Raw genomic sequence first — 566,664 nt, forward strand, 5'->3', positions numbered from 1 at the left:
GGGCATTTTGAAGGAGGTTGCCATTATCTTCATTACCTCCACCACAGTTTAGCTTCAGGGCAAACAGGTCAAACAACAGGGCAGGAACACAGCCCCACCCATCAACAGAAAATTGGATTAAGCATTTACTGAGCATGAACTGTGGTGGAGGTAATGAAGATAATGGCTACCTCCTTCAAAAGGTCTTCTGGACGCACTGCCACACTCAGTGCCCACGACCTTGCAGTAGGTCACTGCTGACCCACACCTCTGCTGGGGACTCCTGTACACTCACAGGCAAGTCTGGGTCAGTCTCTTGTGGGTCACTGCTCCTTTCTCCTGGACCCCGGTATGCATAAGGTTTTGTTTGTGCCCTCCAAGAGTCTGTTTCCCAGTCCTGTGTAAGTTCCATAATCAAAACACACTGGAAACAGTGAGAGACTATCTTTTTTGGGCTCCAAAATCACTGTAGATGATTTTGACTGCACCTATGAAATTAAAAGACACTTGCTCCTTGGAAGAAAAGCTATGACTAACCTCAGATCAGATCAGATCAGATCAGTCACTCAGTCATGTCCAACTCTTTGCAACCCCATGAATTGCAGCACGCCAGGCCTCCCTGTCCATCACCAACTCCAGGAGTTCACTGAGACTCACGTCCATCGAGTCAGTCATGCCATCCAGCCATCTCATCCTCTGTCATCCCCTTTTCCTCCTGCCCCAAATCCCTCCCAGCATCAGAGTCTTTTCCAGTGAGTCAACTCTTCACATGAGGTGGCCAAAGTACTGGAGTTTCAGCTTTAGTATCATTCCTTCCAAAGAAATCCCAGGGCTGATCTCCTTCAGAATGGACTGGTTGGATCTCCTTGCAGTCCAAGGGACTCTCAAGAGTCTAACCTAGACAGTATATTAATAGCAGAGACATTACTTTGCCAACAAAGGTCTGTCTATACAAAGCTGTGGTTTTTCCAGTAGTCATGTATGAAAGTGAGAGTTGGACTATAAAGAAAGCTGAGCAGTGAAGAATTGATGCTTTTGAACTGTGGTGTTGGAGAAGACTCTTGAGAGACCCTTAGGCTGCAAGAGATCAAACCAGTCAATCCTAAAGGAGATCAGTCCCGGGTGTTCATTGGAAGGACTGATGTTGAAGCTGAAACTCCAATACTTTGGCCATCTAATGCGAAGAACTGACTCATTTGAAAAGACCCTGATGCTGGGAAAGATTGAAGGAGAGAGGAGAAGGGGACAACAAAGGTTGAGATGGTTGGATGGCATCACTGACTCAATGGACATGAGTTAGAATAAGCTCCGGGAGTTGGTGATAGACAGGGAAGCCTGGCATGCAGCAGTCCCTGGGGTTGCAGAGAGTCAGACACAACTGAGCGAATGAACTGAACTGAACTGAAGAATCCATATGCTAACTGTGGTTGAGGACTCCCTTCACTTACACTGAGGGTCCAAAGCTGATAATGCAGATGACTCAGAACGAATATATAAACATTTTACATGGGATTAATTCATAAGGCAAAGGCCAATCTCCCTTGGATTGACTTCATGCTGCTTTCATAGTCCACTGTGGAAACAGTGGGGTGGGAGCCTGGTACTCTTATGATGGCAGTCTGCTGGGGTCAGCTCCTCCTGGTGTGTTATTTTTCCATCAAAAACTCTTTGAGTATTTGGGAAACTATAGAGTCTCCCTGAGTGTTTTCTTTAATGTTTTAAATATCTTTTTCCTAACGTTCAGTTCAGTTCAGTCACTCAGTTGTGTTCAAATCTTTGTGACCTCATGGACTGCAGTATGCCAGGCTTCCCTGTCCATCACCAACTCCCGGAGCTTACTCAAACTCATGTCCATCAAGTAGGTGATGTCATCCAACCATCTCATCCTCTGTTGTCCACTTCTCCTCCCGTCTTCAATCTTTCCCAGCATGAGGGTCTTTTCCAGTGAGTCAGTTTTTTTGCATCAGGTGCTCAAAGTACTGGAGGTTCAGCTTCAGTACCAGTCCTTCCAATGAATATTCAGGACTGATTTCCTTTAGGATTGACTGGTTGGATCTCCTTGCAGTCTAAGAGACTCTCAAGAGTCTTCTTCAATCACAGTTCAAAAGCATCAATTCTTTGGTGCTCAGCTTTCTTTATGGTCCAACTCTCACATCCATACATGACTACTGGAAAAACCGTAGATTTGATTAGACGGACCTTTGTTAGCAAAGTAATGTCTCTGCTTTTTAATATTCTCTATAGGTTGGTCATAGCTTTTCTTCAAGGAGCAAACATCTTTTAATTTCATGGCTGCAGTCACTATCTGCAGTGATTTTGGAGCCCCCTAAGATAAAGTCTGTCACTATTTTCATTGTCTCCCCATCTATTTACCATGAAGTGATGAGACTGGATGCCATGATCTTCGTTTTCTGAATGTTGAGCTTTAAGCCAACTTTTTCACTCTCCTCTTTCACTTTCATCAAGAGGCTCTTTAGTTCTTCTTTGCTTTCTGTCATAAGGGTGGTGTCATCTGCATATCTGAGGTTATTGATATTTCTCCTGGCAATCTTGATTCCAGCTTGTGCATTTTGCATGATGTAGTCTGCTTATAAGTTAAATAAGCAGGGTGACAATATACAGCCTTGACATACTCCTTTCCCGATTTGGAACCAATCTGTTGTTCCATGTCCATTTCTAACTGATGCTTCTTGACCTGCATACAGATTTTTCAGGAGGTGGGTAAGATGGTCTGGTATTCCCATCTCTTTAAGAATATTGCATGTTTTGTCATGATCCACACAGTCAAAGGCTTTAGCATAGTGAAGCACATATTTTTTGGAATTTCTTTGCTTTTTCTATGATCCAGCCTATGTTGGCAATTTGATCTCTGGTTCCTTTGCCTTTTCTAAATCCAGCTTGTACATCTGGAAGTTCTCCATTCAAGTATTGCTGAAGCCTAGCTTGAAGGATTTTGAGCAAAATCTTGCTGTCATGTGAAATGAGTGCAATTGTACGGTAATTTGAACCTTCTTTGGCAGTGCTTTTCTTTGGGATTGGAGTGAAAACTGACCTTTTCCTGTCCTGTGGCCATTGCTGAGTTTTCCAAATTTGCTGGCATATTGAGTGCAGCACTTTCACAGCATCATCTTTTATGATTTGAAATAGCTCAACTGGAATTCCATCACCTCCACTAGCTTTGTTCATAGTGATGCTTCCTAAGGCCCACTTGACTTCACACTTCAGGATGTCTGGCTCTAGGTGAGTGATCACACCATTGTGATTCTCTGGGTCATAAAGATCTTTTTTTTTTTATAGTTCTTCTGTGTATTCTTGCCACCTCTTCTTAATATCTTCTGCTCCTGTTAGGTCCATACCATTTCTGTCCTTTATTTATTGCATGAAATGTTCCCTTGGTATCTCTAATTTTTTTAAAGAGATCTCTAGTCTTTCCCATTCTATTGTCTTCCTCTATTTCTTTGCATTGATCACCGAGGAAGGCTTTCTCATCTCTCCTTGCTATTCTCTGGAACTGCATTCAAATGGGTATATCTTTCCTTTTCTCCTTTGCCTTTCACTTCTCTTCTTTTCACACTTATTTGTAAGGCCTCCTCAGACAACCATTTTGCCTTTTTTGCATTTCTTTTTCTTGGGGATGGTCTTGATCCCTGCCTCCTATACAATGTCATGAATCTCTATCCATAGTTACTTAGGCACTCTATCTATCAGGTCCAATTCTTTGAATCTATTTCTCACTTTCACTGTATAGACATAAGGGATTTGATTTAGGTCATACCTGGATGGTCTAGTGGTTTTCCCTACTTTCTTCAATTTAAGTTTGAATTTGGCAATAAAGAATTTGAGCTGAGCCATAATCTGCTCTCAGTCTTGTTTTTGCTGACTGTATAGAGCTTCTCCATCTTTGGCTGCAAAGAATATAATCAATCTGATTTTGGTATTGACCATCTGGTGATGTCCATGTGTAGAGTCTTCTCTTGTGTTGTTGGAAGAGGGTGTTTGCTATGACCAGTGTGTTCTCTTGGTAAAACTCTGTTAGGCTTTGCCCTGCTTCATTTTGTACTCTAAGGCCAACTTTGCCTGTTACTCCAGGTATCTCTTGACTTCCTACTTTTACATTCCAGTCTCCTATAATGAAAAGGACATCTTTTTTGGATGTTAGTTCTGGAAGGTCTTATCAGTCTTCATAGAATTTTTCACTTCAGCTTCTTCAGCATTACTGGTCGGGGCATGGACTTGGATTACTGTGATATTGAATGGTTTGCCTTGGAAATGAATACGTCATTCTGTCATTTTTGAGATTGCATCCAAGTATTGCATTTTGGACTCTTTTGTTGACTATGATGGCTACTCCATTTCTTCTAAGGGATTCTTGCCCACAGTAGTAGATATGATGGTATCTGAGTTAAATTCACCCATTTCAGTCCATTTTAGTTCACTGATTCCTAAAATGTTGATGTTCGCTCTTCCCATCTCCTGTTTAACCACTTCTAATTTACCTTGATTCATGGACCTAACATTCCAGGTTCCTATGCAATATTGTTCTTTACAGCATCGGACCTTGCTTCCATCACCAGTCACATCCACAACTGGGTATTGTTTTTTCTTTGGCTATGTCTCTTCATTCGTTCTGGAGTTATTTCTCCACTGTTCTCCAGTAGCATATTGGGCACCTACTGACCTGGGGAGTTCATCTTTCAGTGTCTTATCTTTTTTCTTTTCATACTGTTGTTGGGGTTCTCAAGGTAGGAATACTGAAGTGGTTTTCCATTCCTTTCTCCAGTGGACCACATTTTGTCAGAACTCTCCACCATGTCCCGTCCGTCTTGGGTGGCCCTGCACAACATGGCTTATAGTTTCATTGAGTTAGACAAGGCTATTGTCCATGTGATCAGTTTGACTAGTTTTGTCATTTCCCTAATATTACATCCTTTTATTTATAAGTCTGTTGCTCCCAGATACTGTAAACTTCAAACTGAGATACTTCATATATCCAGAAGTATTGCCAACAAATCATTCAGAATAAAAACCAACTTGAGCGTCAGACTGTTATTGAGAGAAGGGGCTCCCCAAGCAACTAACCTAGTGTTCCCAGGAACCTGTAACCTCTACCTTTTTTCTTATTTTGGGGTTCTTTTGATTTTTGTTTATTTTCTTTCCTTTATACTCAAGAGAATATGAGAACTCTTAGGTTCCTAAGCTGAATCTTTTCATTGACATGTCAGCTAAAGCTTTTCATTTTTTCTTAACCCACAGACACCTCTGCCCTTCCCTTTCCATTCCTCTATTGTAATATCAGGAGTCCCTATCTTTGGAAGTTCTGGCCAATAAAATGCCACAGCACCCTTTTTTGAAGAGCTCATTGGTAGACATGTTTGATCACTCTTGATATGTCCTTGAGGCCACACAACAGAACCACTCAGAGCAGAGTCATGCAGCCAGAATGACCATAGGTTTAGATCCAAAGGCTAAGAAAACTTCATCCTTCCATACCTGCTGGAGTTTCTCATTTCCCATCTAGTCTGGTCATCCAGGCTTTTGGCAGAGACTCTTCTATAGAGTTACAACTGCCAGGACTGGAAGCACAGTAGAGATCTAAGAGCCATCTGTAGAAAGGGGACATCTCACCCATCAGCTTTTTAGGATTCTGACTCTTTGTGAGGCAAGAATATGGGGTATGATGGAATGAAGTTCTTGTTGAATTCATCTTTGATGCCAGGCTAGTGTCAGGGTGCTTGCTGTTCTTGGTCCAGAGGAAACTTTGAGTAGTCAGTGTTTGCAGACTAGAGGGATGCTTCTCATTAGAAAAGCCCAAGTTGCCTGGCTTGACATGATGGGGTTTTTCCCATGGATACCCTCCTCCCAGAAGGGATGAGCAGAGAGGTCAGCTCTTCTTCTGGGTGTGTGCGCAGATGGGTCATCAACCCACAGTTCACAAAGAGTCAACTCAAAAAGGTTTAGATTTCAACTTTTGTGAGATTTAAAATCTTTGTTTGCCCAAGAAATCCTCCTATTAGACATTCACTTGATCTTACTTAAAATCCTTGGGTATGTTTTCATAAGAGATGTCTGAAAGTGAAGTGAAAGTGATATTCAGTCAGTCGTATCTGACTCTTTACAATCCCATGAACTATAGCCCACCAGGCTCCTCTGTCCTTGGAATTCTCCAGGCAAGAATACTGGAGTAGGTTGCCATTTCCTTCTCCAGGGGATCTTCCCCACCCAGGGATTGAACCCGGGTCTCCTGCATTTCAGTACATTTGAAAACTAGGCTGAGTTAGGTTCTGCAGGGGAATGGCTAAGCAATGTTTGGTTAATATTTCATTAACAAGTCCTGGTTTGTGCAAAAAGCTATCTCGTGAGTCTAATGTAGAAAAGGACACAAACGAAGGAAACAGTACAGAGTGAGGGTTTTCTGGAGGGTGTTTTTAAATTTATTTTATTCCAAACAGTTAAAGTGAGAGATAATGCCTTCATAATGGTTCATTAACACAAACTATGAGAGAGGAAAAGTATTGCTGATGTCAATTTCATGACATGCTACTCTGACTTATTGAGCAAACTGCATTTCTCATAGTAACGATTATTTTGCTTGCCTTGACGGAAGAAAGATTATTGGGTATTCTCTAACTCTCTTGAGAATCACTTGTAAAGTGAAATTTTTTACCTATTAGGTAAACCATATATCTTGTTGACCTTCTTGCAGAGAGAAGCATTTAAAGGTGCATCACTCCCTTTTTCTTGGGACTAGCATATAAGAAAACTCAGCTGTTATTAAGTAACTTGTAGATGCCTGGCTCTACCATCAGAGAGAAATAGCGTGGCTACTGCTGGTGAATGGTGACAGATTCATTTTTAAGGAGTCACTGAGTTTTAAAGTAGTTGTCCTCGTGGGTCCTACTGGAGGAATCTGACTTAGCAGACAGTTTACAGAAACAATTCAGGCACTAGCGTGTTAGTACTTTTTCCAAATGTGAATATGAGAAGCACATACCTTGCATGATTGACACCTGAGATTTTAACTTCTTCAAGCGGAGAAAGGACATACATATGAACCCAGCTGTGAGCTCATTCAGAGCAGAGATCTGTAACTTGTCTTTTCACATCCTTGGCACCTAAGGTTCTCTCATGCATTTAACAACTATTTTATCCAACAAATTTTTACTGAGCACCTACTATATGCCAGTCTCTATTCTAGTTGCTAAGGATAGAACCATGAGCAAAACAGAAAATCTCGCTCATATGGGGCTAATATTGTTGATGGAGGATAAGGCTAAAACATCACGATGATATATCGAATATGAAGAAAAAACAGGAGAATAAAGGGGGAGAGAGTGAAGGGAGGGCTGTGTGCACATGTGCTGCTTTCCGTAGGAGGCTTCTCTGCCCTGGTGACATGGAACAGAAGGAAATGGGTCTGGTGATCTGGAAGAGCAGTCTAGACAGAGAAAACAGCTGATGTAAGGCCTTGGGGTAGGAATGAGCTTAGTGACAACAATAAGGCAAGAGGAGCTGAATGGAAAGCTATTAAAAAGAATGAAATAATGCCATTTGCAGCTACAAGGATGGACCTAGAGAGTATACGAGGCAAAATAAGTCAGACAAAGAGACATATCATATGATATCCCTTATATGCAAGAATCTAAAAAGAAATTACACAGATGAACTTACAAAACGGAAACAGACTCGCAGACCTGGAGAACTAACTCACGGTTAAGGAGTGGGGAAGGGTAGGGGGAAGACATAGTTAGGGAGTTTGGGGTCCACATGTACACACTGCTATATTTACTTATTTATTTGTCTTTTAACTTTTTATTTTATATTGGATTATAGCCAATTAACAACATTGTGATAGTTTCAGGTGGACGGCAAAGGGACTCAGCCATACATACTCATGCACCCATTCTCACCCAAACTCCCCACACTGCTATATTTAAAATGGATAACCAACAAGGTCCTCCTGTACAGCACAGGGAACTCTGCTCAATGTTATGTGGCAGCCTGGGTGGGAGGGGAGTTTGGGGGAGAATGGATACATATATATGGATGGCTGGATCCCTTTGCTGTCTACCTGACACTGTCACAACATTGTTAATAGGCTAGACCCCAATACAAAATAAAAATTAAAAAAAAAAAAGAGGAGCTGAGTGGAGTATGGAAAGGGTGGAGTCATAGCACAAGAGGTTAGAGGTAGTGAGGAAGGACAGATCACCGAGAGTAGAGGAGGTCAGGGTTGGGACTGTGGACTATTCTGAATGTGATGGCTGTTTTTGGGTGGGGAATTGAACCTGGGAGTGAGGTGAGCTTATTTATATTTCACCAGAGTCTCTGGCTGTTCTTTGCAGACCAGGAATAGAAACAGAAAAAGCTACTAGGAAGCTCTGGCAAGAAACAATGGTGGTTGGCTGTGGAGGTGGTGATCACCTCTTAGCATGGAGTCTCACATACAAGAGCTGCTCAATAAGTTTATGGCTTTCATTCACTTGGATCTCAATATTCCTTCCTCCAAATATCTGTGCAAACTTGCCTTGTTCAGGAAAATGTATTTACTTTCACTCATTTTCTTTTTAGAAGAATTTTTAAATGTATATATATTTGTAGACCACAGAAAGGGGGATGTCTTCTCAGAGGCTCCAAATGTTCAAACAAGAGCTGTGCCCTAAAAGGACTTTTTAAAATGAAAAATATTACACTTTTATATGCTGTTAGAATATCCATTGTGCCTGCTATTTGAAAGAGATCTTCTATGCCCTCTTCTCCACTTTTTTTATTTAATAAAAAAGTTTGAAAATCACTGCTTTATACATCCTAAGTCCTGCTCAAAGCTTTGCAGCCAATTATCTTTCTTGTTAGATCAGTCCTTCTCCGTCTGACCGAGGCTGACCCTTTCCCACCTCTTGTTTCCAGAACAGCACAAGCTAAGATGGTTTTCACCAAAGCTACTGTTTCAGTTCCATCAGCATCTCTGATGATGATCATTAATAATGTCAGCTGAGCTCTGGAAACAGTGTGAGAGGTTAGCCAGTTGGTTTGCTGTGTGTCTTATTTTGTGGTTGTCTGGCTACCGTAAAGGCAAAGTGTCTGGAGGGTGACAGAGGTCTTTGTCAGAGGGCAGCCGACACTTTGGAAGTGTAGGTAATTTCGAGGGGGTACAGCTACACTGATGTCAATTACAGTGGTGCTGCATCCCATAGACGGTTAACTTAGGAACGTGGTTCTCCAATTCAGGTGAGTTCAGGGTCATCTAGAGGGCTGCTTAAACCATGAATTACTGGACTCTGCATTTTCAAATTCAGTTGGTCTGGGGTAGATCCTGAGAATTTGCATTTTTGAGAAGTTTCCAGGTGATGCTGATGCTGGGATGAGGTTTTAGAGATACTGATCTAGAAGAATTCACTTGAGAGAGAAAGCAAGTGTGAGAGTAAGAGAGGGAGAGAGAGAGAGAGAGAACACGCGAGCGTGCTTAAATATTTAAGTGTGTGGGCAACTCAGTGTGCTGTTTCCTTAGTAAACATGTGCCCACGAGTGAGTGTGCAGTGGGACATGACTTCCTCAGACCAGAACCAGAGGACTCTCAAAGAAGCCCTGGTTATTGTCTCTGAGAAGCTTGTAGTCTAATGTTGGAGGGGGGAAAATGCTGCTTGTTCTGAAATAAATGCGTGCTAGGTAATAGGGGCTGAATTGTCTTGAGTGTTAGGTGCAAGGATGGAGCTGGAAGGACATTAGGACAGAGAGAAGGACCTGAGGCCACCAAGCACTGTGTTCCCTTGGAGAAGTGCAGGCACTTGCAGTAGGGCAGGAGTGAGCTCTCAGTGGCAGGGGGTAAGCAGAAGGGAGTGTGTGTGTGCATCAGGGGAACGAAGAGTTAGGAACCTAGTTGGCTCGAGGGGAAAGATCGGTTTGGGGAGACAAGAGAAATGCATTTTGAATGCTGGGTGAACGGAGAGGAAGGCTAACAAGGCCTTGGACACTGGGGAATATAGACTGGGGGGTCATTTGTGTCGAGTGTGAAGTAGAAAAGCTTCCTTCAAGAAAGAATGTGGAGATGTGCCTGAGTACTTGGTTAGGGAGAGGTGCACGTGTGCCTCAGATTTCTTTTTTTTGCTAAAACAGACATTATCTTATAACCAGGACTAAATGGCTATAAATTCTAAGTGACGTACTAATGCTTTTAAACATTAAGGAAGAAGCATCTTTTATAAGAGCTAAAGGGAACAGTAAAAATATTAACGTTCTATAAAAAGGCAACTGCACCTGATTGAAGCAGGTGTGCCAAATGCTTTAATTTTTATCAGTTTATTTTTAGTCTCAAGTATTGTGATTTGGAAAACTCACTTTCACAATAGGCAAAAGAATGGTTGAAAATTCTAACAATACTAATATCTATTCATCTATTTTTATAAAGTGCATTAAAATAATGAAGATATTTGCTAAACTTCTGTGTAGCTCCTAGAGTTTTTGAGGATACTAAGAATTTGATAATAGGTGTTTTAACTAAGCAGATAATCCTCAAAACATAAATAGCCTCTTAAATTATTTTAGGGCAACAACTATGTAAAGGATATGAAACAAGAGATTCAATAACAATAAATAAACATTTCAATAGTGATAACAGATGTGATGAACATCTTTTAAGTTCTTCCTCTGTGCCAGGCACTGTGCATATACATATGTGTGTGTGTGTGCATGAATGCACATATATTCCTCTCTGTGTGTAGAGACACACATATTATTTTTAAAATAATAATTATACTTTGTTCAGGTGTCATTACATATCATAATGTTTAGTCATAGCAAATATACAATTCATTGATTTTAGTAAATTTATAGAGTTGTGCCACCATCATCACAAACCAGGTTTAGAATACTTCCATCATCCCAAGATGTTCTCTTGTGCCCAATTACAGTCCATCTCACCCACCTTGTAGCTCCAAACTGTCTTATTCTCTGTCATTGTGGGTTTCTCTTTTCTGAACGTTTCATGTCAGTGGAATCGTAAAATATGTGGTCTTTAGAGTCTGGCTTCTTTTACTCAGCGTAATGTTGTTCACAAACACCCTCTTCCAACAAAACAAGAGAAGACTCTATACATGGACATCACCAGATGGTCAACACTGAAATCAGATTGATTATATTCTTTGCAGCCAAAGATGGAGAAGCTCTATACAGTCAGCAAAAACAAGACCAGGACCTGACTGTGGCTCAGACCATGAACTCCTTATTGCCAAATTCAGACTGAAATTGAAGAAAGTAGGGAAAACCACTAGACCATTCAGGTATGACCTAAATCAAATTCCTTATGATTATACAGTGGAAGTGAGAAATAGATTTAAGGGCCTAGATCTGATAGATAGAGTGCCTGATGAACTATGGAATGAGGTTTGTGACATTGTACAGGAGACAGGGATCAAGACCATCCCCATGGAAAAGAAATGCAAAAAAGCAAAATGGCTGTCTGGGGAGGCCTTACAAATAGCTGTGAAAAGAAGAGAAGCGAAAAGCAAAGGAGAAAAGGAAAGATATAAACACCTGAATGCAGAGTTCCAAAGAATAGCAAGAAGAGATAAGAAAGCCTTCTTCAGTGATCAATGCAAAGAAATAGAGGAAAACAACAGAATGGGAAAGACTAGAGATCTCTTCAAGAAAATCAGAGATACTAAAGAAACATTTCATGCAAAGATGGGCTCGATAAAGGACAGAAATGGTATGGACCTAACAGAAGCAGAAGATATTAAGAAGAGATGGCAAGAATATACAGAAGAACTGTACAAAAAAGAGCTTCACGACCCAGATAATTACGATGGTGTGATCACTGACCTAGAGCCAGACATCCTGGAATGTGAAGTCAAGTGGGCCTTAGACAGCATCACTACGAACAAAGCTAGTGGAGGTGATAGAATTCCAGTTGAGCTATTCCAAGTCCTGAAAGATGATGCTGTGAAAGTGCTGCACTCAATATGCCAGCAAATTTGGAAAACTCAGCAGTGGCCACAGGACTGGAAAAGGTCAGTTTTCATTCCAATCCCAAAGAAAGACAATGCCAAAGAATGCTCAAACTACCGCACAATTGCACTCATCTCACACGGTAGTAAAGTAATGCTCAAAATTCTCCAAGCCAGGCTTCAGCAATATGTGAACCATGAACTTCCTGATGTTCAAGCTGGTTTTAGAAAAGGCAGAGGAACCAGAGATCAAATTGCCAACATCCGCTGGATCATCAAAAAAGCAAGAGAGTTCCAGAAAAACATCTATTTCTGCTTTATTGACTATGCCAAAGCCTTTGACTATGTGGATCACAATAAACTGTGGAAAATTCTTCAAGAGATGGGAATACCAGACCACCTGATTTGCCTCTTGAGAAATTTGTATGCAGGTCAGGAAGCAAGAGTTAGAACTGGACATGGAACAACAGACTGGTTCCAAATAGGAAAAGGAGTCCGTCAAGGCTGTATATTGTCACCCTGTTTATTTAACTTATATGCAGAATACATCATGAGAAACGCTGGACTGGAAGAAGCACAAGCTGGAATCAAGCTTGCCGGGAGAAATATCAATAACCTCAGATATGCAGATGACACCACCCTTATGGCAGAAAGTGAAGAGAAACTCAAAAGCCTCTTGATGAAAGTGAAAGTGGAGAGTGAAAAAGTTGGCTTAAAGCTCAACATTCAGAAAACGAAGATCATGGCATCCGGTCCTATCACTTCATGGGAAATAGGTGGGGAAACAGTGGAAACAGTGTCAGACTTTATTTTTCTGGGCTCCAAAATCACTGCAGATGGTGACTGCAGCCATGAAATTAAAAGATGCTTACTCCTTGGAAGGAAAGTTATGACCAACCTAGATAGCATATTCAAAAGCAGAGACATTACTTTGCCAACAAAGGTTCGTCTAGTCAAGGCTATAGTTTTTCCTGTGGTCATGTATGGATGTGAGAGTTGGACTGTGAAGAAAGCTGAGCGCCAAAGAATCGATGCTTTTGAACTGTGGTGTTGGAGAAGACTCTTGAGAGTCCTTTGGACTGCAAGGAGATCCAACCAGTCCATTCTGAAGGAGATCAGCCCTGGGATTTCTTTGGAAGGAATGATGCTAAAGCTGAAACTCCAGTACTTTGGCTACCTCATGCGAAGAGTTGACTCATTGGAAAAGACTCTGATGCTGGGAGGGATTGGGGGCAGGAGGAGAAGGGGACGACAGAGGATGAGATGGCTGGATGGCATCACTGACTCGATGGACGTGAGTCTGAGTGAACTCCAGGAGTTGGTGATGGACAGGGAGGCCTGGCTTGCTGTGATTCATGGGGTCGCAAAGAGTCAGACACGACTGAGCAACTGATCTGATCTGATCTGATCTGAATGTTGTTCAGAGTCATCAATGCGGTACCATGTATCAGTATTTATTCACTTTCATTGTTGAATAGTATTCTATTGTGAGGATACGCAACATTTTGTTTGTCCTTTCACCAACCAAAGGGCATTTGGATTGTGTCCAGTTCTGGATTAGTATGAATAATGCTGCTATGACTGTTTGCTTACAAATCTTTCAAAAAGTTTATCATTCTAATTCCTCTGTAGTTTAGAACCATTATAATTTCTTTTTCTCCAGATAATGAAACCAGAGCTCAAAAAAATTATGAAACTTAATACCTGAAACCAAGATTTTTCTGGAAGACAACATAGGCAGTATGCTCTTTGACACTGGTCTTAACATTATCTTTTTTTTTGAATCTATCTCATCAAGCAAGGGAAATAAAAGCAAAAATAAATACATTGGACTGTATCAAACTAAAAAACTTTTGAACGGTAAAGGAAGCCGGCAATTAAATGGAAAGGTAACCTACTGAGTGGGAGAAGATATTTGCAAATGATGTGTCTGATAAGGTGTTAATATCCAAAATATATATAAGGAACTCACACAACTCAATAGCGAAAACCTCAAGCAATCTGATAAAAATGTGCAGATGTAATAAACTATAATGGAAAAGAATAAGAAAAATAACATATATATATATATATATTTGCTGTATACCAGAAACTAACATAACATTGTAAATTAACTGTACTTCAATAAAAAAAAAATGGTCAGAGTACTTAAACATATATTTTTCTAAGGAAGATATAGAGATGACCAACAGACACATGAAAATATGCTCAACATCGCTAATTATTAGGGAAATACAAACCAAAACTATACTAAGATATCATTTCATACCTGTCGGAATGGCTCTCATGAAAAAGACAGCAAGGTGGGAGGGAGGTTTAAGAAGGAGGGGATGTATATATACTTATGGCTGATTCACATTGTTGTATGGCAGAAACCAATACAACACTGGAAAGCAATTATCCTTCAGTTAAAACAATGACCACAAGTATTAGGCACTGGTGAGGATGTGGAGGAAAGGGAACCCTCATGTACTGTTGGTGTGAATGCAAATTGGTACAGCCACTATGAAAAACAGTATGGAGAATCCTCAAAAAGTTAAAAATAGAGCTATCATATGATTCAGCAATTTCAATTCTGGGTATTTACCTAAAGAAAATGAAAACACAAATTCAAAAAGGTACCTGTACCCCTATATATAATATACATTTTATATAAATGTGTATATATGCAATGGAATACTGCTAAGCCTTAAAAAAGAATGAAATCTTCCCATTTGCAATGACAGGGTAGACCTAGAGGGTCTAGAAAAATAAGTCAGACAGAGAAGGACAAATACCAAATGATTTCACTTAAATGTGGAATGTAAAAGACAAACAAATGAACCAACAAAACAAAACAGAAACAAACTTATAGATACAGAGAATAACAGGTGGTTTCCCGAGGGTAGAGAGTAGGGGAGTGGGCAACATAGGCGAAGGGGGTTAAGAGGTACAAACTTTCAGTTATAAAATAAGCTATGGGCATGCAGTATTTGGCATAGGGAATATAGTCGATAGTATTGCAATAACTTTGTGTGGTGACAGACCATTACCAGACTTAATGTGATCAGTTCATAATGTATATAAATGTTGAATCACTATGTTGAACGCCTGAAATTAATATAATATTGTATGTCAACTATGCTCCAATAAAAAATTGTAAAAATTGCCCCAGGTGATAAATGCAATAGGGGTCATATTTTGAGAAACTGAATGCACTTTCTTCTTTTGCTTTTCCATATACTTTACTGACTCCCCAGTTGGCTTCGAGTCATTCATCTACTTCAGGTGGGAGGAGAAGGTGTAAGGAACATTATAGCAGAAATGAGAAGATAATAAGCTAGTCAGCTCTGACATTCAATATAAGATTTAGGGACAAAATAGTAAGATTAAAAGCCATGTTTTACAAGAGGGAGTATAGGGAGAGAAAATGGAGGAGGGTAGGATATTTATTTACTTTTTAATTATTTTTAGCATATCGAGAGGAAGACTTAGAAAAGTTAGATCATCATTTCTTCCATAGATGGAGAAGACACCTCTTCCACCTTAGGCAAGGCTTTTCAGCATCCCACCCTGGGAGCATATGGCTAAGTCTGATGAGAAAGGTAGGAACTTACTCCTCTTGACCACGGTTTGTGTGGGCAGAAGTGCAAGGGCAACAGAGTGGGGCGTGTGGGCCCCTGTCTCCCCATGTGGACTTTGGGATGGAGCAAGTGAGGGTAATGGGGTCAGTCGAGGAGTGACAAGGTCATGGGCTTTGGACTCAAGGCACTTTTAGGGCTCTGAGCAGAGTTTGTCTCCAGTCTTCCATGCTCCAAACTGGGGGACAGCTGCATCAGAGGAAACTTGGTAGCCCAGCATGGTTGGGCAAAGAGATGACCAATGCTTGGCTTTTCTCAGTTGGCTTTGGTATCTTGTGGTGTGGAGGGACCCCTGGCATTCCTTCCTTCTTCAGAGGACCCTGGTGGTTTGAAGGAACATCAGCTCTGCACTTCCCAAGTGACTCAGTGGTAAAGAATCTGCCTGTCAATGCAGGAGATACGAGTTTGATCCCTGGGTTGAGAAGGATCCCCTGGAGACAGAAATGGCAACCCACACCAGTATTCTTGTCTGGAAAATCCCATGGACAGAGGAGCCTGGCAGGTTATAGTCCATGGGGTTACAAAAGAGTTGGACATGACTGAGCGACTAAAAAATAACAACAGCAACAACAGCTCTGCGCTATAGAGATTGTGCGTGGACTGCCTATTTCTGGGCTTTAGATGAAAGTCATGATACAGCAGCTTTAGTAAGTGCTGAGGTGAGAATCAAGTCAACTAGAGAACCTCCCTAGGCCATTATCAGAAGAGAGACCTTCCTGTGGGGTGTATCAGACACTGATTTCAGCAGTAGCAGAACACTCAAGGGACAGAGCAACTGTGAGATTCCCAACTGACGGCTCATACTCAAAAGTCAGTTTGAAACCAGGGCTACTCTTGCCCCAAGATAGGGACTGCAGTGAGGCCAGTGAGGTGCCTAGGTCATAGAACTCAAGGAGGGACTTACTTCTCCTGAGGTTTACATCAGTCTGCCCGCCATACTCCTAGTCAGTGTCGTCTTGGAGAAAAACAGGGGTGGAGTGGAAATCCATGACAGTACACTGATATTTAAAGCAAGTAAGCCTTGCCTTAGGAATTTTAAATGGTCGTGTCAGTCTCGGTTTGTGGGGGTCTGCTTTCCTGAGGTTATGTTGTTTTGTTTGCTTGCTTCCCGCTCCTCAGGGTGTGAGGACTGGGAGGAGAGAGCTGGTCTGTCAGGGAGATGGATAATGAACCACTTCCTTGACATACAGATTTGTGACCTATTACGTATCACTAACTACAGAATCATGAGGCTAGGATTTGGAACCAAATTTTGCCTGACTCTAGAGCCTACTGGTAGCTCAAATGGTAAAGAATCTGTCTGTGATGCAAGAAACCTGAGTTTGATCCCTGGGTTGGGAAGATCTCCTGGAGAAGGGAATAGCCACCCACTCCAGTATTCTTGCCTGGAAAATTCCATGGACAGAGAGGAGACTGGGGGGCTATAGTCCACGGGGTTGCAAAGAGTCAGACATGACTGAAGCGATGCAGCATGCCCATCCCATGAAAGTCACTTTTGGGCTTCCCTAGTATCTCAGCTGGGAGAAGGCAATGGCACCCCACTCCAGTACTGTTGCCCGGAAAATCCCATGGATGGAGGAGCCTGATAGGCTGCAGCCCATGGGGTTGCTAAGAGTCAGACACGACTAAGCAACTTCACTTTCACTTTCCACTTTCATGCATTGGAGAAGGAAATGGCAACCCACTCCAGTGTCCTTGCCTGGAGAATCCCATGGATGGAGAAGCCTGGTAGGCTGCAGTCCATGGGGTCGCACAGAGTCGGACACGACTGAAGCGACTTAGCAGTATCTCAGCTGGTAAAGAATCCACCTGCAATGCAGGACACCCCAGTTCAATTCCTGGGTCTGGAAGATCCCCTGGAGAAGGGATAGGTTATTCACTCCAGTACTCTTGGGCTTCCCTAATGGCTCAAACAGTAAAGAATCTGTCTGCAGTGCAGGACCTGGGTTCAATCCCTGGATTGGGAAGATTGCTTGGAAGATGGCATGGCAACCCACTCCAGTATTCTTGCCTGGAGAATCCCCATGGACAGAGGAGCCTGGCGGGCTACAGTCCATGGGGTCGCAAAGAGTCAGACATGACTGACTAAGCACAGCATAGAGCCTACTGTTTGGAGACAATAATAGCAATAATTGCTAACAGGTTCCGAGAGTTCATTACGTGCAGGGAACTTTTCTAGGTGCTTTATGTGTATTAATTCTTCGAATCTTCACAATACGCACGTGATATTAAGTGCTGTCCTCATGTTACAAAGGAAGACTTTGAGACACAGGGAGGTACAGTAACTTTCCAAGGTCACACAGCACATGAAAAGTGGTGGAGCCCATACTCAGAACCGCTACATCATGAAGGCAGTTGACTTAGATGACATCATCTGACACTATACTGACTCACACCTTTCCAAGAAATTTCACAATATAGTCTTATTTTATCCTCTTGATGGACATAATGGTTAAGTGGAGCAGGAGGCAAAGTTTCCAGTTTACATATGAGGGAATCAAAATGCCAGTAGCAGGTAAGGAATAGAATGGGGCTTTGAGAATGCTGGGTGTGCTCTGACGAGAACATAGGCTGTGTGGAAGAATGCAGGGGGGGATCATGGAGATCACTGAATGTCATGTTGAGGAGTTTTCTGGGAAAGCAAAATACAGATCAATTAGAAACTGTTAAGAGAAGATATGGAACTTACTTGAAGTTGACACCATGTTTAATAATTACTTCTCAATGGGATTCTGTCTAGATCTTCAAAAAGAGAAAACAAAAGCTGCTGAATGCATCAGCTTTCTGTTAAGTCCCATAAGTATTTTTCTTGCCCCCAATTTTTATTAAAGATTGGTTGAACCTAAAGAAATTATCAGTTTTGCTAATTACTGAAGATGTTTAATGCATAATCTCCATCTTATAGTGTTAGATGAAGCAAATAAATAGCAGCAGAGATTGATTAATGACCAAAGTGAACTTGAGGCAATCAATCACAAAAGTCATTTATTTCAGAGAATTCAATAGGGAAATGTTTTCTGAAATGTGGCACATGAGATGGTTTTAGGAAATATCCCAAATGAACATTTTTATAACAGTTATTCTTTTTACTAGGAGAATATTGGTTTCCTATTTATAGAAGTGGTTTACTTACATTTAAGTTTAAAAGTCAAGGTGATTTCTCTATGTTGTCCATCTGAAGCTTAGATAATATCTCACACCAACCATACCTCAAAAAAAGGCAAATGGATATAAAGAAAATAGTAAGTAATAGCATGGATGGTATATGAGTCTTGGAAAACCACAAATAAGTAAGGTTTGGGGAGTACTGTATTAATGGAACAAAGACCAGCTGGTTATATGGCAACTCAAAAGTAATGCTAATGAGATATTTTGCTCTCTTCCTACCCTCCCCTCAGCTTTTATTCAGCTTACTCTATATCATGCACTGTGCCAAACACCATCTGTATTAGCTGATTTTATCTTACAACAATTGTCACCCAAGAATCAGTCTCTTTTTATTCCTAAGTAGCAGAACTCTGATTTTTGCTGTGGTGGCAGTGATTCCCAGCTCAAAGACTGCATTCCCAGGCTGCTTTGTAACCAGGTATGCCATGTAGCTGTTCTGACAGATGATCTATAAGTGAGAGAGTTGTGAGGAACATCTAAGTAGTTCTGGCTATTAAATGGAGCTAATTCATGTGGAAGAAGTGCCTATTTATCCATTCTTGGCATGCCTTTGTGATGGCAGGCACTCCAATAGCCATCTAGGAGCGTAGATAAGTTTGAAGATGGAAACCAAAGGCTAGGATGATGGAGCTGAAAGAAAAGAAGCAAGTGGCCCTGATGACTATGGAGCTATACCTTCTTTTGACTGTCTACTTCAGATCCCTTTTACCTGAGATAGAAACTAACTTCTATCTTTACAACTCCCATTATTTGAGGTCTTCTGTTAAAAGAGCTAAACTTAAAAAAATTGAAATATAGTACATTATTACATAAACTTACAATAGTACATTATTTACAGGTATATAGCACAGTGATTCAACATTTTTAGAGATTATACTCCATTTAAAGTTATGAAATACTGGCTGTATTCTCTGTGCTGTACAGTATATCCTTGTAGCTATCTATTTAACGCATAGTAGTCTGTACCTGTTAATCCCCCAACCCTATCTTGTCCCTCCTTACTTCCCCCTCTCTCCACTGGTAACCACTAGTTTGTTCTCTATGACTGTGAATCTGTTTCAGTTTTGTGGCATTTATTCATTTATTTTTTAGATTCCACATTTTAAAGTGGTAATGTACAATTTTCATCTTTGTTTGACTTATTTCACTAGGTGTAGCACTGTCCAGGTCCATCCATATTGTTGAAAATGGCAGAATTTCATTCCTTTTTATTTGCATAAATAATATTCAATATACATATATGTGTATGTATGTATATTTTCTCAGTCACTCAGTCATGTTAGACTCTTTGTGACCCCATGAACTGTAGCCTGCCAGGCTCCTCTGTCCCTGGAATTTTCCAGGCAAGAATACTGGAGTGGGTTGGCATTTTCTTCCCAACCCAGACATTGAAGCCACATCTCTTGCATCCCCTGCACTGGGAGGCAGATTCTTTACCACTGTGCCACCTGGGAAGCTGTATGTATAAATATACCATATCTTTATCTGTTCATTTGTTGATGGACATTTAGGTTGCTTCCATATCTTGGCTATTATAAATAATGTTGCTGTGAACACTGGGGTACATGTATCTTTTTGAATTAGTACTTTTGTTTCTTTGTGTATATAACCAGGAGTGGAATTAAACAGCTAAACTTAATACTAACTGATAGAAGATGAAATATCAGTTTGGAGTGCTTTTGGATGTAGGTAACAGTAAACAAACTTAATGGAAGCTTAGACATAGGGGTTTATTTTTCTCACATAAACTAGCTCGAGGCATTAGGTCCATAGAGTAGGCAAGAAGGGGATGGAAGTGTCAAAATTCAGCTTTTCCCAAGGTGGTGTTCTTTTATTTGAGCACGGAAGTCCTTCTCAGCAGAGTTTCCCCTAACAACCCATTACAGAACTGCATCCCCAAGAACTGGAATGGGGCCCATCCTTCTAACTCCTGAAATATATTGGGCTCTGTTATGATAGGTGGATGTGGGGAGAGGCTATGAATGGGTCATGGACAGTGAAGAAACCAAGGCTCAGAGATGAGGAGATGAGCTCAATTACACAGCCAGCAGCTAGAAGAACTAGGTCTCAAATGAAGCTCTAATCCTCAAACCTGGGGTCTTAACCACTTTGATAAACTTCTCTCATACAGGCTTTAAACATCTTAGTGTATTTGTTTTTAGAAAATTTTTTCAGACTGTTAGGGATTTCATACAGGAAGTCCTAAATGGTAAGTAAAACTCGAGAGTCCTAAAAGATTCCTTCCAAATTAAGCGTCTAGAGCAGCTGTGTCTAAAAGAACTTTGGAAATAATAGAAATGTTTTATGCTGTTCTGTCTATTATGGTAGCCACTAGCCACAGCTATTGAGGACCTGAGATATGGCAATATAATAGTGAATAAGGAACTGAGAGTAGTATTGAAACATATACATTACCATATGTAAAATTAGATAGCCAGTGGAAACTTACTGTATGATGCAGGGAGTTCAGATCTGGTGCTCTGTGATAACCTAGAGGGGTGAGATGGGGTGGGAGGTGGGACGGAGGTGTGTACCTATGGCCCATTCATGTTGATATATGGCAGAAATCAACACAATATTGTAAAGCAATTCTCCTCCCATAAAAAATAAATATATTAAAATCAGAAAAAAAGTATGCAACTTCATTTAAAAACAGCTACCTGTAGCTTGTTGCTACTGTAAAGAACAGCACAGTTGTAGAACCTTAAAATATTGGTTCTCAGAATATCCTTAAATGCTCAGAATCAACAAAATCCACACTGTCTTCCAGATCAGTTTGTTTTTAAGAAGTAATGGGCCACTGTTTCTTTGCATGAATTGGTGTTACAGGCCAGCACAAGTTCAGTGTGGGGCATAATTGTGTTTGAATATGTGCAAAGAATAGGCCTATTAAAAATACTAACTTATGGAGCTCCAAGGTTCAGTCAGTTCAGTTCGGTCGCTCAGTCATGTCTGACTCTTTGCAACCCCATGGACTGCAGCACATCAGGGTTCCCATTACCAACTCCCGGAACTTGCTCAAATTCATGTCCGTCGAGTTGGTGATGCCATCCAACCATCTCATCCTCTGTCGTCCCCTTCTCCTCCTGTCTTCAATCTTTCCCAGCATCAGAGTCTTTTCCAATGAGTCAGTTCTTTGCATCAGGTGGCCAAAATATTACTTTATAGCAAGTCAGGCTTGCTCTTCTGAAGTTACAGAAGGACAGATCTTTGGCCTAGTGTAAGAAGCAGAAGGGGTAGCATGGGTCAGTATGGCAAAGCAGTGAGCCTCGCCTTAGTTCTATTATAGGATTGGTGGTACTCCTTTAGTTAGAAAAGTCCATCATGCCTTTCCTCAGAGTCAGTAAAAAGTTCATATGTTTAGTTTCCAGGACATAGTTAGCTTAAATGCTTTGTCCTAATGTGTGTCTAAAGAGATGAGGGTATTTTAGGATGTGTCTATCTCATACCAACTGAGGATGAACTATACCACCATGAAGTAGGAAATTTTGTCTTTCACATCTGTTAATTTGATTCAGGAGGAAAAATGCTGTTATCTAGGTAATTTAGCTTCTTTATGTAAGTTTACTGATTTGCAGACCTCTACCAGAGAAATGAAACAAAATTGTTTTAGTTATAGCCTGTGAGGTGGCACAGTGGTAAAGATAGACAGGAGATATAAGAGACGCGGGATCAATCCCTGAGTCGGGAAGATCCCCTAGAGTAGGAAAGGGCAACCCACTCCAGTATTCTTTCTAGCCTGGGAAATTCTATGGACAGAGGAGTTTGGCGGGCTACAGTCCATGGGGTTGCAAAGAGTCAGACAGAATTGAATGACGGAGTATGCATACACGCCCCAATACATTCTCTTGCAGTGAAAACCTAAAAAGATAATGGGTAATTGCAAAGGACGTTGGGATGTTGTGTCCTTGCCAGTCTCTGTGTGGGAAAGAGAAAATTGGGAGTCTATCTTGGGAGCCCCTGCTCTCAGCCTTTAGGAGGATTTTCCAAGCTGGCTCTGTAACCTGACTTCTGAAATTGGCATTTGGAAAACCCCAGACTAGTATCTAACTAGTTAAACTGTATTCATTTGAATTTTGCTCGCTCTCCCTAAGGTTCTGGGCCTGGCTATTTGGGCAGCATTTTTTTGTTTGTTCTGTTTTGCTGTGCCAGGTCTTCCAACTGTAAGTGACTCTCTGAGGACATGATCGGCTGAAGGAACTTCTTGGTGCATGGGGATGAACTGGAAGAAGAAGTCAGGGGAGGGACCAACTGAATGAGGCTGGACAGTACGGGAGCTGTTAATGATGTCTGTGCTTAAAAATAATGATTATTCCGTAAAGTCAAAAAAACTAAAGTTGAAAAACTTTCTTTGCCCTCTACCTTAAAATGAAGAAACAGATGGCCAGCTGTAGCTGTATATTTCTTGTTGTTGCAAGTAAATGCAGCCACAGGAGCTTATTTTATGCTAAAAGCCTCCATCTGCTAGATGTAATCTTTTCGTACCTGTAGAAAAAATGAATAAAATAAGAAGGACCCACTCGCTTCTGACCTTGACTCTCCGCAGATTATGCACCTAAGATAGTTTCTTTTGTTCCTTGACAGGTCTTAATTCCAAAATGATAGTGCTGTAGTATTTTGACAGTTTCATCCTTTTACCTAAATGGGGACGAATTTGGCTTCCTAATATTCCTGGTTGGCATATGTTTTGCTGCAACAGAGGGAGAGGATTTTCCTTTAATGAGCAATACCCTGTGTCCCTTCACAGCATCTTTTCTTGTTGTAAAAATGCTCAAGCATCCTTTGCCTCTCTAGTCTATTTGCTACACGGAATTGAGAAATCATTATAAATAAAAGAGGTATTAAAACATCCTCACTGTGTCATGGATCTGTTTATACTTTGGAAAGAAGGGGAAGGGGGCGGGTAAATGGAATGAATTGCTATGAATGTGCTGATCCATTGGGCCCCATCTTTTCCAACTCAGCCCCACAGGGCTTCCTACCTCTCTTCCCACCTGCTCGTCATCATCGCTGCAACGTTATTCTCCCGGATGCTATGTTTCTTTCCCAGTGGTTGTGTGTAATGGGAGTGCTATTTAAACAGAATTCATTGTCATTCGGGCTCACTTTGCTTTCAGGCACGTTGCTTCCACTTTGACTCAACTCTTTAGAAAGTTGGAGTTTTAACAAGGACCTAAGAGGTTATGCTCTTCATTCAAGAATTTAAAAAATAACCTGAGGCCAGAAGACTGACACTCCAAGGCAGAACTAATGCTGGACACGGGCTCTTGTCTCTGACACACAGACTGTGAGAGTCACATGGAGAAGCAACCTGAGTCTCAAGGTTTGTATGGAAAACTGGGATGCCTGACTTCAAAAAAGAGGCTTTCCACGAACTTTTTGTATTGACCTTGGGTAAAGTAGAGTGCACGAGAGTGCTTATTAAATATAAGAGTGAAAAACTAAGGAGCATTTAAGAATGACTTCAAGATAGTTTAGTGTAGAGGCACAGCCCTACTCTATTTTTCAATGTGATTACTCCGTAACATCACACGTTACTCTAGTGATGGACAAGCATCCAGTGGTTATAAAGGAAAAACAAACAAATTAAAGGGGGAATAAAAGGGAGAGGAAGAAGAACAGTGACCATATGCTTGACTTCTGGCTGTGTCAGTAACTGGTGGTGTGATGCTGGGCAAGTCACTTCATTTTGCTTGGCCTCAGTTTCTCCACCTTTAAACAAAGAACTTGGTCTAGATCTGGAAGCCATGGCCCTGGATCAGCATTATTATCTTCACCTGGGAGCACCTTAGACATGAGGGTTCTCAAACCTCACTCAGAGCCCCCAGTCAGAAGCTGTAGGGGTGGGACCCAGCAATTTGTGTTTTAACAAGCTCTCCAGGCAATTCTGGTCACACTCAAGTTTGAGAACAAGCCACTGTAGAAGCTTGGCGGTCAGCTGCCAGAGCTATGCTGCAGAAGAGTTGGAACAGCTCTCCTCTTGGTCCTGAGAGGTCCCTTCCTAACGGTGAGTCTGTGATTTCAAGGCTTTGTACATTGCTCCATCCATTTCTATATCAATTTCTTGTACTTTCCACCCATAGAAATCAAGTATCTGTTTACCTTTCTGAACGCCTTTCTGAACGCAAGGGTGTCAGGTTAAAAATCTTTCTGGTATTAACAACATGAGGGACCCATTAACAACATTAGACCCAGAAAAGCAAGTGTTTGTGGTCATGAGTATTCATAAGTGAGTGTCTTTGCTGAAAAATGAATGCTTATGTTGACTATCAACTCTGCCAAGTAGTCGTGGGTTTTTCTGGTCTCATGATGGGGGCAGCGCATCCTGAGGGTAGCTGCAGGGGCTCTGGCTTCCCGTGGCCTATGTTCAACTTGAGCTCTGCCACTTGCAACCTTTGGTAAGTTATTTTCTGCCTCAGTTTCAGTTTCTCTGTCTGTACGTAGAAAAACATGCAATATCTGTTTTACAGTGTTTTGTAAGGATTCAAAAGATATGGTTCATGTAAATATGCTTAACACACTAGATTGCATTCATTAAGAACTCGATAAATGTGAAGCATCTTTAGTCCATTTCTCAGTGTTCTGTAGCTTTCGAATAAGAACGGTGATGTTTTCTTGTAATAGATAACATGTGAATAATATATAAATGAAGCAAAATGTAAAATATTTGGAAGATTATCTGGGAAATTATCTTATGCTTGGGGAGTATCCTATATTGCAAAAGTGGTCCAGTGGCTAATGATCTCAGAGAAAGGAGTCAGATACCGTAACAATTTCAAAAAGACAGGGTGAAGCGATTAGCACAGCTCGTCCTCTGTGGAAGGACGTCTAAATATACCTCTTACCATCATCAATCCTGAGTCGGTTGTTTGGGGTCACTTCCAGAGTTCACTGAGCTCTAACTAACAGGCTTTGAAGATTAGGTGGGACCCCTCTTATCTGCTCAAGCTACCCTCCTTCCCCCTGACTTCCCTTCTGTAGCATTTGTTACTCTTGAAATAGTTTATCTTTAGTTGACTATAAGTTCCAGGAGGGCCAGAACTATGCTTGTTTATGTCCTCATGGTTTAGCCTAGTTCTTGGTTCAAATGCAGTAGCTCAGAGCGTGTCTTTCCTTCCCTCAGTGTCTTGTTATGTGAGTCCTGATGGCTTACAGGTGTGCTGAGTCACTGATTGCTCCTCCCTTGGGGAAGTCCAGGTAGGAATAGAAATTTCCAGGTTTCCAGGGCTAGTCTCTTTCCACCTCTAGCAGCTTCATCTGTTTAGTACAGTGTGAAAAAATAACTGCCTGGAGGAAATCTGGAGAGATCATAGTATGACTTAGAAAAACAATTTCATGAAATTTTTTTAATTTTTTATTTTTTTTTCTAATTTTATTTTATTTTTAAACTTTACATAATTGTATTAGTTTTGCCAAATATCAAAATGAATCCGCCACAGGTATACATGTGTTCCCCATCCCGAACCCTCCTCCCTCCTCCCTCCCCATACCATCCCTCTGGGCCGTCCCAGTGCACCAGCCCCAAGCATCCAGCATCGTGCATCGAACCTGGACTGGCAACTCGTTTCCTACACGATATTTTACATGTTCATGAAATTTTTTTAATGGGCTTGGTCTACCATATGCCCATGTAAGTCTTAGGCTTTTTTCAGTCCAGAGGGTTTCTGTCCCCTCTCTGTTGGCTTCAAGAGTCACAGCTATTGCAGAAAATGCACTCTGGACCTGTTAACAGAGGCGACAATGAAATTGAATACATTTACGATAGAATTGTAAAGCTGGGCATGATCTCTTCTCACTCATAAGAGCCAGGTACTGAACTTAAGCGTTCATGGTTATTATTCTGCTTCTTCCTTTCTGTGGAAATGTGATTCTTGCTGGTGGAGTGTAACTGACAAATAATAAAGACAGCTGCCCATCATCTCTTAGTGGGGGTTCAGGAGAGAGGTGAATCTGCAACATCCAGATAAAACCTTTCCAGGGAGAAACTTAATGGGGGGGTGAAGTATAATAAATAAAACACAAGTCAGTGAAGGAGCTGTAAGAAAGCATTTCTGTTGGGGGGAAATACCCAGACAAACCCAAATGTGAGAATAAAATGAAAAAGTCTTTCCAAAATGAGAGAAAGCAAAGCAATTTCAGAGAAAAAGTGGCAAAGGTGGAATGAAGCTTAGCTTAATAACTTCCTGTTATTATCTAACTTAATTCTTCTTGGAGCTCAAAGTGCTTTCATGGAATGTGTCTGAATTGTTTGTTAAAATAAAGAACTTGTGTAGGGATGACCTAACCTCCTTGGAGTTCTAAGCTACATGCTGAAGATGGACATGGGGGAGGATTACTTATAATATTCTGTGAGCCAATTTTGCAAAACTTGTTTACCATTGATGTGCTCTTATGAAGTCAGTAGCTTCAACTGGGCATGAAGGAGAGGGAGTGGAGTGGATCGTGCATGGGCAGTCATGTCCAACGCCTGTGACCCCATGGACTGTAGCCCACCAGGCTCCCCTGTCCATGGGATTTCCCAGGCAAGAATACTGGAATGGGTTACCATTTCCTCTTCCAGGAGATCTTCCCACCCAGGGATTGAACCTGGACCTCCTGCATGGCAGGGGGATTCTTTACCACTGAGCCACCTGGGAAGCCCAGGAGAGGGAAGACTGGGCAAATGGTGTCTCACATCTTGTCCATTTGTCCGGTTGTTCTTCTCTTTATTCCTCATACCGTCAAGGATTGAAATAATATTAGCACTGGCTGCATCTATTTTGATGAATAGTGCGCATAACTTTGAGGGATGTATTCCCAAGAAAATGGTATGTTCTGGTCTTTCCTGACATAGCCTCCACCCCTTTATTAAACTGTAGTTAATCCCCACACTAAACTTCTAATTCAGTAAACAAGAGTGATTTCTGGTAATCTTTACTCGACATAAGTACTCTAAGTAATCCTAATGCAGGTGGTCCAGGAACCATGGTGGTTTAGTCACTAAGTCATGTCTGACTCTTGCAACTGCATGGACTGTAGCCCACCAGGCTCCTCTGTCCGTGGGATTTTCCAGGCAAGAATATTGGAATGGGTTGCTATTTCCTTCTCCAGGGGATCTTCCTGACCCAGGAATCGAACCCAGGTCTCCTGCATTGCAGGCAGATTCTTTACTGACTGAGATATAAGGGAACCATACTTGAAGATACACTGGTGTTGGTGTCTGACTGTGGTGGGCCCTGATGTCAGATGGATAAAGTTTGAGTCTTGGATCAGCCACCTTCTGAACGTGGGAAAATTACTTGATAACTATGCCTGTTTCCCCAGTGTGAAAATGGGGATAATATTACTATCTACCTCATAGAATTATATTTGGTGAAATGATGCAGAAAACCATATTTAATACAGTGTATGACACAGAGGAAGCTCTCAACAAGTGATAGTTATATTGTCATTTTCATGGTTCTGCACAACCCCTTCTTTGAGCATTTTAGACTTTTGGATATATGGAAAAAAAAAGAACTTGAACTCGCATAAGCAAAAGGGTGGGCCTGTGTAAACGCTGGGCTTAAGCTTTGGTATGTGTCAATGATGAAGAGTCTCTACCTGACCAAAGTTTAGTCAGGTTCCTTGTCCCTCCCCTAGGCCCATCTGTGCACCTCACTGTAAAATCCAGTTTTAGCAGGAACTCACCTACGTCAGGAAGTTAGACTGCCCTGGTGGCTCAGATGGTAAAGTGTCTGCCTGCAATGCAGGAGACCCGGGTTCTATCCCTGGGTTAGGAAGATCTCTTGGAGAAGGAAATGGCAACCCACTCCAGTACTCTTTCCTGGAGAATGCCATGGGTGGTTGAGCCTGCTAGGCTACGGTCCATGGGGTCACAGAGAGTCGACATGACTGAGCAACTTCACTTTCACTTTCTTTCACCCAAGTCAGTTTTAGCCAAGAATCCTCTATTCTCCATATCTAATCACCCTTAATTGGGTCAATTAAGTTAACTGGGTTCTTCATCCTCCACCATCCCCTGGGTAATGTCTGATCACACTGGCCTGTTTTCAGTGAAGATTCTGTTAGGTCAATTTAATTAGATCCCTTGTATGTGTTTCTGTTTGTAATTTTCCATCCAGTGACCCCCCCCACCCCAACCCTGTTTCTTGGCTATAAATTCCCACCTTTCCATGTTGTTTTCAGAACAATCCCAGCTCTATACTGAGGTTTCTTTTGCCCTATTGCAATAGTCTTGAATAGAGTCAGTTTTTACTGTTTTAATTACTCTCCAGCTGTTTCTTTGACATAAATTGTGGAAATGGCAGGTGGAGAGGTGGCCTTGGTGACAAGACACTTGAATACTATCTAAACCTCTCATTTCTCTTCTCAGCATCTTCTGTGTGTTGTCATTTTGCTTCTGCTCCAGGTAAGTTTTTTCCATGCAGGGGAAAACACCCTCAGACAGCTTCAGGCTTTCATTCTCAGAGCTTGTATCCAGAGAGGAAAAGAAATGTTCCAACCTTTTCTTTTGGAGAAAGAGCTGATTCTTTCTTCAAAGATAAGGGCTCTTTGAGAGAGGAGAGAGGACTGATTGGTTCAGATAAAATCAAATGTCCATCCCTGTATCGTGGCGTGGGTGCTGGCCTGGGTCATGTGCACACTTCCTTATCAGAAGGTCGGGTCTCATGCTGGGCATAGACTCTGAGTCATACCACCTGTTTCTTCTGGTCCTCTGTATCCTTGTCTTTATGTACCTATGATAACACATAGCCCAAACCCCAAATGTACCTCCTCAGCACTGGGAACACAGTGAGATCCAAATAGCTATGGCCCCTGCCCACATGGGACTTACAGTCTCGTGCGGAAACAAATTTTCAGCATGAACAGGTGATAGACCATATGACTGCTCCACTCGCAGTCCTCCTCCAATGCTAGGAACTGGGGAAACAGTATAGTAATACAAAGAAGAATGTGATCTGTAAATGAAAGTTCAGTTCAGTCGCTCAGTTGTGTCTGACTCTTTGTGACCCCATGGACTGCAGCACACCAGGCCTCCCTGTCCATCACCAACTCCCAGAGTTTACTCAAACTCATGTCCATTGAGTCGATGATGCCATCCAGTCATCTCATCCTCTGTCGTCCCCTTCTCCTCCTAAATGAAAATAATTGAAAGTAATTGTAATAAATTAAAACCTCAGAGGAGGTGATAATGCATGTAGTCATACATACACACAAACAAACCTTAAGATACTTAGAGCAATGCTGGATTCACCCCCTTTTGCCACTGCCCCCCACCCCAACAAACACAAGTGATGAATAAATTATTTCAGGAGAATCAGTGGTCTAGGTGGGTCTGACTCAGTTGTTGAAATTTCTTTGCAGAATTTTTTCAGACATCCAGGACTCACGTTCCTTATTTCTGATTTTAAAATGGGATGGGTGTTCTCAAACAATCACCAGCACGTAGATCAGATTAATAGTAATACTAGCTAACACTCACTGAGCACTTACTGTTGTAGGTGCTTTACGTGGATTAATTCATTTAATCCTCTCACCACTACTGTGAGGTAGGTGTCCTTATCTTCTTTACCCAGATAAGGAAGCAGGCGCACAAGGCGAAGGAACTGTATTTATTGAAGGCACAGCACGTGCAGGGCTCATTGCTGAGTGGAGTTCATAATGTTAAATTACTGAATCCTGCTAATAACACTAAGAGGTAGGTAATGTTTTTTTGGAGGACCCAGTTTAAAAATGAGGCACTGAGGCTTGGAAAAGTTAAGAATTTGCCAGAAATCATGTTAGGTGAGTGTTAGAATCTGATCTGGAACCCATGATGTTTGAGTTGAGGTCTTGTTCTCTTAACCACTGAGAGCAATTCTGATTTCCAGGTTAGTTTGTTGAAACAGAGCTTCATAAAGTACGTGCCTTTTCATTGCAAATTCTTTGGAAAGATAATTTGTTTTGTTCATCATAATTTCCTTGGAGGCAAGGAATGCCTTATAGGCCTGTCTTTTCTTTGTTTTAGTCCTGTTCTACGTAACAGAGTTGCTGTGAGCTGGCCACATAGAAGTGACAGCAAATAAAGCATTTTAAATATCTAGTTTTATATTCAATCATTTAAAAAGGTGCATATTCTATGTACCAGGTACTGTGCTAGGCAATGAAGATTCTAAATAGGTTCCCTGTTACCCTCCATAATTTCACCCTGGTGATTTCCTTCATAGCAGGGATCACAATTTGCAATTTTTACTCGTTTACTTTGTCCTCATATTAGAACATAAGCCCCAGGAGGTAGCGTTGTTGCCTGTTGTGTTAACTTCTGAATCTTGAGAATTTAGGTCAGTGCCTGACATGTTTTAGGTGCTTATTAAATATCCATTGAATGAATAAATGAACAGATGAATCAAATAACTCACTGCAAGTTTATTGGGTGGTATCTGTGTGTGTTAGTTGCTCAGCTGTGTCCCACTCTTTGTGAGCCCATGGGTGATATCTAGGTCTTTCCAATTTCTCATGTTAAATTTTTTTTTAAACACTCTTCCCCTGTTTCCCTTTGTCTATTGCATCTGCACATGACTTCTGGCAATGGGGAATCATTGAGCAGAGACCAGAAGATCAACATTCAACCTTCATTTATAGGAACTGAGGCAGTGACAAGACAGGGAGGCAGTGCTAACCGGAAGTTAGAATCTGAAAAGGGACCAAATAGTTTCATATCTGTTCCTTTCAGCCAGAGCTACAAAGTCCTGCCTATGTAGGAAAAATGTGATTCTTTATTTGTGGATAGAACTGACCACTGGGAGTAGGGTACAGATCTCTCTTTACTTTGCAGAAGTAGCAGCCTGACTCTGTATTGAATGGGAACTAAAGAATTTAGAAGATTCCCTCTCCATCCACAGCTTGTTTCCAAGCCTGTTGTCTTGCTAAATTCTCCTGCCTTGAGCAAAAAGCTTAGAGACTGCAGTATAAAAATGAAGGGAGAATTAAAATGCATTGGCTGAGTAGCTACAAAATTCATATTTGTAAGCTTTTGATGATACTGGGTGGCCAAAAATGTGTTCGAGTTTTTCCATAAGATGTTACAAAAACCTGGATGAAATTTTTGGCCAACCCAATACCTTCCCATGTTATCACAGGCAAAGAAGTTCTGTTCAAGTAGCCACAGTCGTGTGCCAAGTGTATTTCCTTCGTCATTCCCTGGAAAGAATGCAAAATAGGTTGAAAGCCCATATCAGGGGTTGGCGTCTTCCTTCTGTCAGGCCCAGGTAGTGAATAATTCAGACTTTGTGGATCACCCTTTTCCACACTACTTAGTTGTGCTCTTGTTGCGTGAAATCACCCATAGACAACACGTATGGGAAGGAGCATGGCTGAGTCATTATGGAAACAGGTGTTAATCTCTGGCTTATATGGTACTTTGGTATTTAATTTACGTAAACTTCTGGAACCTGGAAACACGCATGCACACAGTAGATGCACCATTTCAAAGTGAGAAATAAACCATTTTGAATACCTCAGCTTGATTTGGAAATAGCAAAAATCAGTAGGGCTTTACAAGTCTCAGCACACTTTCGCTGCTTTCGTCAGTGTTGCGTGAGCACATCTCAAGAATTAGATGTATCTAGCTTAAACCTCAAGAATTGAGAGAGAGAGAAAAAAAAACCCTCTTAATCCTATGCTGCCTCTTGTCAGAAGCCAGCTTGGAGTTCTCACCATGGAAAAATGCAGACCTCAGCTACAAGGATCCAAGATCAAAGCTTTGGAAGTAAATTCCCTTCAAAAGTGGCTCACAGCTGCATTAAAAATTGCTATTCTTCGTGTGCATGGCCCTCCCAGGAGAGCCCACTGGCCCAGTGCCACCCTACTTACCCTAGAGGCCAGCCTGACCTTGGCCATCCATCTCTGCTTGAGAAAGCCAGGCTCCACAAATCACATGGCTTCCCATTGACTTTCTGTCAGGGCAAGGTAACCAAACCTCTTCTTTAAGATGAGGGGCAGGAGACGCAGCTCCTTTCTGCCCAGGTGCTCTAATGGGAACTTCTGGGTCAAGAGAACTCATATCTGGCACAGAGGGTACAGGCCTGGAGAGGACAGGCGTGTAAGGTGCTCCTCCTGTGCTCCAGGGCTTCCCTGGTAGGTCAGACCGTAAAGAATCTGCCTGCAACGCAGGAGACCTGGGTTTGATCCCTGGGTCAGGAAGATCCCCTGGAGGAGGATGCTGTCATCAGCATGCAATTAAATCTCTGCCATGCCATTTATTAGCCTTTGACCTTGGGCAAGTCACCTAACCCATTTGTTACTCACTTTTCTAATCTGTAAAAATGGGGCAATTACAGTAACCATCTTATAGGCTGTGGTTATTAAGATCACATGAATATATACAAACTGCTAACATGCATATGTGCATGCTAAGTTGCTTCAATCATGTCCAACTCTGTGCGACCCTATGGACTGTACCCCACCAGGCTTCTCTGTCCATGGGATTTCCCAGGCAAGGATACTGGAGTGGGTGGCCATGGCCTCCTCCAGGGGATCTTCCCCACCCAGGGATTGACCCGCGTCTCTTACTTCTCCTGCATTGGCAGGTAGGTTCTTTACCAGCAATGCTACCTGGGAAGACCAAAGTGCTAACATAATGCCTACCAAAATGTAAATGACCTTGATAAATGATTAAAAAATTATTACAACTTTGAAAAGGGTGACTGCATGTCCCTTCAGTGCTGGAGTGTGTTGGGTCATGGTCTAACTGGATCACCCAAGGATTATTGAATTCTAGGACTTATACTGCTATTTGTTTATTTTTGGCTGTGCTGGGTCTTTGTTACTACACAGGCTTTTCCCCACTTGGAGTGAGCGGGGGCTACCCCTCCTCGCAGTGTGCGGGCTTCTTGCTGCGGTGTCCTCTCCTGTTGCAGAGCACAGGCTCCGGGGCATGAAGGCTTCCGTAGCTGTGGCATGTGGGCTCGGTAGTGGCAGTTCTCCAGCTCTAGAGCACAGGCTTAGTAGTTGTGGCACACGGGCTTTGTTGCTCTGTGGCACGTGGGATCTTCCCAGATCAGGGATTGAACCCACGTCTCCTACCTCAGCAGGTGGGCTCTTCACCACGGAGCCACCAGGGAAGCGTTACGGCTTGTACTTTTGTCGTTATTGTTTTATTCGGAGCCACACTCTAAAGTTAATGTTAATTGGTGGATCTTTGTCCAGTGGAGATTTAAAACAATTACTTTCCACTGCAGGAAATTATCCAAAAGATCACAATGTTATTGCCCTGATCACTCAAATCTAACACATATAGCAAACTTATTTTGGCATATCTTTCCTGTCCATATGAATCTCTTTTCCTCAAATGCTCTTTGAATCAGTGTTACTATCCTGCTGGTTTCCTGATTAACAAATTAAATTTTGGGCATATGTTCACTCTATATTTATATGAAGGATCATATTTTTAACCCTTAGAAATTACACTTTGAGAAATAGCATCTATATGCGTAGGTTATGATCACTATTCTCATTTTTTTTTCAAAGGCAGATGATGTCATGGAAAGAACTTTAAGGCTAATTGTCCAGAAGACCTTGATCTGAAGTTGAGCTCGACCACTTTTTAGTTTGAATGGATCTTGCATCTGTAAAATGGGAAAAACCACAGACAGGTTACTTGGCAGTTGTATAATCTTCCAAGGTAGACTGCTAGGGGCTGTCCTCCTAGCCTGCGTTCTAGCAAAGAGATGTAGTTACTCAGACAATTTGTTCTTCACACCCAGGCTGATCAGCACCCCTCAAACAGAGCTGCCTCCAGGCTACCTTTCCTACAGCTTGTAGTTCCCAGCAGGATGCGTTTCATCATCCTGCCCACTGCCCCTCTCTCTACTCCCGGGGGAAATAGTAATAACAACATAACCTGTGTTTAGGCCTCAAAACTCCAGCATGTGAAGGGTTTTCTGTTTTAAGTGATTGACAAGTGCTCCCAGTTAGTGACACTTTGTGTGAGGGTGGTGTGGTGTGTACTTTAAATGTGTCATCTCACTCAATCTTTACCCTGGTCCTGGGAGATAAACATTAGCATACCCATTCTACAGATAACAAATTGAGAATTGGAGGTGAGGTACCTTGCCTGGGAATACTCAGTTAAACAGTCCAACCTGCTTGAATTCTAACCCATGTCTGCTAGTATTCAAACTCTACATCTGTTCTCATTTGTTGAACATTCGCTAAGTACAAGATTCCATGGTGAGGTGAGCAGGTGAAGGGCGCAAGGTAAGAAAATACCTGCTCCAGAAGGGCTCACTTTTTAGATGTGGAGGATAAAGAGAAAGTAACAGTCACCTCTTATTTAGTGTGTGAGGCATGCTGCATAGCAATTTCATTTACTCCTCACCTCAGTCTGGCAGGATAGGTGATAGCATCTCTGTTCATGGGTAACAAAACAGGTTCTAGGAGATGCAGTAACTTGCCGCTGGTCCCACAGCTATAATGATTCAGATTTCTGTCTGTGCATTCTATCATTCATAGCCCCCGTGTCAGATACGAAAAGACACATCACCGTAAGAGGTAGCAATGTTCAGTATTGCACGAAGACTACAAGCACCCAGAGTGAGCCTGATGAGCGCTGCGTGTGTTGCTGGGAACCAGCTGCAGTCAGTTTATATGTTTATTAAGCACCTTTGTTTGCCACATACTGAGTGCCTGGCTGGGAAATAGTGATGACAAGAACTTGAGCAGTTCATGGTCTAGGGTGAGGGACAGATGTGAAAACAGGCAGCTGTAACATAGCCTGGTAAGTGGTATGCTGGAGGGTACTATGGGAGCACAGAAGTGGAGCCTTAATCAGGGGGGCTAGGGGTTCCAGGGATGGGTTCCCACCTAAAGCTGCACCCCAAGTGATGTTCAAGTCCCACTGACCTGTCAACTAAAGGTCAGTGTGATCTTAGTTTCCCTTCTCTCCAATGTTCAAAATCTATCATCAACTTCAATAAACCACTTGGATTTGACTTGAACATGTTGTCCCTTGGTGAGTGGATCCACCTTTCTAAATCATATTTTCATTGGCTAATCTGAAAATCCATTTTCACTGCAAACCAATGGTATGCTGCAGAGAAGGCAATGGCACCCCACTCCAGTACTCTTGCCTGGGAAATCCCATGGATGGAGGAGCCTGGTGGGCTGCAGTCCATGGGGTCTCTGAGAGTTGGACACGACTGAGTGACTTCACTTTCATTTTTCACTCTCATGCATTGGAGAAGGAAATGGCAACCCACTCCAGTGTTCTTGCCTTGAGAATCCCAGGGACGGGGGAGCCTGGTGGGCTGCCGTCTATGGCTTCGCACAGAGTCGGACACGACTGAAGTGACTTAGCAGCAGCAGCAATGGTATGATGAAGTGGCTCAAAGGCTGTTGGGGTGTCAGGATTGATATGTCTTAGAATGGAAAAAAGTTAGTGGATAATGTGCAAAATTGTATCCTATGTACAGATGATTGCAATTTAATCAGATTTATTTGCAGGGTTCTTCCTTGAGTCCTGTTACATCCTCCAGCTGGGCTGGAGCTTGTTTGCTTGCATATGTAGATTTTCAGGGTCTCTATAAACACCCATGCTTATGAAACCTACAAAACAATTGACATTAAAAAAGTCTCACTCTTGTCTACCATAATATCTGCAGAGTAAAATATTCAACATAAATATCTTTCTTCTATTCTTGGAAGGCAGCTCTTGTTACCATGTGTATTCTTGTGCACCTTTATATATCCTCCTACAGACAGTATATGCTTATACACAGATATGAGTGTGTCTATATATATGTAAATGTATGTATGAACACACATTCTCATTTTTGGTTGAGTTTTACACAAATAATATAACACTTTAATATTGCCTTGGATCTTACTCTTTTTGTCATTTAATAATAAGTTTTGCAGATCATCTCTTCCATCATACTACCTATTGACTTGTCTCATCCTTCTTATTGGCTGTTTCATATATCATTGGCACATTTTAACCAGATTCCCTTTGATATACATTTGCCTTTTCCTGTTTTTTGGCTATTAAAAAAACATGGCAATGAAGAAACCTGTACACACATGATTGCCCATATTTGTCCACCTTTTGGATAAATTCATATAAGTGGAATTGCCAAATGAAATATCATGTTCTTCTAAAATGGTTAGATGTTTCCCAGTTCTTCTTCAAAAAGCTGGTAGCAATTTAGTCTTCTGTCAACAGCATGGGAAGATGTTGTTACCTTGTATATTCTCTGCCTGGTTTTGTCAGCTTCCAGGACATGTTGTGATGATGAAAACATGGGTGTTTTGTCTGATAAGTTGGATGTAAGTTACATTTATCAGGCTGAGAGTTGAAATGTAAAAATCGCCTGCTCAGGTCTGAGTAGTTGAAGTGCAACATTTTAGGGCTGCCTCCTTGGGGGCTCCAGATATAAGAATACCCCTTTTTATGTCTCTTCAATATCAGGATGCACCTTGACCTGTTTTTAACTTTCTGCATTTCTTAATGACAGCTAGACACCTCAAACCTGTGTTTCTTAGAAAACTCTGGCTTGATTCTCCCCAGTTATTCTTTGTTTCTGCAAAGGGTATCTCTGCTCTCTGTCCCAGGCCTGGCCACCTCACATTGTGGCTCTCCATGCTTCCACTCACCCTTCTGAGCAGGTCTTGAATGGGTGACCTTATCACTTCAGGAGACAAACACACATTGTACTGATCTTTCAAGCTCAATATCCTTTTGCTTAAATGTTAGATGGATTTATGTTATTGCTCTGGGAAGCAGTGATCCAGGGAGGAATTAGTGTTCAGATGAGACTCTGGTCTTGTTAAAATGGCAACAGGAGAATGCATGCACTTGCCCGAAACCATTGGCCAAGGTCTAATCCAGTCTTTCTCCTTTCTTCCCTTCCTCAACCCATTTGGTTATTTGAATTCTGTTTGCATCTTAGCTTCTGAGATTTTAGGATTTGAAAAGGGAAGTTTGGCTGTGTAGGGTGCTGACAGGTCTGTCTTAGTGACTTTCAGTGGACAAGGAGGCTACATCATTACATCCAAGATGCCTTTTGAACTGGACTTCCGTGCTGTTGGCATTGCTGGGGGTGGTCAGGCTGGGGCCCCCTTGGGAACTTTTCCTCCTGGAGGTTCCTGGGGAGGCACAACAAAGTATATCAGTCACTGTCAAATATGTTCAGTCAGTTTCCAGGAACTGTGGAACCCAGATGTTTTCCTTTACTAGTATGCTTTGTGCTCTGCAAAGCAGGCATGCTCTTAAATGGTTGCAAGCGAGTTAAAATTAGGGAGGTGGTACAGTGAAGGACTCATTTGAAAAGACCTTGATGCTGGGAAAGATTGAAGGCGGGAGGAGAAGGGGACGACAGAGGATGAGATGGTTGGATGGCATCACCGACTCAATAGACATGAATTTGAGTGAGCTCTGGGAGTTGGTGATGGACAGGGAGGCCTGGTGTGCTGCAGTCCCTGGGGTCACAAAGAATTGGATATGACTGAGTGACTGAACTGACTGACAGTGAATGAGAAGGCATGGGAAATAAGACTTAGTAGATTCAAGCTTGGTTTGTCTTAACTCTGTCCCTTACTAATTGTCTGACTTATGGGTGTATTGCTTAATCTATTACAGTCTAGGTATATCCTTGTGGAGAAGGCAATGGCACCCTACTCCAGTACTTTTGCCTAGAAAATCCCATGGATGGAGGAGCCTGGTAGGCTGCAGTCCATGGGGTCGCTGGAGTCGGACATGACTGAGCGACTTCACTTTCACTTTTCACTTTCATGTATTGGAGAAGGAAATGGCAACCCACTCCAGTGTTCTTGCCTGGAGAATCCCGGGGACGGGGGAGCCTGGTGGGCTGCAGTGTATGGGGTCACACAGAGTTGGACACGACTGAAGCGACTTAGCAGCAGCAGCATACCCTTATATAAAATATGTCAATAATGCCAGTTTATCTTCATTAGAGTATTCAGTTCAATCAGTTCAGTCATTCAGTCATGTCCGATTCTTTGCCACCCTATGGACTGTGGCATGCCAGGCTTCCCTGTCTATCACCAACTCCCAGAGCTTGCTCAAACTCATGTCCATTGAGTTGGTGATGCTATCCAACCATCTCACCCTCTGTCATCCCCTTCTCCTCCTGCCTTCAATCTTTCCCAGCATCGGGGTCTTTTCCAATGAGTCAGTTCTTCACATCAGGTGGTCAAGGTATTGGAGTTTCAGCCTCAGCATCAGTCCTTCCAATGAATATTCAGGATTGATTTCCTTTAGGATTGACTGGTTGTATCTCCTTGCAGTCCAGGGGCCTCTCAAGAGACTTCTTCAACACCACAGTTCAAAAGCATCAGTTCTCTGGTGCTCAGCTTTCTTTTTTTTTTAGGAAAGGCAAATCTTTTTTTTTTGCCATATATCAACATGAATCTGCCACAAGTATACACGTGTTCCCCATCCTGAACCCTCCTCCCTCCTCCCTCCCTGTACCATCCCTCTGGGTCATCCCAGTGGTGCTCAGCTTTCTTTAGGTGAAAAATGTGAGCTGTGTGTGCATGCCAAGTTGCTTCAGTCGTGTCCAACTCTGTGTGACTCCATGGACTGTAGCCCGCCAGGCTTCTCTGTTCATGGGATTCTCCAGGCAAGAACAGTGGAGTGGGTTGCCATGCCCTCCTCCAGGGGATCTTCCCTATCCAGGGATCAAACCTGCATCTCTTACATCTCTTGCATTGGCAGGCATGTTCTTTACTGCTATGGCCACTTGGGAAGCGCAAAATGTGAGCTACTAGTTGATAATTTGGAGCTGAAAAGGCTTATTATCCTTCACTGGAAATGTATACTAGATGATAAACTTGTTATCGTATTACTTAATTCTTATAACCAGTCTTTGAGAGAAGTACTGTTATCCCTATTTTACAGATAGAGAAAGAGGTATTTGAAGAGGTTAAGGAACTACACTAATGGTATATAGCTTGTAAATGGTGAAACCAGGTTACAAACCTCAGGGAGTAAGAGACTGGATGTGAGAATCTGCATTCATCTTTGAGTCCATGCTTAAATACTAGACTCTTATGCATCTCCAACCTAGGGGTTACCAGCAAGAGGTGAGTGTGCCCTTAGGGGACATTTGACAATTCTGGAGACATCCATGGCTGTGACAACTGAGAGAGTGAGTGTGTGAATGGCCTCTAGTGGGTAGAGGTCAGATACACTGCTGAACTCCCTGCAATGTGCAGGACAGCCCCACAAGGAAGAATCAGCCAGCTCCAGTGTGTCCAGGTTAAGAAACGCTGAGCTAACACATATACTTACAGCGTTTTCCTACAGAGAAGGTAGAAAAGTGGCCTTTCCCTTACCTACCTATTTTCTCTGTGGTACTTGGCAATCCTCTAATACTCCATATAATTGATTTACTATGCCTTTTTATTATGTCTTCATTCACCAGAATATAATGTCCCAATATGTTTTCACGAATGTTTCCCAAGTTCTTAGAGAACCTATGCATGAAGTGAATTGAAGTCGCTCAGTCGTGTCTGACTCTTTGTGACCCCATGGGCTGTAGCCCACCAGGCTTCTCTGTCCATGGGGTTCTCCAGGCAAGAATACTGGAGTGGGTATTTCCTTCTCCAGGGGATCTTCCTGACCCAGGGATTGAAGCCAGGTCTCCCGCATTGCAAGCAGACACTTTAACCTCTGAGCCACCAGGTAGATGCACAAAAAATATTTGTTGAGAAAATGAGTGACTACAACATGAAGTGCATGGAAACAACTCAGGGGTCACCTGTCACAGGGACAGGTGACAGTCGACTTGGATCCCAGGATGAGATGGTGGTCAGGCTACGTTCTTTCTGCCTGCTGGGCCCGACCAGTGACTCTATGTGACCTTCTGAGAGATGCTGAGTCCAGCCTGTCATCATTCTGTCATGAATGGTCATAGCACCTGTATCTCATTTCTTGGGCTTTCAAGGCATGAGGTCATGATGCAGTGATGCTGGCTTTTCTGTAGAGGTGTCGGAAGACTTATCTGACTCCAAAGCACTGTGCTTTACTGAGGTTGTAGAATCTCTCTCAGATTTGTTCAGAGAGATAATTTACCCTTAGAGAGAGGGGGAAACGTCTTCTTCAAGGCAAATTAAAGAGAGAAGCTCCTATGGAACTCCCGGGTATGTGAATGTACCTGTAAGTTTGTTCCCTGCTTTTCTGCTATTAATACTATCTATTAATATTAATGCTATTAATGCTTACAACGAAAATGAACCCCCTTGCCTGCTTTCTGATGTTACATAGGTTCACAACTGACCACCTTGGGGCTGGAGGATGTGGCTGGTATCAAAATAAATTCTATCCTATAATATTCAATATCAACTTCTCATTTGTGAAATTAGAATGCTCATCTAACTCCAAAGGTTATTGTAAGTATAATGGAGTGAGGAGTTTTATTTTAGCAATTAGTCTTAGAGTTCCTCTTGGGGATGGAAGTTTGTCTAGAAAAAGATCAGATGTTGACTATGGGAGGGTGAACTCTGATTTCTTAGTTTGCTACTTGTCTTTCAATGGTTGGCACCAGTTTTTTCTATGTTACTTTATTTGGAGACAGATGTTGAAAGAGAAACTCCTAAATGAAATAGCAACAGAAATAGATAATTAAACCATTCTGTGTAAGAAATACATAGATTTAGGGGTGGCAGACAAAAGGGAGGAGTGGAGGGTGGGGAAATGGGGCTGGGCAGCGTGGTTGGGGGCTGGAGGGTCAGTGAATGTGCAGTCAGATGGCATTTAGGGAGGAGAGAGTCAGAGGTCTGTTTGCTGTGATAAAATCCTCCTCTTCCGTCACTTTAACTTCTGTCAGATGTTATGTGAGCAGCTGGGGAAAGTCAAAGGAAGTGGGCTGAATTTCATGTCTGTGACATCCTTGCAGAGAGAAGGACCCCTGGAAATGAGATGCTAATGAGATTAAGAGTTTGGTGCAAACAACTCAAGAGGCAGAATGAGAATGAGAACATAAACTATAAGGATTCACTGGACTCTTAAGGCGGTCACTGGCTTTCTTAGACGTTATGGAATTGAGGTTTTGGGTCAGTTTTACTCAAATGTCTGAGAGTGGGCAAATGCATTATATGAGGTTCAAATGACTACTCGTGAAGTAGTTAGCCTAGGACCTAAAAATAACAAACATGCAATACATTTTTCATCAAATTACATGTATTTTAATCTGTCATCCAATTATATATACTCTTTCCTCAGAATTAGATTATAGTTATTTTGTTTTTGTTTTTTTAATTAAAAAATTTTTTATTGGGGTATAGTTGCTTTACAGTGTTGTTAGTTTCAAGTGTACAGCAAAATGAACCAGCTGTAGGATACATAGACATATCCCCTCTTTTTTTGGATTTCCTCCCTATTTAGGTCACCATAGAGCACTGAGTAGAGTTGCCTGTGCTATACAGTAGGTTCTTATTATTTACCTGTTTTATACCCGGTAGTGTACATATGTCAATCCCAATCTCCCAGTTCATCCCATCCCTCTCTTTCTCTCTTGGTATTCGTATGTTTGTTCTCTACATCTGTGTCTCTATAAGATCTCTATACCAATTTTTTTCAGATTCCACATGTACATGTTAATATACCATATTTGTTTTTCAGATTGGATTTAAATCAGGGGTTATAAACTTCTCTGCAAGTTTTGTTGACTGGGCTATGTAATACCTGTATTTGAATACTCTTAGGCCAGGGTGTGCTCTTGTTGCCTCAGGCCTCTCTATTCCCTATTATCCAACCCCTCATATTTATGTCCTGTCTGACTCCTACAGCCATTTAAATTTGTGGGTACTGATTTAAATGGATACACTTAAACTATGCAGAGATGAGAGGACCCACTCTGGAATATGATGCTTGTCCTTGCAGGTAGGTTTTATTATTGATCATAATATTTACTGTCCCTCCTATGGAAGGGTTATAGATCCCTCTCACACTGATACGTGATTTGCTTTTTGTTAGTGAACAGAAGTGAACTGTGTCCTCTGTTACCACATGGCATGTATTACTTGTGCACAGAAGTTTTAAGAGTCCTTGCATGATTTACACATCCCTCCCTGTGCCAAGAGACCAGCAATATCTCAGATAGGGATTTCTCTGTTACCCTCAGTCTCCAAATAAAATATGAAACAAAGCTGATGCTGATCATGGGTAGGAATGTAGCATGAGTGAGAAATAGTTGCTGTGAGTCACTGAGATTTTTTTGGATAATTTGTCACTTGAGCATAATCTTGTCTATGATGATTAATGTTAGCCCTTTATATGTTTTATAGATAAAACACTTAAGGGACCATTCCTAGCTTGGGTCAGAGTTCATGAAAGCCATCCAGTTCTTATTTCCATTGAAAGGAATTTGAGGAGGAAGAAAGGTTCAGAGTTGAGTGCTAGTTAACAACATTGGTATGGTTAATTGCAAGGAGTGTGCAATGAAAGAGAAGGTTGTGTATGTGCTGGGGAATAGATATAAAGTAAAATCCAACTTATTGCTGCAAGTGTGGCTCTGTATGAGGCACCAACGAGTGCCCCCAGAAAGGAGTCCATCTTGGAACATGAGTGTTGGCATAATTCATGGAGTGTTTTACCACTGTGTCTGCTCCTCACTCTTTCTTCAATACTTGATAAATTACGCAGGTTCTTTTGAGGTCCAAATTATCCTGATGAAACTCAAAAGAAAAACATGAGAAATAAGAGCTTTATTTACAAAAATAAAACAAATCTCAGGGTTGGGAGAGGTGAAACATCTTGAAAATACCTATTCTTTTAGTGAACACAATAATTTATGGTTTAATTACTGAATGTCTTCTAGATAATGACTTTTTAAAAAATTATTTATTTGGCTGCACTGGGTCTTAGTTGTGGCATGTGGGATCTAGTCCCTTGATCAGGGGTCAAACCCGGGCCTTCTGCATTGGGAACTTAGGGTCTTAGCCACTGGACAATTAGGGAGATCTCTAGACAATGACTCTTAAATCTATAACACTGACTTTGACTTTCCTTCTCAGAGCTGTTAAATATTTCCCTTCTGAGCTTTTTTTTTTTTTTTTTAAGCCCCAACACCACCTTTAAATTTGACATTATGTGATTCTGAACTTGTTACTTTCCTTCCCAAATGCCCTATTTATGTCATGATGCCATTATTCTTTCAGTCTCCTAGGGCTTGAAATTTAGAGTCCTCTAGGCAGGCAAAGGCCCTCCTGGGAAAATAAACAGCAAGAACAAGGGCAGAGAGGACAGGTCCTAAGGAGGACTTAGGGAATCATGAAGTTCTGAACATAGATGAATGGTGTGGAAGATGAAGCAATGGATCAATGGCTTGAAGTCAGGTGGTGGTGAGCAGGCAAGAGGTTAGGACTTCCTTCTGTGGCCAAAAGGAGGGCATGAATTTGTTGGACATTAGCTAGATAGGATCTGTTTCATTTTAGATGTTTCTGGCACCAGCATGGAGGACTGTGGGAGGAGGGAGAAACTGGAGATGGAGAGACCTGCTAGGTGGCCACGGACAGGTGCTCAAAACCTGAACTAGGGCAGAGGGAGTGGACAGACAGGGAACACCAGCTTTTGACCTCCCGAGAGAGGAAGGTCTGCATGTACATTTTCCTTGCCTTCTGCACTCAGTAAAAAAGGATAATTTTGCCATACCAACTATAGGGGATCAAGGCTGTGAGGGCACCCTGAAATCCCCCAAGGCTCTGAATTGAGGGTGCCCAGGTGGAAATCTGTGGCCTAAGCCAGCAATTATCCCCCAGAGCTGCAGAACAAGAATTGACTCAGCAGAGTTTTCTGTCCAATTTTTGTGAGAGATACCTGTGTGCTCACCCAGCCTCTTTCTTGTCTCTTAATTCTCTCAGTTCTGTTCCACAGTGGAGCCTATAGAAACATAGCTGCCCTCTTCTACCCCTCTTTTGTTCAAGGCAAGAAAATTGTTTTAATACTGTTTGCAACCCATGCAGAAAAAATATTTCCCAGCAGGTGTTTCTGAGCATTAAGCAGGTTTTGCTGCTGCCCCTTCCACACATCACTTTAACAGCCACTCCAGCAAATTGCTTAGTCCACGAATTCTCATCTCCCTTGCTGCCTGCATTAAACTAAGAGGAGAAAATAAAGATCATTAAAGTCCCCTTCTCTTGATTATTTTTTTTTTTAAAGTGCATGATGCATTCTGGTGAAAAGGGAGTAAGTTTAAGCTCTGGCAGAACTATTATGCAAATCAGTAACTTCCCTCTTAGAAAGGTTCATATCCAACTTCCTCAGGCAAGTCCGACCTGCAGCCTGGAGGAAGTTGAAGGGTAAGGAGAGCTAATGCTTGCTCTTGGTTGAAGTTGTGAAGACTCCTAGAAAAATGGCCAGGATTTGAAGGGGTCTCTGGTGTTATAACTGGGGATAGACTCCTCTTAATACCTGGCACATTCATAGCTGAGCAGAATCTCAGGTGTTTAATGTTATATGAATCAAATTCTCCTGGCTACAAGAGGCAAAGACGTAGAGAAACCTGGTCTAGGAAGGGAGATGTGTGACAATAAAAGGAAGTGAATTTCACAGGAAAGAAACTGTGGGATAATCAGGCTCCTCAGAGGCAGGAACCAGAGTAAGGAGATTCGTCAAGATGTTCACAGTAGGCATGGCTGGATCCACACTCTTGTGGTTCATCATTAACCCAAGTTAGATCGTCTCTCCATCTCTGCTTCTTTGAGTGTATTTCCTGCCATTACTATCTGTGCGCCAAACCTGGCACATTTTTATTTTCTGTACCTCAGTTATTCTGTTCAGTTTCTGCTTCTTTATATATTTTCTCCTTATGGCTTGATCAGCCTCTCTGGCCAGAAGTCTTTATTCTTGTGAGAATTCAGGGCCATCAGCTAGCTCATGAGTTGTCTTTCTTGGGACGGATACATCCAACTAGGGTCATTGGACGATAGTGATGTGGGTAGTAGATAGGGAATGTGACTGCTCCATCTTGATGGTCTATGGGTAGGACCTTTTCTTTCTTTTTTAATTTTTCTTGTACTTACCATGTTTTGTTAGTTTCTGCTGTACAGCACAGTGAGTCAGTTATTCATATATACATATCCATTCTCTTTTAGATTCTTTTTCCATATGGTCATTTTGGGCTTCCCTATTGACTCAGATGGTAAAGAATCTGCCTGCAATGCAGGAGACCCTGGTTCGAACCCTGGGTTGGGAAGATCCCCTGGGGAAGGAAATATCTACCCATTCTAGTATTCTTGCCTGGAGAATTCCATGGACAGAGGAGTCATTTACTCAGCCATAAAAAAGAATGAAATAATACCATTTGCAGCAACAGGGACATTTTCTTTAGGTGGGATTGTAGGCATGGATAGCACTAGTACCAATATGGAAAGTCTCCTGTGATGGTGAATTCTGTGTGTCAAATTGCATGAGCCCAAATAGCTCAGGGATGCCCAGATAGCGGGCAAAACATTATTTTGGGTGTGTCTGTAAGGGCATTTTTCGATGAGATTAGCATCTGAATCAGTAGACTGAGTAAAGCACCTTTCCCTCATGCCTGCGGGTGGGCATCATCCGACCCACTGAGGGCTTAAACAGAACAAACAGGAAGACGAAGGCCAAATCAGCTTGTTCTCAGACTTCCATCTTCTGCTCTTGGACACTGGTGCTCCTGGTTCTTGGGCTTTCAGACTCACACTGAGACTTAGACCTTCAGCCAGTGATTCTCAGGCTTCAGACTCAGACTGAATTACACCACCTGCTTTCCTGGTTCTTCAGCTTGCAGATGGCAAATTATGGGATTTCATAGCCTCCATAACTACTTGAGCCAATTCCTGTAACAAATCTCTCTATATATCTAGGTATCTTCTATCGGTCCTGTTTCTCTGGAGAGCATGACTACACCCCATTATGGGTTAATTAAGAAATATATATTGTCAAATTCTGGAACTTCCTAGGTGGTGCGGTGGTAAAGAATTCACCTGCAATGCTGGAGATGCAAAAGATGCTGGTTCGATTCTTGCATCAGGAAGATCCCCTGGAGAAGGGAATGGCAACCCACTCTGGTATTCTTGCCTGGGAAATCCCATGGACAGAGAAGCCTGGCAGGCTATATAGTCCATAGGGTCACAAAGAGTCAGACACGACTGAGCACACACGTATTGTCAAACTCTAAGTGGCATTCACTGTGTACACTCAAATTATTTACATTTTCCTGTGGTTGTAAGAAGCTTTGAGATTTGTCGGATGGGGTTATCATCCTTTCTATAGAAACCTGGAAACATGGATTAGGGAAATTAATGACTTGACCCAGGATATAGGTCAGTCTTGAATATGAAATCATCCTTGTGGTACATTAACACTGAGTGCTTCGTCAACATAATTGAGAAGTACTACTCTTAGTTAGTAGTAGAAGTACTACTCTTAGTTAACTGAGACTCTGTAAAATCACTTTCCAGGTTAAAGTCTTAAAATGCCTATGACTTCACCCTGTTCCTAGCAATGCTGCACTATAGCTATTGAAAGTATGATTTGAGTTCACAGAGAAATCTTTGCATTTAGTGGATATTTTCCCTTCCCTATGAAACACTAGGGAAACACACTTGGAGAAGGAAATGGCAACCCACTCCAGTGTTCTTGCCTGGAGAATCCCAGGGATGGGGGAGCCTGATGGGCTGCTGTCTATGGGGTTGCACAGAGTCGGACACGACTGAAGTGACTTAGCAGTAGCAGCAGCAGCAGCATGAAATGCTAACACTTGCTCCTTGAAAGGAAAAATTATGTGGTTTCACACATTCTGAATGATTTCTGTAAAAAATGTCTCTCATCCTAGCTCCTAGGGCTTCCCAGAAAAAAGGAATTCTTCGAAGGCCTGAGAGCTCCACTTGTAGCCAAGAGGACTTTATCTCCTCTGGGGCAGTGATTGCTAGCATTGTAGCTAAATGCATCTGAGGCTGGCCTCTGACCACCCTGAGTAAGCTGGATGAGTTGTTAACCATGAAATGATGCTTGAAGGAACCTGAAAAGCTATAGTGAGAGCTGAGGAATACTCTGCTCACTGCAGCTTTGACTTCTTGGCACAGAAGCCCATGGAACATTCTTCTGCCAAATGTCTCTGTATGGTGCCCTCAATTGGGCCAGGCGAGCTGTCTGGAGGATTTAGCCCCTGAACTCCTGTTGCTGACTCTTGTTACCCAGGCTGCCCTGTTTGGTGACAAATAACTGTACCATTTGCAGATGGATCCCTGCCGGGAGGCCAAGGATGCTGCGGGTTGGTGAGCAGGCAATGGGCTTCTAGGGCAGCTGCTACAGTTGGACCTGTGATTTCCGAAGGACAAGAGTATCAGACAAGATCCAGTCAAAGCCTCAAGATTTCTGACCATTGGCTTTTGACTTGTCTCTGATGCGTGTGTGCATACTAAGTCGTTTCCATCATGTCTGACTCTTTGCGACCCCATGGACTGTAGCCCACCAAACTCCACTGCCCTTGGGATTTTCCAGGCAAGAATACTGGAGTGAGTTGCCATGCCTTCCTCTAGGGGATCTCCCCGACACAGGGATGGAACCCATGTCTCCTGCAGCTCTTGCATTGCCAGTGGATACTTTACTGTCTGAGCCACCAGGAAAGCCCTTGTCTCTGATCTGTGGCCCCAAATGTCCCTAGGACACAGACCCCCACCCTTGGTCCCTGATGCAGACACTCACACAGAATCTGGGGTGGCATGTGTCTCATGCATGTGAGTTTGAAATACTCTGTAGGTCTGAGCTCTGGGCTCTTGCTGTTGGAATTCCAAGTGGTTAATTTCATTCCAAGACAAGTGGAGAGCAGGTAGAGAAAGCACAACAAGGTGATGAAAAAAGAACAGAGAAAGGTTTGAAAGGAAAGAAGAAGAGAGGGAATAAAAGCAGATGCTGTGGGGTTGGGAACTTTCAGATCAGGGTCAGGGCTGCCAGTCCCTAGCCGTGTGACCTTGTGCAGGTTGACATTTCCCCTTATATGTAAAGTAAGGCTGAACTCCTAGGTGACTGTGGAGACTAAATTTAATGTAATCTGTAGCATTCTTAGCATGGTGCCAGCTATGAAAACAGAGGCTCCATAAACAGTAGCTATTATTGTTATTAGAGGAGACAAAGAAGAGCGGTAGGATCTGAGGAGGAGAGAAAAGGGAGAAAACATTAAGAAAAAGGCGAGAGGAAATGAATATGATTTCTATCCATCATCAAGGCCAGTGGGTCTTTCAGCTGGTAGCCTGCGGTGCAGCAGGAGGGAGCCTGACCTTCTCTGGTGGTGGGAGACCTTCTGTGTATAGAAACCCCAGCAGTCATCCTGATACCCAGGCCACCTGTAAACAGCAGGGACCCTTACTGGCACAACAGTGATTTTAGCAGAATATTCAGTGTTCAGGTGGGAGGCTGTGTCTTGGTGTAAAAAAAAAATTATTCTGAAAATGCTTCACTGGATACTGAACTTGAGAGCAAGATCCTAGGGTTGTAGGTCTCAGTATGTGGCCTGAAGCATCAGACATACTCTTGGTATTTACAAAATGCCATCCCAAGCTAAAGTCAGAAGCTCTGGAGTGGGGGCCAAAGTGTCTGCGTCTCTAACCAAGTTCCCATGTACACTGATATCTGAGCATGACGGGTCTAATGGGTCTAAGCTATTAAGAGACTGACAAAATACTCATATAGCAGAATTTTACTGGGGAAAACTAACTGCAGCTTTGTAACCACTGTGGTTTAATCCCTTCAATGGGGAAAAAAAAAATGAAGTCAGAAAAAGGTGAAGGCCTTAATAAAAATGAACAACTGGAAGGTGATAGAGGGCAAAATTTTGGCTGATGATGTGAGAAATGCTTAATAATTAGATTTGTCCCCAGATAGGATATTTTGGAATGTAGTGATTTCTCATTGTTTAGAGGGGTTTGAAGGTGCCTATAAATTCTGCTTCATTTCCTAGCTGTGCTGTCTTCTCCCCCCTATTAGAGTTACGTGGCTCCCAATGTTAGGCCTCACCCCTCCTCAGCCCCTTTACGAGTGGTTCTCAAAGAGTGGTTTTCAGGCCACCAAGAAGCACGCTAGGAATGCAGACTCTCAGGCCACACTCAGGGCTACTGAATCACATTGATTTAACTGTCCTCTAGGTGGAGATTTGGCATCAGAATTTTGTTACATTTCCGAGATGATTCTAAATTCATCCAGGGTTGAGGACCACGGTCTTAGGACAGTGGTTCTCCCAGTTGGGTGTGCATCAGAATATTACCTGGAATGTTGGTTAAAACACAGACCTCTGCCTGCTACCCCCGGAGTTTCAGATTTTATATGCCTGGTGTGAGTGTGTGTTTTCAGGTGATGACCACAGGGAACTCTTACCTCATCCTTTGGGATGGATTTTTTTCCCCTCCTGGGCACAGGTAGTTTTCTCCTGCATATTCACTGTTCAGTACCCTGCTGAGAGCTCAGAATAGATTGTGGGCCTCAGTCCAAGCTTTCTGTCTGTGCAGCCCTCGCCCCTCTCTCTGTCCTGTCACTGCTCAGTCTCCCCAGACTCTCGTCTCTGTCTCCACTCAGAGAGTCCACTGGGTTCTGCCTGCACCCCTCTCCCTGTGCTGCTGCCTGGAAAGCATCTGCAGACAGTTTGCTGGGGAAATCCCAGGGCTGCCTTCATCTGTTGTCTCATCTCCCAGGGATCACTCTTTCGTTGCCTGATGCTCAATGTCTTCAAAACCATTGTTTTATCTTTTATTTACTTCAAGTAGGAAAGTAAATCCATTCTGTTTCTCCATCTGGGGCAGAAACAGGGTTCCAATTTGCGTTTGTTTTTTTTTTTAATTTTTATTTTTATTGGAGGATAACTGCTTTACAATATTGTGTTGGTTTCTGCCATACATCACCATGAATCAGCATAGGTATACACATGTCCCCTCCCTCTTGAAACTGCCTCCCATTCCCCACCCCTCTAGATTGTCACAGAGAACTGGGGTTGAGCTCCCTGAGTCATACAGCAAATTCCTAATAGCTATCTATTTTACGTATGATAATATGATGGACAGGGAGGCCTGGCATGCTGCGATTCATGGGGTCGCAAAGAGTCGGACGTGACTGAGAGACTGAACTGGCCTGAACTGATGTTTCAATGCTACTCTATCAATTTGTACCACCCTCTCCTTCCCCTACTGTGTCCACAAATCTGTTTTCTATGTCTGCATCTCAGTTGCTGCCCAAATAGGTTTATCAGTACCATTCAAGTAGGAGGGTAAATGTTAAGTCAGTATGTTAAGTCTTTGCGGACGAATCCATCTGTCTGTCTGCCTGTCTGTTTCTCTCTTACCAGCTGAGTTTAAAAAATTTATTTATTCTTGGCTGTGCCAGGTCTTCACTGCTGCATGGGCTTTTCTCTAGCAGTGCAGAGCAGGGGCTACTCTCTCACTGTGGCGTGTGGGCTTCTCGTTGCAGTGGCTTCTCTTATTGCGGAGCACAGGCTGTAGAGTGCACCGGCTCCAGTAGTTGTGGCTCCTGGGCTCCATAGTACAGATTCAGTGGTTGTGGGGCTTGGATTTAGTTGCTTCACAGCTTGTGAATCTTCCCAGATCAAGGATCGAACCCATGTCTCCTGCCTTGGCAGGCGGATTCTTTACCACTGAGCCACCAGGGAGGCCCACTAGCTCATGTTTTAAGATCTCTATTATGTCTGAAGTCCATAAGCATTCTCCATACCCCAGAATTAATTTTTTTTTAATGTATGGAAATCCAGGAAGAAAAGAGTAGGGGAGAATATTCGGTAGCATACAGAGAAGGTGGACGTCACAACCAATTAGAAGCAACAAGTTTCGAAAAACAAGAGGGCATCAACCTGAAAGGGCTCTGTGCACAGGAATCTGAGGATAAATGGTCTTCTCACAATGATTAGTTAGCTCACAGAGCAGGTTTCCCGAGGCAGCTGGGAGAGCTGATCGACAATGACACGGCCTGGAAACTGCTTTCACAGCTCTTTCCCTGTTTGGCTCAGAAATAAAGAGGGAAGTTGCAGAGGAAGTCATCCAGGAGACGACTGTGTGGCAAGTAGCTGAAGGAACTTGAGAATGGGTGACTCTGGACCAGAGAGGCACGGTTGCCCCATGAGCTATCTGAAGTGCTCAAGTTGGGCATCCTCCTTGACCAGCTACATTTATATTCACGATCTGCGGCTAACAACAAATGCTGTCACAGTCGTGGTTTTATCTGATGCAATGACTGTGATGTATGCAGCCAAGGTAATATTCTTATTGAAGCACTATCCCCTGTTTTACTTTCTTAGTTTAAAAGATGAGGAAATTGCAGCTCAGGCAACTAAAGGAATTGCCCCAGGGGTCTCTGTCGTTGTTCAGTCGCTCAGTCGTGTCCAACTCTTTGTGACCCTGTAGACTGCAGCACACCAAGGCTTCCCTGTCCTTCACCATCTCCCGGAGTTTGCTTAAGCTCATGTCCATTGAGTCAGTGATGCTATCCAAACATCTCGTCCTCTGTCATCACCTTTTCCTCCTGCTTTCAATCTTTCCCAGCATCAGGGTCTTTTCTAAGGGGTCTCTGTAGTAAGTCAGATCTAGAGCCTAGGGTTTCTTGCCTTTAATTTAGTCATCATTTCTCTATACCTCATTGTATATTTGTTCTGTGCAGCAAGGAGTAAAAGTCATTAGGAGAAAGAATTCATTTTGAACCAGGTCTGATATTGTTACCTCTGCATTTCTTTCTACCTTTCTACTATATGGAGAAGGGGAATATTAAGGACCCATATCAGAAGGTTGAGTAACGATTCCCTAATATTGACCATATGCCATCTATCATGTCAAATGTTTCAGACACTCTCTCATGTCATACAATGACCCAGTGAAGTGGGTAGTTATACTCATGTTACAAATGAGCAGACTGAGGCAGGGAAAATTACTTGCCCAGAGTCATATATTGAGAAGTAATAATGTGATTTAAGTCCAGGTTCTCCAGTGTCTGAGCTCTTACTTTTTAAAACAGCACTACTCAAAGTGCGGTTTTAGAACAGGCTGGAGTCTCTAAACTGTTGCCCATCCTTGACGACATAGGGACAAGGGCCCCCAGCCTCCAGGCCGCGCACCCGTGCCTCCTGTCAGATCAGCGGTGGCAGAGATTAGAAATAAAGTGCACGATAAATGTAATGTGCGTCAATCATCCTGAAACCATCCAAGTTTGTCTTCCACAAACGTGGTCCCTGGTGCCAAAAACGTTGGGACCCTAGACATCTAAGCATGCAAATCAACTGTCATTAGGTCAGATGACAAGTTCTATGGGGTGGGGGCAAAACTCTCCATGAAGAAAGCAGTGCATTGAAGTTCCTTCTGACCTAAAGACATCTACTTACAGGTAGGTAATAGACATTTTGGAGATTGGCACTTTTTGTAACATTTCCCTGAATTTTACTACCTACTCACTGCATGCCAGAAGCAATCACGTTGTAGATTCCACCTTCACTCACTATTATTATTATTATTATTTTTACAATATAATCATTTGATATTTATACATATTGGAAAAAGATTGACATAATATATCTAGCTAACATTTATCACCATACATCATTATGGAATTGTTTTCCTTGTGATGGGAACATTTAAGATCTAGTCTCTTAACAACTTTTAAATATAAAATACAGTATTATTAACCATAGCCACACATTGTACATTATATTCATATTTATATGTATATAAATGGGAATGTATGTTCCTATTTATTCCAATTACTTTATAACTGGAAGTTTGTACCTATTGAGCCCCTGCACTCATATTGTCTCGCCTCAACCCCCTCCCTCTGGCAGCCACTACTTTGTTCTTTATACCCATGCATTCACTCTGTTTTGCACTGGCTATTTTCCACTTTGATCTGGAAAGAGAATACTAAACTATGAGACTGGAAATAAATGAGACTTGATTGGACTGATTCATGTTTTTCATTAGTCTTTTTTGAGTGACTTTATGTACCATGTGTACGAGCCCACCTGAGTCTATTCAACTCATTTGTAGTGTTTTCATTTCTACGTATTAAGGACTTTTGAACTGTACGTAAGAATCTAGACCATAAATGAATGAAGGAACCACATCTCCATTCGTTTTGAACATTTTTCACAGTAAGTTTGGTGGGTGCCCAATAAATTTCATGGACTTGCTGACTAACTGGAGGATGTAGAAATAAAGGTGGGCTATACAAGGTTATATAACTTGTGGGTAAGAATTAGCATCTCTGCTTAACTGGCTATTTGATAGATCTTTTTGTGAATGATGGTGACCAGAATACATCCATGGTCCTGTCTGCAAAGTGGCTTTAAACATTGCACAGGTAGATGGGATCTCTGATGTAAAAAGAAACATTTCTACAAAAGATTGTTTTTATTATAGAGTCAGCTTCTACCCAGATATGAATGAAATTAATAAACTGAAGTTACTTCTTGGAAAACCAAGGTAAAGTGAAAACCATATCACAGGGTGACATTATAATCTATATTAAATAAATATATATAAATAAATATAATCTATATTAAATCTAAGGCTTATTCTTCCATTTTTTTTTGACCTGAGCAATGTTTTCTTTTCATAGTTGAAACTAGGACGCCATCTATTTCTTACAATCTTCTCCCTTTCTGGTTTTGCTTTTAAGTTTGATGCTTCAGGCATTTCCTGAAACAGAATCTTAAGTCTGGAGAAACCCTTAGGCTCAACTAAAAGGAAAGGCCAGTCCCCTTTCCTTGCAAGCTGTGGAAGATCCTAACAGTCTGTTAAGTTGCTCAACTGGAAAACAAAGGAAGTGAACCAGTGGAAATCATTGGTTAATTAAATTCATGGAGACATAAATAACACCCCATGTTGATACAGGATATATATCAGCAGCTGACTTGGGGAGAGATTTCAGCAGTTTTCTCTCTGGCTAAGAGTCAGGCTGTGTCAAACACACGCTGACCTTCTTCTTCCTGTCTTCCTCCTCGGCATGTTACCAGGTTCATTAATTAGTGCAAAATTTTTGTTCATTTTACCAATCTGCTTTCCTGAAAGCAGGGGCTACGTATGTCCTATCCCTGCTGAGTATTCAGCACTTGGCTCTGTGGCTGCTGGCATGGAGTAGGAGCTCACTCAGTCTGCTGTGGTGTTTAGTGAGCCTGGAGGAAGGAACGAGAGAGTTGGGTCAGGATGATACAGGAAAGGCACCAGGAAAAAGTTTGTGAAAATATGCCTTCCCTTCTTATTGCTGGCCTTAAGGGAAAAGCTGAGCAAAGCAGACTCCTGATCTCATTTTCATATCTGCCGTAGAATTCTCCTCTGTGCCTTTTTGGATAGTGGCCCCTCGGTATATGTAGGGGAATTGGTTCCAGGACCTCCTATGGACAATAAAATCTGAGCATGCTCAAGATGTCCATGATACAATTGGCCTTCCATATCGGCAGGTTCCCTATCTGTGGGTTCTGCATCCATGAATGTAGGGGTCCCACTGTATCATCCTAGTTCAAGAGCAGCAGTTGGCTCTGAAAGTGAACATGTAGTTTGGTTCAGAGGATTACCTACAACATGTACCTTGCAACATGAATCTTATCTTTCAGTGGCACTTGATGAAAAAACAGCAGAAAATTCTCCATTTGCTTTGGCGCTATTTCCCATTATTGTCTTTGGGAGTAGAGGGAGAATACAAAGAAGTTTTATGATTAAGAAAGACTTTCTTACTCAATGACGCTGGAAGCTTGGACATTTGGTGACTATGAGATGAGCTTTGCTAGAGTCTAATGTCATGGTTATCGATGGGGTCCATCTCTCTTACTAGTCTTTTATTCTCCTTTTGCCCTTTGTTTCTCAGTGAATTTGGGGGAACACTGTTCAGACTACTATGGGCAGTCTGAATACCATTCAAACTACTACAGCCAGCGTGCTTTGTGTTAGTGGTGGGCTTGAGACTCTGCATTTAGTCTCTATTGGACTCTGTTTCTTATTTCTTTTCCAGTTGGACTGAAATCCTGAACATTGGCCTCTTCATAACATGGCTTAGAGAAGATAGTTGGCCAGATGGGATGGTCATGGAAGTGGGAGAGGTCTGTGCTGTAGGTGCACGAGGGAGGTTTCTAATCTGTAGGAGACAGAAATTGGGTGAGTTGGACATTTAGCTTCTGGGAGGTAGTGATGACTCAGCTCCAGGGAATGGGACAAAATAGTGGGAATACAGACCTGGAAAGAACTGGATTTGGAGGAAGAAACCCCACACTCAGATGAAGCAAGGGAAGAGAAAATAATCAGGAGCTGAGATTCTCAAACTGTGATATAAAGAAAGGTTTGTCATGAAGGAACTGGCAAAGAGCTGGGTAACTGGATCAAAGATGAAGGTCAGCATGTGACCAACAGATGACTTGATGCTTAGCTGGAGAATATGTCTGAGAATTTCCACCATTCACCAATATACCAGTGGACTTTCCTCCTTGAGGCTGGCATTGCTGTCAACTCAGGGGGCTAGGAATAGCCAGCCTAGTAATTGGATTATTTGAATCCTCATTCCTGTCTCTGGGTTGGTCAGTAACTCTGATGTTCACTCAAGCCCTGCTTCTTGATGTTATTTTTCACCTCTGCATTGTCCAAATTTAGCGCACTGCCTGACACATTTCTGTTGAACTCACATTCTGTCTGTGCCACCCATTTTTTCATGACCTCTGAACTTTGTGCTATACATTCTGTTCTTGATTTTTAAAATTACCTTCCACCCCTTAATCAAAGTTGTTGAGCACTTAGCAGGAGAGGTTCAGCATTTCTAGTCTCGGTAGGGGAACATTCTGACGTAACCATATTTCTCTCAAACTCTGAGTCCTTCTTAATATTATAAATGGAGTTCTGAGGTTTACTATAGCTGTACATAACCTTTTCAAAGCATCAATGCCTTGCCATCCCAGAGTCAGAATGGAGGTGAGCATCTAATGTAACCCACGAAGAGCAATCCCTCTGACTGCATCATGTGAACAAAGTCCATAACCTCTCAGTTTAGAGATTTAACAAACTCCAGGTTTCAACTTTGGAAACTCTGTTGTTTCAGGTGATTCTGTCTAAATGGAAGTAACTAACTTTTTGCATTAATAAACAACGTTCATAAATAATAGTATTAATGCTTAACATCTATTGTGCCCATTTTAGAAGCTTGGCAATAATATCATAGTCATTTTATGTGAGTTAGCTCTTCATTCTTCACAGAAATTCCTTTTAAACACCACTAACCCCATGTTACAAGAAGAAATGAGATTTAAGAGCGTGAAGTTGTTGCTTTCAACGGTCATGCTTGGATTATTCAATTTAGCAGTGTGCCAGCCACCGTTATGTTCTGTGGATAAACAAAAGTAGGTTAAAACATGGATTTTGTGGCACTCACAGGATCACTGGGAGGGCAGACCTGTATTTATGAGCTGATGATAAACATGATGTAAGACATGATGTAATGAAGTTCTAAACTGAATGAAATTAAGTGCTAAGATGCCTGGTATCAGCCTAGTGGTTCTCACTGTGGTCCCCAGACCAACAACCTGGCAGTTTGTTAGATGAGCGAAATCTCAGACCTTACTCTAGGCCAGCTAAATCGTAAACTCAGGCTGGGGTCCACTGCTTCTTTTTTTTTTTTTTAATTTATCTTTAATTGGAGGATAATTGCTTTACAGCATCGTGTTGGTTTCTGCCATATGTCAAAATGAATCAGCTATAGGTATACATATGTCCCCTCCCTTCTGAACCTCCCTCCCATCTCTCACTCCATCCCATGCCTCTAGGTTGTCACAGAGTACTGGGTTGAGCTCCTTGCATCCTACAGCTAATTCTCACTAGCTAGCTATTTTACATATGGTAATATGTATGTTTCCATGCTGCTCTCTCAATTCATCCCTCCCTCTCCTTCCCCTACTGTGTCCACAAGTCTTTCTCTATGTCTGTATCTCCATTGCTGCCCTGCAAATAGGTTCATCAGTACAATTTTTATAGATTCCTTATATATGTGTTAATATACATTATTTGTTTTTCTTTTTGACTTACTTCACTCTATTTAATAGGTTCTAGGTTCATCCACCTTTTTAGGACTGACTCAAATGCATTCTTTTTCATGGCTGAGTAATACTCCATTGTATGTGTGCATCACAACTTCTTTATCCATTCATCTGTTGATGGACATCTAGGTTGCTTCCATGTTCTAGCTATTATATTAATAAATAGTGCTACAATTAACATTGGGGTATATGTATCTCTTTCAATTATGGTTTTCTCAGAGTGTATGCCCAGTAGTGGGATTGTTGGATCATACAGTAACTCTATTTCTAGGTTTTTAAGGAATCTTCATACTGTTCTCCATAGTGGCTGTATCAATTTATATTCCCACAAACAATGCAAGAGAGTTCCCTTTCCTCCACACTCTTTCCAGCATTTACTGTTCATAGATTTTTCTGATGATGGCCATTCTGACTGGTGTGAGGTGATACCTCATTGTAGTTTTGATTTACATTTCTCTAATAATGAGCAATGTTGAGCATCTTATGTGTTTATGAGCCTTTTGGTGTCTTCTTTGGAGAAATGTCTGTTTAGATCTTCTGCCCATTTTTTCGATTGGGCTGTTTGTTTTCCTGATGTTGAACTATATGAACTGCTTATGTATTTTGGAGATTAACCCTTCGTTATTTGTTTCCACTACTGTTTTAACAGGCTTTTCAGGTGATTCTAAAATACTATAAATGGGAACTACTGGTGAACCATAGGCGTTAAGGGCAGTGCATTAGTTTCCAGGGCCTCCCTAAAAATCGCCACGAACTGGGTGGCTTAAAACTAAGTCTATTCTTTCACATTCAGGAGGCCAGAAGTCTGAAATTAAGGTGTTGGTGCATTTGGCTCCCTCTGGAGTTTCTGAGAAAGAAACGGGTCTGATGTGTCTTTCTGAGCTTCTGGTGGCTCCCAGCAGTCCTTGGCATTCCTTGGCTTATACCTGTACCACTACAGTCTCTGACTCTGCCATCATGTGGCTGCTCTTGTGTCTTTTTTATGCCCTTTTCTTATAAGGACACTACTTATTGGATTTAGTGCCCACGTTTCTCCAGTGTGACCTTAACTAATTACATCTGCATAGATCCTATTCACAAATAAGATCCCATTCTGAGGTTCCAGGTCGACATGAATTTTGGGGAACACTCTTCAAACTACTACAGGCAGTTAAGGTAAAGAGAGTTAGGTTAAGTGGAACTTGAGGGAAAAGCTTTAGGAGTGATCTGAGTGGTTGAAATGAGTTAAATTATCAAATGGTGAGGTCACTGTAGGAGTGAAGGCTAGTGAACAAGCATAGGCAAGTTCAGAGGGGATCATGATGCTGGGGTGTGGACTTGGTTGAAATTAAAACATGGGTATTGATTAGCATATATAAACAGCTCATATAACTCAACAACAAGAAACCAAACAGTCTATTAAAAAAACAGGCAGAAGAACTGAACAGACATTTTCTAAAGAGGAAATACAGATGGCCAAGAGGCACATGAAAAGATGCTCAGTATCACTAATCATCAGGGAAATGAGAGATCACTCACACAGGTCAGAATGGCCATCATAAAAAGAACACAAATAACAAACATGGGCGAGGATGTGGAGAAAAGGAAACCCTTATATGCTGTTTGGTGGGAAAGTAAATCAGTGCAGCAGCTACTGTGGAAAACAGTATGGAAGTTTCTCAAAAAACTAAAAACTGAAATACCATATGACCCAGCGATTCCACTGCTGGGTAGAATTCTTGGGTATATATCTGAAAAAAAAATTATATATATATATATATATACATACTCTTGGGTATATATCTGAAAAAAGCCCACTAATTCAAAAAGATACATGCCTCTTAATGTTCATAGCAGCATTGTTTACAATTGCTAAGATATGGAAGCAACCTCAGTGTCCAGAAGACATGGTGTATATATCACACACACACACACACACACACACACACACAATGGACTACTACTCAGCCCACAAAGAATGAACTTTTGCTGTTTGTAACTACATGAATGAACTTGGAGGGCATTAAGCTAAGTGAAATAAACGAGAGACAAATAGTATACGATATCACTTATGTGGGGAATCTAAAAAATAGAACAAACCTGTGAATAAAATAGAAGAAGCAAACTCACAGATACAGAGAACAAACTAGTGGCCACCAGTGGGGTGAGGGAGATGGGGAAATGAGGGACATTATAAGGGTGGGAGAAAAGGGCCATCATGGGATTGTATGAAATCCTGTGTGTGAAACTTGAAAATTGTTAAGGACTATAGAATTTAAAGACTCTTTCATTTGATTAAAAAGTAAATAAAATGAGTATTGATGTGGTAAAACATTAACATAAATTAGTAATCTCTATTCCCTTTATTCTCTAATGTAACTAAACTATTTGTTTAAAACTGCTTGTCAACTGATGGTTTACATAAAAAATCACACATGATATACTGATAATTTCCATACCATCTTTTAATAAGAGAAGTTGTTGGGATCTTTAATTTGATCTAGCACTAGCTAAACAATGGCCCTGAGTCATGATTTGATACATAAAATTGCATCAAATCCTTCCAATGACTTTCCCATTAGTGCTCAAGGTATTAAATCATTTCAGCTTCGGCTGAACTTACACCAATTACATTCAAGAGTTCTCAGCTCTTACAATATTGTCTGAAGTTTGAAGGTAATCAATATCTTTATCAAACATGTCACAAAAAGTTTATTGGAATGCCATATTTGATTAGGTCAAACTTAATCTTTCAGGCCAGAAGAGGGGAAACACAGCTCTGTTGATGGAATGCCTTGTTTAAATCTAAAGTTTAAATAAACTTTCTGTGCATGAGTTTATTTCTCCTTAAAATGGGGGTATGATAAAGGATGTTTATAGCATTCAAATAAGTTAATAATGTGGTTAGCATGGTTCATGCTCTGTATGTGATCATTCTATTATGGATAAACTGTTAGTGCTCACAGTGAGTGAGAACTCAGAAGGAGTACGTCAAGTCTGTATATTGTCACCCTGCTTATTTAGCTTATATTCAGAGTACATCATGAGAAACGCTGGGCTGGAAGAAGCACAAGCTGGAATCAAGATTGCCGGGAGAAATATCAATAACCTCAGATATGCAGATGACACCACCCTTATGGAGAAAGTGAAGAGGAACTAAAAAGCTTCTTGATGAAAGTGAAAGTGGAGAGTGAAAAAGTTGGCTTAAAGCCCAACATTCAGAAAACGAAGATCATGGCATCCGGTCCCATCACTTCATGGGAAATAGGTGGGGAAACAGTGGAAACAGTGTCAGACTTTATTTTTTTGGGCTCCAAAATCACTACAGATGGTGACTGCAGCCATGAAATTAAAAGACGCTTACTCCTTGGAAGGAAAGTTATGACCAACCTAGATAGCATATTCAAAAGCAGAGACATTACTTTGCCAACAAAGGTTCATCTAGTCAAGGCTATGGTTTTTCCAGTAGTCACATATGGATGTGAGAGTTGGACTGTGAAGAAAGCTGAGTGCTGAAGAATTGATGCTTTTGAACTATGGTGTTGGAGAAGACTCTTGGGAGTCCCTTGGACTGCAAGGAGATCCAACCAGTCCATTCTAAAGGAGATCAGTCCTGGGATTTCTTTAGAAGGAATGATGCTAAAGCTGAAACTCCAGTACTTTGGCCACCTCATGCGAAGAGTTGACTCATTGGAAAAGACTCTGATGCTGGGAGGGATTGGGGGCAGGAGGAGAAGGGGACGACAGAGGATGAGATGGCTGGATGGCATCACCAACTCGATGGACATGAGTTTGAGTGAACTCCGGGAGCTGGTGATGGACAGGGAGACCTGGTGTGCTGCGATTCATGGGGTCCCAAAGAGTCAGACACGACTGAGTGACTGAATTGAACTGAACTGAACCCATTAAATGGAGGTGAAATTCAATGGGGACAGTGTAAAGGGGTTCCTGCACTCAGCAAGCTACCTAACCTAAACCTCCTCCCTCGGATTGTGTCTGCTATCTGTGGCCTCCTTCCTGTTTCTGGAGTCCTGAGTAGAACCCACTCGCCTGGTAGAACCCACTGTGCTTGGCCAGTGCTTGGCCATTGCTGCCAGCCTGCCTGCTCTTCTATCTCTCCCCATTGAACCTAGAATCTCTTACTACTGAAGTCTCCTAGAGGCCGCAGTTACCACCAGTAGCTACAAAATATCAGCGCCCAGGGAGAGTAGGCTGGTGGTGAATGGTCATAGCTATTGGCCTACCAGGATTCAGTAGTAGGTGCCTCTGTCAGAGATGCCCTTTTTTCCTGCGAGTGTTTTCAACTGCCTTGGCAAAGGCCACACAAAATCCACGAGTTTGGGGGTACTGATTGGCAGGAACCCTGATGAATGAATCAATTTATGTTGGAGGAGGCCTGGAATAGGTCCTGGCGGTCTTCTGGTTGTGTCAGGCATTTAACTTCTTGGTTGCTAGATGGTGGGAGGGTTGAGGAGGAAGAGATTTGAGGAAAGGGGCCATTTACCTGCACAAGTGTGTTGCAGTGTCTTAACAATGGGATGAGCTACACTGCTGAGTCTTTAGGCCTGGACATGGAGAAGATGCCACTATGCTAATAAGGCAAGGCCATTTTCTAAAGCCAGTGGGGTTGAACTCTCTCCAGTGGGTACCATGGAGTCCTTGTTGGCAGCCCATTTCAGTCTTGGATTCAAGCAAAACAGAGTTCTAAGCCAAGACTTATCTGAGAAAAAAAAAAAAGTGTAGCTGTTCTTCCAAGGAAGTCTTTTGCTTCAAAATGTTCTTTTTTTTTTGTTTGATGTTTCCTCATTTATCTGTTGACATCACTCTTTGGGAGGTTAATGTGAGTTCTAGAGAGAAGAGAATGGATCGCCATTTTTAAGCCTTTGCAGATATAAAATCTTTTCTTGGTAATGATTTGTATTTAAGAAGTTTATTAAAAATTCTCCAATGAATGCTTTGAATGTTTCGGTGTTTTTTTTTTTTTAAAGAATGAGACTAGGAGCAAAAAAAATGACCCTTAAACTACGTAAATATCTTCCCAGTTTTGGGGAGACACAGTCTTGAGGCTACTAATTGTCTCCTATATTAAAAAATGCTGGCTTCTCATTGGGACATTGGGTATTAACCTGAACACAGAAACTGCTTGACTGACACCAGTTCTCCTGTCCCCACTCTCTGGCTGTGCAACACTCTGGAAGTGCAAGTGAACTGAAGACTTTTAGGAGGTGCTTATTTCCCAGAAGGCCAACACAAGCCTTGATATCCGTCCAGGCAATCTTGATTCCAGGTTGTGATTCATCTAGCCCAGTTTTTCTCATGATGTACTCTGCATATAAGTTAAATAAGCAGGGTGACAATATACAGCCTTGACGTACTCCTTTCCCAGTTTGGAACCAGTCTGTTGTTCCATGTCTGGTTCTAACTGTTGCTTCTTGTCCTGTATACAGGTTTCTCAGAGGCAGGTAAGCTGGTCTGGTATTCCCATCTCTTTAAGAATGTTACACAGTTTGTCATGATCCACACAAAGGCTTTAGCATAGTCAGTGAAGCAGAAGTAGATTTTTTTTTTTTTAAATTCCCTTTCTTTTCAATGATCCAGTGGATGTTGGCAATTTGATTTCTGGTTCCTCTACCTTTTCTAAATCGAGCTTGTACGTCTGAAAGTTCTCAGGTTCAAGTACTGCTGAAGCCTAGCTTGAAGGATTTTGTGCAAATCTTGCTGGTGTATGAAATGAGTGCAATTGTATGGTAATTTGAACACTCTTTGACATGGTTTTCTTTGGGATTGGAATGAAAACACCTTTTCCAGTCCTGTGGCCACTGCTGAGTTTTCCAAATTTGCTGGCATAATGAATGCAACACTTTAACAGCACCATCTTTTAAGATTTGAAATAGCTCAGCTGGAATTCCATCACCTCCACTAGCTTTGTTTGTAGTGATGCTTCCTAAGGCCCACTTGACTTCACACTCTAGGCTGTCTGGCTTTAGATGAGTGATTACACCATCATGGATATCTGGGTCATTAAGATCTTTTAAGTGCCATTCTTCTGTGTATTCTTGCCACCTCTTCTTAACCTCTTCTGCTTGCTAGGTCCTTGCCGTTTTTGTCCTTTACTGTACCTATCTTTGCATGAAATGTTCCCTTGGTAGCTCCAATTTTCTTAATTTAGATCTCTAGTCTTTCCCATTCTATTGCTTTTCTCTATTTCTTTGCACTGGTCACTTAAGAAGGCTTTCTTATCTCTCCTTGCTATTCTCTGAAACTCTGCATTCATTTGGGTTTATCTTTCCCTTTCTCCTTTCTCTCTTTTTTTTCCCCTCAGCCGTTTGTAAGCCCTCCTCAAACAACCACTTTGCCTTCTTGCATTTCTTTTTCTTGGGGATGGTTTTGGTCATCACTTCCTGTACAGTGTTACAAGCCTCCATGCATAGTTCTTTAGGCACTCTGTCTACCAGATCTAGTCCCTTGAATCTGTTCGTTACCTCTGCTGTATTATCATAAGGGATTTAGGTCATAACTGAAAGGCCTAGTGGTTTTCCCTACTTTCTTCAATTTGAGCCTGAATTTTGCAATGAGGAGCTGATGATCTGAGCCATAGTCAGCTTCCGGTCTTGTTTTTGCTGACTGTATAGAGCTTTTCCATCTTCAGCTGCAAAGAATATAATCAAACTTGTTTCAGTACTGAACATCTGGTGATGTCCATGTGTTTAAATGGGTTTAACTCCTGCCTTTTATGATAGAAGCTCAGAGGGAAAAAAAGAGTAATCTTAATTTTGGCAAATAACTCACCCAGTTTTGTCACAGCTGTCTTCTTGATGCTATTATTAATTATTGATAGCATTGTGTATGGCTTTTTACCATTCTGCAGGTCAATTCCCCATCTATAAGATGGGGACAGAGCATTCATCTTATGGGGCTATTGTGAGGATAAAAATGTAGTCATCCCTAGCCTAGCAAAAGTTTTTTGTTGTTGATTTTTTTTTTTTCTGGAGAACCTTAAACCCACTTTCACAACATAAGAACCATTGTGTGCATGTGCGTGGTTATTTAGTGCTGTATCAGTCAAATATTGATTCAGAAGACAGCATTCCCATGGTAATTTGAACAAAGAAAGTTTATCATGAGGAATTACCAACTATTGTGGGAGGTTAAGGGGCTTCCCTTGTGGCTCAGCTGGTAAAGAATCTGCCTGCAAATGTGGGAGACCTGGATTCGATCCCTGGTTTGGGAAGATCCCCTGGAGAAGGGAAAGGTACCTTCTCCAGTATTCTGGCCTGGAGAATTCCATGGACTGGGGTCGCAAAGAGTCAGACATGACTGAGTGACTTTCACTTTCATTTTCACTTTCAGGGGAATGAGAGATTGCTTAGTAGGAGTAAAGGGAACCCTGAAGAAGGTAGGAACATTAGATACGAGGAACAACCGCTACCCTGGGGCTGAGCTGGTGTTTGAGTAAGAGCCCCCCTGCACCTCCTGACAGAGCCAGACCTGCTGGTGAGGACACGGCTGTGACTCAGTGAATGGCGAGGTGTTGCTGTGGTGCTGTGCTGGCAAAACTTGCTAGAAATCAGCCTCTGGCATGGGTAGGCAGTGTCCCCTTCCTGGAGCTGGAGAGAGCTGTCACAGCAAGGTATCTCCCTGGAGGCACTCTGCTGCAGGACTTCTCAAGTGCTGCTGACCACTGTGGGCTACAGTTGGCTAGAATTCAGGAAGCTGCCTGCACTGCAGGAGCTGGGGAAGCTGATGCTCGGCAGTCAGCTGGAGATGGGAGAATCTGTGCATGCTGTGCAAGTCAGAGGCTGGAGCAGGAGCTGAGCACGGGGAAGCCACCCCAGCTGCAGAAGCCTGCCCAGTGAGCATGCCAAGCAGAAAACCCCCTTCCTGCTCAAATGTCTCGTCAGCTCCTTCTGCTGACAAAGTGTGACAACATGCCAACTAGGAAATGAACACAAAGGCTCCAACTTAGTTTTCACAGAATGGGTAATGAGGAGTGATTTTGCAAATGAAATGCAATAAAAACACCCTGGGATGAGGTCTCCTTGAGTAATCCACAGTAGTAACTAATGCTTAGCACTCCCTACTAAATACTTGCTTTTCCCTTTTGTGTTTAAGCTTATAATTACTTCTCTTTATGAGCTAATAGGTATTGTAGACTGTGTAATCCCTCACTAGAATGAGCCCCCATAGTAACAAAATATGGGTAGTGCCACAATAATAAACTTATTATACCAGAAAAAGAGAACTTGTTGGCTGTATTACTTAGTTAGAACATTCCTTTAGGATGGTCTTTGTTAGAGGTACAAACAATAGGATGCTCCAGCTCACAAGTATTTTTGTAATCTGATAATAGCCTTTTAACCTAATGCATCTTTTTGTATGGGCTTCTGTTTTGCATTGTTTGGAATGAATTAAAGGCATTAAATGGAAAGGAGAAGCAAATTAAGTTTATTCTTTGGACAATGTGGAGCCAATGAGGATTTTGGGTGGAATTGTGATGTGGTTGAAGAAATTCTGACAGAAGGTCAGCACCATACTTGGCTTGTGGAAAGTGCTTAATAACTGGTGGCTACTTGGCCTGTTCCTGATGTGGCTCTCCTCTGTGTCCTCTGAGTGATGAGCGGTCACCCTCTGACAGAGGTCACAAAAGAGGCCAGGTAGAAATAATTGGAAGCAAAAATCAACCTAGTTCCCCTGCTGCCCCACCCCCATACCCCTCTCCTGCAGCATCAACGAAATACAGCTAGTTATTAATAGAAGATGGGAGGACACAGTGAATTCCTTGGTCCAGGCCCTGCCTTTAGCCTCTAAAGCTCATTTAGGAGTCTAATTAGACCAGAAATACCTTAGTCATTGACCCAGGAGTAGAGGTGGGAAGAGAGGGCATGATTAATTTAATGCCTGGAAATGAGGGGGAGACAGACCAGTGCCACCCAAGGTCAGTGAGCAGCTGTGAACATCTTTTCATCTCTTCGTAAGTCACTTCACTGTGCTTCCAAATGAGGTTTTAAAAAGTGGAAACACCAATGAGCATTTTATTATTTACAAGTTTTTATTGAAAGCCTTGTTGCATATGAAGTGCTGTATAAGGTCACAGATGGAGATCCTATAGCTTCTAGGTCAGAGCTGAGGTCTTGAAGGAGTGTTAGCAGGCCCACAGACTGACTTATGCTGAGATGTGTATCATAGGTGTCATTATAGCATAACTGGGATCCGATGCCACCAATCCATGAAAAACACCTTCTCCATGGTTATCGGTGACCTCTTTGTGCTTAAATCCAAAGGATCTGATTGTCTGCCCTTGTTTTACTTGACTTCTCAGCAGGCTCTTCTTGAACTCTGAGTGTTCCTTCTACATCTTAGGCTTCTTCCATGTCTTCTCTCTGACACCTTTTCCCTGTGTATCCTGTGTATCTTTTAACTATTTGTATTCATCATGGGCTTTCCCTGCCTCTTGCTATATATTTTTTTATGGGTTGATTTAATCTCTTTACAGTGTCTCAGTTACCATTAATCTATTGGTGATGATACCCAAATTGAAAACTTAAGTCCATTTAATTTTCTTCAACTTAGACCTATTTACCTAACTATAACTAATTGGACATCATGCCTTGAAACACTCACAGGTATTTCACGTGCAACTCATTCTACACTGCTTCTACTCTAATCCCCCCATTTGTGGTAAGTGGTACTCCCATTCAAATTTTTGTCCAAGCCAGAAACCTCACAATCACCCTTGACATTCACTCTCCACCTTCACCTAATCAGTGGCTGATCATGCTGATTCTGTCTCTTTAAGAGCTCTTAAATGAACTACTCTTTGTATCACCATGGAACTGTATCAGTGGGGGCCACCTTTATCTTTCGTCTTCATTATTACAACTGCTTGACTTAATTCACAGAAATGTTTTGCCATTTGCAAAAAGCATCATGTATGGCTCTACAATTCTTCAGTGGCTCCCTGCTGTTCCGGGATCAAGTCCTGGCACTTGCATGTGGTCCACAAGCCTCTTTATGAATGGATCTGTTTCTTTTTCTAGCCTTTTCTCTCATTGCTCCAGCACCTCTTTGAGTCCTCTGTTCAGCTATATTGAACCACATCAGTTCATTGAGCACACCATTCTCTGTGCTAAAATCTGGGCCTCTGTTTCTCTGCTTCATTTGGATAACTCTCACTTCTCCTAAAGGACTCAACTTAGATGTATTTCCTCCAGGAAATCTTGACCCCCACCAGGACTTGATGTGATCACATATGTGGATCCCATAACACCCTGTATTTACCCTTGTCGTGTTGATCATGAAAGTGAAAGTGTTAGTTGCTCAGCCATGTCCAATGCTTTGCAACCCCATGGACTGTAGCCCACCAGGCTCTTCTGTCCATGGAATTCTCCTGGCAAGAACACTGGAGTGGATAGCCATCCCCTTCTCCAGGGGATCTTCCTGATTCAGGGATTGAACCTGGGTCTCCTGCATTGCAGGCAGATTCTTTACCATCTGAGCCACCAGGGAAGCCCATCGTGTTGATCATGGGCTCTCTTAATAACTATGATCTCCCTCAGCACCATATAATTTACAGAATCGTTGAGAAACTTAATTGTTTTTGTTATGCCTCCTTGATCCAAGGGACTGGGTGATATTGCATCTCAAAGGAATAAATACTGACTGAATTTTAGATAGTTTTTTATCCTCAAGAGGGCTGTGTCTTCCACAGTAGGGGAGTACCTCAGTTACTGTATTAACACAACTGCTATTGTAAGCAAAGGAGAAATTATTAGGAGATATTAAAAAACATGTTCTGTTAATGTAACTCTATTACCTAATTCAGGAGCTTTGTTTCAGGCCTCTTCTAGCTGCTTTTTCTAGTGGGTTCTTGACATATTATGTGGTACAACCCATCTGCTAGTGTTAGAAAAGGGGGAATGCAGTAGAGGTGGCTTCAGAACAAACTGAACCAAAAGTTTGAAGTATCATCAGACTGACCTCTCTTATTTTCTGTTTGCTTCTCTTTGTTCATTTGATTCTCTACTCCTATGTTTTTTTCATCATGTGATAAAGGAAAGTTCAGACTTAAATTGTCCAAGGTTAGTTACCATGGAGGAAAGAAAGAAGCCATCGGGTCCCACCCTCTTCCCTGATGTAGTAAACACATTAGGGAAGACCCTCACTGGCTTGCTTGAGGCACATGACTCTGGCGTGGGCCAGTCAAGGATCACGTGCCTAATCTCTTTGGTTAGACAGAGAGGTGTTTCACAGAAAAGTCAATGGAATCATGAAGTGAAGACCAGAAACCTTGGTGGGAAACACGATGATTGAAAGGGACGTCTATGTTTAAGATTTTACCATTCCCCTACATTTCTCTGCTAAAGGAACAGGTTAAAGACACAGGATTTTGCCAAATTAAATGACTAGAGAATGGTAATAATGGCCAAAGTGGAATTGCTGTCTAAACCTATGTTTTTCTGAATACCTTTCTTTCTCTGTCACCCACTCTGATTTTTTACAAAATTGACTAGATTCTCCTTATGAGAAGACAGAGGAATGATTTCTTCCCGCTATATCCAATTGAGTGTCATTTTCTTCTTTTTTAAGGGAACCCTGTAATGAAACATGTATTATCTGCAGGGCAAAGGAATCACCCCAGGTGTCTAAATGTTGTGGGGAAGTTGTGGGGTTCAAATCTTGCTGCCGTGAATAACAGGATGGGATTACTTACTTTGAAACTGCTTGCTGATTCACTTTTGATGTGGGAAAGTTCACGCCGACCTCTCTCTTGCCTGGTTACTTGGTTTGTAGGTGATGGAGTGATTTTGGCAGATGATAGATGAGTAATGTAACAAGACAGTGGAGGCCAATACTATCCTTTAAAGTGATTGAAGACTGCAGGTTTTGAAGGCTCTGCCTAAATTTCATTCACAATTCTTGTGTTATTTTTGAGTCATACCTTATTGTCCCCCTGCACCTATAAAAAATAGAGCTTTAGCAATTCTAATGTTTATAATGGAGTTTAAGATGTTCACATGAGTATTATAATCAATTACTAATTACAACTAGCACCAAGTATTGAAACTGTTTAATTTGAATTGGCTATATGTTACTTTGAACAAAGTTTACAGAGATAAAGATATTGGTGATGATAACTGACAATGATGTTGATAGTTGGTATAGAAATTACCACTACTTTTACTTTCTATTGTCTTTTTGTGATAAGTGCCTTAACCCATAGGATCCCTGGGGGAACTCAGCCATGAAAATTTGCCTTTCAGATGTCTAGTTACCGAGGACATAATTGACTGATGGTCCCAGCTGCTATGTTCTGAAATCCAGTGACTTCTTGCCAACTGCATGCTTCCCTTGGGCTACTCCAAGCCAGCTAAAGAGTTGGAGGGGTACTTAGGAATCAGTGGGAGACAGTGGACTCCTTGATGGCCTTGCTAAAATTTTCTTAGATGTGCACTCTTGTCTATGACCCTTCTACCCAACCTTTCTTCCTTTTCTTTTCTTCACTTGGGGTCAGTATCTGCATCCCAGTCTGCTGGCTCTCCCAGCCTTTCATAAGTCTCTCCCCATTTTGTCTCACACATGTTTCCTCTATAAGCCCATTTCTTACAAATTGTGATAAAATACATAGCATAATATAAAATTTGCCATTTAAACAGTTAAAGTGCACAATTCAGTGGCATTAGTTATACTCACCATGTTGTACAACCCCACTGTCCATTTCCAATTTTTTTCATCACCCAGAACAGAGACTCTTTGCCCATTGAGCAGTATTCTCAATTTGAATAAATTCCTTACTCATTTAATTATGACTTGCCATCTGCTCCTCAGAGTACCTTGACCAATAAACTCTTATGAAGATTAAATGAGAATTTCAAGGCAGATACTGTCTTTCTACTCCAGATGAGGACACTGAGGCTCGGAGGGGTTGAGGATACTGAGGTTTGGAGGGTTGACTAACTTGCAGTAGATCACACAGCTAGTCAACGTTTGAGTCAGATATGTGATTCCAAATTTCATGTTCTTGAATATTGCCTTCTGATAACAATTGATCCAGATATGAGCCTCAGAAAACCAAAGGCTGCAATGGGGAGGAGGCAATTGGGGTCTGCTGGGAATATACTTCCATGATCTGAGAGGCTCTGCCTAGGATTAAGCCTCCAGAGACAATGGTCCTCCTGCCCCATCCTGTTCCAGTTCACACTGTCCCTTCCTCATAGCTGTGGCTTACAATCTGGGGGCATGGTGCCAAGTCTTTCATATACATTACTTCATTTAGTTCATATGGAAACCTTTGCTTCTGCATTCCTTTCCTTTCCTGATAAGCAACTGTTTGAATCTGCCCTTTGGAACTTAGGGAAGGTCAAGGAAGCTGAATGCAGCCTATTTCCTATGAACAGTATATGGGGGACCTAGACAGGATTTGTACCTGGGAGAGCCCCACAGGGTCCTGCTCCATTTCATGTTCATCAGGTACTTGTTTGGCAGTAGAATGAAAATCACTGAGCAGGTGATTCTGGTGATGGGCCAAGTTGTGTATTCACAGATGTGGCTCAGGCTCTCAATTTTATTTATGAACAGATTGATGACATATTGCTCGCTAGATGGCATATAGCAAATTATTGGCAGCCTGGGGAAACCTCGGGGCCCTTATGTATCAGTCCAGTATTCTCTTCACAATTTAATACTTCTTTGAGCAGAGTGACCATTTCATGCATACCTGGTTGAAGCTACCAGTCATTGGCTTGTGTTTGTGGTAATTTAATCCCAAAAGTTATAGAGCCTCTGCTTTATGACTCTGAGCTTCTTAAGCAGGGGATATGTCTGTTCATCATTTTATCCCTAGCACCTAGCACTGCTGCTGCTAAGTCGCTTCAGTCATGTCCCACTCTGTGCGACCCCACAGACGGCAGCCCACCAGGCTCCCCCTTCCCTGGGATTCTCCAGGCAAGAACACTGTGCTTGGCAAATGATAAATGCTCAGTAAGTGAATAACACTGAGAAGTCATAAGTCAAATTTTTGTCACTACAATTTCTTTCACTGAAAATGAATGAAATATACATCAGTATAAGGGTCTGTGAGATCCAGGAGATTTTTCAGGCTATGGCTACTTTGAGGGTTAAAATCACAGGATCTGTAGTCAAATATACCTGGATTCATGTTTGGTGGCGTGATACTGAGCAAGATTTCATTCAAATGTGCCTCAATTTTCCTCATCCGCAACATGGGGCATAATAGTAGGTGCTACACAGGGCTTGGCTTTAAGGATTAAATATGATAAGTATTTATAAAGGGTTTAGCTTAATGTCTCAAAATGTGGTAAGTGCTCAATAATTACTGATTTTCTTATTTCTTTGGATTGATCAAATACATGGATATAGGAAACTGTTAGCAAAGGGAAGCCCATTAGATTTAGGTCCTAGAGAATAACTTGGAGAGGAAAGAGAGTGTATAGATTGAGACATTTGGGAAAGACTTCTTGGAGGAGGAAGTGCTTGATACAGTTTCAAGGGAGAACTGAGCTTTTCCTGGATTGGAGAGAGAAGTCCAGGGGATACTAAAGGCCTGAACTGAGGCACGATGGCCTGACCACACCTGGCATTCTTGGGAGACAAGAAAGAGGATGACTTTCCCATTGTGAGGACAATGAGGGGAACATCCTTGCCTAGTCAGTGGGGATGTTCTTAGGCAGAGACTTGAAGTCATTGTGCGGAGGGAGGCCTCAGAGGCCTTCTCCTGGAGGGAACTGTCAAGCGCTGTGAGCACCAGTAGGAAAACTCCTTAGCAGTTTCCTCTGACCTAAAAGTACAGTGTGGCTTTCATCTCATCAGAACTGAGGGTTCTCTCTCAAAATGGCCTTGTTCTTGAAGGTGCTGTCTGAATAAGGAGTGACCAGCATATTTCAAAAGGATGATTCAGCTCTCGTAAGGATTTTCTTGTTCCCCTTCCCTCCCCCTAGACACTGGTTTTACCCTGCAGGCTTAGGAGGAGGTGTATAAATAGTGAGGCTCATAATATGAATCATATATTCAAGGCCTATCAGCTGCTCTTCATGGTGAAGACGTGGATGCTCAAGGCTGTTTTTGAGAGATGGACGTCTTTGTGCCTCTCCAGAGCTTGTCAGCAAACTCCACATGTAGTTCCTGGGATTCACATGCTTGACATACACAGTGCTGGTTTTGCATTCCTCAGCCCTCTTTATAGGAGCTCTCCTTCAGTCTTGGCGGTTTGCAGTGCGCTGGGGGATGGTATCATTGAAACGGGGGAATCTGTCAGTGGCTTAGGAATATGCTTCCATGCCTTTGTGTATTTCATGTGTGGATGCTTTCTCAGGATGGCTCATGCTACCCATCAGTTCCTGACATTGTCATACACCTCCCCCCCGCAAAAGACTTACGTGCACATAGCATGTTGTACTAATTAAAAAAGCTTTTTAGAGACTTGTTTCTTTCTGGTCAGTGAGTGTGAATATAAGTTGGAGGAGTGAATGCCTCCTGTGCATGCGTGGTCAGTTGTGTCTAACTCTTTGTGATCCCATGGACTGTAGCCCACCAGGCTCCTCTGTCCACGGGATTCTCCAGGCAGGAATACTGGAGTGGGTTGCCATTTCCTCCTCCAGGGGATCTTCCCAACCTAGGAACTGAACTGGAATCTCCTGTGTCTCCTGCATTGACAGGCAGATTCTTTTACCACTAAGCCCCCTGGGAAGCCTGAATGCCTCCTATCCATCACTTATATCCATTTTCCCCAGAACTGTGGAATGATAAGCCTTAAAAGGAAGTGAAGTGATCTTTCAGTTTATCTCTCTGCTGCCACCAGGATTAGCTAGAGGGGATCCATAAAACAAAACTGGGCTGAGGATATGCTCAGCACCACATCAGCTCTCTGCTTGATGCTGGGAATGGAGAAGAACACAAGACGTCAGTTAGAAATTGAGCCCTCACTCACAGATGAGTGGTGGAAAACTGTGAACCATCCAAATAAAAATAGCAGTGGACAGCAAGAGCTCTGACAGAGTAGAGCATAGTGAATGTGGCAGCCTAATTCCCATGCCTTTTTTTTTTTCTATCACAGGGTTACAAAAACACCTTTCATTTTTTTCTTTTTATTAGCCCACATTTTTATTCATGACAATGACAGGATACATTGTAAAACATTCCCCTTTTCTGGTAAATTTATCTGAGCATGCCTTCATTTCTTCATATCCTAAGCTGGAAAACAGATGTTTCCTTTACTCTGTTTCATATTGACAGTATGAATGAAATTTAGGTCACTCTAGAATTTTCCTTGGTAATAATAATCCTATGAATCTGGACAGAATTTAATCTCCTCCCACCTCAGGTCACTTTTCCTGGTGATGACTCAGTACAGACACTTAACAAATGTTATTGTGTCCAGCAGGGGAAGCAAAGTACAGATGGATTAGTCTCTAGCCCTGTGCTCTGCATGCAGGGTCACGACCAAGGTTGATGAGGATTTAAAACACTCACATGCCTCTCACACAGAGAGTGGTCATAAGAAGCCAAGGCTGGGGATCAGAACAACCTGGTTTGGAATTACTGCTCTTGACTCTTACCACTTCTATAGCATATGGGCAGTTATCTACCTTTACTGAGATTCCATTTTCTCATCTATAAAATAGAATAATACTAAGTTTGTACCTTTACTTTGAAGTTTCAATGCCAAAAGTAACCAAAGCATTTAATACAGTGACAGACATGGTAAAGACTCTTTTAAAAGTGTGTTCTCAGTCGTGTCCAACTCGCTGCAGCCCCATGGACTGTAGTCTGCCAGGCTCCTCTGTCCATGGGATTCTCCAGGCAAGACTACTGGAGTGGGTTGCCTTTTCCTCTTCCAGGGATCTTTCCAACCCAGGGATCGAACCTGCATCTCCTGCATCTTCCTGCATTGGCAAATGAACCTTTAAAAGTAGCTTGTAATTGTGTTGAGAAACATAAGGACTTCCCTGATGGCTCAGATGGTAAAGTGTCAGTCTATAATGCGGGAGACCAGGGTTCAATCCCTGGGTCAGGAAGATCCTCTGGAGAAGGAAATGGCAACCCACTCCAGTACTCTCACCTGGAAAATCCCATGGACAGAGGAGCGTGGTAGGCTATAGTCCATGGGGTTGCAAAGAGTCGGACATGACTGAGTGACTTCACTTTCACTTAATGGTGTTGAGAAACGTAAGTCTTCTGATGCACAGTTCAGTATCTTGTACTCCAGACACTGCTACCTCCCTGATTCCTTGATTGCACTGTGGTGTGGAGGATGCTTCTGTAACTGCAGGAAAGATGACTGAGGAACGTTGGTTTGGAGTTCCATTTGGCAATCAACAGTAGACACTGGCAATTATGAAAATAAACCCTGGAGTTCAGATGATCTGTTTTTCTTGTGATATGACATGGGCCAAGTCATAGACAACATCTATGAGCTTCTACTTTTTTGGTAAGGAAGTAATTCTTATCTTACAGGCTTTTGTAAGGATTAAATGAGGTGAAGACAAAACTGCTGGAAACCTGGCAAGACCTATTTCTATGTGTCAGGGAAGAGTAGCTGTCGTTAGTATTTCTACCCATATCATTTCTTAACCTCTATTTGCCTTCCCTTGACTGCTGCAGGAAGACAATACTGTCTTTCAGGCTTATGCAAAACAAGGAACCAGTTTTCGGCCAGTTCTAAGGGGTGGCAGTAAGAGGATGCTGTGCAGAGTTCCCAGCTGGGGCACGCTGGAGGTATCTGGTAGTGCATCCTGACCACTCCTCTCCATGGGCCTCTTAGTGCCTTCTCTGGACTTGTTCATCCCCGGGACCCTAAGGCCCTCCCTCCCAGGGAGGAACATTTTGTACCCCCATACCCCACAAAAAATGCCCACAGCACGAAATCCTCTGGCATTTGTACTGTGGCATTTCAAGCCTCGGCCAGGTACTCCCTGGCATGTGGCTCTGATTGACAAGATTACTAATCCATTGTAATCATATTTTCATAATTAGTCCCTGTGAGGCTGGGCTGGCTGCTCTTGCCCAGGTAAACTCCTGCCTGCTGTTGATTGTTTTTGCCAACTGTCACCTCCCCAGGAGTGAGCTGGTGGACCAGCACTCACAGGTGTTCTTAAGAATTGTGTTTGTATAATCCCTATCTTCCCTTTTTGGTGCTTGGCTGCTGGGAATCTTCTCTTGATAAAAAGTTATAGTTAATGACTCCACACCTTAACAGATACCAAAAATGGCTTTAGTTTTTCTGTCTTCTGGATCGCACACTGCCCATTCCCCTTCTGTGGCTCCTTCCCTTCCATCCCCCTGGCCCGCCTCCCCCAGTCTCCCTGCGGCAAGGGCGAGGGCGAACTTCAAAGGCGTTTCTGAATAAAAGAACACACGGCGGGACATCAATTATTTACCAGGCAAAGTTTTGGCAGGCACAAGGGCCTTTCCCTGTTTGTCTTGCTGAAGCCGCAGGAAGGGCGATTTTGAAGGTTGTGCCCTGTCCATTCACACTGACTGATTCGGCCGCTAAGGGTGGGTGAACCTGGGCCCCTTCCCCTGCACCCTGGCACTGATGGGATCAACAAGCAGTAACCACGGTGACGATTGCTCATCTCAGTAGAAAGTTAAAGGTGTTCTGTTCTCGATCTTGCTTAAATCCTTGCAGCACCTTAGGAAGAAAACACTAGCCATTCTCTCCTTGTTAACAGATAGATGAGGACTCAAGGTACAGGAAAGTTGTCTTGCCCAGGGTCCTTCAGCCAGAAGGCAGCACAACTGGGACTTGAGCTGGGCATGTGTTCTCCAGAGCTGGTGGCTGTAACCACTGTGCTCCTTTCTGTGTTGACTGTGAGGTGGACATGCCAGGAACCTGGATGATCAGGAGGTGGTGGCAGTATCTTTGGAAAGAAGGGAATCAGAAATCTTCCTGGAGGAGTTCTTGAGGACAGGGCAGGTTCTTAGTCCTTTCTTTTGTAACTGGCAGTGTCACAGGAGAAAACTGCTACAGGACTAGCTCGAGGATATGTGGTGCAGTCACTGGGCTCAGATGTACTGGTACCTACTGGGTGGGTGTACATTCTCAGACTCGTCAGCCTATGGCTCTTGTGAGGTCATCTCCATAGTGACAACCAGTGCATCACTGGCTCCGACTCTCATCCACAAACCCCACCCAGCTGTTTCTTGGAATCACCAGGTGTTTTATACGTGGCCCATCACCAGCTACCCAAGTCAACTTTACTCAGGCCATGGGAAGGAATTTTATAGGGTTCTGTTTGGTCCCTCTTAAGCTGTGAACATTTGCAGAGTCTTTACGGAATGCCAGGTACAGCTAAGGATTTTACATTTTCTCATTTAATGATCTGTTCACCTACTCTGGTTGGGCAAGCATCCTTATGCTCATTTCCTGGTGAAGAAACCGAGGCTTGGCAGAATCACGAAACTTGGCCAAGTAGACAACCAGTGGTAGAGCCACAATTTGAACCTAGAGGGAAGATCATACTGTTAGCTCCATTTTATTAAAATTAATTGTGTAAGTGTGTGTGAGATGGAAAGACAGCACACATGGGCACCAGCTTCATGGATTGATGGAAGGATCGCATCATCAGTGGAAGTATTGAACGTTTGCCTCTTCCTTTCTCAGTGGGGGCCTGTACCCATGCTCTATGCCTAAAGCTTGCATTTTTTATTTTTACCTGTAAGTTTTTATTTTGTATTTGGGTATAGCCAGTTAGCAATGTTGTTACAGTTTCAGGTGAACAATGAAGGGACTCAGTCATATATATACATGTATTCATTCTCCCCCAACCTCCCCTTCCATCCAGGCTGCCACATAACTCTGAGCAGAGTTCCCTGTGTTGTCCAGTAGGTCCTTATTGGTTACCATTTTAAATATAGCAGTGTGTACATGTCCATCCCAAACTCCCTATCAAAGCTCATTTTTCCCCCAATGACAAGAACTTTTATTTCTTTTTAATAAAGCTCTTGTTTTTAATAGTAACTTTTAGAAACCATTGTTAAAACTTTGAAGTCCTTGTTGAATTTGAACACTCTCAGTTGCGGTTGGCATCTGCCAATGTGAGTTGGTATGCCAACCTCAGGAGGGCTCATCTTTGTCTGGTTATGCACTCAGTGGGTTGCAAGTAAATTAAGAAAATCACACTGTAGATGGAAGAAAAACTGTTGGTTCCACACAGTGACCAAGGTCAAATTCCTCCAGAAGATCTCCTGAGTACATCTCAGGAGTACCTAGGAGACTGCCTATGCAAAGCCAGTTGCAGTAGTGAATTTGCTTTGTTCAAAAAAATAGTTTTATCTTCTCAGCAGGGACCTCAGAGCTACAGCTCGAGGCGTTGGAGTTATTGAGTAGAACATGGGTATTAATATTTCTTGAATTTCCAAGTAGGGTGGTGAGCCCAGCAGTAACTGTTGAGGAAATTAAGGTAGACAGAGCCAGGTTCTTAGCCTGGTTTTGGTTTTGAATACAGCATCCACCTGGGACTAAGTTTAGAATATATCCTCAAACAAAATGATTTCCTTAACAGCTTCAAATGATCTGTTAATTCGACCATAGAAATCGCGATGGCCTTCCCAAGCACCTAAAATGCCTCCTGAAATTGGGTTGTTTGCATCTGCAGGCTGCTTCAGCTGCGATCCAAGGGGAGGCAGTTAGTGGTAATTGCCTACATTGTGTTGCCTCTTGACACTCTCCTAACTCACATAATTTGCTCCTGTGTATTTTGAGGTCTGAAGGTAAGAAGAAGTGCCTGAAGTGCTTGTAAATAAACCCTCGTGTGTGTGCTTGTCTTCACAGTCCTCACTGATGTCCATCTTTTGCCATTACTGATTGTGACCTTAGTAAGAATGGAGCAAATTCAACAAAAGTTTATCATGAATCTATTATATTCCAGGCAGTATACTAACATCCAGAAGCCCTGGCCTTAGGAACTTTCCAGTGCGCGGGGGTGGGGGTGGGGGAACACACACGATACAGATTGCTTAGGAAGAGGCTTTCTGTTGAGGTCCTGAAATGTGCAAACCCTCACTGTACATAAGCAGGAGTGTGTTCTCTGCCTGAAATGTCCTGTTCCCTTGCTAAGCTGCATATGGTTCAGTTCAGTTCAGTCACTTAGTTGTGTCTGACTCTTTGCGACCCCATGGACTGCAGCACGCCAGGCTTCCTGTCCATCACCAACTCCTGGAGCTTACTCAAACTCATGTCTGTTGAGTCAGTGATGCCATCCAACCATCCCTACCTCTGTGGTCCCCTTCTCCTCCTGCCTTCAATCTTTACCAGCATCAGGGTTTTTTCCAATGAGTTAGTTCTTAGCATCAGGTGGCCAAAGTATTGGAGTTTCAGCTTCAGCATCAGTCCTTCCAATGAATATTCGGGGTTGATTTCCTTTAGGATTGACTGGTTTGATCTCCTTGCTGTCTAAGGGACACTCAAGAGTCTTCTCCAACAGCATAGTTCAAGAGCATCAATTCTTTAGCTCTCAGCTTTCTTTATGGTCCAACTCTCACATCCATATGTGACCACTGGAAAAACCATAGCTTTGACTATACAGACCTTTGTTGTTAAAGTAATGTCTCTGCTTTTTAATATGCTGTCTAAGTTGGTCATAACTTTTCTTCCAAGGAGCAAGCATCTTTTAATTTCATGGCTGCAATCACCATCTGCAGTGATTTGGGAGCCCAAGAAAGTAAAGTCTCTCACTGTTTCCATTGTTTCCCCATCTATTTTTCATGAAGTCATGGGGCTGGATGCCATGATCTGCTTTTGAGTGTTGGGTTTTAAGCCAGCTTCTTCACTGTTCAGTCACATATACCTCTTAAACCCCCTTTTCATGCTTCTGTCTGCTCCAGGCTGCTCAGACCCAAGTCCTTGTCCAAGCCTGGGGGTTGGGTATGAGGTTGTGGATAGGCTCAAGGGTATCAAGATCATCAAGAGACATCATATTCCATTTCCCAAGCTTTTTCCTCTGGGTTTCCTCACACACAATTTTTATGGGCAATCCTAACTTTCACAGGCATGCCTAGAAGCTGGGCCTAAATTACAGTAAGTTCCCTAGGTACAAATGAGTTCAAATCTGAAGAGCACATTCTTAAGTTGAAAAATGTTAGCCTAGATACCTAGTTAATACAATCGGCCATATAATACTGTATGGTAATAGGTTTATAATACTTTTTACACAGTTAATATGTACATAAAAATAAACACACAAAATGAAATATTTTTAATCTTATAGTACAGTGCTTTGAGAAGTACAGCATTATAGTACAACAGCTGGCATTCAGGGGCTGGCACATACATTCACATCTTTGGAAGTTTGCAACTTGAAGGTTCTTATGTAGGGGACTTACTGAACTGTGTTTGGGTATCTGTATATCTATACACATAGACACGTATGTGTAAAACACATATATATAGACACACATACCGTATTTTCTCACTCTTCTAAGACAGAGTGAGAAGAGCTTCTTTTGTGAAAAAAGAATGAAAAAGGTACACCCCATGTTGAAGAAGCAAAATAACTATCCAGCTCAGTTGTCGATCTACCACAGAATTGCTTCTGGGTTCCAGAGGATTAGCGGAATACTGGTACCATGATTCTGGATGTATTGAAACTCCATCATGGAAGCATTATGAGTGAAATATGCCCTTCAAATGGATGGGCTGGAGTCTCACACAGGGGCGTGTCCCCCATTCTGTTCAGAATGCTCTTCCCCTCCCAGTTGAGGGAATTCCCTGCTGGTCCAATGGTTAAGACCTGGTACTTTCACTGCTGGAGCCTAGGTTTGATCCCTGGTTGGGGAACTAAGATCCCACATGCCACATAGTGAGGCCAAAAAATAAATTAGCACAATTGAATCCTGGTGCTGCTTAGCTCTGATGTCACCTATTCTGAGAGCCTTTCCTTTTTCCCCAAACCAAAAACATTCCCCCATCCACTCTGCAATCTCTATTCTATTACCCCGTATCATTTTTTTTTTTTTTGATAGCTATGAAGTGGCTTTATTCAGATTCAAAGAGAAGCACACTCCACAGACAGAGTGTGGGCCATCACAGAGGACAAGTCTGGCTGCCCTGTATTATTTTTAATGACCCTTATCATTATCTGGAATGACCTTATTTTATTCCTGCATTGATTCATCTCCTTTCTGTCTCCCACATGCTCCCCACCCCACACTAGAAAGAAAATGCTGTAGTGTTCTTTTCCTTTTTGTTTCTGCTACCTGAAATAATACATAGCACATGCATACATGCTAAGTTGCTGCCATCGTGTCTGACTCTCTGTGATCCTATGGAGTATATAGCCTGACAGGCTCCTTTGTCCATGGGATTCTCCAGGCAAGAATACTGGAGTGGGTTGCTATGCCCTCCTCCAGGAGATCTTCCTGACCCAGGGATCGAACCCACATCTCTTACATCTCCTGCATTGACAGGTAGGTTCTTTACCACTAGCACCACCTGGAAGCCCCACATAGCACATAGTTAGGGCTTAATAAGTATTTGTTGAATGAATAAGTGAATGAATGGCTTCTATGTCCCCAGCCATATTTTGGTTTTAGGTGACTGAGGGTAATAGACATACAATATCTGTCCCCTTAGACCAGACTCTTCCTTTTTGGGAGAAAACGATCACCTTATTTAGGACGGGATATACATTGACATCACATTCTATAGTGCAGAGTCAGGCCTCCAGGCCTGAAGAACTTACAGCCTGGCAAACTGGCCGGGACTATTTAATAGCTGTTTTAGCTGCACTGATTCTTGAGCTGGGGAAACGCTGGCCATTGTACTCATCTGCTGCTTGGTGAGTAGCGATGCTGGCAGAAATGCCTTGGGAGATCTCTGACTGCTTTCTAGGAGACAGGGGCTGAATTCCCTGCAGGCAGAAGCTTGTGTGAGGGGGCTATGAATCCGGGGGCGGGCAGGGGGACTCTGTTCTCAGCTGGAACCTTGGCAGCCCCTGTGCACGTGACGGGCGAACAAGTCACCAAGGCAGCTGTGTCTAACTGTCAGAACCAAAAGTGTGTCCTTGTACACTTGAAGGTGTAAATTCTTTTTCCCCTTCCCTGCTTGTTTTTCTCCTGTTCACTGATCAAATTTTTAGTTCAGACTCTCAGCCATGCTGCCTTGCAGACAGTCTGAAGTCACATTACAAACTAAAACTAGACATATTTTGCCCTTGTATGAAAATCAGATGAAATGGTTAACTTCTCTTAAGTAACAGAGCAGAAAATAATTCCTGTGCACCTGATCACTTACAGCAGGGGTCCCCACCCTCTGGGCCACAGACTGGTACTATGTTAGGAACCAGGCTGCACAGATGGAGGTGAGTGGTGGACGAGTGAGCTGGATGAGCGAGCAAAAGCTTCATCCCCTCCCCATCACTCACCCGTCACCCCTAGATGAGACTGTCTAGTTGCTGGAAAACAAATTCAGGGCTTCCACTGATTCTGCGTTATGGTGAGTTGTTTAGTTACTTTATTATATCTCACAATGTAATAATAGAAAAAAGTGCACAGTAAATGTAATGTGTTTGAATCATCCTGAAACTATCCCCCCCTGCTCTCCTGATCCTGGAAAAATTGTCTTCCATGAAACTGGTCCCTAATGACAAAAAGGTCGGGGACTGCTGACTTACATAGACATCCCATATCCATTATTGTGATAAATTCTTAGAAAAACTCTGAAGCACCCATAGTGATCTTGTAATAGGTCGCAGCCCAGCACAACACTTAGATGTGGCCATTGCTGTGTGCCATTACCTCAGCAGTTTGGCCAGTTTAGGAAGTCCTCTAAATGTTTTCTTATTATTTGCCTGTGCCTTTAAAATGTCTTACAGAATTAAAACACAAGAATTACACATTCGTAGTGGACCACCATCTAAAACTATATTCTGAGTTCGAGAAGACAGCTGGGGCATAATAAAAATAATTCTGGTCATAGAATCTCATTGCCCGTGTTTCAGGGTCCAGCCCTGCCCCTTTTCTAGTGGCCTACCTTGGAAAATCATCCTCTCTGAATCTCACCGTCCTCATCCACATGTGAGTGTGTGCTCAGTCGTGTCGGACTCTTTGTGACCCCACGGACTGTAGCCAGCCAGGTTTCTCTGACCAGCCAGTGGTTACCAGGGGACTGTTAGTAGTCATGTTCAGCCACTAGTTGGCATCGTAGTGGGCCCCTCCCCCAAGCGACCAACTGTCAACTAGTGACCAGTTAGTGGTCCTGCGGGAGAAGGCGATGGCACCCCACTCCAGTACTCTTGCCTGGAAAATCCCATGGATGGAGGAGCCTGGTAGGCTGCAGTCCATGGGGTCGTGAAGAGTGGGACACGACTGAGCGACTTCACTTTCACTTTTCATGCATTGGAGAAGGAAATGGCAACCCACTCCAGTATTCTTGCCTGGAGAATCCCAGGGATGGGGGAGCCTGGTGGGCTGCCGTCTGTGGGGTCTCACAGAGCCCGACACGACTGAAGCGACTTGGCAGTGGTCCTCCTCAGCCATTGGTTGGTGTTGCAGTGGGATCCTCCCCTAAGTGACCAACTGTCAATGAGCGACTGTTAGTGGTCCAATCAGCAAACAGTTGGCAGAGTGGTGGTTGTCAGACTGAGAATGAGCTAAGAGGTGATTCCTGGCCTTCTCTCTGGGGGCCATGGATCAGTGGGTGAAATGGGGGGCCCGGCTGGGGGCTGTGTCCTGCAGGGCTCCATAACCCTCACCAGGGCTACTCTCTGGCCTTGGCTCAGGCCTTGAGGTGGCGGTGTATCTCTCCCCAGTCCCTGCCTCTGTAACCTAATGGCAGTGGCTGTCTTCCTGAGACATAGTCTGAAGGACCTGCCCCCGCTGTATGGGTGGCCTGAGGAGCCTGAGGGCCAGCTGGATCCTGGGCACCTGGCTCCTTCAGTGATGACAGCTGGGCAGGGTCTGAGGACCTAGTGCTGAGGGCGCTGCCAACTGATCTCTGCCTCCTCTCAGCCAGGACTGGGACCTCGGAGAGTGAAAGTTGTGCCTTGTGACATTCCCTTCCTTGTAACCGTGAATAGCACTTGTTTGGTGGAGATTTACAGGAGCATTGTTACCTGACCATGATCTGACATTAAGAACAAAGGATCTGACACCAAAAAGTTCACAATAAGTAATCATGCCTCTCCCTCACCTTTCCTAGACAAGGGGTTTGCCAAAAGCTTTTGTGGAGTTTGGGATTTCTAAGGCATGAGTCACCCATCTCCTTGCATGGCCCTCAATAAACCGTTCCAAACTCTGGTGTTTTGGTATTGTTTGGCTTCATGGGCACTGGTCACACAAACTTGTGTTTCAGTTAGTAAGCTCTTTTTATCTCCATCTTAAGTCTGCCATTGCAGGAGATGTGGGTTCCATCCCTGGGTTGGGAAAATCCCCTGGAGTAGGAAATGGAAACCCACTCCAGTATTCTTGCATGGGAAATCCCATGGATAGAGAAACCTGGCTGGCTATAGTCCGTGGGGTCACAAAGAGTCCGACACGACTGAGCACACACTCACATGAGGATGAGGATGGTGAGATTCAGAGAGGATGATTTTCCAAGGTAGGCCACTAGAAAAGGGGCAGGGCTGGACCTTGAAACCCTGGCAATGAGATTCTATGACCAGAATTATTTTTATTATGCCCCAGCTGTCTTCTCGGACTCAGAATATAGTTTTAGATGGTGGTGCACTACGAACGTGTAATTCTTGTGTTTTAATTCTGTAAGACATTTTAAAGGCCCAGGCAAATAATGAGAAAACATTTAGAGGACTCCCTAAACTGGCCATGCAGCAACTCGTGTGTGTGATTGCTTCTGGGTAGGTGTCGAGGATCAATTGTGCAGAGAAGTTTTCAGATTCAGGAAAATGAAGTAAAAGTTTTTTTTGGTACTATAATTCTCAGTAGGCCCCAGGCTTGAATATCTTTACCATTTCCTTCCTAAAATGTTTCATCCTGTCCACTGCTAATTTTATAATGGAATTATATATGTGATAACTACCTTTGAGCATTGAACAGTTCGACAGTTCCATTTATATTCCCAAACTCTTCAACTATATAAAGCTTTTATTACCCCGAGGAAAACTTATTACAGACTGTATCTTTGTGACTAGTGCTGTGTGTGTGTGTGTGTGTGTGTGTGTGTGTGTGTGTGAGAGAGACAGAGAGAGAGAGAAAACATGTAGTGGTCATTATGCGTAAGGCTGTGCAAGATTCTTGTTGAGGCAAATGTTAGGCACAGTACCTACCTTCAAGGAGACTGTGTTCTAGTTGAAGCATTATTAGAAGATGAATAACAGTAATGCAGGATAGGGTGAGTTGTTTAGTAGAAGCTTTGCCAGGACCACCTGGGCTTCATGAGAGACTTTAGCCTCATATCTGATGGGGCAGGGAGTTTTTGAAATGGGAGTTTTGAAATGAAATATACGAAAAGGGGTATATTTACACAGTCAGATACAGGAAGGATATCCTAAGCAGAGAGAATTAAGTTAACAAAGGTGAAGAGTCATGAGAACAAACAGGCTTATTTAGAGAATAGTATATTAGTTTGATTAGAATTTAGACTCTTCCTAGAATAGTGTTTCATATACTAAAAAAAAAAATGATACTGTTTAGCAGTGGACCTCAGTCTATTCCACCCACCCACACCTATTCGAAGGGACTCCATCAATCCACATGTACACATGCGTAGTTGCTTTCAGTGTTGCATGGAAGCTAAGCAGCTTATGGAATACTGAATCAGTGTCCTTCAGATCTCTTTAGTGGTGTTAATTATAGCTTATTTTGGTCCCCTTACCTGCTTAGTAGATTCCTGTAAAGATGTTAAGTGAAAGTGAAGTTGCTCAGTCGTGTCCGACTCTTTGCGACCTGTGGACTGTAGCCCACAAAGCTCCTTCGTTAAGTCATAGCTAAAACAGTTATCTATGGAATTGATCAAAATTAGCTCGTGAGATTTTCAGATCAGTTTATGGTCCACTGGGGGATTTTGGGGACTCATCAATAGTCCATGGATCAAATTTTGAAAAACAGTAGCTGAAAGGGATGATGGATGATAAAGCAAATGATGCTGAAGGGTTGTACTTAATTGCCATTGAGGGTATTTGAATAGAGGAGTAGAGTTGAGGTTTTATTACAAGAAAGAAACAGTGCTTTGAAAGGATTGGAGAAGGGAGAGTTTGCAGTATAGATAATCAGGTAAGAGAGGTGATGCCTAGATGTGTGGAAGTGGAAACAAATGATAGTGAACTTGCAGAGACAGAATTGACAACTTGACAGGTTGATGGGAAAAGATAGAACAGAAGGCTTGGCTAGTATGACTGGATACATTATGAAAACGGTGCCAGGAACACAAACTGGAAAGTTAGGTGTTAAAGCTCTTTCACTAGGGAAAACAATGAATTAAAACAATTGCTGAGAAATTGGGAATGTAAAAAAGAATTGTAGAAACTTCTGGGATATAGGTGGTGAATCACATGTGAATGGTGTTTTCCAACCAAAATCTTTGTCATAGGATATTGGTTAACATTAACGGACTGATGTCATAGAGCCACTCAGTTCCTTTACTGAGATGGACATGATTCATAGGAGGTACTAAGGGTATCCAAGTATCTAGTTGGGGCTTCACAGGTGATGCTAGTGGTAAAGAACCTGCCTGCAAATGCAGGAGAGGTAAGATACCCAGGATCGATCCCTGAGTTGGGACGATCCCTTGGAGGAGGACATGGCAACCCACTCCAATATTCTTGCCTGGAGAATTCCATGGACAGAAGAGCCTGGAGGGCTACAGTCCATAGGGTCACAAAGAGTCAGATACAACAGAGGCAACTTAGCATGTAGCATGCATAAGTGTATCCAAAGTTGAGACATGTCAGGGAGTATGTATCCTCCTGACAGCATTGCTCTGTTGCACAACTCTAGGGGGTACCATTCACTTGGATAATTGTGAGTGATATCTTTTGGATTTGTGCAGTATGGCAGCCTGGATTCTTGTTGAATGACTTCTTTTTTGAATAGTAATAATTTGCTGTAGACTACTTTGCATTTAAAGTAAATGTAAGAGTTTTGTGGGGACAGTGCCATTTGGGCCGAGGTAGTTCTCCTGCCTCTGTCTCCAGTGCTTCATTCCCATCATTTTTATTGTCCTCACCATGTGACATTGCAATTTTTGTTTCCAGGTCCACTCCACCCCTCAAGGGTGAGGGTAGGGAAAAACAGATGATGGTGGAAGAGGATGTCCCATTTTTTTTAGCACAAAGACACAGGCTACATAGAAGAGTAGTGGGGAATGTCAGGTTCTCTCGAGTGGTAATTGTCTAAAAGCACAAAGCTGTATTCATGCATCTGTATAAGATTTGGCCTAGAAAATCATGGAGAATCCAGGGCTTTGTTAATGGTGACAGAGGAAATGAAAAGCATGTCACAGTTTTTAGCTTATTTTGATAAGGACTGATACCTGAAAGAAACCTCTTTTAACTTTCAAATATCTTTGAGAAAGTTTTTAGAGAAACTCCTATTTTTCTCTTGAGCAGAGTTTTTGTTTTATTGTGATTAATTTTTTCAGTTGAAGTATAGTTGTGTACAATATTGTTATAAGTGTACAATATGTGTGTGAAAGTGTTAGTTGCTCAGTCATGTTTAACTCTTTGCAACCTCATGGACTGTAGCCCATCAGGCTCCTCTGTCCATGGAATTCTCCAGGTAAGAATACTGCAGTGGGTAGCCATTTTCTTCTCTAGGGATCTTTCTGACCCAGGGATTGAATCCAGGTCTCCAGTGTTGCAGAAGGATTCTTTACGATCAGAGCTACCAATAGTGATTTACAATTTTAAAAGATTATATTTCATTTATAGTTATACAGTTTTGTCTATATTCCCCATGTTGTACTATATATGCTTGTAGCTTATTTTATGCCTAAAATGTTGTACTCTTAAACCCCTACCCTGTATTTCCCCTCCTTCCTTCTCTCTCTGAACTGGTGTCCACTAGTCAGTTCTCCACATCTGTGAGCCTGCTTCTTTTTTGTTTTATTAACTAGTTGTATTTTTTAAATTCCACATAAGTTATATTATACAGTGTTTGTCTTCCTGTCTGTACAGTCAGGCTTTTATCAGTAACTAATATAAAGCAGAGACATTACTTTGCCAACAAAGGTCTGTCTAGTCAAGGCTATGGTTTTTACAGTGGTCATGTATGGATGTGAGAGATGGACTGTGAAGAAAGCTGAGCGCCGAAGAATTGATGCTTTTGAACTATGGTTTTGGAGAAGACTCTTGAGAGTCCCTTGGACTGCAAGGAGATCCAATCAGTCCATTTTGAAGGAGATCAGCCCTGGGATTTCTTTGGAAGGAATGATGCTAAAGCTGAAACTCCAGTACTTTGGCCACCTCATGAGAAGAGTTGACTCATTGGAAAAGACTCTGATGATGGGAGGGATTGGGGGCAGGAAGAAAAGGGGGTGACAGAGGATGAGATGGCTGGATGGCATCACTGACTCGATGGACATGAATTTGAGTGAACTCCGGGAGTTGGTGATGGACAGGGAGGCCTGGAGTGCTGCGATTCATGGGGTCACAAAGAGTCAGACATGACTGAGCAACTGAACTGAACTGAATATTGTGATATGAATGAATTGGTCAAACCACACAATTCTTTGCTAGCCACCTGGGAGAAGGGCATGAGGTGATGAGTGGGTGCCTTGAAAAACAGCAAGAGGGTGACCTGTGTGAAGTTTTTGACTTGTCAGATAGTAGCAGAGGTGAGGGAGATAGTGCCTGCAGAGAACTGAGGAGCTCAGAAAGTTGAGGCTTTGGGCCAGCAAAGGTAATGTTGCCTACTTTTATAATTTTGGTAAGAGTTTTTTTTTTTCTCCCTGCTGGGCCGGAAATACTGACAACTCCCTTGTACTGGTCTATCTGTATGTTTTACAATTGGCCCGCGCCTCATACCAGTTCATTTTCACAAACACCTTGAAGCTATTTCCTGGTTAAAGCCATGAAAGTTCTGAAAATTTGCCTCTGTTATATAACAGAGATTAAAAGGTGATTCATGAGCTCATGAGGAGCTCTGAAGAACCAAACCTGCCAATGACTCATAGTTTAAAAGAAATTTTGTCAAATAGGTTCAGGGTAACCAGTTCCTGGGGATTTGTGTGACTCTATCTGGCCCCAGGGTTCAAGTCACTATTTCTTGCCCTTTATTTTGGCTAGGCCATATGGATCTGTGGAAGAAAGGAGTATTGAAGGAGACTAGGGTTTTTTTAGGAGATGTGGCTTGAGGGAAGGCACACAGGCTTAAACCAGGATGGGACAAACAGAATCTGATGTCTCGGTTACCAAGCAAAACAGTGCTGAAAGTGAGATGCACAAGCTTTTTCTCTAGAGAGAATCAGTGGGATGATCTGAGAGAGCAGACAGGAAGCTTTTCTTTAAGGCTTATATCATGAGTTCCTTTATAATTTCCCTCAGAAGGGAAATTCTGACCAAGTTCCTGCAAAGGCCTTAACAGCACTTGGTCACTCCAACTGGGTGGAGGAGATCCTGTGATGGTTAATTTCATGTGTTAACTTGACTGGGACATGGAACCGAGATGTTTGGTCAAACATAACCTTGGATATTTCTGTAAGGGTGTTTTTTGAACATGGTTGACATTGAAATCAGTGGACTCTGGGTAAATTCTTCCACAAGTGAGTGGGCTTCATCCAGTCATTGAAGGCCTTCATAAAACAACTGATCTCTGCTGAGCAAAAAGGAATTCTGTGGGCATACAGACTTTGGACCTTACACCTTTGGCTCTCCTGGGTCTCCAGGCTCACCCTGAAGATTTTGGACTTGACAGTCTCTGCCGTTGTGTGAACCAGTTCCTTAAAATCTCTGTCTCTCTCTCCCTTCCCCTACAGTATTAGTTCTATTTCTCTGCAGAACCCCAATACAGATCCCACTAGGGATTCTTTCTTTATTAGGATAGGATAGGCTATACTGTGGTAGCCAACAAGTTCTAAAACCCAGTGATTTAATACAGCAGAAATGCTCCGCACTTTAGTTGTGTGTTCACAGAAGGTGAGCTCAGTTCTCATTCGTGACCCACAGTGACAGTCCTCTTTGACTGGAAGGACTATAATCATCATGGCAAGGGGAGGGGACATGGCTGCCTCCTAAAGATCCCACCTGGATGTGGAAAGGCCACATCCACTCTTATTTCTTTGTCTATCGTCAGTCTTGTGGCAGCCTTTTATTTCAAAGGGAGCTATGGAAGAAGAATCCTGCCTGGTACCCAGAAGAAGAACAGGAGCACTTTCTAAAGTACTCCCCAGACCCTCACTTACTTCCTAAATGATGGTTATATGGACATTTCCATGGGCCTGAGATTGGGTAGATGGACACTTGGACTATCTGGATAGTTTTCCTGCCTGAGAAGAAATTCAACATAGAGGAAAGTGGAGCTGAGATGAATTCTGATAATATGCTTTTCGAGGTCCTGGATCCAGTTGTGTCTGAAGCTGCCCCTGAGTTCCGAGTGTTAGAAATAATACAACCCATCTTTTGGTTTCCTTGAGCTGGTTTGTATGGGTTTCCATCACTTGCTGTCATATGTTTCTGGACTAATACAGGGATGATAGAAAACTAATTGATTTCTAGATTCTCTGACACACACTGGTCCTTGAACACCTGCTGTCCTTTCCCATTTTAACACGTGTACTGGTCCTTGTGCTTAAACTTTGCCATTTCCTTCCTTTGACTAGCCAAAGTCTTTCTTCCATTCCATTTTGTTACTGTCACCACGACAAAGCGATACCCAATCTATGCCCCTCCCCTGTCTTCAACCCAAATCAATCTTTTCCTTCTGTGCCATTGTAACAGTGAACTTGAACTTCTGTTGCAGTACTTGTCATACTCTGTCTTGTACTAACCAAGGCTTGTGGAGCACTTGCTGTATAATGGAATGCTTTACATTCCTACGGACATAAATTCTTTGATCCCTCATATAACCCTCTGGAGTTGGTACTGTTATTCCCAGATGACACATAGATTGCAATTTAGAGAAGTTGAATGATTTCCCTTAGATCAGCAGTCCCCAACCTTTTTGTCACCAAGGACTGGTTTCATGGAAGACAATTTTTCCATGGACTGGGGGTGGGGGCGGGGGGGATGGTTTTGGAATGATTCAAGCACATTATGTTTATTGTGCACTTTATTTCTGTTATTATTACATCAGCTCCAGCTCAGATCATCAGGAATTAGATCCTGGAGGTTGGGGACCCAGCCTTAGATCACATACCTGGAAGCTGGGATTTAGAATCCAGGAGACCTGTCCCCAGAGCTCACAACTTTTATCTTCATAGTTACTTTGAGACCTGGCTTGTCTCCTTGATTAGACTGTGTATCCTGTCTGCTAGAAATCTTGCAGTCACATTGGAGATCACACCTAGCAAGTGTTCAGGATCTTATAGCCTGATATGTAGGTGCTGACTTCATTTCTAGCTTCACTTATGCTTCTTGTCTTAATTTCTCTCCTGATTTCTTCACCAACTTATTCTAAGCTTTATTTTCCCTTATTGTAGCATTTATGATTTTGTAAGCCACCTCAATCCTTTTTAGAAGGGAAAATAAATGAAGGTCAAATGCTAGATTGTTAGTTCCTGGAGGATAAGGACTGACAGGAAGGGGAAATTGTTGCTTCTACCCCTCTTGAATTCTTGTGGTAGGAATAATAATAAAATGGAAACAAGACAGATTGACAGGAGAAAAAGAAGCACGTTTTAACTTGTGTACAGGTAGGTCTTATAGAAATGGGACCTAAGAAGTGGCCAAAGCAGGCAGGCTTCATGCTTTTTGGGGAAAACAAAGTGATTTAGGTTTTGAGTGCTCAGTTAGTGGCACCCCACTCCAGTACTCTTGCCTGGAAAATCCCATGGACTGAGGAGCCTGGTAGGCTGCAGTCCATGTGGTCGCTAAGAGTCAGACACGACTGAGCGACTTCACTTTCACTTTTCACTTTCATGCATTGGAGAAGGAAATGGCAACCCACTCCAGTGTTCTTGCCTGGAGAATCCCAGGGATGGGGGAGCCTGGTGGGCTGTCATCTCTGGGGTAGCACAGAGTCGGACATGACTGAAGCGACTTAGCAGCAGCTCAATTAGTGAGGAATCCAAGCAGAATATGGACTTGGGGTAGTGAATGAAAGAAGTCAACTAGATTTGCTTATATGCTGGTAGGCTAGAACTCCGTATCTCTGGTGATAACGGTTTCCTTTTACCTCCAGCTGCAAAGAGGGCACATTTCACAAGGGAGATTAATTTGCTGCTTTAGGGAGACAGAGAGGATGGTCAGAGTGTCCTCTTACATTGACTTTTTCTTAAGTAATTTTAACTCAAAAAAACCAATATGCTATTTAGGCAAATTTGGGGGAACCCCCCTCTGAGACCCAACACAACCAATTCTGTTTAACATTTTCTCTAGGTCTTAGCTCTTGAACTCAGAAAATGTGTTTTGAATTTGCTTGAGGTAAAATCTCCAGATTTAGAGGATTAAGAAGTGTCAGGTATAAAGAAGGATTCTGTGGTGTGACTGTGCCTAAAATTTCTACCAGAGGGTGTAGTGGGGGAGTTGGCAGTGTGTGATTGGGGTGGTGCTGTCCATAGGCTGTGCCAGAGAGAATAAAATAAGACACGGTACTGCAGCAGAAGAGAATTCACCTTGCTGCCTGGCTTTTTGGAGAGCTGAATATTTTACCTTCAGCAACATTCTGAATTCCTTGTGGAAACTCGAAACAGTGACTAGAAACTATTAATATTTTTGGGTCTCTCAGTCACCCAGGAAGCAATAAGGTGCTAACTGGCAAGAAGGGCTGAGGTGTCTTTTGTTACAGCCCTTCAGGTGTGAGACTTGTTGCTGTGAAGGAATGGATTCCAGTGGGAGCCACCCTCTCAGCCTGTTCCACATCATGCCCTCCTCTGAGAAAAATTAGAAGCCTACCTTCTTTGATTGTGAGGCGTTTCTCGGTGCGGGCAGACACAACTCGAGCTGAACTGCCTGTGCTCATGCTCATTTACAGTTAGATTTAGGAAAGCAGCCATGTTTGGCCAGCTCTGGGAGAGCGTGGCAGATTCTGAGGAAACAGCTCTTCCCGGAGTGTATGAAGAGCAGGAAAGCAAGACAAGATAGAAGCCTCAGTCTGATGGCAGGATCCTGCATTGCCGTTCTCTCAGAACCGCCTCCATCTTTCTCCTCTTCTGTCTCTGACACAATGCTACTGTTCTAGCACTTTCCAAAATCCTGCAGTCTTCCAATTTTATCTCAAAACATTTCCTTGGATGCCTGCTGTGTGCTGGGTCCTGTGCTAGATCCTGGGGCTGTCAGGAGACATAGAAAAGCTGCTCTGATGGAGTGAATTTGTCATTTGGGGAATGACTGTTGCTAGTGTTTTGGGCACAGTTGGCTGACAGGGATCAGTAAACACCAAAATAGCAATATAGAGTCATTTGCATGGGGAATGTTAACTTATTATGTATGTATATATGGGTGAAGAGAGAGGAATATGGTGACCCATTTAAAAGTTCTTTACATCGGTGTTTCAAAATACTCAACTTTTAAATAAACCACTCTCTGTATTTAGCTGCCTGCAGAATAAAATAGATAGGAAAATAAACAGCCTGCTGAAGTTCAGAAACAATTCCTGCCTATCCACCAGCAGTATAGAAAGGACCATCTCGTGTGGCTATGTGGTTTGTAGTTCTATGTACTGTTTACTGAGGTCTCTTCATTTCTGTTTCTTCATTATGTTTCTCTCAATCCCAGTTTTTTACCCGTATGTCCGCCAATATATGGCCCCCTTTCAATATCAAGTCTTCTTTTGAGCTGCCTGTGTGAAGAAATAGGGGTGATCCCACATGGAAAAGACGGACACTGTGGCACTGAGTTCAGCTGCCAGACTGCCAGTTGAGACTCAGACCAACAAAGGACATTGCCTTTGGTAGGATGGAGAGAAACCAGAATACAGTATGGAAAAACACTTGTACCGTTTGACTAAGATCCAAAGAGTATTTGTGGACAGTGAGTTGCAAGTAAAATCTATTCCTCTCAAAGGTTATTATTTAGACAATAAAACAGTATCTCCGTGCTCACTTCGGCAGCACATATACTAAAATTGGAACGACACAGAGATTAGCATGGCCCCTGCGCAAGGATGACATGCAAATTCGTGAAGCATTCCATATTTTTAAGGCTACAGTCATCAAAACAGTATGGTACTGGCGCAAAGACAGAAATATAGATCAATGGAACAAAACAGAAAGCCCAGAGATAAATCCACGCGCCTATGGATACCTTATCTTTGACAAAGGAGGCAAGAATATACAATGGAGAAAAAACAATCTCTTTAACAAGTGGTGCTGGGAAAATTAGTCAACCACTTGTAAAAGAATGAAACTAGAACACTTTCTAACACCATACACAAAAATAAACTCAAAATGGATTAAAGATCTAAACGTAAGACCAGAAACTATAAAACTCCTAGAGGAAAACATCGGCAAAACACTCTCTGACATAGATCACAGCAGGATCCTCTATGACCCACCTCCCAGAGGAATGGAAGTAAAAGCAAAAATAAACAAATGGGACCTAATTAACCTTAAAAGCTTTTGTACAACGAAGGAAACTATAAGCAAGATGAAAAGACAGCCTTCAGAATTGGGAGGAAATAATAGCAAATGAAGCAACTGACAAAGAATTAATCTCAAAAATATACAAGCAATTCCTGAAGCTCAATTCCAGAAAAATAAACGACCCAATCAAAAAATGGGCCAAAGAGCTAAACAGACATTTCTCCAAAGAAGACATACAGATGGATAACAAACACATGAAAAGATGCTCAACATCACTCATTATCAGAGAAATGCAAATCAAAACCACAATGAGGTACCATCTCACGCTGGTCAGAATGGCTGCTATCAAAAAATCTACAAACAATAAATGCTGGAGAGGGTGCAGAGAAAAGGGAACCCTCTTACACTGTTGGTGGGAATGCAAACTAGTACAGCCACTATGGAGAACAGTGTGGAGATTCCTTAAAAAACTGGAAACAGAACTGCCATACGACCCAGCAATCCCACTGCTAGGCATACACACTGAGGAAACCAGAATTGAAAGAGACACGTGTACCCCAGTGTTCATTGCAGCGCTGTTTACAATAGCCAGGACATGGAAGTAGCCTAGATGTCCAGTGGCCAATGAATGGATAAGAAAGCTGTGGTACATGTACACAATGGAATATTACTCAGCCATTAAAAAGAATGTGTGTGAATCAGTTCTAATGAGGTAGATGAAACTGGAGCCTATTATACAGAGTGAAGTAAGTCAGAAAGAAAAACACCAATACAGTTTCAGTTCAGTTCAGTTCAGTCGCTCAGTCATGTCTGACTCTTTGCAACCCCATGAATTGCAGCACACCAGGCCTCCCTATCCATCACCAGCTCCCCAAATTCACCCAAATTCATGTGCATCAAGTTGGTGATGCCATCCAGCCATCTCATCCTCTGTCGTCCCCTTCTCCTCCTGTCCCTAATCCCTCCCAGCATCAGAGTCTTTTCCAATGAGTCAATTCTTCGCATGAGGTGGCCAAAGTATTGGAGTTTCAGCCTCAGCATCAGTCCTTCCAATGAACACCCAGGACTGGTCTCCTTTAGGATGGACTGGTTGGATCTCCTTGCAGTCCCAGGGACTCTCAAGAGTCTTCTCCAACACCACAGTTCAAAAGCATCATGCATCTATATGGAATTTGGAAAGATGGTAATGATGACCCTATATGTCAGACAGCAAAAGAGACACAGATGTATAGAACAGTCTTTCGGACTCTGTGGGAGAAGGCGAGGGTGGGATGATTTGAGAGAATAGCATTGAAACATGTATTTTATCATATGTGAAACAGATCTCCGGTCCAGGTTCAATGCATGAGACAGGGTGCTCAGGGCTGGTGTACTGGGATGACCCAGAGGGATGGGATGGGGAGGGAGGTGGGAAAGGGGTTCAGGATGGGGAGCACATGTACACCCATGGCTGATTCATGTCAATGTATGGCAAAAATCACTACAATACTGTAAAGTAATTAGCCTCCAATTAAAATAAATAGATTAATTAAAAAAAATCTCCATAATCATCAGTGACACAGCAGTGGGGGAGATTAAGGTACACTATTACTTTGCTGATGAATCATAGGCAGGAAAAGGATGGGATGCACCAAAAGGCTAAGGGAGTTAAATAGAGGCAAGGGCTGAGGGAAACCAACAAGGATGATGCAGCACCTGAGTTCAAAAAAATGGTACCACTCTTAGCTTTGAAAGGTCAAAGGAAGAAAAGAACTACAGGAGTTTGGAGGAAGAAATATAGTAAGGAATTCAGAAAATAAACTCTGGTCTTACTCTCTGATTTCTGGCGTCTCTCATTAACTCACTTTATTAATCAGTAAAGGCATCCTCCCAGGACACAAAGCAGGATGGAGAAGGGTAGAAGGCACTCTGGAGAGGCAAAGAGAAAAATAACAAATAGCTTGCCTATGGGGAAGCAAAAGAATATAGCTAAAGGACAACAGAATTATCAATGAGAAGCTGTGAATTTTGTTATCAGCTCTGCCATTTACTTATCGCTTGGCTTTGGGAAACCACGCCATCCTCTGAGCCTCAGTTGCTAGCTATAGCATGGGAAGACAGCCTTTGGCGTGTGAGGCCACTGAAGGGAGGGGTCATTATAAAAATCCATTAACAACACAGTTGGCATTTAATCCAATTTATTTTGCATGGGATGACTATACTTTGCCATGGTAAGATCCTCAGTTTCTGTCTTCGGCTTTAGAACAAAGCAGAAATAACCAGCTCCTGACGACATCATATGAGTCTTTTCATCTTCACTTTAAGGTGCACTCTGCAAGGTCCCCCTTTAATTCAACATGAAAAGGAGGGAGGCCACACTGAGTCATTAGTAGAGGAGAACTTGGGGGGTCAGTTCCAGCTGTGCCGCCTTGTCTGCTCTGATGCACGTGGAAATGGTCTTTGGATTGGGAGCAACACGTATCTCTTGGCACCATTGAGGTTGAGTAAGGAGGAAGCCACAGGTAAATATTCTCTATATTTGTTAACATTTAGCCAGTAGCTGGCCCTTATCTCTAGAAATTAAAAATATCTTATCTTCCATACCTCAGTGCTGTAGATACCTACTAGAATATGTACTCATCCTATGACTCTTCTGTGAAAATTCCCTGGAAAGTTCCAGCATTCTAATTGTTCTTATGGAGTCTTTGAACTTGAGCTTAGGGGCTGGATGCAGTTATCTTGGCCACCTTTGTGAAGGAGCGGAGGAGCCGGTCTCCTGGGAGACAATGCAACAGCTGCATAAGGAAATGAGTAGAGAGGCTGGGAAACCCGTGGGAGAGGGCGACGGAGCGCAAGTGGGAATGGAGCCTGTGCACGAAGAGGACGAGGCCAGCACCTTTGGTGCTGAAGTGCTCTGTTTTGGGTCTTGTCAGTTCATGGTGACTCACCACAGGAAGATCACCTTTTCCTCCAGCGTGGCTACCCTGGGGATGTCTGATGTCAGTATCTGAAAGAACCCTAAGAAACACAGGCTTATAGGCATGGCCACCCTTGGGAATGTGGGAACAAGCTTGGGAAAACAGCCCACAGGCCCTCTCTCCTGAAGAACTTTGTTTCCTTCTCTTGTCCCCTTCAGAGAAAACTTCACCCAGAAAATGGAAGGTCACGGCCAGTGGCTCCCAGAGGGAGTCACTCCTCAAGATTGAGAAGTGGGAAACCCTCTCTGCTGAATACATAGAAAACCTCTGGCCCGGTGCTCCTTCCAATTTCACAATTGCATGAAATTACCAATAAAAAACCCTCCTGCCATAAAACAGCGTGAACTTATCTACCTCCTGAGCATATTTACAATCAACACCTTTAGAGTATCAATTAAATTCTCCACACATTACTTTAGCCTCTCTTTTAAACATCCTCTCTCTGACTTTCTACACTCAGAGCAACAACAGAAATTATCCTTTAATTAAGCCAGCCTATACCTTTCTCATGGAGAAGGCAATGGCACCCCACTCCAGTACTCTTGCCTGGAAAATCCCATGGATGGAGGAGCCTGGTGGGCTGCGGTCCATGGGGTCTCTAAGAGTCGGACACGACTGAGTGGCTTCACTTTCACTTTTCACTTTCATGCATTGGAGAAGGAAATGGCAACCCACTCCAGTGTTCTTGCCTGGAGAATCCCAGGGACGGGGGAGCCTGGTGGGCTGCCGTCTATGGGGTCGCACAGAGTCGGACACGACTGAAGCGACTTGGCAGCAGCAGCATACCTTTCTCAAGCACTTGTGTGCAGATACACATCCCAATTGAAGAAATGCCTCGTGGCGTTTGTGCTAGTTCCAGTAACAGTCGTCTATTCAGTTCATTATTCTTCCTAATAATAATTGTAATAAAAAATCCCTCATGTGTTTACATACTTCTGGGTACAAAACATTTTCTCAATGTTTGTAATTGTGCCATGAGGTAGAGGCTGCTGAGACCTTCCATTTTGTTTTACTTTTATTCATCTTAGTAGTGACACCTTCTGTGTATAAACAGCTTAATTCTACATTGGGCACTGTGCCAAGGCTTTTCCAGGCACTTGGTCATTTAAGCTACAGTGAACCCAAGGAAGTAAGCGTTGGTCACGTTTACAGATTAGAAAAATGGGGGCTAAGCAACCTGTCAAAGGTAGTGTAGCTGGTAAATGGTGGGTCAGGGTATGGAGCGGGATCTTAAGGAACCTTGCTCTTAACCACAATTCAACACAAGCAACTTGCCATCCTTCAACCTGCCATTCTTTAGTCATCTTGACCAAATACACTTTTCATTAAAAATGATTTGTCTGATAATAGTCATTTATTAATCAAATCCACCCATCCATAATTCTTTTAACAAACATTTTTAAATTGCCTCCCATTGTGTTTGCATTATATGGCATATTTTTCTTGTTTTAACTTGTCAACTCTAAAAAAAAATCCTGAGTAAAGCATGACCACCCTCATTTCATAAAGGAAGAAACTGACTCTCATGTTTTACTAGGCCAGGCTGCTAAGTAATAAGAGATGTTGGGTTTGAACCTGGGCCTATCGGACTGCAAAACTGTGTTCTTTTCCATCACTGAGAAAACAGGGACTGGAATTGTTTCACCAACTGAACTGGATCTCACAGGACTCAACCCAGCTTCTTTCTAGTCTTCTTTCCACTGACTGCAAGACCTCTCCATCCTTATTTGCTGAATGAGTGATATGTCAGAGCCTGGGGAAAGCTATGTGGAATATCTTTATTGGTATTACCCCTTCGGAATGAAATGGACCAGTGATGGGACAATGTAGGGCTGTGTGTCCAGTGAAAGACAACCCAGAAATGGGTTGTTCTTTGATTAGGAAGGTGGGGTAATGGGAATGGAAGGGCGAGTGGGAAGTGATGACCAGATAAAGAGAGGAGGGAAGTATAGAAAAATAACATGAGGTCAAGAATGGGAAACTAGTATCTTGAAACGTGCAGGCTGGTTACTAACAGTGAGTCAGCATGAATTAAGGAATAAGATTCAGGGTGAGAGAGGCTAGGTCAAACAAGCGATTTCTTTCGTGGTTTCATTGGGGGCTAAAATAAAAACCTCATCATTAACTAAACACAACACTAACATGAAGGGGTGAAATAATTTATCCTTAAATAACAGGCTGACCTATTCAGAATTGTAATTTTAATGTAAGACTAACCTTTGAAAATAGATCAAGTGATATAAATTATTAAGGATAAGACATTCATCAGATAGATGGTGTCTACTAGCAATTTTATGCATGAAGAGTTATCTCCTGGAGTACAGTTGGGGCTGCTTCTGCGAAGAAAAAAATGAAGAACCCAGTTACCCTTTCGTGACATGTGCAGCTGATTTTAATCAGTATTTCTCCTGTCAAGTGAAATGAAAAGACTGAAATATGATCTCTTCTGTGGATGTGCATTCGCTGCCTCCCACCTCCTTCCTGGCAGCTGCACCAGGAGTTCTACCGGCATGGAGAAGATGGAGATACACTTTTCAAGCAGTTTTTTTTTTTTTTTCCAGTTCTGAGGGGGAAATATCTAAGTTAATTGGTCAAAGCATAAAATGTTGGAGAATCTTCTAGCTGCCTAGCACTAGGTTAAGTGTTCCATGAGAGAGGAAGGGGACAGTAGAGCCGAAGACACTTCTTATCTTCAGGGATGTAGATGATGTAGATTTGCAGGGACCTAAATTAAGTGGAGCCCTGCAAGTTCAGTTACAGCTAAGTGAGTTTGAGCCTCAGTTTCATTTTCTGTAAAATAGATATAGTATTCTTACCTTCCTCATGGAGATGTTGTGAGAACTCACAGTTATGTCTGGAAAGAACAACTCACAGAGCCAGGTATATATTCACTGTATTCAGGTTAATAAATGTTGAACTATATAAAATTACTATTTCCATTCAACCAGTGTCTTAAGTTGGGATGTAGGTTGCTTTTCTTCCCCACCACATGAGCACCATTCCTTGAGGTATTTGTGGTTTGCCCTTTCTCTCATCTGTAGGCCCATGATGAGCACCTCCAAGCTGTTGAAAAGAGATTGTCTTTGTGAGGGAAGTTGGGTGGAGACAGAGTAAAGTCTCAGGGTCCAGAGAGTTGACCCTCCTAGTGGCTGGGGTCAGTGGAGGTTCCCTAGAACAAGGACAGTGTATGGAATTCCCATGGCATTGGCTGTGTAGGGGCTCACCCAGATGAGACTGGGTGGTCAGTGGGTTATTGCCCTAAGGGATGGGAGGAGGTGGATGCCTTTTTCAAGGGAAGCTCCAAGGTCCATCGTAGTGCAGGGGATGATGCTGATCACCATCACATGGCCCTTCCAGGTTCATTTCCTTTAATGCCAAGCTCCACTGACCTCCCCTGCCCCCTGCTCCCCTCCTCCTTTCTTCTTTCCTCGGTCTACTCAGTCCTTATTTAGGGGATCAATAGGTCTAGTAATTTCTCTTTCAGATTTTTTTTTAAGGACACAAGGTTTGTCCCTAGTGCTTCAGGCCTTAGATGTTTTAACATCAAAAAACCTGGCTCTTTATGACTTAAAGGTGTGCCTTAGGAATTCCAACAGTTTCTCTGTTTTTCCTGCCTTATGAGCCATCTCCTGATGCAAAGAATTCCTTGGAGTAAATGTTGGTGTGGCCTGATGCTCAGAAGGTGTGGAGATACCGGGGGAAGGAACTCTCTGTACCGAAAGAAGTGCATGCGTGCTAAGTTGCTTCAGGTGTGTCCGACTTTTTGTGACCCTATGGACTGTAGCCCGCCAGTCTCCTCTGTCCATGGGATTCTCCAGGCAAGAATACTGGAGTGGGTTGTCATGCCCTTCTCCAGGGGATCTTCCCAACCCAGGGATCAAATCTGTGTCTCTAATGTCTCTTGCATTTGCGGGTGGGTGGGGACTTCCCTGGTGGCTCAGACGGTAAAGCGTCTCCCTACAATGCGGGAGACCAGGGTTCGATCCCTGGGTTGGGAAGATCTCCTGGAGAAGGAAATGGAAACCCACTCCAGTACTCTTGCCTGGAAAATTCCATGGACAGAGGAGCCTGGTAGGCTACAGTCCATGGGGTCACAAAGAGTCGGACACGACTGAGCAACTTCAATGTCAATGTCAATGTCTTTACCACTAGCACCACCTGGGAAGTCCATACCTCAAGATATGATTCCTGCAAAACTTTCTCCTCGCTCCTTCCCCTCTCCACTTGATTGCTATGATTATACCTTCTTTAAAGGAAAAATCAACCTAGGTTTAGAGAAGTTAATCTTGTGTTAGTTGGGTGTCCCAGGACAGAGTTGACAGAGCTCAGAGAACAAGGAGCTGGTAATCCTCATAGAAGAGACAAACAGATTGATTAGAGAACGCTTCAGATCATGGTATCCATCTGTGAAAGGAAGAGGGGGAGGAAGGGAGGTTTAGGGGAGTGAAAGCGTCAAACCACAGTGCATATCTGATAGAAGCAGGGAGCTGCAGGGCACAGATTGCTTGTTAGAGAAGTTCCATGTTGAGCAGAAATGACTGGGCCCTCATACCCTTGATTGGCCTCTGACACATTGCCTGGGAAAAGCATCAGAAGCTCGAGGCAGATTTTACAGGTGCCACAGCTCCAGGCTGTCAGACACTTTGGCTTCTGCAGCTGAATGCCAAGTCCCTTCTTGAAGAGGGATCCAAATGGAACCTCCACAGCTGCTGTACACGCCGATGGCCATGTGAGCATTGGTGACAGAACCGGGGCTGGAACCTGGCATCTTGGTTCCTGGTCTGGTCTTCTTTCCTCTCTACCTGGACACTCACAATTCTGACTACCACCAGATGAGATATCATTATGCATTCATTGCCTGCTGTAGACACTGAGAGCTGCTGAGATTCACAGATTTGAGTAATCTATGTGGATTATTGCAACCAAGTACAGACTCCTTTTGAGGATGCTGCCTGGAGGCAGACAAACCAAGTAAAAATGGAGTGAGAATACCTACAGATATAGTTATTCACTTTGCTTGACTTCTCTGATAGTGTCACATCCCATGCCAGTCTCCCTACCTCAGGAGTTTCATACTGTCTGGTCCAAAACCCAGATTTCTGGCCAAGCAGATGCTGTTAAGTTCTGAGGTTTGCTGGAATTACTCTTAAACTGCAGACCTATGGATGATAAGACATGTTTTCTCCTAATCATTTGGACAGAATCCAAATGATAGTAGATGATCTTTGAGAGAGAACAGCCATGAATTAATGTGTGTGACAAAAGTGTTAGTTTCTCAGAAGATCACCTTAAAGGCAGTGATGCAGGCTGTGCGGGAGAGTGACCAGGCTTAGACGCCATGCAGGAGTTTCAGTCGAACCTGCCCTGCTACTGGCACTCAGAGTTTCACATTAGCCAAATCAAGGCCAAGCCTTTGTACTGTCATAACATCTGCTTTGAGTTATTCAGATATATTCTCACCTCTGCATTTTGGTAAGAATGGTAATAACATAAAACAAAAACTAGAAACCTATTGCTGCTCACGACCAAATCTTTATGTTGTCAACATTTGCCCAGAAGTGTTCAGATATACTTTTGGGTAGAAAGGGCATGGTTACTCTTGTAGTTCTATAGAATTGTAAACTTAACATTAACAGTGCTAATAAGAGAGTGATGGTTAATCTTTTGTTGTTATTTTTTCTTCTTGATGCTGAGTGAGGAAGTGTGCTGAGAGTATTTGATCATTTAATCCTTGCAGTAGCCTCAAGCAGTAGGCAGCATTTCTTTCATTTTGCAGATCAAGAACTGTCTTGAAGTGTTGAGGTGGGATCCAACTCATTTCAAAGCTCTTTCATTCCTTATGCTGTACAGACACTTTACCACTTAATGGAATCCAACAACAAAAAGAAAAACCAGAGTCTAATTTGTCATTTTTTATTTGGTCACATAAGGCTCAGAGTTATTGGGAGTCTGAGCTAGACTCCACTCTCCTGCTCCCGGCTCCCAGTACCTGACCCGTTGCCTCCATTATGCTGATTAAGCCCAGCAGCACTTATGGCTGGAGTTGTCTTGGGTGCCCCCTGGGAATACCAATAGGTCTTTTAGTTCTTTGAGGCCACGGTTACAGCCTGGTGCAGCCTCCTGGCTTTCACTTCATTTCAAGATAGTTACTCTTCCTTCATCATGGGGTCCCTAAGCCTTTGACAAATTTCTAGGAAACTGAACAACAAGAGAAAATTGTCCAGATGAGGTATAGACATCAGAACTGTCCTCTTCGCTGGTGTGTATTTAACTTTATTTTTAAATTTCCACAGCATGTAGGAAGTAGCGGCTATAGTTCCATACACCACCAGTCAAAGACTTTGTGTGGTAGACAAAAGCACCTGTAATTAAGAAATAAACTTCTAAAATTACCAAATGATGATCAGAACTTCTTGCATGCCACTACACAAAACATTTGGTCAAGATCTCCTCCTTCCTTCCTTCTCTCTTCTCCATTTTAGAAGCTGTGTATTCTTCACTTCTGTGCATTGTTATTTTTATCTATAATTTTTGGGAAAGTGAAGTATCAGCAGTTGAAAGATGACTTGGGGAGAGACATTTTTATTGCTTAAATGATTCTTTTCAGGGAGACAACTGAAGCCAAAAAGGGATCATTGCAAACCTAAAGGAGCTTGAGAAAATTTACACCCTCTAAGGTATTTTAAGCTTTTGGAGCTATTTTGAGAGAAAAGACTTATTTTAGGCTTGTGGAGAGTCCTGTTCCATAAGAGTAGAGCTAGACACCAGCCAGCTGGTATGGTGGTTGGGGGGTGGGTGCTGGCTCTAGAACTACACCGTCTGGGTTCAAATCCTGCTCCTACCACCTGCCAGGGGACTTGGAGTCTCGGTGCCTCCATTCCTTATCTCAAAAAGGGAGGAGCAGTCCCTGTTCAAAATGCACACCTCGTGTGGTGTTGTGAAGTTCAGTGAGTTGCATTTATGTGCTTATGTTAATTAGGGCTTCTTGCATTGAAAGTGACCAAAAGTTGACCCAAAGCAGAGCCAGAAGGCAGTTTATTGCTCACCGACACAGAAGTCCAGGAGCAAGACTGGATCCAGGACCCACAGTATCATCAGAACATTACATCTCTTCAGCAAGATGACTAACAGTACTTTCACCCTTTATGCCATTTCAGGGAGAAAGTCTTATCATTGACTCAGACTGGTCATCATGTCCACCTCTGAACCAGTACTGAGGTCAATCTTGATTCACACATGATGTTTCAGTTGCTGTAGGCCTGGGTTTCATGGCTTACCTGAGAGCTGAGAGAACCATATGGCCTGAAAATGTGTGCATGTAATTACCCAGAGGGGGATTGTGGTTGGTTATCAAAGGCAGTTAGTCACCGATAATGGTTAGCACTTTGAGTGGCTGTTCTACAATCTGCCTAGTAGATGTTAACTGCTGCACTGTTGCTGTTACTGTTTGTCCACCAGCAAGGAACCCTAAAGCAAGTTCCTGTGTGATGCTTAATCAGTGACTGCATTCCATACTGGGAGTTCACCCCAGCCAGCTATTTATCACCCTCCCAGACTTTTTCCTTTGCTCTTCTCATCTCATGTTGATCTCCTCATTTTCTTGTTAATTATTAAAACACAACTTTATCCTTCAAAGCCTACTGCATCTATGGAATCTGCACTTTTAACATCTTCCTGCTCTGAGAAATGCTATAACCCTCTGTCCCGTAAGGCACTGACTGTGAAACATTTTTGAATACTATAAAGTGCTGCAAAGCACTGTCTTCCACTCAATATGTGACTCTAAAATATTCATGATTATGTAATCATTCTGGTATAACATTGTGGTTTAGAATAAGGCGACTGAGTTCAAACCTGCCTTTACCACTAATTTAATGTTCACTTGTGAACCTGATGAAGATCAGAGAGCCTTCTGAGCATCAGTTCCTTCATCTGTAAGGGAGTGCAAAAGTGCCCGCAACTCAAGATCATGCATGTGAAATGTGAACCAAGTAAGTGTCACATACTGGCACATGCACTGTATCTTCTTATAAACAATTTGAAAGTAAGGAATGCATACCCACCCTGCCATCTTTGCTTCCTTGGAGTTTGTTTATGTTAGTATTTAACCCGTAACTACAAGAATCACTGGCTTGTAAAGAAACAGAGTATTCAAACTTCATAGAGAAATCAAAGCTTTGTGTTTTCTTTTTAAGACAAAAGTTCTGTGACATTTTAGTGTGTCAAGGTCTTTTCTAGACCAGAGATTCTAGCAGACACAACCATGTAAAGTTTCTGCTTCTTTGGTTTAAGTTTTTGTCCTGGCACCTCACTCCCCTTCCTGCCTCTGCTAATGCTGTACCTAACCCTGCACAACAAACTGTAGAAAATTCTTAAAGAGATGGGAATACCAGACTATCTTACCTGTCTCCTGAGAAACCTCTATGCAGGTCAAGAAGCAACAGTTAGAACTGGACATGGAACAACAGACTGGTTCCAAACTGGGAAAGAAGTATGTCAAGGCCGTATATTGTCACTCTGCTTATTTAGCTTATATGCGGATTACATCATGAGAAATGCTGGGCTGGATGAAGCACAAGCTGGAATCAAGATTGCCAGGAGAAATATCAATAACCTCAGATATGCAGATGACACCACCCTTATGGCAGAAAGTGAAGAAGAGCTAAAGAGCCTCTTGATGAAGGTAGAAGAGGAGAGTGAAAAAGTTGGCTTAAAACTCAACATTCAAAAAACTAAGATCATGGCATCCAGTCCAATCACTTCATGGCAAATAGATGGGGAAACAATGGAAACAGTGACAGACTTTATTTTCTTGGGCTCCAAAATCACTGCAGATGGTGACTGCATCTATGCAAGTAAAAGACGCTTGCTCCTTGGAAGAAAAGCTATGACAAACCTAGATAGCATACTAAAAAGCAGAGACATTACTTTGCCGACAAAGGTCCGTCTAGTCAAAGCTATAATTTTTCCAGTAGTCATGTATGGGTGTGAGAGTTGGACTATTAGGAAAGCTGAGCACCAAGGAATTGATGCTTTTGAACTGCAATGTTGGAGAAGACTCTTGAGAGTCCCTTGGATTGCAAGGAGATCCAACCAGTCGATCCTAAAGGAAATCAGTGCTGCATATTCATTGGAAGGACTGGATGCTGAAGCTGAAACTCCAATTCTTTGGCCACCTAAAGACCCTGATTCTGGGAAAGATTGAAGGCGGGAGGAGAAGGGGACTACAAAGGATGAGACGGTTGGATGGCATCACTGACTCAATGGACATGAGTTTGAACAAACTCTGGGGTTGGTGATGGACAGGGGAGCCTGGCGTGCTGCAGTCCACGGGGTCACAAAGAGTCGGACACGACTGAGTGACTGAACTGAAAACCCTGCACCTGGGATGTGGCTGAGGAAGGATGTGGTGACAAATGGCTGAGTGATTAGTCCAGCCTGTGCTGTGGAGCAAAACAAAGAGTGATACATTATGAGAGCCTCAATGTTCCTTGTCTGGAAATGACATAAATATTAGATTTTGCTGAGAAATGACACCTGAGCATTGGAGCCATTAAGAATTCTCCCAAAAGCAGGGAAGCAAAGAGGTTTGTTAACATCCTCTTAATAAAGTCTGGTTTCTGCTGACAGAACCCAAATAAATACACTTGGATGGATGCTCACCACCTATTGTCAGTTTTGGGGAAGTGGCCAGCTGTCTGTTGAAGAGATGCAAAAGCCTTTTTCTTCTCCATATTAAGTGAGGGCACAGTGTGGAGGAGGAGGAGCTAGGTCAGCAGTTGAACACAACAGGCTGAGTGTAACTCCTGGCATCCGAGAGTTGTATGCCGTGGACAAGACACGCAGCACAGGCACTGCAGTTGGAGCCAGTGATTTTCAGTTGTGATGGACACAGACATACTGAACATATTCCTTTCAAAAGGGTAGCATATGTTGTTGTTGTTTAGTCACTAAGTCATGTCCGATTCTTTTGTGACCCCGTGGATTGTTGTCAGCAGGGCTCCTCTGGTCCATGAGATTTCCCAGGCAGGAATACTAGAATGGGTTGCCATTTTCTTCTCCAGGGGATCTTCCTTAGCCAGGGATCCAACTCGAGTCTCCTGCATTGGCAGGTGGATTCTTTACCACCGAGCCACTGGGGAAGCCCAACATAGACCTTTCTCTTTTCCTGAGGTAAAATTCTAATAATATAAAATTCACCATTTCAATGATTTCAAAGTATATAATTCAGTGGCTTCCAGTACATCCACAGAATTTTTCAGCTGTCACCAATATCAAGTTTTTTCATCACCCCCATCTCCAAATGCCTTGCTCACAAAGTAGTCATTTCTTATTCTTTCCTCTCCTCAGCCCCAGGTAACCACGAATCTACTTTTGTGTCTATCGGATTTACCTTTTCTGGGCATTTCATATAAGTGAACTCATGGAGTATATGGCTTTTGTGTTTGGCTTACTCTGTTTGGCATAATGTTTTCAAGGCTCAGTCATGTTGCACCGGGTATCAGTACTTCACTCCTTCTCATGGCTGACTGATATTCTGTTGTATGTAATATAGCTGATATATACAGATATGTCTATATACATCACACATACACCATGTTTTGTTTATCTGTTTATCAACTGATGGACATTTGGTTTGTTTCCTCCCCGTTGAGGTCGTTTTGCTCTTATGAATAGACTATTGAATTTTGCTTCTCTATGAACGTGTGGGGAAATAACTCTCTGGTGACCCTACATAACCTCTGAGTCCAGGTAGCCCATGGAGAGTAAAACAAGTATTTGGTATTATTTCCAAGTTCTGAGAGAAGGGACTTGGATAGGTTTGGTCATCGGGCAGCTGCCCTCCTGGGCTGAGCCTGTGAGACAGACTCTGATGTGGGGGCCAGAGCAGGCACAGAACGATCCCTTTCTCCAGGTCCCCACCATCTTTTGCTTACACCTCTATTATAGCCCCTACAGGGCTGTGTTCTCTGTAGTCTAGTCTGTTGGCTGGCATGCATGCTCCCAGACGTAAGGTGGGCAGGCAATGCCTTTCTGAGTACCCAGGACCCAGCTGGGGTGACTGGCACGTGGCAGTTGCTCATTTAATAAGAAGCCAGTACATAATGGAAGGGCTCTTAATCTTTTCTGCTGCCATGAACAAACATTCTGCAGACTTACAATTCCATTCCTTAGTCTTAGGAGTGCTGACACGTCATCCAGGAAAAAGTGCCTGATGGTTTTCTCTTTATTTTTCTGTGACCCCCACAGTAAGTTTCCTTCCCTGGTCAGCACTCTCAGTACTTTGGAAACCAAATCGATGGACTGAAAGGTACTCTTCCTGAGTACCCAGGCAAATGGGGTCCTGGGGATGATGCAAGGAGCTGGGAGCAGGAGCCTGTCTCCTCCAGCTTCCTGGGCCTGTCTGCTGTTGGGCAGTGAGCCTTGCCTTCCCTTTTGTCCGTGTGGAAACCTCCCTTTCAGCTTACAGGAGCCCAGAGCACAGCTGCTGTAATGGCTACCTGGGGCTCCCAGCCTACCAGCCATGGTTACAGAATATTTATGTGTAGTATTTATCAGATTATTTAATGGGCAGCTCTGAAGTCACTCTGAAGTCACAAAATAGCAGTTGTCTTGTCTTCTAACAGCTCTCTAGACGCCCATCTTTCTGCAGTTCCACGGTCTGCTTATTTTGGCAAAGACGTGGAAATGGGGTCAGCCGACTTCTGTCAGGGCTGAGTGTGAGAGATTCAGTGCATCTCTGCAAAACCGAACGGGATATGCTTCTGAAGCTACAGCTCAGCCGCCAGTGAGCCTGCCGCTTTGCACGCAGTCTGCTTGGGTCACCGTCCACACGGGTTCCTCTTGTCCAGGGCTTTGGTCCTCACCCTGCTTTAGCTTGTCTCAGCTGCAGAGTCTTTTTCCTGCCAGTTCTTCTCCCCCAAGGCCTAGCAAGGATGTGAGATCTAAAAGAAGATAAGGTGAAGAGGCACAAACAGCCACAGATGTGGGGTTGGGTTTAGGTGTTCTGGAAACAGTGTGAAGGGAGCCATGGAAAGGTAAAAGTGGTGACGCAGCATGATGAGAATTTCTCTTTTGTGATGAAGTTTGAGAATGAAGGCCTGCTGTCCCAAGGCGTTTCGGAGGTGGTATTGTTCAGGGCTGTGCCATTTCCTCAGGCAGCCACTGCCCATGTTGTTTTGAGCTCTTGAAGTCAAGCTAGTCTGAACTGAGATGGGCTGGAAGTGTAACATAGACACCAGATTTCCTGGAGTTAGTACCAAAAAAGTTAAAAAAAAAAATCCCCAAATGACACAAGCCTCAATAATTGATTGAATTTTGAAACCAACTTTTACATGTTGAAATGTTAATTTTTTGATATATTGGGTTGCATAAAATGTATTATATTAATTTTAATAACTTTTCAGTGTTTTTTTTTTTTTCTATTTTTAAATGTAGCTACTAGAAAAATTTGAATTACATGTGTGGTTGACTATATTTCTATTGGATAGCACAGTTTAGAGGTCAAGAGTGTGGGCCCTGGAGACACAAGATATGTGGATTTGAACTGTGGCTCCACAAATCATAGCTGAATGACCTCAGGAAAGTCACTTAACCCAGTGGCTTCCAAACCTTCCACAGAGACCCATTTCGATATTCTCATTGTAAAAATCCTCATGTAAAATCATGTTTTATGGTACTTTTTGTTGTACACACACAAACACACATACTGAAAGAAAAATAATGAAATAATACCACACAATTTACATTCTGATATCTGCTGTTCCATGTCTTCTCCTCCCTCCTCTCCCCTCTTTTTTTTTTCTGTTCATTTAATACAAAGTTTGTCATGACCTATAAAATTAACTTCACACTAGGGATCACAAACCCATTTGAAAATCCAGACTTAACCTCTCTGTGCCTCAGCTCTCTCATCCGTGAAAAGGAACAAATACTATCAGGATCTCAACACCACTTTGACAACATACATAAAATCTTATAGGTAAGTCTTTTGGACAATTCCTGGTACATAATAGAGCAGTTGATAAATGGAAGAAAACGTTATTCCAAATGGATCTTCAGCGTTATGTATAAACAATAGTATGGGGTATATAGGAAAAACTCTACTTAGATGTTAGCTGCTCTTAATGTTATTTTAAATGAGCCTTTAAGTCTCATACTATTTTTCTCTCCAAGAGAAGTCACCTGGCCTGAGGTTATGTGGCATTTCCAGAGTGGGAACGGTAACTTCCAGCCCACCTTTGATGCTATCGATGCTATCAAGCCAGATCTCTTCATATGTTGCTTTATAAAAGCTCTTAAGTTCTTTTTCCTTGTGTATATTCTCTTCCCCAAGCACGTTGTACGTTCTCAGAGGACAAGAATTGTGCCATCTTTCATTTTTGTTCCTTCTCCATCACACCCAGGATGTGGAGGCAACATTAGTAGCAGAGATTTTGGAGCCATGAGGTCTGGGGCTCAGACCTGGGCTCTGCCACCCACGGTGCTCTGTGGCCTCCTGGCCTTACTGTACTTATCTGTGACACGGGAGCAAAAGTGCCCTGTTCTCAGCTCTTCCATGAGGACTATGACACCACTTTTATGGCAGAAAGTGAAGAGGAACAAAAAAGCCTCTTGATGAGGGTGAAAGAGCAGAGTGAAGAATCTGGCTTAAATATCAGCATTCAAAAAACTAATATCATGGCATCCGGTCCCATCACTTCATGGAAAGTAGATGGGGAAAAGATGGAAACAGTGACAGATTTTCCTGGGCTCCAAAATCATTGTGGACAGTGACTGAACCCATGAAATTAAAAGACACTTGCTCCTTGGAAGAAAAGCTATGACAAACCCAGACACCGTATTAAAAAGCAGAGACATCACTTGGCTGACAAAGGTCCATATATCAGAGCTATGATTTTCCCAGTAGTCATGTATGGATGTGAGAGTTGGACCATAAAGAAGGCCGAGTGCTGAAGAATTGATGCTTTCTAATTGTGGTCCTGGAGAAGACTCTTGAGAGTCCCTTGGACTGTGTGGAGATCAAACCAGTCATCCTAAAGGAAATCAACCTTGAATATTCATTGGAAGGACTGATGCTGAAGCTCCAATACTTTGGCCACTTGATGCAAAGAGCCAGCTCATTGGAAAAGACCATTATGCTGGGAAAGATTGAGGGCACGAGGAGAAGCAGGTGACAGAGGACGAGATGGTTGGGTGGCATCACTGACTCAATGGACATGAGTTTGAGCAAACTGTGGGATATAGTGAAGGACAGGGAAGCCTGGCACACTACAGTCCATGGGGTTGTAAGGAGTTGGACATGACTTAGTGACTGAACAGCAACAATGGTACATGACAAGCCTGCTGCAGGATGTGAGAGTTGTGGTTGTGTTATTTTTATGACAAGAGTTTTGTAAGAGCTGAGTGGACCTCTAATTCCCCCACATCACCTCTGGTACACAGTCAGGTGCCTCCGATTCAAAGCACTCCCATTCTGATTTTGTACATCAGTTGGCCCTCTTAGGACAAACTGTATTACTTCTGATCAACTGGAATACACACAAAGGCCATGTGCCCTGAACGGGGCTTCTAAGAGTGGCTCATGCTAGTGCATCAAGCCCAACTTCTCATACTTTCTCAGACAGAAAAGGAAAGAGACTTGAAATTGTTCAGGGCAGCTCCCTGCAGTCTCTGAGTCCCTGAGCTGGGCCCTGATTGATCCAGCAGATGGCCCACAGAATGGATGAGTCTGTCCCCATGTATCTGCTTACCAATAAGGGCAGATCTATGTCCTCTGCTGTGGGTTGGCAGGGCGCATGCCTGGTGGTCATATTAATGCTCAAGACTTAGCTTCTGTATTTGTCAAAAAGAGATGGGCTTCTAAGATTTATGAGGTTTTAAACATTTCAATCCCATCTGTCTTTCATTGCCCTGGGCCCATTCAAGGCTGTGGAAGGGACAATGGTAAGATGAGAAGTGTCTCCTCTCAAGGAACTTAGCATCTAGTATGTTTTAAGTTCCTTCTCTTCACTCTGCTGATGAGGGACGGATTCAAGTGAAGGTCATGGGGGCAGCTGAATACATGACACCCGACACTGGATGAGTGAGATGGCCAGCAGTTCATTAGTTGTGTGTGCTCACAGCAAAGGGGAAGAGGACACTGCACAGGCCACATGAGAATTGCAACTAGAACGGAGCAAACAACCAGCTGCTGTAGGAGGCAAGCTCTGTAGTATCAAGATGGTGAGGTGACCCCTTGGTGCCATGGAAGGGTATGATTGGCTTGTTTGAGTAATTCCATGCACTGGCAGAGAAACAAAACCTGCTTCTCAGAGATGAGCAGGAACTGTCTTATCAAGGGGGCCATTATCCATGGAAGCAGAATTGGGAGGGGGACTTGTGAGTAAGCCATCTGGAGCCCTCCCTGTTTCAGATGTCAAGACAGCATGTTGTATTAGATCTTAATTTTAGGCCTTACCCCTCATGGTGGTAAGTGACAGACTATTTTCTTGGGCTCCAAAATCACTGCGGATGGTGACCACCATGAAACGAAAAGATGCTTGCTCCTTGGAAGAAAAGCAATGACAAAGCTAGACAGCGTATTAAAAAGCAGAGGCATTACTTTGCCTACAAAGGTCCATGTAGTCAAAGCTATGGTTTTTCCAGTAGTCATGTATAGATGTGAGAGTTGGACAATAAAAAAGGCTGAGTGCAGAAGAACTGATGCCTTCCTACTGTGGTGCTGGATAAGACTCTTGATAGTCCCTTGGACAATAAGGAGATCAAACCAGTTAATCCTAAAGGAAATTAACCTTGAATATTCATTGGAAGGACTGGTGCTGAAGCTGAAGCTCCAATACTTTGGCCACCTGATGTGAAGACCCGACTCATTGGAAAAGACCCTGATGCTGGGAAAGATTGAAAGTAGGAGGAGAAGAGGGTGGCTGAGGATGAGATGGTTGGATGGCATCACTGACTCAATGGACATGAGTTTGAGCACACTCTGGGAGATGATGAAGGACAGGGAAGCCTGATGTGCTGCAGTCCATGGGGTCACAAAAAGTTGGACATGACCGAGTGACTGAACAACAACCACTTCATGGTGGAAGAGAGATGCTTGAAACATGCCTTTGCAATGGAGAGTAATGCTGATTCAGTAGAGATTGAATACTTTTCAGAGTACATCTAACTCAGTGTTGAGGAGGAGTTGGGGAAGAAGGTTCCTAGAACTCATGACCTCCAACCTGGGATCCCACAGGATGGAAGGTCAGAGGACAGGCGCTGGGTCACAAAGTGCTTCACCTAATCAAAGGGTGATGGTCAGAGTGTCCATCTGCCTTGTAGAATGTCTTAGGGAGTGTGTGCTACATGGCAGCTGGTCTCTCAGCATCCCATCCTTTTCTGTTTTTCTCCAACGTGTTTCATCTTCCACCCACTCCACGTTCATCCTTCAGGCAACTCTTCCTGGGTCAAATGTTCTCAAAGGTCTGATCTCTGACCAGCAGCATCTGTATCTCCTGGGAACTTGTCAGAAATGCAGTTTCCAGGGTCCCATTCCAGAGCACATGATATCCAGGTTACAACACCCTGTGTTCTCTTTGTGCTCAGCAATTTGGTCAGTGTAGTGTGAAGAGCACAGTTTTTGACAGGGTAGATTTGGATTTGTATCCTGTTTCCTCTACTTACTAGCTGGATCACCTTGAGTGAGTCACCCAACTTTTCTGAACCTCTGTTTACTCATCTATAAGATGAGTGTCTTGACAGTGGCCACCGCTTAGAGTTGTCAAAGGGATAAAATAAATAGTGTGGTTAAGGGTTTAGCACAGTGTTTAATGTTTGGTAAGTGCTCAATGAATATTAATGATTATTATTGAGCTACTAGGATTTGAATTCCATCTTCACCATCTATTACCTATAAGACCTGGAAAAGTAACCTTGAGGCCTCAGGTTCCTCACCCATGAAACAGGGATAATAATAATGTCAAAGTAAAAGATTTTGTAAGAGATAAATGGGACTTTCCTGATGGCTCAGTGGTATAGAATCCACCTGCCAATGCAGGAGATGCGAGTCTGATTCTTGGGTCAGGTAGATCCCCTGGAGAAGGAAATGTCAATACACTCCAGTATTCTTGCCTGGGAAATTCCATGGACAGAGGAGCCTGGTGGGTTACAGTCTACTGGGTCAAAAAAGAGTCGGACATGACTTAGCAACTAAATAGCAAACAACAACAAGAGATAAATGAGATGATGAATGCAAATTGCTAACACCAAGGAAGCACACAGTAAACGTCTATTACTATTTCACGGGCATTTCTCCTTGGCTCCCAATCAGGTTATCCTGTGGAAAATACCATCTGAGACAGACAGAAATTGGGTGCCAGCTGCCCCAGACAGTGCACCTCCACCTCCTGGAGGAAGCACCTCTGGGACATCCATTCTTACCTGCCTTCTTCCCTCCTAATAGAGATCTCTCCTGCTCTCTTATTCAGGATCTTTGCTCATACTGTTAGGCAATGATCATTTCGCTGGTTGGATTTTAAACAAGGGAGACGGTTTTGGGGCTCACTGCTTACCTCCTCCCATCCTGCCTCACTTCCTCTGGGCACCTGGAGCTTACAGGAGTTCATGCATTTTAATTAGAAAAGAAATCCACTGATAAGATGGGAACATTTGTCTACCTCAGGCAAACCTGAGATGCTTCAGGCCTGCAGACACTTTGACTCAGCATGGGGGAGGTCTCATTTACCCATCTCGAAGCTGCTTCTCCTCGCCAGAGTAGTGATCTTAAAGCAGTTGTCCTGCAACTCTTGGGCAGAGTACATGACATTAGTCTTCATTATTCAGGGTTCTTGTTTCTTCCCACACGCTCTGTCACAGTCCTGTTACCATTTTTTTTTAATGTTAATTTTTTTCAAATGAAGTATAGTTGAGTTACAGTGTTGTGTTAGTTTCTGGTGTACAGCAAAGGGGTTCAGTTGTACATATATATAATATCTTCTTTTCCACATTTTTTGTTATGGTTTGTTATAAGGTATTAAATATAGTTCCCTATGCTATATAGTAGGACCTGGTTGCTTATCTGTCTTATACATAGTAGTTTATATCTGTCACGCGAGTGTATGTTTCTCGGTTCTTTGTCTCATCACAACAAAGATTTGGAGTGATGGACATTAAAGCCCCCTCGGCGTGTCACAGCTCTCAGGTCTTGGATAGACTGTGTTATAGCTCTCAGGTCTCGAAAGGACCATGTTATAGCTTTTAGACAAATCAGTGTTACAGCTCAGTGTTACAGCTCTATTTTATTTAGAAGATAGCAGGAAAATCCATCTCTGAGGCTTGAGGGAACGTCGATCCAAAGACGTGAAGAGAAGAGTGCCCCAGCGTGTGGGAGAGAGAGAGAGCGCTAGCTTTGGCTCCTCTTTTTATATGTTTGTCTCTCCCTGGGCCTGTCCTATGTAAATTGGGCCAGCCAGGAGTGTTGTTTGTTTTACCCGAGGTCCTCGGACCTTCTTTTGTTCTATTTTCCCAGGCCTTTCCCTTTCTTTGTCTTTTAGCCACCGCCATTTTGGACTCCTTTTCCCTCTTCTACCTACCTAACATTCCCCCCTCAAGAGATGGGAGGCCCAATTCTTTGGGAATAGGAGTGTCGAGGTCTTTTTGGCTATTTCCTGCTAAACTGGGATGGTGAGGGGTATTGGGCCTCTCTCTCTTGTTAGTCTCAAGCCTCAGAGTCTTTATAGCGGTGTCTATCTAAGGGTGTGTGATATATTTTTGTGGTTGGCTGTAGTTTTATATCTTTGTTGAACTGGCACTGTATAGCTTGTTGACCTGGGCAGAGACAAAACAGGTTAGACAATTGACAGTACACGGAATAATCATAAGCATCATCAATATAGCATAACAAGGATTAGTAGGGGCATTAGTCAATTTTAAATTTACATCGCCAGGATGGCTCAAGTCCCTCTTTGTTTAGGGATCAGATCTATCTCCTGTCTATTTTGGAGTATAATCTCTGTCAAGCTGTGTTGGCTCTTCAGAGCTATCTTGAGAAACCTTATCTCCAGAAACCAGATTTTGGGGGTGTTCATTAGAATGGCACTCATTTGTAGTCCCGAATAGGTATCTTAGATCTCCCAGGGGCTCACAGGTGTATTGAGTGTCTTTTTCTGTTTTTTCTTATGGCTTGACTTGTGAGTAGTGAATCTAGGAGTCATGTCTTGGTACCTTGACTGCTGTGGGGGTAGAAAGTATTACAGGGTAGGGGCCCTTTTATGCAGGCTGGATTTGAGCCTTTGGGGACCCATCTTTTTAGACTTTAATTAGGACTTGAGTCCCTGGAGCATATAGTGATGACTCTTTAGAATCATTTGGGTCCTGGTTTATACCCCACAAGCGTATATCCTGTTGGAATTGCCCAATGGCCATGGTATAAGACTGGAGGGTCTGAACCTCTGGATCTAGGAAGAGGTCATTGACATAAACGAAAGGTCTCCCATGTAGTATATCATAAGGACTAAGACCAACCTGTTCCTTAGGGGTAATATGGGTGTGGAGGACAGTTATTGTTAAAGTCTCTTTTTATCCCAGAGAGGTCTCTTGGGTTATCTTTTTTATCGCTGATTTTAAGAATTGATTAGCTCTTTTTACTTTTTCTTTTCTACTCTTTTTACTACTTTTCTTTTTCTACTCTTTTACTCTACTCTTTCTACTACTCTTTCTACTCTACTTTTTCTACTCTTTACTCTACTCTTTCTACTACTTTTCTTTTTCTACTCTTTTACTTTGTGCCTGAGGCCTCCAGGCACAATGGAGATAATAAGTAATGTCCAATGTTCTTGAGACCCCTTGGGTGACCTTAGAAGTAAATGATGTCCCATTGTCACTTTGTAATGACCTGGGCAGACCAAATCTTGGAATGATTTTATGGAGCAGTTTTTTTACCACTTCCTCAGCCTTTTCAGTCTGGGTGGGAAAGCCTTTAATCTATCCTATGAATGTATCTATCATGACTAATAGGTATTTATACCCTTGAGAAACTGGCATCTGGGTGAAGTCCATCTGCCAGTCCTCTCCAGGCCCCACGTCGTTGGATGGGCTGGGCCAGCTGGGGTCTTTGAGCTCTTTGGGGGTTTTTTAATTGGCAAGTGGAACAAGAAGAGACCACCTGTCTTATAGTTGTTTGGAAGCCTGTTTTTCTGAAGGACCTTTTTAGTAATCTTTGGAGGGCCTTTTTTCCTAAATGAGTGGAGGCATGTAAGGAGTTAACCAACTTCTATTGGAAGTTTCCAGGCAGAAAAAGGAGTCCCTCTTTTTGGAACCACCCCATATGATCTTCTTGAAAGCCCTCGCTTTTAGCTTTAAGAGTCTCACCTTTAGTATATGAAGGAGTTTTTGGTAAATTAGTCTGTGGAACTAAGGTGGCAACCCCTATTAGGTCATGGTTTTGTAATGTTGTTCTCTTAGCTGTCTGATCAGCTGTTTGGTTTCCTCATGTCACTTCTGTGTTCCCTTTTTGGTGTCCTTTACAGTGGGAGACTGAAACCTCAGTGGGCAGGTGGACTGCCTCCAAGAGTCAAAGAATCTGATCACCATATTTGATTGGGGCTCTCGGGTGGTCAAGTGGCCCCCCTTTTTTTCAAATAGCCACATGTGTATGTAACACCAGAAAGGCATACTTGGAGTCAGTGTAAATGGCTTTTTTTTTTTTTTTCCTTTTTTCAGCTCTAAAGCTCAAGTCAGGGCTATGAGTTCAGCTAATTGGGTTGAAGTACCTGGTGGCAGAGGCTTAGCCTCTATGGTATCAAAATTGGAGACTACTATATACCTGGCTCTTCTTTTTCCATCCAAGACAAAGCTGTTTCCATCAGTGTACCAGATTTTTTCAGGATTGGTCAAAGGATATTTTGACAATCCCTCTCGGGGTTTTGTCCAGTGGTCCAAGGTTTCTAGACAAGAGTGAAAGGGGAGAGAGCCCTCAAGGATAGGCAGGAGGGTGGCTGGGTTAAGAACCTCACAAGGGGATATAGTGAGGCCTGGATTTTCCATCAGCATTACTTGATATCTGAGGATTTTTTGATCAGACATCTATAAATGGCCTCTCCCATTTAGGAGTTGTTTTACTTGGTGGCTGGTAAAAATAGTTAGTTTGTCCCCAAAGGAGAGTTTTCAAGCATCTTCTATCATGATTGCAATAGCTGTAAGATTTTGAAGGCAGTGGGGCCAGCCTCAGGTGGTTGGATCGAGCCTCTTGGATAAGTAAGCTACAGGCTGGGGCTCAGATCCCAACCTCAGAGTTAACACTCCCCAGGCTATTTCCTCTCTTTTATGGACATAAAGTTGGAATGCTTTTTGTGGGTCTGGCAACCTCAAGGCAGGTGCCTGAGTTAAGGCCTGTTTTAGTGTAGACCCTGCCTTTTTTTTGAGGAGTTTCCCACATCAGTGGGATTGAATCATCTCGTTCCTTTTTAATATAAGGGCTGGGCAATTAGACCATAGTTGGGTATCCAGATTTTACAATACCCAGTTAGCCCCAGGAAAGCTTGCAATTGTTTTTGAATTGTGGGGGAGGGCAACTGGAGGATTTCTTGTACCCAGAGGACAGCCTCCTGGACCCGTGTGTAATCTGAACTCCCAGGTAAGTGACCTTTGTCTTGACCATCTGTGTCTTAGCACGGGAGACTTTATATCCCCTTTCTGCCAAGAAGTTTAGAACCTGAATTGTATGTTGTTGGGCACTTTTTTTTTTTTTATCTGGAGAGCAGATTAGTAGGTCATCTACGTATTGTAATATTTTTCCATTAGGTCTCAGGTCTAGATCTAGGAGATCCCGGCTAAGGGCCTGTCTAAACAGGTGGGGGCTATCTCTGAACCCCTGAGGTAATACTGTCCAAGTCATCTGCTGGTGTTTTCCTCCTGGGGCCTCTCACTCAAAGGCAAAAAGATATTGGGATTTTTTAGCCAGCGGTATGCAAAAAAATGTATCTTTGAGATCCAAGACTGTAAACCACTTGGTACTGGGTGGGATTTTCCCCAAGATTACTTAGGGATTGGGTACTGTGGGATGGAGGGGGACTACAGCTTTATTTATGATATGGAGATCTTGAACCATTCTCCAGGTTCCATCTTTTTTTTTTCAACTGAGAGGATTGGGGTGTTACATGGTGAACTGTTGAGGACCAGTAGCCCACAAGCAAGGAATTTATTTATTAAAGGCTGTAGTCCCTCCCGAGCCTCTCTTTTGAGGGGATATTGTTTCCGGTTAGGAAACCGAGTGGGATCTCGGAGGACAATGATGACCGGTTCAGCTTCGTGGGCTCATCCAGGAGTCCCCTGGTCCCACACCTGGTGGTTAATTTTGTCTTCCCATAGTTTTTGGTCCCTCTCTATTGAAGGTGTAATGGGTTCTTCAGCAGTAACCAGGAGCTGTAGAGCTCTGGGGGCTGAAAAACTTCCCATCACAAGGGTGGTCCCCAGTTTAGTGAGTATATCTCTTCCCAATAAGGGAGTAGGACACTCAGGGACCACCAGAAACTGGTGGGAAAATATTTGTCCATCCCAGCAACAAAGAAGTGCTCGGGTGAATCTCTTAGTAGTTGCTTTTCCTGTAGCACCCAAAATGGTACAGGTTTGGGAGGAGAAGTCTCCGGAGTAGAGATCAAGACAGTAGGTAGCCCCTGTGTCAACCAAGAAATTCTTGGACCTACCTGCCACATTCAGTTGCACCCTTGGCTCCAGCCCCGTGATGGTTATCTGTGACAGACAGGCTGGCTAAAACGGGCCGCTTCAGTCCTCTTGAACCATCGTGAGGGTAGGCTTGGCGCTTGACCTTGAGGCTCTTGGCACTTGACCTTGAGGGTCCTGAGGGCAGAGTGCTGCCCAATGTCCCAATTGATGGCATTTGTGGCAAGCCATCCTAGGAGACTTGTCATGGTTTGGACACTCTTTGGCCCAATGCCCCACCTGTCTACAGATCAGGCATTGGTCTCGTGCCTTGTCCTTCAAGGATTCAGGGTTTGCCATAGGGCTTCTCTGAAGGGCGGCCAGCATCTGGGCATGCCTTGTCTGTTTTTTTCTCTCCCTCTCCTGGGCCTTGGCCTCCTTCTCCTGTTCTCTATTATAAAAGGTATTGGTGGCTGTCTGGACCATCTCATCTAAAGAGGCAGCAGGGTCCTGCTGTTGTAGCTGTTGTAACTTAATTCTGATATCTGATGCACATTGGACAGGAATTTATCCTTTAAAATCACCTGTTTCTCATAAGAGTCTAAGTCTAGATTGGTAAACTTTTGGACTGCCTCTTTTAGCCTTTCCAGAAAGGCAATGGGGTTCTCATTGGGCTCCTGAGTTATTGCTGAGACCCGGGCATAGCTAATTACTTTTTGTTGGGCTGCTTTCAGTCCTGCCTTCACACAGATTAGAAAATGATCTCTTTCCCAGATGTGCTCAGGGTCATTATAATTCCAATTAGGATCAGAGGAGGGAACTGCGGTTTCCCCTACTGGATATCTATCACTGGACATGTGAAGCCCTGTTGCATACCTCTGGGCTTCCTTTAAGACCCTAGTATGTTCAGGGTCAGATAAAGTTTGACTAAATATGACCGTGATGTCTTTCCACATCAAGTCAAAGGCCAAGGTAATATGTTGGAACGTATCTATATATTTGCCTGGGTCATCTGTATAGCTTCCCAGGTCTTGTTTGATCTGTCTTAGTTCTAAGAGGGAGAAGGGCTTATGGACCCAGGTTGGTCCGAATTCTTCTCCAGTTTTAACTAAGGGACATACTTAAGCTGGCTTTTGTGGAGGGGGTGCTCCTGGATATGGGGGCACATTTGGATACAAGGAAGGAGCACCAGGCAACTCGGGAGCTGTGGGAGGTGAACCTTCATGGAGGCGTGGGGGGTGGGTGGGGTTCCTTTTCTTGGTTGCCTGTGCCTAACACCATTTGCCTAGTGGGCTCACTTTTAGGGTGTACTACAATCCCATACCTAAGACAGAGTTCCTTCATATCTCTTAGTCGGAAGAAAATTTGGACATAGGGGATCTCTGTCCATTTCCCTTGTCTTTTGCAGAATAATTCTAACTGCAGAATGGTATTGTAATTTAAAGTCCCATCCTCAGGCCAGTGTTCCTCGTCCCCCAGTGGATACTGTGGCCACGCAGTGGCACAAAAGAATTTCAAGGGACTTCTCCTTAGAGCTAGAGGGTTGAACAGCTTCCAGTTATCAAGGATGCATCTCAAGGGCATCTGTCAGGAAGTGGATTGGTTATTTCCCATCTGAAAGACAGTCATAACAGGGAGAAAAGAAAAAGACCTCTTTCAATTTTCATGGGTGGACTTCCTTAGGGGTGAGTCTTTCTGAAGCTTATCTTACCCAGAACTGTTGCAACCTGAGGGCCAGGCATCCCTGGGTCAGATCCCCAGGCAGGCTGAGGTGTGACGGCCTCCCAAGAATTGGGTCCCTGGGCAGGTCGAGGCGTAACGACCTCCTGGAACCCCTGAGACTAGCGGATCCCCGAGCAGGTTGAGGACCAGATCCCTAGGCAGGTCAAGGCGTGATGACCTCCTGGGACCCCCGGACTGGACTTGGGCATCCCCAAGATATCCAGTGTGACCAGTACTGGGTAGGGTTAGGGGGTTGGATATTATAGAGTATTTCCCTCCCATGGCCAGCTATTTTCTGGTTGTCCCTCCAGAAGATTGTAGAGGCAACATTGTGGGCCTGGATGGGGCTGAAGAAAAGAGCATGAAACAGAAGGGAAGGGGGCAGAGTACAACCTTTGAAAGAATGACATAGCACAACGGTATAACGTAAACCAATTAAAATAAATTGGGTCCAAGATGACAAGTCAATTTCAAGTAAACCTTAATCCCCAATCTATAAGCCAAAAGACACACCCAGAGGTGGCAGGACAGCTCCAAGTCACTGTCAAAAGATGGAGGAGTGGGTGGTTCCCCAATGGCTGGGATGATCTCATTAGCATATGAATTCACCCCGCTTGCAAAACCTAGCCAGGCCGCATTCCATGGCCAGTACCCTGTAGAGTGGGCGCTTCTCTCTGAATCTTAACAAGTCTACCTCTTATCTATCGCTTCGTCTCTCACTGAATTTTTGCAATGAGACCTCAGAGCCTGAGCTTTATTAGGTACCCGAAGCCATTCTGGGTTTTGGTCGGGCTCAAGTCCTGGGAGACGGCTGAAGGACAGGAGGAAAAAGCAATGGGAAAAACGTGCCAAGGAATCCCCTTCATAGCCTGCTGGAAAATTTGCTTAATATCTGACTGGTGCTCACACTTTCATTGGTCTGATCCTTGGCACAAAGAAGAGTAAGGACCGAAGAACCCCCACCGGCTTGTGTAACAGCTACTGGGGCTCAGCAGATAGTGCCTCTGGGACATGCTGAGGAGTAGCCTCTCCAGAGTCCCTCAGTTATGCCCCCTGCCACCCACCTGTTCGCGGGAGGTTTGAGGAAACAAGAAACGAGAGATTGTAAAGGAATTAAGATTTCGTTAGGCATGTCCCTCCAGCCATAGGAGCGAGGACCTCCTCCTACCTTAACCGGAGGTCTTCTGGAATCTGAGACTGAGCCACGTGAGCTTTCTGCTGAATTTATTTTTCACTGTCCCAGTTTCCAGCACGATGGGCCTTCCCCTGCGTTGGGTTTTCTTCGCGTTTTGCCCCTACCGCAGGAGTTTGCTGAGTTGGGCTCCTGCTGTGCCTGACCTCTTCTGCGTGGAGGTTGTTTCAGCCAGGTTAAACCTGAGTCACGGCACCATAGATGTCACACGAGTGTATGTTCCTCGGTTCTTTGTCTCGTCACAACAAAGATTTGGAGTGATGGGCATTGAAGCCCTCGGCGCCTCACAGCTCTCAGGTCTTGAATAGACCGTGTTATAGCTCTCAGGTCTTGAAAGGACCATGCTATAGCTCTTAAACAAATCAGTGTTACAGCTCTATTTTATTTAGAAGATAGCAGGAAAATCCATCTTTGAGGTGTGAGGGCACGTCGATCCAAAGACACGAAGAGAAGAGTGCCCCAGCGCGCAGCAGAGAGAGAGAGCTAGCCTTGACTCCTCTTTTTATATGTTTCTCTCTCCCTGGGCCAGCCAGGAGTGTTGTTTGTTTTACCTGAGGTCCTCACTCCGGTCCTCGGACCTTCTTTTGTTCTATTTTTGCGGGCTTTTCCCTTCTTTGTCTTTTAGCTACTGCCATTTTGGACTCCTTTTCCCTATTCTACCTACCTAACATATCTAATCCCAAACTCCTGATTTACCCCACCCCCACCCACTTTCCCCTTTGGGAAGTTTGTTTTTTTTTTTTGTACCATTTCTAAAAAAAGGTTGGTCCTTCCTTACTTAATGCCTGCTATGCACCAAGCTGTCTGTGAGGGTCTTGACAAGTGCTACTTCACTTAATCTTTATTCAGTTCAAGAGGAATGTGGTATCATGCCAGTTTTGCAGCTGGAAAGACAGACTAAGAGTGTGGAGAACTGGGCATGCTCTTGGCAAAACTCTGAGAAATTACTGTTCTGTGCCCCTCTCTCTGCCACCCCCATCTCTGGGTTCCCAGTGCTGTTCTGCCTCTTCAGACAATTCAGGACAGTTTCCTAAGACACCCGTATCCCAGGCTAGCTCTCCTCAGCAGTGGGCCATATGGTGGTCCTTTTTCTAACTTTTAATTTCATTAAAACTTGTCCATTCTTGGTTCCATTCACTCAGCATCCTGTATTTTTCAAAGCTAATCTAATAAACTAATTCCAGGTAGAGAGCTGATAGCTTATGGTGGATTACCTTGTGTAAAATTATCTCTGCTGAATGTTTTATATTTTGACTTTTAAAGCCCAGAGTTGAATTAACAGGCTTGAGCCCCTTGGCCACTATGTACCAGAATGGGAACATAATCCTTGTTCTCCAATTTAGAGCATGGTGATTTTGGTTTATTTATTTTTATTTTTAATTGGGAGATTATTCCTTTACACTGTTGTGTTGGTTTCTGCCGTGCAACAACGTGAATCAGCCAGAAGTATACATATATCCCCTCCCTCTTGAGCCTTCCCCCTCCTCTCCTCCGTCTCATCCCTCTTGGTTGCCGTAGAGCACCAAGCTGAGTGCCTTGTAGAGCACGGTGATTTTAATCTACGGGTGTGAGTACTGTCAGAGCCTGGGCTGCTGTGGTTCAGACTGCGGGAATGGTACTTTTATTTCAAGTAAGACAGGGAGGAGCAGGGTGGTGGTAGAAGGTGTCAGAGCCCCTGTGTGGTTACTTCTGCGTCTAAGCCTCTGACCCATCTGAGCTGCTTTCCCCCCTGCCTACTTCTTTTTGTTATGATGTGAGGGTGAGCTGATGCCTTTATGCCGCATAGGTTTCTTTTTTTTTCCTAAAAATTTTTTTTATTGGAGTCCAGTGAATTTATAATGAAGTTAGTTTCAGTTGTACAGTTGTACAGCAAAGTGATTCACTTATGCATGTACATCTATTCAGTGGATACACGGAGAGTATTTCCCCTCACACTATATCCTATGGAGAGTGTAAAGGCAACCCTCCCCAGAGATGCTCCTGCTGGTTTGGAAACTAACCTCACTTCTACAGCCGAGGGTCTCATTTGTATCTCCCACCTGAGTCCCGAACATGCCACGATCCTTTGAGTTCTTCCTCCTACATTTGGCGTGGGGGATGGTGGATCTCTCCCAGCTGTAGGGTGCCCTGGCCTCCTGGTATCCATTTATGCTGGTTGTTGCTGGCAAATTTCTTTCGAGTAAGCATAGATTACCTGACACCTGCACTGTATGCTAACAACTAATTGGAGCATAACCAAAATATTGCAGAGCTGCGTGGCTCCCTGAGCTCAAAGCCCAGGCTTAAATCCTCTTTGTGTTGTAGTTTTAGTGGTGCATGAAGTGGATTTTATGAAGGCATTTTGTTTAAGTATCACGTCCTGGCTAGGCCCCAAAATCTATTCCGGCCCTCAGCATCTTCAGCATGCTAAGTCCTGGGAAGGGTCTGATGGGTGAGAATTGCTTCTGATGGTTGAACTCTGATTTGGCTGCAACTTGGAAAGGGCAGTGACTGGCCTTGGGTCATCTGGGGGCAATAGGTAGAGTTCACTCCTTGTTTGTATATAAGCTGCTCATTGACCTCTGGATTGTTACCTGCTCAGAGAGATTCTCCATCACCATCTGTCCAGCAACCAGCAGGCTCCCTGCCTATCATTCCCTAGCCAACCCCAGTGGATTGCCTTCTTAGCACTTCACCATACACACCCACTTATTGGTTTACTTCATTTTCCCTCCACCCCCCAAGATGTCCCCCTCTGTTTATTTAGCAAGCACATACTTTGTTGAGTGTGTACTGTGGGCTGGGCACCATTTTGAGGGCTGGGGATATAAAAGTGAACAATATAGAGAAAGTCCTACCTTCACGGAGTTTATATTATAGCAGAGGATGATGGAAGAAAACAAACAAAACATAGTAAGTGAGGGAATGGAGAAAAATAAAACAGATGACAGGGACACAGGCTGCTCTGTTGGCTAGGGTGATACATTGGGGTAGCACCTTGGATAGGATGACATTTGAGCAGAGACCTAAATAGTATGAGAACAAAGGTCATTCAATATGCTTTATTTACCCCTCCCTTCAGGTCCTGGCCCAGGGCCTGAGTGAAATGAACAAACGAAGGAATAACTGAACACATGGGAAAGAATGGAATCTAGATCTGTAGCTGTCCTTCTTGTGTTAGCTCCCCTAGGGTGAGCATCAGGCCAGTTTGCTTTCAGAAGCCCCTCTTTCTCTCTTGACACCTGGTCAACATTGTGGGAGGGAGGCTGATGGGAAATGGAGCTCCAGACTCATGGCTGAATGACCAGAATTTTGTTTCCCTGGCAACTGACCAAATCTTTGCCTTCGTGTCTTTATTGGTAAAATGGGGGAGTAGTTTGACTACTGACTTCATATGATATTTTATGAATATGGAAGAAATAAGAAATAAGCACATGCAGGTATGGATATGGAATTAAATAATACCTAATAAGTTGGGACCTTGCATTGTATTTTCATTTCATTAACAACCCCATGATAATGGAACCATTATAAGTTCCACTTTATAGATGAAGAAATGAAGCTTTGAACATTACTTAAGTCAGGGTCTCCAACCTCTGGGATCTAAAGTCTCCTGATCTGAGGTGGAGCTGATGTAATAATAATAGAAGTAAATTGAAGTCACTCGGTCATGTCCTACTCTCTGCGACCCCATGGACTATAGCCTACAGGGCTCCTCTGTCCACTGGATTTTCTAGGCAAGCGTACTGGAGTGGGTTGCCATTTCCTTCTCCAGGGGATCTTCCCAACCCAGGGATTGAACCCAGGTTTCCCTCATTGCAGGCAAACAGTTAACCATCTGAGCCACCTGGGAAGCCCTGGTGCACAGTACATGTAGTATGCTTGAATCATCCTGAAACCGTCCCTTCCCCTGGCCCCGGTCCTTGGGAAAATTGTCTCTGATGAAACTGGCCCCTGGTGCCAAAAATGTTGGGGACTGCTGACTTAGGTAACTTGCTCAAGGTATTAATAACAAATTAGTAATTGGAAGGCTAAGGATCCGAACTCAGTACTGTCTGATTCTGGAGCCTGGGTATTTAGCATCCTTTGAGACTATCCTCTCCCTGGAAACTTCTGTATGAGGCCTTATTCTTTGTAGCTTGTTTTCCATTGTTTAAAAAGAAAGACTCTCTTTAAGTAAAATTCATCAATAGTATCCATTAATGATTTACTAATAGCATTAATGAAGTGAAACCATGCCGGCATGATTTTTCCCCTGGCATCACACCTAAGTTCTTTTCCAGCTTATTTGATTTACTAATACAAGTATTAATGGAATGAAAGAGGCTTCCTATGACACATTCAGAAAATACAAAGAGCAGATCACTTATCTTTATGCTGCTTAAAACACTGCCGTGGAGGATGAGGAGCTTGAAATCTGCTTTCTCTCTCTCTTCCCCAACCTTTCTCACTCAGCCTCTGATGCAGGGACACCACGTGCTAGCTCTTCTTTTGCTCACATTGAAGGTTTAGTGAATGCTTGATTCTCTTTCCATCTTATTATGTGCATTCAATATTAAGACAGTGTTTTGTCTCCTAATTTAGGAGTTAGATCTCAACTCACCTTGTGATCTGAGAAGTGGACTGATTGAACCCTTGTCTGCAAAAGAGAAAACTAAGATTGGTGACATCTTAGGTGAGTGGTCTGTGGACCTCACAAAGTTGAATGGATTGAACAGCTTATGAAAATAGAGTTTCCTCTATTTTCCTAATGCATATCCTGATGGAGCATCAGAATCTCTGTGAGTGGGGACCTCCTACAATGCATTTTAATCAAATTCCCCAGTGATTTTAAAGTTCAGGAAGGTTTAAGAATTTCATCTTATAATTTATACCAACATGCACGTTCAAAGTTTTTAATAGCAGATGCTGAGGGTTGATTCTGGAGCACATCCAGAAAGAAGGACCAGGGCTGTGAAAGGGACGCAGGTGCCTAGAGTTTGGGCATCAGTTTAAGGAATGTATGGTGTGTTCCCTTGACTTCTTTAAATATTTGAAGGGCTATCGAATGGGAAGACTTAGACTTAACACTTTGTAGCTCTAGAGATCAGAGCTAGGACCAGAGAGTTGGTGGAAGTTATAGTCAAGTAAGTTGCAGCTCATCATAAGCAGGGACTTGCAACACTCAGAGTAGCCCAAGAATAGAAAAGGTTGTTTCTGTGGGTGGTGAGTTCTCTGTCAGTCACTGGAGATGTGAAAGTTAAACCTGACTTCCTGGATTGATAAAGTATTCATGTACAGAAAAAGGTTAGACTTTCAAAAGGTACTTTCGAATGCTGACATTTTATTGTTTTATAATTCCTTTCTTCTCTTTTCAAAAGTTGTCATTAGGAGTGTATGCGTGAGGCCGTGTGTATGCTTGTATATACATATATGCATGTGCAAGGTTATGTGTGTGCTTGTGGGTTGTGCTTTAAGAGGAATTATGATTTATTATGGGGAGAAAATAGAAGCTAATTTATTCATTATTCAAGAAATATTTTGGTTGTGCTTCCTAGATGCCAGTTTCTGTGCCAGGCATTAGTAATTCAGAATTGCCTGAGAACACAGTTCTAGTCCAGAAGGAGATCTCAGTTTAGTGGAGGAAGCTGACTAATAAAGAGAAAATGATAACGACTTGTGATGAATGCAATGAAGGCAGCAGGTATGGGGCATTTTGGAACACCAGGAAGGAGCTCTGACCCAGCCTGTGGATTTGTAGGGTGGAGAAGAGGGGAGTGGGCAGGAGAAGGATTCCTGGTTGGAATGGGTATGATTTTGACTACCAAGTAGTCTGGGGAAGCCAAACAAGGGAAGAGGCTGAGCAAAGGCACTGGAGCAAGGATCATTGGAAAATGAGAGGAAATGCTGAGAAGTTTGTGCTTTTGGAGAAAAAAGCATGAGACTGTATGGTAGGAAATGAGGCTAAGTGTAGAGGTCCCAGATCACCAGTGTCCCTGTGTTCCATGCTAAGAAATGTGGCCTTTTTCCTGTCAGAGATGGGGATTCCTTGAAAGTTTTAAAGCAATGGAGTGGTAGGGACTAACTTCCTCGTAAGTAAGATCACCTTGGGACATTTTGGAGTTGTCTTATTTTTTTTTTGGAGTTGTCTTATTAATGTTACTTGAGGTAGAGCACATGTTGGGATGGCATTTGTGATCTCATTAGCTGATAATCATGGTCACCATGGTGCAACAATCAAAAAGACCTGTGAGGAATTCCCTGGTGATCCAGAGGTTAGGACTCTGTGTTTCCAATGCAGGGGACATGGGTTTGGTTCTTGGTTGGGGAAATAGGATCCCACATGCCACGTAGTGTGACCAAAAAAAAAAAAAATGCCTGTGAGTTATAGAAAACAAACTTATGGTTACCAAAGGGAAAGTGAGACAGGAATAAACTGGGAATTTGGGATTAACAGACACACTACTATATATAAAATAAGCAACAGGGACCTACTGTGTAGCTCAGAGAACAATATTCAATAATCTTGTAATAACCTATAATAGAAAACCTGAAAAAATATATGTATAACTGAATCACTTTGCTGTACACCTGAAAGTAACACAACATTATAAAGCAATTATACTCGAAAGAAAGGAAGGAAGAAAAAGGCCTGTGAAACGCAGAAGGCACAAACACTATTGTTGCATGGACTCTCTGTATCAGGAGGACCTCTTCAGAATGTTAGAATGTTCTTCACCTTCTGCCATGATTCCCTGTAGCACTGCTAATGACACAGTGTCTCATTAGGGGAGGTTGTTTACTAACCTTGGATGCAGATCTAAAAAAACAGGGAACAGGAGTGATGTCCTCAGCATGCTTTATTCCTAATCCAAGCACTTGATTGATACCTCCAGATAAATTGGTGCCCAGGATACACATGAATATTTTTGCTTAGGTATTCCATACCTCCCTACCAATGCATAGGAAAAAGACCATACTTGAAAATGTATTCCAAATATTTTCTCTTTTTAAATCTCCGGTATGTCATATAGATGTAGTGGGGCTGAAAAATTAACTGAGGGGTTTAGAAATATTGCAGATTTGCTAGAAACTCCATTTGTGTTGGCTTCTTGTTTGTATACAAACATCTCTTTCAACACCAACAGAGAAGACATACGTATGGTTTGGTAATTCTGTTTGTTTTGCTTATCAGTAAGTGACACGCTTGTTGCAAGTAAATAAGTATGACAAAAGACCAAATTTTTCCTCCTTCTTTTTGCTTGTGGAGGTGTTTTGTCAGGTTGCTAAGTTACCAGTGCTGAAGGATTCTACTTTGGGGAATGGAAGTTATTTTAAAATATCTAAGAAACATCCTTTTAGAGACCGTCTTTGCAATGTAGTAAGGGTCTGCAGTGGGCTAAAGAATGAGAAAGAACCCCAGAAGTCTTCAGATCAACTTCACTCAAACATGAAAAGCATTTTGATCAAGATACACAGGTGAAAACTGGAGTATTTCACCAAGGAATTGGCAAGTTAGGAACTTGGAGCATTTAACCAATAAACTGTCAGATGCCCTCTTGAAGATCCCATGCAGTACCCTGGAAAAAGGGCAAAGAATGGTTCTCTTCTTCCAAGAGCAAATGGTGATGACTCAAATCTTGCTAGACCTCTTGCTTCTTTACTGCTGGGCCATTTCCTGCTGAGGTGTTTATGAGTACAGAGATATAGTCTTTCATTTACCAAATAATTATTGAGCTGGACACTAAGGGTATGGCTGTAACAAGACAGATGTGGCTCTTTCCCTCGTGGAGTATACTTTCTGTTCCTGCTAAGATGCTATTGTATTTATCAGGATTCTGGCTGTGTAAGTGACAGAAACCCACTTTATACTGACATAAGTGAAAAGAGAATGGATTTGCTTAAGAAACTGCAAGTCTAGGCGTGCAAGGTGGATTAGGCATGACTGGGTTCTGTGGCTCAAATGTTGTTAAGGAGGCTCTTTTTCCTACCTCTTCTTGTTTTCCCTATGTTTGTGAGGATTCTCCCATATTGCTAACGAAGATGGTTGCTAACAGTTCTAGGTGGGCACAGCCCCAATTCAGGACCCACATACAGAAAGAGAACTTACCGTTTTTAATGCCTATGTATTATTGACCTTATAAAAGGGCTCTGATTGGCTCTGCTCAGATCATGTGCTCATTCCTGAACCAACCAAAAGGAGCCATGATTGGTCAAGCCTATTGCTTATGATGGGAGATGATGAGTGGCAGGAGCAGCTGGGTCTATGCAAGATATAGTAGCTGGAGAGAGAAATGTGTCAAGTGACTAAAAACAGTAGAACTTTATGACCTAGCTGATCTAGTCATCATAGAAAACTCGAGGGCTTTAAACTCTGTTCTTGTTGACATAAAGGAGTACCTGCCAGACACAGCCCTCCTTATTTCCTCTTTCTTTTGTCACATGCAAATAAAAGTGATTTCCTAGAAATAAGGGCCTCCTGACTTATTAGGGGAAGACAATTTCATCCTGCTTAGATAGAGTGGCTCCATTATGTTTCCCTGATTCATAACAGGACAGATAAAAGCTAGTAAAACTACCACAAGTTTGGCAAAGCACAAACACAAATGGTGTCACCTTCAAGTGGCCTATACTCCCTAAACTGCAATTTTGTATCATGAGTCATAGTAGGTAATAGGGAGTACAAATAAGCAAGAAAAGGGTCCCTTTTCCTCAGTGAGCTTACCATCAATTTAAAGAGAAAAGATACACATAAAAGTCCAACATAAACTCAGGAACATGGTAAATGTATTTGTGAGCATTCGGTGATGATAAAACAATGGACTGAATTATTATCATCATCATGGAATAGAGCAATAAAGAAAAAGGGGCCAACCGAAACTGTTTCTAGGAGTTTTTATGGCCTTCTTTGGCTGGAATTGTGCCTGTGGTCATTAGGAAGGCTTTCTGGAAAAGGTGGAACTTAAAGTGGGTCTTTTTCCTCTACCTTTTTCTGGCTGCACCATGCATCTTGTGTGAACTTTGGCAGCTTATATGAATCTCAGGGATTGAACCCAGGTCCCCAGCAGTGAAAGCAGAGGGACCTAACCACTGTACCACCAAGGAGTTTCTTAAAGTGGGTCTTAAGAGATAAGCTAAAGAGATTATGTGTAAATGATAGAATTCTTCTCTTGTAACGCGTCGTGATTTGCTTAGCTTCCGTGTGGCTCAGCAGCAAAGACCAGCCTGCAATACAGGAGAAATGGCAGGAGACTCGAGTCTGATCCTTGGGTCAGGAAGATCCCCTGGAGAAGGAAATGGCAACCCACTCCAGCTTTCTTGCCTGGGAAATACTATGGACAGAGGAGCCTGGTGGATCCATGGGGTGCAAAGAGTTGGACACAACTTAGCAACTGAGCATGCACACATTCTCAAATAAGCTTTGTGATGGTACGCTACTGCCTCTTGCTTTTATTGAAGGTCGCCGGGGAGATGTGAAAGAGGCTGGTCTCTTCTGCATGAGAAAGGAACTTACGAATGTTGGAGGTTAGAGAGGTATTTGGAACACTTACCATAAATGTATGCTCTTCAAATATAAAGATTATTAAAGGAAACTGCTATCTTTTGGGGTCTATTTCTGGTCTTTGAAATTGATATTGACAAGATAATGATTTCCTTCCAAATTTGTGGAATTGAGGTTGCCATAGCTACTTCCTACAAGAATAATGGCTGATAGTTGACCATTTATGAAGCACCAGGCTGCTTCTCTATTATCCCAAATTGTTCTGAGGGTAAATATCCCAGTGGAGAAACTGGGCTGAGATAGAAATCATCTGAAGAATAACAGCTGTCTTTCAGACTTTCTATTTTTCCTAAGTTGCTACATCCTCCAAATCAGATTTTCATAATCTCTGAGTTTTAGCACACCTTTCTGAAATTGGGGTCCAAGCTGTGCTGAGAGATTCTGCTTTCTAGATCTGTTCCAGAGTGATGCATGCAACTATCTGAGCCAGAGCTAGGAGTGGGTGGTGGCTGGAGTGCAGGAGAGCTGCCTGTTGCCAGGCAGTGACCCAGCTTTTCGGAGATGCACAGCCCCCGTGGCTTGCTCCGCCAGTCTTGTGGGAGAACTCCTTCTCTGTTCTGAATCAATGTTGAGCCTCTTGGAGAGCGGCTTCCTTCCTTGTGGGAGGTATCAGAAGAGAGTCTTGACATGAAGGCTACTTCCTCTGTTTCAGAGAGAGGACTTGCAAGTAAATCTGAAAGAAACACCAGAGACAAGTTCAGAGAAGAGACATCCTAGATTTGATGCCAAGTAGATATGACTCCTGGCTCTCTCTCTAATGAGCTATGCCCTTCGGTAAATAAATGGCTTTCCCTCTGAGTCCTGGGGTCTAAAGGTGTAAGTGGGATTAATAATACCCACTAACTAGCTCAAAAAAGGTAACTAGAATGATAATAATCAAAATTGTTAATGTCCATTCTGGTCCACTTTTATCCTTCTGTGAAAAGGATTATTATTATTATAACCATTATAGATAAAGAAACTGAGATTCAAAAGAGGTAAGCAATTTGTTTGACACCACACAGGTGGTAAAAGGCAGAGCCTGCTTTCTAGTCAGGGCAGTCTCACTCTAAAAATAGCACTCCTAACCAGTATACAATGCCCCAAAGTATCTGGCTCAGGGTATAAAAATGAAACAGTAAGTGGTATTTGGGGTAAGAGTTGTGAAGAAGACTAGCTATACGTGGAAACAAGTGAGATGCTGGGTGAGTTTAGGTATCGGGGCAGGAGGTAGGCAGGGAGACCCTGCCCCTGCCCTGCTTACCTATTCCATGGAGACCCCTCATTGCTGTGACTGGTTCCCGCACAGTGCCCAGTATGAGGCAAGGATTGCCTTTAAAGGAGCTTTATTTGGCTGAAATAGACGTAGGGTCTTTCTGCAGAGGAACCTGTCAAAGGAGAGTTGCTATCTGAGGAATTAATTGGAATTCCCTTAGCATTCCACTGGCGTCAGCCTCAACATTGTTCATCCCCCGTAGATTATCATTAATCGGGTGAGCAGGGAGACAGAAGCAGTGTCTGATAGCTAATTTATTAACTTCTCCAGGATAAAGGCATGGGACTGAGCTGAGGAGCTTGAATTTTACTTTGAGGGATTTGGTGCAGAAAGCCCAGTGCTGATACCATGACCCCGATCTGAATCGAGAGATTAACGACTTCTGGTCTCAACAAGGTTTAGGATGAGAGTTTTCTGAGACCATAATTTTTATTACATTTCTATTATTTTTTCAGTTCTTGGTTTTCTCTTGCCTGCTCTCAGAAATCCTCCCCATAATAAAATCTCATATGTGTTTCTTCTCTTCCAACTAGGGTGTTTTGGGGATGCCGGTTTTCCAGTAGCAAGGAACCATGTTTTGCAGCCATAGATGTAACTTTAACACTTTATACTCTTCTAGATTGTCTTCCATACCCACTGGACCATGCATCCTTGTTGTTTAACATGGCCTTCAGCTTTAGGCTGCAGGATGTAGTTTTGATACCTAAAAGAATGGTTATGGGGCTGTGACGCTGGCTGGCTTAGGTTTAAATGCCAGTCTAGGCACTTTCTAGCAGGGTGGCCATAAGCTAGTTACTTAACCTCTCTGAGCATTGATGTCCTCACTGATCTGTGGGGATAATCTTAACTGCTGCCCAGGGCTGCAGGGTGGATTAGATGTGATCCTGTGTGTCTATACCATTGTTGGTGCTGTATACCTGCTTATTTCCTCTCCATTTTTCCCCCTTAGGAAAGAGAAAGAGGGATTCTTATGCCCAGGCGTGAGGGGGGCTTCCTGATTTCAGGCCAGTGTTAACATGGGACTTACAGAGTGGGCACAAGCTAATACCTTCTAGCTGCCTGTCCTTTGAAGGCACAATGGAGGCTGGCTGGGAAGAGCCTGCTGGCCTCAGCTCTGGTTCAGTTTAGTTCAGTTCAGTTCAGTAGCTCAGTCGTGTCCAACTCCTTGCGACCCCATGAATCGCAGCACACCAGGCCTCCCTGTCCACCACTGACTTTGATGCCATCCAGCCATCTCATCCTCTGTCGTCCCCTTCTCCACCTGCCCCCAATCCCTCCCAGCATCAGGGTCTTTTCCAATGAGTCAACTCTTCGCATGAGGTGGCCAAAGTACTGGAGTTTCAGTTTTAGCATCATTCCTTCCAAAGAAATCCCAGGGCTGATCTCCTTCAGAATGGACTGGTTGGATCTCCTTGCAGTCCAAGGGACTCTCAAGAGTCTTCTCTAACACCACAGTTCAAAAGCATCAATTCTTTGGCGCTCAGCCTTCTTCACAGTCCAACTCTCACATCCATACATGACCACAGGAGAAACCATACCTTGACTAGACGGACCTTTGTTGGCAAAGTAATGTCTCTGCTTTTGAATATGCTATCTAGGTTGGTAATAACCTTCATTCCAGGGAGTAAGTGTCTTTTAATTTCATGGTTGCAATCACCATCTGCAGTGATTTTGGAGCCCCCCCAAAATAAAGTCTGACACTGTTTCCACTGTTTCCCCATCTATTTCCCATGAAGTGATGGGACTGGATGCCATGATCTTAGTTTTCTGAATGTTGAGCTTTAAGCCAACTTTTTCACTCTCCACTTTCACTTTCATCAAGAGGCTTTTTAGTTCCTCTTTACTTTCTGCCATATGGGTGGTGTCATCTGCATATCTGAGGTTATTGATATTTCAGCTCTGGTTAATGGGCTCCAAATATTAAGCTATCTTTTCAGAGCAGCAGGAAAAACTCCTTGAAGCCAGTCTACCAGGCGTGACTTGTAGAGATGCGGGCCACAACTGTCTTTTCCCTCAGCCTTCTTGTGCACTTAACTTCCTCCACAGACACCTCTGGAGTGTCCTTTCATGAGGTCAAAGTAACTGATGGATGGATGCTCACTTGTAGCCACTTCTGTTGTCCTTTGTTCTATTCCCACTTGCCCCCATTCTCCACTGAAGATTACAGGCTTGAGTTTACAAGTGATGATCTTTGAAGTCAAACTGTTGGGCTTGACATGGGATTTAATTTTGCATATCTTAAGGCACTATGTAAATAGAATCAGACCATATGAATTATTTTACAGTTTGCTTTTGTGGTTTTTCACTATGCTCCTGAGGCTCATTTGGGTAGTACTTGTACCTTTAACTCCTTTTGCCTACTGCATAGTACTTCATAGTGTGAATATATCATAATATATCAGTTCTCTAGTTGATAGACTAGATAGGTCTGTCCATGGAATTCTCTAGGCAAGAATGCTGGAGTGGGTTGCCATTCCCTTCTCCAGGGTATTTTCCTGACCCAGGGATTGAACCCTGGTCTCCAACATTGCAGGCAGACTCTACCATGTGCGCTACTAGGGAAGCCCAGCTGATAGACATTTAAGTTGCTTTCTGAATTTTATTGCTGTAACCATTGCTATTATAAACATGTATTGAATGTTGGTGTGCATTTTCAAGAACTTAAGAGCAGATTTGGAAATTGCTGGGTCATGGAGCATGCCCATCTTCAAGCTTGTTACCAAATAGTTCAACAGTTCAAGTTTAATGCCAAATAAATTCTTAGAGTGATTATAACAAAGTTCAGCTCCTCTGGCAGTGTGTAAGTATTCACTGTTCTACATTCTTATGACCATTTAGTATTACTAGAATTTTTCCCACTGCCATCATGATGTGTGAATTAGTATCTCAGGATTTCATCTGGTATGCATTTCAGTGGTTTGCATTTCTCTAATTTCTAATGAGATCGAGCATCTTTTTGTGTATTTACTAACCATTTGGATTTTCTTTTTGTGAAGTATCTCTTTAAAGACTTTTGGCCATGTTTATGTGATTACTATGTTTTCCTTATTTGTTTTGGGGGTATCTTTATACATTCTGTATATTTGATTTTTGTTGTTGTTATGTTCATTGCAAATAGCTTCTCCACATTTGTGGCTTGTCTTTTCGCTCTCTCGATGGTGCCTGTTAATGAAGAGAGGCTGTTAATTTTAGCATGATCTACTTTATAAGAGATGAAATTTAGGCTTGGAGTCTTTAAGCGTAAGGTCTTGTGTAAGGTCTTTTTGTATACAGCGGCTGGGACAGATTTAAATGTCTGTACAGAAACTGATCTCTATTAGACAGGACCGTTACCGTGCAACAGTGTCTGAAAGAGTCAGACATAGAGTAGAAGTTTATGAAAGTTTTGTTAGATTATTCAAGGGTAACTTATTCCCTGCTAGAATGATTGCTGAAATAAAATAAGGACTTTTTTTATGGTACTAGAATTAGCCGTATACCTTTCTAGCCCCTCCCAAGTCTAAGCCCCTTCTTTCCCCCCATTGTGGTGGGATTTTTGTTAAAGCTCTGTTTATATAGCTCATAAAGAAACAATTTCAACCAAATCCAGTTAGAATCACTTGTGTGTCTCTGTGTCTGTGTGTAATCCTAACTGATAACACCCCAGATAAAGAAAAATAAGGTTGTCTCTCTAAACGAGCGCAAGGAGATTTGGGCATCTGTTCCTTTTAAACTAAGCATATTTTCAGTGTCATAAAACATTTGATACTGAGTTGGTGAATGGAAATACAAAGGAATTAGGAGTGCAGTGTTTCAGTGAATATCTCCTTAATCACAGAGAGTGGAACTTCTTAATTTAAATTTCTGATTAGGTGTGTTGGGCACAGGCAGCACTTCTCAGATCTCATTAGCCCAAGTGATAATGTGCACTAATTATCCCTCTTCCAAAGTCAGGGGTTCATTTATTACCTACATGAATGAACCTTTTTTCTCCTCTTCAGCAGCAGAGTAAAAAATGAGCTTGGGAAAATGATGGAGGTGCTGGGGAGGAGTAAGAGATGCCACAAGTGAGATGGTTTCAGGTTTCCAGTGCCAGGAGCCAGGCAATTTATGCTAAAGCCAAGCAAGTGAAACCTGACTGATAGGTTCTACCTGTGGCTGAAATAATGAGCAAGTTTTAAAAATGTTTTTATTTTTTTTCCTGTTCTCTTTAAAAATAGCATTCAGCATTTGCTTTGCAGCAAGTCTGTGTGTGTGTGTGTGTGTGTGTGTGTGTGTGTGTTTGGCCCCACTAAGACATGTGGGATCTTAGCTCCCCACCCAGGGATTGAACCTGTGCCCTCTACAGTGAAAGTGCAGGGCCTTAACCACTGGACCACCAGGGAAATCCTGTGCAACTCTTGCCATCTTCTTTCTAGTATGTTAGTTTCTTCTTGGCCAGTTGGCATAAAGACATGGGAGCCAAATGCTCAACTCGGTGATGCAGTTTAACAGTAGGGATTTTGGATCTGCTCATCTTGGGTTAGCCTGGCCTCCTTTGTTCCTGCCCTCACTTTCTGGCCACTGCAGGCATCTGGGGTTAGAGCCCCAGGGTTTGATGAGCCCATGTTAGTGAGATTGTGTGTGGGATTGAGGAGTGAGCAAAGTAGGAATGGAGAATATTTTCTACCCCTTCTAAACATGGAACAGAGTGGCATGAGGGGCACCTCTGGGATTCACTTGAATTCTTCCAGTATCCTAGGGTTATGATCTCAGAGAAACAATTTTTAAATTGATTTTCTAACACTTCCCATCCTCTCCACAAAGATTTGGAATCTTAGAGATGTTGCTGTTTTATAACAAACTATAAACCAAAGCTCTTAAGAAAAGTTTTTTTCCGGGATCACAGTCTCCAAAGTGTTCTTTTCATCATGTATAGTACATGATTGGAGTATATACTAGTCCAGTTTTTTCAAGGGTAGTTTGTTATATCTATTAATATGAAAATTAGTTATGCATGCCTATAATCTCACCCCAGAAATCTATACTACAGATTATTTGCATATGATTCAAAGGTATATATCTGTATCATCTATATACAGATATACACTATCTTATCTATGTCATCTACATCACCATCTACATCTCAAGAGAGATCTTTATTGCAACCTTGTTAATAGAAAAAGAATGGAACCAGCTCTAATACCTATGAGTAGGAGAATGGTTAAATAAAGATACATCTCCACAGTGAAGTATGATACAGATACTAAGAAGACTGATAAAGATTTTGAACTGACATGGGAAAGTGTCTAGAACTGGTGAGAAAAGCTGACTCTAGGACTGTACATAGTTTGGTATTCCCTCTGTGGAAAGAGTATGTATTTATTAGTGTATGTCAGTGGTTCTTTGTGGTTATCTCCAAGGGAGAAAGTGGAAGCTGAGAGAGAGGCAGAGGAACTTATGCTTTATAAGTTATACATTTCAGCATCATTTGAAATCTTGCAACAAGCTGACTTTATGTGGGTAATCGGCAACAGCAATAATGATAAAATGCTTGCCATACAGTGCTGTTAAAGATGGGGGTCCGCTATCCTAAGGCCAAGCACTGCTAGACTGTTAGAATTGCAAAGCAATTGGAAATCATTGCCCTAAGCACACTGAATGGGTCTGGCTCAGTGACTGTTAACAAATAGCATTCCCCTTAGAACAAGACTGCCCCAACTACTAGATAATATCCTTAAAGAGTTGTGTTTGTAGCAGACAGAAGGTATAGTCTATACCAGGTGCTGTTTAAGGTTAATGTGATCCTGCCACCGTGTTTGCAGTTTACAGCCTGTGCTTGACTGTGTCTGTCTTTGCAGAGCTCATAACAGAGCTCCAGGACTTTGTGGATTCACTGGGATAACTTTACTTGCACACGCTGGGTGGAGGCACATATCCCCTTGCCACTTGCCATCTCTTTGTTCATCAAATCACTTTTATTCCTTGCTTCTTCCCTCTTTTTTCTCTCTCCTCCTTTCAGCAAATCTTTCCCTAGTCTATGCCATGCACTGTTTTGGACATAGTGGGAAATGAAGCAACAGATTTATCAGAATTGCTACTTCAAGGAGAGAGTTCACGGTCTACCAGAAAAAGTGACCATAAAAGCAGTGAATGATAACATCTAACAAGGAAGACAGCTTAAAGCCAGATTTGATTAGATGGCCCCAGGGGGGAGTCTTGGCTCTGCTCTTTACATGTGACCTTGACAAGTTACTTAGCCTCTCTAAAGCTGTTTCAGTTCAATTCATTCACTCAGTTGTGTCTGACTCTTTGCGACCCCATGGATTGCAGCATGGCAGGCTTCCCTGTCCATCACCAACTCCCAGAGCTTACTCTAACTCATGTCCATTGAGTTGGTGATGTCATCCAGCCATCTCATCCTTTGTTGTCCCCTTCTCCTCCCGCCTTCAATCTTTCCCAGCATCAGGGTCTTTTCCAGTGAGCCAGTTCTTTGCATTAGGTGGCCAAAGTACTGGAGTTTCAGCTTCAGTATCAGTCCTTCCAATGAATATTCAGGACTGATTTCCTTTAGGATGGAATGGTTGGATCACCTTGTAGTCCAAGGGACTCTCAAGAGTCTTCTCCTACACCACAGTTCAAAAGCATCAGCTCTTCAGGGCTCAGCTTTCTTTATGGTCCCACTCTCACACCCATACATGACTACTGGAAAAACCATAGCTTTGACTAGATGGATCTTTGTTGGCAAAGTAATGTCTTTGCTTTTTAATATGCTGTCTAAGTTGGTCATAGCTTTTCTTCAAGGAGCAAGTGTCTTAATTTCATGGCTGCAGTCACCATCTGCATGGTTTTGGAGCCCCCTAAGATAGTCTGTCACTGTTTCCATTGTTTCCCCGTCTATTTGCCATCAAGTGATGGGACCAGATGCCATGATCTTAGTTTTCTGAATGTTGAGTTTTAAGCCAACTTTTTCACTCTCATCAATAGACTCTTTAGTTCTTCTTCGCTTTCTGCCATAATGATGGTGTTATCTGCATATCAGGTTATTGAGATTTCCTTCTGCAATCTTGATTCCAGCTTGTGTTTCATCTAGCCTGGCATTTCTCATGATGTACTCTGCATATAAGTTAAATAAGCAGGATGACAATATACGGCCTTAACGTACTCCTTTCCCAGTTTGGAACCAGTCTGTTGTTCCATGTCCAATTCTAACTATTGCTTCTTGACCTGCATACAGATCTCAGGAGGCAGGTCAGGTGGTCTGGTATTCCCATCTCTTTAAGAATTTTTGGTCTAACGGCTGTTTAGTCATAGGTAATTTGGAAACAATAGTACCTACCTCTTCACAATAATTTCCACGTGAAATAAAGCAAATAGTGCCTTCCTTCTCCTCTCTTTTTTCCCTTCTTATTCTCCTTTTCCTTTAAAAATTTAGCATCAATAAGATGATTAAAGGATGTACAAAGTGCAATTGGGGCAGGAATGAAGGAGCCAGATAGAAAAGTGAAGGAAGATATGCAAAGACATATTCACTTGGGGTCTTGGAGGATGAGCAGGAGTTTGCATAATAAGACAGGGGAGAGTCTCAGGTGTGGAACCCTTATGGGAACACACAGAAGCAAGGTGTGAGTCTTGCAGGTGAGGTAGGGAGGGTGCTTGGGACCTCATTTGTGAAAGGGGATGGTTTCCTCCCTTCTAGATCTTCTGTAGGAGCCCCATTCCTCCCTGTCTCCTGGCTTCTATTCACAAGGCCTCTCAGGAAATGCTTTGATAATAACTCTTTCCTTTTTAATGTGAATTGAAATCACTATATTTCATCTCTCATGCAGTTTTTTGCATATAAGCCCCATCTGTCAGTGTGGAATAAAAGTTATTTTCCCCCTCTTTGAGTGTTTCTGGCTTCACAGAGCAGAAAGGGTTGGCGTCCCCCTTCCCCCTTTTCCCAGGAAAGAGTCTTTCCCACCCACTGAAACCCCATCTCCTAGGCAATTGCCTACAGTGCTGCAGGGAGGAGTCTGACTCTGCCTTTGAACTTCCAAGGTCAGGAGAAGGAAAGTCTTGCAGGCATGTTTCTGTCTCTGCAAGACGCATGTTTAAGGAACCCACTAAATCTTGGCCAAATCAGCCTTTCATTAAAATGTAGTAGGGTGAGTATTCTACAAGGAGAGGAGGCAGGTAGAAGATGAACCAGGCAGCTGCTGTCACTCATATGCTGCTCCTCTCACATCCAATACCCCACCCATTCATCACTCACTGCCGGCTCCAGTTCCTTCCTCCCACTGGAATCTAGTTTTATGATTGGGGTCAGCCTAGCTTTCCCCCAAAAGTCACTGCTTGAGAATTCACCATGAAGATTTATTCTAAGAGGAGCAAAGACACACTGTTTGTTACTTCTCCAGTCAGGGATGGAAAGTCAACTTGATTGATGCCCACAACGAAATTGTGAAGGAAGTGTAACATGTGCTGAGGTGCTTAGAGTGGACTCTGGTGTCACACTGCCTGGGTCTGAACACTGACTCTGCCACTGAAGTCCTCTTTGCCTCTGTTTCCTGTCTTGAAAAATGGAAATATTAACAGTAATCAAGGGGTGGATATTGATGCTGAAATCTGGCCTCTGCACTGGCACCAGATTGAATCTCAGAGACAGTATTTTTGCTGAAGTAGAAAAAAATAGCTTTATTACTTTGTTAGGCAAAGGGAGTCACAGTGGGCTAATGGTTCAAAACTATGTTTCCCACACTGTTAACTTTTGATGGAATTATTAATTAACATTGACCTTTAACAAAACTTTAAGGTCTGTAGTTTCCCAAGTGAGGCTTGGACGCAGTTGCTGAGACACATTACTACTCATTGATAACAAGAAAGGGAGTGGGTGTAGTGGGTGAGCCCCACAGTGCTGAGTGAAAATCCTAGGTTTCTCAGCTCATTCAGTCAACACATCTGTACTGAATCCACTACGGGCTCATTGCTCCACTAGGCACTAGGATGGTGAACCTCTGGACAAGGTTCTCTTGGTTATATGACTAGTTACATGACCTTTGTTGAATACCCTTGCTGTGCTTACTGCATCTGTAAAATGGGACTATTCGTGATAGCTGCTTCATAAGGTATTAGCTATTTTAGTAGTTATTTAGCAGTTGGAAAATTGGATTGGAACAGATCTGATATCAGCCTGGCTGAAGTGAGGTACATATAGGAACAAGCATACCAATAGGAGAATGCATTGCTGCTGCTGCTGTTCAGTCGCTGTCATGTTCAACTCCTTGTGACCCCATGGACTGTAGCCTGCTGGGCACCTCTGTTTATGGGGTTTCCCAGGCAAGAATACTAGAGCGGGTTGCCATTGCCTTCTCTAGGGGATGTTCTCGACCCAGGGATTGAACCTACATCTCCTGCTTGCCAGGCAGGTTCTTTACCACTGAGACACCTGGGAAGCCCAAGAGGAAAGGAGTGAAGGATAGTTTTCATTCTCCTAGGCTTCCATGGATTATCATTTTCTCTGTAACCTAACACATCATATTCATTCATTAATTGGTAAGTTAGCCTCCTGACCCTGAAAAGCACCAGAGTCTGCCTCATGTCCTGTGGTCATCACATCACCCAAACTCCTTTAACACTTACTGCATCTTGCCTTTGACTTTATTATCTTTGTTTTTTTTGCCTTGCCTACTGTTTATAGCATTTATAACCTGTATAACATGTAAATTTATATTTATTGAAAATTCACAGTCTGAGACATTGTGCTAAGGTGCTTGAGGTGCATTATCCTCTATTATTATCACCCCCATTTTACAGATGAGAAAATGGAGGCTTAGAAAGATTAAGTAACTTGGTTAAACTCATAAGATTAGCAAGAGGTGAAGTCAGGAAGGAATTCAAAGCACATGTTCCTAATGACTAAACTCTGCTGTGCTATGAACTGAGGGATGGGGGTCAAGTTGAACCTTTTCAGTATCTTCCATAGCTTTGAGCACAGAGATTTGCATAATCTCAAAACTTAATAAAATTTGCTAAATCAGATTGATTTCCAGCCTGGGTCCTATTCCAAGTTTGGAGCATAGTTCTCCCTTGACAAATGACTATGTATCCGGATGTATTGTTTGGGAGCTTACTCTAAGATTTTCCATCAGCTTCTAAATGTCTCTTCTTGGTGCCAACTTTCACATTGTTTTGGGTTATTTCACAGCTTTTGACTAGCCCAGTCTGGTTCCTTATTCCATTAGGAAGGCCAAACACTCACACCTTGCATTTTGCTGGCCAAGAGGTCTCAGTTCTAGATGTTCTTCACTTTTAATACAAGTGCATTTTGCAAAGGTTAGTGGTCATGCTTATAGGAATAAAAGGATAAACTGTAAAAATGAGGAGTAATGATATAGAATACTAGAAATGGGAAGAACTAACAAGGAAACTCTTAGAATTGTTTGGGTTATTCAATTCCCTCAATTTTTAGGTGTGAAAACGAAGGACTAGAGAAGAAAATGAAGTTCTTTGAGGTGTATGGAGAGCTGCAGTTCATTCTAGGCTAGTCTTAATAATCAGAGTTCCTTCTGACACACCAGGCTTGATACTTTGTGGACTGTGATTGAGAATCTTTGTTAACTCACATCTTTGATTCACTGCAAGTCAAAAAAAAAAAAAATGAAAAAAGAGTACTTCTAAGCTTTTTTTCTGTATAGTTTTGTGTGTGTGTGTGTGACAAATTCTGTTCCTCTCCACTCAAGTATATGAAAGCCTGTGAATCGCATCTATTCAAGCAACAGTGGCTTCGTGGCCATGAACAACATGCTAAAAGCTCTTACATTATTATTTTTCAAGTGAAGGAAACATTTCTTTGGTTCAGTGAATTTGGTGGAAGTTTGTTCAAGTATAAATTCACATCAGATCTTTCCTTATGTGTGATTGGAATTTTATATATAGGATAATCTCTTTTTCTTAGAGAAGATTTTAATGCTTCTGGATTCCATATGAAGCCTTCACCTCACTGCTCCACTTATACTAGCAATGAACTAGGAGTCAAAACCCCAGCTCCGTCACTGTCCAATGTGTAGATTTTCCATGTCACATCATCTTAGTCTCAGGCAGGGTGGGATGGAGTACGTCTGAGAACTCATCTCATTCTAAATTTGTTAATGTTCACCGGTACTTCTTAAAGATAATGGTTACAAAAAGAGAGAGGAAGCTGATGAAAAGGCTCCAAAGTGGGCAGATGAGTTGCCTGTTTGGAGAACCTTTCAAAAGTGGTGGAATGTTGTTTGTCTGAGGCAGCTCTTCTCCTTAGGCCTAAAAATACGACTTGTAATACTTTGTTTCTTTGAATCATATCACGTCCCTTTTATTGCATCTCAGGAAAGGGGAAAAAACCTTTTCCTCTATCCTCTTCTGTTCCATCTTTGGTGTTCTGCAAATTAAACTGACAAAAGATAAGATATATAGGTGAGAGGGCATACAGGCTATATTTGATATTGATATGTTTTATTAATACATGGCAGGGGGCTTTGCAGAAAAGTGAAAGCCCCCAAAGGGTGGTTAGGTCTGAGAGCCGATCTCCTACCATTTTAACAAAGAGTGATAGATTATGGAGAAGTGACAAGACAATGAGAAAAGAGATTTGGGCTCCCAAGAGTGGGGAGACTGTGGGAAAGTAAATTTAAGGTAGAAACTAATGCCAGATAAAGGCTTCCCAGGTGGTGCTAGTGGTAAAGAACCCGCCTGCCAATTCAGGAGATGTAAGAGATGTGGGTTCGATCCCTGTGTTAGGAAGATCCCCTGGAGGAAGGCAGAGCAACCCACTCCAGTATTCTTGCCTAGAGAATCCCATGGACAGAGGAGACTGGTGGGTTACCGTCCATATGATCACAAAGAGTTGGACATGACTGAAGCAACTTGGCATGTGCAATGGAAGACAAGGGTTATATCAGTAAAGTTTGTTTATGTAGATTCAAGTTGGTACCATTCTCAGTGATGAGTTTTCTCTGCCTGGTGTGGGGGAGGGACCTGGGACACTTTTGTAAAAGGAAATTGTTACCCTGACAAATGGAAATTTATACCCTGCTTTTAGACAGAAAGGGAGAAAAAAGAGAGCTTCTTCTACATCTGCTGTGTCTCAGTTGCCTTTAGCGCAAAGTAATCCTTAAGTGGAGTGTTCTGGAGTGGCATATTCTGATCCCCTTCATTTCCTCTTTTAAAACCTGGATATTCTTGCCAGCTAGCCTCATTTTCCTCAGATTTTTTTTTCTAATTTCTCTAGAGTGCTTTTTTGAGGTTTTGGACCAGAAGGTGGGTGGTTAAATTCTTAGCATTGCGTGGGTGGGGCACTGGCTGTTGATCAGCCCGTTTTTGCTCTGTTTCCCACCACTCATCCTCTGCTATGGAGAGCTGGGTTTGATCCCTAGATTGGGAAGATCCCCTCGAGGAGGGCATGGCAACCCTCTCCAGTATTCTTGCCTGGAGAATCCCCATGGACAGAGGAGCCTGACAGACTGCAGTCCATGGGGTCGAAAAGAGGTGGACATGACTGAGTGACTAAGCACTGCACAGCATCCTCTGCTATATGTGTCTGGTTCCCCTTAGCTTTAGCCATCTCTGGACTTTTTCTGGTTTGCAGTTTCTTCCTCTCTGCTCATCACCCAGCACTTGTCTGTCTGTCTGTGTTCAAGAAATCTTTGAACATATCATTTCCTTTCTACCATTTTATGGTATCAGGATGGGAAAGTGACAGTATTTGTTAATCCCAAAAGACTCCTGGGAGAAAAGATTCACCACAATTTGTATTGGGTATAAAGGTTGATTTTAAAATCTTATTAACTTAAAAATAAACATTGCTCTAAGTACACCTCTAAAGGGACTTCCCTGGTAGGACAGTAGTTAAGAAATCTGCCTTCCAATGCAGGGGACACTAGTTTGGTCACTGGTCTGGGAACTAAGATCCCACAAGCCATGTGGAGTGGCCAAAAATATAAATAAACAAATAAATACATCTCTAAATACTTGTATATTACCTCACAACTGATAAAACGGTACTTATGAATTTAGTAAATTTTTCCCCAAATATTTAAACATTGATTAGATTTAATAAACCTTTTTGAGTTTATTACAACTATAAATTTGATATGTCAGAATATTTTAAATGCTCTAAGTACCTAAGATATAGAAGAAATATGCACAAACACTTTTTTGTGATTGATAAACTGGTTATGATACTATGATTGAAAAATCCAATGTAAAGTGTGAATATCATGGATAAAAATTTTTTTTATTATCTCCAGTCTTTGTCTTTTTATTTTTTCCAAAGTTTACCTTCTTAAGGTGACAATGGTTTCACTAGATAATACTTGACATCTTCCTGGTATTTGCCAGCCTCAAAAGGAAAAAAATACTGTTTCAGATCAGTAGAAGTTTTAGAGTCTGGATTGGTGTCCAGTTGGTTAGTCTGTGGGCCTTGGTTATGAGGTCCAAGTTGATTCAAACCCGAGCCACCCATCGTTAGGCCAGATTCCCCTTCATGATCAGGGTATATTTATTATGCTATTTATTATTAAAGTTTTTTTTTTCCTTTTTAATCTGGTGTCTTTAACCCAGATGATGCACCTTTATGTTTTACCTGGCCACCATTATGTATCCCATTGTCCTGCCATCAGGATGTTTTGTGCTGGTTAGGTAAAATTATTGAAATTTATATATACCTTTCCAGAACTTCATTATAATGAATTGGGTCAGCTTGAGGTTTAGGAGATAAGAAGTCAAGTCTGCTTAGGCCTTAGTCTTTGAAATGCAGCTAATTTATCATCTTGGAGTGCTTGGCTGGACCTTCTTTTTAATTAGTTATTGTGTCTGTTCATTGACACTAACGAGCATGGAGTCTTGGTTGTTATGAATGACTGTTGGCATTGGTTGTCCTTCCTGAAATAGTGTCTATCTTATTGGGGAAGCATTTTCCTCATATTTTGCTTTTGAGTTAGACTTTAAACGATATACTTGTGTGTGTGAGTGTGTGTGTGTGTGTGTGTGTGTATTTTGTTGTTGTTCAGTCACCAAGTCATGCCTGGCTCTTCGTGACCCCATGGACTGCAGCATGCCAGGCTTCCCTGTCCTTCATCATTACCTGGAGTCTGCCCAAGTTCATGTCCATTGAATCTGTGATGCAATCCAAACACCTCATCTCTTATATATATGCTTCTCACGTGAAAAATACACTGACTCAAATGTGTATTAATACACTGTTATAATTAAAAATGATAAAAGGATGCCCTATTTATTTCTGCTTTGTATTACACATTTCTTTCCATATGTTTTCAGTCTCTTTTGTGTGCCATTATGTAGTCATGGTCTTATGGAGGCTCACAATTTTTTGATTAGCTATGACTATTATTCCTTTTCTGATCATCATAATGGGCAGTGGGACACCCCTAAGCTGACTCTCTTGTTTTTCACCATGTCTACTTTCTAAGCAGTAACATGGTGATCCTGCCCAATTCTGATTTTATTCTTATCCCAGGATAGAGACCTCCATTTAAGGAGTAAAGTAAGGAGCCCTTTCAATGAAAGATGGGTTTGGAGATCTGGGTTTTATGAATTCACCTGAGTACTGGTAGTGAGCCAAATACTACGTCTTGAACCATGTCAGTGAAAGGGCTTAAAAAGAGCCAGTTCTAAGGCTGACTATTCAAATACCTTTCAGTTCTTTTGCTCTCTTTCTTTCTGTAGCTGCCTTGAAATCCTGTGTTCCCAATGGTATGGGTACAAGAAGGAAGAGGAATGTCTCACCCGAATGGGGTTAAATGTCTGTGAGAAATAAACTTTTACTGTGTTAACCTACAAAAAGAAAATGTTACTTGTTTACAAGCTTCTGAGTTCACATTGAATTTTCACAATTTAACATACCTGTCTTTATTTTTACTTTTTATAATCTGAGATTTCAAAGTACCAGAATTTTCTATTGCAGTGAAATACTGTTGCATATTCACTCTGCTATCTTGAGCCAGAAAACCCTCTGCGTATAATTTTAAGTTTGCATTGTTGTAATCATTCTGAACAGAAAATCTCATCATTTTGTCATTTTTTTTTCACTTTTACTATAAATCTGATAAACATGAGCATAATGGCTATATAAGATTTTCTTGTTTAGAGGTACTGTGAAGTAAACATTTCTCTTTCATTTGATGTTAAGATATTACTCTCTGGGTCTATTTTTCTTTTTTTAGTGTAACAAATATCACATTGATAAACTTCTTTGTGGGTAAAAGTCTTTTGTATAAAGCAGTGTTTCCTGAAGAGAAATTCTCACTCTTTGACCCAGTAATTCAAATTGAATGAATATTTAAAAGACACTTCATGTGTCTTTTAAAACAAGGATGATGATAACTCTAATTTGTATGGTTGTCGTGAGGATGAAATGTCAGTGTGTAAAACACTTTGGTAGGTTTCTGGCACAGAGTAAGTATTCAATCAGTGTTGCCCATATTTGCTGATGAACTTCTTTCCACAATGGTCCTATCCGTTTACACTCCTGTGAGCAGTGTTGGAGAGACCCAGTAAGGCAGCTTCTGAGCATGGAAGCTTTCCAGGAAGTCTGGGGTTTTACTGTGAGCAAATATCTCCCCAGGTGGCCAGTGAAGATGGCTGCTACTGTGTTGGCTGCTCACCAAGAAGGGCTGAGATTTCCCATTAGGAAACTGCTGGAGTCTGACTCACTCTCTAGGAGCCTGACTGAACTGAGAGTGATGGGTGGTGATAGAAGTCGGCCTGGGGGCCACAGACATGCCTCAGCGCAGCACATGGAGAGATTTCATTTCTGGAATTTCCAATAGACGGCTAAAATTGTGAGAGGCTGTGCGCTTTTGTAGGAAGACTTCTGTCCCCATCTCAAAGATTCTTCCCTAACAGCCTGAAAAGAGAAGGAAGAGTCGATTTTAGCCCTCCAGGTCCTGTGCTGAGGGATGTAGGAAGTTAAAAACAAAACAATAAGCCCAATAAGACCAGTGCTTGCTCTCAAGGACTAGGTGATCCTATAGACTTCATAGTGTAAAAAAGATGGTCTTTGACTGTTTTGACTCTGCCCAGATTCTCCTTACCTTCTGAAGCCCTGCTTCCCTGGTAGCTGCAAGTGCTGTGCTAATGGAGTCTTCTCTGAAGCCTTGAACTTGGCTGAGTCCATCCCAAGAGGTTACAGTCTTCATTCTGCCCCCCTCCCCAGAGCAGCCTATGATTGATAGATTCTCAAGGGGAAAACCCTCTTTGGTGTGACTTATGCTTCAGATCACCTCTAGTTTTTCACACCCCTACCCCCACCCCTCTCTATCAATCCAAGGCTGAACTTTAACAAATTCCTGTTTAGTGACTTCCCTGCCCTATTCTACTTCCCTCCTTCACATTCATCCCACTCCAGCCCCCAGCAGGCCCAGAATAAATCAGAAGCACCTTGGTTTTGTTTAATTTTCTTAGGACCATTCACATTTTATTTCACATAATACTGGAGTGGGATGCCATTTCCTATATGCAGGGCATGTGTGATCTTAGTCCCCTGACCAGGTATCGAACCTGTGCCCTTGTAGTGGAAGCACAGAATCTTAACCACTGGACCTCCAGAGAAGTCCTTCTGTTTTGTTTTTTTTGTTTGTTTTTGTATTTTGGGCCTAAGACTAGGGGATGAGATTGGTTAGCAAGGTAGATTATGCAAGGGGAAGGAAAAGTGTGTTTTATACTTGCAGGAGGTGCCAGCCTTTGAACTAGGGGTGTGTGTGTGTATGTATGTGTATGTGTGTGTGTGTGCTCAGTTGCTCAGTCATGTCTGACTCTTTGTGGCCTCATGAACTGTAGCCTGTCTGTGGAATTTTTCAGGCAAGAATACTAAAATAGGATGCCATTTCCTATACCTGAGCATCTTCTTGGCTTAGGGGTCGAATCTGCATCTCTTGTGTCTCCTGCATTAGCAAATGGATTATAATATATGTATTTATAACATAAAATGAGTACATTTATTAAAAATAAACATGAATATTTCATATATAAGTATTAAAAATCATAATATGATGTTTTAGGGGGATTGATGTGATAATTTAGAATAATTACTTTAACTTTAAAAAAAAAAATTTTTTTTTGGCTGTACTGATCTTCATTGACCTTAACCTTCTGATTTGCTCAGCACGACCTACATAGCTCTGGCACTCTGGCTGGTATCCTGGTACTGATTCTATAATTGTAGCTGCAATTCATTTAACAAATAGGTTCTGAGCATTTACTTTATGCTGGTCATTGCATTGTGCACTAGAATTAAAAAAGGGAGGTATTAGTTTTGTTCACCTCTCTATTAATTGACTCATGGGTAAAAGGGAGGTAATAAAATCTAGCTGTTCTAGAGAAGTCTGGTTCGTCTTTTACCCCTCCTCTTGCTCCTTCCCCAGGGATTTTCAGCACAAAGAGGAAATTTATTTAATGGCTTTATTTATATGCTCTCCTATTATTAAGGAAGAGAAAAGTCCCTAGTGTGAGGATTTCTGTAAAGCCTTAGCAATTTTATTATGACATCAAAGAGTTGTCATGTTTTGTCAAAGTCGTCCCACCTCTGTTATCTACATGTTAGAAGAGGGAATTGAAAACTCCAGATCTTCATGCTGTTTTCCCTCCCAGGACTGGAAAACCCATGGAAAAGCTATGAGAAATATTTCAAAACAAGTTACCTAGTGTGTGATGGATAATAAACCCAGAGCCCTGAGATGTATAAAGTATACAATTCAATACAATTTGTTTTTTCAAAGCAGCTGCAAGGGAAAAACAAAACAAAACACACCAGACAACAGTGGTCTCAGAGCTGAGAATTCACTTCTTATTGTAGGGGAGGAAATCAATATACATTTTGCAAGAACTGAAGGTCTCCCATTCCAACAGAGAGGAAGGATTGACCGTTGTGAGGTCAAGATGGCAGCTACAAAATATATTTGCTCAAAAATTAACTTTAAGAAAAAAGTTAAATCATATGTAACTAACAGGTTAAATGGGTGGGACTCAGAGAGCACAATGAAAAAAACAAACAAACTTTAGTTTGTGCAATGTCTCTTATCTTCACCCTCCTTTGTACCAGTGTACACAAAACACATACATTCTCGGTGTCGGTAGACCTTCCAGGTCCCTGGGTGCAATCAGGCAGGTCCTGTAGCTTCTCTCTGTGCTCTTAGATTATAAAATAAATTCGTTAGACCTTTTAGTTCCCCAAGAAGTCTGAGTGTAGCAGTTAATATATCTTGCCCCATAAAATAGGAAAGACTTGGAGCCTCAAGGTTAACTTTTTTCCCCCTCCTCCAGTCTGGCCTGGGCTGACAATTTCCAGCAGGAAGGGTGAATTTTGAAGGTGAGGTCCTGGTTGGCTTCTCAGTTTCTTTACCATTTTCTTATTCTCTTACTCCCAACTGGAACCCTAACTGGCTAATCTAAGGGAGCTGGGTAGGGTAATAGTAAAAGGCAAGAATGGGTTTAGAAGACCTGCATTGGTTTCTTCTTTCTTCTGCCCTTGATGTGTGTTTGGAGCTGACTCTCTCTGGGGTTAGTGAACAATCACAGCTGACTCATTTTCTTGGGAGCTAGGTGGGGTTTGGAGACTCCACATACTAGAATCTTTTGTATTTCCTGTGAAGCTGGTGATGCTCTTTCATCTTTTATATCTCCTCCATCATTCCCAGAGAATACATGGTTGACTCTGCTCCCTAATATCTTCTCACCCTTCCAGACAGCGTCCTAGGCCAGGATTTAGAGAAAGCTGAAGGTCATTCCCCCCCTCCTCCCTTGGTTCCTGTCCAGCATGCTTGTCTGTTGCCCTTTGTGGGTGGGTAGTTAGATTCCAATGCAGACGGATCTCTCTCTGCCCTGCTGCCTCAGGCTTATAGCCAAAGCCTTTGGATCCTTTAGTTGTGAGTGTGACATTTGTCCATGGTTTTTCCAGACCTTCTGACAACTCATATGAATCTCTGTTGGGGCAGCAAGACAATGAGGGGAAACAGAAAGGATAAAAAATGCCATAGAACCTGACTTGTTCACAGAAAACACTTTCTCCAATCTCCTACCTTTCCAGCTCAATTGCTGGCCACAGCATAAGTAGCTTAGTGTTGACATATGAATGAAGATGGCTCTCTTCTAAGCCAGGTCTGATGGTAGGAGATGTCATTGCAAGTTGGCCTCACTGACAGCAATGGCAATGATAGAGTCCTTGAAACAATAGAAACTGGATGGTATAGTGTAATCATCAGAAGTCAGATGAATGCAGTGATCACAATGACTGTCATGCTCAGTAGTGGTGAAGAGGATCTGACCCACAGAGAATAGTAATATGCTTAGTGGAACACAGGGTGCCTAGGGATAAATTAGATGAGGGCCAGCATGTGTACTACTCATTCAACAAGGGTATCTTCAGCACAAATCTCAGGAGACTGACAGGTGCCCTAATAAAAGTCTTGGTCATTTGACCAGTTTTCAAACTTGGTTCAGTTTTCAAGAATCCATTGACTGAAGAGGAGGAGGCTGAGTCTCCAGGTAAAAGGACCCTATAAAACCATGGTTAAGTAAATATAAGAATGATTTCCTTAGTCTTTTCTCAGAGAGACCTCTGGACACTTATCCTGGTAACTATGCACTGGGGAAAAGGTAATACCAAACTTTGAGAGCCATTGTCCACAGGGCTTGACTTGACGTTGATATCTGGAGACCTGATACCTAGATTGATACCAAGAGACTGGAGGCATATGGGATTCAGGTAATAAACAGAATCCTGGTCAAGGGCCTTGACCAAATCCTGGCCAAACAGACGGTCCATTTGGCCAACAAAGCCTCCTGGTAGTCAATTTCTCTCTTTGAATGCAAAATTTGGATTAACATACTTGGTAATTGTCACTACCTCGATATCAGTTCCTTAGCCTATGGGGCAAGAGGCATCATAGTGGGGAAGGCCAAGAGAAAGCTTTGAAACATAAATCTACCCTATCCCCAGCCAAAAATAGAGTAGGTCAAAGACAATATTGCATTCCAGAATAGTAAGGGGATGTCTGACATTACTGCCATTTTAAAGCATTTAAATGATGCTGGAGTGGTACTCAGAATATCTCAAATTAATTCACAACTCTGATACCTTAAGAAACTTGAGTGCTCTGAAGGATTAAAAAAATATTCCCCAAATCAACCACATAGAAGTCCTAATTGTGTCTGCTGTTACAGGTATGTTATCACTTCATGAATAGATTAATATGCCCTCAGCATGTGGCCAATTGATTTGGCAAATACCCTCTTTTCTGTTCTAATCAGAAACAGTTTATATTTACATGCAGTGGTCAGCAATATACATTTACAGTTTTACCTGAGAGCCATGTTAACTCTCCTGCTCTCTGAAGCAATCTGGGCCATCCATACATCACGCAGAATATCACATTAATCTATTGCAATGATTTTCTTATGTTAATCAGGCCCACCAGAAGTGCTAGAGGCTTTGAGTAAAACACATGCTCTCAATAGGATGGGTGATAAACCCTGTAAAGATTCAGAGACCTGCACATCAGTAAAATATTTAAGAGTCCAGTCAAAGGGGCATTCCAGGCTATTCTCTCCAGAGTGAAAAACAAGTTATTGTATCTGGCACTTCATATTGCTAAGAAGGAAACTATGTCCGGCAGGCCTCTTTGGATCTGAAACAACCTACCCCACAGCTAAGATTATTGTTCCAGCCCATATATCAAATGATGCAAGAGGCTGCCAGCTTTGAGTGGAGCACAGACCTTTGAGGGTCTAGAGCAAGCATGATATGCCTTTATACACTTTTTGCAAAACAGCTCCTGTCATATTACTGCACCCTGGTAGTGATAGGCCTTGGCTTACACCAGGATACTGTGTGTCCCAAACTGCCCGTCATTACCGATCATTACCTGCTTACTGAGTAAGAAGAGGGAGAGGGCCCAGCAGTACCGTATGAGATGGAGGTGGTGCATCTGGGACTGAGCACAAGTAGGACTAGTGAGTACAAGTAAACTTCAACAAGTAGCCCAGAAGTCTATGTTATCTGTCAGTGTTGCACTAGGACCCCTTCCTCAGCTTATACCTCTGGCCACATAGGATTTCCTTTTTTTTTGTCCTCTGGCCATGCTGTGTGCCATGAGTGATCTTAGTTCCCTGACCAGGGATCGAACCTGTGTTCCCTGCAGTGGAAGTGCAGAGCTCTAACCACTGGACTGCCAGGGAATTCTCTATGGGCTATCCCTTATGACCAACTGATAGAGGAGGGAAAACGCCACAGTTGGTTTATGGGTGGGTTGACATGGTATGTGAGGGCAAACTGAGAATGATAACAGCTGCATTGCAGTCTTGAGATTGGGCTTGAAAGACAGTGACAAGGAAAAATTCTCTGAAAGGTCAAAGCTCTGGGCAGTGTATCTGATGGGCCATTTTGTGTATTAAAAAGTTGTCAGAAGTTAAAGTATATATGGACTCGGAAGCAGTAACAGAGAGCTGACACCCAAGAATAGGGGTCATGCATTTTTCTTGATTTTTCCCTTTATCCCTTCTTTCTCTTTTTCTGGTCTTTAGTATAGTAGTTGTAACAAATTAACACCTATTATTCATCCAAACTTCTACTCATGCCTCCTCTGCTGGGTATTGTTCTAGGTACAGTGAGGAAGACTAAAGCAAAATGTAAAGAAGCATAATTTCCTCCCTTCCTCCCTTCCCGCCTTCCTTCCTTTTTCTTTCAAGTAGAGTTGATTTACAATATTGTGCTAATCTCTGCTATAGAAAGTGACTCAATTATACACATATATACATTCTTCCATAATCTTTTCCATTATGGTTCATCACAGGGTATCGAAGATAGTTCCTTTTGCTATACTTTTTGTTGTTTATCCATTCTAAATGCAATAGTTGGTACCTACCAACTCCAAACTTTCCTTTTCTTTTTCTCTCCTCTTCGTCTCCTCGTCAATCACATTTGTCACGTTTCCTATGTGCCTGCCACTGTACTAAGTGTTTTGTATGCACATAATCTTTAACCCTCAGGAAAACACCATGAAGATTGGTGGTGCTGTGAGACAAGACTGACAAAGTTCTTAAATTACTTGCATAAGGTTTTCTGGCTAATAAGTGAGTTGCTTGTATTTGAAGGTGGGCAGATTCTTTGTTTTGACAAAAGAGCCAATGTCAACATCCCATGAGGTTTAACACATGAATTGAAATCAGCCATTAACACCATCACTATGAACAAAGCTAGTGGAGGTGATGGAATTCCAGTTGGGCTATTTCAAATCCTAAAAGATGATGCTGTGAAAGTGCTGCACTCAATATGCCAGCAAATTTGGAAAACTCAGCAGTGGCCACAGGACTGGAAAAGGTCAGTTTTCATTCCAATCCCTAAGAAAGGCAATGCCAAAGAATGATCAAACTACTGTACAATTGCACTCATCTCACACACTAGAAAGTAATGCTCAAAATTCTCCAAGCCAGGCTTCAACAATACATGAACTGTGAACTTCCAGGTGTTCAAGCTGGTTTTAGAAAAGGCAGAGGAACTAGGGATTAAATTGCCAACATCTGCTGGATCATGGAAAAAGCAAGAGAGTTCCAGAAAAACATCTATTTCTGCTTTATTGACTACGCCAAGGCCTTTGCCTATGTGGATCACAATAAAGAGTGGAAAATTCTGAAAGAGATGGAAATACCAGACCACCTGACCTGCCTCTTGAGAAATCTGTATACAGGTCAGGAAGCAACAGTCAGAACTGGACATGGAACAATAGACTGGTTCCAAATAGGAAAAGGAGTACGTCAAGGTTGTATATTGTCACCATGCTTATTTAACTTATATGCAGAGTACATCATGAGAAACGCTGGACTGGAAGAAGCACAAGCTGGAATCAAGATTGGTGGGAGAAATATCAATAACCTCAGATATGCAGATGACACCACCCTTATGGCAGAAAGTGAAGAGGAACTCAAAAGCCTCTTGATGAAAGTGAAAGAGGAGAGTGAAAAAGTTGGCTTAAAGCTCAACATTCAGAAAACGAAGATCATGGCATCTGGTCCCATGACTTCATGGGAAATAGATGGGAACACAGTGGAAACAGTGTCAGACTTTATTTTGGGGGGGTCCAAAATCATTGCAGATGGTGACTGCAGCTATGAAATAAAAAAGACAGTATTCCTTGGAAGAAAATTTATGACCAACCTAGACAGCATATTAAAAAGCAGAGACGTTACTTTGCCAACAAAGGTCCATCTAGTCAAGGCTATGGTTTTTTCCAATAGTCATGTATGGATGTGAGAGTTGGACTATAAAGAAAGCTGGGCGCCGAAGAATTGATGCTTTTGAACTGTGGTGTTGGAGAAGACTCTTGAGAGTCCTTTGGACTGCAAGGAGATCCAACCAGTCCATCCTAAAGGAGATCAGTCCTGAATGTTCATTGGAAGGACTGATGTTGAAGCTGAAACTCCAATACTTTGGCCACCTGATGCAAAGAACTGACTCATTTGAAAAGACCCTGATTCTGGGAAAGATTGAAGGTGGGAGGGGAAGGGGATGACAGAGGATGAGATGGTTGGATGGCATCACCAACTCAATGGACCTGAGTTTGAGTCAACTCCAGGAGTTGGTGATGGGCAGGGAGGCCTGGCATTCTGCAGTCCATGGTGTCGCAGAGTAGGACATGACTGAGCGACCTAACTGAACTGAACTGACTGATTAACAGCACTGGGGCTTCCCAGGTAGCTCAGTGGTAAAGAATCTGCCTGCCAAGCAAGAGATGCGAGTTTGATCCCTGAGTCATGAAGATCCCTGGAGAAGAAAGTGGCAACCCACTCAAAGATTCTTGCCTAGGAAATGCCATGGACAGAGGAGCCTGGCGTGCTATAGTCCATGCATCGCAGGAAGAGTTGGAGAAGACTTAATGACTAAACAACAACAATTAACACCATTAACATAAAGAAATGTTATTGTCTTACTTGCATCCTTTTTGTTTTAACACTGGTGTAGGTTAATTGTTTACATTGCTGTTGAATTCTTTGTTGTGCTAAGGGCTCATCATGAAATTGTAATCTTCACTGGTCATTCATTACATTTACCCTGCAAAATGGGTCTGGATGGGTCCTCTGTGAACACTGTAACCTGAAAGTTTCTAGTTCTTTAGAAAGAAGAAAGTCTTACTGTTTTTACATACTATATTATATAGAATTCTTTTTCCAACAAGTTTTGGAGGAAGGAAGCGATATAACAGCCACATAGCTGTGTGATGGACACATGTGGAGGTCAAAATGCTTGCCCAGGGTAATTCGGCAGGCTAATAGGGATGCCAGCACATGATCTGTAAATCTGGCTCTCTGCTCTTAGTTCTAACTACTGAATCAAAGAGTCATCTTAGCATCAGAGGGCACTTGTAAGCAGCTTCAGTGTGGCGAGGGCATTGTACCATTGGGATTTAAGTCATTCACAGTATGATCTGCAGATTCTCTGTTTTGTCAATAGCCTTTGGTAATTTCCTATCCATTATGGTAACTTGGCATTTTTGCTTAGTTTTATTTTCTTATTTATGTTCTTTTTATTTATATTAATGTTTATGTCATTGTCATCACTGTAATAACACAAACTAGACAACTCCAAAGGAATAGCACTGATATTAATATACAAACAAAAGTCCTATTTTACTTGGTGGTAGTGCCTTGAAACAACCCCATGCTGTCCCCCACGTGACATGCATCCTCAAGGTGTGTGTTGATCATTTAAGCTTCCAGCAGTTATGATAATTTACTTAAAATGATTTTGCATAATTAGCTGAGACCTACAGAATTATCTAATAAATTGGCACATTTTAAGAAATGATATTCTAATCTTGGAACTATATGTAGTCCCATTGTTTATTAATTAGACAATGAATTAACAAGTCCATGCTCCAAAGTATAAAATCTGCTCTCATTCAGAAACAGACAACTGTAGAAAATCATGAAGGTTCTCTGAAGATGTATGTCACAGAGACTCGGTTATTTGTTTTCTTCCTCATTTAAATTTTTTGTTTACAACTCCAAGACTAGGGTGAGATGAAGGAAGTACTTGCCTCAGCAACAAAATATAAGAAGCTGCCAAAAAACTGAAGAATCAAGATAAATAATATTTTAACACAACATTAAAAAAAAAGCCTGGGATCCAAAATCCTTGATGAACCAAATGCTGACATTGTAAGAAAGTCAGGATTTGACCTCAACTTTCATGAGTTGCCTCCATTGCCTCCTTATGATCCTGGTCTGTGTAATCTAAATACTTGGTTGTATTCCCCCTAGACTGTGAGCCTATGAGAAAGAAACTCTCTATACTTTTTACCATAATATTTGTAGAGCTTGAAGCAGTGGATGCTCTATACATCTTTATTCCATGAAAAAATAATACAAAAATATCCTTCAGTGGAACGAGGACTTGGCTGTGAGTCTAGGTAGGCCATGTCAGTTTACTCACTGTGTGACCTTATCTAAACCACTTCTCTGTAGGCCTCCTCTTTGAAAAGGAGAGGTGGAAACATTATGAGTCTAGTGTCTTTCCAACCTTCATATTCTAAGACTCTTTTTAATTAAAAAAATTTAAATTGAAGTATAGTTGATTTATAATGTTTTGTAAATTTCAGGTGTACAGCAAATAGATTGAGTTTTGTCTATCATCAAACCTACTCTTTTTCAAAGTCTTTTCCATGATAGGTTATTACAAGATACTTAATATAGCCCCCTGTCCTATATACTAGGTCCCTGTTGCTTGTCTATGTTATATATAGTAATGTATATGTTAATCCCAAACTCCTAATTTATCCTTCATCCCTCCTTTCCGTTTTGGTAACTGTGTTTGTTTTCTATATCTATGAGTCTATTTCTGCTTTGTAAATATGCTTATTTGAATTATTTTTTAAAAGACACCACATATAAGTGATGTCATACGATGTTTGTCTTTTTCTGTCTGACTTCACTTATCATGCTAATTCATAGGTACTTTCATGTCGCTCAAGTGGCATTATTTCATTCTTTTTTATAGCTGAGTAATATTCCATTGTATTTTTATATACCATATCTTTATGCATTCATCTGTTGAAGTGCATTTAGGTCATTTCCATATCCTGGCTATTGTAAATAGTGCTACAATAAATGTTAGATTGCATTTGTCTTTTGAAATTATTGTTTTCTCCAGGTATATGTCCAGAAGTGGGATTGCTGGGTCGTATACTGGTTTTGTTTTTAGTTTTTTAAGGAACCTCCATACTGTTCACCATAGTGGCTCTGCCACTCCACATTCCCACCAGCAGTGTAAGGGGGTTCCCTTTTCCACAAACCCTCTCCATCATTTATTGTCTGTATATATTTTGATGATGGCCATTCTGACCAGTATGAAGCGACACCTCATTGTAGTTTTGATTAGCATTTCTCTTTTAATTAGTGATATTGAGAATCTTTTCATGTGTCACTTGGTCGTCTGTATGTCTTCTTTGGAGAAATGTCTCTTTAGGTCTTCCCACAGTTTTTGATTAGGTTGTTTTTTTGATATTGAGCTGCATGAACTGTTTGTGTATTTTGGAGATTAATCCATTGTCAATTGCTTTGTTTGTAAATATTTTCTCCCCTTCTGAGAGCTATCTTTTCCTCTTGTTTATGGTTTCCTTTGCTATGCAAAAATTTTAACTAGGTCCCATTTATTTATTGTTGTTTTTATTTTCATTACTGTAGGAGGTGAGTCAAAAAAGGATCTTGCTAAGATTTATGTCAGAGTGACCTACCTATGTTTTTATAGGTAGATTTTTATAGTTACTGGCCGAACATTTATATCTTTAATCCATTTTGAGTTTGTTTTTATATGTGGTGTTAGGGAGTATTCTAATTTCATCCTTTTTTATGTAGCTGTCCAGTTTTCCCAGTGTCACTTATTGAAGAAGCTATCTTTTCTCTGTTGTATATTCTTACCTCCTTTGTCATAGAGCAGTTGCCCATAGGAGCATAGGTTTATCTCTGGGTTTTCTATTCTGCTCCACTGATCTATATTTTTGTGTGTGCCAATACTATACTGTTTTGATTACTGTAGCTTTGTAGTATAGCCTGAAGTCAGAGAGTCTGATTTCTCCAGTTCCATTTTACTTTCTTAAGATTGCTATGGGTATTTGAGGTATTCTGTGTTTCCATACAAATTGTAAAATTTTTTGTTGTAATTCTGTGGGAAATGCCATTGGTAATTTGATAGGGGTTGCATTGACTCTGTTGATTGCTTTGGGTAGTATAGTCATTTTCACAATATTGATTCTTCCAGCTGTTTGTATTTTTATGTATGTGGTATGTTATTCATGGTTCTCAACATTTGGGAAATGGCCTTCTGTAGGAGACGTCCTGTGCATCCCAAGAGTGCATTCCTCTCATGTTACCCAAAGGCCAGGGGCCAGCTTGTTTTGGTGTAGAGTCTAGCCTGTGTTTATGAACTCTGCAGGCTGTGGAATCTAGTTTTCTTACTTCTGCCATCTGCTCCCTGGTCGGTGAGGCTGGTCTAGAGGCTTGTTTAGGCTTTCTGGCAGGAGTGGCTGGTGCTTGGTGGGTAGAGCTGGGTTTTGGCCCTCTGATAAGCAGGAGCATGTTTAGGGTTTGTTGAGAGGCAGCTGTGGGCTCAGGAAGACCTTAGGCAGCCTGTCTGATGATGACTAAGGCTCTGTTCCACACAATTAGTTGTTTGGCCTGAGACATCCCTGCACTGGAGCCTACAGGCTGTTGGATGGGGCCATGTCTTGGTGCCAGTGACCCAATATGTTGACTGCCAGGAGAGTTCATACCAATGAATACTCCCTGATACCTCTGCCATAAGTGTCTTTGTTCCCAGGGTAAGCTACCTCTCCTCCCACCCCTACCTTCCCAGGAGGCCCTCCAAGACCAGCAGGTAGGTCAGGTTCAGGCTCCTATGAAATTATTTTTTCTCTTGGTCCCAGTGCATTTGAGATTTTTTTTGTGTACATCCTTTAAGAATGAAGTCTCTATTTCCCCTAGTCTTGTGGGGGAAGTGCATTTAAGACATACTGGCCTTCAGAGCCAAGCTCTGGGGGCTTGTCTTCATGATGCTGGGCTAGGGCTCAAAACTCTCACTCCTGTGGGAGAACCTCTGAAATATAATTATTCTCTAGTTTGTGGGTCACCCACCTGGGGAGTATGGAATTTGATTATATTGCAGGTCCTTCCTATCCATCTTGTTGTGGTTCCCTCTTTATGTCTTTAGTTGTAGAATGTCTTTTCTGGTAAGTTCCAGTCCTTTTTGCTGATGCTTGTTCTGCAGTTAGTTGTGATTTTGGTGTGGTTGTGAGAAGAGTTGAGCTCAGGGTCTTTTTACTTCACCATCTTGGCCACTCTCATATTCTAAGATTCTTAACTGATATTAGGACATGATACCATTGTGAGGACTCATCCATCTAATAATGCAGAAAAATTCAATCCGTACCATCCAAGTGCCTAACAGTGGGCTAAATGCTAGAGAAAGGAAGATCAGAAGCAAAGGAAGATCACAAGCAAGATCATAAGCTCAAACACAGTGCAGTAGGAAGGTAGACAGGCGGCTTGTAGTAGATTACAGAAGGAACATTACAGGGAAATGCCTAAGTCACCCAGGCTCAGTCCACATTTTCATGGAGTGCTTAGCCAGAGAGAGAAGGCTAAAGAGGAAATTTTCAGGTAGAGAAATAAGGATGGGGACTTTCTAGCTTAGGGAAATGTGTGTGTGTATGTGTTTACCTGGATGCGTTTTTCTTTGCTTTTCCCAGAGACTAACATATGGAGGGCAATGGATGCTAAGAATAGAAAGGGGCCTTTAAAAATTAAACTTGAGGGTTAAGGTGGAGAAAGTGATTCTTTAGTATAGAAGACATTCTTTAAATATAGGAGTTATCCTACACAGGTTAATCTTTGCAGCATAAACTTTTGATTGTTTTTAAAATAATGCACACAGAGGGAAGACTCCTTCTCATCTCGAGGGTCTCTGTGCCTTCTTTGCCCTCACCATCTAAAAGCTCTCCCCATCCCACTGGAGGGAATTATGGCCCCATCTTGGCCTCATGTGGGACATAACAAACAGCAGGACCCTGACAAGGTAGACAGGTGTGTATATGTGTGTGTATGTGTGTACCTGTATAATCATACATAGCAAAGTGTAACGAGAGAGTGTAGCTTGCGTGACTAGAGATGTATATGCTAGAATAAAGGATTTTGCTTGTAATAGAAGGGAATACTGCCAGGATTGGGGAAAAACAGGTTGTGACATGTTATTTGGTTGGCTCAAAGAACCAGAAAGCATAGGCTGGGCTAATTGTATAAATGCTTAGGTTAGATGAAGGAGAATGATAAACCTATTTCTTCGTATTGGGAAAGTTCTCTTGGTGGTGGTTAAATTTTATAATACTGGGTTTCCCAAAAAGCTCATTTGAGGTTTTTTGTACCATCTTATGGAAAAACCTGAATGAACTTTTTTGGCCAACCCAATATATTGGTCATTTGGTTTACCGTATTAATACTACATCAGCAGGCAATCCTTATAGTAGCACCGTAGGATGAGATACTAAATAAAAGTGGAGGAACAAATAGGGGAGAGGGAGACTCTAATGCTGTCATATTGGCTTGTTAATGACTGTGGTCCAGCTGGGTCCCTTGTGTAGCAGTTAACTAGCTAACACTTCAGCCTCTTGTCAGAAAACTTCAGTCTCAGACCAAAAAGAAACCTTCTCCCAGGAACACCTCTGTTTCAGGTTCCCTCTTGGGAGTGCCTCTCCATGGGGAGCTGATGCTGAGGTGAAAAATAAACTCTCCATGCATTCGGAGTCTTCAGAGTCTGGGAGTCATTTGGGTACTCCCTCAGCTTGTTTGTTTGTTTGTTTCTGAGAGTATTTGAGGTTGATGAGCTCTGGTGACTGTGACCTGAAGCTTTCCCGGTCAAAGAGGGAGACAACAGAAGCAGATGTTCACTCCCTGTCTTCCCTCCTCTTGTTTTCACAAAGGACACAGTCTTTGCTAAAGGTCAGGTGGTGTTTGGAGATCCTCTGATTGTATTTTTCTTCCCTCTGGGAGTCCACTCTGGGAAACTCAGGTACTGTTGTTCAGATTGTCTCCTGGACTCCAGGTATTATTTCTTTCCTTTTGTCCTGCCCTGAGAAAGGAGAATTTTCCAGCGGAGATAATGAGCCTGATTGTGTGCTGTGTGAACAAATTCTCTCAAAGACTAGCATTGGTATTCAGTTACAAACTGTATTTGTTCAAATACAAAGCAACATTAAATTATATCTATATTTTCTTGTCATGGCCTGAAAGTGATAATCAACTAAATCAAGGAGAGTACAGAAGCTTTATCTTCTGGGCCAACTGTAATCAATTGCTACTTGGAGTACTGTACTGAGAAGGGTACTGAGACTGTTTCTAAGCTCAGTGAGGAGTTCTGTGATCAGTTTGGCATGTCTGATAAGTATAGGAAATGGGACTAAAGGCACATGTTCCAGGAATTTGCACCGCCTTGATTTTACTTTCTAAACTTTCCCTTCTGCAACTGTAAGAGATCTTTTCACATTTTCTAAACCTTACCTCCAAGTTTCATGTGTTGCCTTCTTACACATTTGGGTATACTTTTGGATCATAGAGAATGTCTTCCTCCGTTGGGAATTCTATAATCAATACCCCTCATTAGTGTTTAGCCCTTATAGTAGCCATGGAAGTTTTGCTGGTCTTAAACCAGAGTGCTATTTTTACCAATGTATTTGGAAAGCATTTTGAAAATTATATTAGCCAGTATTAGTGACAACATAGGATAAAATGGGCACTGAAATACATTGCTAGTAGGAATGCAGCTTGGTAAATTTTTTTTGGAGGACAACTTGAAAGTGTATATAAAAAGCCTTAAAAACGTGAAAATATCTGTAGAGTTAGAAACAATATCTCTTGGCATTTAACCATAATTATTAAAGATAATTATGAATGAACAGAGATTTACATTCAGGGCTATGTATCAATATTAAAGAGCTTATCTATTAGATTGGTGCAAAAGTAACAGTGATCTTGGACCCTAATCATTATAACTAGGCTCAAACACATCTTTATTAATCAAATTAGGAACCATTACAATCAATACATTTTTGCCAGCAAGGAATAAATTTGTTTTTTCCTGTATCATAAAAATCCATGCTTCGGTATTCAATGAACTCTTTGAAAGCGTTTTCTATGTCGTGTTGGTTATGGAAGCATTTTCCCTGTAACAAGTTGTCAAGATGCTTGAAGAAGTGGTAATCGGTTGGCGAGAGGTCAGGTGAATATGGCAGATGAGACAAACCTTCGTAGCCCAGTTCATTCAATTTTGAAGCATTGGTTGTGCCATGTGTGATCAAGTGTTGTCATGGAGAATTGGGCCCTTTCTGTTGACCAATGCTAGTTGGAGACATTGCAGTTTTAAATACATCTCACTTATTTGCTGAGCATACTACTCAGATGTAATGGTTTTGCTGGAAGTTAGAAAGGGCTTCCCTGGTGGCTCAGCTTGTAAAAATTCTGCCTGCAGTGTGGGAGACCTGGGTTCAATCCCTGGGTTGGGAAGATCTCCTAAAGAAGGGAAAGGCTACCCATTCCTGTATTCTGGCCTAGAGAAGTCCATGGATCATATAGTCCTTGGGGTCACAAAGAGTCGGACATGGCTGAGTGGCTTTCACTTTTCTTTTTCACTAGAAATCTCTAGTGTATTAAGACCAGCAGCATACCACCAAACAGTGACCATGACCCTTTTTATGGTGCAAGCTTGGTTTTGGGAAGTGTTTTGGAGCTTCTTCTAAGTCCAAATACTGTGCTAGTTGTCCCTAATTGTCATATAAAACCCACTTTTTGTTGCAAATCACAATCCAATTGAGAAATGGTTTTTTTGTTGTTGCGTAGAATAAGAAAAGATGACACTTCAAAACAACGATTTTTAAAATTTGCAGTCAGCTCATGAGGCACCCATTTATTGAGTATTTTCACCTTTTCAGTTTGCTTCAAATGCCAAACAACCATAAAATGATTGACACTGAGTTCTTGGGCAAATTCTTATGTAATTGTAAGAGGATCAAACTTCGATAATGCTCTCAACTGGTCGTTGTCAACATCTGATGGCTAGCCACTACACTCCTCATCCTCAAGGCTCTCATCTCCTTTGCAAAACTTTTTGAATCACCACTGCACTATATGTTCATTAGCAGTTTCTGGGCCAAATGCGTTGCTGATGATGTGAGTTGTCTCCACTGCTTTATGACCCATTTTGAACTAGAATAAGAAAATTGCTCAAATTTGCTTTTTGTCTAACATCATTTCCATAGTCTAAAATACATATAAAATAAATAGCAAGTAATAATTCATTAGCAAAAAACACCAAGCATGAAATGTGCATTAAAATGATGTATAACATAACCACATTTACTTCAGAACGTATTCCAATATCAAATGGCCAACTTCAGTAATGCAAAACTGCAATTACTTTTGCACCAACCTAATATAATAGAAGGGGTAAACAAATAGTAGCTTCCTCTTACTGATCACCTATATGACATGAATTGTATATATTTTGGCTTATTAACTCATGTTAGATAAGGAAACCCAGGCTGAGAAAGACTAAAGGATTTCCAGTCCTACTAAGATGTGTGCATAAGTTAACTGGAAATCTTCTGTTATAAAACACCTGGAAAAATGTAACAATGCTTAAACAATATATTTAAGTGCATAGCTGCCCTTGTAAGAATATAAGAGAAATCTGTAGGGGATAAAACTGAAGAAGCTATTGAAACAAAGAATCTCAAGCAGAAGTATTGAAGGCCCTGGGATGTGGCTGGAAGTGGGGATTTTTGGTCTCTGTAACTATGGCACTTAGGTTTTAGTATCCATGTATGGTAGAAGAATAAGTTACATTCTAGGTAGGGTGTAGTACCACATGCTTTGAATAAAATTGGATTCCAATCAATGGGTGGATCAGGAAAAAAGCCCTTATATTGTCAAAGTATAGTTTGCCTCACTCTAAGTGTTGGCTAGAAAATAAAATAGGGCTTCCCAGTGGCTCAGATGGTAAAGCGTCTGCCTGCAATGCGGGAGACCCAGTTTTGATCCCTGAGTTGGGAAGATCCCTTGGAGGAGGAAATGACAACCCACTCCAGTACTCTTGCCTGGAAAATTCCATGGACAGAGGAGCCTGGTAGGCTATAGTCCATGGGGTTGCGAAGAGTCGAACACAACTGACTGACTTCACTTTCAGAAAATAAAATATTTCTAAGAGATACCATAATTACTGGTCTGCTCAATTTGGAATGAGGGTTTGCATGTAAACTATCTGGAAGATACAGGAATTCACAGGCTTAAAGTCGTTTTGAGCTGCTAATGTTTTGGACTCACTTGGAAGAAACAATTGCAAAACCTCTTTGAAGGAACATATGAAAAATCTAGGTTATACAATGTTTCTATAGATGAAGTTCATTGTATAAAGTATTATATAAAGATCCAACCAGTCAATCCTAAAGGAAATCGGTCCTGAATATTCACTGAAAGGACTGATGCTAAAGCTGAAACTACTTTGGCCACCTGATGTGAAGAACTGACTCATTGGAAAAGACTCTGATGCTGGGAAAGATTGAAGGCGGGAGAAGAGGATGATAGAGGATGAGATGGCTGGATGGCATCACTGACTTGATGGGCGTGAGTTTGAGTAAGCTCCGGGCATTGGTGATGGACAGGGAAGCCTGGTGTACTGCAGTCCATGGGGTTGCAAAGAGTTGGACACGACCAAGCGACTGAACTGACTGATGTACAAAATATTTGGAAATGTATAATATGTACATATATATATATATGTATGTACTAAAAGCTATAAGTTAAACAAGGAGAAGGAAAATTTGTAATGAGAAAGAAACAGCAGAAACACAAATGGGAAAATCAGATCTTGAAGTATGTCAATAAGATTATCAAATAGAGACTATAAAACAAGCATGGCAACACCAAAAGAGATGATCCATGAAATAAATAATTGATAAACTGAATGTCATTAAAATTAAAACTTCTGTCCTGTAAAAAACAATAAAATCATATCAAGAGAGTTAGAAAATGAGCCATAGTGTGGGAGAAAATATTTGCAAGTCATATCTGATAAAGGATTGTTAGCCAAAATATAGAAAGAACACTTAAAACTCAACAATAAGGAAATAACCAGATTAAATAATGGGCCAAAATCTTTAACAAACACCTTTTCAATGAAGATATGCAGGTGACAAACATATGAAAAGATTCTCCATGTCTTATGTCATCAGGAAAATAAAAATTAAAACAAGATACTATTACTGCTGCTGCTAAGTCGCTTCAGTCGTGTCCTACACATCTATTGGAATGACCTAAATCTGGAATACCAATCACACCAAATACTGGTGAGAATATGGAACAATAGGAACTCTTATACATTGCTTCCTAGAATACAAAATGTGAAGGCTACTTTGGAAGTTAATTTGGTAGCTTCTTATAAAACTAAACCTGCAGTTACTATATATTCCAGAAAATAAAAAAGCAAAATTATGAGAAAATAATTATGAAATGCTGTAAGTAAAAACTCACACACATCAGTACAACATGGCTAAAATTGGCTTTCATAGTCAGCTTTGACTTGCCAAATAGACAAAACAAAAAGGGAAATGCAATCAGGTGCACAATGCACAGTATTCATGAGCTGAAAAGCCCATATGTTTTGTAGAAGTAAGCATAGTTTTAACAGAGGATCTAGCAATTTTGTTTCAGGGTATTTACCCAAAGGAACTTGACACTTATGCTGACACACAAACCTGCACGTGTATGTTAAAAACAGTTTTATTTGTATTTGCCAAAACTTGGAGGCAACTATGACATCACCCAGTAGGTGAATAAACTATGGAAAGATGGAAGGCAGAAGGAGAAGAAGGTGACAGAGGATGAGATGGGTGGATGGCATCACTGATGCAATGAGCATGAACTTGGGCAAACTCCGGGAGATCGTGAGGGACAGGGAAGCCTAGCATGCTGCAGTCCGTAGGGCTGCAAAGAGTTGGACACGACTTGGTGACTGAACAACAACAGCAACAAACTGTGGCTAGTCTAGACAATGGAATATTATTCAGTGTTAAAAAGAAATGAACCACCAAGCTCATGAAGAACACACAGAATAATCTTAAGTGCATATTGCTAAGTGAAATAAGCCAATCTGGAAAGGTTACATACTGTACGATTCCAACTCTATGACATTCTGGAAAAGGTATAAGTATGGAGATGGCCGCATGTCATTGGTTGCCAGGTGTGGGGGATGGGATGAGAGGGAAGGATGAATAGGCAAAGTACTGAGGATCATTGGGGCAGTGAAACTACTTTCTGTGATAATATAATAATGGATATGTCGTTAGATATTTGTTCAAACCCACTGAATGTATAGCACCATGAATGAACCATTAGGTAAACTATGGACTGTGGGTGATTATGAAGTATAAATGTAGGGTCATCTTTGGTCTAAAAAATACATCTATTCTGAATGATATTCATAATGAGGGAGGCTGCCCCTATGTGTGGGGCAGGGAATATATAGAGAATCTCTATCACTTTTATTGTAAATCTAAAGCTGTTTTAATGGGGTAGGAGGTAGGAGGGAGGTTCAAGAGGGAAGGGTGCTATATGGCAGAAACCAACACAATATTGTAAAGCAATTATCCTCCAATTAAAAATAAATAAATAAAATGGCTCTAAACAATAGTCTATAACAAATAAGTAGATAAAATGATGTGCTCCCTGCTTCCCCTGCTTGTGCATGTGTGCTAAGCTTCAGTCGCGTCCGACTCTGTGACCCCATAGACTGTATGTAGCCCACCAGGCTTCTCTGTCCGTGAGGTTGTCCCGGCAAGAATACTGGAGTGGGTTGCCCTGCCCTCCTCCAGGAGGTCTTCCCGATCCAGGGATTGAACGTGCATCTCTAATATTCCCTATAGCTTGCTTACCTCATCTGCTGTGGACGTCTCGCTTGCTCTGTGATACCTAGTGACTTTGAGATTAGGTTGTCCAGGAAGAGAAGAGAAAGTGGAAGGAAAAGTGCTCACAGCAGGATTTTCTCTTTTGGGGGAGAGGGCTTGTCAAGCTAATTCCAGAAGACATACGGAAACACGACGGAATAAGGATGATGAAAACAATTTCGAGGATGAACAAAACTGTAGGCTTTAGTTTGTATCAGAACTTATAATGAAGATACTTATTACCTTAAAATGAGAAATCATTGTTTAGCACAAGACTTTGTTAGAGTGAAAAAAGAGAATGGCAAAAGATATTTCTAATAAACATCACCAAATAGCCTGGAATTTAAGAGAGAGATATATATATAAAACCTTAGAAATCACAAAGAAAAAGACAATCAAATTTAGGAAAATGGGCAAGATAATTAACAAATGTAACCATGATGAGATACAACAGAAAGGCTTAAAAAACAGAGGGACATTAGCGAGTGCTGACAAAGATGTGCAACACAGGAATGCTTATGCATTGTTGATGAGAGTGTAAGTGGATGCAACCTGTTATATTGTATATACACAGCATCACAGTCTAGTGGTGTCATTGTCTTATCATTTGAGGAAAGTATAGAAAACTTACCTCCTTATATGTTCTTTTATCATTCTCTTTATATAATATTCTCTCAAATACTTTCTGTACATACTTTTAGGAATACATCTGAGTGTTTAACATTTTGCTTCAACTGTTAAACATAATTCAGAAAACTCAAGAGAATAAAGAAGGACTAATATATTTATCCCTGATTTTGCTCACTGTCTTCTTTTTTCCTTTCTGATATCCCAAGTTTCTTCTTTTACCGTTTCCTTTCTGTCTAGAGAAATTCCTTTAGATTAAAAAAATTAATTAAATTTTTTTTCATTTTTTTTTAGGGCAAGTGTTCTGGCAATAAATACTCTTGATTTCCCTTTTATTACTAAAGAATATTTTTACTGGACATAGGATTCTGGATTGAGAAAGAATTTCTTTTAGCACTTTAAATATGTGCTACTTCCTTCTGGCCTCCATGATTTCTGATTAGATATCTGCCATTGTTTGAATTATTTTTCTCCTCTACATAAGTGTCATTTCTCTCCTGATGCTTTAAAGATTTTTTTTTTCTTTTTCTTGAATTTTCAGAAGTTTAACTCTGATGTGTCATGGTTTGGATTTCTTTGAATTTATCTTGGTTAGGGTTTGTTTAGGTTATTGAATTTTAGGTCTGTGTCTTTTGCCATACTTAGAGTTTTTAGTCATTATTTCTTAAAATACTTTTCCTGCTTTGCCTTTTTTCTCTACTCCTTCCCAGACTCCTATTTCAACAGATGTTACATTTTTTCTTACAGTCCCATAGGTCCCTGAGGTCCTGCTCATTTTTTGAGGGGGTGGGGGGCTCTTTTTTTGTTATTTAGATTACATAATTTCTGTTATTCTATCATTCTGTGATTATTTCCTCTCCCCTCCATTCTGCTGTTGACCTCATCCACTGATTTTTTTTAAAGTTTCGGTTAAACTTTTCAGTTCTAGAATTTCCATTTGGTACTCAATAATTTCCATTTCTTTACTGAGACTTGCTATGTATTTGCTGAAGACTTCTATTTTTTTTCTTTGTTTCAAGTTTGTCCATAATGGCTTGTTAACATTTTTAATAGCAAATTAAAAATCTTTGTCAGATAATTTAAAAATAACTGTCATCTTGAAGACAGCTTTGAATTATTGTCTTTTTCTTTTCATTCATTTTGAGACCTTTCTGGTTCTTGGTATGTTGAATAATTTTTGACAGAAACCTGGACATTTTGAACATTAAGTTATGAGACTAAATCTTTCCTAAAACTTCTCTTTTTGGCTAGTTTTCCCTAACACCCCTCTGGTAGAGGAAGGGGACACTGTCTTGTACTGTCAGGTGGGGACAGCAGTTTGAGTTCCCCACTTGACCTTTGTTGACATTGAAAGGGGGGCAGAGGGATGATACCCCAGCTAGAACTCTACTGATTACTCTTGCCTGGGGAAGGGCAAGAGTGCCTTGTTACTGCTCCTTATATGGCCTCCGCTGACACTATGGGACAGTAGCCTTGTTACTGCTGGGCGGTGGCAAAGGTCCTGACTGTCCTTTAAGCTGCCTTTGATACCACCCCAGTGGAGAGGAGGGGAATCTTGTTAATGCTGAGTGGGGGTAGGAGTCTAGGCTCCCACATAGTCTCCTAACACAATGAAGGGGCAGTTGTTACTGACCATTGAGGAGGTTCCAGCTTCCAACCTCATCTGCTAATGCCACTCCAGTTAGAGGTGTTGATTGGGGATCCTCAGAAGGGTGCAGGTGTAGGCTACTTGCCCACGTGGGTGGAGATGGGGCCCTAGTTTTTTCATGGTGTTTGGCTGAAGTAGAATGGTTATTGTCTAAAAGTCTTGTTTCTTTTTAATCCGTCCCTTTCCTGGTCTTTGGCGAAAGACAGTAGGGATTTGGGTGGGGGGTGCTTTTTTGTTTGTTTGTGCTTATTTATATTTCCTGGTTGGTAGCTTTTCAATTCCAAGTCTGGAATATATGAGGCAAACAAACAACCTGGGGAACTCACCACTATGTTGTTGCTTGGGTTTTAATGTCCTGGCTTGTCTGTCTTCTCTCCGCATTTTTGAGCCTTTCTGCATGTGTTTTCTATATAAAGTATTGGCATTTTAGTTGTAATTATGGAGAGGAATAGAGATATGTTTGCTTAATCTATCTTCCTAGGATTCTGTTCAAATTTTAATATGGAATAAAGGCAAGAAAGAAACATCTCAATATAAAGTAAAACCTCAATTTGGTTAAAAATTTATGCACACACACATATGCACCTGTAGCAGCATGAAACAGCCACAGAAAAGGAAAATGCACCAAAATGTTCCTTCTTTTCTTGATAATAAGTTTCTGAACTCTTCAAATTAGCCAATTACTATTTTTAGAATTGGAACAATAGTATCAAAACAGTGTCTCATTAGTATAACAAATAATTTTACGTGGCTTCTAAAACTGGGCATCTTATTACATACTCTGCCAACCTTATAACTTATTACATAGGTAAATATGTTCTGGGGCTTCCCTGGTGGCTCAGTGGTAAAGAATCTGCCTGCCAGTGCAGGAGACACAGGTTTGATCTCTTGGTTGGGAAGATCTCTTCGAGAAGGAAATGGCAACCCACTCCAGTATTCTTGCCTGGAAAATCCCATAGATAGAGGAGCCTGGCGGGCTGCAGTCCATGGGGTTGCGAAGAGTCAGACACTACTTAGCAACTAAACATAACAACAAATATGTCCTAGGTGTTAATTGCTTCAAAAATATAAATCTCAAGAAAAATACCAAGGGTTATTATTTTTTAATTTTATTTACTTATTTTTTGGCCACACCACATGACATGTGGGATCTTAATTCCCTGACTATGAATCAAACCTGTGCCCCTTGCAGTGGAAGCGTGGAGTCCTAACCACTAGACTGCCAGGGAAGTCCCCCAAGGATTTTCTTTTTTTGTATAAAATGAAGAGTTACCATAGGTATGGGGTTATGCTTCCATGATTTTCCTTCAAACTACTTCTAAATACAAAATGGAAGATAGTGTGACCACTTTTCTAAGTTATCAAGTTGATTCTGAAATAGTTATTCTTACCTCTGCTTTTTGACCCAGGAATCTATTAGTTTGATAAATCTGTTTTAACCTCCCTGCTAGTAAGAACATCCCAAGAAGGAGCCATACCTCTTAGTTTCCATGTTAGGCTCTGTAACTCAAGCTGAGTAAGACCTTCACCTTGACACGCTTCAAGTTTCCCTTCGTGGAAGCTATAAGTGATGAGAGTCCATGTAGGATGGCTGAATGACCAAGAGAAACCTTTATGTTAAAGAGAACCCATGGGAGAACCACAAAATTAGGAATTTCTGTCATTCCTTTCAGTGTGCCTTACTTTTTTTTGTTGTTATTGAATTCGAGATTTGTGTAGCCCAAACAGTATAATGCATATTAAAACTTTTCAAAAACACTTTTTTTCCCTTTTTTCTCTGGAAATCAGAATACAGGATTTATCAAATCCAAATCCTTCTTTGGAATGCTGCTCCTCTACAGCTAACAAGCTGGGATAGACAGTTCATCTGACTTCTGCATGAAAAATCAGAAGTCATCAAGATTTATTTTTTTAGACAGGTGTTTCAAGTAATACAAGGCAGTTTGGGAGGTCATCTAGCCTACTCTCCCTCTCTTCTTCCAAGGAGATCACCACTATCATCTAATAGCAAAGACAATTTACTTGTGGATGAAAAAAATGCAAAGAGGAATTATTTTCTAACTGCCATGTGTGCATTGAGAAGATACTTCTGTTTGTTTTGGCAATTTAATTTTCCAAATATAAACAATTTTCCTTCAGCATTTGGACATTGAATAAAGCCCTATTTTTACAGCTGAGTTAAGATACCCCAGGAGGTCAGTTTCTTACTTTGAGCAGTGACAGAGAAGGTCCCCCTCGACTGTTCTTTTTGCAAATGTTAACCTATTAATATTAGAGAAGGAAATGGCAACCCACTCCAGTGTTCTTGCCTGGAGAATCCCAGGGACGGGGGAGCCTGGTGGGCTGCCGTCTATGGGGTCGCACAGAGTCGGACACAACTGAAGTGACTTAGCAGCAGCAGCAGCAACCTATTAATAATACGTTGAAAATCTTGGCCACTTGTTTATGTGCAGATGTGGCATACGATCCCCTGTTTCTTAGAAAAAGATGGACAAACTACCCTTCTTGATGCTGTAGGATCTGAGTTGCTACATGTAGAGAGAAAAAGAGCCAGGTGAAATCCGAGAGGAAATTTTGTCAGTCTAATCCTCAATCAGCTGAAAAACCAACTTTCAGCTGTACTAGCTTAGGTACTGGCCATGGCACCCCACTCCAGTATTCTTGCCTGGAAAATCCCATGGATGGAAGAGCCTGGTAGGCTGCAGTCCATGGGGTCTCGAAGAGTCAGACACGACTGAGCGACTTCACTTTCGCTTTTCACATGCATTGGAGAAGGAAATGGCAACCCACTCCAGTGTTCTTGCCTGGAGAATCCCAGGGACGGGGGAGCCTGGTGGGCTGCCGTCTATGGGGTTGCACAGAGTCAGACACAACTGAAGCGACTTAGCAGCAGCAGCTTAGGTACATATATACATAGGTACCTATGACACAAAATAGTGGAGAAACAGAGTTCCAAGCATCAAAAAGTCTGTTTCCGGTACCATGTTGTTGTTTAGTTACTCAGTCGTGTCTGACTCTGTGCTACCCCACTGACTGTAGCCCACCAGGCTCCTTTGTCCATGGGACTTCCTAGGCAAGAATACTGGAGTGGGTTGCCATTTCCTTCTCCAGGGGATCTTCCTGACCCAGGGATAGAACCCAGGTCTTCTGCATTGGCAGGTGGATTCTTTACCACTGAGCCACCTGGGAAGCCTTCCAGTACCATATTCCTCTGCTAAGAGATGCCCCATGTAAATAGTGATCCATCTTTAAGCAAGCATTGCACAAAGGGCACAGGTGGAATGTGGCTTGTGTTAAGATGATATTATGGCTGAGGGACACAAGAAGGCATGATTCTTGTTTTGTTGATGACCACTTTCACTGTGGGATTATAGCAGGGACCTCACATACCAGGAGCTTTCCTGGTAGCTCAGATGGTAAAGTGTCTGTCTACAATGAGGGAGACCCGGGTTTGATCCCTGGGTAGGAAAGATCCCCTGGAGAAGGAAATGGCAACCCACTCCAGTATTCTTGCCTGGAAAATCCCATGGACCGAGGAGCCTGGTAGACTGCAGTCCATGGGGTCGCAAAGAATTGGACACGACTAAGTGACTTCATTTTCACTTTCACATAGCAGGGGCAAAAAAAAAAATGGGAGTCAAAAGTACTCCCACTTGAGCTAATGCCTGGTACTCCCGTGGGAGCTGTCTTGTACAGCTTAGTTGGAGCAGTTAGTTCAGGCTCAAGGCTCTCTCCCTCCTCCTAATCTTCTTGTTAGCTGGCTTCTGGAGATAGAAATACCTGGCATATCAGGTGAAGAAGAGACAAAAATACAGGAAGCAAGATGGTTGAGATTGTTTTTAGCACCATATTCTCCAACGTATGGTTCATAGACCGGCAGCATCAGGATTACCTAAAAGTTTGTAAGAAATACAGAATCTGGGACCCCATACAAGACCTACTCAATCAGAATCTACATTCAAACAAGATCTCCGTGCGATCCGTATGCATGTTCATGCTTGAGAAGCCCTGTCCTAGGAATCAGGCCTTAGTCATTTGTGGTTATATCTCTGACTTTAGTAAACAGTGACACTGCTCTCTACTAATCAGGGACCAATCTCTACCTAAAATCAGAATAATCATATTAGCATTCTTTGCTGTTGGGGAGCACTGAGGAATGAAGGTATGGCAAAAAATTGCTGAGACCTCCCAACTGCATGTGGAAAATGCTGGTTCTAATAAAGATCAATTGATTTCTTTGCTGAAGGATTTTCTCAGCATGTTTTTCTTTGTCTGCTCAGGCTGCCATAACAAAATACCATAGACTGAGTGGCTTAAATAATAGACATTTATCTTATCACAGTTCTGGAGGCTACAAGTGCAAGATCAGGGAGCCAGGAGGGTTGGTTTCTAGTGAGAGCTCTTTTCCTGGGTTGCAGATCACCACCTTCTTGCTGTGTCCTCACATGATGGACAGATGGATAGACAGTAGGCTCCCTGGTGTCTGTCTCTTCATATAAAGACACTAATCCCATTACTAAGGCTCCATTCTGATGACCTCATCAAAACCAAATCATGTAAGGCCCTGTCTCCAAATACATAATGTTTGGGGTTAGGGCTTTGAGATATGAATTTGTGGGGAGACAATTCAGTCCATAGCAATGCTAATGTGCATTGCGACTTTTAAGAGGATATAATAGGCAATATTTGCCAAACTTTAAAAATTGCAGACCCCTGTTTTGAAGTAGCACTTATCAACAAAGAATGTCTTGGGAATTCCTTGGTGGTCCAGTGGTTTGGACTGAGCGCTTTCACTGCCTAGGGCCGAGGTTCAATCCCTGATCAGGGAACTAAGATCTTACAAGCTATGGGAATTGCCATTCTAGGAGGAATTGTTCTTTTTTGAAACAGGTAGAATAAAGTTTCCCATCCCCACCCCTAAATGAGATTGACTTTGTTTAATTGACTGCACAATGAATCTGTAGTTTTTCCAAGGGTTAAGACACCTGCAGTGAAGTTACATTTTATATGAGAGTTAGAAACCAGATAAGCACATAAAGCAAAAATTGCATTTAAGTCAAAATTTTCTTTGAAAACTACTTTGACACATTATCAGATGTGCAGATAGACCTGCTATCACTCAAGAAGTCCAGTATAGCTTGTGTTACCTCCAGTACTGGCACTTGTCACTGTTTCTGCACTGATTCGTGGTACAGGCAATTAAACACTGTTTCTCCAGGAGAGTATCAGTTCAAGTATCTGCATGCCATTTGGTTTGAAGAGCATGTACCTTTAAACACTAGAATCACACTCAACATGATAAGATGTTTGCATTTTAAGATGAGGATGAGAATGAGGACTGAATGTGTGAACAGCACGTTCATGTCTCCTATCCTAGATGTGGAAGGTGAGTGTGTTCAGTGGAATGCCCATGGATATAGCCATACAATGGAAATAGTTTTCTCTTTCTTGCTCTCAGCTCATGTTACTGAATTTATGAACATTAAATTTTCGAAGTCTCTGCAAACAATTTCAGAGAAGGTTTTTACCAGAACAAGACAAGATGTCTGGATTCAAAGGAGTTACAAAGTAGCCTTCAGTGAAATTAATGCAGCTGTTATTACAGATTGGAACCCAAGTGTCAGCTGCTGCTGCTGCTAAGCCGCTTCAGTCGTGTCCGACTATGTGCAACCCCATAGAGGGCAGCTCACCAGACCCCGCCGTCCCTGGGATAGATCATCGTAATTTTCCCATAGATAGTCTGTATGGGAAGTCAAGGCAATTCTTAAATATTCAATGTGAAATGAAACTGATCCAAGCTCATTTGCTGAAAGATTCTGGTGGATGGAAGGGTTAGCTCATTTTTCTTAATCAAGTGAATCATTGTGTTGACTTGTATTTAGGGAAGGATCTGTGAGTTTAGCAATTGGGTAATTGATTAGACCAATGGTGAACAAATCACTTTCACATCTGCTAAATTCATCTTTCCCCCACACATTCACAGGGAGCTGAATTTATGTGGTTTCCAGGCAGAACATAATAGGGTTCAAGGCCCAACATTATTATGGTTTTTCCCTTGCGTTTCTTTGGTATAAAGAGAGGAGGGCCTTTGCTATATTACCTGACTCACTTTGTTGGTCAAGTCTGATTGAAAGAGAAAATTAACAGCCTGCTGCTGCTGCTGCTAAGTCGCTTCAGTCGTGTCCGACTCTGTGCGAGCCCATAGACGGTAGCCCACCAGGCTCCCCCGTCCCTGGGATTCTCCAGGCAAGAACACTGGAGTAGGTTGCCACTTCCTTCTCCAATGCATGAAAGTGAAAAGTGAAAGTGAAGTCGCTCAGTCATGTCCGACTCTTAGCGACCCCATGGACTGCAGCCAATTAACAGCCTAAGAGCCACCATCTGTTAGCTACCACTAAGATTTTGAATGGCATTTTTTTTGTTTAAGAGTGTTTCTTTTGACAGCATAGAGGACCAAGCAGTTCAGTAAGCACACCAAATGGTTCTACCCTTTTTTTGAGAGACACATACCACCCATGTAGAGAAATGGTATTCAACTGTTGAATTTAAGCATGCCATGCCATTTTTCTCTCTCTCCTCCTCTTACTACTTAGTCCTCTCTTCTTTTCTCCTCTCCCTGGAAGTATGGAACTTTGATCATATGAATATTTCTTCATATTCTTATTTCTTTTTTAAAAATTATTTATTTGGCTGCTCCAGGTCTTGGTTGCAAGATGTGGGATCTAGCTCCCGTGACTAGGCATCAAACTAGGCCCCCTCCCTTGGACGTATGGGATCTTAGCTCCTGGACCACCAGGGAAGTCCCCGCATTCTTATTTCTGAAGTGAACTAAGTGTGGTCTAAAGCAGCGGTTGGCAAAGCTTTTCTGTACAGGGCCGGACAGTAAACATTTTTGGTTTTGTGGGCTATGCAGGCTCTGTCAATTCCTCAGCTTTGACAATTATATTTTATCAACAATAGACAATACATAAATAAATGATGGTGGCTGTGCTCAAACAAACTTACAGGCACTAAATCTGAGTTTATATAATTTTTATGTGTCACAAAGTATTCTTTTGATCTTTTCATCCATTAAAAGATAAAAAACCATCCTTAGCTTGTGATCTACAAAAACAAAAACAAAACAAAAAAAACAGATGGTGGACTGTGGTTGGCTGATCCTTGCTCTAAGTAATTGACTACTTTTCCCACCTGTGCCACTCTTTTCTCCTTCTAGCTTGGCGACAGGAAAAACAGGACACATTATTTAATGTATTTTCCCATGAAATAGAGAGATGAGATTGTTTAGCAGTTACATGCATGGGCTTTTTAATCAGACACAACTACATTCAAATCTTAGTTTTAATTCACAGTAGAGCAGATTGGTGCTCAGAAAGGTTATACAGTCTCCATATCCATCAAATTAATGACTTCTGTACCTCATGGTGTTAAAATGATACAATATATGTGAAACATGTGACATAATGTCTAACACACAGTATTAATACAATGTATAGTAACTATGATTATCATTATGTTATTATCAAAGAGCCTGTGTTTTCCACTTCTGATTGTTCTACCTGCTTTTACTTGAGGCATGTCAGTCTTTCTGAGCCTCAGCTTTTAAATGATGGGGCTTTGGAAATTATAGTCAATCCCAGTCTGAAAATATCTGTGGTTCTTTCTGTTTATAACATAATCTTTTGCATTATAAATGTATTAAGGATGATTACTATTTAAAAAATTTGTGTTCTGAGAGTAGACTGGGTTTTGGAAGATAACCCTGAATTTATGTGAAGTGGGGCAGGAAAGACACAGCAGTTTTTATTCTGATGATTTGTGTTTCACAGAAGCATTGACCCCTTCCTCTCTTCTTCCTGGGCCAGTTGACAATCAACACCAAAGTACAATTCTTTTGGATTTCCAGGGGATATTTGTTACTATCTGGAAAAGAATTTTGTGCTCACTGAGCCACTTGGTACCTCAACTGGGATACTGTGATGTTTATGAAACTCAATTTAAAGAACCCAGGTGAAAAAAGACCCACAAAATGAAAAAAAAGCCTGCAAATGCAGATAGCATATCTTCCCCAGCTAAATGATCTGTGCCATCCAATTATTTCCAATTACAATTATGTTTCTTTCTTTAATGTTTTCTATGCTGATATCCAAGTTGCTAATGAAGCAGGCCCCCTCTTTATGATCCCCATTGTTGCGACTTGCTGGGCTTAATTGCTTTGTCTCCATAACAGACAGACATTCTGAACAATTAGACAATAATAAGGAAGCAAGATGGGGAAATAGCTTAGATTCTTTCATTTTAATTATGCTGATAGTGCACCCTACTGTTCTGAATCAATGCTGAAGTGCTATTTTTGATAGCTCTAGTTGGATGTTATTGAATGCTAATAAATTTATATCTCTAATACAAAAGAACCCTCTCCTCTGTCTCAACTGATTGTTGTTGTTTCCTTTTTTTTTTTTTTCAGAACAGTAATACTTTCTGTGAACATGGCATCTTTCGCCTTCAGTTTCCTTCACAACAATTCTGTTCTGTGTTGCTCCTGTTCTGTATAGAGTGAGAAAGGAGTGTCTAAACTGGCTCAAGTCCTCATAGCATCTTGTGCACGTAATATTTCTAAGCATGCCCCTTGAAATTCAAGGTTGCCGGAATACCTTTCAAAGATGAGAAAAACGTAAATACGAGGCCCAGATTTCAGTCTACTCGTGAGTATTGAGAATATAAAACCCTGCACGATCTCCTATAGCCGACTGTCGGTAGCTACCTTGGTGTTTCAGTACCACAGAGACCCTAAGCTCAGGCTTGCCTGATGGCCTTCGTCTGTCTTTGCCTGGCTGGTTCATTTCCATCCTTAGTTTCAGCTCAGATGCCACCATCCCCGAGAAGCCTTCCCTGATGCCTTCCTCTGTTTTTTTTTGTTTTTTTTTCACCCTTCTTTTCATTACTCTCTTTCATTGAATTTAGCTTGTTTCTTCTTCAGTACAAATTGTATCACATATTTCCTCTATTTGTTAACTGCCTAATCACTATCAGGACAGAAATTACATCTGTTTTGTTAACTACTAGTAAACTGGGAAATTAAACAGTGCTTGAAACTAGTAAGTATTCAATAAATATTTCTTGAATGAACCAGTGAATAAGAAATGGATGCATTCTTTTTCTTTCTTACTACTAATATTTAGTCTCAGGGTAGCTGTAGTCTACTAATACCCCAGTCAACTTTCCATTTGGAACGCTATAAACTATCCTTCCTCGGAAGATTGTGGAGCCCTTGAGGGAAGAAATTTTGGCTTGCAGATACTAGATCCCTGATGTCTAACATATACTGTGAATCAGCAAATGTTAGTGAAAGATAAAAAAAGTTTTTTTTGAAAGAACATGGAACTTGCAATCTGTTCAGTAATGATAGTGGTTTGTAAGAAATTGATATGCCTTAAAAAGAGAGCTGCTTATTCCTTTGAGGGTAGTGGGAACATGTTCTCACCTATTTGCTTAAAACAAACTCAGACTTATTTTCTCTAACTTGAGATTAACAATACTTAAATGTTTATATATACATTTATCTTATTTTGCTTTTTTAAGAAATGCAGTATCAATGTAGAAAATGTGAAAACTCAGAAAAGGATATAAAAAGAAAGAAAAAAATAACCTATAATTGTACAACCTGAAAATAACACTGCTAACTTTTTGGTGTATTTCCTTATAGACTTTCAAATACACACACGCACACACAATGCTTATTTCATTACAAATAATAAAAATGAAATTAAACACCTTTGTATCCTATTTACTATTCACTTACTGTTATATCAAGACCATTGTCAATTCATTGCAGTTCTTTGAAAATATAATTTTTGATGACTCTAAAAGTACCATTAAAAAGACAAAATATAAGGTATTAATGCAGGTCAGGAAGCAACAGTTAGACCTGGACAGGGACTGGTTCCAAACAGGAAAAGGAGTATGTCAAGGCTGTATATTGTCACCCTACTTATTTAACTTACATGCAGAGTACATCATGAGAAACGCTGGACTGGAAGAAGCACAAGCTGGAATCAAAATTGCCGGGAGAAATATCAATAACCTCAGATATGCAGATGACCCCACCCTTATGGCAGAAAGTGAAGAACTAAAGAGCCTCTTGATGAAAGTGAAAGTGGAGAGTGAAAAAGTTGGCTTAAAGCTCAAGATTCAGAAAACTAAGATCATGGCATCCGGTACCATCACTTTATGGCAAATAGATGGGGAAACAGTGGCTGACTTTATTTTTGGGGGCTCCAAAATCACTGCAGATGGTGATTGCAGCCATGAAATTGGAAGACGCTTGCTCCTTGGAAGAAAAGTTATGACCAACCTAGACAGCATATTAAAAAGCAGAGACATTACTTTGTCAACAAGGTCTATCTAGTCAAAGCTATTATTTTTCCAGTAGTTATGTATGGATGTGAGAGTTGCACTATAAAGAAAGCTGAGTGCTGAAGAATTGATGCTTTTGAACTGTGGTGTTGGAGAAGACTCTTGAGAGTCCCTTGGACTGTGAGGAGATCCAACCAGTCCATCCTAAAGGAGATCAGTCCTGGGTGTTCATTGGAAGGACTGATGTTGAAGCTGAAACTCCAGTACTTTGGTCACCTGATGTGGAGAGCTGACTCATTGGAAAAGACCTTGATGCTGGGAAAGATTGAGGGCAGGAGGAGAAGGGGATGACAGAGGATAAGATGGTTGGATGGCATCACCGACTCGATGGACATGGGTTTGGGTGAACTCTGGGAGTTGGTGATGGACAGGGAGGCCTGGTGTGCTGTGGTTCATGGGGTTGCAGAGTCAGACATGACTGAGCGGCTGAGCTGAATTGAATGTAATAATATTTTTCTCACATTAAATATAAAGTTTTTCATGCTAGTTTTGGCTCTAATAACAAATTGTACTATAAACATTCATTTTTACAAGTGTATGTTTATATCTCTGAATATTTCCTTCCAAGTGATTTGTATGTATGTATGTGTTAGTTCAAAGAGTTGAAATAACTTAAGACTTTTCCAGACACCCAAGTGTCTTTCCAAGAGATTGTGCCACATCATATTCCCACCAGAAGGTCTGATAATGTTTGGTTTTTTCTCCCTCACTAGTGTTAAGTGTTTTATATCCTCTTCTCCCATGAGTTGTTTATTTATGTAGCCCTCTTTTCTATAGTATGTTAGTGTTTTTCTTATGGACTGATGTGACCTTTTATATACTAAAATTTTTTCCTGTTGTATTTATGGAAAAATCTCCTTCTCTGGCACCATGTTTGTTGACCTTTAAAACATTAGCTTTATTGAAATATAATTTACCTAAAGTAATATTCAGTAATTTTAAGTGTGCAATTTAATGAGTTTTGACAAATGTATTATTATATAACCACCATGCAACAAGAGGCTTCCCTGGTAGCTCTCAGCTGGTAAAGAATTTTCCTGCAATGCAGGAGACCCCGGTTCAATTCCTGAATTAGGAAGATCCCCTGGAGAAGGCAAAGGCTACCCACTCCAGTATTCTGGCCTGGAGAATTCCATGAACTATATAGTCCACAGGGTCACAAAGAGTCAGACACGACTGAGCGACTTTCATTTTCATGCGATCAAGATATAAAACATTTTCCTCATCCTCAAAGTTTTCTTGTGTCCCATTGCAGCCAATCCATTCCCTCTGCCCTTAATACCTGACAACCTCTTCTCTGCTTTGTCATTTTAGTTTTTCCTTTTTTGTATAAATAGAATCCTTTAGTAAGGAGTTTGTGTATCTAGTTTCTTTCAGTTAGTATGGTTCTTTCATCTATATTTTTGTATATATCAGAAGTTTGTTCTTTTATCACTGATTATATGGCCATACTACAATTTATCTTTGCACCTGTTAATAGGCATTGACCTTTTCTCCAGATTTTTATAATAAGAATTTTTGCATATTAAGTGGATGCCGGGGACTTCCACTTCTAGACAGCATAGAGTGACAGAGACTAGATTCACTCTTCTATCTGAAATGAGCAAACAAAAAAAAAGAAGCAAACATATAAAACAGTGGTTTTTAAGGGTATTAGACATGGGATAATGAAAGATGGTGATCCTGGAGTGATGGAAAAAGAGAACAAAGAACAGATGGTACAAACAGAAAAATATCTACTGTCTAAAAATATCACATCAAATTTAAATGGCCTAAATATCCCGCTTAAAAGACAGAAATAGACTAGATTAAAAAATAAGAATTATGCATTGTTTTTTCAAGAAACCTACTTTAAGTATAAAGTCATTAGGAGGTTAAAACTGAAAAAGATAAAAGGATATACTATTCTACACCAATGGAAAGAAAGCTAGAGTGGCTAAGTTAATATCAGATAAAGTACACTCCAGAGCAAAGAATATTACCAGGGATAAAGATAATTTCATAATGATAAGGGGTTGTTTCATCAAGAGGACATAACAGTCTAAACATATGTATTATAATTGTAATTTGAGATGCACATACTTTATTAATACTTGATAGAACAAGTAAATAGAAATCAATAAGACTCCAGGTCTTAACATTCTTTATCATCTTCTCCTAACTGATAATTATAGAGTGCTCCATCCAACAATAGCAAGATCCACATTTTCTTTTCCCTAGGGCATATAGAACACTTACCAAGTTAGTATCCCTTATTCTGGGATACTAAATAAGTGCTAATACATTTAATAGGATTAAAATTGAACAAAATATGTTCTTTAACTGCAGGATAATTAAACTAGAAACTGATAATGGAAATCTGGAAAATTCCCATGTATATGAAGACAATATAACATACTTCTAAATAACTCATGGGACAAAAATCCAAAGGGAGATGAAAAATTGAAAGCACTGTGTATCAAAGTGTGTAGGATGGTGCTGAAGCATATTTAGAAATTTATAGCACTAAATGATTTTTTTTAGAAATAAAGAGGTCTTAAATAACTTACTCAGCTTCTACCTGACTAGGTAAATAAAATCAAATAAAGTCTCAAGTGAGCAGAAGAAAGAAAATCATAAAGAGCAGAGAAAAAAATGAGTAAAATAGAAAATAGAGAAAATCAAAGAAATCAATAGTTCTTTGAGATATCTGGTTGTTTGAGAAAAGATGGGGGAATCCCTCATTTTATGAGAGTTTTTAAAAAATATTATGAATGGGTGTTAAATTTTGTCTTTTCTGCATTGTAATTTTCCTTTTTATGGTGAACTATATTGATTGAATTTCAAATGTCAAAAAATCTTATTTCTTATGAATTCCCTCAACAGTCTTTGTCTAAGTATTTAATCTTGATTTTAAAAAGATATCTTCATTTGGTAAAGAATTTGAAATTGACATAAGTGATTTTTCTACTGTGTTTAATTCACTATTAATACTAGTTCCTTTTTTTAAAAAATACATCTTCCTTTCTTCCATATGTTCAAGTGTTCATCTTCCTTCTTGAACATATGGACAACATTTATTATACCTATTTTATTCTCTTCGTTAGCTATTCTGTTATCTGTCACTTTGGGGTCTGTTTCTTTGAATTGATTTTTCTCCTGCTTATGGATTATATGCTTATTTGCAGACTTGGAAATTTTTAATTGGGTAGCAAACATAATGAATTTTGTGTTATTGATCACTGAAATTTAAGTCTGATGTACATTTCCTCAAATGAATGGAACCACCACACTCTGTGAGATTTTATTCCTCTTCCCTGTACTGTAGCTTAGAAATTGCTTACAGGCAGTAAGCTTATGATTGTAGGGTTCGCCTTGTTTGTTATCTCAGAAATCACAGTCCTCCATTGCCTGTTGTTCAATGTCTGAAAGCTGTTGTTTCATATGCTGGTTCCAATTTTCTAATTGTTTAGGGTGAAAGGGGAAATCTGGTCCCTGTTACTTCATTTTTACTAGAAGTAGAATTTTCAGCCTTTTAATTTTGATGTACATAATCTACAAGGTTTTTTTATGCTTGTTAAGTCTAGATATTTTCTTTTGTGATTCTATAAATTGAATTTGTTTAGAAAGTCATTTTCCTTTTATATATTTGATAAATACCTATATTTTTCTAGATTAGAAATATTGTGTTTCATTTTAATATGTCTGAAGTTTAATTTGGCGTTTGCCCTGAACTGATGTCCTAAGAGACTTCAAAGCCACTGACTATTGATCTACGTTTGTATTCAGTTTTTTTTTTTAAAGATAATTTTATTTATTGACTTATTTTGGGCTGTGCTGGGTCTTTGTTCCCACATGTGGGTTTTTCTCTAGTTTCAGTGAGCAGGGGTCCTCTTCATTGCAGTGCATGGGCTCCTCATTGTGGTGGCTCTTTTGTTGTGGAGCACGGGCTCTAGGGCATGTGGGCTTCAGCAGTTCTGGTGTGTGGGCTCAAAAGCTGCGGTTCCCAGGCTCTAAGGCACAAGCTCAATAGTTGTGGCACACAGGCTTAGTTGCTCCATGGCATGTAGGATCTTCCTGAGCAGAGACTGAACCTGTGTCTCCTGCATCGGCAGGCAGATTCTCTACCACTGAAGAAGCCCTCATTCATTGTTTTAATTGTGCTCTCTTCACTACCTATTTTCTGCATGCTCTATTTTTTCTCATTATGATTTTTCATAAGTAGTTTCTAGTTTGTTTTTTTACTCTATGAATTGAATACTTTAAAAATTCTATTAAACTTTACATTAGAGCTATTAATTTTAAATATTTATCAAATATCCATACACTTTCCTAAACTTAAATCTGATAGTTTGTTCTCTCAGGTGCTGTAGGTTGACAATTAAATCATCATCAAATTATTATTTTCTTTCCCTGTGTCCTGCTTTATGGTATTTACATATTTTTCACTCTCTAAAATTATATCTGATTATGTTTTATTGTTTATTTAGTACTTTACAGTGTATGCTTGCTTATTTACTTATTGATAATTTTGGCCAGAACAATATTGAACAGAGAACTTTTTTTCCCTTCTCTAACTCTTCACAGGATAAACCTTAGTGCTAAGCATGATTTCTCCATTGTCCCCTGTTGTGATCATGGGCTTGCCCAGAGTCATTCTTAACAGTTCCATCTCTCTGTTACTTGGCCCAGTGAATTTTAAACTAACAGAACTAAAAGTTACTTAGACAACTTAATTTGACCAGTTTAATTTATAAATGAAGGAAGTAAGATTCAGCATGATGGGATGGTGCTGGTATGAGAAATGACTTGGCCCAGTCACATAGCCAAATAGTCAAGGAGTTGGAATAAGGATTCTCATCTTGATTGTATTCTTTGCAGCCAAAGATGGAGAGGCTCTATTCAGTCAGCAAAAACAAGACTGGAAGCTGACTGTGGCTCAGATCATGAGCTCCTTATTGCCAAATTCACACTTAAATTGAAGAAAGTAGGGAAAACCACTAGACCATTCAGGTATGACTTAAACCAAATTCCTTATGCTTATACAGTGGAAGTGAGAAATAGATGTAAGGGACTAGATCTGATAGATAGAGTGCCTGATGAACTATGGAATGAGGTTTGTGACATTGTACAGGAGACAGGGATCAAGACCATCCCCATGGAAAAGAAATGCAGAAAAGCAAAATGGCTGTCTGGGGAGGCCTTACAAATAGCTGTGAAAAGAAGAGAAGTGAAAAGCAAAGGAGAAAAGGAAAGATATAAGCATCTGAATGCAGAGTTCCAAAGAATAGCAAGAAGAGATAAGAAAGCCTTCCTCAGCGATCAATGCAAAGAAATAGAGGAGAACAACAGAATGGGAAAGACTAGAGATCTCTTCAAGAAAGTTAGAGATACCATGGGAACATTTCATGCAAAGATGGGCTCAATAAAGGACAGAAATGATATGGACCTAATAGAAGCAGAAGATATTAAGAGGAGGTGGCAAGAATACACAGAACTGTACAAAAAAGAGCTTCACGACCAAGATAATCACGATGGCATGATCACTCTCCTAGAGCCAGACATCCTGGAATGTGAAGTCAAATGGGCCTTAGAAAGCATCACTACGAACAAAGCTAGTGGAGGTGACAGAATTCCAGTTGAGCTATTTCAAATCCTGAAAGATGGTGCTGTGAAAGTGCTGCACTCAATATGCCAGCAAATTTGGAAATCTCAGCAGTGACCACAGGACTGGAAAAGGTCAGTTTTCACTCCAATCCCAAAGAAAGGCAATGCCAAACTACCGCACAATTGCACTCATCTCACACGCTAGTAAAGTAATGCTCAAAATTCTCCAAGCCAGGCTTCAGCAATGCATGAACTGTGAACTTCCAGATGTTCAATCTGGTTTTAGAAAAGGCAGAGGAACCAGAGATCAAATTGCCAACATCCGCTGGATCATGGAAAAAGCAAGAGAGTTCCAGAAAAACATCTATTTCTGCTTTATCAACTATGCCAAAGCCTTTGACTGTGTGGATCACAAGAAACTGTGGAAAATTCTGAAAGAGATGGGCATACCAGACCACCTGACCTGCCTCTTGAGAAACCTATATGCAGGTCAGGAAGCAACAGTCAGAACTGGACATGGAACAGACTGGTTCCAAATAGGAAAAGAAGTACATCAAGGCTGTATATTGTCACCCTGCTTATTTAACTTCTATGCAGAGTACATCATGAGAAACGGGGGGCTGGAAGAAACACAAGCTGGAATCAAGATTGCCGGGAGAAATATCAATCACCTCAGATATGCAGATGACACCACCCTTATGGCAGAAAGTGAAGAGGAACTAAAAAGCCTCTTGATGAAAGTGAAAGAGGAGAGTGAAAATGTTGGCTTAAAGCTCACCATTCAGAAGACTAAGATCATGGCATCTGGTCCCATCACTTCATGGGAAATAGATGGGGAAACAGTGTCAGACTTTTTTTTTGGGGGGTTCCAAAATCACTGCAGATGGTGACTGCAGCCATGAAATTAAAAGACGCTTACTCCTTGGAAGGAAAGTTCTGACCAACCTAGATAGCATATTCAAAAGCAGAGACATTACTTTGCCAACAAAAGTCCATCTAGTCAAGGCTATGGTTTTTCCAGTAGTCATGTATGGATGCGACAGTTGGACTGTGAAGAAAGCTGAGAGCCAAAGAATTGATGCTTTTGAACTGTGGTTTTGGAGAAGACTCTTGAGAGTCCCTTGGACTGCAAGGAGATTCAAACAGTCCATTCTAAAGGAGATCAGCCCTGGGATATCTTTGGAAGGAATGATGCTAAAGCTGAAACTCCAGTACTTTGTCCACGTCATGTGAAAAGTTGACTCATTGGAAAAGACTCTGATGCTGGGAGAGATTGGGGGCAGGAGGAGAAGGGGATGACAGAGGATGAGATGGCTGGATTTCATCACTGACCCAATGGATGTTAGTTTGAGTGAACTCAAGGAGATGGTGATGGTCAGGGAGGTCTGGCGTGCTGCGATTCATGGGGTTGCAAAGAGTCGGACACGACTGAGAGACTGAACTGAATTCTCCATCTGCTGCTGTCAATGAATCATCAGTATATATGTATTATAAACACACTATTGATTTGATTGATAACTACCTCATAAACATGAAATAACAATAATGAATGAAACATGGCAGAAGAACCTTTATTAACAAACCATATAAGAATAATCATGACATTGAACCTTCACAGAGTGATATCAATAAGCCAAGTTAAACAAACCTTAAAAATGTAATTTGAATGGAATTACCAAAGTTTTCCTGTTTGTAAAAATTCTGGAAAAATAAACAATAAGATCTAAATATTAGGATGAAGATCTCAGAGAAGTACAAGTATAGGTGATTTTTCTTCTTTTTTCTTTGGAAATCTTTTCTAAAATGTCAACAATAGTATGACACTTTTAATATGATTAGAAAAATGTTGGTTTTATTAGTTATACTGATGGTATTGAAGTGTCTAGATACCAGAGGATAAAACTAGAGGACCATAATGTATGGCTTTATTATATCAAGGAAGTGAGTTATATCCATCTTAAATTCACCATGAGAAAGAAATATGATTCCTTTGTTTATCTCCTAGAAGTGAAAACTGATTTTTTTTCTCTTAATCTTGTTTGAGGTTAAAATGTGTCCATTGATTAAATGTTTTCAAAAACATGGTATGAACAAATCTCTTCTTAAAGGTAGAGGCTTCTTCAACCTAGCTGTCCATCAGCAGATGAATGGATAAGAAAGCTGTGGTACATAAACACAATGGAGTATTACTCAGCTATTAAAAAGAATGCATTTGAATCAGTTCTAATGAGGTGGGTGGAACTGGAGCCTATTATACAGAATGAAGTAAGTCAGAAAGAAAAACACCAATATAGCATGAAAGTGAAATTGTTCAGTCATGTCCGACGCTTTGTGACCCTGTGGACTATAGCCTACCAGGCTCCTCTGTCTATGGGATTTTCCAGGCAAGAGAACTGTATATTAATGCATATATATGGTGGCTCAGAGGTTAAAGCGTCTGCCTGCAATGCGGGAGACCCAGGTTCGATCCCTGGGTTGGGAAGGTCCCCTGGAGAAGGAAATGGCAACCCACTCCAGTGTTCTTGCCTGGAGAATCCCATGGATGGAGGAGCCTAGTAGCCTGTAGTCCACGGGATTGCGAAGAGTTGGACACGACTAAGTGACTTCAGTTTCACTTTCATGGAATTTAGAAAGATGGTACCAATGACTGTACATGCAAGACAGCAAAAGAGACACAGATATAAACAACAGACTGTTGGACTCTTTGGGAGAAGGCAATGGTGGGATGATTTGAGAGAATAGCACTGAAACACTAAGTTCGACGCATGAAACAGGGCATTCAAAGCCGGTGCACTGGGACAAGCCTGAGGGATGGGGTGGGGAGGGAAGTCGGAGGGGGTTTCAGGATGGGGGACACATGTACACCCATGGCTGATTCATGTCAATGTATGGCAAAAACCATTACAATATTGTAATTAGCCTCCAATTAAAATAAATAAATTAAAGAAGGAAAAAAAAAGGAAGAGGCTTCTTTATGTCACAGATACTCAGTTTAGACTGGGGAACCTGTCAGAAATAATCATTTTAAAATAAACTCATAACTTATTATGGTAATTCCATGCAAATTTTTTAAGTTGGTGGAAGCAGCAAGGTTGACTTGTTTATTTTTCTTATAACCCAGAGAAATGTCAGTTCAAAGTGTTCCTGAAACCATGAATTGGGAGGGACATTTAGACCTTCAGGAACATATTTGAGATTTTAGGGAAAGGTGCTGGTAACTGATCTCTACGATCAGTAGTTGAATGCCTTTCGGTAGTGTCTACTTTCTGGTTTTTTGTCTGAACTGATTTGTCATTTCAGTCACCTCCTTCACCATGAGAAGGCGTAAGTCTACGACTCTGATGGCTCTGCTTTCTTCAAAATGTGTTTAGAATGTCCAGTTCTTCAGTTTGTTCCCTGTCTGCTGGAGCAATGCTGTGCTGTGCTAAGTCGCTTCAGTCATGTCTGACTCTGTGCGACTGTATGTACTGTAGCCTTCAAGATTCCTCTGTCTGTGGGCTTCTCCAGGCAAGAATACTGCAGCGGGTTGCCATTTTCTCTTCCAGGGGATCTCCCCCACACAGGGATCGAAGCTGCAGCTCCTGCACTTCAGGCACAGCAGGTGGATTCTCTATTGCTGCGCCACCAGGGAAGACCAAAGCAATGCCACTTGGCTTTTAAATCTGCTCCTACATTCCACAGTAACCTTCTTTGACTTGCTTATCTTTGAGCTACTATTTCTGATGTTCTATGCTGCCATCCCTATGTCTTTTGCATGGCTGTGCTCTAGAGACTTTGCTCTTCATCTCTATAGCTTTCATTTCCTTTTGGTTTGCTCCCAGTTACTCTGTTACCTTCCTTGAGTATTTTTCCAAGTTCAGGATTGCCTCCCTAACTGAGGATTTAACTGACTAGAATTGTACCTGTTATTTTTCTGACAATTCTGTAGACCACTTGATGCATTCTTGATGCATGGACATATAGACCAGTTTTGCAAAAGTTCTTCATGGTCTCACGGTACTCTATGCCTTTACATAACACTCACAGTGTTTACTTCTTCCTTTTAAAACATATGGTTCTCTATGAAAGGAAGAGGAAGGAGTGTTTGTCTTCTGTTGCTTTTTTAACAAGGTAAAATCGATTCATCACTTTTTTTTTGTTATGACAACACATAATCAATCATGTGGTTTCTGGCTTTAAAAAAATCAATTTCAGACCATGGAATAGTTCTTGAAATTGTAACAGTTTAAGATTTTTTTAAACTTTGGTTGCTATAGCTTTATTTTTAAATTTTGGAAAGATTAGCAATTTCTTCTTTAAAAATTAAAATTTGTAGTTCTGATGCTATAAAAATTGGGGTTAGGGCGGTTATTGCAAGCAATTTATGTAGCATGAGATTTCACTTTACAGATCCTAGTGGTAGGATAGTTGATCTCTAAATGAAGACTATAAAAGTTCTAAATCTTAAGTCATTTTGGGAAGAAGCCAAATAAAAAACTGAAGAACCCTAAGCACTGATCTTGGAATGTGTCTTTCCAGACAATGATAACATGAAGAATTATTAAGAATAATAATACAAAGAAGACACGGAACCTTGGGCCAGTCTGTAAATATGAAATAGAGTCTCTCCAAGTTTGAAGGGACAGTGTGCTCTTTTGAAAAAAGTGTTGTAAGAGCATGTACATGGCTATACTTAATCTTTTAAATGAAAACAAAAACTTTTTAGTAACTGCACAGAACAAGATGTTCTATTTTTTTAAGAAAGAAAAACACTTTTCTAATTAATTCAAGAACAGCAGGAGTTCACATTATGTTCTTTCTCTTCAACTTTGACTTTTATTAGCTTGAGAAGTTTGTTGTGGTCTTTTCCACATACTCCAAAGAGTAGTCATCTAGCCTGGAACTTAAGAGTTTTCTCCTGCAGGAGGTACAGGATAGAACGTGTATAGGACAGAATGACTGTGTGCCTCCTGGGCTATTGACCACCTGAGGTTCTGATTGTAGAACACGTATCTTGACATCACAAGCTATGTGAGCATTCTGGAAATGCTAGAGAAGGGCACTGCAGCTTGTTTGGAAATTCATGGCAATGCAACCAACTGGAATGTGAACAGAAACATGCTCACTTCTTCCCTGGCTGGGTTGTTTCAGGTGAAACTGCACCTCTTGGGTCTTAGGTGCTTGCTGTTAGAGGTAGGAGGTGCTCACCTCCAATGCAATGGGTAAAACATACCACCATGAGTCCAGTGGTCTGAGTTAATTTAAGGTCTGACACTGTCATTATTGACATGATGCAGATGAGTGATAGACTCGACCCATCCAAGCCTTACCTTTCTCCCCAGTGAACTGGGATTTTTAATGATCTTAATCACAAAGAATTGTTTGGAAGACCAAATTTGCTGTCTATAATGTGATGCAACATAGTGACCACAAGCACAGCTCTTGTAGTTAAGTCTTTATTTGTTTAATTAATAAATATTTATTGACAGCTACTATGTGTTAGGCACTCTGCTAGTTGGTGACAAAAGCTCCCCTTGTTGAATTAACTCCATAGTAGAGGAGACAGAAAATAAATACTTAAGCAAGCAGATGAATTTATCATTCAAAAATGCATGGGGGATATATTGGAATGAACAAGTTTCGATGCAAGAGTACTTAGAGGAGGAAACTACTTTAGACTGGATTGTCAGACAGTTTTAGAGAGGTATGCTGGCTTTACTTCTTCTTAAGTCTGGGAACCTTCAGTTCAGTTCAGTAGCTCAGTTGTGTTTGACTCTTTGCAACCCCATGAACCGCAGCACGCCAGGCCTCCCTGTCCACCACCAACTCCCGGAGTCCACCCAAACCCATGTCCATCAAATCGATGATGCCATCCAACCATCCTATCCTCTGTTGTCCCCTTCTCCTCCTGCCCTCAATCTTTCCCAGCATCAGGGTCTTTTCAAATGAGTCAGTTCTTTGCATCAGGTGGCCAAAGTATTGGAGTTTCAGCTTCAGGATCAGTCCTTCCAATGAATATTCAGGGTTGATTTCCTTTAGGATGGACTGGTTGGATCTCCTTGCTGTCCATAGGAGTCTCAAGAGTCTTCTCCAACACCACAGTTCAAAAACATCAATTCATTGTCGCTCAGCTTTCTTTATAGTCCAACTCTCACATCTATACATGACCACTGAAAAAACCATAGCCTTGACTAGACGAACCTTTGTTGACAAAGTAATGTCTCTTCTTTTTAATATGCTGTCTAGGTTGGTCATAGCTTTCCTTCCGAGGAGTAGGCGTCTTTTAATTTCGTGGCTACAATCACCATCTGCAGTGATTTTGGAGCCCAGAAAAATAAAGTCTGACACTGTTTCCACTGTTTCCTCATCTATTTCCCATGAAGTGATGGGACCAGATGCCATGATCTTCGTTTTCTGAATGTTGAGCTTTAAGCCAACTCTTTCACTCTCATCAAGAGGCTGTTTAGTTTTTCTTCACTTTCTGCCATAAGGGTGGTATCATCTGCATATCTGAGGTGATTGATATTTCTCCCAGCAATCTTGATTCCAGTTTGTGTTTCTTCCAGCCCAGTGTTTCTAATGATATACTCTGCATAGAAGTTAAATAAGCAGGGTGACAATATACAGCCTTGACATGCTTCTTTTCCTATTTGGAACCAGTCTGTTGTTCCATGTCCAGTTCTAACTGTTGCTTCCTGACCTGCTTACAGATTTCTCAAGAGGCAGGTCAGCTGCTCTGGTATTCCCCACAGAATTTTCCACAGTTTCTTGTGATCCACACAGTCAAAGGCTTTGGCATAGTCAATAAAGCAGAAATAGATGTTTTTCTGGAACTCTCTTGCTTTTTCGATGATCCAGAGGATGTTGGCAATTTGATCTCTGGTTCTTCTGCCTTTTCTAAAACCAGCTTGAACATCTGGAAGTTCACAGTTCACGTATTGCTGAAGCCTGGCTTGGAGAATTTTTAGCTTTACTTTACTAGTGTGTGAGATGAGTGCAATTGTGTGGTAGTTTGAGCTTCTTTGGCATTGCTTTTATTTGGGATTGGAATGAAAACTGGCCTTTTCCAGTCCTGTGGTCACTGCTGAGTTTTCCAAATTTGCTGGTATATTGAGTGCAGCACTTTCACAGCATCATCTTTCAGGATTTGAAATAGCTCAACTGGAGTTCCATCACCCCCACTAGCTTTGTTCATAGTGATGCTTTCTAAGGCCCATTTGACTTCACATTCCAGGATGTCTGGCTCTAGGTGAGGGACCACACCATCGTGTTTATCTTGGTCGTGAAGATCTTTTTTGTATAGTTCTTCTGTGTATTCTTGCCACCTCTTCTTAATATCTTCTGCTTGTTAGGTCCCTACAATTTCTGTCCTTTATTGAGCCCATCTTTGCATGAAATGTTCCCTTGGTATCTCTAATTTTCTTGAAGAGATCTCTCGTCTTTCCCATTCTATTGTTTTCCTCTATTTCTTTACATTGATAGCTGAGGGAGGCTTTCTTTTCTCTCCTTGCTATTCTTTGCAACTCTGCATTAGAATGGGTATATCTTTCCTTTTCCCCTTTGCTTTTCACTTCTCTTCTTTTCACAGCTATTTGTAAGGTCTCCTCAGACAGCCATTTTGCTTTTTTGCATTTCTTTTCCAGGGATGGTCTTGATCCCTGTCTCCTGTACAATGTCACAAACCTCAGTCCATAGTTCATCAGGCACTCTATCAGATCTAGTCCCTTAAATCTATTTCTCACTTCCACTCTATAGTCATAAGGGATTTGATTTAGGTCATAGCTGAATGGTCTAGTGGTTTTCCCTACTTTCTTCAATTTCAGTCTGAATTTGGCAATAAGGGAACCTTAGGCTAGTAAAAAACTTATTTTCAAAATTAGTTGGAGAATGGCAGTGAAACTCAGCAGAAAATGTACCTGAAATAGGTGGACATCTCCATCTATCAACATATATGTTCAAGGGACGGAACACTCTCTAGTTTTTTGGTAAATGAATTCAGTTTGTGTTACTGGGGCAAAAGGGGTGTAGTATATCAGATCAGATCAGTCGCTCAGTCGTGTCCGACTCTTTGCGACCCCATGAATCGCAGCACGCCAGGCCTCCCTGTCCATCACCAACTCCCGGAGTTCACTCAGACTCACGTCCGTCGAGTCAGTGATGCCATCCAGCCATCTCATCCTCTGTTGTCCCCTTCTCCTCCTGCCCCCAATCCCTCCCAGCATCAGAGTCTTTTCCAATGAGTCAACTCTTCGGATGAGGTGGCCAAAGTACTGGAGTTTCAGCTTTAGCATCATTCCTTCCAAAGAAATCCCAGGGCTGATCTCCTTCAGAATGGACTGGTTGGATCTCCTTTTTCCATAGTGTTACAAGACTATATATTGTCACCCTGTTTATTAAACTTATATGCAGAGTACATCATGAGAAATGCTGGTCTGGATGAAGCACAAAATGGAATCAAGATTGCCAGGTGAAATATCAATAACCTCAGATATGCAGATGATAACACCGTTACGGCAGAAAGTGAAGAAGAACTAAAGAGCCTATTGATGAAAGAGGAGAAAGTTGGCTTAAAGCATAACATCCAAAAAAGTAAGATCATGGCATACAGTCCCATCACTTCATGGCAAATAGATGGGGAAACCATGGAAACAGTGACAGACTTTATATTTTGGGGCTCCAAAATCTCTGCAGGTGGTGACTGCAGCCATGAAATTAAAAGACGCTTACCCCTTGGAAGAAAAGTTATGACAAACCTAGACAGCAAACGCAGAGACATTACTTTGCCAAAAAAGATCTGTCTAGTCAAAGCTATGATTTTTCCAGTAGTCATATATGGATGTGAGAGGTGGACTATAAAGAAAGCTGAGTGCTGAAGAATTGATGCATTTGAACTGTGGTGTTGGAGAAGACTCTTGAGAGTCCCTTGGACTACAAGGAGATCCAACCAGTCCATCCTAAAGGAAATCAGTCCTGAATATTCATTGGAAGGACTGATGCTGAAGCTGAAACTCCAATACTTTGGCCACCTGATACAAAGAACTGACTCATTGGAAAAGACCCTGATGCTGGGAAAGATTGAAGGCAGGAGGAGAAGGGAACGAAAGAGAATGAGATGGTTGGATGGCATCACCGACTCAGTGGACATGAGTTTGAGTAGGCTCTGGGAGTTGGTGATGGACAGGGAAGCCTGGCGTGCTGCAGTCCATGGGGTTACAAAGAGTCAGACGCGACTGAACTGACATGCCTTGTACACCTTTTGATCTTGAGTTCCTTTTTTATTCCAGTCGCCATGCTTCATCAGGGTCACACACTCAAATGGCGCATGTTACTGTGGTTTCGGTTGCTTATTGGGATGGAAGGGATCTCCTTCCCAGTGGAACTATGGACCACTCTGTTTCCATGTTTCTGAACCTCTAATTCTCTCCTGTACCCTGTGGTCCTTCCTGCTTACATTCTGCCTGGGCTGAGGTAGAGGGCAGGAGGAAGCACAGGTAAAGTGAGGAGCCTGGGGTACTGCATGTCTAAATTCCCTTGGCTTCATCACCATTACCTGTGTGATCATTACCTAGTCTTAGGCTCTAGGAAGCTTTTGCTATTGTGTATCTCATTCTTCTAAATATTTTGTATATAACCAGCCTAGGCTTTGAAGACTTGAGAACCAAAAAATACGAGCATTTTTTTTTCTGTTCTGTTATTCTCTCCTCTGTAGCAATGAATGCCTTCAATGTTTGGTGGTGGGGAAAGGTGTCAGTAGCCATTTCCCATTCTTTCTTACTGAAAGAGCCCCAATTTCTTATCCTACAGCAACTCAGAGCCTGAGCCACATCCAAGCCAATCACGCCCCCAATCCTCTTACTAGTGACTGGTTTAAGTGTAGACAGTTGGAGCAATCCCAACCAAGGAGACATAAAAGGGCACTGGCTGGAGGGTCTGGATGCTGTTTCCTTATTTAAGATGGAAAGAGTTTGGGTCCTTAATGATGCTGATGAGCTGCTCTGTTAATCAACCCTAGAACATCCTAACTCCAGCTTCTTATTAAAATTAATATGAATATAAGATAGGAAAATTCTCATTGTTTAATTTGGGCTACTTGAGATTTGCTATTATCTTGGAGTCAAAACATTCTAACTGATACAGTGATAAGAAAGCACAGTTTACAAGAGAATGCAGGGGAAAGAAATCTGCTAATATCGTCTCTGCTTTCTCCCTGAAGGAGGGAGAAAAGCATTTGGGAAAGGAGGGGCAGGACCCCGTATCTGGACAGAAATACCACGGGCTCACCAAGTGAGCCTGTTCTCAAACACTAGAGTGTGTTTTTTTCTCTTTGCACGTGACTGAAGGCCTATTTAGGGTCTGCATGCATTTTTTTTCTTTTTCCCTTATTCTCATTCAAATATTTATTAAGAATTTACTGTATTGTAGCCAGTTAATGTATACAGTCATATTACTTATACTTAGACCTATGTTCTATAGCCCTTTTGTCTTGAAAATAATTGTTCCAAAAACTTGTCACTATAGTGACCTTGCACTGAGAGAAACTTAAGAGGTAGGAGAAGGTCTCCACCATAGAATGGAGACTGTGCACCATGTGAAGGGTAGCAGAATATGTCATCCCAAAACATACCACTTTGGATTAAGGATTATTTTCAGCTTCATGCATTGGAGAAGGAAATGGCAGCCCACTCCAGTGTTCTTGCCTGGAGACTCCCAGGGATGGAGGAGCCTGGTGGGCTGCTGTTTCTGGAGCTGCATAGAGTCAGACACGACTGAAGCGACTTAGCAGCAGCAGCAGCAAAATCAATTAGGAAAAAGTGGATATCAGAAAATCTCTTTGCCATTCCCTGCATTTCCCCAAAAGCAGAGCATAAATGTGTAAAGATGTCCTCCCTTCCCTCTCTACCAGAAAGGACTGCAAGTGTGGCCTCAAGTCCAGATTCAGATTCCCACTGATAGGAATCTGCAAGACAAAGGGAATATGATTGGCTTTCCTGACCTAATCCTCTAGGACCAAAGGCAGAAATAAGGTCCAGATCCAAGGAAGCAGTGAAGGAGGCTGGCCAAGTGTGCAGCCTAGGAGTGCTCTCTGCAACTGGAGAGAATGAAACTGATGCTGAGAATGGCATCTGACCCTCTGAATCTTGTTCACAAGGTTCTCAACCATTCAGAGATGAGCCACCAAGACACTGAGGTGTTTAGTAAAAATTAACTGTATCTTCATCTTGAGCCTTTTTTGTTTGTTTTGGTGTTTTTTTTTTTTTTTTTTCTTTTGCATTTTCATTGCGAAGTCAGTAAATTTTCAGTCATCCCTAGGCCCGGATTTGCTGCAGTGGCTTGAAGCCCTGGAAATTGATCACATTCTTTAATTCCTCTCCCTGCCTGACATGTTTGGATACAGTCATACTGCTCTTTAGGACAAGCAGGGTCACCACATGATAGTCACTCTTGGCTGAATCTGGAGGGAACACATTTGTAAGTGGCAGACACCTGACATGGTGAAGGCCCAGTGGAGCTGGGGTTCTCACTTGCCAACAGCCCTTTGCCCATTTGGCTGGCCTGCCCTGGAGAGGTGAGAGCATCCTCTCTGGATTCTGTCCTGCCTGCCAATGGCCTGGGCAGGGTAACAAGGGGTGTTCCATGGGCAAGAATCCACAGTCTGGCTGGAAAGCATCCTCTAGTCATTTATTTCTCCATTCCTTAATGGCTCAGGCAGTGGAAAGCCTATGTGGAAACTGGATGCTGCTGCTGCTATTGCTGCTAAGTCACTTCAGTCGTGTCCAACTCTGTGCAACCCCATAGACGGCAGCCCATCAGGCTCCCCCGTCCCTGGGATTCTCCAGGCAAGAACACTGGAGTGGGTTGTCATTTCCTTCTCCAATGCATGAAAGTGAAAAGTGAAAGTGAAGTCGCTCAGTCATATCCGACTCCCAGCAAACCCATGGACTGCAGCCCACCAGGCTCCTCCGTCCATGGGATTTTCCAGGCAAGAGTACTGGAGTGGGGTGCCATTGCCTTCTCTGAAGCTGGATGCATTGGGATTCAAAGCATATCCTGTATCTTTCTCTCTGCCATCTCAGGTCTGCCTTGAAGCAGCCTGAACTTCACCCTAAGAAGTAGTGTCCAGACCTATGATGGGACCTCTAAGTACCATCTGCCCTTGTTTTGACCACACATCTCCAGCTCTTTATGCAAGTATGGCCTCACGTTCAGATTCAGAGAGTTCAGAGAATTGTCTTGAGAGCGTGCTCTTTTATAGTGAGTTGCTATTTGGACCTTGGAGGTGGGTGGGAGAGGGCGGAATGTTGTTTGGAGCAACTTCAAATTGTACATGGCTACCACGTGTTCTTTGTCAGGAGGCTCTGGAGACATTTTGTGCCTCCACAGATTCCCAAGGGACACAATTTGCCAGAAAGATTGTGTTTCAGCAGGTAGAGCATTTAAAGTTTGGAATCTTATTATTACCTATTTTAACTCTTTAGGCAGAGCTAGCTTCTGGCATAGGAGGAGAGGGTACTTGCTAAAGTAAGCCAGCCTTCCTTTATTTATCCAGAAATATCACTTTCATGCATTGGAGAAGGAAATGGCAACCCACTCCAGTGTTCTTGCCTGGAGAATCCCAGGGACGGGGGAGCCTGGTTGGCTGCCGTCTATGGGGTCGCACAGAGTCATACGCGACTGAAGCGACTTCGTAGTATATCTCCCACAGATCTGTCAACTTCTCTAAAAGTCCCCACACTGGAACCTCATTGCTGGGGGTAAGCCTATCTCCCTTGAAAAATAGAACTGCAGAAGTGATGAAGAGGAAGCTTTGCGATCACATGGTCCTGACCTCCACCTCCATGCTGAGAGATCTTGGGCAGGTCCTTTCTGTACCTGTGCAGAAGGTGGGAGCAATTTCTGAGTGCTCTTCCAGCATTCAGTTACAGTAGGATTCTGTCCAGGCTCAAAGTCTGCTCCTTCCTGAAGCCCTTCCTAATCATTCCAGCTCTCACTGATTTTTTTTCTCTTTCTGAGCCTGTGTCATGCCATCCAGTCCTTGCTCATTTGCATGACCTTGTGTTGCTTTCTGTATTTTCAGTGTATGTAAGTAGTGTTGTTTGGACAAGGCAATAAAGTCTATGAGGGTAGGAAATATAATTTTTATGCCTCTTAAAACATTGCTGCATAAATCCGGGCTGATAAAAGTAATTGATTGGAGATGTTAATTTAATAGTTTACTGCCTGTTTCACAAGAAGACTGTAATAATTCAGTAATTCTGAGTCTCTTCTGGGATAAACATAGTCAAATCTCGGTTTTCCAGATTAATAACAATGGTAATATCTACAAGGCAACAGCTTTTGACAGTTTCCAAAGAATTTTCCCATTTATTACTTCATTTTCACCTCTTAAAAACTCTATGAAGTAGGTAAATCTTACCAACATGGTTATCTCCATGTTATAATTGATAGCATTTCCGTAATATCATATGGTGATTTAGTAAAAGGTATAGGTGGTATCCAAGTATGCTGGTCTCAGGTTCACTGTTCTTTCTGTTGGATTATACTTCAGTTGCTTTGGTTTCTTTGGAAAGAGAAAGGGAAATTATATAATGGTAATTAAGTGGACTAAAATAAAGAATATGGATGGGAGAGGGGCAGTATAGGTTTACTGTTGAGGGTTCAGGGTCTGGGTGCTCATTAAAGATTTGGGATTAAATCTTCAGTCTAGATGTCATCATTTGCTAGATGCGTGACCTTGGGCATTTAATTAAACTATCTAGCCCTGAGTTTCTCATCCTTAAAATGATTGTAATAATACCTACTCCAAGGAATTCTGAGCATCATATAATACACATGAAAAACTTCAATGGCCTGGCACATAGTGCTGCTTCATGGCTATTAACTATCATGGATATTACTGCATGACATTAGATCATTAGGTAGAGCAACCTTGGACAATTACAATTATGAAAGAGACTGGTTCTTCTTTTGCAATCAATATTTTTATTCTTTGAATTATTTTAAATTCACCGAATCAGGTTCTTACAGAACTTCTTTTACTGATGAACACAGCTAAATGTGGAACACAGATTCATGAAGAGGATGGGAGGAGAACGAATGGAAGACATTCCTGCCGAATTCATTTTCAGACTTGTCTATCCCAGTGTTTCCCAAACTACCTGTAGCGAAGGACCAGATTTTTCTTTTTTTGCCATACCACATGGCATGTGAGATCTTAGTTCCCTGACATGGGATTGAACCCATGCTTCCTGCATTGGAAGCATGGAATCTTAATCACTGGACCATCAGGGAAGTCCTTGAAGGACCAGATTAAAAAAAAATAATTTCCAGTTTTTATGAACTGATGCTTAAAAAAAAAAATACAAAGTATTTCAGCAATGTTAGCTTGCTATAAATGTTTCCAAGGGCTTACCCTTAGTTTCTGTTTTGATGTCACTGTAGATGAGTCCATGGATCACACCTGGAGAGGTTCTTGTCTCTCCCAAGTCCTTCCAAGCCAGCCTTTCCATGGCCAAAATGTAGCTGGTCTGGTATCACAGTGCTCCCCAAACCCAGAAGCCAAGTTGGCAGTATACTTTTGAATTGCTATTTTGTTTAGCTGAAAAATGTTCTCCCAAGATGCTGCTTTTCTGATAAAGCTTTTGTGCTCAGGTTTGGAAGTTTAATTACCTGAGAGTGAAATAAAAGATTTCAATCAATTAATGTAGTACAATTCATCCAGTAAAATCCCTATATAAGTAGGGGATAGAAGATGAAGATGAGAACTCAGAGTTGGATTAGACTGTGGTAATTTTCTGAAGGATGAGCTGTCCCAGAAAGCTTTGAGCTTGATTACTTAGTCTCTAAGTTGGAAAATGGAGGTGATAAGTAATTACTGAAATGATGGGAGAGCCATTAATGAGAAACCAAATGAGGCCAGTGGTACTAGGAACAAGAAGGGAATGTCAGCATCAGTCTCATAAGGGCTTTAGTACGAGGATAGGCAGGTGGTCTTTCTCCTGTGACGTCAAGAAGCTCTTATTTATTCATTCATATGACAGACACACATTTGTGTAAAATATTATGCAAGTATTTACACATAAATATTTATGTGTAAATACTTATGTGTAAGTGTTACTTACACATTACTATGTGCAATGATTTACACATAAATATTTATGTGTAAATCATTTGACAAATATTTGACAAATATAGTGCCTTCCTAGCTTTTATTATGCATCAAAGATACAGCAACAAAGAAAACATTCAATTTTAGCCTATTAGGTAAACTGTCAATTAAAATTGTACTTACAGTCAAAAGTGATGCTATGGTAATATACACTATGGAAGTCTAACCTGGTCTCTGAGATCAGAGAAAGTTTTCCTTTAGAGGTAGTGTTACCTGGCTAGATATAAATAGAAAGTTTCTAGGCAGAGGAAACAGCATATGCAGAGACCCTGTTTGTGTGAGAGAGCTTTGTGCATTTAAAAATCTGAAAGATGCCCAGGGTAGTTGGAAAGTTAAGAGGATGGAAGACTTTAAGATGCAAAAGATGCAGAGAGGATTCATGAAGTCTTCATGAAACACAGGCTTGACTCGTTATCCTGAGCACAAAAGGTGCCCAATACAGCACTTTGAACAGGAATAAAGACTGATACAAGAGATATGCATTGTGGAAATACTATTTTGGCTTCTGTATGGAAAACTGATAGAACCTTGAGAGTCTTATCAAGTGACCAATCACTGATGAGATCTGAGCTAAGGTGTTCTGAGCTTTGGTGGTAGCCATAGAGGTGAAGAGAAAGGGATTAGAGATGAATGGGCAGGACTCTGCATTTTGGGGATGTGGAACATGAGAGAGATGAAGTGGAAGATAGCTTTCAGGCTTCCCTGGTGGCTCATATGGTAAGGAATTTGCCTCAGTGTAGGAGAACCAGATTTGATTGCTGGATCAGGAAGATCCCCTGGAGGAGGAAATGGCAACCCACTCCAGTATTCTTGCCTGGAGAATCCCATGGACAGAGGAGCCTGGCGAGCTATAGTCTACGCAGTCACAAAGCGATGGACATGGCTGAGCGACTGACCCTTTCCTTTCCTTTTTGCATTTTGGGGATGTGGGGCATGAGAGAGATGGAGCAGTGGAAGATAGCTTTCAGGTTTCTGGTTTGGGTGATGGGTGAAAATGATGATGCCTTTCACAGGAAGGATCTAGAGTAGAGGATGGAGGTGGAGCTTTGGTTGGAAGGTAAGTTCTACTTTTGACATGTTGCCTCTGACGTTCTTATGGGAAATCTAAGGGGAAATGTCCAGAAGGCACTTAGATGTATGGACTCAGGAACTCAAGAAATACCTGATCCAATATTTGGGGTATAATTTGATATATAATGTTAAGCCAGCTCCTCCTAACTCTGAGGCAGGGCTGGTATAAGTTTCCTAGCAACCCTTTCTTGTTATGCGGTTCTCCTTCACCCTAAGGGCTTCTGGCATCACCTTACCACTAGTAGAGCCCTCATCTGCCCTTCCTCTCTTGACAATATTGCATGTTATGGGCTTCTCATCAAAACTTAAACTGTCCTGTGATAGACGAGTTCAGTTTAGTTCTTTCAGTGGCATATGGTCTGTTGAACAAGCTGTCCCATCTTTGAAGATACTGTGTTTGAAAGTTTTAAATGTGTTACCTCTCCTGCTCCCCACTACCCGTGCCTACCTGAGTATATTTGCATTGTAGCAGGACAATTCTCTAAGGGATCGTTTCCTCAAACGTTGTTCTTCTGTCTTTAAAATAGCATGCATTACTTCTTCTTACCTCTGTTTATTATCATATGCTTCCCTGGGGAAGCCATTATAAAACCCTGGGGGCTCAGTGGTAAAGAATCCACCTGCCAATCAGGAGATGTGGTTCAGTCTTTGGTTTGGGACGATCCCTTGGAGAAGGAAATGGCAACCTACTCCGGTATTCTTGCCTGGGAAATTCCATGGACAGGGGAGCCTGAAGGGCTATAGTCCACGGGGTTGCAAAGAGTCTGACACAACTTAGCGACTGGGCACAAACACCTTTTATAATAGATTTTTTTCCCCTTTTTTCCTAGTGTATTCATTTGTCTTCCCCCAATAAATGATAAGTTCCCTGAGAATAGAAGCCTTACTTTTAATTTTCTTTACCCTGAACAGTGTCTAGTGCAGTGCCAGCTGAATTCATTTGTTGAAAAACAGACATGTAGCTTCATATACACATGTATCTCTAAAGGAGTAGGCAGGTATTTATGCAGATCACAAAGGTCATGGAGGTATTCTGACTTAGAAGGTGGATGGGCCATAGAGAGATGTGGTGTGAGAAGGACATATAGGTGGTTGTGTATTTACTGCTGAGGTTGACTTTGTCAAGCTCATACACACATGGATATAGAAGGCATGGTTGCCAATACTTAACAATATCAAAGAGTCAGGTTGATTCCTGTGGTTGAACCATCAGTCTAGCAAGGTCCATCTCTTTCCATGGGTGACTTTCTCCTCATAGGAGTGTCTTACTCTGAGTGAGTTTCATTGACCTCACTTGCTTGTGAGCCTATCCTGTCAACTTCATTGTGGTCAGAACTTGACTTGGAGCCCTGGCTCAGAAGATGGCCAAAGCGCCAACGATGAGAGACACGTTTGTGCTGGTGCCTGATCTCCCGCCTTGCCTACCAGCTGCCTTCCATGGGCACCGCCTTGGTCCTCCCATGGACTAGCAGAGCAGTTTGTGATTGCCCAGGCTTCCAAACACTGCCGCCTGCAAATCAGTTCCTGACGAAGGAGTTTCAGTCATTATTTGCATTTAATGTGTGAAATAACAAGAGGGCCACACAGAGACTCATAAATAGAGACAGACAGACAGACACTGATACAGACAGGCAGATCATCACTGGATTGGAAGATCTATTAGGAGGGCTGAAGAATGTATGTACAGTTGCAGAATCTGACCCAAGATGGCCAAACTAACGGATTTTCTCTTGTTCCTCTCTATTCTTCATTGATGTCCTCTTTCTTCCCTAGAAATGTATTATTCTGGATCACTTTTACTTATTTCTTCTCTCCTCTGTTCTCCAAAATGAGCTCTCTTCCTCTTCCCTGTCAGAACCTGGTTGTCCTGTGTTCCAATCATTCAGTGTTATGCCCTTGTTGTGTAGCTTATATCACAAAACACTTCAAGATTGAGTGGTTCAGCTGGCAGCGCCTCAAAGGTAAACATTCTTCTTCTAAAGAAATCCTTCAATGTTAAGGAGTGAATACAGGTGTTTCCCAGGCTTCACTTCAGCTGAGGAAAAGATATTGACAGGGAATTTTTCTGGCAGGTAAACCTGATCAGAAGAGCTTTCCCCAAAAGGAAATAAAGGAAAATGTATTTATTCCTATTATAGCAAAAATCAGTAATGCATTCTTCTTATAGAAAACTTAGTACATACAAGTTGGAAAAAAATCCACCAAATTTTCTATATCCTGAAAAAATCTGATATGACTATTTTAATATTTATTTCCATATTTGTTTCTCACTACAATTTTTTTCTTTTTAAGAAAAATGTAATTGAAATTAATTTGACATATAACATGTACATTTAAGGTGTATAATATGTTATTTGATGCATTTATGTATTATAATAAGAATGCCATTGTTGTGATAAGTAGCATCTCTATCATACATAATTTCTTTAAATTGGAGGATAATTGCTTTGCAATGTTGTGGTGGTCTCTGTTGTGCCTCAACACAAATCAGTCATAATTATATATATATATCCCCTCATGCTTGACCCTGTGTCCCCAACCGTTTGACTCATCTTGGTGGTTATCCCAGAGCACCAAGCTGGGCTCCCTGTGCTATGTAGCAGCTTCCAGCAAGTTATCTATTTCACACATGATAGTGTTTACACGTCAGTGATACTTTCTGAATTTGTCCTACCCTTTTCTTCCTCTGACTGTGTCTACCAGACCTGTCTCTATGTCAGCGTCTCCATTTCTTTCTGTAAATGGGTTCATCAATACTATTTTTCTAGATTCCATACATATGTGTTAATATATGATATTTGTTTTTCTCTTTCTGACTTTACTCTGTGTAACAGGCATCCACTTTACTACAACTGACTCATATTTGTTCCTTTTAATGCCTGAGTAATATTCCACTGTATATATGTACCACACCTTCTTTATCCATTCATCTGTTGATGGGCATCTAGGTTGCTTCCATGTCCTGGCTATTGTAAATAATGCTGCATAAATACTGAAGTGCATGTGCCTTTTTGAATTGTGGTTTTCTCAGGTATATGACCAGTAGTGGGATTGCTGGGTCATATGGTAGTTTTATTCTTAGTTTGTTGAGTAATCTTCATATTGTTCTTCATAGCGGCTGTAACAATTTACATTCCCACCAACTGTGCAGTAGGGTTCCCTTTTCTCCACACCTGCTCCAGGTGTGTTGTTGGTAGTTTTTTGTTGGTAGTTTTTTTGATTATGGCCATTCTGATTAGTGTGAGGCAATACCTCATTGTAGTTTGATTTGCATTTCTCTAATAATGAGCTGTGTTGAGCATCTTTTCGTTTGTTGGCCATCTGTATACCTCCTTTGAAGAAATATCTGTTTAGTTCTTCTGCCCATCTTTTGATTGGGCTTTTTGTTTTTCTGATATTGAGCTGTATCATCTGCTTATATATTTTGGAGATTAATCCTTTGTCAGTTGCTTGCTTTGTAATTATTTTCTCCCTTTCTGAGGGTTGTCTTTTAATAGTGTTTATCATTTCCTTTGCTGTGCAAAAGCTTTTACATTTAATTTGGTCTCATTTGTGTATTTTCGTTTTTATTTCCATCACTCTAGGAGGTAGATCAAAGAGGATCTTGCTGTGATTTATGTCAAATAGTGTACTGCCTATGTTTTCCTCTAAGAACATAGTTTCTGGCCTTACATTTAAGTCTTTAATCCATTTTGAGTTTATTTTTGTGTATGGTGTTAGGTAGTGTTCTAGTTTCATTCTTTTACATGTAGCTGTCCAGTTTTCCTAGTACCATTTATTGAAGAGGCTGTCTTTTCTTCATTGTGTGTTCTTGGCTCCATTGTCAAAGATAATGTGCCCATAGGTGTGTGGGTTTATCTCTGGGATTTCTTTTTGTTTCATTGATCTATATTTCTGTTTTTGTGCCAGTACCATACTGTCTTGATGACTATAGCTTCATAGTATAATCTGAAGTCAGGAAGGTTGATTTTTCCAGCTTCATTTTTCTTTTCTAAGATTGCTTTGGCTATTAGGGTTCTCTTGTGTTTGAATACAAATTGTGAAATTTTCGTTCTAGTTCTGTGAAAAAATACCATTGGTACTTTGGTCGGGATTTCATTGAATCTGTAGACTGCTTTAGGTAATATAGTCACTTGACAGTATTGATTCTTCTAGTCCAAGAACATGGTATGCGTGTGTATATGTGTGTGTGTGTGTGTGTATATATACACACACACATATATCTCCATCTGTCTGTGTCAACTTTGATTTCTTTCATCAGTGTCTTACAGTTTTCTGCATACAGATCTTTTGTCTCGTTCAGTTCAGTTCAGTCGCTCAGTCATGTCCGACTCTTTGTGACCCCATGAATCGCAGCACGCCAGGCCTCACTGTCCATCACCAACTCCTGGAGTTCAACCAGACTCACGTCCATCGAGTCAGTGATGCCATCCAGCCATCTCATCCCCTGTCATCCCCTTTTCCTCTTGCCCCCATTCCCTCCCAGCATCAGTCTTTTCCAATGAGTCAACTCTTCACATGAGGTGGCCGAAGTACTGGAGTTTCAGCTTTAGCATCATTCCTTCCAAAGAAATCCCAGGGCTGATCTCCTTCAGAATGGACTGGTTGGATCTCCTTGCAGTCCAAGAGACTCTCAAGAGTCTTCTCCAACACCAGAGTTCAAAAGCATCAATTCTTCAGTGCTCAGCTTTCTTCACAGTCCAACTCTCACATCCATACACGACCACAGGAAAAACCATAGCTTTGACTAGATGGACCTTTGTTGGCAAAGTAATGTCTCTGCTTTTGAATATGCTATCTAGGTTGGTCAGAACTTTTCTTCCAAGGAGTAAGCATCTTTTAATTTCATGGCTGCAGTCACCATCTGCAGTGATTTTGGAGCCCAGAAAAATAAAGTCTGACATTGTTTCCACTGTTTCCCCATCTGTTTCCCATGAAGTGATGGGACCCGATGCCATGATCTTCGTTTTCTGAATGTTGAGCTTTAAGCCAACTTTTTCACTCTCCTCTTTCACCTTCATCAAGAGGCTTTTTAGTTCCTCCTCAATTTCTGCCATAAGGGTGGTGTCATCTGCATATCTGAGGTTATTGATATTTCTTTTGGCAATCTTGATTCCAGCTTGTGTTTCTTCCAGTCCAGCGTTTCTCATGATGTACTCTGCATATAAGTTAAATAAGCAGGGTGACAATATACAGCCTTGACCTACTCCTTTTCCTATTTGGAACCAGTCTGTTGTTCCATGTCCAGTTCTGACTGTTGCTTCCTGACCTGTATACAGATTTCTCAAGAGGCAGGTCAGGTGGTCTGGCATTCCCATCTCTTTCAGAATTTTCCACAGTTTCTTGTGATCCACACAGTCAAAGGCTTTGGCATAGTCAATAAAGCAGAAATAGATGTTTTTCTGGAACTCTCTTGCTTTTTCGATGATCCCGCGGATGTTGGCAATTTGGTCTGTCTCGTTAGTTAGGTTTATTCCTAGGTGTATTAATCTTATATTACTCTTTTTGTTGCAATGGTGAATGAAACTGTTTCTTTAATTCCTGTTTCTGATTTTTCATTGTTAGTGAATAGGAATGCAAGGGGTTTCTGTGTATTAATTTTATATCCTGTGACTTTACTATATTCATTGATTAGTTCTAGCAGTTTTCTGGTGTCATCTTAGGGTTTTCTATGTATAGTATCATGTCATCTGCAAACAGTGAGAGTTTTATTTCTTCTTTTCCTATCTAGATTCCTTTTATTACTTTTTCTTTTCTGATTGCCATGGCTAGGACTTCCAAGCTATATTGAATGATAGTGGAGAGAGTGAGCACCCTTGTCTTGTTCCTGATCTTAGAGGAAATGTTTTCAGTTTTTCACTGTTGAGAATAATGTTTCCTGTGGATTTGTCGTATATGGCCTTTGTTATGTTCAGGTAGATTCCTTCTATGCCTACTTTCTGGAGAGGTTTTGTGATAAATGGGTATTGAATTTTGTTGAAAGTTTTTCTGCATCTGTTGAGATGACCATATGGTTTTAATCTTTTAATTTGTTAATATGGTGTATCACATTGATTAATTTGCATATATTGAAGAATCCTTGTGTCCCTGGGGTAAATCCCTCTTGATCATGGTGTATGTTGCTGGATTCTGTTTGCTAGAATCTTGTTGAGGATTTTTGCACCAATGTTCATCAGTGCTATTGGCCTCTAATTTTCTTTTTTGGTGATATCTTTGCCTGGTTTTAATACCATGGTGATGGTTGTCTTGTAGAATGAGTTTGGGAGTTTGCCTTCCTTTGCAATTTTCTGGAAGAGTTTGAGAAGGATAGATGTTAACACTTCTCTAAATGTTCGGTAGAACACACCTGTAAAGCCATCTGGCCCTAGATGGCTTTGTTTGTTGGGAGATTTTGATTACAGTTTTGATTTCCATGCTTGTGATTGGTCTGTTCATATTTTCTATTTTTTCCTCGTTCAGTTGCGGAAGGTTATACTTTTCTAAGAATTTGTGCATTTCTTCCAGGTTGTCCATTTTATTGGCATATAGTTGCTGATAGTAGTCTCTTATGATCCTTTGTATTTATGTGTTGTCGGCTGTAACTTCTCCTTATTTGTTTCTTATTTTATTGACTTGAGTCTTCTCCCTTTTTTCCTTGATGAATCTGCTTAATGGTTTATTACTCTGATTTCAATTTTGTATTTTTTAGTTGCATTTTAGAAACAGCTTTACTGAGGTATGATTAACATACAAAAATTTGCAATACTTAATGTAAACAACCTGATTAAGTTTTGAGATAAATATACATCTGTGAAACTTTCACCACAATCTGCCACAAATGTATTTATCACCTCCAAAAGTATAATTTTTGGAAGTTTAAATGATATGGTTGTTGTCACACTATAACTTATTTTTTGGTCTGCCTATTTTTCTTTAGTATTGTAACTAATATTTCCCAAGGTTCTTGAAGAATATAATATTTAATATACTTGTCATATAAAATAGAAAGTTCTTTTAGACTTAATTTACCTTAAAATTCCTCAACTGGACCTTTGGGTGATTATTTGTTATGAGTATTTCCAGTTTTCTTTGAGAAATAACACTGCAGTGAACAATCTTTAAACAATAGGTGTACATTAATTTTTACTAATAGTTTTTTACTCATAAAAATGTAGTATTTTCTGAAATCCTGATGTGATATTTTCTCCAAGTCTTTACAAAGTTGTGTAACACAAAATTTCTTCTTTACTTTCTCTTCCTGAAGAAATGCTTCTTCAGATGCCTTCATTTGTGAAGTTTTCCTAGGTCTTATAAGATTGATAACTCCCTCCTATAGGCTCACACAGGCCTTTGTTTAGCCACAAATCACAGAATCACATTGTGATGACTTAGCCCCAAACTTACTTCTTGGAGATCCCCATGATCTCTTTGTCTAACTCTAGATAAGTACCTTTGTTTAATGTTCATGTAGTGGCTCTAGACTTACCCTACATGGCATGTACTATAATTACAGTTAATTAGCTGGTTGGGTGAGCCTTTATTCAGGCTTGCCTACTTCACTGGAATGTAAGTTGACTGTTTCCCTCCTTGTTCCTGCTCTGTCCTCAGAGCTTCACACCAATGCTCAGGAAATAGCTGCTAAATGAATGAAAGGATTGGAAGGAAGGACTTTCCAAAACCCTTTAAACAAGAAGTTAACATATGATCCTGCAGTTCCACTTCTGGGTATATATCTGGAGAAAACGCTAATTCAAAAAGATGCATGCACCTCTGTGTTCATTACAGCACTATTTACGATAGCCAACACATATTCAGTTCAGTTGCTCAGTTGTGTCTGACTCTTTGTAACCCCATGGACTGCTGCACACCAGGCTTCCCTGTCCATCACCAACCCCCGAAGCTTGCTCAAACTCATGTCCATTGAGTCAGTGATGCCATCCAACCATCTCATCCTCCATCCTCCTCTTCTCCTCCTGCCTTCAATCATTCCCAGCATCAAGGTCTTTTCCAATGAGTCAATTTTTCACATCAGGTTACCAAAATACTGGAGTTTCAGCTTCAGCATCAGTCCTTCCAATGAATATTCAGGACTGATTTCCTTTAGTATTGACTGGTTGGATCCCCTTGCAGTCCAAGGGACTCTCAAGAGTCTTTTCCAACACCACAGTTCAAAAGCCAACACATGGAAGCAACCTAAATATCCATTGACAGATGAATGGCTAAAGAAGATGTGATATACACACACAATTGGATACCACTCAATAGTGAAAAAGAATGAAATAGTGCCACTTGCAGCAACGTGGATGGACCTAGAGATTATTATACTCAGTGAAGTAAGTAAGACAGAGAAAGATAAATATATGATATCGCTCATATATGGAATTTAAAAAATGTTACAGATTAACTTATTTGCAAAACAGAAATAGACTCATAGACATAGAAAACAAACTTATGGTTACCAAAGGGGACAGTGGGGAGTAGGAGCAGAGATAAATCAGAAGTTTGGGATTAGCATATACACACTACTATGTATAAAGTAGAAGAATAACTGTATAGCACAGGGAACTATATTCATTGTCTTGTAGTAACTTATAATGGAAAGGAATCTGGAAAAGATACACACACACACACACATATTATACATATACATATATAACTTAGTCACTTTGCTATACAACTGAGACTATTAATAACACATTATAAATTAACTGTACTTCAATAAAAATAATTAATAAAAATGCATGTATTTTTAAAAAGGGGACAAAAGTAAAAGGTCTCTAGAGAAGAAGAAAATATAAATAATATCTGTATTCCTTCATAATCCAGATCAGTTTATAGACATGCACTGAGGGCTAAGCTATGCTAACCTTTTTACATATTTTACCTATTTAAACCTTGCATTAGTTTTACAAGTTGGGTATTGCTCAGCCCTCCTCAGTAATAGATAAAGAAATGGAGGCTTAGTTAGCGAGGTCATACAACTTGTCCTAAGTCACACAAATTGTAAGAGGGGAGCTGGGATTTGTCTGATTGAATTTGAGTTCTCAGTCACTGTGAAAGATTCCTGTTATGTTCTTTTCACATTGGACTGGAATTTCTCTCCTCATAACCTCTTGCTTGGTGGAGCTAGATCTCTGTCTTGAGCCCTGGGAAATGGGCTGATCCTCCTCCTTCATCCCAGCTCTCCCCACACACAGATTTACCCCTGCTGAAGTATCCCCTGTGTGCTCAGTCACTTCAGTCATGTCCAACTCTTTGCAATCCTATGGACTGTAGCCCTCCAGGCTCCTCAATCCAAGCGATTCTCCAGACAAGAATACTGGCGTGGGTTGCTATGCCCTCCTTCAGGGGATCTTCTCCACCCAGGGATCGAACCCGCATCTCCTGCATCTCTTGCCTTTAGGCATTTTTTTTTTTACCACTGAGCCACTGGGGAAGCCCAAAATATCCCCTACTCCAGGCATAATCGTTTCCATTCCTCCAGCCATTTCAATTGGGCTATAGCATAAGCTTTCCTCCCCTTGTCTGATGCTTTTATTTTCACTTGAGCACTTTATTTGCTGTGGAGAATCAGTCAATTCCTGTACCTGGAGGAGAGTAAGGTGACTAGCAGGGAAAGAAAGAATAAAAGAAAAAAAATGGAAGTAATATCTTAAGAGAGAAGTAAAGATTAAAGTCATCAACTCTGGAGGCAGACCACTTAGGCTTAAATCTAAGCTCTGCCTCTTCCTGGCTGTGTGAGCTGGACAGACAGTTAAATAAGTTCTAAATCAGCTGATCAGATTCTTGGGTAACTGAGTTGAGTGCACGACAGCAAATAGATTGTATACCACCCTCAAGCCATCATCATTTAAAAAAAAATTATATTTAGTTTTAGTTGATTGATGATTGCTTTACAATATTGGTTTGGTTTCTGCCATACATCAGCATGAATTAGCCATAGTTGAATTTTTGTCCCCTCCCTCTTGCCCTCTTCTTGCAACCGAGAGAGGCTATTATCTTCCACTATCCTAGAGATGTTTACTGAGAAACTTTCTAAGTCCCCATTCCTGTTAAAAACACTTTGCCTGTATTGACTAGCCTGATCCTCATAGCAACCTATGAAGTGGATTATGCTATTATCCTCACATCACAGATGGAGCTGGAATTGTCTTTCCCAACCTCCCATAACTGGCAAATGGAGGAGCAGGTGGTCCAGCTGCAGAGACTGTGTTCCTAACCGTGCTACCTTTCTGCCTCAGCTTCATAAACTTATCTTCAGGGCCGTTCACAGCCTGCACGCATGGACAACTCACCTTATGTTCCTCCACTTCGAGACATTTGATTCCTCTGGCAAACTCTTGTCTCCTGGCCAGTGTTGGCTGTCCTTGCCTGCCCTCTCTTACGAGAGTTGTTAAAATGGGAGCATGGCTCACAGTGATTGATGGCCTGAATGCTGATCATTCCCTACCTCTCCAGGCTCACGGTAAATATTTACTTTTTGTTACACAGGAACAATGAGGTTTCATACAGGAGATGGATGTCGGGTGTATATATAATATTATGCTTGTCTGACTCCTTTGAACACCCAACTCTCATTTCCCAGGCTTACTCAGGCAAGGGAAGCAGACACTGCAGGGTGAGCTGTTTGACTTTTCAGAGGACACTCTGAAAGTTTGCAAGCTAGATGGAGTTTTTGGTCTTTTTTTTTCCCTTACTGAAAGACTAAGAAACATGATCTCTCTCAATAATCTGGTCGGGAGCTACTAGCTATCCGTGTATCAAGAATTCTACTTGACCCAATATTGTCCGTAATATTGATTCACATTTTTAAATGTTAATTTTGTTTTTTATTATTTTATTATTTTTATTTTTACATTTTTTTGGCGTGCTGTGTCTTCGTTGCCATGCATGGGCTTTCTCTAGTTGCAGTGAGGGGGGCTACTCTCTAGTAGCTGTGCATGGGCTTCTCATTGAGGTGGCCTCTCTTGTGGAGCTTGGCCTCCAGGCTGGGCAGGCTTCAATAGTTTTGGTGCTTGGGGTTAGCTGCTCTGCAGCATGTGGAATCTCCCTGGAGCAGGGATAGAACCCATGTCCCTTGCATTGACAGGCAGATTCTTAACCACTGGACCACCAGGGAAGTCCTTTAACATAGATACATAATTTAGCTTAACCCTAAGCCACGACGTCCCCCAAATCATGGATGCCCTGTGGTGATTTTCCTAATACTTATTGCAGGATGTATGTAAGTGTGAGAATGCAAAATGCTCCCTCATGTCCTTGGGACCGTGTTACTAGGACTAGTTGACAGGTAACTTGTATGCAGCTCTCAGCGCTGCCACGTCCTTGCTCAGTGACCCTAGGCAAATCACAGCTCTTTTGGGCACCCTTTCTCTCCATCTGCAAAATGAGGCAGGCTCTTAACATTCCATCTTTCTACTCTTGTGTTTTGTCTTTCCAGCTCAAAGTAATGTTTATAATGGAGAAGAGTTCATATAGGTAGACAGGCTAATCTAAAATGTTTTCTCACTTACATAAACGCAATTTCCAATCTTTACCTTGAGAGTAGGTTGGTAGTTCTTGTCATTCATCTATTACTGCTACTCAAGAAATACACGAGGAGGGATGAAGCTGCTGAAAGATTTGGTAATGCAGTTAGAATGGAATCTAAGTTGAGGGGAACAGAGCAAAGGAGCAGCTCTGAGTGAGCTAGGAAATTGCAAACTCCACCTTTTAATGATGTTGCCCCAACTTTGAGCGAATTCTCTCCTTGTGTTTTCTTCCTCCTTGCTTGTCCCTCTCCTCTCCTCCATCTGTGGATCTCCTTCCCCTTCCTGTCTCCTTTCCCTCCCTTTGTTTCTCAAATGCTTTTCCATTACTTATGACAATGTGAAAACGCGCATTTCTCTCCACATTGGGATCCTCTGGCTCTCACAGCCTGGCTCTGGTGCTCCAGTCTCTGCAAAGCTTACCTCTTATCTGTCCTGCTGCTTTGCCACAGCCGGAAGGGCCTCGGAAATCATCTCAACCACACCCTCATTTTATAGGAGGGGAAACTGACCAAAGGGATAAACTTGCCTTGGATTCCTGTACTTTCACTTAAAGGCAGGAATACGGCTAAGCTTTTTTTTTTAGTATAAACATATATTTTTAAAAAACAGAAAACAATTTATAAGAACTTTCAAGTAAAATGCACAATACTCATAATTTTTTTCTGAGGACTGTCTTACCAGATCTTTAAAGGTCAAAGAGTAAAATGCTGAGACTCACAGAACCTGGTTCTTGCTACTCATGGCTTTTACCAAATAATTTCCTGCCTCAGGTAATGCAATCCTTATGGATCCCAGTTAGGACCAAGGTCTTGTATATGCTAATAACCCCAAGTAATTCTCCCTCAAGGATTCTCACACTTATATTTAGTTAATGCATTGTTAAGAGATTGTATTTTATGCTTGCATTTCCTGTTAATTTTGAAACATCAAGAAGACAGGTATCTGTCTCTTTTTCTATAGATTATCCCCAGTTCCTGTGACATAGAATAATAATACTAAATCTTAGTGGGCACTTACCATGAGCCTGGCTCTGTCTTAACCCTCAAATGAGAGGTGCTGTGGTTACCACTCTCATTTGACAAATAGGAAACTAAAGTGTGGGGAGGCTAATTAACTTGCTGAAGTCACACAGCGAGTAAGTGGCAGAGCTGGGCTTTGAGCTCAGACAGCCTCATACCAGGGCACACAGCTTACCCATTGCCTGTCACACAACAGATAGGCAACACATGTGTACTGACTCAGAACTTTTTCTTAACTATGCTACCATCTATTCCACCGTCACTGTGAGACTCATGGAGGAGGAGGGACAGATTTATTTTTGAGTCACAGATCTCTAGCTTCAGGGAGCTAGTGAGTTGTCTAGGGTTCTTGTTAATGTAGACTCTTTGAACCTATCTCAGATCTATGACCTGAATCACTGGTGGCAGGGCCAGGAATCTGAATTGCTAACTGCCATCCAGATAATGTCAATGGAGTTGGCCTGGGGATGACCCTTTTGAAGGGTATCCTTTTAAAGTCTTTCTTAAACAGGTCAGCTTGAACAATGGCCTAACACTTGGTAGAAATGTGAAGCTTCTACAATAACTTTTACCATTTCTTTTTTCTTTAATTAAAAAAAAAATTATTTGTTTGGCTGCATTGGGTCTTAGTTGCAGCTTCTCCACTGAATCATGTGGGATCTTTTGTTGAGGTGTATGTACTTTCTAGTTGTGGTGCGCAGGCTTAGTTGCTCCACAGTATTTGGGTTCTTAGTTCCCCGACCAGGGACAGAACCCATGTCCCCTGCTTTGCAAGGTGGTTTCTTAACCACTGGACCACAAGGGAAGTCCCGCTTTTACCATTTCTCTTTCCCTCACTTAGGAAAAGAATTTCAACTCATTAAGTAGAAAAGCCTGGTGCACAGGATCTCTAGTGTGGGGGTAGCAGAGAACCAGCAGGGTCAGCAGTCTCTGATTGAATGATTGCTACTAAACCTGAACTGGAGCCATTGCATTAGAGTGTGAAATTAGCGCCCACTTTGATGTTAAAGCAGTGGGGTGACTTCTTCTCTTGGGAGCACTTCAGTACTGAGTCTGATTGTCAGAGGGTCAATGCTCTTCTGAGATCTGTATGTTACCAAGTCCAAGCTTGTACTGCTCACTGCACAATAGGCCGATAAATCAAGAAACAAGTTGTTGGGGCAAGAAACAGTGACTTCATTCAGAAAGCCATCAACTTGAGAGGATAGTGGGACTAGGGCTCCAAAAAACCATCTCCCTGAGGAAGAATCCAGGCTTCTTTTATACATAAGGGGGAACAGTGTAGTTGGTTGTTGCAAACTTCTTGGTTCCAGTGTCCTTTGTTCTGTGAGCTGTCCACACAGGTCTGGCCATAGAGTTCTTATAAACCTCCAACAAAGGCAAATGTTATTTTCTCTCCTGCAACTTTTTACCTCTGTATGAATGGAAGTGCTATACTTTTAGTGGTCAGAGCCTTGAGAATGGAGGCAAAAGTCTTCTCCTATCCAAAAACTTGTTCCAAAGTCATTTGAATGCTAGTCCCCTGTTATGTGTGACCAGAGGGGATCCTGTTGCTTTAGTCTACACATATTCTCCACTGTCCATGTAAACCATTCACAGAAAACTCAAAATGGACCTCCTACTTCTCCTACTCATAATACGAATTTCTCTCACTTACCCATGCATGCATGCATGCATCCAACTATCAAACACTTGTCAAATACCTGCTGTATTCTAGACTCTGTTTCAGGCACTAGAGCCTAGTGATGACTATACAGAGAGGCTGCCCTCATGAAGTTTTCTCTGTAACACAGCTTCATGGTCCTTTGGGTTTCCTGTCACCTGTTTCCCAATCGCTCCTCCATAACTGGTTAATATTTTATTGTCCCATTCATTTTTCTTTTGCAAGACAAATAGGTCAGTATCCCACTCTTGCTCAGATATTTTTTATATATGTATGTGTATACGTAGTAGAAGTGTATATCTACACATGTATATACATACATATATACACACACACACATGTATATACATTGGTACAACACACACATACACAATAAATATGTAAACTTAGCAAGCAAAGATGGATTCTCAAAGGTCAGAGCCATAATTTACTCTTTCAACAAATATTTAGGTGCTACTGTGTGCTAGTCACTGAGTAAAGCCAGTTTTGCGTTCAAAGAACCTTCACCCAGCTCCTCAGTATGGGCTCTGTTCCATTTTCAGGGCAGGTATGTGAGAAAGAACTGCCAGGTGAATGCCTGCCTGTTTTTCTTTGTTTGTGTCATTTATTAGAGTCATGGAAAGAGAAAAGGTCCCGTTATGTTTTCAACTGAAAAAACAGATAATTAACCCCACTGGAGAATCATGTTCTATGTAAATGTCAATAAATTGTTTCACGTTAGAAGATCCAAAAAACCAACAAGGTAAACCCCAGATACCATCTTGATGCTGAAATGAAATTCTTGCCATACCCTCCAATATCCCTAGTTGCAAAACACAGCCTTTGGGGAGATTTATTGGCAACAAATTAGCTTAAATTTATTGCAGATTATTGATTTCTACATTCAAAGGTTAATGAGGTTTGTGCCTTCATTCAACACTTCTGCTCTGGGGAGGATAATGAGATTGCCTGAAGACACAAACCATTCAATCAAAATAAACAGAAGACTGTAATGTGCATCCTGGCTATATCCTGATACTTTTCCCACTTGTCTTTTCTTTCTCAACTGTATTTCTAAGGTGATTTTCATTTTTGCATGTCAGCAGATGATAAAGATGATCCCAGGCAGCACTCTACCAATCATAGATGGTTCCCTCATGGACCCTTACGTGGAGAAGGAGAACTAATCTGTACAATCTATCAAGGTTTCTTTCCTCTGATATGCCTACACACATTTCGGTGTCTCAGTGGTAGAAATTCAAATTGATTGATGCTCAATTAGAAACCTCAGACTGACAGGAAGATCCAACTATCAGGCTGGCAACAAGTTCATTCAGTTTTTCCACAAGATGTTATAGGAAAACCTGAATGAGCTTTTTGGCCAAGCCAGTACATTATTTGAAGCATGAGGTATTGTGCCCCTAGATACTGGCTAACAGCCTTTTAGCCAATATAATGCTGGGCTTAAGTAATTTCAAAGTATTGTTTCTCTGACCATTACAGATTTTCTGGCTTAATAATTTATCTGTAAGTAGTTTTGTTTCCATCTTTATCTGCATGCTAGCACACATGTTTTACAAATCACTAACTTAGTTCATTTATTTAACTCTAGATGAGACTGTAAACTTTGCAGAGAGCTCAGGGTCTGTATTCTTTTCAAGGGCTTTTGTGAAGCAGGCCACAGCCTGAGTTAACTAGGAAGAACTTCTCTATTGTCTGTATCTGACCCAAAGCCTTAATGAAATGAAAACCTGGCTCCCCTGGAGAGACACTTATGAAGAACACAGGAAATTGTTCTCTCAGCAGTAACTTTATGTCTATCCAAAGACGAATTACATCTTTGCTTGTGTATTCCTTTGATAGCTTCTCTTTGATTTAGTTCTCTGGGGGCACAGACGGAAGGCAAGTTACTAGACCTAGTTCACTTTTAAGTCATGAAGTGTAAGGGCTGAGAGGAAGCCTAAAGTTCATTTGAATCCTTTCCCTCATTTGTCACTGGGGAAATAAAGCCCAGAAGGGAGCATTCAAGTCCAAGGTTGTGCAAAGCCAGCTCTCTGATTCTTCTTAACCACCAGAAAATCCAGGCATTCCGGTCTCATCCTGATAAGAATGGACCTCAAAACCCTGAGGCTGTCTTCACACCTAGATTGATTTCTTGGGGACATAAGGGAAATAGGATACCCTGTAGTTCCTTCTTCTGTCAGTCAGACACAGTTCTTGTTGTGAAACCACTCAGAATACATTTTGATTACAAAGCCATGCACTGATTTATTGACAAAGGTCAGCTTAAACATTCTTCTTTAAAGTCATGAGTGAAACTAAAATTTGTAAAATGTTAAAGAACCTATTGGATCCTTGGGAATCTTACACTTGGAAAACATCCTAGAAATAACTTAACTTGACTCTTAACATACCTCAATCCACTTTATAACAGAAACATTTGGATATGACTGAATACACTAAATCCAGTAAAGCACATTTCTTAAGTTTTTAGTGTTGGATGACCTTCTGTAATGATTTTCCTTTCCTGGGATTTCCCCCCATTCTCTTTCTTTAAAATGGCATTTGGGAGACAAGCTTGTTACCAATAGAGCTTACACTAATGGCACATAGTCACCAAAAACTTGCCTTATTTGGAGTGAACTTTCAGTTCAGTTCAGTTGCTCAGTCGTGTCCGACTCTTTGCGACCCCATGAATCGCAGCACGCCAGGCCTCCCTGTCCATCACCAACTCCTGGAGTTCACTCAGACTCACGTCCACTGAGTCAGTGATGCCATCCAGCCATCTCATCCTCTGCTGTCCCCTTCTCCTCCTGCCCCCAATCCCTCCCAGCATCAGTCTTTTCCATGAGTCAACTCTTCACATGAGGTGGCCAAAGTACTGGAGTTTCAGCTTTAGCATCATTCCTTCCAAAGAAATCCCAGGGCCAATCTCCTTCAGAATGGACTGGTTGGATCTCCTTGCAGTCCAGGGGACTCTCAAGAGTCTTCTCTAACACCACAGTTCAAAAGCATCAATTCTTTGGCACTCAGCTTTCTTCACAGTCCAACTCTCATATCCATACATAACCACAGGAAAAACCATAGCCTTGACTAGACGGACCTTTAAGCAATGTCTTAAAAAAGTTTTGGACATGACCCCTAGCCATATTGCCGTTCTTGTCCACCAGGGATTGGAGTTTGGGATGCAACATGAGAAAGCAATTAACCAGAGTGATCTGACTTTCCCCATGTTCTTCCAGAGAAAATGTTGGGGGATATGCTAAGATTTTAAAAATCTGGGTGCTGTGATGTTAGAAACTTTTAAAATAAGCATTTTATGCAGATGGAACATTGACCTGAAACAAATAGTAGCTTTTTGAATAGAGAACTAAATCTCAAGGGAGAGTATGGTAGATGGTCCTGATTTTCCTTCAGGAATGAAGGGCATCTTCCTACAGCTGTTGGGAGCTCTGCAGACTGCCAGTTCTTATAGGAATTTCCCAGTTGAAAAGCTCCTCCTTGCCCAGGGTCGTGCCCCCTTCTTGGGAGAGACCCTAACCAAAGACCAGAAGGTATGGGGTATATATAAAGGTTTGTCCCCTACTCACAACCCGGTACAACTCTGAAGCGTCACCAACTGAGACTTTTATTGGGAACGCATCACACTGAGCTTCCTGCTTTGTCCAGTCTTGCTTCCCGCCTTTCCAAAGGTGTCGACCAATGAGAACTCATCTTACTAAACCCCTTACAGGCCAATTTCTATGTCAGAATCTACTTCCAAGGAAACTCAACCTGTAACAGAGAGATTGCTCTTTCAGGATCTCTCTAGAACGGGGATCAGCAAATTCTGGCTCACAAAAATAATGTTGTTCACTGTCTGTTTTTATAAATAAAGTTTTATTAGCACATAGGCACAGTTATGTGTTTACATGTCTTCTATGCTGCCTTGTTGCAGAGTTGAGTAGTTGTTAAAGAGACCACATGGCCCTCAAAATCTAAAACATTTATTACCTGATCTTTTACAGAAAAGTTTGCCAGTTGCTGCTATTGAATACTGGAAGACACACAGATAGTAGATGATAGAGAAATCCAGGACAGGAGTCTATCAGAACATGATGCATTCTGGATGGAGTTTTAAGCATCTGTTTTCTGTCTTTGATCTGTTCTTTTCTAGTCATATTCATGTCTGAACTTTGCTCTCTCTCTCTCCTGGGTTGATATGGAGAAAGTAAAGAACATGAATTTATGATCTTGAGTTTGAGTTTTAGCATAATAAAAATGAACTTCTCTTCTCTTGTGCTTTAGTGTTTACAAAAATATTTTTATACTCACCTGTTTATCTTGAGGTGTACAGAGCACGGTCTGCCACCTTCATTTGATAAAGACTCTGAGGTCCAAGAAAGTTAAGTTGTTGCCTATTATCATGTTTTTAAAATCCAGAACTATGGTCTCATATTTCACTTCTTCTTATATTTCTTAGCAAAATAAGTGGAAAAGCATGAAAGAGTCATTGCTGGGCAATGACGTAGTGAGTGGAAAAAAAAAAAAAGCTGTAGTGATTTTTTGCAGAGAAAAATATCCTTCTCTGATGATTGTTTATATATTAATCCACCAAATGTTTATTGAAGCACACTTAGTTGGCATGTGAAAAAAATCTGGTATCTCGAAAAAGTTCTACAGACAGTTTTAATTTGAATTCATAGTTTGGAACCAGAGGTCATGCCCTGATTGTAATGCCTAGTACCTTTCAATGGGCCTTGTGCTCATAAAGGAGGCAAATTTATTTTTCTTCTTTTTAAAAAATTGTTAATGTAAAATTTACATACAGTGAAATGCATAGAACTTAAGTGTATAATTTGAAGAGTTTTGACAAATTCACATATCATTTTCAAGATAGAATTTTTCCTTCCTACCATAGAATTCCTTCTTATCCCTTGCCAGTCAACACTCTTAAGGAGGCAACTTTAACACCCCCAAATAATACTTTTATGTTTTCTTCTTTTGGTTATTAATTTCTCTCTTTACCCAACAAGTAATTATTAAGTACCTATCATGTACTAGGCAGTGTATGAGAACATAAATGATGAACAAGCTAAATGTGGTTCCTGTCTATGTGGAGCACATAGTGCATCAGGGAGAGACACAATTAAGAAAGTGATAAATACAAAGTGGAGAGGGGCTCAAAGAGGGGAAAGTACAGGCTGCTGTGTATGTATCTATGTGGGGTCCAGTAAAGAAGTCACATTTAAACGAGACCCAAAATATGAGTAAGAATCACCCAGGTGGAGAGGCTGGAGTGTGTGTTAAATAGAAAGAACAGAATAGAATAGTCAAAGGCCCAAGAATGAGAGAGAACATGATGGAGTAGAGGCCGTGACAGAGGCTCATTTAGAACAGGGGAGAAAGCTGGTGAGAGACGAAGCTGAAGGTACACAGTACAGAGGGCAGTTCATGAGGGCTTACCTGCAGGTCACAGGACATAATTTCAACTTTACTCCAAGGGTATCAGGAGTCATTGAAAGGGATTAAACAACAGAAGGGAGCTAAGTTTTCCATCAAAACATAACCATTAGCTAGAACCAGGTAGCTGTCTTCCACACAGGAGCCAATGGTACATGAAGCCTGATTAGAGAAGCCAAAGTTAGAGGCTCAGACCCTCTCAGTCTAGGCAGGAATGAACAATTCAAGTCCTACCTGCCCTGCAGTTGGCAAAACAATTCAAGTCCTACCTCTGTAACACCGCAGTCTTGTTTTCTGAGGCTCCTCTCCTTGAGTTCTGAGACCCGAGTGAAAAGGGCATTGCTGTCTGCGCTCTTTTTCTGGCCATCAGCATTTTGATGAAAGTCACTTACAGGTCCTTAGCTTTGAATGAATCAGATTGAAGTCTTGACTAACCAGGCCCAGTCCTTCAAGGAGTAAGAGTGAATCATTTCTGCTAGATTCATGCATTACTCCTTGACTCTGAAAAAGGGCAAGATGCAATTTTCTGATAAAATTACACTTGATTGTAGATCATCACACTGCTGCCCATTGGACCCATTTCTCCCTTACTTACGCACCCTAAAGTTGTGTGTCGTCAGGAAGTAGTAGATAGCCAAGGGAAAGGGCAGGTTTACCTTTGATGCCTAAAGTCTCAGTTGAATAAGTTGAAGATCCTACATTACTTATGAATTGCAGGCATAACTCAGGCATAGGCTAAAGCTCTGGGTTCATAAGTGGCCTCCAGTTTCCATAAAATGAGATGGTCGGAATAAGGTTTTTAAGTTGGAGATGTAATTTCACTTTTCTGTGCTTTCATTTATTTTACTTCTTTTCCTTAGATCTTGAAAGACAAATACACGGGTAAGTGATGGACAGGACAATTTTTATTATCAACAATCTACTGAAGTGATATAAGCAAAGAGTCTTAGGGGAGGATTTAGAAGATCCTTAATTTTCACATGTTTGAAGATTTTCCTATTGTTTTTCTGTTATTGATTTCCAGTTTGATTCTATTTTGGTCAAAAAAATAGCCATGTGATTTAAATTCTCTTAAGTTTAAGAGTTGTTTTGTGACTTAGGATGTGGTTTGTCTTGGAGAATATTCCATGAATGTATATTCTTGAAAAGAGGTATATTACATTGTTAGGAAGACTATTCTATTCAACATTTTTGTCAGTTAGATACAGACAAAATATGGTGTTGTTAAATTGTATATGCTTGCTGATTTTCTTGGGCTTCCCTGGTGGCTCAATGGTGAAATATTCACCTACAATGTAGGGGACACAGGTTTGATCCTGGGCTGGGAAGATCCCCTGAAGGAGGAAATGGTAACCCAATCCAGTATTCGTGCTGGGAAAATTCCATGAAGAGAGGGGCCTGGTGGGGTACAATGCATAGAGTTGCAAAGAGTCGCCTGTGACTGAGCATGCACACTAATTTTCTGTTTAATACTTCTGCTAATTGCTGAAGGTAAGGTATAGAAGTCTCCAAGAATAATTAAAATTTTGCCTATTTATCTTTTTAGCTCTATCAGTTTTTGCTTCAGTTTTTTTTTTTTTTTTGCAACTCTATTGTTTGTTATATCCATACTTAGCATTGCTATGTATTCTTACTGGATCAACCTTTTAATCATTATGTAAATGTCCTCTCTGTCTCTTATAATTTTCTGAGCCCTGAGGTCTACATTGTCTTATACCAGTATAACCATTCCTGCATTTATAAAAAAAAATCAGTATATGCACAATTTTTTGCAATAATAATTTGCATCTATCCTTTTCTCATCCTTTTGCTTTTAACCTGCTCATGTTATGTATGAAGTGAGTTTCTTATGGATAGCATAATTTGGTCATAATTTTTTATTCATTCACTTTTCATTGATACAGACAAATAAATCTGTCTTTTAATTAGTGTATTCAAACCATCTACAGTTACAGTGATTACTGATGTGTTAGGGCTCCCACTACTGTCTGTTTTCTCCTTCTTGTTCCTCTGTTTCTCTCTTCTTACTTTCCTGTAGATTACTTGAATGTAGTACTGGAAACTCTACCCAGAGAAATAGGCAAGAAAAAGAAAGAAAAGGCATGTAGACTGGAAAGGAAGAAATAATACATCTGCATATAATACAGATAACACAATTGTGATAACACTGAATATTGGCAGGGAGGAAGAGAAACTGGATTACTTACGTATTGTTGATGGGAATGTAAAATGGTACCATTGCTCTAGAGAACAGTTTGGCAGTTCCCCTTAAAACTAAAAATTGACTTACTGTACGACTCCATGATTACAATTGTGAATATTTATCCCCAAGAAATTAAAACTATGTTTATAAAGAAATTGTACATGAATGTTCACAGCAATTTTATTCAGTCCCAAACTGAAAACTACCCAAATGTCTTTAAATGAATAAATGATTAAACAAACTACATTTTATCTAATCACAAAATACTACTCAGAAATAAGAAGAAATGAACTATTAATAAATAGATACAGCAACTCAGTATGTCTTGGATAAACCTCAAGAAAATTGTGCTGAGTAAAAAAAGGCAATTACAAAAGGCTACATACTTTATGATTCCATTTATATAATATCCTTAAAAGAACACAATTGTAGATAAACAATTAGTGCTTTCCAGGAGTGAAGGATGGGAGGGCATACGGCTACAAAGGTGTAACACGATGGAGCTTTGGGATGATTTTGTCTTGATTGTAGTGTCAGTTACAGGAAGCTACACATGTGACAAAACTGCATAGACCCCTCCCCCCCACCCCCCCACACACTAACAAGTTCATATATTTGATTAATGTCAACCACATAATTTTGGTATAGTACTATGCTATGCTATGCTATGCTAAGTCACTTCAGTCATGTCCGACTCTGTGCGACCCCAGAGACGGCAGCCCACCAGGCTCCTCTGTCCATGGGATTCTCAAGGCAAGAGTACTGGAGTGGGGTGCCATTGCCTTCTCCGATATAGTACTATAGTTACACAAAATGTTAACACTGGGGGAGCCTGGGTAAAATATGCACTGATGCTCCCTGAACATTTCTTTGCAACCTTTTGTGAATCTATAATTACTTCAAACTAAGAAGTTAAAGAAGATATTTATTTATGAATATGTATTCACACACATGTATGTGAAAATCCACCAGTTTGTTTTGTTCTTCCCAGTTCATTATTCTTATCAGACCAATTGGGGTTACATATGGGTTCTAGAAGCTAAAATAAGGGGAGATTATCCCTTTCAGAGTGGTCATAGGTCCATTTTTAAGGATATGGCAAGCAGAGAGATCTTAACGAACTGAGGCAATAGCTTTGAGACAATTTATGGAAAGAGTGCAGTTTGGTGACCGTTCTGAAATACGAAAGTGCATTAAGGGGAAACTTAATGGACCCCACTCAGAGAGATTCTAATTTCAGTCTTTGTAGGGTATGTATCAGAAGCCTGCATTTTAAATAAACACAGGTAAACATGAGGTTTGTGGTTCTTTGACCACACTTAGCCGCCCGCACTAAACCCCACATCCAAGGTCATGTCTGGCGGCTGGGAGGAGCTACCCCACGCCTGAAGCCAGGGGCGGCAGCCGGGAGGACCTCCCCACCTCCAACAAGCAGTGGCTGCGCGGGCACAGGAGGGCCTAGAGGAGCTATTTCACGTTCAAGGTCAGAAGGGGCGGTGGTACCTCATCCAAGGTAAGGAGCAGCAGCTGCACTTTGCTGGAGCAGCCGTGAAGAGATACCCCATGTCCAAGGTAAGAGAACCCCAAGTAACACGGTAGGTGTTGCAAGAGGGCATCAGAAGGCAGATACACTGAAACCATACTCACAGAAAACTAGTCAATCTAATCACACTAGGACCACAGCCTTATCTGACTCAATGAAACTAAGCCATGCCTGTGGGGCCAAGACAGGCGAGTCATGGTGGAGAGGTCTGACAGAATGTGGTCCACTGGAGAAGGGAATGGCAAACCACTTCAGTATTCTTGCCTTGAGAACCCCATGAACAGTATGAAAAGACAGAATGATAGGATACTGAAAGAGAAACTCCCCAGGTCAGTAGGTGCCCAATATGCTACTGGAAATCAGTGGAGAAATAACTCCAGAAAGAATGAAGGGATGGAGCCAAAGCAAAAACAATACCCACTTGTGGATGTGACTGGTGATAGAAGCAAGGTCTAATGCTATAAAGAGCAATATCACATAGGAATCTGGAATGTCAGGTCCATGAATCAACGCAAATTGGAAGTGGTCAAACAAGAGACGGCAAGGGTGAATGTCGACATTCTAGGAATCAGCGAACTCAAATGGACTGAAATGGGTGAATTTAACTCAGATGACCATTATATCTACTACTGTGGGCAGGAATCCCTCAGAAGACATGGAGTAGCCATCATGGTCAATGAAAGAGTCTGAAATGCAGTACTTGGATGCAATCTCAAAAACGACAGAATGATCTCTGTTCATTTCCAAGGCAAACCATTCATTATCACAATAATCCAAGTCTATGCCCCAACCAGTAATGCTGAAGAAGCTGAAGTTGAACGGTTCTATGAAGACCTACAAGACCTTTTAGAACTAACACCCAAAAAAGATGTCCTTTTCATTATAGGGGACTGGAATGCAAAAGTAGGAAGTCAAGAAACACCTGGAGTAACAGGCAAATTTGGCCTTGGAATACAGAATGAAGCAGGGCAAAGACTAATAGAGTTTTGCCAAGAAAATGCACTGATCATAGCAAACACCCTCTTCCAACAACACAAGAGAAGACTATACACATGGACATCATCAGATGGTGAACACCAACATCAGATTGATTATATTCTTTGCAGCCAAAGATGGAGAAGCTCTATACAGTCAGCAAAAACAAGACCAGGAGCTGACTGTGGCTCAGATCATGAACTCCTTATTGCCAAATTCAGACTTAAATTGGAGAAAGTAGGGAAAACCACTAGACCATTCAGCTATGACCTAAATCAAATCCCTTATGATTATACATGGAAGTGAGAAATAGATTTAAGGGACTAGATCTGATAGATAGAGTGCCTGATGAACTATGGACTGAGGTTCGTGACATAGTAGAGGAGACAGGGATCAAGACCATCCCCATGGAAAAGAAATGCAAAAAAGCAAAATAGCTGTCTGAGAGGCCTTACAAATAGCTGTGAAAAGAAGAGAAGCAAAAGGCAAAGGTGAAAAGGAAAGATAAGCATCTGAATGCAGAGTTCCAAAGAATAGCAAGAAGAGATAAGAAAGCCTTCCTCAGCGATCAATGCAAAGAAATAGAGGAAAACAACAGAATGGGAAAGACTAGGGATCTCTTCAAGAAAATTAGAGATACCAAGGGAACATTTCATGTAAAGATGGGCTCGATAAAGGACAGAAATGATATGGACCTAACAGAAGCAGAAGATATTAAGAAGAGGTGGCAAGAATACACAGAAGAACTGTACAAAAAAGATCTTCACGACTCAGATAATCACGATGGTGTGATCACTGACCTAGAGCCAGACATCCTGGAATATGAAGTCAAGTGGGCCTTAGAAAGCATCACTACGAACAAAGATAGTGGAGGTGACAGAATTCCAGTTGAGCTATTTCAAATCCTGAAAGATGATGCTGTGAAAGTGCTGCACCCAATATACCAGCAAATTTGGAAAACTCAGCAGTGGTCACAGGACTGGAAAAGGTCAGTTTTCATTCCAATCCCAAAGAAAGGCAATGCCAAAGAATGTTCAAAGTAACACACAATTACACTCATCTCACACGCTAGTAAAGTAATGCTCCAAATTCTCCAAGCCAGGCTTCAGCAATACGTAAACCATGAACTTCCAAATGTTCCAGCTGCTTTTAGAAAAGGCAGAGGAACCAGAGATCAAATTGCCAACATCCACTGGATCATGGAAAAAGCAAGAGAGTTTCAGAAAAACATCTATTTCTGCTTTATTGACTATGCCAAAGCCTTTGACTATGTGGATCACAATAAACTGTGGAAAATTCTGAAAGAATGGCAATACCAGACCACCTGACCTGCCTCTTGAGAAATCTGCATGCAGGTCAGGAAGCAACAGTTAGAACTGGACATGGAACAACAGACTGGTTCCAAATAGGAAAAGGGTACGTCAAGGCTATATATTGTCACCCTGCTTATTTAACTTCTATGCAGAGTACATCATGAGAAATCCTGGGTTGGAAGAAGCACAAGCTGGAATCAAGATTTCAGGGAGAAATATCAATAACCTCAGATATGCAGATGACACCACCCTTATGGCAGAAAGTGAAGAGGAACTAAAAAGCCTCTTGATGAAAGTGAAAGAGGAGAGTGAAAAAGTTGGCTTAAAACTCAGCATTCAGAAAACGAAGATCATGGCATCTGGTCCCATCACTTCATGGCAAATAGATGAGGAAACAGGTTAAATAGTGTCAGACTTTATTTTTTGGGGCTCCAAAATCTCTGCAGATGGTGACTGCAGCCATGAAATTAAAAGACGCTTACTCCTTGGAAGGAAATTATGACCAACCTAGACAGCATATTGAAAAGCAGAGACGTTACTTAGCCAACAAAGGTCCATCTAACCAAGGCTATGGTTTTCCAGTGGTCATGTATGGATGTGAGAGTTGGACTGTGAAGAAGGCTGAGCGCTGAAGAATTGATGCTTTTGAACTGTGGTGTTGGAGAAGACTCTTGAGAGTCCCTTGGACTGCAAGGAGATCCAACCAGTCCATTCTGAAGGAGATCAGCCCTGGGATTTCTTTGGAAGGAATGATGCTAAAGCTGAAACTCCAGTACTTTGGCCACCTCACGCGAAGAGTTGACTCATTGGAAAAGACTCTGATGCTGGGAGGGATTGGGGGCAGGTGGAGAAGGGGACGACAGAGGATGAGATGGCTGGATGGCATCACTGACTCGATGGACATGAGTTTGAGTCAACTCCGGGAGTTGGTGATGGACAGGGAGGCCTGGCATGCTGTGATTCATGAGGTCGCAAAGAGCTGGACACTACTGAGCTACTGAACTGAACTGAACTGACCACACTTAGAACCACATGGATGACTGGATTAAAATTCTATACTTGCCCTTATTTACTGAGTGAACTTCAGCAAATTACAAGTCTTATTTTCCTTATCTATAAAAGAAAAGCATTGTTCTCCTAGAATTAGAAAGGGCTGGTGCTTAGGAAATGATTGTGATGTCACTGTCATCAGCATCGTCATAATTGTTATGTCATTAACGATAGTTCCACTTGGTAGATCCCAGTGATGCCCTGTTTGTAGTGTTGCACGAAGATGCATCTCATGCTATTTAGTACCACCAGGGCTTTTGACTAATTGCATTTTATAGGAGCTTCCCTGGTGGTTCAGTGGTTAAGATTAGCCACCAGGGGCTTCCTGGTGGCTCAGTGTTAGAGTCCACCTGTCAGTGCAAAAGACACAAGTTTGATCCCTGATCTAGGAAGATCCCACATGCTGCAGAGCAACTAAGCCTGTGCACCAACTATTGAGCCTGTGCGCTAAAGCCTGGGAGCCAAAACTACTGAGACCACGTGCCACTACTGCTGAAGCCTGAGCACCTTGGAGCCAGTACTCCACAACAAGAGAAGCTGCAGCAGTGAGAAGCCCACACACAAGTAAGAGTAGTCCCCACTCTTGGCAACTAGGGCTTTCTTTGACCTTGCCATTTTTATTGTTAATCATAAGGGCAGTTAGAAGTCTTTGAGGGTTTAAGGTGATAGAATGACTTGATGAGATTTTCATTTTAGGTTTTTTAAATTCACTTCTTGGGGACTGTGTCCTTATGCTGTACTGAGATGTGAAAAGGCGAGGAATTCAATTGCTTCTCTGCTTTCCAAGAGTATTCTAGCAGGATCTTGAGGTGAAGTTCATTCCTGCTTCTTCTTGGTGCTGACATTCCAAGTTCAGAAAGCCTAACATAAATCCTGCCATTAACCTTTAGAAAAGTACCCCTTCTTCCCTCACTCCTTTATCTCCCTAGGATAGCTCCTGATGTACAGAGTTTCTACTTGATCCTTGCCACTGAGGGAAGAAATTCACAAGTGTATTTCCCTTCAAATATGGGGAAGAAAAGACTTGGGCCAATTTGTAAATAAGTGAACTTACTCTTCACTTGGTGTTACCTGAAATTGACCATGGGCCATATACTGTGCTCTCAGGGTGTTCTTTAGGGAAGCAGCTAACCCCCCACCCCCAAACTCCCTATCCAGTTCCTTACAGAGGTCATACTTGCAGCTCCTATTGTATATGACTAAATGGTATCCAGGGCCTAGAAGACACAATCATATATATCATTATATTCCTCTGGCATGCTGCTGTCTGATCTTTGCTCTATATCAGAGATGGTGGGTCTAAAACCCTGTGACTTCTGATAAAACAGGTGATGCATGTGAGAAGTCAGGAGGAACCATCATCCCAGTAAGTCAAGGGTGCCTTCTACACTAGGAATTATATCTTCTGGATACGGTAACCTATAGGTACTCCAAGGTGTGTCTAATTGGAAAACAGAACAACTATTGTCTAATTGGAAAATGGAACAACTATTAGGGAAAATATGGAAAAATACTATAGAAAGAAAAACAGAAAAAATTTAAAGGTGTGAGTATAAATATGAATATTGTGGATTTTATTCCAAAAACATGAATACAAACTTGCTTGTATTAAACCAAGCTAAAGCATAATCCAGAGAAACCCAAATATTTCTTTGAAATATGTGACATCCAAACCACAAAGCAAACAATGCTGTTAAAGAAGGAAGGCAGAAGATGGCAGAGGATTATGTGGATGTGGAGTACATCTCTCTCCATGGGTACATTAGGAAAACACCTTTAGACACAGAAGTGCGTGCAGAGCACCAGCTGAGAGAGGACAGGAGGACCTGACCAGTGGAAAAGAATGTATAGAACCACACAAAAGGAACTAGGGGGAAAACCCAGAATATTAGTAGGGCTGGACCAGCCCTTGGCAGGTGGGGGAACTGAGGCAGGGCAATTGTCTGAGTCAGAGGAGAAACATTTAAGGCTGAGAGTGAAACAGCTGATCTGTGGCAGCCTAAATGGAAAGAGAATCAGACAGTCCTTGCCACAGCCATACATACCCCAGACAGGGACGCAGGTCCCCTGGAAGGTGCAGCAGCTAGGAGCTGGAGTGTAGGGATTGTGGAGCAATCCCAGGGCAAGGGCTGCTGTTGACTGTGGAGAAATGTATCGAGGGGATATGAGGGAGGAAATTGTGGTGGTAAATGCCTGTGGAGGAAAGCCAGGCAGCCATGGAAGCAAGACATTACTACTGAGTCACGTGTAGAGGGTGGAGTCATCACCGTAGCTTCTCTCTCCATGCGCCAGTATCAGCAGCTGAACAGTAGAGAGGCTGGCCTATCAAATGCCTGACGCACCGAACTACAGAGTAGGACCCCACCAACGGTGCTCCTGTAAGTGCCTGATGCGCTGGTCTACAGAGTAGGACCGCAGTCAGGGGTCCCCTTCTATGTGTCTCATGCACCAAACAACAGAGAAGGACCCCAGGCAAGAGAGCCCTCCAAGTGCCTGAACAGGCAGAGCTACAGAGAAAGACTGGCCAAAGAGGCCTCCTGACTGCCAGCTACAAGAGGCTCAAAAAAAGACTCTGACAGGGCCATAACTCCTGTGGTGGAGGCAGTCCATGTCCCTGCACACTTGGTACCACCCTGGTCCCCACAAGCCAAGCAGCTGTGCCACCTTCATGCTCAACTCTCACTGGGGCAGAGCTGCCACAGGCAAAAAATGTCTTGTGTCTATGCCCACAGGGTCACTTTGGTCGTGTCCAACTCTTTGCAGTCCTGTAGATTGTGGCCTGCTAGGCTTATCTGTTGTGGGGGTGGGGCGGGATGGAGTTCTCCAGGCAAGAATACTGGAGCATATTGGTCAATACTGGTTGCCATACCCTTCTAGAGCGCTATATTTCCTGCTTCCCTAGCTGCCAACTCCCCTGAGTACCTGGTGCTGCCAGAACCCCTGCAACCCAAGCAGTTGCACCACCTCCACACCTGGCCCTCACAGGGGCAAGCCCAAGCCCTCCAGGGCAGCCTCAGGAGCAACCCCCAGTGGACAACCCACATGCAGAGGTGAAAGTAAAACCACAATTGAAAACCACGGGCAGTGTGGCTAAGGAAGAAGACCCAAAACCTTCCCACCAGTTGTACAAGCTGCAGATTAAATCCACATGATCAATTAGGCAGATTCTGTGTCTATGGAATATAGAAAAGGACATTGAGAGCTACCACAAAAGAAAATGCACTAGTTCTTATAACTATGGACATTGGAGGCAAGAGCACAGGAGTAGGAGCATATTAGAATCTGAGCTTAGAATCTGAGCTGCCCCCACAGCAGGTTCAGAGATCAGCACAGTGTTGGAGGGCATCCTAGGGAGGTGAGGTGGACTGTGACTCCCAGTGAGGGGAAAGGACTCTGACAGCAGTGACTCAAGAAAAACATTTATTACTCTTATGTTTTGACTTGTTCTGTAGATTCTTTGGGATTCTTCCCCCACACAAACACCCAGCCCCTGCCTGTTGTAGTTGTCAATTTTATTGGCACTATGAAATCTAATTAAGCTTTTGAGCTTTATTTTTCTTTTTTTTTTTTGCAGTCACAATTTTTTATTGTTGTTATAAACCTCTGCCTTTATGTTGGGCTTTTGCAGTTCTGTGGAGTTCCCCTTCTTTTTTTTTTTTTTCAACTTTAATTTTTCAAACCTATTATTTTTTCTACATTTATTCCTCTGATTGCTTTTCCCTCTGTTCTTTTCCCTTGCAGTTAGTCTTTAATGTAGATAAATCTTCTTTATCTACCTCTATTTAACTTTGCATATCTATTCTTTCTTTCTTTTCTCTCTTTCCTTTCCTCTCAACATATTTGTTAGTTTTGTTTTCATTGCTTTATTCCCCACTTGGCACCTTGCTTTAGTTTTGTTTTCCAGTTTGTGCTTTATTTAGTTTTGTTGTTAACTGGTAGATATAATTTTGGGTTTCCTTTGTTTGCCGGGTCAATGTATTATACTTTATTTTTGTTGAACTGTTTTGATTTTGCTTATGGGTGTATACGTGTATATTCAGTCACACTTTTTATTGTTGTCATAAACCTCTGCCTCTACGTTGGGCTTTTGCAGTTCTGTGGAGTTGTCTTTTTTTTCTTTCTTCTTCCTTTTTTTTCTTTCCTCTTTTTTATAATTTTTAATTTTTTAAATCTATTATATTTTTTCTACATTTATGCCTTTGTTTGCCTTAACTACTGTTCTCTTCCCCTTGCAGTTAACCTTTAATGTATATAAATCTTCAGCTATGTGTATTTAACTTTGCATAATTATTCTTTCTTTCCTTTCCTCTCAACATATTTGTTAGTTTTGTTTTCATTGCTTTATTCCCCACTTGGCACCTTGCTTTAGTTTTGTTTTCCAGTTTGTGCTTTAGTTAGCTTTGTTCTTAACTGGTAAATATAATTTTTGATTTCCTTTGTTCACCAGATCAATATACTGTACTTTATATTTGTTGAACTGTTTTGACTTTGCTTACAGGTGTATATGTATATGTGTATATTCCATTATTTTAGTTATTATTTGCCTGATTTTGTAATTGCCATTTGTCTGGGGTTCATCTTTGGTTTCTTATTTTTGAATATTTGTTTTAATCTCACTTAATGCCATAACAAACCACTTGTGGAATCTTCATTCCTGACCAGAGATCAAGCCCTGAGCTTTTGGAGTGGGAGTACTGACTCTAAGGGAATATCTTTCCTTTTCTCCTTTGCTTTTTGCTTCTCTTCTTTTCACAGCTATTTGTAAGGCCTACCCAGGCAGCCATTTTGCTTTTTGCATTTCTTTTCCATGGGGATGGTCTTGATCCCTGTCTCCTGTACAATGTCATGAACCTCTGTCCATAGTTCATCAGGCACCCTATCAGATATAGTCCCTTAAATCTATTTCTCACTTCCACTGTGTAATCATAAGGGATTTGATTTAGGTCATACCTGAATGGTCTAGTTGTTTTCCCTACTTTCTTCAATTTAAGTCTGAATTTGGCAATAAGGAGTTCATGATCTGAGCCACAGTCAGCTCCTGGTCTTGTTTTTGCTGACTGTATAGAGCTTCTCTTTGGCTGCAAAGAATATAATCAATCTGATTTCGGTGTTGACCATCCAGTGATGTCCATCTGGTCCCATCACTTCATGGGAAATAGATGGGGAAACAGTGGAAATAGTGCAATACTTTATTTTTTGGAACTCCAAAATCACTGCAGATGGTGATTGCAGCCATGAAATTAAAAGACACTTCTTGAAGGAGAGTTATGGCCAAACTAGATAGCATATTGAAAAGCAGAGACATTACTTTGCCAACAAAGGTCCATCTAGTCAAGGCTATGGTTTTTCCAGTAGTCATATATGGATGTGAGAGTTGGATTGTGAAGAAAGCTGAGTGCCAAAGAATTGATGCTTTTGAACTGTGGTGTTGGAGAAGACTCTTGAGAGTCCCTTGGACTGCAAGGAGATCCAACCAGTCCATCCTAAAGAGATCAGTCCTGGGTGTTCATTGGAAGGACTGATGTTGAAGCCGAAACTCCAATACTTTGGCCACCTCATGTAAAGAGTTGACTCATTTGAAAAGACCCTAATGCTGGGAAGGATTGAGGGCAGGAGAAGGGGAGGACAGAGGACGAGATGGTTGGATGGCATCACTGACTCGATGGACATGGGTTTGGGTGAACTCTGGGAATTGGTGATGGACAGGGAGGCCTGGCGTGCTGTGATTCATGGGGTCACAAAGAGTCAGACATGACTGAGAGACTGAACTGAACTGAACTGACTCCAAGACCCTAGACTACCAGAGAACTAACCCTAGGAAGTATCAGATAGTAAGAACTCACACAAAGGAAACCACCTGCATACAAGAGCCAGCATCACACAACCACCAGTAGAACCCTGTGCAGGATGCCTCATCTAGACAACAAGCAAAACTAAATTTAAGCCCAATCATCAGCAGATAGGACTACCACCTCACTCAGCCTTGTCTATCAGAGGAAAAACAAACAAACAAACAACAAGAACAAAAAACTCAGCACACATCCCACCCTATATGAAGCTTACACAAACCAATGGACCAACCTTAGGAGGGCAGAAACCAACAGGAAGAAATAATTCAACCTTGAATTCTGGGTAAAGGAGACCTCAAACACAGTAAGTTAAAAAAAAATAATGAAAAGGCAGAGAAATACTATACAAATGAAAGAACAAACTAGAAACACAGAAGTACAAATAAATGAAGGGGGAAATAGGCAAACTGCCTGAAAAAGAATTCAGAATAATGCTAGTAAAGATGATCAGAAATCTTGAAAACAAAATGGAGAAAATACAAGAATCAGTTAACAAAGACCTGCTGCTGCTGCTAAGTCGCTTCAGTCATGTCCGACTCTGTGCAGCCCCATAGACGGCAGCCCACCAGGCTCCTCTGTCCATGGGATTCTCCAGGCAAGAACACTGGAGTGGGTTGCCATTTCCTCCTCCAAGGCATGAAAGTGAGAAGTGAAAGTGAAGTCACTCAGTCGTGTCCGACTCTTAGCGACGTCATGGACTGCAGCCTACCAGGCTCCTCCATCCATGGGATTTTCCAGGCAAGAGTACTAGAGTGGGGTGCCATTGCCTTCTCCAAACAAAGACCTATAAGAATGAAAGAATAAACATGCAGAGACAACACAATTACTGAAATTAAAAATACTCTAGAAGGAATCAATAGCAGAATATCTGAAGAAAGAACGAATCAGTGAGCTGTAAGATAAAATGGTGGAAATAACTTCTGAAGAGCAGAATAAAGTAAAAAGAATGAAAAGAACTGAGGATAGTCTCAGAGACCTCTGGGAGGATATCAGATGCACCAACATTCGAATTATAGGGATCCCAGAAGAAGAAGAGAAAAAGAAAGGGTATGAGAAAATTTTTGAAGAGATTATAGATGATAATTTCCTCAACATGGAAAAGGAAATAATCAATCAAGTCTAAGAGGCACAAAGAGCCCCATACAGGATAAACCCAAGGAGAAACATGCCAAGACACATACTAATCAAGTTGCTGCTGCTGCTAAGTCGCTTCAGTCGTGTCCAACTCTGTGCAACCCCATAGACGGCAGCCCACCAGGCTCCCCTGTCCCTGGGATTCTCCAGGCACGAACACTGGAGTGCATTGCCATTTCCTTCTCCAGTGCATGAAAGTGAAAAGTGAAAATGAAGTTGCTCAGATGTGTCTGACTCTTAGCAAGCTAACAAAGATTAAACACAAAGAAAGAATATTAGAAGCAGGAAGGGAAAAGCAACAAATAACATATAAGGGAAACCCCATATGCTTAATAGCTGATCTTTCAGCAGAAACTCTGCATGCCAGAAAGGGATGGCAGGATGTATTTAAAGTACTGAAAGAGAAGAATCCACAACCAAGATTACTGTACCTGGCAAGGATCTCATTCAAAATTGATGGAGAAATAAACTTTTCAGAAAAGCAAAAGTTAAGAGAATTCAGTACCACCAAACCGGCTTTATAACAAATGGACTTATATAATCAAGAAATACAAGAGAAGAAAAAAGATCTACAAAATCAACTCCAAACAATTAAGAAAATGGCAATAGGAACATATATATCAATAATTGCTTTAAATGTAAATGGATTAAATGCTCCAGCCAAAGACACAGACTGACTGAATGGATAGAAAGACAAGACCTATATATATGCTTTCTACAAGAAACCCACTTCAGACCTCAAGACACATATAGACTGAAAGTGGGAGGATTGAAAAGTATATTCCTTGCAAATGGGAAGCAAAAGAAAGCTGGAGTAGCAATCCTCATATCAGATAAAATAGACCTTAAAGAATATTGCAAGAGATAAGGAAGGACACTACATAAATGCTCAAGGGGTCAATCCAAGAAGAAGACATAACAATTGTAAATATCTATGCACCCAATATAGGAGCACCTCAATACATAAGACAAATACTAACAGACATAAAAGGAGAAACTGACAGTAACACAATAATAGTATGAGACTTTAACACCCACTCACACCAATGGACATATCTTCAAAACAGAAAATTAATAAGGAAACACAAGTCTTAAATGATACATTAGATGAGCTGGATCTCACAAGACATTCCATCCAAATCCAGAAGAATACACTTTCTCAAGTGCACATGGAACATTTTTCAGGATAGACTACATCTTGGGTCACAAATCAAACCTCAGTAAATTTAAGAAAATTGAAATCATATCAAGCATTTTCTCTGACCACAATGCTATGAGACTAGATATCAATTACAAGAAAAACACTGTAAGAAACACAAACACATGGAGATTAAACAATATGCTTCTAAATAACCAACAGGTTACTGAAGAAATCAAAAGGGAAATAAAAAAATTTCTAGAAACAGATGACAATGAAAACATGAAAACTCAAAACTTATGGGATGCAGCAAAAGCAGTTCTAAGAGGGAAGTTTATAGCAAGACAATCCTACCTCAAGAAATAAGAGAAATATCAAATAGAAAACCTAACTTTATACCTAGAACAACTGGTAAAAGAAGAAAAAAAGCACAAAATTAGTAGAAGGAAAGAAATCATAAAGATCTGAGCAGAAATAAATGAAAAAGAAATTAAAGAAACAATAGTAAAGATTAATAAAACTAAAAACTGGTTCTTTGAGAAAATAAACAAAATTGCAAACCTTTAGCCAGACTTAATCAAGAAAAAAAGAATAATCAAATCAATAAAATTGGAAATGAAAAAGGAGAGGTTACAACAGACAATGCAGAAATACCAAGGATTATAAGAGATTATTATGAACAACTATATGGCAAGAAAATGAATAACCTGGAAGAAATGGACAGATTCTTAGAAAAGTTCAACCTTTCAAGACTGAACCAGGAAGAAATAGAAATTATGAACAACCCAATTACAAAGACTGTTATTGAAGCTGTGATCAAAAATATCGCAGAAAACAAAAGCCCAGGACCAAATGGCTTCACAGGAGAATTCTATCAAACATTTAGAGAAGAGCTAATTCCTATCCTTCTAAAATTCTTTCAGAAAATTGCAGAGGAAGGAACACTTTCAAACTCATTCTATGAAGCCACCATCACCCTGATACCAAAACAGACAAAGACAACACAAAAAAAGAAAACTACAGGCCAATATCACTGATGAACATAGATGTAAAAATCCTCAACAAAATTTTGGCAAACAGAATTCAGCAACACATCAAAAAGGTCATTCCCCATGATCAAGTTGGGTTTATTCCGGGGATGCAAATATTCTTCAATAAACACAAATCAATCAATGTGATACACCATATTATTAAATTGACAATAAAAACAATTTGATCATCTCAACAGATGCAGAAAAAGCCTTTGACAAAATTCAGCACCCATTTATGATTAAAACTCTTCAAAAAATGGGCATAGAAGGAACCTACCTCAACATAGTAAAGGCCATATATGATAAGCCTACGGCAAACATTATTCTCAATGGTGAAAAACTGAAAGCATTCCTCCTAAGATCAGGAGCAAGACAAGGTTGTCCACTTTCACTACTATTATTCAACATAGTTCTGGAAGTCCTAGCTACAGCAATCAGAGAAGAGAAAGTAATAAAAGTAATCCAGATCAGAAAAGAAGTAAAGCTCTCACTGTTTGCAGATGACATGGTATTATACATTAGTATCAGAAAATTACTAGAGCTAATCAGTGAATTTAGCAAAGTTGCAGGATACAAAATCAATACACAGAAGTCACTTGCATTTCTATGTACTAACAATGAAAAATCAGAAAGAGCAATTAAGGAATCAATCCCATTCACCATTGCAACAAAAAGAATTAAATATCTAGTAATGAACTTACCTAAGGAGACAAAAGAACTATACACAGAAAATTATAAGACACTGATGAAAGAAATCAAAGACAACATATACAGATGGAGAGATATTCCTTGTTCCTGGGTAGGAAGAATCAATATTGTGAAAATTACTATACTACCAAATGCAATCTACAGATTTAATGTGATACCTATCAATTTACCAATGGCATTTTTCACAGAAGTAGAAAAAAAATTTTCACAATTCATATGGAAACACAAAAGACCCCAAATGGCTCAAGCAGTCTTGAGAAAGAAGAATGGAGCTGGAGGAATCAACCTTCCTGACTTCAGATTATACTACAAAGCTACAGTCATCAAGACAGTATGGTACTGGCACAAAAACAGAAATATAGACCAATGGAACAAGATAGAAAGCCCAGAAATAAACCCATGCACCTATGGGTACCTTATTTTTGACAAAGGAAGCAAGAATATACAATAGGGCAAAGACAGCCTCTTCAATAAGTGGTGCTGGGAAAACTGGTCAGATACATGTAAAAGAATGAAATTAGAACACTTCCTAACACCATATACAAAGATAAGCTCAAAATGGATTAAAGACCTAAATGTAAGACCAGAAACTATAAAACTCTTAGAGGAAAACATAGAACATTCAATGACATAAATCAAAGCAAGATCTTCTATGACCCACCTCCTAGAGTAATGGAAATAAAAACTAAAGTAAACTAGTAGGACCTGATTAAACTTAAAAGCTTTTGCACAGCAAAGGAAATTATGAACAAGGTGAAAAAACAGCCCTCAGAATGGGAGAAAATGAAACAACTGACAAAGGATTAATTTCCAAAATATACAAGCAGCTCATACAACTCAATACCAGAAAAACAAACAACCCAATCAACAAGTGGGGAAAAGACATAAACAGACATTTCTCCAAAGAAGACATATAGATGGCTAACAAACACATGAAAAGATGCTCAATATTGCTCATTATTAGAGAAGTGCAAATCAAAACTACAATAAGGTATCACCTTACACTGGACAGAATGGCCATCATCAAAAAGTCTACAAACAATAAATGCTGGAGAGGGTGTGGAGAGAAGGAACACTCTTACACTGTTGGTGGAAATGTAAATTGATACAGCCACTATGGACGACAGTATGGAGATTCTTAAAAAATTAGAAATAAAACCACCATATGACCCGGCAATCCCACTCCTAGGGATATACCCTGAGGAAACCAAATTGAAAAGACACATGTATCCCATTGTCCATTGCAGCACTATTTACAATAGCTAGAACATGGAAGCAACATAGACATCCATTGACAGATGAATGGATAAAGAAGTTGGGGTACATATACACAATGGAATATTACTCAGCCATAAAATGGAATGCATTTGAGTCAGTCCTAATGAGGTGGATGAACCTAGAACCTATTATACAAAGTGAAGTAAGTCATAAAGAGAAAGATAAATATCATACTAATGCATATATAGGGCTCCCTTCTAGCTCAGTTGGTAAAGAATCTGCCTGCAGTGCAGGAGACCTGGGTTTGATCCCTGGGTTGGGAAGATCCCCTGGAGAAGGAAATGGCAACCTACTCCAGTATCCTTGCCTGGAAAATCTCATGGACAGAGGAGCCTGGTGGGCTGCAGTCCACGGGGTCGCAAAAAGTCAGGCATGACTGAGCGACTAACACTTACTTACTTACTAATGCATATATATGGAATCTAGAAAATGGTACTAAAGAATTAATTTACAGGGCAGCAGTGGAGAAACAGACATAGAGAAAGACTTATGGACATGGGGAGATGGGTGGAGAGGTTGAGATGTTTGGAAAGAGTAACGTGGAAACTTACATTACCATGTGTAAAATAGATAGCCAACGGGAATTTGCTGTATGGCTCAGGGAACTCAAATAGGCACTCTGTATCAACCTCGAGGGGTGGGATGGGGAGGGAAATGGGAGGGAGGTTCAAAAGGGATATATGTATATCTATGACTGATTCATGCTGAGGTTTGACAGAAAACAACAAAATTCTGTAAAGCAATTATCCTTCAATAAAAAATAAATTAATTAAAAAAAAAAAGCAGAGGGTGGGAGGGAAGTGCAAGAGGGAGGGGATAGATGTATATATATAGCTGATTCATACTGTTGTGTAGCAAAAGCTCACACAATGTTGTAAAGCAATTATATTCCAATGAAAAAATAATTTAAAAAATTAAAGCAGATTATGTGCAGTGTTCAAAAATGAAAAAGAAGGAAGGCAAATCAACAAGAGATATGGGTCTCTGATAAAGTGTTCTCCATGAGTCCAGCTTTATATGGCATTCCTTTTCTTTTTAGGGTGCCTACATTCATTTAGGACAGAAAACCAAAAATCCCACCTGGCTAGCTGTGTTCTCTCAGGATACCCTTCATGTTTCTGATGACCAGTGGCCTTTTTAGCCTTTACCTGTACTGACAAGAACCTTCTGCCACCAGCTGGAAAGCCCCTCAGTTCAGTTCAGTTCAGTCGCTCAGTCATGTCCGATTATTTGCAACCCCATGAACTGCAGCACGCCAGGCCTCCCTGTCCATCACCAACTGCCAGAGTCTACCCAAACTCATGTCCATTGAGTTGGTGATGCCATCCAACCATCTCATCCTCTGTTGTCCACTTCTTGTGCCTTCAATCTTTCCCAGAATCAGGGTCTTTTCAAATGAGTCAGCTCTTTGCATCAGGTGGCCAAAATATTAGAGTTTCAGCTTCAACATCAGTCCTTCCAATGAACACCCAAACTGACCTGCTTTAGGATGGACTGGTTGGATCTCCTTTCAGTCCAAGGGACTCTCAAGAGTCTTCTCCAACACCACAGTTCAAAAGCATCAATTCTTCAACACTCAACTTTCTTTGCAGTCCAACTCTCACATCTATACATGACTACTGGAAAAACCATAGCCTTGACTAGATAGACCTTTGTTGGCAAAGTAATGTCTCTGCTTTTTAATATGCTGTCTAGGTTGGTCATAAGTTTTCTTCCAAGGAGTAAGCATCTTTTAATTTCATGGCTGCAGTCACCATCTGCAGTGATTTTGGAGCCCCCAAAAATAAAGTCTGACATTGTTTTCACTGTTTCCCCATCTATTTCCCATGAAGTGATGGGACCAGATGCTATGATCTTAGTTTTCTGAATGTTGAGCTTTAAGCCAACTTTTTCACTCTCCTCTTTCACTTTAATCAAGAGGCTCTTTAGTTCTTCTTCACTTTAGCAGGAGGAAATGTGGCCACACTGGCTTATGCTGAGTTTCCAGGCTGAACTGTAGCGGCATATAAAACTCCTTAGAGAATGAGCTTGTGCCAGGGCAAGAGAGTTAGGTTCATCCTAGAGATTAGCACTTATTGTTCTTTGCTCAGATGGGTGAATCTGCCAGATTCCATACAAGGAGATAAAAGTGTTACCTCCATCAATCCATAAAATGGTGATAATTAATTTTATGTGTCAACTTGCCTGGGACAGTGTTCAGATATTTGGTCAAACAGTATTCTGGATATTTCTGGGAAGGTTTTTTTTTTTTTTTTTCAATTGTTGTTTGTTTGGCTGAGTTGTTTTGAATGAGTTTAACATTTAGTGTGGTGGGGCTTGAATAAAATAGGTTACTCTCCATAATGTGGCTTTATCTAATCCAGTTGAAGGTTTTAATAGAATAATGACTGACCTTCTCCAATCAAGAAGGAATTCTGTCAGCAGAGCACTTTTGGACTTGAACTGCAACTCTTCCTTGAATTTCCAACCTGCTGACTTCCTTATCCGTCTGTGGATTCATTTGATAAGAATTCCTCAGGGGTAAACAGAGTCCTTGTGGTATGGCCCATGAGGTAAGGACACGAGCTTTGGAGACGGGTAGGCTGTTTTGATCCCAGTTCCACCATTTACTATGTGCATGATCTTACACAACTGAACATTTTTTAGTATTTTGTTTCATAAAAGACAGAGACAGTAATAGAACCTACTTATAGTCATTAAGAATATATCAGCACCAAGTGAGAAAATGCAACTCAGAAGGGCTGAAGGTAGTGCTCCTAATACTTTACTGGGCATGCAGATCATCTAGAAATCTTCTTGAAATGGAGATCCTGATTCAGTAGGTTTGAGGTCTAAGGGAAAATATAAAAGTGGAGAGGTTTTTTTGCGGGGGGATAGGAGGGATGTCTGTGTACTTGGAAAGTGCAGGAGTAGAGCTTGCTTCAAGTACAGCTGGATCAAGTGTTTAAATAGCATTTTCAATAATTTGTCACTTGGGTTTTTTGGCTGTGCTCACCTCTTTGTTGGTATTCCACGCTTCTAAAAACTCCAAAATTACAACTTACCAGCTTGAAAAGCACAGAGAAGATAGAGCATCTTCCGCAATAGTTCCAGAAAAGTCATTTCATTGGTTTGGCTTTATTTTCTTTCATTTAGATCATGGTTCACTTCTGAGTCAATCACAGTCATCAGGTGAACAGAGTACCTCAAGCCAGAGAGGCTGATCTTTGTTAGACTCCAAACTCTAATCCTGAGGAATTTGGCCATCCCTGGCCAACATGACCCAGGCTTTGAAAAAAACATGTTGGATGTTTGAAGCCCTGACTTTGGATCTAGTCTGCACAGTGAGATATTTTGCTTATTAAGGAGTTCCCATTAATGAAGTATTTCTTGGGAGGTATCCAGAACTGTTTTTTTTTTTCCTAAGTGAAAGTTTTAATTAAGTTTAAATTAGACAATGTGACTATAAAATGGGAGAAATAAAATAGGACAAATAAAAGAAAACCTACAGAGGAAATTAAACTAAGAAAATGCATATTGAGCAGGATCATTTGGGTGATCTGGGATTAAATGACTCATCTTTGAGAAGGACCTTGGCTCCTTGCTTTAAGTAAATGACCTCTCCAATGAACTAAATGATATCCTAATGGCCTAAAAGCCTTAATATACCTCCCCAATTTAATCCCCACTGATTAGTAGGCCCTCCAAATATAATGCACTTTCTTACATACACACAGTAAATGACTAGAAGATGAAAATATAGAAAGAGTTATTAAATTTTAAACCAACATTAAGATTTATGTCATGAACTTTTGCTTTTTCACAATATGTTCCCGGACGGACTTCATTTTAAAAACTATGAAACACTCCCAGCTTATTTCTCAAAGGCTTTTTCAAAAATATAAATGATTGGATAATGACCTAGGTCACCTGAGCATGTTGGGAAAGATCTTTGCTCAGATACAATTTCAGGGGACTTAGCTAAGGGAAGCTCATTATAGGTACCAATGATTACACTTTCATGATTTTTCATCATGACCCCTAGCACCACACATCAGTCACTGTGGGTCAGAGTGAATTGCAAAAGCAAACACATTCACATTCATCAAGCAAGTGTATTTGTTTTCTGGACTTATGGAGAACAGTTCCTGAGTGCTAAGTCAACCATGATTTGTGCTGATTCAGAGAGAATGACTGGTCCACTTGGCAAAGCCAGTTTTATCCTCTCTTTTACCAATCACCCAGAAGACTGTTTGGCAACATTTATTTCCTTTGATGGGTTCATTCAGCTCTGGCAAAAGAAAATGCTTCTGTGTTGCCTGTGGTTGCAGTGTAGAACTCTGCTGCTGCTGCTGCTGCTAAGTTGCTTCAGTTGTGTCCGACTCTGTGTGACCCCATAGATGGCAGCCCACCAGGCTCCGCTGTCCCTGGGATTCTCCAGGCAAGAACACTGGAATGGGTTGCCATTTCCTTCCCCAGTGCATGAAAGTGAAAAGGGAAAGTGAAGTAGCTCAGTCGTGTCCGACTCTTCGTGACCCCATGGGCTGCAGCCTACCAGGCTCCTCCGCCCATGGGATTTTCCAGGCAAGAGTACTGGAGTGGGGTGCCACTGCCTTCTCTGTAGAACTCTGAGGGTGTGCAAATAATTCCAAATGCCCTTTGGAAGGAGCTGACTTAGGTGGATTGGTTTTAGATGTTAAAATGAACCCAAAGGTTACCTTGTCTTGGAGTTCAGTGAAAAGCATAAAACTTTAATTATTCCTCTAACATGCATTAATTTATTCAGCAAGTATTTATTAATTACCTATTAAATGGTGGTCATTGGGCTTGTTACAGAGAATACTGTGCTAGGATAAAATTAGACATAATTTCTTTCCTCGTGGAGCTTACTGTTTCATGAGAGTCAGATTAAGAAATACACAAATGAATCTGTGATTTCTAATTGTGATAGTGCAATGAGGCAAATGATTTGGGCACTGGGCAGAAGATAAGAGAAACATAATATTGATGAGAGTGGAGTGGTGAAAACATATATATTTGGGCAAGAAGAAATTTCTCATGTCCTAAAGAAATATTAATTAATCCCTCTTCAATTCCATATTCAAGTGAAAAATGGCTTCAGGCAATGAAGGTACTTTGGACATAAAATTATTTAGTATTTGTAAGATTATATGAATTTTTTGAGTTGTTTTTTAATAATCATGGAAATTGCCAAAATGGATTAAGAAGGCCAAGTATGTTTTTAAAATTGAAATGAAAGCTTCTACTTACTTAAAAATAACCCAATCAAGAATGAAAGATGTTTTTTTGCATCTATTCTTATGGAATATAATTTAAATATCTTTGAGTTGTGGATAACATTATTTTTGTGTGTTTAGGAGGAACTAAACTCTGAATTATTTAAAACTGGTTTACTAGCTTATACTTTTACACACTTGGCATCTATATCCTATTAGCTGGTATTTTCTTATAATCATCATCAATAGCACAACATCATTTAATTCTTAAGAATTTATTGAGCAGTGAGTTAGCTCAGAATATCACAGACTGGATGTCTAAAACAACAGAAATTTATTTACTCATGATTTTGGAGGCTAGATGCCCAAGATTAAGGTGCCATCCAGGTTGGTTTCTGGTGAGCTGAGTTACAGGCACCTGGCTTCAAGCTGTGTACTCACATGGCATCTATTCTGTGAACACACAGAATGTAAGCTCTGGTATCTATTCCTCTTCTTACAAGGACATAAGTCCTATTGGATCAGAACTTCATTTAACCTTAATTACCCACCTAAAGGTTGTATCTCCAAATATAGTCACACAGGAAGTTAGTTTCAACAAACAAATTTGGAGGAGCATAATTCAGCCCATCATAAGCACTTGCTATGGGGCAAACTCTGTGATAGGCACTAACATGAAGTGCTGAAAGAGGCAGTCACTATCGTTCCTGAGAGAGCTTCTAGACTAGCTAGGTGGGAACACAGGAAATAGATAATTGCATAAATAAACATTTCTATCCTAGTGAGCACATCTTGGGAAAAGAACAGGTTATATGCAAAGCCCTCAAATAGCACTTGTCCAGAAGCTTTGGGGTTAATATCAAGGTTAGCAAGAATAATGCTATGAATAAGTCCCTAATTTAAAGTCTTGGAGCAGATTATATATAGTGGACAAAGAAAGATAATGAGCTGCAAAATGGAAATACAGCGTTGTTTTTTTTTTTTTTCCCTTAGAATAACATTGTGTTTCCATCCCACATTTGGAAGTGCCTCATTTAATGTAAAAAATCATGAGTGAAGGAGTTCATTTTATAACTTTTTTTTTTTTTTTTTGCCCAAAGAACAGATTATGGTGCTTTCTTCCTAGTTATTTCAAGCCAATCATTCTGTTATCCAAATTCAGTCTTTGTCATGAGAAACAATACAAAAGGAAGGAGCCTAGTCATTTTAGGCTCTTAAGCAATCAGGATGTTTCTTCTTTCCAAAACATTGCCAAACTACTAATTTCCTTCACAGGTTAGAAGCATAGTCTACTATTTGCCACCCCCCGCCCCCCTGCCGCCTTTCAAATATCTTCCCTAACTTTTGCTTCGGTGTACTTTGACTAAGTTGATAATCACAAACTGGAGTTAGACTTTGCATATATTCACAGGCTCAACTAGGCTCACAAAATTCATCTGCATTGCTGTCCTAGCCTTCCTTGAGGAACCCCAAAGCCAGGACCCAGAAGCACACAAGTTATTGAGCTCAGAAGTCCCTTGGAAAATATCACAGCTATAATTCCTACAGATGGTGATTGCAACCATGAAATTAAAAGACACTTACTCCTTGGAAGGAAAGTTATGACCAACCTAGATAGCATATTCAAAAACAGAGACATTATTTTGCCAACAAAGGTCCGTCTAGTCAAGGCTATGGTTTTTCCAGTAGTCATGTTTGGATGTGAGAGTTGGACTGTAAAGAAAGCTGAGCACCGAAGAATTGATGCTTTTGAACTGTGGTGTTGGAGAAGACTCTTGAGAGTCCCATGGACTGCAAGGAGATCCAACCAGTCCATTCTAAAGATCAGCCCTGGGTGTTCATTGGAAGGACTGATGCTAAAGTTGAAACTCCAATACTTTGGCCACCTCATGTGAAGAGTTGACTCATTGGAAAAGACTGATGCTGGGAGGGATTGGGGGCAGGAGGAAAAGGGGATGACAGAGGATGGGATGGGTGGATGGCATCACTGACTCAATGGACATGAGTTTGAGTGAACTCCAGGAGTTGGTGATGGACAGGGAGGCCTGGCATGCTGCGATTCATGGGATCGCAGAGTTGGACACGACTGAGCGACTAAACTGAACTGAATTCCTGCAAATCTGAAAAGTGTGGTTAGTACAGTATAACTCACAGATACAAGTCTCCTAGTTGGCTGTTGATGTTCCGAACAACTGAAACAAAAGACTGGAGTCTCCCCATACTCCTTCCCCCTTCTCATTTACAACTATCACAGATGCAATTCTCAACCAAAGGAAAACTAGGGAGGATGTTCTCAACTCAAATCAAATCACAGAACTAGAAGAGAGATAGTGAGGCAGAAAGGAGGGAGAATCCCTGAAAGTGAAGGTGAAAGTCTCTCAGTTGTGTCTGACTCTTTGCGACCCCAGGGACTGAATAGTCCATGAAATTCTCCAGGCCAGAATACTGGAGTGGGTAGCCTTTCCCTTCTCCAGGGGATCTTCCCAACCCAGGGATAGAACTCAGGTCTCCCGCATTGGGGGCGGATTCTTTACCAGCTGAGCCACAAGGGAAGCCCAAGAATACTGGAGTGGGTAGCCTATCCCTTCTCCAGGGGATCTTCCCAACCCAGAAATCGAACAAGGGTCTCCTGTATTGCAGGTGGATTCTTTACCAACTGAGGTGTCAGAGAATCCCTGAAGAAAGCTTTAAAAAGGGAAGCATCTATTCTGTGATTGCCCAGCTCATTAAGGCTCCATCTTTGTGTTGAACCGAATGTCCCACCTATGTTCTGCTTCCTTAATCATTTCACTGTCTCTTCATTACTCCTCAGACACCTGTAAACATTTACATGGCATACATTCCCATGTCTTAAAAACAATGACTAATTTTCTCATAAATGATTTAAAATAGGTAAGAATGGACACTACTGCAAGATGCCAAAATCTAGATTCATCAGATCTTATTATCATTGCCAGATCTTCATGAGACTATTCTTTTTAAGTAAAGAAATTAAATATTTCAGAAGCAAATAGGAGCTTTCTGTACACCGCTTCTCTCTTTCCTCCATATCCTGTAACAGGAGTAATTGCTAGTGTGGGATCAGTGTTTATCACCCACATTATTATATTTTTGCCATAGATTTAGATAGCCATAAATATTATAGAATATTGCTTTGTAGATTTAAAACCTTATATAAATGATAATCATACCTTATATATTCTTCTGAACGGACTTTTTTCCTGTAAATATTATATCATGAAATTAACACAGGCTAATACATGCAGTTCTAAGTTGTTCATTTTTACACTGCTGGGAGGGATTGGGGGCAGGAGGAGAAGGGGACGACAGAGGATGAGATGGCATCACTGACTCGATGGACGTGAGTCTCAGTGAACTCTGGGAGTTGGTGATTGACAGGGAGGCCTGGCGTGCTGTGATTCATGGGGTCGCAAAGAGTCGGACACAACTGAGTGACTGAACTGAACTGAGAGCATTAAGTGAATATACTTTAATTTTCCTCTTGATAAAAATTTAGGTTGTTTCAATTTTGTTGTTGTTGTTGTTATAGTGAACTTCAATTGCAACTTTGTACATTTCTCCTCCAAAACATATGCAAGTGTTTCTCTTGAATGTACATCTGGTCTTCAGGCTACCACAGCAAATCAGTACAAACTGGGTGGCTTAAAACAACGGATGTTTTTCCTCTTACATTTTTTTGCAGGGCAGAATCGCCTGGAGAATCCCAGGGACGGGGGAGCCTGGTGGGCTGCTGTCTCTGGGGTCACACAGAGTCGGACACGACTGAAGCGACTTAGCAGCAGCAGCCCCAAATCAAGTGTCAGTCACTTCCTCCTGAAGTTCTGGGAGAGATTACATTTCTTGTTTCTTCCAGCTTCTGTTGACCTCTGTCTTCACATGGCCATCTCCTCTGTGTCTCTCTTCTTCTGTGTCTTCTCTTCTTATAAGGACACTTGTCATTGGATTTGGGGCCCATCTAGATAATCCAAGGTCTCATTTTGAGATTCTTAAATTAATTTCATATGCAGAGAATCTTTTCTCAAAGAAAGTCTTTGATAATACTCATAGATTCCAGGTAGAGAAATCTTTTGGGGGCCATTCAACCACCACAGTTTCCCAACCTCAGTACTATTGATATTTGAGTCAGATAACTCTTTGAGCATAGGGATAACCTGTGCTTTGTAGGATGTTTAACAGTTCTTTAGCTTCTCTGGATTGTAGTAATATCCCCTTCCCTCCTCCTTGGCCTTTGCAACCCCAGATGTGACAACTAAAACTGTCTCCAGGCATTGCCAGGTATCCCCTGGATAGGTGAACTATTCCTCTCTTTGTTGAAAAACACTGATTTAGAAGAAAGTTGCTGGCTTGTAAGATACGAGCTTTTTAAAACTTTACTAGATATTGTCAGTGGTTGTCCAGACTTGTTGTGCTTGTTTAAACTGTGCAGTAATATGTGACAGTTCCTGTATCTCTGCAACGTTACTTGTAGTTGGTAGTATCAGACTTTAACTTTTTCTGTCAATTTGATGTTATCTCATTGTTGTTTTAATTTACACCTTCCCAATCTCTGATGTGGTTGAACATATTTTTATTCATCTATTATCCATTTGGGTTTCTTGGTCTATCAATTGTTTCTCATACTTAGTCCATCTTTTTCTGTTAGCATTTTATTTTTGAGTTGTAGGAGCTCTTTATATATTCTGAGGACTAGTTCTTTTTCAGGTATGTCCAATGCTAATGTCTTCTCATCTGCACATCGTCTTTCATTTTGTTTATATCATCTTTTATGGTGCCAAACTTCTAAATTATAGCATTATCAATTTATCAGTTCTTTTTTATGGTTTGCATTCTCAAGGTCTCTTAATGTCTCTTTTAAGTGTAAGGAGGCAGTCATGCTGCTTGAGGAAAAGACTATAAGACTGATCATGCCTGAAAGAATTCAGTGCTGCGGGAGGTGTCCTGATATGTTGGAAAGACACAGAACAGTGTGTATACTGCGGGCCTAGCATGCCTAGCATGACTTTCCAAACTGATTTGGAGAAATGACTCAACTGCTTTGTCTTTCCAAGTGCTTGTCTAAAGGGGAAGGGGATTTGAGTCCTTTGCATGACCCTAGTCTATTTAAACACTATACACTTGTGAGTTCTCTAAGAGATGCAACCTATATCTTGGCTATAAGAATCATCTTAATAGCCTTCTAGACTACTGGTAAAATTATCTGGACTGTCAAAAAGGAAAACACACAAAATGGGAAACAAATACAGATAATACAAATGACAAATGAACAATGAAATATCACCTTAAAGCACACACTTTATTTTACTATTAAATATCTTGGAACAAAGGTTCAGAGAGAACTTAAGTCAGTTCAGTCGCTCAGTTGTCTCCAACTCTGCAATCCTATAGCTTTGATTAGATGGACCTTTGTTGGCAAAGTAATGTCTCTGCTGTTTAACATGCTGTCTAGGTTGGTCACAACTTTTCTTCCCAGGAGCAAGCATCTTTTAATTTCATGGCTGCAATCACCATCTGCAGTGATTTTGGAGCCCAAAAAAATGAAGTCTAACACTGTTCCCACTGTTTCCCCGTCTATTTGCCATGAAGTGATGGGACCAGATGCCAGGATCTTAGTTTTCTGAATGTTGAGTTTTAAGCCAACTTTTTCACTCTCCACTTTTACTTTCATCAAGAGGCTCTTTTTTGCCACAAGGGTGGTGTCATCTGCATATCTGAGGTTATTGATATTTCACCCAGCAATCTTGATTCCATCTTGTGCTTCATCCAGACCAGCATTTCTCATGATGTACTCTGCATATAAGTTAAATAAGCAGGGTGACAATATACAGCCTTGATGTACTCCTTTCCCTGTTTGGAACCAGTCTGTTGTTCCATGTCCAGTTCTAACAGTTGCTTCTTGACCTGCATACAGATTTCTTAGGCGGCAGGTCAAGTGGTCTGGTATTCTCATATCTTGAAGAATTTTCCACAGTTTGTTGTGATCCACAAAGTCAAAGAGTTTGGCATAGTTGTTAAAGCAGAAGTACATGTTTTTTTGGAACTCTCTTGCTTTTTCGATGATCCAACAGATATTGGCAATTTGACCTCTGGTTCCTCTGCCTTTTCTAAATCCAGCTTGAAAATCTAGAAGTTCTCGGTTCATGTATTGTTGAAACCTGGCTCTGAGAATTTTGAGGTTTACTTTGCTAATGTGTGAGATGAGTGCAATTGTGTGGTACTTTGAACATTCTTTGGCATTGCCTTTCTTAGGAATTGGAATGAAAACTGACCTTTTCCAGTCCTGTGGCTACTGCTGAGTTTTCCAAATTTGCTGGCATATTGAGTGCAGCACTTTCACAGCATCATCTTTTAGGATTTGAAACACTGCTGCTGCTACTGCTGCTAAGTCGCATCAGTCGTGTCCGACTCTGTGCGACCCCATAGACGGCAGCCCACCAGGCTTCCCCGTCCCTGGGATTCTCCAAGCAAGAACACTGGAGTGGGTTGCCATTTCCTTCTCCAATGCATGAAAGTGAAAAGTTAAAGTGAAGTCGCTCAGTTGTGTCCGACTCTATCGATCCCATGGACTACAGCCTACCAGGCTCCTCCATCCATGTGATTTTCCAGGCAAGAGTACTGGAGTAGGGTGCCATTGCCTTCTCTGAGGATTTGAAATAGCTCAACTGGAATTCCATCACCTCCACTAGCTTTGTTTGTAGTGATGCTTCCTAAGACCCACCTGACTTCTCATTCCGGGATGTCTGGCTCTAGGTGAGTGGTCACACCATCATGATTATCTGGCTCATGAAGATCTTTTTTGTATAGTTCTTCTGTGTTTTCTTGCCTTATCTTCTTAATATCTACTGCTTCTGTCAGGTCCATACATACCATTTCTGACCTTTATTGTGCCCATCTTTGCATGAAAATTTCCCTTGGTATCTCTAATTTTCTTGAAGAGATCTCTAGTCTTTCCCATTCTATTGTTTTCCTCTATTTGCATTGATCACCGAGGAAGTCTTTCTTATCTCTCCTTGCTATTCTTTGAAACTCTGCATTCAAATGGGTATATCTTTCCTTTTCTCCTTTGCCTTTCACTTCTCTTCTTTTCATAGCTGTTTGTAAGGCCTCCTGAGACAACCATTTTGCCTTTTTGCATTTCTTTTTCTTGGGGACGGTCTTGATCACTGCCCCCAGTACAGTGTCATGAACCTCCGTCCATTAGTTAATATCTTTAATGATATCAAAAATATGTTAGATATAATACATGTATACACTTTTTAGCACAAATATTTAAATTGTATCATTTTCCCTTGTAATTAATTCTTAAATTTGCCAGTCTTGGTTAACCTAGTGATAACCATTTGAGGGTGCATCTGAAGAGTCTATATACCCTATCTTCAGGGACACTTCACTAATTTATTTATTGATGTTGTGATTTTTCTTTTCAGCTAGATCTTGCCAGGTGTGATGTTTGTTGCCTTTGGCCAACTTAGGATTTATCCCAGATCCTCACAAATATCATGAAGTACTTACCTGAAAATGAATTCTTGGATTTTTTCACAGTTAAAAAATCTTTCTTGTTTAGTAAACTCAGCTTAGTACTTTCACTTGCTACTCTCCAAAATTCTCATTTTGTAGCCACCCCCCCACTCTCTGCCAAAAAAAGGTTTTCACCCTTAGTCATAATAAAACTCATTGTATGAATTACTTTATGTTCATTATAAGAATATTTTAAGCTAATAATACTGTAACTATTAAAATTCAATGGCCATTAAGTCATAGACTCTGTTAAACATTTAGCTTATACAATGGTTAAAGTGGGGAACTTTCATTTGCACAATTGTGGGTGTGAATTGAGAGCCTCAGTTTTTTGATCAGCCAGCAGTGGCATATGCCAATTTCTCTCTAGTTAGTTTGGGAGTTCGGCTTCCTATCACATTAAACAGAGGTGACACTTCTGGCCTACAATGTGACAGATGACCTTTCTGGAGATCATGACACCTAATGGATCATTTAACGTGAGCAGCTCTGACACATGACCAAACTCCTTAAGCATTAGAAAAACTTCATGCAAGTCAATGCCATGTTGAAGTCTGCTGTCATTTCCAATGAGTGTCCACAACTGCCATTGGCAGCTTTGAGAATTGTTGCCAGTGATGCTGAGGACAGAGAGTCAAGCCACATTCCAGGAGAATGGTCCAAATCTATCTCGAGGGAAGAAAATGATAACTAGAGGAGAAATCGAGGGATGCCAAAAGAGCATTTTTCTTTCCTCTTGACCTTATAGTACAGTTGTTAAACTTGTGTTCATGCAATTAGAGACTTTAATTAGGAAATAAAATTAAGGTAAGATAGGATAGCTTACTGGTATTTGAAAAAAAGCATATATTCAGTAGAACATTGTTAAGGGAACAGTGAGATGACTAGCAAATCATTGCTGTGACTATAGTAATAGACATCTTATGCACTGTCATTTATATTTATTTAAATTTTTATTTTATATTGGAGTATAGTTGTTAACAATGTTGTGTTAGTTTTCAGATGTACAGCAAAGTGATTCAGTTATACATATATCTGTTCTTTTTCAAGTTCTTTTTCCATTTAGATTATTATAGAATACTGAGCAGAGTTCCCTGTACTATACTGTGAGTCTTTGTTGGTAATCCGTTTTAAATATAGTAGTGTATATATGTCAAGCCCAAACTCCCAATCCCTCCCTCCTTCCAACTTTTCCCTTTGGTAACTATAAGTTTGTTTTTTAAGTCTGTGAATCTGTTTCTGTTTTTGTAAATAAGTTCCTTTGTATCATTTTTTAAATATTTACATACAATTGTCATTTATCCACTTAATAGTTATTGAGTGCCAACATTGTGCCTAAAACTCAGCTAGGCTCTGGGGATTCAGTGAGCACAAACGCTGTCCTGTTTTCATGGAACAGATACTGAAATGCGGAAGAGAACTATTAATTAAATAATCTCAAAAAATTTCAAAATTTCAATTATGCTGATTGCAGAAGAGAAAGGCATGGTGCTTTAAGGACTGAGCAAGGGAGGTCAGGGAAAGGCTTCCCCGAGGAGGTTTGATGGTGAAATTTTGAGTTAGATATGGCAGGAGAGAAATGCAAGGAATATTCTTGGAAGAGAGCAGTGAGTGCCAAGGTCCTGTGAGGTGAGAGAGGTGGGTACATTCTCAGACTGGAAGAAAAGCAATGTGGTCTGTTACCATGTGAGGCTAGAGAGGGATATGGGGATTAGGCTTGGAAAACCCTGGTAGACTGTATTCAGGTACTTTTTTTTCATCCCTAGAAAAATAGGAAGCTGCTACAGAATTTAAGCAGAAGGATGACTTGATCAGATTTAGTTCCAAAAAGATAATTCTGCCAGATGAAGAGTAGGCACTGGCAGGGGTCAGAGCAGGTAAGGGCAGACTCGTTAGGAGGGTCTTCCAGTAGTTCTAACGAGCTCAGGTTTTCTTGAATGAGAATAATTGGGAGGAGAGGTGGAGATGGGGAGAAGTAGAGGAATTCATGAGATGATCAGAAAGTAAATGGACTTGGTAACTGAATGAAAATGGAGGTAAAGAAAAAGGAGCTATTAAGGATGACCAACACCCAGGTTTCTAGCCTTAAGTAACTGAATGGCTGATGATGCCTTTCACTGAAGCTGGAAACGCTGGCAAAGGACCATATTTAGGGAGGAAGGTTATGAATTTGGTTTGGGACTGAAGTTTCCTCTTGAACTCTCTAGAATTTGGATCTAGCATTGAGAAGAAAAGTCTAAGTTAGAGATACAAAATATGAAACTGGGAGTCATCTGTGTACAAACAGATAGTAATTGAAATTACTGTGGTGGATAGAATAATGGCCTTTCAAAGATGGACATGACATAGTTTTCAGAACCTGTGAACATGTTATCTTATATAACAAAGTGAAAGTCACTCAGTCGTGTCCAATTCATTGTGACCCCATGGACTATACAGTCCATGGAATTCTCCAGGCCAGAATACTGGAGTGGTAGTCATTCCCTTCTCCAGGGGATCTTCCCAACCCAGGTATCGAACCTATGTCTCCTGTACTGCAGGCAGATTCTTTACTAGCTGAACCGCAAGGGAAGCCCAAGGGGGTTCATAATAAAGGGGAATTAAAATAACAGATGGAATTAAGGTTGTTATTCAGCTGATTGTGCAATAGAGATTATCCTGGATTATCTAGGTGGACTTAATCACAAGCGTCCTTAAAAGTGGAAAAGTGCAGTAGAAGAATCAGTTTCAGAGGGATGTGATGTGAGGAGGCCTTTGACCTGTCATTGGTGGCTTTTAAAATGGAAGGAGCCTCTAGTCAAGGAGTAGGGGCAGCTCTTGGAGCTGGAAAAGGCAATCGAGTTGATTTTCCCCTAGAGTCTTCAGAAAGGAACATGGCCCTGATAAGACTTTGATTTTAGTCCATTGAGACCCATTTTGGAATTCTAATCTCTAAAACTGTAAAATAATAAATGTGTACTGTTTAAGCTGCCAAGTTTGTGGTAATTAGAGCAACGATAGGAAAATATTACAGTTACTTTGAGAAAAGGTAAAGAGAGAGGGTCTAATGCTGAATCATGAAACTCTAATGCATAATGGTGATATATAAAAAAAGAAACTTACTAATAAGTCAGGGAAGAAAGAGGAAAGGAAAACTGGGAGAATTCAGGGTTCTGGAAGTAAGAGGAGAGACTCTTTCCTAAAGTGATCAAACAGGATGAGATTTACTTGTTTGTGTGATAGGAGCTCACTGAAAACTTCAGAGACAATTGTTTCACTGGAATGAGGGGAGCTGGGTCCAGATTGAGGTGAGATGTGGTGTTATTGGGAGGTGAAGAGACAAAGATAAAGACTAGGAGCAATGGTTCTAAGAAGTTTACTTGCACAGTAAAAGGAAAAAATTATAAAAATGTTACCTTGGAACAATATTTCTGAACTTTGGCTTTGTTGACATTTTGAATTGGGTAATTCTTTGTTGTTATAAATCTTGTGTGTTATGGGATGTTTAGTCTTATCTCTTGTTTCTGTCCACTAGGTGCCAGTAGTAATCTCCTCCCTTAGTTGCGACTACTAAAAGATGTCTGTGCCATCGCCTTCTCCAAAAAGATGTCTGTAGCCATTGTTAAATGTCCCCTGGGGATGAGTGATAAAATGCTCCTGATTGAGAACCACTGTTTTGTACAGAAAATAAAGAATCTCCTGAGTTTGATTTTGTCCAAGTACCTCGAATTTCCTTTTTCTGAAGAGTAAAAGGTCATCAAATGAGTGGGACATTACTTGATTGGATCCTTCAGAGCTCACAGTGTAGATAACTTGATTCTTTTTATACCTACTCTGAATTGATGCAAGGTGAATTTGTGTGGATGGTATTGTGCATGCTCTCATATGAGAATCTGATAAGCCTAGGGTGGACTCCAGTTATGTACAAAACTTGTTTTAATTCTGTGCATGCCATTTAATCTAGATTGGTGACCAGACGATAATGGAACAGCATGATTCCAGGAAACTGCCCTTTCCCCAGTATCATCTGCCAATTCTAATAGTGTTAGCTGAAATCTCAAAGCAGGAGCCCATCAAATCAAGATAAAATCTTTTACAATGTAAAAAAAAAAAAAAAAAAGTGAGACAGTGTCTACATTCTAACATGGTCAATGAGGCCTTTCAGAAATTTATTGGGAAATGCAGTCTAAACCTTGTTTCAGAAGTTTGAAGAAAAGGATTGCTTTTTTGGATTAAATGCATATGATGGATCTCATATGTATGAAGACTATTTCTCTTTCCACCACTCTCAAGATCTTGCTTGTTGGATTGGCTTTTTAGGTGTGCCTAAGGTGCTGAATTATGTGAAATCTGATTAATTTTATTGCTTAATTAAGGCACTCTGTAGTTTTGGGGGAAGAATATGGAGAAAGTCTTGTAAAGTAAATTAAAAGCCAACTTTCATGCTTGATCACACATGTAAAAGTGGAATAATTCAATAAATGAGACATATGCTTTATTAGAGGTCAGTGTTCCCATGGTGGTTATTAAGTTTTTAGTATTTTAATAAGACTGCTTTCTTCCCAACCTCATTTTTCTATCTTTCTGGTGCTGCTTTAAAGTTTCAGTTCATGGAGAACATTCTATGCAGTTCAGTAACTCAGCTGTGTCTAACTCTTTTCAACCCCATAGACTGCAGCAGGCCAGGCTTCCCTGTCCATCACCAACTTATGGAGCTTGCTCAAACTCATATCCATTAAGTCGATGATGCCATCCAACCATCTCATCCTCTGTAGTCCCCTTCTTCTCCTGCCTTCAATCTTTCCCAGCATCAAGAACTTTTCCAGTGAGTCAGTTCTTCGCATCAAGTGGCCAAAGTTTTGGTTTCAGCTTCAGTATCAGTCCTTCCAATGAATATTCAGGGTTGATTTCCTTTAGGATTGACTGGTTGGATCTCCTTGAAGTCCAAGGGACTCTCAAGAGTCTTCTCCAACACCACAGTTCAAAAGCATCACTTCTTCCAACCTCAGCTTTCTTTACGGTCCAACTCTCACATCCATACATGACTACTGGAAAAATCATAGCTTTGACTAGATAGACTTTGTCGGCAAAGTAATGTCTCAGCTTTTTAACATGCTGTCTAGGTTTGTCATAGCTTTTCTTCCAAGGAGCAAGCATCTTTTAATTTCATGGCTGAAGTCACCATCTGCAATGATTTTGGAGCCAAAAAAAATAAAGTCTGTAACTGTTTCCATTGTTTCCCCATCTACTTGCCATTAAGTGATGGGACCAGAAGCCATGATCTTCGTTTTCTGAATGTTGAGTTTTAAGCCAACTTTTCACTCTCCTCTTTCACTTTCATCAAGAGTCTCTTTAGTTCCTCTTCACCTTCTGCCATAAGGGTGGTGTCATCTGCATATCTGAGGTTATTGATATTTCTCCTGGCAATCTTGATTCCATCTTGTGCTTCACCCAGACCAGCATTTCTCATGATGTACTCTGCATATAAGTTAAATAAGCATGGTGACAATATACAGTCTTGTCATATTCCTTTCCCAATTTGGAACCAGTCCTTTATTCCATGTCTGGTTCTAACAGTTGCTTATTGACCTGCATACAGATTTCTCAGGAGGCAGGTCCAGGTGGTCTGGTATTCCCATCTCTTGAAGAATTTTCCACACTTTGTTGTGATCTACACAGTCAGAGGCTTTAGCATAGTCAATGAACCAGAAGTAGATGTTTTCCTGGAATTCTCTTGCTTTTTCGATGATTCAACGTATGTTGACAATTTGACCTCTGGTTCCTCTGCCTTTTCTAAATCCATCTTGAACATTTGGAAGTTCTCAGTTCATGTACTGTTGAAGCCTGGCTTGCAAAATTTTGAGCATTACTTTGCTAATGTGTGAGATGAGTGCAATTGTGTGGTACTTTGGTATTGCCCTTCTTTGGGATTGGAGTGAAAACTGACCTTTTCCAGTCCTGAGGCCACTGCTGCGTTTTCCAAATTTGCTGGCATATTGAGTGCAGCACTTTCACAGCATCATCTTTTAGGATTTGAAATAGCTCAGCTGTAATTTCATCACCTCCACTAGCTTTGATCATAGTGATGCTTCCTAAGGCCCACTTGACTTCACACTCCATGATGTCTGGCTCAAGGTATGATCACACCATCATGGTTATCTGGGTCTTTAAGATCTTTTTTGTATAGTTCTTCTGTTATTTTTGATACCTCTTCATAGGCTATGTGAACTAAGCCAGACACAGAAAGACAAAAACTACATAATATCACTTTTATGTAGAGTCTTAAAAAAAAGTTGAATTATAGAAACAGAGTGGGATGGTTGTTGCTGGAGGTTGGGGAAATGGGTAGCTCTTGGTCAAAGAGTGCGCAGTTTCAGTCAAGTAAGATGAGAAAGGTTTGGAAATCTAACGTACAGAATGATGACTATAGTTAGTAACATTCTGTTATATACCTGAAAAATTCTGAGAGAGTTAAGTCTGATATGTTCCTACTGCACATACTCTCTGTCACACACACACATACACACACACACACACGCACACACACACATACACATGCACCCACATCATACACACAAAATGGTAACTGTGAGATTATGAATATGTTAATTAGCTTGTGGTAATCATTTCACAATGTATATCAAAGCATCATGTTGTGTGCTTTAAATAAATAAATAAATATATATAATGTTTTTGTCAATTATACCTTAGTTCAGTTCAGTTCAGTCACTCAGTCATGCCTGACTCTTTGGGACCCAATGGACTGTAGCACGCCAGGCTTCCCTGTCTATCACCAACTCCCAGAGCTTGCTCAGACTCATGTCCATCAAGTCAGTGATGCCATCAAACCATCTCATGCTCTGTCGTCCCCTTCTCCTCCTGCCTTCAATCTTTCCCAAGAATCAGGATCTTTTCCAATGAATCAGTTCTTCCCATCAGGTGGCCAGAGTATTGGAGTTCTAGCTTCAGCATCAGTCCTTCCAATGAATATTCAGGACTGATTTCCTTTAGGATGGACTGGTTTGATCTTGCAGTTCAAGGGACTCTCAAGAGTCTTCAACACCACAGTTCAAAAGCATCATTGATCTTCAGTGCTCAACTTTCTTTGTAGTCCACTTCTTACATCCATACATGACTACTGGAAAAACCGTAGCTTTGACTAGACGGACCTTTGTTGGCAAAGTGATGTCTCTGCTTTTTAATATGCTGTCCAGGTTGATCACAGCTTTTCTTTCAAGGAGCAAACACCTTTTAATTTCATGGCTGAACTTACCATCTGCAATGATTTTGGAGCCCCCCAAAATAAAGTCTGTCGCTGTTTCCACTGTTTCCCCATCTACTTGCCATGAGTGATGGGACTGGATGCCATGATCTTCGTTTTTTCATGTTGAGTTTTAAGCCAGCTTTATCACTCTCCTCTTTCACTTTCATCAAGAGGCTCTTAGTTCCTCTTCATTTTTTGCCATAAGGGTGGTGTCATCTGCATATCTGAGGTTATTGATATTTCTCCCAGCAATCTTGATTCCAGCTTGTCCTTCATCCAGACCAGCATTTCTCATGATGTACTCTGCATATAAGTTAAATAAGCAGGGTGACAATATACAGCCTTGACATACTCCTTTCCCTATTTGGAACCAGTCTGTTGTTCCATGTCCAGTTCTAACTGTTGCTTCTTGACCTGCATACAGACTTCTTAGGAGCAGGTCAAGTGGTCTGGTATTCCCCTCTCTTGAATTTTCCACTGTTTGTCATGATCCACAAAGTCAAAGAGTTTGACATGGTCGTTAAAGCAGAAGTAGATGTTTTTCTGGAACTCTCTTGCTCTTCAGATGATCCAACGGATGTTGGCAATTTGACCTTTGGTTCCTCTGCCTTTTCTAAATCCATCTTGAACATTTGGAAGTTCTTGGTTCATGTACTGTTGAAGACTGGATTGGAAAATTTTGAGCATTACTTTACTAGTGTGTGAGATGAGTGCAATTGTGTGGTAGTTTGAACATTCTTTGGCATTGCCTTTCTTAGGAATTGGAATGAAAACTGACCTTTCCTGTCCTGTGGCCACTGCTGCGTTTTCCAAATTGGCTGGCAATATTGCGTGCAGGACTTTCACAGCATCACCTTTTAGGATTTGAAATAGCTCAACTGGAATTCCATCACCTCCACTAGTTTTGTCTGTAGTGATGCTTCCTAAGGCTCACTTGACTTCTCATTCTGGGATGTCTGGCTCTAGATGTGTGATCACACAGTCGTCATTATCTGGGTCGTAAGATCTTTTTTGTATAGTTCTCTGTATTCTTGCTACCTCTTCTTAATATCCTCTGCTTCTATTAGGTCCATACCAGGTTTCTGTCCTTTATTTTGCCCATCTTTGTATGAAATTTTCCCTTGGTATCTCTAATTTTCTTGAAGAGATCTCTTGTCTTTCCCATTCTATTGTGTTCCTCTGTTTCTTTGCATTGATCACTGAGGAAGGTTTTCTTATCTCTCTTGCTATTCTTTGGAACTCTGCATTCAAATGGGTATGTCTTTTCCTTTTCTCCTTTGCCTTAACTATATTAATAGTACAGGAATAGCTTATTATAAAAACCACTAACAATGAAGATAAAATAGAGGCCTACTTTCATATGCATGTGGTTTAGTTGCTTAGTCATGTCCAACTCTTTGCAACCCCATGGACTGTAGCCTGCTGTGATTTTCTGTCCATGGGATTATCCAGGCAAGAATACTGGAGTGGGTTGCCATTTTCTTCTCCAGGGGATTTTCCAGACCCAAGGACTGAGGCCACATCTTCCATCTGCTGCATTGCAGTGGGATTCTTTTCTGGCTGAGCCACCAGGGAAACCCATCTACTTTGATACATCTTCTTCCTAACTTTATTTCTCTTTCCAGACATTAAAAAATATTAGTTTGGGGTTTATCCTTATAAAACTTTTTCAGTCTACTTATGATGATGGGTAATTATCAAACTATGTAAATTTGCTTAGTACATGTGATTCCTTACCAGTATGAAGCTACAGTATACACATAATTTTGTAATTTTCTTTGTCTTTCTTTCTTTCTTTTGTGTGATAAAAGATCTGTGATATGATCCCAGACAGGTTCAGCTCATTCATATTATGTATTTCATAGTATTGATATCACATTCTGTTTAGCTCTCCTTCCATTGATGGACATTTTGGTTATTTTAAAGTTTTTACATTATAAACAGTGTTCTACATTGTAAGTAATATTGTGTACATTTATTTTGCATGTGTAAAACCATTTGTTTGAGGTCAATTCCTTTAATTGGAATTACTGAGTTAAGAGTAGACACTTTGAAAAAGTTTTAAAGGCATTTCCAAAGGGATAATGAATTTAGTTAAATGTTTTTTTTTGGTTAAGAATAAGCAGATATATTTTAAAAATACAAAGATAAAGGAATTTGGATACATTGTAAGAGTGGATTCTGAGGTTTAGCAAGTGTCTCAACTTTCTTTAAGTTAGACTTTATGTTTTAGAGCAGTTTTCAGTTTGCAGAAAAATTGAGAGGAAAGCGTGGTGAGTTCCCATATATCCCCTGCCCCTACTCATACACAGCCTCCCCACAATCAACATATCCCACCAGAAAGGTACATCTGTTACAATCAGTGAAACTACATCATTATCACCCAACATCCATAGTTTAAATTAGGGTTCACTCTTGGTGTTGCACCTTCTATGGGTTATGACAAATGCATAACGGCACATATCCACCATTATAGTATCGTGTAGAGTAGTTTCATTGTCCTGAAAGTCCTCTGTGTCCCACCTGTGTATCCCATCCCTTCCTCCTCCTTAACTCCTGGCAATGCCAGATCTTTTTACTATAAATATTTCCATAGATTTGCCTTTTCAGAATGTCATTTAGTTTGAATGATACAGTATGTAGTCTTTTCAGATTATTTTCTTTCACTTAGTAACATGCATTAACATTCGTTCATGTTTTTTGTGGCTTGGGCTCATTTCTTTTTAGCACTGAATGTTCTATTGTCTGGATGTACCATAGCTTATTTTGCCAGACACCTACTGAAGAACATGTTGGTTGCTTCCAAGTGAACATTTCTAAATAAAGCTTCCATAAACATCATGTGCAGGATTTTGTGTGGACATAAGTTTTCAAATCATTTGGGTAAATACCAAGAAACAATTGCTGTATCATATGGTGAGAGTGTGTTTAATTTTGCCAGAAATTGCTGAACTGTCTTTCAGAGTGGCTGTGCCATTCTGTGTTCCCATCAGCAATGAATAAGAGCTCCTATTGCTCCACATTCTAGCCAGCATTTGCTGTTGTCAGTGTTTTGGCTTTTGGCCATTCTAGTAGATGTGTAGTGGTATATCATGTTTTGATTTTCAGTTGTTTAATGACATGTGATGCTCTCCATCTTTGTATATGCTTATTTACTATCTGCATATCTTCTTTAATGAGGTGCCTATTCAGATCTTTGGCCCATTTTAAAGTCACATTTTTCATTTTCTTACTGTTGTGTTTTAAGAATTCTTTGTATATTTTGGTCAATACCTTTTATCAGAAACGTCTTTTGCAAATATTTTCTCCCAGTCTGGCTTGTCTTCACATCCTTTTGAGTTTTTAAACTCAAAAACAGTAAGTTCTTGCTCATCTGAAAGCCTATTAAGCAATGTGAGGATAAATGTAATCCACAGCTTTTTAGGATATTGATATTGAACTTAGCAGAAATGTTAGGAGGTATGGACTTACCTAAACCCTTTGCTGACTTCCTGGGCCATTTGCATACTTTCCCATAGCAACATGCAGTGGTTTTTCTCCAGCTGAAAAAGAATTGCAACATGACACCATGACTTTAGTTTGAGAATACTAAATTTGTGAGACCTGAGGTGATTTAATCCATGGCAAAATGTTCTCAGCTTCTCATTTAAGAAAAATAATTAAAACAAATCAGAGGAGTTCACACTTATATCTGGTGGATTTAGAAGTTTCCCTATGGAAGAAAGCTCTGCTTTAATGAAGAATTAATTTAAGCTGGGTGGATTAAGTTGCTAAAATTCATCTCCATAGTAATTTAGTAAGGGAAAAATTAAGATGTTGACCACAGTTGTTATAAATTTGGTTGGAGCTGAAGATATGTGTAAATAACCTTGGGAAGGGTGATACTATTTCCAGTTGATCATTTAACCATTAAATACCAGATTTATACATGGTGGGTCTCTCCTCAAAAGTACTTTTGCTTATGAGTTATACATGTCATTGTAAGTGAGCCAGTCTCATAATTCCTTTTTTGAGTGTTCAGTGACTCTGTATTTTCTGGTACTCATTTTGTACTCATTTCTTGTACTCATCCTGTACTGTGCCTCTTATGTTCTAAGAACCAGTTTAAGTTTTGAGAGGAATACAAGTTTGCATAATGTGAGTTCTGGCTTTAAGAAGTTTTACAGATGACTAGAAGAAAGACAAATATATGGAAATTTCTGTGATCCAAAAGATAGTCCATTTTTCCTGAAAGATATAAAAGAAAAAAAAATCCTAGGTTTTTAAATTTTGTTTTAGCTTTACACTGTGCATTTAGGTCCATGATTGATTTTGATTTTTTTTTTAGGTTGTAAAGCCTAGTTCATGTTCATTTTAGTTTCTTTTTCTTAAAATATTTTTTTTGCCACACCATGTGATATGCAGGATCTTAGTTCCCTGACCAGGGACAGAACCCAGGTACCCTGCAGTGGAAGTGTGGACAGGCAAGTCTTTAAAAAAAATTTTTTTTTTTTTTAAACCTGTTTCTAATGTACAGTTGACTTCTCTATGGTGTCATGTAATTTGGAGGAACAGTAAAACTGTGATAATCAACTTGACTGGGTGTGTCTGTGAGGGTGTTTCTGGGTGAGATTGGCATTTCAATCCACAGACTGTAAAACAGGTTGCCATCCCCAGTGCGTGTGGGCTTCATCTAGTTTGTTGAGGGCTGAAAAGAACAAAAATGTGGAAGGGAGAGTTTTCTCTCTCTTCCTGACTACATAAGCTGGGACACTGGTTTTCTCTTACACTGGTGTAAGTTCCTGGAACTGGAATTTATACCATCAGCTTTTCTGATTTTCAGAACTTTGGACTCAATATAAAGGATGATTTTTTTTTTTTTTAAAGACTTTCAAGATAAGAGGAAAAAAAAAAAAAACCCTCTGTATCCATAGAGTCTCAAGTTGGTTGTTAAAATGACAGATTTTCCCCTGTTTCTCACCCCCAAACTATATCATTTCATCTGAGGATATAAAATTGGGCAACTAAAGATCTTTCAGATTGTATTTAGAGGCTCATGCCAGGTCAATTTATTTTAACATGCATATGGCTAAATTGTCAGTAATAACCATGTCAGGGAAGAACTGTAGGAAGAATCAATATTCCTGCTGAGAGCTTTCAATAGTACTTAATGATTTTATGCATCTTTCACACAGACATGAAGAAGGCTCAATTAAAACTCATAACACAGTAAGCAGGCACTGCCTAAAAAGGGGGGAGGGGGGAAAACTATGACAAAACCACAAGATAAATAAGACTAGCAGAATAAATCTTAGTTTCAGTGGACAAGTAAGTAAGATATGTTGGAAACTTACAAATTTGATCATGGCAGGGCTGTGCCTCAGTTTCCTTGTTTGTAGCATAGTTATACCAAAGAACCTTCCTCCTAAGATTATGGTGAAGAGTCAATGAGGTAAACTAGTTGAAGCTCTTAGAACAACACCTAGCTTATAAGAAATGGTTCCTACACTTTTGGAAAATAAAGTTTAGTTGTGCTTCAGAGACCATCTTATAGAGATGGCCACTCTGAACTTTATTTCTAGACTTCCCTCTGTCTCTTTCGGTGCCTTTAAAATTGAAAATGTTTTGATTGGACAGCATTGGGTCTTTTCAGCAACATTACACCCTTTCTCAATAACTAAGCTTCCTTGAAAGTGGGACAGAAGCTGCCATAATCTTAGAGAAAGTGATGGAAAATTGGAAAGATCCATGGCAGGCTGGCAGAGGAAAGAGGTGGGGACTTTCTTGAGATGGGTGGAGTCTTTAAGCAGGTCCAGGCTTTTTCTCCCTTGGAGAGTTGTTTGGTGGTTTTCAGAGTAAATCCTGGATTGTGATTTGAGGATGGGGAGCTGAGCTTAGAGCTCCACCTTCTCCTAGTTCCTGTGAGGTTGTCTGTGGGGCTGAGTTCCTCTAGAAGCTTTTCCCATTGACTGGAATCTAGGAAAATGGTCTGGGCAGCCAATTAATGGTATAAATTCTAGAATTTATTTAATAGTAGAGATGTTTAAGACAATAGATATAAACTGATCTCACTTTCTCTTCTTATATGTGAGGAGACTAAGGCTAGATTAATAAACTGACTTGCCCAAGGTCACTCAACCTAGAGAATGGCAAAGCTGCCACTGAAGTCCAGATTTCCTGACTCCACCTTCTGTACTTAAAGAAGACACCTGTGAAAGAGAGAGGGAAAGAGACTAGGTTGACATTTCTCCATAGGTGCACCATACTAAAATTTCACATCGTAGATAATAATGACATCTGTCAGTTATCAAATGTTTACTATGTGCTTATCACTTAATGCATATATCTAACTTTATCCTTATAACAGCATCATGAGGTAGGCACTATTATTATGCCCATTTTATAGATGAGGGAATTGAGGCTTGGAGAGGTTTAGCAAATTGGTCAGCATTATGCAGTTAACAAGCAACAGAGTCAAGACTAGAATAATGAGTATGGGCAAATCATGTTTCAGATGACATTAAAGCCATTTAAGAGTCTCAGGGAGAGCCTTGGTCACTTCTCCACTCTTAAGTTCTAGTTTACACGTTTAAAAAGTGCAATAGATGAGCTCTAAGATCCATGAATGAGTTGAAAGTAAAAGTCGCTCAGTTGTGTCCGACTCTTTGCAAGCCATGGACTATGCAGTGCATGGAATTCTCCAGGCCAAAATGTTACAGTGGGTTCCCTTCTCCAGGGGATCTTCCCAACCCAGGGAAGACCCAAACCCAGGTCTCCCACATTACAGGTGGATTCTTTACCAGCTGAGCTCCTAGAGGAGCCCAAAGACTGGCTTGTCAGGAATGAAATGAATGAATTATTGTTCTGTTACTTTATTTTTCCTGGTGTTTTGACTGCACAAAAGATTTTTCTAACTGAAGTCAGAGAATAAGTATGCAAGGTTTTAATTTCTGATAATATGAGGGTTAAATGATGCGGCAGCTAGTGCTAAAAGCCTTGCTGACTCTTTCTCAGGTAGTCACATGTCTCCCAGGACAGCCTTTCTAGGCCTCCTTCCACTCTGTTATTTCAGGTTGATGGATGGATATTACCAGGATATTACCATATTCCTGCTTAAGTATCTTGGTGCCTCCATTTTTTCTAGATTAAATGAGGTTTTAACAAGGCTTATGGGATTATTCTTCGTTGTTAAAACAACAAATGGATTGAAAAAGCCTTCTGTCTCTTTGGAACCCACCACCATCAATGGACCATAATCCAGCTGGTGATGAAACAACAGAAAGCCATGAAGCTATCAAAGAGTGGGAAAAGTGTAAAATTCCCTGTGACCTGTCACTGGGAATGGAGAATCTCAGATGTTTTGGAGAATACATTCAAATCCCTGGCTGTTTGACTTTCTAGAACAAATTTTTAAAAATGTGCAGTGGGATTAGATCAGGGCTATGGGATGTCTTGAAAAACATTCCTACTTTGATGTTTTTGACTATATTGCTGGTTGAGAGGCCAGAAAAGTAATAGATTGCATGCTTATTCTCCTGTGGAAACTATGGAAATAAGTAGCATAAGAACTTAAAATTTTAGAACTAGAGTTTTAGTTCATCAAAAAAAAAAGTTGAATTGAATTAGAACATGGCTGTCCCTAGCCAGAGATGCTAATCTAGAGCTAGGAATTCTGATCTAGTCTGTGAAGCTGTCTAGGCAGCAGGAATTGGAATATTAGGTCCTGGGGGCGGGACTCACATGTTGCGTGGAGCAGACCTCCACCAAAGGAAGCAAGATCAACATCAAAACCAAAGAATAATTCCACTTCCTGTTTCTGATCCCATTTAAAAACATGATTTAGATCAATACTGATACTATCATGAGAAAAATATGTCTTTCAACCAACTACTATTTGAAACTTACAATAAATGACTACAGTGAAGATGTTGAATTCAGGTCAATTTAAGAAATTAACTAATGATAGCAACAGAGACCACAGGAAATGATACAATTCTGAAACTGGTAGGAGTTGAGATGGAGATTATAGTAAATTATGTGCAGAAATGGGATTAGCTACTCCATTCAGAATAGACATAGAGAAGCCTCAAACTTCAAAAAGCTTTCTCTCATCCTCATTTTTCTGATGGCTAGTTGTGTGATCTGGGCAAGCTTCTTCTCTAAAGGGACTTAAGTTTCTCCATCTATAAAATGGGGAATTTGGCTGGCTCATCAAAGTTACTTCTACTTCTCACTTATTTTTAGATTTGCTACCATGAATGTTTGCTGGCAGAAATAGGAGCAGTAATACATTTTATTTACTACAGATTTTTATTTATTTATGAATAAAATAAATTTTATTTATGTTCAGAGAGTAGACTCTTTCCCATCCACTCAAGTTCATGGCTCTCTCTCTCTCATCTCTGGACTCCAGAGTGTTTGTGGCTGGTATCCTTAATTGATACCTATCAATATTCTGAATGGTTGCTGGCAACTTGAAGGGCAAGATTTGTACGTTATTTCATTTTGCATCCTGGATGCTTAGCACGGTAATTGCAGTTAGTACCTACTACCACTACTATTGCTAACAACGATAAAAAATTATAATATCAATAGTAATGGTTACTGTGTATTTAGTACTTACTCTTGTGGTAGACATTGTGCAAAGTACTCGATATACATGATCTTATTTAGGCCCCATAAGAGAATAAACTGGAGAAGGCAATGGCAACCCACTCCAGTACTCTTGCCTGGAAAATCCCATGGACAGAGGAGCCTGGTAGGCTGCTGTCTATAGATTCGGACAGGACTGAGAGACTTCACTTTCACTTTTCACTTTCATGCATTGGAGAAGGAAATGGCAACCCACTCCAGTTTTCTTGCCTGGAGAATCCCAGGGAGAGCGGAGCCTGGTGGGCTGCCGTCTATGGGGTCGGACAGAGTCGGACACAACTGAAGCGACTTAGCAGCAGCAGCAGCAGCAGCAGCAGCAGAGAAGAAACAGAGAGATTGAGTTACATGCCTAAGGTCACAGAACTAGTAACTGGCAGAGTCAGTATTTGACATGTAACCCAAGTCTGTATGTTTCCAAAGCCATGATCTTACCCACCATAGTATGCTGCCTTCCTCCAAATTTCTCATCTTCTATAGATGAGAAGAAACCTTAACCTGAAAATTCAAGAAGTAAGAAATAGAAGCATATTATTTAGATATATGGAGGGGAAAAATAAAAAAAAGAAACAGCTAAAATACTTGAGAATGATTGTTTTTGAAAAGGAGGTGAGGTGGGAAGAGTATAGAAGAATCCTATTTTTTGGTAATAAGTCTCAGGAAATTATGTGAATCTGTAAATTATGTAAGAGTCTAATTTTGATGAAAATTTAAATTTGAAAACAAAAGAATTTTGATATACCAGTTTAAAAAAGCAAATGGGGAAATAGGAAATGGGAGTCAGACTAGGGAGATGGGACCTGTCCATTTTATACAGAGCATTGCAGATTCAGAATACTTGAAAGGAGAAATCTGGGAGCCTTTGGGTGATGGGCAGTTTACTCTAGACATGGCATAGTGTTACACAGTACCACTATTCAGTGTAAATCTAATTAAACCACATATGTAATTGAACTTTTTTTGGAAGCCACATGAAAATACATAAAAAGGAAATAAAACAAGTTCAATAATGTATTTGTTAAACCAATATTTCCAAATTGTGATCTTTTCAACAGATAATAAATATAAAAATTATTAATGAGAAAAAAACAACTACTAATAATCATCCTTAACATTTCCTGCTAGACATCTTAGAAACTCTTGGTTTGGCCATCACATTTATGGATTTTTTCAATGGTGCTCCAAAGACATTTCAAGTTGGAGATGATAGTCCTGGATGTATTCTGAAAGTAAATGTTTATATGTGTGTTTTTTTTTTTTTTAAGTTGTAAGTGAAAAAAAAAATTAAGCTAGTTTAAGTAAAGGAATAGTCTGGGGGAGGTCTAGTTTCAGGTAAGCCTGGATCCAGGTGACTTGGTCATGACATTTCTTGCTTGATCCTCTCTTATCCTTAGTTCTGTTTTATTTGCTTTTTTTCCTAGCAGAGTCTCTTTCTGTGGCAGAGAACATTGCTCCAAGAGTTCCAAACTTTCAGAATCCATATGGTTTAAGGCTCTAAAAGAAATACCTTTCCTGAAAATTTGTCAAAAATCCTCAGGAGGACATCAGCTGATCTGGCTTGGGCAATGTTAAATGTATGTCTAGAGAAGATGAAGCATTCTAACTGGCAAGGCCTATGTAATGTGACCTCCCTCGTGACTTGGGAGGATGGAGCCTCAGCCAAACCATGTGAGCTGAATTAGAAGACAATGAAAGGGGAGGGTAATTCTCCAAATGGAAGGATGATGCAGATAAATATCATAGGTCTGCTCTAAAATCTCCAACTTCTTCATTGTTTTAACAAATGGTATTCTTTTGACTGCATTGGAAAGAGCATTGGACTGATGTAAAAGGCAACTTGATTCTGGTTCTCTTTATGCCTCTGAATAGCTATGGAGCCTCAGACAAATAATTTCTCCTCTTTTGGTTTTAGCTCCTTTATTGGTAAAAATGCAAGGTAGAATGATTTGTTCTTTCTGAACTTTTCCCACTCTGGCATCCTAAGTGCTAGTGATGATGATCACATCCTCTGAATAGCAAAAAAAAAGTCAATTGCTGGTTTTAATACAGATTGATGATTTCATACTTTCTTTTAAAAGTCTAGTTATTATCTACAGTAAATTAATGCATCCTTCTCATTTCTGACATCTATGCAGCATACCATTGAAGACGTTAGATCTACCATGGTGAGCTGTTCTATGAAAATGGTGCAAGGGATGTGTTCTTAGTTTTCTGTCCTTTAATAAAAAAAGCTTTTGTGTGGTTAATGTGAGCTCCACAGGGACAGTAATCATATTGTCTTGTTCAATGCTGAACCTCCTATGCCTAGCTTAGTCCTTGATGTGTAATCTATACTTAGAAAATATTTGTTGAAAGACTAAAGTGTAAAAAAATGAAGACATAAAATTTCTTAAAGCTTATGCATAGTACAGCCTTCTTGAATGTGAGTGATTGTATTATATATAACCAAAATAAATATTTTAGATAGGAAAGACAAATAGTAAATGACAGCAATGAGATTGAAAACAGTTAGCCCAAGTATACAGCTCAGCAAGTTTGTAGCTCTATCATGTTGCTTTCAGTGGGCCTCAGAGGTTAAAGTCCAGTACTTCTGGCCCTTATGATTGATGGTCTCCTTTCTAACACCCCACACAGATTCTGCTATTGAAAAGCAAGTTGAAAATTTCTATACCTCTTTTGCCTTTTATGTCTATCTAATTTTAGCATGTTTTCTTGTAAAAGTATCATTTTTTGATCATTTGTTATTACAATCATGCTGATCCATTCTTTAGGGAGAGTTTGGGTCCTGTTATCTTCTGAGTTTATTCCAAATTTTGTTCTTTATGTGAAGGTTACACTGAAATATCATGGCTTGGTTGCTTCTTAAAAATATGGCTTTTTTCATGTCACTTTCTTAATCAAGAATTAAGTTTTCAGTTTTGGCTTTTAGCTCCTCCTCTCTTGGTCTCAATTCACCTCTCAAATTTCGTTTCCCAGTACTCTGCCTGAGGATCTCTGGTCTAGATGGTCCAGTCATTTTACATATCATCTAACATGTACTTTGTACGTGTACCTCGTTATGAGCTCTTCTTGCCTTAAAACTACCTACCGATCCAAGGCCTATCCATCATCCAGTGCTTTGATTAAAATCCATATTATCCTTTAACTAAGTAAAGTGTAGTCGCTCAGTCGTGTCTGACTCTTTGCAACCCCATGGACTGTAGCCCATCAGGCTTCTCTGTCCATGGGATTCTCCAGGCAAGAATACTGGAGTGGGTTGCCATTTCCTTCTCCAGTGGATCTTCCCGACCCAGGGATCAAACCCAGGTCTCCCGCATTGCAGGCAGATGCTTTAACCTCTGAGACACCAGGGAAGCCCATATTATCCTTTAAGATTTCTCAAAGTATAATCTAGAAATTTTATTTACTTAAATTTTTATATCATTTATGGACTAAAACCATCATTTCTCATATTGCTCTGAAGAACACTCTTCAGACTGGAAAAAAATGTTCCATGGTAAAAGTGGCTTGAGAAATTTTACTGTCTATGGGAAACAATTTGGAAAATAATACATCTTACTGTCAGTTTCTCAAAGGCAGGGATTAAATGTAATTTATTTTTTCATACTCAGTGGCTCATATATTGCTTGTCCCATAAGCATTTAACAAATGTAGAATAACTGCTGCCGCTGCTGCTGCTGCAAAGTCACTTTAGTTGTGTCCGACTCTGTGTGACCCCATAGACTGCAGCCCACCAGGCTCTTCTGTTCCTGGGATTCTCCAGGCAAGAATACTGGAGTGGGTTGCCATTTCCCTCTCCAATGCATGCATGCATGCTAAGTCACTTCAGTCGTGTCCGACTCTGTGCGACCCCATGGACAGCAGCCCACCAGGCTCCTCCATCCACAGGATTCTCCAGGCAAGAGTACTGGAGTCAGTTGCCATTTCCTTCTCCCCGTAGAATAACTGAGTGATTGCTGAAAACTTTGCTCTTCATTGTGTGCTAGATTAGATTAATTTCCTTTAGGTTTTGTATTTAAATCTTATTTCACCAGGGAGATAGAAATTTTAAGGACAGTGCTATTCTTGCAAGTTTGTATTTTTTGCAGCATTTAGTTCAAGACTTGTCGTCTGCATGATAACAAATAAGAACTTGTGTTGTTCTAACTTGACCATGTGAACCAATCTGTATCAGGATAGTGCAATCAGTTTTATTTTGACAGTTGGAATTTGGTATAACACTTTTGATTACTATTCCATCTTCCAGAATTCACTCTGAAGCAGCTATTTCAATATTACATTTGGCTGAATATTTGGAGGTCCTTTTCTCTAACTAAAGGCTTCTCTGGTAGCTCAGTCAGTAAAGAGTCTGCCTGCAATGTGGGTGACCTGGGTTTGATCCCTGGGTTGGGAAGATCCCCTGGAGAAGGAAATGGCAACCCACTCCAGAATTCTTGCTTGGAGAATCACATGGACAGAGGAGCCTGGTGGGTTACAGTCCATGGGGTCACAAAGAGTCGGACATGACTGAGTGACTAACTTTCACTTTCTCTAACTTAACAAGCTTATTGTATTCATTTTATTTCTACTCTTACAAATCTGTTAAGCTTGGACATATGTGATCAATATGAGAAAAATGATGCACTGAATAGGTCTTTCAGACTGGCTTTGTATAAACCAGTGGATGTTTTTATACTCCTGAAAGCATTCTGTAGAAAGGATTTATAAATAAGAAATTAAGATTTCTAAGACTGAATGCCAAGGAATTTTTGGCAGAGAGTTTTCTCTAAAAACCTCTAACCATCACCCTACCATTCCCTTAAGATTACCCTTTTGAATTGGAAGCAGGGTTTTCTATAAGAATTCATGTATTTATAGCCAGTTTTCTTAGGCTTGTGTTCCTGTGGCTGTGTGCTATTACTCCAGAATATGATGCAGTATATTTCAATTTGATTTTTATAGTCTCAGATTCATTATTTGCTTGTCTTATTTATAGTACCTGGTATAATTAATTTCAATAAATTCTATTATTCCTAATGATTATCTAATAAATATTCCAACGAGTCTAAAAGCTAAAATTTTGTTTCAATAAATTTCTAACAATTGTCATTAATTTATACTATTATATAGCCTTAGGAAATCCAGGAAGATGGGCATTTTCAAATAAACCAGTTAAGTAACTGTGACTATCCTAAGTCTAGAGAATTAACTCACAAGAGGATAGTTTCCAGAAGACAAAATCACCCTTTCTTCCAAGATTAACAAGACAAGTTCTCTAGCTCTTTGTCTCTTCAGAATGGAAGGCACAGGTATGATCTCATAATGAGCTGACCATTTTATAATAATTTCCTTTGTGAAGCTTCACAGGAGAATATTATGTATGGGAAAACTTTATTTTCTCTAACAATCCCTCTGAAAGGGCTCAGATTCAGAAGCTTCAATTTTCAACCAAAAGGACAATTAAACCTGGTGTACATGGAGAAGGAAATGGCACCCCACTCCGGTGTTCTTGCCTGGAAAATCCCATGGACAGAGGAGCCTGGAAGACTGCTGTCCGTGGGATCGCTGAGGGTTGGACATGACTGAGCGACTTCACTTTCACTTTTCACTTTCATGCACTGGAGAAGGAAATGGCAACCCACTCCAGTGTTCTTGCCTGGAGAATCCCAGGGATGGGGGAGCCTGGTGGGCTGCCGTCTATGGGGTTCCACAGAGTCGGACACGACTGAAGCGACTTGGCAGTCTTTCTTCTGCCATAGACTTCTCAATTTATATCTCTGGCACCTCCTCCAAATTCTCCACTTTTACTTTTTAACTAAATCTTTAAGCCTTTTGTAACATATTAGTGGCAATATAAACCATTAGTTGGTACCTCACTAGGGCTTTGAGACTGCATGTTCATCTGACCACAACATTTATGAGTGGTTGACAACAAAAATTCTAAAGTTCTGCTTACATTTGAAAAAAATGGCACCATTAATTTTTCACCTAGGAGCAAAGAGGTTCTATTTCCTTATGGAGCTTTGAGGGATTTGATCCAACCACCACACAGAGAAACAACTGAGGATAAGCAGTATCGTCTCTGTTTAACATTGGATTTGTCTTTTATCCCTTTGACAAAAGATGTTCAGTGTTCTGGGCAACCTGCTTTACTGCAAAGGAAAGCAAATCTGGAGACAGGAGACCAGCATCTTTGGGAGCTCCTGACTTCTGATGACATAAAATTGGTTAGAGGAGAACCGTGCATAGCGGCTATTGCCACAAAGCAGTGGTAGTTAATTTCATGCGCTTCCTTAGCTTCTTGTAGGCAGTGAGCAGGCATAGGACTTAACACTTACACAAGCAACTGCGATAGGTTATTTTTTTTTTTCTTTGAGATGTGTGTGTGTGTATTAGGTGGAGAAATGATATGAGCTACAGTCTTAGTCTGCTCAGGCTGCTATGAGACAGAATACTATAGACTGGTTGACTTATAAACAACAGAAATTTGTTTCTCACAGTTCTGTAGGTTGGGAAGTCTAAGATCAAGGCATCAGCAGATATGGTATTTGATGAGGGCTCACTTCTTGGTTTATAGGTGGCCCTCTAAATCCCATGGATGGAGGAGCCTGGTAGGCTGCAGTCCATGGGGTCGCACAGAGTCAGACACAACTGAAGCGACTTAGCAGCAGCAGCAGCAGCAGCTTCTGTCTGTGTCCTTACATGGTAGAGGGGCAAGGGAGCTCTCTGGGGTCTCTTAAAAGGGCACCAGTTCCATATGTGGATTCTACCCTCATGACTTAATCATCTCAAAAAGGCCCCACCTCCAAATACCATCACACTGGAGGTTAGGATTTCAGCACATGAATTTTAGGGCACATAAGCCTGCAGTTCACAGCAGTAACCTTTTACACAACAGCTCACACTGAAGCCATTGATGATAGTGACAACATTTAAATAGAACTTTATAATTAAAGAGTACTTTCACTAAGATTTTAACATTTGTTTCTAATACCAGCTTTGTATTCAGGATACTTCGAGGTGGTGGCCAAATGCCTTCATACGGTTTAAGAGGTTTCATGAATAGAGAAGGAAAGAGATTTTTCTCGGCCAGCCCCTTTAGGTGATACCTGGAAAGTGCTTTGGTATTGGCTAGGGTCACAGATCTAACCTGGACCAAAGACTGTGGCCAGCGCATTGCCATATGATAAACATTAACAGGATTAAATTCCATCTTTGTGTCAAAGTTTTAGGGTCCCTTTCTAGAACAAGATGGTATGAGGGGAACTGGAATAGAAGTCCTGGGCAAAGACAGCAGCCACCACAACCCTAAACATAATCTCCCCAGGCCTAAGTATGCTCAAGAATTCAAGAGAAAAGCCCCATCATGTGTCATTTTTCTCTGCTGGAAGTGGTGTCATTCATAAACAGGTGTTCATGTTGACATTATTAATGTTTCAATGTGAATCATTTCTGCCTTCATGGATTGAGGGCCTATTTGGGAAGCACATCTTGTTTCCATCTGTTTTTTCCCCCTTCCTTCATCCAGACAATCCACATTGTTGAACCCCCTTGGCTTCCAAACTCAGAATAACTAAAAGTTAGTTAGGTGGGTCCTATCCAAAAAGGATTAGGATGGGTTAATGCATGGAGGCAACCATTAGAACAGGAGAAATTGTGAGAGAGTCATCTCTTGATTTATCATTGTTACCAATCCTGAAAAGTATATTTTACTTCTCTAAGCCTTAGGTTTCCCTTCCTCCTGTGCTATTTGGGATTTTTTTTTTCCTTCTGTGATGATATTGCCTTTTTAGGTTTCAAGTTAAAAACAGAACTAAATTTTGGTGCTGGCATTAGATGCCTCCTTTCCCTTTCCCCCTTCCCCAGTGCCATCAAATTAACTTTAGGTTAGAAAGATCTCCAGGGATGGATCAAGGTGTTTTCTGACAAGCCCAGCTTTTGCTGCCGTGAGTGAGCCTGGGAGTTTGTGCGTGGGAGTTCTGCCTCTATTCCTTGTAGGAATAACTATTTCTATATTTACTTAAGGGATTCAGGCTGCCATCCTGTGTATCCTCAGCTAAAGAGCTGTTCCTAGAATGCTGATTAGGGTGAATAAAAAAATCACTTTTAGGAGGAAAGAACAGATATCTCTTATCCATATTCTCTTTCCATCTGTTACTACTTGAATACTCTCTCCAGGTCCTAATAGCAAAGGCAAAAAAAGAAGAAGAAAATTAGAGAACTATCACCATCATCACTATATATTGGGTTGGCCAAAAAGTTCATTCATGGTTTTCTGTAACACCTTATATCCTTATTTTAAGCATGTAGCATGTGCCAGATCTAACCCGAGGATAAATGTATGATGTGGTATCATCTCCATTATCCAGGTGAGGAAAATGAAGAGATTACATAACTTGTCTCGGTTATATAAGTTGCTGTTACCGGGGCTAGCATTTGAACCTATCTGACTCACCTCTTTACTTCTGTGACATTCTGTCTCTTGCATCTCAGGGGAGGAAGGGATTTTAGAGATCTTGTAATAGTATCCTAATCATGGAGAGGTGCACAATTTATCTTTAGTTGAATGAGTTAATTCTCATGGTGAGAGAATTGAAGCAAAAAAAAAAAAAATATATATATATATACACACACACACACATATCCCTAGGTAATACGTGAGAAAATGAGGATTCCTGGGCTTCACTTCCTGGAGATGTAGATTCTGAGAGTCCTGGGGCAGGAGTAAGAGTTAGATACAGAGAAATCTGGACACATACAGATGATCATTGGTCTGTAAAGATGTAAATGATCTCATGATCATTACATTTTGAGAAAAGCTGCATTGGCTTATCCATGTTGTCATTTGTTCTGAACTCATTCTCTGTTGGATCAAATTTGCTTTCATAACACACACACACACACACACACACACACACACGTGCCTAAGGAGAAGGGAATGGAAAAAGAAGGAAAACTATGAAAAGATAATTAGGCCATTAGGAGAAAGGAATGTCTCACTGGGGTAGACAGGGATCAGCCATATACTTTTCTTTTAGCCCAGTGACCGTTTCACCATGCAGCCCAGGTATGTATAGCTTCTTGTTTCAGTGAGTCTCAAAAGTGCTGCCCAGTTCTGGTCATTTCTGGGCCACAGACTGGAGTTCAACTTTAGCCAGCTTTCTTATAAATATTACTTTTGATCTCTGGGGAGATGAAATAATGGATCCACACAGTCATTACTGCTCTAGTCAAAAAGTAGCAGAAGATGCCTTTCTGATGGGGTGTCAGGAGTACTGCCCTGCAGTGAAGTGAAGTGAAGGAGCACCTTCATGCTTCTCTGTCTCTCCTGCAGAAACCCCAGGAGCTGCCCTAACTCCCTTCTTCCTCTCTTTATAGCTAACCAAAGTGCTCCTTTTATAAATGTGAAACAAATAAAACTTCTCTGTGTTAGAATCATCATCTAGAATGTGAGATCCAGGAAGATGGGAATCTGGTGGGTTTTTATTGTGCTGATGTCTTCTCAGTGCCTAGAGTGGTACCTGACCTAGAGCAGGTGTTCCACCAGTCACTGATTGACAGAGTACATATCTGAATGAACTCTCCAACGGCTTCTGTCACTTGTAGAACAAAAGCCACCTTTCTTAAAATGGCCTTCAAGCCCCTTCCTACCTTTTGTCTTCAGTTTGCTCTCCCTGTCTTGCTTTGGTTCAGCCTTCTCTCATTTCTCTGAATCTATCAACAGCCTTCCTGCCTCTAGGCTTCTCAGCTGCTGTTCCTTCATATGGAATTCCCTGCTCTACACTCTTACATGAAAGCCACCTTCTCTTCCTTCAGGTCTCAGCTTGATTATCATTTCCTTGGAGAGGTCTTCCTTGCCTTCTTTCTTCTGTCTAAAGTAGATTCTCCCTATTTTCCTTCCTGGGCTTCCGTGGTGGTTCAGTGGTAAAGAATCTGCCTGCCAGTGCAGGAGACGCAGGTTTGATTCCTGGTCCCAGAAGATCCCCAGGAGAAGGAAATGACAACCCACTCCAGTATTCTTGTCTGAGAAATCCTATGGACAGAAGAGCCTGGCAGGCTACCCAGTCCATGGGGTTGCAAAAGAGTCAGGTAAGATTTAGTGATTAAACAACGGCAATTTTCCTTCTTAGTATTTCTTCTTTTTTGGCTCTGAACACAGCTTGTCCTTATTTTACTCTTCACTAGGTCAGTGTCCATCTCTCCCACTGGGCAAGAGGCTCCATTAGGGCAATGGCCTCTATATTTACCTCCCTTCTGTATACTCAGGGCCTGGCAGAAGGTCAGGCACAGGAAAGACTCAGAATAAATAAATATTTGTTGAGTGAGCAGACACATTTTTAGCTGCAGAAACCTCCAGCTGAAATAATAAGTCACAGCTAGGAATGTTGGTATCCTGCATTCATGAGAATGAAGCCAAACACTGGTCTAACCCAGATTTGCTAAAGGGAAAAGGGTTAGCCTGTCATTGTGTGAGGATGTCAGAAATGATGGAGTTGGTGCAGACATGACAACTGACCGGTCCTGCTGGTAATTAGTAGCCTCGGGCTGAGCTTGTAGCAAGTGTGGGCGGGAAACAACTGGTAATCACCCAATTAAAAGGCCGTGTGAGCTTAAATTTAGAAGCTGTCTGTGGCCATGCCATGGAAACCATGCTGAGGAGGACAGTCAGGCATACAGCTCTTGCTCCAAGGGCTGTTCTTGCATGTCAGAGAGATAATTAAAGACACTGTGACTCTGCACATTTGGAGATTATGTCCAGTGCCTCTCCTGTCCTGATCAGATGAGAACACCATGCATTAGGGTCCGGGCCACTGCATAGGAGATTCTGGGTCAGAAAGTATTTAAACCCCTCCTATTTGAAAAGGAAAAGAACATTTTTTTATTGATGCCAATAGATAAGATACACAGAATGTATCACTACTCTGAGCTGGGAATTGGGGGATGTCTGTGAACTCCCTCATCCAGTTAAAGTCTTCACAACCTTGGGCAAGACCCTCAGCCTCTTTGAGAATCACTTTGATACACTGAGAAAGTTAATATTCTTTTGATTAGAAATGGCAAAAAAATTGACTGGTTTTTAGGTGAAAAGGGTCTTAATTGGCTCCTATAACTAAGGACTGATGGTGGAGTATGCTTTCAGCCTCTCTGGTCACAGGAACATAAACAGTTGACCGGGACTTGATTTCTCCTTCTGGTCTCTTGGCCCGTTTTCTCTCTTGGCTCTGTTCTCATACCAGCTTTCCCCTGGTGATAAGGTGGCTAGCGCTGCTCTGGCCTGTATCTTTTCAGCTAGTCTCTTCTCCATGAATTCTACACACACCCTGAAATTCGCTCCTATTGGAGCAATAGTCACAATGATTGACCTCCACTTGTGTAAGCAAAAAGTCCTCTACCCCTCCATAGAGATGCCAAAGTCACTTGGAATTTGGCCCCTGGTTTTTCATAGCACTGACAGCATGCCCTAGAAGGTCAGCAGCCCCTCGTATACTTGAAACTCTTTAGTCAAGATCCAGAGAGAAGTGGTCAGCAGTCAAATAGGGTATATTCAAATGGGGCTCATAGCATTTCTTCTCAGGATTCACTGAGTTCCAACAGCAGGTTTCTTGCCGATTTCCACCGTATTACAAGTGATGGATGAAATTCTCACAGCAATGTGGTGGAGTAGTTCAGATAGCATGCTCTGGTGTTGCACAGACCTGGGTTCAAATTTTGACTGCCTCACTTAGTAGTTATAGAGTTCCTGACAAGTTGTTTAGTGTTTCCCAGCTCTGTTTTTCTATCTGGTAAAGCAAACAAAAGAGCCCCGATCCACTAACTGGTTGTTACGGGGATAGGATTGGTGGTGGTGGTAGTTTAGTAGCTACATCGTGTCCAACTCTTGCAACCAGATGCACTGTAGCCTACATTCTCTTCTGTCCATGGGATTTCCCAGGCAAGAATACTGGAGTGACTTGCCATTTCCTTCTCCAGGGGAATCTTCCTGATACAAGGATTGAACCCATGTCTCTGGCACTGCAGGTGGATTCTTTACCACTGAGCTGCCAGGGAAGCCCAAGGAGAGGATTAAGTGACATAATTTGGAAAAGTGCTTTACACACATAGCAACATATACAATAAGAATGAAATGTTATTTATTTGTGTGTGTTTATATGTATAAAACCTAGAATTGTGCAAGATTCCATTCGGGGAATTTGCATAAGTCTTCATCATTCTCTTATATTCAGGGTGCAGAGTTACAGGGATAACCTTGAATGTGCTATCTTTAACAAATTTGTGTCTCTTTGTGTCGGTTACAGTTTTGTGGTGACACACCCCTAACTGGACTGTTTCATATCAGTGTGTCATGACAGCACTTTTATTTAATGTTTCTTCTACAGTCTGACATCATTGTTCCCACCAGATTGTAAGCTGTATAGAGGACCAGGGTGACACTTTTTCATCTACCAGTGAGTGTCTGGTGACTTGCACTGACTAATGAATTCATGACTGATTTCCAAGTACATTAAATTTTCCCTAAGGGCAAGAGCCATATAAAATATCTCATAGTTAAACTCAGACACCTCAATGTCATTAAAGAGCTGTTATTTATTGAGACAAAGTAGGCACTCATGAAATAACTGTTGTGTAGTTTATGTCTTTCTTGTCTTTCTATGAATTCTCTATTTTATTCTACTAATACTTCTAGAAGCTCACATGCAAATGTGAGATGGATTATGGCTCCTCTCTTTGTCACATTAGTTATCAGAAGAAAGCTCTCAGAGCCCTAACTTCTGTACTGTCTCTGCGTATCCTACCAGCAGGAGAGTATGTCTAGCTGAGGGTTTGTGGATTATCTTAGTTATTGCTTAGAGAACTACTATGCATTCTTTCTCTGTGTGACTCCCAACAATGTGTTGTATAGTAATATAGAAGAAAAGGATCTTACAGTCGTAATACTGGCTTATAGCTTTAAAAGTTCTTTGATATGCATTAAATCTTTTATTCAAGATTTTTGTTTGTTTGTTTGTTTGTTTGCCTTGGTATATGAGAGATGCTCTTGCTTTGGTGGGTCTAATGTCTGATTAGATGATGTCGTTTATCGTCTAGCAAGAAACAGCCCAGTTAATAATATCTATTTCATTTTCTAAGCAAGTCATGAAGTAACTGTGAACGCTAAAGACATTTGTAAGTAGCTTGGATGGACATTCCTCTCCTTTTCCTAACAGTCTGAACATTTCCTGATTGTTTCTAGGGGGCTTGCTCCTGGATGTGCTGATGACATCTTCTTTAACTGTCCCCTCCACAAAGTGAGATGAAATCTCTCTCTAGCACATTTTGTATAATAAAAATGAATGACTCTTACAGTCAGAAAAATCCCCACGAGAAGACAAACATATTTGCTGATACTTGCATGGGTGGGGCCATATTGTATCTGCCGGTCCAGCATTCTTTCCTTTTTAGAAAGACGCTGACTCTGGGAAAGATTGAAGGTGGGAGGAGAAGGGGACATTAGAGGATGAGATGGTTGGATGGCATCACCATCTCAATGGACATGAGTCTGAGTAAACTCCAGGAGTTGGTGATGGACAGGGAGGCCTGGGGTGCTGCAGTCCATAGGGTCGCAATGAGTCGGACACGACTGAGCGACTGAACTGAACTGAACTGAACTGAACTGAATGTTCACAGCTCCTTGCAGTTCTGCCCAAGGTGCTGAACATGGTCCCTGCCCCTGGGCCAGGGTAGATGTGGGTAGTGGACAGCCAATGGGCCAGCAGTGATCACTCAGATTCTCTTTCCTTGGGATTGGAAATTTTGAGTAGCCCCTCTGTAAGGTTCTTCAGTTGGCTCTTCCTTCAAGTTTATGAGTTACTGCCGATTCTCTAGTTAAATTCCACTTCCTCTCTTACATTTAGTCAGGGTTAATTCCTAAATATGGTACACAAATAACTCTGATACAACTGGTACTCTGAAATCTATGCTAAAGTATGGTGTCTGCTAGTCATTCTCTACGAGTCATTCCCTACTTCTTCAGAACCTTCTATTTGGAATCTAACACATTCCTAAATGGAAATATTTCAGTGGCAAGAGAGAAGACATTCTGATTAGTGTTATTGAGAAGCTTAATGTTGAATTATAGTATTCAGTTGACTCTAGTCTAGACTAATCCTGGGAGGAACTGGGGCTTGTGATCAATAAATGATTAGTGAGTGTCAGAGATGACCAGTCTCTTGGTCTCTGTATTCTGAGGTCATGTCTGTAGTTATATCACTCCTGAGACTGTATCTATAATCTTTTTATTTTTATTGAAAAGAAAATGGAGTATTTTTTGTTTGTTTTGTTTTCTGGGATGATGAGAAGTCAGGAAAACTTGAGACAGAGTTGCGGTCCATGAGATATCCTGGTTTCTCTAGTCTTAGATACTATGAATGACTCCAGGTCACAGGGCTTGATTATGAGAATCACCCAGCAGAAATCAATGCTTGAGGAACTAGGAGAGGAAAAATGTTTTCTAAACATAAATGTTGTGTTGGTAGAAGCCAACACAAAGTGAAGCCTTTAGCCTCCTGACTTCTTGGCAGGGGTTCCCCATCCCAGACTGTTTCTCTTAACAGGCTCAGAAGATCTCTATATTTGACTCTAAGCTGGGCTCTGAGTTTAGCAACTTTTAATGGAATTAATGGGCAGGAACACTGGTTAAAGCAGATTTTTGGCTGTGCTGACATGCCAGCCTGCCATATTTTCATAGGCACCCAAATTAAGAGTTTATTTATATCCTCAATTTGCTATAAATGAAATTAAAAACAGGCCATTTGGGAACCTGGAGAACCACAGATGTCAGTAGAAGCAGCCACATCTTTCAGATTGTATGCTTATTTGAGTCAGTGAGTGTGGGGATTAATGAAGAAGAAACTGTAGGTTGATTTTCTATCATCATCATCATCTTTTTGTTACTAATATTGCTAATAACCAAAGCTTGAGAGATTTCAAATGTAAAAAATAATCTGAAATATGATCATCCTCTGAAATGCAATGTCCTTCCTCTCCCCACTCTCCTTCTCTAAGGAACAGATTTGGAAACCCAACCTCACTTCTGGATAAGAATAAATTATAAAACTGTAGAAGGAAATACTGTTCTGTTCAGCATCAATGGCTTTTGGGTCTTCTCTTCCCACTTGGTAAACCAAGTTCAAATGAGTCTCAAGATACCAAAGTTGGGAGTAGGTATAGGAAATGGTGGGGGAGGGTGGAATTTATAACAAACCCGAATAATCACAAGATGTTTTCCATTACAATATTGTTGATAATAGTACTGGAACTATTTTTTTTTTTTTAATTGTAGCTTTCATTGCTGGAAACTGGTTGAAACTCCTTTTTGAGGTGTCAACTACAATTTGTCACCTGCCGTGGGCACTTGCCATCTACCTCTTCAAGGATTAAATCATGTGCTGCTGCAGCTGCTGCCCTTCAGCACCCCTTGAAAGGAGTTCAGGGTGGAGAGCAGAAATGAGGCAAACTATGCTCTGGGAAACTGGCAGAAGAGGTCTTCAGATAGTTAGATATTTTTAGGAACTGGCTTTATGAGCCCAATCCTCATATCTAGAAAAGTACTTAATCCCTTTGGTGACATCAGCTCCTCATGACTAGCAGAAAACTTTTGCAAAGATAAGTGTTTGATTGCATGAACTCCCCCTTCACCAAAATCACATATATATTGACCTCCTCCTCCCCACCTCTTTGGAGCAATTTCTAGGAGCTATCTGAGGTGCTGTTTCCCAGGATGCAGTCCTCACATTGCCCCAAATAAAACTTAACTCTCAACTCTCACGTGGTTTTTTTTAAAGTCGACAGAAGCTTGTTAGAGTTATAGGAAGGCCTAGACTGAATGTGGGAGTCTGCTGCTGCTCATTAACCTCTTCTTTATCCGAGGCAAGTCATCCTTCTTCTCTGGCACTGGTTTTTTCTTCTCAAAAATGGAGATATAATATGCTCCAAGATACCTCTTAACCTGAGAATTCTTTGAATCTGGGAACTGCTTTTGGAGTCAGTTTATTAGGCACAGAGGAAAAAGAATGTGATCGTAACTTTCGGCCAGTGATCTGTTGAATTTATAGTGATAATTTGCAGACTTTAGTGTGCTTGAACCTCCTCTGAGGTGCTTGTGACTAAAAGTAGAATAGGGTTCCATCCCTAGACTCTAATTTAGTAGATCTATGGCCGAAATATTCCCTTCAACAGACACTTTGGGGGTCTCGTGTGTGTGCACATGCCTGTATTTCAGATGAGGGGGGGCAGAGTAGGAATATGATACTTAAAAAGGTAAACATCATTTGAAAAAGTTTCCTTTTCCATAATTCTTTTTTCCCTTTTTTTGAGTAAACTCAACTGCCTGATCCACAGGAAAAGACATGGGAAATGTATTAAGCAGATATTCCTTGATCTGTGTAGGCTCAGAGGAGGCAGAGCAGTTGCTGGCACAATAAAGGAGAGAAATGCCAAATGTTGCGGAAGAGTCATGGGCCTCCGAAGAGGGCAGATTAAGTCCGAAGATTAGCTTGCATTCCTAGTGCTGCTATTTACTTACTCTGTTCTTGGACAAGTTGTGGAAGCACTCTGAAGCATTCTTCTTGTTTACTAAATGGGCCAAGCTCTATGGCACACCCAGAGATCCCCTAAGAAATCAATGATTTACTCTGTCAGCTTCTGGAAATACTCCTAGAAAACGATCCTCAGCTTGGAGCCCTCTTTGGAGTTGGCCTTAGCTGAGGAAATCTTCAGACCTTGTGTGAAGTCTGCCTTCTCTTAGCAGCCTCTAATAATGACTTATCACTGGGGGAGTGTAAAGACCCAGCCTCCTTGCCCCATCAGTGACAATTCTCCAGAGCCAGTGTCTTCCAGAGCTCTCGGTGGGACTGAGAGAGACCTTCATGGGGACTGGTCAGTCAATTTCTGCCTCTACCAACCCTGCTTCCTTTTCTTCCCTTGCACAGGTATTGATTATGAGAGGGCTCCCCAGTAAAGGCTTTGTATGCTAATCTGTGTCCCAGGAAACCCAGTCTGGAACAGCAATAGTAATAATATCTGAAGCAACCATGGGAAGACCAGCGACCACGAATTGTGCGCTTACAACAAGCTGTGCAAAATGCCAAGACTTATGCTAACATTGTCTTGGCATTTTGCATAGCCTGTTGTAAGTGCACAATTGGAAAAGGCAATGGCACCCCACTCCAGTACTCTTGTCTGGAAAATCCCATGGATGGAGGAGCCTGGTAGGCTGTAGTCCATGGGGTCGCTAAGAGTCGGACACGACTGAGTGACTTCCCTTTCACTTTTCACTTTCATGCATTGGAGAAGGAAATGGCAACCCACTCCAGTGTTCTTGCCTGGAGAATCCCAGGGATGGGGGAGCCTGGTGGGCTTCCGTCTATGGGGTTGCACAGAGTCAGACACGACTGAAGCAACTTAGCAGCATGCTAACATTATCCTGCTTTCTCTTCAACACTGTCCTATGAGGTAGGAATTCCCATCTCATTTTACAGATGATGAATAGCTTTATGAACCAAAAGGAAACAAAATATGTAATTGTGCTTTGAATACAAAGTAGTATTATTTCTATTTATGAATTTCAAGTGAAGAGTCTCTTAAGGCTCTCCAGTAGTCCTCTCCAGATGCAAGCCTTCTAACTGGTTCTCAGTGAGAGAGAATGAGGTTCTCAGCTCTCCTCCCCCATCCTGTCACCTGCCCCATTTATCCAACTCAAAGGAATCCAGAGAAGCATCTTTGGTCCTAGCCTCCCAATGGCTCTTTAAAACTGCTCTGTAGAACATGATCCTTATCTCTCCTTTTCTAAGTGTGCCTTGTACACAGTTCTGGTGGAACTTTTTCAAATCTAGGAAATCCCTTTGCACAGGAAGAAAACAGCACTGACTTTCTGTATCCCCAGGATTAAAGTTGTACATCACAACACATTTATTTACCCCCTCCCCACTTCACACTTTTCCTGGCATCTCCTGTGTCTGAGGAAATGTGCCTAACTCAAGGGATGACTACTGGGAAGTCCTTGTTCTCAACAGAGTTTGCTTTCATGCCTACAGGTTCTGTCTCAGACGTTGGGGGCGAAATGAATTCCAGATCCTGAGTTGGGGATTAGTGGTTTAGGCTGCATTGAATTCCTTATGTACTGAGCCTGCACACCCCAGTTCCATCAATGCATCCAAGGGCAGCAACAGGTTTGCTCTCACCTATTGCCTACAGCTTGAAGCTCTTTATATTTTGGAAGACTAACCTACCTCTGGAGAAGGCAATGGCACCTCACTCCAGTACTCTTGCCTGGAAAATCCAATGGATGGAGGAGCCTGGTAGGCTGCAGTCCATAGGGTTGCTAAGAGTTGGACACGACTGACCGACTTCACTTTCACTTTTCACTTTCATGCACTAGAGAAGGAAATGGCAACCCACTCCAGTGTTCTTGCCTGGAGAATCCCAGGGACAGGGAAGCCTGGTGGGCTGCCGTCTATGGGGTCGTACAGAGTCGGACACGACTGAAGTCACTTAGCAGCAACCTACCTCTACAGAGACAGAGAAGCCCAAGCTTGAGTTAAACCTACTTCTTAACTAAATACCTATTCTTGGCTTTGGCTTAACCTCATATTAAAGGTTTTCTACCATTATCCACCACATTCAGTGACATTCACCCTAAGAGAGTAAAACTTTATTTAGAATAATTTTGTATAATTCCTTTTCAAATAAACCACCAGTGGGCTCTCTCTGCCAACAACTGTTTATTTTTTAGAGAATCAATTGCACTCGCAACAAAAGACTTGTCCCTTTCCATCAATATTCCCTTCATTTCAAAATAATATTTATTGTAGTGACTTCAGGGACCAGAGTCGATTTCTTTCATTGGGTTACCTGTAGCCAATGCAAATAGCAGGAGTTTGGAGCATCATCTCCCAGAGCTCCAGGAGATTCCACCTTTATCATGTTTATTGGCAAGTAGATGTGGGAGTAGTGGGATTTCCTGCCTTCCTGCAGCACTGCGATAAAGGTGCACACTCTAGGCAACATTTGCTGACTCAGCCCTGGGCTCATAGTCTATACCGTCAGGTGATTCTGGCAGGGAGCAATCTGTGGTATGTGCAGAGAAGTTACTATTCTTTGGACAAGGGAAGTCTGGGAAAGTTTGAAAACTGGATTTTGCAATTATATAGGAGACATGAAAAACTGCCAGATTTAAAAAACCATCATAGGAATCCCTTTCCCTTGAAAACTCATTTATCCATTCAACAAATGTTTATTCAGCCCTGCCTATGTTCCAAAGAGTGTTCAAGGCATAGATAGAAAGAAATGGATCCTACCTTTCGGAAGCCTGTATTTCAGTGTGAGAGGTGGTGAAATAATACAAGAATAAAGCAGTACATAGTTGTAGTGAATATTATGAAGCAAGTGGGAATGTGATTGAGAATAATGGTGGATGCAGAATGGGGGTTAAGAACCGTTTAGTCTGGGTCTTTACTCAAGGCTTGTTCTGAAAGATGATCTTTTTAGCATTGCCCTGGAAGTAGGTGAGAAGAGAGAGTGGGTGAGAAACAGGAGGTTCTCTCCAGGCAGAGTTTCCTGAGTGTATGAAACCCTAGTGTGAGAAGCTCCAGGAGGAGGCTATGTGGCTGGATTCAAGGATGAGGTTGAAGAGGAAAGTGGGGCCAGGTGCTATAGAGTGTATGAGGCTACGGAAGGGAGTTTGAGTTTGTTCTAGGTGGTTGAGGAGAGAGGCATATCTGATGTGGTCTACAGCATATTTCAGTTAAGCGTAGTAGAGGCTGTGCTTCAAAGGTCATCAATGACAGCTTGTTTACACATGCTCTCAAGGAGGTGACACTGGTACAAATCACACGTACATTGTTTTGAATTTTTCCATGATACATCATAACAGTTCAGAGCATGTAATTGATAGTCAAACATCTTGGGTTGGAAGTTCTAGAATTCTGATCCTAGAACTTATTCAGTAGCTGCATAACTTGGATAAGTCAAGTCATCTCTCTGAGCCCAGGGTTCCTCATCTGTAAAACTGAGACTGTCAAATTACCTCTTGTAAACTGACTCACCTGACTCTGCTGGAATTCCCTTCCATGAAGCATTAGGATGGATGAAGCAATGTGGAGGCTGAAACACTGGTTTGTGAGCTATGGCATGGCCAAGACCATTAGAAAAGATCAGTCACAGGTCTGCAGAACTTGAGAAGGCCATCCCCGGCTCTGTTCCACTTACTAACTTATTCTTTCCCTGCTGTCCCATGAATCACCTTCCAGACTCTTAAAGAGAAAGCCTTTCTTGGGAAGGCGTGAATTGAGCCTTGTTCTTCTGGGTCCCTTATTCCTGTTGATTTTATTTGCATGTGGCCTTTATTGTATGAGGCAGAGGTGGGATGAGGGTAGGGGCTTATGACTAAGGAACCAAGGGTGGGGCACCAGGAGTGTCCATTCTGCCAAGACCGGGCTGCTGAGTGATTAGATTCCTTTGCTCGTATCATTCTTGGGACAAAAGCACTTGAAGACTCTGCTGTGTGGTCTTCTGCCCAAATCTTCTGTTTCTACAAGTTATTGTATGGCTCCTTAGCACAATGCCCTTAGTTTACTGATAGAATGCATGAGATTTGTATTAACTAAACCGGGTATATTTTCTCCATTCTTAAGGGAGATTGAGAAGGGACTTTTCCCAAGAACAAAGATCACATCCTTGATGTTCCCCAGAGGCTTATCTTGATCTCAGTCCTATTGCTTTCCAAGCCACATCTCTCTCTATACTGCAGTCTCACATTCCTTGCCTTATCCAGACTGAGCTACTTATAGTTTCCTGATGGGCTATGTTCTTCCTTCCCTGGGCCTTTGCACACGCTAATTGCTTTGTAAAGCTCTTTTCTGCCATCATCATATGTTCCTACCCTTCATTTTTTTGGTTCAGAAGCCATCTTCTTTGGGAAGACTTTCTTATGTTCCTAAACCTGAGTCAGCTCTGCCTCTCTCTGTCCTCAGTATGCCTTGAACTTGCTGCTCCTGTTCCTTTCCTCACTGATTATTGAGTTGTCTATTTAAATATTTATTTGCCTCTCCCCCATTTAATCTGTAAGCTCCACAGAGCAGGGACTTTGCTCAGCTGCCTAGCTGACGTGGTCCCCAGTGCATTCCCAAGTACCATTACACCTGGCACAAAGTAAGTCTCCAGATATCTGTGGAATGAACAAGTGAATGAATGAGACAGTAGTTCCACACACTCACACTCACACCACAAATGAAAGGAAGCAGTACCTTCAGTGTTCAACAAGATACCACCCTGTCCTCTTTAACAGGAACGACCTGGACCACCGTCACAAAAATCTGAGCGTATTCAAAATGGACCCATGATATTTGTGAAACTGAAATGATCTGCCAAGGGATTCAAGATTTGGCCATAGAATTCAAGCAGTAGTAAACCTATATTCCTTCAAGACTTAAAATAGAATATTTGTTAGGTACCTTTCAGTTAGATGAAGCAAGATTGGATTTTTGTGCTCTCCTTTGGAAGAGCCTTCATTGCAGACTCCTGGGGGCTAGGTTTATTTACCCCAGAAATATGTAACACTGTGATGACTTCCCATGGTTCCAGAAAGGCTGAAAGCAATAGACAGGTGTTTGATCCACTAATCCATCTCCTATGGCTTACTATTGATTGAGTTTGGGATATGAGGCAGAATTTACTGCCCTTCTGCAGGAAATGTTTTTTTTCCCATTGAAATGGGACAGTATCTTAAAAAAAAAAAAAAACCCACTGGAACAGTTAGATTTTAAAAAATAATAATTTATCTATTTATTTATGGCTGTGTTGGGTTTTTGTTGCTGCAGAGGCTTTTTCTAGTTGCAGCAAGTGGGGCTACTCTCTAACGTGGGGCTCAGGCTTCTCACTGTGGTGGCTTCTCTTGTGGGGCACAGGCTCTAGGAGTGCAGGTTTCAGCAGTTGTGGCCCATGGGCTCCGTGGTTGCAGCTCCTGTACTCTGGAGCATAGCTCAGTAGTTGTGGCCCACAGGTTTAATTGCTTCACGGCATGTGGGATCTTCCTGGACCAGGGATCGAACCCATGTCTCCTGCACTGGAAGGAGGATTCTTTACCCTGAACCACGAAGGAAGCCCAGAAATTGTTTTAAGTTTTGGAAGGTATCACTGCTTCTTCCCAGTCAAATTATCAGGGCAGTGGTTATTCTGCCCTTAATTCATCTTCTTCCGTTTTGTGTGTGTGAGGGGAAAGTAAGAAGCCAGGATCTGATTCCAGAAACCCAGAGAAAATGAGTCTGAAATGAATAAGGGATTGCTATGGAGAACAATGGACCTCCCAGATGGCACTAGTGGTAAAGAATCCACCTGCCAATGCAGGAGACACGAGACACAGTTCTGATCCCTGGGCTGGGAAAATCCCTTGCAGAAGGCAATGGCTACCCACTCTAGCATTCTTGCCTCGAGAATTCCATGGAGAGACAAGTCTGGTGGGCTACAGTCTATGGGGTTGCAGAGTCAGACATGACTGAGCATCTTAGCATGAACAATGGCTCTTTAGAATCTTTACACTGTGTTTCTCAGGAAGAATTATTATTTACTTTAGAAATAATAGAAGGAAATAAATTCTTTTCACTTATGAGTTCTTAGAATCCTCCTGGGTTCCAGAATTGATGTGTGGGAATCAGAATTAACAGTTTATTGTATTTAAAAGGCACAATGTTGATTTTAAGTGAAAGCAGCTATATTATTGTCAGACACAACTGAGCATGCCTGTGTGCCTGTGTGCGTGCGCGCGTACAAACACACACAGAGCTATGTTATTACAACGAGATAACCAAGATCCACTTTCCAGGTGGTCAAGCCTTTAGTGTCTCAACATTACTTAAAAGAAGTTAGAGACCAGCAGAGACTTGAGCTATTTTATTATTGAGTAATAAAATATTATTAAAGCTCTGCTGTTAATAAAGATAGTGGATGCAATGGAATTCCAGTAGAACTGTTCAAAACCCTAAAGGATGATGCCATCAAAGTGTTACATTCAATATGTCAGCAAATCTGGAAGACCCAGCAGTGGCCACAGGACTGGAAAAGGTCAATCTTCATCCCAATTTCCAAGAAGAGTAGTAATAAAGAATATGCCAACCATCAGACAATTGCACTCATCTCCCATGCTAGTAAGGTAATGCTTAAAATCTTTCATGCTAGGCTTTAGCATTATGTGAACCAAGAACTTCCAGATATCTAAACTGGGTTTAGAAAAGGAAGAGGAATCATAGATCAAGTTGCCAACAATTGCTGGATCATAGAGAAAGCTAGGGTAATTTCAGAAATACATCTACCTCTGTTTCATCAACTACACCAAAGCCTTTGACTGTGTGGATCATAATAAACTGTGGAAAACTCTTAAAGAGATGGGAATACCAGACCATCTTACCTGTCTCCTAAAAAACTTGTATGTGGGTCAAGAAGCAACAATTAGAACCCTGTATGGAAAAACTGATTGGTTCAAGATTGAGAAAGGAGTACTACAGAGCTGCTTGCTGTCACCGTGCTTGTTTAATCTATATACTGAGCACATCAGGAGAAATGCCAGGCTGGATGAGTTACAAGCTGGAATAAAGCTAGGTGAGAGAAAGAACAACAGCCTCAGATATGTGGGTGATACCACTCTAATGGCAGAAAGCAAAGAGGAACTAAAGAGCCTCTTGATGAGGGTGAAGGAGGAGGGTGAAAGAGCTGGCTTAAACCTGAATATTAAGAAAACTGAATACTAAGATCATGGCATCTGGCCCCATTACTTCATGGCAAATAGGAGAGGAAAACATGGAAGCAGTGACAAATTTCCTCTTCTTGGGCTCTAAAATCATTGTGGATGGTTACTGCATCCATGAAATCAGAAGACGACTGCTTCTTGGCAGGAAAGCTATGACAAACCTAAACAGTGTGTTGTAAAGCAGAGACTTTACTCTGCTGACAAAGGTCCGTATAGTCAAGGCTGTGATATTCCCAGTGGTCATGTATGGTTGTGAGAGCTGGACCATAGTGCCCAAGAAGGCAGTGTCCAAGAGTTGATGCCTTCAAACTGTGGTGCTAGAGAAGACTCCTGAGAGTCCCTTGGACAGCAAGGAGATCAAATCAGTCAATCTTAAGGGAAATCAATCCTGAATACTCATTAGAAGGATTGATGCTGAAGCTGAAGCTCCAGTATTTTGGTTATCTTATGAGAACAGCTGACTCATTTGAAAAGTCCCTGATGTTGGGAAAAACTGAGGGCAGAAGGGGAAGAGGGCATCAGAGGATTAGATAGCTGGATGGCATCACCAAAGCAATGGACATGAACTTGGGCAAATTTAGGGAGGTGGTGAGGGACAGAGAGGCCTGGTATGTTGCAGTCCACGTGGTCACAAAGAGTTGGAAATGACTGGTTGATTGAACAATAACAACAACAACAAAATGATGCCAATCATGCCAGGGAACTGGGCAATATTCAGTTACAAGCCTGATTCAGAGGCAGACTCTTAAATACAAATTTTTTAAGCCGTGATTTTATACTATTTCACCCATCTCCTTCAAGACCACTCCTCCTATCTCCATGGTGGCACATATAATAGACAAAGCACATGGAGAGGTTTCTGATGCTAACCACTTGAACTTTGACTTTCCTTGTTTGTGGATGTTACCAGTGGGCCAGGAGTCCCACTTTCATCTTCCTCTCTTTGAGGAAGTACACTTCTCAGGAGCCACTAGAATTGTAACCTTAATCCACTATTATTTCTCAACAGAATCACAGCAGTTTAGAAGTAAAAGATCATCTGTCTCAATCCCTCTGAAGTATGGAATTTCCTCAGAGAGTGAAAATAACTTCCCTAATTACTTCTTCCATTAGATGTATCCTATGGTCTTATTTATGAAAATTCATGATACTTAATTTAAAAGTTTCTCCTACTGGGGTGAGTAGAAGTTTTCCTCTACCCCTGTAGGTTCTTCTGGTTGATTTAAGAATAAAATTGACATGAGACAGATTAACAGGAGAAAATCGAATGAAAGTTTAGTAACATGTGCACATGGGAAAGACCCAGGAAAACTGAGTAACTCACTGAAATGGTAGGACCTCTTTCAATACAATAGATCTTCAGCTAAAGACAAAGAGGATATTGGCGGGTATTGGTTTAGGATTTCAAAGGGGAGTAAGGCAGTTTGCATGGAGATGGAAAAGCAAAGGTTTGGTAAATAAATCTTTGCTGGGCCATGCAGAGGCAGTGCAAACAGAGAGGACTCTGATCTCTAGGCTGTGCTGAGTTTCTTTCAGCATACCTAGTCCATATTCTTTGCAGACACCTCTGATGATAGCTCTATTCTAGGAACACACGCTTAATCTAAATTCTTTAGGCAGCCGAGAGAGAGGTTAAAAAAAAATTCCTGAGTCTTCTCGTTCTTCAAAATAATCAGCATAAATTAATATCATGCCAATGAGACATCTTTTAGGGTAGCAAATTTTACTTCCTTGTACCGTCTTCTTGGAATTATCTGGGACTCTAATTCTATTTCAGTGTAAATTGTATATACATTTTTAATTAAAAAATTATTTTTAACAGGAGAAAGCAAGCAAGCACAAATCAGCTAGTTATTGTCTTGGTTAACGAGTGTCCTCTTTCTAAGTAAAGATGTTTATGTGCATAGTATTTATATGCTTCTCTTTCATTTTATTCACCAGCTCTCTTTTGACATCTATTTTAAGAATATTCTGAGACTCAAATTTCTGAGTTTTGGGGAAGACACAATTTTAGGAACTCTTTGGCAAACTACTCTGACTCAGTCAGGCAGAATTGAATTTCCCCTCTATCCACAAAAGCTGTTACAGCAAATAGGGAGAGATGTCTCTAAGAATACTGAGATTTGATTTGAAATCCATGATCAACAATATAAATTGTGCTATACATTGTGATTACATTCCTGGGCTAGATCACAAAAGCTTATTTAACTCACACTTTTGGTTTCTGTTAGCATTCTTTATATATATAAATACATAGTCTAACTTGCTTTTAAAAAAAGACAGTTTTTACCTTATGTACCTAAAGAGTCAGGCCTAGGTCTCACTTCAAAAATGGCATGATTTAGGGCTGAACATGAAACAGCAGAACCTAGTTTTCCTTTCTCCTTGGCTCTGCTTGTTCTGTTTGGACTGTGTTGGGGAAATAGAGATTTTCCTCTATATTTGTAGGTTCTTCTGACTGGTTTAAGAATGAAATTGACATAAGACAGATTAACAAGAGAAAATCAAACTTTTAATAACATATTCCCTCGTGGCTCAGATGGTAAAGAATCTGCCTGCAGTGTGGGAGACCCAGGTTCGATCCCTGGATTAGGAATATCCCCTGGAGAAGGGAATGGGTATCCACTCTAGTATTCTTGCCTGGAGAATTCCATGGACAGAATAGCCTAGTGGGCTACAGTCCACAGGGTCTCAGAGAGTCAGATATGACTGAGCTACTAACATTTTCACTTTTTCACATATGTGGGAGAAACCCAGAAAAACTGAGTCACCAAAATGGCCAAAGCCCTCACCTTAAAGACTATCTTTAGCTAAAAACAAAAATGAATGTTGAGTATGGGCAGAGTCAGTTATGGGAGGTGACCAGGAAAATCACCGTAAACAAGGGTAAGGTTCTGATGCAAATTTAAGCCACTGTCTTCACTGATAAGAGTTTCTAGAGATTTGATCTTTTTTCTTCCTCTGGTACAGAGGAAGAGAAACCCTTACAAGGGAAAATTTTTATTACAAATATAAATGTTTCTTACAAAAGGGTAACTCATACTTGGTTTTCAGAGTTTTTTTCATGCCTACTATTGCTTAGAAAATAAGCAAATTAAAATACTTAATATGCCAAAGACATATATTGGGATGGCAAATTCTGCTCTCTCCCAATGCTATTCTTATTCTCTTTCTGCTCTAAAGGAAGTAAGTCAATTGCTGCATATTTAGCCCACATTCTTCCAGGTTCAAGCAGAAGAATCTCTCTTGAAAAACAGTGACTTGATTAGCTAGGGCTGGGTTATAGTTCCATCCTTGCAGTTTGGAGGGAATCTCCATTCAAAGCATATATTTTGTTGTTGCTCAGTTGCTAACTTGTATCTGACACTTTGTGACCCCCATGAACTGCAACACACTAGGCTTCCTTTCCTTCACTATTTCTTGGAGTTTGCTCAAATTCATGTCCATTGTGTCTGTGATGCCATCCAACCATTTCATCCTCTGTCATCTCCTTCTGCCTCCAATCTTTCTCAGCATTAGGGTTTTTTCCAGTGAGTTGGCTGCTTAAATCAGGTGGCCAAAGTATTAGAGGTTTTTCCAGTGGTCATGTTTGGATGTGAGAGTTGGACTGTGAAGAAAGCTGAGCGCCAAAGAACTGATGCTTTTGAACTGTGGTGTTGAAGAAGACTCTTGAGAGTCCCTTGGACTGCAAGGAGATCCAACCAGTCCATCCTAAAGGAGATCAGCCCTGGGTGTTCTTTGGAAGGAATGATGCTAAAGCTGAAACTCCAATAGTTTGGCCACTTCATGCGAAGAGTTGACTCATTGGAAAAGACTCTGATGCTGGGAGGGATTGGGGGCAGGAGGAGAAGGGGACGACAGAGGATGAGATGGCTGGATGGCATCACTGACTCAATGGACATGAGTCTGAGTGAACTCTGGGAGTTGGTGATGGACAGGGAGGCCTGGCGTGCTGTGATTCATGGGGTCACAAAGAGTCGGACACGACTGAGCGACTGAACTGAACTGACTGAAAGTATTAGAGCTTCAGTTTCAGCATAAGTCCTTCCAATGAATATTCAGGGTTGATTTCCTTTAGGACTGACTGGTTTGATAACCTGAGTATAAATAAGATGATAAAATTTCAAAAGGAAATCAGAATAAAATCAACAAATAAGAAGGAATGGTTGTTAGCCTCCAAGTCTACTCTGCTTGAAAAACAAATTTAAGACAAATTTTAAAAGACTAGGTCTTGATGTAGCTTTCTATTAATGCGTATGAAACTGACATGAAACCCAAACACTAGTTTGCCTCCCTGGGTCTATCCCCTCACTTTAAATTATGAATCTCTTGTTATTTTGGGTTAATTTAGAAAGTCAAAGCAGTTTGGCTGTTAGAATCTTAAGAATTTGCTTCTCAAAGCTGTGATTATTAAAGTATCAGCACTGGGGTTACCTTGTTAGACAAGCCGCATCTCAGACCCCTCCCAAACCTACTGAGTCAGAACCTGCACTGTAACAGATAGCTAAGTAATTAGTATTCGCATGGACGCTTTTTCATGATTATTTTAGGATTTTTTTTTTCAAGATCACTGATTTTAAACAATCTGATTATGAATTCCTTGGTGTAGGTCTTTTCCTATTTTTTGAACTTCGGGTTGTTTGAGCTTTTTGGATCAACACATTTGAAAATTTTTCAGCTATTATTTCTTCAGAAAATTTTCGCTTTTCTTTTCCTCCTCCAAGAACCTAAATTCAGTCAGTTCAGTCGCTCAGTCACGACCGATTCTTTGTGAACCAGTGGACTGCAGTGCACCAGGCTTCCCTGTCCATCACCAGCTCCTGGAACTTGCTCAAACTCATGTCCATCGAGTCAGTGGTGTCATCCAACCATCTCATCTTCTGTCATCCCCTTCTTCTCCTGCCTTCAATCATTCCCAGCATCAGGGTTTTTTCCAATGAGTCTGTTCTTTGCATCAGGTGGCCAAAGTATTGGAGTTTCAACTTCAGCATCAGTCCTTCCAATGAATATTCAGGACTTATTTCCTTTAGGATTGACTGGTTTGATCTCCTTGCAGTCCAACTGACTCTCAGGTCTTCTCCAATACCACAGTTCAAAAGCATCAATTCTTCGGCGCTCAGCTTTTCTTTATAGTGCAACTCTCACATCCATACATGACTACTGGAAAAATATAGCTTTGACTAGATGAACCTTTGTTGGCAAAGTAATGTCTCTGTTTTTTAATAAGCTGTCTAGGTTTGTCATAACTTTTCTTCCAAGGAGCAAGTGTCTTTTAATTTCATGGCTGAAGTCACCATCTGCAATGATTTTGGAGCCCCCCAAAATAAATCTCTCACTGTTTCCAGAACCTAAATTCATGCATATTAAGTCATGGAAAGCTTTTCTACAACTCACTGACTCTATGCTCATTTTTTTGCATTTTAATTTTTCTGTTTTATTTTACATAATTTTTATTTCTATGTCTTCAAATATGCTCGTATTTTCCTCAACAATGTCTAATCTGTTAATCCTATCAAATACATTTTTCATCTCAATCATTGCATTTTTCATCCCTAGAAGTTTCCATCTCTATCTCTGTATGTATATGTATGTGTGTATATATATATATATATATATATATATATTATTCATTTGTATTTTTGGCTGCACGGGGTCTTTGTTACCACATAGGCTTTCTCTAGTTGCGTTGAGTGCAGGCTGCTCTCTGGTCCCAGTGTGCAGGCTTCTCATGGTGGTGGCTTCTCCTGTTGCAGAGCATGGGCTCTAGGCACTCGGCCTTCAGTAGTTGCGGCATGTGGGCTCAGTAGGTATGGAACATAGCTTCTAGAGCACTGGCTCAGTGGTGTGATGCATAGGCTTGCTTTTCAGCATGTGGGATTTACTGGACCAGGGATTGAGTCTGTGTCTCCTGCATTGGCAGGTGGATTCTTAGACACTGGGCCACCAGGGAATTCCCAGAAATGTATACATTTTATGTCTCTCTTTCAACATGCTCATGCTTTTCTCTACCTTGTTCAATATATGGAAGAGATTTAAAATAACCATTTTAATGCCCTTATCTGCTAATTCTATCATGTGTCACTTCTAAGTGTATTTCCTGTGATTAGTTTTTCTCCTCATTATAGGTGCTATTTACTTACTAAATTGCCTACCTAGACTTTTATTGGGTGTTAGACATTGTAGATTTTACCTTATTGGTGGAATTTTTTATCCCTTTAAATATTCACACACTTTGTTTTGGGACACAATTTATTTAGAAACAGTTTGATCCTTTCAAGGCTTGTTTTTAATAAGCTTTACAGGGTGGAACCAGAAGAGCCTTTAGTCTAGGACTAATTTTGTTCTATCAATATCTCCTCAGAGTCATTGCCATTGGAAGAATTCTGTCTGATGTCTCATGTATTACAAGGTTTTTTCCTCTTTGGCTGGTGAGAACATAAGCTATGACCAACCTATATGAGCTCCAGAGTTCATTACATGTTCTTTCTCCAGGTTCTCATTGTTTTCCTACATGTACAGTAGTGATCTCTTATCCACAGTTTTAATTTCTGTGGTTTTAGTTACCTGTAGTCAACTGTGGTCCAAACACATTGAATGGAAAATTCCAGAAATAAACAATTCATGACTTATAAATTACACATTGTTTAGCACTCTTGAGTTGTCCTGCTCCATCCCACTCAGGGAGGAAATCATCCCTTTGTCCACACTGTGTATGCTACCTGGTCATTAGGCACTTAATAGCTGTGTCACTTATCACACCTATTGTCACAGTATCACGGTACTCATGGTCAAATAACCTTTATTTTACTTACTAATGGCCCCAAAACACAAGAGTAGTAATGCTGGCAATTCAGATATTTTCTAACTGTGCCTAACATCAATTAAATTTTATCATAGGTGTATGTGTGTGTATATATATATATATATATACACACACATACTTAGCTACTGGACAACCATTGACAGGAGAATGTTGGATCCCACCAAAGAAAGATGTATATATAGGGAAAAGTCAGTATATATAGGATTTGGTACTATCTGCAGTTTCAGGCATCCACTGGAGGTCTTGGAAGTATCCCTGGTGGATAAGGAAAGAATACCGTAGGCACTAATCAGCACTCTGATGAAGACTTGAGAGAAACCCTCTGCACATCTCTGGAGTGCTCTCTGTGCAGTTCTCTCCTCTCCAGTACTCTGCTCTGCAAAACCTAGCTTCCTTGGTGCACCACATTCTCAACTCTCTTGCCTCAAATGAATTCCCTTCCCGTTCCTGCACTGTGATTCTTTCCAGATATAATTGCCAGGGCAGTCACAGGACTCTCCTGGTTTGTTTTTCATCCTGTAGGTATCACTGTGCTACCTGTTGTCCAATGTCTTAATATTGTTGTTTCATATAGTTTGTCCATATTTAAGGCAGGAGAGTAAATACAATCCCTGTATTCTACCATGACCCAAATTGGAAGTTTCTATACATTCAAGCTTGAGAAACTTTGTCTTAGAAGACTTCACCAACCTCATTGTGTCCACTTGGTCCTATCCAAGCAATCATCCCCTAAGATTTTATGAGTCCAGATATCTTTTTTTTTCCTTAATTTTTTTTCATATGCTGCCATTGTTCTGAAAAAAGGTTCTGACACCTTTTACTCTGGAATTGGATCCTTGGCCAACCAAAATTTATGATACTGCTAAGAAATTCAATATTCCTCTTTGGAGAGCATAAGTACCTTAATATTATATATTACCTGGATTATTTTCTATTAGAGAGGTATAGGGAATAAAATTGATGTTCTAAAGCAAACAACTGGGGCAACAGAAAAATTAAAAAGCATTAGGCAAGTGTGTGATCATTTGAAGCTCTTCTGCTTTGAGATCAGGCTAGATAATGAGAAAAGGGCAGAACTTTGGGAATGTCCTGCTCATTACTGGTATGAATATCGGACAGGTTCATTAATCATATGAAACCCTAGCAGATAATAACACAATATCTGTGGGAAAAAGTAGCCTGAGTTTGGAATAAGCGATAAACAAATCTTTGGAACACAGCCCATTCATAAATGGGAAGGGGGGGGATCATCTTTACTTTCTCATATCCAAACATCTGGAAAATGAAGCCTTTAGGCTTCCTTTGCATTTGTCAGGCTCTCATACATAAACTGTAATGAACACTATTCGTGTTCTGCCACCACTTTTAGCAAGCCAACATAATCTCGCACTTGGATTATTACAATGGTCTTCTGAGCAGTTTTCAGTCCTGTGTCCACACAATCAGCCAGAGTTATCTTTAAAAAGCTCATTTCTGATCCCAGTACTTATCTGTCTAAATTCTTCTAATGGCTTTCCAAGACACTTAAAGCGAAATCTAAGCTCCTTACCATGGCCCATTCAGGCTTCCTTTCCAATGAATTTTTGTATTGCTTGTCTTCTCTGCTCCAAGCACATTGGCTTACTTCCTGTTTTCTCTGTCAGCCAGGCTCTTTTTTACCTCCAGGTCTTTGCATTTGTTGTTCACTCTCCCTACATGTGCTTCCTGTGATGCTTTTCATGCCTGGCTCCTCCTACTGATTTAAAGTCAGAGCTCAAAGTCACCTTAGAAAACCCTTCCTGACTATGCTGTCTACTATGCTTCTACTTTGAGCTCGTGTGTGAGCTTAGTCACTCAGTCTTGTCTGACTCTTTGTGACCTGCAGGCTCCTCTGTCCATGGGGATATGCCAAGCAAGAATACTGGAGAGGGTTGCATGCCCTCCTCCAGGGGATCTTTCCAACCCAGGGATCGAACCCAGGTCTCCTGCATTGCAGGAGGATTCTTTACTGTCTGAGCCACCAGGGAAGCCCTTACTTCTACCTTACTTTCTATCAAATCACTTTACTTTTCTTAAATATTGCAAACTCATTTATGGTTTGACACTATCTTGGTTTATCTGCCTTTACTATTAGAATATAAACTTCACAAGGACATATTTTTGTGTCCATCTTGCTCACAGTATTACCCTATCTTGGAATAGTGGTTGGCACATGGCAGCTACTTGATCATTATTGCTGAACGTAAGAAAGAACCTTTGGTGCAAAAAAATGTCGAAGCTAATTTAATTGGTATTAAACAATTAATTTTTGAGCCAATTTTTGTCAATGAGACTGCCTACACCTCTAATCTAGATTCAGTTCAGTTCAGTCACTCAGTCGTGTCCGACTCTTTGCGACCCCATGAATCACAGCATGCCAGGCCTCCCTGTCCATCACCAACTCCCGGAGTTCACTCAGACTCATGTCCATTGAGTCAGTGATGCCATCCAGCCATCTCATCCTCTGTCGTCCCCTTCTCCTCCTGCCCCCAATCCCTCCCAGCATCAGAGTCTTTTCCAATGAGTCAACTCTTCGCATGAAGTGGCCAAACTATTGGAGTTTCAGCTTTAGCATCATTCCTTCCAAAGAAATCCCAGGACTGACCTCCTTTAGGATGGACTGGTTGGATCTCCTTGCAGTCCAAGGGACTCTAAAGAGTCTTCTCCAACACCACAGTTCAAGAGCATCAATTCTTCAGCACTCAGCTTTCTTCACAGTCCCACTCTCACATCCATACATGACCACTAGAAAAACCATAGCCTTCACTAGATGGACCTTTGTTGGCAAAGTAATGTCTCTGCTTTTTAGGTTGGTCATAACTTTTCTTCCAAGGAGTAAGCGTCTTTTAATTTCATGGCTGCAGTCACCATCTGCAGTGATTTTGGGTCTAATCTAGATTACTGATGACTAAATTAACTAAACATATCTTTGGTATTCTGGCTATTCAGTTTAGTTAATGTGTAGGTAATTTTAATATATTTTAGTGTATGTTTTCCTTAAATTTAATAAATATGTTTTGGGTATACTAGACCTGAGAATCTGTGATAAAAACATGAAATGCTTTTTTCAAAAGTAAGTTTTTCTTGGTTCCTTGCTATAGGAAACAAGTTGCAATGGGGTATCAGAACCTTTGTGACTTACTATGCATGAAAGAATACATAAATGTATGAGCATGTATGTTCCAAACATATATGTACACATACATACCTTACTTCTTTACTAACTACCATATAATATATGTATAACTTTCATTTAAAGTCATGTGATATAATTTTATTTAAGGAAAAAGTAACTTCCTTTTGGTACTGTTAGTAGATATTAAGTATATGATCAGTTGTTATTTGTAAAGACAGTTATTTTTGAAATTTACCTTGTGAGCTACTTGGAGTTTGTCAGAGCATAACAGCATGGTGGGGATCCCCAGAACCAAGAAATTGATTCAGATCCAGGTTTCATTTACTTTTTGAGTATATTCCTTTCTTCCTGGCATGGGCTTTTCATGGAGCTGTGAAGAAGCAGATTACACTTCATGGGATGGAGGGCTGCACAGTCTTGTTCTAGAATCCTTCATGCTCTTTTGAGTGTGTGTTGTTTTCAATTCAAATGATTCCCCAATTGTGGTTGCCTCTTAGAGCAGAGAATCAACAAGGTCTTTCGGTAACCATGGAAGCCACTGGCTCTCAAATAAGTTATTTTTAGATTGCTTCACTGAATAAATTTCTCTTACTTCCTTAGAGGAAAATAATGTAACATAATCTTTGTAATATGAGGCTTCAGTGATGGAAACAAGAAGGGATGTTGAGAAAAAAAAATCTTATATTGCCTTAGTCCAAATCCTGGTCCACATGACATTTGGAAAGTTATACCAGTGAGTAAGCACTTAAAAACTTCCCCAGTGGCTCAGTGGTAAAGAATCTGCCTGCAATGCAGGAGACTTGGGTTCAGACCTTGGGTCAGCAAGATCCCCTGGAGGAGGAAATGACAACCTACTCTAGTATTCTTCCCTGGAAAATACCATAGATAGAGGAGCCTGGCAGGCTGCAGTCCATGGGGTCACAAAGAGTTGGACATGACTGAATGACTGAGCAACTAAGCAAGGCACTTAAAGAAAGAAATGAGAATTATCCAACAGTCTTTGTTGGGTCTTCAAGTTTAGGAATCTAAGTTCTATCATTTCCTAAGAATTTTTTTCCTCTACTAGTCAGAGTCTCAAAGGGAAGACTCAAGTAAAGCCTGCTAGTACTTCAATCGAAGAAACTAAGAAAGCAGTTACACCTCTGACTCCTAGGTCAATTAGAACATGTGACATTTCTGTAGGTTGTTTAATTCCGACTTGGATCTCCCTGTCAGCCTCAGATTAGGAACGCAAAGGAAAAAAGTGACTGTGATGAGCTGGCATTTCTAAGCAATAAATTTTTGCCTCAGTATTAGCTTAGAAAATCTGTACTGGTCGAAATTTCAAAGACACTAATTATGGATTCTAACCTGACCAAAGGGCAAATTGTATACTGCTCTTAGAAATGCTTTTATTTTTAAAATATTTTTGTTGTTCTTTACAGAATTTATGAAGGTGACCCAAGGGTGCATTCATGGGCATTGGAAGATGCCTGGAAGAAGCAGGAGACCAGATTCCTTTCTAATTAAGTCAGCCAGCACTAGAAGATGATTACATTTATATTATTTTTGCATTTACCTGAATGGTCTCTTTAATAGTACCTAGAAAAAAAAAATGAACTTCAGGCCTATAAAGAACCTTCAGCACAGACCCTGATTCCTCAAAATGAGAGGTAGTTTCAACAAGTAAAAACTTCCCATTTCTCTTGACATTGGCTCCATTATTCTTTATGCTACTAATGAGGCTGATATCATGCTGGAGGCAAGAGGAGGGGTTAGGCTCAGATAATATTAGTCAACTTCTATTTATACACAAAATGAAATCCAAACTTAACATGGCTACTAATGCCCCATGTTTTAATTCAGATGATTCCTGGGGGTGCCTCCTTACTTTCTTCTGCCCTTTGCCTCATCCATGATGCTTCAATAGACCAACTTTCCTTCCCTTTCCTGAAAATATCAAATTTCTTTTTTGCTCTTTCTGGTGACCCTGCCTGGAAAGGCTTTCTCCTTTTGGATAACTGGTCTTCATCTTTGGTAGGTAGACTTTTTAGAGGGTCCCCAAGATTCCCTCTAGTATTCAATTCCCTCCTCTTGACTATGAATGGAACCAATGAATATGTTATATCACTCCTGTGATGAGGTTATTAATGAGTTGACTTTGTGTTAATCAAAAGGGAGACTCATGGGTGGGCCTGACTTAATCAAGTGAGCCCTTTAACAGAGGGTGAAGTATCAGAGAGATGCTTTCTTGTTGGCCTATTAGAAGGTATGTTGTAAGAGGAGGAGGCTGCACAGCAAGGACCAGAGGGCAGTGTCTCAGGGCTGACAGTGGTCCCCAGACAACAGCCAGCAGAAAAAAGGGACCACAGTCATACAGCTGCAAGGAAATAAATCCTGCTGAGGACTGAACCTGAAAGGGAACCCCAAGCCTCAGATGAGATCACAATCCCAGCCAGCACCTTGATTTTGGCTTGCAAGACCCTGAGCAAAGTATCCAGCTAATGCATACTTGGACTCCTGACTCATAGAAACTCTGAAATAGTCAATTTGTGGCAACTTGTTATGTGGTAGTAGAAAACAAATATGTCATCTTTCCTATCTCAACTCATGTCACTTCTTCCAAGAAGCCTTCTCTAAACACTAATGCCTCTATTATTATACTTTATTTTCTTAATAGCTCTTAATAGAATTTAAAGTCATCCTATTTGCTTTCACTCTTTGCTTACCGTCCTGGAAGTTGTGTTCCCCAGCACCTAGAGTCTTATTTTACACACAGTAGGCACTCAATAAATATTTCTTGCCTGGATCATTGAATTCAAATTAGAGAGATTTTATCAACTGCCTATGATTAAACTTCCAAATGATTCCCTGGACCACCAGGTGGCAGATAATTTAGAGAGTGAAGTAAATAGAACAGAAGAACCTTGGCCTGGTGACAGAATGTCAATTCTCTAACGGCAGCATCACCATCCAGACTTTAATCTAAAACCATCTGCCTTTATTTTTCTTAACCTGGTCAGTTGGACAGCACATCTGCCATTGCTGGTGTTCCTGGAGCCAAATTATATGATTAACTCTTATGAAACATGAGCTTAGAAACAGAATGGATTGATACTTTCATCAACTAAATGACCAGCCACAGAACATTATCTTTACTATCTACTTTTGGTGTGGTCACCTTTTTGTCCTGCATGGTTCAACTTCTTAAGTGTGGATCTCGTTAATTTGTTCTCAAATTTCCTTTCTTCGCAATTTTGGAGCAGATGTTCTTTGCTTTAAAAGAATGGACTATTATCACAGTGTGTCTCTCATCATATCATTGCTAACCTCACATACTCATTGTTATAAGATGTACCCAGACGACTGAGTATCTAGCTCAAACTGACCCAGGTTTGCATGCAAGTGTTTCAGTATATGTGTAGAAATGCAGTAAAATATGTAAGGGAGAAAAAATAATTGTACCTCTATCCTTCTGAGTTCTTGGCTGGATCCTCATAGTAAAAGACTAGCAGAAGAGAAACAAAAGCAAGTGTATTAACATGTGTGCTTCATGTATGCATGGTAGGTACTCTCCAAACTGAGTAACTCCCAGAGGTGGCCCAAGTCACTCAAATACTATCATTAGCTAAAGATTAAAAAAAAAAAAAAAAAAAAGATGCTGAAGATTGGAAAAGCCATTTGACAGGGATTACCAGAAAAGGCACAGTAAATAAGCGTTAGATTTGTTGAATAACAAATTAAGTCAGTGCCTTCTCCGTTGATATTTGCCTGTGATTTAGTCATTCTTCTCATCCTGGTACAGAGAGAAATACCCTTACAAATGGAGATTTCTTTTATAAATGTAAGTTATTCTTACTGGAGTGTAACTTCTCTGTTTGCAGAGCTTCTCTTATGTAAGCAGTTTCTCAAAAATAATCACCTCAAAATAATCTTTATCACTATTAAAAAAACAAAATTCAATTGAGTAAATGTGAAGACCTAATTATCTTTCTTCAATGATTCCTGAATCAGGCAGCACCCTATCTAGTAAACAGAAGAGCCCTCAAAGGGGTTGTACACAGTGGGAGAGTTTTAGAGGCAGGAGGAGGGTGGGGAAAGGAAGTTATTAGCAAATGAAAAGAAAGTATTGTTTCAGGCCCAGATATCTGTCATCTCTTTGGGGAGTAAGGGCAAGGTCTATGTTCAGATTACCTCTTCTTTCTTTGATTGGGGGTTGGAAGTGGTGGTGAAGAGGGCTCAAGTGACAGATCACCTCATTGGTGCTGATTGGAAAATTCCAAACTGTCAGATTAAGATTATGGTTTTTTTTTTTTTTTTGAGGATTGAAACAGCCATTGGGTCAGACGTTAAATCTAGGTTTGGTATAATGGGCTTTAGCAGAAGTGACACCATCTTGGACATGTGATTTCCTCTTTAATGGCTAAAGAGGCATATTCTAGGATGACATATTCTGCCTTCTTTTAAATGTAAGAGTCATGAACACAGAGATCTTCTTAATTTTTGTTATACCCTATCCCCTGGAATACTGCCAGACCATATAACAGATACTTGATAAATAGCTTTGAAGAAATGAATGGATATGTGAACAATCTCTTAGCACTTTGTTACCAAGTTGTGGCATATATCCTGCTTCTTACAGTGCCTCCCAAAGGAAATTTTTCTTTACCTTTTGGAAAACCTAATTATTCAATCCCATTCAACTGTTTTCTCTTTGGATGATGGTTGTAAAGATAGTTACTTCTGTAGTCCTTTATTGAACACCTACTCTGTTCCTGGTATTTTGAGAGTTGCTGAGGACACAAAGGTAGTTAGGTCTCCTGACCAAAATGAATTTACAGGGACTTCGCTGGTTGTAGAGTAGTTCAGAATCCACCTGCTAATGCAGGGGACACGAGTTTGATCCCTGGTCCAGGAGGATTCCACATGCTATGGGGCAACTGAGCCTATGTGCTATGACTACTGAACCAGTGTGCCTAGAGCCCATGCTGTACAAAAAGAGAAACCACCTCAATGAGAAGCTTAGGCACCACAATTAAAGAGTAGCCCTCATTCAGGGCAACTAAAGAAGGCTCATGCACAGCAACTAAGACCCAATGCAGCCAAAAAATAAGAAATAAATTAAAAATAATATAAAAATGAATTTACATTCTTGCAATTCTTATCTATTACCACCTGCTTTCAGGATGGGGACATAACGTAATTCTAATAAAAGAAGCACATGTTCATGGAAGTATGCGAGTGTGTGTGCATGCTCAGTTGCTTCAGACATGTTGGACTCTCTGTGACCCCATGGACTATAGTCCTCCAGGCTCCTCTGTTCATAGGATTTTTCCATACAAGAATACTGGTGGGGGTTGCCATGTCCTTTTCCAGGAGATCTTCTCAACACAGGGATTGAACCTGCATCTCCTGCATTGCAGGCAGATTCTTTACTGCTGAGCCACTGCACGAAACCCTCATGGAAGTATAGATCCTGGGAATTCTGCAGATGGTCTCAAGAGTCTTCTCCAAATCATAGCTCAAAAGTATCCAATCTTGGGCATTCAGCCTTCTTTTTTATAGTCCAACTCTTGCACCCATACATGACTACTGGAAAAACCATAGTTTGACGATATGGACCTTTGTTGGCAAAGTAATGTCTCTGCTTTTTAATATGCTATCTAGATTGGTCATAGCTTTTCATCCAAGGAGAAAGCATCTTTTAATTTCATGGCTACAGTCACCTTCTGCTGTGATTTTGGAGCCCAAGAAAATAACCTGTCACTGTCTCCATTGTTTCTCCATCTATTTGCCATGAAATGATGCAACTAGTGATGAAGATGATGATCTTCATTTTTAGAATGTTAAGTTTTAAGCCAGCTTTCTCACTATCCTCTTTCACCTTCATCAAGAGGCTCTTTTGTTCCTCTTTGGTTTCTGCCATTAGGGTGTTGTCTTCTGCATATCTGAGGTTATTGATATTTCTTCCAGCAATCTTGATTCCAGCTTGTGCTTCATCCAGCCTGGTATTTCAGATGATGTATTCTGTATATAAGCTAAACAAGCAGAGTAACCATATATAGCCTTGACAAACTCCTTTCCCAATTTTGAACCAGTCAGTTGTTCCATGTCCAGTTCCAACTCTTGTTTCTTGACCTGCATACAGGTTTCTCAGAGGCAGGTAAGGTAGTCTGGTATTCCCATCTGTTTAAGAATTTCCCACAGTTTGCTGTGATCCACACAGTCTAAGGCTTTAGCTTAGTCAATGAAGGAGAAGTAAATGCTTTTCTGGAATTCTCTTGGTTTTTCTGTGATCCACCAGGTGTTGGCAGTTTGATCTCTGGTTCTTCTGCCTAAATCCAGCATGAATTTCTGGAAGTTCTCAGTTCATGTACTGTTGAAGCCTGGCTTGGAGGATTTTGAGCACTACTTAACTAGCATGTGAAATGAGTGCAACTGTGCCATAATATGAACATTCTTTAGCACTGCCTTTCTTTGGGATTGGAATGAAAACATCTGTCCATTATTGTGCCCACCTTTGAATGAAATGTTCACCTGGTATCTCTAATTTTCTTGAAGAGATCTCTAGTCTTTCCCATTCTATTGTTTTCCTCCATTTCTTTGCATTGTTCACTTAGGAAGCCTTTCTTATCTCTCCTTGGGAACCCTGAATTCAGTTGGGTATATCTTTCCTTTCTTCTTTGCCTTTGGCTTCTCTTCTTTTCTCAGCTATTTGTAAGGCCTCCTCAGGCAGCCATTTAGCCTTCTTGCATTTCTTTTTCTTGGGAATGGTTTTGATTACCACCTCCTGTACAATGTCAAAATCCTCCATCCATGGTTCTTCAGGCACTCTTAATCCCTTGAACCTGTTTTCACTTCTACTGTATAATCGTAAGGGGTTTCATTTAGACTTAAACTGAAGACAGTAGGGAAAACCAATAGGTCATTAAGGTATGACCTAAATCAAATCCCTTATGATTATACAGCAGGGAAAGTGGGGATGTCCAATTTGACCTCAGTTTTCCATTGTACCCCTGCCTCTCACCCTCTAGATTCATACTGGAATCCTTCTAATAACTCATGCCCTCTAATAATCATGCCCACATCAATTGTTTGTTCCCTTGTTAAGGACCCAATGATAAACAACTATTAATACCTTTTTAAATGATCTCTGACTCTGTGGCTGGTACTAGACTATGTATGTATTTTACCTACATGACCTCATTGGATCCTCCCTCACAACGACTCTAGGAGGCTGATTCTATTACCACCTCTCATTTTTTACACATAGGAAAGCCAAAGTTTACAGAGGTACAGCCACATTTGGAGTCACATAGCGCAACACCTACAGTCTGACTCCCGGGTCCATGCTTGTGACTCCTGTACTCCTTTGATTTTTCTCGTGACTATTATGAGCTAGGACATGCCAGGCACCAAAGGCTTCCATGGTGAGGAAGAAAACATGATTGATTCCTGACTTTAAGGAACTTTTATCCTGGCTCTTGGGGCTTCCCAGGTGGCTTTGAAGTTAAAGAATTCACCTGCCAATGCGGGAGACACAAGAGACATGGTTCAATTGCTGGATTGGGAAGATCCCCTGGAAGAGGAAATGACAATCTGCTCCAGTATTCTTGCTTAGAAATTCCATGGACAGAGGAGCCTGGCAGGCTACAGTCCATGGGGTCACAAAGAGTCAGACATAAGTGAGTGACTGATCATGTGGGCATATCCTAACTCTCAACAGCCTTCAGACTCTTGCCTACACTTGTACCAGCAGTGATCCCCCTGTAAAACCCTTTACCCTTGCTCAGCCTAGCTAGTTTCTCCTTAGCCTGAAGAATCAGGTCAAGGGTCACTTTTTCCAGCCCTTCTTGATTGCCCAGGAAGTACCTGGGGGGGGGGGGATCTCACATAAACTCCTCAGCAGAGGCAGTATTTCCTGGTGGTTAAAATCCTAGATCTAGATGTAGACTGTTTTAGCTCAAATTCTGGCTCCATCTCTTCCAAACAATGTAATTTTGGGTAGTTTACTTTACCCTTGTGGGTCTCAGTTTCTGTATGTGTAAAATGGGATTATTACAAGGGTGAAATCAGGTGACACATGTTAAACAATTTGGCACTTGCATGTTAAGTGCTCAGTTAACTTGTTAACTAGCATTAACTATCATGAGAAAGCCTTCTTCAGCGATCAATGCAAAGAAATAGAGGAAAACAACAGAATGGGAAAGACTAGGGATCTCTTTAAGAAAATTAGGAACATTTCATGCAAAGGAACATTTCATGCAAAGATGGGCTCGATATAGGACAGAAATGGTATGGACCTAACAGAAGCAGAAGATATTAAGAAGAGATGGCAAGAATACCAGAAGAACTGTACAAAAAAAGAGCTTCATGACCCAGATAATCACGATGGTGTGTTCACTGACCTAGAGCCAGACAAAAGAAAGGGAATGCCAAAGAATGCTCAAACTACCGCACAATTGCACTCATCTCACACGCTAGTAAAGTAATGCTCAAAATTCTCCAAGCCAGGTTTCAGCAATACGTGAACCGTGAACTTCCTGATGTTCAAGCTGGTTTTAGAAAAGGCAGAGCAACCAGAGATCAAATTGCCAACATCCGCTGGATCATGGAAAAAGCAAGAGAGTTCCAGAAAAGCTTCTATTTCTGCTTTATTGACTATGCCAAAGCCTTTGACTGTGTGGATCACAATAAACTGTGGAAAATTCTGAAAGAGATGGGAATACCAGACCACCTGATCTGCCTCTTGAGAAATCTGTATGCAGGTCAGTAGGCAACAGTTAGAACTGGACATGGAACAACAGACTGGTTCCAAATAGGAAAAGGAGTTCATCAAGGCTGTATATTGTCACCCTGCTTATTTAACTTCTCTGCAGAGTACATCATGAGAAACGCTGGACTGGAAGAAACACAAGCTGGAATCAAGATTGCTGGGAGAAATACCAATAACCTCAGATATGCAGATGACACCACCCTTATGGCAGAAAGTGAAGAGGAACTCAAAAGCCTCTTGATGAAAGTGAAAGTGGAGAGTGAAAAAGTTGGCTTAAAGCTCAACATTCAGAAAATGAAGATCATGGCATCCAGTCCCATCACTTCATAGGAAATAGATGGGGAAACAGTGGAAACAGTGTCAGACTTTATTTTTCTGGGCTCCAAAATCACTACAGATGGTGACTGCAGCCATGAAATTAAAAGACGCTTACTCCTTGGAAGGAAAGTTATGACCAACCTAGATAGCATATTCAAAAGCAGAGACATTTTTTTGCCAACAAAGGTTCGTCTAGTCAAGGCTATGGTTTTTCCTGTGGTCATGTATGGATGTGAGATTTGGACTGTGAAGAAGGCTGAGCACCGAAGAATTGATGCTTTTGAACTGTGGTGTTGGAGAAGACTCTTGAGAGTCCCTTGGACTGCAAGGAGATCCAGTCAGTTCATTCTGAAGGAGATCAGCCCTGGGATTTCTTTGGAAGGAATGATGCTAAAGCTGAAACTCCAGTACTTTGGCCCCCTCATGCGAAGAGTTGACTTGGGGGCAAGAGGAGAAGGGGACGACAGAGGATGAGATGTCTGGATGGCATCACTGACTCGATGGATGTGAGTCTCAGTGAACTCTGGGAGTTGGTGATGGACAGGGTGGCCTGGCGTGCTGCGATTCATGGGGTCACAAAGAGTCGGACACGACTGAACGACTGATCTGATCTCATCTGATCTGATCATTATAAAGACTGATCAATACCATATAGCATTCTTATTTCTTTCACTTGCACAGGGTCTACTATAGAAGATAGAGATGCTGACATATAGTCCACCTTCAACTTCAAAAGTTTGGTGTCTGAACTGAAAAGTCAACATCTCCAAACCCAGAATGCTGGTATCCTGAGCTAAACATAGAGAAGTTCCATGACTTGACCAAAATCTTCATTTTTTATATTGTTGCACATCTTAGTCACCACACCTAGTTCCATACCCTTCCCACAGAAACACTGGGCTGGTTTATGATTTTAATTCACATCAGTCTTTGCTGATCTTCAGTGAGGGATAATTAGGTGGTGGTTCGTACAGAGAATGGTACCACACTCAGCCAGGAGGGGATTACTTCCTCTAGCATTTCAATTCTCTTGCTGAGATAGCTTTCCTTCCTTTGCTTTGTTGCTCAGAAGTTGAACCTGATGGGTCTCTGTGGGAAGCATAGTCATCTCTTTCTCTGCACCTTTTCTACCAGGCTCAGGCATGTTTATAGTCCCCAGGCGAGGATGAGACATGTCTAGGTAACCAATTAGCCAAAAGAGAACATTGAGAGGCTGTGGAACACATACAAATTTCAGTGGATGAAAGGTCAGTGTCCAATAAATTGAGTCTGAGCAAGGTGTTTTCTTCCAGGGTTTGGAGTGCTGCAGAGCTTAATCTTGGATCTCCTAGGGTCTATAAAGGAAGCAGCAGGTGTCTAGAATACCAGTCTTCATTTGAATCCAAATGTGTATGTCTTCTTGGCTCCAGAGAAAAATCTGTTTTGTCCACTGGACACTATGTTTCACTCATTTCTTCCCTGTTGTGCTTAGAAGCCCCGAAGTCTGTCTGTAAGCTACACAGGTATGAACCTTCGATTAGAGTTGGATGTGTAGAAGATTACCTGTGGCAGATTCATTTCGATATTTGGCAAAACTAATACAATATTGTAAAGTTTAAAAATAAAATAAAATTTAAAAAAAAGAAGATAAGAAACTTGATTAGTGTTATCTGAAATTTTAAAATAAATGCAATAAAGAATGTGGCAACTTTAAAATGCAGCTGTGTATTTTTTGACATCTTTCCCACTCCTTAAATCTGGAAAGGTCTTTGACAGATTGAACCTATAAAAAGTGATGCTAGATGATTTCTGAGGCTAGGCCATAAAATACAATGAAGTTTCCGTCTTGCTCTTGGGATATTTGCCTTGGAATCTTAAGCCACCATATAAGAATTTTGATTATTCTTAAGCTGCTGTATTGTGAAGAAGCCTAAGTCCCATGGAGCAGCTTCCTAATGCCGCAGTCAACAGTTTCAGCTGAAATTAGCTTCCGCATCATCCCAGCACAGGTGTCAAATGTATTGTGAGTGAGAAAACTTCTAGATGATTCCAGCCCCCAGTGGTTTAAGTCATATTCAGACACCTGTGTCACCCCAGCCACGCATGTCTTCCAAACAGAGGCTCAGACATTCGGAGTAGAGACAAGGCAGCCCTATTGTTCCATGCCCCATATCCTAACCTAACAGGATCCATGAACATGATAAAATGATTGTTGCTTTCTGTCATTGCACTTTGAGATGATTTGTTATATAGCAAAATATAACTGAAATAGTGGTTTTCATGGAGATATGCTCCAAGTGTCAAGTAAAAGAAGCAGGTAACTGCAAGCCCATGTGGCAAGAAACAACAAGAATCATGGAATTAGTAGAATGTAAGAATTATAAGGATCCTTAGGGTTATCTACAGAGAAGGCAATGGCACCCCACTCCAGTACTCTTGCCTGGAAAATCCCATGGACGGAGGAGCCTGGTAGGCTGCAGTCCATGGGGTCGCTAGGAGTCAGACACGACTGAGCGACTTCACTTTCACTTTTCACTTTCATGCACTGGAGAAGGAAATGGCAACCCACTCCAGTGTTCTTGCCTGGAGAATCCCAGGGACGGGGGAGCCTGGCGGGCTGCCGTCTCTGGAGTCGCACAGAGTCGGACACGACTGAAGCGACTTAGCAGCAGCAGGGTTATCTAGTAATTTACAGCCTTGCAGTTGCTGTTAGTCTGAATTTTGTAATATCTTCAAGCAGAGACAATTTGCTTTTTTTACCTAGTCCAATGATGAGGAACTCGTAACTCCATGAAGCATCATCTCTTACTGTACACTGGATGCACTAAATAAAGTTGGTGCTACTGCTAGAGATTGTTGGTGACAGAAAAGACACAGCTGCCTAAGAGAAAGTGACTTGGAGAAAAGGCTCCACCTATATAACTTGGCATTCATGACAAAAATGACAGACACTAAGACACCTGCTGTTTGGACTATTCAGGTGAAATTTGTCACATATATTCCACTGCCTTTTTCAAAACAGGCTTTGGTGATGTGTAGAGAGGTTCTTTTTCAAATATCACTTTATGATGTGATATTTGATTCCAGTGGTAAAGGGTCGGAAGAAATCAAAACTAGTCAGGGTAACCTTCTTAGAAATGTAGAGACTGATATATAGGCTCAAAGTATGTCTAAGGCAGGAAAATAAGTCATATTTCATCACAAGTTGAATATTAATAAACAGTGCAATGCAGGTACAGAAAATGTTACTTCATTTTGCAGTAGATAGTAGGGTAGAGAGGTCACATTTACCAAGTGTTTAATTGTTCAGAAAATATGTCAAATTCCAGTTAAGGAAAGTGAAAGTTGCTCAGTCGTGTCCGACTCTTTGCAACCCCATGGACTATAGTCCACAGAATTCTCTAGGCCAGAATACCAGAGTGGGTAGCCTTTCCCTTCTCCAGGCGAACTTCCCAAACCAGAGATCGAACCCAGATCTCCCACATTGCAGGCGGATTCTCTACTAGCTGAGCCACAAGGGAAGCCCTCCATTTGAGGAATTACCATCAATTCTGGAATTCTATTTAAGAGATCGGATAGTGAGAGCCTAGACATTTTTCAGATGTCAACAAAATGTCTTTGTTTACAAGGTGGAGAGAAATCTAGATAGACATTGTGTTATGTAGAACAGTTTGGCTAAATAATATTCCAGTGTGCGTGTGTGTATCACAACTTCTTTATCCATTCATCCATTATAGGACACAGGTTGTTTCCTATCTTGGCTATTATAAATAAGGCTGCTGTGAACATGGAGCTGCAGGTATCTTTTCAAGTCAGTGTTTTTACTTCCTTTGGATATTTCCCTGAAGGGGAATTGCTAGATTGTATGTTAGTTCCAGTGGCGCCAAGTGGTAAAGAATCTGCCTGCCAATGCAGAAGACTCAGGAGATGGGGATTTGATCCCTGGGTTGGAAAAATTCCCTGGAGTAGGAAATGGAACCTTATTCCAGTATTCTTCCCTGGAAAATTCCATGGGCAGAGGAGTCTGGCGGGCTGCAGTCCACAGGTTGCAAAGTGTTGGACATGACTAAGTGACTGAGCATATACACATATTAGTTCTGTTTTTAACTTTTTAAGGATTCTCATACTGTTTTCCATAGTGGCTATTCCAGTTTATAATCCCACTAGCAGTATACAATCCACATCCATGCCAGCATTTGTTATCTCTAGTAGCTTTTTTATTCTCTTTAAACAAATCCACACTTTTATTTTTTTTTCAATAAGTTTAAATCCTCAAAGGGTACAGTATCACATGGATTCTGGGTCCAATGGAAGGTTGGACCTTAGCAGGAAGGTTGCTTTGGAATTTGGCATGAACCATGCCACTGTTTCCATGAGCTCGAGTTAGCTTTCCCCAGATTACTCTGGTTTTGTTAGGTTTTCCACCAGGAGTTACCGTGTTGGTCTTTGCTTTGTACACAGAAACACATCTCTTGCCTAGACAGAATTCAGTTTCATCTCGAACATATACATCTTCAATTTTCAGCGGACCATTGTGTTCCCTCTGGTTCCGTAGACCCCACTTATAGCCAGCAAAAATGGCCTTGGACCACAGCCTTCCAGACATATTTGTCGTTTTAGAAGTCCTGTTCCCAGCAGGCCTTCACAGGGTCCAAGATGGCTGAAAGAGCCTCTTGTCGTTTTGATAATGGCAATTCTATTGCCAATTCTATGAGATGTTATCTCATGGTGGTTTTGATTTGCATCTCTCTAATGACTGGTGATATTGAGCATATTTTCATGTATCTGTTTGCTTTTTGTATATATTCTTTGGAAAAAATGTCTATTAGGTCCTTTGTCCATTTTTTAATTGACTGATTATATATATATATTGGATATAAACCTATTATCAGATATATGGTTTGCAAATAGTTTTTTACCATTCTGTAGGTTATCTTTTCACTTTGTTGATGATTTCTTTTTCTGTACAGGAGATTCGTGGTTTGATGTAGTTCAACTTGTTTACTTTTTTTCACTTGTGCTTTAGGTGTCATATCCACAGAATTATCACCAAGGTCCAACTCAGGGGGTTTTATTTGCAAGGAGCTTTATTCTTATCTTTCCTTCTAGGGTTTCCCTGGTTTTAGTTCTAACATTTAAGTCTTTAATTCATTTTGAATTAAATAATATTTCTGAGTGTGTAAGTTAGGGGTCCAATTTCATTATTTTACATGCAAGTATCCAATTATCACAGTGCAATTTACTGAAGAGACTGTCTTTTCTTCATTAAATGAAGAAATTTAATGATATTAAAGACATTTTCTTCTTCTTGGCTCCCTTGTCAAATACTAGTTGATTGTATGTGCTTAGGTTTATTTCTGGGCCCTCAGTTCTATTCCACTGGTTTATTTGTCTGCTTTTATGCCAGTTTGTTTTTATGTTTTGATGACAATAACTTTGCAGGAGAGCTTGAAATCGGTAAGTGTGATACCTCCTGATTTGTTTTCTCTCTCAGGATTTCTCTGGCTATTCAGACTCTTCTGTAGTTCTCTATGTGTACCTTTAGCACTGTTTTTTCCCTACTTCTATTAAAATATGCCATTAGAATCTTGAAAGGGGTTGCATTGACTCTATAGATGGCTTTTGGTAGTATTGACATTTTAACCATATTAATTCTTCCATGTCAGAAAGATGGGATACCTTTCCATTTACTTGTGTCTTTTTTGATTTTTTTTACAAATGCCTCATAAATTTCAGAGTGGAGATCTTTCACCTTTTGGGTTAAAGTCATTCCTATGCATTATATTGTTTTTGATGCTATTGTAAATGAGATTGATTTCTTGCTTTTTTTCTCAGAAAACTTATTATATAGAAATGCTACTGATTTTTGTGTATTGGTTTTTGTATCCTACAACTTTACTGAAATTGTTGATTAGATTGAATGTTTTTTGGTTGAGTCTTTACATTTTTCTGTATATAAAATCATGTCATCTGCAAACAGAGAAAATTTTACTTTTGTCTTCTAAATTCTGATACCTTTTATTTATTTCTTTTGCCTGACTGCTATTTGAATAGGAGTGTTGAGAGTGGGCACCATTGTCTTGGTTGTGATCTTAGAGGAAAAGCTTTCAACCATTGAGTATGATGTAAGTCAAGAGCTTGTTTTGTATCGCCTTTATTGTGTGGCAGTATGTTCCTTCTATGCCTAATTTGTTAAAAGTTTCTATCATGAATGGGTATTGAATTTGTCAACTGCTTTCTCTGTATCTATTGAGAATATCATATGATCTTTTCTATCACTCTCTTAACACATCATTGATGAGGGGATTTTTGCAGAAACTAATGCCTGTGGCCAGTGATTTGTTGTTTAAGTGAATATTGATATGTCTCTTGTCAATAATATTTGGGTAACAGAAGATGTATCTCTGGTCAATAAGTTGTTAATGTGACTTATCACTTTGATTGATTTGTATTTGTTGAAACATTCTTGTATCCAAGTGATAAATTGCACTTGACTGTGGTGAATGATCCTTTTAATGTGATGCTGAGTTTAGTTGGCTAATGTTTTATTGAGGTTTGGCATCTTTATTCATTGGGGATATTGGCCTATAGTTTCATTTTCTAGTATTGCTTTTTTTTTTCCCCCTGGTTTTGATATCAGGATGATGCTAGCCTCATAAAATAAGTTTGAGTGGTCCCTCTTCTTTGGTTTTTTGGAAGAGTTTGAGTAGAATTGATGGTAATTCTTTGTAAAAGTTTGGTAAAATTCACCATGAATCCAGGAAAGTGATTTTTTTAATAATGGAATATGTATGTCAATATGTACATTCATGGGCATAATTACACTGGAAGACATAAGGAAGTAAATGCTTGCATCTATAAGGGTAGTCATCAGGAATATGTGAATGACATATGCAGATTGATACATATTTATGCTTTGACTAGAGATTCAAATATCCAAGAAGTATTGCTACTGATGGCATTATGTCCTGAAATGTTGTTGGTAATGTTCAGGATAAAAAAGTACACATTTTGTTTAGTTTATAAGTTATTTGTGTTTCTGGGAAATTTAAGAGTTATTAAAAATTTATTTAAAGATATTATGATACAAAAATGGATCTAGGTTCTAGGCTCTGAAAATTGTAAGCAACAGTTTATCTAAATGAATGTCCACTGGGACACTAGAAAGGATGAATAACAGCTTTTTGGTGTGTGGACCATCTTGTGTGATACAGAAAGCCCAACTTCGACCTCAATATCAGGAGATAATTTATGTCATTGCCACTAACAAAAAGCACCCCAACAGAGTTCCAGAAATGCCCACAAGGTTGGCTATCCCCATGGTTCACTCAGAGAGGCCTTGCCCAGTGATATTTGGATCCTATCTTCTCTAGTTGTGTCTCCTTCCAGTCCTCCCTTCCTCACATGCTCCAGATTCATTGCCTTCTTTCTCTCTTTTAAACTAAGGAGTAGTTGAATTTACATTTTCTTCATCTTGGATAGTTGTGCTACCAAATTTGCCTATCTTTGTTCTTCTTGTTATTCAGGCGTTGGCATGAATGTTACTTTCTCAGAGAAGCAAACGCAGAGCATACTGGCTCCAGTATTATCTCCATCTGCATAGCTATTTTTTTACCCTCTTACACCTTCTTTGTAGCACTTATTTGATAGCACTTAATAATGGCTGAAAATAAAAATGTTTTATTAATTTATGTGCTCATTGTCTATCCCTTTTTCCATTAAAATATAAGACCTAGGAGGGCAGGAACTCTTGTCTGCTACCAGCTGTATTTTCAGTGCCTAGGAAAATGTCTGGTACATAGTAGGTGCCTAATAATTGTATTTCTTGAATAAGCTATTAATTCTCTCCTTGCTCCCCTTGAGATGAACTCCAAGCTCTTTAGCATGACACTTAAGGCTTCTCAACATCTTGCCCAGCTTATATTTCCCTATCCTTTCCTCCCTTCATTCACTAATCTTTGTTACTAAAGTTTCTCAAATATGTCATGCCATTTACTGTTTCATTCCTTTGCATATTGTGTTTTCTCTGTATTCAGCTAAGATTAGGCTCCCTCAATTTCCTCCCGGCTCCCATTCTTTGGTGGTTTACATACCCTTCCTTTGGTAATGGCCCCACAACTATGCTTATACAAGGAGAGAACATTTGTTGGTATATGCATCTTTCTTTCCAGTTATACTTTGAGCTTATTGAGAGCAGAGACCACTTCTTAATTGTCTTTATATGCCTAGTGGTCGGATGGTACCTGGCATAGAATAAGTCACAGCGTTCTATTTCATTACATCAGAGTTAGATTATCATATTAGCTACCTGAGAACACTTGGAATCTCAATTCCATCATTGATTTTCACCAGTATCATATCAACTATAAATCTGTTAAATATGCACAAACAGTAGAGATTTCACAGGGGCACATAAAAGTAAGTTAATCCCTTGAAATTGCAATGACAGAATGGTTTAAAGATCATTTTGTTGTTATTGATAATGATATTTCTTGAGTATGGCATGATGGTCACATTTCTATACTCTATGAGCATTTTCTTATTGAAGCCTTTAGCAACTCAGTGGTAAGAGTCACTTAGTTACCTAGAGTAAACTTGACAATGTCATTGCTGATAAGTAGAAGAACATAATTGGCCTTAATGTATGTGACCCCATAGCCTAAGATCTTAATCACTACATTAGGTCCCTTCTATGCCATTTCTGTAATTCTTAGACTCAACCATTCTTGAATATGACTAGAACAGAGTTAATGGAGATATTTTAAAATTAATCCTATTTTCTCAGGATAAAGAAGATTTCAGGTCCTCCTCTCCACAAACAAGACCATTTGCTAATTACTGCTTTTTATCCTCCTTTCTCTGTCAGGGAAGCTCAGTTTATTATGGGTCATTGTGGATGCAACCAAGTTAATGATAATTGATGTTCCTCTCACTTCTCACGTTAGTGGCTCTGTATCAGCATCCACTCCCCTTGCAGTGGGCATGCCCCTCTCCATCTCTTTTGCCACATTAGCCGAGGTTTTGAATTACTCAGTGAACTTTTAATCACTGAATAGCTAATCACTGTAATTCCTCACTGTCCAAAGCTGCAAGTTCATCATGTACATGGACCTGGTATCCTTGTTAATCACAGTAATCGCTCACCACTCATGAGCTGTGAAAAGTAGTGATGACTCTTCACATCACTCAGCGTGCTCATACTCTGAGGGAGGCTGGTAGGAGTGTTAGGATGTACTCAACACAGGCCATGGGGATAGCATCAAAATGTCCACCAGACCTACAAGTTTTGGATCTCTGCTTGTATTTACCATTATCCTGAGTTGGTAAATTGATGAGAACTGCTACTCTGTGACTCTGTTGGTTCAAAACTTCCCTGGGAGCTTCCTGGGTATAATCTGAAACTAGCCTCCATATGTGGAAGGCAGGGAGAAACTAAAGAGAGAAGAAGACTAATCCAAATTGTAGGTGGCAGGGTTAATGAACAAGGGAATGTATTTATGAGGCTTGTCATGGGTTGTTGCAAGATGAGTAGTTTTTTGCACCTGTCTGTCAAATCTTAAAAGTTTATATAGAGGACCAATCTGGGTCAGTTATATACAAATTCCAGATGATCTCAACACCATATGACTATCTCCAGGCTCTGTCCTTGGGCAGCTTCTAGTGTTGATAAGGCAAGTGGAACACACATTCCAAGAAGCAGGTAGTGGGTGAGCAGCTTCTGATGCTTGGGTCTAGCTTGTGAGTCAATTCAACAGTCACATCTTGATGACCTCTGCCCTCATGCTCACATCTCCATCCCCACTGTTTCTGATACTAAAGCTTCCATAGCAGGGTTCCTTCCTTCCAGTCTTCTCCTTGCATCTAATGCTCCACCTGGCATCCAGCCTGCACCCTGCTGGCATTGTCCACTAGGCTTCCTGGCCAGGCCATTAACTTTCATCCCAAAACTTCACTGAAATTATTTGTCTTACACTGGAATTATTTTGATAGAAATAAACCAGAAACCAATTCATCTGGCTCAGTTTGAGAGAAATTTATTATAAGGAATGAGGAGTTTGTCTTTGAATCCTAGGCCTACAAATTTGACCATCTCTCAGGAGGGACATACTCAACTTGGAAGGCCACCTGATATTAAGGCAGACACTCTGTTAATCTTAGATTGCCCTCTACACGTGTACTCCATTATTTTGCTTCCCACTCTTGCTTTGCAGATCACCTCTGACAGCTCATTCATGGTACCAGACTATAAATTGCTTTCCCAAACTGCAGCCTCAGTTTACATGTCTGAGCAGTCTGGGATTTGCAGTTAGCCAAATATACTTTCTGATTCCCATTCCATATTCTCCTCTCACTGTATTCTAAATTCTCTTCTCTTACACACTCTGTGTTCTTCATCTTCTCCCCCAGATTTGCATATCAAGGTGTCAGCCCAACAAAGAGCCCCACATTCATCAAAATTCATCCTCTTGGAAAATAGCTGTTTTAAGTTGCCAAACGCAAAGTCTTAAAAATTGCCTGTGTCATAAGCTCATTCTTTTAAGGCAGAATGGTTGCCCTGGATGCTGTTGAAAGCCATTCTTTCTAAATGTTCCTTTTGTCTTTTCATCTCCCTCCCTCTCTTTCTAGAGAGAGAAAAAGGGAGAGAGAGAAGGGAAAGGGAATATGAATGAAAGAATACAGCTCAGACCAAGAACAATTGTTGCTGTTGTTCAGTTTCTCAGTTGTGTCTGACTCTTTGCGACCCTATAGACTGCAGCACACCAGGCTTCCCTGTCCTTCATCATTTCTCAGAGCTTGTTTAAACTCATATCCATTGAGTTGGTGATGCCATCCAACCTTCTCATTCTCTGTTGTCCCCGTCTCCTCCCGCCTTCAATCCTTCCCAGCATCAGGGTCTTTTCCAATGAGTCAGCCCTTTGCATCAGGTGGCCAAAGTATTGGAGTTTCATCTTCAGCATCAGTGCTTCCCATGAATATTCAGGACTGACTTCCTTTAGGATTGACTAGTTGACCTCTTTGCAGTCCAAGGGACTCCCAAGAGTCTTGTCCAACACCACAGTTCAAAGGCATTAATTCTTCAGTGCTCAGCCTTCTTTATGGTCCAACTCTCATATCCATACATGACCACAGGAAAAACCATAGCTTTGACTATACAGACTTTTGTCATCAGCAAAATAATGTCTCTGCCTTTTAATATGCTGTCTAGGTTGGTCATAGCTTTTCTTCCAAGGAGGAAGTGTTTTTAATTCCATGGCTGCAGTCACCTTCTGCAGTGATTTTGGGGCCCAAGAAAATAAGGTCTGTCACTGTTTTCATTGTTTCTCCATCTATTTGCCATGAAGTGATGGGACTGGATACCATGATCTTAGTTTTTTGAATGTTGAGTTTTAAGTCAGTTTTTTCACTCTCCTCTTTAACCTTCATCAAGAGGCTCTTTAGTTTCTTTTCCATTTTTGCCATAAGTCTGGTGTCATCTGCATATCTGAAGTTATTGATATTTCTCCTGGCAATCTTGATTCCAACTTGTGCTTCATCCAGCCTGGCATTTTGCATGATGTACTCTGCATGTAAGTTAAAAAACCTGGGTGACAATATATAGCCTTGACATACTCCTTTCCCAGTTTTGAACCAGTCCGTTTTTCCATGTCCAGTTCTAACTGTTGCTTCTTGACCTGCATACATGTTTCTCAGGAGACAGGTAAGGTGATCTGTTATTCCTATCACTTGATAAATTTTCCACAGTTTGTTGTGATTCACACAGTCAAAGACTTTGGTGTAGTCAATAAAGCAGAGGTAGATGTTTCTCTGGAATTCTCTTTCTTTTTCTATGATCCAACAAATGCTGACAATTTGATCTCTGACTTTTCTAAATCCAGCTTGTACATCTGGAAGTTCTTTGTTCACATACTCTTGAAGCCTAGCTTGAGGGATTTTGAGCATTACCTTGCTAGCATGTGAAATGAGTGCAATTGTGTGATAGTTTGAACATTCTTAGGCATTGCCCTTCTTTGGGATTGTAGTGAAAACTGATCTTTTCCAGTCCGGTGGCCACTCCTGGGTTTTCCAAATTTGCTGGTGTGTTGAGTGCAACACTTTCATAGCATCATCTTTTAGGATTCGAAATAGCTCAGCTGTAATTCCATCACCTCCACTAGCTTCGTTCATAGTGATGCTTCCTAAGGCCAACTTGACTTTGGACTCCAGGATAACTGACTCTGGATGAGTGATCACACCATCGTGGTTATCCAGGTCATTAAGACCTTTTTGTATAGTTCTGTGTATTCTTGCCACCTCTTCTTAATATCTTCTGCTTCTGTTAGGTACATACTGTTTCCATCCTTTATTGTGCCCATCTGCGCATGAAATAGTGCTTTTTATCTCTAATATTTTTGAAGAGATCCCTAGTCTTTCTCATTCTTTTGTTTTCCTCCATTTCTTTGCATTGTTCAGTTAAAAAGGCTTTCTTATTTCTTCTTGCTAATCTTTGGAATGCTGTATTCAGATGTGTATATCTTTCCTTTTTTCCTATGCCTTTAGCTCCTCTTCTTTTCTCAGCTATTTGTGAGGCTTCCTCAGACAACCATTTTGCCTTTTTGCATTTTTTCCCCCTTGGGGATGGTTTTTGGAAGTTCACTAAGAGAAATCAAAGCCCTAGGACTACTGTATTGGATTTTTACCCTCTAACTCATCACTCAGTTTACTCTTTTTCCATTTGGGAAACTCTCTCCCTAGCTTTTATTTGGATAATTGTCTCTTCTCCCTCATTCATATAGCTTCTGGGTGGGACTCTCAGTAATTTGTCTTGCTGTTCCTAGTCAAAGGGTCAGTGAATGACCCAAATAAAAGCAACTGGATTGATCCTCACTTGGGGACTTTAAATATTGAGTTAAGTGATTCTAACACCAAAAGATAATCAGAACTACTGCTTTGCTGTGTTGTCACCCTAATTGTTGATCAGATCCTGCTGATGGGATCCCTGCTTCCTGTTTTTCTTCTAAGATTGGCTATTTAGTAGGTGCTTTATGGCAACCCACTCCAGTACTCTTGCCTAGAGAATCCCATGGACAGAGGACCCTGATAGGCTACAGTCCATGGGGTCGCAAAGAGTCCGACAGGACTGAGCGACTTCACTTTCACTTTCACTTTACTTCTTCCACTGACCCAATATACTCCCCATAAAGCTGTTTTGCTCAAGATAGGCAAAAACAGTTCTGTTCTTTGTCAATAAAATAAAGCAAAGACTCAGCAGATATAGAGGCTATATTATAAAAATTCTTGATTCTATAGGTTTTAGCTTGTGTGATCCTCAGGACACAGTTTCTCTGTTATACTGTCCTTGGGCTGCCAAAAAATGAATGGTCAGGTATAGTGGCTCAGTGCCTTGTTTATTTCAGGCAGAATTAACAGAGTGGATTGTAATGGAAATGGAGTAATATATGTTCATGGTTGTTCAGTTTGGTCTGAATTCTGGAGACAGCTCTTCCAGGTGAAGTTTAATTAACAACTGCTCAAAATCAATCCAACTTTGACTTTGCTGCATTTTGAATCTCACAGCTTGGCTCCTTTTCCTTGTTTCATTTCATTAATAAAGAGTTTGAATTATCTGTGGGAATAGAGAAATAGCATGCATATATACATATACACATACACACACATGTGTGTGTGTGTGAAGAGAGTATATGACAGGAAGAAGATTCTGAATTAGTTTGGTAGCTGAAGGATGCAAGCAAGTGATATAGCTTGGAAACAACATAATCTGCATTACCCCTGGGTGACTTCCTGTGACTGTACAGGTAAGTCTTGTTTTCTCTCCCCCCACCTCCCTTTCTCCCTCTCCCCCTTCTTACCTCCTCCTCTCCTCTCCCCTCTCTTCTGTTACTCATGTGCACACTTTATAGAAGTTTTCTCTTCTGTTTATATCTAATATTGAGCAACATTCTCCTCTTATGTGATTAAAAGCAAGGACTTCAGAGTCAGACCACAGGGAGATGGCATTTCACTCCTGCCACTTGCTAGCTGTGTGACCAAGGACAAGTACCTTTTTTAAAGGCCCAGTTTTCTCATCCTGAAATGGAAGGAATAAAAGTATTCATGTGTGGGTTACAAGAAGAGCACTTGATACAATGACTGGCCCATGGTGGGTGCCTTATCTATTACTATGGTTGTTATTTCCTTCCAAAAAAGAAGGAAATTTATCCTAACTCATTTTCACCATGTGCTTGTTACACTTCCCTTTGCCTCACTGTATTCAAATATCTTTTCACTGTGTTCAAGCCCCTTCCTCCCTTACCCCATAGTAATGTCCCCCAGAAGGAAACGACCATGGAATCTCATTCCTAGGATTATTTTAGTAAGAAAGGCAAAATTTTAACACATAGGAGAATCCTGGTGAATTTCCTTTTATACTGACTCTTTGCGACTCCGTAGACTGCAGCATGCCAGGCCCCCCGTCCCTCCCATCTCCCCAAGTTTGCCCAAGTATCTCCCCTATCTCCCAAAGTATGCCCTTCTGCACTAGAGAAACACCATTTTAGATTATGTTACTAATGTTTTCACAGCATTATTGCCATGTTTAATGTCTCACTCCCACTGTCTTTGGAGAATTCAGATAAATTTCCAGATAAAAGGTGTAAAGAGAAGTATGGATACTAGATGTTGCAAACTAGGGTCAAACCTTTCTCAGAATCTTGGAACAAGTTGTAAAGTACAAATAATATTTTTGAAACTGGGCCTACAGTGGAGGAAAGTATCTCTATGTATTTGTTACAACAACAAAAAATAATAAGTTCATGTTCAGTGATCAGACTTCTTGAGAATGCTTTGTCGAAATAACTTTTTTCTGCAGTAGAGGTTATTAACACTTGTGTATGTTGTGTATGTTTTTTTCTCTTGGAGGATAATTGCTTTACAATGTTGTGCTGGCCTCTGCCATACATCAAAATGAATATACCACAGATATACATATATCCCCTCCCTACTGAAACTCCCTCCCACCTCCCATCCCATCTCATCCCTCTGGGTTGTCACAGAGCACTGGATTGAGCCCCCTGTGTCACACAGTATATTAGCACATGCATATGGAATCTAGAAAGATGGTACTGAGGAATCTATTTGCAGCAATGGAGATGCAGACATAGAGAGTGGTTTTGTGGACCCAGTGAGGGAAGGAGAGGGTGCGATAAATTGAGAGTAGCGTGGAAACATATACATTACCATATGTAAAATAGATAGCAAGTGTGGTTCTTTTTGAAAAATAGATTCGTTTAAAAGATATCTCTCACTTCCCTTAAACATCCCATTGTTAGTATATTTGTTAAGTTAATGTTAAGAAAACTTTTATTCTTTTAAGCCCAGCAAAAATGTGGAAAATACTATTTTTCTAGCCAAGGCAATCTTGACTTGGCTATTTTCCTAGACTCCTGATTCTACTTTGAGATGTGCACTCTAGTTTATGGCCAACACACGTGTATATTTCCTACAGTTGAGTTAAACTTGGGGGCTTATCAATAGCTGAGCTTGAAAGTATGGGAAAACCTTGTTTTGCTAAACCATTAATGCTCAAGGTTTAAGTGTAAAAGCTCAACTGTGTTTAATCCACTCCTATCACCATTTCCAACTGGAGCTTGGAACATGCTCAAAGCCAGGAGCTAAGCGGAGGCAAGGATCTAGTGATTTAAGAGGCTGAAGAGATTTTCTCTGAGTCAAAATTTTTCTCATATTGCTGTGGGATTTGACACTGGAGTGTAGCATTCCAATCCCTGTTTAATACTGGGACTTTGAAGGCATTCTCAGTCTCTGTCTTGGTTCTGTTTCTTTTTTACTGTGTATGACAATAAATTTTGCCTGATGGTACCCCAGGCAAATTGTCTGCTCACCCTCCTCAAATAATTCTTGATGGTCCAGTTCTCTAGAAGTTTGCATTCAGATCTGTTTCACATCAAAATGCATTTCTCTGACATGTGTAATTCTGTATAAGCTTGACTAGAGAGCTTGGTTTCTGTTCTCCTTAGGATTTGTGTGTATGTGTATGAGGGAGTAGGGGATAGAATTTACCTTATTTTGAGGATGGGAGAGAAAAAGTAAAGAGACTGAACAGTGTTAGGAGGCAGAAATTAAACTAAGGAAACATAGAGAAATAAGTGGAGGAAATAAATTTAAGTAATGGGACAGGGAGAGAAAAGGAAACAAAATTGCTTCACTTTTATGGCAAAATGTAGGTCAAATTAAAAAAAAAACTCAATTTGTTTTTAAAACACAGTCTTATCTTCAGATCAGATCAGATCAGTCGCTCAGTCATGTCTGACTCTTTGCAACCCCATGAATCGCACCATGCCAGGCCTCCCTGTCCATCACCAACTCCCGGAGATCACTGAGACTCACGTCCATCGAGTCAGTGATGCCATCCAGCCATCTCATCCTCTGTCGTCCCCTTCTCCTCCTGCCCCCAATCCCTCCCAGCATCAGAGTCTTTTCCAATGAGTCAACTCTTCGCATGAGGTAGCCAAAGTACTGGAGTTTCAGCTTTAGCATCATTCCTTGCAAAGAAATCCCAGGGCTGATCTCCTTCAGAATGGACTGGCTGGATCTCCTTGCCGTCCAAGGGACTCTCAAGCGTCTTCTCCAACACCACAGTTCAAAAGCATCAATTCTTCAGTGCTCAGCCTTCTTCACAGTCCAACTCTCACATACATGACCACAGGAAAAACCGTAGCCTTGACTAGACGAAACTTTGTTGGCAAAAAAATGTCTCTGCTTTTGAATATGCTATCTAGGTTAGTCATAACTTTCCTTCCAAGGAGTAATTATCTTAATTTCATGGCTGCAGTCATTATCTGTAGTGATTCTGGAGCCCAGAAAAATAAAGTCTGACACTGTTTCCACTGTTTCCCCATCTATCTCCCATGAAGTGATGGGACCAGATGCCATGATCTTCGTTTTCTGAATGTTGAGCTTTAAGCCAACTTTTTCACTCTCCACTTTCACTTTCATCAAGAGGCTTTTGAGTTCCTCTTCACTTTTTGCCATAAGGGTGACCTCATTTGCATATCTGAGGTTATTGATATTTCTCCCAGCAATCTTGATTCCAGCTTGTGTTTCTTCCAGTCCAGCGTTTCTCATGATGTACTCTGCAGAGAAGTTAAATAAACAGGGTGACAATATACAGCCTTGACGTACTCCTTTTCCTATTTGGAACCAGTCTGTTGTTCCATGTTCTAACTGTTGCTTCCTGACCTGCATACAAATTTCTCAAGAGGCAGATCAGGTGGTCTGGTATTCCCATCTCTTTCAGAATTTTCCACAGTTTATTGTGATCCACACAGTCAGAGGCTTTGGCATAGTCAATAAAGCAGAAATAGAAGCTTTTCTGGAACTCTCTTGCTTTTTCCATGATCCAGCGGATGTTGGCAATTTGATCTCTGGTTGCTCTGCCTTTTCTAAAACCAGCTTGAACATCAGGAAGTTCACGGTTCACGTATTGCTGAAACCTGGCTTGGAGAATTTTGAGCATTACTTTACTAGCGTGTGAGATGAGTGCAATTGTGCGGTAGTTTGAGCATTCTTTGGCATTGCCTTTTTTTTTGCAGTAAACAAAGGGGGCTCTGTTCCTTTCTCTCTGGCCACCTACTGTTATCGGACTTCCAGGATGATCACCATTAATTCGACCTGTGTTCTTTCACTACCTGTTGGGTGATCTTGGGAAGGGCACTGAAATCCAGGCCTTAGTTCCCACATCTGTAAAGTGGGAATAACACAAGGTACTCATCTCATAGTCTTATTGAGAGGATTAAAAGATATATGTCATTGGGTATATGTGTATGGCACAAAATAAGAGCTCAGTGAATACTGGATATTATTTTTGTAGGCACTTACAAACACATATATTTTCTAAAAAATAAAAATGACATCTCACTATGTATGATAGAAACATCATACATATCAGTATGTATGATATAAATTACTATTTTAATATAATAATATGTTAGAATCATAATAATTATTGCTATATGTTATTTTATTTAAATGCACACATATGATCGCATTACAGTGAATGATATTTTCTTTGATTTGCCTCTCTCTTTTTATGCCACTCCATGCATATAATTTGTCTTGAGGAAATCCACATAAAAGCTTAACTGTGCATGTGTATGTTTTTCTTCATCCTCATATAATCATAGAGAAAAGCATATATGCATATTCATATAGAGTTTTTGTCATTGCTTTACAAAAATAAGATTATACTGTGCAAATGTATTTTCATAAGAGTTACAGATTATAAAACATCTTTTCCTGAGCCTTTCTCTAATAATAGAGGCTGAAAAGCTTAAAATTTCCATTTACAGCTGGTGTCCTTGCTGCAGGGGTTGGGTTAGGCAAAGGTCCCAGTACTCCTCAGCTATACCCAAGGAGGAGTTGTTGCAGTGTTTCTGGGAGAGTTTTAGTTCTGATAAATAGGATGGCTTTGGTTTCACTAGTTTCAGTTTCTTTTCTCATCCTTCTTGGGAAATGGAAATTCTGAAATGACAATATCATTTTTGGGTCATGATGGAACAAGTATGAAAAGAAGAACCAGAACCTTTCTGTCAGCAGAATTGTATATAAATGGAATTTTATATAAATGAACTGATAGAGTATGTACTCTTTTTTAATTTGGATTCTTTCATGCAGAATAATAAATTTGAGATTCATTCAAGTTGTTACTTATATCACCTGTTTGTTACTTTTTATTTTTGAAGAATGTTCCATTGAAGAACATTCTATTTTGAAGGATCTTCCATTGGATGGAAAGAAGAACCAGAACCTGAGTAGTGACATCTTAAGAATCTGGGTGCCTGATAGCGTTTTGTGTGGCTGGATTAGTACCAGCAACTACTGACCCCCGGATTTCTAAAAGAAACCACTATCTGCTTCCCTGGTGGCTCAGATGGTAAAGAATCTGCCCGCAATGTGGGAGACCCAGGTTTGATCCCTGAGTCGGGAAGATCCCCTGGAGAAGGGAATGGCAACCCACTCCAGTATATTCTTGCCTAGGAAATTCCATGGCAGAAGAGCCTGATGAGCTATAGGCCAGGGGGTTCACAAAAAGTCAGACATGACTGAGCAACTAACACTTTCACTTTTGTTTAATCCATGGTCATTAGTTTTTCTCTTCTAAACACATGCTAAACTGATACACACACTTCTTTACATTATGTTTTTGCCACTCAAAGAAATATCGTTTAAATATCATTTAAATATCATTTAAAGTTGATTATTTATCATGGCAGCACAATATTTCATGATGTGAACTATTGTAACTGATTCAGCCCCCTTTCAGTTGATGAGATTCCCCATTAGCTCAGCTGGTAAAGAATCCACCTGCAATGCAGGAGACCCTGGTTGGATTCCTGGGTGGGGAAGATCCACTGGAGAAGGGATAGGCTACCCACTCCAGTATTCTTGGGCTTTCCTAGTGGCTCAGCTGTAAAGAATCTGCCTACAATGTGGGAGACCTCGGTTTGATCCCTATGTTGGGAAAACCCCCTGAAGAGGGAATGGCTATCTACTTCAGTATTCTGGGCTGGAGAATTCCATGGCCTGTAAAGTCCATGGGATCACAAAGAGCCACAACTGAGTGACTTTCACACTTACTTCAATTAATAATTATTATTTGTATCCAGTGGTACTTATTTGTTTTGTTGTGTTCAAGCCATGTTGCATCAAACATCTGTAAACTACCTATCTTTATATATTGAGACTTTATCTTTAATGGAATAAATTTCCCAAAGTGGACAACATGCTGTGCTGTGCTTAGTTGCTCAGGGATGTCTGACTCTGCAACCCCATGGACTGTAGCCCACCAAGCTCGTCTGTCTATGGGGATTCTCCAGGCAAGAATACTAGGGTGGATTGCCATGCCCTCCTTCAGGGCCTCTTCCTAACCCAGGGATTGAACCCAGGCCTCCTGCATTGCAGGCAGTTCCTTTACCATCTGAGCCACCAGTAAAGCCCAGCAACATACTGGAATGACCCTATTCTTCCCACACCTACACAGGCAATAGTTGGTATTCAGCTTTTGCTAGTGATGTTTATAAGATCATAACTGACTGTTGGATTTGTTCATGTTTTCCTTACCAGTAGTGATTTTAAGCTTTTTCCATATTCTGTTTGCTATTTGGAATTGTTCTTCTGTGAATTTCTATTCATAACCTTGGTTATTTTTCTCTTGAGGAGTCTCCTTGTCAATTCATAAGAGTATTTTTATATTATATGTACTAAATTTCCAATCTCAGCATTGGACTTTCATATTTTGCTATAAATATTTAAACTTTTATAGGGAACTGTGGTTTTTAAAACCCTTATTTTCTAGTTATAAATATAATAAGAGAGTCTGCTTTAGTATGAAATTATACATGAAGTTACCTAATTTTTTTTTGTAGGATTTCTGTTTTCTTTCTTTCTCCCACCCACCCTATTCTGTCTTTACTTGATATTATGTAAGTTAGGTTTCCATTTTGTTTTCCTCCTGATGGATGGCACTTATATCAGTGTGATTTTTAAAAATTCCATCCTTTCTACTCTGAAATGAAATATCAATTTGTCATACATTGCATTCTCATGTACATTATTTCTTAAGTTAACCATGATGTTTTATATTGCTGAGAAAATTATTCATTCCCTCTAAGTTTTCAAAAGCAATGCCATATATTTGCCTGTAATGTTTTTTTCTATTATAATTCTCTTTATCTCTCCTTTGCCTCTGGTTAAGTTTTCCTTTTAATTCCTGATCACTTATGTATGTGTGCATGTGCTTGCTTTTCCTTGAAATGAGCTTATTTATTTTTCCTATAAATTCTTTGTTTTCATTTTCATCAAATCCTGTCATCATATGAATTTCAGCTTCCTGATTTATTTTTTAGTTTTTCAGAGATGAATTCTAAGTTCTTCTATTTTATCTTTCTTGTTTAATGATAAAGACATTAAACATAGATTTTGTTTTGTCAGTAGAGTTTTTGATTTGTGCTCTAGATTTTAGTATAATGTTTTTTTTCTAGTTTATAATTTCCTTCTAGTCTAAGGGTTGACCAGAAATTTTTATCAAATATTTTAAGCATTTAATATTATCAAAATATATAGCCTATGTAATATGTGAGTTTTATTTAATTATATAGATTAGCTTGGAATTTAAAATGTTTTCTTTGTGGAAAGCACAAACTTGGTTTTCAGAAACATTGTATAGCATTTAAAATATATACTAATTCCCCATTAAAAGGATATAAGGTTTTCTGTATATCTCTTAAACCATTTTTATTCATGTTTTAAAGCTATTTAGGCATGTTATACAAAATAAACTGCACATATTTAAGATGTACAATTTCATGAGTTTTGAAAGATACGTCATCACGACAACTGTGACCACCATCATCAAAACACTGGTAAATTGCATCACTCTCAAAAACTTTCTTCCTTTGGAATCTTATTTCTTTCCATTCTCATCCACAGACAGCTGCTGATCTGCTTTCTGTCAGCAAAATTGTATATAAATGGAATTTTATATAAATGAACTGATAGAGTATGTACTCTTTTTTAATTTGGATTCTTTCAGGCAGAATAATAAATTTGAGATTCATTCAAGTTGTTACTCATATCCCCTGTTTTTTTTGAAGAATGTTCCATTGAAGAACATTCTATTTTGAAGGATCTTCCATTGGATGGAAAAATCTGTATCTTCTCATCTGTTGAAAGACATCGTGGTTGTCTCCTTACAAATAAATTGGCGGTGAACATTTATGTACGATGTTTTACACGAATACACTTTCACTTCTCTTAGGTAAATATCTAGGAGTAGATCGGCTGGGTTGTGTAGTAGTTTATGTTTAGCTTTTTAAGAAACTGTCAAATTGTTAGCCAGTTTCCCAGATAGTGCAGTTGGTAAGGAATCTGCCTGCCAGTGCAGGAGATGCAAGAGACTCAGGTTCAATCCCTGGGTCAGGAAAATCCCTGGAGGAGAAAATAGTAACCCATTCCAATATTCTTATTTGGAAAATTCCATGGACAGAGGAGCCTGGAGGGCTCCAGTCCATGGAGTCACAGAGTCAGACTTGACAGAGCGCGTGCATACACACACACACACACAAACTGATAATGGAAGTAGTTGCACATTTTTCCATCCTTGATAACTGTTACGAGAGTATTATGTGTTCCACATTCTCAGCAACACTTGGTATTGTCAGGTTCTTTCATTTTAGCTATTATAGTGGTCATATGGTGTTAGCTCATTGATTTTAATTTGCGTTTCCTTCATGATCAATAATATTGAGGATTGTTTTTTTTTCATGTGTTTTGCCCTTTAGTGTATATTCTTTTGGAAGGATCGATTCAAATCTTGGTCCATAAACTTTTGGGTTGTTTGTTGTATTACCAAAATGCGAGAATTCTTTCTGTATTCTTGTTATAAGTCCTATGCTTGATATCTGTATAGAGAATATATTCTTCTAGTCTGTTTCCTTAATCAGATCAGATCAGATCAGTAGCTCAGTCATGTCCGACTCTTTGCGACCCCATGAATCGCAGCACACCAGGCCTCCCTGTCCATCACCAACTCCCAGAGTTCACTGAGACTCACGTCCATCGAGTCAGTGATGCCATCCAGCCATCTCATCCTCTGTCGTCCCCTTCTCCTCGTGCCCCCAATCCCTCCCAGCATCAGAGTCTTTTCCAATGAGTCAACTCTTCGCATGAGGTAGCCAAAGTACTGGAGTTTCAGCTTTAGCATCATTCCTCCCAAAGAAATCCCAGGGCTGGTCTCCTTCAGAATGGACTGGTTGGATCTCCTTGCAGTCCAAGGGACTTTCAAGAGTCTTCTCCAACACCACAGTTCAAAAGCATCAATTCTTCAGTGCTCAGCCTTCTTCACAGTCCAACTCTCACATCCATACATGACCACAGGAAAAACCATAGCCTTGACTAGATGAAACTTTGTTGGCAAAGTAATATCTCTGCTTTTCCTTAATGGTGAACTTCAAAAAACAAAAGGTTTTAATTTTAATAAGACCCATTCTGGGGAGGGGAAAATTTCCCCCATTACATTTCTTGAGTTCTTGTGGCAGGACTAATAATAAAAATGACAAGAGATTATCAAGAGAAAAATAAATTTCATATACATGGAAGATCATAAAATGATGCTCAGAGTATGACCAAGTACAAGCAGGTTTTGTATCTTTTTGCACAAAGAAACATTAAATTTGTGAGGAACCGACAGGACAGAGAAACTTGGGAATTTGAGCAGTTTGGTCTTGGGTGGTAAATGAGTAACGAAGTTGTAAGTTTGGTTTATATAGGCTACTCAGCTGTGAATTCCCTATCTCTGATGATAAGGATGTCTTCTTACCTTACAGGAAGGGCACCTTCCACATGGGAGATTTATTTCCTGCTTTCAGGGAGACAAAGAGGAGGATAAAAGTGTCCCTCTTGCATCAGCTGTTTTTTAAGTAACTTTAATTCATAATTATTACTATGCCATTAAGGCACATTTTGGGGCAGCCTGTCCTGGGTCCCAAAACCCAAATATCAATTTTTCTTTTTATATATTGTGTATTTTATGTTTTATTTAAGAAAGTGTTAACTGAAAGTGATAGGTTTTCTTCAGTGTACGTTTTATAAACAGTTTTAGTCTTTCCTTTAGTTCTAAAATATATTTCAAGTAAATCATTTTGTATAGTGTCAGATAATGGCCAATTTTGTTTTTTTCTATATAGATAAATAGAAAAGTACAGAGCAAGCAGTAATATCTTTTAGTGAAAACTTATAGGCACGGCAACAAAATGATGAAAGATATCTAAATACCAGATATTCCAATATCAATTGTTGAAAAGTTTATCATTTCCCCATTGAATTGCCTGAAGCATTTTTGTCAAAAAATACCTACTTCCAGATCCCTCACGCCAACAATCTCCAATTAGGGCATACATAAAGCCTTCCCTTTTTTCTATGATAACGCTTTCCAACTCTTTTGCCTGCTTTTGAGTTTCTGCTAGATGCAAGTGGCGGTGCTTGACTCCTTTGCAAAATCTGAATAAATAGGTTTTCCATTCTCATTTAGGTGTTCTCTACTTATTTCCATGTAAGTCTTGAAATCAGAGTAGAAGTCTTCCAAATTTGATCTTATATTAAAGTTTGCATTGATTATTCTAAAATGTTTGCATTTCTATATACATTTTAGAATCAGCTTTCCAATTTCTACTAAAAGCATGTTGGAATTTCAATTGAGAATAATTTGAATTTTTTGGATCTTCTCTCTTTGTTTTATTTTTGTCTCTCTTCTCTGTTCTTTCTTCCTAGAGCTCCTTTTATTTGTCTGTTAAATCTCTCACATACCTTCTCTAGTTTATTATCAGCTTTCTTCCCTTATGATTTTTATCTTTTTATGTATTTTTTAATACTCTGAGTTTTTTTTTCCCCAAGCCACTAAATCAAGTTTAAATCGTGACCTTGAACATTCTCTCTCTAAGTTCATCTACTAAACAGTTTGTTTGGAAGCCTCATCTTTTATCTCTGTAAAGATTTTTGGGCCAAGGTGAGTGGAAAGTAAGGGAGAGTATGTGCAGATATTTCTAAATTTTCTTTTTCTTTCCAGATCATTACTTATCTGTTCTAGAATCTCCCAAAGACTAGTTCTATGTTCCCTTGTTTTTAAATTGTTCTTCCTCTTTTGGGCCGCTCTGCCCCTTGAAAGTGAAAAAGTGAAAGTGAAGTCACTCAGTCGTGTCCAACTCTTTGAGACCTCATGGACTGTGATCTGCCAGTCTCCTCTGTCCATGGAATTTTCCAGACAAGAGTACTGGAGTGGGTTGTCATTTCTTTCTCTGGGGAATCTTCCCCACCCAGGGATCAAATCTGGGTCTCCCTCACTGCAGGCAGACTCTTTACCATCTGAGCTACCAGGGAACCCCACTCTGACCCTTGAGGTGTTATTTATTTGAAGTAAATCTCCCTATTCCCCTGTCTCTTATACTTTACCAGTCTGTAGAATAGGATTACTTTACTCACCTTTAAAATTTTTTTCTAGATATTTGGAGTTTGGGAGCTCAGGGTAGGCCACCTCCCAAATATGCTGTACCAAAACGATCATTTTGAATTAAATTTACATAAGAAATGGCCAATGTAAGAGGGACACTTTGACCATTCTTTCTGTCTACCTGGACACAGATAATAAACCTGCCATGTGAGGGAGGTTATCACCAGAGATGGGTGAGAAATACATAAACAAATCTTGTTATTTATTACCTCAAGTCCAAATGCTGTTGAGATTCTTCACTAATTAAGCACCCAAAGTCCAGGTTTCTTTGTCCTGTCAACTCCTGACAAGTTTATTGTTTCTTTGTGTCAAAAGTATAAACGCTGCCTGCTTTAGCCTATTCTTAGGTCCTTGTTAATGAGACCCCTGTGCACATGATTTAATTTTTTTCCCCTCCTGTTCATCTGTGTTATGTCCATTTATTTATTAGACCAGCCAAAAGAACTCACGAAGGGCAAGTGGGGTATTTCCCTCTCTATCACAGGGACCTGGGAGTTCTGGTATATACTTGGACCTCTGTTCCCTGGATCCGGTGGTCTCTTCAGGCCAAACCTTCCCAAGATCCACATTTTGGGGGAGAGATCCTTGCTCCAGGTTTTCTAACAGTGGTCTCCATATGTCTTTCCAGTTCATGAGAAGGAAAACCCCTCACTGGTTCTCTTCCATAGGATTCCCACAAATGTTCACTCAGTCATCAGAAGCTCTAGGCTTTGATTAAAAAGAGACAGATTTGAATTGGGATGAAGAGTAAAGGAATTGCTTTCAAGTCACTGTCTTTCCAGAATTCCCTGTGGGCATCATTCTGGTCAGTACCTAGAGTACTGTCTCTTTTAAATGACTCTAGGGAAATTGAGTCAGTTTTCTATTGGAATGTAACCTAAAGGTCATCTAGTCCAATGACCACTCTTCTGAGTCCATTTCCTATAAACCATGTTTGACAAGGAGTGGTCCCAATCTCTTAAAAATTTTGTAGGAATTCAGAGCTTGCTGTTACCATTAGAATATACTTTCTCAAACCAAACCCAAATCTATCTCTGTTGCATGTTCTCAATCCTTTCCTTTTCCTTTGGGATTCTGAAGAAGTTACTCACATCTTACCCAGAGTTGTAAAACATGTTTGGTCTCCTCTGGGCACTTTCCTGCTTGTTATTGATGCTATAGGTTTAAAGAGGGGGGGAAAAAAACAAAACTGTAAACTTCTCAGCTTTGTAACTTCTTGGACTCTCAGATAAAGTGTGATAAAGGAGGAGAGGGAAGCAGTTCACTAAAGTGAGTGTTTTAGATTTATGTTTTATTCCTGGATTACATTAACACACTCTGTTGTCTTCCTTTCTCTCTGTTTATTTTTTCTAACATTAAATGAGTTTCACAGCTTTTTCTGATTATGAAAATGATTCAAGCGTATGGGGTCACAAGTGAATAGAATAAAATATAAATAAAAAACCAAAAAGAAAAATTCAAATCTCAATATCCTTAAATGACTCATTCTCTAAATCTTTCTCTATATGCTTATAATTTTATGTGTGGTTATATTATACACGTCGTTTTATAATCTCTCCTTTTACTTAACAAGATGCCGTGAATTTATATCTATAACACTTATAGTGGCTATATACTATTTCTTTGCATAGATGAACTATAATTTGTTTAGCAAATATCATATGGTGAATATTTTTGGTTGTTTCTCGGTTTTTCAATTCACTCTCTAAGAACAAAATAACACTTCTCTGAGCATGTTTGTGCTCTTTTCTGGTTAGCCCCTTAAATTACTGGCATCAAGAATTGCATGGTCATAGAGCATATCCCTTTGAAATTTTCATACATATTGCCAAACTTTGTTCCATGAAGGTAGAATTAATTTACATGTTCACCATAAATGCCAATGCTGGGTATCACCAATCTGTGTCAACCTGGTCAATCAGAAGACTGAAGTTATCTCTCTTTTTAAAATCTGAAAATATTTTTCTGGTTATTATAGTTTTTGTATTCTTTTAGATAAAATTTCATAGAGTTTTACCAAGTTATAGAGAAATTCTGTTGGGATTAATACAATATAATAATATACTAGGAGTCAACTAGTTTTCCTAATATAGGGCTTGTAACCTCCTTTAAATTTTTCTTTTAGAAATTTTTACATATGGGGTAGTTCTTACTATAAATAAAGGCTTTGCCCACTATATGTAGTGTTTCAGTGGCAAGAGAAAGTTTATCTTTCTTATAATTCTAAAAAAAAATAGGTACCTTTGCAGAAAATTTGGAAAGTATAGAAAAAGCATTAAGAAGAAGAAACCTGTTTTTAAACCTTTTTAGAGAAAAATCTCTGTCATCATTTTTTAATTACTTTGTATTGGGATATAGTTGATTTAGAATGCTATATCACTTTCTGCTGTACTACAAAGTGAATCAGCTACCCATATGCTTATATCCTTTCTTTTTTAAAATTTGTTTCCCTTTTAGGTCATTAGAGAGTTCTGAGGAGAGCCCCCTGTCCTAATCAGTAGATTCTGATTAGTTATCTATTTTATGTATAGTAGTGTGTATATATTTTATCAACCCCAATCTCCCAATATATCCGTCCTTTCCTTTCCTTCAGTAACTACAAGTTTGTTCTCCACATCTGTGACTCCATTTCTGTTCTGCAAACAAGTTCATTTGAACCATTCTTTTAGATTCCACAAGTAGACAATATCATATGATATTTGTCTTTCACTGTCTGACTTACTTCACTGAGTATGATCATCTCTAGATCCATCCATGTCACCACAAATGGTACGGGTTCATTATTTTTTATGAGTAATAATAGTCCATTATATATGTATGTATGTATGTACATACCACATCCTTATCCATTCGTCCATTGATGGACACTTAGGTTGCTTCCATGTCTTGGCTATTGTAAATAGTGCTGCTATGAACACTGGAGTGCACATATCTTCTTGCATTAGAATTTTCTCTGGGTATATGCCCAGGAGTGGGATTGTTGAATCAAATGTTAGTTCTATTTTCAGTTTTCTAAAGAACCTCCATACTGTTCTCAGTTGTGGCTGTACCAATTCACATTATCACTAACAGTGTAGGATGGTTCCCTTTTCATCACACCCTCTCTAACATTGTAGATATTTTGATGATGGCCATCATCAAAATGTTGTAGTTTTGATTTGCATTTCTCTAATAAGTAGTGAGTCCCTTGGACTGCAAGGAGATCCAAACAGTCCATTCTGAAGGAGATCAACCCTGGGATTTCTTTGGAAGGAATGATGCTAAAGCTGAAACTCCAGTACTTTGGCCACCTCATGCGAAGAGTTGACTCATGGGAAAAGACTCTGATGCTGGGAGGGGTTGGGGGCAGGAGGAGAAGGGGACGACAGAGGATGAGATGGCTGGATGGCATCACCGACTCTATGGACGTGAGTCTGAGTGAACTCTGGGAGTTGGTGATGGACAGGGAGGCCCGGCATGCTGTGATTCATGGGGTTGAAAAGAGTCGGACACAACTGAGCGACTGAACTGAACTGAATAAGTAGTGATGCTGAACATCTTTTTCTCTGCTTTTTGGCCATCTGTATGTCTTCTTTGGAGAAATGCCTATTTAGATCTTCCATTAGTTTTTGAATTTTTTTTTTGTTTGTTGTTTGTTTGTTTAACTGAGCTGCATGAGCTGCGTGTATATCTTGGAGGTTAATCCCGTGTCAGTTGCTTCATTGGAAAATATTTTTTCCCATTTTGTGTGTGTCTTTCATTTTGTTTATGGTTTCCTTTACTGTGTAAAGGCTTTTAAGTTTAAGTAAGTCCCATTTGTTTATTTTTGTTTTTATTTTCATTATTCTAGGAGTTGGATCAAAAGAGATCTTGGAATTTATGTCAAAAACTCTTCTGCCTCTAAGAGTTTTATAATACCTGGTCTTACATGTTGGTCTTTAATCCATTTTGAGTTTATTTTTGTGTATGGTATTACAGGTATTATAGAATGTTCTAATTTCATTCTTTTATATGTAACTGTCCAGTTTTCCCAGCACCATTTATTGAAGAGACTGTCTTTTCTCCATTGTATAGTCTTGCCTACTTTGTTGTAGATTAATTGAGCATATGTGCATGGGCTTATCTCTGGGCTTTCTGCCCCGTTCCATTGATCTATATTTTTGTTTTTGTGCCAACGACTATACTGTTTTAATGACTATAGCCTTGTAGTGTAGTCTGAAGTCAGAGAGCCTGATTCCTCTATCTCCATTTTTCCCTCTCAAGATTGTTTGGCTATCCTGGGTCTTTTTTGTCTCCATAAAAACTATTAAATTTTTTGTTCTAATTCTGTGAAAAATGCTCTTTGTAATTTGATAGGGATTGCATTAACTCTGTAGATTTCTTTGGGTAGTATAGTCATTTTGACACTATGGACTCCTTCAGTCCAAGAACATAGTATATCTTTTTGTCAGTGTGATACTTGATTTATTTCATCAGTATCTTATAGTTTCTGAGTACAAGTCTTTTGCCTTCTTAAGTAGGTTTATTGCTACGTATACTGAGGTGCCTTTATGTTGTGTGCATATATATTTACGAATGTTATATACTCTTGGATTGATACCTTGATCATTATGTAGTGTCCTTCCATGTCTCATGTAAGTCTTTACTTTAAAGTCTATTTTGTCTGACAATGTGTTATTATTTTGATGTATTTCATTCTGATCTTGTTCCTTTTTCTCTTTATATATCTACATATAATTTTATTTTCTACTTTGCCATTTTACAAGATTTTGCTCTCAGTCTCATAAACTTTTTGGAGACATATTTAATTTCTGTAATATTTTTCATCACATAAATGTAATTCATGGCATAAATTTTATATTAATCTCTCAGTGTTCAGTAGACAAATTTTATTGTTAAAGATGATATTTTGTATTTCTTTTTGTATTGATCCCAAGGCACCTAATGCTGAAATGGATGCATAATAAGAGTTACATACTACTGGGAAAGGAAAAATATTTTTCTACCCTTTTAGGTTCTTCTGATTAGTCTAAGAATTAAATTGACATGAGACAGTTTAACAGAAGATGAAATTTAATTAGGTAAGGTATAGAGCTTCTGAGATCAAATTGCCAATATTCATTGGCTCATTGAAAAAGCAAAAGAGTTCCAGAAAAACATCTACTTTTGCTTTATTGATGATGCCAAAGCCTTTGACTGTGTGAATCTCAACCAACTGTGGAAAATTCTTAAAGAGATGGGAATACCAGACCACTTGACCTGCCTACTGAGAAATCTGTACGCAGGTCAAGAAGTAACAGTTAGAACTGGACATGGAACAACAGAGTGGTTCCAAATCGGGAAAGGAGTACATCAAGGCTGTATATTGTCACACTGCTTATTTAACTTATATGCAGAGTACATCATGAGAAATGCTGGGCTGGAAGAAGCACAAGCTGGAATCAAGATTGCTGGGAGAAATATCAATAACCTCAGATACGCAGATGACACCACCCTTATGGCAGAAAACAAAGAAGAACTAAAGAGCCTCTTGACGAAAGTGAAAGAGGAGAGTGAAAAAGTTGGCTTAAAACTCAACATTCAGAAAACGAAGATCGTGGCATCTGGTCCCATTAATACATGGCAAATAGATGGGGAAAAAATGGAAACAGTGGCAGACTTTATTTTGGGGGGCCCTGAAATCACTGCAGATGGTGGCTGCAGCCAGGAAATTAAAAGATGCTTGCTCCTTGGAGAAAAGCCATGACCAACCTAAACAGCATATTAAAAGGCAGAGATATTACTTTGCCGGCAAAGGTCCGTCTAGTCAAAGCTTCAGTTTTTCCAGTGGTCATGTATGGATGTGAGAGTTGGACTATAAAGAAAGCTGAGCACCGAAGAATTGATGTGGTGTTAGAGAAGACTCTTGATAGTCCCTTGGACTGCAAGGAGATCCAACCCATCCATCCTAAAGGAGATCAGTCCTGGATGTTCACTGGAAGGACTGATGATGAAGCTGAAACTCCAATACTTTGGCCACCTGATATGAAGAACTGACTCATTTGAAAAGACCGTGATGCTGGGAAAGATTGAGGGTAGGAGGAGAAGGGGATGACAAAGAATAAGATGGTTGGATGGCATCACCAACTCAATGGACATGGGTTTGGGTGGACTCCGGAGTTGGTGATGGACAGGGAGGCCTGGCATGCTGTGATTCATGGGGTTGCAAAGAGTTGGACACGACTGAGCAACTGAACTGAACTGAATCCTTTGCTAAAGTGGCGTATTTTAAAGGTTGCATACTCTGATCCCCTTTAGAGGGACCCTAAGATCCTAGGATCTACATGTGGGTCTTTAGCATTCTTTCCATCCAAACTTCCATTTTACCCTTAGATAATCCCCATACATAACCACTCTCTAACTCTTCTATTTGCCCTATTTTCTACCCCCCCCCATCCTTTCCTTACTTGCTTTTGCTTCTTTCATTGTATTCTTCTTTTTTTCCTCTTTAGTGCTTCATTTATGCATCTAACTCTCAAATACATCTCATCTCTTGGCTGGTTGTCTTCTAAGCCCTTGGAGGAAATGGTTGATATCACTTATCATTCTATTGTTGTTGTTTTTTTTTTAATCAGACAGCTCTGCAAGGGAGCCCAGCTACATTTTATAATATTAATGATGTGCTGTTAGAACCTAACATAACATTTTATAACCCTATAACAAATCTTATTATCAGATGACAATGAGGTACAGTATATTAAATATTCATCATCCTTGGTTTACCTGAAAACTTTAACAGGGGATAAGGCACAGAGGCTACTTCAGACTAATTACTGTTCTAAACATATAGCTCAGTTTTCAATATTTAATGTGGGCCTCGTAAAACTGTGATTGAAAACAATGCAGTGTATCACTCAGATGCCCGCTGACATGTGCCATGAAAAGATGCCCTGTTATTTTATAGATGGTGCCATTAAATTTCTGCAACAGTGGCGGCACTAACCCAAGAGGTACACTGTTGTTCTCCCTCTAGTCATTTACCACTTCTTAAGTTACTCAAGTTGAAGGTTTTGCTTCTGACCATTGACAGGTCAAATAGTAAAAGGCAGTGTTTCTGCCTTCAGCAACTGTGGGTTGTTCTTTTAGAATATCTAAGCTCTAATATCAATTTAATATTGCTAAGTAAAATGTTTCTCTGGAGGTTGTGTTGTGGGAAAAGAGAAAGAAAGAATAATACCATCATCATCACAGTTATTAATTGTGGAGATTAGATATGGCATAAGGGAGAAGCAAATGCCTTGATTCAAGTCTTGGCTCTAACATTTAGTTGCTGTGCTCCTTCAGGAAGGTTATTTGGTCACTCTGTGGGATAGTGGACATAAAAGTCCAGGACACTTATAAGGTGGGAGTCTAACCAATCCTCTGACCATATTCAGCTACAGATTTGAATGACTACTTATAATGGGAAAAATAACAAGAACTGGGAAAGCTCTTTTGAGGAGTTACAGTCAGGGATTGAGTCTTCTAGGCAGTCTCAAACTTTGAATTAGTTTAAAGATGTTCTTATCTTTGTAACTTTTCAAAGATGATGCTGTGAAAGTGCTGCACTCAATATGCCAGCAAATTTGGAAAATGCAGCAGTGGCCACAGGACTGGAAAAGGTCAGTTTTCATTCCAATTCCTAAGAAAGGCAATGCCAAAGAATTCTCAAACTACTGCACAATTGCACTCATCTCACACACTAGCAATGTAATGCTCAAAATTCTCCAAGCCAGGCTTCAACAGTACATGAACTGTGAACTTCCAGATGTGCAAGCTGGTTTTAGAAAAGGCAGAGGAACCAGAAATCAAATTGCCAACATCCTCTGGATCATCAAAAAAGCAAGAGAGTTCCAGAGAAACATCTATTTCTGCTTTATTTACTATGCCAAAGCCTTTGACTGTGTGGATCACAGTAAACTATGGAAAATTCTTCAAGAGATGGGAATACCAGGCCACCTGACCGGCCTCTTGAGAAATCTATGTGCAGGTCAGGAAGCAACAGTTAGAACTGGACATGGAACAACAGACTGGTTTCAAATAGGGAAAGGAGTATGTCAAGGCTGTATATTGTCACCCTGCTTATTTAACTTATATGCAGAGTACATCATGAGAAATGCTGGGCTGGATAAAGCACAAGTTGGAATCAAGATTGCTGGGAGAAATATCAATAACTTCAGATATGTAGATGATACCACCCTTATGGCAGAAAATGAAGAAGAACTAAAGAGCCTCTTGATGAAAGTGAAAGAGGAGAGTGAAAAAGTTGGCTTAAAGCTCAACATTCAGAAAACAAAGAGCACTCTTGAGAGTCCCTTGGACTGCAAGGAGTTCCAACCAGTCCATCCTAAAGATTAGTCCTGAATGTTCATTGGAAAGACTGATGCTGAAGCTGAAACTCCAATATTTTGGCCACCTGATGTGAAGAGCTGACTCATTGGAAAAGACTCTGATGCTGGGAAAGATTGAAGGTGGGAGGAGAAGGGAATGACAGAGGATGAGATGGTTGGATGGCATCACCAACTCAATGGACATGAGTTTGAGTCAACTCCAGGTGTTGGTGATGGGGAGGGTGGCCTGGCATGCTGCAGTCCATGAGGTCACAAAGAGTTGGACGCGACTGAATGACTGAACTGAACTGAAAGATGTTCCTGACTCACAGTGGTTCCCAGGTACATGGTAGAGCAAAATAATTTTTTAAAATACAATGTTCAGTATACTCAAAGATCCAGGCACAATGAAAGGATTTGTTATTGATGTTGTTTAGTCATGGAGTCATTTATTAGGCTCAATAAATAGAAATCAGCAGAGAGAGCAAGAAGTAAGCCCACAAAGACTTCAGATATTGGTGCTAACAGAGACAGATCTGAAAACAACATTGCTGATTATGTTTAAAGAAATACAGTAAAAATTGAAGCGATTTGCTAGGACTAAGTGATTGTTGAAGATAATTTAGTAAATCTGAAAATAAGTCAAACAGAACATCTGGAAACAATTTATCATGTAATTTTGTTTTCTGCTTTAGTTTTTGAAATATTGTTGACATACAGTTTTAGGTTAATTTCAGGTATACTGCATAGTGATTTGATACTTGCATACATTGTGAAATGAACAGCATGATAAGTCTAGTAACCGTGTGTACCCACATAAACTTATTACAAGATTATTGACCATATTCCTTATGATGTATATTATATCCCTATGGGTTACTTACTTTATAATTGGAGGCTTATACATCTTACTCCCCTTCACCTCTTTCGCCCCCACGTCCCACCCCTCTGGCAGCCACTTGTTCTCTGTATTGGTGAATCTGTTTTTGTTTGTTGGTTGTTTTTTTTTTTTTTTAGATTATATATATGAGTGAGGTCATACAATATTTGTCTTTCTCTGTCTGACTTACTTAACATAGTGTAATGCCCTCTAGACTCATCTGGGTTATTGCAAATGGCAAGAATTTTTTTCATATCTTAGTAATATTTCATATATATATATACACACAAACAATATATACATATATACATATGTATATATATGTATGTATATATACATATGTATATATATATATATATACACACACAATATGTCTTTTTTTAAAGGCCTGAGCTATTTTTTCTTTTTAAAAACTAATGTATTTACTTGTTTGTTGTTGATTGCACTGGGTCTTCATTGCTGCAAACAGGCTTTTGCTCGCTGCAGTGAGCGGGGGCTACTCTTCTCCGCAGTGCGTGGGCTTCTCGCTGCCGTGGCTTCTCTTGCTGTGGAGCACAGGCTCTAGGCGCACAGTCATCAGTAGTTGTGCTCAGGCTTAGTTGTTCTGTGACATGTGGTATCTTCCCTGATCAGGGACTGAACTTGTGTCCCTGGCATCGGCAGTCAGATTCTTATCCACTGTACCACCAAGGAAGTCCTATACCACATCTTCTTTATCCATTCATCTCCTGATAGACACTAAGCTTGATTTTATATTTTGACTATTGTAAATCATGTTACAGTGAACATTGATATGAATATATCTTTTCAAATTAGTGGGTTTTTTTTTTTTTTTTGAGTCAATACCCTAAAGTGAAGTTACTAGGCAATAAGGCAGTACTGTTTTTATTTTTTTGAAGAACCTTCCATGGCTGCACCAGTTTACAATCCCACCGATACACAATCCCACAAATAGTGGACGAGGGCTCCTATTTCTCTACTTCCTTGCCAACACTTATTTGTTGTCTGTTTGAAGATAGCAGTACTGACACGTGTGAGGTGACATCTAGTTGTTTTGATTTGTGTTTCCCAATGGGAAATAGATGGAGAAGGCAATGGCACCCCACTCCAGTACTCTTGCCTGGAAAATCCCATGGACAGAGGAGCCTGGTGGGCTGCAGTCCATGGAGTCGCTAAGAGTCAGACACGACTGAGCAACTTCCCTTTCACTTTTCATGCATTGGAGAAGGAAATGGCAACCCACTCCAGTGTTCTTGCCTGGAGAATCCCAGGGATGGGGGAGCCTGGTGGGCTGCCGTCTGTGGGGTTGCACAGAGTCAGACATGACTGAAGCGACACAGCAGCAGCATGGGAAATAGATGGGGAAACAGTGGAAACAGTATCAGACTTTATTTTTGGGGGCTCTAAAATCATTGCAGATGGTGATTGCAGCCATGAAATTAAAAGCCACTTACTCCTTGGAAAGAAAGTTATGACCAACCTAGATAGCATATTCAAAAGCAGAGACATTACTTTGCCAACAAAAGTCCATCTAGTCAAGGCTATGGTTTTTCCAGTGGTCATGTATGGATGTGAGAGTTGGACTGTGAAGAAAGCTGAGCGCCAAAGAATTGATGCTTTTGACTGTGGTGTTGGAGAAGACTCTTGAGAGTCCCTTGGAGTGCAAGGAGATCCAACCAGTCCATCCTAAAGGAGATCAGTCCTGGGTGTTCATTGGAAGGACTGATGCTGAAGCTGAAACTCCAATACTTTGGCCACCTCATGCGAAGAGTTGACTCGTTGGAAAAGACCCTGATGCTGGGAGGGATTGGGGGCAGGAGGAAAAGGGGATGACAGAGGGTGAGATGGTTGGATGGCATCACCGACTTAATGGACATGAGTTTGGGTAAACTCTGGGAGTTGGTGATGGACAGGGAGGCCTGGCATGCTGCAATTCATGGGGTTGCAAAGAGTTGGACACGACTGAGTGACTGAACTGAACTGAATGATTAGTTTTTTGAGCATCTTCTCAAGTGTCTGTTGTCCATCTGTACATTTTCTTTGGGAAAATATTCAGGTCCTCTGACCACTTTTTAATGAGGGTTTGGGTTTTTGATGTTGAGTTTTATGAATTCTTTGTATATTTTGTATATTAACCCATTATTGGATATGTCATTTACAATATCTTCTCACTTTCAGTAAGTAGCCTTTTTGTTTTGTTGATAGTTTTCTTCATTGTGCAAAAGCTTTTAGTTTGATTAGGTCCTATTTGTTTATTTTTGCTTTTCCCCTCTTGTTTGAGGAAACAGAGCCAAAAATATTGCTTAGACTGGTGTCAGAGAGTGTAGTACTCCTGTTTTCTTCAAGGAATTTTATGGTTTCAGGTTTCACAGTTAATCATCAATCCATTTTGAGTTTATTTTTGTATATGGTATGAAGGGCTTCCCTGGTGGCTCAGATGGTAAAGAATCTGCCTGCAATGCAGGAGACCTGGGTTCAATCCCTGAGTCAGGAAGATCCCCTGGAGAAGGAAATGGCTAACCACTCCAGTATTCTTGCCTGGAGAATTCCATGGATAAAAGAGCCTGGTGGGCTACAGTCCATGGATCATAAAGAGTCAGATACGACAGAGCGACTAACACTTTATGGTATGAGAAGGCAGTCTGGTTGGATTCTTTTACATGCAGCTGTCTGTTTTTCCCCAACATCATTTACTGAAGAGGATGTCTTTTCCCCTTTGTATATTCTTGCCCGCTTTGTCAATGATTAATTGGTGTGGGTTTATCTCTGGGCTTTCCATTCTGTTCCATTGGCCTTAAGTCTGTCTATGTGGCAGTGCCATACTGTTTTGATTACTGCAGTTTTATAGTATACAGACATACCTCAGAGATGGTGTGGGTTCAGTTCTAGACTGCTACAGTAAAGTAAATGTTATGATAAAGAGAGTCACACTATTTTTTTGGTTTCCCAAAAAGGTTATAACAAAAGGTTATGTTTACACTATGCTCTAGTCTATTAAGTGTACAATAGCTTTTTATTTCCTAAAAATACTTTGTTTAAAAGTGCTAACCATCATTTAAACCTTGAATGAGTTGTAGTAGTAACACCAAGGATCATTGACCACAGAATATGATAAAAAATATAACAGTAATGAAAAAGTTTGAAATTTTGTGAGAATTACCAAAGTGAGACAGAGACATTCAGTGAAAAAATGCTGTTGGGAAAACGGCACAAATAGACTTGCTTCCTGTAGGGTTGCCACAAACCTTCAATTTATATATATATATATGAGCTGAAACATAAGAATACAGGAAAAAAATGAAAGTAAATGGGCAGAAATGGTTAAACTATGTAAATATTAATCAAATGAAAGCTATTATAGCCAAATTAATATCAGAAAGACTAGAATTTAAGGCATAAAATATTATTAGATATAAAAAAGTTACTTTATAATGTGAAAGAAGTTGGTCAACTGAAAGACATATCTGCATCTTTCTAAAGAATATGGCCTCAAAATATCTAAAGAAACAAAGAAGCTCAAATAACCCCATGAAGAACAGACTATAAGAAGAAATGAACAAATCAATAGTGTAAAAATTTTAACTGATTTCTTTATAACTAATGAGACAAACAGATTAAAATGTTGGGAAAATAGAATATATTGAAGAGTGCAATAAATAGCAAAATCCGAAGTAAATAGAGGACAAAAATAGCTATTAATTAAGTTGGAAACACACAAACAATAGTGAAAATAGGTAAGCTGAAATTTGCTTCTTTGAAAAAAATTATATAAGAAATGACTACTGGTAAAACAGACCAAGAGATAAGAGAGAGGACATAAATAGCCAATATAAAAAATTTCTTAAAAAGACATCGTTACAGTCTTCAGATACTTTTAAAATACAAGAAGATATTACAAAACATTTAATGCCACAACTTGAAATTTTATAATAAATGGACCAATTCCTAGGAAATTACAAATTAGTGAAATGAATACATGAAGATATAAAAAACCTGAAAATCCTGTAACAAGTAAAAAATTAAATCCGTTTATTCATATCTTTCCTTCAAAGAAAGCTGCAAACCCTGATGGCTTCATTAGTGAATGGTATCTATGTCCCATAAGAAATGTAGCTTTATGTCAACTCTTCCAGAGAACAGAAAAAGAAAATATATTCTCCAATTTATTTTGTGAGGGTAATATATGACAGTGTAAGAAACAGAGCAATCTTGATTATGACAATAAATGCAAAAATTCCAGGCAACATATTAGCAAATTGAATGAAGCATTATATAAAAAGGTTAAAATTATATATTTATATATTATGTAAAAACCAAGTTGTATTTATCTGAAGAATGTCAAGTTGTGTTAAAGATTAGTGATTAATCCTCCATTAATTTTAGTAGATGCAGGAAAATGTGTTTGGTAGAAGTTCAGCATCCATATATAATTAAACTTTTACCAAATAAAAATTAAGGATATTTTTAATTTAATAAAGTATTTCTATAAAAGACTTAAAGAAAACATTATATATAATGGTGAAATATTGAAACTTTCCCTTTGATATTGGATTCTCTTATGAGAGTGTCTACTATAAACACTTAATAGAACTGTGATATAGTCCAGCTATCATACTTCTGGATATATATTCAAAGAAATGAAAACAGGGTACTGAAGCAATATCTGCACCCCATGTTCATTGCAGCATTATTCACAATATGGTAAAGCTGAGGTATGGAAACAACTTAAATGTCCACTAACAGATGATTGGATAAAAAGATGTTCTGTATCTATATCTGTACTTATATCTACCAACAGAAACAGATAGAAATATATGTAGAAACCAATGGAGAGTGTTAATCCACATGTAACTTGTAGCGGGCCCTCCATATCTGCTGCTCTTCTATAGCCACAGGTTTAACCACCTATGAACCATGTAGCACTATAGTATTTACTCTTGAAAAATATTTGCAGATAAATGCAACTGTGTAGTTCAAACCAATGTAGTTCAACTGTTAAATCTGTGTGTGGTGTGTGTGTGTACACACAATAGAATTTATTCAGCTCTGAGAAAGAAGAAAACCCTGTGATTCACAATAGATTGAGAGCATTATGCTAAGTACAATAAGCCAGACAAAAACAAATACTGTATGATCTCCCTGAAGTATGGAATCTTGAAAACAAAGAAGAACTTAAGGAAAAAGGAGAGTGGAAAAGTGATTGGTGGGGACTGAGAAGAGGGGACATAGAGATTTTAAAAGGGTACAGGCTCTGAGCTGTAGGATGAAAAAGGTTTGAGGATCTAATGTGTAACATGGTGACTGTAGTTGATAACATTATAATTGAAATCTGCTAATAGTGTAGAATTTAAATGTCCTCACTAAAAAAAAAAAAAGAAAGAAAAGAAAAATATGTGGGGTGATAGGATAATTAACTAAATTGAGGAACTCATTCACAATGTATAAATATCAAAATCATCATGATGTACACTTCGAACATTTTGTTTGTCAAGTAATTTTATCTAAATAGAGCTGAAAGAAAAGATAGATCACATTTCATTATTTACCTCAAAAGCCAGTTTTGTGTATTGATGTCTCCTTGTCACCATAGTACTGAGAACTGATACTCAAAACACATTAAGCTAAATGTATACATTTAAGGAAAAAAAAGTGTATTTCCTGAAGTCTTCTTTTCCTAAGCCATAATTTAATGCACACTAATTATATAATTTTTTTATGGTACCTATCATCATTGGTTTATTCAAAAATAGAACATGTTTTTTCTCTTTTTTGTTTTTAATAAAAATGGTCTTTGGCCTACTGGTAATATATTGTAAATGTATGACTTTAAAGAAAAATATAAGTAATATAAGAGTGAAAAAAGTATAAGGAAAGGAGAAAACAAAATTTTATTACTTATAGGTAGCATAGAAAAATTTTAAAGAATCTATAGAAAACTATTAGAGGCAATAAATTTAGCAAGATTGTTGGTAATAAAATCAGTATGCTTCAATATCCCATCATAATGTTATGTGTGATCGAAAAATTCACTCAGTAAAACATGAGTTCATTTTTGGTGAGGTTAATATAGAGCAAAATATTTTAGCTCGTCTGTGCTGACACACAAAATGAAAATGATGAAACTTACTCTCTACTCAATTGACTATATACTGACCCAAGGAAATCCCACACGACCAGGAAGCTGAAGCAGTCACTTCCTAATTATGTCCTTCCTGCCCCACGAAAAACACAAACTTCAGGCCACATACCTATGAGAATGGAGGCCAGTCAAAGAATGCAATACCAATTTCTTTATATCCAAATTTGCATTATTATTGAGCCTTTTATTGCAGGGTTTTCCTGTAGAAATCTAGTTATAGTTTCATAAACCAGAAACAAACAGAAAAAGGAATCTAAAAACTAGATTTCATTATAGGAGCAGGCATAAAACCAAGTCTCTAGGAGTAAATCTAATGAGAAATGTGCAAAATCTCTATGGGGATGACTGTACTGTTGGGTTTAGGGGCAAGGTTCTGAATAATGAGCTTAAGGCAAGTCTGCTAATTAAGAGGGTTGGATGTGCAGGACCACACAGAGACAGCTGTAATAGGGGTGCTTTTACAGTCTGCCAAAATACTAGTACCCAGGATGTGTCCAGCCTGGAGGACAGATGTGAGCTAAAAGGCCGCATTTGGTCAATGAAACCCAGCCAGAAGGAAAGATCGGGATGTCAGCCAGGCTCTGACACCTACAGATGCTTAATCAGATGGCACCCACACCGGAGGACCCAGCCAGTGCCTGGCTCCAGATCTTTACAGGCTGGAGTCAAGGAGAGAGCCAGGTCAGAACTCTCGGCCATGCACTTGCTTCTGAGAAGAGTTTTTGAAGCATTACCCTGAGGCTAAGACTGTGGGATGGAAATAACTGATACTCAGTCCCAGCTATATTGATGCTGGACACGAAACAGAGTAAATGCCAGAGAAGTAAGTAGAATCAGGCTGTCTATGGCCATACCACCCTGAATGTGCCCGCTTTCATCTGATCTCAGAAGCTAAGCACGGTTGGGCCTGGTTAGTACTTGGATAGGAGTACAATCAGGCTTACACAGGGGCAGAGGTAGGTTTCTGTGGTGTGTGTCTGCTACCAGTCAGGTCATGCCACTTCTAGTGCTCTGAGGAATCATGTAGCATTTGGGGAGGGGGAAAAAAAACTTTCTCGGTGTTTCAGATTGGGATTTAATTAAAGCCACAAAATCCAAGGGTTTTGGGGAAGGAAATTTCAGAGCTAACTAAAATGAACATAAAGGATAGCAAGAAAATCATTGGTATTGTTGGTGAATTTGGAACTCTTAGACTTGTGAAGCCTCTTTGCCACATTGAACTATATTTGGAGCAAGGGCTTCCCAGGTAGCTCAGTGGTAAGAGAATCCATCTGCCAATGCAGGAGACACTGGAGACATGGGTTTGATCCCTGGGTAGGGAAGATCCCCTGGAGGAGGAAATGGCAACCCACTCTAGTATTCTGGCCTGAAAAGTCCCATGGACAGGGGAGCCTGGAGGGCTACAGTCCATGGGCTCATAAATAGTCAGACATGACTGAGCATGGCCATAGTACTAGTAGTACTGCTATAAGCCAGATATATAACCAAGTAAGTAAGCAAGCACAAAACAAACAACTGTCTTTTCTCCTTTCATGAGAATTTTAAATTGGCACTTGGGCCAGCAGGAACAGATTGCTGCTGCGGCTGCTAAGTCACTTCAGTCGTGTCCTACTCTGTGTGACCCCATAGACTGCAGCCCACCAGGCTCCCCCGTCCCTGGGATTCTCCAGGCAAGAACACTGGAGTGGGTTGCCATTTCCTTCTCCAATGCATGAAAGTAAAAAGTGAAAGTCGCTCAGTTGTGTCCGACTCTTAGCGACCCCATGGACTGCAGCCTTCCAGGCTCCTCTGTCCATGGGATTTTCCAGGCAAGAGTACTGGAGTGCGGTGCCATTGCCTTCTCCGAGGAACAGATTAGCACTCTCCAAAACACTGAATGGGCTATTTTGGAAAGTATGTGATGGGGATCTCTGGGGAATATTCATGCTGAAGGGGAAACTTTTCTGGAATGTCTAATTAAGGGATTCACACCCTAGGGATGAATTACAAAATGTGTAAGTTTCCTCCTAAGAATGTGGTTAAAGTCCTTTATTTTATAGATGTGGAAGCTATATAAGGAACATAAAGGGAAAGGAACTTGGCCAAGGTCATCCAGGGAACAGTGCTTGACCAGAACTATCTTCACCTACTGTCTGATATGGCTTCCCAGGTGGTGCTAGTGGTAAAGAATCTGCCTGCCAATGTAGGAGACATGTAAGAGTCAGGAGTTTGATCCCTCGGTTGGGAAGATCCACTGGAGAAGAGCAGAGTAACTCACTCCAGTATCCTTTCCTGGAGAATGTCATGGACAGAGAAGCTTGGTGGGTTATAGTCCATAGGGTCTCACAGAGTCGGACACAATTGAAGTGACTTAGCGTGCACTGTCGGATAGCACAGACACATGTTTTCCTAAGAACCTGTAGAAATCATCCTGAATCTTACCTTTGGGATCCTGAAATGGAAAAAACATAGGTTTCACTTATCAAAATTATCAAGGAAGGTCGAACCAGACGATACAATTTAAGCCCACTTAAAATATAAAACACTGTCTTAAATAATGAGATAATTTGAATTTTTGGACATATCTTGAGAAAGTTCTGAAAATTTTGACAGTTGTATTCAGTTGAAAGTTTCTTGAATATTTTGACTTGACTATTAAAACAAAGAGAAAATAAACTTTAGTGCTAACTCCTGTGATATTTTAAGTTTACAGCTCTGTTTCAAATGCTTTTGGCAATGAGTCACTGAACAAGTTGTTCTTAGGACATTTCTAACATCCTTTAATTAAAATTCACAAGAGTTTGTATGATAAAATACCAAGGGAACCAGTTATTCCCAGGTATTCTTTTGCCAAAAAAGGTACATTGTAGACATACAGTCCTGTCCTGAGTACCATCTGCCTTCCTTCCCATTTGAAATGTTATCTATCTGTTACTAACACTGAAGTTTGGCCACCTGATGAGAAGTGCTGACTCATTGGTAAAGACCCTGATGCTGGGAAAGATTGAGGGCAGGAGGAGAAGGAAGCCACAGAGGATGAGATGGTTGGATGGCATCACTGACTCAATGAACATCAGTTTGAGCAGACTCCGGGAGATAGTGAAGGACAAGGAAGCCTGTTGTGCTGCAGTCCATGGGGTCACAAACAGTCGGACACAACTGAGTGACTGAACACAACTAACACTGAACTTTGTGTTTTAGCTCAAGTTCCCTAAGACAAAGGTTTCGGGGAGAGTAGTTTACTGGGGGATGTGTTCCCTGTTGCTAGAATGATGATTAGGGTGAATGGGTGCTATGGACTGAATTCTGTGTTATTCCAAAATTCATGTGTTGAAGGCTAATTCCCAGTGTGATGATATTTGAAGGTGAGACCTTTGAAAGGTAATTCATGGATCCCACATGAATGGGATTAGTGCTCCTGTAAGAAGAGACACAAAAGACCCCTCTCTTTTAAAGTCACAGTGAAGAAGCAGCTGTTTAAAGGCAGGAAGTGGGTTCTCAGTAGACAGTGTTTCTGCTGGTACCTTGATCTTGAACTTCCCAGCCTCCATAACTCTGAGAAATAAATGTTTGTTGGTTAAGTCACCCAGTCTCTGCCATTTTTGTTAAAGCAGCCTGAAATAAGACACTAGAGGAGGAAGAAGAGAAATATGTTATTGGATTGGCAACCGTTACAGGAAAGTGTGGCTTTTTAAAAAATTGAAGTATAGTCAATGTAACAGTGCTCTGTTAGTTGTACAGAAAAGTATTTCAGTTATCTATCAATATAGATAGATACAGATATATAATCTGGAGAGGAAAATGGCAACCCACTCGTATTCTTGCCTGGAGAATCCCAGGGACGGGGGAAGCTGGTGGGCTGCCGTCTATGGGGTCGCACAGAGTTGGACACGACTGAAGTGACTTAGCAGCAGCAGATATAGAATCTTTTTCACATTCTTTTCCATCATGGTTTATTATAAGATATTGAATATAGTTACCTGTGCTATACAGTAGAAGCTTGTTACTTACCTATTTTATATATAGCAGTTTTTATCTTCTAATCCCAAACTCCTAATGTATCCCTCCCGACTCTTTCCCCTTTAGTAACCATAAGTCTGTTTTCTCTGTGCATCTATTTCTGTTTTATAAATAAGCTCATTTGTATCATATTTTAAATTCCACCTATAAGTGATATAATAATATTTGTCTGTCCATTCATGTTGCTGCAAATGGCATTATTTCATTCTTTTTTATGGTTGGGTAGTATTCCACTGGATAGATGTACCACATCTTTATCCATTCCTCTTTTAGCTTTTAAGGAATGATTATACTGTTTTCCATAGTGGCTGCACCAATTTATATTCCCATCAGTGGTATAGAAGATAGAAGTGTAGCCTTTTCTCCACACCTAAGAGAGCATTGCTTTTGAGAAGCTATATGAAGTTGTCTTACAAGTATGAACTTTGAGGAAATAAAGAAGGGACACATTTAGCTATTGTTTCCCATCCCCTTTATTCAGTGATTATTCCAAGGAGTATTATTGTTGTTCAGTTGCCCAGTTGTGTCCAACTCTTGTTGGACAAATCCTTGTTCAGAACGCAGCTCTATTCCCATCTTAGCTCTCTCATTCTGGATCTTATCTGTAGCTGATAAGCAGGGTCTCTGCCAGATCAGTTACATGACTTTAAGTTCTGAGAAAGTCTGAAATCCTAAAAGAATTGGATCATCACTATATTTAGTCCACATCTAACTTTCCCTATGTGATGTTCAAGAGGCTCGTCTTGCAGTTCTATTATATCCATCTGATTTTAGATCTCACTAAAGGCAATTAGCTGACCCGCTAAGTTTTCCCAGCAAGTACTATTTAGCAGGCCTCAGGGCCACTGTTTACAGTGTTTGAAATGTTCCTTCCTTCCTCTCTTCTCATTAAATATTCAGATTTTGTACATCATTCACATTAAACCAAATTAGAGAAGCATAGAAATACTTCATAAAGTGCTGCCTCATCATACAGTTTTAATAAATTGTACCTTTATTTTTCCTTAACAATCTCCTTTTTTTCCCTGACAATCTAGCCCACATGAATCCCTCCTTTCTTTGAGCTCAAAGAAGAAAGCAATTTCAAGTGTGTGTTGTAAGTGTAAATCTTAGATTGTAGTTTTCTTCTATTGTTTCTTTTGTTACTGCCAAAATTCTTATCTTAGGCATTCTTGCCTAGACATAAACACAACCTCTCTGCTTTCTCTGTGTATAATCCTTCTTCCTTCTCTCAGTCAATCATTTCAACTACCTCCAGAGTGATTTTGTTTTCAGTGAAAATAAGACCCCATTTTTCTCCTATCTGGAAAACCTTCTATGACTCTCTCATCACCTGCAAGATAAAGCTCAAATGCCTCAGTGCAGTGTTCTCCGAACAGTCCCATTTCTTTTATAGCCATCGCTTTCATGTTTATTTGTGTTACCCTCTTACGTGACTATCATCTCTACACTTATCCCATCCCTTTTACCATCATCCAGATCATATCAATGTTAAGGACTTAGAGTGAATTTATGTTCTCCATAAACCTTTCTAATCTCATACTCAGAATGAATGCCTCCTTTGTCCAAGTTCAGATTCTACTTTTTACCTCCTTGTAACCTTTTGCTCAATCATTAGATTGGAAGACTTCTTTAGGATTTGCACTGCCTTATTTCTATTTGCGTCACTTAAACAGCATCTAGTAGAGTTTCTAGCTGATTTTTTTGGTGAGGAGGAAGACTGTTGCAGGAAGGAAAGCTCTTCAGTCAATGCCATTCAGACTGTGAACAGCTAAGAAATGTGAGATGTGTGTAGCTACTGATCAGATCAGGAAGCAACAGGCTACACCAGCTTTCTTTCTGTTTCCTTAGAGATACACCTTTATTAACTGTGCCCTTCAAAAGAGTGTAAGCTTCAGAGTGTTCTCACTGAATGCTTACAAGGTATACAGTGGAGCCCAGAGGAGTTCCTTAATCCTCTGTTCCTTTTCTCTCACCTTTCCTCCCTGTACTGCCTTCTGCAGCCCTGCCTCCCCAATCCATAGGGTAGCCAGGGGCAGGCAGGAGACATCAAAAGCCTAAGGAATCCAGTATGCAGAATAAGCTAACTTTTTAGCTGTTTGTCAGGACAGATTCTGGAGAGAAGTGTTTTGTATTATAAACAATAAGAAAGCCCATAGAGCCTTGAAAATTAGCATAAACTAGCCTCAGCTAGCTCTGGTCTTGAAGAAATTGAGCAGAAAATGAGCAAGAAAAGCCATGTAATGAAAAACGTAAGTTGTAATCCAAGCACTCCATGGAGCTCAACAGGAAAACTCATAGTTGTTGGGGAAATCATCTCTAGAGGTTGGTATTTAGTGCAAAAAACAGTGGAGAAGTTGAGGATTGGGAGTATAGGGAGGATGGTGTTATATTTGTAACCTGTTTTGTTACAGTGAACAATTTGAGGGTATTTTTAAAGAGCATGAGTAAATAAGCCCAGTCTTCTGTTTTTGTTTTTGTTTTTTTTTTTCCATCTTAGGCACTGCCTATTCTTCTGATCACTATGGATGAGATTCAAATTCAAGGTGGTGAATGCCTGTCCAGCATTTTATACTGTGTGACAAGGTACCCTCCACTCTACCCTGGCAGAGTTGCATGGGCTTAGGGTGAGAACTTGACTCAAGCTAGTTGAAGCCAGGATTTATTGACAGTCAGTCTCTCGAGGTGATTGAACATGTACCTTGAAGGTCACCAGTGACCTTAAGCTTCAGCTTGGCCTCAGAACAAGAGGATCGTACTGTAAAACAAGAGAAAGGTAAGGATGACACCCAGAGAGGACAGAAGGGCTCTGGAGCATCTGGTATGTCCCTACCTCCTCCTCCACGCTCCCCCGTGACTTAATCTGCCATAGCAATGAACACTTCCACCACTGGTAGTTCCTTTGTTTACTTTCAGGCAAGAATCCATTTTCAAAAACGGGAAATATGATCACAAAAGCAACAACTCAGTTTGTCTCACATTAAGGAAATTATAGTGCTCAATAGGAAGTTATGAAGCCATTAAAAATGTTTACAAAAAGTTTCAAATAATCTGGAGAAGTGCTTATGCTATAATATCAAGTGAAGAAAGTTAGATGAAAAAATACGTACATATAGTATGAGCTTTCCCACATTAAAACTTCCATAACATTTCATATAAAAATAACCCTCCAAATATTAATAGTGCCTTTCTCTGTGATTTTTTCACATTTTCAAACATTTTTCTAATAAGCGTTTTTCTTTTTTAATAGAGAAGTCCACTTTTATTTGAAAACATGTTTTTATATTGCCTAGTTTTATGCATTATCAGCTAAACTGGAATTTAAAAACAAAATCAACTTGAAGATCACAGAATGCTAATGTTGCAAAAAATCTTAGAAATTCTTTAGTTCAGGGTTTTAAAAGATTCTTAGGGGTCACAGATATCCTGAGAATGATAGAAAATTTGACTTTTCTTGCAAAAAAAGCATGTGTATAAAACCAAATCTCAAGATGCTTTAGTTGCAAGTTATAGAAAATGCTATGATGCAGGCTTAAACTATAAAGGAGATAGATTGATTCAAGCAACTGAAAAGTCCAGGAGTTACCACCTGGCTCCAAGTGAGGCTTGATCTAGTAACTCAACAATATAACAGAGGCGTTGGTATTTCTTCTCCATTTTTGCTTTTACTTTCTTAGGTTCAGTGGCATCCTAAATCTGATTCACCTTGGGTCCCCAGAATGGTCATGTTAAGTTCCTGGGGTTTTACACTTATTCAGCAAAGAGAGTCTTTGTCTAAGCATTCCCTAAATAAAGCATATATACCCTTTGTTTTTCAAGTTGATGATCAAACTGAGGTTACATGCCCATTGCTGAATTAGTCAAGATGGCAGAATGACTGCATGTGCTGATGGACTTACCCTAGGTCATGATTTCCACCCAGCCTTTCCCATGTCACATTCACACTACATACCCTGCCCCCACTCCCCACCCCCCAAAGTCAGACTTAATGTCATGGGCTTCCCTGGTGGCTCAGAGGGAAAAGCGTCTGCCTGCAATGTGGGAGACCTGGGTTTGATCCCTGGGTTGGGAAGATCCCCTGGAGAAGGAAATGGCAACCCACTCCTGTATTCTTGCCTGGAGAATCCTATGGATGGAGGAGCCTGGTAGGCTATAGTCCATGGGGGTCACAAAGAGTCGGACACGACTGAGCAACTTCACTCTCTTTCTACTTTCTTTCATGGCATTTGTGGTTCATGCTGCCCTGAGATCTCAGGCTAGATTTTGTCTGTGTTCTAAGGACAATGTAAAGGTACAGAGATTTGTAATCTTTCTAAATCACTCCCAGTGACACCCAGGTGGATGGATGAATGGAGTACTCAAAGTTTAGTGAAATAGTTTTGGTGAATGTGAAAAATGAGCACCGCTGAAGGTTAAGGGCAGTGAAACCTGAGCGAGAAAGCTCACTTCTGATGTTCTAGTTCCTAAACCCATTTATCTGGATGAAACTTTGACTTGTCATCAAGCCTACTCTGTTGTTTGCTAATGAGTTCACATGCACATCTCCTACAGAGATGGGTTTGTTTCTTTTTCCAAATAGATAACAATAATAACAATAAATATATTGATGATGATGATAATGATAGTAAATTTATTAGCTTGGACTGTTTTGGATATAATAATAGAAGTCTTGCTCAAACTAGCAGGAAAAAAATTCAAACTTATGGAAAAACTCAAACGAACTTTTTGGCCAACCCAATAGCTTAAGAAGGAAAGCAGATGTCTGGCTTGCTTATCCAGCAAGTCCAGTCACAGCTGGAGCCAGAGTTCTGCATTTTCAGCTCTCAGATGGCTCTACCTACAGGGTAGGTACAATTGTCACCAGCAGACTAAGGCTGGTGATTCCAGTTTGTGTAACTCTATGGATGGTGGGACTGCTCTTAGAGCTTTGGATATATTGACTAGGTAATGCTTTAGAGACCTCAGGGATAGTACAAGGCATCTCTAAGGAGCTTGTTTAAGCCAGGGTTTGAAGGATGAGCTGGCCAAGTGCAGGAGTGGCCAGGGGAAGAGGAGAGGGTGTTCTAGGTAAAGTCCTCAATCAGAATAGGACTCAAAGCATCTGAGAAGCTGAAAGAAAACCTGTTTGTTTGGAGGTTCATGGATAAGGGAGAGAATGGCACAAGCTGATTAAGCAGGGGCCAAAAGAATCCGGTCCCATCACTTCATGGCAAATAGATGGGGAAACAGTGGAAACAGTGGCTGACTTTATTTTTCTGGGCTCCAAAATCACTGCAGATGGTGATTGCAGCCATGAAATTAAAAGACGCTTACTCCTTAGAAGGAAAGTTATGACCAACCTAGATAGCATATTAAAAAGCAGAGACATTATTTGTCAACAAAGGTCCGTCTAGTCAAAGCTATGGTTTTTCCAGTGGTCATGTATGGATGTGAGAGTTGGACTATAAAGAAAGCTGAGCGCAGAAGAATTGATGCTTTTGAACTGTGGTGTTGGAGAAGACTCTTAAGAGTCCCTTGGACTGTAAGGAGATCCAACCCATCCATCCTAAAGGAGATCAGTCCTGGGTGTTCATTGGAAGGACTGATGTTGAAGCTGAAACTCCAATACTTTGGGCACCTGATGCAAAGGGCTGACTCATTTGAAAAGACCCTGATGCTGGGAAAGATTGAGTGCAGGAGGAGGAAGGGACTATAGAGGATGAGATGGTTGAATGGCATCACCGACTCAATGGACATGGGTTTGGGTGACCTCCGGGATTTGGTGATGGACAGGGAGGCCTGGCATGCTGCAGTTCATGGGGTTGCGAAGAGTTGGACACAACTGAGCGACTGAACTGAACTAAAAGAACCCAACTGATACAGAAACATTTAGGACTTTGTAGACCACAGTTCATAACCCTTGCAGGAGGAGAGCCTCTTCCCTGGAAACTTAGGTAGACAGAATGACAATTAGACCAACTAAGGAAACATCCAGAGAAAGCAATGGCACCCCACTCCAGTACTCTTGCCTGGAAAATCCCATGGATGGAGGAGCCTGGTAGGCTATAGTCCATGGGGTCGCTAAGAGTCGGACATGACTAAGCAACTTCCCTTTCACTTTTCACTTTCATGCATTGGAGAAGGAAATGGCAACTCACTCCAGTGTTCTTGCCTGGAGAATCCCAGGGACAGGGGAGCCTGGTGGGCTTCCGTCTATGGGGTCACACATAGTCAGACACGACTGAAGCGACTTAGCAGCAGCAAGGAAACATCGCCACGCCTGATGGTGGCAAAGGAGTGAAATCTTTCAATTGTCTATTCTTAGGATTTATAGTTAGCCCAGGGGTGGGAAATTGGGAGGGACTGTTCAATGCCAGTGTTCTCCAGGGGAAAAACTAGTTTCATTATTAGTAATTTTTTAAAGGCTAGGCAGCATGGGACAGACAAACACATCTCCAGTTGCAGCCTTGGGACTGCATTTCAAGACCTTGGGACTGTCTTTGCACAGCCAGGCTGAGGCCTCTCCCCAGGTCTGTCCGCTGAAGCTTGAGTTTAGCACCAAGCAGCTCTGCACACCTGCAGGCAAGCATCTCTAGCTGGGGAGTCATCGAGGTGGCCAGAACCCTCTCTTCAGGTCTCTCTGTGTCTTCTCTGCTGCAGGCTGGCTGGTGCACTCTCTTCTGAGCCTCTGATACTTCCTTTCTGTCCTGGCTGATCTCCCAGCTAGTGAAGGGGCTTCTAGGGTGAAGGAACCTTTCCTCTTTCACACCTCCCTCCCAGAGGTGCAGGTCCCATCCCAATTCCATTATTTTCCCTTTTTGTTCTACCCGGTTATATGGCGATCTTTCTTGCACCTTTGATTGTATGAAATTTTTTGCCAGTGTTCAGTAGGTATTCTATGAGAATAGTTCCACGTGTAGATGTATTTTTGAGAGAAAGGAGTTTCACATCCTTTTATTCTTCCATCTTGATCTCCACCTACCTCCCTACTTTTCAATAGCTATTATATCTCACAGAAAGATTGTGTTCCATGGAACAGAGTTTGTGAAAAGCAGAGCTAGACCAAGTAAAATCTCACTATTATTCAAAATAAAGGAAAAACTAAATTATCCTCTCTCTGGCCTATCTTAAAATAGCTGTACTTTAAAATTAATATTGTGAGGTATTTCTGATAAAAGTTTTAAATGCATATAATTAGTATAATTATGTTCCATTAGATTAATTTAAAGATTAAATATGTCTAGCACTTTTTATAACTTAAAGAATACAGGATTTTCCATTTTCAAAAATACAGCTAGGACAAATGATAATTCTAGCATTGATGCATGTTTTAAGTATAAATAGACTTACTGAAATTTCTGAATTCTCTTGTTGAATTAGCTCAGGTTCTCCCATAAGAACACACTAAAATGGGTTTTGTGGACTGAACTGTGTCCCCACAAAAGATATATGCGCTATTGATACCCTGCATAAAATAGATAACTAATGACATCCTACAATATAGCACAGGGAAGTCTACTCAATGCTCTGTGGTCACCTAAATGGGAAGAAAGTCAAAAAAGTGAGGATATAGGTATAAGCATAGCTGATTCACTTTGCTGTATAGTAGAAACTAACACAACATTATAAAGCAACTATATTCCAATAAAAATTAATAAAAAAGATGTTAAAGTCCTACTCCCCTCAGTACATGTGAATGTGATCTTTTTTGGAAGTAGGAATATTGCAGATACTCTAGTTAAGATAAGGTCATTAGGATGAACTCTAACCCAATATGAGTGTCATAATAAAAAGCAAATTTGAACACAAAGACAGACATGTACAAAAGAAAGATGATGTAAAGACATAGGAAGAAGACAATTCAGGGAACACCTAAGGCTACAACATGCTAGGAGAGAAGCTTGGAACAGGTTTTCCCTCACAGCTTTCAGAAATAAAACACCCTGCTGCAACTTTGATCTGGGATTCGGAGCTTCTGAAAGTGTGGGAAACTAAGTTACATTGCTTAAGCCACTCAGTTTTCACCCTTGTTAAGGCAGTCCTAGGAAATGAATTCGAAGAAGGCAATGGCACCCCACTCCAGTACTCTTGCCTGGAAAGTCCCATGGATGGAGGAGACTGGTGGGCTGCAGTCCATGGGGTCGCTAAGAGTCGGGCACGACAGAGCGACTTCACTTTCACTTTTCACTTTCATGCATTGGAGAAGGAAATGGTAACCCACTCCAGTGTTCTTACCTGGAGAATCCCAGGGACAGGGGAGCCTGGTGGGCTGCCGTCTATGGGGTTGCACAGAGTTGGACACGACTGAAGTGACTTAGCAGCAGCAGGAAATGAATATAATAGATTAGATTTGTAAGAGATTAATTTGGAAAAATACCTATGGAGGAAAATGAGAATGGAGTAAAAGAAGGCTAAGAAAGCTCAAGAGCTATCACAGTGCAATGTAGGACTGTCCCTTATGAACTAGAGTAAGAGAAGGAATGAAGAAAGTGAGGAAGGTTGGCTGAGTGGAAGATTCTTAGGTGGCATTTTGATTCCAAGAAAGTTTGGCAAAACTAATATGGAGTCCTTAAACCAAAGCTGACCATCAGAGATATAACATTGTTAAAATGACCATACTATCCAAAGCAATCTAAAGATTTAATGTGATCCCTTTCAAATTCCCTGGTGGCTCAGAGGTTAAAGTGTCTGCCTGGAACGCAGGAAACCCGGGTTCGATCCCTGGGTTGGGAAGATCCCCTGGAGATCTCCAGTACTCTTGCTTAGAGAATCCTATGGAGGGAGGAGCCTGGTGGGCTACAGTCCATGGGGTCGAAAAGAGTCGGACACGACTGAGCGACTTCACTCACTCACTCACTCTCAAATTATCCATGACATTTTTTCACGGAACTAGAACAAATAATCCTAAAATTTACATGGAACAACAAAAGACCTCAAATTGCTAAACAATCCTGAAGAAAAAGAACAAAGCTAGAGGCATAATGCTCTCAGACTTCAGACAATAATACACAGCTACAATAATCAAAAGAGCATGCTATTGGGACAAAAACAGATATATGGAATAATGTAATAGAATAGAGAGTCCAAGGAGGCCAGAACATACAATAGGGAAAAAACAGTCTCTTTAGCAAGTGGTCCTGAGAAAGCTGGACAGCTACATGTTAATCAGTGATGTTAGCACACACCTTCACACCATACACAAAAATAAATTAAAAATGGCTTAAAGACTCAAATACAAGGCATGAAACAATAAATCTCCTAGAAGAGAATATAGGCAAAACATTTTCTGACATAAATCTTATCATTGTTTTCTTAGGTGAGTCTCCCAGTGCAAAAGAAATAAAAGCAAAGATAAACAAGTGGGACCTAATCACACTTATAAGTTTTTGCACAACAAAGGAAACCATAAACAAAATGAAAAGACAGCTTACAGAATGGGAGAATATGTTTGCAAATGATGCTACCAATAATGGATTAATTTCCAAAATATACAAACAGCTCATACAGCTCAATTAAAAAAAAAAAAAAGTAGGAAAATGGGCAGAAGACCTAAATAGACATTTTTCCAAAGAAGATATACAGATGACCAACTGGCACATGAAAAGATGCTCAACATTGTTAATTATTAGAAAAATGCAAATCAAAACTACAAAGAGGTAGCACCTCACACCAGTGAGAATCGCCACCATCAAAAAGTCTACAAATAATAAATGCTGGAGAGAATGTGGAGCAAAGGGAACCTTCCTACACTTTTGGTAGGAATGTAAAGTGGTACTGCCACTATGGAGACCTGTATGGAAGTTCCTTAGAAAACTAAAAATAGAGTTGCCGTACAATCCAACAACCCCAACCCTGGGTGTATATATAGAGGAAACTCTAATTTGAAAGGATATACAGACCCCAATGTTCATTGCAGCACTATTTACAATAGCCAAAACATGGAAGCAACCTAAGTGTCCACTGACAGATGAATGAATAAAGAAGATATGGTACATATAGTCAATGAAAAAGAATGAAATAATTCCATATGCAACAACATAGGACCCAGAGATTGTCATATTAAATGAAGTAAGATGACAGAGAAAGACAATATAAGCTGATACAACTTACAAGTGGACTCTAAAAAAATGATATAAATGAAATTATTTACAAAATAGAAATAGTCTCTCAGACATAGAAAACAAACTTACGGTTACCAAAGGTGAAAGGGGGGAGGATTAAATTAGGATCTTGGGATTAACAGATACATACTACTGTATATAAAATAGATAAACAGCAAGTTTTTACTATATATTACAGGGAAATATATTCAGTATCTTGTAATAATCCATAATGGAAAAGAATTTGAAAAAGAATGTATATACATATGTGTGTATATATGTGTATATACACACACTCATATATAAATCACTTTGCTATACAGGTGAACGGAGAAGGCAATGGCACCCCACTCCAGTACTCTTGCCTGGAAAATCTCATGGACGGAGAAGCCTGGTAGCTGCAGTCCATGGGGTCACTAAGAGTTGGGCACGACAGAGCAACTTCACTTTCACTTTTCACTTTCATGCATTGGAGAAGGAAATGGCAACCCACTCCAGTGTTCTTGCCTGGAGAATCCCAGGGACGGGGGAGCCTGGTGGGCTGCCGTCTATGGGGTCGCAGAGTTGGACACGACTGACGCAACTTAGCAGCAGCAGCATACAGGTGAAACTATCACAATATTGTAAATCAACTATAATTCAATTAATACACAAAATAGGGGGATGATCATGGTCAGATTTGTTTAGGAAAGGAATAGACTGGCCTCCAAGAGATTTATTCATTCTCCTGATAAACTTTTACTGGGCATCTGTAAGTGTCAGGGATTGTCCTAAGTTGTAAAGATCCAGCACCGCATAAGATGGAGTCCTTGTCCTTCTGGACCTTAGCTCCTCATGGGAATTTTATTCAGAAAACTGTCAATAGTCCATAATCAAGCATGTAAGTAAATGAACAATATGTGTGAATGAAATAGAAGACGTAACAGGAGAAGGACAAGCAGAGCGGGCCATATGGGCTTCAGACAAGGAAAGACTTTCCAAAGGAACTGACATTTCAGCTGTGTCCTGACAGGCTCCAGGGAGGAGTCGGTAGTGCACAGAGCTGGGACAGTGTGGGGACGGCTAAGACTCCAAGGGAGTGAAGCGATGGGCTGGTGAGAAGTACCGAAGATGGGGCAGTGTGATTAGGGTGTGGGGGTGGGAGCTGAGCACAGTGGCTGGGGTTTCTCAAGGTCCTAAGAAGTCAGATCTCGACAGGTCTAGTTTCGTAGGCAATGCTGAGGAGTTTGTAGTTTTACAAATTAATTTTTATTGGAGTATAGTTGCTTTACAATTTGTGCCAGTTTTACTGTACAGCAAAGTGAGTCAGTCATACATATACATGTATCTGCTCTTAGATTTCCTTCCCAGTTTAGTCATGACAGAGTATTGAGTACAGTTCCTTGTGCTGTGGCATATTGAAGGCTCTGAGTGGTTCTGCAGGAGAGCAACCGGTTTGACTGGGCTTATGTCCAAGTTTCCAAAACATAGATGACCAAATTGCTCTGCTAATAAGTGATATCTGACAGAAGAATTTTGTCCCTTGGAAGAGAGACCTGGAGATGCCAATTTGCAAATTTAAGGTAGTTGCTTCTTTAAGAACACAAGTATCTGGAGAAAGCAAGTCACTGGAACACCAGCTGATGCAGTAAAGGTGGGATTTTAAAATAAGTAATAGAATGTTTATATTTGCTATCTCTGATCTTACATTGCCTTGGGTTTCATATCCCAATGCTACTATCTAGTAATTATATCCTGTGGTTAATATAATTAATCTGCATCTCATTTTTCTTAGTGTAAAACAGAGGATAATATTAGTTATTTCAAATGATTGTTAGAGGGATTAATCATAAAAATGAAAGCAAAGTTCTTTGAACATAAGTACTCTGTAAATACTGTTATTGTTATTATCATAAGTAGCCTAAATATATCAATATTTTTTCTCTGAGCATAATTTCTTGATGTTAATGAGGTCATGCACACAAGAGATAAGATATTCTAGGGAAATTTTCATTCTTATTGAGAAAACTCATTGAAAAAAATACGTGTATACATAACCTTAAAAAAAAGCAATGGCAAGTCTCCTTTCCATTCCACAGTAAAATAATGTCATTTGATTATCAATTTCTACATTCCCTACGTCTGTTTTCCTTCTCAGCTACCAAATATAAATCCTAACAAAGTAAGGAGATAATTCACTTATGCAACATGTATTTGCAGATCAATACTGAAGTATCAGCTCTATTCTGGGCATGAATACAGGCTTTTTTTCTTTAAAGCAGTTTGCAAAGCCCTAAAAAGTTCCTTCATTCCATTTTAGCAACAGAGAGTAAGCATGATCTCTTCATTGGTCACTTGCTTGAGGATGCTGCATCCTTGGCATGGGGTGGCTGCTTTGACTTAAATGAGCCTCACTCTTGTGGATATGGGGGGTGGGGCAGGAGAGAGTGGGATGAATGGAGAAGGTAGCATGGGAACATATACACTGCTGCTGCTGCTGCTGATAAGTCGCTTCAGTCGTGTCTAGCAAGTGGGAATTTGCTGTATAACTCAGGGAACTCAAACTGGGACTCTGTGACAACATAGAGAGGTGGGATAAGGTGGGAGGGGAGGCAGGTTCAAGAAGGAGAGGACATATGGCTGATTCATGTTGATGTATGGCAGAAACCAACACAATATCATAAAGCAACTGTTCTTCAATTAAAAAGAGAGATAGACAGAAGGTTTGATCCCTGGCTCAGGAAGATCTCCTGGAGAAGGAAATGGCAACCCACTCCAGTATTCTTGCCTGGACAGCGGAGCCTGGCGGGCTATAGTCCATGGGGTTGCAAAAGAGTCAGACACAACTGAGCAACTAAACAACAGCAACAAGAGACAGCAGGCCCTAAGCTGACTGACATTGTAGAGGAAAGCACCTTGATCATGAAATGTTAAGGCCACCAGTCTAATAACCATGATCATGATTCCTCTCCTCTCCAACAGAAGCTGAGGATAATTGACATAATTTTGGCCCATTAAAGTGGTTTTTTTTTTTTTTAACCTGCCATGCCTAAGTGGATTTAATGTGGTTTATTTTATTTTATTTTTTTTTCTGACACCAGCTTGGAAAAAGAGAAACTTAATTGCGACATTTATATGTAATTGCTGGGTGATGAATGCTTGAGGAATTTTCACTTTGCGGAGATACCAAAACAAAAAAATCATACCACAATCAACATTTCTGGGTGAAATGAGAGAGCCTCTCCCACATCTTGTGGGTGAGCAATGTGGATTTAATTGCTTCACTACTTCATTTTTCATTTTTAAAAATAGGCCTCCAAAGAAAGTCTCTTCAAATGAGATATTCTCATGGTCAGGGTACAGAGTACATGAGTCAAGTGAAGAAAAGCAGTCTATCATTTAACCTTGTATGCCATACAATGGCTTGCATCCTGATCTCAAGGAGCTTATATTTGAGGAATAAGACCAAGCATGCATTTAAAATAATTATGAAACAATACAAGAGATTGGAGATAGTTGAGTGCTTCCAAATCAGCAAAGACTCTGGTATTAGTTGATTCTTAAATGATTTCTGAAAGTGAAGTGAAAGTGTTAGTCACTCAGTCGTGTCCAACTCTGTAATCCCATGGACTGTAGCCCACCAGTCTTCTCTGTTCATGGATTTCCTAGGCAAGAATACTGGAGTTGGTACCATTTCCTTCTCCAGGGCATCTTCCAGACCCGGGGATTGAACCCAGGTCTCCTGCATTGCAGGCAGATTCTTTACCGTCTGAGCTACCAGGGAAGCCCAAAGGATTTCTAATACAGCTGAAATAACATGGAATAGGAAATAATGTGCATCACATGTCAATTTTCAGTTAGGATTCTTGATCATGTCATGGCTGAGATGATATGAGGCAGTGTGTACAGTGGTGGTCCATTGGTCTGACATGGTTGCATGTGCATTTGGTTTGGCTATTATGTATGTGTAATATTTTAGAAATCATGCTAGCTAGGCAAGTGTTACTTTCAGTTATATACTTCACCCCATTTTCTTACACCCCATACTACTCAGGCATTTATATGAATATGAATATCAGCCAGCCCCACTCCTGCAGGCATTTGAGTGTACAGAAATGAAAGTTTGATGGGAAGAAGATGGGATTCAATGAGATGAAATTGTAGACATCTTCTGTGATCCTCTATGATATGAAAACTCAGAAGGAAGAGATATGTACACTGTAACAGTAAAGAGGACTTTCCAGGGTAGGTAAATCTTAAAATAGATGCTGAAATAGATGTCCCAGTAGCCAAGATTGGGACAGGTGCAGGTGGGACAGTCAGCATGGAGGTAACTGGTTGGACTCAGGCAGGGCAAAAGGCAGCTGCTGCTGCTGCTAAGCCTTTTCAGTCGTGTCCAACTCTGTGTGACCCCATAGACGGCAGCCCATCAGGCTCCCCCATTGCTGGGATTCTCCAGACAAGAACACTGGAGTGGGTTGCCATTTCCTTCTCCAATGCATAAAAGTGAAAAGTGAAAGTGAAGTTGCTCAGTCATGTCTGACTCCTAGTGACCCCATGGACTGCAGCCTACCAGGCTCCTCCGTCAATGGGATTTGCCAGGCAAGAGTACTGGAGTGGGGTGCCATTGCCTTTTCCGGCAAAAGGGAGACTAGTCTCCAAAGGTGATGAGTGTGTGTCGACTTTTGGGAAGGAAGCATCATTATGTTTGGGCCAAACTTGGGGATTCCTTCAAGGTCAAAGAGGCCAATGAACTTTCCGAATACCACAGAGCAGTAATGAACAGGGCTGAGACTAGACCTCAGAAATTTCAGCTTTCTTTGACATTGGTCTTCCTTTGAAACAACTCTGCTATTACAGAGCTAAAATGTAATGAGTTTCAAAGTTAAAAAACCCAACAATTAAAATTGTAGTTAATTTTAAACTCAGGTCCTTTGAAGAATAGAACAGTTGGATATAAATACATATATATGTGTGTGTGTATGCATCATTCTTAAATTCTCTCTTTTTGCTAAAGTGGAGAATGATTTTCTTAGTCACATTTATTATCTTTGTCTCATTGTGTAGGTCACTCCTATCCAGGCATGGCCACCATTGCCTTATGATGGGAACAGAAAGAGTTATTTATTCTGGGAATCCTGCCCATTTTCTTGATGTATCATTTTTATTTCATTACTTGATTTATGTACTTGTGTAAGAGGAGGTCCTGGCGATTCATTTCCATGAGCCTCTCCTTTTTCTGAGGTTCTGATCCTTCCTCTCCCGTGATGCACAGATGAACTAGTTGTAGAAACACCACCACCAGCTATGAAATTTTTCCTCCACCTTACGGTCAACAGTTTTGATATGTGAGTTTCCATAAAGATCAAAGGGATTGACAGACATTGTCTTAGGATAATTTTGGTTGGCAAGTGGCAGAGCACTTGCCCCTAAAGAGTTTATCTGTTTTCATAGCTAATGAGTTCAGGATTTTGCCTCAAGCATGGCCAGGGTTCAGACGATTTCAGCAGGATGTGGTCTTGCTCTGTCTCTTGCCTCTGATTTGCTCCATGCTGGCATCATTCTCAGCAAGCTGTGCTCAGGTCCTGGGCAGATGGTTCAGAGGAGCTCCAGGCTAGCACCCTCCCAGCCCGAGTGTGTGTGTGTGAAAGTTCTCCAGTCGTCGTCTTTGCGACCCCATGGACTATATAGTCTGTGGAGTTCTCCAGGCTAGAATACTGGAGTGGGTAGCTTTTCCCTTCTCCAGGGGATCTTCCCAACCCAGGATCGAACCCATGTCTCCCGCATTGTAGGTGGATTCTTTACCAGCTGAACCACCAGGATTTCTCTTTCCCAGTTACTTATAGTTGGGTCCCGCAGGTCAAACCTAGATCACAGGCTTTTGTTAGAGCTGGGCATGGGGTCAAGCACCGAGTCACCAAGAATGAGCATGTATGAGCGGTTCCATAAGAGGACAATCTTGATGCTGTCATCTGAAGAAAGAGGGATGCTGGGCTGGCTGAGATGTGATGGTGACATGAGAAGGAGCAATCAGGTTTGGGTGTGGGCTTAGCCCTTCTGGGAGGTACGGCTGACCCCAAGATTTCTTTAAATTCTTATCATATTTTACCTTTAGATATTGTGTGAATTCTATACCATAATATGTGTTTCAATGTAAAAATACTGTTTTTAATTACCCACTGACTAACTTTAACATTCCAGGAAGTGACATCATTTTAAACCCTGTAGCTTCATAGCTTCAGGCACTTCTCTCTGTTCCGGCACTTCAAGTTTGAGAAGCACCACTTTATGCAACTCTCAGATATAACTTAGCCATTATCAGGTTTCTCTGCTGTTTCAAGTTGTATTCAAGCCCGGAGAAAGTAGAACAGGTGAAACTGGCATGCAGTATGGCCATTAAAAGAACAAGTTTTGCGTCAGATGTCACGGGCTGGAGTCCTGTGTCACCACTCATTCTCTGTATGACCTTTGATAAGTGACATTGCCTCTCGAAGCCATGGTTTCCTCATTGGCTAATGCCACTCCTTTTTATACTTTGTGAGGCTTGAATGAGCTAATGCACATGAAGTCAACCCACTGCCTGGTACATAGTCATTCTCAGGAACGGTTCAGTTCAGTTCAATTCAGTCGCTCAGTCATGTCCGACTCTTTGCCACCCCATGAATAACAGCACGCCAGGCCTCCCTGTCCATCACCAACTCCTGGAGTTCACTCAAACTCACGTCCATCTTAATATTATTAAATTGGCATAAATTAATACTTTACAATATGTAACATGCAATGTACAATATACATAATTACTTTTAAAATGAATTATTTATTTCTACCAATAACTTCCCCGTTTATAGTTGCAAATGAAAGTGAAAGATAGATTTTTTTTTGTTTCCCCATGCTGCTGCTAAGTTGCTTCAGTCATGTCCGACTCTGTGCGACCCCATAGATGGCAGCCCACCAGTCTGCTCTGTCCCTGGGATTCTCTAGGCAAGAAAACTGGAGTGGGTTGCCATTTCCTTCTCCAATGCATGAAAGTGAAAAGTGAAAGTGAAGTCACTCAGTCATGTCCAACTCTTCTTGACCCCATGGACTGTAGCCTACCAGGCCCCTCCACCCATGGGATTTTCCAGGCAAGAGTACTGGAGTGGGTTGCCATGTCCTTCTCCATGACGTAAAACTAATTGAAAAAGACACAAGACATAAAATAAGGAAGCAGGAGATTGCCTCTAGAGTAGAAAGTTTTTATTTTCATGCTATTAGCTTAGACTCACTGTAATATTTTCCTGCTCTTTAATTCCTACACAGTTGTCCTTAATTCCACATTTATCTTGTCGTTTAACACTAGCTCTTATTTCTTAACCAACCCTTGCACAAAGCGATTAGCAGAAATACATCTTTCCTTCAGTTTTCAACAGAAAGTCCACCTGCTAAGTATTTTTCACACTCTGAATAAAAACAAGGGAAAGAGAGCAGCAGGAAATAGCTTAACTGAGACAGATTATCAGACAATTATTGGCATTTTGTAATTCTAAGAGCTAATGATCATTTCTAGCTTAAGAAAATGCCCATCACAGTTGAGATGATAGCTACCATTAAAAAGAAGGTTACAGAACACAAAACGGTAGAAATAAAAAGGCTCCATAGGAGTCCTTTCATTTAAGCTTTGGAAATTTTAATCTTTTCTAATTTTAAGTTGTATCTTTTAACTCAGTTATCGTATTTTTAACACCTACCTCCACTTCTTCCCATATAGTGTGTGTGCAGAAACACAACTATATGCTTGGGTGCATGTTCCTATTTTAAACATTTAAACTGTGTTCTATAAGGGTACATATAGACAAAATCAATTTGAATGTATGGAAAATTCCACATCATTCATTTGATGAAATCCTTCCCCAACTTCTATTCAGTTCACGCAATGAAAATATGAATGATCCAAATCAGAAAAGAAGTGACTCCCAAGAGTGTGCTTTGTATTTTAGACATGCTAACCTTGAAAGTTAGATCATTTAAAGTGTCTTCTGAGTGAGGGGAAAGAGTTTCTGAACTTCCAAAATGCCTTCATTTCCTCCTCCACTTAGAAAAAAAAATTATTTATTTGGCAGTACCAGATATTAGGTGTGGCACACAGGATCTTTGATCTTAGTTGTGGCATCTGGGATCTAGTTCCTTGACCAGAGATTGAACCTGGGTCTCCTGCTTTGGGAGCATGGAGTCTTAGCCACTGAACCACCAGAAAATTCCATACCCCTCCCTTTTTTATAGAGCATGTACCCAGACTCAGAAGCTTGACAGCTTGAGTCCAGTTTTCAGATGCACCAATCTGAAGCTATGTGGACCTCCATAAATTACCTGATGCCTTTCTAGTTCACTTTTCTCACTGATACATGCCTCCCAGGATCATTGTAAGGAATAAATTAGTTAATCTATGTAAATGATTAGAACTGTGCCTGGAATATCATAAGTTATCTTATACACCTTTGCTACTGGTTTGGTGTTTTAAGAGCATGCATGGACTCCAAGAGCACAGACAGGCTTGAGTTTGGACCTCAGCTCTGTCCTTTATCAGCTGTGTGACTTCAAGCCAGCCAGTTTCTCAACTTTGCTAAGTTTCTTCACTGGTGAAATGGAGATAATAATATTAATGATTAGGGTTTGCCTTGGGTCTGTAGCCAGCAAGAATTAGGAAAAACTTAGGCTCAATACTCATTTCTTTTTGACCTTGGTCAAATTGCTTCACCTGAGAAATGTGCTTGTTGTGGAGATTAAAGGAGCCAATAAGTACAAAGGGCTTAAAATAGTGCTTGGCATTTTGCAAGTGCTAAATACATTTTATTACTATTGCTTGCTCGTCTCACAGTAATATTCACTGTTTAGAAATGAGAAGGACAATAGAGAGGCTAGCTGCTTTATCCAAATGACCAGCATGTAGCAGACCTGGGCTGTCATTCCAGGGCTTCACACGCTGTTTGGCCCTGACATGTGATTGGTCACATGATATGATTTACACTGTTGGTATGATGTAGAATTCTTGGCCCAGGAGCTCCTTCTGCCTAAAAGGTTCACACGCCCATATCCTTCAAGGTCAAATTTTATTTTTAAGTCTTGAATGTCCTCATGCAAGTACTGTGGTTTTTTTTTCTTTTTTTTTTTAATTGAAGTATAGTTGATTTACAATGTTATGTTAGTTTCAGCTGTATGCAAAGTTATTTAGTTACATATATATTATTTATGTATAATATATCTATATTCTTTTTTAGATTCTCTTCCATTATAGAGTATTACAAAAAATTGGATATAGTTCTCTGTGCTATACAGTGCTATACTATAAGTCTTTGTTTTTTATTTTGTATATGGTAGTATTTATCTGTTAATCCCATACTCCTAATTTATCACTATCCCTTACTTCCCCTTTGGTGACCAAACATTTGTTTTCTTTGTCTGTGAGTCTACTTCTGTGTCTTTAAGTTCATTTTAATGCCATATGCTTTTCTCCTGAAGACTGTCCTGCTTCTCAAAGCTTACTATAATCCACTACTGCTTCAAACTCCTGCTGCTCAGCATGACTCACCTTAAATGACCATTACTGTGCGTATTTTTTTTCTCCTCAAGGAGACTCTAATTACTGTGAAGGTCTGCTCTATGAATGATTCATCTTCGTAATATCCTCATTGCTAGAACAATGCATGGAACATAGGGGAACTTTTATAGATATTTGCTGAATGAATGAATAATGAGTGAATGAATGAAACAGCTAATGGCTTGGATGATTATGAGCAAATTAGCCTGGGAGGCTATGGCATTGAGCATTTGTGGATATACTGAAGTTCATATGTCCCTTTTCGAACATAAGAACCACAGACTCAAAAGTGCTTTTAGCTGGGAGTTTGGGCTGCAATCTGGGCCTCAGAACTGGATAAAATATGTGGGCTCTCAACTTAAAAAATTTCATTTGTTTGTTTGTTCATTCAATACGTTTCATTTTGTACTTAATATGAGTCTTAGTGCTCTTGCTCTGGGTAGAGCAGGCTGTGTTTAGGAGTTTACTTCACTGTGGAGTCAGGATATCAGAGACGAAATGGGCTTTAGGGTCCTTCTGATCAGGATTTCTCAGATGGTATAATGAGAAATGTTAGCCCTCGGTGAGATACTCCGTCAGTCAATCAAGTCTAGAGTCCAAGTTTGGAGGATGCTATATTCTTTATCAATCTAGGCTTCAGATTAGTAATAATAATGGCAATGACAGCCATAATAATGGAAGGTAACATCTATTTAAAGATCATGGCATCCAGTCCCATCACTTCATGGCAAATAGATGAGAAACAATAGAAACAGTGGCTGACTTTATTTTTTGGGGGGGGGTCCAAAATCACTGCAGATGGTGACTGTGGCCATGAAATTAAGACTCTTACTCCTTGGAAGGAAAGTTATGACCAACCTAGACAGCATATTCAAAAGCAGAGACATTACTTTGTCAACAAAGGTCCGTCTAGTCAAGACGATGGTTTTTCCAGTAGTCATGTATGGATGTGAGAGTTGGACTATAAAGAAAGTTGAGCACCGAAGAATTGATGCTTTTGCACTGTGGTGTTGGATAAGACTCTTAGAGTCCCTTGGACTGCAAGGAAATCCAACAAGTCCATCCTAAAGGAGACCAGTCCTGGGTGTTCATTGGAAGGACTGATGTTGAAGCTGAAACTCCAAAACTTTGGCCACCTGATGTGAAGAGCTGACTCATTTGACAAGACCCTGATGCTGGGAAAGATTGAGGGCAAGAGGAGAAGGGGACGGCAGGGGATGAGATGGTTGGATGGCATCACCGACTCAGTGGAAATGAGTTTGGGTGGAATCCAGGAGTTGGTGATGGACAGGGAGGCCTGGTGTGTTGCGGTCCATGGGGTCACAAAGAGTCAGAACCAACTGAGCGACAGAACTGAACTGAATCTGGGGAAGGCACTATTAAAACCTTTTAAAGATGAGAAAAGAAAGCGTTTTTGAACTTCAAAGAATGAAAATTCTGTAATAAAAGAATAAAAAAATCCATTTTGCTTTCTCTTAATCCAGCATTTCCCAAATTTAGTTAACTATATAAATGGACTTTTTTTCTTCTTCATACCACCTGGAAATATCCTATGGATTCTGAGAATCCATTCTCCTGGGAAATGTTGTTCTAGTCATTTTACAGATGCAGAAACTGAGTTCAGGGAGGAAATGACTTCACTGAATTCTGTCCCTAGCAGGGTGCAGAGTTGGGACCTGACCTCACACTCTTGACTCTTACTGAATTCATTTTCCCAGTGGAAACCAAGGCATACCACCTGTTTCTAAGTGTCCCAGAGCCTTTTAAGAGAAGAGGCAAATATGTAAATATTAATAGATGATGGTTTTGCAAGTAATTTCCCTAGAATTTGTCGTTTGTATTAGATTATATAGAATGTGCTACTATTCAATTTAGTTACTCATTATCATTTTGGAATTAGGGGTGAATTTGGGGGGAAGGAAGATTCTAAACAGCCTTCAGTGAGAACATTTTCGGTGCAGAAATTTATCCTCACATAAAGGGAGACATGATCTATGAAGTCTAACCACAACACCCAATAGGCAATATTGGAAGCACTTAATAAATTACAGTTGCACTTACCATTATTAGCAAAAGTAGCAGCAGCTTTAGATTATCCAAATTTAAATGTCAGGTTTTTTTTTTTTTTTAACTTACTAGCTGTATGACATTGAGCAAGTGGCATAATTTCTTTGAGTGTCAGTTTGGGAGGACTAGAATCAAAGGAGGTTATTAGTCAAGTGTAAAGTGTTTCACAGATTCTTTATGATTTTAAAACTATAAAATGTCATTCCTTTGCCTTGAATTACACCTTTCAACATTTCAAGGAAATCTGTTCTCTTGGTTAGATCATAGGTAGATGCTAGGCTGACATCATATTTAGGGTTGTCAGATAAAATACAAGACATTAAATTTAAATTTCAGGAAACTGGCGAATTATTTTTAGTGTAAGTATATCTGTGTGTGTGTGTGTGTGTGTGTGTGCGTGTGCTAAGTTGCTTCAGTTGTGTCCAACTCTTCATGAGCCTATGGACTGTGGCCCACCAGGCTCCTCTGTCCATGGGATTCTCCAGGCAAGAATACTGGAGTGGATTGCCACGTTCTCCTCCAGAGGATCTTCCTGACCCAGGGGTCAAACACATGTCTCATGTCTCTTAAGTTTCCTGCATTGGCAGATGGGTTCTTTACCACTAGCATCACCTTGGAAGCCCAAGTATATCCATATTCTAATATTAAAAAATTCTTTGTTCATCAAAATTCAAATTTATGGGACACGTGGTATTTTTATTTCCTAAATCTAGTGACCTTAATTATATTTTAGCAGATAAGTTACAAACTGAAACACAATTCCTTGGTCTGCTATTATTAATACCATTTTAAGAATGAAGAAACTGACTCGGCTTCTAACATTTATTTCAAATCTGAGGATTTTATGGCTATAATAAGAAAAGGAAGATGATGGAATCAAACTCACTTCAAATCCCAGTGTTGCCACTTTCTACTTATGTGAATTTGGTTACATTAGTTTTTCCAAGCCAAGTTATTGTTATTATTATGTAGAATTTTCTTCTATGACACTTACTTTCTCCTGAGAGGATTTGTATTATCTGTTTTTAGTGCTTGTTTCTAAATGTGTTATCAAAATGTTAATTTTCTCCCTGTGAACAGAATAAATTCAGCTTTCTAGCTCTTGAACTTTACAGCTAAGAATAAGTTAGTTTTTCTAAATGATTTTTCTTTTGCTTGTTTATAGTCTTTGGGATTCTAACAGAATCTCCAGGCTCACAGGCTGCATTTGAGACTTTCAAGCTAGTAGAGGTTTCAAAGTCATTTTGTCTGTTTACAGGGAGAGGGAATTTGGGGGTATTGGCTTTTCCTGCCCTCTCCCCTGGGGATAAGACGGCAACTTTGGGCCCGGCTGCAGACAGCTCCTATTCATTAAGCACCTCCGCTCTCTTCCAGGTATTGGGCTAGACATCTCACTCATGGTATCTTATCTCATCTTCACATAGCCTGTGAACAGTTACATCTTATTATCGTTATACTGGTGAGGAAATGTTCCCATGTGACTTAACTAGGCTGAAACACAATTTCGATGTGGGTCATGGGGACAACGTCAGAGAGGCTTACCTGAATGAATTCCTGGTTAGTGAATAGCTTGCCAGCAGTCCCCAGTTAGCCTATTTGTTTCTTCTGAGAGGCTTGCTGAAGATGGACATCTGCACACGTGCATAGATTTTTTTTCTCCCAGAGATGTGCTTCATCAAGGGTTTTCATGGAGTCTTTACTTTCCCTGAGGGAGCTGGCTACCTATAAGTCACCAAGTGTCCAAAATGCTTCTGAGTTGTTCTTTTTCAATAGTTTGCAAAATATACTACAAATAATACATGTTTATTGTTCAAGTTAGAATATAAAGTTGTATGAAAAAAAAATCTGCCCCCCCTCCAGTATCCCCTCCCAGAGGGATACTGTTAGCATTTTGGTGTCATCTTTTCCAGATAGATAGACAGAGATAAAATTGATGTTTGTATGTAGTTGTTGTTTTACAGAAATTAGGTAACATGGAAAAAGCCATTTTGAAATCAACTGTTTTCCACTCAGTAGTACACCTACTTAAAATATGTGCCCCAACAGAATCTGTATTTTTGCTAGGTCATTACATATTACATGTAATATATATGTATATGTATTATATGTACACAAGTTTTAAAAGAGTACTATATTAAAATTTGAATTACATGCTATAAATTCCATATTTTTAGATTATTATAGTTATGTGTCTTCTGGGAACTGATTGTGATTGATAATAATCCATATTATCCATTTAATTACAGAATATTCCTAAGAAAGGAAAATAAGAAAAGGTGGCATTGATAATGGCAGTTCTTAAGTCCTTTTGAACAGGACCTACAGTTTTTTATAGTTTCCTCATATTTGGGGGAATATTTCCTGGCATGATTTTTCTGACTTAAACTTGCCCTGAAATGTTTCTTGGCTCTATTGAAAGGCAGAATATGCCCTTACTCTGCAAAAGACACTAAGGTTGTGTGCCTTGACAAGTTCAGAGAGTGAAACAAAGAATTTAGACTTCAACTTGAAAATGAAATTCCAGAAGAGCGTTCCACCGTCTCCTCCAACCTGGCATACGCTATACTACTTTAGGCACCAGAGCCACATCGCCTGAAGAACTGTTCAGACTCTCTAATTCACCTCATGATAGTTCACCCAGGGTGAACCGATGGCTTCACTGTAAGGGCTTGTACATTTGAGTGTCTAATCTGAGGACAAATTTCACAAAGACCTGTTCTGAGTTTCGCTAAGAGAGCAAAGAAAAGCATATCTTCCTGGTGTAAAAGGCCTTGCACCTTCCAGGTGTTCCGTAAATGCTGATTGTTTGTCATGAAAAGTAAGATTCTCCAGCTTCTTCTGCTCAATATTTTGCCACTGGGAAGATTCCTTTCCCAGTAAGTGACAAGATTAAAAACAGGCAAACGCATTTCCTGCCACAGCAAATGCACTTTAGTGAAAGTAGCAATGAACACGCCTTCAAAGACTTGACTCTGAGCCACGCTTTGCGGCATATTGCCCTGTTAACTCTGGACCAGTTCCTGGGCGTGGTTCCCTTATCTGTACAGTAGAAATAATGACCCTCGGTTTCCTTAGTGTAATCTCATTAAAATCATGCAAAGGAAATGCTTTGTACACTGTTACAGATTCACTTATAATGAAGATAGAGCTAACCAGTCTCGATCAAGGCATTCAAAAAAACCACTGTGCTGATCACTTTTTATGCCTTATCTCATCTAATGCTCAGAATCCCTGAGCAGTAGATACTGTTGCTATCCTCATTTTACAGATAAGACGACTAATGGTTAGAGGGTTTATGTAACCTGCCAAGGCATAAATTTCCCTTTGTGAAGGTGTTCCTCCTCCTCTCTTCTATACCTGGGAGGAAGAAACCAAACATGATCACTGAAGACAGAAAGTTGGCATGGAGATGAGTCTGTGCAAACAAACCTTACTAAAATAACCCCTATCTTCAGTTAGTTTCCACCATGTATTTATCTCTCCACAACTTTACTTCCTCTAGAAGCCTATACTCCTTAAGTCTAATCACTTCACCACATTTACAATCTTTTGTTAAAATGGTCATAAGACCCTAAGTCTCACCACCTCTTTTGGTCTTCATGTCTTTTCTGCAAAAGCCTCTGCACGTGTAAAAATTTAAATGTTAGCATCAAGCAAAACTTGTATGCCTTTCTCCCGTTAGCATATAGTTTGTCAGTTTAATTTGTAGTTCCCAGTTAACTTGACCTAAGAGGGAAGAGGAAAAGGATTTTTCCTCCCCTACAGTTATAAGTCTAAAATAACACATCAGATTTGAAGATTTCGTATGAAAATAGCAATTAAAATATTCAACTTTGAAAATATCGATTATATATTGAAATAATAATCTTTTAGTTACAATAGGCTAAATAAATCACTAAAATTAATTTCACTTATTTAGCTTTTTAAAATACTAGAAAATTTAAAATTATATATGTTGCTTTCATTTTTGGCTCATTTTATATGTTTGTTGGATAGCAATGCATCAGGTGACCTGTACAATATGTTCTTGGCTTCTGCTTGACCTGGGCTTCCAGGTTAGAAGATTTTCAGTTGGGAAGCAGAGCTTTTTCCTTTGATTTAATCAGCAGGTGTAAATGCAAACATACCCAAGGTTCAACTACTATGCCTCTGCATTTGCATTTTCCTACAGAGGCCACCAGCTGCTGAAGAGCCAGAGAGGGATAACAAAGTCTGCTTCTTGCTGCTTTAGAGCCATTAAACTCTTAAGGCAGGACATTGCCCCTTGATTCTGTGTGCAAATAACAGAGTATTACAATTAGCATTTGTGTAGTTACATTGATGTAGTTTAATGGGGTCGAGGCATATCACATTATTCCAAGACTGAAGTGCATTCTTGGTGGGTAATTTATTCATAGGTAAGATATAACAGTTTTTTAAGAAGTCTCGAAGAGAGTGAGTTTCAGCACACAAAACTTTAGAGGGTGATTATTATTGCAGCAGTAGGTGTCATTAAAAGAGATAAACAGAAGCTGAGACTTCAACCTGACCTCACCCTAGTAATAACCCAGGTTCAAGCACCCAGAACCCAGAGGGAAAACTTCTCTTGTGGCAAGTGACCATAGCCTTTCTTCCCATTTTGCTGTCTCTTTAGTTAACATGTTATTGACCAGGAGATTTTTACATGAAACTAATGACTCTACTGGAGAAGGCAATGGCACCTCACTCCAGTGCTCTTGCCTGGAAAATCCCATGGATGGAGGAGCCTGGTTGGCTGCAGTCCATGGGGTCGCTAAAAGTCGGACACAACTGAGCGACTTCACTCTCACTTTTCACTTTCCTGCATTGGAGAAGGAAACGGCAACCCACTCCAGTGTTCTTGCCTGGAGAATCCCATGGACGGAGAAGCCTGGTAGGCTGCAGTCCATGGGGTCGCACAGAGTCGGACACGACTGAAGTGACTTAGCAGCGGCAGCAGTAATGCCTCTATATTAGTATGTCTCTGGTTAATAATGTGTTTAATGGTCTTAGCAAGATTGTCCTCTGCAAAAACAAAGCAAATCCACAAATGTACACTAATAAAAACCTAAACAATCACCAATTCTTAGGACTGGGTACACAAATCCCAACACCAGCACTTTCTACTTGCCCAATCACCCTTCCTGTAGTTTCTTTTCCCTCCTCACTGTCCTCTTGCTGGAGTTAGGAGAAAGAACAGTGGACTCAACATTTAGGTTCAAGTCCTGCAAAAGGTATTTAGTAGCTTTCTGACCTGGGAAATCACTTGACTATTCTGAGCCACTAGGCCTCAAAAATGCCATCAAGTGTGTAAAGGAATTGGGAAAATTCTGTTATGTGGGCAATGGTGACAGGAATTTTTATGACTAAAACCTCTCCACGTCTTATTCCGCAGCTTTCAGTTGCTTATTAGACTTTCTCTTCTTAATAATAATGTGTTAGAATTTGGTGAAAACCCAGTATGTGATAGGACTGAGCTGCCTCACTCTCTTTGTTTTATAGTTTTCTTCTGTGAAATACTTCACATTTACTGAAGAGAAAACATACAGCTTAATGGATTATTGTTGTTGTTTAGTTGCTAAGTCACATCCAACTTTTTGTGACCCCGTGGACTATAGTCTTCCAGACTCCTCTGTCCGTGGGATTTCTCAGGCAATAATAATGGAGTGGGTTACCATTTCCCTCTCCAGGGATCTTCCTGACCCTGGAGATCAAACCTGTGTCTCCTGCATTAGCAGGTAGATTCTTTACTGCTGAGCCACCAGGGAAGACACTAAAGAATTACTATAATGTACTTATCTGTATAACTAGAATTCAGTTCAAGAAATAGCATTGATAGCACCAATGAGCCCCTCAAATGACTGGTCTCAACAACAACTCCCTCCTTTCCCTTAAAGGTAACTATTATTCTGATTTTTGAAAGTCATTTTCTTTTCTTTACGTTTTAACACCAGAATATGTATCTGTAAACACAATGGTTTTGGCTGTTTTGGAATTTTAAATAACCAGATTTGAACAGACACCGAAGACTGAATTTTTATATCATGTTTGTGACAATCATCCCTGTTGTGTGTAGCTACAGTTTTTTCCTTTTCATTGCTGCCCTCCGTTGTGCAAATATAGTCATTGATTTGGTCAGTTTATTGCTGTTATGTTTTGGGGTTGTTCTGTTGTGAACATTCTTGTCCAAGTATTTTGGTGCACATGACTACGCATTTCTGGATGGACATACTTTTCTAGACGTAGAATTACTAAGTCATAGGTAATATATATATTCAGTTTAAGTAGATAGTGCTTAATTTTCCTATGGTGGCATCAATTTATACTCCCATCTGCAGAATTTGAGAGTTTCCCTTATTCCATACCCGTGGTGACAGTTGGAACTGTTGGTTAAAAATTTTTTTTGCCAGGCTGGTGGATGTGTACAGTGGCTTGTGGTTTTAGTTTGCATTCCCATGATGACTAATGAACTCATTTTCATATGTCTGGTCGTCATTTGGATGTCTTCTTTGGTAAAGTGACTGTTCAAGTCTCTGACTTTTCTACCAGACTTTTTCTTACTCATTTATAGGATTTAATTTTATATTCCGAATACAAAACTTCTGTTAGTTATATGCATTGCAAATATATTTTCTTACTCTGTGCCTTGTATTTTCCTTGTTTTAATGATATTGTTTGATGAACAGATGTTCTTTTTTAATTTTTATGTAGTCAGATTTATCAAATTTTATTTTATAGTAGTGATGTATTCTCTTTAAAAGTCTTCTCCTTACCCTGAGGTAATGAAAATATTCTCTCATGCTAACTTTTCAAGGTTTTATTGTTTTGCCTTTCACACTTAGATCTATAATCCACCAAAAAATTGATTTTTTCAAATGAGGTATAAGTAGGGGTCAAATTTTATTACTTCTATATGGATATCCAATGGTGCCAGCACCATATATTGTAAAAGCCAGACTTACCCTGTTATTCAGTAGGGACACTGTCTTCATCTGGGTTTTCCGGAAAACAGAGCCCTGAGGCAGTTCGCTTCAAGGTGGTTTATTTGGGAACTGCAGGTAGCAGAAGTACAAGCCTGGGGAACCGAAATAAGAAAACAAAGAAAGCCATTTCAAGGATGTGTAATCAAACTGGCCGCTGCTATAGATCATTTCTGCTCAATACTTTTAAGAAACCTTACAAAGTGCAACTCATCTGCCTGGGAACAAAAGGAAGAAAGATTTCTCCATTGAGTTCTCCATTGACCAAGACTGGTTTCATGAGTGTTCACTCCCCTGTGCCTGCAGGTTGTGTGAGTGTGAGTGCTGTGTGCCTTGGCATTACGCAAGTTCTAGGGCAGGAAGAAACAGGTATGCAGTGTGAGTCCAAAGCAAGATGCAGTGAGGCTGAACACATGAGATGTCAGTTAAAATCAATTTGCTATTACAATAGCAAACTGGAGTTACATGTGGCACTGAGATTTCCCTGGTGGTCCATTGGTTAAGAATCTGCCTACCAGTGCAGGAGACTTGGGTTCAATACCTGGTCTAGGAAGACCCATGTGCCACAGAGCAACTAAGCCCATGTGCCACAACTACTGAGCCCACAGTCTAGAGTCCATAAGCTGCAACTACTGAGCTCACAGGCTGCAACTACTCAAGCCCGTACACCCTGGAGCCCGTGCTCTGCAACAGCAGAAGCCACTGAAACGAGAAGCGTGCACACTGCAACTAGAGAGTAGCCCCTAATTGCCGCAACTAGAGAAAGCCTGTGCACAGCAACAAAGACCCAGTGCAGTCATAAATTAAAGTTTTCTTAAAGTGGCACTGAAAGAATCTTGATGTGGTTCTCAGGAGGCTCTTTATTCTAATCCATTGGTCTATCTCTCTATGTGGACCAATACCATACTTTTTTGAAAGTTATATAGCTTTATACTAAATCTTTATACTAAGTGATGCAAGTTCTTCAAGAATAATATCAGTCCTTTTCATTTCTATATACATTTTAAAAGTAACTTTTCCAATCCTACCAACAAATTTTTTGGCATTTTGATTGAGATTACCTTAAATCCATAGATCAGTTTAGCAGGTGTGCCATTGTTACAGCATTCAGATGTCCATAAACATAGTTTATCCTTCTGTTATTTCTCTTAATGTTCTTTAACTTCTCTGCAGAGAAGTCTTGTACATCTTTTGTTAGATATATTTCTTGGTATTTACTTTTTCATTTTCTAATTTGTTCCTAGTATATAGAAAATTAATGGATTTTTAATGCTTAATAATATTGAAAAACCAACTGGTACATTGTATTAATTTATTGTAGGTAATTTAGATTTTTTACATATGCAGCTCTAGCACTCATGAATAATGACAGTTCTGTTTCCTCCTTTTCAATCTCTGCATGAATAGCCTTTTCTTGCCTAACTGTATTTGCTAGGACAACCTGTACAATATGTAACAGACAGGTGACATTGGGCACCCTTGCCTTTCTCCCAGTTTCAGAGAGAATTTTTCAATATTTCATTTTCAGTTGCTATTAGATATTAGACTTTATAAAGACAATGTTCATTAGATAAAGGAAGTCACATTTCTATTCCTGCTGCTGCTATTGCTGCTAAGTCACTTCAGTCATGTCCGACTCTGTGCGACCCCATAGACGACAGCCCACCAGGCTCCCCAGTCCCTGGGATTCTCCAGGCAAGAACACTGGAGTGGGGTGCCATATCCTTCTCCAATGCAGGAAAGTGAAGTCGCTCAGTCGTGTCCGACTGTTTTCGACCCCATGGACTGCAGCCAACCAGGCTCCTCCATCCATGGGATTTTCCAGGCAAGAGTACTGGAGTGGGGTGCCATTGCCTTCTCCTTTTCTATTCCTAGATGAGTTTTTTAAAATCATGAATGAATTTTGGATTTCATTCAATAGTTTTTCCTTAAGTTTTTGAAGCACTCACATATTTTTCTCCTTCATGCTAATGTGGTGACATACTGATTTTTTAACTTTGTATTTTAGATTTACAGAAAAGTTGAAAAGATGTAACAAAATGATTCTGTATACCTTCACCAGCTTCTTGTAATGTGTATCACTGTATAAAACTATAGCATATTTATTAAAATTGGATATTTGAAAAATTAAACCAATCTTGTGTTACTGGAATAAACATCAAACTGGTTATAATTTTTACCCTTTTTATACATTATTAAATGTGTCAATTAAAAATATTTTTATATTTTTGAGTAAGATTTGCTTAATTTTTTTCTCATTATGTCACAGACAGGGGTTTTTAAATCAAGATACTGTTAAATGAATTTGGAAATTTTCCTTCTTTTTCTGTTCTTTGGAGAAGTTGGTGAAAGATTAGTATTGTATTTCCTTAAATGTTTGGTAGAAGTCATTGTGGGTAGGTTTTAAATTATGGATTCAATTTGTTTGACAGTTGTAGAATGAGCCAAATTTCCTATTTCTTTTAGATTCAGTTTTCTTAACTTGTATTTTTCTAAGAATTTATCCATTGCTTCACAATTTTCAAATTTGTTGTCTTAAAGCAGTTCTCCTGTCTTTTTAAATTGCTCTCAGACCCATAGTGATATTCCTACTGTTATATATATCTGTTCTTTCTCCTGTTTTGCCTTAATCATCTCACTAGAGTCTTATCAATTTTATTACTCTTTTCAAAAGAATAATATTGGCTTTGTTGATCCACTTTACTGAATTTCTTCTATTTCCTTTGGGTTTATTTTTTCTTTCTGGATGTAACCTCTTGAAATGGATGCTTAACACATTAATTTGTAGTCTCCTTTTTGTAATATATGTATGTAAGCTATAATTTTCTCTCCAAATACGATTTGCCTGAATCTCACATTTTGATAAATAGCATTTTAATTAGTATTTCATTAAGATATTTTCTAATTTCTTTTTCACTGTCTTTAATTGGTGGGTCCATTAAAGTATATTTCTTAATGTAAAAGCATGAAGTTTTCTAGTTACTTTCATTTTTTACTTAATTGTACTGGAGTCAGAAACTCTGTCTTTTTAGTCCATTGACATTTGTAGCACCTTCAGGGTCAGGACAGGATCATAAATGTTCCACAGGTGCTTGAAAAGACCATGCATCTTACAGTCATTGAATATGATGTTCTGCATATATTCTTAAGGCCAAGAATCATTACTAGTGTTGTGCACATTTTCAGTATCTTCACAGATGTTTTATTTGTTCTGTCAGATTACTAGGAGAGGTGTATTTAGGTCTACTCAGATTGTCAGTTGGTCTATTTTTCCTCATAATGATATTGATCTTTGCCCAGTATATTTGGGGGCCATATTATTATTCTTGGATTTTTAATGGGAGATCAGTCCTGGGTATTCATTGGAAGGACTTATGCTAAAGCTGAAACTCTAATACTTTGGCCACCTCATTTGAAGAGTTGACTCATTGGAAAAGACCCTGATGCTGGGAAGGATTGAGGGCAGGAGGAGAAGGGGACGACAGAGGATGAGATGGCTGGATGGCATCACTGACTTGATGGACATGATTTTGAGTAGATTCTGGGACTTGGTGATGGACAGGGAGGACTGGCATGCTGTGATTCATGGGGTTGCAAAGAGTTGGACGCGACTGAGCGACTGAACTGAACTGACTGAATATTACAAATAGGAGATGGCAAGACTGAACATTGACATTCTAGGAATGAGCAAACAAAAATGTACTGGAATGGGTGAATTTAACTCAGATGACCATTATATCTACTACTGTGGACAGGAATACCTAGGAAGAATTGCAGTAGCCATCATGGTCAACAAAAGAGTCCAAAATGCAGTACTTGGATGCAATCTCAAAAATGACAGAATGATCTCTGTTTCCAAGGCAAACCATTCTATCATGGTAATCCAAGTCTATGCCCCAAACAGTAACGCTGAAAAAGCTGAAGTTGAACAGTTCTATGAAGACGTACAAGACCTTTTAGAACTAACACCCCCAAAAAATTTCCTTTCATTATAGGGGACTGGAATGCAAAAGTAGGAAGTCAAGAAACACCTGGAGTAACAGGCAAATTTGGCCTTGGAGTACAGAATGAAACACGGCAAAGGCTAATAGAGTTCTGCCAAGAGAATGCACTGGTCATAGCAAACACTCTCTTCCACCAATACAAGAGAAGACTCTACACATGGACATCACCAGATGGTCAACACCGAAATCAGATTGATTATATTCTTTGCAGCCAAAGATGGAGAAGGTCTATACAGTCAGCAAAAACAAGACCAGGAGCTGACTGTGGCTCAGATCATAAACTGCTTATTGCCAAATTAAGACTTAAATTGAAGAAAGTGGGGAAAACCACTAGACCATTCAGGTATGACCTAAATCAAATCCCTTATGATTATACAGAGGAAGTGAGAAATAGATTTAAGGGACTAGATCTGATAGATAGAGTGCCTGATGAATTAAGGACAGAGGTTCATGATATTGTACAAGAGCCAGGGATCAAGACCATCCCCAAGAAAAAGAAATGCAAAAAGCAAAATGGCTGTCTGAGGAGGCCTTACAAATAGCTGTGAAAAGAAGAGAAGCTGAAGGCAAAGGAGAAAAGGAAAGATACAAGCATCTGAATGCAGAGTTCCAAAGAATAGCAAGGAGAGATAAGAAAGCCTTCCTCAGCAATCAATGCAAAGAAATAGAGGAAAACAACAGAATGGGAAAGACTAGAGATCTCTTCAAGAAAATTAGAGATACCAAGGGAACATTTCAAGCAAAGATGGGCTCGATAAAGGACAGAAATGGTATGGACCTAACAGAAGCAGAAGATATTAAGAAGAGGTGGCAAGAATACACAAAAGAACTGTACAAAGAAGATCTTCAGGACCAAGACAATCATGATGGTGTGATCACTCACCTAGAACCAGACATCTTAGAATGTGAAGTCAAGTGGGCCTTAGAAAGCATCACTACGAACAAAGCTAGTGGAGGTGATGGAATTCCAGTTGAGCTATTTCAAATCCTGGAAGATGATGCTGTGAAAGTGCTGCACTCAATATGCCAGCAAATTTGGAAAATGCAGCAGTGGCCACAGGACTGGAAAAGGGCAGTTTTCATTCCAATCCCAAAGAAAGGCAATGCCAAAGAATGTTCAAAGTAACACACAATTGCACTCATCTCACACGCTAGTAAAGCTCAAAATTCTCCAAGCCAGGCTTCAGCAATACGAGAACCATGAACTTTCAGATGTTCAAGCTGGTTTTAGAAAAAGCAGAGGAACCAGAGATCAAGTTGCCAACATCTGCAGGATCATGGAAAAAGCAAGAGAGTTCCAGAAAAACATCTATTTCTGCTTTATTGACTATGCCAAAGCCTTTGACTGTGTGGATCACAATAAATGTGGAAAATTCTTCAAGAGATGGGAATACCAGACCACCTGACCTGCCTCTTGAGAAATCTGTATGCAGGTCAGGAAGCAACAGTTAGAACTGGACATGGAACAACAGATTGGTTCCAAATAGGAAAAGGAGTACGTCAAGGCTATATATTGTCACCCTGCTTATTTAACTTATATGCAGAGTACATAATGGAAACACGGGGCTAGAAGGAGCACAAGCTGGAATCAAGATTGCCGGGAGAAATATCAATAACCTCAGATATGCAGATGACACCACCCTTATGGCAGAAAGTGAAGAGGAACTCAAAAGCCTCTTGATGAAAGTGAAAGTGGAGAGTGAAAAAGTTGGCTTAAAGCTCAACATTCAGAAAACTAAGATCATGGCATCTGCTCCCATCACTTCATGGCAATAGATGGGGAAACAGTGGAAACAGTGTCAGACTTTATTTTTTTGGGCTCCAAAATCACTGCAGATGGTGACTGCAGCCATGAAATTAAAAGACGCTTACTCCTTGGAAGGAAAGTTATGATCAACTTTGATAGCAAAGGTCCGTCTAGTCAAGGCTATGGTTTTTTCCAGTAGTCATGTATGGATGTGAGAGTTGGACTGTGAAGAAAGCTGAGCACCAAAGAATTGATGCTTTTAAACTGTGGTGTTGGAGAAGACTCTTGAGAGTCCCTTGGACTGCAAGGAGATCGAACCAGTCCATTCTGAAGGAGATCAGCCCTGGGTCTTCTTTGGAAGGAATAATGCTAAAGCTGAAACTCCAGTACTTTGGCCACCTCATGCGAAAAGTTGACTCATTGGAAAAGACCCTGATGCTGGGAGGGATTGGTGGTAGCAGGAGAAAGGGATGACAGAGGGTGAGATGGCTGGATGGCATCACCGACTCGATGGAAATGAGTTTGAGTAAACTCTGGGAGTTGGTGATGGACAGGGAGGCCTGGTGTGCTATGATTCATGGGGGTCGCAAAGAGTTGGACAAAACTGAGTGACTGAACTGAACTGAATATTGCAAAACCTACTGGTATATTAATTTATCATAGATAATTTAGATATTTTGCATATGTAATCCTAGCACTCATGAATAATGACAGTCCTGTTTCCTGCTTTTTAACCTCTGCATGATTAATATCCCTTTTTTGCCTAACTGTGTTTGCTAGGACAACCTGTACTATAATGAAAAGACAGGTGATATCTTACACCCTTGCCTTTCTCCTAATCTCAAAGAGAGAATTTCAATATTTTATTTTTCAGTTGTTATTATACTTCATAAAAAAACATCTTTATTAGATAAAGGAGGTTACTTTTTTATTCCTCTGTTCAGTTCAGTCAGTCAGTTGTGTCCGAGTCTTTGAGACTGCCTCACGCAAGGCTTCCCTGTCCATCACCAACCCCCAGAGCTTGCGCAAACTCATGTCCAGTGAGTCATTGATGCCATCCAACCATCTCGTCCTCTGTCATCACCTTCTCCTCCTGCCTTCAACCTTTCCCAGCATCAGGGTCTTTTCTATGAGTCAGTTCTTTGCATCAGGTGGCCAAAGTATTGGAGCTTCAGCTTCAGCATCAGTCCTTCCAATGAATATTCAGGACTGATTTCCTTTAGGATGGGCTGGTTGGATCTTCTTGCAGTACAAGGGACTCTCAAGAGTCTTCTCTAACACCACAGTTCAAAAGGATTGATTCAAAAGCAATTCAATTCAAAATCAATTCAAATTTTATTCCTAAGTTGAGTTTGTTTTTTTAATCATGAATTTTGGATTTCATTCAATCATCTTTGTGAATTCAATCTTTACCTTTACTGTAGGATTTTGAGCTAATCTAGTAGGGAGATGAGTGAGTCTGGGGCTTGCGGTTGTTATAGTTGCTCTCTGTGTACCAGCTTTTATACTCCTGAAGCCATACCTTGTGTTTAGGATGGGAAGTAGTTTTCTGGATGGTTTTCCTTAAGGTGGGCTCTGCCATCAACTTTAGGTCTTCTTTTGCATTTTACCTCAGGGTAGGTTTCTCTCTACTCTTTTGCCCCTTTTAATCCTCTGCCTCCCTTTCCCAGAATTTTCCGTTATTGCTGGTTACTGGATGCTTGTTGGTTGAAGGTTGGGTGATGAGCATCCTTTGTCCTGAATAGATCTGTCTTTTGCAGGTGTATTGAGTTTGTGGGTCTCATGGCTGCAATCATCTCAAAGCTCCTGCCCCTTTCGCAGCTCTGGTTCTGGGCTCATCTGTGTTCCTACAGCATAGAAAAATGTTTTCCTATTCTTTCCCTCAGTTTCAGTGGGGTTTCACTTGAGTACTGGGGGGATGTCATTGTTTGTCACCCTGCCCAGTTTTGTAGGGCGGAAAGGAAGAAGGATTTGGGTAGGTTTTGTGCCCTCCATCTGTGGTTGCTCTTCCCCATCCCCACATCGGTATCAGAATGAACACCCTCTCAGGATTCCCACCGGTCTTTTTTGCATGTGCATAATATGGTCTTGCCTGGAGAATCCCAGGGACAGAGGAGCCTGTTGGGCTGCCCTCTATGGGCACAGAGTCGGACACGACTGACATGACTTAGCAGGAATAAGGTCTATGGGGCTTCACTGGTGGCTCAGTTGGTGAAGAATCCGCCTGGACTGTGGGAGACCTGGGTTCCATCCATGGGTTGGGAAGATCTCCTGGAGAACAGAACAGCTACCCTCTCCAGTATTCTGGCCTGGAGAATTCCACAGACTATATAGTCCATGGGGTCACAAAGTGTTAGACACGACTGAGTGACTTTCACATCATAATAAGGTCTGTGGAGAAGAAACTGTCAGTGCAACTTGGTCATAAAAACCCCTCCTGTATTTGCAGCTCCAAGGGCCTCTACATATTGCCAGCCCACATTTGGCCTTACCAATTCATGGACAGCTCCAGCTGAATTTCTCTTACCAGTGTCAAGCTTTGCCTGTTCCAGGTAAGCAAGTGCTTGCATCCTCTCCTGCAAGCACCTGACTCTCCTTAGTTTTCAGACTTGTTGTTACCCTATGTCTCTAGCTTTCTGATAGGTGTAAGAAAAATCATAAACTTGCAGTTTTTCTGATTTTTGTGTTGTTATAATAAGGAAGAAATGCTTTCTGTAGCTCCCTATACCCCCAAGCAAAAAGTTTATCGGGTCTCTTAAATCTGTGCATTGATGTCTTTTTTCATTTTTGGAAAATCCTCAGCCATCATATGTCCAAACATTTCTTCTGCTTTATTGTTTCTCTCTTCTTTTTCTGGGTTTTTCTTCAGTTATATTCTCTCTGTATTTCTTTTTTATCTCCAGAGGCAATACTACTTGGAATTCCTCCCAATCCCTTTTTTGACTATATATATTTATATTGCCAAGAAATGTTTTGTGATATTTATTGTCTGTTTTATATTATACAATCTCTAACTTACTGTTTATATCGTTGTGCAAGTTGCTAAATTTTCATTTAACATTATGATTTTGGAATCTATTCATCTGTATAGATATGGTTACTTTATTTGGTATTCCATCTATGAAGGTACCATAATTTATTAGTCAATTTATCAGTTTTTCTATTATGAACATTACAAACTTTGCTTCAAAATATGACCTTGCATGTAATGTATGGTACACATGGGCAAATGTTTCTCTGTGGTACACATCTAGAGACAGAATTGCTGAGTATATTTGATAAACATGAAGCTTTCTAGTTACTTTTGCTTCTTGCTTAATTGTATTGGATATGGATTATACCCATTTTAAATTTCACTGAATTTCACCAAGTTGTTATCTCAAGTAATTATAATACTGCATCATCCTGTTTGTTTGCCCACATTCTTACCAATATTTGGTATTACTATACTTTTCTTTATTTTTATTAATCTTATATGTGTGGAAAAGTGCCATATAACCTTAATTTCCTTGATGTGAGTGAGGTTGCACATTTTTCTTATGGTTATTTGTTGTCTTGATTTTCTTTTTGTATCTTTTGTTACTTTTCCCATTTTATTTTCTTTTCCTTATTCATTTGTAGGCATTAGGCACCCATATGCATTTTTCTCACTAATCCTTATTCTGTGTTGTAACTCCTTCTAGTCAGTTACTTATCTTTTTATAGTTTGTGGTACTTTTATCACCCCTGATAAATTTCAATATGATCAAACTTAACAGTTGTTTTCTTTTTTAACTTTGCTTTTTTGATCTTGTTTAAACAAACCCTTTCTAATTTTAGTGTTAAAAAGACCTCCTTCTATACTTCATCAAATAAATCTAAAATTTGTTCTTAACATGTAAATCTTAAATCTATTGGAATCTTTGTGTACAGTCTGAAAGATAGGTTTTTTTTTCCAGATGGGAATAGTATTCCTTACATAATCTTGCTTTTCCTTCATATCTGTGATGCTATGTTTCTTAAATTCTAACTTGCCAATGCTTTAGTCTGTGTTCTAGGTTTCCTATACTGTTTATTGATCCATTCACCTATACATACATTAATGCTATACCCGTCATTGTATTTTTATAGGAATTCTTTTTGGTTTTAATTATAATGGTCTTTAATTTTACAGATTAATTCAGAGAATATCTTCATATCTAAGGTGTTTAGTCTTTTCATCCACAAAACTGATTATTTCTCCATTTATTGAGATTTTTGTGAACTTTAGTAACATTTAAATATTTTCTCCATAAGGTGCTAAACTTTTATTAGAGCCAGTTCTTAATTTTTATCACTATTTTGAGTGGTGACAGTTTTCTCTTATATTTATTGATTGACTATTGACAATATAGAAATAGTTATTAATTTTTATACTTGATTTTTATATCTGGCAACCCTGCTGAACTATTAAGTTCTGGCAGTTTGAATTTTTTCTTTAAATTTAATTTTGTATGTAGACAAATCACTAGCAAGTAACAAAAGTTTCTAATCCTAGCATCAGTTCCTTTCCCCTGTCTTACTCCATTGGCTAACACCTTCAGTAAAATAATCATAGATGTTATAATGAGAATCTTTGTTTTGTGCCTGAGTTTAATGGGAATGCTTCTAAAGTTTGATCATTAAGTATTATATTTGCTGCAGGTTTCTAAAAGCTTTTTGAACCTTTTATTAAAATAAGAATTATAGTTTTTCTTATTCTTTGGTAAAAACTCTTATTAGAAAAATACATAAAATATTGTCTACTGTTTTTCTGCATGGGTTGAAGTGACCATTTGTTTTTCCCCATTAGTCTGTGAGTATGGTTATTTTTATTTTTATTTAGATATTCTCATATTGGAATAATCTTTCATTCATGAGAAAATACATACTTGGTCGTGATTTATTACATTTAAAATACTGCTGGGTTCAATCAATGAGTATTTTCTTTATATTCATGTATGTAATTAAGTCAGTCATTAATTCGGTTTTCTAATACTGTCCTTTTCTTACCTTAGTAAAAAAAATCTTAGTTTCATAAAGTCAGTTGGATAGTTGTCTTCTTTTATTAATCTTTGAAACATTTTGCATAAATTATAGCTTAAATGTTCTTTGAACTTTTGTTAAATCCCTTACTAAAGGTGTCTGTGACTGAAATCATCATGAAAGAGAAATTTTAAAAATTTCTCACTATTTGAGATGGGAAGAGGGGATTTGTTATGTCAGCTTAGTCTGCCATTTTGAAAGAAAATCCCATCTTTATATATTTTTTTCCATCAGGGGAAAATAAAGATGCTTCCTTGTGAACCTTTAGAATTATAAGTAAAAAATTCCTGATGGATGAAGGATCTAGGGGGTGAGCTATCTGTATTTAGGGAGTTGAGTTGGACATGGGGAAATTTTGCTGTCCCTCCAGCACTGTCAATTAACCCCCACCCAAACGTTGAGGACATTTTCTGGCCTACATAATAATAACTAATCAAAGCTACCATTTAGTGTACCTATTTTCTGCCCTTTATATAACAATAATAACCTTATGATGAATTTTTGTTGTCTATATTTTACACAAGAGAAAGTAGATGATAGGAGAAATTAAGTAACTTGGCCAAGGTTATTTGGCTGAGAAAGCTGCAGAGGAGGGTTGTGAAGCCATGTGTATCTGATTCATTACATCATGGCTGGAACTCCAGAAATATTTCCTCTTTCTCTTTAATCCTTGCTTTAATACACAGTCTCTAGCTGAAGACTTATTTGTCAAACCAATTGTCCCTCAAGTTTAATTTGATTTTTTAAACTCCTTCCATAATCTCTTTGGCAAAAACAATGTTTACCATGTTTGTTTAGGCAAAAGCAGTATCAGTATTCCCCACACTTTTCTAATTCTTTTTACTCCTTCCTCTAAGTTATCTTATATAATCTTTCATGTCTTTGGCTTGATTTATTAATACAGTCTCAACAGATTATTTCATTGAGCAAAAGATATGAATAACTTTGTTCTGTAGTCACCATTAACAGATCATATGCTCAAGGAAGCAGCATTTTAGTCAAAACGGCAGAACCATCAGAAGGGCTTGTTTCACTATTTCTCTTTTCCAGCAGAACCCTGCTGTCATGTGAGAGGCAATATTGGTGGAGTGGTGAAGAGCATAGTCTTTGTATCAGAATGACTTGATTTTGATCCTAGCTTTACCATTTTTAATGGGGGCAAAGGGAAGCTTAGCAAATTACTCAATGTCTATAAGTTAGGCACTCTCTGACATATTTTTATTGTCTCTTTTATTTTTAGAGATACAATTCATACAATAAGATTCACTGTTTAAAAGTATACAGTTTAGTGACTTTTTTAGTACATTTATGAGATTCTGGAACTATCACCACTATCTAATCCAGAACATCCAAATTAAAATTCCACTATCCATTTTCATCATCCTCAATAGAAACTTTGTACCTATTACAGTCACTCTCCATTTCCCCAAGCCCCAGCTCTTAGGATCAATAATCTAGTGGAGTTTTAGGGAAATTAGTCTGGCAAAGTTGGTAAATGAAGAGAAGGACTAGAAGAAGAATACATTGCTGGGAATTGGATACAAATTTGATATAAAATTATAAAATTCCAGTGGAAATGGTAGGGATGGGAAATGGAAAACTATGACGAGACACAAAAAACATTTTTAAGAAAGCTATATAAGTCATGACGAGTTACTGCAAGTGTCAAAGAACCTAGAAGTTAATTCTAAAAGTTAAATGTGGAGTTATAATAATAAAAATAATGCTTGACATTGAATGAGTATTTTTTATTCATGAGGGGAAGGAAAACCACCATGGACAATACATCTCAATGAACAAGCTAGCATTCAGATAGAAATTTAGTTCGAGGTGGGTATTCAAGTTGATAAAAGGATATGCTAAGTATCATGAAGATGCAATTTCATTTAATCTCCTGATTTAACAAATGAGAAAGCTGGAACTCAAAGAGGCTGAGCAACTTGTCAAAGCTACGTAGCTAGTGTGATGGTTAATTTTATAAGTCAGAAGGTTCCAAGTATTTGAGTAAACATTTCCAGTTGTATCTGTGAGGATGTTTCTGGATGAGATTGGCATTTAAGTTGGTAAACTGAATAAAACAGATTGCATTCTTCAACGTGGATGGGCATCATCCAATTTGCTGAGGGCCTGAGTAGAATAAAAAAACTGGAAGAAGGGAGAATTTGCCCTAACTCTGACTATGTAAATTGGAACAATGGTCTTCTTTTGTCCTGGACTGGGAATTGCATCATCAGCTCTCTTGGTTCTCAAGCCTCTGGACTCAGACCGGGACTTATGTTATTGGCTTTCTGGGTTCTCAGGTCCCTGGACTTACCCCAAGCTGCTACACCATTGGCTTCTTGGGTTTCCAGCTTACAGAGAATATATCATGGACTTATCATCCTTTATAATTGCATAAGCCAATTCCTCTCTCTTTTTCTTTTTCATTTTTTAAAATATGACTTTAGACATAGCCTTTATTTTTTAAAATTGATCTTTATTGGAGTATAGTTGATTCAAGGACATGGAAACAACCTAAATGTCCACTGATGAAGGAATGGATAAAGAAGATATGGTACACATATACAAAGCCACAAAAAGAGCAAAATTATGCTATTGTCAGTGACATGGATGGACCTAGAGATTGTCATACTTAGTGAAGTAAGTTCGATAGAAAAAGAAAAATATCATATGATATTGCTTATATGTAGAATCTAAAAAGCAATGGTACAAATGAACATGTTTGCAAAATAGAAATTGAATCACAGATGTAGAAAACAGTGGTTATCAAGGAGGAAAATGGGGAAGGGATAAATTTAGATTGACTGGAATTAACATATCTGTACTACTATATATAAAATAGGAAACTAATAAGAACCCATTGTATAGCACATGGAACTCTATACTCTATAGTGGACTATATGGGAAAAGAATCTAAAAAAGAGTTGTCATTATTGTTTAGTTGCTAAACTGTGTCTGATTCTTGGTGACCCCATGCATGAACTGCAGCACTCCAGGCTTCCCTGTCCTTCACTATCTCCCGGAGTTTGCTCAGACTCATGTCCACTGAGTCCGTGATGCCACCCAACCAACTCATCTTCTGTCACCCCCTTCTCCTCTTGCCCTCAATCTTTCCCAGCATCAGGATCTTTTCCAAGAGTCAGCTCTTTGTATCAGGTGGCCAAAGTATTAGAGCTTCAGCTTTAGCATCAGTCCGTCCAATGAATATTCAGGATTAATTTCCTTTAGGATTGACTGGTTTGATCTCCTTGCTGTTCAAGGGATTCTCAAGAGTCTTCTCCAGCACCACAGCTCTAAGGCATCAGTTCTTCAGTGCTCAGCTTTCTTTGTGGTCCAACTCGTACATTCATACACGACTACTAGAAAAACCATCACTAGAACAGAGAACTCTACTCAATACTCTGTAATGATTTATATGGGAATAAAATCTGAAAAAAATAGATATATGTATAAATGGTTCCTTAGCTGTATAGCAGAAATTAACACTGTAAATTAACATTGTAAATTAACTATACTCTTTTTTTCTTTCTTTCTCTTTCTCTGAGTGTGTATCTCTGGAGAACCCAGACTAATAGAGCTAGTATGAAATGAAGTGAGGATTCAAGTGCAGATTTTTCATAATACAGTGTGAGGAATCTAAGAATATGCCAAGTTTGAGAAACTGGAATAATATAGTATTATCACTAATAAATAAATCTCAGGCATTTGAGAGGAGCTTGAGGGAGGAAGATGAGATTTTGTCTTGGGTTTCATGTGAAGAAGGGCCATGTTCTTGGATTCCGAAAACAGGTAGAAAGAGGGAGTGAGAAAGGCAAGGTGGATGTGGGGAGGAGAGAGACAGACAGGGAGAGGAGAGAGAGACTTGTAGCATATATACAGCAGTGAGGTTGAACCCATGGGGAAAATTCAGTCAGCAGGGTAGAGCAGGCAGAGTGAGGAGGAGAATGCTAGACCTTGAGGAAGATAGAGCTGAGAGAGGGGAAGAGTGAACAAAGAGGAGGAGGAGAAAGAATATGAGTGGTCATTGAAGCAGCAGGACAACAAAGAGAATTAAAAGGAGGATGTGAATGAAAGTTAAAAAAAGGACTGAGGAAAGGTAGTGCCATATTGTTATCTCATGCTTTTGAAAACTCACTTCAGAGAGACATGGTTTAGACTAAGCTCAGGGACTTGAGGCTTCATACAATCATTTATGGAAAGAAAAGAGGCCACTGGTGTCGACTGTTTGGTCAGAGTTTGGAAGGTGAGCGAACTGAAGGTGGAGGAATGCCAGAGTCTAGAGATTTGTGTGGAACTGACAGGATTCTGTGTACATTTGGAGTGAGAAGGAAGAAAGATAGGCAGTGTCATGAAACAAAACCAAAGCTTTAAATTGAAGAAATACATATCGAATGGTGGTATGATGATGTGTACTAGTGGACAGGAAAGAGTTTTTGTTGTAGTTTAAATGGAACATTAGTATTTATTTTCAGGCAGTCCAGTAGGCATTTAATTCTCTCAACAACCCAGAAAGGGTAAATAGTATTATTATTTTTAGAGACAGTGAAACTAATCCTGTTTCAGGGACACTGGGTCATTCTCCAATCTCTAGAATCACAGAGTGAATGGTCACTCACGAGCTTACATTTAAGAACAGTTCTTATGTGTTTACGGAGAAGGCAATGGCACCCAACTCCAGTACTTTCTCCTGGAAAATCCCATGGACAAAGGAGCCTGGTAGGCTGCAGTCCATGGGGTCACTAAGAGTCGGACATGACTGAGCGACTTCACTTTCATGCATTGGAGAAGGAAATGGCAACCCACTATAGTGTTCTTGCCTTGAGAATCCCAGGGATGGGGGAGGCTGGTGGGCTGCTGTCTATGGGGTCGCACAGAGTCGGACACGACTGAAGCAACTTAGCATTAGCAGTTAACTGTTTAACTTAAAAAAAAACTTGGCTGAAATTTCTTATAGGAATATGGTGTAGCATCTCTAATAATAATAGCTAACACTATTTATGTATTTGCCAAATACCTGCTAAGTCGCTTCAGTCATGTCCGACTCTGTGTGACCCCATAGACGGCAGCCCACCAGGCTCCCCTGTCCCTGGGATTCTCCAGGCAAGAACACTGGAGTGTGTTGCCATTTCCTCCTCCAATGCATGAAAGTGAAAAGTGAAAGTGAAGTCGCTCAGTTGTGTCCGACTTTATCGACCCCATGGACTGCAGCCTACCAGGCTCCTCCGTCCATGGGATTTTCCAGGCAAGAGTACTGGAGTGGGGTGCTATTGCCAAATACCTAGTACTGTTCTAAGTGTATTCTATATATTAACTAAGCTAAAACCATAGGGTATATTGTATTACACATGGGAAGGCTAAGACCCAGAGAATTTTTTATAACTTATTTTATATTGAAGCATAGTTGATTAACAATGTATCAGTTTCAGGTGTACAGCAAAGTGATTCAGTTATACATATACATATATCTATTCTTTTTCAAATTCTTTCCCCACTTAGTTGTTACATAATACTGACCAATGTTCCCTTTGCTATAGAGTAGGTCCTTGTTGGTTATCCATTTCAAACACAGCAGTGCATACATATCAACCACAGGCTCCTTACTATCCCTTCCCCCTACCTTTCACCCTGGTAATGATAAATTCATTCTCTGAGTCTGTGAGTCTGTTTCTGTTTTGTAAATAACTTCATTTTTATGAGTTTGTTTTAGAGTCTGCATATAAGCGCTATTGTGTGATGTTTATTTGTCTCTGTCTGACTTACTTCATTCAGAATGACAATATCTAGGTCTAACCATGTTATTGCAAATGGAATTATATCCTTATTTTTAATGGTTGTGTAATATTTCATCGTATATATGTACCACATCTTTATCCATTCCTCTGTCAATTGACATTTAGGTTGCTTCCATGTCTTGACTATTGTAAACAGGGTTGCAGTGAACATTGGGGTGCATGTATCCTTTTGGACCATATTTTTCTCTGAATATATGCCCAGGAGTAGGATTGCAGGGTCATATGGTAGTCTATTTTTATTTTTTTAAGGAACCTCCATACTGTTCTCCATAGTGGCTGTACCAATTTACATTCTCTCTATACGCTCTCTGGCATTTATTTTTGTGGATTTTGTTTTTGTTTTTGTTTTCTGATAAATTATTTTCATTTTTATTCTCTTACAATTATTTTCTTTTTTTTAATTTTATTTTATTTTTAAACTTTACAAATTGTATTAGTTTTGCCAAATATCAAAATGAATCTGCCACATTATTAGAGAAAAGCAAATCAAAACTACAATGAGATATCACCTCACAGCAGTTTAAATGGCTATTTTAAAAATCCACAAAAAAAACACATATATTTTTGTGGATTTTTTAAATAGCCATTTCAACTGATGTGAGGTGATATCTCATTGTAGTTTTGATTTGCATTTCTCTAATAATTATCAATGTTGAACATTGCTACCAGAAAGCTACTAGAGTTCCTCAATAAATCTGGTAAAGTTTCAAGTTACAAAATTAATACACAGAAATCTGTCACATTTCTATAAACTGACAATGAAAGATCAGAAAGAGATATTCAAGAAACAATCCCACCTATCATCACATCAAAAAGAATAAAATACCTAGGAACAAACCTTAAGGAGACAAAAGACCTGTTTGCTGAAAAGTATAAGATGCCAATAAAAGAAATCAAAGATGACACAGATGGAAAGATATACCATGTTCCTGGATTAGAAGAATCAATATTGTCAAAATGACAATTGTCTATACTACCCAAGGCAATCTACAGATTCAATGAAATTCCTTTCAAATTACCAATGACATTTTTCATGGCACTAGAACAAGAAATCTTAAAATTTGTGTGGAGATACAAAGGACCCCAAATAGCCAAAGCACTCTTGAGAAAGAAAAATGGACTGTAAGAATCAGACTCCTTGGCTTCAGACTATATTACAAAGCTATGGTCATCAAAACAGTGTGGTACTGGCACAAATATAGAAATATAGATCAGTGGAACAGAACAGAAAACTCAGAAATAAACCAATGCACCTGTGCTCAATTAATCTATGATAAAGGAGGTAAGAATATACAATAAAGAAAAGATGGTCTTTTAAACAAATGGTTTCAGGAAAATGACATCTCCATGTTAAAAAATTAAATTAGAATATTCTTTAACACCATACACAAAAATAAGCTCAAAATGGATTAAAGACAGGACATTATAAAGCCCTTAGAGAAGAACATAGGCAAAACATTCTCTGACATAAGTTGCAGCAATATCATTTTTGATCTGTCTTCCAGAGTAATGAAAATAAAAATAAACAAATGGGACCTATTTAAACTCAAAAGCTTTTGTACAACAGAGGAAATCATAAATAAAACAAGGAGACAACCCCTAGAATTGGAGAAAATATTTGCTAATGATGTCATCAGCAAGGATTAGTATCCAAAATTTACAAACAACACATGGGGTTTAATACCATCAAAACAAAAAACCCAATCAAAAAATGGGCAAAAGACCTAAATAGATATTTCTCCAAAGAAGACATACAAATGGCCAAGAAACACACAATTTAAATAACTAATCCAAAATGGTGATAATAGAATCGAAACTGAAACACAGATAGGTGATCTTGCTCCAGTGTTGGTGCTCTTAAGCTCTACACAAAAAACTGCCAAAAACTGTGTTGTCTTTGAAGATTTTTGAAGCTCTTTTAAAAGATAATTTGATTTCCCTATCAACATGGTAAATGTGTTTGCACTCTTTAGTAAAGTGGAGACTCAGGCATAGAAAAGTTAGCACTGTCCCTCACAGGTAAGAGATTGAACACAGAAAGATATCCACATCTCCTTACTCTTAGAGTTGGGTGCTTCTTCTTAGGAGATGAGGGCTTCCCTGATAGTTCAGTTGGTAAAGAATCTACCTGCAATGCAGGAGACCCAGTTTGATTCCTAGGTTGGGAAGATCTGCTGGAGAAGGGATAGCCTACTCTGTCCATTATTCTTGGGCTTCCCTTATGGCTCAGCTGGGAAGGAATCCATCTGCAATGTGGGGAGACCTGTGTTCTATACCTGGGTTAGGAAGATCCCCTGGAGAAGGGAAAGGCTACCCATTCCAGTATTCTGGTCTGGAGAATTCCATGGGATCACAAGGAGTTGGACACAACTGAGTGACATTCACTTTTTAGGAGATGATGTAGAATAAAAGGGGTCAAGATTGGAAATCAGACATGTGGTGACTCATCCTAGCTCTGTCACTCACCAGCTATGTGACCATATCAACTACTTACCTAATCAGGCTCTCTGTTTTCCTCTCTGTAGAATAAAGGGATGAGGGTTCATGAATTTTTTACTTTAAAGCAACATTTTAGGGCCTTACCAGGTGGCTTAGTGGTAAAGAATCCTCCTGCTAATGCAGGAGATGCTGGTTTGATCCCTGGGTCAGGAAGATCCCCAGGAAAAGGAAATTTTAACCCGCTCCAGTATTCTTGCCTGGGAAATCCAATGGACAGAGGAGCCTGGTGGGCTACAGTCCAAGGGGTCACAGAGAGTTGTACGTATCTTAGCAATTAAACAACAACAACACAATATTATAAACCTAATGGAAGCCACTTATATGATTTTAAATTTTCTGATAGCCACCTTAAAAAAGTAAGAATCTATTAAGTATTTGCATAATGTAATCCAGTTTGTCGGTATCATGGTCATTTCAACACAGAATCAATATAAAAATAATTACATTCTGTTTTTGGTTCTAAGTCTTCAAAATCTTGTGTGTACATTATACACTCAGTACATTTCAATTTGGACTAGCCATATTCCAAATACTCAGCAGCAACATGTGGCCAGTGGCTATAGTGTTGGACAGTACAGATCTGTACTTCAAGTCATAAGTAGCATGAAGGCTCTTTAAGACAAGTAGCTAGAAGCATCTTAGCCAGCAGCAGCAGATGTTGCTGGATACTTGCCTGCCCATCTGCTTAGCTTCAAGTTCCCTTTTTCCTCAGGCTCCCATCTGCCTGCCTCAACTAAGCAGTGTGGGAAATTATGAATGATAGCCCATTCCCTATAGCCCCGGCCCCTCAACACTCAGTACCCATAAAGCCCACACAACGGGGCATCATCTTTCCAAGCTGACAGCCCTGGGAGATGACACTTGTGGTAAATTAAGCAGAATGCTGATGACAAATGAAGCGTGGTCACGATCTAGCAGAGCTAGGCATCAGCAGAGTCTACTGTGGCCCTTGACAAATGCATTCTCTTTCCATGGCATTCAAGTGCTGGATCATCTATTATTCTGCATATTATGTTTATAGAGAAAAATAAAATGAAACGGAACTCACATACTCACTGTAAAGGCAGATTTACTAGATACCGTCATGATTTGTCTGGGGGAAGAAATCCCCTTGTATGAGGGCATGATTGTTAACATCTTCATAGTGAATGAAGGCTTTGTTCACACTCCAGAAGTGCTGGTCAATCCTACAAGAGTAGAAGAACAGAAATTTCCTTTCATTAATCAGGCAGTCCAACTAAACCAGTACCTTTTTCAAAACCCTAAAGGACAGGTAAATTTTGAATAATTATGTAAGCCTGCTTCTGAGAACAGAATGGTACAATTGGCTACATGATTTGTCACTCTGGAGTAATGCCGTAAAAATAGAAGGCATTAATATCCATAAACAAAGTCTACTCTAATGAATACAGCAATTAAAAAAAATTTTTTTAATGGATAACCTTTTTGGAAGTGCACTTATTGGTAGATTTTAAAAAGGGATGTGAAATTGATGTGGGGAGGAATCATAATGATCATCTGGTCCAAGGCAATCAGAAATGTGGTGATTCACCTCTCTGATCTGGGGTAGATGTTGATAATCAGTCCTCCTTCCCATATGAAGGACTCAAAATATGGCCTCAAAATTTTTTTCCACAAGAAGTTTCAGGCAGCATTCCAAGCAATCAGGATTATCAAGATGAACCTACCCACTTTCCTGCATCTAGTCCAGCTTTTTCGCCTCATACATAAGTAATACAAGGTTCAGAGTTAAGGTTCTGTCTGCAAGCTCATTTACCAGGAATTATTGGTGGGAAGACTGGAGCCTGTACGCCTTCTGGTCCCTAGTAGCAATAGTAGTGGTTTCAGTTGCTCATTCATGTCTGACTCTTTGTGACCCCATGGGCTGTAGTCCACCAGGCTTCTCTGTCCATGGGATTCTTCAGGCAAAACTCCTGGAGTGGGTTGCCACTCCCTTCCCGAGGAGATCTTCCCAACCTAGGGACCGAACCTGGGTCCTCCCGCATTACAGGCAGATATTTTACCATCTGAGCCACCAGGGTAGCTTATTCTTTTACTATTACATTCTGCCTGTGGATGGTTTGGGCTGCAGGAATGTTTTGTATATTGTAAAAAAAATCTGATTTTTGCAAGTTATCTATGTCTAGAAAGATAGAAATGTGTCTATCTTTTGTGGACACAAAGACCAGATCCCACAGAGGTGCATCCACGTGAGAGTTGTTTAGATTCTTCATAGCAGCTCATATGGCCCTGTGCAGAGGCTTCCATTATGCTCAAGATCCTATGCTGTGGTTATTACTGTGTGTTCTGGTCTTTCTCTGGTCACTCTGGATGGTCTTCAGTGTGGCTTCATCTCTTTTAAAGAGTGCTCTCCAGAAACAGACATGATGTTCCCAGTGTGGACCAACAACTTCCGGGTATAACACCAACTGAGGACAGGATATAGAGTATTCAAAGAGTTTAGAAGATTACCCACACTTTACAACATCATCACAATTTTTTGCCATATATGCATATGACATCTATAAATTTTTATATAATAATTCTGTAAAACATTTATATTTTTCATACATAAATTTACTTGAAAAAGAACTTTTTATTTCTGCAAATAAAAAATTGTTAGCATAAATAGAAGGAAGCCATAAAAGTGAACACAATGAAGATGAAAGAACGTTTTTCACTTCTAGTTAAATACTCTTTTCACCTGCCAAAATCTCTTTGTTATAAGAAGTAGTAATAGGTGTCAGAGAGTTGTTAAAACCATACTAGTGTCAAATTGAGACTTTATAATAGTAAGAAAATTGAAAGGAAAATGATAAAAGAATAATTATCTCCAAGTGATAAAGAACCTGCCTGCCAGTGTAGGAGACTTAAGAGACACAGGTTCGATTCCCGGGTCAGGAAGGTCCCCTGGAGGAGGGCATGGCAACCCACTCCAGTATTCTTGCCTGGAGAATCCCAAGGACAGAGGAGCCTGGCAGGCTACTGTCCATAGTGTCGCACAGAGTTGGACATGACTGAAGCTACTTAGTACAGTATAGCAATCTCCCTGTGGGATTCCACATAATGTAAAGATATGTCCCTACACCCCAAACAACATTGCTGGGGTCACCTCATGTGATGCTACTTCTGTACCCCACCCCCTTCATTTCCATGGGCAGCCAGGGCTGTGGATCCTGCACTCTGGAAAACGTACATTCCCTGTACGTCTATCACTGTTTCCCCTTAGCTGCCTAAAGAAACAACATCGTCTTTTCTAACTCAGATGTAGGTCTCCCTCCAGAAGCCAGTAGCCTTGTCCTTCTGCGGCTCTTCCTTTTCCTAGCTCTGTTACTTTATTGCTGTGCCATTAAGTAAGGATGTTTCAGGGCGAACACTCTGAGATAGTCCTTGTTTTTCCTCTGAGACATGAGTTTTTCTCCTTGGAGATTGCTAGGCTCTTTTCTTCCCAAAGAGATCTCTCGAAAATTGGGAGGACCTTCACACTTCAAGGAATCAGTCTCCTACAAGGGCCTCTATGGGTCTGTAGCTGCAGAGACCAAACAGAGACCATTGTCTTTGTGGAGTCTCATGAGAGAAGAAGAAATACTCACCAGAAAAAGCTCCCTTTTCCTTACAATCCTCTGTTTGTCATTAGAACTCCCACTGTTTGAGATTGGGTTAACAGCATGGGCTTGTGTGGGCACTGAAGTCAGGTTCTCTGGGTTTGAACAGTTGGCTTAGCTTCTTTTCAGCTGTGTAACTTTGAGAACATTAGTTAATATCTCAGTACCTCAGTTTACTTTGAAATGACACTTATAGTAGTACCCCCTCCTAGGGTTACTGTGAGAATCAGATGAGGTTAGCTGACATAGGGCACTTAGACAGCAGTGCTCAAACGTGTACTACTCAGTGAGGGCCAGCAATGACGATGACCATCATGGTGTATTTCCTCAAAGACATATTTCTTGTTTACAATTCTTATTTTGGCCAGAGCTAAGGGAGGAAAGAGAAAGAAACAGTACCTTCCAACCACCTCAGAAGGACCCCATATTTCTTCGTAATAATAATCTTCCTTCCACAAAGGTAACCACTGTCCTGCTTTTTATTGTAGACACTAATAGTTTACATTTTTATCATCTATTTAAGCATCCCTAAATATTGCAGGCTAGTTTTTTTTTTTTCATTTCAAACTATTTAAATGGAATAATTTCTATTTTATTTTGCTCATCTTTGTGACTTTGGGCTTCACCTATGATGTACATGCAGTATATTTATCTCATGGTGTTATTTAGATATATCACAATATATTCATTCTATTGTTGATAGATGCTTGGGTTGTTTCTGGATGTTGGTTATTATCTGTAATGCTGCTATGTTCATCCTTCCATAATCTCTTTGTACATGTGGGAAAGAATTTGAGGTGATTAATTCACAGAAAAGAAAATGCAAGATAGATGTATGCTTATCTTTCATTGACACAGGTGATCTTTTCCCAAGTGGTTTTGTCTGATTTATCTATTTCTTTATTTTGAGTTCTGTTTAAGGTATCCCTCATGGTAGGAAAAGCTATCCTTTTCCATTATCTTCTAGAAGTTTTATTGTTTAAACTTTTCTGTTTAAATCACATATTTGTTTCTGGTGTGAGGTAGGTTCAAGTTTCATTTCTTCATACAGAGATATCTTGTTGACCTAGCACCATTTATTAAAAAGTCTCTATAATGAAAATTTGATGATAAAAAATATATATATATAAAGTATGGGTCTTTTTGTGGGCTTTTTCTTTCTCTTTGTCTCTCTCTTTGTTTTAGCTACTGAAGTTTTATAATGTCTTAATATCTGTTCAGCAAGTTTTCTCTACCTGATTTTCTTCAAGAGTTCCTATCTATTCTTTGCCCTTGGTGTTTCCACATGAATGTTTAACGTATAAGCTTATCAAGTTATGAGCACAAATAATGCACAAGTATCAGTTGGGATTTTGATTGGAATTACTTTATTTTTTTAATTTAAATTTATTTACTTTAATTGGAAGCTAATTACTTTACAATATTGTATTGGTTTTGCCATACATCAACATGAATCTGCCACGGATATACACGTGTTCCCCATCCTGAACACCCCTCACACCTCCCTCCCCATACCATCCCTCTGGGTCATCCCAGTGCACCAGCCCCAAGCATCCTGTATCCTGCATCAAACCTGGACTGGCGATTAGTTTCTTACATGATATTATACATGTTTCAATGCCATTCTCCCAAGTCATCCCGCCCTCTCCCTCTCCCTCTCCTACAGAGTCCAAAAGACTGTTCTATACATCTGTGTCTCTTTTGCTGTCTCACATACAGGGTTATAGTTACCATCTTTCTAAATTCCATATATATGTGTTAGTATACTGTATTGTGGAATTCCTTTAAACTTAGAGTTCAGTTAAAAAACTTCATCATATTATGAGACTTCTAATCCAAAAACATGGTATATCTCCCAATTTATTTGTCTTCCTTAAGTTCTCTTGATAATGCCTTGGAGCAGAGCCTCTTAAACTCCAGCATGCCTCAGAATTACTTAGATGGCTTGTTAAAATTCCAATTGCTGGGTGGCCATCTCAGAGTCCAAGTATATCTGGGGTGTGACCTGAGTATTTGCATTTCTAAGAAGTTCCCAGGTAATGCTTGTGGTGTTCATCCCAAAACCATGCTTTGAGAATCACTGATTTATGATTTCCAGAGTATTGATCTTGGGTATAGTTTATTAGAATAATTACAAGGTATTCAGTTCAGTCACTGAGTCATGTCTGACTCTTTGCAACCCCATGGACTGCAGCATGCCAGGCCTCCCTGTCCATCACCAACTCCCGGAGTTTACTCAAACTCATATCCATTTAGTCGGTGATGCCATTCAACCATTTCATCCTCTGTTGTCCCCTTCTCCTCCTGCCTTCAATCTTTCCCAGAATCAGGGTGTTTTCAAATGAAAACATTTGAAATATATGAAAGTTCTTTGAAAACATTTGAAAGTTCTTCGCATCAGGTGGCCAAAGTATTAAATTCTTAAAGGTATTATAACTGTGTTTAAATTTTATTTTCTGTCTGTTGTTGATGTTTTTAATACCAAGTTTCTGCCCGTGGACATGCTATACTCATTGTGTTGCTGCTGCTGCTGCTGCTAAGTCACATCAGCCCTGTCCAACTCTGTGCGACGCCAGAGATGGCAGCCCACCAGGCTCCCCTGTCCCTAGGATTCTCCAGGCAGGACCACTGGAGTGGGTTGCCATTTCCTTCTCCAATGCATGAAAGTGAAAAGTGAAAGTGAAGTCACTCAGTAGTGTCCGACTCTCAGCGACCTCATGGACTGCAGCCCACCGGGCTCCTTCATCCATGGGATTTTCCAAGCAAGAGTACTGGAGTGGGTTGCCATTGCCTTCTCCACTCATTGTGTTACTCATAGGTTATTTTGGGTTTTCTGTGTGAAAACACTCCAGGGGGCTGTCAAAAGTAATACTTGGCCTCTAATGTCTATTCCAATTTATAAATATCCTATGGTCAAATTGACGCTAAATGTCTGACTCTGCATTTCCTTCTCCAGGACCTTGGTCTAATAATTTTTCACAACATTACTACCTCTCTGATGCCTTTAAGGAGACACTTTCATACCTTGCCCATATTTTCTGACTATCCTCAGCAGGAAGGCTTATCTGAATTTCTTTGCAACCAATACCAGAATCACCCCTCTAACCATAAATGGAAACCATAGTCTCTTAATATTTTTCTATGGACTAATTTCTATTTCCTTCTTGGATACTATTCTATAAAATTCCTCACATAGTCATGGTACTTGGAACATTTTTGGTACTCTATTTAAAATACTCCTTGGAGGAGTTCAGTGGGCAGAGTATAGAAGGAAATCATTAGAGGTGGTGAAGACAAATTTAACTATAGTACTCATAATATTAATGTTACAAATAACTGTACCAAATACATATTCCAAGTGATTACTTCTTCCTCTATCCATTGTTTTGCCTTTATTATTCATTGGACATAGGTTGTGGGCAAGCCACAAAAACTGAACCTCAGTCACCATTTCTGCAAAATGTAAGAGGAAAGAAGATTAATTAATTTGGCAATTTCTAGCTCTAAATTGCATGCGCCAGAGAATAGGAGCAAGGCCTTGTTAGATTCCCTTTACATGATGGTGCACTACTAAATATTTGTTGAATGAAAAAATAAAAATCTTAATCTCCAAGTGAAATTTTCCAGCTTATTATCCATTTAAGGATTGACAGGTCTTGTCTCCAGGGCTGCCTACCAAAGAATGTCATGCTTGTTGTTTACAATTATCCCCTCATAATAGCAGTGGGAATTGTAACACACGTAGCATGTAAAGGTACACATTGGAAAGTAATACAAGGGAAAGGAATTACTTTTTTTTTTTTTTTTTAAGAATTTGAGGTCACATTATGTACCAGCTTGATTTTGTATGTCCTGACAGGAAACATGGTGTAAGATTCATCATTCAGTTCAGTTTCAGTTCAGTCACTCAGTCGTGTCGGACTCTTTGCGACACCATGGACCACAGCACACTGGGCCTCCCTGTCCATCACCAACTGCCCGAGTTTACCCAAACTCATGTCCATCGAGTCGGTTATGCCATCCAACCATCTCATCCTCTGCCATCCCCTTTACCTTCTGCCCTCAATCTTTCCCAACATTGGGGTCTTTTCCAAGGAGTCAGCTCTTTGCATCAGGTGGCCAAAGTATTGGAGTTTTAGCTTCAACATCAGTCCTTCTAATGAACACCCAGGACTGATCTCCTTTAGGATGGACTAGTTGGACCTCCTTGCTGTCCAAGGGACTCTCAAGAGTCTTCTCCAACACCACAGTTCAAAAGCATCAATTCTTCAGTGCTCAGCTTTCTTTATAGTCCAACTGTCATATCTATACATGACTACTGGAAAAACCATAGCCTTGACTAGACGGACCTTTGTTGGCAAAGTTATGTCTCTGCTTTTTAATATGCTGTCTAGGTTCATTATACTAAACTCAAATATCAGTTTACATTACTGAGCATTTAATAGAGTGAAGTGAATGCTTGGTAATAAAAATCCTTTTAATGAAAAGGTGAAGATGGTATTGTAAGAAGCAGAAACAACTCTGAGTTGTTCATATTGCACACACTTACACTCACACACACACATACTCACACACACACACTACAAGAAAAATTATTGATCTGCTTTAGGTCTCATCTGCAACATTTGGTATATGCCTGTTGCAAGTCTCAGAAGGGAGATGCCCATCCAGGAATTCTTTTATTCAGTAGTCATCCAGGACCACATATTCGCAACATTACTTGGATGAAATTGGTTTATGAGGGTGGTTAGGAAATGATGCTGCAAGGGAACACTTGGCCTCAGATTTGCTAATATTAATTTTTTAACACTTCTTAAAGTATTTCTGGCCTCAGTGATTTTAGGGTCCACCATGAATAATGAGATAACCACTGGAGACAACACCCTTGATTCCTTGATTCTAATGAACACATGGATGAGCTCACATGCATTCCAGGGTATAAGAATGAGCACCTTCACTGCTCTCTAGAAAGAGAGGACAGGTCTGACCTAGCTGTTAGGTTGTCACTAGAAAAACTGAATGGCAAGGTCATCTTTTCAATCAAGCTCAAGAGATACAAGCAAAGTTTAATTCTTAGGCAAACAAGGGCCACAGTCAGTTTTGTTGGGAAGGCAGACTTGGCCATAGCAAACAAAAGTCCCAAACTGGAGGTACAAAATGTCATGAGATATGGGAATAGGGAACCGAACTTCAGGTGAGTGGGATTCAGTCAGTCAGTTCAGTCGCTCAGCTGCCCAACTCTTTGTGACCCCATGGAATGCAGCATGCCAGGCTTCCCTGTCCATCACCAACTCCCAGAGCTTACTCAAACTCACGTCCATTGAGTCAGTGATGCCATCCAACCATCTCATCCTCTGTCGCCCCCTTCTCCTTCAATCTTTCCCACCATCAGGGTCTTTTCCAATGAGTCAGTTCTTCACATCAGGTAGCCAAAGTATTGGAGTTTCAACTTCAGCATCAGTTCTTTCGATGAATATTCAGGACTGATTTCCTTTAGGATGGACTGGTTGGATCTCCTTGCAGTCCAAAACTCTCAAGAGTCTTCTCCAACACCACAGTTCAAAAGCATCAATTCTTCGGTTCTCAGCTTTCTTTATGGTTCAACTCTCACAGACATACATGACTACTGGAAAAACCATAGCTTTGACAAGATGGACCTTTGTTGGCAAAGTAATGTCTTTGCTTCTTAATATGCTGTCTAGGTTGGTCATAGCTTTCCTTCCAAGGAGCAAGTATCTTTTAATTTCATGGCTGCAGTCACCATCCGCAGTGATTTTGGAGCCCAAAAAGTGAAGTCTGCCACTATTTCCATGGTTTTCCCATCTATTTTCCATGAAGTGGCATGATCTTAGTTTTCTGTATGTTGAGCTTTAAGCCAACTTTTTCTCTCTCCTCTTTCACTTTCATCAAGAGGCTCTTTAGCTCTTCTTCTTTTTCTGCCATAAGGGTGGTGCCATCTGCATATCTGAGATTATTGGTATTTCTCCCATCTTTATTCCAGCTTGTGCTTCATCCAGTCCAGCATTTCTCATGATGTATTCTGCATGTAAGTTAAATAAGCAGGGTGACAATATGCAGCCTTGACGTACTCCTTTCCCAATTTGGAACCAGTCTGTTTTTCCATGTCCAGTCCTAACTGTTGCTTCTTGACTTGAATACAGATTTCTCAAGAGGCAGGTAAGGTGGTCTGGTATTCTCATCTCTTTCAGAATTTTCCACAGTTTATTGTGATCCACACAGTCAAAGGCCTTGGCATAGTCAATAAAGCAGAAGTAGATATTTTTTTGGAACTCTTTTGCTTTTTCGATGATCCAGTGGATGTTGGCAATTTGATCTCTGGTTCCTCTTCCTTTTCTAGATACAGCTTGAACATCTGAAATTTCACAGTTCACATATTGTTGAATCCTGATTTGGAGAATTTTGAGTATTACTTTGCTAGTGTGTGAGATGAGTGTAATAGTGCGGTAGTTCAAGCATTCTTTGGCATTGCCTTTCTTTGGGATTGAAATGAATACTGAACTTTTCCAGTCCTGTGGCCACTGCTGAGTTTTCCAAATTTGCTGGTATATTGAGTGCAGCACTTTCACAGCATCATCTTTTAGGATTTGAAATAGCTCAACTGGAATTCCATCACCTCCACTAGCTTTGTCTGCAGTGGTGCTTCCTAAGGCCCACTTGACTTCACATTCCAGGATGTCTGGCTCTAGATGAGTCATCACACCCAGTGGTTATCTAGGTCTTGAAGATCTTTGTTGTACAGTTCTTCTGTGTAATCTTGCTACCTCTTCTTAATATCTTCTGCTTCTGTTAGGTCCATACCATTTCTGTCCTTTATTGTGCCCATCTTTGCATGAAATGTTCCCTTGGAATCTCTATCAAGAGATCTCTATTCTTTCCCATTCTATTGTTTTCCTCTATTTCTTTGCATTGATCACTGAGGAAGGCTTTTGTATCTCTCCTTGTTGTTCTTTGGAACTCTGCATTCAAATGGGTATATCTTTCCTTTTCTCCTTTGCCTTTTGTTTCAGAAAACATCTTCAAGGTGACTGTTACAACTCCGTCATCAGCATGAACTAGTATACTGTCAAACTGGAGAAAATAGGTTCATTTCAATAAATTTCTGATTTGTTACTGTCACATGTCAACACAACTGGTCTTACTCATAAATGAAATCTGAACTTTGCACCCTACTCCTTCTCTGTCTCCTACTAACAGAACTTCACTTATCTAATCTGGATTTGGCTTGGGGTATGATCCCATTTCATTATTTAAGAAAACTGAGGAAGGAACATCATAAAATTAATTTTCACAATGAGATATAGGCTTACCAAGTATTACTAATTCACAAGCATTGACATGTGGCTCAAAAATCTAGAAAAGGAACATAATTGTGTAGAGAGAGAGAAATGTTCCAAACCTTTGCATTAGGTGGTATATACATTGTGATAAAACTTTCTATAATTCTCAGGACTGCCTTGTTTTCTCCTTTCTAGAGACACTTATTTGTACATTGCCATGTAGAAGCTAGTATAAGGAAGACAAAAATAAAGAACCATCTGAATACAGAAACAACATAATTCTTTCTAAAACATTTAGAGAACAGTTTCCAGGGCATTTGATTGGGTCTTGAAGGATGAATTGGGTTTTCCCAGACTGGAAGAAAAGGAGGTTGTTTTTTAAAGGGAAGCATCATATTTTCTGTGGTTCATCTGTCCATGTCCTAAATCTCATTGTCTTTTACGTTCTTTATAATCCTGCTTGGGGGCTCAAGAAGAGCGGATTTGTCCTCCTGCAAAATTGGTTTTATATAGACAGGCACACCTTGCCTCACCAGTTACTGTCCTTTGGACTGTCTGCTGGAAAAGCAGGGCCATCTGTTCTGACAGACGTTACCCAGATAACATCAGTGATGCCAAGGGCTCTTTCTTTCTCTTCTGACCTACTTAGTCTTCCACCAACCAGCATTGTCTCCTTTTCATTACTGCCTTGTGCTAAACATTTACTGTTTTCTCCTTGCCTCCCTTTCTGCTCAGCAATGTTCCCTTTGCTTTTAGGAAAACACTTAGCCGTGGAGCTGGTTTCTGAGTTATTGTGCTTCTAAATCCTCTTGCAATCCATATGCAATCATCTGCTTATTAGGGTTAAACGAGTTCAACTGATACTATAAAACCTTGATTAATAGCAACATATGGGTAATACGTCTGGTTAATTGAATTTTCAGGTTAACTGAGGGTTAAATGGGAGATTTAATAAAATTGCTAAGTACTTATCCTTATCTCTTTTATGGCACTTACACATTTTACCTTGTCTGGGCATTTTTAAAGTTCATGTCTAATTTTCCCTAATCATCTGCGAACTCTCTGATGATTGAGTCTGAGCCTCATGCTAATCTGTAAATGTGGTCCAACAGACAGTATTTTTAAGAAAATGACATCATCTTCATCATCATGTAATTGTGTCATGGTTAATTGCATGGACTTTGTAGCCAAACAACCTCAGGCTGGATACTGTCTCTGTCATTTACTAATTCTGTGTGCTTAGCTCACTTAAATTCTTAGTTTCCTCATCTGTACAATGGGGGGAAAATTAATAATAATCTCACACAGCTGTTATGGGAAATAAATGACTTAATATTAAGAAGTTCTTAGAAAAATGAGTAAACACTTTACTAAGTGCTCTGTGTTCATGTTCCCATTTGATGTCAAAGGAAGATGCTATTATTATCCCATTTTACACATGAGAAAACTGGAAGGCAGAGAAGTTAAATAGCTTACACAAGATCACACAGCTAGTAAGCAATAGAGATAAGTTTGAGTGAAAGAGGTTTGACTTGACAACCTACACTCCTGACATATTGCTCTTTTAATAATATTTTGCATCTTTGTAATAGTCATATGTTGCTGCTACTGCTAAGTTGCTTCAGTCATGTCCGACTCTGTGCGACCCCATAGACGGCAGCCCACCAGGCTCCACTGTCCCTGGGATTCTCCAGGCAAGAACACTGAAGTGGGTTGCCATTTCCTTCTCCAATGCATGAGAGAGAAAAGTGAAAGTGAAGTTGCTCAGTCGTGTCCGACTCTTAGCGACCCCATGGACTGCAGCCAACCAGGCTCCTCCATCCATGGGATTTTCCAGGCAAGAGTACTGGAGTGGGGTGCCATTGTCTTCTGCCCAACTATGGGGAAAGTTTCCTTCTAATATGTCCAACCATGTCAGTAGGGGGCACTGCTTGTCACAGTGACTAGGGAAACTGGCAGGATGAAGACTTCACTGTGACCATGACCTGTGCTTCCAAGACTGCAACCATAGTAGAAAGAACACAGTCAATTCCCTATCTGCCTTACAAGGGAAGCATGTCACTTGCACTGAGATTTTAATGGCTACAGCAAGTCACGTGGCTACCCATAATTTCAAAAAAGGTGGGAAAGTGCAGCCCTACCATGACCCAGGAGACAGAAAGCTAGAAATACTAGTGAATAACAATCCCTACCATACCCAAAGGCTCTCAAATTACCTGGTAAAACCTGGACACTAGATATAGGCTTAAATAAGTAGGTGCACAAACTTGAGAAAGCTAGCTTCTTAGTCTGGAGTAGGGTTCCTCAATCCTGGCAGTATTCACACATCAAACCAGATGATTCTTTGTAGTATGCATGTGCTTTGAGGGGAGGGTATCCTATTCTTTGTAGAATGTTTAGCTGCATCCCTGACCTTCTCCAGTCATGATAATTAAATGACTTCAGTCATTGCCCAGTGACCTCTGGGAGCCAAAACCACCCCCAGCTGAGGACTTCTGTTCTAAAATAACCTCATTTGTATTCATGGCTGTCGAATCGTGGGGAAATTCAGGCTATGCTATGACCCCTCTGTAAGGAACGTGTGGAAGATTCTGTGGTTTAAAAAACAGCATCAGAGGCTTGGAACCTTGTAGATAGTCGTTGGTTTGAATCTGGCATAAGAAACTACATCCCCTGAAATCTCTGTCAAATACTTTTTGCTATACCACATTTCCTAACCTCTTTTCTTAGGTTTTCTACAGTGACTTTATACTTTGCAAAGTTCTTCAGTGAATCCACCTCAAATTGTCAGCCACTGTAATTTTTAGCCTATTTATTTTTCTTGGTTCTCTGTGGAAGTAGGGAACAGCTGGTCATCATGTTCTGTATAATAACTTTTCATGTATTTGAAGACTGTTATTAAACCATCCCCAAGCTTCTCTATGCTGGGGTAATTGTTATGCTCAAACATGCTCTAGGAACTGTGTAAAGCTGAAGAGAAGATAGAGTCCCCAAACTAATGTTTGTGTATTAAAATTGAAGAAAAGCAAATTTTAACTGAAAATATCAACTGAGAAATAAGGCTTAAATCTGAAACTCTGAGGTTTTGTTTTCAGCCTTTTTCTTCTTTTTTTCTTATTTATTACAGTTATGGCTGTTGACTTGAAAATTTAATTTATTACAGTGGAAATTAATGTCCTAATTAAGATTTTATAGTACTTTTAATCTTAATGATATTCTAATGGAAATCCAATGATGAACAAGATAACTGCATCTCTGCCTGTCACATATCAGGACATGACCAGACATAGTCCAATTAACTGTACTGGCACTGATGAGAGGCTATAGCTTGAAACAAGACCTTCCTACAATAATATATAACTCGGACAGTCAGTGATAAAAACTAACATTTATTCCATGCTTTCCATCTGCCAGACCAGATGCTAAGAGATTTACAAGAATTACCCCCATTTAATCTCATTAACTCTAAGAGGTACTTGCCATTATTATCCTCATTGTAAATAATTAAAAAGTGCAGATCAGAGAGGTTGACTAACTTGCTCGATGTCACAGAGCTATTGTTAGAATTAGAGTTTGAAATTAAGAATGCTGATGCTAGAGCCTGTAGTCTTAACTGTAATAATACATGGCCTCTGTGCAGGCAGGCACCATATCTTATTAATCTGTGCATGTCCAGTGTGTAGCTCCTAGAATCAATTCTCAGAAATACTTATTGAATGAGTAAGCAAGTGGTGAATGACAGAGCAGAAATGCAGAACGACAGTGTGGGCTGTGGTTCAGAACATTAGGTGCTGAGGCATCAGTATCTCACTTCACCCCAGCTCACCCCAGGGTGGCCTGGATGCCTTCTTTAGGATTCCATGCCAACCTGTGTGTGCCTATATCCACGCACTGGCCTCACTGTATTATACATGTATGTGCCGGTTTCTCTTCCTAGAGCAGTGATTCTCAACTGAGGGCAAGTTTGCCTCCCAAGGGAACTTGGCAGTGTCTCTGCACATTTCTGATTGCCACACTGAAGGCTGCTACTTCCATGCAGTGAGTAGAGGCTGGGATGGTGCTAAACATCCTGCAATGCACAGGAGAGCTCTTCACCACAACTGTCCAGTCCCAAATGTCAGTAGTGACAAGACCGAGTGGCCCTGAGCTAAACAGAGAGCTCCTTTGTGAAAGCATCCTTGTGTTTGGAATCAACTCTGTATCCCGAGTGCCAGGCAAATCCCTAACCTATCACTGGGCTCAATATACATGGATCAAAGGAGTAGAGAGTGAAAGAGTGCTTGAATGGATGATAGAAAGAGCAATGTAGACAGGATTCCATTTTTTGAGATATGTGTAGTTCCACAAACAGTTCGCATAAAGGGAGAGCAGTGGGATATTACTTGGATGTATTAATTGATGTCCCCCCTTTACTTTCTCTTACCTCAGAGCCCTTCTTCCATTTACGCAACAGCTAGAATATTTTACCTCTCCTACTCTCAAAAAAGGGGGTGGGACGGCAGAACTAGAAAATAAAAGAATAGTATTTCTGGCTTTGGACTTTCCAAAGCCAAGGTTCAAGTATAAGATTAAAAAAAAAAAAAAAAAACTTAGAAAAGCGCAGTTAGTTACATATTCAGTTTCCTTATCCCTGAGACTAGATCAAATTGTCACCTGACTAGAGGGTGGTAGTGAAGAAACAAAGACTTGATTTTGGGTGGATACCTGGGGCGAGACCTCACATTATGTTCCCCTCCTCTGAGTTTTGGGCTGGAGGTAGAGAGAGCATCACAAGAGGGATCTGAGGAATCCAAAAGCAAGGATGTACTTCCGCCATCTCTGCATAACCCCCAGGGAGCAGGTAAGAGCTGAGCAATCCCTTTAACCTGGAATGATGTAGGAACAATGGAGCAGAAATGACTGCATGAAGTTTCTAGATTGAACCACCAAACTCCCCAGATCACAGACTGGCACAGATATGGCTTGGATCAAGGGGAGGCCACAGTCAGCAGAGCCAGATCTGCAGAGGATTGGAATAAGTTATCTCTGAGGATACCAACACAGATACATAACCATGGCCCTTACCAGTTCCTCCCCACTTACGTCATGGTCCCAAGTAGCCTTGGGGAAAAGGATGTTTGGAACATCCTGAATTAAGTTCAGCTTTCACCACAATGAAGGAAGGCTCAGAAGAGACATTAAGTTCAATTTAACAAGAAATGGATTCTTGTTTGGAAAATTCCATGGGCAGAGGGGCCTGGCGGGGCTACAGTCCATGGGGCTGCAAAAAGTTGGACATGACTGAGTACACACACACAGAAAGAAATGGAATTAACATTTCTTGCCTCTGATCTGTGGTCTACCATTTGCGCTTGCTGCAGAAGCTTATCAGATGATAGTAGGAACCCAGCAACAGTCTTGCCATTAATAATCCTTGCAAACCTAAATGGGATACTGATTGAGAGTAAGGCAAGATTTTGACCCTGAGCCGGCAGTATATAAAAGAAATTATCAACTCAGAACTTCACTCCCTGAAGCAAGGCAGGATTCCTACTGCCAGAACTGCATTGCAAGGAGCAGACAGAGTCTGTGAAGTGAAGAAGCTGCGGAGTTACCAAACTCAGAGACAAGGTCAAGCTGAATTAGTGATGGCTGAGACCTGAGGCAGTGTTCTTAGCATGGGATGGACACGGCTTTAAGACCCTCCTTCAAGGGTCATCCTTGGCAGTAATGAATGATATGGGTAGAACAGATAGGGTCAACACGGCCTCAGTCCTGGGGAAGAAGGAGGGCAAGCCTGAGAACACGTGTCTAAATGAGTCAGTCTTTGACAAATGAATTTTAAAATAAAAGACAATGTGAATTACTAGATAGTGTCCACAATACTCAAATTATACTTTATTTTTTTGATGCTTTGGATCAAATTATACTTTAAAGATCCTGATGACTTTAATCTAAGACTTTATAATTCAAATATTAATTTTTCTGTCAAACATTTTTTTGCTATTCGTTAATCTGACCATTTGGAAGAAAACATGATGGGAAATGTGTTTCTGGAGTCCTTTTGGGGCTTATCCAACTAAAACAGGATCTTTTACATGAACTTTAAAAAAAAATTTATGTTAGATTGCATAGTAATATTCTTGCTCCCCCTCCTTCCAAGGTTTACAGGAATCTCCTTGATCACTGGTATGTTCTTCAAGGACTGGTGAGAGCTGATACCTGTCCGTTTCTCTAGGTTCCTCGCCTGACATTCTTCTCTCATTTTCCATCACACTGGACTTCAGGTGCCTTTTGCCTACTCTAGTGCAGACTCACCTGATACTTCAGAAAGTGAACTTACTTGAACTAAGGCTCTTTTCGAATATCATTGGGAGTAATAAGAATTTTGAACTGAGATTATCCTAGATAGGGTGGGTCTCGAATGCACTGACAGGGGTCCTTATAAGAGACAGAAAAGGAGAAGACAGAGAGACACAAAGAGGAGAAGGTCATGTAAAGATGGAGGTAGGGATTGAGGTGATGAATTTAGAAGTCAGAGAATGCCAAGAGTTGCCAAGAGAAGTTTGGATGAAGGCATGGGGTTTCTCACTCGGCGCCTCCAGGTGGAACCAGTCCTGCTGACAATTTTATTGCAGACTTCTAGTCTCTGGAGATAATTTTTTTTTTTAAGCCACCAAATTTATGATAATTTGTTACAGTTGCCCTAGAAACTAACATAGCTATGCAAAGTTCTGTGACTGCTGTGCGCTCCTTCTTTTCAGGGCTGATGCGCATGCCGTGCCCTCTCCTTCTTCACGCCCCATCTAATCAGTATCTCCTCTTCAGTGACTTTTGGTGAGTTTTTAGCATACTTCCTGTAAAGGACCAGATAATAATATTCTAACTTTGTGAACCATATATGGATCCTTGTCACAGCTACTCACATCTGCTCTTAAATCGTGAAAATAGCCATAGGTTGTATGTAACCTAGTCAAAATGGTTGTGTTTCAGGAAAACTACTTATTAAAATAGAGGGTGATGGATTTACCTGTGGGCTACGGTTTAATGACCACTGCTTTAGTTATTTTCCAGCACTCAACTTAAACATCACTTTCTCAGGAACCTCACCCTAACTTTTTTAGGTTTTCATATCACTTATTCCACTTATGATCTTTTCTAGTTTTGTTGAGATATATTTGATCTCTAATATTGTGTAAGTTTGATCTTAAAATGAGATTTGATACAGCAAGATGATTTCATACATGTGTATATTGCAAAATGATTAACACAATAAGGTTAGTTACACCTCCATCACCTCACATAATTACCTTTCTTTTTCTCGTGGTGGTGAGAAGATTTAAGATATATTTTTTGTAAACATTCAAATATATAGTTGTGTTAGCTACAATCACCATGCTATGTATTACATCCCAAGAATTTATTTATCTTATAACTGGAAGTTTGTGTATTCTGACCAAAATCTTTCCATTCTCCTTAGCTCCAGCCCCTGGCAACCACCATTCTACTGTTTCTATGAATTCAGCTTTTTTTTTTTGATCCCATATGCATAAGCATGATCATACTTATTTGTCTTTTTTTGTCTGACTTGTTTAACTTAGCATACTGCCCTCAAAGTCCATCAACGTCATTGCAAATGTCAGAATTTCCTTAATTTTTGGAGCTGAATAATATTCCATTGTATATATGTGTCTTCATCCATTTGTCTGTTGATGGACACTTATGTTGTTTATTGGCTATTTTGAAAAATGCTACAGTGACCATAGGGGTGCAAATAACTCTTTGTCATCCTGATTTTGTTTCCTTCAGATTTATACTTAGAGCAGAGATTTCCAGATCATATGATAGTTATGTTTTTAATTTTTTAAGGAACCGCCATACTGTTTTCCATAGTGGCTACACCAATTTACATTTCCACAAACAGTGTGCAAGGGTTCCCTTATCTTCACATCCGCACTAACACTTGTTATCTTTAAAAAAAATTAAACTAATTTGTTTTATTTTATTTTTTTACTGCTTAGACCACCTTCTTCCATTTCCCCACCTCCCCAATTCCCATCTCTGGCAACCACCAATTTGTTCTCTGTATCTCTGAGCCTCTTTCTATTTGTCTAAGATTCTTTATATAAGTGAAATCATTAGTATTTGCCTTTCTTTCTCAGACTTATTTCACTTAGCATAATGCTCTCAAGGTCCATCCACGTCACAGATGGCAGGATTTCATTCTTCTTTATAGCTGAATAATATTTCATTCTCTCTCTCTCTCTCTCTCTCTATATATATATATACACACTACACACACACACATGCATACAACAATTTCCTTATCAATTCATCTATAGATAGATGCTTGGGTTATCTTTTGCATTTTTGATAATCACTATTTTAGTAGGTATAAGGTGTAGTTTTGATTTGCATTTCCTTGATGATTAATGATATTGAGCACATTTCCATGTACCTGTTTACCATCTTTGTGTTTGCTTTGGAGAAATATCTATTTAGGTCCTTTCTATATTTTTTAGTATTCCCTGGTAGCTCAGCTGGTAAATAATCCACCTGCAATGTAGGAGACCCTGGTTTGATTCCTGGGTGGGGAAGATCTGCTGGAGAAGGGATAGGCTACCCACTCCAAGATTCTTGGACTTCCCTAGTGGCTCAGATGGTAAAGAATCTGACTGCAATGTGGGAGACTTGGGTTCGATTCTTGGGTTGGGAAGATCCCCTGCATAAGAGAACGTCTACCCACTCCAGTATTCTGGCCTGGAGAATTCAATGGACAAAGGAACCTGGCAGGCTATAGTCCACAGGGTCGCAAAGAGTCAGACACAACTGAGTGACTTTCACTTCACTTCACATATTTTCTAATCAGAATAGATAAAAGGTGGAAAGTAACCTAACTGTCCATCAATGGATGAATAAACAAAGTGTAATATGTACTTGCCATTGAACATTATTTAGCTTTTTAAAAAGGAATGAAATTATGACACATACTACAACATTGAGGGATTTTGAGAACATTATGCTAATTGAAATAAACACAAAAAGAAAATTAGCATATGATGTACCTAGAAAAAGGCAAATTCAGAGACAATATATTGGTGGTTGGGATTAAGGGGAGCAGAATAGAGTGCCATTGTTTAATGGGTGTAGAATTTCTGTTTGGGAGGATGGGAAAGCTCTGAAAGCAGATATTGGTGATAGTTTCATAACTGTGAGCATACAATTCAGTACCACTGAATTATACTCCTGCTGCTGCTGCTAAGTCACTTCATTATACTCCTAAAAATGGTTAAAATGGTAAATACAATTTAAAAAATATGCCAAATGTATTAATCAGATAACGTATGGGAAGAAACAGGCCAGGATGGAATAGGACAGAATAGAAAAGAATGGATCATAGGATGGTGTTGCAGAGAAGGACATCAGAGAACAGCAGACCTGGGTTGAGGCCAACTGGGCCACTCGTTCCCTCTGTGTCCTCAAATATATCCTTGCCCTGCATTTCTGAAATTTGTGAATCTACAGACTCTGATTACTCTGTTGTTCTGGCATTTGGTTTTAGTCTGGGTTTTCTTCAGGATCATCTGGGGAAGAAGGTCATTCATTGGCTTTTGTGATGGGGCTCTTTTGATCTTTGGCCAATTGTGTTGGTTGGTTCCTTCTGCCAGATCCCCAGGCTCATTCTGATTTCCTGTGCAGTTTTGTGTAAAGATATCTTCATTGGGAAACACCTGCTGGTTCACTTTGCTTCACAATAAGTTTCACTCCTTTTATGGGTGGGACACCCAGCTCCAGGGCAAGAAGGCAGGAGGTCTAGCATTTACTTCAGATTCTAACTCAACTTAAAATCTTATATCTGCCAATTGACTTCTATTTTTGCTAAGAATATCCTGTGTATGAGACAGCAAAAGAGACACTGATGTATAGAACAGTCTTATGGACTCAGTGGGAGAGGGAGAGGGTGGTAAGATTTGGGAGAATGGCATTGAAACATGTAAAATATGTATGAAACGAGATGCCAGTCCAGGTTCGATGCACGATACTGGATGCTTGGGGCTAGTGCACTGGGACGACCCAGAGGGATGGTATGGGGAGGGAGGAGGGAGGAGGGTTCAGGATGGGGAACACATGTATACCGATGGCGGATTCATTTTGATATTTGGCAAAACTAATACAATTATGTAAAGTTTAAAAATAAAATAAAATTTAAAAAAAAAGAATAATGAAAATAACAACCCCTGCTTTTCTCTTCTTTTTTTTTTCTGTTAATTTATTGGATTTATTTTTGAGAATAAAATTATTAAGTAAAATTGGCTCTACTTTAGTGGATCCACAGCAAAAAAAAAAAAAAAAAAGAAAAACAGTGTTTGCTGCCGTTTTGTATGTCCCTACCAGAGTGTGCACTTCAGGAGATGAGGACTCTCTTTGCACATGCAGGCAGAGAAGATGAATCAAAGCTGCTCTGCATCCAGCATCAGGAGGATGGCCGTCAGTCCTGGCTCTGCCACCATTTTTAGCTTATGATGCTGGGTAATCACTTGTTTATTGCCCTGGTTACTTTCCTTCCTCATGTGTAAGGTGAGTGGCATTAAATGAGATCATCGTGTATGTTTCCTTTTAGCTCTGATGGCTTATGATTTTTCTAGTGCTTAACTCTGTTCTTGCATATCTCAGGAAATTAACAAATGTTTACTAAGTTGAATTGAATCAATTGCTATTTATTATTAGTCAGGTGTCATTGACTCATCACATCATTTAGGTTTCTAGAAAGATGTTTGGTACTTTTTTATTATTCTTAGTAGAAATGTGTCAGTGATCATTTACATTTACTGGTTTAAATATGACTGGTATTAGTAGTAATAATAATAATAATAATAAACATATAAGAAGTCCTAGTATATTCCAGATACATGCTAGATATTTAAAATTTTAATTCTTAGCACAAACTTAGAAGATAGATACAGACATTAACCCTGTTTTATAGATGAGGTAATGAGCATGTTAAATAACTGGATATATGCATATACATGCTGCTGCTGCTGCTGCTAAGTTGCTTCAGTCGTGTCCGACTCTGTGCGACCCCATGGACGGCAGCCCACCAGGCTTCCCCGTCCCTGGGATTCTCCAGGCAAGAACACTGGAGTGGGTTGCCATTTCCTTCTCCAAAGCATGAAAGTGAAAAGTGAAAGTGAAGTCGCTCAGTCATGTACGACTCCTAGAGACCTCACGGACTGCAGCCCACCAGGCTCCTCCGTCCATGGGATTTTCTAGGCAAAAGTACTGGAGTGGGGTGCCATTGCCTTCTCCATACAGGCTGATGATAACCAACCTAAAAGAACAGGTCAGATGGCAGATGATAGAGCTAAAGTTGAACCTTGTTTAGTCTGGCTTCAAATAAGATTGCCACATTGAGCAAATACAAATATAGGATTCCAAATTAAGTTTAAATTTTAGACAAACATTGAATAATTTATAAGTATGTCCTGTGCCTTTCAACACCCTCATCTGCTACCAGTAAGATGGGAAATATATTTTTTTTACCGTTGGCTTATGGATTCAGCAGGTAAAATGGGCTCCCTTGAAGAAAATTGTATTGAAACAGAACTCTTGTTTCTTACAGGCCACTTGGCATTCTATACTGTAGGACTGCCTGGAAATCAAGGTAGAATTTAGTTCTAGGGGGTAAACAGATACAAAATGAAAGGTTCCCATGTTAGGAAAATGGGCCCACATGCTGTGAAACTTTGTTTTATCCTGTATCTCTTATATCAAATGATTTTTGTGTCTTACTTCTCTCATGAATGTCCTCTCTGCTACTCGGGCTTCCGGAGCAACTTTTAAATTAAAAGATGAAACAAGTGGAATTTTTTAAAAACTCACATGAAATCTGGAATGATGGCCCTGAATGAAGGCAGGCTCCCTTGTGGATCTTTTGAGAATGTTACTTCTGTGTGCTTGAGCTGGAATATCTGATAAGTCTGTTGCTATGACAATGGATTCTTGTTAGTCGGTGATGTAGAAATTTGGTCTGTACATTCACAGTGAGCCTTGTGTTCCAGCCTCCTTGCTACAATGTCAAACTCATGGGGCTGGAGGGGTTCCATCTTAAAGTAAGAAACTGAATTCACAGCAGGAGGTAGTGTATTTTTTTTGATTAAGAGCCTGGAGGAAGTCCGGCCTGGGTTCCTGTCCACTTATCATCACTTCAACTCAGTTTCTTCCATGTTAAGTAGGCTTAATAATAGTTCCTATTTCATAGGCTTGTGTGAAGAGGATTCATGAAGGGGTTTATGTAAAACACTTAGCATAGTATTTGGCAAGTAGTCTTCAATAAATGCCATTGCTGTTGTTTTTTTTTTAAATCATTATCATGAAATTAAAATAGTATATTCCAGGGAATTTTGGTGTAGGTTGATAAAGTTATGTTTTTGTCACCCAGTTTACCCATGATAGGCAGCAAGAAGTGTTTAAACTAGGAAACAAAAATGGGAACCAAAAATCAAAGGCTCTGGTACTAGTCTGCCAATCTGGTTGTGAGAAGTATGGCAAGTTGTTGGGTTAGTTGGAACCTCATTGTGTTTCTGTCAAATAGCAATATTGATTAGCTTGCCCCCACCCTGGGCTGCAAGATGTTGTGGGGATTAAATGAGATTATATATATATATATATATATATATATATATGAAATGGTTTAAGTATTGGGAAGTGCCATACAAGTATAAAGTATGCCGCCTTATAAACAGCTGGCCATTTCTCACAAGTGCTTCTGCGACACTGTAATAACAGCATTTCTTCCTTCAAGTTCAGATTTTGGCCTTTATCTGCCATAAGGCCAGATTGCTCTTTGCCAAGGCCAAATGTAGACACTGTTTTTTCACTTTGCCCCATGATGTACCCCACTCCCTCCCTTGGTGGGAACAAGTTGTAGAGTGCTATTACGGGCACAGACTGGACTTCTTGAGCCTTGTCCTAGGATCAGAGTTAGGGTTAGGTGTAGGGTTAGTGTTTGCCATCCTCTCACACAGTTCATACTTAGTAACAATGCCCTACATGTGCATGCATGCTAAGCAGCTTCAGTCATGTTCAACTCTTTGCGACCCTATGCACTGTAACCCATCAGGCGCCTCTGTCCTTGGGATTCTCCAGGCAAGAACACTGGAGTGGGTTGCCATGCCCTCCTTCAGGGGATCTTCAGTTAAAGCCACCCTGAGTGCCTAAGTAAGACAGACTGCAGGCAGCAGATGATGGTTTGAGGTGGGTCACATTTTAATGTCACAGGTCATCCTGAGTTGCTATTGTTCTATGGCCATTACTCAAACTGTAGTTTCTCATCAAAGTCCTGTCTCTAAGCAACAGAGAACCTAAGTCAGTGTAGTTTTCACAGTCTGGATTTTAAGTTATATTCTTTGAAAACCTGTCAGCATTCTCCCTTGGACATTAACCAATAAAATTAGATTTTTAACAGTCAAGGTAATGTTATTTATCCTTACAGCATCACAGAAATTGGCACTGAGGACAGTTTCTCTCCTGAATCACTCAGTTTGAGAATCACATTTCTACTGACAAAACAGAAATATCATGAAGTTTAAATCCACTATCTGAGACATAAGATTGAGGCCTTGGAACATGTTTCTCATGGGAATGTAAAATGGCAGAACTACTTTTGAGAATAGTTCAGCAGTTTCTTGTAAAATTGACATACAATATAATCCAGCCATTCCACTCATAGATATTTACACAGAGGGATAAAAACACAAGTTATCCAAAGACTTGTACTCTGATATACAACTTTGTTCATAATTTTGTTGTTGTTGCTCAGTCTCTAAGTCCTGTCCAACTCTGAAACCCTATGGACTACAGCACACCAGGCTTCCCGGTCCTATTTCCTAGAGCTTGCTCAAACTCATGTTCATTGAGTCGGTGAGGCCATCCACCCATCTCATCTTCTGTCACCCCCTATCATCCCCTCTATCTTTCCCAGCATCAGGCTTTTTTTTCCAATGAGTCAGCTCTTCGCATCAGGTGGCCAGAGTACTGGAGTTTCAGCTTCAGCATCAGTCCTTCCAATGAGTATTCAGGGTTCATTTCCTTTAGGATTGACCGGTTTGATCTCCTTGCAGTACAAGGGGCTCTCAAGAGTTTTCTCCAGGACCACAATTCAAAAGCATCAAATCCTCAACACTTAGCTTTCTTTATAGTCCAACTCTCATATCCATACATGACTACTGGAAAAATCATAGCTTTGACTATAAACATCTTTGTTGGCAAAGTGATGTCTCTGCTTTTTATACACTGTCTAGGTTTGTCATAGCTTTTAAACCAGTCCATTGTTCTATGTCTGGTTCTAATGGTTGCTTCTTGACCTGCATACAGGTTTCTCAGGAGACAGGTAAGGTAGTATTCCCATCTCTTTAAGAATTTTTCACAATTTGTTGTGATCCACACTGTCAAAGGCTTTAGTGTAGTCAATGAATCAGAAGTAGATGTTTTTCTGTAATTACATTGCTTTCTCTATGATCCAATAAATGTTGGCAATTTGATCTCTGGTTCCTCTGCCTTTTCTAAATCCAGCTTGTGTATCTGGAAATTCTTGGTTCATGTATAGATGAAGCCTAGCCATAGCTGTTCATAATGGTCTCAAATTAAAAACAACCAAAGTGTACATCACAGATGAATGGATAAACAAGTTGTGGCATAGCCATAAAATAGAACACTGCTGCTGCTAAGTCACTTCAGTCGTGTCCGACTCTGTGCAACCCCATAGACGGCAGCTGACCAGGCTCCCCCATCCCTGGGATACTACTTAGTAATAAAAGGAATAAATTACCAATGCATATAACATAAATTAATCTCAAAGTTACTCTGCTAAGTGAAATACCTCTAAAATAATAACATACATACTGTATGAGACATTTGATGTGAAATTCTTGAGTAGTCAAAACTAATACTAGTGGAAATCTGGGGTGAGTTTCCTCAGGGCTTAACTACAGAGGACTGTGAGGCACTTTGTGGAATAATAGAAATGTTCTTTATATTGATGGAGGTAGCGTTTAAAAAGGAACACACATGTATCAAACACACCAGAATGTAGGTTTAAAATAGCTGCATTTTGTTTTATGCAAACTAACCTCGATAAAATTAGTTTAAAAATAAAAATGCCATAAAGATACCATAAGCACAGTAGAATGAATTTTGGAATAATGATGGTAATATTTATCATATGTTCATTATCAGATTATAAACAGGTTGGTAAGTATTAGAACAATGAAATGTAGATTCTTGCAACAGATTTGAATGAACTCCGAGGAATGAATATGGAAGATGATCCATACCTTCTCATTGCCTTGTGTTCTATAACACAAATGTGGGACACTTTAGCCAGTTGTCAAGTCCTAAGGAGTGAGAAACAGCCTAGCAGTATCCCAAGTCTATCAGTCTTATCCTAGAGAAAACATATGTTATTGGTTCACAAAGTCTGTGAAACACTGTCCAAGCAGACTTATGGAAAAAATAAATTGTTTTCTAATAAATACTTCCTGTTCTTTTTTAAAAATGCCATGTCTGTTGTATATAATTTAAATTATTTATCTTTGGGTAATCTTAGAAAGGAAATTGTGAATGATAAATCCACGTTAAATTTAGACAAAAGCAAAGAACCACACTCAGTGGGTTGTAGTTTTTAAGAATAATTTTGGGAATTAGAAGCTCTGGGTTCAAACCTCAGGTATGTCACTTATAAGCTTTGTGACCCAAGGCAAATTAATTTCTCCACGTTCAGTATACACACCGGTGAAATGGGGACAATACACACTGTGACAAGGTTGAATAAGGGTTAAAAGAGATGATACACAGGAAACATGCAATATGATGTTTGGCATATAGTGGCAAAGGTACTTTTTCGCATGTTACAGGGTGAGGGAAAAAGGGCTTATCAATAAGGAAAAATATGGAGATGAAAGATCGTTAGAGACAATGACGTTTTTTTCTGATTAGGGAAAGACTCCTTAGATTTCATGTACACCAGCAGCACAGCCCTTTCATACCACTTCTCTCTCTTTAAAGCAGAGACCTCTCCTGAGTGTCTGAGGAGAAACAGACCAAAAGCAAGGAACTTGGAAGGGCATTTGCCTGACAATTTGCTCACTGACAGATATCTTTTGACAGGAAGATCAAAGGCTAAGCAGAAAATGCCTGCCAAAGCTTTTGATAGAGAATGGGTCAGAAATTCTGTAGGGTTTTTGTGTTTCTTTAAATATAAGGTGTCCATGTGCTTAAGATGGAAGTCTCATTTGAAGATACAAATGAGATTATATTAGTTACTGCTGGAAAACTCATATGCCCAGTGAGAAGTAACCTGCAAGTACTTGTTGGTGTGTTTCTTTAATTGGTGATTTATCATAATTATTTAAATAAAGTAATGGTGGTGCTAGTGGTAAAGAATCTGCCTGCCAATGCAAGAGACTAGGGTTTGATCCCTGGGTCCAAAAGATCCCCTGGAGGAAATGGCAACCCACTCCAGTATACTTGCCTGGGAAATCCCATGGACAGAGGAGCATGGCGGGTTATAGTCCATGGGATCACAAAAAGTCAAACACGACAGAGCAACTAAACAACAATGTGATATTAGCTGATGATTCTGGGTAGTACTTTCATAAAGAATTCTCCCACTAAGAATTGAGTAGGAAAAGGCACATCATTCTATTTGTTCATTTTAGGTGGGGTGACCACGAGGTCCTAATCCACCTATTACAGTTCACCCAGCATGTACAGTAGGTACAACTACAGGCCAAATATCCAGGGGAATATGAAACACCACCTGGGAATTGGAAGTTTTATCAAAATAAACCTCAATGTAAATGGGGAGAATTATTAGCAAAATAGCAATTTAGTTAGTTACAGTGTAACCAGTTCGGCTGGTTAGAGCAGGAGTCAGCTAACTTCTTCAAAAAGGACCAGGTAGTAAATAGTTTCAGCTTTTCAGGCTTTCCAGTCTCTTCTTAGCTCACAGACCATACAAAAGCAGGTGATGGGCTAGATTTGATCCACAGGCCATAGCTGGTCAGCAATATCAGAAAAGGCACAATTGCCCATAGCCTTCAGTGTGCCTTTATACACAGAACAGTTTGTGCTGTTGACTGGAAAAAAGCACAACTTAAAAGTTAAAGACTTATGTTTTATTTGGCAGACATACTGAAGACTTAAGCCCAGGAGATAGTCTCTCAGAGAGCTCTGAGGGTCCGTTCTGAAGAGGAAAGGGAGGAGCCAGGCTATATAAGTGTTTTTGCAACAAAAGCCAGGTTCAGTTCAGTTCAGTCACTCATTCGTGTTCGACTCTTTGAGATACCATGAACCACAGCATGCCAGGCCTCCCTGTCCATCACCAACTCCTGGAGTTTACCCAAACTCATGTCCATTGAATCGGTGATGCCATCCAACCATCTCATCCTCTGTTGTCCCCTTCTCCTCCTGCCTTCAATCTTTCCCAGCACCAGGGTCTTTTCAGATGAGTCAGTTCTTCTCATCAGGTGTCCAAAGTATTGGAGTTTCAGCTTCAACATCAGTCCTTCCAATGAACACCCAGGACTGATCTCCTTTAGGATGGACTAGTTGGATCTCCTTGCAGTCCAAGGGACTCTCAAAAGTCTTCTCCAACACCACAGTTCAAAAGCATCAATTCTTTGGCATTCAGCTTTCTTTATAGTCTAACTCTCACATCCATACATGACCGCTGGAAAAACCATAGCCTTGTGGCTGCACAGCACTGAAGCGGCACATGGCTGAGAGGAGATACCCCACATCCAAGGTCAGGAACTGGGGCATGAGGGGATACACCCCATCCAAGGTCAGAGAAACCCCAGTAAGATGGCAGGTGCTGAGAGAGGGCATCAGAGGGCAGACAGACAGAAACCACAACCACAGAAAACTAACCAGTCTAATCACATGGACCACAGCCTTGTCTAACCCAATGAAACTATGAGCCATGCCTTGTAGGGCCACGCAAGATAGACAGGTCATGGTGGAGAGTTCTGACAAAATGTGGTCCACTGGAGAAGGGAATGGCAAACCAGTTCAGCATTCTCTCCTTGAGAACTCCATGAACAGTATGAAAAGACAAAAAAATAGGACACTGAAAAACTAATTCCCTAAGTCAGTAGGTGCCCAACATGCTACTGGAGATCAGTGGAGAAATAACTCCAGAAAGAATGAAGCGATGGAGCCAAAGCAAAAACAACACCCAGTTGTGGATGTGACTGGTGATGGAAGCAAGGTCCAATGCTGTAAAGAGCAATATTGCATAGGAACCTGGAATGTTAGGTCCATGAATCAATGCAAATTGAAAGTGGTCAAACAGGAGATGGAGAAGGCAATGGCACCCCACTCTAGTATTTTTGCCTGGAAAATCCCATGGATGGAGGAGCCTGGTAGGCTGCAGTCCATGGGGTCCCTAAGAGTTGCACATGACTGAGCGACTTCACTTTCATGCTTTGGAGAAGGGAATGGCAACCCACTCCAGTGTTCTTGCCTTGAGAATCCCAGGGATTGGGGAGGCTGGTGGGCTGCTCTCTATGGGGTCGCACAGAGTCGGACACGACTGAAACGACTTAGCAGCAGCAGAGAACAGGAGATGGCAAGAGTGAACATCAACATTTTAGGAATCAGCAAACTAAAATGGACCGGAATGGGTGAATTTAACTCAGATGACCATCATATCTACTACTGTGGGCAAGAATCCCTTAGAAGAAATGGAGTAGCCATCATAGTCAATGAAAGAGTCTGAAATGCAGTACTTGGATGCAATCTCAAAAATGACAGAATGATCTCTGTTCATTTCCAAGGCAAACCATTCAATATCATGGCAATCCAAGTCTTTGCCCCAACCAGTAATGCTAAAGAAGCTGAAGTTGAATGGTTCTATGAAGACCTACAAGACATTCTAGAACTAACACCCCCGAAAGATGTCCTTCTCCTTATAGGGGACTGGAATGCAAAAGTAGGAAGTCAAGAAACACCTACAGTAACAGGCAAATTTGGCTTTGGAGTACAGAATGAAGCAGTGCAAAGGCTAATAGAGTTTTGCCAAGAGAATGAACTGATCATAGCGAACACCCTTTTCCAACAACACAAGAGAAGACTCTACACATGGACATCACCCCAGATGATCAACACCGAAATCAGATTGATTATATTCTTTGCAGCCAAAGATGGAGAAAGTCTATACAGTCAGCAAAAACAAGACTGGGAGGTGACTGGCTCAGACCATAAACTGCTTATTGCCAAATTCAGACTTAAATTGAAGAAAGTAGGGAAAACCACTAGACCATTCAGGTATGACCTAAAAACCAGGTAGTTGGAACATTAAAAGATTAGTGTTAAGTTTAAAAAAAAAAAAAAAAAAAGGAAGACATCTCAAGTTAATGAGTTTAGCACTTTTCTATGTATGGGGAGGTGGTGAGGGACAGGGAAGCTTGGCATGCTGCAGTACTTCGGGTTGGAGGTGGGGCATCACGAAAAGAGTAGGACATGACTTGGCAACTGAAAAACACCAACAACAATATATGGGAAGATCAAGAGCCTGGGTTCACTGAAATCATTCCAGGTACTTCCCTAGTGGCCCAGTGGTTAAGACTCCATGCTGCAGGGGGAACAGGTTAGATCCTTGGTTGAGGAGCTAAGATCCCACATGCTACTCTGTGGCCAAAAAAAAAAAAAAAAAATCATTTCTTTGATTTGCACCTTAACCATCTATGGCCAGTATCCTGTTTTTCTTCATCCTGAATCCCCTCAGAGTACATAGTCAGAGGAGGCTGCAGTGGCTGATGGCTGGATGGCTGGATGACTCGATGTCTGCAACATCCTTTATTTACTGTTACAGCAGGTGACATTTATCGTCCACAGTGCTATGGTATATACCTCTCAGCCTAGGTACCCACCTTTCAACTGTGGACCCCCTGATGACAAGTGTTTATACTTTGTCCTAGACTTAATGCATTACTTGGATTGCCTCATTTAATTCATATCATAACCTAAAAAGGTAAGTACCAGTTTTATTCCCCAGTTCAGGTTAGAAAACTAGAGTATAACTTGACTGTTATTATACAACTAGGAAGATAAGGAGCTGGTTCTGGTGACTAGAGCCCTCGCTCTTTCTTGCAGCATTAGAATGTGGATAGATGATTCATTGTGACCATTAACTGCTTTAGGAAGCACAATCCATAGTCTTTAGTAGATACATTACCAGGGCTCAAGTGTGTTAGTCACTTAGTCATGTCCAGCTCTTTGTGATCCCATGGACTGTTAGCCTGCCAGGCTCCTCTGTCAATGGGATTCTCCAGGCAAGAATCCTGGAGAATACCTGGTATTAGGGAGATCCCCTGGAGAAGGGAATGGCAACCCACTCCAGGATTCTTCCTGGAGAATCCCATGGATAGAGGAGGCTGGTGGGCTATAGTCTATGGGGTCTCAAAGAGGCAGGTGTGACTAAGCAACTTACCAGGGCTGGTTCAGGGCAAAATGAAGATCTCTATTTACCAAAAAAAAAAAAAAAAAAAAAGTTTTTCTGCCTTTCCTGGCCATTGCTTTTCCGTGAAGTTTAGTAAGTCATTCAGAAAACTCTCTGCTTAACCATAACAGCAAGAGTAAATTTTCCAGGAGTCTGTTGGCAATCAGATACTGTAAATTCTTCCTAAAAGCACTTTATAAGAATGTAGCAATTGGAAAAGAACTTTTCCATTCTCTCCAGTAAAAAAAAAAAAAAAATCTATAGAGTTTAATATAGCTTGTAGCAAGGCAGCTGTGACTTGGAGCTAATTTTTCTTCCAGAACTTTAAATTTGCAGTAAGTACATGCAATTGAACTGGAGTGGCAGAAAACTTATAAATCAGATCACATCACTCTCTGGTTTAAATCCTTCCAAAGGCTTTGTTCTACACTAAAAGTAAAATTCAAGTTTCTTACAGTGACCTGCTAAGTCCTACATGATGAAACCTTTGCTTACCTGTCTAACATCATTTACGCTTTTCTCTCTTTCTGCTTTCTACTCTTCTGTTACACTGATTGTATTTCTTTTGTGCATGCTATGCCCTATCCCTGAAATGCTCTTCATCTAATCTCTACAGAGCCAACTCCTTCTCATCTTCCAAGTCTCAGCTCGTATAGTTTCTCCTCAGAGCAGCCTTTACCAAATACCTATGTATTGCCGTTTCTTGACTCATCACCCCTAGTCTCTGTCTAACCCACTCTCTGTTTTATCTTTTTCATATATTTATCACTATTTGAAACAATCTTATCCATCTGTGCATTTGATTACTTGTTTGTCACTTTCCACTCACATGTCATCTCTGAAGGAGTAGGGCCCTTGTCTTGTTCACACCTCTACCCCTGGGGTCTAGTGCAGATAATCAGTAAATGTTTATTAAATGGCGAATGACTGTCTATTTTGGAAAACATATAAACCGGGCTTTATTTTATTGTGCCAATCTTTACTAGTTCTAGGCTTTCCTCAGACCTTAGGTATAGCAGACAGATGAGAAAGTCGTGGAGGTCTTCTTGGTCAGTGATGTCAACTCAGATTTATTCTACTTTCTTGTCCAAGTCTCAAATTCATCATTAATATACAGCCAATTGACAAGTTTTAGCTTTCTCTAATATGTCTATGGCAAAAAAGTGAACATTATATTGCACAATAAGCTATTGATTCATAGACCCCCAGAAGACATACACATTATTCTGAATGTATAATTATAATGCAGGCAATAATTTTTCACCTGGGATCTGGCACATTTAGATAAAAACTAAGTATGCTCAACTGGATACATCTAAACTTAGGCATGGAGAATATGTATAGAATTAGCATTCTGTTAAAAATGAGCAAAATGTGGGATATGGCTCTAAAGAGGTATTTGCATCATATGGGAAATGGCAGAAGCACAGTGTTGAAGTTGTGACTTTCTTAAGACATCAAGCTACATGTCAAAGCTACAGAAGTCCTAGGCTTCAGTTGACTTTTCAGAGGTAACAAGGACGTGAACTATTTGTTTATTGAGGGCACATCATGATTTGCTAGTTAAGAGAACTGTCTTTTTAAGTCTGACAGTCCTGGGCTGATATTCCACTCTGACATTCAATACCTGTGTAACTTTGGTAGATCCCTCAACCTCTCTAAGACTCAGTTTTCTCAATTACAAATGGGGGAGAGGGAGCAATAATGTGTACACTGTAGGATTAAGTGAGATAATCAGGGAAGAGATACTATGAGCACATAGTAAGTGCTTGTGTGTGTGTCTGTGCGCATGTGTATTAGTCGCTCAGTTGTGTCCAACTCTTTGTGACCCCATAGGCTGTAGCTTGCCAGGCTTCTCTGTCCATTGAATTCTCCAGGCAAGAATACTGGAGTGGATAGCCATCCCCTTCTCCAGGGATCTTCCTGACCCAGGAATTGAACCTGGATCTCCTGCATTGCAGGAAGATTCTCTGCCATCTGAGCCACCAGGGAGGCTCCTAGTAAGTGTTTGCTGCTGCTGCTGCTAAGCTGCTTCAGTTGTGTCCGACTCTGTGTGACCCTAGAGATGGAAGCCCACCAGGCTCCCCCGTCTCTGGGATTCTCCAGGCTAGAACACTGGAGTGGGTTGCCATTTCCTTCTCCAATGCATGAAAGTGAAAAGTGAAAAGGAAGTCGCTCAGTCGTGTCTGACTCTTAGCGACCCCATGGACTGCAGCCCACCAGGCTCCTCCATCCATGGGATTTTCCAGTAAGTGTTTAGATAATATTAAATATCAATAACCCAGCAGTGGTTGTACCCACAAAGTAACTAAACTTCGGAGTTGGAATTTTCATCTCTGCCCCCGACCTCCATCAATAGGAGAGAGGCTGAGGATTGACCTGATCACCAATGACCATATCAGTGAAAGAATATTCAAATGAAAGTTTGGAGACCTGGATGCAAGCCCTCATTTTGCCAGTTCACATGGCACTTGGGTAGGTTTCTTGCCTTCTTGTTGATTTGAACGCATAGTCTATTGATTCCTTCTATGAAATGAGTCTGTCAAAAGTCATGTTTTTTATGAGAGTGAATTTCGATGCCCTCACCTATGACAAGGAAGGTCAGGATGCAAACACCACTAGATACCTCACTAAGTATACTACTAGCATTATCTGATGTAATCAATTCAACAACTGAAATCTTCAGGACTTTTTAGGTTGTTAGTGACAGACATTCAATACAAATTAGCTTAAGCATAAAAGGGATGTATTGACTCTTCTAACTGAGAAATCTACGGAGTATCTGGCTTTGTGTTCAGCTGGATGGCGGAGGGCAGACAATGTCATTAGGACTCCATCTTTTTTCTCTACCTCAGGTGGACTCTCTCTATTAGATAGGAAACATGGCTCCTGCAGATCCAGATTCACCTCTCACCAGTGTAGCAGCCCTGGGAAAGAAATGGCTTTTCTAGGCATTTCCAGGAGAAAGGTGTCAGCAGGAGTCTGATTGGCCCAACTTGAGACACATGCCCATCCCTGAGCCAAGAACTAAGGCCAGTGATTGGTTAGGCCTGAGTCACATGCCACTGTGGTGTTATATAGTAAGAAATGTATATTTGGTGTTCACCCCTATTCCTGGCACAGAGTTTCTAAAATGCTTGGAGATTTCCTGAGTGATAGGCATGAGAAGAGTGTCTTTTGTTATTCATAATCAGCCCCTTTCAACCACATGTGAGTTTGTGTTAATGAGATAACTGGTAGCTGGAAGCCCCTAGATAGCTTCAGGATAAGGAAGAGTGGCAGAAGGAACCAACCATGTGATTGGAACTTTCATCTTTGTTGGAACGTTCATCTCTGCCCCCAACCTCCAAGGACTGAGAGAGACTAAGGATTGAGCTAACCACCAATGCAAATGATCAGTGATTTAATCAATCATGCCTATATAACGGAAACTTCCTAAAAATCCTAGACAAAAAGGTTCAGAGAGCTTCCAGATTGGAAAATGCACCCATGGTGCCAAGAAGGTAGTGTAGCCCAAGCTCCATGGGAACAGAACTGCCTTTATTCAGAACACAGGTGGACCTCACTCTATATACCTTTTCATCTGGCTGTTCATTTGTATCATTTATAATATCCTTTATAATAAACAGATAATGATAAATTATTTCCCTGAATTATGTCAGCCATTATAGAAAATTATCTGTCCCGAGAAGGAGGGGGTATTATGAACCAACAATTTGTAGCCAAGTCAGACAGAAATGTGGGTAAACTGGGAACCCACTCTTTGTGATTGGTGTGTGAAGTAGAGGACAGTCAGGGACTGAGCTCTTCACTTGGGCCTGTGATAACTCTGTCTAGTTAGTGTCAGAACTGAATTAAATTAAAGGATACCTGGTTGCTATCTGAAGAGAACTGGAGAATTGTTTGGTATGGAAAAGTTACCCACTTGGTATCCTAAACGTTTTCAGTGTAAACAGATCATGGCAGCCACTTACACTAATGGAAATGAGTTGAGTTGTCCCACTTGGGTTATACTGAAAAAGTTCTCCATAGGAAAGAGGGGAACCATTAGTACAAAATGATGGGGAAGAAATACCAAGTAGGCAAATAAGACAGGTGTCACAGCAGATGCCATGGCATCAACATTGGCAAATTATTATTAACCCCATTTTCCAGATAAGGAAACTGAGAATTAAAGAGATTAAAGCCTCTTGTTCAAGATTACATAAGTAGGAAGGATTGGAGCCAAAATCAAACCTAGGTCTCTGTCTCCAGAACCAGTGCTCATCACTGCTGCTGCTGCTGCTGAGTCCCTTCAGTCATGTCCGACTCTGTGCGACCCCATAGACAGCAGCCCACCAGGATGCCCCATCCCTGGGATTCTCCAGGCAAGAACACTGGAGTGGGTTGCCATTTCCTTCTCCAATGCATGAAAGTGAAAAGTCAAAGTGAAGTCGCTCAGTCGTGTCTGACCCTCAGTGACCACATGGACTGCAGCCTTCCAGGCTCCTCCATCCATGGGACTTTCCAGGCAAGATTACTAGAGTGGGGTGCCATTGCCTTCTCCAGTGCTCATCACTGCTATGCCTAATTATTGATATAGCACCTGACTTTTCTCAGGACTGTTATCCTAGTGCTCTTATTTTTTTTTTAGTAACTCAGAAAGTTTTCATCGTATAGTAGTTTTGGGTTTCTTTTTTATTTTTATTTTTTGCTTTTCTATCGGAAATAGTTTCCTTTGTTTGCTGAATTTGCCAAATATGGGCCTCATGTCTCACTAGAGAGGGTGAAGATGCCAGAAAGTCAATTTGCCAGCTACGGCTACAGCCAGAGCTTAAGAATGAGAGCTAAACTCTAACACATACTCACTCAGATTTTAAATAGGAGCTAGTGGTCTGTGAAGACTCTGAGATTTCTCTGAGACTTCTTTCTAGCAGCGTGGGTGGTTGTAGCAAGGTTCTATTCTCAAGGAGAACAATTGCTAGCAATGTACTAACTCTCCAGTGCTTGGGGTGTCGTGGTGTGAGTGGTGCAAACTAGAGGTTCTAGGGCTGGGTGGTGGCAGAAAGTGGGGAATTCATAGACCTGCTGTGTGAATTTGGGTGCTATTTTTGACCAAGTAGCAGTTCAGTCTCTTGTCTAGCCCTTAGTGATTCAGGAATTACCCTATATCTTTCCAATGAATCATTTTCTGTTTAAATCAACTGGAGTTGGTTTCTATTGCTAGAAACTCAGAACCATGATATACACCCAGAAAGAATGGCTTGCCTTTGTATTCTCTCCTCTGGTACCAAAGAACTAGAACCTTCCTGAATCTGGTTAATTATTATTGTTGCCTTAGTAGCTCTTCCTATCTCTCCCTTTCCCTCTTCTTCTCTCCCAACATATTCTAGACACTTTGCTATTCTAAGATAAAATTCTCTGCCTTCAGAAATACTACAGCTTCCCTCCCATCTGTTCCAGTCTCTTCCAGTTCTTATGAAAACACCTGCTTTGTTTAATTCCCTCCCTGGTTTCCCTCTCTTCTGGGAGTCAGTATTCTCTTGCACACTTTCACTCTAGGTTACAGGGTCTTTTTAAAAAATGTAATTAAAAATAACTTTGAATCTGACTTCCCCAAGTTCAAGTACAAACCCATAGTGACAACAAGAATAGACCTGGCCTTGAATACCTTCAGGAACTCAACCCCAAGCTTATTATAAAGGATGTGACTGGGATCAGTGGCTGTACTCCCTAGAGAATTATAATGAATGCTCTTTCAGATAGAGGTTTGCTCCCAATAAATATGGAAGCTTTGGGGCCAAAGCCTCTGAGAGCAGCTTGCAGGTGATCTGACCAACTTTGTAATGGATTTGACCTAAAACACTGTGTTTATTTGCTGTTTCCTGAAATAGGCCCTGCTCAGCTTTGAGGAGCTGCTTCAGGCAATGTAAGCCAGCTGGAGAAGGCAGGGAAGACCTGTTTTTAAGAAGAGATTTCGGGGGTGCCTTGGTACTTCACCCTCATGACTGAGCACATCCCCTGAAACTTGGATGCTCTAAAAGCCAGGCTTGACTGGGACACTTTAACATAATTTAATGTTTTTTTTTTTTAATAGAAAGATGAAAAGTTGTCCAGAAGGGAATATTGAGCTCAAGGTATTTAAAGAAATTATTCTTTGAGGATGCAGATCACTATCTCAGCCTCCACAATTCATTTAATGAAATGAGATTAGCATTTCAATATAATACTTATTTTTTCTCCCACTTCACTTCGACTCTGTTTTTTAAGAACAAAAAGGGGTGAGGGAGAGGCAGAAAAGAGAAAACTGAAATGGTAACCTCATGCTATTGAATGAAGGGAAATATTCCCTAGTTCTTGCAAAGACCTGTGCATGCTACTTAAACAATTAGCTTTCTCTTTCTGCGCTTAGCAAGGGAATCAAAGACTCTCAAGCTATACACTAACCAGAAGGACATATTCTTTTTCATTATGTTTTATGGCTTCCCTTGTAGAGATCCAACCAGTCCATCCTAAAGGAAATCAGTCGTGAATATTCATTGGAAGGACTGATGCTGAAGCTGAAACTCCAATACTTTGGCCACCTGATGCAAAAAACTGACTCACTGGAAAAGACCCTGGGCCTGGGAAAGATTGAAGGCAGGAGGAGAAGGGGACGAAAGAGGATGAGATGGTTGGCTGGCATCACTGACTCAATGGACATGAGTTTGAGTAAACTATGGGAGTTGGCAGTGGACAGGGAAGACTGGGGTGCTGCAGTCCATGGGATCTCAAAGAGTTGGACACAACTGAGCGACTGAACTGAACTGAATTGAATTTGTAGCTTAGTCGGTGAAGAATCTGCCTGCAATGCAGGAGACTCAAGTTCGATCCCTGGGTCAGGAAGATCCTCTGGATAAGGAAATGGCAGCCCACTCTGGTATTTTTGCCTAGAAAATCCCATGGACAGAGGAGCCTGGCAGGCTATAGTCCATGGGGTCATAAGAGTTGGACACGACTTAGCGACTAAACTACCATCGAATACAGTTCCGTGTGCAATACAGTAGGACCCTGTTGTTTATCCATTCAACAGATATAAGTTTGCATCTGCTAGTCCTAAACTCCCAATCTTTCCCTGCCACATACCCCTCACCTTTAGCAAACATAAGTCTGTCCTCTATGTCTGTGAGTCTACCTAACAACAGTTTTAAAGCAAACCAGTTTATAGAAAACCTCACCACTCTTTCTGCCCACTTGCCAGGGTCATAGTGACATTGTACACTGTGCTGATTAAAACTAGGAGCCTGGAGGAGCAGAGCAGGCAGGACATTGGGCAGGAAATTCACGCTCCATTGCTCTGCAAGGTGAGACAAAAACAACAGCAGGCCATTCCAAAAATACGTATCTTCTTGTCTTTATTCCTATGTAGGACTCCACACACTACCTTAGGACAAATATTCTCATAGCATAACTATACCCTTTAGCAGACATGGCCATCTTTCAATCTTGCCAGCCCATTTCCAGTCAATAAGTGACCGGATCTCTGTTGCAAGAGCAGGACACTTCTAGGTTTGATAGCCAGGTTGTCTGCAGGTTCCTGCACTTTGTCTCTGAATTTGCCCCCAGAATTCTTTCCTATTTTGAAATCAAAGCAATTACAGACTTTGCATAACGTTCCATTTTTAGAGCCTAAGAAATGAAATATTTGTTCTTTAGGTGTCTAGTTTCCTATCCACCATTCCCCCTATCCCCAGTGAGTGTGGGTTTGTTTAAAAAACAATCATAATTCCATTATCATTTAAATACAAATATATTTATTGCTCTTAAGTACCATCATCATGAGGATAGTAGGAATTCCCTTTGCAGCAGCAGGAAGTTGCAGCAGCTTGGCTCAGGGCAGTCAGTCTCTCTTTCGAGAAGAGGTATCACATCTGGGCATGGGGATGCAGGTGTCAAACGAGAATTCAGAGGCTGGAGTTCTGATGAGCTGAAACATTGACTGAGGATCCTGTACATGGGTGACTCCACTGATCTTTTGGTGAGAGTCAGATTTACAGTTCCTTCAGGCAGTCCCCAGAAGATTGCTCTTTGATCAGTCTAAGTATGTTTTACAATTGCTCCTCCAGTGCCAAGGAGGGACAGTGTGGTCCTTGAGCAGCAGGGGAAAAGCCTGAGCTTGGCTTCTGCCATCTGCTGTCTCAATCCATGTCACAAGACTCTGTAGGAGAAAAGGAGTTAAGGTTACCAAAAAATATTAGAGGGATTTGAGTGGAAAAATGCATTCCCGCATTCTTTTTTTTTTTTTTTGCTGACATACTGTCCTGGTAATGTATTAGATCCCCATCCCCATCGCAAAGAGGGTTCAGCTAGTTACCCACGCCTGCTGGCATAGGGTAGGCACATGCTGAGCCAGTCAGTGTAGCACATGTGCAGCCCCAGACATCTAAGGGCATCACAGACCTGTTATTGCTCAATCTTGGGTGGCTGAATGCCACTTGTCCCTCTAAGAAGTTGGGGGACGCTGACAGTTGAGGGGTTGCATAACTAGTTAGCATGCCAGAGTCTCATTTGTTATCAGAATTAACCTGACAAATCACTCCATGGCCATGCAACACCACCCACGGAATCGAGGAGGCTATCAATCTGCCAATCCTGTTTGTGTATTAGATGGACAATCAGAGCCATTTCCCTGGACACAGGAAGCAGGGAGAGTGTGCCAGTCTAGCTTATGACAGTTCACATAGCACTTTCACACTCATGTACGCATGTGTGAATGGAGTATATGTTTAAGCCATAAGAACTACTGTGGACCACCTTACATTTAGCAAAACAAGTAAGTTGTTCACTGTCTTTAAAGCAAACACCCCCAGAGTTACAGAAGTTATCTTATACTTGGATGAAGACATATGCTCAGAAACTTGCAAGAGAATTCCCTCTTCAGTCAACAAAATAAATAAATAAATACATGTATGGCTTTCATGGCACCATTTCTCATTCACTCCTCATCTTTGGAAAACTCTTCTGAACAAAAGACCCCAACTGTATCCAATTTTAATGGAATATTTCAACCAATCAACCACCAAGTATAATAGCAGCCAGTCAATTAATTAAGGGACAAACCAAGCACAGATTCATCAAAGCCACTATTTTGCTTCCTAATTAGTACTCATAAACACTGTGCTGGGTGTTTTTCTCTCCAAATTTATCAAGGTCTGATTTAATTGTCACAAAATCCTGAATAGAAAATTAAAATGGTTGGGTGTTCGTGCATTTTGGCTAAAAGCAGGAATGATGAGGCTTGCTTTCTTACTTAGAAGAGGGCCATCAAAGTTTCTGGTCACTTTTAGATAAATTTTTGGGCAATTTCTATGGTCTAGCTTTCCAAGTCATAAACTGGAGGGATGTATTGTGGGGAGGCCATTCATTTTTCTTTCTAATGAGTACATGCATCGCTGATTTCCCAATTACAGCTGTAGCATGTTGGGCAAAAAAGGGAGTATCACTCGCTCACATTTCTCAAAGACCACATCTTTTGTGAGAGTCTCTGGTGAAATGAATTTGTTCCTAATCAAATATATCTTTTCTAATGTTTAATGGTGAGTATATAAATTCATCATTTGATGTGATGAATGAAGAATTATGAGCTTTCCTCATAGCTCAGTTGGTAAAGAAGCCACCTGCGATGCAGGAGACCCCAGTTCAATTCCTGTGTTGGGAAGATCCCCTGGAGTATGGATAGGCTACCCACTCCAGTATTCTTGGACTTCCCTTGTGGCTCAGCTGGTAAAGAGTCTGCCTGCAATGCAGGAGACCTGGGTTTGATTCCTGGGCTGGGAAGATCCTCTGGAGAAGGGAAAGGCTACCCACGGCAGTATTCTGGCCTGGAGAATTCCATGGATCATATAGTTCAGGGGGTCGCAAAGAGTCAGACACGACTGAGTGACTTTCACTTTCATGAATTATGGATGAATGCTTTTGATATTTTTTTGTTTTTGTTTTGTTTTGTCTCTTGGTGGTTTAGTTGCTAAGTCACATCTGACTCTTGCAATCCTATGAACTATAGCCCACCAGGCTCCTCTCTCTCTGGGATTTTCCAGGCAAGAATACTGGGGTAGGGCGGGGTCGGGGGTAGTTGCCATTTCCTCCTCCAGGGGATCTTTCCAACCCAGGTCTCCTGTACTGCGGGTGAATTTTTTACCAGCTAAGTCACCAGGGAAGCCCTGTTTTGTCTCTTAGGAAAGGAAAATGGAAAACTTAGAAAGACATAGTGTCTATCTCCATGGTCTTAGATTTGCCTCTCCATGATCAGCTGCTGCCTCCTGGTCCCAAGATCTCCCTTGGCAGGTAGAGTGCAGGAGCTTCACACGTTCTCTGTTTCCATTCCTATCACTTCCCTGCACCCCAATTCTGTCTCCATTTTGCAGCCAAGGTGCAAAATCTTTACAAACTAAACATGATCATGTCTCAGCTGAACAGCTTTCCATGGCTCCCATGATAATGAAGCCAAATCCAACCTCTCTACCCTGACACTGAATTAAATCTCAGAGAGAGTTTTGGGTGAAGTAGACTAATGCCCACAGTGGGCCTCAATCTGTGTGTCCCAACCTGGAAAGGGAAGTGAGAAGTTTTGTAATAACTGCTCAAAGAGAACATGATCAGCTCATGAAATTTCTTCTGGTTGATCTGTGGGAGTAAGTGGGAGTCAGCATCATTGATTTTCTGGCTCCAACCAGTCTGGGGTCTACTTGCATATGGGGAGCATACCATTAACTTCTCCCACCTGGTGGTTTCAGTATCTGCAACATAACTCACAAATATTTTATGTATATATGAGGGGGATACAGGACCCTGCCCCATGGCTGCACTTTTGTTTCTTTTCACTGCTCCTCCCTTGTCTCTGCATCCCTTCTTTCCTAATTAGCAACTGTTTGAAGCAGGGAAAGTCATGCAGGCTAAATGAAGCCTATTTCCTGTAATCAAAGAATTGGGAGACACAAGAAGGCTTCTGTGCCCATAGAGTCCTTATTGGTATCAGTATTTAGAATAAAAACATAAATTCTTTTGGCCTAAAATGCCCTAAATGATACATTCCTTATGACTTCCCTGACCTTACACTGCTACCCTAACTTCTTTCTCAGTTCAGTCTCTCAGCTCAGTCATGTCTAATTCTGCGACCCCATGGACTGCAGCATGCCAGGCTTCCCTGTCCATCACCTACTCCTGAACTTGCTCAAACTCATGTCCATCGAGTTGGTGATGCCATCCAACCATCTCATCCTCTTTTATTCCCTTCTCCTCCCGCCTTCAATCTTTTCCAGCATCAGGGTCTTTTCCAGTGAGTCAGTTCTTTTCATCAGGTGGCCAAAGTATTGGAGTTTCAGCTTCAGCATCAGTCCTTCCAATGAATATTCAGGACTTAGTTCCTTTAGAGTTGACTGGTTGGATCTCCTTGCAGTCCAAGGGACACTCGAGTCTTCTCCAATGCCATAGTTCAAAAGCATCAATTCTTTGGTGCTCAGCTTTCTTTATGGTCCAAGTCTTACATCCATACATGACTACTGAAAAAACCATAAATTTGACTAAATGGACCTTTGTTGTGAAAGTAATGTCTCTGCTTTTTAATATGCTATCCAGGTTTGTCATAGCTTTTCTTCCCAGGAACAAGTGTCTTTTAATTTCATGGCTGCAGTCACCATCTGCAGTGATTTTTGGAGCCCAAGAAAATAAAGTCTGTCACTGTTTCCATATCTATTTGCCATGAAGTGATGGGACCATATGCCATGATCTTTGTTTTTTGAATGTTGAGTTTTAAGCTAGCTTTTTCACTCTCCTCTTTCACTTTCATCAAGCGGCCCTTTAGTTCCTCTCCAGTTTCTGCCATAAGGGTGGTGTCATCCTTCCCTCTACTCTTCACCAAAAAATGCATGTACACACACATGCACACACCCTGCTTCCAGCTTCCAGCCAAAAGCAGCTGGGAGAGAGGAAAGTGACTGGGTGATAAAAGGCCTTCTAAAATGCCCTTTCCTATAGTTCTACTGCCCTTCCCCAGAAATTTCTTCCTAAAACTTGAGTGCACAGAATTATATTAATCATAATTTTTTACTTAGGAAACACTCTTTACATTGATACCAGTTTGAAAATTAAAATGTTGTCATTAACTTAACACCTACCTGTGAGATTCTCCATTATTCTGATCTCCTGCTTCCTTCTCCCCAAAGGAAATTCCATCAGAATCTTGAGCTGATCTTTCGTCTTTCTCTCTTTCTTTACTTCCTCTTTTTCTTCCCTCATTGCTTCTATTGCATCTCTATATTAAAATATTAACATATATGTTATCTAATTACAATTAATTTTATTGATTAACATGGTAGCTGAATATAATCTTTTGTAGCTTTTCTCTTTTTTTTTTTGCATTTCTTTTTCTCTTTTCTTACTTTTTTTCACTTAATATTATATTGCTCAGAGTCACCTGTCTGGTTGTAAGTAGCCATACTGCACTCTTTTCGACGGGCATATAATATGCTGCTGAGTGAATATACCACAATGAATTTACCCATTATCCTTTCAATTGGCATTTGATGACTGCTTCCAAGTTTTGTTGTTATGTGGTTAGAGCCAATCTGAACATTCTTGGTTTCCTGTTGCACAAAATGTTCTGCTATATGTCCTAGAATGGGGAGTGTGCTGAGTAGTCACTATGTAAATGTTAACTTTATAGTATAATGGCTATCCAGAGTTACACCATTGATTTATACTCCTTAGCAATATGTAAGGCCATCCTATGGCCATATACTCTCCAGTGACAGACATCAACATGTTCAACAGTGCTGTCTTTGATATGTGCTATTGTAGTGGTGTAAAACTATATCTTCTATATATTCCCCAATCATCAGTAAGTATAAATGAAGGTGAATTCTTCCTGTTATTCACTATATTAAGGCCTATTAAAATGTCAGGTCTCAACTTAAATGTATTTCCTCATATTGGCCCCCTTTAAAAAAAAATAATCTCACAAATTCAAATCAGTCCTCTAAAGTTTCCCTCCTCTAGATATCTGTGGGCAATTTGTTTTTGGCAATGAAGACATCTCAGTACTATCTTCTTTACTAGGAAAATTCCCCTTTATATAACCCTAAAGGTATGGTGAGTAAGTTAAATGAAATGATGCCACCAAATGGTTTCAGAAATGAGAAAACTCTTAGAAACTATTTAATCAAATCATCTTGTATTAATTAGAAAGTGAAAGAAACCCTATTCAAACTGACTTTAGGACAAAAGGAACAGCCGTCAATCAATGTAGCATTTTCAGGTCTGGATGGATCAAGGCGTTCAAACAAAGTTGACTCTGTCTCTATGATCATCAGTTCAGCTTTGCTTTTGCCTATCTTTGTTCTCTTGTATTGCCGACATTTTTCTCTGTACTGCCAGGCAAAGTAACCTGGCACCGACAACTTCCCGTCATCAATTTTGTCACTCCAGAGACAGACGAATTCTTTCTCAACATTTGTATGAAAAACACCAGAAAATAATAATAGAAAGTAGCATCGTTAGCATGTGTTGGGTATTTGCTTTATGCTCTTAGCTTTACGCTCATTCTTGCATTAAATTATACAATTCTGAGGAAGCCACTATTAATATCTCTACTTAAAAACTGAGATTTAGAGAAGTTATGTAAGCTGTCCAAATTCACACAGCTAGCAAGTGGCAGAGCTAGATTTAGAAACCAGGCAGTTTCCCTGGCTCCACCTGGGTCAGTTTCTTGAATTCCTTACTGGTTGGGGCTTGGGGCACAATGATTGACCCATCCTTTTCCTCCTGTGTATTTTCTAGGCCAAAGGTGCATACTTGTCTCTCCATATCTGTAGGGGATTGGTCCCAGGACCCCCAAGGATATCAACTTTTGGGGATGCTCAAGTTCCTTGTATGAAATGGCAAGGAATCTGCATATAACCTAAAGCACATCCTCCTTTGTATTTTAAATCATCTTGATTTTACTTATAATACCTAATACTATGTAAATAATTGTAAGTGCATGTAAATGATCTGTAAATAACTACCTGTGTGGGAATTCAAGCTCTGCTTTTTGAAACCTGACATTTTTTTTCCCCTAAATATTTTGGATCTGTCTTTGGATTGGTTGAATCTCCAGGTGCCAAATCCATGCATACCGAGGACCTGCTGTGTGTGTATAGATGACCACTGGGGCCCATGGAAAAGGGATGCAGTATTCCTCCCATTCAGTCCCCACCAAAGGGGAGAATGTTATCAAAACAAAAGAGGGTCAGAGGACATTCTGGGAGAGACAAAATAGCAATAGCTGTCACAGCCCGCCACATTTGTCCTGTATGTATTCTGGAAAGGGGAGTGTCTTTTCCAAGATTAAAAGTCACAGGGATGTCACAGTAAAGACACCAAGTGGGGTACCCTGACTTCTGTGCATGCTTTCTCCTCTGGGCTCCCCAGACTTGCAAAAGAATGGAGAACTGCATTCCCAAGGCCATAGGTGTGAGAAAACCCTTCCATCCCACAGGCTCTGTGCAAAGAGCCTGCGAATCTATTGCTGTGTATGCTGGTCTGAATTAACCATGAAGAGTCTACAACACACAGTTTGAAGAGGCTGTTTCCTGGCCCCTACCCTGAAATATCTGTAAAATTATTAATGATTCCCCACCACTTCCATGGCAACAGCAAGAGCACTGACCATCAAGGGATCCTGCAGAAATGGATGGGCTCTAGACTCCACTGTTTGCCTGAGCGGTGTCTGATGTGTTGCTGTGCCTGTCACTTGCTATTTTAGATGAATCCATAACTTCCAGCATCAAACTAGATTGAATTTCCATAAAAAAGAGTAATCCTTTCCTCGGCTTGTCAGAAGCCCTGCCTGAAGTTAGCAGCAAATGTAATCTGCTCTGTACACGAGACTTTCCCTTTGATACATGTGGTAGTTGATAAAGACAGTGATTCACTCCAAGTCTTTGCATCTCTCTTCCCACATCATGCTCCTCCTCCCACCTCCACCTTCATTTCACTAGCTGCCAAGCCAACCCTGGCTGATTTGGATTAAAATTATATGTATATGGATGGGTTCTAGTACCTCTTTCTATGTTGGATCTTGGAATCCTGAGACAGCAGTTTTCCCCATAATTGAGTTCTACAGTTGAGTTTAGCAAACTTCCTACCAGCAAACAGTCTTTCTCTGACTTTCCCTTGGGCTCAGAGGAGCCTATTCTGGAAGGAGCACAGATGGTCTGCAGTGAAGTGAAAAAGAAGAGCTCTGGCCAGAAAGCCAGAAGATACGATTTCTGACCCTGGTATTGCTTCCATTGTCTCACTGCTCTTCCTCTCTGAGCCTTTGGTCTCCGTACAATGGAGACCTCAACCCCCTTGAGCATGAAGGATATAGCAGCAAGCAACAGGGCTCTGCAAACTGAAAGGGTGGGTTTGTAAATTGTGTGTGTCAGCCTGGCCTGAGGAAATTTATGGCATGTCACACTGTTCTTGGTTTGAGCCAAGAAAAATTTTCCAAAGGACAAAACTTGCAAATATTTTGATTTGCAGTCTGGGTTTCACGCTGGCCTTTCTGAATAGTCTGCTTTATTTTGTTACATTCCTCCAGACCCAACCTCCAAGGGGAAACCTATATAACATCAACTGCCTTAAGAACTAAGATTAGGTATATTATTTCAGAATAAGACCTTATTTCGCTGTAAATGTGAGCATTTAGGATTAACTCCCTATCCTCATTTAAATCCAATTCCTTGTGAAAACAGCCAGGAGAAAGATTTATGGCTGAGGGTATCTCGTGGGAAGATTTACTCTGAAAGTTCAGGGTTGGGGCAGATGCTGACAAAGTCACAATGCTGATTTGGAATAAGAACTTGGCTTGCAAAGGAGTTTTCAACATGAATAAATCCATATTCCATGAGGGCCAATGACATTGTTCTAAACTGCAGCTTTATTTTATATGTCAGTATTCACATGAGAGTCCTCTCACAGACATGGTTTCCAGACTGCAGTGAACAATGGATTTACTATTCCTTCACCCAGTGTTAGAAACTTTTTAGGTATGTACCCACCATGCACCAGGGTCTGTGTCAGGTTCTGGACCTGTACCATTGAATAAGACAAACAAGGTCCCTGCTCATTTGGAGCTGTGGTAGGATGAATAATGGGCCCCCAGACATGTATCCAAATCCCTGAAATTCATGAACATTACTTTATACAGCAAAGGGGACTTTGCAGGTTTGATTAAGTTAAGGATCTTGTGCTAAACAGATTTTCCTGCATTACCTAGTGGACTCAATATAATTATGTTGTAGCCACACATTCTGGGGAAAAAACTCACTCAGAAGGACAATGCAGATAATAGATTGCGGTTTATTACACCAGCGGGCCCAAGGCAGAGTCTCCTTTTAGCCAAGGACCCCGACCAGTTTTTGTGAAAACCTTATATATGCGCTCAAACCCACCTCCCCAAATTCTCTGAAACTAGTCTGAATAAAGGAAAAGAAAGATAAAATCAAAGTTAACCCGTGATTCATATGCCTTAAACCCGTGCCTTAAGCCTAGGTAGTTAACAGTGGACAATTATCAATAGGCCTGTGGTCATACCCCAACAAACATAATAGAATTTATGATTCTATTCGGTTACACAGATGATTAAGGTATTCTTTACCATGAATACCATGGAGAATCTAGGTATGAGCCCCGGGGCTCTTCTATGGGGTTGGGGGGGAAGGGGGGGCCTGGTTTTCCAGTTGGTATGTCGTTTCCATAGATACTGGGCATATAGCTCGAAGTCCACAGTTCGGCCCAAGATGGAGTCCTGCTTTTAAGATGGAGCCTGTTCTGTCTGTTTCCTCCTTCAATCACAATGGTCCTTAAAAGAGATAAGAATAATTAGTAGGAGATACGACAATGAAAATCAAAGAATGGGATGATGCAAGGAAGGGCCCATGAATCAAGGAATGTAGGTGATTTCCAGAAGTTGAAAAAAACAAGGAAATGGAGCCTTCGCTGAAGTTTCCAGAAGGAGTGCAGCCTTGGTTTTAGACTTCTGACTTCTAGACCTGTAAAAAAAAAAAAAAAAATCTGTGTTATTTTAAACAACTAAATTGTGGTAATCTATTATAGCAGTAATAGGAAACTGATATGGGAGCTTACATTTCAAATGGGGGTGATAGATAACAAGCAAATCAGTATTTCTCAACAGGTACATCTGTGGAGGGATGTATGAAATTCAAAATGGAGTCTAATATACGCTTTCTGCTTCTGTAACTCAGCTTGCCACTTGCATGATCATATAGATCACATAGTTTCAGGGAAGTGGAAACTTAAAACAATGCTAGAAACTGAAGCTTATCTCACTCACCCTTGCCCCTGCTCTTGCAATTACCCAGCCCCTGAGATCTTGCTTAACCATGCTTGTCCCTGTAAAGGTCAGGCATTCCCCCACCCTCTCCTAACTGTTGTTTGAGTGCACACACAGCCCCTGGTTTAAACCCTCCTATTAAGTCAGTATTGCCCACTATAGTCTGATGTCATGCAAAAACGTGTATAAAAAACGTGTAACCCCACTGCTTGGGGCTCAGAGCTTGGAGTGCTAACTCCACCGGCCTGCTGGCATAATAAATCAGAGTTCTCCCACTTTCCAAGGGTCACTTGGTTTCTCGATGACCAGTTTCTGCAACATATCCACTAAATACCAGGCATATCTCTCATCATCCTGTTAGTCAAAACTGTCCCACACATTTCTATATACCTTCACAGGTGGCTGTGTGCCCTTGCTGTGAACCACTGATTTGGATTGCATAAAGTGTCAAGAAGATGCTGAAATGGAGTGACCTGGTATAGAGACTGGACTTCTGCTCTCCTGTGGACTGAAAGTACCCTGGGAGAGTCCCTCCGAGAAGGTGAGACCTGAGCTAAGACGGCATGATGGGAAGCAGGCTAGTGAAAGTCTGGGGAGGTTGCTACAGGCTCAGGAAAATATCATCCTACATAAAGGATGATTCCTGAGGCAGGAATATATGTTCTATGTTGGAAGAACAAATACAAGGAAGGGAATTGCAATAGATTGAATGTTTATGTCCCACCCAAATTTATATCCGTTCAGTTCGCTCAGTCAAGTCTGACTCTTTGCAACCCCATGGACTGCAGCATGCCAGGCTTCCCTGTCCATTGCCAACTCCCAGAGTTGACTCAAACGCATGTCCATTGAGTCGGTGATGCTATCCAATCATCTCATCCTCTGTCATCCCCTTCTCCTCCTGCCTTCAATCTTTCCCAGCATCAGGGTCTTTTCAAATGAGTCAGTTTTTTGCATCAGGTGGCCAAAGTATTGGCGTTTCAGCTTCAGCATCAGTCCTTTCAATGAATATTCAGGGTTGATTTCCTTTAGGATGGACTGGTTGGATCTCCTTGCAGTCCAAGGGACTCTCAAGAGTCTTCTCCAACACCACAGATCAGAAGCATCAATTCTTCGATGCTCAGCTTTCTTTATAGTCCAACTGTCACATCCATATGTGACTACTGGAAAAAACATATCGTTGACTAGATGGACCTTTGTTTACAAAGTAATTCATATGTTGAATCCTAATTCCCAAAGTGTTTGTATTAGGGGATGGAGACTTTGGAGGTGATGAGGTCATGAGAGTTACACTCTCAAGAATAGAATTTAGTACCCTTATAAAAGAGACCCCAGGAAGCATTTTGACTTTTTTCCATGTGAGAGCACAGTGGATAAATGACTATTAATTAGGAAGCAGGTCCTCTCCAGACACCAAATCTCACAGCTCCATGATCTTGGATTTCTCAGATTCCAGAATAATGAGATAAATGTTTATATAAGCCACATAGTTTATGGTATTTTTATTGTAGCAGCTGGACCAAACTAAGATAAGTAGATTGCCTAGAACAAGGAGAGGGAGGTTAGAGGTGAGACCAGGAAGGAGCCAGGGCTTTCTATGGAGGTGAGTAAGCCGTGATTAGGAAAATGATTTTTATTTCAAGTGATAAACTAACACAAAGGGACCCCCATTCTCAGTGCAAGACACATTAGCTTGATCTGTTCTTTGGATAGTTTGTTTTTGATGCACAAATTATGATGGGTTGCTAGCAGAGGTAAGCCAACGGAAATATGGGAGTGGATGAAATAAAAGGAAAAAGTGAAAAGAATGGAAAAAAAGGAAAGAAAAAAATCAAGTTGTTTCCTATTTGATTCTTTAAAAAATAGTATTTATGCTATTGCTGAAGATATTTTCTTATCCTGTAGAGTGATCTGTGGTTTACAAAATGTTTGCCTATCTTAAGTCAGTGGAGTTTTCCCAAATCTTGTGAAGTACATAGGGTTGCCTACATTTTCCATAGAGGGAACACCTGTCCATGAGGATAGGTCCACAGTCCCATATCCATTAATTGGTAGAAATGGGCCTCATAGCTACTGTGTAGCTAGTGCTGCCTCTGTAAAAGTATGAAGAGTTGGAAATCCTCTTAAATGAAGATCTTGGTCTTTTAATTTATTTTACTTGTTTCTAACAATACCTTACATTTCTGTAGCACTTTGGATTTTCCAAAACGCTTTTGCATCTCACTTAGATTTGATCATTACAACAATCTAGAAAGGAGATAATGTCCCTTTTATGAATGGGGAATCCAAGGCTCAGTGCTTGCATGAGGTGCCATGGAGCAAAGCTTTTGACTCTGAATAAACCGTCTTTTCTCTTCCTCTCCTGGACAAGAAAACAGTCATTTCAAAGTAGGTTTCTTCCCTTTCTTAGTCCTTTCTCTTCTCTTGTGTCTGTGTGGACATAGGTCTTGGACTCAAGTATGCACCAATGTGGCTTGGTTCTGGTTCTGAAGGTGTGAAACAACAGTTCCATCCTGTAACCTTCCTAGTGTCCATTTCTGTGTCTCTGCTGCTGCTGCTGCTAAGTCGCTTCAGTCATGGCCGACTCTGTGCGACCCCATAGACGGCAGCCCACCAGGTTCCCCCGTCCCTGGGATTCTCCAGGCAAGAACACTGGAGTGGGTTGCCAGTTCCTTCTCCAATGCTTGCATGCATGCTAAGTCGCTTCAGTCGCATCCAACTCTGTGCGACCCCATGGACAGCAGCCCACCAGGCTCCTCTGTCCACGGAATTCTCTAGGCAAGAATACTGGAGTGGGTTGCCAGTTCGTTCTCCATCTGTGTCTCCAAAGTGGGCAAACCAATGCCTCTCTTGCTGATCTGGGCTCTCAACACGTAGTGCCTGAATTAGCAGTATCAGCATCACTTCTAACTTTTCAGAAATGCCAGTTCTCTGCAGCCCTTCTCCCCTCCCACTGACTGAATCAGACTCTAGGTTAGGGTCCAGCACTTCCTGTTTTAACAAGCCCTGGGATATTCTGATGCAAGCTGTGTTTTGCCAGCCAGTGCATAAGAGAGGTCAATTAAATGAAGTATTATAAATAACATATTATATATAAGAGCTGGACAAATAGTAGACACTCAGTAAATGGTAATTGTGGTTACTATTATTCCAAGAACAGAGAGGCAGTTAGCTGCACTCCAGTGTTCCTTTTGATGTATTACACTGTTTCTCAAAGCTTTTTATTCTATAGTTTCCTTTCCACTCATACTTGTTTTATAGAAAACTTATATACAATTTATTTTTTATCATTATAATCCACCATGTTAACATTTTTAAATTTATTTTTTTATTGAAAGATAATTACTTTACAGAATTCTGTTGTTTTCTGTCAAACCTCAACATGAATCAGCCATAGATATAGATTTCACAACTTGATGCTGGCACATGTGTTTTTAACAGGTAATTTGCTGGGCAATGACTCAAACCTTAGTTACATCTAAGGAAGCAAATCTTTTATTACATCAATCATACCCTCATTGTCAGAACTCAGTAGATTAATATGGCCCATTTGATGGGACAATAACATGCTTCTTTAGCTTTATTAATTTTATATAACTTTTGATTGTGCATTATATTGTTTAGTTAGTAGGAAATTATAGGAAAACCATACTACTAGGAGCACTCACAGCAAACTTTCTTACCATCCTGGATCAAATTTGAAGATGTCCCAAATAATTTGATATGAATCTACAAGTTCCCCAAGAGAGACACTATCCATTCATTCTGCTGCCTCCCAAGAATAAAATAGCCAAGATCATCCTAATAAGAACAGAATATAATCATTGTTCTCTTGACTTCTTTCACAAATTTAGATTCTGTAGAAGTTTCTCTTCCCTCATTTGCTAGAAAGCCTAGATTACTGGAAAAGATATTCATGAACATCTGCCCAACACTTTGCAGCTCACTAAACAATAATCTGGAATCAAGATTGCTGGGAGAAATATCAGTAACCTTAGATATGCAGATGATACCACCCTTATGGCAGAAGGTGAAGAACTAAAGAGCCTCTTGATGAAGGTGAAAGAGGTGAGTGATAAAGCTGGGTTTAAACTCAACAATTCAAAAAACTAAGGTCATGGCATCTGGTCCCATCACTTCATGGCAAATAAATGGGGGAAAAACGGAAACAGTGACAGGCTTTATTTTCTTGGGCTCCAAAATCACTGCGATGGTGTCTGCAGCCATGAAATTAAAAGACACTTGCTCCTTGGAAGAAAAACTGTTATGAACCTAAATAGTATATTAAAAAGCAAGACATCACTTTGCTGACAAAGGTCCATCTAGTCAAAGCTATGGTTTTTCCAGTAGTCATGTATGGGTGTGAGAGTTGGACTATAAAGAAACCTGAGCGCCAAGGAATTGATCCTTTCAAACTGTGGTGTTGAAGACTCTAAGGAATCCCTTGGACAGCAAGGAGATCAAATCAGTCAATCCTAAAGAAATAAGTTCTGAGTATTCATTGGAAGGATTGATGCTGAAGCTCTAATACTTTGGCCACCTGATGTGAAGAACTGACTCAGTTGAAAAGATCCTGATGCCGGGAAAGATTGAAGGCAGGAGGAGAAGGGGACAATGGAGGATGAGATGGTTTGACGGCATCATTGACTCAATAGACATGAGTTTGAGCAAACTCTGGGAGAAAGTGAAGGATAGGGAAGCCTGACAAGCTACAGTCCATGGGGTTGCAGAGTGTCAGACATGACTGAAAGACTGAATAAGAAGCAATAATCTGGGAGATAACAAGCTGGTAAGAAATTGTCCCCATTTTCTCAGATTAATGCACTGAGTCTTTGGGAAACAGAACCAGTTTGCTCAAGCTGTTGTATCCCAACTCTGACAAAATCACTAGGGTCTCAGAGAGGTCCTCTGGCTTCCAGTTTGGGGATTGCTGCCATATTCTGTGCTGCTGGAGATCCCCAGGGCTTTCTTGGTTGCACTGGGGATCTCTTAGCCTCAGTATGAAAGAAGGTACTCCTGTTTGACTTGGCTTACTCACAACTCTGAATCATGGTTCCCATGCAGATAACCTAGGACAGGCAAATATTATACAGAGTGGCAGCAGAAACCAGACACAACAAAGTCATAGAGAACCTGGGGTCTGGAGCAAAGAAAGGAAACAATGGTTCAGTTTAGTTCAGTTCAGTTGCTCAGTCGTGTCCGACTCTTTGCCACCCCATGAATTGCAGCATGCCAGGCCTCCCTGTCCATCACAAACTCCCAGAGTTCACTGAGACTCACTTCCATCGAGTCAGTGATGCCATCCAGCCATCTCATCCTCTGTCGTCCCCTTCTCCTCCTGCCCCCAATACCTCCCAGCATCAGTTTTTTCCAATGAGTCAACTCTTCACATGAGGTGGCCAAAGTATTGGAGTTTCAGCTTTAGCATCATTCCTTCCAAAGAAATCCCAGGGCTGATCTCCTTCAGAATGGACTGGTTGGATCTCCTTGCAGTCCAGGGGACTCTCAAGAGTCTTCTCCAACACCACAGTTCAAAAGCATCAATTCTTCGGCACTCAGCTTTCTTCACAGTCCAACTCTCACATCCATACAATGGTAGTCGTACACTATGTTTGGAGCTCTTACTGTATATTAGGCACAGTGTTAAGCATACATGTGCATTATGTCATAGATCTTTATAATTATCCTATGAGCTGGGTATTATAACTACCTCCATTTAATAAATGAGATGTTTCAGACTTAGAGGGGTTAGGCATTTGCCCAGAGTTTTTAGACAGATAGCAAGCCAGCAAGCCAGAATGCAAGGTCTATCTGTCTGACTCCCAAGCCTGTGTTCTTAATCTTTTGATTACAGTTGTTGACAAGGCACCAGGAAATTGAGATCATTTCCTGTGCTCCCTTCTTATCAGTTTCTCTTGGCATCCCATCCCCCTCTTTGAGTTCTCAGTGGTTAATGGGGCTGAGAATACTAGGTCTTCTTTGTCTCTCTGATGTGCTCATCCACATGGTGAAGGCATCAGAAGCAGCCCTGGACCTCAGCATGTACCACAACCCCACAACGGGGTTTCAGGCTCTGCTTCCCTCTGGTTTATCATTACAGCACTTGCTCTTCACCACTTGCTCTGGGCAGTTGGTCATGCAGTTAATAAACACATCTACTTACTTTATATTCTCAAGCACAAAGGGAAAATATTAGATATAAGCATAGTCAGATTTATTATGGTCTAATTTAATAAAAATGTCAACAAATAAATGCACATTTAGCTAGGAAATAAATATCAAGAATGAAGAAAGCTGACAGTGGAGTAGGTTGTAAGAAATTAACGTTAAATGGTTTGGGTTGACAGTGACTATAAAACAAAATTGCACCTTAGAGACATTTTGAAGAAATTTAACAAATGCATGCTTTGATGTGAGAGAAGGCAAGTGAATTGAGGTGGCTTTGATATAGGACAGGGACCCCACCTCCCCAAGGTGGGGGCATTCACTTGCATTCTGTCCTGTACATTTGCAAAATGCCATCTTATGCAAATCAGGAACAATTGTCTGAGAATCATTTTCCCTAATGTAATGGGCTTCACAACACCAAATGGAACTCTTCTATAAATTCTCACCAAAGATATATAACAAAATTTCCTCTTGACAAGATCAGCTTGTTACCTGGCATAGCAAAAGGAAAGTGGCTTAACTTTGGCAAAACTTGATATGTATCTCAGAACTGCAGCTTACTGACTGTGTGAGATGTTCCACATTACCAGACCTCTCTGAGCCTTGACTGTAAAAAACAGAGAACATTTCCTGTATGAGGTTATCATGAGTATCCTAAGTACCTACTACAATGCCTTCTGCAATATAGAAGCTCAATAAACTTTACTCCCTTAAGATACTCATTTATTCAACAAATATTTATTGAGCACCTCCTATGTGCCAGCAGTGTATTTGGGATCAATGAATGATTGATCTTTTCCCTCTGGAAGCTTACTTTACAGCATATAAAGACAGACAGTAAATAAACTATGCAACATGTTAAGGTGTATATCAAGGAAATAAAGGGAAATAGGGTATGTGGGTTAAAATTTTAAAGAAGAAAATCAAGGTAGCCTGCACCGATAAGCTATCTGAGTAGAATTGCCAGGTTTAACAAATAAAAATACTAGAGGCCCAGTTAAATTGGAGTTTTAGATGAACAATAAATAATTTTTAGTATATGTCCCCAGATTGAATGTCTCAAGTATTGCATGTTGCATTTTACTATTTGTCTAAAAATTCAGATTTCACTGGGTGTCCTATAGTTTATCTGGTGAACCCAGATTTGAGCCCAGACCAGAGGAAGTTGTGTGTGTGTATTTCCATTTATCATCGTCTTTTAGCACAAAAGACTATGTTATTTTTTCTAGTGGAAAGGTTGCAGGATGAACCTACCTACTAACAGAAGAACTTCCTGGTCCCCAGCATGTGCCTGATGGACTGAGAAGCCTCATTCATTGGAGTGAGTTTACAGCTGACCTGTTCTAACACTGCTGGTTCACTACCCAAGCCCTCAGCCACAGACGGACAAGCTCAGGATGAGTTACCCAGTGGTCCATTCAGAAACCTCTGCTGGTTTAAGCTTATGGGACTCAATTCTCTCGGTCTGAGCCTCTTCAAGGACTTTTTTAAGATACACTTTTTAAAGTTTGGAATGATTTCAGATTTCCAGAAAAATTGCAAAGACAGTACAGAGAGTTCCCATATCCACCTCTCCCGGTTTCCTCTAAAGATAGCATCTTACATTACTGCGGGACATTTGTCAAAATGAAGAAGCCAACGTTTCTCTGAGATTTTATTCTGATTTTACCCGATTTATCTGTTAATATTATTTTCTCATTCCAGGATGGAAGCCAGGGCACCACATTACATTTAGTTGTCAGGGCTCCCCAGTCTCTTCTGGGCTCTGACAGCTTCTGGTCCTTTCTTATTTCACTTCACCTTGACAGTTTAGAGGAATACTCGTCAGTTTTAGACTTTGTAAAATGGCCCTCAATGTAGGTTTGTCTGATCTTTTCCTTATGACTATGATGGAGTTACGGCTTTCAGAGGGAGAATGCCGTACAGACAAACTGCCCTTCTCATCAGGTCACATCAGGGGCTTCATGACATTAACATAGCTTCTACCTAATAATCTTAACTTCGACCATCTGGTTAAGGAAGTGTAAGCCAGGTTTCTCCACAGTACAGTTACTATTTTCCCCTTCCCATATTCTTTTCTTTGAATGCAAGTTATACTAAGTCCCGTCCATACTCAAAGAAGTGGGGAGGTTAAGCTTTCCTAGAACAAGTTTGATCCCTTCTCAGCTTAAAAAAAAAAATTCATTCATTCATTCAGTGAGTCATTTTTTTATATTAGTATGAATCAGTATGAATTTGGGTATATTAATTTTACATTTTGGGTTATAATCCAATACTATTCTGTTTGTTTTTGCCTGCAATTACTCCAGTTTTGGCCACTCATTCAGGTTGAATCCTGCTTCCCTTTGGCATGAGCCCAACCTTTTGTTTTTTGAGCACATCTTTATGCATTGTGAGATGGTCCAGGCTCTTCTTGTTTAACTGCCCAGTCTTAGAATGAGCCATTTCACTAAGGAGTCCTACTTCCTTTTACTAGGGAATGGTAGTTAAGAAAAGTCAGTTCTCAATAATGGGTACCTGAAGACATATAACTGGGTCAAAAAGATTCTCCCAGGAGGGTTCAAGAACCACCTACACCAATTGCATATTATCCAGGGAAAGCCAGCAGAAGTCACCAAGTACCTGGTTAGGGGTGTGACATTATTGATAGATGGGGGTAAGGACAACTTTGCCTTTTCCTGGTTGGAGCCCTCTTTACAAGTAGGCAGAATATTGTCTATGTAGCATGATTTGAGGGAGAAGGCAATGGCACCCCACCCCAGTACTCTTGCCTGGAAAATCCCATGGACCGAGGAGCCTGGTGGGCTGCAGTCCATGGGGTCACTAAGAGTCGGACATGACTGAGCGACTTCACTTTCAATTTTCACTTTCATGCATTGGAGAAGGAAATGGCAACCCACTCCAGTGTTCTTGCCTGGAGAATCCCAGGGACGGGGGAGCCTGGTGGGCTGCCGTCCATGGGGTCGCACAGAGTCAGACATGACTGAAGCAACTTAGCAGCAGCAGCAGCATGATTTGAGAGGCCTCCCTTCTTTCCTACCCAACTCCAAAACATCTCCCTTTTTGTCCACAGAAGGCCTGACATTTCTCCATTGGAGTTCCAGCCATTTGGTCTTTAAAAATACTTTCCAGTTCAAATAAAATCATACTTTGTTCCATTAAAAGTTGCCTTTTATTCCCATTTAAAATTTAGATAAATCACTTGCTTCCATTGATCTCATATTTGGTCATCTGTCGAGTAAAAGATTAGACCAAGTAAAAGATTGGAGGATTCATGTATTCATTCCCCAAATTTACAATGTCCCCGATGTGGCAACTGAGCAATCCAGGGGTTGGGAGATGAGGCAGGAGCCTGTCACAGCCAGGCAGGTCCAGTGTGGGCAGCGCCCAGCACTGCACTTGGCAAATGATCTTCTTTGCCTGCCAAAGTCTCAGGCCGTAATCCCAGGGGATCTTATGGAGTAATTAGGAGAAGACTGCTTCAGGGAGACTGATTTTTATTTTTCAAGAGCCTTGTCATTTGTGTGCAGAGCAGGGTTTACTGACCTGTCACATGCTGATGTTCCAGCAATGAGGCTGGGTTGTGCTGAGTCATCTCTTCCTACACTCACAAGGGATGTCCTTAAATTAATAGCAAGGACTTTTGAGAGAGTTGCTCATAGCTGAAATGCTCTGTTACTACAGATACCACTACTGGTATTAATGATCATGGCACATACACTATAGCTCTAACTATGTTCCAAGCACTAAGATAGATAATAGCTATTTATGTCTATAGATATACACACACACTCACTGACTTTTCACACAAGCACCCTATGAAGTTGGTACTGAAACTTTTAGGTGCCATTTTGGAGTCTCCAAGCAGCTCCAGTCCTTTATATCTCAGTGCAGAAAGAATTCAATAAGAGGCAAAGTAATAGATAAGGAGTGATTTATTAGAACAGGATGTTTGTGAGGCTTACAAGTGTACAGGCGAGAGGGTGTCATGCCCCAAGAACTTAGTGGGCTACAGTTTTATATTCAAAGGAAAAGTGTGGAGGGGAATAAGACCACTTCCTCATTCTTGAGTAGACAGCATGCGTCCATCATCAGCTCCTCTTCCAAGTTGCATGGGGGAGTTTTCTTTTCTCTACATGGTCAAACCAGGACAGTCATGGCACTATGGAAAAATTAGTTTAGGTCTAAGTACAATGAGGGTCTTTCATTTGGAAATGTCACTTTTCCATAAATAATTGTTTTTATGTGTGAAGAAGCATGTCCTGGGGTCCTTAACTTACTGAACTCAATGGGCAAGATGTGGGTCTCATGCCACCATTATTTTATTGTTTTGGGGCATGTCTCAGGCTTCTGCTGCATGGTTTTGTTGCTGAGTAAGTCTGCTTTCTTGAGTAATTATTAACTTACTGTGGTTTCCCAAAGCTCCCTAAAGTTTCCTCTATATTTACAATCTCTTAATGCGATTTCTGAGCTATTTGATTATCCTCAGTTCAGTTCAGTCCAGTCACTCAGTCATGTCCAACTCTTTGTGACCTCATGGACTGCAGCACACCAGGCTCCCCGTCTGTCACCAACTCCCAGAACTTGCTCAAACTCCTGTCCATTGAGTTGGTGATGTCATCCAACTATCTCATCCTCTGTCATCCCCTTCTCCTCTTGCCTTCACTTGTTCCCAGCATAAGAGTTTTTTCCAATGAGTCAGTTCTTCACATCAGGTGGCCAAAGTATTGGAGTTTCAGCTTCAGCATCAGTCTTTCCAATGAATATTCAGGACTGATTTCCTTTAGGAATGACTGGTTGGATCTCCTTGCAGTCCAAGGGACTCTCAAGAGTCTTCTCCAACACCACAATTCAAAAGCATCAATTCTTTGGTACTCAGGTTTCTTTATAGTCCAACTCTCATATCCATACATGACTACTGGAAAAACCATAGCTTTGACTAGATGGACCTTTGTCAGCAAAGTAATGTCTCTGCTTTTTAAAATGCTATCTAGGTTGGTCATAGCTTTTATTCCAAGGAGCAAGTGTCTTTTAATTTCTTGGCTGCAGTCACCATCTGCAGTGATTTTGAAGCACCGCCCCTCCCCACCAAAATAAAGTCTGTCACTGTTTCCATTGTTTCTCCATCTATTTGCCATGAAGTGATGGGACTGGATGCCATGATCTTCGCTTTTGAAGGTTGAGCTTTAAACCAACTTTTTCACTCTCCTCCTTCACTTTCATCAAGAGGCTCTTTAGTTCTTCTTCGCTTTCTGCAATAAGGGTGGTGTCAATTTCATATCTGAGGTTATTGATACTTCTTCTGGCAATCTTGATTCCTGCCTGTGCTTCCTCCAGCCCAGCGTTTCTCATGATGTACTCTGAACATAAGTTAAATAAGCAGGGTGACGACAATACAGCCTTGATGTACTCCTTTTCTGATTTGGAATCAGTCTGTAGTTCCATGTCCAGTTCTAACTGTTGCTTCTTGACCTGCAAACAGATTTCTCAGGAGACAGGTAACGTGATCTGGCCACTGCTGAGTTTTCCAAATTTGGTGGCATATTGAGTGCAGTACTTTTGCAGCATGACTTTTTAGGATTTGAAATAGCTTACCTGGAATTCCATTAATTATTGATTAACCTACTCTATTCCTATCAGTAGTATTCCCATTTTATAGACTGAAAAAGTTGAGACACAGAAAGGTAACTTATCCAAGGGTCACACAGTTATTAAAATGACAAAGACAATATTTAAACCAAGACTATCTGGCTCTAGATTTCTGAGCTTTAACCATACTCTGTTCTGCTGCTTTGTATATGTCTTCTCTCTGCTGCTTTCTTCAAGGTAATTCCCCAAATTACTACCTGGTCCCATCCCTCTCTGCATGTCCTCAGATTCCTATATTTCAAGATCCTCCCATACAAAGTTTGTGGTCCATAGGTCATGCTCTCCTATGCCCCAACTCACCCCATGACATCTTGGGGTCTTTCCCAACCCCTGTTTTCTAGTTATCGCTGACTCAGGGATACATGATAGGTGGAGCTTTTATGATTAAGTAATTTACTCTCTAAGGAGGTATTCACATTTCAAAATAGGGCTATTAGCTTAAATCAAAGGAATACATTCTAATAACAGAATAGGTGTCAATAAAAGACAAGTAATAAGGATGATAATAATAATATCAACCAAGTATAACATAAATGCAGCAGATAGCATTTTTTAAATGCTCACTTTTTATAGACACTAGGGGTTGAGTCATTTGCCCAAGGTGACCAGCTAAGACATGGAGGAGCTGCCATTTGATTGGCAGTCATGGGCCTCTGAGAACGCTCAGCCTTGAGTTTGACACAGTATTTACCATCAGTTCAGTTCAGTTCAGTTGCTCAGTCGTGTCCGACTCTTTGCGACCCCATGAATTGCAGCACGTCAGGCCTCCTTGTCCATCACCAACTCCCGGAGTTCACTCAAACTCATGTCCATCGAGTCAGTGATGCCATCCAGCCATCTCATCCTCTGTCGTCCCCTTCTCCTCCTGCCCCCAATCCCTCCCAGCATCAGAGTCTTTTCCAATGAGTCAACACTTCACATAAGGTAGCCAAAGTACTGGAGTTTCAGCTTTAGCATCATTCCTTCCAAAGAACACCCAGGACTGATCTCCTTTAGGATGGACTGGTTGGATCTCCTTGCAGTCCAAGGGACTCTCAAGAGTCTTCTCCAACACCACAGTTCAAAAGCATCAATTCTTTGGTGCTCAGCTTTCTTCACAGTCCAACTCTCACATCCATACATGACTACTGGAAAAACCATAGCCTTGACTAGATGGACCTTTGTTGGCAAAGTAATGTCTCTGCTTTTGAATATGCTATCTAGGTTGGTCATAACTTTCCTTCCAAGGAGCAAGTGTCTTTTAATATCATGGCTGCAGTCACCATCTGCAGTTATTTTGGAGCCCTCAAATATAAAGTCTGACACTGTTTCCACTGTTTCCCCATCTATTTCCCATGAAGTGATGGGACCAGATGCCATGATCTTCATTTTCTGAATGTTGAGCTTTAAGCCAACTTTTTCACTCTTCTCTTTCACTTTCATCAAGAGGCTTTTTAGTTTCTCCTCACTTTCTGCCATAAGGGTGGTGTCATCTGCATATCTGAGGTTATTGATATTTCTCCCGGCAATCTTGATTCCAGCTTGTGCTTCTTCCAGTCCAGCGTTTCTCATGATGTACTCTGCATATAAGTTAAATAAGCAGAATGACAATATACAGCCTTGACGTACTCCTTTTCCTATTTGGAACCAGTCTGTTGTTCCATGTCCAGTTCTAACTGTTGCTTCCTAACCTGCATATGGGTTTCTCAAGAGGCAGGTCAGGTGGTCTGGTATGCCCATCTGTTTCAGAATTTTCCAGTTTATTGTGATCCACCCAGTTAAAGGCTTTGGCATAGTCAATAAAGCAGAAATAGATGTTTTTCTGGAACTCTCTTGCTTTTTTCCATGATCCAGTGGATGTTGGCAATTTGATCTCTGGTTCCTCTGCCTTTTCTAAAACCAGCTTGAACATCTGGAAGTTCACGGTTCATGTATTGCTGAAGCCTGGCTTGGAGAATTTTGAGCATTACTTTACTAGCATGTGAGATGAGAGCAATTGTGCAGTAGTTTGAGCATTGTTTGGCATTGCCTTTCTTTGGGATTGGAATGAAAACTGACCTTTTCCAGTCCTGTGGCCACTGCTGAGTTTTCCAAATTTGCTGGCATATTGAGTGCAGCACTTTCACAGCATCATCTTTCAGGATTTGAAATAGCTTTTACCATAGTACTCTTCTGATGATACCACATCCCCAGACCCAATTTATTCTAATTCACTGCTACTCAAAAACTATCTGTAGAGAGGAAACATTTACAGATGTTTGTTTCCTGCTTATTATGGATATTTCTATAATATATGATAATAATGATTATATGATCGCATGCTTGGATATTATGACTTTATCAACTTGTTGTCAACATTTCTAAATGCTTTCTGTTAATTTCTACAGTCATCCCCATAGGATGGTAACCAACAGTTTATGGACTGTAACTTTTCTGTGGACCATTCTTTGAATACTAATGGTCAAATCTCATTCTTTGCAGTAAGGTGATTTATTAGATATATGTCTATGTATAACTGAATTAACTGAATGTTTTTGGTAAAATTTGTTAGACCCTTTGTTCCAAGTATTGGTGATTAAACCCATAAATATTAGGCAGACCTGTAGCTGGACATGCCTGGATTTGAACCCATTCCTTCTTGTCCTACTTGTGTGACCTTGAGTGATGGCTTCTCTGAGCCTCTTTTATTGTCAATAAAATGGGATAATCATATTCACCTGGATGTTTAATTGTGAGGAGCTAATGAGACAAGGATGCCTGGTATGCGGTAGATACTCAATGAATTTTGTTCCCTTGCTACAACATTCCATCCGACAGACACCAATGATACTAATGCCACGTGGCCTTAAGAAGAAGCAAATCATCTGGCATACATGTTAGGAGCTGGTGTGTGTGTGTGTGTGTTTGTGTGTGTGTGTGTGTGTGAGTTGCTCAGTCGTATCTATCTCTTTGCAACACCATGGACTGTAGCCCACCAGGCTCCTTTGACAATGGAATTCTCCAGGTGAGAATACTGGAGTGGGTTGCCATTCCCTTCTCCAGGGGATCTTCCCAACCTAGGGATTGAACCCGGGTCTCCCTCATTGTAGGCAGATTTTTTACCATATGAACCGTAGACCCCTACAAATTGTTACTATGTGTTCTAATATCTAACCAGTACTCAAACACTTCTGATCATGGGGAAGATTACTTTAACCCAGCCACTGGAGTTGCAGGTATCAGGAATGAGGACAGCCTGTGTACTTGAAAGGAGAAGCTATCTTTGAGCAGCAATTTCCATCTGGCAAAGCAATTCATTAGATTCGGGAAGGTTGGGACTCCTCTGACCCTTTCCCCTCCCTGGAGCTAGCTGCCCCAGGCTCACCCAGGGAGGACACATCTCTAAGTGGCCACACAGAGGATGAAGATTGATGTCAAAGTATTAATTTCAAGTCAGCACTGCTGATGTAAACTAAACAGATGCTCCTTTTAGCCCATGGAGTCGATTAGACTGTAATTCTTCTCAGTTCTTAGCCTAGAAGCAGAAGAGCATTTTATTGTTGAGGGAACATGTTGGCAGGTGTCTCAAAGGTCTGAAAGGTTAATGCAGGCTGCGGATGGTGGCTGCCTTGTTGAGAGATCTGCCTGCTAATTTTCTGGAGGTGATAGGACTGGAGAAAGCTAGAGTTGGACTGGGGATCAACCTGCCTTTTAAAATCAAAGGGATGAGACTGGCTAAGAGATCAGGCCCTAGAGTCAGATCACCTCCTACATCATGAGCAGTGTGGTGTTGGGCAAGTTACTTTACCTCCCTGAAACTGGTGTCTGCATCTATAAAATGGGAATAAGAAAAAAGCTCACATTATAGATCATGCCTTGTAAATTAGTCTCACATACATATCATTGTTTCTCTAATTCTTAAGGGTTCAGAGAAAGTCCTGTTCTCACAAGATGTTAATTCATTCAGTCATTTGCTGTCTTTCTTGCACCTGTGGTAGGTGTACAGCTTGCAGTGGAGAGCAAAAAAGGACATGATCTCAGAGACTTCCCTGCCAGTCCAGAGGTTAAGACTTTGTGCTCCCACTGCAGGGGCTATGGGTTTGATTCCTGGTCAGGGAATGAGATCCCACATGCCATGAAATGTGGGCTCCCCCACCCCCAAAAAATCAACTTAAAAAAGATACATGATCTCCATATTCATTGGAGGTAGCAGTTTGATGGGTGAGATGGGCCCTGGTTAAGTCACCAGCCATATATGTGCCCTGGGTCTGTGGGAGGGCTTCAGAGGCAAATCTGATTGAGTTTGGGAGGCCAGGACAGTCTTCTCTGAAGCAATAGTTCATCTCAGATCTGTTGCATGAGTAGAGGTTTGGCACATGGGTGAGAACAGAGTCTGAGCTGAGGAAATAGCATGACTGAGTCTCGGGGTGTCTGCTGAAGAGGGACGATGTGCAGACTGCTAGGGAGAGCAGTAGGTGATGAGCTGGGACAGGAAGGCGTGGGCCAGTCTAGAGGTGTGGTCTTCATCCTAAGAGCAGGTGAGAGGCTGAGTTTCACGAAGGTTCATCTGGCTGCAGTGAGGACCACAGAGACTGTGTTTCCAAGAGTTCTGCTGTCCTCAGCCTGAGGTCCAGGCTCTGCCCTCTGCTTTCCTTTTCCTTATCTGTTTGGGTACATGCCTCTGCTCTCCAGCACCTGGAGTCTCTTTCCTGCCCTGTCTGCTCTTCCTGATGCCTTCCCTGCCATCCTTTTATTGTCCTCAAAGGCATCTGTCTTAGCTCTGGCTTTGTTGGTCTGCATAGATGAGCTCCATCCCCTCACCCTCCAGCCATCTCTCCTGTAACCAGTCCTTAGAGACATCTCCTGCCTCCGTAAAGTCACTAGTCTGCCAACCAGGACAGGCACCACTCAGTGCATGATGCTTTAAAATTTTATGAAGCCTTTTTGCATTTGTTCCTCTCTTAGCTCCTCATTATAATCTCATTAAATAAGTAGAACCAGAATTACTATCCCCACTTGTTAGATAAGAAAACAGTTTGAGAAAAGTCAGGAGACCCATGCACAATCATGTAGATGGTGAGTATCAGGGGTTCCACTCAGAGGTCAGATCCTGTCACTTTGAACCCCTTGACATTTTTTTTCCTTTTTTGTGTGTGTGTATAAGTTTTTGTATAAACCGTGACTTTCTTTTCTCTTAGACATATACCTAGGAATTGAGTAAGTGGATCATACAGTAAATGTAGTCTAACTTATTAAGCCGAATGGTATAAACTTGTTTTCTAGACAGCCTTATACAATGTGTTTGCTATTTTACAATCCTGCCAGCAGGGTGTGAGAGTTCTAATTACCCTGCATATTTGCCAATGCTTGGTATGATTAGTCTTTTAGATTTTAGATGTTCTAATAGGTGTAGAGTGGTAGTTCATTGTGGTTTTATTGTGCTTTCCTCAAATGATTAATGATGTAGATTTTACAGTGTTCCTGCTTGTTTTCAGGGCTGATTCCACTCAGTTTTAATAATAAACTTCTTTAATTATATCTACTACATGTTATTAGATTTGTTTGTTGTCATGAATAAGGTGAAGGAATGGCTTTTTACATTTTAGATGTGATCTTATTATATATATTCATCAAGAGTGGCATCAAAGTCACTTTGTATGATGATCTTTCTTTATAAATCTGTCTCTTCACTGCTGCTGCTGCTGCTGCTAAGTCACTTCAGTCGTGTTCGACTCTGTGTGACCCCATAGACGGCAGCCCACCAGTATGCCCTGTTCCTGGGATTCTCCAGGCAAGAACACTGGAGTGGGTTGCCATTTCCTTCTCCAGTGCATGGAAGTGAAAAGTGAAAGTGAAGTGGCTCAGTTGTGTCCGACTCTCAGCGACCCCATGGACTGCAGCCCACCAGGCTCCTCCATCCATGGGATTTTCCAGGCAAGAATACTGGAGTGGGGTGCCATTGCCTTTTCCGCTTCTTCACTAGATGTGAGCATCTCAAGAAAAAGTCTCTCTGATTTGTTTTCATATCTCCATATCCACCACAATGCCAGGATCATAGTAGAAAATTTGTAAGTGTTTGTTGAACCAAATTCATGTGTTTTTCTATAAGAACTAGCTCTGCGGTAGATGCTCAAATGGAGAAGGCAGTGGCACCCCACTCCAGTACTCTTGCCTGGAAAATCCCGTGGACGGAGAAGCCTGGTAGGCTGCAGTCCATGGGGTCACTAAGAGTCAGATACGACTGAGCGACTTCACTTTGACTTTTCACTTTCATGCATTGGAGAAGGAAATGGCAACCCACTCCAGTGTTCTTGCCTGGAGAATCCCAGGGACAGGGGAGCCTGGTAGGCTGCCGTCTATGGGGTCACACAGAGTCGGACACAACTGAAGTGACTTAGCATAGCATAGCATAGATGCTAAAAAATGTCAATATTTAAAAGATAAAATGAATAAGTAAATTTTGGATTTGCAACCATGTAACACTGGCCGGCTATCATCCTGTTTCTGATTCTTAGTTTTCCTGTCTCCCAAATGGGCATGTTTGATCAGATGCATTTAGGATCTTTCTAAATATTACCAATGTCACCAGACCTCACCTACCTATAACAACAAAATAAGGTCCTATTTCTCTTAATTCTCGAATTATAGACTCTAACTCATGCTCAGATGAATGAGGGGTCTGGTCTTGAGATTTCCTACACTAAGTCTTCCTCAGATGACCACTCTGAGAATCACTGTTCTTGGATGAGAAGGACACATCTCATGAGGGGGATGTAGAACCTTAGGGTCACCCGTTCACCCTTTTCCTCCCTAGGTCTTGAAGCAAGATTTCACTTTGCATTCAGTGAATGATTTTACACACTTAAAATGAGCAACAAACAAAAACTCTGCTCTAGACCTTCGAGATGGGGCTGTAAGGAAGATTGTTTCAGTTGAGATCTGCCAGGAAGGCTGGGTCAGGAAGCGTATCAACTAAAGTAGCCCACTGTCCATCTGTGTGTGCCCTGGCTTTGCAACCCCATTTTCTCACAGGGTTTCTTCTCTATGCCTGAAAGAATTCTCTGGTAATCTACTGGCCTCAGCCATTACCAACTCATACTCCATCAGATCAGATCAGATCAGCCGCTCAGTCGTGTCTGACTCTTTGCGACCCCATGAATCGCAGCACACCAGGCCTCCCTGTCCATCACCAACTCCCGGAGTTCACTCAGACTCACGTCCATCGAGTCAGTGATGCCATCCAGCCATCTCATCCTCTGTCGTCCCCTTCTCCTCCTGCCCCCAATCCCTTCCAGCATCAGAGTCTTTTCCAATGAGTCAACTCTTCTCATGAGGTGGCCAAAGTACTAGAGTTTCAGCTTTAGCATTATTCCTTGCAAAGAAATCCCAGGGCTGATCTCCTTCAGAATGGACTGGTCCATCAGACACCTTCTAATAACATTAAACCTTAAAGGGAAGGTATTCTACTGCTGTGTGTGCTAAGTCACTTCAGTCATGTTTGACTCTGCAACCTCCATGGACTGTAGCCCACCAGGCTCCTCTGTCCATGGGATTCTCCAGGCAAGAATACTGGAGTGGGTTGCCATGCACTTCTCCAGGGGATCTTCCCAACCCAGGGATTGAACCTGGGTCTCCTATGTTGTAGGCAGATTCTTTACCCCTAAGCCACAAGGGAATCCCCATTCTACTGCTCTTCCTCCAAAAAATCTTCTTGATTCTTCTATAGATTTTTTGTGTGCAAATAAATTCTGGGAAAAGGACATCTAACTGACTCTATACTACCATCTTAGTCCTAGAATGGTTATTTCTTCAGAACATGCTCCATAGAATCCATATCAGAATCCTTAGTTTCTTATTGAAGATTCTTTGACAGAACGGAATCTCTGGAGGAAGATGCTGAGATTTGCAGTTAAGCCTTGGGTATCCATTACACATATAAAATGTTTGAAAACCATGGCCTTAGACCCCTACCACCACCCAAAATTATAAGGGTAATAAGTGGGTGTCCTTCTCCCGCAGAAGAGGTCTGGTACATGGTTTTTGCCTCTAACTAAGTTCAGTTCAATCGCTCACTCGTGTCCCACTATTTGCGACCCCACGGACTGCAGCACTCCAGGCTTCCCTGTCCATCACCAACTCCCAGAGCTTCCTCAAACTCATGTCCTTTGAGTGATGCCATCCAACCATCTCATCCTCTGTCATCCCCTTCTCCTCATGCCTTCAGTCTTTTCTGTAACTAAAGGTTACTTAAGTGGCTCATATTCGTGAGGTCAATGGACTTCTCTTTTTATCCTCACTGCTCAGCAAACATTTACTGAGCTTCCTGAGAGCTACACTCTGTGCTAGGAACTGAGCTTCAGCAGGAAACAAAGGCAGACTCAATTCCTGGCCTCACTAAGCTTGCATTCTAGTTTGAGAGAGACAGACAAGAAACAAAATTTAAAAAAAGAGCAAGGCAGCTAGTGCCACAGCACAATAAAGATACTGGACAAAGAGAGGTGATAAGTAATGGACGAAAGGGGAAAGGGAGCATAGAGTCAGAACACCCTCTGTGAGGGCAGGTGTGAAGTGGGTGGAGCCTGAGACAAGACCCAAGAGCCAGACATTCAGGCAGAGGAAATATCCAGTGCAAAGACCCTGAGGTCAGAGGAAGTTCTTTGCTTCAGAAATGGAAAGGAGTCATTGTGGCTAGGGTATGTTGAATGAGAGAGGGAAAGGAAAATCAAGCACATGAAAGAAAAGAGTGAGAAAGGGAGCAAAGGAGAAATAACTGGGAAAGGAGGTGTTTTCCCACTTTCCCAGGGGAGGATTACAAATATGAACAGAGCAGGGAGGGAAAAAAGTGAAGTGTCCATACAGACTACTTTATGGAAATAGGAAGTGAATTCGTTACCTCGGGAGGTAATTAAGCCAAGAGTGAATGAAGGTTCAAGAGTCAACACGGTTTATTTATGGAGATGGAGAGAAGGCAAAGATCCGGTGACAATCCTGGGAGATGAGATTAAAATAAATGTAAAGAGGGTTGGCATATTGACTGTGTGACCTTATACTGTTCTAAAATTTAATTTTGTCTAAAGACATATTAAATATGGAAAGTCTGTTGGTGCTTTAGAGTCACCTAGTATTCTGAACAATGTCCTTGCAACAATCAGATCATTTTAGCTCCATGGCTCTGCTAAAAGCAATGTTCATTTCTTAAATTTTTGTCTCTTGCCTCAGAAATATTGCAGTAAGCACCTTTAATCTTTTGAAAAGTCAGATCCTTTCAATGAGAAAAAATTTACTTTTTCTGATGGTAAGGTAAATTATATTTTATTGTAACAATTACATAATTACTTTATTACAGGCAAACTGGTCCTTACTCAGAGGGTTGCATATTATAGGTGGTAACTATACCTGCTTCCTTTTTCAAGTTCTTAAATGAATAGTAGAGAGAGCTTTGAGAAGAATGTCAACATTTGTGGTAAATTTTTAGGTGATTGGGTTAGTGAGAAAGCCCATGTGCTAACTCAAGACAGCAGACATGTTTTTCTTTTAAAATTACTTATTACTGGATGATCTGCACAAAGATCATTTTATGTTGCATCTAAAACCTCCGTTGTATTGCTATCTAAAGGAACCTTCTGGTAGAAAGCATTTTAAATGATAGAACCAAATCAGTCAAATAAGGCAGGCTTCTTATTTGAAGGAGGTAAACTTATTTTCATGGTTACCATTTATTATCATCTTTATTTTTAATTGGATTATAATTGTTTTACAGTGTTGTGTTACTTCTGCTCTTCAAAGCCTAAATCAACTATGAGTATACATATATCCCATGCCTCTTGAGCCTCCTTCCCACCCACCCTCCATCTCACCCCTCAGGGTCATCACAGAGCACCAAGCTGAGCTCCCTGTGCTATACAGCAGCTTCCCACTAGCTATCTGTTTTATATACGATAGTGTATACATGTCAGTGCTGCTAAGTCACTTCAGTCGTGTCTGACTCTGTGCGACCCCACAGACGGCAGCCCATCAGGCTCCCCCGTCCCTGGGATTCTCCAGCAAGAACAGTGGAGTGGGTTGCCATTTCCTTCTCCAATGCATGAAAGTGAAAAGTCAAAGTGAAGTTGCTCAGTTGTGTCCGACCCTCAGCGACCCCATGGACTGCAGCCTACAGGCTCTTCTGTCCATGGGATTTTCCAGGCAAGAGTCCTGGAGTGGGGTGCCATTGCCTTCTCTGATACATGTCAATATCATTCTCTCAATTCATCCCCTCTTCTCCGAAGGCAGTAAACTTTTAAGGCAGCAGTTTCAAAGTTCAGTGTTCATAGGGACAAATCAGGTAACCTGGATGTATAAATCAGGGCTCACCCTGTCTTTTATTGTCCCATACCTTTGGTAAACACTTAAGTATAAAACTTCTGATCTCTTTTTAACTGTGCTTTCCCTCATAGCCCAGTTGGTAAAGAATCCACCTGCAATGCGGGAGACCTGGGTTCGATCCCTGGGTTGGGAAGATCCCCTGGAGAAGGGAAAGGCTACCCACTCCAATATTCTGGCCTGGAGAATCTCATGGACTACACAGTCCATGGGGTCACAAAAAGTCGGACAGGACTGAATGACTTTCACTTTCACTTTATTTATTTATTTATTTTTAAATTTTATTTTTAAACTTTACAATATTGTATTGGTTCTGCCATATATCAAAATGAATCCGCCACAGGCATACCCGTGTTCCCCATCCTGAACCCTCCTCCCTCCTCCCTCCCCATACCATCCCTCTGGGTCGCCCCAGTGCACCAGCCCCAAGCATCCAGGATCGTGCATCAAACCTGGACTGGCGACTCGTTCCATATATGATATTATACATATTTCAATGCCATTCTCCCAAACATCTCACCCTCTCCCTCTCCCACAGAGTCCAAAAGACTGTTCTATACATCAGTGTCTCTTTTGCTGTCTCGTATACAGGCTTATTGTTACCATCTTTCTAAATTCCATATATATGCATTAGTATACTGTATTGGTGTTTTTCTTTCTGGCTTAGATAAAACAGTTGCTGATCCTTGGCTTCATTCCATGTCTGGGAAATATCAAGGCGTGGTGGAAACTGTGGCAATTTGGAAACCGCCTGCTCTGTCAAAAGGGGAAGTCTCCCTTCAGTCCCAGCTGATTGTTGCCTAGAAGTGACGTACATCCATTATTGCCAGGTCATCTCATTTCTTCAAAGAGCAGCTGAAATTATGAAATTTTTTTCAATATGAACTCCATGTTTTTAGGTTACCCATTACTTCAAACATTTTATGAGCTCTGTTTAGACAGTACTGCACGGGCCAAATCACACAGGCTTGTGGGGACAGCCCAGCTCACTGGCCTCTGGTCATGCCCTCTGTTCAAGGGGAACCACTCTGTTTCTCTCCAGTTCACAGTGTTCTGCTTCTCTAGCTCCAACTGCAATCTCAGCTTAGTGGAAATTTGGAAGAAAATCAAACGAATTATATGTTTATGAACTCAAAGACAAGTTCGTGCTGGATATTAGAATTTCCAAGAAAGGTCAAATTTGGAATCTTATAAAATGTTGTCTCTATTACTCATTCTTGAAGAAGACTAGTTTTATTCACAGCCATGGCTCTAACTTAGTTTTGAAAAATACCTCCAGCTCTGAGAAGAGATATTTTATGTGACATGGTAGCAAAACTCAGATATTTTCCTGTTTAGATTTATGGCTATTTCTTGCTCTCGGAAGGGCTGCTGCTGGCTCCGTCAGTGAAATGGTGAATTGTCTCTGACAGCAATGAATTCACTCAACGCACTCTTAAACCTTCCCAATTACTGGCTTTTTCCTAAGCCTCAGAGTACATTAATCATGTAACTGAGAAAAGACTTATTATGACCTTCTTTTGTATCAATTTTAGATACTGCCTATACGTGACAAAGCTGTCTGCAGATGTGTCCAGTGTTTTCTATGGGAATTTAGGAAAATCAAACAAGAAATGGATATACAAACTTAAAAGAGGAAATTATAGCCTTTTAAGGACAGTGCAGCGTCATCATATTCTTATTTAGATGGATTTAGTCTTTGTGGAAAGAGAGAGAAGAGAGAATTCTGCCTGTCATTTTAACCTCTGTGAGGAGGAAGTGATGGAGACAGCCAGGAATCTGCCTGTGTTTCATCAGTTATGTGCCCATGTGCTCCCGATATTAGCATCTTACAGATAATATGGAGTTTAAAGCTGCATAGTTTTAAAACAACAGGACCCATAATTGCAAACCAAGCACAGCATGATGTTTGAGCAAATCTGGATATTACATAAGCTACTACTTATTAAGAGGCTTATTACAAAAACCTTATGAAGAGACAATGCTTTCATACCCAGTGTGGCTCCTTGCTGAGGTATTTTTCAAGGATAGATCTTCTATATTTTCTTTTTTCACTTGGTGCTCTGACTACCCTCAGAATGAGATGTTGCATGCACACATGCGTGTTCGGTTGCTTCAGTCTTGTCAGACTCCTGCGACCCTATGGACTGTACCCCGAAAGGCTCCTCTGTCCATGGGCTTTTCCAGGCAAGAATCCTGGAATGGGTTGCTATGTCCTCCTCCAGGGGATCTTCCTGACTGAGGGATCAAACCGATGTCTCCTGTGTTGCAGGAATCCCTTCTTGCTGAGTCACTGGGGAAGCCCAAAGGAGATATTACCTGCAATCTACTCAGTCATCCCCATCATCACCATAACCTTCCCCATTTCCACCCTCACAACAGATGGCCCAAACCACATCTTTCTTTCTAGACCCTACGCTGCTGTCATTCTCATTGTAGGTGTACCTGAATAAACTGCTTTCTTGGGTTGACCCACTGGAGCATTTAAAAAACGATTAAAAATCATTATATGAAAGATGGTTTTTTTCCTTCTAATATCTCTTATCCCATTTTTATTCCCCACTAACTACACATGAACATTACACTAAGTGCTGATTATTTAAAGAAACACATTTCTTGCCTGGTGAACATGCTGAGGACATCATAGCATCTTAGCTTTGTATTTGCTAAGGACTTGTCACAGATAGAAGGAACCACCCATTTGATGCTGGAATGGAATTCAAAATGCCTTTTTTAGGAAAAGAAACTAGATTTTTTTTTTTTTTATTTAAACAGTGACTGGGAATGGGTAGCTAGAAGAGAAAAAATAAAAAAGTAGCCATGAATTTTTAAGGGAAAATTAGAAAGAGAGTTCAGTTGTATCTAGGTATTCAAAAGATTAGGCAACCCTGAGGAATTAATTGAATACCTACTACCTGTTCAGTTTTGTGTTAAGTGCACTGAAGGACTATGAAGAAGTAGAAGGAGCTGGCAACAAACCTGGCAAGAGAATGAAACAGCATTAAAAGTACCTGGTAGAATTATTGGTCCGGTTCTTAGGGTTTAAAAAGCACTTAAAATAAACAATCTTACTTGACTCACCCAATTTCTTTAAGACAATGATTATGATCTTCATCTAATATAATAGATAAGGAAACTGAGGCCTAGATTAAGTAAAATACTGTGTCCGGCTAGTCAGTAGCTTAGCCTGTTTTGAACTCAGATGTTTTGACTCCAGACTGTAACAAAAGTTCAGGGGAGGCATCGGTGATTAGTAATGAGAGACAGTTCTCCTCTCTGTCTCTCGAATGTTTTGGTGTCTTGCAAACAAGAGAATTGACTGCTTTGTTCTGTATCATCTTTTCAGAGATGTCTGCAGAACAGAGGACCTTGAAAGGTGGAAACTCTGTTCCTCTCAGGAGCAGAAGACATGTGTGTTTTCTGTCCAGTGCGATAAAGACAATTGTCTTCCTCTCAGGCGAAAGGTCAGGCTCATTATAAAAGATGCATGTACCCTAAGAATCATCCCTTATGGATTGAAAAGACTTCAGAAGCTCTGCAATCCAACCTGCTTGAAAAATTAGCTTTATTAAGATGTAATTTAAATAGTGAAATCGACCACCTTTAAATGGACAGTTTGAGTTTCAGCAAATTTGCATAGTACCGTAACTATGAACACAATCAAGGTATGGGATATAGTATTTCCTTCAGTCTCAAAATTCCTTCAGCAGTTAATTTATTCTCCTAAACTCTCGCCCTTGGCAACCACAGATTTTTATCACTTTAGTTTCCTATCCCTTTAGTTTCGCCTTTTCCGGGATCCCATGTAGATGAAAAGATACAGTATATTATCTTTATTATAATTATATTTATTTTTAATTGATGGATGATTTCTTTACAATACTGGTTTGATTTATATACAGTCTCTTTCACTTAGCAAAACCTGTTTGAGTTTTGCTCATGTTGTGATGTGGATTAGTAGTCCATTCTTTTTTATTGCTGACTGGTAGCATATGTATACACATCAACTTGTTTATCCCTTCCCAACTTGAGGGACATCGAGATTGTTTCCAAATTCTGGCCGTAAAGATGATAAATATAAACGTAAAAATTTTGTGTTCAATTTAGTCACTCACTTGCGTCTGACCATTTGGACCCCATGGACTGCAGCACACCAGGCTTCCCTGTCCATCACCAACTCCTGGAGTTTACTCAAACTCATGTCCATAAAGTCAGTGATGCCATCCAACCATCTCATCCTCTGTCATCCCCTTCTCCTCCTGGCTTCAATCTTTCTCATCATCAGGGTCTTTTCCAGTGAGTCAGTCCTCCACATCAGGTGGCCAAAGTATTGGAGTTTCAGCTTCAGCATCAGTCCTTCCAATGAATATTCAGGACTGATTTCCTTTAGGATGGACTGGTTGGATCTCCTTGCAGTCCAAGGGACTCTCAAGAGTCTTCTCCAACACCACAGTTTAAAAGCATCAATCTTTAGCACTCAGCTTCTTTCTTTACAGTCCAACTCTCAAATCCATACGTGACTGCTGGAAAAACCATAGCTTTGACACGATGGACCTTTGTTAGCTAAGTAACATTTCTGCTTTTTAATATGCTGTCTAGATTTGTCTTAGCTTTTCTTCCAAGGAGCAAGCATCTTTTAATTTCATGGCTACAGTCACTATTCACAGTGATTTTGAGCCCAAGAAAATAAAGTCTCTCACTGTTTCCATTGTTTCCCCACCTATTTGTCATGAGGTGATGGTACTGAATGCCATGATCTTCATTTTTTGAATGTTGAGTTTTAAGCCAGATTCTTCACTCTCCTCATTCACTTTCATCAAGATGCTCTTTAGTTCCTCTTTGCTTTCTGCCGTAAGGGTGATGTCATCTGCATATCTGAGCTTATTGATATTTCTCCCTCCAATCTTTATTCCAGGTGTGCTTCATCCAGCCTGGCATTTCACATGATGTACTCTGCATATATGTTAAATAATCAGAGTGACAATATACAGCCTTGATGTACTCCTTTCCCAATTGGGAACCAGGACGTTGTTCCATGTCCAGTTCTAACTGTTAGAATTAGATAAATATAAACATATTTAGGGCTTCCCTGGTAGCTCAGGTGTTAAAGAGTCTGCCTGCAATATGGGAGATCTAGGTTCAATCCCTGGGTCCGGAAGATCCCCTGGAGAAAGAAACGGCGACCCACTCCAGTATTCTTGCCTGGAAAATGCCATGGAAGGAGGACTCTGGCAGGCTATAGTCCATGGGGTCACAAAGAGTATGACACAACTGAGTGACTAACTAGATGCTACAAACACATTTATGATTATGTTTAAATAACATATTTATATTCATGTTTACATAAAGCAATAAATATATTTATGTTTAAATAAAAAGATGATAAATATAAATAAAAAATTTGTGTAAGTATATCTTTTTCATTTCTCATGGGTAAATTTGTACTAGGATTACTGGGTTATATGATAAGTATATTTACATTTATTAAAAAATGGCCAAACCATGTTCCAGTGGCTATACCATTTATGCATTTTGGTTAGAAAGATAAGAGTATTCTAGCTGTTCTACATCCTCACCAACACTGGTATGAGCTGTCTTTTCAACTGTAGCCCTTCCGAGAGGGTATGAGTAGTATCTTGTGACTTTAATTTGCATTTTCCTATGGACTAATGATGTTAAGCATATTTCATAATCTTTTGTGCCATCTCTGTATATTCTTTGGTAAGACGTCTATTAGAAACCTTTCCCTATTTTTAAAAAGCTGTCTTGTTTTGTTTTCTTACAGAGTTACCAAAGGATTTTTATATATTCTGGAAATAGGTCTTTTGCGAGACGTTTGTTTTGAAATTTTTTTTCCCCAGTCTATGGCATGCCTTTTCAATTTCTTTATAGTATCTTTTAAACAGGAAATTTAAAATTTTGATAATGTCCAGTTTGTCACTGTTTTTGTGTCTGATCTCTTGTGTTTTTTGTTACCTATTTAAAAAACTGCCTAACCCAAGGCTGCTTGTATTTTCTTCTATGCTTTCTTTTAGAAAATTTAAAGCTTTAATTTTTACATTTAAATGTATCATCCATTTCAAGTTATTTCTTGCATGCCACATGAGATAAGGGTTAAGTTTCATTATTTTACATGTTCAGTAGTTCCAGAACCATATGTTGAAAAAATTATCTCTTCCCCACAATTCCTTAGTAATTTTGTTGCAAATTGATTGACCATGTAAGTGTGAGCCTATTTCTGGAATATCTATTTCATTAATCTCTATGTCTGTCTTTATACCAAATACTGTGTTATCTTGATTATGAGAATGATCAAGAGAATGTGAATATGAGAATGTGATATAATCCCCCCGCTTCAATAAAGGAAAGATACTTGTCCTGGATCACAGATCAGGAGAGCTCCAATCCAGGACTACAATTGACTTATACTTATTCAGCTGTGGCCACAAGACTGGAAAAGGTCAGTTTTCATCCCAATCCCAAAGAATGCTCAAACTACCACACAATTGCACTCAATTTATATGCTAGTAAAGTAATACTCAAAATTCTCCAAGCCAGACTTCAACAGTACGTGACCAATGAACTTTCAGATGTTCAAGTTGGTTTTAGAAAAGGCAGAGGAACCAGAGATCAAACTGCCAACAATTGCCAATTGTTGGATGATTGAAAAAGCAAGACAGTTCCAGAAAAACATCTATTTCTGCCTTATTGACTATGTCAAAGCCTTTGACTGTGTGGATCACAACAAACTGTGGAAAATTCTTAAAGACATAGGAATACCGGATCATTTGACCTGCCTCTTGAGAAATATGTATGCAGGTCAGGAAGCAACAGCTAGAATTGGACATGGAACAATAGACTGGTTCCAAATTGGGAAAGGAGTACGTCAAGTACTGTATGTTGTTACCCTGCTTATTTAACTTATATGCAAAGTACATCATGAGAAACTCTGGGCTGGAGGAAGCACAAGCTGGAATAAAGAGTGTTGGGAGAAATATCAATAATCTCAGATATGCAGATGGTACAACACTTATGGCAGAAAGTGAAGAACTAAAGAGTCTCTTGACGAAAGTGAATGAGGAGAGTGAAAAATCTGGCTTAAAACTCAACATTCAGAAAACTAAGATCATGGCATCTGGTCCCATCACTTCATGGCAAATAGATGGGGAAACAGTAGAGACAGTGACAGACTTTATTTATTTTTTGACTCCAAAATCACTGCAGATAGTGACTGCAGTCATGAAATTAAAAGACGCTTACTCCTTGGGAGAAAAGTTATAATCAACATAGATGGCATATTAAAAAGCAAAGACATTACTTTGCCAATAAAGGTCTGTCTAGTCAAGGCTATGGTTTTTCCAGTGGTCATGTATGGATGTGAGAGTTGGACCATAAAGAAAGCTGAGCACTGAAGAATTGATGCTTTTGAACTGTGGTGTTGGAGAATACTCTTAAAAGTCCCTTGGACTGCAAGGAAATCCAACCAGTCCATCCTAAAGGAAATCAGTCCTGAATATTCATTGGATGGACTGATGCTGAAGCTGAAACTCCAATACTTTGGCCACCTGATGTGGAGGACTGACTCATTGGAAAAGACCATGATGATGAGAAAGATTGAAGGCAGGAGAAGGGGATGACAGAGGATGAGATGGCTGGATGGCATCACCGACTCAATGGACATGAGTTTGAGTAAACTCCAGGAGTTGGTGATGGACAGGGAGGCCTGGCATGTTGCAGTCCATGGGGTCGCAAAGGGTTGGACACGACGAGCAACTGAACTGAAGTGATCTACTCCCTGCCCAGTTCTCCTCCGTCTCCCCTGCCTTACCTCCTGGTACCATTTGTGCCTGAACGCCTACCTCCACTCAGTCTCCCTAGGCAGAGAAGACGTATTTTTACGTTAAGGATTCATGAGATTTTTGCATTTTACTCAATCACATACATTTCAATTAATATAAAACAGATTGTTTTCCTCCACCTCATTTCTCATCCTTCTCTTCTCAAATCCAAGTAAACTTGATATTCCAGGAAAATGAGCCCCATCTCTCATCCATATACCTCTGGCACGTACCTCAGTTGAATGGGTTGCTGCTGCTACTAAGTCGCTTCAGTCGTGTCCGACTCTGTGAAATCCCATAGACAGCAGCCCACCAGGCTCCCCCGTCCCTGGGATTCTCCAGGCAAGAACACTGGAGTGGGTTGCCATTTCCTTCTCCAGTGCATGAAAGTGAAAAGTGAAAGTGACATCGCTTAGTCATGTACGACTCCTAGTGACCCCATGGACTGCAGCCCACCAGGCTCTGCCGTCCCTGAGATTTTCCAGGCAAGAGTACTGGAGTGGGGTGCCATTGCCTTCTCTGGTTGAATGGGTTGGGCTGATGCAAATCAGAAACAATCACTGCCGCCATGGCCATGAGGACACAAGCCAGCACTGCCGTAACTTAGGCTGGCCAGTAGACTCCACACAATCACACCTAGAGAGTTTTCTTTGGCTTCCCTCCTTAATCAGAACTTCTTTAATAGTAACAGATGGTTGATACAGTATTCAGAAAACAGCCACATGAGCCCACTTCTTTTGCTAAACTTCCTTTTCGTAGGCAGCAAACATGAGATTCAGGACATCTGAAAGGTCAACAGACATGGGATTCCCAAATAGTTTTCTCTCTCATGCTCTCTCCCCACTCTGGAATTACTGCTTCAGCCACAGAGACTGGCAGAGATCTTGGGGCTTTCCTTTCCAGTATCTGGAACACTGACCATGTGGATGATAGAAATCCAGCCAGAGAAAGGAATACCAAAACAGCCTTCATTGAAATGTAGGCTCCAGCTGAGAAATAAGTGTTGCTTGAAATAAGTATCTTAACCAACTTTCATGCAGATTTCACTTCCAACGAAGTTTTGTGCTTTTTTAAATTTAAGCTTTTAGAGTAATCGCTGCATCCTTACTTCAAAAACACAACTAAAATACTGACTGAGCATTTTGTGCTCTAGTGAAGAGGGCGTTGCATGTATGTATGTATGAACACTCATATGAGTGGCAAATAGATGTGATATCAAAAACTGCATTTTGTTGAAAAGATTTGAAAAAGTCATAATTAGCAAACCCAAAAGGAGAAAACAAGGGAAGGGTCATATATCATTTAGAAATATATCATGTATGTTAGACGTCAAGGAATTTGGTACGATCACCCTTATATGCCTGATGTAACACTTTCTTCTTCCCTCTTCCCAAATAAGGAAAAAGAAAATCGCTTTAGTATAGTAAGTTTATGGAGTCTTATGCATTGACAATCCATTATTGTATTTAGCCACTAAATATAGGAAAACCTTTCTTAACTAAAAGGCTCTAAAAATAGTGTTCTAGTTGTTTTACTTCTTGATTGAGGATTTATATAGAATCTCTGTCTTCAGCTTTTGTTGAAAAAACTTCCAATATGTATTAATATGCTTCCTTGTCTTCATAATTCCAGGGAACATAATTGTGTTCTTCTCGTGATTCAGGATTTGAAGATTTAGGGGTCATTTGGAAAATGCATCTCCTTTTAAAGGCTATAAAAGCAGTGATGAAATTGTGGGAGTTCCATTGAGTGCACAAGGTCTTCAGCCCTCAGTGTTCTTATTGTAAGAAGAAGAGAAGATAGGACTGCATTCATGATTTTTGGACTGCGATGTATAGAGCCTCCAGCCTCTTATGTATAACGCATAGCCTGAGATATTTTAAAGATGATACTTTCAGCACATCACACCAATCCTAGGAGGTAGTTGTTATCATTCAAACTTTGTACCAGTAGAAACTAGGGTTAGTGAGGCTACATATTTTGCCCAAGGTCATAGAGTGAGCAAGAAAGAAAGCCAGCAGCAAATTCTGAGTTTTTCCCCTGTATTTCTTACCACTGGACTCAATGTAGTCAAATTTCAGTTATTTCTTACATCTTGACTTTCTTTTTCCACTGGCCCCTGTATCCTACAAGATTCTGACTTAGGCTTGCCCTCTTTTGATAATGCACCATTCTAAAAACTGTACCCACCTAACAGTTGTTATCTCAGACCCAGCACCAGCTCATTCTAATCTGAATGTGTTTACATTTTGGAAGCAATCATACAGAAACACACCATCAAATTCATTAGGACAAAGTGTGCAATAGTAGCAGGAAGATCAAGGAGATTCAGGGGTGTGTGACATTCCCCCTACCCAAATACCACCACCCAGGCAACCCTTACCTACTCTACATATAGAATTGGATGGTTCTGGGGGAGTTTCCAAGGTTTTCTCACCATACATCATGTCCCAGAGCTTTCAACATTGAATGAATGTGGCAGACACTGGGACTTTGTCTCCCTGAAGGACAGGAGTCACTACGTGGCATCAGTTACTCCAGAAAAGGAAACCAAATTGATGGAGGCCAGTTATCTCTTCTAAACTTCTCTTGAGAGTAGCACTTCCCTAGATAGGAGTTTATTTACCATCTTCCTGAGCTGCAACTTACAAGCATGCAAGAGGTATTATAGTGGGCTCATTTGTCTGCCCCATAAAAACAACTCTGCACTGTGAGTTGAAGGGCACAAGCCCAGGGGTATTTAAGCCTCCCTACAGTGCCTGCCTTTGAGGTCCTGAAGTCAGGTCTACGTATTTGTTCCTTGGTTTGGGCTTATTTTTGGGATACGGCGAATAGATTGCAAAGCAAGGACTAGAAGTTTATTTTTAATCCTGTTTTGTTTTTAACTTTTAAAAGCATTACATCTTTATCATAGAAAATTTGGAAGGAACAAAAAACTATAGAGAACACAGGGTAATTGTTTTAAAATGCAAATCCATGCATGTTCCTATGCTACTAAAATCACTTCAATGATTTCTACTTATATTTAGAATAAAATCAGAACTCCTTCTTGTTCATAGGGTTCTGCATGTTGGTATGTTTCATTACATTTTTAATGCATTTTATATTGTTATGAATAATGTTTCATAAGAACTTTACCATTCTCCTCAAAAGCCAAGACAAAAAAATCTTGACAATATCATTGTCATAACTTTGCTACATTATGTGTATATACTATAATGTATATATTTTCATAAAATTGAATAATTAGGTTGTTTTCAGTTATTTTCTTTTATAAAGTGTAGGGGGAGAAATCTTTTTGTATGTAAATATTTATAGACACTTTTAGATTGGAAAGACTCTGTGGCAATTAGGAGACTGAGCGGGTCATTTAAATGAGATAATGGATGAAAACACTTAACTATACTTAGATGTGCATTATGATAATGAATGTAAATTACTTTACCTTCAGATTCAATTTATTCCAGCACTGGCTTTAGGAATAAATTGGCTACCTCACAGTATTACTGAAACCTTACCCTCTAACCAGTCTGCCCCCCAGTCCTGTAATTTATGACTGCAAATGTTACTGGTTCAAGAGTTTCTGCACCAGTAATGTTCTTGTGATGACCTGTGTCCCAATATTCCAAGGAAGATACTTGTGTGGTTCCTTCTTTTTATTAGAAGCTCTGTGGCCATCAAAACCTGCTCAGTGGAGGAAGTCATCTTGGGGCAAATGTCCCAGGAATACCTTTGTGGGAGTGTACCATCAACAGTTTCAGGGGAAGAGGTTATTAAAATAAATTATCTTATACTTCAGTTGATGCCCTGAGAGAAGCTTGCATTTTCCCCTTTTTTATGTTTCTAACAGGAGGCTTTGTGGGAGTTTGTTTACATTTGACAGAGTCAGGAAAGGAAGGAAAGGCAAAGAAGAACTAGTTGCTTTTTTAGTTGTAGCTTGTTCTGTTTTTTAAATCCCATTCCCTTGCAATTTGAATACACAACTTACAACGTAATCTTTGTATTGTATATTCATTGTATTTTGGAAAATGCTTACAAACAGTAAAAGAGAAAAACATCCTTATGAGAGGTAGGAAATGCTTGGAGGAGGGAAGCCTCTGAAACATTAACAAGAAAATACAACTCATTATTCAGGGCCAAAAGAGAAACCAAAATCCTAGCCACCCTGCAATCTGAGATAATGCTCTCAGCCCCATCTTTCTGCTTCTAAATCCTACTTCTCAAGTTCCAAACTCAAACACCTACATGGTCCAGACAGGTGGTCCAAATGCTGTTAGCCAGAGGAGACTGGCTATACCATAGCCAGTATAGTATACTTACTATATATGTATAGTAAGGGCGTTTACTTATTGGAAGGACATTTAAAAAATCCTGTGCAGGTCTTGTAAAACAAGCCTGCAAGCTAAATGCAGCCCATATATAGTATAGATGCATGTTGATATAGTTATGTATGCACAAGAATGTATGTGTCATACATTACTCAACTTTCTGTGTCTATATATATATATATATATACAGATATATATATATATATATATATATATATATATATATATATATGTTGTTTAGTTGCTAAGTCACATCCAACTCTTTGAGATCCCATGGACTGTAGCCCATCAGGCTCCTCTGTCCAAGGGATTTCCAGTCAAGAATACTGGAGTGGGTTGTCAGTTCCTTCTCCAGGGGATCTTCCTCACCCAGGGATCAAATCTACATCTCCTGCATTGGCAGGTAGGGTTCTTTACCACCGAACCACCAGGGAAGCTCAAATATATAGAGAGATAGATATAGATATAAACACAATATACATACATATATATGTATATCCTCAAGATTTGAGCCTTGACATCAGCTTATTCAAGAAACTAGTTTATGTTGTTAAACAGAATGCTTAGCCTCTTTGTCAGAAACATTTGTATTTGTATTAATATCTTGCTGCTGCTAAGTCGCTTCAGTTGTGTCCGACTCTGTGCGACCCCATAGACGGCAGGCCATCAGGCTCCGCTGTCCCTGGGACTCTCCAGGCAAGAACACTGGAGTGGGTTGCCATTTCCTTCTCCAGTGCATGAAAGTGAAACGTGAAAGTGAAGTTGCTCAGTCGTATCTGACCCTCAGCGACTCCATGGACTGCAGCCTACCAGGCTCCTCCGTCCATGGGACTTTCCAGGCAAGAGTACTGGAGTGGGGTGCCATCGCCTTCTCTGATTAATATCTTAGTTTAGGGCTTTTTCAAGAACAGTGAGGAGATGTCTAGCAATACATATTAACATCTTGTATAAGTTTTATCAAATACATCTGGAAAATGGAAAATGTTTTTCTTCAATATTTAGTAAGCCTGCATATCCATAGAAAGATATAATTACAGGCATTTCTGCTTAACATCAGCTCAGTAATCTATTCTTAAAAAATCAGATATTCTACACAAAAACACTAACCCAGAAGCGTATTTCCTATTATTTTAAATGGGAAGAATTATAATGCATTATTCATCAACCCCAAATCCCCAACTAATTTCCTAAAACACAATTTGAACACAGACACACACAACAAATTGTCATTTAGGATGTAAAATGCTTAAAACATTGCTTCCTGATACCCAAATTATGAATACAATTGTTCATAAGCAGTCGGTTTGGGTACTGATCATGATATTCTAGGGTATCTTTGCACTAGCAACATTCCCTTTAATAATAATTAGGATGCTGTTTAAAAAAATGTGATTCTGATGTTCCATTCTTTGTGATTGGAATGTAATTTGAGAGTTGTCTCCACATATTGTTTTGTTTAAAATGTGGAAGAGTCTGTTTAAATGTAATTTTTTCATATATAAAGAGTAACATAAGCCATTTTGAGAAATATATAAGTACCATGAATTTGGTAGTATTAAAAAAACAAAGAGTCATTCTTGTTTTGTACAGTTAATGTACCTTTACATTAACTGTAGAGGTAGGCTTCAAAGTTTGATTACAATGGCAAAATGAGCTATTGTCCATAGCATATGACATAATAAAATGTCTTGCTAGGAGACTAGTTCAGTGTCTGACACTTAGTTGGTGTTCTAATAATATTATAGCCATTTCCTTTTAATAAACTCCATCAATAGATTCATTAATTGGGGTTATATTTCCATTATAATTAGAAAAGCTAATTTATTTTAAGAAACATTTGTGAGCCTCAATTGCAATCTGGGTTAAAATTCTTACCTGTGGCAGATTCATTTTGATATATGGCAAAACCAATACAATGTTGTAAAGTTAAATAAAATTAAAAAAAATTTTTTTAATTAAAAAATAATAAAATAAAATAAAATATTAAAAACAAAACAAAACAAACAAACAAAAATTCTTACCTAGAGTAGATTGAAGAATGTGCCTAGATACTGACAAGGAGGAAAAACAAACAAAAAACTCAGGCCGTGAAGGCTTGTCTAAGTCTTCATTTGTGGTTTCATATGCAAAGAAACAAAATTCAGTAATCAAAAATAATTAAGTTCCCAAGTATGGTGAAGTATGCTTATAGTAGATTTATTCTGCTACAGATAGTAACTATAAACTCTGGACAAAATGTAAAACACAACTGCTTGAAGAATCCAATAAACAAAAGCAGGAGAATAGAGAGAGTGATATAAATTTGGGAAATGGGACTGCTGCTGCTGCTGCTGCTGCTAAGTCGCTTCAGTTGTGTCCGACTCTTAGCGACCCCATGGACTGCAGCCCACCAGGCTCCTCCGTCCATGGGACTTTCCAGGCAAGAGTACTGGAGTGGGGTGCCATTGTCCTCTCTGGGGAAATGAGACTAGATAGAATGTTTCCTATTAATATGAAGTCTAGCATATTAGGGCATGCAAAGTTGGCACCATGTGGGATCTAAACCTTTGCTAGAAAACCTACAGCCCTTCTGGCCTGAAGAACTAAAGGATAGAGTTTAGAGTAACCATAGTCATTAGGCAGTGAGGAGAGGATCCTGGAAAGGAGAGAACCAGAGTTGGGGAGACCTAATTTCTGTGTATAGACTCTTCCAAATCTCTGGCTGATCCCTGAACCACACAGAGGAGCAAACTACTGTTGGACTGCAAACTGCTCAGCTAAGGAGTAACAGAACTAAACCAATTTGAGCTGCTGCCCGACAGCAAAGTTTGAAGTTGGTTTCCAACCAAATTAATTGTCTCCTAAAACAAACAAACCAAAAATATCAATAATTTTTGGAGGAATGTAACAGAATTCCACTGCAACAACATAGCATTACAATGCCCAGAATATAATCCAAAATTGCTTGGCATGCAAAGGATAGAAATTTGTGACCTATTCTCAAGATAAATAATAATCAGCAGAGACTAATCCTAAGATATCTCAGATGTCAGAATTAGCACACAGGGATTTTAAAGTAGCTATTATAACTATTATTAATGAAGTACAAGAAAGCATATTCATGGATAAAAAGATAGAAAACCTCAGCAGATAAATAGACAATAAAAGGAAGAGATATGGGACTTCCCTGACAGTCCAGTGGTTAATACTCTGCTTACATTGCAAGGGGCACAGGTTTCTCTTTGGGAAACTAAAATCCTGCATGCTATGCAGGAGAGGGAAAAAAAGAAATGGAAAATTTTAAACTAAAATGATACAATATCTGAAATAAAATATACAAATAAAAATAATTCTAAACTTTACATGTAAAAAGTACTAACATGTATGTGTATTCCTATGTCACAGAAATCATTTTTACAGCCTTTGCTTTGATGCCTCTCTCAGTTCTCCACATGGCTGGCAAGTTCTGCCTAACAGTCTTCTTTTCTCTATCATATTTTCGGCTTCCAACAATATCCTACCTGGAAAGCTTTTGTTTTTATTATTCCCTTCTCTTTTCCTCTTTCTCTTTCCTTTGCCTCTTCCCCTACAAACCTCCCAAGATTCTGTTTTTTCTTATTGTCCAGAATCTCTACAAGAAGGGGACTCAAATTTTGACCCAGAATTTTTCTTTTGAAAAGAGCAATGGGGGTGAGGTAGGCTGTATGAGATGGCTGGATGGCATCACCAACTTGATGGGCATGAGTTTGGGTGAACTCCGGGAGTTGGTGATGGACAGGGAGGCCTGGCGTGCTGCGATTCATGGAGTTGCAAAGAGTTGGACACGACTGAGCGAACTGAACTGAACTGAGGCTGTATAGTGAATATTCACATATTTATTATTTGTTCCTAAACATCATGCAGTAAAGTGCAACTCGTATATCCATGGGCTTATGTACCTGAATACAGGTGTCACATTTATAGTGTACCTTGTTCTCTAGTCTACTCTACTTTTGACATTTTTTTTGTCCCATTGATTATTATTATTTATTATTTTTTTCAGCTGCCTAGTTTTTCTGTCTTTTCACTGTCTACACTTCTGTTAATTTGTATTGTACCACTGACCCCCAAGGCTACCACAGTCATGGAATAATCTGATTTTTCTAGACCACTGACTGCATCGACTTTTGTCTTTCTTTAGCTAATAGGAAAGTTTTTACCCCTACTACCATACCTTTAAGAGGGTCTTCCTATGGCATAGTTGTTGAATTGCTAGTGATCTAGTTTTTTCCTCTATACTTTAGTTCTTATCTTTATAAGAAGGCAAGAGTTTCTCTAATGGCTCAGACAGTAAAGAACCTGCTTATAATGCGGGAGACCCAGGTTCCATCTCTGGGTCAGGAAGATCCCCTGCAGAAGAGAATGGCTACCCACTCCAGTATTCTTGCCTGGAGAATTCCATGGACAGAGGAGCCTGATGGGGTACAGTCCATAGGGTTACAAAGAGTTGGACACAACTGAGCAACTAACGCTTTCACTTTATAAGAAGGCAAAGGTGAGTAGAGCAAAGAATGGGTTGATGAGAGCCAGATGCTAAGACAGAAGATCTGCTGTTCATTCTGGATCACTGTATTATATATTTTATATTTCTGTTTATTATGATGTTTTGATATCTTACAATACCTTTATAGCTGAAGAGAGACTGTCTCTCCCTGGGATAGCCAATTCTTAGAGATAGGAAAGGGTCCAGTCAGGATTATGCCTTTGAAATACAAACTAACTAATCCAGAGCCATCCCTCCTCTTTCTGGCCCATATACCCCAGGAGGTAATATTCCTCTTCTTAATCATCCTAGGAACAGGTACCAGACAACTAGAGACCAGTCGTAAAGTTAGCTAAAATTATGCAAACTAGCCAGTCCTTAAATGTTTACATTGTTTTGCTTTGCCTTTTCTGAGGAAACCCCAATAAAGTCTGTAGCTTAAGTAGTCTCTCTGCTCCCATCTTTCGCCTCCTGATCACTCTGGTTTCTTCCCCATGTGGCCCTGTGTAGGATACCATGCTGTATATCTTCAGGACTCAAAAGTATAATAATCCTTGTTCTTCTTCTTGTTTTCCTGAGCCTCTCTCTAGTGTCTTCTTGTGGCACCATCTGACCATTTCATATCAGAATATAGACCAATCACTCCTCCTGATGTTTTCCTAGGGTTCTAATCTCTTAGGGTCTTCATTGTCCCTTCTCTCAGGTTGGCCTCTTCCAGGAAATTCCTATCCAGCCAGCTGATCTAAATTCCAGTTGTAGTTTAGTTGCAAGTTCTTACCCAGTATACATCTTAGTCCCAGTAAACTGAAGGATGTGGCTTTTTATCTGTTTGCAATTAATCCAGAACATTCTGTGATAGTGTAAATATAGAGGGATGGTTCAAGAAATTTCATATAGAAGCCTGACCTTCTCAGAGCATGCAGAAGACCTCAAATGAGGTGTGTGGGCATGCTAAGTAGCTTCAGTCACGTCTGGCTGTCTGCTGCCCCAGGGACTGTAGCCCGCCAGGCTCCTCTGTCCATGGGATTCTCAAGGCAAGAATACTGGAGTGGGTTGCCATGCCCTCCTCCAGGGGATCTTCCCAACCCAGGGATCGAACCCACGTCTCTTATGTCTCCTGCATTGGCAGGAGGGTTCTTTACCACTGGCGCCACCTGGGAAGCACAGTGAAATGTATGCTTGATCATAAAAGTATTCTAGGAACACAAGAGAGGAACCAAGCACTATATTTTGTAAGGGAGGTAAGATTTCTCCTCTACCTTCTTAGAGTCTCCAACTGGGACTGACATAAGACAACAGAAAAGTGTATATTATATTTATAATTTTTACATGTACGTGGAGTTTTCACAAGAAAAAAAAAAAAAGACAATTCAGTGAAGAAGGTGGGGCCCAAAGTGCATATACTGGATTGGACAAAGAATAGTAAATTGTGAAAATGTGACAAAACAAAGAAGTTTGGCAACACAATGTAAAGCAATTATCCTCCAATTAAATTTTTTTTAAAAAAAAGACATTTTGGATAGAGTGGTTAATTGTAGAAAAGTACCTTGGAAGATAAGGGTTAAAAAGTGTGTTTGTACATATTTCTCCTGGCTTCTACTCCTAGTCTCCAGGGACATGAATGTCTTCCTTCCTCCTGCTACAGGGAGGGCACCTTTAACATGGGAGTTTTATTTCCTGCTTTTAGGAAGAAAATGGAAGGTCAGAGTGTCCATCTTGTGTCTACTGTTTCTCAAGCACCCTTAACTCAAAATGATCCATATGCTAAGATGGCTTATTTTAACATGACATGCTCTGAACCTCTACAGTTTCTAACATTTCCAGCATTTTTTTAAACAGCTCACATACATAGGCCATTTTCTTTCCACTGTATCAAAATATGGCAATAAATCAGTGAGGTATTAAACAGTTGATGACATCCTAGAACCGAGGACATGTGGTAGTTTTCACTAGGGCTGTGGTGATTAGTTAACTAAGGTTGGTGGTGGTGGCTGTTCTAATAGATAAAGTGGCATCTTTTGGACCCTGATGGGCAGTTGAAACCGTCACATGGAGACTGGCATAGAAGGGTATTCTGGGAAGAGAGAACAGCATAAGAAGACCTAAACACAGAAGGTGAGTTTGGAGGTTTTGAGGATTTATGAAATCTTTAGATCGACAAATGAGTTTTATAGGCTGGGTAGGGGAAATTTTTGAAAACCTAGTTGTCTTACTTCTATATTGGCTGATAATTGAAAGCTAAGAGAGTTTATTTTCACCTGATATTGGAACAACTGAAGGATTTAAATGACAAGTTCAACTCTTTTTTTGTTTGTTTGTTTGAGTTCAAGTCTTAATACATTGAAATTTCAGGAGACTTTTGAAGCAATAAAACAAATCAGGCAGTTGCAGCTAGTAGTCTAGCAAGAGATGGTGAACATTTCATCTAGGAGGACTAAGAGAAAAATGACAAAAAGAGGAATAAAGTAGCCTTCTGAAGACATAACAAAAACATGAATATAGGAGGTTTTGGGGAAAAAGGTAAAGACAAATCAAGATTTTCTGCTTGGCTGGGGACTTAGTAGATGATGGGGTATTTTTTGAAAGAGTGAATCCAGGAAGAGAAGCAGGCTTAAGGTCTTATAGCATGGTACAGAAAAGACAGAGGCGGACTATATATACACAAAATTAGAGGTACCCAAGGTAGGAAATAACTAGATAGTAACAAATTCTTGGGAATTTCTTGGGAGAGGGGTTGACCTAAGGATATCGATACATTCTTTATTTTATTTTGTTATTCATATTTTGGGGATAGAGGTCTCCTATGTGCAAGGTTTCAGTCTTGGTGCTAATGGTACAGATATAAAAAAAAGACATAGCTCCTGCCCCCAGAAGTCACAGTTTAGGATAGGAGCTACATCAACCTGTCTGAATTCCATGTCTAGGTGAGTAGCACTAGAATTGAGGTTTGATGCCAGTCCCTGGCAGACCCTGTTCATGCCCCAATATATCTAGTCAGCTCTCAACATTACTGGACATATGCCAACCCTACAACTTCCACCTTCAAGCCCATGCCTCTTCTTGAGGACTTTCTCTGCCAGTGGGAACCCTCTGAAAGTGTCTGGGAGCTACCACCACCTCTCTGACATGTAACACTCAACCAAGGACTATGAGTCAGTAGATAAATAGTTCAGCAAACTTTTCTCCCAGTTGGGAAGTGATGAGGCATACTGGACTCAGCATCACATAGTTACCATTGAGACTGAGCCCTAGTTGTCCACAGCCCTAACCTGCTGGCTAAGTCACTGTGAAGAGACTTTGTTCACTTCTTGTCTCGCTTCTGCAATCCTGTACCGGGTGCCTTCTGAAACCACTGTCCAGGGTAACTGCATACTTGCACTGAATCCTTAGCTCAAGGGCTGCTTCTTTAGCAGCTTTTAAACAGGTCTGCAAACTTCTTAACATGCCTCCCATCAAGAGATGGTGATCTAGGTCCCCACTCATTGAATCTGCTTGAGTTTTGACCTATAGTATGTGGTAGAAGTAACGCTATGTGACTTTTGAAGCTAGATAATAAACGGCCATGCAGCGTCTCTCTTGTTCACTGGAACACTGACTGCTGGAGCTCTGAGCAACCTTGTAAGTGCAGTTTTCTTGGGGCTGCCCCACTGGAGATGTCACACTGAGAGGTCACATGAAGAGTCCTGATGCTCTTTTTATGTGCAGTGAGACGACCAGTGAGCCATAGATCTTGATGACACTGCAACCTGGCTACAAGGCATACGAGTGAAGAAGCCTCCAGACGACTTCAGGACCCACTATTTGAATCACCCTCAGCTATCCCAGTCTTCTAAGCCGAATTCCCAGGCACCACAAAGCAGAGACAGGCTTCTCCGTGCCATGCCTGAATTCCCACCCCGCAGAATTCATGAACATAATAAAATAGTTGTCTAACACCACTGGATTTTGAGGTCATAGCAAAATATTGACTTGAGGTGGTACTTCCACAGAGGAAGCAGCATGAACATTTGTGAGATGATTGAAAAAAGAAGTATGAATTACCTCATCAATGGACAGAGTGCACCTCAATTATTTTCTACCATGCAGAGATGATTTATTTAACCTGAAACTGTGTGTATTCTGTATACAGCCTCTCTGCCACAATAAGATCAACCAGCTTCAACAGATATGATCTGAGAGCAATGACTTTCAGGAAGTTACATGGCCAATAAATTACAAAAGAACTACCAAGGGACAACTGGCTAAGAAGTTTTCAATAGCTTTCCCATTTTAAAGTTATTTCCTTGTGCTTTATCATTAGCAATCTACATACATTTGGTTAGAAATTGCATGACCTAAAAAAAGACATTATAGCAGAGATTCTGCCTGAGTTAAGCTCTAGATGCTATCTGGCTTGAACATGAGGCAAAGGGGAGGAGATAGTTCTCAGGTGATTGGAAATGATTTCTGCATCGGATGTGATGTCTGTCACATCCAATCACCTGGTGCCTGTTTAGGATCAGACATGTGACAGCAGGTGGACGTGTGCCTTTTGATCCTGAAATGGCAACAGACCCTCGTGTCTGCAGCTTCATCTGACAAATTTGGCAGGAGGGAAGAGATCGGGAACCAGAAGCATCTGCCACTGAGTTGGGACTGCTGAAACAAAGGCTTTCACAAAAGCTGTTTCCTTCCATTGCTATCCACTGAGCTTACTGTGGACACAAGATTAGACCCAAGTATACTTATCAGTATTAGGATCCTGGGGTCATCTGTCCATGACTCACTGGTATTTCAGAGATTCCTTGTGAATCTGTCCAATCAACTTCAGTGCAGGAGACACTTTGACTTGCCACGCATTAGGTGTGTATATGACTGTGCTGGCCCCGTGGAGGAGACCCAAGCAAGGTGCAGTTCACGCCCTCATGACACTCCTCCTCCTTCCTGTCACTAGACTGGTACTTCATCACCAGATGAGAAGCCTTACCTCACACTGGATGGGCTACAGTTACTGAAAAATAAAAAGGAAAATATTTGAAATGTAGAAGAAAATGCATGGCACTATTTAATATTGTGGTGAGCTAGTAATTTTCTCTAACAGCAATGGAAAAATTCATGGATAAGAGATGATCATTTGTATACAGGTGAACGGAAGCTACTGTAGGTGATAAATAATCTAAATCAAAATAACAATCTGAGGAAAATATTTGCAAGAAATATTTGGCTAACATCCTAACCCCATAAAGAAATCTTACCAATCTGCTAAAAAATACTAACAGGTAGAGAACATTAGCAAATAGTTCATTAAAAGTACAAATGGCTAACAAAGCTATGCATAACTGAAAAGACAAAGAGATGCCACATTTTGACTATCAGATTTATGAAGATTGAAAGCAATAATACTTAGAGGGGTGAAAGCATAGTGAGGTGAGCAGTTTCCCACACTGCTTGTAGGAACAGTATTTTTGCAACACTTCTGTAAGCAAATTGACAATCTATATCAAAACAATAAAAGAATTCAAAAGCTTTTTGATTATCAACAGTGCTTCTAGGGATCTGTCCTACAAACCACAGCGATTAACTTAAACATATATGTAAAGAATAATGATCAAAATGAGGTTTATTTTTTTTTTTTAATTTTATTTTTAAACTTTACGTAATTGTATTAGTTTTGCCAAACATCAAAATGAATCCATCACAGGTATACATGTGCTCCCCCTCCTGAACCCTCCTCCCTCCTCCCTCCCCATACCATCCCTCCAGGTCGTCCCAGTGCACCAGCCCCAAGCATCCAGTATCGTGCATTGAACCTGGACTGGCATCTCGTTTCATACATGATATTTTACATGTTTCAATGCCATTCTCCCAAATCTTCCCACCCTCTCCCTCTCCCACAGAGTCCATAAGACTGTTCCATACATCAGCGTCACTTTTGCTGTCTCGTACACAGGGTTATTGTTATCATCTTTCTAAATTCCATATATATGCGTTAGTATACTGTATTGGTGTTTTTCCTTCTGGCTTACTTCACTCTGTATAATAGGCTCCAGTTTCATCCACCTCATTAGAACTGATTCAAATGTATTCTTTTTAATGGCTGAGTAATACTCCATTGTGTATATGTACCACAGCTTTCTTATCCATTCATCTTCTGATGGACATCTAGGTTGCTTCCATGTCCTGGCTATTATAAACAGTGCTGCGATGAACATTGGGGTACACGTGTCTCTTTCCCTTCTGGTTTCCTCAGTGTGTATGCCCAGCAGTGGGATTGCTGGATCATAAGGCAGTTCTATTTCCAGTTTTTTAAGGAATCTTATTGTTAAGTTAGTATGAAACAGTCTATATGCCTCCAATGGAGAAGGAAGTGGCAACCCACTCCAATGTTCTTGCCTGGAGAATCCCATGGACAGAGGAGCCTGGTGGGCCAGTCCCTGGGGTCACAAAGAGTCAGACATGACTGAGTGACTAATCCTGAACCCTGAAATGCCTCCAAAAAGGCATAGTTAAATACATTTTTTATATATGTATGCACATGCATTCATGGTAAGTCACTTCAGTCTTATCTGACTTCTTGTGACACTATGGACTGTAACGCACCAGACTCCTCTCTCTGTGGGGATTCTCCAGGCAAGGGTACTAGAGTAGGTTGCTGTGCCCTCCTCCAGGTGATCTTCCTGGTCCAGGGATCAAATCCACATCTCTTGCATCTCCTGCATTGGTAGGCAGGTTCTTTACCACTGAGCCACCCGGGAAGCTGCAATGAACAAAATAGAGAATAACAAAATGTATTAACTGTTTACCAGTTTTGAACATGTATTTGTGAATACTAGAAACAAATTTGCCAAAAACGTGAGCATCATTTCCTCTTAGTGGTGAAACATTGGGTGATATCTATTTTCCTCTACTGAAAACTTCAGGATGTATTTTATCTCCATAGTGAATATTGGATTCATTTTCTATTGCTACACAAGTTACCACATATTTAATCTCCCCAAACAAGATCATGTGCTACCTTCCAGGTTTGCAGGTCAGAAATCTGAGGTTGGTTTACCTGGATTCTCTGCTCCAGGACACCAGGCCGGAAGCGGGAGGTGATGAGCTGAGATGAATCTTCATCTTCAGTGGGAACTTTTCTTTCAAGCTCACTCAGGTTGCTGGCAGAATTCAGTTGTTGTGATTGTAGAGCTGAGGTCACTGCTTTCTTGCTGGCTGTCAACCAGGGACCACTCTTTGCTCCTAGAGGCTGCCCACAGGTCTTCCACATGGCCTCATAGGTGGTTATGTTCTCTTTCTTCCAGATGAGCCAGAATGCATGAGTTTCCTCTTCTGTGACCAGCTAGAGAATAAAGCTCTTTGCTTTTAAAGGGCTTATTGATTAGGTCAGATCCTCTTGGATAATCTCCCTATCACAAGATCAACTGTTTGGGAACTTAATGACACCCTAAAGTGAAGCTTTAGGCACAGATTACTTGTTTTTTTTTTTCTAATTTTTTATTTGATATTGGATTATAGCTGATTAACAATGTTGTAATATTTTCAGGTGACAGCAAAGGAACTCAGCCATATATATATCCATTCTCCCCCAAATTCCCCCATCCAGGCTGCCACTTAGCATTGAGTAGAGTTCCATTTGCTATAGAATAGGTTCTTGTTGGTTATCTATCTTAAATACAACAATGTGTACATGTCAATCCCAAACTCCCTGACTATCCCTTTCCTCCATTCTTACCCCTGTTCACCATAAGTTTGTTGTCTAAGTCTGTGCAGACTCCTTGGTTTTTAATTCTTTCTCTTATTGATCAAGGGACTTAAAATAACTTACTTAGCCTCTCTGAGCTTCAGTTATCTTTAAGAGAAGCTGATAATAGTAATAATAACAGTAATTGTCTCAAAGGATAATTTTAAAATTTGTCAGACATTTAAATGTAGTAACATTTTATTGGAAGACAGAGGAACCTGGCATGCTGCAGTCCATGGGGTCTCAAAGAGCCGGACATGACTTAACGACTGAACAACAGCAACAATATTTTATTACTTAATTTGATGTGAGATCTTGTTTTTGGGATCAGTATCAGAAAACACAAAGCAAAATGTAAAAGCCCACTAAAACTATCTAGGTAGAAAAAGAGTTTGACGAACTATAGAAATAAGCTTCGGATTTTTTTCATTATCTTTCCCTTTTTCTAGTCAATAGCTAGGAGCATGTTTATTCTCTACCGCTGTGCAGTACTGGCCTACAGCAAAATTAAGTAGCTTAGCACCCCTCTGGCTCTCCAAACACTTTTCTTGATATTCTGCTTCCATCTCCGGTCAAGAAAAGTGTTTTGTGCTTCTCCAGAGCTAGGAAACCTTGTTAAAATGCAAATATTGTCTAAAAAGAGAAAACATGCATGGCTGTTAAGCACGGCTTGCATTATTCTGAAAGTTGTGTAATGAGAGCCTAAGAGAAAGGTATACAGATGGGAATGTTTGATGTGGGATGTAAAAGAAGGAGATACCCTGCTGAACTACCAACTCTTATAAGAAGATGAAGAAAGTCATGAAAACTTTAGTTTCTTGAGAAAAAGTATTCAAGAAATAGAAGATAATAAAAGAATCTCACTTCTAGATACGTCCTGAGTCCAGGTAGCCACAGGGTACTATAATCTCTAGGAAATGTTGCTCACTACCACATAAAGAAAGCTGAGTGGCAAAGAATTGATGCTTTTGAACTGTGGCATTGGATAAGACTCTTGAAAGTCCCTTGGACTGCAAGGAGATCCAATCAGTCTATCCTAAAGGAGATCAGTCCTGGATGTTCAATGGAAGGACTGATGTTGAAGCTGAAACTCCAATACTTTGGCCACCTGATGTGAAGAACTGACTCACTGGAAAAGACCCTGATGCTGGGAAAGATTGAAGGCAGGAGGAGAAGGGAATGACAGAGGATGAGATGGTTGGATGGTATCACTGACTCAATGGACATGAGTCTGAGTAAACTCCAGGAGTTGGTGACGGACAGGGAGGCCTGGCGTGCTGCACTCCATGGGGTCGCAGAGTCAGACACAATTGAGAGACTGAACTGAACTGAACCACACGCTAAGTCACTTCAGTCATGTCTGACTCTGTGATGCTATGGACTGTAGCCCATCAAGCTCCTCTGTCCATGGGATTCTCCAGGTCTCCAGGGGATCTTCCGTACGCAGTCAGTGATCAAACCTGCATTTCTTATGTCTCCTGCATTGGCATTGACAGGCAGGTTCTTTACCACTAGCACAAACTGGGAAGCTCACTGCCACACTTGGGTTTATTTCTGGTTATTAGAAAGTTTTGCTCATCTGTGGAAGCTCCTGCTTTTGTTCTTTGGACCCCAGTGTGGTATATACAAACTTACTTTTCCAGGTCAGCCCTTGAATGCTTGACAGCATGGAAAAGGGGACAGAGAAATGCCAAAACCAAATTCTACCTATCAGAATTTTGAGCCCTACCTACCCTCTTTCCAGTCTAGGATGTTGGTACTCAATGACACCCAATTTTTTACATTAATTTGTATTAGAGAATAGTTGCTTTACAATGTTGTTTGTTTCTACTGTATAGCAAAGTGAATCACTTATATGAATATATATATGTGTGTGTATATAGTAAAGTAATGTTTTAAATTCTCCAAGCCAGGCTTCAGCAATATGTGAACCGTGAACTTCCTGATGTTCAAGCTGGTTTTAGAAAAGGCAGAGGAACCAGAGATCAAACTGCCAACATCCGCTGGATCATGGAAAAAGCAAGAGAGTTCCAGAAAAGCTTCTATTTCTGCTTTATTGACTATGCCAAAGCCTTTGACTGTGTGGATCACAATAAACTGTGGAAAATTCTGAAAGAAATGGGAATACCAGACCACCTGATCTGCCTCTTGAGAAATTTGTATGCAGGTCAGGAAGCAACAGTTAGAACTAGACATGGAACAACAGACTGGTTCCAAATAGGAAAAGGAGTATGTCAAGGCTGTATATTGTCATCCTGGTTATTTAACTTATATGCAGAGTACATCATGAGAAACGCTGGACTGGAAGAAACATAAGCTGGAATCAAGATTGCCGAGAGAAATATCAATAACCTCAGATATGCAGATGACACCACCCTTATGGCAGAAAGTGAAGAGGAACTCAAAAGCCTCTTGATGAAAGTGAAAGAGGAGAGTGAAAAAGTTGGCTTAAAGCTCAGCATTCAGAAAACGAAGATTATGGCATCTGGTCCCATCACTTCATGGGAAATAGATGGGGAAACAGTGGAAACAGTGTCAGACTTTATTTTGTTGGGCTCCAAAATCACTGCAGATGGTGACTGCAGCCATGAAATTGAGACACTTACTCCTTGGAAGGAAAGTTATGACCAACCTAGATAGCATATTCAAAAGCAGAGACATTACTTTGCCAACAAAGCTTCGTCTAGTCAAGGCTATGGCTTTTCCTGTGGTCATGTATAGATGTGAGAGTTGGACTGTGAAGAAGGCTGAGCGCTGAAGAATTGATGCTTTTGAAGTGTGGTGTTGGAGAAGACTCTTGAGAGTCCCTTGGACTGCAAGGAGATGCAACCAGTCCATTCTGAAGGAGATCAGCCCTGGGATTTCTTTGGAAGGAATGATGCTAAAGCTGAAACTCCAGTACTTTGGCCACCTCATGCGAAGAGTTGACTCATTGGAAAAGACTCTGATGCTGGGAGGGATTGGGGTCAGGAGGAGAAGGGGACGACAGAGGATGAGATGGCTGGATGGCATCACTGACTCAATGGACATGAGTCTCAGTGAACTCCGGGGGTTGATGATGGACAGGGAGGCCTGGCGTGCTGCGATTCATGGGGTCACAAAGTGTCGGACACAACTGAGCAACTGATCTGATATATATATATATATATATATATATATATATATATATATATGTATATCTCCCCTCTTTTCTGGATTCCCTTCCCATTTACATCACCACAGAGCACTGAGTAGGGTTCCCTGAGCTATATATTAGCTCACATTCATTAGCTATACATTCATTAGCTATCTATCTTATACACAATGTCAATAATATATATATATATGTCAATCCCAGTCTCCCAGTTCATCCCACTCTCCCTTTCCTGCTTTGGTGTCCACTTCTGTTCATTTCTACCCTCTTCCCTTGTTGCTATCTCAACCCCCAGTATGACAAGAAATGCCTGCCGGCAGGTCAGATATGCTTTGGGGCTTCTTGAAAGGTGCTCCATGTGAGGGCCAGGTTGCTGGCTGTGAGTTGTACCTTTCCTTCTTGTTCTTTGGTTGGAGCTAAAGAAATGATGGAAGCCAGGTGAATGAGGCAAGTTTTCTGACAGATTCTGTGGATTTTACAGAAATGGTATTTTTTTTTTAACTTGCTGTATTTTTTTTTCCTGTTTTTCAAATTTTAAACTTTTTATATTGTATTCAGGTATAAAGACGATTAACAATGTTGTGGTACTTTTGGGTGAATAATAGAGGGGCTTGGCCATACATATACATTTATCCATTCTCCCCCAAACCCTCCTCCCATCCAGGCTGGCACATAACATTGAATAGAATTCCATGTGATGTTCAATAGGTCCTTGTTGGTTATCTGCAGAACTGGTATTTTTTTAAACCTAGAGTGATGTGTTCAGCAAATGCCTTAAAGAAGGAGTGAGAATAAATTGTCTGTTCAGTTGCTAAGTCGTGTCTGACTCTTTGTGACTACATGGACTGCAGAACTCCAAGCTTCCCTGTGCTTACACATTTCCCAGAGTTTGCTCATAATAGCCCCTAAAGGTAAATGTTCTAATATAAATAGAGAATAAAACAATTATTCTCTCTTTGTGCATCGATAATACTGATATTTGAATTTGAGTTGAGTTTTAAAAGAAATAATGTCTTATAAAATTATAACTATATATTTTCTAGTATTGATTATGCATTAGATACTGTGCTAGGTGTTTTATAAACATGATCTCATTTAATCCTCATTAGACTATAAACTACATGAGAGCAGAGACTAAGCCTTCCTCATATGTCAAGGCATCAGGGTCTGGCGTAGAGGCTGGTGTATGGCAATAGAGAAGATCTGTGAATTACTTCAGCATAGATTTATAGAACATCTTCTTTATGCTAGAGGAACCTGACAACTAGGCACTGAAGGAGAATTCCTAGCATGAGGGATTTACAATCTACAAAATGTACACAAATCCCAGCTATCATGGAGAGCAGTCCTTAAGAGCAAAAAGTGTGTTCAGATTTAAATTCAGTCTCTGCCACTTACTGACCATATTACTTTAGTCATAAAGACTTAACTTTATGTCTTTGGGACTCTGTTTTCTCATCTGTAAAATGGACATGATAATAGTGCCTGGGTCTTAGGATGTCTTGGAGATAAAAGAACCTTGGTTGGCCCATGGTTTCTGCTCAGAACATGACAACTATTATTTTTATAACAGCCATTCTATAAGAATTACTTGAATGAATGTATGAATAATTTCTTGCTCAACTCAACTAGATATGAAGAATATGCTCTATTTCATAAATAAGGAATCTAAACTAGAGAGAGGTTAATTCCTTCACTCAAGTTCAGTCATCTGGTAAGAAGCAAGGTTGTAATTTGTATCCAAGTCCATATGACTTCAAAGTCCATTCCACTCCACATTATTGCTGCTGCTGTGTTCCCATTAAGGGTGAATGTTAACAATTAGCATAAATACATATGATATAATTTCTAAGAGGAACTCAGGCAACAGGGCAAATGCCACGTTACTTCCCAGTAAGAGTGGGGCAAGTGAGATTAAAAAAAAAAAAAAAGGTATTGGAAAACTCTACCAACCAAAGTCCAGCTGCCAATGTGGGATTATTACACAGTCTAGCTGTTATGTGCTATTGTGTGCCAATTGGAAGTGGGCTGCATTTTTTTCATGTGACAGCTGGTCTTGGTAGCAAGGAATGCCTTGAAGTTGACATCACAATTCAGCCCAGAAACGGTTTGACTTGATTCACAAATATGCAGCTGAAAAACTACAACCAGAGAGATGGTAGGCTCAGAATAGAGTCTGAAAAACAGGCAAAGGAGAAATTATTCTTTTTCTGTTTCCATAATTAAAGAGAGTGCACATAGCTACAAATCTCCAATTTAGTAATATATGTTTCCAAACTCAATCCTACGTGAAGTACACATTCACTTCTCTATTGATGTTATTTCATCAAGTTAGGTCTGGTCCTTGTAGGATTTGTAAATGGTCCCATTCAGGGTATAATTAATATAGAGGTTACAGTGAGTTTTACTTAAATTTCCTTTAGAGTCTTCTCTAGTGCCACCTCTTCCAGAATGACTTCTTTGACTCATTCATTCATTCACTCATTTATGTATGTATTTGTACAATTTAATACATATTTCCTGAATACCTACTACGTCAAAGACTCTGATAGAAAACTTGACAAAGTCCTTGCATTTATGTTAGTTGCATTCTATTAGGGAGGCAGGCAATAAACACGCCATCCAACAAATGAGTAAGTAAAACAAGTCCTAATAGTGATCATTTCTAGGAAGACACAGGATATCATGGATGCCTCTCTGAGGTAGAATTTGATCTGAAGCCTGAATGTGGGGAAGGGATGATCACGAATAGCGTTGAGGGAAGAAACACAGTGGGTGGAAGCTTTTTGTGGCTAGATCTCAGAAAATGAAGGAAAAAAGGCAGAAAGAACTTAAAAGCAGAAAGAAAGATTGATAGGGACAAAACTATCTTGGAACTCATGGGACTTGGATTTCATTCTAGGTGCAATGCTAAGTCCTCAGGCCATGAAGCATGGGGATGGCATAATCTAATTTTTTTATATTCTTAAGAGGACTCTATAGAGTGAATAATAAATTGTTGTAGACATACAGACCAAAGGAATGGAACTGAGGGTCCAGAAATAATCCTCACATTTACAGTCAATCTTCAGAGTGATAAGACACTTAAATGGGGAAAAGAACAGTGTTTAAACAAACGATATTGGGACAACTATCTATCCATATAAAAAGGAATAAAGTTTGATCCCTATCTCATATCATACAAAAATTATTTCAAAATGGATTAAAACCTAAATATGAGCTAAACCAGTAAACCTCTTGGAAGAAGTTCAGTTCAGCTCAGTTCAGTCACTCAGTCGTGTCCAACTCTTTGTGACCCAATGGACTGCAGCACTCCAGGCTTCCCTGTCCATCACCAACTCTTGGAGCTTGCTCATGTCCATTGAGTCAGTGATGCCATCCAACCATCTCATCTTCTGTCATCCCCATCTCCTCCTGCCTGCAATCTTTCCCAGCATCAGGGTCTTTTCCAAGGAGTCAGTTCTTCAAATCAGTTGGCTAAAGTACTGGAGTTTCAGCTTCAGCAACAGTCATTCCAATGAATATTCAGGACTTATTTCCTTTAGGATGAACTGGTTAGATATTCTTGCAGTCCAAGGAACTCTCAAGAGTCTTCTCCAACGCCACAGTTCAAAAGCATCAATTCTTCAGTGCTCAGCTTACTTTATAGTCCACCTCTCACGTCCATATAAGACTACTGGAAAAACAATAGTTTTGACTAGATGGACCTTTGTCAGCAAAGTAATGTTTTTGCCTTTTAATGTGCCGTCTAGGTTGGTCATATTTTTTCTTCTAAGGAGCAAGCGTCTTTTAATTTCATGGCTGCAGTCACCATTTGCAATGATTTTGGAGCCCCTCAAAATAAAGTCTGTCACAGTTTCCATTGTTTCCCCATCTATTTCCCATGAAGTGATGGGACCAGACGCCATGATCTTCATTTTTTGAATGTTGAGTTTTAAGCCAGCTTTTTCACTCTCCTCTTTCAGTGTCATCAAGAGGCTCTTTCAGTTCAGATCATTCGCTTAGTCGTGTCTGACTCTTTGTGGCCCCATGAATCGCAGCACGCCAGGCCTCCCTGCCCATCACCAAATCCTGGAGATCACTCAGACTCACGTCCATTGAGTCAGTGATGCCATCCAGCCATCTCATCCTCTGTCGTCCCCTTCTCCTCCTGCCCCCAATCTCTCCCAGCATCACAGTCTTTTCCAATGAGTCAACTCTTCACATGAGGTGGCCAAAGTACTGGAGTTTCAGCTTTAACATCATTCCTTCCAAAGAAATCCCAGGGCTGATCTCCTTCAGAATGGACTGGTTGGATGTCCTTGCAGTCCAAGGGACTCTCAAGAGTCTTCTCCAACACCACAGTTCAAAAGCATCAATTCTTCGGCACTCAGCTTTCTTCACAGTCCAACTCTCGTATCCATACATGACCACAGGAAAAACCATAGCCTTGACTAGACAGACCTTTGTTGGCAAAGTCATGTCTCTGCTTTTGAATATGCTATCTAGGTTGGTCATAACTTTCCTTCCAAGGAGTAAGTGTCTTTTAATTTCATGGCTGCAGTCACCATCTGCAGTGATTTTGGAGCCCAACAAAATAAAGTCTGACACTGTTTCCACTGTTTCCCCATCTATTTCCCATGAAGTGATGGGACCAGTTGCCACGATCTTTGTTTTCTGAATGTTGAGCTTTAAGCCAACTTTTTCACTCTCCTCTTTCACTTTCATCAAGAGGCTTTTGAGTTCCTCTTCACTTTCTGCCATAAGGGTGGTGTCATCTGCATATCTGAGGTTATTGATATTTCTCCCGGCAATCTTGATTCCAGCTTATGTTTCTTCCAGTCCAGCGTTTCTCATGATGTACTCTGCATATAAGTTAAATAAGCAGGTTGACAATATACAGCCTTGACATACTCCTTTTCCTATTTGGAACCAGTCTGTTGTACCATGTCCAGTTCTAACTGTTGCTTCCTGACCTGCATACAAATTTCTCAAGAGGCAGATCAGGTGGTCTGGTATTCCCATTTCTTTCAGAATTTTCCACAGTTTATTGTGATCCACACAGTCAAAGGCTTTGGCATAGTCAATAAAGCAGAAATAGATATTTTTCTGGAATTCTCTTGCTTTTTTGATGATCTGATAGATGTGGGCAATTTGATCCCCGGTTCCTCTGCCTTTTCTAAATCCAGCTTGAACATCTGGAAATTCACAGTTCATGTACTGTTGAGGCCTGACTTGGAGAATTTTGAGCATTACTTTGCTGGCATGTGAGATGAGTGCAATTGTGTGGTAGTTTAAACATTCTTTGGGGTTGTCCTTCTTTGGGATTGAAATAAACACTGCCCTTTTCCTGTCATGTGGCCACTGCTGAGTTTTCCAAATTTGCTGGAGTATTGAGTGCAGCACTTTAACAGCATCATCTTTCATCCTGGTTGATACAAGATGGTGGAGTAGAAGGATGTGCACTCATCTTCTCCTGTAAGAACTCCAAAATTACAACCCACTGTTGAACAACCATTGACAGGAGAATGTTTGATCCAACCGAAAAATGATAACCCACTCCCAAGGGCAAAGGAGAAGCCCCAGCAAGATGGTAGGAGGGGCAAAATCATGTTTAGAATCAAACCCCATATCTGCCAGAGCTGGTTGAAGGGCTCAAACAAAACCTTGTGCACACCAAGACCCAGAGACCCCAGAGAGACTGACCTAGATCTCTGTGAGTCTCCTGTGGAGGTATTGGTCAGCAGTGGCCTGCCACAGGGGCAGGGGCTCTGGGTGCAGTAGACATGTGACATAAGCCCTCTTGGAGGAGGTCATCTTTAACCCCACCATAGACCCACCAAGCAGACAACCCATAATCTGCAGAACAGTTATACCAAAGAAATTCTCACACTGTTAAGAAAGTTCTAGGGCCCACAACAGATTCCCAACCTGAGGATCTGGCAAAGGGACTGAGAACCCTCAGGGAATTTGACTTTGGAGGCCAGTGAGATTTGATTACAGAACTTGCACAGGACTGGGGAAACAGACTCTTGGAGGGCACAAAGAAAACCTTAGAAGAAAGCATACAGGTAAATTCTGATATTGGACTTGGCAATGGTTTCTTCTTATAATGGCTAAAACATGTGTAACAAAAGACAAATTGGATCAATTGTCCTTTTTCAAAATTAAAACCTTTTGTTTATCAAAGGACATCATCAAGAAATAAAAGGACAAACCACAGAACGGGAGAAAACATTTGCATATTATACGTCTAATGAGGGACTTGTATGCAGAATATATAAAAAAAGTCTTACAACTCTATAATGTAAAGATGAACAACCTAATTTTAAAATATACAATAGACTTGAATAGATATTTTGCCACAGAAGATGTACAAATGGTCAATAAGAACTATTAAAAGATGCTTATCATCATTAACCATCTAGGAAAGGCAAGCACAAACCACAGTGAGATAATGATTCACAACAATTGGAATGATTATATTGGGGTTGGCCAAAAAGTTCATTTGAGTCTTCTCTTAAGAGCGTATACAAACCTCAAATGAACTTTTTGGCCAAATCAATGATTTTAAAAAGATAAGTAATAACAAATGTTGGCTAGGATGTGGAGACATTGCAACTCTCATATACTGCTGTGAGAATGTAAAATGGTTCAATCATTTTGGAACAGTCTGGTGTTTCCTCAAATATTAAATGTAGAATTATCATATATTACAGCAATCCCACTTCTGAATATGTACCCATGAGAAATTAAAACACATGTCCATACAAATGTTTATACAGTATTTATCTTATTTATACTTTTTAATTTTTATTTTGTTAAATTATAAAAGTATGATAACACATTTGCAGAAGACCTGGAAAATACAGAACAAGGTTACATACAGTTCCACTATATAATTTTTTAGCAAATAAATTAAGATTTTTGATTGGAGTTTCAATATCAGATTCTCAAAGATGGAATGAATATACAGGGAAGTAGGATATAGAAGACCTGAAATGCACTGTGAACCAATTCAACATAATTAAAATTTATATAATTTTCATACAATAGTAGAATACAAATGTTATTCAAGTTCCCATAGACTGTAAACTAGAAGACTCTTGGACATATCCAGGGACATAAAACAAGGTACAAAAAGTTCATGGCCTAAAGGTATTGAAATCCTACATACAGTATTTATCCTAACACTCAAAAAGTGGAAGCAATCCAAATATCCATCATCTGATGAATGGATACATAAAATGTGACATATGCATACAATGAAATATTGGACAATAAAAATAAATGCAGTGCCTGTGAATAGTAAAACATATATGAACTTTGAAAACATTCTGTGAAAGAAACGAGTCACAAAGGACCACATATTATTTGATTATATGCAAATGGAATGCTCAGAATAGGCCAATCTATAGAGACAGAGGGGAGATTAGTGGTTACCTACAACTGAGGGATTAGGAGTTTGGGAGATTATGGTTAAGGGAAATGCATTTTCTTTTTGGCATAATGAAAATGTTCTCAAATTGCCTGTGGTGATGGAGCACCACTGTGTGAACACAATAAATTGAATTGTGTGCTTTAAATAGATGAATAGTACTATGTGTACTTATATGTCAATGAAACAGATTTTTTAAAAAATAGAGAGTCAGGAAAGCAAGATTAGAGATATGTAACTAAATTAGGAGGCTGTTGCTTTGTTCAAGTGGGAAATGGCAGTGGCTTGAACCAGGGTAATCTGGTCATCCCAACCACGACTGCTAGGTCAGTAAATATGTAAATATGCTTTTCATTCATTCATGTGTCTATCTTTTCATTAATATTTATTATATCACAATGAAATGATGTGTATTGCTATCAGTCTCCCATACTACACTGTAAACTTCCGATGAAGGACTTTGCTCTTATGCTCTATTTCTATCTACCTCAAATATCTGTATACAGTAGGAACTAGATAAATATTTAGTGAACTGATATGAGCCAGACATTGATGGCATTAAAGATGCCTCAGATATCTCTGGAAGGTATAAAACTTAGTACAATTTAAACTGTATCCAACACTCTCATTTTTCTCTCATTCTTATTCTTGTCTTGAATTGAGTTCAGAGAGTTTACCTGAAAGAGAAAAATAATACACAAAAACAAAGTCTTAGGCGTCAGAGTAGAAGGAAGTGAAAGAAATAAAATTGTCCTTATTTTCATACAACATAATTATCTAGAGAGAAAATCCCAAGGAATTTATAAAAATAACTCTTAGAACTAATAAGTAAACTTAATGAGATTATAGAATGTGGGTTAAATGCACAAAATCAATTATATTTCTGTACACTAGCCATGCACAATTGGGAATCAAAAATTTATGGTAATACCATTTACAATAGTACTCAAAAATGAAACACATGTGGGTAAACATAAGAAAGCATGTGTAGGATCCTTATGCTGAAAACTATCCCCAAAATGTGGATGAAAGATCTTAATAAATGGAGACATAACATGTTTATGTTTTGGAGGATCCAGCATAATAAAAATGTCAGTTTTCTCCAAAGTCATCCATAAGTTTAAAGTATTCTAATGAAAATCCTAACAGTTTAAAAAAAATAATTATAGATAAGCTGATTCTAAAATGTATGTAGAAAGGTCAAGAACTAGAAAAGCTAAAACAGTTTAGAAAAGGACAAAGTTGAGGGTATCATATGACATGACTTTAAGACTTCTTATAAAGCTTCAGTAATCAAGACTGTGGTGTTGGGGGAGGGATACACAGAGATTGATGGACTAGTGTTCTAAAGTAGACCCACACTACTGTGGGTAACTGATTTTATTTAATTAACAGGTTTATTGTGATATAATTTACATGCTATAAAAACCTACTCATTTAAAGTGTTTAACTCAATGGTTTTTGGAATGTTTACAGAGAAGTGCTACCATTATCTGAATCTGATTTTTGAAGAGTTTCATCACCAAAAAGAAACCTCACACCCATTAGCAGTCATACCCACTCCTTTCTTGCCCTGGTCAATTAGTTTTTTACAAAATTCCAAAAGCAATTTAATGCAGAAATGATTAGCCATTTCAACAAATGGTGTTGAAACAGTTGAGCCTTCAAAGGTAATAAAAATGAACCTCAACCTCTTACAATAATTAAGTCCAAATGCATCATCAATAAAATTTATAAAATATAAACAAAACAAAAATTTGCATAAAAACAAAAAAATCTTTAGAAGCTGGACTTATCAAAGAGATTATATTTTATTTATGTATTTATATTTTTAGAAATATTTATTTTAGTTGCAGCATGCAGGCTCTTCACTGCAGCATGTAGAATCTAGTTCCCTGACCAGATATAGAACCCAGGCCCCCTACATTGGGAGCATGGAGTCTTAGCCACTGTTGAGGGAAATCCCCATCAAAAAGATTTTTTAGCTCTGACACCAAAAGTATGGTACATAAAAAAAGTTAATAAGTTGTACTTTATCAAAAATTTAAAACTTTTGCTCCGTCAAAGACACTGTTAAGCAGACTAGGAGAACATATTTGCAAAACACATGTATTACCAATGACTTGTATTCAGACTATATAAACACTCCCATAACTCAACAGCAAGGAAAACAAAAGCAAACAAATGAGAAAACAACATTCTTACAATGGGCAAAACACTTAAACTTTACCAAAGAGGTTATGCAGGTGGTAAACAAACACATAAACAGACATTCAACAGTATTTGTCATTGAGGAAATAGAAATTAGAACTCTAGTGTGATATATAATTACGTGCCCTTTAGAATGGGCTTCCCAGGTGGCATTAGTGGTAAAGAACCCACCTGCTAATGCAGGAGAGGTAAGAAACTAGGATTGGATCCCTGGCTCAGGAAGATTCCCTAGAGAAGGAAATAGCAACCTACTCCAGTATTCTTGCCTGGAGAATCCCATGGACAGAGGAGCCTGGCATGCTACTCCATGGTGTCCCAGTGAGTCAGATACGACTGAGTGCACAATCATTAAAATAACTAAAATTAAAATACTGAAAATATTAAATGCTGTTGAGGATGTAGAACAGCTAGAACTCTCCTATATGCCTGTGGTAATGAAAAAGTATCAGCCACTTCGGAAAACAGTTGGGCAGTTTCTCATAAAATTAATCATATGACCCATCGGTCCCTCTCCTAGTACTTACTTAAGAGAAGTAAAAATTTACATTCACCCAAAAACATGTCCATGAATGGTTATGGCAGCTTTATTCATAATTATTCCAAATTGTATATAGTCCCAAGCCATTTAGTGAGTGAATGCATAAACAAATTGTAGTACATCCACCCAGTGGAATACAGTGCAGCAGTAAAAGAAACAAAGTGTTGATGAATACAACAATTTGGATGAATCTCAAAGGCATTGTGTTGCACTAAGTGAAAGAAACCAACCTCCTAAAGTTACATAGATTTTATTTGCATGACAGTCTTGAAAGAAAAAACTATAGTGGAGAACAGAGTAATAGTTGCCAAGGGTTAGGATTAGATTCAAGATGTGATGAAAAACCGGAGAAGGCAATGGCACCCAACTCCAGTACTCTTGCCTGGAAAATCCCATGGACGGAGGAGCCTGGAAGGCTGCAGTCCTGGGGTCCCTGAGGGTCGGACAAGACTGAGCGACTTCACTTTCACTTTTCACTTTCATGCGTTGGAAAAGGAAATGGCAACCCACTCCAGTGTTCTTGCCTGGAGAATCCCAGGGACGGGGGAGCCTGGTGGGCTGCCGTCTATGGTGTCGAACAGAGTCAGACACGACTGAAGTGACTTAGCAGTAGCCATAGCAGTGATGAAAAACACCGAGCTTGACTACAAAAGGAGTTTCGAAGGTGATTAAACTTTTATATTTTTAATGTTGTGATTATAAGATTTTATATTTGTGTTAACATTCCTAAAATTTTACTCCCAAAAGTCAATTTTACAGTAAATTAATTTTAAAAATACAAAAATAGAACAGCTTTCTTGAATCTCAGATGCTGAGGAGAGAGACATGCTTGGCATTTAATCTCACTCTGCTACCTACCACCCCAGTGAATTTGGGGTTAACCAGCTCAGTTTTCTCATCTGTAAAATGGGGAAACTCACAGTACCTTTCACATGGTAGAGAAAATTAAATAAAATAGAATCTGAAAAACACTTAGTGACAGTGCTTGTTGGATGGTAAGAGCTCGGTAATATTCAGCTGATGTTCCTGCTATCACTTCTATGCCTTCTACTTCTGTCTGTCTTATGGAAGAGAGAAACACCAATGAAAGAAATTAGTCATATTTTTTCCAGTAAAATATTAATATCAGGACATTTGGAGAAGCAGCAACATGGTTGATAGCTCTGTGATATTGTATCTGAAATTGCATCCCAGTGCTAGGCAGGCTCAGTTGCTCCTCCGTGCCCTCCACAATTAGAGGCCACTGTTCTACAATACCCCAATGTAACCAATTTAGCTCCATCTAGAATCTCTGATCCTACTGTTCCCTTGTTGGTTAACCTTGGAAGAAGGTTCAACAAAACAGATTAAGAGAAAGGTTTTTGAGTGGTCCTGTGCATCTTTACTCAGAGGATGGTTTCCAAAAGCTAATATGAATTGCCACCACTCCTCCGTGTGTGTGTGTGTGTGTGTGTGTGTGAGAGAGAGAGAATGGCAGTTTTCCAAACTCCTCTGCCAGTGTCTCACAGCCACAGAAGGCTAGGTTATAAGCATTTGGAATTCTGATTCTTATCTTCCAGCAACAAGGCGCTGAGGGCCCAGGACAGCTTCATATGTAAGTGCCTGATGTCACTGATAATCTATAACTGACAGAGCTGGGATGCCTGATTGAGCATGTCCAATCACTTAAGTTAATAGAGAAGCTTTATCATGTGCCTCTAATCTTTGCCATCTGACTGGCAGTCCTGTTCTCCCCACACTCTCTGAGCTGGCAACCTCCCTCCACCTGCAGTCTCCTAGGCTGGAGCATCTTTCCGAGAAGCAGCAGAGGGTCAACTCCTGGGCTGTCTTGTTATCTTCTAGTCACCTCTAATAGCCCTCCATGCTTGCCGCTTGAGAACTGTATTAAATAGAGCTTCCTGGTGTATATGTTAGGACTTGTTTAGAAACAAATCCTGGGATGCATAGGCTGGGAAGATGCAATGCTAGCTATAAAGAAATTGCACAGCTCTGGACAAGTTTCTCATTTCTCTCTGGCTGCGCTTTTCACAACTGTAAACAAAGAGGGTTGGATCAGATGGTTTCTAAGGTCTCTATCACTTGTAACATTTTAGGATTCTAGTTTGAATAATAAAAATGTATTATTATTATTTTTAAAAAGAACTCCTTGCAAGCTAAAGCACACATTGATTCTGCATTCTTCATTGTTTCTTTCATCTTCAAAATAATGATCATATTTAAATTGAATTAGGAATACTATAATCTTTGTCATGTGATTCGTGTGGCTACAAAGAGATTAGATCTTGAGCTATCAATAAATTAACATTAATTAGTAGTTACTGTTCAATGCAGATGTGGCATAAGCATGAATAAAGAGCTCGGAGCACTGTAATTTTCATATCAGAAGTGATTGAAAAGGCATTAGGTTAGTTCAAGTGTATTTGTTCTCTGCCAGGAGGAGGTGAGGAGGAGGTAGAGCTGGTGATTGAAGAGTTAGGAGAAAAGAATGGGGATTTACTAACCTCATGTGAGAGCACAATCTCAATTATATAACACTTTTTCCTTCTTACTTCACTGGAACATGCTAGCCACTCATCTTCCAAATCTGTTTCTGAACCAGAAGGATGGGCAGACACAGACAGCTTTAAATTAGAAGGGAACTGCTGAATGGCCTTGTTGTTTCAGGAAAACACAAATATTTACATGCTCAGCTCCTTGTACCAGAGCATCAAGGAGGGAGACATGATGATAAGCCTAGATTGGCTGTCTGGGCCCAGTGCATTTTGGAAGCAGAGTCATTAGTTTATAATTTCATACTCATGAATGTAGATTCTTTTCAGACATTGCTTGTACAACAGTAAGATAAATCCTTGCCTTCACTGCATTGCTAAGTTGGGAAGGCTGGAGGACCAGTAGGTATAAAGAACACCAGATTTGTTGTTGGGAGACAGGAGGCTGGGTCTTGACTCTGTTGTTTACCAGTTACATGACCCAGAGGAAATCATTCATTCATTCCTTTATTACTGGTTGTGCAAATATATAGTGAATTCCTGCTATGCTGTTCATTGGATTATGCACCAGGATAACAATGAAACATTATTCTTGTTTTCAGTAGCCTCAGAACTTTAATCACTGCCACTAATATTTGACATTTGTTGAGTCTGATCTATGTAAATCATGATACTAAATTCTCACAATATTCCTGAGACAGTTATTATTATCCCCATATTGCCAATAGGGAAACTGAGACTCATATAATTTAGGTAACTTTGAAAGGTCATGGAACAAGTAACAGAGCTAAGAATTCAGTCCTGAGACTTAAAATTTAACCACAGTACTCCAATGTGCCTATTGACCTGCTAATCTGAAAATGTAGATACTGCTACTTAACTTACTGTATTTCATAAGGTTTTGTGGAAATTTTTAGTAAACTATAATATGCCATTAAATGCATTCAGTTCCTATTACAGGTCAACTGAATGGTGGAGTAGAAACAGCCCAGGAGTGGATAGTCCCCTGCTCTGCATTTAATAAATTGTGTAGCACAGGCAAATCACCATAACTCTTTGAGTCTTCATTGTATCGGGTGGCAAAATGGAGGAAATTATAGCCACTGTCTTTCTTGAAGATTGCTGTAAGGGTCAGAAGAAGTTGAGCATGTGAAAAGTTGTGTCTGATATAAAGGGCTGTGAGAATTTAAGCTTTTTATCAACATAGTATAATTACTTAAGTTTTAATAGGCAAGAGGGACAGTTATATGGAATAGAATAGCACAAGATATTCTACATTATAACTTTATGTTTATTAGTTCTGAGCATCTGAATCTTGACTTCCAAAAATGTAAACAGTCATGGCATTGTCTCACAAAATGTTAGCGTTGCCACGTAGGATGCATCAATGGCAGTTTCCAGGTCCTTCCATGCAGTTACTCTAGGCTATTGACTCTAGACTGTGCCACAGGAATTTAGGCTTTAACAGACAGCCCTGCCCTAATTAATTCTGATTCAGGAAGAACACAGACCACACTTTGTGAACCTTCCATCTTATTCAAGACATTCTTTTTACAGTTTGGACATGGGACTGCCTGGACTTCTAGGAATCTCCCTTCCTAAAACACTGTCTTGGAAATAATTCATTAATTCAATAAATATTTATTGAGTATGTGCCATATGCTAAGAAGTATTTCTGCTACTTGCCCTGGTAGAGCTGACATTCTATAATAATAGGGGGAGATGGATGGTAAAGTGATAAACACATGAATGAATGACACAGTGGGTCTGGCATTCAGGAAAGGCAGATGTACAAAAGGAAATTAAGCAGGATAAGGGCATAGAGAGTTACAGGTGGGGCCAGCCTTCCTCATAACGTGATGTTGAATAGAAACACAAAGGAAGTAAGAGGGGCTCTGCAGGTAATTGAGGATAACTTTGGGGAGAGGAATTAAACATCAAAGTTCCGAGACCCAAGTGTGCTTGGCATATTTGGAGAACAGGATGGAGGACCTGGGCTAATGCACAGGAAGTAAGGGGTGCCCACCATCCTTATTCTCAGAAATGAAAATTTGCACCTGCTCCTAGCTCCCGATTTCTTCCCCTGGCATTCAGAGCCCTCTTCAGTCTGGCTCCAATCTCCACTTTAATCTTTTCTCAACTATTCTCTTTAACACACGTTCTCTGGTCCATGGACCTCCCCTGCTTTGTATGGCCTCCGTCTCTCTGGACCTCTCCTGCTCCTGGGGCTCCCTGACTTCTTCTAAAACAGTGGTTCTCAAATATCAAAATGAATCCACCACAGGTATACATGTGTTCCCCATCCTGAAATCTGGCAAAACTAATACAATTATGTAAAGTTTAAAAATAAAATAAAATTAAAAATAAATAAAATAAAAAAATAAAACAGTGGTTCTCAACTGTGGGTAGTTTTGTCTCCAAGGTGCATTTGGCAATGTCTCCAGACTTTTTTGGTTGTCATTGCGGGAGAGACAGTGAGTGGGTAGAGACCAGGGATAATGCTAAATATCCTATAATGCATAGGACTGCCCCTGCAACAAAGAATTATTTGGGCCAACATGTCAATAATACTGAGACTGAGCCATCTTGATCTAAGCCCTCCTCATTCTTCAAATTCTGGACCACTTTTGTGCAGTTTCAGAAGCCCCTTACTAACCCTACAGAATTCTCTCTCTGAATTGTGCAGATCTTACATACTGCCTTTCATCATAATGATCCTGACATGACTATGTGCACAAGGTTGGGAATTATACAGCATGGATTTCATTCTCAGTTCTATCTGCATCTGTGATCATAGGTACATAATTTAACTTTTCTGATGCACCTTTTCCTTATCTGTAAAACAGGACAAATGTGTTGTTGGGAGGACTAAGTGAGTCAGTGTAAATCCCTTACCATAGTGCCTGATGCAGAGTCTAATAAACCATTATCATGATAATGGTTACTATGATAACCATTAATTGATTCCCTTAGCTGGTTGCATGGCCCTTGCAACAAGTAATTATATGTTACATTTATTTCCTTTGTACTTTCCTGTGTCTCCAAGGCCAGATGAATTAGAGTTGTTACCAGCGTTTTTTTAAGGTAATTGTTAACTTTGAGTAAGTCTTCGGTATCTTCTCAAACAATGGACTCCAAGGCTGGCAGCACAGAGTAAGTGCATCTCCTTTTGAGAAAATAAACTGCTCACTTAGCTCAGTGCATCAACTCTTCCAGCTTACCAAATACTGATTCCTGATCCTGGACAAATCCATCACTAGAGCTGCACCTGAGTTTCTGGGGATAGCTTTCCTCCTTTCTGTGTTAAGATAGGAAAGATAGAAAAAGAATTGGTCAGAATAGAGGTTAAGCACAGGCTGAACCCGATAAGAAACAGGATTGTGTGGGGCATTGATAGAGGAAGCAGGAAAGAGAAGTGATAACTGGTCTGAGGACAGGATGAAAGCTGTTCATTTAGAGGATATAATCCTCTGTGTGCCCCCCTCTTTTGAAATAAACAACCACTGGAATAATTTCAGTGGACTCTTGGTTGAATATGTGTCTCTTTCCCAGCTCTCCTCCTGAGTAACTTGCTGATTTTCCAATTTGCAATCTGGGGATCAGAGCATAAAACAAGACAAGCAGAGGCTAAGGTGTTTGTGTAAGCACTTACACATTACTTCACTGCCACCTAATTTATTTTTCAAGTAAGTCAAGATTTTAAGCCATGGACCTCTGTTAAACTGAGACAGGCTTACAGAGCTCCAGAGAGGAGCAGAGAACTGTGGATTTCCCCTTTCTCTCTCTAACACAGGGCTTCCAAGAGCCATCAAGAAAGGCTGGACTTTTTTTATGGGCAGAAACAGAGTCTAGAGGGGCTGATGGAAACAAGAAAAAGCCTCTGTCAGTTGAATACCTACGCTCTCACTGGGGCATTTTTCCCCAGTTCTGAGAACATCTTTCTCTTCTTCCTCCTTCAGGATCTTTCACCTTTTTCCTGGTCCACTTGCTTTTGTCCAAATCCTGCTGAAGCTTTAGTAACAAACTGAACATCTCTTCCTTAAGGAAATCTTGCCTCACTGCCCTTGCCCAGGTGGTTTTTCTCTCATTCAATTCCATAGGCCCCTTCTCTGATCCTCTCTAATGTTTTACCACAGTTGTAGTAAGCATAAGTCCTGTTTCCCTCCCTATCTTGTAAACTCCAATAAGAGCCGCGACCAAGACTGTCTTGTTCATCTGTCAATTTTCTGTGCTCAAAACAGTGCCTGGAATAGGGTAGTCTCCCAGTAAAAGTTTATTGAGTGGATCAGTGAAGTTGAAGTTATAAGTGTCAGGTTCAAGCCCAACTCTGTCATTGACCTGCTGTGTGACCTTGAGCAAGTGTTTTGTCCTGTAAAATAGTTCACAGCTCCAAATCTTTTACGTGTGTGATTCTATTTAGTTCTCACTATAGCCCAAGAGGAGATGAGTTCTATTTGTTATCCACATTGCATAGATGAGAAAACTGAGACTCAAAGAGGTTAAATACTGGGTCCAAGTTTACGAAGTATTCAAGTCAGCAAGCCATAGTGTCACTTCTGTTTACCTACCTGTAACCTGAAGGTGGGAAGCTAGAGAGCTTCTGAGATCTCTCCTAAATTCTATTTCTTTGAAGTTTTCAATTCTAATTTTAAACTGACACTTGTAAGATAAAGTGACTTGAGGTACAGATGGCTATAGAAAGATTATATGGGGAATCTAAAAAAAAAATGCTGGATTCAAGATTGTGTGTGTGTGTGTGTCTGTGTATTTTTGATCATTTAAATGAGTATCACCATATGTATGACTGGGATTATATCTTATAAAATAATCTCTGAGCCTCATGGTAAAACAGTAAAAAGAATAGATCTTCCTAGAAGCATTTTTAAAAAATATTTTATGGGAAAAAGGTTACATTGCTGAGCTAATAAATGATTTAAAGAAATTTGTATACAAAACATAAATAGACCGATAGACATAGGAAGCAAACTTATGGTGACCAAAGAGGAAGGGGGAGGAGGATAAATTAGAAGTTTGGAATTAGTGTATATACATTACTATATATAAAATAGATGATTAGCAAAGGCCTACAGTATAGTACAGAGATCTATAATTAATATTTTGTAATAACCTTTAAGGTAAAAGAATATGAAAAAGAATATATATATATATATATATATATACACACACACATACATGTATAACTGAATCACTTTGTACAGCTGAAACTAGCCAACATTATAAATCAGGTATACTTCAAAAAATTAATATTTCCCCAGAAATGATCATAATGATCTAGGTCTGTGTACATGAGAGCCAGGGGACAGAGAAAGGAGAGGGTTCACTGATAAAAGGTGATATGTCTGTTCTTGTTCCAGTTTATCTGACAAGCTAAATGACTCCAGCAAGCTTTAGCAGCTGGCATAGCACTTGCTTTACAAGATTTGATAAAGATCAGATAGCAGTCAATAGCTCGCCAAAAGCTAATGATACCTTCTGAATGTGGCATATCATTTATAGTCACTCTCTCTCTCTCTCACTCCCCTTCCCCTCACACCCATATTTTTTATGTTTCTTTTCTCTGGGATTCCTTGCTTTTTGACAGCAAAGCAAACACGCTATGCTCAGTATAGAAAGAAAGCACAACTCCTGTACCTTGCTCTGCTTACTGCCTGGATTGAATTGTGCATGACTTCCTAAGAAGCGGGAAAGACTTTGGGTGTGAAGTGAGAAGCATGCAGTCTCCAGCTCTTTCGATGGTCACCCTCTGACTTTGGAGAAGTTTGAATTCAGAGAGACTGTTGTAAGCAAAGGTAGTAATGATACTAAGGGGCAAAGTGACAATGAGCCACAAGGGAAATGGGCAATGAGGACTTTCCTTGCATTTCGAGGGCTGGCCTCAGTGGCAGTGGGGAAAGTAGATGATGACTGAGCTGCTAATGCTGTGGATCCCTTCTCAGCATCTGTGACCTTGACAAATTCCCTTTTTTGGGCTCAGTGGTTCCTTATCTATGAAAAGAAGATAATGGAGCATTGCAGGGGTTCAGAGGCTTAATTGTTTGCAGAGAACTTGGATAGTCTTGGATGAATGGCACAATCAAGGTGCTATACAAAATACTATCATTTTGCGTGTCAGCAAGATGGCTTACACCTGCCACGGTATATTGGGAGAGTCTTAATCAAGAACTTGCAGTAGGTGGAGGGAGGAAGATATAGGAGTCTGGAGAATGACTATTAGATGGAGCTCATAGTTTTTCAGTCCAGTTGCCCATACTTCATATTTCATATTATTTCTAGAATTAGCTACTATGACAGATTAAAGATGACCACAAATTCTTAGATTTTTTTGCTAGCGAGAAGTATAGTCTATTTTCCCTTTACTTGAACCTGGACTGGCCTGTGAGCACAGCACTCAAAGCAAATGTGAACCGATCCACCTATGTGCCTGGCCATGCTAATTCTATTACCCACTTAGTACTTCTCAAAGCCCCATGAGGTAGATAGTGATCAAACCCATTTTACAGGTGAAGACACTGAGGCACAGAGAGGCTTGAATCCATGTATGAATCATATTTAAATCCCACGCAGTCTGATTCCCAAATCCATTCCCTTCAGCACTATGAATGCATGTGTAAAATACTATGAAAAATGCCATGATTATCATTGTTATAAGTGCTGAACAATGTGAAATTGGTGGTTGCCTCTTTTGCCTAAACTTATAGCCAAAAGTGGCACTGTGTTTGGCCCTCTCTGGTTGCAGTAGGCTTCTAGTAACAGACGTGCTTCACCCTGGCAGGGGGCTGACAAGATGATAGAACATTGCTCCCAGGCTGGCAAGGTGGGCAGAGACAAGGCAGAAGGAGATGGGAAAAAAATAAAATAAAATAAAAACAAAGGTTAAACCACCTGAAGATTTCCTAGAGCAAATGCTTCTCTTTCCTGCTGAATATTAGCTGGCATTTAAAGAAAATTATATTTAACTATGCAATTTCTATATAATAAATTGGCTTACAGCTGGTGCTGTAGGTTTCATATCTTTTTAAGAACTAGAGCAATATGTTGGTAGAATAAACACAGTTGCACTTGAGCACGTCAAAACAGATAGATATTAAGCGCCTTGTGTCCTGTTGTGTGTACCAACAGGAGGTATTAGAGTCATTTTTACTGATTATAGTAATAACTGCTGCTCTTGAAATGAACAACCTCACTCATAAAAAAAAATCATGAGTATTATTAGCTTCTTTGCATGACAGTGGTTCCTCATACATTTTTAATGTTTTAATCTGGAAAACTCATTGACATTTCATGTTGGAAGTATGTGCAGCCCCATGTGGCAGTGAGGCCACTTAGGAATGAGAGCATGTGAAGATGGTGGGTGAAGAGGGGGAGGCTAGGGAGGATGGTCTTAGGGAGCGTGGAAGTTACAGCCAGGCAGAATCAAACACTTTAGAACCCAGCTCTTTACTTATAAATAATGGAACCTTCAGTTCAGTTCAGTTCAGTCACTTAGTAGTGTCCGACTCTTTGCAACCCCATGAATTGCAGCACGCCAGGCCTCCCTTGCTGCTGCTGCTGCTAAGTCACTTCAGTCGTGTCCGACTCTGTGCGAACCTATAGATGGAAGCCCACCAGGCTCCCCCGTCCCTGAGATTCTCCAGGCAAGAACACTGGAGTGGGTTGCCATTTCCTTCTCCAATGCATGAAAGTGAAAAGTGAAAGGGAAGTCGCTCAGTCATGTCCAACTCTCGGTGACCCCATGGACTGTAGCCTACCAGGCTCCCCTATCCATGGGATTTTCCAGGCAAGAGTACGGGAGTGGGGTGCCATTGCCTTCTCCAGGGACTAAAAACTAACACTTGCATAATGTGCTATCATTTGCCTAGCCTTTTGCATACTTTCTTTCACTTAACTTTGGAGTTTATTCTCCCCATGACAAATATATAAGGTGACACATAGGAAAAAAATATGACACTCCTAAGTTCATACCATTAGGTCCTGGGAGATCCAGGGTTTGAACGTCTGTTTTCTGACTTTAAAATTTTTGTTTGTCATATTAAAGTTCACTCTTTCTGATGTAATTACTATTTTGTCTCATTTCATGACAGGGAATATAAACCAAAGATTTGGCCTTTGAATCCAGTGATATTGCTAGTGATATTAATGTCAGATCAGCTGACAAAAATAATGTAGATTTATCTTTCCAGAACTGTATTTAACACTCTTGGTATTCATTCATTCACACATTCTACCAAAATGTATTTAAAATCTACCATGTGATAAATGCCTTGTTAAACATTAGTTACTATATTATAATCAAGATAGTTATTAAGCTTTTATAATCTTGAAAATGAATATATATTAGCACTATGCAATGTAAACTGATGCATACTTATTTGGAGGGCAATTTGAAAGTTTCTTAGAATCTGAACACACAAATTCTTAAAGCAGGGAATTTCACTTCTTGCTGTCTGTCATAGAAAAACACTAGATGTATGCACAAATAGTCACATGTGAGTGCAAAGAGACATATATAAGGGTAGACATTGTGACATTATTTATTACAGCAGAAAGCAAAGCAGCATAAATGTTCCATAGGGAACATAGGGAGTATGGCTAAATAATCTATTAGAATAAATGCAAATGGAAGAATAATATGCAAGAAATTTAAAATTGAAGTAAACCTGTATACAATGATATATCAAGATTTCCAAAGCTTACTGTTGTATGAAAAGAGGAAAAAATACTTACAGTAGATAGAAATGATGTTTTTATTTTTTAAATTTAATTTATTATTTTTTCTTTTTTTAATTTTATTTTATTTTAAACTTTACAATATTGTATTAGTTTTGCCAAACATCAAAATGAATCCGCCACAGATATACCTGTGTTCCCCATCCTGAACCCTCCTCCCTCCTCCCTCCCCATACCATCCCTCTGGGTTGTCCCAGTGCACCAGCCCCAAGCATCCAGTATCGTGCATCGAACCTGGACTGGCGACAATGGCATTTTATTTTATTTTTAAACTTTACAATATTGTATTAGTTTTGCCAAATATCGAAATGGATCCGCCACAGGTATACATGTGTTCCCCATCCTGAACCCTCCTCCTTCCTCCCTCCCCATACCATCATGATGTTTTTAAAAATCAGGGAAACAATAATATCTAGCTGTCTGTTTATCTATCAATCAAGATATAGATATAAACATGCAGAGAGTCAGAAACACACATATACACACACATACACGAATGTGGTCTGGAAAATTACATTCTCTACCAATGGTTACCCATGGTTGGTAGGGGGAAGGCTTGGAGAGTGAAGATAAAAGTAATAGATAAAGGTTTTGCTTGATCTGTACTTTTTGAATTTTTTACTCAAAGAACTAAAACTGAAATAAAAACTATTTCATCTCATATGTTAAAGAGAAGAATCCATTTCTCAGAGGTAACAGACAAATATAAGCTCCATGTCTTACTCAGTTTGGGCTGCCACAACAAAGTACCATACACTAGTGGCTTATATTAATAAACTGAAGACATTTATTTCTCACAGTTCTGGAGGCTGAGTCCAAGATCACGTGCCAGCGTGGTCAGGTTCTACTGAGAGCCCTCTTCTGGGTTACAGACTGCTGAGTTCTTGTTCCATCCTCAGAGGACCAGACAGCTCTGAGGAGCCCCTTTTACAAGACACTAATCACATTCATGAGGGCTTCATCCTTTTGATTTGTTTACCTCCAAAGGCTCTGCCTTCTAATACCATCCTACTGGGATTTCTGCATGTGAATTTGGGGAGACCCAAACATTTAGCCTATTACATTCTAAAATATTTAGCACTGTCACATATGCATAAAAACAGAGCTTCACTGTAGACCCAAAACAGCCTCCTTTTTTTAATCTTCTCATACTGAAACGGACAGAAGAAAATGAAAATCACCAATAATATATCGGTTGGTTTTCTCACAAAAGAAAACTATTTTCTCATTTTAAAAGGTAAGTTTTTTTTTTTTTTTTTTTTAAGACTTGTGCATGTAATTTTGGAAGTTGATTGGAGGGTGTATGAGTTTAACTGAGCCGTGTTCATTATGCTCTTCTTGGAGCAACATCATGATTTCAGATGTGTATGTGTGCTTAGCCAACTTCAGTAGCTTTTTGGAACTTCAATGAAATATGATCGATTTAACATAGAGACTTACTTCTGCTCTTTCCAAAATATCACATTAAAATGACTAAAGTAAATATATAAAAACATAAGTGAAGTTAGCATCAGTGGAGATATACCACACAGGTCACCTTTTAAGAGGACCAGGTATGAGCAGTGTCATTGGCTGATAGGCCCTGGCTCTTTGTACCATCAGATGAGCCATGTCATGCACACTGATAACCATGCTTCCCCTGGGGGGCTCCCAGGCACTGAATGTGCATGGCAGGGGAAATAGAGCCAGGCCATTTATGCCCCAAGCAGGACTTCTCTAGTGGATTTCTTTGCCTGGGAACTACCCCATGGCCTTCATTATAACTTCACTGTATTCCAGTGCTCTTCTTTTTCTATTTTCTGATGCTTTGCTTACCCAATTCGCCTTCCCACTCTCTGTCCTTTCAGAGGGATCAGAATCCCATCACAGTCTAAAGCCTCTCCCAACCTCTTCTTCCTCTCTCTCACTTATCCTTTACTGATTTTCCCTCCAGTCTTGCCAGTCTAGCTCCGTCTTGTCATCTGCTTCTCAGAGGACCTGAAATAATGTGTAAACAAGATTTAGACCCCTACAGCAATGAGAAGGGGAGAGGGGCTTCCAGCAGACTTCAATAACAGTTAGGAAAATAGGAAGTAGGTAAATGAGTGGTAACTGGTTTCACAGAGTGGAGAAAGTTATAAACTCTCTGCCATGGAGGTGGGAATAGGAAGCATGGGATTCAAGCTGAAGAAATCTAGAGACTGGAATTGGGAGCATCATGTGGATCTCAAGTGTGTGATTCAGAAAGGAATTAGCATCAAGGGACTGATGGAAAGTCTAAATAAGGAACAATTATAATAGATCGCAACACAAGATCCTTCACTCCTCCCAGCCAAGGAGAGAAGTTTAACCTCTTGGAAAAGTTACAGTGGAAAGTTTCTCTGCCCCTGGGGCACCAGGCACAACTAAGACAAAACAGGATGTCTGCCTAGGTGAGATCTTGAGGGGCTCTGCTACGCTCTTATCTTTAGGTTTCCAGAATGCTGGTACCAGGCTTACATAATACAGGTGGGAGACTGGAGTCTTTTTCTTTCGAGAACTTGTTTATGAAAAAAATAGTGTCTGACATCAAGGGGCCCCACAGGGCCTGTGCTTACTCACTCTATAATGCTCCAGGCAGTCACACAGAGTTTTCCATCAGCTTTTAATGCCTCGTTCATAGGTACTGCTGAACAACCAAGGTTAATCAGACATGAAAACATTAAACAAGGAAATGGGGGAGGGGTTAGAATGTGAGAGAAAACAGAGACGAGAGAACAAAATAAAATCTAAATCAACCCAGTCATAACTATAATTCTTAGATAACAAAAGGAATAATAGTCATGAAACAAAAATAAAAGAACTTTTAAAGAAGAAAGAGGTATTAGACATTGAAACTATTTATATTAAGAAGAAATTATTATTTAACTGGAGGAGCATGGAAATCAAGCTATGGGATCCCCCCCACCCCATAAAACAGAGCAAAAACAGACAATGTGAGAAAATATTTACGAATTGGCGAATTCAAGTAAAAGGACTAACTCCTGATATCAAGCTCAGAATGGGAGGACAGGTACACTGAGGAGAGGGAGTTAGTACAAAAAACAAAACTAGGAAGATTTCACAGAAAGGAAGCAGGCGTGACATTTCAGGTTGAAAGTTTCCCCTGAGGATCACACATAACAGTGCGAGGCCCGCATGAAGGCTTTAGAGCCCCTGGAAGAGAAAACGCGCACAGCATCCAGGTAGAAATCGGGAATGATTTGGGTTGAAGTTGCTCACCCACGAAACTGGAAGTTAGATGACAGTGGATGATACTTTTTAAATCGTCGAAAGTAGCTGAAAACCTAGAATTGCATATCCAATGAGACTACAAGTGAGTGTAAACTAACAATATTTTTAGTGAAGCAAGGTCTCAAAAATGTGTATACCAAGCGTCATTTGTCAGGAAGTTGTTGGAGAATGTGCTCCTCAAATGACACAGTAAATCAAGGAAAAAGACAAAACAAAGCGGAGGATCCAACAAAACAGGAATTCCCAGGTGACAGAGAAAGAAATATCAGTGCAACATCTCTAGGGCAAGGTTGGAGAGTGACTGGCTGAGGGAAAACTGAGGAATGGAGGGTTTCTCTCCAAGAGAAAGAAACAATGAATTGGATAAATTGTTATGTTTGACTCTATGGAAGATCAGAAATTTGGGGGAATATGTGGAAAGTTGAGAAGACACAGTAGCAATTATTAACTCTTAGAAACACTAATTTTGGATCAGAGAAGAATTGTAACTACAAAATCTGTGTGGTACAACTGTTAAGAAATAACCAGAATCATAGTGATGTGAACACTGCTATTGATGAACCTAAGAGGTATTATATGCTACTAATGGAGAAGGCAATGGCACCCCACTCCAGTACTCTTGCCTGGAAAATCCCATGGGCAGAGGAGCCTGGTAGGCTGCTGTCCATGGGGTCGCTAAGAGTCGGACACGACTGAGCGACTTCACTTTCACTTTTCACTTACATGCATTGGAGAAGGAAATGGCAACCCACTCCAGTGTTCTTGCCTGGAGAATCCCAGGGACGGGGAAGCCTAGTGGGCTGCCGTCTATGGGGTCGCACAGAGTCGGACACGACTGAAGTGACTTAGCTTAGCTTAGCTAAGAGGTGGATGGCAGGAAGGGAAATTGGTATGGGATGAAAGAGGATCTCAGAGAATGAAATCATCGTCTTCTCTTTTAGGAAATCAATAAATAACAGTAAAAATGGGAAATAAATCAAGAATGGCAGTACAAGCATGTTCCTCATAAATAAGGAAGTAAATAACATAAGAAACATCTTGGGTATTTGAAAGTGGCTACTTGTTAGGAGCTGGAATTGGAGGAGAAAAGGGTAGAACTTGAGACAGCTCTTTTTATGTATAAGCCTTGTAGTATGTTTTACTTTCTAAACCATACCGAATACTACTTTGATAAAAATTTAAACATTAATTTCATAAAAGGCATGAATTAGAAAAATGAGGAGAGAAATATCCCTCCCTGCTACCAAGGATTTTTGGAGATAAATTTTTTCTAACTTACATGCCCTCTTCATGCATCTTCTGATGTGCTTTGGGGAAGACAGTAAAACAGACACTTTCAAGATCAAGAGTTCTGTATTTAGCTTCTTTGCTTTGTTTTCTAAAATCCATGAAACTTTTTGTGCACTCTTTGATTTTTTTAAACAAAAAATTTTTCAGTTTTTGGTAAAAATCAGTGATTACAATGAAAAAAAACAGAAGTGCTGATCTTAGTCAATGTCTTGTATATGCAAACAACCCTCTGGTAATATGATGAAAAGAGATTTAGTATTTCAACAAAATATGAATGCAGGGGAGAAAAGCCATTAAGGTCTTCCTATGAGCCCAGGACTTTCCTGGCATCATCTCATTTAAACCTCCCCACAACTGCAGGGGTAGGTATAGCTGTCATCATTTTGAGCGCTTTGCAAAGCTAGCAGTGTCTAATTATACATCCTGTCTCTTCAAAATGCTATGCAGCTTTGCAGTTCCTATGTTAGCAGGAGCCCAAAGAGGAATGCTACCTTAATCTAATTAGGTCCCCTATCTAATTTGATTCTCACAACAACTTTAGAATGAATGCAGGGCAGGGATTAGTTTCTTCATTTTATAAACAAGGAAAATGAAGCTTAAATAAATTGAATGAGTTGGTGACATACCCAGGGTAGTAAGTGACATCGCTGGGAAGAGCATCAGTTTCTGACTCAGAGCCCAAAGGAAGCTTGTCAACTAAAGAGAGAGATTTCCCCGCCCCCCGCGCTTTGTTTTGGTGAACTTTACACTCTTCTGTTCAAACTATGATGAGCCGAAAGAACCTGTTCACCCAGGTCACACCCTTCCATCCTTTCTCAAACCCAGACTAGGGAGAATCTGTATATAAACAAGTTCTGTGGATCTAGTTTTTCCACCAAATCTACATATATATGAAGGTTTTTTTTTTCCTGTTACACAATGGTGTTCCATTTTCACATAATTGAAAGTCAGAATTATTCCAATCAACTTGGGCTCATTTCTGGTAATTTATACCCTTAAACATCCAAATGTCATATTTCTAGCAAGAACCTGAGAAGGAAAATCACATGTGGAATCAGAGTGCTCTCAGGTCCATTGTGTACAACTGGGAAGGAGTGAGCCTTGCAGGGGAGCCCTTAAATTTCAGAGCAAGGCTATAATTAGCTGTAATAGGACCCAGAGTAACTTCAGTGCCATAATTCTCAGCAGGAAAACAATTATATTGCAGCCATATAACTAGATCGACATGCTGTAAATACAAAACATTCTCTGGAAATACATGCTATATTTCTAAATACATGGAAAATTAAGTCAGACACTTCTTTGCTAATTGTAATTCAGTGCAGTATTACTCCCTTTCTTTTCCTCAACACTTCTGCCCAGCTATAGATTTTCCACTTGAACATATATGGTTAAGAAAGGCATATTTCACTAAAGGAATATAATCAAGGAAACAGTGATGAATTTGTTCCAGAGAAGCAATCTAGGGTGAAGAGAGCCCTGACCTGGAACTTGAGAGACAGGATTTTTAAAAATTGAGATATAATTGACATATATAACATTGTGTTCGTTTTAGGTATATGATGTAATTATTTGATACTTGTATATATTGTGAAATGATCACTGCATAAATCTAGTTCACATTTATCACCACATATTTTCTTTTCTTGTGATAAGAACTTCTGAGACCTACTGACACGGTATTGTTAATCACAGTCACTGTGGTATACATTACATCTCCAGGACTTATTTTATAACTTGAAGTTTGTACTTTTGATAACCTTCACCCATTGTACCCACCCCTGTGTACCTCCTGCCTCAGGCAACCACCAATGTGTTCTCTGTATCTATAAGTTTGGTTGATTTTTTACATTTCACACATGAGTGAGATCATACAGTATTTGTCTTTCTATGTCTGACTTATTTCACTTAGCATAATGGCCTCAAGTTTCACTCACTTTGTTGCAGAGGACAGGATTTCCTTTTTAAGGACTCTGTTCAGTTCAGTCACTCAGCCGTGTCCGACTCTTTGCGACCCCATGAATCGCAGCAGGCCAGGCCTCCCTGTCCATCACCAACTCCCAGAGCTTCCTCAAACTCATGTCCATTGAGTCGGTGATGCCATCCAACCATTTCATTCTCTATCGTCCCCTTCTCCTGCCCCCAATCCCTCCCAGCATCAAAGTCTTTTCCAATGAGTCAATTCTTTGCATGAGGTGGCCAAAATATTGGAGTTTCAGCTTTAGCATCAGTCCTTCCAATAAACACCCAGGACTGATCTCCTTTAGGATGGACTGGTTGGATCTCCTTGCAGTCCAAGGGACTCTCAAGAGTCTTCTCCAACACCACAGTTCAAAAGCATCAATTCTTCAGCGCTCAGCTGTCTTCACAGTCCAACTCTCACATCCATACATGACCACTGGAAAAACCATAGCCTTGATTAGACGGACCTTTGTTGGCAAAGTAATGTCTCTGCTTTTGAATATGCTGTCTAGGTTGGTCATAACTTTCCTTCCAAGGAGTAAGCGTCTTTTAATTTCATGGCTACAGTCGCCATCTGCAGTGATTTTGGAGCCCCCAGAAATAAAGTCTGACACTGTTTCCACTGTTTCCCCATCTATTTCCCATGAAGTGATGGGACCAGATGCCATGATCTTCGTTTTCTGAATGTTGAGCTTTAAGCCAACTTTTTCACTCTCCTCTGTCACTTTCATCAAGAGGCTTTCCTTTTTAGGACTAATAATATAATAATATAGTATAAAGAATGAATACATATGCTACATTTTCCTCATCCATTCATGCTTAGGTTGTTTCCATGTCTTGGCTTATTGAAAATAATACACTGAACCTGGGAGCACAGGTATTTTTTGAAATAGTGATTTGGTTTCCTTAACATAAACACCCAGAAGTGGAATTGCTGGATTGTACGATAGTACTAATTTTAATTTTTTTATTACTGTTTTCCATAGTGGCTATACCAATTTACATTGCCACCAGCAGTGTGTGAAGGCTCCATTTCCTCCACATGTTTGCCAGCACCTGTTATTTCTTGTCGTTTTGATAATAGCCATCCTAATAGGTATAATGTAGTATCTTATCATGGTTTTTGTTTGCATTTCCCTGATTATCTGTGATGTTGATAATTGTTTCACATATACATTTATGTCTTCCTTGGAGGGAAAGTCCTACCCCTAGTCTTAGGCCAATCATTTTATCTCAGAGCCATAAAACGGAACCTTACACACCATGTCTGGCAAATAGATGATAGATGGCTTTGTTATATGCTGTGCAGTTTTTGTGGGAAAAAATTAGCCAATATTTAAAAATCAAGGGATTTCACATAAAAATCTGGATTTCTGGCTTCTCATGAAAACATCAGAAGAATGGTCCCACGGGGTCCATAGTTCTTACTGCAGCAGTCAGCAGTAGCCAGGTAGCTGCTACTTCCTGGAACGGGTAGATGCTCCAGTGTTCCCCAGAATTTGCTTGTGCCATTTTGCTCATCTAGGTTTTCTATCTTGTGATCAGATTGCTCATCTGTAAATGGGATAGGGTAGATTATATGTTGTAAGATTTTCTGCTTAAGTATTCATTCCTCTTTAAGATCTAGGGTTATGTAGCAGTACTAACTAAAGGACTGTTTGCTGCTGCTATTGCTGCTAAGTCGTTTCAGTCGTGTCCGACTCTGTGCGACCCCATAGACGGCAGCCCACCAGGCTCCCCTGTCCCTGGGATTCTCCAGGCAAGAACACTGGAGTGGGTTGCCATTTCCTTCTCCAATGTGTGAAAGTGAAAAGTGAAAGTGAAGTCGCTCAGTCGTGTCTGACCCTCAGTGACCCCATGGACTGCAGCCTTTCAGGCTCCTCCGTCCATGGGATTTTCCGGGCAAGAGTACTGGAGTGGGTTGCCGTTGCCTTCTCCGAAAAGACTGTTTAGAATTGACTAAATGATATGAGGATGAAAAAAAGCTAAATTATGTATTTTTCCTTCTTTCAGTTTGTGTTCTTATGTTGCTGATAGTCTGCTTTTACTCCTGGGAGAAAAAAAAAATCATGATAAATCATAGATGCCTGCAAAAACTGCAGTCTCTCTCTGCATGAGAATTTACACCAAGTTAAATGGATAGTTATTTACAAATAAAGCTTTTTAAGCACTTGGAAATCTCTGGGTTTAGTGGGGTTAAATCAAACCTTGACATCATTTTAACAGTTTTATTTTCCTATGACCTCTGTGGCTCCTATATAATCCTAAAATCACAGCTATTCCAAAGGAATCATTTCCTCCTACATTCTGCTCTACAAAGACTGTGCAGCAAAGAGCTCCACAGGCACCAAAGAGGGGAAGAACAAATTCCTAAGTTCAAATGTGCCAAGTTCTATCCCACCTACAAAAGCCTTGGTGTTCTTGGCCTCACCTTGGCCCCACTCTTGGCTCCATACAGAGAAAATGGACAATGAAAGATGGAGTTAACTTTCATTGCAATAAAAATCACAGTTTCAGGGCTCCTACCCTGGCACAACTTGTCTTCAGGACGGATAAAGGCACAGAGCTTTCACTCACCAGCAATATTATGTGATCATTTTTTGTTGAATTATCAAAATGGAATTCCCAGTGTCTAAGCTTTTTTTTTTTTTTTTTAAATCTGGTTGACTGAAAACAAACTGGCTTTCCATTACAGTATTTGGATAAAATATATTTCTGATTGATTAAATTAATTTTCTGTAGATTATTGGGAATTTTCTCTGTAGACAATAATAGTGTCCTCATATAACAATATATGTTTTTTCCTTTTCTTTTTTCACGCTTTTGTATACCTCTTATGATTTTTTTTATCAACTTAGTATTTGGGATAAGATTGCAAGTACTGTATTGAATGGAAATGATGATGGCCAAGATCTGATCTTAAATGGAATACTTTAAGATTTTATCATTATCTTAAATCTTTGCCAGGAGGTGTTTTGATGTGTTTTATCCAGTTAAGGAAGTTCCACTTTTGTGTACTAAGAGTATTTAACATGAATGAATGTTGTGTTTTATCTAATGTTCTTTTTCTCTGTTTTAAGATGCATCGCATGATTTTTCTTTTAATGTAATCAGCTACATTAATCAAAGTTCTAATGTTAAGTTAACCTTGAATTCCTAGGGATATCCCAACTTACTCATGGCTTCTTAATTAGATAGATGCTTAACTCATTTACTTTTAGCCTTATCTCTAAAATGTGTATTTAAGGGTAGTTTCTATAAATGTTGCTCTCTTTGTATCCCATAAGTTTTTATATGTAGCATTTTAATTGATATTAAATTCTAAATGTTTTCTAATTTCTATTCTATTTTCCTATGTGCCATTAATTGCTTTTTACTTTTCAAATATGTGAAAATTTTATATTTGCGTTTTTTTGTGGGGTAACATTTAAAATTCTGACAATTGCATTGTGGTCAGAGAGTTTTTTGGTAGTAATCATTTTAGTTCATTCACAGTTGCTTGTTAATTGTGTTGTTTAAGTCTTCTGCATCACAATATTTTAGTTATGCTTGATCTATCAATAAGAAGTGATATTGTCTCTCACTATCACAGTAAATTGATAAAATTCTTTTATAATTCCGCCCATTTTTTACTTTATACCTTCTGAAGTTATTAATTAGGTTCATATCAGTTTAAAGTTGTACGTTTTTCTGGTTAGCTGAACTGTTTATCCTTAGTGAACCTCCTTTATCTTTATTAATGCTTTTTGTCTAAAGTCTAATTTGTCTGTTATTAATTTAGGTATCCTAGTTTTATTATTACCCAAATATATAAAATTTTAATATTTTTACTTTTTATACTAAAATTCTTTTATATTATTAAATATAACTTACATTAGAGATCTACTATGTAGTTACAAAGAGATCATACAGCTGGGATGAACTTTCTAAGATGTTCCAACCTGGAATAAGGGTATTCTTACCCTGTGGTCCTGCATCTATCAGGCTGTCCCCAAGGAGAGGTGTATACACTTGAACTGAGAATAGTTCCTAGGAAGGGACACAGCTCTGAGCCATCAACAGATAATACCTCTGGATGCTAATGGAATGGGTAACTTGATAATAAAGAGTGAATCTGGGTGTTACACCCAAGCATCTACTGCAGTTAATTGCATGCACTATTCAGATTTGCTTGCTCCAGACAGTAAGTTTTTGACTGTGTGGATCACAACAAACTGTGGGAAATTCTTCAAGAGATGGGAATACAGACCACCTGACCTGCCTCCTGAGAAATCTGTATAAAGGTCAAGAAGCAACAGTTCAAACTGGACGTGGAATAACAGACTGGTTCCAAATTGGAAAGGAGTACGTCAAGGCTGTATGTTGTCACCCTGCTTATTTACCTTTTATGCAGAGTACATCATGAGAAACACTGGGCTGGAAGAAGCACAAGCTGGAATCAAGATTGCCGGGAGAAATATCAATAACCTCAGATATGCAGACGACACTACTCTTATGGCAGAAAGTGAAGAAGAACTAAAAAGCCTTTTGATGAAAGTGAAAGAGGAGAGTGAAAAAGTTGGCTTAAAACTCAACATTCAGAAAACTAAGATCATGGCATCTGGTCCCATCACTTCATGGCAAATAGATGGGAAACAATGGAAACAGTGACAGACTTTATTTTTGGGGGCTCCAAAATCACTGCAGATGGTGACTGCAGCCATGAAATTAAAAGATGCTTGCTCCTTGGAAGAAAAGTTCTGACCAACCTAGACAGCATATTAAAAAGAGACATTACTTTGCCAACAAAGATCTGTCTAGTCAAAGCTTTGGTTTTTCCAGTAGTCGTGTATAGATGTGAGAGTTGGACTATAAAGAAAGCTGAGCACTGAAGAATTTCTTTTGAACTGTGGTGTTGGAGAAGACTCTTGAGAGTCCCTTGGACTGCAAGGAGATCCAACCAGTCCATCCTAAAGGAAATAGGTCCTGAATATTCATTGGAAGGACTGATGCTGAAGCTGAAACTCCAATACTTTGGCCACTTGATGCAAAGAACTGACTTATTTAAAACGACCCTGATGCTGGGAAAGATTGAAGGCAGGAGAATGGGATGACAGAGGATGAAATGGTTAGAGGGCATCACTGACTCAATGGACATGAGTTTGAGGAAGCTCCAGGAGTTGATGATGGACAGGGAAGCCTGGTGTACTGCAGTCCATCGGGCAGCAAAGAGTCGGACATGACTGAGCGCCTGAACTGAACTAAACTGAACTGACAGTAAGTTTATCATATATAACACCAATTACTCCAGAATTCTTTGTTGTTTTCCCAATTTTCAAGAATGAGATTAGCAAAGTGGACTATAGCCTGATATCGTGGCTGACCTCCAAGTCATAATGGACACTCATTTTTCCCCTCCCTCCCTTCAGTCACACGTAGTACCTCTTTCTCTGTGAGATGACTCAGATGTATGCTCGTTGATTAGTCTGAGACTTTGCTCACTGTTTTCAGGCCGTGGCAGATATCCTCGTCTGTTTGCTATCCAAATTGGCAAAGGAGTACCCAGAGATGTTCTAGAGTGTCACCTGGATGCTAGAGAAAGATTCTGCTGCTGATCACTTCCAGAATGGTGACACCTTTTTTTTGCCTGCGGATTTGGTACAAGAAGCCTAATGTGCTGTCATAACTTAACTGTAATAGAACATGTGCTGTGTGTTCTGGTAGGAACATTGTACTCTTAGAACCAGGGCTCCTAGATATGCAAAGCACAGAGTTTTGAAAATAGTAAGGACAAGTTTCCCAAGGTGGTCTCTGGGTGATAGTAAGCGGGACCACTTGTATTCCATTATTTAGTTCCTGGACCCATGTGTACTCTCTGTTGTGGACAGAGCACCATATAGTGATCACTGGTTTAAGGATGTATTTCCCATATGCACAGGGTATCATCTCCAAGCTGGTCCCTCAGGGGTGCCTTCAAAAGACCATTTTATCACTCTATCAGGCCATCAACTTCTAAGTATGAGTACAATTCAGGGCCATGGTCATTTGCCTATGCCTTTCTTCCTTGGTCTAAAACAGTGTTACATAGGCTTATCCTATTGATGGACCACTCTGTGAGATCTTATGTAGTGGTACTGGTTAAGACTGTGTGGGAAGGAAAGGCAAATCCATACTCAGTTCATTTCAGTCGCTCAGTCGTGTCCAACTCTTTGCGACCCCATGAACTACAGCACACCAAGCCTCCTTCTCCATCACCAACTCCTGGAGTTCAACCAAACTCGTGTGCATCGAGTTGGTGATGCCATCCAGCCATCTCATCCTCTGTCATCCCCTTCTCCTCCTGCCCCCAATCCCTCCCAGCATCAGGGTCTTTTCCAATGAGTCAGCTCTTCGTATCAGGTGGCCAAAGTATTGGAGTTTCAGCCTCAGCCTCAGTCCTTCCAATGAACACCCAGGACTGGTCTCCTTTAGCATGGACTGGTTGGATCTCCTTGCACTCCAAGGGACTCTCAAGAGTCTTCTCCAACACCACAGTTCAAAAGGATCAATTCTTCAGTGCTCAGCTTTCTTCACAGTCCAACTCTTACGTCCATACATGACCACAGGAAAAACCATAGCCTTGACTAGACGGACCTTTGTTGGCAAAGTAATATCTCTGCTTTTTAATATGCTATCTAGGTTGATCATAACTTTCTTTCCAAGGAATAAACATCTTTTAATTTCATGTTGCAATCACCATCTGCAGTTATTTCATGCAAAGATGGGCTCAATAAAGGACAGAAATGGTATGGACCTAACAGAAGCAGAAGATATTAAAAAGAGGTGGCAAGAATACACAGAAGAACTATACAAAAAAGATCTTCACGACCAAGATAATCATGATGGTGTGATCACTCACCTAGAGCCAGACATCCTGGAATGTGAAGTCAAATGGGCCTTAGAAAGCATCACTATGAACAAAGCTAGTGGAGGTGATGGAATTCCAGTTGAGCTATTTCAAATCCTGAAAGATGATGCTGTGAAAGTGCTGCACTCAATATGCCAGAAAATTTGGAAAACTCAGCAGTGGCCACAGGACTGGAAAAATCAGTTTTCATCCCAATCCCAAAGAAAGGCAATGCCAAAGAATGCTCAAACTACCACACAATTGCACTCATCTCACATGCTAATAAAGTAATGCTCAAAATTCTCCAAGCCAGGCTTCAGCAATATGTGAACCATGACCTTCCTGATGTTCAAACTGGTTTTAAAAAAGGCAGAGGAACCAGAGATCAAATTGCCGACATCCGCTGGATCATTGAAAAAATCCATACTAGGAGTGTTTTAAAATTTGCATCAAGATGAATTCCTGCCTCTTCTAGGATGGAAGGAATACAATATAATCAAATTAGTGCCAAAGAGTTGGCTGATCTCCATGAGTGGCAGCTGAATTGGGGGCTCAGTGTGGTCTCTTTTAGTTGTACATTTGGCATTGGAAGTAGCTAGATCTACCTTCCCAAGTGGCTGCCCTGAATCTCAGGCTCATACCAGCCACCATGACTGTTCCATTTGTCATCACATTGTGCCAGCCCTGGGGCAGTCAGAGATTGAGGTTGGATGGTGTCACCTTGACAGGTCATCAGGTCCATTTCTTTGGTAGTACCTCTTCCGTCATTAATATTCTCTGAAGGTTATTAACAAGTGAATCAGAGATCTCTATTATTCATTCCTACTCCCACAATTCATTCACATACCTCTTCATCAGACCTCTTTGTTTCTGATCTCTCAATCTTTCTCTTTCCAGGCCACTTTCTTCTCATCACTGCCTTTCTGGGACATTCCCAAGTAAGATGATAGTATAGCTGCAGTCTGTTTTCAGCTTGAACCCCCTGTTTCAAGCTATCCAGCCCATGAACAAAGTTTGGCCTTTTCTCTTCTGTTGGCTGCTTACAAGGGACCTCCCCACAGCCCGGTCATGCTTGTGAGTAGAGACAGAAGCACCAGTAGAACGCCTGTGGGTTTCATGGGAATCTGGAGTATTAGCTTGTACCTCTTACTTATTTCTTCCAGCCCTATTCATACTTTATCATATACCTATTGCTTCCATCTTATGTTAGATTGTTTCAGCAACTTCCTAAACTTATGACTTGCTGGATCTAAAAGAACCCAGCTCATGATAGGTAGTTCTGTCCCCATGGCCACTTGATGTCCCATGATTGGGTGCTTTATCTCTATCAGAATTCATTTGCATGCCTGGAGAAGTTTTTCTAATAGTGCATAGTTTCCTACTGCAAATTATATGGCTTTGTTGTATGATTCTAGTGTTAAAGATGTGATTCTTCTTTTAGATTGATCATAATTCAATACAGTATCATTTAGAGTATCTTTAAAACCCAAACACTGCTACATATGTGGTCCATTGCTGTTTGTACCACATCCTAGACCTGCTAGTGAAAGTCGCTCAGTGAAAGTGTCTGACTCTTTGTGACCCCATGGACTATACAGTCCATGGAATTCTCCAGGCCAGAATACTGGAGTGGGTAACCTTTCCCTTCTCCAGGGGATCTTTCCAACCCAGGGATCCAACCCAGGTCTCCCACATTGCAGGTGGATTCTTTACTAGCTGAGCCACCAGAAAAGCCCAAGAATACTACAGTGGGTAGCCTATCCCTTCTCCAGGGGATCTTCTCAACACAGGAATCAAACTGGGGTCTCCTGCATTGCAGGCGGATTCTTTACCAACTGAGCTATCAGGGAAGCCCAAGACCAGCTAGAGATCCCTTTACTCTTCTGGGCCCTACTCAGTGGAGGCAGGATTCCATGATACCTAATAAATGGTTCAAAGCAACATTCTTAAGTGAGACAATTATCATTCTATTGCCTTTCAGCTCCAAATTTGCCATTTATTATTTTGCATGTGATGCTGACACTCAATCTTTTAAAGGCTTTTATTCTGCCACCTTGCATGTAGTTGAGCTTTGCTCGAAGGCTTGGAGGAAGATTTGTGGCAGTGTTACAGGGCCCTTCCTCAATGGGCCTAGACATCCCTTTAATCAAGGGACTGTCCAGAGGGTGCTGGTAGGGGGTTTTCTTCCTAGTTCTGATGTGCTTTTCTTGCTTTGTGCTCCGGTGGCTCTCAGCTGGCATGTGGGCCATCCAAGGCACTTCTGGATTTCAATAGGACTGAAAGTATTACAGAGTAGCAGAGTCTGGGAGGCAGCACTTAATTTCTAAAATAAGGTGCTGACAACTTGCTACCATGTAGAGCAGTAGGGACATACTAATAGTCAGAATGCCTTGGTCTACAAAGACCTTTGTTAGAGATTAATTGATTGTGTTGCCCCAGTGACAAATTTTGTGGATAACCCACTAGAATATTGCTTGATCCATATAACAACAGCAACAAAAACAACAAAAACCCCCTCAAACTCTAGCAGAAGATAGACTCTGTTACTTCTAGCAGAAGTAGCAGAAGATCTGACTTGTATCATCAGAGTGTGAGTTCCAGCCTCATGTCTAGACCAATGCCAATTCACAGACCCATTGTCTCTTGATTGACAGGATGCCTGGATCCATTGAGAAATAACCCTGTAATACTGCCACAAATACATGCTATAAATCTTCCTCCAAGCCTTCTTCAAGGGGTCTGTGGCCATACTAGACTGACTAAGCACTGGAAGAAAAGGAAATGTACAGATCTTTCAGACATGACTATTGGTAGACAATGGCTTTGAATGAACGCTTATTCCTAGTCAAAGTACAAAGCTTATGCTAATCAAGTGATAGATGGACTCTTAGTTCAAGTCCTAATCCTAATAGGTTCTGTTCACCCCCAGGCTCATTCCATGGTTATTTGTTCCAGCTCTTCAATGTATGATCTGAAGAGATATACTGGTATTCTTGGGCTTCCCTGGTGTCTCAGACTGTTAAGAATCCACCTGCAGTGTGGGAGACCTGGGTTTGATCCCTGGGTTGGGAAGATCCCCTGGGGGAGGGCATGGAGACCCACTCTAGTATTCATGCCTGGAGAATCCTCATGGACAGAGGAACCTGACTGGCTACAGTCCAGGGGATCTCAAAAAGTCAGACACGACTGATCAACTAAGCACACAGCACTGGGAAATAGGTATAATATCCACATATCTCTCTGATGCACCGAGTGAGAGCCATTATGGGAGGAAGGGCCGAGGGGAAGCCCTTGGAACTTTTCTTCACTACCAAGACTGTTAACTACAAGCAATATTGTATTCCTGGGGGAACTGCAGAAATTGGTGATGCCATCAAAGATTTGAAAAGTGTTGGGGTATGATACATCTCTCATCTCCATTTAGCCCATCTGGTTGACCTATGCAAAAGTTGAGTGGATCTTGGAGGACTGCAGACTATCATAAATTTAATCAGGTATTAAATCCAATTGCTACTACTATCTCAGATATACTATTCTTACTAGAGCAAATTGGCATGGCCTTTGGAATTTTGTATGCAGATATTGAACTGGGTTGGGCTTCCCCAGACTACACTCCATAAGGTCACAAAAGAGTTGGACATGACTGAAGCAACTTAGCACACACACATGACCTGGGTTATGTTTTATCTGTACCTATTTTCAAGGACCACCAGAAGCAGTATGTTTCTACCTGGCAGAGCCAAGAGTATACTTTTACATCTTGCCTCAGAGCTATATCCTTTCTGCTATCTGCTATAACACCATCTGCAATGATCTTAATCATCTTGACCTTCTACAAATTAACACACTGGCATTGATGATGCTATGCTATTTTTCTTTGATCAGTATGAAGTGTCAAGTATTTTGATGCCTTGGCAAAATATATATGAACACGAGGATAGGAAGTAAAGCACATAAAATTCCAGGGGCTCCTATTTCAGTGGAATATGTCAAAATATTCCCTCCAAGGAGGAGTACAAATTGCTGAACCTTGTGCTACACATCGTGAAAAAAGAAGCATGATGCTTGGTAACGTTTTCTGGACTTGGGAGTCAGTGTAGCGCACCACATGTTTTAAAGTCTGCATTGTGGTGAAGCCATTGTGGAAAACAGTATGGAGGTTATTCAAAAAACTATAAATAGAATTGCCATATGATCTAGCAATCCCATGCCTAGGTATATATCTTGGCAAAACTATAATTCAAAAAGGTACATGCAACCCTATGTTCATAGCAGCATTATTCCCAAACTGAGGAGTAATTAATACAGTTTTCCATGGATACAAAGACTGAGATTTCGTGTCTTCTGTCTTGAGAAAAGAGTGAAAACATCTTGTACAAAAGATAGCTACATGTTGTAAGGTGAACATATCTTTAGTTCGTTGTACGAAAGTTTAAACAGGATGCATAGAGAAGCCTAATGTCTAAAGGGTCCTCTTCCAAGTCCTTGGGTACTTGGCTCAGCTCAGACACTGAGTAGTGTCTGCTTCTGTGTCTGTGCTTCCTGTATTCTTCCAAGTTCTGTTTATCCCTTAGTAGCCAAACCCCTGTTAGTAGTTAATAACTATAATGTTAAGCTTTCCTGACTAGACCCTAACTGCTATATCAGGATGTAGTATTTACTGCCTCCGGAACCTGTGCTTCCTCCTCAGTAGAGGTACAAGATGAAAGAATTTGTCCCTTACTTTGAAGGGGAAATCCTGGGATATCCTAGTTCACTGGGCCCTTAAAACTTTCATTGATGTGTAGGACCCTGTATCTTTATAGGGTCTCATTTTCTACCCTCTGCCTGATATGTGTCTTACCAAGTCCTCCAATATACTTAGTTACCACTTCTTGCTTATCTGGTTCAATTAATATGATGTCAAACATGTAGTGGACTAGCATCATATTCTGCAGAGAGTCCAAATGGTTTAGGTCCAAATGTGGGCAGAAGAATAAAGAATTAACATAACTCTGGGACAAAGCTATCAATTTGTGTTGTTGCCATTCTATCTGGATGTGAGTTTCTGCTGACCCTCCACCCTGATAGGGATAGGAAAGAATGCATTCACCAGACTACTTGCTCCTAATTCGTACTTGAGGCTCTTATCAAATATCTGCTTTATCAAATGTAATCAGTTTGGGCACAGAAGCTGCAGTTAGGGCTAGTGCTTGTTTGAGTTTGTGGTAGTCCACTGTCATTCTCTAGGATCCATATGGATTTTGTAGGGGCTGAGTTTGAACTTGTGAGGTAAATGGGGAAAGAATATACGATCTCTGTATTCTTCAGATCTTAAATCTAACACTAATCTTTGCTATACCCACACCTACCATGGAAGTGATAGTTTTAGATTTTATTGTTTTAGCCAGTTTCAAAAACTTTCATCTGGCTTCTCCCACTGTGACAGACCAAGGACCCAATGTAGGGGTTTTCCAAGCTACCAAGTATGCCTATGCCAATTATATAGTCAGGGACCAAGAAAATGTCGGTGGGTTGAGTCTATGCACCAAGTAGATCCATTGGGAGTGAGATATGGGCCAATACTTTATTTATCACCCGACCCTCCTAATATGCTTCCCTCTAAGAAGGGAGGGTGGTGACACTTCAAGTACCTATTTATCAGTGCCAATTCAGATCCTGTGTCTAACAGGTCTCCTTAAAATTTACTTAATTAATGGCTGCTCCGAGTCTTCATTGCTGCACACAGGCTTTCTCTAGCTGGGGCAAGCAGGGGCTATTCTCTAGTTGTGATGTGCAGACTTCTCATTGTGGTGGCTTCTCTTCTGATGAAGCATGGGCTCTAGGGAGTGCAGGCTTCAGTAGTTGAGCCACATGGGCTTAGTTGTCCCACAGCAAGTGGAATCTTCCTGGACCAAGGATTGAACCCATGTCCCCTGCATTGGCATGGCGATTCTGAACCACTGGACCACATTCCAACAGTTCTTGAAATGTCTGATTATTCCTCTTTTCTTAGTTTACTGAATTTAATAGCAATAGGTCCCTCTAGGGAAGGACTGTATCCACTTGCTATAGTGCTGTCCTGTCCTTCTGGGGACCAGGACCTGCCGAGCAACTGAGTCCTTCCTGAAAACTGGTTTGGGTCTGGAAACTAGGCGAGGGAAAGTTCAGTTTTTAATGTGACAGAGGGCCTTAGTCTCCGTGATATTCTTTGAATATCTTAGCTCATAAGCTGTATGAAAACCCATGGTGGGCTGGATTTGTCTTGGCTTGCTTACCCATGGTTCAAGTGATGCCAGTGTTGGCTACCCATCAATCTTGTTGCTACAGATGCTGGATTCTTTTTGTAAAAATTGAGATATAATTGACATGTAAAATTATATTAGTTTCAGATGCACAACATAAAAATTTGATATTTGTGTATATGGTGAAATGATCACTACACTAATTCTAGTTAACATCTATCACCATATATAAAGTTTTTTCTTGTGATGAGAACTTTTAATATTTATTCTTTTAGCAATTTTATAATATAATATTATATACTATATACTATATATTATATATATACTATATATTATATACCATATATATTATATACTACATATATTATGTATTATATACTATATATAATATAGTATAATATAATATTACAATATAGTATTATATATAATCTGCTATATATTACATCCCCATTACTTATTTATTTTATAATTGGAAGTTTGTACTTTTTAACTTTCTTTATCCATTCCACCCTCCTAGTAACCTCCAATCTGTTCTCTGTATCTGTGAGCTTTTTAAAAGATTTTATTTTTTAGATTCCACATATAAGTAAATCATATGGTGCTCATCTTTCTCTGTATGGCATTTCATTTAGCATATACTCTCAAGGTCAATCCACATTGTAGCCAATGACAAGACTCCCTTCTTTTTATGGCTGAATAATATTCCATTGTATATATATTCCACATTTTCTTTAACCATTCATCTATTGATGGACACGGGTTGTTTCTCTATCTTGGCTATTGTAAAAATTGGTGCACTGAACTTGGGGGGTGGTAACACTTTCAAATGAGTGTTTTCACTTTATTCTAATAAATACCCACAAGATGAATTGCTGGGTCATACGTTAGTTTTTTTTCTTTTAATAACCTACATACTGTTTTACATTCTGGTTGCACTAATTTATAATTCACAAGGGTTCACTTTTCTCCACATATTTGCCAGAAATTGTTATTTCTTGAGATGAGTTCTCACTGATTTTGATTTGCATTTCCCTAATAGTCTAGTCAAGGCTATGGTTTTTCCAGTGGTTATGTACAGATGTGAGAGTTGGACTATAAAGAAAGCTGAGCACCAAAGAATAGATGCTTTTGAACTGTGGTGTTGGAGAAGACTCTTGAGAGTCCCTTGGTGTGCAAGGAGATCCAACCAGTCCATCCTAAAGGAGATCAGTCCTGAGTGTTCATTGGAAGGACTGATGTTGAAGCTGAAACTCCAAGACTTTGGCCACCTGATGCGAAGTTCTGACTCATTGGAAAAGACCCTGATGCTGGGAGGGATTGGGGGCAGGAGGAGGAGGGGACAACAGAAGATGAGATGGTTGGATGGCATCACCGACTTGATGGACATGGGTTTGGGTAGACTCCGGGAGTTGGTGATGGAAAGGGAGGCCTGGCGTGCTGTGGTTCATGGGGTTGCAAATAGTCGAACATGACTGAGCGACTGAACTGAACTGAACTGAATGATTAGTGATGCTGAGCACCTTTTCATGAAACTGTTGGCCATCTGTGTATCTTCTTTGAAAAACACCTATTCAGATCCTCTGCCCGTTTTTTAAATCAGACCATTTGGGGTTTTTTTTTTTTTTGCTTTTGCTTTTGAGCTATATGATGTTGTGTTCTTTTAACTATTTCTACAGTTCTCTGCATGTCAAATCTCCCTGGTTGCCACTGTTTTACTGTAATAATAGTAAGTTAATTGTGTGTGTGTGTGTGTGTGTGTGTGTGTGTTAGTCACTCAGTCACATTCAACTCTTTGTGACTCCATGAACTGTAGCCTGCCAGTCTCCTCTGTCCATGGAATTCTCCAGGCACAAGTACTGGAGAAGGTTGCCATTTCCTTTTCCAGGAGATCTTCCCAACTCAGAGATTGAACCCAGGTGTCCTGAATTGCAGGCAGATTCTTTACCATCTGAGCTACAAGGGAAGCCCAAGTTAATTGTGCCTTGATTCTAATAGTTAAGTACCGCTTGGAATTACTGCCAATATTCTATCATCCTTATCATTCTTAGGGAGGCTTATTTGTTCTAGCATTTCCTGTTAGCCTTGATCTAAAAAGGACAATCATCACTGCGCTTTTCAATGACTCTGTGTCCTGTTCATCAGTGTATTCCCTATTGCATTGTGTAACCTAGCATTCTCTATGATCTCTAGGTCCTCACACAAAACATAGTTGGCTGTTGGGTTTTCAGGCTTTCAGAATATACACATCATAAGCTACTTGCTCTTTTGAGCCTTTTTTATTTCTCGTTTGATTAGCTGCCATGACAGTTTGGGCATTTCTAATTCATTTAGCTTGAGTCATTGCTTTCTCCAAGCTTATAAGAGCCATCTAACTCTGTGTTACCATTACCTCCTTAAATCTTTGCCCTCATTTTCATTCCTTATCATGGAAAAGGGCTTCTCTAACAATGAACTCCCCTTTATCCAACTTTATGTCCCACCTACCTTGTCAGCAGCCGCAGGACCCATCAACACCTATATCCTCCTGACTCCTGCCGGCACATGTTACCTAGCAGATTGGTTACAATCCCTTAATTCATACCGGTTTTACTCTACAACACATCACACTCACCAGATGTGATAAACCATATTTATATTACTTTCTCCATCTATAAAATAAGATATATCCCTCATGATATATAGAACTTCTTCTACTTCTGACAGAAAAGGAATTTATTTTAAGAATTTTTATAGGGGACAAAGGATTGGAGGCTATACACCTGGGAAAAATGCCCAAATTACTTTGTGTCTCCCAGTGGAGACAATTCTGCTGACACAATTGCTGACACAGACATTGAATCTAGCATCACAGATACTGCATGTAATGCTACCCGCGGACCACTGTCTCTGCTGACTCTGGTGCCTGTCTGTTTCCTCTTCATGCTTTTCAGAAAGTGGATTCTAGAAGTTCCAACATTCTTTGCTTGTAGGATCCTTACAAGAACATTTATTTGCATTTAAAGCACATATAAGCATAATATAAAATTAAAATATTTATAAAACTCTACATTTATGTAACTAAATTGGGTTATCTAATTTTAAAGCTAAAAAAAAATCCAGTTCCCTATTTCTAATGAGAGATGTTAGGTTACCACAAATGAGATTATTTAATTATGCTAATTTATAAAGTGAAACAGTTCTAGTCTCATTTATTTTCTAGGAATATTCTCCAAAATTCCTTGGGTAGCCAGTCAATTAAAGGGTTTGGAGATTGTTCAAGGAATTTAAGTTTTAGTTATCTTTTCACTCATCAAGGTCACTAGAATTTCTGCTCAAAATATCTGTCAGATAACTGCTGTCTCCCCACCAAAACACCTAAAATTTACAATTTATTTGCATAAGCAATAGATTTTTAATAAGAACACAATTCTCAACTGGGAAGGAGTCATCTCACCAGCTGAAAAATCCTTGTTTCAGCCCACCCTACATTCTTTATCCTTTAACAGTATGACAAACCCAATATGGCATGGGCTGTACACCTAGGGCAGACTACACAATATTCTTTTTTCCTTTTTTCTTCCAACTTGATTCTGGTAGCAAAATGCCCAGCCTCCTTTGCAACTGCATGTGGACAAAGCAATTGAAAGGTCATAAGTGGTTTCTCTAGTTGCAGCGAGCAGGGCCTACTCTTTGTTGCAGTAGGCTGGCTTCTCATGGTGGTGGTTGCTACTTGTGGAGTACCGGCTATAGAGCGTGGTCTCAGCAGTTGTGGCGTTTGAACTTAGTCACTTCATGGCAAGTGGGATCTTCCTATATTTGGCATCGAACCCATGTCCCCTGCATTGGCAGATGGATTCTCAATCACTGGACCCCAGGACCCAATCCTGGATATCTTAAACGGTGCTGGCTCGCCTGAGAGGTTTACCCTTGTGGTATCTTGGTCTTCTCTTTTTTTCCCTCCCTGGAATATGGTTGTAAGGGCTAGCACTCTTAAATCCATATCCATCCTTGATAATGCAACCAGTACTATGGAGGGCTGAACAGAAAGATAGAAGGTCCTGGATCCATGATCACCTCATGGAGCTGCTGTACCAGCACTGGGCAGCTTATCTCTGGACTTGTATTTCTGTGAGAGTAAAATTCCACTCTTTAACAAATGTTGTTGTTGTTTTTTAGCCACTGTCACTATTACTATCAACCACATTTCCTAAACAATAAAAATCAGACTCAATTTGTTCAAGTCTCTAGATTCTATCCCTCTCTAACTATGATGTTCCAAGCCTATCATTTATGTGTCTGAGATTCAGTTTCATTATATAAAAATTTGGGGGTGTCTATCTAGGATGTCGGTGAGATAATACATAGCGAGTACCTTATACAGTTTCTTGCACAAAATTAGTTCCCAATGAATGTCAGTTCTTTCTCTTTGTAGTCTCTCATAGTGACTTTGGGGGTAATACAATCTTCCCAAGGGACTGCTGAATCATAAGACAAAAATAAAATTTATACTGTAAAATCTTTTAAAGCAGGTCATTTTGTTTTACTTAAAATAGTTTAAAATTACTTGCCTCAAGTCAGGATATATTTAACCTCACTATTTATCAAAATATATTTAACTAACTAGACTACCTTTTCTAGTTAAGGAAAATGACCATGTTAAACCAATAATAAATTCTCTATAACTGGAGGGCCTCAAGGGAAGGGAGCTCACAGGGGTCTAGTTTCACAGCTTATAGGACAAACTGTAAATTCAGAACTGTATTGTACTACACTAATGTTTCTTAAACTATCAAAATTATTAGACCTTGTATTTTTCTCCTTTTATGTTCTGTATATTGTTACCAGCTAAAAAGACTTCATTGGCCTTTATTGACTATAAATTTTACTGAATATATCACAAAAGTGATAGGAATGCATGCTCCCATTCATGTGTACTTTCCCATTTTCTCTTGTGAAGAATTGTATATACTTTTCCCTAAAGCCAAAATACTATAGTGGTTAAAAACACAAGTTTGATATTAATGCATCTAGTATTGTTAGGGATTACTAGAAACACAAATCTTAAACCACATGGACAGATTTCTAGCAGTGAAATGGTAGGCATCACGTAGGTCAGTTATCAAAGTATCTTGTACAGAGAGGACCCTTCACATTTTATCTTTGAATAGCAGAGGGCTATGTTGTAGCACCGTTACCGGGATGGGATCTCTGGAGCCCACTAGTGTCTAACTCAGCCTCATCCTCCTTGTCCTCTATTTAGTGCATGAACAAATTTGGGCTCAGTAGTGGTAGGTGTAGCAGCAGCAGGATCAAGGGGAATAACAGTAACTTTCTTTAGCTTTTTCAGTCAAGGAGGCATGTCACTCAGATTTCCCTTCAGGAAAGAGCCTCTTGCGAGAAGTGTATAAGCTGATGGCTTCCAGCTGCCACACATTTCGAATCTGCACACAACAATAGAACCCTGTATTTTCCCCCCTCTCCTCATGGTTACTGCTTTTGACATCATACTTATATCTTTGCTTTGTGTATCTTTTAACTACTTATTGCACATATAGACAGTTATACTACTTTGTCTTTTAACTTTCCTACTAGCTTTGCAAGTGATTGATTTATTACCTTTACTACTATATATTTGGACTTCTCTCGTGGCTCAGATGGTAAAGCGTCTGTCTACAATGTGGGAGACCTGGGTTCGAACCAATCTCATGGACAGAAGAGCCTGGTAAGCTACAGTCCATGGGCTCACAAAGAGTTGGACACGACTGAGTGACTTCACTTTCATTTTCACTATATATTTACTATATATTTGCCTTTACTGATGAGGTTCTTCCTTTAATAATTTCCATGTTTCTACTTGTTACCTTTTATTTTTTGTTTACAGAAATTCCTTCAACATTTCTTGTAAAGTTCATTTGGTAGTCATGAACTCTTTTTGCTTTTACTTTTCTGTAACACTTTTGATTGTTCCATCAAAGCTGAATGAAAACTTTGCTGGGTAGACTATTTCTTGGTTTTTCCTTTTTATCACTTTAGATGTATCATGCCATTCTCTCTGGCCTACAGGATTTCTGCTGAAAAGCCAGCCAATAGCCTAATGGGAGTTCCGTCGTATATAACGTTGCTTTTCCCTTGCTGCTTTTAATATTATCTCTTTGCCTTAATTTTTGCCATTTTAATTATGACATGTCTTTGTGTGGTCCTCTTTGGGTTGCTCCTGTGTGGGACTCTCTGTGCTTCCTGGGCTTAGATGTCTGTTTCCTTTATTAAGTTTTCAGCTATCATGTCTTCAAATACATTCTCTGCCCTTTTCCCCCTTCTCTTTCTGGGACCCTTATAATGTGAATATTAGCATGCCTGACCATATGCTGTATGCGTATAGTAGAGGTCTCTTAAACTGTCCTCATTTTATTCTTTTTTATGTTCAGCCTCAGTGATTTCCACTGCCATGTCTTTCAGCTTGCTGATCCATTCTGCTGTATCATTTAATCTACTGTCCATTCCTTCTAGTCTATTTTTTATTTCAGTTATTGTAGTCTTCATCTCTGTTTTATGGTTCATTAAATTTTCTAACTTTTTTCTTAAAAACTTCTAACTTCTCACTCTCTTCATCCATTCTTTTCCCAAGTTTCTTTTGTTGTCTTTATGATCATCACCTTGAGCTCCTATTGGGTAGATTGCCTTTTCCACTTAGTTTCTTTTCTTGGGTTTTATCTTGTTCCTTCATTTGAAACATGTTCTATTACCTCATTTTGCCTAATCTACTGTTTCCATTTCTACCTGTTTGGTAGGTTGTTTATATTTCCTAATCTTGGAGAAGTGACCCTTTATAGGAGATGTCCTATGCACTCCAGTATCACACTCCCCTTTATTCACCAGAGCTGTATGTCCTGGGGTGCCCCAGTGTGGACTGCATGGTACTTCTGTTTTGGTGGGCTAACTGTTGTGGGTAGTTTCATATGTATGGATGGCCCCTGGTCTGGTTGGTTGCCAAGTCCTGCCTAGTACAGAGGCTGCTGGCACCTGATTACCTTGGCTGGGTCATGGGATGGCAGGTTGCTAAACCCTGGAGGGTCTTGGACCTAGAGATGGCTCATTGGTGGGCAGAGCGGGGTTCTAGAGTATGTGGTTGCAGTGCTGGGGTTCCTGGATCGAGTATCAGCTGGGGAGTGTGGCCTGTCCCTGACATAGCTGACTGTGGTTTCTATAGTATCCCAAACTAGTGCTGGCCTGCTAGTGAGTGGGGCAGATCTGGGATCGGCTGGCTGTGGAGTCCACGGTATCTCATAGCTAGTGTTGACCCCTAGTGGATGGGACAAAGCCCTACGATTTTGTGGATTGGTGTCAGCCTATTAGTAAGTGGGGCTGGTGTGGTGGTCCCCATACTAGTGCCAGCTCACTGGTGGGGTGGAGTTGTGTCCTTGGGCTTCTGACTATAGGATCCTGAGTGTCCCAAAGATGATGTCAGCCAGCTGGTAGGTGGGGCTGGTTCCTGGTGATACTGCCTGAGGGGTGCAAGTTGTCCCAGAACTAGAGCTGGCCTGGTGGTGAGCAGGATTGGAGCCTGTGGGGTCCCAGGGTGGATGCCAGCATGTAGGTATGTTGGCTGGGTCCTGACAAGGCAAGCTGTGGGACTGCTATGCTCAGGGGTGGAGGGGGCCAGTATCTGTCTGCTGGTGGGTGGGGTCAGTGCTCAGGAGATCCCGGCCCACTCGTAGATGACTTCAGGCCCCCTGGTGCCAGTCCACTGGTGTGCAGAGTTATGTCCTGGGGTCTCTGGTGCAGAGCCCTATGGTTCCAGAGCTGGTATTGGATCACTGTGGGTGGGGCAAGTTCCTGACACATATGATGTGGAGGAGGTCTGTGGTGTCGCAAACTCGTGTTGACTCCTGGTTCAGGGGGCCGGATCCCCAGGCTGCTGGCTGAGGAGACCAGCATGTCTTAGAGCTGTTGTTGGCCTTCTGGTGGTCAAGACCAGGGTACAGTGGGTCCTAGGGCAGGTGCTGGCCCCTGGTGGGTTAGCTGGTTCCTGCCTCAGCAGGCTGCAGGGATGTGGTTGTCCTGGGGCCCATATCCTTTGCTGGTGGGTGGGGCTAGGACCCATGATGTCCTGGGGTTGTTGCCTGCCTGTTGGTGGGGCCAGGTCCTGGGATTTCTGAATACACGGACTCAGTGGTCCTAAGTCTAGAGCCTGCACACTGGTGCTTGGGGCTGTGTCCTGGGCTCTCTAATGCACAGGGTCCCTAATATCCAGGGATAGCTGTGAGCTCATGAGGTTGTAACACAGCCTGACTTCTGATGGCTGGGACTGTGGCCCCTCCCTGCACACAGGTTGGGCAGTATGGGTGTGGCTGGGACCAGAGGCTAACAAGCTAGAAGGAGGATTCTCAAGTGGCACTTGCCAGCACCTGTGTCTGCACGGTAGCATGAGCTCTCCAAATGGCTGCTTCCAGCATCCATGTCTCTACCATGAGCTCTAGTTTCCCCCTGCTTCTCTGGGAGAGTTGGCAGGATCAGCAGGTGGGCCTGACCCAGGCTCCTTTTAAACTACTGCTCTGCTCTGGGTCTCAGAACTTTTATGTGCAACCTTTAAAAATTGATTCACTCTTAAAAATGAATCTAGAAAATTTTCTAGATTCCATATATATGTGTGTGTTAACATACAATATTTGTTTTTCTTTTTTCTGACTTGATTCACTCTGTATAACAGACTCTAGGTTCATCCACATCTCTATGAATGACCTGATTTCATTCCTTTTTATGGTTGAGTAATATTTCATTGTAAATATATACACCACTTCTTCTTATCCATTCATCTATCGATGAATAGAGATGCAGACCTAGAGAACAGACATGTGGGCACAGCAGGGGAATGAGAGGGTGGGATGATTGAAAGAGTATTATTGATATATATATGCTACCTTGTGTAAAACAGATAACTATTGGGAAGCTGCTGTATAATAGAGAGACTTCAGCTTGGTGCTCTGTGGTGACCTAGAGCGGAGGCTTAAGAAGGAGAGGACATATGTATACTTATGGCTGATTCATGTGGTTGAATGGCTAAATCATGTGTGTGGCTAAATTAGCCACATTAGCTAATGGCTAAATTAGCATGTGTGTGCATGCTAAATCACCTCAGTCGTATCTGACTCTTTGCAACCTTGTGGACTATATGGACTATAATTGTAAGGTAATTGTACTTCAGTAAAAATAAAAGAAAAAAATGGGGTCTCTGTTTCCCACAGTGCTCTAGGTCTCCTGAAAGAAAACCATGCTGGCCTTCAAAACCAAACTTGTTCTGTGGGCTTATCTTCCTGATACAGCACCCTAAACTAGGGAATCCAATGTGGTCCTCAGACCCCTTATTCCTTGGAGAGAACCTTTGCAATTGTAATTATTCTCCCCTACGGTTTGACCACTGGGTATATGGGTCTTGATTATACCATGACTCCACCTCTCCTACCCTTTTTGTTGTGGTTCCTTCTTTCCTTCTTTATATCTTTAGTGTAGAAGATCTTTTCTGGTAGATTCCAATCTTTATCATTAATAGTTGCCCTTTAAATAGTTGTAATTTCATTGTGCCTGTGAGAGGTGAGCTCAGGGTTTTCCTTCTCTGCCATCTTGGCCAAGCTCCCTGTGGTCTCTAATCTCCTTTTATAAGAATACCAGTAATACTGGAGTAGGGCCGACTCCAATGACCTCATTTTAGTTTAATCACCTACTTAAAGTCCCTGTCTCCAAAAGCTGTTACATTCTGAGATATTAGGGTTTAGGGCTTCATCGTTTGATTTATAGGGGAACACAGTTCATTCTGTAACACATTCACAGGGATTTCCCCCAATAAATCTCTGTGCTTCTCATTCTATAATTCATCTGCTTTCCAAAGTACCTAAGCTAACAAGCCAGCTAAGCTTATTTCACCTAAAACTCTGAGCAACCCCATTTTAATAGTGGGAAGTGAAATGATTTCAGCAAGCTATCATTACTAGTACAGATTTGGCCAGAATCTGTATCTTCTCTCAGTCTAATTTATTTTTTTTATAGTATTATGAAATAAACTATTTGTTTCACAAATAGTGAATGATGAAAAAAAAAATGATGCAATGATGCAAAAAAAAAAAAAAAAAGAAAAGAAAAAATCCCTCTAGGCCTTATACTAAATTGGAAATAACCTTATATTGTTTGGTTCATCCTTAACAAAATCACATTTATCATTTTCTTACATTATTGGTAGCCTTTCCTTTTTTGTTTTAAATGAACAACATTTCTATACTAATGTCTTAAAGGTTGAGATTTTGTCTCATTCCTCTGTTTTCCTGCATTTCCTGGTAGAGTGCCTTGCATGGTAGATGCTCAATGCATACAGCTTAATTTAACAACCACTGATTTTGTGCTTGGTCTAACTTTTATTTCTAGTGCCTAGACCAGCGCCTAGCATTTAGTAGTCCTTAATATACATGCATTCAATGAAAAATAAGAGTATTTATTGAGCAATTTCTGGGTGCTAGACACACCATTTCCCCTTGAAGAGGTGTTGTTATTATTATTGTCTAAATTTTTCAGATATGCTTTGGGGAGATTCTGTTTCTTGCAAATACCACACAGCTGGTAAGTGATGGAGCTAGAATGTAAACCTAGGCTTATGAATTCACAGCTTCTTTACGCTGCAGAGGATCTTCACTTGGTCAAATGGCTATACCAACACTAAGACTACACAAAGGAAGATAATTATCTTTGAAAACTTTGAAACAAATCCTTGGCCTATATTTTCCAGTCCCATGAAGTATCATGACTCATTAACAACAGGAATTCCATTGTTGTGTTTGGAGGATTAACTATAGTGACAAAGACATCCTTGAAAGAAACTAAAAATAGTTCTTCAAAACTTTCCATGAAGAGGAACTTTGGGGCAGAATTTAGAGGAAACACAGTGGACTTTTCAGTTCTTATTTTTTTTTTAATCACATACAATATGATTTGGCATCTAATGAAAAGTTAAAGCTATGGTCAGATGGCAAGATTTTAATTTTAAAGTATGTGAATAATAAGTTGCTTCACTCATGTCCAACTCTTTGTGACTCTGTGGACTGAAGCCCTCCAGACCCCTGTGTCCCTGGGATTCTCCAAGCAATAATACTGGAGTGGGTTGCCATGCCCTCCTCCAGGGGATCATCCTGACCCAGGGATTGAACCCTCATGTCTCATGTCTCCTGCATTGGCAGTCTGGTTATTTACCGCTATCATCACCTGGAAAGTGCTTCATAATAAAGGGTTGCCTTCTAATTGGCATTATGAAGTATGAGTCTATCACAGTTGAAAGTGAGAGAGGAGTGTCAAAACACTTTTTGAGGATCAAACTGAAAAGATAGAGACTAGGGATTAGTAAGATGACAAAAAGGGATCACCTACAGTCACTGCCTTCAAGGAGTTCGATTTTTGAGGTCATGTGGATAAGACTGACATAGAAGTTAAACACAATACAAGCTGAGTTTTTGAGTGCCCCCTATGTGTCAGTTAAGCAGGGCCAGGAGTAGAGTGCAAAACCTGAAGGCATTCCAAGAAACTCAGGACTCAAGATAAATAATATTTTGTGTAATATCTTAAATATCAAAATAAATGCAAAGAAATCCATGATGAAAAAGATACCAAATTTTAAATAAAGACAGGATCAGTGATACTGATTTTTCCTTTTTTCTTGGGACTTAGCATGGGCTGGAGCTAAACACTTGACATATACTTCAAATACATAGGTTCCTGCCATCCCAAACCATTTGCCTCCAGTTAATTTCCCAGAGAGACAACTGGAAATTTGGAGAGCAACTTTTGAAAGGTAGTAGTTACGAGCACAGGGTTTTGGCTCAGGCACACCTGAGTTCAAAGCTCAGCTCTGATGCTTCTTCATTATACTCCTAGGTAAAGAATTTTATCACCCTTGGTCTCTGGTTCCTTTTTTTTTAAATGGTACTAATAGTTCTTAGCTCCTAGCATTGATGTTTTAAATGAGCAAATACATGTAAAATGCGGAAATAATATATTTGATAAATATTATCTGCTATTATTATACTATAAAAGAATATAGTAAGTTGTAGCAATACAAAGATTATGAATTGAGATCACAGCATGTGGAGTCATTTAAACCAGGGTGTGCAATATTATTAATGTGTAAGAGAAGCAATACCCTTGAATCTTGAGGAATGAGGCAAGATTTGATAAGTGAGGCAAGGCATTTGAAACTAAGTTTCTATTACAAGAAAGGCATGAAATCATGAATGTGAGGAACGTGAATGGCAAATTCTGAGGAGACCATATGGTCTAAGGAGGATGGTAGGAGGGAATAGAGATTAGGACTTAAATTTCTGACTATTCTTTATGTAATAGGAAGTGCTGGAGGGTTTTTAAGGAAGGAAGTGCCATATATTGACCTGGCTTTTAAAAAGATAACTGGGCCCAGAATAAAAGACTGATGGTGGTGTTGACGTTTTCAGAGCTAATAAAACTTAATATACATGGAGACAGAGAATATTTCATAGATTATATGAAAGGAGAAACTAGTTTGAAAGTATATTCACAGCAAGTGATATTTTTGAATGTTCTGCTGAGGAGAATAGTATATCATATTTTCAAATTTTTAATCTTAACTAGAGAATTCAAGAAGACTCAAAATTCCTGTTTCACAGAGCTTTGCCATATCTTTAGGAAAATATGGTACCCAAGATGTCATATAATTATCCTGGATCTACAATCAAGGCTCAAAAGTGACAATGCTGTTTAAAGCAATCACTTTCTGTGCATATAATAATTTGTTTTGTTACACTTGTATTTATCTTCAAATCTTATTTACCCTTAAAATAACATTGTAGAAAAATTAAGCACAATGTTAAAAATTATCCATAGCTTCACCATTTTTATACAACTGTTTTATTTTCCAGACTTCCTGCTGTTTCCCTTTTATGCTGTGAATTTTTACATAATTGTAATCAAGGTTCATGTATAATTTTTCATTCATTCTTTTAAAAGCTGATACTACATTATAATTTTCATTTTCCCTCTTCTAAAATGTGCATAATCACTAATTCCTTCTCACTAACGGATGGATCATTTATTATAGAAAATAGAAAAGGTTAAAGCACCTGGGATTTGGAGTCATAGAGATTAAGGTTTGAAACCCAGTTCACTTTTAACCTGATGGTTGAACTTGGGAAAGTTATTTGAGCTTTAGTTTCCTTGTAATTATATTAGCCTCATTTGCTTGGAGGTAGAAATGAGATATAAGTTTTATAAAGTGCACATTTATAAGCATAAGTTAAATCTCAGTAAGTGGTAGCAACTATTTTTTTTTTAATTTGCAAATTTGATTTTTATCTATTTGTTTTATTCTATTTTTTTGTTTGGTCACCCCTCACGGCTGTGTGACCTTTCCAGACCAGAGATCAAACCCGTGCCCCCTGCAGTGGAATTGCAGACTCTTAACTACTAGCCCACCAGGGAAGCATCTATTATTCTTATCAGTCACTATACAAGAAGTACAATTTTATTTGTTCAAAAAATATTTATTAAAGACTCGTGGAAACAGACACTGTACTATGTACCAGAATGAAAAACGCAGGAATCCGGCCTGCTAAGGGCTCTCAGTTTAGTGGGGTGACTGCTGTGTAAACACATAAAGCATGTTCATTCTATTTTTGGGATACCTCCTTCTCTCCTACTTCACATTGCCTCACACCCTGGTTTCCACACTGTCTTTGCTAGTTTGCTACTGAGCCTTTCAAAATCAGTTTGCATATTTCTTCCGGGTCAAATTAGTATAGGTCAGGGCTTCTGAGCTTTTCCCTGAAAATTTTCTGCAAGTATTACTGCTATTGAGGGTGTCTTTTCACTTTTCACTTTCACGCATTGGAGGAGGAAATGGCAACCCACTCCAGTGTTCTTGCCTGGAGAATCCCAGGGATGGCGGGGCCTGGTGGGCTGCTGTCTATGGGGTTGCACAGAGTCGGACACGACTGAAGCGACTTAGCAGCAGCAGCAGCAGTGAGATTCCCCGGAGAAGGCAATGGCACCCCACTCCAGTACTCTTGCCTGGAAAATCCCATGGACAGAGGAGCCTGGTAGGCTGCAGTCCATGGGGTTGCTAAGAGTCGGATATGACTGAGCGACTTCACTTTCACTTTTCACTTTCATGCATTGGAGAAGGAAATGGCAACCCACTCCAGTGTTCTTGCCTGGAGAATCCCAGGGATGGCGGGGCCTGGTGGGCTGCCATCTATGCGGTTGCACAGAGTCGTACACAACTGAAGCGACTTAGCAGCAGCAGTGAGATTCCCAGGTGGTTCAGTGGTAAAGAATCCGCATGCCAGTACAGGAGACGAAAGAGATGTAGGTTTGATCCCTGGGTCAGGAAGATTCCCTGGTGGAGAAAATGGAAACCCACTCCAGTGTTCCTGCCTAGAAAAGTCCATGGACAGAGGAGCCGGGTGGGCTGTAGTCCACGGGGTCTCAAGGAGTTGGACACAACTGAGCATGCACGCACATTTGATTACAAGAGCTCTACGATCAGACTCCTGGCTTTCAAATACCAGTTTGGAAACTAAATGGGAGACCTTGAGAGACTTCTTTCACCTGGACATGCCTCAGTTTTCTCAAGTCCTCACTGAGTGGGATATGCCTGCCTTAAGGGGTATGTTAGCACTAAAAGAGATTATCTTTTGAAAGCTCTTAGCTCAGGCCTGGCTCATAGTCCTCACTAAGCAAATGGAAACTGCTTTGATCATCGGTGTAATCAGTGCTGATGTTGCAACTTCATGAATTATCATTGCCTCTACCACATCTGCACAACGCTGTGACTCATGAATTGAGAGACAGTAGGAGAGATTCCAGCACTCCCCAAATGGGAAACCGAGACCAAATGTATTTGGCAAAGGCTGCTTTAACCTGACTTCATAGTTTCCTGTTTATACCCTGCCTTCGTTCTCAAGTTTATGCTTCTTCACTGCTCAGCCACCTGTCTACCACCCTTCCCATCAAGTTTTCACATCTGTGGGTCTGCTAAGCAACCTCACCTATACAGTCTGACCAGACCAACTGGCTTTGCAGTTGTTTTTCAGTCACTCAGTAGTGTCTGACTTTTTGCGACCCCATGGACTGCAGCATGCCAGTCCAGCATGCAAGGCCAGGCTCCCCTGTCCTTCACTATCTCCTGGAGGTTGCTCAAATTCACGTCTATTGAGTTGGTGATGCCATCCAATCATCTCATCCTTTGTCAACCCCTTTACCTCCTGCCTTCAATCTTTCACAGCATCAGGGTCTTTTCCAATGAGTCAACTCTTCACATAGGTGGCCAAAGTACTGGAGCTTCAGCTTCAGCATCAGTTCTTTTAATGAATATTCAGGGTTGATTTCCTTTAGGGTTGACTGGTTTGATCTCCTTGCAGACCTTGATGGATACTCTGGATGCACTTCTCAGATGCCATGCATGACTCAGGACTAGTGTGGTACCCACCACAGTCTCTTCCTAGTCTGACAGACCATCTCAGTTCTATGTGCTCCCCTGCCTGATGGCAGACTGTTTTTGTGTCTCTACTTTTGTTGTTTTTGGTAGTAATGAAGAGCTGAGTGGCAGATTGGTGATAGGGAGTTGGTCCCCTATTACCTCTATAAGAGCAAAGGCAGCTCTTTTTCTCCGTGTTCTTTTGGCTAGCAGGCAGTGTCCACACTTCTTGTTTTCTCATCACTGCCCCTGTTCCCAGCTTCCACATGAACACAATGTGTAGTTACAATTACACGAGGCTAGTGGTTCAGGGTATATGTGCTTTCCAACACATGTCCTCTGATATACATTGATTTATATAAATTTCTTTCGATGAACAGTCACATAATATACAACTCACCGTTTTAACTACTTTAAAATAAACAATTCAGTGGCTTTTAGTTCACTCACAAAGTGCAAGCAAGCATCAGCACTATCTTGTTCCATAACACTGCCATCACTCCACAGGAAGAAGTCACTTTCCATTTCTCACTTTGTCCATTCTCTCAAACCATTAACTTGTGTTTTTGTCTCCATGAATTTTCCTGTTCTAAATACTTTATATAAATAAACTCATACACTATGTGAACTCTTGTTTTTGACTTCTTTCACTTAGCCTTATGTTTCCAAGGTTTGCTGTGTTGTAGCACGTACCATTCGTTTTGTGGCTGAATAATATTCCATTGTATAGACAGACTATGTTTTGTTTATCTGTTCATTAGCTGGTGAACATTTGAGTTGTGTCCACCTTTTGGCTATTGTGAATTGTGATGCTATGAACATAGAAGTATGCATTTTTGTTTGAATACCAACTTGGGATTTACACCTAGGAAGGGAATTCTGGGTCATACTTCATGGTATGAATTAATGAGCAAAAAGATAGAAATTAGAATTTGAATCACCTCCTAATTGTTTCACTCAGTTAAAATGGCTGCTTAAGATACACATTATTTTTCTCTACTAAGTAATCTCCAGATGATAGAAAATAGTCATCTTTTTAAAGGATTCTATTTTTCTTCCCAGAAATAAATAGGAACATGGTCTTCTATATATATACAGACAGCTTTTAAATTGGTTTCTAAACCTTCAATATCTTATTTTTATATTTTCTAACAATAAATTATTTTTGTTAAATTCAAAAAATTCAAATCTTACATGTATAGTTTAATCTCACGAGTTTCCAGAGTGCTAAAATAATTCAGTTCCATTGGTATGCTATATCTCAAATTTTTATTCTAGAAACACTTTCTGGGAGAACAAATATCTTGCATTGAAGTCATATTTGTGTTAGTCAGAACTACTACCACAACAGAAAGAACTCACATTAAATATGCTTTCCAAAGAAAATACTGTACTGAAGAAGCATTGGTGGAAAAATTATACAGTTTTTGAAGTCCAAAAGAATAGTTCAGTACTTCCTGGTTTGCCATAGTGAATGTGAATTGTAGACTGTAGAATCCTTTCCTTTAGTGATTCTGAACTGGCTTGAAATCTTCATTTTGCTGTTTTCTCCTCCAACAAGTCAATGAATAGATGAGCAAAATAGGATTTGAATCATCTCCTAATTGTTTCACTCAGGTCAAATGTCTGCAGTTAGCGTACACACATTTTTCTCTACTAAGTAATCTCCAGATGATAGAAAACAGTTATCTTTTTAAAGGATACTTCTATTTTTCTTTCCAGAAATAAACTGGCACATGGCCTTCTACATCCACACTTGCATTTTTTATATTGGTTTCTAAACCTAAATCAAACTTTCTTCATGAAGTTTGACTTTATCTGCTTAGCTGAGGTTGAATCTATTAGCCATTGAATACATGCTGTTGACAAAATAGCATTAATGTGCACTGAGACGAATACCTATACAATAAAGGGACATTTTTAATAGTGGCTGGATGGTCAATTCCACTTTAAGACACAGATCAATATTATCTTAAAGATGTCTAAATAGCCATTAAATATGAACAGAACAGGTCTAGCAAGCAGAAAAGTGCAGAAACAGATTGTTCTTGACCACAACATGAAGGTTCTAATGATTTCAGATGGGGACATTGACCTGTTTGGAAAATTAACTGTTATTTGTTTTCTCACTGTTGAGTCTAAATTAGTTGAGTTTTGTTTTCCTTTGAAGTGTTTTTGGTTTCATTATTTTATTATTCAAGGAAAGAATACTATGTATTCTCTATAGCTTATCTCTTGGGGCTTTACACTTTTGTTTTGGTTTAGTTTAGTTTGGATTGTTACATTTTGAAAACTAAACTTCTAACTTTAGATTTACAGAAAAATTACCAAGTCAGTGCAGAGAGTTTTGTATACCAATATACCTCTTACCCTATTTCTCCTATTATTAACATCTTAAATTAGTATGGTAGACTTTTCACAATCAATGAAACAACAATACATTTTTGTTAGCTGAAGTTCATGTTATTTGGATATCATAGTTTTTAATCAAATGTTCTTTTTCTTTCCCAAGATCTCACTAGGATACCACATTGCTTTAGTCATCTTGTCTCCTTTGTGGTGTCTTGGCTTTGATAGTTTCTTAAAGTTTATGTTTTCCCTGCTTTTTCAGAGTTTTAGGTACACTGTACTACTGTACAATGTAATAGTATTGTACACTGTACTATTGTTTATGTTTTCTCTTCTTTTTCAGAGTTTTAGGTGCACTGTACTATAGTGTGGATATACATCTTGAGTTCATTTACCTACTGAAGAATATCTTAGTTGCTTCTAGTTTTTGGTGAATAAAGCTGTGATAAGCATTTGCCTGCAGGTTTTTGTGTGGAGATGTGTTTGAATCCCTTGGATGAATATCAGGGAGTGTACTTTCTCAATTGCATAGTAAGACTATGTTCAACCTTTAACAAACTACCGAGCTGTCTTCCAAGTGGCTATTCCATTTGTGTTTCCACTTGTAATGAATGAAAGCTCTTGTTATTCAGTGTTTTCACCAATAACTGGTATTGTCATTTTTAGGTAATTAATATAGGTGTATAGTGATTAAATTAGTCATGTTTAGAAATCATTCACATTCATTGGAAAAGTACCATGCATTAAAAATATGTGGACTTATGATTGAACAATTTTGATTGTTAGATGCTCTCCTTTATATAAGAGTTTTTGTTACCACCCAAACATGACGTTTATCAAATTTTCTTCTAAGCATATAAAATACAGAATAGTGTCTTGGTTATTTGCTTTAACTTTGGATTGAAGTAAACTGAGTCTTAGTCTGAACTTGTCGCATTTGAGACTATGGAGAAATTATTAACTTGCCCTACTTCAGTTTCCTCATCTCTAAAACTGAGACGATAATGGAGTCTAGCTGAGAGGGTTCTATGAATTTAATGAGCAACTGATTGGAAAGCACTTTGCACAATGACTGAAACAGGGCAACCAGATGGTTATTATTGTTTTTACTGTATTGCTGCTATTACTATTATTCATACTACTACTACTACTATTTCTACTACCACTCTTCCTCCTCCCCCACCCTGCCCTCTCAAGGCTCTAGTTATTTCTTGAAAATTATATACTCTCAGTCCTTCACTTTAAAAAAATAATTTATTTTTAATCGGAGGATAATTGCTTTATAATATTGTGTTGGCTTCTGCCATACAATGGGTTTCCCAAGTTGTGCTAGTGGTAAAGAATCTGCCTGCTAATGCAGGAGACATAAGAGATACAGGTTGGATCCTTTGGTGGGGAAGATCCCCTGGAGGAGGGCATGGCAACCCACTCCAGTATTCTAGTCTGGAGAATCTCAGGGGTAGAGTAGACTGGCAGGCTATAGTCCATAGGATCACAAAGAGTCAGACACAATTGAAGCAGCTTAGCACGCATGCACTGCAATACAGCATTGTGAGTCAGCAGTAAGTATACATATGCCCTCTTCCTCTTGAACCTCCCTTCCACCCCCGACTCCATCCCATCCCCCTACGTTGTCACAGAATACTGCACTGAGTTCCCATGTTATACAACAACTTCCCATTATCCATCTATTTTACATATGATAATCTATATGTTTCAATGCTACGCTCTCAGTTCATCCAACCCTCTTCTTCCCTGCTGTGTCCAGTGTGCAGGCCAGTAAGAGACATGCAGAAATAGAGAACAGAATTTGGAACCCTTTACTTTTGAGCTGCACTGATCTTTTTCACACAACCATGCCTCATAAAAATAGAATAAATATACTTCACATTGATTACATTTCTTGAAGCATGATTTTTTTTTTTTTCTACTCTAAAAAGTGAAGAGGAGCATGGTGGAATAGATATTTGCAAAGGTAACCTAAGTGTTACAACTCATTGGCTTCCTGTGATTTCTTATATTACTAATAATCTGTTACATTTGCTCAGTGCTTTAGATCTTATATAGTGCTAACTTTACAGATATTATCTCATTTGCTTCTTGAAACAGCTTTCTGAGGTAGGCAAGGCATGCTTATTGACCCTGATTTTGGTAAAGTCAGGTCACTTGCCCAGAACAGCATAAAAATCAAGGGCAGAGGCAGGATTTGAACATAGGTTTTCTGAATCTGATTCAGGATTCTTTCCAGGAAACCCGGCACAGATGAATCTTCAGATATATGTGCCTGGGACATTCACTAGTTCCCATTAGTTCTGGTTCATCTGCACAGGTTCGTGGAGCTCCATTGCACTTTAGGGCTTTAAACCAGCTGTCATGTTCCCAATCCTCATTTCTCCTTGGCGATCTTCTACTTAACACTCTAGTGTGTGTATACCGATAACCTCAATTCCACTTCTAAAGCATTAGATTGTGTTAAGGAGCAGAGTAGCTGTATTTCTATACTTTTGCTGGCATGTACTCCAACACACCTTGCCTGCTTTATGTCTAATTCATAGAGCTAAGCTCCTAGGAGATTTGTTGCTACTGTGACTACACCCTCCTGGTTCTGTCGTATGGTTGAAGGTGAACATTTGAACAATGAGATATCCTCTCCTGATAAAAAGACTGGAGGCCCAGAGATGCAAGTTGCAAAATTTATTTGAAATGCACATGATTCATGTTATCTGCCACATTAGCAGAGAAGCAGAGAAGACTTTTGTAGCAAGAGAGACAAGAAATAGAAGCATAGCAACACTGAGGTGAAAAAGAGAAAGAGAATATGAAATTTATCAAGACTCCATCCCCAAATTCCTGTCCCTTATGGAGGCCTTGTTTCATTAATTTTCCTGTGTCTCTTGAATCTCTTGGTTCTTTAAAATGAGTTTCCTTCCCCACCCCTCAAACTAGCTTAGGTTGATGTCTGTTACTCATAAAAGACATTAATTTACGTGGAGAATAAAATTCTCCTGATGCAAAACTTTCTTTTGAGCTATGGCCAATATAATTTTCAATAGCAGCATTAACTGGTATTTTTAAAATTTTAGGTTAGAGCATAGTTGATTAATATTATGTTAGTTTCAGCTATACATATTTATGTATCTATTCTTTCTCAAATTCTTTTACCATTTAGGTTATTATAGAATATTGAAAAGTATTCCCTGTGCTATACAGTAGCTTTCAAGTGTAATGGGCCACCACTGAGTCAGTTTGTGGATTCTACACAGGAGGGGGTACTCAAAGTACTTAACAGTATTTCCACCTTGATGTGAACAACCCTTCAAAACATCCCAGGATCTCAGCACAAGGGTGTACTTATCAAGTCAGCTATTTCAGTCCTCTGCCCCAATCAGAATTCTGTCCTTCCATCTTCCAGCCAGTTTTTGCTCTAAACCATCCGTGATTTGGAAGCAAAGCATAAGGGAAAGAGAGAGAATGGATACAGGAGTAATACAGACCTTTGCTTAAAAACCTTCTATGGAGCTTTCTAGCCTTAAAATATTGGGCAAGTTATTTACCCTCTCTGAGCCTTCCTTTCCTCATTTGCAAGGTGGTGATTAAAAAGTCTTATTTCATGGATTTTTTTAAAATGCGGATTTTATGAAATAAAACAAAGCACTTGCTACAGTGCCTTCTGCATAGCAGACATTCAATAAATTTATGCACTCACTGACTTTTCAGGCAATGCATCAATCAGTCTTTACACTAAAACAGGGTTTTCTAACTATGTGTGTGCATGCTGCTGCTGCTGCTAAGTCGCTTCAGTCGTGTCCAACTCTGTGCTATCCCATAGACGGCAGCCCACCAGATTCCTCTGTCCCTGGGATTCTCCAGGCAAGAACACTGGAGTGGGTTGCCATTTCCTTCTCCAATGCATGCACGCATGCATGCTAAGTTGCTTCAGCCGTGTGCAACTCTATGCGACCCCATGGACAGTAGCTCACCAGGCTCCACCGTCCACAGGATTCTCCAGGCAAGAACACTGGAGTGGGTTGCCATTTCCTTCTCCAGTGTGCATGCTAAGC

At 40.4% G+C, this 566,664-nt stretch overlaps 2 long non-coding RNA genes, 1 other non-coding gene and 1 pseudogene across 6 annotated transcripts; 3 read left to right on the forward strand and 1 right to left on the reverse strand.

Moving 5' to 3' along the window:
- The first annotated feature begins 23,670 nt into the window (after nt 1-23,670).
- On the forward strand, nt 23,671-461,953 carry LOC147369747 (uncharacterized). Of its 4 annotated transcripts, XR_015167856.1 has the most exons (7): nt 23,671-24,713; nt 127,358-127,448; nt 180,278-180,515; nt 394,546-394,648; nt 454,543-454,685; nt 458,084-458,209; nt 461,539-461,953. It is a non-coding gene; the product is annotated as an uncharacterized LOC147369747 (long non-coding RNA). The 4 variants fall into 4 exon arrangements; XR_015167857.1 differs by lacking the exon at nt 458,084-458,209 and having other exon boundaries at nt 23,672-24,713; XR_015167859.1 differs by lacking the exons at nt 394,546-394,648; nt 454,543-454,685; nt 458,084-458,209; nt 461,539-461,953 and adding an exon at nt 305,643-305,907 and having other exon boundaries at nt 23,673-24,713.
- On the forward strand, nt 89,801-97,575 carry LOC147369748 (uncharacterized). Its single transcript, XR_015167864.1, has 2 exons — nt 89,801-96,783; nt 97,398-97,575. It is a non-coding gene; the product is annotated as an uncharacterized LOC147369748 (long non-coding RNA).
- LOC147369749 (U6 spliceosomal RNA) lies at nt 93,796-93,899 on the forward strand. Its single transcript, XR_015168714.1, has one exon. It is a non-coding gene; the product is annotated as a U6 spliceosomal RNA (small nuclear RNA).
- LOC147369750 (large ribosomal subunit protein eL33 pseudogene) lies at nt 317,535-317,936 on the reverse strand (annotated as a pseudogene).
- Nucleotides 461,954-566,664: the final 104,711 nt, after the last annotated feature.

The sequence above is a fragment of the Bos grunniens genome, chromosome 7, assembly GCF_055505025.1.
Source record: "Bos grunniens cultivar Pamir isolate PY7600 chromosome 7, Bosgru_T2T1.0, whole genome shotgun sequence".
NCBI lineage: Eukaryota > Metazoa > Chordata > Mammalia > Artiodactyla > Bovidae > Bos > Bos grunniens.